The following is a 503965-nucleotide window of genomic DNA, read 5'->3' on the forward strand; positions in this document are numbered from 1 at the left end:
TGTGGAACAGACCCCCATTTTACCGCATCATAGATAGGATTAAGATACGCACAGGCGAAAATGAAGATGTATTTAAAGAGGTCTGCCTTTTGCTGTTTCAAAGCACATTCCTTTTGAGAGCCAACATTTTTAAACACTTAAAACCTAAAAGATCTTTGATGGTTCTCTGAGATAGATGATCTGGAGCTCTTCCACCCCACAATTACCAGAGATCATTTGCACATCTCTCTAACTTTAGCCAAAGACCTGAGCCTTTTGAAGGTCTGTGGAGGAACTTAATGCAAGACAGAGATCCAAATGCTTTGAAAATTTGTCCCAGACACACACCACTTGCCAGCCAGAGAAAAAAAGGGAGGCAGTGAGATATACAGTTGTACTGTGATGATGTCCATAATCACTGAATAATCTACTTTTTTTTGTCTAAAGCAAAATTGGTGAAGGATGGAAACTATCTGAGAATGATATGCTATAGAATTCAGCACATGTGAAACATTAAAAACTGAGGTAAGGCATTATAATTGCTTTAAAAAGGATGGAAATATGTCTGTGTTGTTATTAAACAAAATAGAAAATGACTTGCAGGATTTAATGAACACACAATGTACTTTGAGGATGATTTCAAATGCATATTTAGGTCAGTGTCTGTACGATTAAAGTCGATAGCTTTAATGCCATAAATGAGAATAGAGACGTTTCTATAGAGAAACGTTTAGTGCAGTGTAATAAATAAATAAATAATAAAATAAGATTAAACCAAATAAATGAAAAAGATTTAAATAAATAACAAAATAGTTATTGTTAATAAATAAATACATCAAACAATACAGCACTATAGCAATACAGCATAGCACTGTAACAAAATAAACTAAATATTTCAAATAAAATACACATAATATTTCTGTATAAATTGTGTCCTAGTGTGTGAAAATATATGCTTTTAAAATGTAAAAAAAATGTATAAAAAAGCTGTAGAATTTAAATTAAAAATTAGATTTAGCTAAACAATAAAATATTTAATCTAAATGAATATATAAAACAGTAGCCTACTTTATAGTGAATATGGGAAAACGTAATAATGTAACAGAAACTAAATATCTATCAAATAATATTTTACAATTATACATTTTTACAGTATATATTAAGCATTTTTGGATGGGAATGCAAAACAGTGAAATAAAAATATTAAACTAAATAAAAAAAATATTTAGATAAATAATACAATTTAATATTAAAGAACATGAAACAAGCTAAATATTTTCACACATTCATTTTACAGTATAAGTTGGGTCTTTATACTATCGGCTATTGTATAAAGACAATATTTATAGCCTTCTGTAAAAATATATGTTGTGTATAATAATATTATAGGCCTTTATATAAAATATATAGCTTATGATGATCATATTTGGGGTCCAAAATTCACATTAATTCAACACACTTGACCCATTAACACAATAGGCTATTGGATATCTTTTTTTTTTTTTTTTCAAAACCTATGTGTAGGCTACTGTGTACTGTGTAATGTGACAACTGTAACTAAGAGTAGTCAGGGCAATTCCATATGGTTTTCCTGTTGGTTTCCTAAGCGTCTGCTAAATTATTAAATGTAATTCGAAAATGATTAAAATATCTTCAATCACAAAACCCAGCTTGCATTGTTTTAACGTAGTATAAAAATAACTTTACATTAATATTTACAGCACACGTCGTAGCCTACACTTAGACACTTTCGAGAACAAATTTGTCCACGGTCGACATGGTTGTATCTGACCCGCTGTGACTGACCTATTTAACACTGTGTGAACTATAGAGTGTGAGGTTCAAACGCGTGCGCGCGCCTTCTCGTTCTCCAGAGGCGAGCTTCACGTCTGACCTGCTGAGTATGACCTATTTAACACTATGAACTCTGGGTCGTTGGGTAACTCAGCCCGGGCACATGCGCACATTAACATAGATACTGCAGAGGAGCAAAACACTGACACATTAGTGAACTCTGTAATGCCCTTTAGATGTATTCACAGCACACATGCCCTACAGCTTTATTAAAGACTTATGATCTGGCTCTAGTTGTTTTCACTGTCCCATCTGCCACTCTGAAAGAAAAATAAATAGGTGGTAGTGCGTTAAAAAAAGAAAAAAAAGAAAGAAAAAGAAACACGACTCAAAAAAGGCCCTCTGCCGCCATCTAGTGACGATTTGTGGGTAGGCTGTGTCAGGACAGAGAAGTAAGAATGGTAATTATTTTATTAATTTAGCATTCTAGGACTAGGTGAATATTTGTTTATTGTATATATAGGCTATGTTGTTAGCCTAGCCTTAAGTCTTTGTGTTAACATCAATACCTTAGAGAGTAAGTAATTAGTTAAAGACGACGAGTAACACGACTTGAAGCCGGAACAGTTCTATCTATTGATCAAAACAAACACCACACTAACTGGCAGCCTTTCCTGCCACACATTAAACAGATGAACTGTTTAACTGTGGACTGTGTCTGATTCAGTCTGTTATTGAAACATAGATTAAGTCTAAGAATTTAACATAGTTTTTATAGCACACACACAGAGAATATATATATATATATATATATATATATATATATATATACACACATATAGTTAAAACTCTAAATGTAAATCCCGAATATATAGTTATAACTCTTAATATATAAATGCAATCTTGAATATATATTTACAACTCTGAAAATATAAATGTAAATCTGAATATATAAATGTAAATCCCGAATATATAACGTAATCTGAATATATAAATGTAATTCTAAATATATAAATGTAAATCCCGAATAGTTAAAACTCTGAATATATAAATGTAATCCTGAATATATAGTTATAACTCTGAATATATAGTTATAACTGTGACCAGACCAGTGTTGGGAACCACTTGCCTCAGCCTAATGAAATTCTGTTTTTATGTCATCGTATTGCAAACTAACAATTTGTGTTTTCAGAAGAAAAGACAATGCCTACTTTGACCAGCAGATGGCAGCCTTGTCTTCATTGTACCAAGAGCACATTTGTCCCCAAACACACACAAAACTAAGATTAGAAATTGTTTGTATTTTTTCTTGCATTTTTTATTTATTTTGTGGTCAAATGTTTATAATTCTTTTTAAATGGACACTGCATGTTGGCGAATTTATGATTTTGCAAACACCAAAAAAATCGCCATGTGCTCAAGCAGTGACGGATTTGAGCATAGGCGTTTGAGCATAGGCGTCAGTCACAGTTTATAGCAATGCCACAACAAGAAGTCTGCTTTTTTGTGTTTTCTTTTTCTTTTATAATACAGTAGCCTATATAAAATATCAATTACATTTTGCTATCACTCTCACAATTGCTGGGTTGTTTTAACCCAACTTTGGGTCAAATATGGACAAATCCAGCCATTGGGTTAAAAGTTTTAATTACATTTTTAACCCAACGTTTGGGTTTGTCCATATTTGACCCAAAGTTGGGTTAAAACAACCCAGGATTTTTAGAGTGTAGGCATTTCCTTGCTATATGTAAACTGTAAGAAGTTCTTTCACTTTTAATGGTGTGTTCCAGTTTCTGTCTTTGCTGAGAGGGCACAAAACTGGCTGTGTGAGAACACACTGAGCTGAATATTGATTCCAGAAGGGCGGACTGTGTTGAGATGAGGTTTCAGCATCTTTTCTTTTACTCGCTTCAGTCACAATCCGTCAATCCCGAAACCTTCCATAACAGCCTGAATCACTCATATACTAATCAGTTTTATGTTGATGAAGGGCAAATCCATCTGCACCCCTCTTCTAAATCATATTTTCTATATCCCCTTTGTAGCCTACCAGAGTGAATGATCGTCTAGTGGCTTCCGTGGAGGAATGGCCCCTGTTGGAACTGTGGTATAATTCTGGCAGAGCGATGGGCTGGACCCTGGAGGGGACAGCTGAGTCATTTGGCAGAGCCCGGCAAGCCAATTGGTCAGGGAAGTTATGAGGACAACACTAGATTTGTGAGTGCCTTGCAGCGCTGCACCCCTACAGAAAGCCCAGCCACTGGGTCGGGAATGACTTTCAAAACAAAAATCATTACTAGCTAATATCCAATGTATAGCTCTGGATTTTGTTTTAGCTATAATAAATATCAATAAAATGACTATTTGAAGTTAAACAAATCATGTATTAAACAACAACAACAACAAAAAAATGGATTTGTAATTCAAAGCTGCTTCTTGTTTTCTTGTAGCCCAATTGATTTTTGCAACTCTTTCTTTCCTAATACATAGCCTAACAAACAGATTTATTTATGAATGAATGTGACCGTATTATGACGGAGTCATTAAATTGTTATCTCATCCAATTCATTCAAATTTAAGCTGTGTTCGCAGCTATATTTGCAGCAATTAGGCTATTGGTAAATATTGATGCATAATGTTGTTACGTTGACACTTAAATGACTTACATTTAATAGCATTTTTTTCTGAGGAGTAGCAAAAACACAGCATTAATTTTTGTGTTCAATTTTGTTGGGAAACTGGTGCTCCCATAACATAGAATACATTTTCAGCAACGACCATTTCAGCAATGTTTAACAGTGTGGTCAGTTGAAATGAAACTGGAGAAGGACAGATTAAATCTACGTTTTCTAAACATTTTCATGAGGTTGAGATTACAGAAGTGAGAGCCTAACACAGCTAGTGAGGTCAATAATACCTATTTGGACAGTCATGATTTCTGTTATTTTGACTACTCCTGTACATAATTTGAAATTAAATGAGAACAAACATCTACATACAACCACTATTGATAGGCCTATTTAAATTTATATTCTTACACAACAACATTATGGAAGAAACTAGATGATTATTTTGCTCAACCAATAGCCTAAATTATGCAAATTAGGGAAAGATAATTTTATATTTTTATTGCATTATGATACCGAATATGGCCTAAAGCTTTTTCCGCATGTGGCCTACTGTAGCTACGCTTATGATCGGAACTCCCCGCGGCTGAGCGGCTCCATCGACAGTATGGAGCGGCTCCCACGAATCTCCATTGAAAATGAATGACTTCCGGTCCGACAGCTGTCGTGTGCAGTGGAAAGGCGGCTTAACAGGTAAGTATAACTGATTGTAAATCAGTTTGTTTGTTTTTTTGTTATTTTGTATGGGGAGGATGGATGGGTGGTAGGCTACAGGCTGGTAGGCTACTAACGTTACGTGCTGTTGTAAAAGTTCATGTTTTGTGTATTCGTATTACAAACAACCAGGTAACCAGACATGAGAAATTATGTCACACAGCTTTGTTCTTCTGACGTTTTAGTTAGATATAGTTGTAATCTGATTCTGCAACAGTATGATTGGGCCTATTGTAAATATGTCACGACGTGCTTTCCCCCTACAGTTATCGTGAATAGAGGTGTAACGTTAGTGGTAAAAAAGACGTGAGTAAAATACATTCTGGTGGACCACGACGTGTTCACCACTACCGGTGTGTATCCTGATAACATCAAACGCTTGTCCTCCGGACAAGTAAATCTGTTTGCTCGTTCGGATTTTTTCATTTTTATTTTGAGTGTGTTAATTTATTCTGAAACAATGTTCTCATGTGTGTTCGAGCGTCACGTGACCAAACCGGAAAACAGGTCTCATCGCATCCGATTTTCAGAGAAGGTGTTAACGGCCCTAAGAACTGACTATGATATCTATGGATTTTTAAGGTAATCAGCTAACCTACCTAGTTCACTTTGTTATTGGCGTTTTATTCCATTTAAATATCTAAACATTACTGTGAAGAAGAAAAAATATAAAACGTTTAAATAGCCTATCAATCTGCACATGTGAGGGACATGCTAATCTTTGCTCGCTCCTTTTTAAGTTATCTTGAGGAAAACCCAAAAAAATTTCATGAAGCACATACAAAATTCCTGGACCGGAAGCGATGCGACCTGTTTTGAATGCGGAAGTAAGTTGTGCATAGAGCCTATCAGCTTTAATATTTAAAATTTAAAAATACAGTAATTTCAATAACTTACCCACAAGCGTAAGTACTTTGGAAACACTTGAAATGAATGAGGTTCAATGCTGGAAATATCAGTGCTTGGAACTATTGGCTGCTACACTTCACGTGTCACTTCAGCATTCCAAAGTTCATATGGCGCTCTATCGGAATGTTGCAACTCTGTTTTTCAACGGCTCTGGTTTTCCCCTGCCTCATATTGAGCCTTTCATTTTTGTAATGTGAATAAAACGGACGCCCCTCCCATAATTGTTGATTGACAGCATCGTTTCAACACATCCCTGCACTGAGCGAGCTGTCGTCATAGTCTGTCATTGTTGATATGCTGGAGCAGAATGGCTTCTAAACGATTGCATAGATAGATGGTAAAAGAATTAGAAATGGAAGTCTGTTCCAATTTGATAGCTCCTTAAAATTGTGGTCTCCGAATGCATCCTTCATTTCCTGTGAAATTTCCTGAGGAGACTTATAACACTAAGTTGATGAGTTGATTTATCCATGTTTTAATACGCTCTCGTTCATGAAGATTTTAGATGGATACCATGGCTTTTTAGGTTGGGTAGACTGCAATCTCTGACCCAGTTTGTTTGCTGGCTGCAATACGCTGTGATTCCTGCCAACTGGCATCCATGGATGTCGAAATATATTGGGTGAACTGGCAGTGGGCGAGATCACACAGACCAAAACAAAAAAAGACATTCCAACATGGAACATATTATGATATTTTTAAGCTTTAGTAGAGTAAAGAAGTTTCATACAGAACCTTTAATAATACTATATGTTTCTTGTTTAGTGACGACAAAAGTTACCTTAAAGCAGTGGTTCTCAAGCCTGTCCTGGTGCCCCCCCAACCACTGCCATTTCCAACATGTTTTGATTGAGATGTTTAGATACATAATTGTTTAATATAAAATGAAATCTAATGCAGTTCGATCTGATGTGACCTTAAAACTTAGAATCCCACACAGCATCTCTCTGTCATCACTGTTTCACTGGACTTATCTGAGAGCACACAGCTGTGCTCTTTCCTTCATCAGTAAAATGGCTGTCACATATCAGTGATTTCTCGCCCTCACAGGCTGTTTCTGTGTCTCCAGTCTCGACTCGCACTATCAGGGCCTGTTCCTACAGCAGGGAAATCCAACACAAACAACTTTGTGAATCCACACAAACAATTTACCTGAGAGACCATATGTTTACAGGTGCTTGTGCAAAGCATATCTGCATTAATAGCTAACAATGTTTTACCTGCGGTGTAGTGAAATTCATGTCTTGTTAAGGCTTTTCCCTGAGAAGATTCTCTTCTCTTCAAGTTTTAGCCCTCTAGCCTTTAAAATTAAAAACTGCAGGCAGCTATACGCATAGATAGACATGGTAATTCCAATGACTCTTCACAATAGTTAATGCTATGAGCTCTGTTAGAGAGCTACATTTACTTGTTCAATAAAATACCTACTCACCTGTTGAGTAATAAAAACACCAGATTTGTGTCAATTTTGCAACATTTTAAATTCCTCAGTTCTTGGCACCTCTGAAAATCCAATGTTGATTCTTGTTTTATTACAAGCTCTGTCGCATCCTTTTTTTGCCTGCAGACTCTCCTCTGTTCTGCGTTTATTAAAAATGTGTGATTCCCCGGAGGTTTGAGACTTAGCTGCTCCATGACATCTAGGCTGGTCAATAATTTTGTAATTAAGTAATCAGTTGGTAATTTTGGCGATTTGTTTTGTAAAATAATAATTAAAATAGACCTAAGCAAATAATAGCCTTTTAAAATGACTTAAAATACATAATAACGAGGCAATAATGAGGATATTACATAATAAAGTATCAAAATCAAGTAATCATATGGTTTTATAGAACAACCCTGTTAAAATACATAATATAAACAATCATCAACTGGACTTTATGTATTATAACAAATGCCTGCAGAGGGCGCCAGCGGCCTGGTGTTGTTACACTTTACAGCAGATCAAATCTTGTTTAATACTAACCACATTTAATTTACCCATACCACATTTAATATAAATGTTCATTTAATATTTATATTTGACCACTTCTTTGATAGAATTTCTACCTATAGCCACTGTAATTTTTTGAACAACAATATGTGGACACATAAAACGAAAAATAGTGAAGGTTTAAACTTTTATTTTGAAATGGCGATAAACGGCTCACATATTCATTGGTCTAATGACAAAGTTTTCACTGTAAAATTGACTGGTTCTATTTTTGTTTTAATAAACCAAAACTGAAGCTGTACAGTAATAGCTATCAAACCACTAACTCTCTGGTTACCAGCCGTGAGCCTTTTCCCCATACCAGATCAATATGTTCATTATTTTTATGTTAAATAATTATGTCTAAATATATGCTGAATTGAATGAATAGTTATCCGTGTAAAAATAGCTTTGTTCAGCAGGGTAACACTGCTCCTGTCACTGTGCGGTCAAGATGTACCAAACACCACTCAAATGTCACATTTTTCATCAAGTGTACCACAGCTTAGTCACCATGACTGACAGCCCATCTTTTCACCCGCAGCCTGTCTGCTAGATGAATGGACATCTCTGGTGTCACTTTCCCAGATGAGAGGACGTCTTTCATATAACATGGATAAAAAGTCTCTGTGTGTGTCCTTTCTGAAAGAGAGCGACTGACTTGATGTGCGTGTCACGTGGCCTCTCTTCCCAGAGAGTGATTCTTTACTACCATGTAAGGACGGAGCGGAATACTAAATCGCAGCAGTCTACGTCACGTCTCACACACAGGGGACTTATCTCCGTGGCAACCGACATGCCAGGTTGTCCTAGGGCTGATCCTAAACCAGATGAATTTAATGGAAATTATTCAATGAGAGCATAATTCACATTAGCCTTTTCTAGTTGCCAGACTTTTGAAATGATGACTTGGTTAATCTTGAGGAATTGAAGTTCATTTGAATGTTGTCAGCAAGGTCATTTGTGATGGATTACACATGCATGTGGTATTCTGAGGTTACGTTTTACTGCTTTAAATCAGTAAAGTCACTGTGGCATAGAGGAAAATGGTCGAGAGGGATGATATAAAGGATAAAGAGAGCAGGAGATTTCCATTTCTGGTTTATTTCTGGCCTGTACCCTGCAGCTCTCACCCTGCTTGCCCTCTGCCTGCTTGGCTGGTGGCGGCATGTTAATGATGTCATTCTTTCAAGCCATCTCTTCAGCTGACCTTTTGACCCTGTCAATCGTCCTGAAGCATTGCTTTAGGAGGCAATTTCCACACATTTATGGTATAAAATGGGAGTAGTTTTTAGCTAATTCTGTTACCAAAATTAGGGACATGTATTTTGATGTCAAAATACAGCAAATTTTGAATTAAATAAAAAAAAAAAATATATATATATTTTTATTACAAACAACCTGAACATTCAAATTGAGACACACACACGTATCTATGTGTATACAGTACGCGATAATGTAACCAGAGGGTGATGCTGCCAAAAACACACCTAAAAGCTGTTAAAAAAACCCGGCAAAAGTAATGATTATGAATGTTTCAAATATAACAAGGAGACATTTTAGTTGTTTATTAATAAACTAGAGGAAAGATAAATTTCATTTTCTATCTCGGTGTCGGCTGCAATAGTAACCGTATAGTGAACGCGCCTATAGAGAGAAATGCACATTTCATACGGATTACATGAGATAGTTGTCTGTTTGAATTGTTTTAGAGATATTTCAATTCAATTAATTTCAATTTCAAGTAGAGTTCAGATGCAAAAGCCTCTAAATTTTCTTCTAGAATAGTCATTTTTATCAAGCTTGTATATTTAAGTTCAGTAATTTCACTTAAATGACAATTAATAGGTAATCTTCATCGCCATTTAAGTGAAATTACTGATATACAAGCTTGATAAAAATGATCATTTTAGAAGAAAATTTCAAATGCTTTTGCATCTGAACTCTTCATATAAATTAACCTTCAAATGGACTTCATTTGAAACATTGCTAAATATCATATAGACCATTTTGCAAGATGTAAACAACACTGGTCCAGAAGCACTTCCTGTTTAAGTTTTTTTTTTAACACTACAAAAAGCTGGGATAAAATACAACCAACAGAACAAATGAAACTGAATCAAAAAAGTTAAACAAACATCTTTAAGATGTTTTCTTACATGTGAAATAAAGAAAACAGGAAGTGTTTCTGGACCAGTTTGTTTACATCATGCAAAATGGTCAATACAATGAATTATAATTAAATTAAACAATTGTTATGTTTCAAAAGTGCCATTAATTAATCATAAATAATAGACCACATCCCATGTGTATTGAAGTTTAAACAGCCTTTCACAATATGGGGTTAATAAACTGCATAAGCCGAGCAGATGTTCAGATGAAACCCACTTACTTGGAACAGATAGAAGTAGGTCCTTAAAGGGTACAAAGAGCCACATTACTGAGCGTGTGATGTAAGATGCCCTGTACAGCAGGGCTGAAAGCCTCTCTGTCCTGCATTAGGAGAGCAGTGTGTCTGTGTACGGAGGGTATGCTGGCACTGCTGGAAGACTGAGTGCCAGATCCCTCGCAGACAGAGCCGAGCCACCGAGACTGCATGCCAGGATTGCTGCATGCACTGCCCAGCTTCTCTGAAGTTATATTTGGCCCTAAACTCACACTACGATTGCCAAATCTCACTATTCATAGGAACTCTTTACAGATCATTAGATATTTGATCATAAAATACAGAGAAAAATTCATTTTCAGTTTATCATAAACAGATTAGCTCTGAAAGTGTGTTTCTATCATGATGCTGTTGTTGCATGTGCATCACCTGACACCATGGTCTCTTCTGTGGCTTGCCTTGTGCTACCTAGCATGCCCTTTGTATTTCTGTAGTCTACTGAGACCCAGAGCTTGGGTGAACAGATGGCTTCATTCTGCTGGAGCTGTCTGTGGAAACATTTTGTACTGTGCATTTAAAACAGGTTCCAAAGTGAAACAATTCTAAATGTGGGCAATAAAGGCTGATCAACAGAGCCTAGGAAATTGCCTCAGTCATGTGGTGTTTACTTTGACCAGTAGAGGGAGTTGCTCAATATAGCAACTTCAAGTCGCCAGTGACTTGGACCAGTATTGCCACTGAAAACGGGATCATTCTGAAATTAAATTCAGCTTTTAGCTGTTTTGCATACTGGTGCATAATATTTGTGAAAAGGTCCTATTTATTACTTGGCAGTTTCAGTTTCTCTTTAGTTTATCTCTTTAGATCCTTGCAATAACTATTTAGATCTGGATTTTTCAAACTGCAGCACTGAGAACATTAGTGTAAATATTACACTATTAATTATAAACAAGTTAAAATTGATGAAATTTATACCCATTTTACTATGCTTTCTAAACATTGGTTGAAAATCAGCAAAGATGCATTAAATTGATCAAAAGACATAGTAAAGCATTAACAATGTTACCAAGGAAATTCATATTCTTCTAATCATCAAATAATCCAGAAAAAAAAGTTTCACTGTTTCCACAAAACAATATGTGTACAACATTTATAAAAAATAATAAAAAACATTTTTTTAGCACCAAATCAGCATAATTTAGGAAGCATTGTGTGACACTGAAGACTGGATTCATTTCAGCTTTGTCATCATGGAAATAATTTATGTATAAATAATTTAAATAATAATATTTCACAATATTACTGTTTTAAATTAATAAAACACACATTATATATATATATATATATATATATATATATATATATATATATATATATATATATATACTTGGCACCTTGATTAAAATATATAGTGAGTGCCTTCATATTTTTGGAAACATTTAGATGATGCAAATTTTAGAAATTCACTAGTTACTGACAGCATTTCACACTTTGTTCTGGATGTAGTCTTTGTGTGCATGCAGCTCATTACCATCACCTCTGCTCTAGAGCATCTAGTGTCTTCTCCAGCAGTTTAAGCGTTTCCATGTTCTTACATAGTTTGGTGGTGCTAATTACATGCCTGCTTGCTATAGCATTTAATTCAGAGAGAGAGAGAGAGAGAAGGTGTGTGTGAAAGAGAGAGAGAGAGAGAGAGAGAGAGAGAGTGCATGTTTGGGTCGAATGATTGAGAGCAGCTAAACCTATAAGAACTAAAAGTGAATAATGACATGTCATAGGGCACTCACACCGCTCTTGGGCAAAAAACCTCAAATCCCAGAACCAAAAGGACTGCAACAGAGACAAATTCGATTAACCAAGTGAAGCGGAGCAGCCATGGGAGTGGATTGTGTGGGTACATGTGTAGGTCAGGTTGTGCTATCTTTGTGTGTGTGCTGCTGATATAGCATGACAGAGCTGAGGAAGGTGAGGTGCAATAGCCATCATTGTCAGCAGTTGTACCATTGAGTATGTTATTATCTGTTAAACGTGGCATGATCCAATGTTTTGACATAACAAGCTCAGCTCAATTACTATAATTATTTAGAACTAGACTTTTACATTTTCTGATGAAAATGTGAGTGGTGTTTGCCTGAGCAGAACTCACGACCACAATGTTGGAGTGTTGTGGGTGGCTGCCAAAAGTGTTGAGAGTGTTTTTTAGTGTGTTGCTATGTGGTTGCATACTGGTCCAAATTAAAAGAGCCCACCACCAAACTCTTTATTGAAAAAAAAAAAAAAATACTTCATCCAGCCTTCGCTGGTTTGCTAATCTCCTATGGTCTGGTTGAGAGATCATCTTAAACCAGATAAGAGCAGGAGAAAATTAAATGTATTGCAAGTATTGCTATTGTGATTTGAATATTGCAGTAAGCCATGTTGAAAAAACAATTTTATTTTCATTATAATTGTGCTGCCTTAAATAATTGTGATGCTTGCATTAGCAAAACTCACATCTGCAACGGAAGGGGATGTGTGTTGATATGCGGTTGCTAAGGTGTTCTGTGTGGTTGCTACGGTGTTGTAGGGGGATTGTTCTAGTGGTTCTCAAACTTTTTACACCAAGTACCACCTCAGAAAATGTTTGCCTCTCCAAGTACCACCATAATGACCAATATGAAAATACAGTAACGTAGTAGGCCTAATTATTCAGCTACAGTTATGCACAGTTAAAAAATGAGGCAGTTTTATTTAATAAGAATATTTATTATTGTCAAATACTCCACTTTTTTGGAAATAGGCTCCTTTTACAACTCCCTCAGAGTTAAACAGTTGAGTTTTGAATCCTTTCAGCCGATTTTCTGATATTTAGAAGAATATCAGTAACCAGACAGTTTCTTATATTTCGTGTGAGGATTTGCACGGTTTTGCGTGACGTGATAAGCGCTTGATGGATTTAATCAGCGTGATTTACTGCAATGTCAGATCCAGAACAAAAGTAAATGTTACTTACTTTTGTTCAGATGACTGTGACTTGAAAACTTGTTAAACATATCACAGTTCTTTAACCTTATGTCACACATAATGTCCTTCTCAGCAAAACAGAAATCGCTAGCAGCTAGAGTCGGCATGTCCATCAGCAGCTACCTCAGTTACTACCTCTGGGACACACAGTGCTGACGAGGTTAAGCCCCGGACCAGTGTGGGCTTACTGCAGTGGTTCATGGGAAATGTGCACGCGTGACGACACCTGTCTGCTCGGGTGCTGTCACATGCTCCTGTCACTCTCTCTCTCTCACTGCTGTCTCCTCTGTTGCATCGCATTAAGGCGGCCATCACTTGTTAACTCTAAGGCTTTCCATACCTAAAAGTAAACGACCGTCTTGAAATTCCTCTGAATCCGAAGGTGTCCGTTTCCCCATTTCACGCTCTGTCGCTTCAGCTTTCAGCTGCATGGCTATTTAACAAGTCTGTATTTTGTGACCTCATATCTTTTACTATATTAAATAAGACTGCTATCGCAATTAAGTGTAATATACTATTTCTCCTCTGTGGCTGGCATTTGACAGAGTAGAGGAGAACCTTTATGCCCTTTGGCCTTGATGGAAAATGAGCTGCTGCTTTCTGCTGGCAAGGCTAATGGCAGACTAATTGGACTCTATGGAGAAAGTGATTTCACAGATTCGCTATGACAGTGCAGCATTGAACTGAAGATGTGGTTGTGATGGTAGAGCATCTTGATACTTAGAATATGATGTTTTATATATTAATTTTAGATACACCCTTCAGACACCTCTCCGCGCAGACAAATCCATTAATTTCATTAGGAATGACTTGTCACAGGGATGCAGAAGAAAAATGCTAGGGGTTTGTTAAAAATGATGGTCAGTTGTGCGACCAAAGGTGTTATTTTATTATTATTATTTATTTTTGCTGTAGCACACTTAGTACTTCAGAGCGGCCGGTCCAGTTGTGCTTTTAGAAATTAAAAAATACAAATAAAATAATAATTGCAGTGTTGTCATTATTAACTTAATTAAAATAAAGGTGCAATTAAATAATATATAAATATTGGGTGAAAACTTAGAAATGTTGCCTTTGGCATAAATAAAATATTTGTAATTGAAGTACTAAAATAACTAAAATGTAAAAAATAATAATAACGGAAAGCTAAATAGAAATATAAAAATGAATAAAATAATACAAGCTAATGATAAAATTAAACTTGATATTAAAACAATAACTGAAAATTAAAGGATATTATGGTTTATATACTGTATATATTTTTAAGATAAAAATATATTTAAAATACAGAAATTAGATTAGTTTAGTCATAACTAAACACAAAATAATATTTCTAAATATTACAGTAGTCAACATTTGAAGTGGATCAAAACCTTTCATGAAAGTTATACATGAATTTTTTTTAGCAATACTTATCAATACAATTCTTATCTAAGGTCGGACAACTTTGAACTTTTCCACTTCAAATGTTGACTACTGTATTATAATGCATTAAAATGAATAGAACAAATTCAGAATATAATATCATGAATATTATTATGATATAAATTATATCTGCATTATAAATATAGTATTTTATTTATATTATAATATATTTGTTTCTAAAGATTTATTACTATTTCGCAGGCACAATGATAAAACAATTCCGGTTCTGTCCACTAGAGGGCCTGTGACACAAAGCCTGTTGACATTCTCAAAAAGGTTGAGGCTTAAACAATCAAACATGCATGTTTTCCACACAATGCTGTTCTTTTAAAATACTGACTGTAGGATAAAATAAATGTGACCTTAAGATCCCGAAGCAAAATACAGTGGCACCGAAGACCTTGACATCTGCTGAAGCCGAGAAAAACACAGAGCTCACTTTGATAGCGCTGTCATCATTTGGCTGTCACACTCACATAAACGCCTCCTGTAATAGCACGAGTGTGAAGGATGCTGAGATGGCTTGAGCAATACGGCGCTAATGTCGTCGACTAGCAAACCACAGCCAGACGGAAGGATGAGGACACTCAGGGGACAGGCGACGGGGCAGGTGGCAAACAACGTGATGAGGGAATGAGAAACTAGATGGATGCCACCTCTAGCTTGCCCTGTTTGTTTTTATCTTTTTTTACTTTTTATCTCATGGGGGATTGTCATTCTCGCCTCACGGTGTTCCTGTGGTGGAGGCAGGCGAGTGATTTGCACCCATTTCCCCTGCTGAGACGTGACACAGATAAAGAGAGTGAGACAGTACGCCCCTACTGCGAGGGAATCGATGTGGTAGCCTCACAATCCATATTTTTCATTTCTCCTCACTGTGATCCCAGAACAAACTTTCACTTTGCATTGCCGCAGCCTCCGCTTGTGATGCTGGTGACGAAGTAAAGCTGAAAAGGGTGGAAGAGTTTAACAAGACTCACAATCAACAAAATACATGCGCTTGCTTCAGACAAAGGTAGTTTAGAAGACATGTTAAAGGGATGGTTCAGTCAAAAAGAAAAATTCTTTCATTTACTCGCACTCATGATTTTCTTATGTGGAATGTAAATTGAGAAATTATTCAAAATTCTACTACTTGAAGTGTTCTACTATTTGAATCTACAAAGTGCTATGGTGACTGAAACTTTAAAGCTTCAAAAAGCACCATTAAAGTATCACGAAATAGTCTAAACCAGTTATATTGTGTCTGATTTGTGAACAAATTATTCATTTGAATGCTCTCTTTAGCGTTACATAACTTTATATGACAAAACGGCGCTTTACTACGCGAACATAATGCGTCATAAATCCTTTAGCGTAATATGAGACTACCCTACCCTCCCCCACACCTAAACCTACCCATCACAGCGCGTGTTATATTAACGATAACGGGTGCCATGTGCGTAGTAGCGCCGTTTTGTCATATAGCGTTCTAAATGACTCTAAAGGATGAGAATGCGTTGGTTGATCCTGTTCACAAAATTGGTCTGAATGATTTGCTTTGCTTTGAACAGCTCACAATATTGTAATATTGTCAGTTAATAAACAACTTAAATTTGACTTTCTTCACACAAAGCTTTAGAATGAATTCACAAGACTTATAGCACATGAATATGGACCACAGGGTCATTGCTCTCTGCTCATATTGCTCAAAAACGACAGTAAACACATTTATAATGTTAAAGATTTCCATTCCAAATATCTGTTTTCTTTCTTTATTAACTTTTCTTTCATCAAAGAATCATAACAGTTTCCAAAAAAAAAAAAAAAAAAAAAGAAAGAAGATATTATACACACTATATATACCTTAAAGGATTATTAGGAACACCATACTAATACTGTGTTTGACCCCCTTTCGCCTTCAGAGCTGCCTTAATTCTACATTACGTTGCACTGATTCAACAAGGTGCTGAAAGCGTTCTGTAGAAATGTTGGCCCATATTGATAAGATAGCATCTTGCAGTTGATGGAGATTTGTGGGATGTACATCCAGGGCACAAAGCTCCCGTTCCACCACATCCCAAAGATGCCCATTGGGTTGAGATCTGGTGACTGTGGGGGACATTTTAGTACAGTGAACTCATTGTCATGTTCAAGAAACCAATTTAAAAATGATTCAAATGATGCATTATTCTGCTGGAAGTAGCCATCAGAGGATGGGTACATGGTGGCCATAAAGTGATGGCCAGGTGGCATTTAAACGATGCCCAATTGGTACTAATGGGCCTAAAGTGTGCCAAGAAAACATCGCCCTCACCATTACACCACCACCACCACCAGCCTGCACAGTGGTAACAAGGCATGGTGGATCCATGTTCTCATTCTGTTTAAACCAAATTCTGACTCTACCATCTGAATGTCTCAACAGAAATCGAGACTCATCAGACCAGGCAACATTTTTCCAGTATTCAACTGTCCAATTTTGGTGATCATTTGCAAATTGTAGCCTCTTTTTCCTATTTGTAGTGGAGATGAGTGGTACCTGGTGGGGTCTTCTGCTGTTGTAGCTCATCCACCTCAAGATTGTGTGTGTTGTGTCTTCACAAATGCTTTGCTGCATACCTCGGTTGTAACGAGTGGTTATTTCAGTCAAAGTTGCTCTTCTATCCGCTTGAATCAGTCGGGCCATTCTCCTCTGACCTCTAGCATCAACTAGGCATTTTCGCCCACAGGACTGCATAATACTGGATGTTTTTCCCTTTTCACACCATTCTTTGTAAACCCTAGAAATGGTTGTACATGAAAATCCCAGTAACTGAGCAGATTGTGAAATACTCCCGTCTGGCACCAAAAAACATGCAACGCTCAAAATTGCTTAAATCACCTTTCTTTCTGGAGAAATTCAGCTTTGCTGTCACAATAATATTTTAAAATATGTTAAAATAGAAAAATGTTATTTAAGGTTGTGTAATATTACTGTATTTTCTATTAAAAAATGCAGCCTTGGAAATCATAACTTCTTTCAAAAACATTAAATACTGAATAGTAAGTTTTCCCTCTTGTGCTCCACAGAAAAAAAAATCATACTGATTTGGAACGACACTGACACAATTGTCATTTTTGGGTGCAGTATCCCATTGAGAAGGACAATCACTGACAATTCTACTAAAACTCAGTGCAAGAACATCTGTCCTGAATGCGAAGCATTGTTATCTGGAATTTCTCATTGCATCTGCTCCTGTCTGAGCTTATTTGCACAATGCACTCCTGACCATGAGAAACAACTCTACAGAGAGCGTTCAAGAATAAGAATATTTTAGGTATATATCACACTTGATGCATGTGACATTAGTACGCCAGCTTTAGGTCATTAGGTTATTGCTGTTTTGCATCCACAGTGAGTACACGGAGAACTGTAATGGATTTTCCAGAAGATGGAAGAGATTGTATTTAAGTAGCTCAATATATTATTCTCAGTACATGATATGCATCTTGTATGGCTGTTGTGTTAGTCATGGGTTCTTATTCGCATGAAAATGCCAAAAGTATTTTTAGAAGCTCTCACTTTTGCTGGGTAATATCTTGTTTATAGTCTGTAACTGAAGAGAATTGTAACACACCCATTAAAGGAGACACACTTGTGTGAATCAACATTATCACGGCTCAGTATCAAATGTGTCTGCTTCCGTCACCTGCCTTTCTCCACGATAACACATTCATCCCTGATATCTAAGCGCTATCCTGACTTGGCTCAAACTTGGCATCCTTTCTCTCTCCCCACAGCTTTCGTCTCGACAGCTGCCCGAGCGTTTTGAATGTCCACCACATTCCGAGATCGACTCAAAGGGAGGTGACATTTCAAGTATTTCCAAAGCCTCTGTTTCCCTCCTCTGGGAAAACGTTTGCCCTTTTGCTCTGTTCCAGGACCAGTTAGTTCTGTCCAGATGCTTATCGTTCACAATTGTTAGATAACCCTTAAAGCTGCGCTTGCAACAGAATAAAAGGGCAACATCCGCCCTCACCTGTTGTTTCTATGTTACCCCCCCCCCCCCTCCCCACCCTCAGGCCCATCCTGGACTGGACATCCGCCTCCACGGGCCACTACCCTGCCATGCCAAACAACATGCTGCACTTGACATTCATTACTTATTGATGCACCGGGCTTTAATTGCATGGTCTCATGCTGGGCAGTGCTGGTTCACTTGCCCTTTTAGCAATGCAGTAACAATACAAAGTGTTTGCTGAGTTAGTGTTTTTTTTTCCTAGAAGTATTCATCGTCTCTGGCAAAAAAAAAAAAAATGAATACATAAAGTGTTCACTCTGTAGTAAGATAATTTTGAATTGATCGGTCGGTCAGTCAGTGTTTTTTTTTTTTTACTTTTGCATGTTAACATTTTAACTTATTTTAGATCATTAGATCAATTGGCATATTTAGAGTGGCAATCTTCAATACTTAGCTATAGTATACGATGTTAAAAATTGGTCGAGAAAGCCTGAGACCGTAGGGAAGTTTTAAAAAACTAATCCCGCCCCTCCACACACACACACCCCTCCCGTCTGTGCTACCTGATCCCTGACCTATGTCACTTTTGAGTTCACATCAACGCAAGATTAGCACTACTAGTGTTGCTAAGGTTTTCAGTAATTGTTTTTAGCAGCACACAGCGCATCTTGTTCAACTGATCTAGTTGTATAACTGATAAAAAGGGTTGGAGATGCGAGCGCCAGGCGGAGTTTCAAATGGAGCTGGTGATTGGATGAGAGCAGTTGACCAATGTAAGCTGTCCGGCCGGACAGCTTACATTGGTCAACTTCTCTGCGGCTGTACAGCCAATAGAGTGAATGGATTTTTTTTCATTCTTTTTTTCTATTCATATTGTTAGGATTGTACTATTTAACCATAACCAGCATCTAAACGAGGACATTAATAATGAACAATCTTTGAAATCGTATACCCTAGCTTTAAGATAACTACAGATTTACAATATAAAGGTATGTAAATAATAAGTAATTTGGCAAAACCTACTTTTCATTACAACACCTGCAGAATAATAAAAGTCTTTACAAAGTCATTCCAGTAATGTCCTCCTAGTTGATCTTATTTAATCTAGCTTGCAAAATATTGCCATTTAACTTCCCTCTGAATTTTTTTGGTAGTTAACAGCTTCAATGTCAAGTTATTGAGTTGCATTAGCAGTGTCTGGTCCTAAATCCATAATTTGATTATGCTTCTTGCATAGTAGTACAACTAGGTGAAGAAAAGAGAGGACAAGTTCACTTTTGACTTACTTTTGTTGATTTTATGTGGCGACCAGTTGCTGAAATCAATAATGAGGAAAAGAAGTTGGCTTGTCCCATATAAAGTCTGGTATTTATTCATAGGGAATGGAAAGTCATGATTGCAATCCACTGTCACAGACACACATGCCCTCTACATATTTTTCATGGGCATCTAATTAATTGTGCAGTTTTATGGTAATATGGCCTCATTCCAAACATAATTTGAGTGATCTTTCAAAGGCTTCCGTTTCTTGGACCTGAAGTCTGTGTAGGGATAGACCGGGAGGAGACTTAATTTTGCATATGCTATGGAACTATGGAACTTAAATAGAGATCCATACCGTCGGGAGCGTGCACCATTATGAAGACAGGAGCGATGTTCTAGATACATCTTCACTTTTCTTGTATTGCATGAACTGCTCTGTTTTGACTTTTAGATCCTGTCTGTATTTCTTGAAAGGCACACCAAGGGTTTTATAGGTAAGAAAGCTACTGAATTCTATCTAAATTGAGATTCATTCATTTTGCAGAAATTTTAAACCAAAGTAAAGTCATGAAAATGGAATTTGTGCACAATAATATATTTCTCTTAACTTTTCTGTGCAAAAGAGATCATGTGTCCATTGAATGTGGATATTGAATTGGTCACGCCCAATGGAAGGATAAGAAACTCAGCAGGCACACCAAAGAGGAATTTCATCTAAAACATAAATAATGACATAAATTCAATTGAAATGAAATTTTAAATGCTTATTTATTCACAAATTGTTTACACGATTAGACATGTTTCACTGAAGTAAGTTCAATACTGTCAAAAATATAAGGGCATAAATATCGATGACAAAAAAATGGATTTCTCAAATCTCTTACTATATATTAAAGTTTGGTAGTTCAAACAGTCAATTCTACAGTTAATTTTATTTATATACAGACAAACATACATGTATTCACATGCAATATACTTTCTTTTTCTATATGAAACCCTGGGAAACGTCTCTTTCAAATGCACTATTACTGATATGTTTGTGACCCCATTTTGGCATGTTTCACCTGTCCTTTACAATTCATGTCATTTCCTGGTTTACTTTGTGTCGTGACTGAAGTCTGCTCTCCTAATTCCATTTACCTGTCTGGAGATGTTGAAGGAGCTTATGAGTGTCTTATGCTGTCCTCGCTGTCCTTTACTTTAAGCAGCAATGATTGAGTGAACTGCTGGCGAGAGCTAAATGAATGAAGACGTGCCCTTTCCTTCCTAGAAATTTCCCTAATTAACTTTGGCACTGATGTTTGCTTAAAAATAACAACAACAACAACAACAAAAAAAAAAAAAAAAACTCTGGGATTGATTTGAAATCGATTTCTGCCATATGAAGGTCAAGTCTAGAGAATTACTAAAATCTGTTTTCTGGGTCCGAATTCTTTTCTGATTTATTGACAGAACAATAGAATAGATTTTTATAATGTGTAGGAAACTATACAATGATACAAGAGCACAGGAACACAATTGCATGTAAAATCTGTTGCAATTGTGTGACCATTTATCTTACTAGGAAATGACATCACGTGTTGAGTGCATGGTGCCTCATCCCTCCATATTAAACGGCAAAGACAACACAGGAGGACAAAAGCAGTGGAGTCCATGAGCCAGCATGCTGATAGACTTCCCCCGTTCCCCACGCCTGTCTCTAATCTGCATGCAGACGACTTCTATGTGGATATTTGGATTTCCTCACCATAGCAACAGAGCTGCAAAACCGTGCTGTACAACCGCTCATCAGACACAGTCGTGCCTTGGAATCGCACGGCACGCGGGAGCCAGACAAAAGGGAGATAAGAAGAGGAAAGGGAAGGGAAGAGCATACCGCTGCCCTGCACCTAATTCTCTGTGGGAATTCTCCTCATTAGGACCATGACAGCTCAGTTACAATCGCTCCAAAGTGCCAAGGGTCATGATAACACCCGGCGGTTGAGCATTAATTCCTGCGCTCAGCTCAGAGACAAATGGAGGGATGCAAAAATGTCACTCTTTTCTCACCATGACAGAGCCTCTCTATGCTGAATCCTTTTGCGTCGGACTTCGATCGAGCGCGGGTTAACTGCGAGAGAACGGCTGGAAGATTACCCCCCCCCACCACCCCACCCCACCTCCTCTCCTCTTCCACGTTGCCAATCTGTCCGTGCCTCTGATTTTCCACTCATTCTGCCTCTCTGGTCTCTGTTTACCTCTGTCTGCAGATTTCTCCACCCGTTTCTCTCAGTCTCTCATGTTTTCGTGCTCCCTCCCACTGCTCGCTATCTCTCCTCCCCTCGTGCCTTCAAAGCCAGCAGTCTGCTCATCACTCCAGGGCTGCATGCTACATGATCTCTTGGAAAACAGCGTCCTCGTCTTGCTCGAGCTGCTTCATGTGCAAGCCTTAAGATTTCTTGCCCAGGACAGCAGGATGCTCCTGCGCTGGCACTGATTCCACTATTTCTTTTCTCGATTTCCCCTTCCCCTCCCCTTTCCTAATCTCCTGCCCTCTGACCCTGATCCCCTTCACCCCAGAACCCTATTCCCTCTCTTTCCCCCTTCTTTCTTGACCATGTTGCCATGTGTCTACCGGCTCCAGCCTGTCCTTGCCTTGCTCTCCTTCACTTTGTTGACTCAAGGGGATAACTGCCCAGCCACCTGCCTTTGCCCAGACCCTCACACTGTGGACTGTAGCGGCCGTGGACTTACCCGTCTTCCGGACGAGATCCCCTTGGACGTGCGGAGGCTACTGTTGGCGGACAACTGGATCCCACGGATTCCTTCGGACTTCCTAGTGCTCTACAGTGACCTGGTCTACCTGGACCTCCGCAACAACTCACTCTCACACTTTGAGCCGGGCACCCTCAGCACTTCTTCCAGGCTGGTTTTCCTGGATCTCGGCAGCAACAACCTGACCGAGATCCCCAAAGGGACTTTTGGAGAGTCGAGGAGCCTAATTAAGTTGCGCTTGGGCAACAACCCGTACCTGAGCATGGTCAATGAAGATGCTTTCATGGGTCTCACCTCCTTGCGTGAACTAGAACTAGAACGCAATGCCCTTTCCGGGCTACAGGTGAGCGCCCTGAGCCAGCTGCCCTCGCTCCGGGTGGTTAGGTTAGAGGGCAACCCTTGGGTGTGCAACTGCAACTTTGCCAACCTATTTACCTGGCTGGTGGAAAACAGTCACAAGCTTCCCAATGGTAAGTCCTTGAATTTGACATCAACCATTGTAGCTTTTTGAGCCTTGTCTTACTGTTGCATAAACGTTACTGTATGTCAAGATTCTTTGCTATTTATATTACTCCAGATTAAACAAGGGACCTCTTCTTCTGATCTAAATTTAGCTCTCTCCCACCCCTACAATGACTACAAGGGATTTCCAGAGTAATGACAGATAAATGAGGACAGTGCCAAAACATTGTGCCATGTTTAAGGAGGCAGTGATGCCCTTATCCTCTACAGAGCTCACATTTTACATTCCATATGGTTTGTGATCATAGGACATGCTACGCATGCCGAACACCTGCTTATTCCCGCCGGGCCAGGGAGCTTGTGTGTGTGATATATCAGTCGTTTATGGACATGTAATTTATATGGGGATTTTCATCATTGCTTCTTGCTTTGATATTGTTCTGCTGTTCATTGAGGTTACAGTGATGGAATTAACCTGTTTTTTTTCCTGATCTGTGATTACTTTGTGGTAGTGTTCATAGAGGTTAAAGGGATAGTATACTCAAAAATGTAAATTCTGTCATAGTTTTTTGATGTTCCAAACATATAATGTTCTTTTTTTAGGGAACATTAAGGAATAATACATTCTAAGATTGTTTCCCTGTTTTTGTCTATACACTGAAAGTCACTGTGTTGGGGTTCTGTTTTGGGTGTTGTTTTGGACCCACTGACTTTCATTTTATAGACAAAAACTGTTGAGACATTTTTCTCCTTTATTTTACTTGGAAGAAAGAGATTTGGAATAACAACGTTAGTAATGATGATGGAATTTGAATTTCCGGGTGTTTTACTATACTGTGGTAATACCATGTTTTTACCATGTTGCATGAATATGGTAATCATTTAGTATCATCATGTACATGAAAGTAACATATTAACACCCTTAATGTATATCCATAGCATAAAAAGCTATGTGTTTTAGGGTAGATATTTAGGTATAATCTTCAGACTCAGACAGTCATAAAAAATATTTTGCAAGACTGAGAGAGAGAGAAAATGAAAGAGTATCATTCTCAGAGGAAGGGTCACTAGCAAAAAAGAAAAAAAAGTCAGCTTATTCAGAGATTCATTTCATTTTTTGATAAATACAGTTCTGTGAAATAGATCAAGATTTTCCACTGGACACTTTATTTGAGATTCATCGACATAAATATTAGAAAGAAGCATATTTACTGAAAGCAAAACATAAATTCCTCTAGTGACTGAATTGTACATAAATATTAGTGGTTTGTATTTCTTACAAATACTTAGCTGAAATAAAATGCAAAAAAAGAAATATTAACAGTCATCATATGTTATTTTCTTCGACACATAGTTTACAGCATTTCATTTTGAAAGTTGTTGCATTCTGTTTAAATAAATATTATATACATGTAGCAAACCTGTAGATTATTGTGATAAATGACGGCCACTGTGTCTATTCTGGGTTAACATCAAAACCCACAAGCAGCATAAACCCATAAATCAGATGGTGAATAAATTGACTCTATCTCCCTCTATCTATCTGCATGCTAGATTTTACCGCAAGAAGACGGGGAGATTTACAACTTGAAATTGTATCTAGCTATCATTTCCCAGTGGATAAAAAGGGAAAATAGATAACTCTGAACAAACATTATCTTATGGGCAAACACCATGCAGCCCCAGAGCTCCATTATGTGTCATTTAGCTGAGCCGCTTGCACTGTTTGTTTACGCATGAACATGACCTTACTTAAGTGCAAGGAGAAAAGCCCCTCTTGTGGAGTATCCACACAATGGCTACTGCGAAACATATATTATGCCTGCGGGTTCAACGACAAGGCTCAAGCCCAGTCCCAGACTTAAATGCATTTTTGAGCTGTTTTAACTGGAAACAGCTTAGTGACTGTACCATTGTTTTGTCTGAAGATGCAGACCAGTGATATTTTGTTATAATGCACGTTTATAAAAGCTACTTAAAGGTGTATGTGAAACCTAGTCTTTTCTAAAAAACATCTGAGAATGCAACCACAGTGAACAGAAAATCACATTAGCTATCTTTTATCATTGCATTCACATTTTCGATGTCTTCGAAATTTCAGTTTGGTCCTTAAAAAGAAGTTTGTGCACCGGATGAAATATGAGATCCCTTAGTGGCTCCGAGAAATACATTTATCATGGGCTTTCAAATCACTTATTAGAGGGTAATAATGAATTGTGTGAGAAAAGGGAGCCAAACTCACATCAGCATCAGCGTCAGCAGCAGACGGGCAGCCAAAAGTGGAGCCAAGCCTCCGGCATACCCGCCAACAGGCCCACCGTAGATGCACTCTGGAATTGAGTTAGGAGCGCACATCTCACCTCATGTTTTCCACTTATTTCTGCATCACTGGGCTCTTATGACTTGAGGAAGTCAAAGAGCAGCTGGTGATAACTACAAACAGCTTAGAATGACCTTTGTAGCGGACATAAACGGATGACTGGACTGTGCATGGACAGCTTGTCCTAATAGGCTATTCATCTAGAGATGGACTTCACCTACAATTATATGATGAATGAGATCATGCTAATTCATTTAGATTTAGTGACTGATGTGTTATGATCTAATCTATGACTGCTGCTGCAATCATTGATTTTGAATACATCAGGGTATGCTTGGTGCATTGCATTTCTAGTCTATGTGATAGTAAATTCTCAGGAGAAAGAGAGCAGTCTATAGAGAAATGGTATATTCTGCCTGAAGGTTTAGGAAAATGGAATTTTAAATCAAATTAACGTTGTAGCTGTTCTATTCCTACCAGAGGAATGGTTTATTACCCTCTTAAACTCTTCAGTTGAACTGCTGATCTTACCCGAGATGCTTTGCGTTGGTCAGACACAATTTGCGAATGCATATCTGCATTATCAGAGCTCACCGTGGATTATCCCCTTAATGAGAAGATGGATTTCCTAGCAGCAGGAACTATCTGTCCTTCTATTTCTAGCTGCATGAGAAAAATGATAGGAAAAAGAAATTGTTGGATTAGAAGCTGAAAATATTACTGTAGATTATCCTCTCACTATGGCTATATGTTACATCCTGCAATTCACTTTTGATCTGATCTCAGAGCCTCATCAATAAATGATTCCTATTATTATATTATCATTATGTTATTATATACTTGTGTGTTACAAGTACATTACAAATTCATTACGTGTTTGTTTGCAATATATACAGTAGCCATGCAATATATACATACCAATGTTGTTTTTTTATATTTATTTTTGGCATTTTTGCCTTTTATTAGGATAGGATAGTAGCTTGGTTGGAAGTGAGGTGGGAGAGGGAAGAGACGGGATCAGGAAAGGACCACAAGCCTGGACTCGAACTCTGGTCTCCCAAAGAACAACGGCGATAGAAGTTGATACAATTGCCCACGAGGCTATCGGTGCCGACCATGAGGCTATACTACAAATTGCACACTTTGTCTTCAATAACAAATGCACATTAATAAAGAAATATTACTTGGCTATACTTTGTACAAAATACTATAATATATTTTGAAAATATACTTTCGATGCATTTTTACTATGGTCATTTCCAACATACTGTGTATATATATATATATATATATATATATATATATATATATATATATATATATATATATAATAAAGTGCAAATAAACCACTTTTAAAAAATAAACTGAATTCTCACTTAAGTATACATTATACAAGTATACAGAAATTTTCAAAATATACCTTTAGAAAATATTTTAAAGTACAATTAATTTAAAGTTTGTTAAAAGTTGTATTCAATCAAATTCAATAAAGTATACTTTTTTTCACTAGCTGTCATCTGGTTTGGATCATAATGATATAGTAACTACTTAAGGGAATTTCTAGGTCATTCAAAGTCATTATAGTGGCATTTATAAGCATTTAATCAAATTAATCAATTCCAAAAAGTCCCTTTATAGAATTCCATATATTGTTTGTTTTTTCCATATCTTTGAGCATAAGACCATTTTTGTTTTGGGGAGGGCCATTTGTACTGGATGCTATTCTTTCTAGTAAATTTTAAAATGTAATTTATTTTTGTGATTGCACTTTCTAAGTTCTTTTTTGTGGTTGTGGTCATTTTCATTTAGAGACATCCTGCACTGCCTGGCTGAAAGAGGATTTCTTCGGTCAGGTCCAATCAAATTTTCTTAGAGCTTCTGAAAATGGATATTATATTACATTTTCAGACTATATTCCCCGATATTATAGTCAAAGAGCGATGGACATGTATATGCTTAACATGTGTTTTGGTAATTTTGGTAAAGACTTTGGACTTTGTCTTACCTATATATACTGTATATATATATAAATCATATTCATCAGAAACAGAGTGCCAATTTTATTCTCAATCTCTGCTGCAGTTCAGTTTCAGATACAATTATCTAGCACACATGCAAACTGATATGTTAAGGTGAAATGTTAAATACACACACTTAGTTCAATAGCATAGTATTTGCGATCTGTATGCGTGTGTTCAATGCTTAAGTATGTGGCATCCTCACTATGTTTGACAGATGGAGACTCGTTTGGTGAATAGAGAGTGTCTAGATAATCCTCTGTGAGCATCAACAATCAGAATAAATGAGAGCCCATTACAGTCGATCACTGCCAAGCCTGGTTTATATCAAGACCAAATCACTTGAGTTAATGGTCACAGGAAACCGTTTTTTAAGTCCGTACACACTCACATAGACAGACAGAGACGTATATACTGGATGGATGGCTCTGCTTTTATTGACACCACTGATTCTACGCTTATCGTGTCTGGTGTGTAGCTAGTGCAGACTTGCTCTGCGCTTGTTTGTGCTGATGCTCTTTCACACATTTTGATTTCCCATGTGCACATGTGATCATACGCCCCTGAACACAGACTAGGCAGCCTGGCAGAGTGGGCTGCAATGGATAATGGCTGATGTAATGATTTAATGGACGGATGGGCCCTTTACTGTGTGACCTTTGAACTATATCTGGTGGATGAAGGCAAGAGCTAGTCACTACGGTGCCATTTAATAGATGAATTAATATGAAGATAAATCCGATCAGAAAGTGAGCAGATGTTATCTTCTCAGCTTGAACTTTTGTACTATAAGTATAAGAATAAAGTGCCTTTTTAATAAAATCAACATAAAAAAAACCAACCTACAACTTTAATGATTCATAATCAATTTATGAATTGTAGAGTGGGGTTAGAAGTGTTGCCCATGACCCCTGCTCTCCTTAATCTAACCAACTGTGCATACTTTTTATAATGTGACCATGTATTTTCATAATACTATGAAAGTCTACTACTACTACTAATAATAATAATAATAATAATTGTTATTATAATCATTATCATCATTATTCCAATTATTATTAATATAGGCCAATTGTTTAATATAATTATTGTATATTATATAATCATTTGCATATTCCTAAAACAAGTTAAAAGTGGCATAGTTTATGCTTTTATTGGTTGTGAGAACTTGAATTCCCTATACAGTTTCAAATCCATGTGAAAATTAACGATTTCACGAAAATAACTGGACTCTTTGCTCACAGTGTCCTCAGGAGAGGATGTGCTCAGTGGACTTTCTCAGTCTACCAGCCGCCTCTGCCATTAATCTTTTACGAGGGAAACAAGTGTAAACATGATCCGCCCCTGTCATCACTGCTCATGGTTGAGACAGAACAAAGCGCATCTATAATTAAAATCACCTGTGACCTCAGACTGCCCTGACCAGTGTAAAAGTAGCCTGAGGGGGCTCATTTTAACTGATTTACAACCAGCTGTTTACCCAAGACATGTTAACAGAAACCTTATAAACTGACCTCCGATTAAGATGAACGTCGCTAACACCTTTATTCTCAAAGCAACACACTGTTTATTCTGTTTATATACATTTTATTAGTATGTTTCTTAGGAATTTAACCCATGACCTCTACAACCTCTACACTCTGTATTGAACAAACTGCTTGAATATGACTTGGATATTTTCCTAAGCTAGTATCACATCATAATATGACCTGCTAATGAATTAAACAGTTGGATGCATACAAAAAAAAAAAAAAAAAAAAACATTCTAATGAAATTAATTTCCACCATCTGGGCATGTCAGGCTGCATATCGACTGGCATGTTGTACTTTCAGCATATATCCTTATGTAATAGAGATCAAATAAATCCTCAGCACATAGTTTGTTTTAAAATGCATGCGTTATGTTCTGCCTGCTGGCATGTTTCCATAAGTGCAATAGTGTGTGTTTTCTGCATGCTAAAATAACTCCACTGTATGCTTCATGCCACAAATGGTATGCAGAGTATGTCTAACTGAATGCAATATCATGTGTCTGTGACATCACTGATCCCTTGTTTGTGGGGAACCCCTCCTGATTAATATGAGTCACGCACTGTTGCTGACACAGGGCCGAAAGCTTATTCACCATAATATCTCGCTTGCTAATTCTCTACCTCCCCTTGACCTTTGTCAGCTTCATCTTTAACAGTGATTTTCTTTTTAAATGCTAATACATGCAAAACGGTACCATTTTCAGAGCTCAATCAAACAGCTTTTACTAGAGCCCTTGAGTTCTCCTGTGCAGTGTATTACAAGATAGATAGCAAAGATGGAGTTAAGCTGAGGTCAGGCAAGGTTGTCAATATGCTGAAATACACACCGGCTATTCATGCGCGTATAGTCAATGGCCTGAATGGAGTTAGAGATGGGGAAGATGCCAGACTCCAATATCAGGCTCACATCGGGCAAGTAAATCAATCACTGGCGAAACAGTGCGTTACACCGAAGCATTCATTCCTCTTACCAGACGCTAATTTTGAATGTAATCCATCAAGTGCCGACAATCACCTGGCTGTTCGCTTGATGGCATTCGAATCCCTCACTCCTTCACTATATAACTTGTATAGTGAATGCCACATGGTTCACAATATGGGGATGAAATAAGTGTCAATGAATTAGAGGATTTTTGTGTAGACATAAATTATCTACACATATACTTATTGTGCCTAACTATGGGTTCGGGAAACGCCAAATCCTTGAACTATGTTGGTAACGACGGAACTTGCAACTATATTTGGCTAACGCTGCTTTCAGAAATCAAGTGTCCCACTGTTCAAGCCACACCTCTACTAATTACTCCCCCACAATGAAACTGCCATTTGGGATGTCACCAGAGCCCCTTCCTCTGAAATTGTTGATGTTGTCACTAGTTCTGCTCTTCTACTTCAGTTTCCTCACTTTTTAATCTAGTGATAATGCATACCAATCGTGTAACATGAAGATCACCAGACACTCAAAGTCATCCTGTTTGATTTCATCAGTATTTTCATTTTATGAAAGCAGTTGGTTTAGGGTAAGGTTTAGGTTTACAGGGTAGGTTTTTAGATATAATTACCATGAGGGGTGGGCGATATGGCAAAAATATAATATCACAATTTTTTTTCAGGAAATTCACAATTTTATCACAATTCTTTTTCGTGCTAGTTTTACAATTTGGAAAGTGACTGAGCATAGCCAAACTAATGTCCTTATTTTAAGAAACAAAGCCTTAGGTAATAAAAAAAAGAATGGCAGACATTTAGGCCAAAGTGGTGAAGATAAAAATCTTTTGTCATTCATGTTCTTTGTTATTAAATTAAGAACAAAGATACACATACATAACTTTAACATAAAAATGAAATAAACCGGGCTTTATTTTTATTTTTTTTTTCAGCTAAAGTAGGTTTTATTTAACAGTAGCATTTAAGAAAGTATTTAAACAAACAAATGAAAATAAAACACTAAAAAAAATTGTACATTAAAGCTTAAATTTCTCAGTCAAGAGCAGTGAGTGATTTTCTCTTTGTGTTTTGTTTATTAACACCCCCCACCCCCCTTTTAACTTTTATGGAAATAAAAGTAATTTTTAAGAATGTGGGTAAATAAACCTGGGCCAGCAACTGTTTAGTTAACCACATTCTTCAAAATAACTTTTATTCAGGTTTTATTATTATATACTTTTATTATAAACTTGTTTGGGTTTAAACAACTTGAGAGAGTAAATTATGACAATTATTAATTTTTAAATTTTCATCTTTAAAAAAAAAAAAAAAAAAAAAAACGCTTTTCTGAGCACTTTGGTTTTATGTGCTCAGAAAAGCACATGTTAACAGCGCATCAGAAAAAAAAAAAATCAAAAATCATGATACCCCTAATTACCATGAGTGTATTAATATGGTATGGTAGTATAATTTATTTAATGTTTTACTATTGTTATTTCATACTTCATATTTTTCAAAAGCAATTATAAGCTACTAAGCTAGTCTAACTTCAAAAGATTGTTTAGGTCAGTGACATCGACTCGAAACTTGCAGGTGTAACTTGGAGGGGCATGCTTTGTGGTACTCGTGCGCCCCAGGTATATAACAAGGTCAGAATAAATGTTCAAATTGACAGAATTAGGCTTACTCCCTGTAGGAAAACTTATTTAGGTTGAAAGGTCAGAGAAAATCAGCGTGATTAATCTCAGCTGTCCGTGACACATGTTTGACAGAAGACTATCTTTTGACACTCACGAGAGAGAGAACCTGACACTGTCTAGCACATCTCGTCTCAGATCCTCTCTTTAAAAGCAAGCGAGTGTGTTAGTCTTCCCCTGGGCCTCTTAGAGCTGTACTGGAATCTGACCACTTTGAGTGTTCACAGCTCAGCCGAGGGTGTGAAGAGACCTAACGTTTTCAGCGTTTAGTGTAAACATCCACCTGAAACAAAATCCAAAACTTTGTCCTATCAACAACAAGACATTGTGGCAGGATGAACAAGGAAATTCCATTTAGGAAGTTTATTTATTTGAATATTAATGTATTTGAAAATGAATATATTCTCTACTTATAGAAATGTTTTTTTTAAACACTTCCATGTCTGTTCAAAAAATTTGAAGACTGGAGTAATGATTCTGAAAATTCAGCTTTGATATCACAGGAAACAAATTATATTTTAAAATAAAATACAGTAGAAAAGAGTTATTTTACATTGTAATAAAATCACTCTTGTTACTGTATTTTGTTCAAATAAATGCAGTCTTGGTAAACGGAAATAAACGTAATAACAAAAAAAAAAAAATCTGAACAACCCCATACCTTTGATTGCTAATTTACAAAATATTAAATGAAACATTGCATCAACACGTGAATATGTGTACGTTTAGAAAATTATTTAAAAAATACAATTTAATAATTGCAAAATACTAACATAACAGTACATTGTAACAGTCATTATCCACATGTAGTAATTTACATTCGAAACCCTCTGCCCTGTTGCCCTGAATCAACTGTTCTTCTTCATTCATCCCCTTCCTAAATAAATGGAAACTCTCCCTTTTATGGGCTCTGAATAATATTAGCTGCATGCTCCACTTTTCAGCTTACCTTTTTATGGTAGGGGAATATACTGACAGCCCAGTATCAATCAGAGCATCCTTAGTAGAGCAGTTCCTTTAAATAAACTTAACCTTTGTATTCGGAAAACAAACATTGAAAATTTCCACAGGCTCTTTATAGGACGAGTTGTTTTTGCCTGGTTGCCCTCCATGAACACAACATATACATTTCAAACAGTGTTCGAATTCTCCTTGAACCGTGGCAGAGTGCACCTGCGGACATATAAATATGATTGAATTTTTTCAAAAACCTCATATCTGCAAAATATAGCTCCAATATAGCAGGCTGCCCAGGCCACCAGCTCAAGTACAGTAACCTGTGACAGAAATAAATCATTTGCAAACCGTAACCAGGTCACGATGCGCTGAGGTTAAGAATATTTTCTGCCATAGAGTATTGGTTAATTCATCTCTCTCTGAGCATAAATTTTGCTCTCCACCTACTAACAATTAAAATAGAAAAAAAAAAAACATACCATGCGCAGGTATATGTGAAGTGTTAATAAACATTATTAAACCTGCATAAGGCAAATGGGGATCGCATGATCAAAAAGCATAGCCTCTTAAAAGTGCCGAAGGCCAGAATCTGAAGTTAGCAGAGTGATGAGTGGGAAAAAGCTATGTATGTGAATATAAATCCTCATCCTCCAGTGAGTTATTCTGAAAACTAAAACACATATGGACTGTCCAAGCTCACATTTCAGATTTGTTCTTGAATCTGATGTGAAAATCAATATGTCGATACATAGATTCTTACTTGGAGATGAAAAATAAAGTAATGTAAATGCTGTGAGTGCATACAGTTTTGTACTTTATATAGAAATGTATGTTTTATATATAGAAATACAGTTATCAAATATGTTCAAACAATTAACAGTCAGAGCAGCAGTTGAGCTGTGCTCACACAATTTGAATCCTCCTTTGTATTTCAATAAAAGTGGAAAATAATAATGCATTAATACAAAAATTGTTTAAATAAAATAAAGACTTGCTGGCTAATGCCAGCTTAATTGTTTATCATTATACAACTATTTTAGAAACAATCAAGGCAGTCAAATAATTGACTCCAAAAACTAAGAAAAGAAGTCTCATTTTAGACTTAAAACGATGTATATTACACTGATTTTTTTTTTTTTTAACACAAGCTAAACTATGCACCACTTCAGTGTTTGAGGTTTCCCATTACATTTGGCTCCAGTATCATCCACCCACCTTCTCTGAACTCGACTTCCCCCGGTACTTCCACCTGTGACTTAATCATGTCAACGTTTCATGCCTGAAACCTGCAGGACATTTAGCCCTCTGACCGTGTTTATCTTGGAAGCTAGTAATTTAACACAAAAACACATACCAGTTTCTGTGGACGTTAGGTTCCTTGCTAAGTATCTGTCAACAGCCATGACAAAGTTGTTAAAGGAGTAAACTTTGATGCTATTTTGTTTATTGAGTGATATGATGCTATTTTGCTTTATGCTTTTAAAATTTTTTTTTTCATTCCTAGTCTGTCTGAAACAATCTAATTACAAAAACATTACAAAGCATCAAATGGCCTTTTTAATCTCATGACATTGACCTGTGGTGCTGTGTTGTAAAGGACTGGTGACACATTAAGCTCAAATTGGTATTGGATAGTCCTCCTGGCTGTCACTGAGAACTGGTGACTAATGGCACAAGAACGGGTATCAGACTAATATCATCCTGTTAATAATATCCTGACAACCTCAAGGCCTGCGGAGTGTATCAATCCACAACTGTCCATGATTTTTAGCCAACAGGTTTCCTTTTTCAAATGATCATTTATGAACATTTCCTTTGGACTGAATTGCCAGGAACCAACATGGGTTTCAGTAGCATAAAAGCAGGCTGGTGTCAGGACTGATGCTGAGGCCATGACTGTTACAACCAATTTTTAAAATGTCTTCATAGGCTTTAATAGTTAATAATCAGATGCTTTTTAATGAAATTCTATGGGCGTTTAATACACACAGTAAAACATCTGACTGTGAATGTGACCGCATATTACTGGCTTCTACTTATCATGCTTGTATACTGCAAAATGATAGTACCTCATTGAATTGGAATAACTCTAGAGCTATTATGGTAAATTAGTATTGAACTCTCATGACAGTCAGCAAATCTTTCATCACTTTTTCATCACAGCAAATTTTTTCATCACACAAACAATGTGGGAACCCAGCATGCATGCAGTGCAATCCTGTTTTTTATGTTGTGTTATGAGTGAAAATGACCTACCATGTATTGATTTTGCTGTAAATATCACTTGTAGATTATTTTTTCAATATTTTACATGAATGATTTTCAAAATGATGCATAATGAATGATATTGAATTAATAATGTAGAATTAAGCATGCTAAAACAATACAACAAATACAGAAATGCATAGTGAAATCAATGCATAATAGCTTGTCCCCTCCACAACCCCCCCAATAACATTATGGTTAAAAAAATACTGTAAAATAACCAGACCGTGTTACATGGTGAAATTCCATATATAGGGTTAATACCCATACGCCCTTGCACTTGATTATTTCAATTTCAAAAAATAATGTACATTATAAAGTGTTTCACAGTAAGTTTCAGAATATTTTATTAAAAATATATGTTTACCCATCATTATATATTAATTGCAAATCATATTTTTACATTATACATACTTTCCAGGCTTATCTGGGTATCACCCAATTGTAATGTTAAAGCTACACTGTGCAACTATTTTAGTTTATTCTTAGCTAAAAACACTTAGTTCTTTCAAAAATATATGTGCTCATTAATGTATATTTACTTTGTTCGAGTGTATAATATGCCATTGAAAATACATACGGGTAAGGGGTTCTAATATTGGACGCCATGTTGCCCCTCCATCTTGAAAGTACATTAGCCAAAGAGGGACATACCCGTTAATTCAAGCTTCGCCTTTCGCGTTTATGTTTGAGTTAACACTCATAGACAAGTTCGAACTGGAAGCCAAGTTAATCTTGGACTACATTGGCCACCGTAGGATTTAATAGTCCCTCCAGAAAAACGCGATTATGCGATCGCTGAATTCAATGCAAAATCAGCCAAAGTCCGCATATTTATGCGGGGGGCCGCATTTTTTCATATACCCCGCACTTTTGCGATTTCCGATTTCCATGCAAAATATGCGGGGTTTGCATGATTTCATAATCCTCGCATTTTCGTTGCAAAAAAGTCACATATATCTTAGCAGAAAGTTGGAAAATGTTGTGTTTGAGCAGCCATTTCCCCCTGTTTCGATGGGAACGTTATGAAGTGACGCAATTACGCGACGGGATATCACACAGCTGAAGTTATTGCAGAGGCCATACAGACTCACAGAGGCGATTGACATCTCACAAATCGACTCGTACAACTGTCTGTCGCACATTCTACCGTCACATCGTTACTTAATAAACAACATAAGATAAAAGAATTAGCATCAAACAGAAATTACCCACACACATGGGGTGTTTGAGGCGCACATGTAACACTGCAGACAATTCAACAGAGAGCGTGCAGCTCTTAAAGGGGCCACACCTTATTTACACTCGTTATAGTCTGAAATAAAACAAGATGAGAAATTAAATATTCCCAGCACTTTCTATGATGTAGTATGCTTTCTTATCAAAGGAAGTAATAAGAAATTACTCTTTACATTAAGGTAGTAGCCTAGTGAGAACAGGGTGTTGGGGGAATCACTTTTTTTCTCTTTTTCATCAAACTGCAGTTTTTGCAAGTTCCCGCAATTTTTGCAAATTCCCGCAATTTTTGCAAGTTTCCGCAATTTTTGCAAGTTCCCGCAATTTCATCGCATAAAAGAAAACGGGCGTCGTAATCAAGGATTTTTGCCCGCAAAAATCACAAAAAAACTTCGCGTTTTTCTGGAAGGACTGATTTAAAACGAAATTGGAATTGAGAGGAACAGAAACTAATATTCATTGGATGGTCATACCTTTTCACCGCTAGATGGGGATAAAAATCACACAGTGTAGCTTTAATAGATACTCAAATTTTTTACACATTGCACCTTTAATGCTTTTTGGGGGCCTGTGTAATTTACTGTAAAACAGTAGTTGAAGCATATATATAATGCTTGCAGTGTTTTACAGAGCAAGTGAAAATGAGATATGCTAGATTCACACTTCTGTCATCTACTGCCGCTATGCAGCTATCCCACACAAACTGTGAGTTCGCTCTGGATATAGTTACATCTCCCACACAGAGCCTCACGCTCCAGTGCATCAGATGACCTGGCAGTTAAAAGCAATGGGAGCGAACATGTCATCACTCCCATTCTTCAGTGAGACTGCACATTCTGACTGCGAGAGGGAGAGAAACGAGTGAAAAAGCCCAATACTTGTTTTATCATCTTTGGATCTCATGACATGCTCCTGCTGTTTTATTTCTTGCCTTTAAGCATTCAGCCATAGAAGAAAACAAGCCAGCCTTGATATAATGTACTTTTCTTTCTTATTTCCTTTGTATTTTCTGCTTTTATTTTATTTTTTGGATTCATCTGGGTAAACTCGAATCACTCTCTTATTAACATCTACTCGCATCTACACAAATATATAATTCACATTTATATAATGTGAGTTGATTATATTTCTCTACGCATCTGAAAGCTGTTGTTGGATTTTCCTCTCTGTGGATTTCATGATTATGTGTAGACGTGCCCGGGTCTCATATGCCCTTGATTCAGTCTCATTAACACACAGCAGTGAATCAACAGGGTCACACTGAGAGTGTGTGCATGTGCGTGTGTCTTTTACTTCTGTTTTAAATGATTGAGGGCTGACAGTCTGACTTTTGTCCTGGTCAAACAGTGGCATAAATAAACATGAGAGCTATTTTAGGCATTGTCATAAGCCCCCTGCCATTTCATTTCCATCTGAAAAAATTCAATAAGTTCTTGAAACGAGTCCACATATTCCATTTGAATCTGATCTGAATGTCCATACAATGCAATTGTGCAGTCCTTGTATGTAAACTTAAAAATCAATTATAATACCATAATTCAAAAGTTTTGTCTTTGAATTAAGTCTCTTATTCTCACCAAGACTGCATTTATTTGAGCAAAAATAAACCGTAAAGCTGTGAAATTTCATTACATTTTAAAATAACTCTTTTCTGTTTGAAAATATTTTAAATTGTCAACTTGGCAAAGCTGAATCCACTGTCACATGATCCTTCAGAAATAATGTGCTGATCTACTGCTCAAGAAACATATATATATATATATATATATATTATATATATATATTATCCTTCAAAATAGGCCGCTAAGCCACATTCAAACTTTGTCCTGCTTTTATTAGCTAAAATTTGAGTCAAATGAATGAGAAATTATTTAATTTAATTTAACTTCCTTACATTGAAATTTGATTTGGAAATTTACATTAGTTCACCCAAAAATCATTTACTGACCCTCAAGTTGATCCAACCTTGTATGAGTTTCTTTCTTCCGTTGAACAAAAAAGAAGATATTTTGAAGAATATGGGTAACCAAACAGTTGATGGATCCCATTGACTTCCATAATGTGTGTGTGTGTGTGTGTGTGTCTATATATATAATTTGGGTGAACTAAGCCTTTAAATAGAAATTTAAAAGGCATTCAAAACACAACCCTGCAGACCAAAGGGTGTTCGTTTTTTTTTTTTGTTTGTTTTTTTTAATCATTTTATGATTCGTAATGATACTCACTAGCACCCATTTTGAGGCCCAGTGTGCTCTTTTACCAATCTTACACTCCACTGTAGACTATTACCCAACAGCCCATGCAGGAAAGTGTGTACACTCTAAAAAATGCTGGGTTGTTTCAACCCAAATTTAGGTCATATATGGACAAACCCAAATGTTGGGTTAAAAAAAGCAATTAAAACATTTACAGTTGAGAGTGAAAGTTGAAGTTGGGTTAAAATTTGAAATTACATTTTTAACCCAACATTTGGGTTTGTCCATATTTGACCAAAATTTGGTATAAAACAACCCAGCATTGTTATACAGGACCATATGGGCTTTTAGGCCTAAATCTATATTAAGCAGTTTTTCATTAAAAAAAAAAAAAAAAACACCAGTTTGTTTCATGGAAACCATGTTGATCTAACCATTGTAATGTGAAGCCTATACAATAATAACTAAAACCCCCTGTATTATGTTTTTGTGCTGCTTATACAGGTATAGAGGGAATGGAGTGCTCTTTACCCACCGATGGACGCCGTGTGCCTCTCAGCCAGCTCTCCCAGGACAGTTTTCGGGAGTGCCAGATCACCCTCACCCTCACCGATTTCTTCATCATCATCTTCTCGGGCATCTCCGTCTCGGTGGCTGCCATCATGGCCAGCTTCTTCCTGGCATCCACCGTCCACTGTTTTCAGCGCTGGAGCAAGGGCACTAAAGGGGACGAGGAGGAGAGTGAAGAATGAAGAGGGAGCCGAACGACCTTCGATATGATTCAGAGCTGCATGTTCTTGACAGAGTCCCAAGCAAACAGCGTGACTGAACAGACACCAGGTAGAACTTGAGCAGAGATAGCCTGATTGATAGTGGCTAGTACGGATGCAGTACCCTCAGAATCAAAGGATTTTTGGTATGAAAGTAAGCCTTAGTATGCAAACTTCCAGGGATTTACGTGTTGAAGGAAATTCTTTGAGATCCTGTCCCGCAATAGAATTCTCTGTGTTATTGTCCGTAGACTTTCCCTCATGTGGTCAATATAAAGTTAACAAATTTCAGCTGTGATAATTGTTGATTGTGCCAAATTAGCACAACGGTTCAGACGAGCACTGATGAAACGGCTAGACGAAGTCATGCAATGGGAGTCAGAAGTCAAACGATCCAGCTTTATACAGCCAAGTATGTGTGATGGAAGCCATTTTCTTTGCATTTTGAAAGGATGGGGGGAAATAACATGAGCTTAGAGAGATTTTAGAAAGCATTACCTGAAATGGAAAGTTTAGAATAGAGCTTAATGTGAATAGCCGTGTCAAATGCCGCACTTTAAAATGGTTCTAGCTAACAAACTCCTGCCCTCAAAGCACCGGGTATTCTGGTTCAGCCCAGATCTGCCAAAGAACGCTTTCGACTGAGGGACTGAGGTTAATGTGTTTTGAAATATAGATTTATTTTTCTTTAAAGAGAATCTGTAATCTTAGCAAGATTACATTTATTTAGCCTAATTATGGTACTACTCACATATTTACCCTTAATGTGACCTAAAGACAATATTTATGGGATAAAAATAACTGCATACTACAAATGTCATTGTATTATTCATGTCTTAAAGGTATATTTGAAAAAGGCATACAGTGGGCCTAAACAGTATTTGGATATTTAAGTCAAACTTCTATATTGCAATTGCAAGATTAAACCAAGCAAAGCACGCACAAAAACAACACACAAAAGATTTGTGATTGGTTTACATAAAAATGAATGATTAATTAAAAATGCCTTATATTATGTATTTGTATGTTAATGAATAATTCAATTTTAATGTATATTGAAGAAAAAATTGCTTTGAGACTGTTTTGTGAAAAAAAGCAATTGCAGAAAAGGGAAGTATGTTTAAGTAGCTACAGCATCCTTTCCTTTCAGAATTCGTAAGTGTGACTTAAGTGTCCAAATATGTTTTGAGGCCATTGTACATTCATGTGTCTTCAGATTGCTGTCTAGTGTCTGTCAACTAATAATATTAATATTACATATTAATAATATAATACATTTGTTAATGATGTCAATTCCATCAATACCATCTATTTCAAGAAAATGATTTTGTCAATAGACCGTGTGGGGCAAATGATTTTCGAATGTCAGGAAAAGACATTTGATTGTTTTTGTTTTCTTTTATTATTACTTCAACATCTTGCTTCTTTCATATCCTTATTTGAAAGGGCTTCATGTGTCTTAAGAATTAGTTTATTTGTGTCTTTTGCACAATTAATCACTTTTATTAATATCCCAATGTCTTTCACCATCCTCTGTTCCACTTTTGCTGCCCATTAGCAGATGCTATGGATGTGCTATTTTGAGAATATATATAGCTTTTTTTTCCCAGACAGGTATCACAACTTCATTTTTTTGCAGTGCATGAATAAGTAATTGGATCTGTGGAATGAGGCAGACAATGTGCTAGTCTTCAGAAATGTTGGGGATGGAAAAATATATAATTGTGATTCAATAGCCGTCTTATTTCAAATGAATTTTATTCCAGTCACACAACCTTAGCCATCATATTGTGTTGGATGTAAGAGAGCACGGATGCATAATAATGTAGTGTAAATGTTCCAGTGTCAGGACACGGTTGACCATATGCACAATCTTTCAAAGCTCGACTGTAGCATGGTATCATCAGCATAAATCAAACCTGCAGCTATAATATTTGTCATATTGAAAGATTTCCCCCCACATATTTACCCAAATATTTATAGCTAGCTGTATGTATTTGCAAGTAAAATGAGATATTGTCTTTTGAAAATTCAGAATGTTATAGACACTTCATATGCCATGACAATGGAACTGTTTAGTCATGACGTCAGTTTGTAGGCCGACCTCGGCATGGTTTCCCTTTGGAATTTCAAAGTTTTTAATAGCAGGTTCTGTTTTATGGATAAAAAACAAAAACAAAATAATAGTAAAAAAATATGAATGCACATTAATGTTCTGTTCTGCAACATACTGTACGTCATACATAGTCAAACCTGAAATGTGAAAATTGAAAAAGAAAATGTTTTAAAAATTAGCTATATAAAGACAATGAATCAGTTAATTAATCATATTATTTTTAATATCTACAGAGGCCATATTATGCCTTTTAACAAAGTCTTGAATATTTCTAGAATAGGTCATATTCATGCTTGAATGTAATATATATATATATATATATATATATATATATATATATTTTACATTTTTAAGCACCTCTCTTCCCAGTCAGTAATGCTCCGGGCTGCGTTTCCCAAAAGCATCAGCTGATCTTAGAACAATTTCCCAAAATTTTCTCTAAAATCAACTTAGGCTTACAAAGCTTTTGGGAAATGCAGCCCTGTTTAGTTCCGGTCTCTGTCTGAAAAGCACAATGTGCTTTATTGGTTGGTTGGACCAGTGTGTTGTGATTGGTCAACAACTTTGAGTGTGTTTTGGAAATGTCATCCTGACCATCCTGAGTTTCAACACAGTGCTAGCGCTAACTAACAACTCAACCAGGCCTCCCCCACCCCACCTTTCTTGCGTATACCCAGGGTGGAAATTACCTACATGAATATTATGACGTGTACATTCTCGGAAGAAAACTCAAGACTACAAATGAGGCGTTTCAGGGAGTTCAGAAACAGTGCTTGCTGATATAGAGAGTCGCTTTTTTGGACTGGACTTTGTGCACACTGGACCTTTGTCATGTGCACTAAAGAAAGTTGAAAACGTAAAAGCATAATAGGTCCTCTTTAAAATCATAAATTGAAATTTTGAAATTCCTGAGGGAACCCATGACTTTGAAGTTTTTAATACTACAAACAGAACAGCCACTGATCTTACATGGATCATTTTATTTGTGCAGTGACAGAATGCATCAAGTTAATACTTTTGCTTCATTGTCTACAATAGCAAGTAAAATATAGCGTGTTCATTGCTGTACCATCTGTCAATAATTCAGTATGTGTCATTTGAAAAGAGCCCAGAGCTCCCATTGTAATCCTGTGTCACAACTGTCACACTGAGCTATGTAGTAAAGATGTGTGTTGCATTATAACATGGAGTATATTTGTTCTCAGTCTTAACTGAACATATATACCTAGAAAACCAACTACTATGTAGTTACAGTAGAAAGAAAGAGGTTTTTTTCCTGCATGACCAAATGGTTACATCATTCAGTACTTTTTTTTTTTTTTTTTTACTTCATATGGCAGTGCACTGTTGATGAAATACATTATATTAAACAGTAAACTATTTTTGACGGATCTTCTTTTCTTTACATTGATTTTCTTGTGACATATTTAGTCAGTCTAGCAGTTCAGACCCACTTTTCCATGCACAAATGTATTAACATCATTTCCAAGTTGTTGTTTGCATTTACAAGTTATGCTTTTTGATAGATTACAGCTGTGGAGAGAAGTGGTGTCTAGTTGGGTCATGTGACAGGTGTTTGCCCACATTGCTGTTTTATAATAGAGCAGATGGCCAGCCCCTGATTTTGTCCACATGATTCTTTAATGACTCCAAAAAGCAAAATAAAGTAATAGGTCGGTGCAGTGACGCAAGTGTCCAAGAGAAACGGTAATGCCGTTCTCCATAAACTTGGTGTTGGAAAATCTATGGTGAAAACACTCAGGCAATGAAGGGTGGAAATAGAGAGCCCTCCTGCAAGCATTTACTTCATTTGGTAACCATGGCTACAGGGCCTGAGGCTTGCACGGTGGTATGTCTAAGCGTGAGCTAGGAGGGAGAGGCGGGAACACTTGTCTGTCCTGCTCACACTAAGAGGAAGTGCCATTTTTGGGAAATCCATGTCTGACTATGTTTCCAGGTCCCAACCTCTGATTCTATAAGAGCAGGTCTCCTCACAGGGGCACTTTAAAGGCACTATGCATCTTTGAATCTATCTTTGAAACACTATGCAGGAATTATGTTTTTCTCAAACAGCGACCCGTAGAGTACTTGTATTTAACGTTACCGTCGTAAATACAACTGCACTCATGCCTTGATACTCCTCTGAAGCTGTTATTTTAAGGTACAAATCTTGCATAGTGTGCCTTTAAATAAGAGATCTAGGGGGTGTTTATGGGTAGGCCTACTTTGATATTAGACTGGTCAACGAAATGAATGAAAATTTGCTCATCAATATCTAAATTCACACCTATATCTTTGTAGAACTTCAAGAAACTGAAAAGATGCTGCAGCCAAACTTAGAAATATTTACTTACTAGTCCATCAACAAGATCGCCAGGTCAGCATCACTGCTGCATCCAGTGCTGCTTTATAGCTCGTATCCGATTGAAAAGCCCCATCTCTGGAAAAGCTTGACCGAGTGGGACTCTTCCTCATGTGGTCAGATTATCTTTTCCTTTTCCTAGTCTATTCCGACCGCGTTTTCTTTGCTTTTTCCATCGTCGAAGTGTCTTAATGCTTCATATGTTGTTGTTGATGTGTGTGATGTCACTGCCGTACAGCATAATGTCGTGATTCTCAAAATTGCATTGAGCGGCATCCCCCCGGATGATTCGCCCTACTATGAGTTTGTTTACCACCGAATTGACTTTGAAGCTGTTATATTAAGGTACAATTCTTGCATAGTGTGCCTTTAAGCTTAGCTCAGTCTCTTTTCATTAGTTGTGGTTCACATAACACACTACAGTCTATTCTTTTTAAGATGGCATGACCTCTATCTTTCACAAACACACTCACACTCAAACTCTCTTAGAACGTGGGTCTAATACTCCCAGGATTTTATGTGCAAGAGTATCCAGAGACATGAGATGGAAATGAAACCCTATCCTCTCTGTACAGTGGCACAGCGAGCCTTTTCTTATAACAATAAGTACACTAAGCCTTTTGGAGGGTTAAACATTTTACTGTCTGTTTACAATAATGTTACTACTTTTCCCAGAACAACAACCGTAGTTGAGCAATAATATTGACTATTAGTTACAGTATTCAGTGTAGCACATTTCTAAACCATGGCAATATAGACAGAAAACTTAGCAAAGCATAAGATCTTTGAGCAAAGCAGAAATAATGTAAAATACAAAAATAAATAAATAAATAAAATAATATAGTTTAACCTGTATATTATTCATTTATATTATAAAATATTTTAAACACTATATGATATGTGTATATAGACATGTTTCCCCCCAGCAAAACATGTGAAGTGAATTAGAAGTAAGATGACCTAGAAACCTGAGAGAGAAACAGAATGCTGAAGAAAGAAGCGGACACCTCTAGAGAGATTTTTGTTCGAAAGCTACTGGTCTGAGCTCAAACTTGAGGTAAAGTAGGTTTCGCAAGTTCGCAACTGTACTGCAGCCTCTGGGGACTAAACTTTTTTTTTTTTTTTTACTAACATAACAATTAGTTAAAAATAGGGTTAATTTACAGAACAGAATGCTTGAAAATAGCAAGATTTTTGTTTTATATAACAATTGTCATATTTATTTACCGTTACAAAGTTTGGGGTCAGAAAGTTTTTTTTTAAAGAAAATACTACTTTTATTCTGCAAGAATGCATTAAATTAATACAAAAAAAAGTGGCATTAAAGCATTTATAATGTTACAAAGTATGCGTCTTATATAAATGATGTTTTTTTTTAACTTTCTATTCATAAAATAATCCGGGGAAAAAAACGTGTGATACTGAAGTCTGGAATAATGATGCTGCAAATTCAGCTTTGCCATCATAAATATATAAATTACATGTTAAGATGTAACAACAGAAAAAAGGCATTTTTAATTTAGTTATAATTTTCAGTATTACTATTGTAATTATATTTTTGAATGATACACAAGCAAGTGGATCAATGGGTCTGCTACAGTAGTTCAAGTGCTGCGTTAGTGTGTGTGTGTGTGCATGTGTGTGTGCGTGCATGTATGCGTCTAAAGCTACAGACCACTACAGATGCACAAGTGAGTAAAAGGACAACTTCAATTGACCTAAAACCAAAATCTGATCACACACAGCATAACATAGTGTCATCAAAATATATCACACATAAAATACATTAGTGTTGCACATGATTTCCACAGTGGCCATCATATCACACCACTAAATGGACAGCAGAATTACACATAGCCTAGACAACGCATTCTCACCCCAAGGCATCACCTTTGACCATGCTTCAATATTTGACGCTTTAGGCGATCCTACGGCGTCATCTAACTTTAGGTCTGGGTTAGGGGTAGGCCTAGGGTTACACGCGATCCTAGGGCATCATCTAACTGACGCTAAAGGGCGCCTAAAGCGTCAGATATTGAAGCATGGTCAAAATGCTTCCCAAGGCGTCAGTTAGCTGACACCTTGGGGGTGAGAATGGGCTGACATAGAGTGACTCCTTGTGCATAATAATATGAAGACTTTTATTGTATGATATTCTCACATTTGCATGGAGAAGATGGATAACAGATGTCTAGCAGCGCTAGAGAGCAGACATACCGTTCGTTCCTGTCAGATTAAGGGCGTATGGAAAGCTTTGTTGTTATGATGCAAAAGGTGCATGTGATCTGAATCATGTGTGTGGGAAGAACCTTTCAACAACCTGGCATTCTGACCCCTGACAAACCTGACATTTGAAGGGGAAAAAAGAAAGAATCAATCAGCTCGTTTCACATGCCTTCAGGAAACAAAGCCTGTACAAACAACAACAGGCAGATTGTGGGTAATCATCAGATTTTAATTTCCGCATCTGGTTTTCGCTGTAATCATATATCCTTGACAGTATTGTGTCTGGCTTGGAAATGGTGGATGTGGCCTTGTACAATGTGAATGAGTTTTAATAGGATGTTCCGCAAGGCCACATCCCTCTGATGTGATTGATGTCTGCTCGTCTTTCTCAGATTAATTCAGTGTGGCAAAACTGATTGGACAGGAAGACAGAGAGAGGGAGACAAACCACATTTCACAATCACTACTGTCATTCTTAATGAGGTCGATCTATTAGCCATTCATCAAAAGGATGTCCTTTCACAAGCATTCTGCTCAATAACAAAGAACATATTGATTAAAAGGATGCTACGCTCATTTGATTCGACTAAACTGGGGTGACTTTAATTTTTTTTATTTTTTCCTATTTGTTCACAGTTACACAGTTGTTCATGTCCCATGTAAAATAAGTGCTAAAACTAATCACCTCCCCCTTTCCCCCTACAGATTAGAGTTAGTTGACATGAAGTTGCGTATGGTAGAATGTCTAAAGTTGACGATCGAAATACAGCTCTCTTTGCATATCTGAAAAGTATAGATCAACTACATCGTAATGTATTTCTTACTTGTTAGATTGTGCAAGCAAACAGCTTTGATTCGCAAAGCTTTTGAAAATGGCCTTACCTTAGGCCTTAAGAAGTGTTGAGTCTGCAGTAAAGTACAGGTAAATGGAACATTGCGAACTGGTCAGAAGCTCTTGTTTTGTTACATACTGTCTACTGATTTTTCTTTCAGAAAATACCCTCACTCAATGAGCTATGAAACTTCTCACCACTGTAGGGAAACTGTGATATTCCTATTAGCTCAGATACAGGGAATATAATTTTAATAACTAATCATGAAACATGATAGTGAATCAGCTACAAATTAAAAGGGAATGAGTTGCAAATGTTCTGTGTGAACGATTGAATACAATGAACAACTGTACCATCAATAACCAATCACAAGAATTATAATTAAAAATTAATATGTCAATTGTCTCAAAATAGATCCATTGTCAGGTTAATCAATTCAAAGGCGCTTTTCACAATACATATTGTTTCAAAGCAGCTTTAGCTATTGAAAAAACAGCTATTGATGATCAAATATCATCTACACCTATTTACTTTCTTCCCTTGAGCCTTAAAAGCATGTTGAGTGCATACCTGAAAAGGTCAACTTTGTTTTGCTCACCTCAGCGCACACATGAATCTGATATAATTAGGACTCTGCAGCTGCTACAGTGGCCCGAAGCAAGAGGAGAATGATGGGTAAATATGAAATAAAGTAAATAGCAAGCAGTGGGCGGGCGGCGTGAGCATGCTTAAAAACGAGAAGAACAAACTCAGGCAAATTAACTGAGAACGAAATGACTTTATGGCAGTTAATGTGCCATGCCTGGAAGCCCTTTAGGCTACAAGCCAAATACATATGAACTGTATATATTTGGGCTAAGTTCCTATTTTAATGTTCTCTCTGATTAAGTTTTAAGTGGATGCAATCTGTGAGGTTTCAGTTACTTGCTTGCTGCTGGGAACAAGGTGTCCCTTTGATGGAGGAAATAAGCATTTAGTTTGCACGTAGCAAGACTATGAATGTATTCACACCTCATTCTAATTTAGTTCTGAATACACGATATGACAGTGTGGAAAGATGTTTCTAAAAAGAGTGAGGTTCATCATGGCTTCAATGTAGCCATAATGTATGTGAAAAGAGGCATTGGCATTAATTTAAAATAAAAACATTTGAATGAAATCATAACAATAGCAGCAACACCACAAGGCTGATAATGTTGCTGCACAAAAAGGTACTGTATGCAACATTTGTTCAATTTGTTGAAATGGGAGTGAAAACTACACATGGGCAAGTGGCCTGGCTTTGGCTGTGCTGCTGTCTCACTCAGCAGTCTCTGGCTCTCTTCAGAGGCCTGTCTGAGCTAATTAGCACATGATGCAAAGTCACATGTCCCCACTGAGTGTATCTAAGAGAGTGTGTAAGAAAAGTAGGAAGAGACAGAAATAGGTTGAGCTGCAAAGTACAACTATAGTAGGACTTGGCGTACACTTCAACTAGTAAGGGTGCAATTTTTAACATGTTTTATATTGTTTCTTTTTATTTTTATTATTTACTGTTTTTCTTAGAAAGCCTATAGACTTCGAATATATAAAACAAGCCAACGGCAAAGAAAATGTCATGGGTCTGTGGAATTTACATAGCGTATCTCCACCTTACCTCGTATGTTTTTGCTTCGGAAGCATGCTAGAGCCCAATATAACCCAGATAAATCATGTTACTGGATCTTGTCTTAGATAGTATATTGTCAGACTAGCTGAATGTTACACCACATGCTGACTATGGGGACAAAAAACCTGAATCAGCCTAGCTGTCAATCAAACTGACAGATCGCTGTACCACAGAGCTGTTAGCACTGAGGGAGAATGACTTACACTTTAACATTTTAAATTTTTACATTGCTTCATATGTAATAACCTATACAGTATTTATTGTGCACTTAAAAGAATATATTAGTGTCTTTGACAAAAAATATTTATTTACTGTTGTTTGGTCATTAATAGCCACATTCATTTGACCATCGATGAAATCCTTGGCTGTAATGAATGATTCTTGTAGCCTTGAAAAGGCAAAGGCCCTATTGGTTTCCTTGGGATTATTATTTTACTACATTTTGGGGCCCTTAACATGCTCGAAAACTGCACACAGGGCCGGGCTGAAGCTGGTGCCTGGGCGTGGCAGTGGGGCTCAACAGCGCCCCAGCGCTTGCATGTAATAATATGAAACTTGTTACACATATAGATATCATCGGGTTGAACAACTTTCGTGCTCTAAGTTTTATGCCAGCCCAACAGGAAGTCAGCTATTCGGCTAGAATTCATACAAATGCCACAAAACTCAGTCAGCGTGAAGTCAAGACATTGAGGATGAAAAATTGCCAGGGGATTTTTGATATCTCGAGAACGGTTTGGCCGTGGCGAGGAAACAAAATTATGGCGAGAAACGTAAAAAACAGGAAGTGTGTTTAACTTCGGTATACATTATCTGATCTTGATGAAACTTCAGCTGCGTGTTCACTGTAAGAGGCCAATCACATGATTGTGACTATTTTGGGTCAAAGTTATAGAGCCACCAACTGGCAGCAGGAAGTGTGTGACTTTCAAAATGCTTTAAAATCACCTTCATATTTTTACTCGATTTGCTTCAAACTTTATGTGAATAATGTAAACACAGGCCAGATGTAGACCTGTGAAAGGATTATTGATATCTTAAATACTGTTGCCATGGCAACGCATCAAACTTTAATTATTTTTGGATACTTTTGAGACTCTTAGCATGCTTGAAATTGCATGAAACTCACCAGACACATGACATTTATTAGCCCGTAGACATGTGCAAAGTTTCAGAAACAGGCGTGGTGAGGGGCTCAGTAGCACCACCTTTTGAGAAAAGTCAGGTTCTTAGTTTTATCTAGAGTTACAAAAATCTGTATATATATTGTACTCCTCAAGCCGGACAACTTTCTAATTTACAGTCATTAGCTCTGACCAACAGGAAGTCAGAAATTATGAATGTAGAAAAAATCTCAGAATTTTGCCAGTCTCTCAGTGTCTGTGTGTGTGAGTGAGAGGAGGGGGGCCTGCAGGTTTAACCCTTTATTTTCTGTGTGCGACTTCTTTGGCATTTTTGGGGGCCTTAACATGCTCGAAAACTCTTGACACTTTGCACACAGGTCAGAACCCACGGCCATCAGGCCTGAAGCTAGTGGCACGGGGGCTCAACAGTGCCCCCTTGAACAGGGTCTGAAAACTTGATCCATATATCAAATACGCTTGCATGAATTAATATGAAACTCAGTAATCTTATAAATCTCATCAGGCCAAACAACTTTCGTGCTCTAAGTTTCACACCAGCCCAACAGGACGTCGGCTATTATGGGTTGTTTGGTAAACACATGCTTTGTAATTTGATGTATTCCTCCTAGGAAATTCGTTCAATTACCACCAAACTCGGTGTGCTAAATTGTGGATTTTTGATACATCGAATGGTTTGGCCGTGCCATGGAAATTAATTTTATGACTAAAAAATGACACATAAAGTGTGTTATAACTTAGTTAGTTTTACCGACAGATACAAAACTTGGTGTGTAAATTGTTCTTGGCATTTATATATTGTGACCCGGCATTTGTCCCGGGATTGTTTGATTTCGGTTCATTCACATTGCCAGTGATTTGCCGGGATCTGTGAGTGCGTACACAACCCGTAAAGATCCTGGAGAGACACATGATGTCAGAATGAGACGTGTAACGTACACGTCGAAAACATGTAAACGCGCATACCGTTCCAAAAAGCTGGTGAACGTTCTCAGCATCAGCGCGGATAGTGAGGAGCTCCTGGTCTCTGTTTCGTTCCAGTTTGCAGACATTTGTTGCAAACTGGAACACCTCATATAACTTTCAATCTTGTGTACTTATTTCATGTCTCCATTAAGTCCATAACACTGTAAGGTGTCTCATTTTTCAGAAGGTTGCTTACGCATAATTTGTGGTTGATATGTGCCCTCAGTGCACACTTTCGCAGAGCTCACACCAATGCAAGCTCTACAGCACACATCTTCTCAACAATTAAGTTATTACCTGTCATGCACAGTAACCCTAAAGGCACCTGGGTGGCAGTGCCACTGGGTTGTTACTAAAGGCAACGGGGTTGCGGTGCCACCGCATTGGGCCCGCAGCTATATTTGATGTTTTTTGTTTTGTTTTTTTTAGCATATACAAGATCAAATAAAGAAGTGTAATCCATACCAAAATACTGCATATGTAAGTGTAAATGAGAATGTGTATGGTGTAAGGGAGAGACAGATGCTTATCAGACTACTAATGTCAGAGGGCTTAATCATCTGCCAGAATGCACCATTATCAGGAGTCTGAGGTCTTAGCAATCTTAACCTTGGTAAAAAATCATATTCACTTACACCCATAGTCATAAGTAACAATAGGAAATCATGCAGCACACTTGCATGTGTTGAGGAAATGTATAAGAAAGGACAACAAATTTAGGTTCTGTGAGAAATGAGTGTGGATGAAAGTCAGCACTGAAAGCTGCTTAAGATCATTTGGAAATGTGATTTTTAACTAAGGAATGAATGGTATAAGTGTTAAGTTTTGAGTAAACAATATATTTTCAGTAATATTGTTATTTCTTTTTGATTCTATTTCTAATATTTCTTTTCCATTTCCATTTCTCAGATTTTAGCTAAGGCAAGGTTAAAATATTTTAGCACTAACTTTTTGTTTATCAGCCAAGGGAATTCTTTTATTTATTTGTGCATTAAAAACATGTAATTGGGCTATTTGATCTTGAAAATAGCTGGATGGAGTGTTTTTATGTTAGGATGCCCCCTTGTGGTGTGATGCACCAAATTAACTGTACTATATGACATGCGTCCACTGCTGAAAAGAAAGAGCAGAAGCGGAGAAACGCGTATGTCCATCCGCCAGCTAAACTCTAAAAGAAGAAGAAGAAGGAGAAGAAGAAACGCGTATGCGTTCTTCAGCTAGGTTGGTCTTCTCTGTATCCTATACTGAATGGGTGTGTGTGGAGCCAAGCTAGGTCTGTGTCTTCAATGGTTAATCACCTGTAAATGTTGCCTATCACTGCTTTTGATTGTTTAACGTCGTCGATGTAATACGTTGTTTTAGCACACCTTTTGCTTAAACGAGTAGCTGGGGGACACCGGAAAAATAGACGTTTTACTCATTAGGCTACTTCATTAAAACATGACATTTAGACGGTTTTTTTCGGCCTGGATCAATCCTTTTGACCTTGAAATAATACTTTTTTTCAAAATTCCATTTTTCTCGGTTTAATGAAAACATATAGGTCGTTATGGCAGAGGCGATTGCGTGTAGAATAGGTCAACATCCGGGTGTCTCTCCACTCTGGAACGTGTTAACGCAAACGTGGAAGTTTCACGTTTGAGGGGGTTAAACCGTGACATCTACACGTTTTCCAAAGTGGACCAACGTGATTATGTCACGTATTGTCGTGATACCGGGTTGCAACAGCACTTTGTGGTTGTAGGAAGGCATGGTTAGTGTGAACCTGCAAAGCATACAATCACTATATTTATTGGGTCATATTAGAACAAGTAAACTAAAGTAAACAATCAAATTCAAAAAAAAAAAAAAAAAAATCTCATATTAGAATTATGGAAGAAATTATATGCAACACATTTATATTCAAACCTCATTAGTTGACTTTAATAATTCCGAAGTCTAACAAACCGTTAGAACACCTGTAGCTCAACCTGGCAAAGACTGGCTTCTCATCCTCCCTGCCAACCTCTTACTTCCACTCATTACTATGAGTCTGCATCCCTACCAGAAGCCTACGATCAGTCAATAGCTGCGTTTCCATTACCCTTCAATTTGCGCAAATTGAAATTGCAAAATGAAAATACGCTCAATGGAAACACGTCAATTGCGCAAAAACTCCAGTTTACCGCAAAAAGTTTTTACGCTCGCATGAGGAGATTTTTCAGGCAATTCGAAAAAGGACTTTTTCGCAAAACTGCAATGGAAACAGATTTTGTGCATTTACATTCACCTGACTTAGAAGACGGAGTGTGTTTTAGGTCCGTGTCCACAAATAATAATAATAATTATCATCATTAGCCTATTAGTACTGGATGGCAGACGGGCGCGGGCACGCCGTGAACACTTTCATTTTCCCATCAACAGTGGAATCAACTTAAAATACTCTATCATTTCTGGTTATACAGAAAATAATAATACATTATTCGCAACTACTTTAATTTGCGTAATGTCACAATAACAAGAAAACATTGTGCTTTTGTAAAATAAAATAAAACAATCAGGAGCGCTTTATGATCTTCATGAACTGGAGCACGAGAACTGAAACAAAAGCCTTTATAGACTAAAGCTTTAAATGTCCGCTTTAAAAAGAACAAATTTGAATCGTAAGCTAATACATTCTGATTATTTAATCCGTATGAAAGGGGCAGCTCTCTCTAAAGGTGCATCCGGAGATTATGTTTTTAGCTCGTTATTTTTTCAGACGCATTTATAATAACTCACCTATACAGCACTGCAAGAAAAATATCATAGATATCCAGGTTCTAATTTGGCCTTAGAAACCAGTAAAATCCAAATTTTTTCCCATATTAATTTATGAATATTTTAAATGTTTTAAAGGGGGCAAAAAGTCATAAACAAATATCTGAAAATTCGTTGAGATGTAGGCTATATAGCGATATAGCTAAAATGTTGGTGTTCAACTTTGTGTTTTAAAAATACAACAACCGTTCATTTTTTGTTTTGCAACGACCGTTTGGACATAATATGAGATAGGGTTCTTTATTAAATTCATTTAAAAAAAAAAAGAAACAATAATTACAGGAATAGCCTCTCTAAACCTCAGATAAATGCCATCAAGACATCGAAGCAGAAATAAGGGAGAAACACCCAGGAACTCCGTGTCTTTCCCTGCCATTAATGCTTGGATAACACACCATGTCTCCTTCCTTCCATTAACAATAATAATGTCTAGTTCGGTGCATGGCTGTGAAATAGGTTATAAACCTACCAAAGTCCGTTGCCATGATTTTTGGAATGACTTATCGTGAGAGGAAAAAAAAGACCGATATCATCGGTTAATGGAAACACCGTCATTTCGCAATAGTTTTTTATCGACATTTGGAAAATATCACAAAAGTTTTGCACAAATCTGTAATGGAAACGCGCCTAATGAGTGACGGCTCGGTGTACTCTGGATCTAGAGCCTCCATTTTTGCACTCAAGTGTAAGTCTCATGGCCCTCTCAGAATCCAGAGTTTTGAGAAGATTGGAGAAACTTAATTTCTCGCCCCGAAAAAAAAAAAAAAAAAACGAAAGAGGTACCACTGTCGTTTTTTTTTTGTTTTTTTTGGTCGAAATTTTGAGTTTCTCTGATCTTCTTGAAACTCTGGATTATGATAGAGGGCCATGAGACTTAGACCTGAGTGCAAAAATGGAGGCTCAAGACCCTTCCAGAGCTGAGATATTGAGATAATTATAATGGCATAAATGCTACATGGGATCTCAATATCTCGGCTCTGGAAAGGTCTAGAGCCTCCATTTTTGCACTCAAGTCTAAGTCTCATGGCCTTCTATCGGAATCCAGGGTTTTGAGAAGATTTGAGAAACTTAATTTCTTGCCCCAAAAAAACAAACAAACAAACAAACAAAAAAAAAAACGAAAGGGGTTCACTGTCGTTTTCATTTTTGGTCGAAATTTTGAGTTTCTCTGATCTTCTTGAAAGTCTGGATTCTGATAGAGGGCCATGAGACTTAGACCTGAGTGCAAAAATGGAGGCTCTAGACCCTTCCAGAGCTGAGATATGTTAAAGGATGTATAGGCCAAACCAGGTGTTATCAGAATCCCAATATTGACACGGATCCATCACAACATGTCATCATAATAGGGACTGAAGTAAGTGTTGGCAGTCAGGTGCTTGAGGAGTGGAGGAACGGATGTGAAGAGGACACAATCAGCGCCAACACGCACTCATCCACATAAACACTGCTGGGCTTATTACACACAGCACTGATCTGGCACTGCACTACTGTGTACTAGACCAGACACCAGGTGCACACGCACACACACACACACACACACACACACACACCACAGTCAGTGTGTGAATCTCAACAAAACCAGATCCTGGTCACACTTCACCCCAAAATATAAAGCAGGAAATATAAAGACTTAGACCTGAGTGCAAAAATGGAGGCTCTAGACCCTTCCAGAGCTGAGATATTGAGATATTTATAATGGCATAAATGCTACGTGGGTATCTAGGCTCTGGAAAGGTCTAAAGCCTCCATTTTTGCACTCAAGTCTAAGTCTCATGGCCCTCTATCAGAATCCAGAGTTTTGAGAAGATTGGTGAAACTTAATTTCTCGCCCCGAAAAAAAACAAAAAAAAAACGAAAGGGGTACCACTGTCGGGTTTTTTTTTTGGTCGAAATTTTGAGTTTCTCTGATCTTCTTGAAAGTCTGGATTCTGATAGAGGGCCATAAGACTTAGACCTGAGTGCAAAAATGGAGGCTCTAGACCCTTCCAGAGCTGAGATATGTTAAAGGATGTATAGGCCAAACCAGGTGTTATCAGAATCCCGATATTGACACGGATCCATAACAACATGTCTTCATATTAGGGACTGAAGTGAGTGTTGGCAGTCAGGTGCTTGAGGAGTGGAGGAACGGATGTGAAGAGGACACGATCAGCGCTAACACGCACTCATCCACATGAACACTGCTGGGCTTATTACACACAGCACTGTTCTGGCACTGCACTACTGTGTACTAGACCAGACAGCAGGTGCACATGCAAAAACACACACACACACACCACAGTCAGTGTGTGAATCTCAACAAAACCAGATCCTGGTCACACTTCACTCCAAAATATAAAGACTTGGACCTGAGTGCAAAAATGGAGGATCTAGACCCTTCCAGAGCTGAGATATTGAGATATTTATGATGGCATAAATGCTACGTGGGATCTCAATATCTCAGCTCTGGAAGGGTCTAGAGCGTCCATTTTTGCACTCAAGTCTAAGTCTCATGGCCCTCTATCAGAATCCAGAGTTTTGAGAAGATTGGAGAAACTTAATTTCTCGCTCGAAAAAAAAAACAAAAAAAAAAAAACGAAAGGGGTACCACTGTCGTTTTTTTTTTTGGGTCGAAATTTTGAGTTTCTCTGATCTTCTTGAAACTCTGGATTCTGATAGAGGGTTATGAGACTTAGACTTGAGTGCAAAAATGGAGGCTCTAGACCCTTCCAGAGCCGAGATATTGAGATCCCACGTAGCATTTATGCCATTATAAATATCTTGATATCTCAGCTCTGGAAGGGTCTAGAGCCTCCATTTCTCCACTCAGGTCTAAGTCTCATGGCCCTGTATTAGAATCCAGAGTTTCAAGAAGATCAGAGAAACTCAAAATTTCGACCAAAACGACAGTGGTGCCCCTTTCGTTTTTTTTTTCTGGGCAAGAAATAAAGTTTCTCCAATCTTCTCAAAACTCAGGATTCTGATAGAGGGCCATGAGACTTAGACTTGAGTGCAAAAATTGAGGCTCTAGACCCTTCCAGAGCCGAGATATTGAGATCCCACATAGCATTCATGCCATTTTAAATATCTCAATATCTCAGCCCTGGAAGGGTCTAGAGCCTCCATTTTTGCACTCAGGTGTAAGTCTCATGGCCCTCTATCAGAATCCAGAGTTTTGAGAAGATTGGGGATACTTAATTTTTCGCCCCCCAAAAAAAACGTAAGGGGTAACACTGTCGTTTTTTTTTTCTGGTCGAAATTCTGAGTTTCGATATCTCAGTTCTGGAAGGGTCTAGAGGCTCCATTGTTGCACTCAGGTCTAAGTCTCATGGCCCTCTATCAGAATCCAGAGTTTTGAGAAGATTAGGGATACTTAATTTTTCGCCCCCCCCCCCCCCCCAAAAAAAAACGTAAGGGGTAACACTGTCGTTTTTTTTTTCTAGTCGAAATTTTGCGTTTTGATATCTCAGCTCTGGAAGGGTCTAGAGCCTTCATTTTGCACTCAGGTCTAAGTCTCATGGCCCTCTATCAGAATCCAGAGTTTTGAGAAGATTGGGGATACTTCAATTTTCGCCCCCCCCCAAAAAAATGTTAGGGGTAACACTGTCGTTTTTTTTTCTAGTCGAAATTTTGCGTTTTGATATCGCAGCTCTGGAAGGGTCTAGAGCCTCCATTTTGCACTCAGGTCTAAGTCTCATGGCCCTCTATCAGAATCCAGAGTTTTGAGAAGATTGGGGATACTTAAATTTTCGCCCCAAAAAAAAACGTAAGGGGTAAGACTGTCGTTTTTTTTTCTGGTCGAAATTTTGAGTTTCAATATCTCAGCTCTGGAAGGGTCTAGAGCCTCCATTGTTGCACTCAGGTCTAAGTCTCATGGCCCTCTATCAGAATCCAGAGTTTTAAGAAGATCGGGGATACTTAATCCCCCCCCCCCCCCCAAAAAAAAACAAAAAAAAAAAACGTAAGGGGTAACACAGTCATTTTTTTTTCTGGTCGAAATTTTGAGTTTCAATATCTCAGCTCTGGAAGGGTCTAGAGCCTCAATTTTTGCACTCAGGTCTAAGTCTCATGGCCCTCTATCAGAATCCAGAGTTTTGAGAAGATTGGGGATACTTAAATTTTCGCCCCCCCCAAAAAAAACGTTAGGGGTAACACTGTCGTTTTTTTTTCTAGTCGAAATTTTGCGTTTTGATATCGCAGCTCTGGAAGGGTCTAGAGCCTCCATTTTGCACTCAGGTCTAAGTCTCATGGCCCTCTATCAGAATCCAGAGTTTTGAGAAGATTGGGGATACTTAAATTTTCGCCCAAAAAAAAAAAACGTAAGGGGTAAGACTGTCGTTTTTTTTTCTGGTCGAAATTTTGAGCTTCAATATCTCAGCTCTGGAAGGGTCTAGAGCCTCCATTGTTGCACTCAGGTCTAAGTCTCATGGCCCTCTATCAGAATCCAGAGTTTTGAGAAGATTGGGGATACTTAATTTTTCGCCCCCCTCCAAAAAAAACGTAAGGGGTAAGACTGTCGTTTTTTTTTCTGGTCGAAATTTTGAGTTTAGATATATCAGCTCTGGAAGGGTCTAGAGCCTCAATTTTGCACTCAGTTCTAAGTCTCATGGCCCTCTATCAGAATCCAGAGTTTTGAGAAGATTGGGGATACTTAATTTTTTGGCCAAAAAAAAAACGTAAGGGGTAACACTGTCGTTTTTTTTTTCTGGTCGAAATTTTGAGTTTCGATATCTCAGCTCTGGAAGGGTCTAGAGCCTCCATTGTTGCACTCAGGTCTAAGTCTCATGGCCCTCTATCAGAATCCAGAGTTTTGAGAAGATTGGAGAAACTTAATTTTTCGCCCGAAAATGAAAAAAAAAAAAAAAAGGGGTAACACTGTCGTTTTTTTTTTCGGGTCGAAATTTTGAATTTCGATATCTCAGCTCTGGAAGGGTCTAGAGCCTCCATTTTTGCACTCAGGTCAAAGTTTCGTGGCCCTCTATCATAATCCAGAGTTTTGAGAAGATTGGAGAAACTCAATTTTTCGCCCGAAAATGAAAAAAAACGAAAGGAGTAACACTGTCGTTTTTTTTCGGGTCGAAATTTTGAATTTCGATATCTCAGCTCTGGAAGGGTCTAGAGCCTCCATTTTTGCACTCAGGTCAAAGTCTCACAGCCCTCTATCAGAATCCAGAGTTTTGAGAAGATTGGAGAAACTTAATTTTTCGCCCGAAAATGAAAAAAAACGAAAGGGGTAACACTGTCGTTTTTTTTTGGGTCGAAATTTTGAATTTCGATATCTCAGCTCTGGAAGGGTCTAGAGCCTCCATTTTTACACTCAGGTCAAAGTTTCGTGGCCCTCTATCATAATCCAGAGTTTTGAGAAGATTGGAGAAACTCAATTTTTCGCCCGAAAATGAAAAAAAACGAAAGGGGTAACACTGTCGTTTTTTTTTTCAGGTCGAAATTTTGAATTTCGATATCTCAGCTCTGGAAGGGTCTAGAGCCTCCATTTTTTCACTCAGGTCAAAGTCTCACAGCCCTCTATCAGAATCCAGAGTTTTGAAAAGATTGGAGAAACTTAATTTTTCGCCCGAAAATGAAAAAAAACGAAAGGGGTAACACTGTCGTTTTTTTTCGGGTCGAAATTTTGAATTTCGATATCTCAGCTCTGGAAGGGTCTAGAGCCTCCATTTTTGCACTCAGGTCAAAGTCTCACAGCCCTCTATCAGAATCCAGAGTTTTGAGAAGATTGGAGAAACTTAATTTTTCGCCCGAAAATGAAAAAAAACAAAAGGGGTAACACTGTCGTTTTTTTTTCGGGTCGAAATTTTGAATTTCGATATCTCAGCTCTGGAAGGGTCTAGAGCCTCAATTTTTGCACTCAGGTCAAAGTCTCAAAGCCCTCTATCAGAATCCAGAGTTTTGTGAAGATTGGAGAAACTTACTTTTTCGCCCGAAAATGAAAAAAAAACGAAAGGGATAACACTGTCGTTTTTCTTTCGGGTCGAAATTTTGAATTTCGATATCTCAGCTCTGGAAGGGTCTAGAGCCTCCATTTTTGCACTCAGGTCAAAGTCTTACAGCCCTCTATCATAATCCAGAGTTTTGAGAAGATTGGAGAAACTCAATTTTTCGCCCGAAAATGAAAAAAAAAAACGAAAGGGGTAACACTGTCGTTTTTTTTTCGGGTCGAAATTTTGAATTTCGATATCTCAGCTCTGGAAGGGTCTAGAGCCTCCATTTTTGCACTCAGGTCAAAGTTTCGTGGCCCTCTATCATAATCCAGAGTTTTGAGAAGATTGGAGAAACTCAATTTTTCGCCCGAAAATGAAAAAACAAACAAAAGGGGTAACACTGTCGTTTTTTTTTTCGGGTCGAAATTTTGAATTTCGATATCTCAGCTCTGGAAGGGTCTAGAGCCTCAATTTTTGCACTCAGGTCAAAGTCTCACAGCCCTCTATCAGAATCCAGAGTTTTGAGAAGATTGGAGAAACTCAATTTTTCGCCCGAAAATGAAAAAAAAACGAAAGGGGTAACACTGTCGTTTTTTTTTCGGGTCGAAATTTTGAATTTCGATATCTCAGCTCTGGAAGGGTATAGAGCCTCCATTTTTGCACTCAGGTCAAAGTCTCACAGCCCTCTATCAGAATCCAGAGTTTTGAGAAGATTGGAGAAACTAAATTTTTCGCCCGAAAATTAAAAAAAAAAACGAAAGGGGTAACACTGTCGTTTTTTTTTCGGGTCGAAATTTTGAATTTCGATATCTCAGCTCTGGAAGGGTCTAGAGCCTCAATTTTTGCACTCAGGTCAAAGTTTCGTGGCCCTCTATCATAATCCAGAGTTTTGAGAAGATTGGAGAAACTCAATTTTTCGCCCGAAAATGAAAAAAAAAACGAAAGGGGTAACACTGTCGTTTTTTTTTCGGGTCGAAATTTTGAATTTCGATATCTCAGCTCTGGAAGGGTCTAGAGCCTCCATTTTTGCACTCAGGTCAAAGTTTCGTGGCCCTCTATCATAATCCAGAGTTTTGAGAAGATTGGAGAAACTCAATTTTTCGCCCGAAAATGAAAAAAAACAAAAGGGGTAACACTGTCGTTTTTTTTTTCGGGTCGAAACTTTGAATTTCGATATCTCAGCTCTGGAAGGGTCTAGAGCCTCCATTTTTGCACTCAGGTCAAAGTCTCACAGCCCTCTATCAGAATCCAGAGTTTTGAGAAGATTGGAGAAACTTAATTTTTCGCCCGAAAATGAAAAAAAAACGAAAGGGGTAACACTGTCGTTTTTTTTTCGGGTCGAAATTTTGAATTTCGATATCTCAGCTCTGGAAGGGTCTAGAGCCTCCATTTTTGCACTCAGGTCAAAGTCTCAAAGCCCTCTATCAGAATCCAGAGTTTTGTGAAGATTGGAGAAACTTAATTTTTCGCCCGAAAATGAAAAAAAACGAAAGGGATAACACTGTCGTTTTTCTTTCGGGTCGAAATTTTGAATTTCGATATCTCAGCTCTGGAAGGGTCTAGAGCCTCAATTTTTGCACTCAGGTCAAAGTCTTACAGCCCTCTATCATAATCCAGAGTTTTGAGAAGATTGGAGAAACTCAATTTTTCGCCCGAAAATGAAAAAAAAACGAAAGGGGTAACACTGTCGTTTTTTTTCGGGTCGAAATTTTGAATTTCGATATCTCAGCTCTGGAAGGGTCTAGAGCCTCAATTTTTGCACTCAGGTCAAAGTTTCGTGGCCCTCTATCATAATCCAGAGTTTTGAGAAGATTGGAGAAACTCAATTTTTCGCCCGAAAATGAAAAAAAACGAAAGGGGTAACACTGTCGTTTTTTTTTTCGGGTCGAAATTTTGAATTTCGATATCTCAGCTCTGGAAGGGTCTAGAGCCTCAATTTTTGCACTCAGGTCAAAGTCTCACAGCCCTCTATCAGAATCCAGAGTTTTGAGAAGATTGGAGAAACTCAATTTTTCGCCCGAAAATGAAAAAAAAACGAAAGGGGAAACACTGTCGTTTTTTTTTCGGGTCGAAATTTTGAATTTCGATATCTCAGCTCTGGAAGGGTCTAGAGCCTCCATTTTTGCACTCAGGTCAAAGTCTCACAGCCCTCTATCAGAATCCAGAGTTTTGAGAAGATTGGAGAAACTCAATTTTTCGCCCAAAAATGAAAAAAAAAACGAAAGGGGTAACACTGTCGTTTTTTTTTCGGGTCAAAATTTTGAATTTCGATATCTCAGCTCTGGAAGGGTCTAGAGCCTCCATTTTTGCACTCAGGTCAAAGTCTCAAAGCCCTCTATCAGAATCCAGAGTTTTGTGAAGATTGGAGAAACTTACTTTTTCGCCCGAAAATGAAAAAAAACGAAAGGGATAACACTGTCGTTTTTCTTTCGGGTCGAAATTTTGAATTTCGATATCTCAGCTCTGGAAGGGTCTAGAGCCTCCATTTTTGCACTCAGGTCAAAGTCTTACAGCCCTCTATCATAATCCAGAGTTTTGAGAAGATTGGAGAAACTCAATTTTTCGCCCGAAAATGAAAAAAAACGAAAGGGGTAACACTGTCGTTTTTTTTTTCGGGTCGAAATTTTGAATTTCGATATCTCAGCTCTGGAAGGGTCTAGAGCCTCAATTTTTGCACTCAGGTCAAAGTCTCACAGCCCTCTATCAGAATCCAGAGTTTTGAGAAGATTGGAGAAACTGAATTTTTCGCCCGAAAATGAAAAAAAAACGAAAGGGGTAACACTGTCGTTTTTTTTTCGGGTCGAAATTTTGAATTTCGATATCTCAGCTCTGGAAGGGTCTAGAGCCTCAATTTTTGCACTCAGGTCAAAGTCTCACAGCCCTCTATCAGAATCCAGAGTTTTGAGAAGATTGGAGAAACTCAATTTTTCGCCCAAAAATGAAAAAAAACGAAAGGGGTAACACTGTCGTTTTTTTTTCGGGTCAAAATTTTGAATTTCGATATCTCAGCTCTGGAAGGGTCTAGAGCCTCCATTTTTGCACTCAGGTCAAAGTCTCAAAGCCCTCTATCAGAATCCAGAGTTTTGTGAAGATTGGAGAAACTTACTTTTTCGCCCGAAAATGAAAAAAAACGAAAGGGATAACACTGTCGTTTTTCTTTCGGGTCGAAATTTTGAATTTCGATATCTCAGCTCTGGAAGGGTCTAGAGCCTCCATTTTTGCACTCAGGTAAAAGTCTTACAGCCCTCTATCAGAATCCAGAGTTTTGAGAAGATTGGAGAAACTTAATTTTTCGCCCGAAAATGAAAAAAAAAAAAAAGGGGTAACACTGTCGTTTTTTTTTTCGGGTCGAAATTTTGAATTTCGATATCTCAGCTCTGGAAGGGTCTAGAGCCTCCATTTTTGCACTCAGGTCAAAGTTTCGTGGCCCTCTATCATAATCCAGAGTTTTGAGAAGATTGGAGAAACTCAATTTTTCGCCCGAAAATGAAAAAAAACGAAAGGAGTAACACTGTCGTTTTTTTTCGGGTCGAAATTTTGAATTTCGATATCTCAGCTCTGGAAGGGTCTAGAGCCTCCATTTTTGCACTCAGGTCAAAGTCTCACAGCCCTCTATCAGAATCCAGAGTTTTGAGAAGATTGGGGAAACTTAATTTTTCGCCCGAAAATGAAAAAAAACGAAAGGGGTAACACTGTCGTTTTTTTTTCGGGTCGAAATTTTGAATTTCGATATCTCAGCTCTGGAAGGGTCTAGAGCCTCCATTTTTACACTCAGGTCAAAGTTTCGTGGCCCTCTATCATAATCCAGAGTTTTGTGAAGATTGGAGAAACTTACTTTTTCGCCCGAAAATGAAAAAAAACGAAAGGGATAACACTGTCATTTTTCTTTCGGGTCGAAATTTTGAATTTCGATATCTCAGCTCTGGAAGGGTCTAGAGCCTCCATTTTTGCACTCAGGTCAAAGTCTTACAGCCCTCTATCATAATCCAGAGTTTTGAGAAGATTGGAGAAACTCAATTTTTCGCCCGAAAATGAAAAAAAACCGAAAGGGGTAACACTGTCGTTTTTTTTTTCGGGTCGAAATTTTGAATTTCGATATCTCAGCTCTGGAAGGGTCTAGAGCCTCAATTTTTGCACTCAGGTCAAAGTCTCACAGCCCTCTATCAGAATCCAGAGTTTTGAGAAGATTGGAGAAACTCAATTTTTCGCCCGAAAATGAAAAAAAAACGAAAGGGGTAACACTGTCGTTTTTTTTTCGGGTCGAAATTTTGAATTTCGATATCTCAGCTCTGGAAGGGTCTAGAGCCTCCATTTTTGCACTCAGGTCAAAGTCTCACAGCCCTCTATCAGAATCCAGAGTTTTGAGAAGATTGGAGAAACTCAATTTTTCGCCCAAAAATGAAAAAAAACGAAAGGGGTAACACTGTCGTTTTTTTTTCGGGTCAAAATTTTGAATTTCGATATCTCAGCTCTGGAAGGGTCTAGAGCCTCCATTTTTGCACTCAGGTCAAAGTCTCAAAGCCCTCTATCAGAATCCAGAGTTTTGTGAAGATTGGAGAAACTTACTTTTTCGCCCGAAAATGAAAAAAAACGAAAGGGATAACACTGTCGTTTTTCTTTCGGGTCGAAATTTTGAATTTCGATATCTCAGCTCTGGAAGGGTCTAGAGCCTCCATTTTTGCACTCAGGTCAAAGTCTTACAGCCCTCTATCAGAATCCAGAGTTTTGAGAAGATTGGAGAAACTTAATTTTTCGCCCGAAAATGAAAAAAAAAAAAAAAGGGGTAACACTGTCGTTTTTTTTTTCGGGTCGAAATTTTGAATTTCGATATCTCAGCTCTGGAAGGGTCTAGAGCCTCCATTTTTGCACTCAGGTCAAAGTTTCGTGGCCCTCTATCATAATCCAGAGTTTTGAGAAGATTGGAGAAACTCAATTTTTCGCCCGAAAATGAAAAAAAACGAAAGGAGTAACACTGTCGTTTTTTTTCGGGTCGAAATTTTGAATTTTGATATCTCAGCTCTGGAAGGGTCTAGAGCCTCCATTTTTGCACTCAGGTCAAAGTCTCACAGCCCTCTATCAGAATCCAGAGTTTTGAGAAGATTGGAGAAACTTAATTTTTCGCCCGAAAATGAAAAAAAACGAAAGGGGTAACACTGTCGTTTTTTTTTCGGGTCGAAATTTTGAATTTCGATATCTCAGCTCTGGAAGGGTCTAGAGCCTCCATTTTTACACTCAGGTCAAAGTTTCGTGGCCCTCTATCATAATCCAGAGTTTTGAGAAGATTGGAGAAACTCAATTTTTCGCCCGAAAATGAAAAAAAACGAAAGGGGTAACACTGTCGTTTTTTTTTCAGGTCGAAATTTTGAATTTCGATATCTCAGCTCTGGAAGGGTCTAGAGCCTCCATTTTTGCACTCAGGTCAAAGTCTCACAGCCCTCTATCAGAATCCAGAGTTTTGAAAAGATTGGAGAAACTTAATTTTTCGCCCGAAAATGAAAAAAAACGAAAGGGGTAACACTGTCGTTTTTTTTCGGGTCGAAATTTTCAATTTCGATATCTCAGCTCTGGAAGGGTCTAGAGCCTCCATTTTTGCACTCAGGTCAAAGTCTCACAGCCCTCTATCAGAATCCAGAGTTTTGAGAAGATTGGAGAAACTTAATTTTTCGCCCGAAAATGAAAAAAAAACAAAAGGGGTAACACTGTCGTTTTTTTTTCGGGTCGAAATTTTGAATTTCGATATCTCAGCTCTGGAAGGGTCTAGAGCCTCAATTTTTGCACTCAGGTCAAAGTCTCAAAGCCCTCTATCAGAATCCAGAGTTTTGTGAAGATTGAAGAAACTTACTTTTTCGCCCGAAAATGAAAAAAAACGAAAGGGATAACACTGTCGTTTTTCTTTCGGGTCGAAATTTTGAATTTCGATATCTCAGCTCTGGAAGGGTCTAGAGCCTCCATTTTTGCACTCAGGTCAAAGTCTTACAGCCCTCTATCATAATCCAGAGTTTTGAGAAGATTGGAGAAACTCAATTTTTCGCCCGAAAATGAAAAAAAAACGAAAGGGGTAACACTGTCGTTTTTTTTTCGGGTCGAAATTTTGAATTTCGATATCTCAGCTCTGGAAGGGTCTAGAGCCTCCATTTTTGCACTCAGGTCAAAGTTTCGTGGCCCTCTATCATAATCCAGAGTTTTGAGAAGATTGGAGAAACTCAATTTTTCGCCCGAAAATGAAAAAAAAACGAAAGGGGTAACACTGTCGTTTTTTTTTCGGGTCGAAATTTTGAATTTCGATATCTCAGCTCTGGAAGGGTATAGAGCCTCCATTTTTGCACTCAGGTCAAAGTCTCACAGCCCTCTATCAGAATCCAGAGTTTTGAGAAGATTGGAGAAACTCAATTTTTCGCCCAAAAATGAAAAAAAACGAAAGGGGTAACACTGTCGTTTTTTTTTCAGGTCGAAATTTTGAATTTCGATATCTCAGCTCTGGAAGGGTCTAGAGCCTCCATTTTTGCACTCAGGTCAAAGTTTCGTGGCCCTCTATCATAATCCAGAGTTTTGATAAGATTGGAGAAACTCAATTTTTCGCCCGAAAATGAAAAAAAACAAAAGGGGTAACACTGTCGTTTTTTTTTTCGGGTCGAAACTTTGAATTTCGATATCTCAGCTCTGGAAGGGTCTAGAGCCTCCATTTTTGCACTCAGGTCAAAGTCTCAAAGCCCTCTATCAGAATCCAGAGTTTTGTGAAGATTGGAGAAACTTACTTTTTCGCTCAAAAATGAAAAAAAACGAAAGGGATAACACTGTCGTTTTTCTTTCGGGTCGAAATTTTGAATTTCGATATCTCAGCTCTGGAAGGGTCTAGAGCCTCCATTTTTGCACTCAGGTCAAAGTCTTACAGCCCTCTATCATAATCCAGAGTTTTGAGAAGATTGGAGAAACTCAATTTTTCGCCCGAAAATGAAAAAAAACGAAAGGGGTAACACTGTCGTTTTTTTTTTCGGGTCGAAATTTTGAATTTCGATATCTCAGCTCTGGAAGGGTCTAGAGCCTCAATTTTTGCACTCAGGTCAAAGTCTCACAGCCCTCTATCAGAATCCAGAGTTTTGAGAAGATTGGAGAAACTCAATTTTTCGCCCGAAAATGAAAAAAAAACGAAAGGGGTAACACTGTCGTTTTTTTTTTTCGGGTCGAAATTTTGAATTTCGATATCTCAGCTCTGGAAGGGTCTAGAGCCTCCATTTTTGCACTCAGGTCAAAGTCTCACAGCCCTCTATCAGAATCCAGAGTTTTGAGAAGATTGGAGAAACTCAATTTTTCGCCCAAAAATGAAAAAAAAACGAAAGGGGTAACACTGTCGTTTTTTTTTCGGGTCAAAATTTTGAATTTCGATATCTCAGCTCTGGAAGGGTCTAGAGCCTCCATTTTTGCACTCAGGTCAAAGTCTCAAAGCCCTCTATCAGAATCCAGAGTTTTGTGAAGATTGGAGAAACTTACTTTTTCGCCCGAAAATGAAAAAAAACGAAAGGGATAACACTGTCGTTTTTCTTTCGGGTCGAAATTTTGAATTTCGATATCTCAGCTCTGGAAGGGTCTAGAGCCTCCATTTTTGCACTCAGGTCAAAGTCTCACAGCCCTCTATCAGAATCCAGAGTTTTGAGAAGATTGGAGAAACTCAATTTTTCGCCCAAAAATGAAAAAAAAACGAAAGGGGTAACACTGTCGTTTTTTTTTCGGGTCAAAATTTTGAATTTCGATATCTCAGCTCTGGAAGGGTCTAGAGCCTCCATTTTTGCACTCAGGTCAAAGTCTCACAGCCCTCTATCAGAATCCAGAGTTTTGAGAAGATTGGAGAAACTTAATTTTTCGCCCGAAAATGAAAAAAAAAACGAAAGGGGTAACACTGTCGTTTTTTTTTCGGGTCGAAATTTTGAATTTCGATATCTCAGCTCTGGAAGGGTCTAGAGCCTCCATTTTTGCACTCAGGTCAAAGTCTCAAAGCCCTCTATCAGAATCCAGAGTTTTGTGAAGATTGGAGAAACTTACTTTTTCGCCCGAAAATGAAAAAAAACGAAAGGGATAACACGGTCGTTTTTCTTTCGGGTCGAAATTTTGAATTTCGATATCTCAGCTCTGGAAGGGTCTAGAGCCTCCATTTTTGCACTCAGGTCAAAGTCTTACAGCCCTCTATCATAATCCAGAGTTTTGAGAAGATTGTAGAAACTCAATTTTTCGCCCGAAAATGAAAAAAAACGAAAGGGGTAACACTGTCGTTTTTTTTTCGGGTCGAAATTTTGAATTTCGATATCTCAGCTCTGGAAGGGTCTAGAGCCTCCATTTTTGCACTCAGGTCAAAGTTTCGTGGCACTCTATCATAATCCAGAGTTTTGAGAAGATTGGAGAAACTCAATTTTTCGCCCGAAAATGAAAAAAAACGAAAGGGGTAACACTGTCGTTTTTTTTTTCGGGTCGAAATTTTGAATTTCGATATCTCAGCTCTGGAAGGGTCTAGAGCCTCCATTTTTGCACTCAGGTCAAAGTCTCACAGCCCTCTATCAGAATCCAGAGTTTTGAGAAGATTGGAGAAACTTAATTTTTCGCCCGAAAATGAAAAAAAAAACGAAAGGGGTAACACTGTCGTTTTTTTTTCGGGTCGAAATTTTGAATTTCGATATCTCAGCTCTGGAAGGGTCTAGAGCCTCCATTTTTGCACTCAGGTCAAAGTCTCAAAGCCCTCTATCAGAATCCAGAGTTTTGTGAAGATTGGAGAAACTTACTTTTTCGCCCGAAAATGAAAAAAAACGAAAGGGATAACACGGTCGTTTTTCTTTCGGGTCGAAATTTTGAATTTCGATATCTCAGCTCTGGAAGGGTCTAGAGCCTCCATTTTTGCACTCAGGTCAAAGTCTTACAGCCCTCTATCATAATCCAGAGTTTTGAGAAGATTGGAGAAACTCAATTTTTCGCCCGAAAATGAAAAAAAACGAAAGGGGTAACACTGTCGTTTTTTTTTCGGGTCGAAATTTTGAATTTCGATATCTCAGCTCTGGAAGGGTCTAGAGCCTCCATTTTTGCACTCAGGTCAAAGTTTCGTGGCACTCTATCATAATCCAGAATTTTGAGAAGATTGGAGAAACTCAATTTTTCGCCCGAAAATGAAAAAAAACGAAAGGGGTAACACTGTCGTTTTTTTTTTCGGGTCGAAATTTTGAATTTCGATATCTCAGCTCTGGAAGGGTCTAGAGCCTCCATTTTTGCACTCAGGTCAAAGTCTCACAGCCCTCTATCAGAATCCAGAGTTTTGAGAAAATTGGAGAAACTCAATTTTTGCCCGAAAATGAAAAAAAAAAACGAAACGGGTAACACTGTCGTTTTTTTTTTCGGGTCAAAATTTTGAATTTCGATATCTCAGCTCTGGAAGGGTCTAGAGCCTCCATTTTTGCACTCAGGTCAAAGTCTCACAGCCCTCTATCAGAATCCAGAGTTTTGAGAAGATTGGAGAAACTTAATTTTTCGCCCGAAAATGAAAAAAAAACGAAAGGGGTAACACTGTCGTTTTTTTTTCGGGTCGAAATTTTGAATTTCGATATCTCAGCTCTGGAAGGGTCTAGAGCCTCAATTTTTGCACTTAGGTCAAAGTTTCGTGGCCCTCTATCATAATCCAGAGTTTTGAGAAGATTGGAGAAACTCAATTTTTCGCCCGAAAATGAAAAAAAAACGAAAGGGGTAACACTGTCGTTTTTTTTTCAGGTCGAAATTTTGAATTTCGATATCTCAGCTCTGGAAGGGTCTAGAGCCTCCATTTTTGCACTCAGGTCAAAGTTTCGTGGCCCTCTATCATAATCCAGAGTTTTGAGAAGATTGGAGAAACTAAATTTTTTGCCCGAAAATAAAAAAAACGAAAGGGGTAACACTGTCGTTTTTTTTTCGGGTCGAAATTTTGAATTTCGATATCTCAGCTCTGGAAGGGTCTAGAGCCTCCATTTTTGCACTCAGGTCAAAGTCTCACAGCCCTCTATCAGAATCCAGAGTTTTGAGAAGATTGGAGAAACTTAATTTTTCGCCCGAAAATGAAAAAAAAACAAAAGGGGTAACACTGTCGTTTTTTTTTCGGGTCGAAATTTTGAATTTCGATATCTCAGCTCTGGAAGGGTCTAGAGCCTCAATTTTTGCACTCAGGTCAAAGTCTCAAAGCCCTCTATCAGAATCCAGAGTTTTGTGAAGATTGAAGAAACTTACTTTTTCGCCCGAAAATGAAAAAAAAACGAAAGGGATAACACTGTCGTTTTTCTTTCGGGTCGAAATTTTGAATTTCGATATCTCAGCTCTGGAAGGGTCTAGAGCCTCCATTTTTGCACTCAGGTCAAAGTCTTACAGCCCTCTATCATAATCCAGAGTTTTGAGAAGATTGGAGAAACTCAATTTTTCGCCCGAAAATGAAAAAAAAACGAAAGGGGTAACACTGTCGTTTTTTTTTCGGGTCGAAATTTTGAATTTCGATATCTCAGCTCTGGAAGGGTCTAGAGCCTCCATTTTTGCACTCAGGTCAAAGTTTCGTGGCCCTCTATCATAATCCAGAGTTTTGAGAAGATTGGAGAAACTCAATTTTTCGCCCGAAAATGAAAAAAAAACGAAAGGGGTAACACTGTCGTTTTTTTTTCGGGTCGAAATTTTGAATTTCGATATCTCAGCTCTGGAAGGGTATAGAGCCTCCATTTTTGCACTCAGGTCAAAGTCTCACAGCCCTCTATCAGAATCCAGAGTTTTGAGAAGATTGGAGAAACTCAATTTTTCGCCCAAAAATGAAAAAAAACGAAAGGGGTAACACTGTCGTTTTTTTTTCAGGTCGAAATTTTGAATTTCGATATCTCAGCTCTGGAAGGGTCTAGAGCCTCCATTTTTGCACTCAGGTCAAAGTTTCGTGGCCCTCTATCATAATCCAGAGTTTTGATAAGATTGGAGAAACTCAATTTTTCGCCCGAAAATGAAAAAAAACAAAAGGGGTAACACTGTCGTTTTTTTTTTCGGGTCGAAACTTTGAATTTCGATATCTCAGCTCTGGAAGGGTCTAGAGCCTCCATTTTTGCACTCAGGTCAAAGTCTCAAAGCCCTCTATCAGAATCCAGAGTTTTGTGAAGATTGGAGAAACTTACTTTTTCGCTCAAAAATGAAAAAAAACGAAAGGGATAACACTGTCGTTTTTCTTTCGGGTCGAAATTTTGAATTTCGATATCTCAGCTCTGGAAGGGTCTAGAGCCTCCATTTTTGCACTCAGGTCAAAGTCTTACAGCCCTCTATCATAATCCAGAGTTTTGAGAAGATTGGAGAAACTCAATTTTTCGCCCGAAAATGAAAAAAAACGAAAGGGGTAACACTGTCGTTTTTTTTTTCGGGTCGAAATTTTGAATTTCGATATCTCAGCTCTGGAAGGGTCTAGAGCCTCAATTTTTGCACTCAGGTCAAAGTCTCACAGCCCTCTATCAGAATCCAGAGTTTTGAGAAGATTGGAGAAACTCAATTTTTCGCCCGAAAATGAAAAAAAAACGAAAGGGGTAACACTGTCGTTTTTTTTTTTCGGGTCGAAATTTTGAATTTCGATATCTCAGCTCTGGAAGGGTCTAGAGCCTCCATTTTTGCACTCAGGTCAAAGTCTCACAGCCCTCTATCAGAATCCAGAGTTTTGAGAAGATTGGAGAAACTCAATTTTTCGCCCAAAAATGAAAAAAAAACGAAAGGGGTAACACTGTCGTTTTTTTTTCGGGTCAAAATTTTGAATTTCGATATCTCAGCTCTGGAAGGGTCTAGAGCCTCCATTTTTGCACTCAGGTCAAAGTCTCACAGCCCTCTATCAGAATCCAGAGTTTTGAGAAGATTGGAGAAACTTAATTTTTCGCCCGAAAATGAAAAAAAAAACGAAAGGGGTAACACTGTCGTTTTTTTTTCGGGTCGAAATTTTGAATTTCGATATCTCAGCTCTGGAAGGGTCTAGAGCCTCCATTTTTGCACTCAGGTCAAAGTCTCAAAGCCCTCTATCAGAATCCAGAGTTTTGTGAAGATTGGAGAAACTTACTTTTTCGCCCGAAAATGAAAAAAAACGAAAGGGATAACACGGTCGTTTTTCTTTCGGGTCGAAATTTTGAATTTCGATATCTCAGCTCTGGAAGGGTCTAGAGCCTCCATTTTTGCACTCAGGTCAAAGTCTTACAGCCCTCTATCATAATCCAGAGTTTTGAGAAGATTGGAGAAACTCAATTTTTCGCCCGAAAATGAAAAAAAACGAAAGGGGTAACACTGTCGTTTTTTTTTCGGGTCGAAATTTTGAATTTCGATATCTCAGCTCTGGAAGGGTCTAGAGCCTCCATTTTTGCACTCAGGTCAAAGTTTCGTGGCACTCTATCATAATCCAGAGTTTTGAGAAGATTGGAGAAACTCAATTTTTCGCCCGAAAATGAAAAAAAACGAAAGGGGTAACACTGTCGTTTTTTTTTTCGGGTCGAAATTTTGAATTTCGATATCTCAGCTCTGGAAGGGTCTAGAGCCTCCATTTTTGCACTCAGGTCAAAGTCTCACAGCCCTCTATCAGAATCCAGAGTTTTGAGAAGATTGGAGAAACTTAATTTTTCGCCCGAAAATGAAAAAAAAAACGAAAGGGGTAACACTGTCGTTTTTTTTTCGGGTCGAAATTTTGAATTTCGATATCTCAGCTCTGGAAGGGTCTAGAGCCTCCATTTTTGCACTCAGGTCAAAGTCTCAAAGCCCTCTATCAGAATCCAGAGTTTTGTGAAGATTGGAGAAACTTACTTTTTCGCCCGAAAATGAAAAAAAACGAAAGGGATAACACGGTCGTTTTTCTTTCGGGTCGAAATTTTGAATTTCGATATCTCAGCTCTGGAAGGGTCTAGAGCCTCCATTTTTGCACTCAGGTCAAAGTCTTACAGCCCTCTATCATAATCCAGAGTTTTGAGAAGATTGGAGAAACTCAATTTTTCGCCCGAAAATGAAAAAAAACGAAAGGGGTAACACTGTCGTTTTTTTTTCGGGTCGAAATTTTGAATTTCGATATCTCAGCTCTGGAAGGGTCTAGAGCCTCCATTTTTGCACTCAGGTCAAAGTTTCGTGGCACTCTATCATAATCCAGAATTTTGAGAAGATTGGAGAAACTCAATTTTTCGCCCGAAAATGAAAAAAAACGAAAGGGGTAACACTGTCGTTTTTTTTTTCGGGTCGAAATTTTGAATTTCGATATCTCAGCTCTGGAAGGGTCTAGAGCCTCCATTTTTGCACTCAGGTCAAAGTCTCACAGCCCTCTATCAGAATCCAGAGTTTTGAGAAAATTGGAGAAACTCAATTTTTGCCCGAAAATGAAAAAAAAAAACGAAACGGGTAACACTGTCGTTTTTTTTTTCGGGTCAAAATTTTGAATTTCGATATCTCAGCTCTGGAAGGGTCTAGAGCCTCCATTTTTGCACTCAGGTCAAAGTCTCACAGCCCTCTATCAGAATCCAGAGTTTTGAGAAGATTGGAGAAACTTAATTTTTCGCCCGAAAATGAAAAAAAAACGAAAGGGGTAACACTGTCGTTTTTTTTTCGGGTCGAAATTTTGAATTTCGATATCTCAGCTCTGGAAGGGTCTAGAGCCTCAATTTTTGCACTTAGGTCAAAGTTTCGTGGCCCTCTATCATAATCCAGAGTTTTGAGAAGATTGGAGAAACTCAATTTTTCGCCCGAAAATGAAAAAAAAACGAAAGGGGTAACACTGTCGTTTTTTTTTCAGGTCGAAATTTTGAATTTCGATATCTCAGCTCTGGAAGGGTCTAGAGCCTCCATTTTTGCACTCAGGTCAAAGTTTCGTGGCCCTCTATCATAATCCAGAGTTTTGAGAAGATTGGAGAAACTAAATTTTTTGCCCGAAAATAAAAAAAACGAAAGGGGTAACACTGTCGTTTTTTTTTCGGGTCGAAATTTTGAATTTCGATATCTCAGCTCTGGAAGGGTCTAGAGCCTCCATTTTTGCACATTTAGGTCAAAGTCTCACAGCCCTCTATCAGAATCCAGAGTTTTGAGAAGATTGGAGAAACTTAATTTTTCGCCCGAAAATGAAAAAAAACAAAAGGGGTAACACTGTCGTTTTTTTTTCGGGTCGAAATTTTGAATATCGATATCTCAGCTCTGGAAGGGTCTAGAGCCTCCATTTTTGCACTCAGGTCAAAGTCTCACAGCCCTCTATCAGAATCCAGAGTTTTGAGAAGATTGGAGAAACTTAATTTTTCGCCCGAAAATGAAAAAAAAAAACGAAAGGGATAACACTGTCGTTTTTTTTTCGGGTCTAAATTTTGAATTTCGATATCTCAGCTCTGGAAGGGTCTAGAGCCTCCATTTTTGCACTCAGGTCAAAGTTTCGTGGCCCTCTATCATAATCCAGAGTTTTGAGAAGATTGGAGAAACTCAATTTTTCGCCCGAAAATGAAAAAAAACGAAAGGGGTAACACTGTCGTTTTTTTTTTCGGGTCAAAATTTTGAATTTCGATATCTCAGCTCTGGAAGGGTCTAGAGCCTCCATTTTTGCACTCAGGTCAAAGTCTCACAGCCCTCTATCAGAATCCAGAGTTTTGAGAAGATTGGAGAAACTTAATTTTTCGCCCGAAAATGAAAAAAAACGAAAGGGGTAACACTGTCGTTTTTTTTTCGGGTCGAAATTTTGAATTTCGATATCTCAGCTCTGGAAGGGTCTAGAGCCTCCATTTTTGCACTCAGGTCAAAGTTTTGTGGCCCTCTATCATAATCCAGAGTTTTGAGAAGATTGGAGAAACTCAATTTTTCGCCCGAAAATGAAAAAAAACGAAAGGGGTAACACTGTCGTTTTTTTTTCAGGTCGAAATTTTGAATTTCGATATCTCAGCTCTGGAAGGGTCTAGAGCCTCCATTTTTGCACTCAGGTCAAAGTTTCGTGGCCCTCTATCATAATCCAGAGTTTTGAGAAGATTGGAGAAACTCAATTTTTCGCCCGAAAATGAAAAAAAACGAAAGGGGTAACACTGTCGTTTTTTTTTCGGGTCGAAATTTTGAATTTCGATATCTCAGCTCTGGAAGGGTCTAGAGCCTCCATTTTTGCACTCAGGTCAAAGTCTCACAGCCCTCTATCAGAATCCAGAGTTTTGAGAAGATTGGAGAAACTTTATTTTTCGCCCGAAAATGAAAAAAAACGAAAGGGTTTTTTTTTCGGGTCGAAATTTTGAATTTCGATATCTCAGCTCTGGAAGGGTCTAGAGCCTCCATTTTTGCACTCAGGTCAAAGTCTCAAAGCCCTCTATCAGAATCCAGAGTTTTGAGAAGATTGGAGAAACTTAATTTTTCGCCCGAAAATGAAAAAAAACGAAAGGGGTAACACTGTCGTTTTTTTTCGGGTCGAAATTTTGAATTTCGATATCTCAGCTCTGGAAGGGTCTAGAGCCTCCATTTTTGCACTCAGGTCAAAGTTTCGTGGCCCTCTATCAGAATCCAGAGTTTTGAGAAGATTGGAGAAACTAAAATTTTCGCCTGAAAATGAAAAAAAAACGAAAGGGGTAACACTGTCGTTTTTTTTTCGGGTCGAAATTTTGAATTTCGATATCTCAGCTCTGGAAGGGTCTAGAGCCTCCATTTTTGCACTCAGGTCAAAGTCTTACAGCCCTCTATCATAATCCAGAGTTTTGAGAAGATTGGAGAAACTCAATTTTTCGCCCGAAAATGAAAAAAAACGAAAGGGGTAACACTGTCGTTTTTTTTCGGGTCGAAATTTTGAATTTCGATATCTCAGCTCTGGAAGGGTCTAGAGCCTCCATTTTTGCACTCAGGTCAAAGTTTCGTGGCCCTCTATCAGAATCCAGAGTTTTGAGAAGATTGGAGAAACTAAAATTTTCGCCTGAAAATGAAAAAAAAACGAAAGGGGTAACACTGTCGTTTTTTTTTCGGGTCGAAATTTTGAATTTCGATATCTCAGCTCTGGAAGGGTCTAGAGCCTCCATTTTTGCACTCAGGTCAAAGTCTTACAGCCCTCTATCATAATCCAGAGTTTTGAGAAGATTGGAGAAACTCAATTTTTCGCCCGAAAATGAAAAAAAACGAAAGGGGTAACACTGTCGTTTTTTTTTTCGGGTCGAAATTTTGAATTTCGATATCTCAGCTCTGGAAGGGTCAAGAGCCTCCATTTTTGCACTCAGGTCAAAGTCTTACAGCCCTCTATCATAATCCAGAGTTTTGTGAAGATTGGAGAAACTTAATTTTTCGCCCGAAAATGAAAAAAAACGAAAGGGGTAACACTGTCGTTTTTTTTTTCGGGTCGCAATTTTGAATTTCGATATCTCAGCTCTGGAAGGGTCTAGAGCCTCCATTTTTGCACTCAGGTCAAAGTTTCGTGGCCCTCTATCAGAATCCAGAGTTTTGAGAAGATTGGAGAAACTAAAATTTTCGCCTGAAAATGAAAAAAAAACGAAAGGGGTAACACTGTCGTTTTTTTTTCGGGTCGAAATTTTGAATTTCGATATCTCAGCTCTGGAAGGGTCTAGAGCCTCCATTTTTGCACTCAGGTCAAAGTCTTACAGCCCTCTATCATAATCCAGAGTTTTGAGAAGATTGGAGAAACTCAATTTTTCGCCCGAAAATGAAAAAAAACGAAAGGGGTAACACTGTCGTTTTTTTTTTCGGGTCGAAATTTTGAATTTCGATATCTCAGCTCTGGAAGGGTCAAGAGCCTCCATTTTTGCACTCAGGTCAAAGTCTTACAGCCCTCTATCATAATCCAGAGTTTTGTGAAGATTGGAGAAACTTAATTTTTCGCCCGAAAATGAAAAAAAACGAAAGGGGTAACACTGTCGTTTTTTTTTTCGGGTCGCAATTTTGAATTTCGATATCTCAGCTCTGGAAGGGTCTAGAGCCTCCATTTTTGCACTCAGGTCAAAGTCTCACAGCCCTCTATCAGAATCCAGAGTTTTGAGAAGATTGGAGAAACTCAATTTTTCGCCCGAAAATGAAAAAAAACGAAAGGGGTAACACTGTCGTTTTTTTTTCGGGTCGAAATTTTGAATTTCGATATCTCAGCTCTGGAAGGGTCTAGAGCCTCAATTTTTGCACTCAGGTCAAAGTTTCGTGGCCCTCTATCATAATCCAGAGTTTTGAGAAGATTGGAGAAACTCAATTTTTTGCCCGAAAATGAAAAAAAACGAAAGGGGTAACACTGTCGTTTTTTTTTTCAGGTCGAAATTTTGAATTTCGATATCTCAGCTCTGGAAGGGTCTAGAGCCTCCATTTTTGCACTCAGGTCAAAGTTCCGTGGCCCTCTATCATAATCCAGAGTTTTGAGAAGATTGGAGAAACTCAATTTTTCGCCCGAAAATGAAAAAAAACGAAAGGGGTAACACTGTCGTTTTTTTTTCGGGTTGAAACTTTGAATTTCGATATCTCAGCTCTGGAAGGGTCTAGAGCCTCCATTTTTGCACTCAGGTCAAAGTCTCACAGCCCTCTATCAGAATCCAGAGTTTTGAGAAGATTGGAGAAACTTAATTTTTCGCCCGAAAATGAAAAAAAACGAAAGGGGTAACACTGTCGTTTTTTTTTCGGGTCGAAATTTTGAATTTCGATATCTCAGCTCTGGAAGGGTCTAGAGCCTCCATTTTTGCACTCAGGTCAAAGTCTCACAGCCCTCTATCAGAATCCAGAGTTTTGAGAAGATTGGAGAAACTTAATTTTTCGCCCGAAAATGAAAAAAAACAAAAGGGGTAACACTGTCGTTTTTTTTTCGGGTCGAAATTTTGAATTTCGATATCTCAGCTCTGGAAGGGTCTAGAGCCTCCATTTTTGCACTCAGGTCAAAGTCTCACAGCCCTCTATCAGAATCCAGAGTTTTGAGAAGATTGGAGAAACTTAATTTTTCGCCCGAAAATGAAAAAAAACGAAAGGGGTAACACTGTCGTTTTTTTTTCGGGTCGAAATTTTGAATTTCGATATCTCAGCTCTGGAAGGGTCTAGAGCCTCAATTTTTGCACTCAGGTCAAAGTTTCGTGGCCCTCTATCATAATCCAGAGTATTGAGAAGATTGGAGAAACTCAATTTTTCGCCCGAAAATGAAAAAAAAACGAAAGGGGTAACACTGTCGTTTTTTTTTTTCGGGTCGAAATTTTGAATTTCGATATCTCAGCTCTGGAAGGGTCTAGAGCCTCAATTTTTGCACTCAGGTCAAAGTCTCACAGCCCTCTATCAGAATCCAGAGTTTTGAGAAGATTGGAGAAACTCAATTTTTCGCCCGAAAATGAAAAAAAACGAAAGGGGTAACACTGTCGTTTTTTTTTCGGGTCGAAATTTTGAATTTCGATATCTCAGCTCTGGAAGGGTCTAGAGCCTCCATTTTTGCACTCAGGTCAAAGTCTCACAGCCCTCTATCAGAATCCAGAGTTTTGAGAAGATTGGAGAAACTCAATTTTTCGCCCGAAAATGAAAAAAAAAACGAAAGGGGTAACACTGTCGTTTTTTTTTCGGGTCAAAATTTTGAATTTCGATATCTCAGCTCTGGAAGGGTCTAGAGCCTCCATTTTTGCACTCAGGTCAAAGTCTCACAGCCCTCTATCAGAATCCAGAGTTTTGAGAAGATTGGAGAAACTTTATTTTTCGCCCGAAAATGAAAAAAAACGAAAGGGGTAACACTGTCGTTTTTTTTTTCGGGTCGAAATTTTGAATTTCGATATCTCAGCTCTGGAAGGGTCTAGAGCCTCCATTTTTGCACTCAGGTCAAAGTCTCAAAGCCCTCTATCAGAATCCAGAGTTTTGAGAAGATTGGAGAAACTTAATTTTTCGCCCGAAAATGAAAAAAAAACGAAAGGGGTAACACTGTCGTTTTTTTTTCGGGTCGAAATTTTGAATTTCGATATCTCAGCTCTGGAAGGGTCTAGAGCCTCCATTTTTGCACTCAGGTCAAAGTTTCGTGGCCCTCTATCAGAATCCAGAGTTTTGAGAAGATTGGAGAAACTAAATTTTTCGCCTGAAAATGAAAAAAAAAACGAAAGGGGTAACACTGTCGTTTTTTTTTCGGGTCGAAATTTTGAATTTCGATATCTCAGCTCTGGAAGGGTCTAGAGCCTCAATTTTTGCACTCAGGTCAAAGTTTCGTGGCCCTCTATCATAATCCAGAGTTTTGAGAAGATTGGAGAAACTCAATTTTTCGCCCGAAAATGAAAAAAAACAAAAGGGGTAACACTGTCGTTTTTTTTTCGGGTCGAAATTTTGAATTTCGATATCTCAGCTCTGGAAGGGTCTAGAGCCTCCATTTTTGCACTCAGGTCAAAGTCTTACAGTCCTCTATCATAATCCAGAGTTTTGAGAAGATTGGAGAAACTCAATTTTTCGCCCGAAAATGAAAAAAAACGAAAGGGGTAACACTGTCGTTTTTTTTTCGGGTCGAAATTTTGAATTTCGATATCTCAGCTCTGGAAGGGTCTAGAGCCTCCATTTTTGCACTCAGGTCAAAGTCTTACAGCCCTCTATCATAATCCAGAGTTTTGTGAAGATTGGAGAAACTTAATTTTTCGCCCGAAAATGAAAAAAAACGAAAGGGGTAACACTGTCGTTTTTTTTTTCGGGTCGAAATTTTGAATTTCGATATCTCAGCTCTGGAAGGGTCTAGAGCCTCCATTTTTGCACTCAGGTCAAAGTTTCGTGGCCCTCTATCAGAATCCAGAGTTTTGAGAAGATTGGAGAAACTAAATTTTTCGCCTGAAAATGAAAAAAAAACGAAAGGGGTAACACTGTCGTTTTTTTTTCGGGTCGAAATTTTGAATTTCGATATCTCAGCTCTGGAAGGGTCTAGAGCCTCAATTTTTGCACTCAGGTCAAAGTTTCGTGGCCCTCTATCATAATCCAGAGTTTTGAGAAGATTGGAGAAACTCAATTTTTCGCCCGAAAATGAAAAAAAGCAAAAGGGGTAACACTGTCGTTTTTTTTTCGGGTCGAAATTTTGAATTTCGATATCTCAGCTCTGGAAGGGTCTAGAGCCTCCATTTTTGCACTCAGGTCAAAGTCTTACAGTCCTCTATCATAATCCAGAGTTTTGAGAAGATTGGAGAAACTCAATTTTTCGCCCGAAAATGAAAAAAAACGAAAGGGGTAACACTGTCGTTTTTTATTCGGGTCGAAATTTTGAATTTCGATATCTCAGCTCTGGAAGGGTCTAGAGCCTCCATTTTTGCACTCAGGTCAAAGTCTTACAGCCCTCTATCATAATCCAGAGTTTTGTGAAGATTGGAGAAACTTAATTTTTCGCCCGAAAATGAAAAAAAACGAAAGGGGTAACACTGTCGTTTTTTTTTCGGGTCGAAATTTTGAATTTGGATATCTCAGCTCTGGAAGGGTCTAGAGCCTCCATTTTTGCACTCAGGTCAAAGTCTCACAGCCCTCTATCAGAATCCAGAGTTTTGAGAAGATTGGAGAAACTCAATTTTTCGCCCGAAAATGAAAAAAAACGAAAGGGGTAACACTGTCGTTTTTTTTTCGGGTCGAAATTTTGAATTTCGATATCTCAGCTCTGGAAGGGTCTAGAGCCTCCATTTTTGCACTCAGGTCAAAGTCTCACAGCCCTCTATCAGAATCCAGAGTTTTGAGAAGATTGGAGAAACTTTATTTTTCGCCCGAAAATGAAAAAAAAACGAAAGGGGTAACACTGTCGGGTTTTTTTCGGGTCGAAATTTTGAATTTCGATATCTCAGCTCTGGAAGGGTCTAGAGCCTCCATTTTTGCACTCAGGTCAAAGTCTCAAAGCCCTCTATCAGAATCCAGAGTTTTGAGAAGATTGGAGAAACTTAATTTTTCGCCCGAAAATGAAAAAAAACGAAAGGGGTAACACTGTCGTTTTTTTTTCGGGTCAAAATTTTGAATTTCGATATCTCAGCTCTGGAAGGGTCTAGAGCCTCCATTTTTGCACTCAGGTCAAAGTTTCGTGGCCCTCTATCAGAATCCAGAGTTTTGAGAAGATTGGAGAAACTAAATTTTTCGCCTGAAAATGAAAAAAAAAACGAAAGGGGTAACACTGTCGTTTTTTTTTTCGGGTCGAAATTTTGAATTTCGATATCTCAGCTCTGGAAGGGTCTAGAGCCTCAATTTTTGCACTCAGGTCAAAGTTTCGTGGCCCTCTATCATAATCCAGAGTTTTGAGAAGATTGGAGAAACTCAATTTTTCGCCCGAAAATGAAAAAAAACAAAAGGGGTAACACTGTCGTTTTTTTGTCGGGTCGAAATTTTGAATTTCGATATCTCAGCTCTGGAAGGGTCTAGAGCCTCCATTTTTGCACTCAGGTCAAAGTCTTACAGCCCTCTATCATAATCCAGAGTTTTGAGAAGATTGGAGAAACTCAATTTTTCGCCCGAAAATGAAAAAAAACGAAAGGGGTAACACTGTCGTTTTTTTTTCGGGTCGAAATTTTGAATTTCGATATCTCAGCTCTGGAAGGGTCTAGAGCCTCCATTTTTGCACTCAGGTCAAAGTCTCACAGCCCGCTATCAGAATCCAGAGTTTTGAGAAGATTGGAGAAACTCAATTTTTCGCCCGAAAATGAAAAAAAACGAAAGGGGTAACACTGTCGTTTTTTTTTCGGGTCGAAATTTTGAATTTCGATATCTCAGCTCTGGAAGGGTCTAGAGCCTCAATTTTTGCACTCAGGTCAAAGTTTCGTGGCCCTCTATCATAATCCAGAGTTTTGAGAAGATTGGAGAAACTCAATTTTTTGCCCGAAAATGAAAAAAAACGAAAGGGGTAACACTGTCGTTTTTTTTTTCAGGTCGAAATTTTGAATTTCGATATCTCAGCTCTGGAAGGGTCTAGAGCCTCCATTTTTGCACTCAGGTCAAAGTCTCACAGCCCTCTATCAGAATCCAGAGTTTTGAGAAGATTGGAGAAACTTAATTTTTCGCCCGAATTTTGAAAAAACGGAAGGGGTAACACTGTCGTTTTTTTTTCGGGTCGAAATTTTGAATTTCGATATCTCAGCTCTGGAAGGGTCTAGAGCCTCCATTTTTGCACTCAGGTCAACGTCTCACAGCCCTCTATCAGAATCCAGAGTTTTGAGAAGATTGGAGAAACTTAATTTTTCGCCCGAAAATGAAAAAAAACAAAAGGGGTAACACTGTCGTTTTTTTTTTCGGGTCGAAATTTTGAATTTCGATATCTCAGCTCTGGAAGGGTCTAGAGCCTCCATTTTTGCACTCAGGTCAAAGTCTCACAGCCCTCTATCAGAATCCAGAGTTTTGATAAGATTGGAGAAACTTAATTTTTCGCCCGAAAATGAAAAAAAACGAAAGGGGTAACACTGTCGTTTTTTTTTCGGGTCGAAATTTTGAATTTCGATATCTCAGCTCTGGAAGGGTCTAGAGCCTCCATTTTTGCACTCAGGTCAAAGTTTCGTGGCCCTCTATCATAATCCAGAGTATTGAGAAGATTGGAGAAACTCAATTTTTCGCCCGAAAATGAAAAAAAAACGAAAGGGGTAACACTGTCGTTTTTTTTTTCGGGTCGAAATTTTGAATTTCGATATCTCAGCTCTGGAAGGGTCTAGAGCCTCAATTTTTGCACTCAGGTCAAAGTCTCACAGCCCTCTATCAGAATCCAGAGTTTTGAGAAGATTGGAGAAACTCAATTTTTCGCCCGAAAATGAAAAAAAACGAAAGGGGTAACACTGTCGTTTTTTTTTCGGGTCGAAATTTTGAATTTCGATATCTCAGCTCTGGAAGGGTCTAGAGCCTCCATTTTTGCACTCAGGTCAAAGTCTCACAGCCCTCTATCAGAATCCAGAGATTTGAGAAGATTGGAGAAACTCAATTTTTCGCCCGAAAATGAAAAAAAAACGAAAGGGGTAACACTGTCGTTTTTTTTTCGGGTTGAAACTTTGAATTTCGATATCTCAGCTCTGGAAGGGTCTAGAGCCTCCATTGTTGCACTCAGGTCAAAGTCTTACAGCCCTCTATCAGAATCCAGAGTTTTGAGAAGATTGGATAAACTTTATTTTTCGCCCGAAAATGAAAAAAAACGAAAGGGGTAACACTGTCGTTTTTTTTTCGGGTCGAAATTTTGAATTTCGATATCTCAGCTCTGGAAGGGTCTAGAGCCTCCATTTTTGCACTCAGGTCAAAGTCTCACAGCCCTCTATCAGAATCCAGAGTTTTGAGAAGATTGGAGAAACTTAATTTTTCGCCCGAAAATGAAAAAAAACGAAAGGGGTAACACTGTCGTTTTTTTTTCGGGTCGAAATTTTGAATTTCGATATCTCAGCTCTGGAAGGGTCTAGAGCCTCCATTTTTGCACTCAGGTCAAAGTTTCGTGGCCCTCTATCAGAATCCAGAGTTTTGAGAAGATTGGAGAAACTAAATTTTTCGCCTGAAAATGAAAAAAAAACGAAAGGGGTAACACTGTCGTTTTTTTTTCGGGTCGAAATTTTGAATTTCGATATCTCAGCTCTGGAAGGGTCTAGAGCCTCAATTTTTGCACTCAGGTCAAAGTTTCGTGGCCCTCTATCATAATCCAGAGTTTTGAGAAGATTGGAGAAACTCAATTTTTCGCCCGAAAATGAAAAAAAACAAAAGGGGTAACACTGTCGTTTTTTTTTCGGGTCGAAATTTTGAATTTCGATATCTCAGCTCTGGAAGGGTCTAGAGCCTCCATTTTTGCACTCAGGTCAAAGTCTTACAGTCCTCTATCATAATCCAGAGTTTTGAGAAGATTGGAGAAACTCAATTTTTCGCCCGAAAATGAAAAAAAACGAAAGGGGTAACACTGTCGTTTTTTTTTCGGGTCGAAATTTTGAATTTCGATATCTCAGCTCTGGAAGGGTCTAGAGCCTCCATTTTTGCACTCAGGTCAAAGTCTTACAGCCCTCTATCATAATCCAGAGTTTTGTGAAGATTGGAGAAACTTAATTTTTCGCCCGAAAATGAAAAAAAACGAAAGGGGTAACACTGTCGTTTTTTTTTTCGGGTCGAAATTTTGAATTTCGATATCTCAGCTCTGGAAGGGTCTAGAGCCTCCATTTTTGCACTCAGGTCAAAGTCTCACAGCCCTCTATCAGAATCCAGAGATTTGAGAAGATTGGAGAAACTCAATTTTTCGCCCGAAAATGAAAAAAAACGAAAGGGGTAACACTGTTGTTTTTTTTTCGGGTTGAAACTTTGAATTTCGATATCTCAGCTCTGGAAGGGTCTAGAGCCTCCATTTTTGCACTCAGGTCAAAGTCTTACAGCCCTCTATCAGAATCCAGAGTTTTGAGAAGATTGGAGAAACTTTATTTTTCGCCCGAAAATGAAAAAAAACGAAAGGGGTAACACTGTCGTTTTTTTTTCGGGTCGAAATTTTGAATTTCGATATCTCAGCTCTGGAAGGGTCTAGAGCCTCCATTTTTGCACTCAGGTCAAAGTTTCGTGGCCCTCTATCAGAATCCAGAGTTTTGAGAAGATTGGAGAAACTAAATTTTTCGCCTGAAAATGAAAAAAAAACGAAAGGGGTAACACTGTCGTTTTTTTTTCGGGTCGAAATTTTGAATTTCGATATCTCAGCTCTGGAAGGGTCTAGAGCCTCAATTTTTGCACTCAGGTCAAAGTTTCGTGGCCCTCTATCATAATCCAGAGTTTTGAGAAGATTGGAGAAACTCAATTTTTCGCCCGAAAATGAAAAAAAACAAAAGGGGTAACACTGTCGTTTTTTTTTCGGGTCGAAATTTTGAATTTCGATATCTCAGCTCTGGAAGGGTCTAGAGCCTCCATTTTTGCACTCAGGTCAAAGTCTTACAGTCCTCTATCATAATCCAGAGTTTTGAGAAGATTGGAGAAACTCAATTTTTCGCCCGAAAATGAAAAAAAACGAAAGGGGTAACACTGTCGTTTTTTTTTCGGGTCGAAATTTTGAATTTCGATATCTCAGCTCTGGAAGGGTCTAGAGCCTCCATTTTTGCACTCAGGTCAAAGTCTTACAGCCCTCTATCATAATCCAGAGTTTTGTGAAGATTGGAGAAACTTAATTTTTCACCCGAAAATGAAAAAAAACGAAAGGGGTAACACTGTCGTTTTTTTTTTTCGGGTCGAAATTTTGAATTTCGATATCTCAGCTCTGGAAGGGTCTAGAGCCTCCATTTTTGCACTCAGGTCAAAGTCTCACAGCCCTCTATCAGAATCCAGAGTTTTGAGAAGATTGGAGAAACTCAATTTTTCGCCCGAAAATGAAAAAAAACGAAAGGGGTAACACTGTCGTTTTTTTTTTCAGGTCGAAATTTTGAATTTCGATATCTCAGCTCTGGAAGGGTCTAGAGCCTCCATTTTTGCACTCAGGTCAAAGTTTCGTGGCCCTCTATCATAATCCAGAGTTTTGAGAAGATTGGAGAAACTCAATTTTTCGCCCGAAAATGAAAAAAAAACGAAAGGGGTAACACTGTCGTTTTTTTTTCGGGTTGAAACTTTGAATTTCGATATCTCAGCTCTGGAAGGGTCTAGAGCCTCCATTTTTGCACTCAGGTCAAAGTCTTACAGCCCTCTATCAGAATCCAGAGTTTTGAGAAGATTGGAGAAACTTAATTTTTCGCCCGAAAATGAAAAAAAACGAAAGGGGTAACACTGTCGTTTTTTTTTCGGGTCGAAATTTTGAATTTCGATATCTCAGCTCTGGAAGGGTCTAGAGCCTCCATTTTTGCACTCAGGTCAAAGTCTCACAGCCCTCTATCAGAATCCAGAGTTTTGAGAAGATTGGAGAAACTAAATTTTTCGCCCGAAAATGAAAAAAAACAAAAGGGGTAACACTGTCGTTTTTTTTTCGGGTTGAAATTTTGAATTTTGATCTCTCAGCTCTGGAAGGGTCTAGAGCCTCCATTTTTGCACTCAGGTCAAAGTCTCACAGCCCTCTATCAGAATCCAGAGTTTTGAGAAGATTGGAGAAACTTAATTTTTCGCCCGAAAATGAAAAAAAACGAAAGGGGTAACACTGTCGTTTTTTTTTCGGGTCGAAATTTTGAATTTCGATATCTCAGCTCTGGAAGGGTCTAGAGCCTCCATTTTTGCACTCAGGTCAAAGTCTTACAGCCCTCTATCATAATCCAGAGTTTTGAGAAGATTGGAGAAACTCAATTTTTCGCCCGAAAATGAAAAAAAACGAAAGGGGTAACACTGTCGTTTTTTTTTCGGGTCGAAATTATGAATTTCGATATCTCAGCTCTGGAAGGGTCTAGAGCCTCCATTTTTGCACTCAGGTCAAAGTCTCACAGCCCTCTATCAGAATCCAGAGTTTTGTGAAGATTGGAGAAACGTAATTTTTCGCCCGAAAATGAAAAAAAACGTAAGGGGTAACACTGTCGTTTTTTTTTCTGGTCGAAATTTTGAATTTCGATATCTCAGCTCTGGAAGGGTCTAGAGCCTCCATTTTTGCACTCAGGTCTAAGTCTCGTGGCCCTCTATCAGAATCCAGAGTTTTCAGAAGATAGCGTATACTTAATTTTTCGCCCCCCCCCCCCAAAAAAAAACGTAAGGGGTAACACGGTCGTTTTTTTTTTTTTAGATTAATTTATTTTATAATAACTATATATAAACTGCTTGTAAAGACTTTATAGAACAGTCTTTTATGTAAAACAGCTTTTATATGAAACCATACGTAAACTGCTTGTAAAGACTTTATAGAACAGTCTTTTATGTAAAGCAGCTTTTATATGAAACTATATGTAAACTGCTTGTAAAGACTTTATAGAACAGTCTTTTATGTAAAACAGCTTTTATATGAAACCATATGTAAAAGACTTTATAGATAGTCTTCTGTTATACAGTTTTTATACGTAAATTGTTTATAATAAATACACAGAAACATATTGTAACAAATGTTTATTGGTTTTATAAGAAAGACACGGAAACATATTGTAACAAGAATGCTTTATTAATGGAATGTAACCAGTATTATGCATGTAAGTAGTAAAAGAAAAAAATTATTACCTTAATGTTGTGTTCCATACTAAAAGCCGAAGGATGCTGAGAAACCGTGTGAGGAGAAGGAAGATCAAGCTAAAGAAGGCCGAGATTGTTGAATGGACTGAAAGAGTTAAATATGGATCCAGGTCTAGGATTGGACAGATTGTGCATATGACTTGAAAGAGGTGTGACATGTAAATGTATTATAAAAAGTACATTGAAATGTATGAGGTTAGATTCTGGAAACTGGACCAGACTCTCCATTGTTTGATGATCCAAGCCTGACACCTGCTGGTGTAACTTGTGAACTGCATTTTTTGAACTAATTTTGTTAACCTGTTTGAAAGAAAAACTTTGGAAAACTTTATACAATAAAAATACAAATAACAGATAAAAAAAAGTTTGCCTGACTAGAGTCACTGCTTGCGGTAAAGAACTTAGCCACGGAGGGGTCTTTCTACTGGGGTGTAAATATGAATTTGTGTACTTATTATCTATTGTACAATTCAACCATCTTTACCTTACCTAGGTATAAACAAAATAAGGTAGAATGTGAATGATTTATAACGAGGGTAATAGGATAGATCTAACACCATAAAACAGCGTCGGAATTTTGAGTTTCTCTGATCTTCTTGAAACTCTGGATTCTGATAGAGGGCCATGGGACTTAGACCTGTGTGCCAAAATGGAGGCTCTAGACCCTTCCAGAGCTGAGATATTGAGATCCCACGTAGCAATTATGCCCTTATAAATATATCAATATCTCAGCTCTGGAAGGGTCTAGAGCCTCCATTGTTGCACTCAGGTCTAAGTCTCATGGCCCTCTATCAGAATCCAGAGTTTTGAGAAGATTGGGGATACTTAATTTTTCGCCCAAAGAAAAAAAATGTAAGGGGTAACACTGTCGTTTTTTTTTCTGGTCGAAATTTTGAGTTTCGATATCTCAGCTCTGGAAGGGTCTAGAGCCTCCATTGTTGCACTCAGGTCTAAGTCTCACGGCCCTCTATTAGAATCCAGAGTTTTGAGAAGATTGGGGATACTTAATTTTTCGCCCCCCCCAAAAAAAACGTAAGGGGTAACACTGTCGTTTTTTTTTTCTGGTTGAAATTTTGAGTTTCGATATCTCAGCTCTGGAAGGGTTTAGAGCCTCCATTTTTGCACTCAGGTCTAAGTCTCGTGACCCTCTATCAGAATCCAGAGTTTTCAGAAGATTGGGGATACTTCATTTTTCGCCCAAAAAAAAAAAAACCTAAGGGGTAACACTGTCGTTTTTTTTTTCTGGTCGAAATTTTGAGTTTCAATATATCAGCTCTGGAAGGGTCTAGAGCCTCCATTGTTGCACTCAGGTCTAAGTCTCATGGCCCTCTATCAGAATCCAGAGTTTTGAGAAGATTGGGGATACTTAATTTTTCGCCCCCCCCAAAAAAAAACGTAAGGGGTAACACTGTCGTTTTTTTTTCTGGCCGAAATTTTGAGTTTTGATATCTCAGCTCTGGAAGGGTCTAGAGCCTCCATTGTTGCACTCAGGTCTAAGTCTCACTGCCCTCTATCAGAATCCAGAGTTTTGAGAAGATTGGGGATACTTAATTTTTTGCCCAAAAAAAAAAAAAAAACGTAAGGGGTAACACTGTCGTTTTTTTTTCTGGTCGAAATTTTGAGTTTCGATATCTCAGCTCTGGAAGGGTCTAGAGCCTCCATTGTTGCACTCAGGTCTAAGTCTCATGGCCCTCTATCAGAATCCAGAGTTTTGAGAAGATTGGGGATACTTAATTTTTCGCCCCCCCAAAAAAAACGTAAGGGGTAACACTGTCGTTTTTTTTTTCTGGTTGAAATTTTGAGTTTCGATATCTCAGCTCTGGAAGGGTCTAGAGCCTCCGTTGTTGCACTCAGGTCTAAGTCTCATGGCCCTCTATCAGAATCCAGAGTTTTGAGAAGATTGGGGATACTTAATTTTTTGCCCAAAAAAAAAAAACGTAAGGGGTAACACTGTCGTTTTTTTTTCTGGTCGAAATTTTGAGTTTCGATATCTCAGCTCTGGAAGGGTCTAGAGCCTCCATTGTTGCACTCAGGTCTAAGTCTCATGGCCCTCTATCAGAATCCAGAGTTTTGAGAAGATTGGGGATACTTAATTTTTCGCCCCCCCAAAAAAAACGTAAGGGTTAACACTGTCGTTTTTTTTTCTGGTTGAAATTTTGAGTTTCGATATCTCAGCTCTGGAAGGGTCTAGAGCCTCCATTGTTGCACTCAGGTCTAAGTCTCATGGCCCTCTATCAGAATCCAGAGTTTTGAGAAGATTGGGGATACTTAATTTTTTGCCCAAAAAAAAAAACGTAAGGGGTAACACTGTCGTTTTTTTTTTCTGGTCGAAATTTTGAGTTTCGATATCTCAGCTCTGGAAGGGTCTAGAGCCTCCATTGTTGCACTCAGGTCTAAGTCTCATGGCCCTCTATCAGAATCCAGAGTTTTGAGAAGATTGGGGATACTTAATTTTTCGCCCCCCAAAAAAAACGTAAGGGGTAACACTGTCGTTTTTTTTTTCTGGTCGAAATTTTGAGTTTCGATATCTCAGCTCTGGAAGGGTCTAGAGCCTCCATTTTTGCACTCAGGTCAAAGTCTTACAGCCCTCTATCATAATCCAGAGTTTTGAGAAGATTGGAGAAACTCAATTTTTCGCCCGAAAATGAAAAAAAACGAAAGGGGTAACACTGTCGTTTTTTTTTCAGGTCGAAATTTTGAATTTCGATATCTCAGCTCTGGAAGGGTCTAGAGCCTCCATTTTTGCACTCAGGTCAAAGTTGCGTGGCCCTCTATCATAATCCAGAGTTTTGAGAAGATTGGAGAAACTCAATTTTTCGCCCGAAAATGAAAAAAAAACTAAAGGGGTAACACTGTCGTTTTTTTTTTGGGTCGATTCTTTGAATTTCGATATCTCAGCTCTGGAAGGGTCTAGAGCCTCCATTTTTGCACTCAGGTCAAAGTCTCACAGCCCTCTATCAGAATCCAGAGTTTTGAGAAGATTGGAGAAACTTAATTTTTCGCCCGAAAATGAAAAAAAACGAAAGGGGTAACACTGTCGTGTTTTTTTTTCGGGTCGAAATTTTGAATTTCGATATCTCAGCTCTGGAAGGGTCTAGAGCCTCCATTTTTGCACTCAGGTCAAAGTCTCACAGCCCTCTATCAGAATCCAGAGTTTTGAGAAGATTGGAGAAACTTAATTTTTCGCCCGAAAATGAAAAAAAACAAAAGGGGTAACACTGTCGTTTTTTTTTCGGGTCGAAATTTTGAATTTCGATATCTCAGCTCTGGAAGGGTCTAGAGCCTCCATTTTTGCACTCAGGTCAAAGTCTCAAAGCCCTCTATCTGAATCCAGAGTTTTGTGAAGATTGGAGAAACTTAATTTTTCGCCCGAAAATGAAAAAAAACGAAAGGGGTAACACTGTCGTTTTTCTTTCGGGTCGAAATTTTGAATTTCGATATCTCAGCTCTGGAAGGGTCTAGAGCCTCCATTTTTGCACTCAGGTCAAAGTCTCAAAGCCCTCTATCTGAATCCAGAGTTTTGTGAAGATTGGAGAAACTTAATTTTTCGCCCGAAAATGAAAAAAAACGAAAGGGGTAACACTGTCGTTTTTCTTTCGGGTCGAAATTTTGAATTTCGATATCTCAGCTCTGGAAGGGTCTAGAGCCTCCATTTTTGCACTCAGGTCAAAGTCTTACAGCCCTCTATCATAATCCAGAGTTTTGAGAAGATTGGAGAAACTCAATTTTTCGCCCGAAAATGAAAAAAAAACGAAAGGGGTAAAACTGTCGTTTTTTTTTCGGGTCGAAATTTTGAATTTTGATATCTCAGCTCTGGAAGGGTCTAGAGCCTCCATTTTTGCACTCAGGTCAAAGTTTCGTGGCCCTCTATCATAATCCAGAGTTTTGAGAAGATTGGAGAAACTCAATTTTTCGCCCGAAAATGAAAAAAAAACGAAAGGGGTAACACTGTCGTTTTTTTTTTCGGGTCGAAATTTTGAATTTCGATATCTCAGCTCTGGAAGGGTCTAGAACCTCCATTTTTGCACTCAGGTCAAAGTCTCACAGCCCTCTATCAGAATCCAGAGTTTTGAGAAGATTGGAGAAACGTAATTTTTCGCCCGAAAATGAAAAAAAACGTAAGGGGTAACACTGTCGTTTTTTTTTCAGGTCGAAATTTTGAATTTCGATATCTCAGCTCTGGAAGGGTCTAGAGCCTCCATTTTTGCACTCAGGTCAAAGTCTCACAGCCCTCTATCAGAATCCAGAGTTTTGAGAAGATTGGAGAAACTCAATTTTTCGCCCGAAAATGAAAAAAAACGAAAGGGGTAACACTGTCGTTTTTTTTTCAGGTCGAAATTTTGAATTTCGATATCTCAGCTCTGGAAGGGTCTAGAGCCTCCATTTTTGCACTCAGGTCAAAGTTTCGTGGCCCTCTATCAGAATCCAGAGTTTTGAGAAGATTGGAGAAACTCAATTTTTCGCCCGAAAATGAAAAAAAAAAAACGAAAGGGGTAACACTGTCGTTTTTTTTTCGGGTTGAAATTTTGAATTTCGATATCTCAACTCTGGAAGGGTCTAGAGCCTCCATTTTTGCACTCAGGTCAAAGTTTCGTGGCCCTCTATCATAATCCAGAGTTTTGAGAAGATTGGAGAAACTCAATTTTTCGCCCGAAAATGCAAAAAAAACGAAAGGGGTAACACTGTCGTTTTTTTTTCGGGTCGAAATTTTGAGTTTCGATATCTCAGCTCTGGAAGGGTCTAGAGCCTCCATTGTTGCACTCAGGTCTAAGTCTCATGGCCCTCTATCAGAATCCAGAGGTTTGAGAAGATTGGGGATACTTAATTTTTCGCCCCCCCAAAAAAAACGTAAGGGGTAACACTGTCGTTTTTTTTTCTGGTCGAAATTTTGAGTTTCGATATCTCAGCTCTGGAAGGGTCTAGAGCCTCCATTGTTGCACTCAGGTCTAAGTCTCATGGCCCTCTATCAGAATCCAGAGTTTTGAGAAGATTGGAGAAACTCAATTTTTCGCCCGAAAATGAAAAAAAACGAAAGGGGTAACACTGTCGTTTTTTTTTTCGGGTCGAAATTTTGAATTTCGATATCTCAGCTCTGGAAGGGTCTAGAGCCTCCATTTTTGCACTCAGGTCAAAGTCTCACAGCCCTCTATCAGAATCCAGAGTTTTGAGAAGATTGGAGAAACTTAATTTTTCGCCCGAAAATGAAAAAAAACGAAAGGGGTAACACTGTCGTTTTTTTTTCGGGTCGAAATTTTGAATTTCGATATCTCAGCTCTGGAAGGGTCTAGAGCCTCCATTTTTGCACTCAGGTCAAAGTCTCACAGCCCTCTATCAGAATCCAGAGTTTTGTTAAGATTGGAGAAACTCAATTTTTCGCCCGAAAATGAAAAAAAAACGAAAGGGGTAACACTGTCGTTTTTTTTTCGGGTTGAAATTTTGAATTTCGATATCTCAGCTCTGGAAGGGTCTAGAGCCTCCATTTTTGCACTCAGGTCAAAGTTTCGTGGCCCTCTATCATAATCCAGAGTTTTGAGAAGATTGGAGAAACTCAATTTTTCGCCCGAAAATGCAAAAAAAACGAAAGGGGTAACACTGTCGTTTTTTTTTCGGGTCGAAATTTTGAGTTTCGATATCTCAGCTCTGGAAGGGTCTAGAGCCTCCATTGTTGCACTCAGGTCTAAGTCTCATTGCCCGCTATCAGAATCCAGAGTTTTAAGAAGATTGGGGATACTTAATTTTTCGCCCCCCCAAAAAATACGTAAGGGGTAACACTGTCGTTTTTTTTTTTCGGGTCGAAATTTTGAGTTTTGATATCTCAGCTCTGGAAGGGTCTAGAGCCTCCATTTTTGCACTCAGGTCTAAGTCTCATGGCCCTCTATCAGAATCCAGAGTTTTGAGAAGATTGGGGATACTTAATTTTTCGCCCCCCCAAAAAAAACGTAAGGGGTAACACTGTCGTTTTTTTTTCTGGTGGAAATTTTGAGTTTCGATATCTCAGCTCTGGAAGGGTCTAGAGCCTCCATTGTTGCACTCAGGTCTAAGTCTCATGGCCCTCTATCAGAATCCAGAGTTTTGAGAAGATTGGGGATACTTAATTTTTCTCCCCCCCAAAAAAAACGTAAGGGGTAACACTGTCATTTTTTTTTTCTGGTCGAAATTTTGAGTTTCGATATCTCAGCTCTGGAAGGGTCTAGAGCCTCCATTGTTGCACTCAGGTCTAAGTCTCATGGCCCTCTATCAGAATCCAGAGGTTTGAGAAGATTGGGGATAATTAATTTTTCTCCCCCCCAAAAAAAACGTAAGGGGTAACACTGTCGTTTTTTTTTCTGGTCGAAATTTTGAGTTTCGATATCTCAGCTCTGGAAGGGTCTAGAGCCTCCATTGTTGCACTCAGGTCTAAGTCTCATGGCCCTCTATCAGAATCCAGAGTTTTGAGAAGATTGGGGATACTTAATTTTTCGCCCCCCCCCCAAAAAAAAAACGTAAGGGGTAACACTGTCGTTTTTTTTTTCTGGTCGAAATTTTGAGTTTCGATATCTCAGCTCTGGAAGGGTCTAGAGCCTCCATTTTTGCACTCAGGTCAAAGTCTCACAGCCCTCTATCAGAATCCAGAGTTTTGAGAAGATTGGAGAAACTTAATTTTTCGCCCGAAAATGAAAAAAAAAACGAAAGGGGTAACACTGTCGTTTTTTTTTTCGGGTCGAAATTTTGAATTTCGATATCTCAGCTCTGGAAGGGTTTAGAGCCTCCATTTTTGCACTCAGGTCAAAGTTTCGTGGCCCTCTATCATAATCCAGAGTTTTGAGAAGATTGGAGAAACTCAATTTTTCGCCCGAAAATGAAAAAAAACGAAAGGGGTAACACTGTCGTTTTTTTTTCTCGTCGAAATTTTGAATTTCGATATCTCAGCTCTGGAAGGGTCTAGAGCCTCCATTTTTGCACTCAGGTCAAAGTTTCGTGGCCCTCTATCATAATCCAGAGTTTTGAGAAGATTGGAGAAACTCAATTTTTCGCCCGAAAATGAAAAAAAAACGAAAGGGGTAACACTGTCGTTTTTTTTCGGTTCGAAACTTTGAATTTCGATATCTCAGCTCTGGAAGGGTCTAGAGCCTCCATTTTTGCACTCAGGTCAAAGTCTCACAGCCCTCTATCAGAATCCAGAGTTTTGAGAGATTGGAGAAACTTAATTTTTCGCCCGAAAATGAAAAAAAACAAAAGGGGTAACACTGTCGTTTTTTTTTCGGGTCGAAATTTTGAATTTCGATATCTCAGCTCTGGAAGGGTCTAGAGCCTCCATTTTTGCACTCAGGTCAAAGTCTCAAAGCCCTCTATCTGAATCCAGAGTTTTGTGAAGATTGGAGAAACTTAATTTTTCGCCCGAAAATGAAAAAAAACGAAAGGGGTAACACTGTCGTTTTTCTTTTGGGTCGAAATTTTGAATTTCGATATCTCAGCTCTGGAAGGGTCTAGAGCCTCCATTTTTGCACTCAGGTCAAAGTCTTACAGCCCTCTATCATAATCCAGAGTTTTGAGAAGATTGGAGAAACTCAAATTTTCGCCCGAAAATGAAAAAAAAAAACAAACGAAAGGGGTAACACTGTCGTTTTTTTTTTTCGGGTCGAAATTTTGAATTTCGATATCTCAGCTCTGGAAGGGTCTAGAGCCTCCATTTTTGCACTCAGGTCAAAGTCTCACAGCCCTCTATCATAATCCAGAGTTTTGAGAAGATTGGAGAAACTCAATTTTTCGCCCAAAAATGGAAAAAAACGAAAGGGGTAACACTGTCGTTTTTTTTTTTCGGGTCGAAATTTTGAATTTCGATATCTCAGCTCTGGAAGGGTCTAGAGCCTCCATTTTTGCACTCAGGTCAAAGTCTCACAGCCCTCTATCAGAATCCAGAGTTTTGAGAAGATTGGAGAAACTTAATTTTTCGCCCGAAAATGAAAAAAAACGTAAGGGGTAACACTGTCGTTTTTTGTTTTCAGGTCGAAATTTTGAATTTCGATATCTCAGCTCTGGAAGGGTCTAGAGCCTCCATTTTTGCACTCAGGTCAAAGTCTCACAGCCCTCTATCAGAATCCAGAGTTTTGAGAAGATTGGAGAAACTTAATTTTTCGCCCAAAAATGAAAAAAAACGAAAGGGGTAACACTGTCGTTTTTTTTTCGGGTCGAAATTTTGAATTTCGATATCTCAGCTCTGGAAGGGTCTAGAGCCTCCATTTTTGCACTCAGGTCAAAGTCTCACAGCCCTCTATCAGAATCCAGAGTTTTGTGAAGATTGGAGAAACTTAATTTTTCGCCCGAAAATGAAAAAAAACGAAAGGGGTAACACTGTCGTTTTTTTTTCGGGTGGAAATTTTGAATTTCGATATCTCAGCTCTGGAAGGGTCTAGAGCCTCCATTTTTGCACTCAGGTCAAAGTCTCACAGCCCTCTATCAGAATCCAGAGTTTTGAGAAGATTGGAGAAACTTAATTTTTCGCCCGAAAATGAAAAAAAACGAAAGGGGTAACACTGTCGTTTTTTTTTCCGGTCGAAATTTTGAATTTCGATATCTCAGCTCTGGAAGGGTCTAGAGCCTCCATTTTTGCACTCAGGTCAAAGTCTCACAGCCCTCTATCAGAATCCAGAGTTTTGTTAAGATTGGAGAAACTTAATTTTTCGCCCAAAAATGAAAAAAAAATGAAAGGGGTAACACTGTCGTTTTTTTTTCGGGTCGAAATTTTGAATTTCGATATCTCAGCTCTGGAAGGGTCTAGAGCCTCCATTTTTGCACTCAGGTCAAAGTCTTACAGCCCTCTATCATAATCCAGAGTTTTGAGAAGATTGGAGAAACTCAATTTTTCGCCCGAAAATGAAAAAAAAAACGAAAGGGGTAACACTGTCGTTTTTTTTTCGGGTCAAAATTTTGAATTTTGATATCTCAGCTCTGGAAGGGTCTAGAGCATCCATTTTTGCACTCAGGTCAAAGTCTCACAGCCCTCTATCAGAATCCAGAGTTTTGTGAAGATTGGAGAAACTCAATTTTTCGCCCGAAAATGAAAAAAAACGAAAGGGGTAACACTGTCGTTTTTTTTTTCGGATCGAAATTTTGAATTTCGATATCTCAGCTCTGGAAGGGTCTAGAGCCTCCATTTTTGCACTCAGGTCAAAGTCTCACAGCCCTCTATCATAATCCAGAGTTTTGAGAAGATTGGAGAAACTCAATTTTTCGCCCAAAAATGGAAAAAAACGAAAGGGGTAACACTGTCGTTTTTTTTTTCGGGTCGAAATTTTGAATTTCGATATCTCAGCTCTGGAAGGGTCTAGAGCCTCCATTTTTGCACTCAGGTCAAAGTCTCACAGCCCTCTATCAGAATCCAGAGTTTTGAGAAGATTGGAGAAACTTAATTTTTCGCCCGAAAATGAAAAAAAACGTAAGGGGTAACACTGTCGTTTTTTGTTTTCAGGTCGAAATTTTGAATTTCGATATCTCAGCTCTGGAAGGGTCTAGAGCCTCCATTTTTGCACTCAGGTCAAAGTCTCACAGCCCTCTATCAGAATCCAGAGTTTTGAGAAGATTGGAGAAACTTAATTTTTCGCCCGAAAATGAAAAAAAACGAAAGGGGTAACACTGTCGTTTTTTTTTCGGGTCGAAATTTTGAATTTCGATATCTCAGCTCTGGAAGGGTCTAGAGCCTCCATTTTTGCACTCAGGTCAAAGTCTCACAGCCCTCTATCATAATCCAGAGTTTTGAGAAGATTGGAGAAACTCAATTTTTCGCCCAAAAATGGAAAAAAACGAAAGGGGTAACACTGTCGTTTTTTTTTTTCGGGTCGAAATTTTGAATTTCGATATCTCAGCTCTGGAAGGGTCTAGAGCCTCCATTTTTGCACTCAGGTCAAAGTCTCACAGCCCTCTATCAGAATCCAGAGTTTTGAGAAGATTGGAGAAACTTAATTTTTCGCCCGAAAATGAAAAAAAACGTAAGGGGTAACACTGTCGTTTTTTGTTTTCAGGTCGAAATTTTGAATTTCGATATCTCAGCTCTGGAAGGGTCTAGAGCCTCCATTTTTGCACTCAGGTCAAAGTCTCACAGCCCTCTATCAGAATCCAGAGTTTTGAGAAGATTGGAGAAACTTAATTTTTCGCCCGAAAATGAAAAAAAACGAAAGGGGTAACACTGTCGTTTTTTTTTCGGGTCGAAATTTTGAATTTCGATATCTCAGCTCTGGAAGGGTCTAGAGCCTCCATTTTTGCACTCAGGTCAAAGTCTCACAGCCCTCTATCAGAATCCAGAGTTTTGTGAAGATTGGAGAAACTTAATTTTTCGCCCGAAAATGAAAAAAAACGAAAGGGGTAACACTGTCGTTTTTTTTTTCGGGTGGAAATTTTGAATTTCGATATCTCAGCTCTGGAAGGGTCTAGAGCCTCCATTTTTGCACTCAGGTCAAAGTCTCACAGCCCTCTATCAGAATCCAGAGTTTTGAGAAGATTGGAGAAACTTAATTTTTCGCCCGAAAATGAAAAAAAACGAAAGGGGTAACACTGTCGTTTTTTTTTCCAAAACGAAAGGGGTAACACTGTCGTTTTTTTTTCCGGTCGAAATTTTGAATTTCGATATCTCAGCTCTGGAAGGGTCTAGAGCCTCCATTTTTGCACTCAGGTCAAAGTCTCACAGCCCTCTATCAGAATCCAGAGTTTTGTTAAGATTGGAGAAACTTAATTTTTCGCCCAAAAATGAAAAAAAAACGAAAGGGGTAACACTGTCGTTTTTTTTTCGGGTCGAAATTTTGAATTTCGATATCTCAGCTCTGGAAGGGTCTAGAGCCTCCATTTTTGCACTCAGGTCAAAGTCTTACAGCCCTCTATCATAATCCAGAGTTTTGAGAAGATTGGAGAAACTCAATTTTTCGCCCGAAAATGAAAAAAAAACGAAAGGGGTAACACTGTCGTTTTTTTTTCGGGTCAAAATTTTGAAGTTTGATATCTCAGCTCTGGAAGGGTCTAGAGCATCCATTTTTGCACTCAGGTCAAAGTCTCACAGCCCTCTATCAGAATCCAGAGTTTTGTGAAGATTGGAGAAACTCAATTTTTCGCCCGAAAATGAAAAAAAAACGAAAGGGGTAACACTGTCGTTTTTTTTTTCGGATCGAAATTTTGAATTTCGATATCTCAGCTCTGGAAGGGTCTAGAGCCTCCATTTTTGCACTCAGGTCAAAGTCTCACAGCCCTCTATCAGAATCCAGAGTTTTGAGAAGATTGGAGAAACTCAATTTTTCGCCCGAAAATGAAAAAAAACGAAAGGGGTAACACTGTCGTTTTTTTTTCGGGTCGAAATTTTGAATTTTGATATCTCAGCTCTGGAAGGGTCTAGAGCCTCCATTTTTGCGCTCAGGTCAAAGTCTCACAGCCCTCTATCAGAATCAAGAGTTTTGAGAAGATTGGAGAAACTCAATTTTTCGCCCGAAAATGAAAAAAAAAACGGAAGGGGTAACACTGTCGTTTTTTTTTCGGGTCGAAATTTTGAATTTCGATATCTCAACTCTGGAAGGGTCTAGAGCCTCCATTTTTGCACTCAGGTCAAAGTTTCGTGGCCCTCTATCATAATCCAGAGTTTTGAGAAGATTGGAGAAACTCAATTTTTCGCCCGAAAATTCAAAAAAAAGAAAGGGGTAACACTGTCGTTTTTTTTTCGGGTCGAAATTTTGAGTTTCGATATCTCAGCTCTGGAAGGGTCTAGAGCCTCCATTGTTGCACTCAGGTCTAAGTCTCATGGCCCTCTATCAGAATCCAGAGTTTTGAGAAGATTGGGGATACTTAATTTTTCGCCCCCCCCCCAAAAAAACGTAAGGGGTAACACTGTCGTTTTTTTTTTCTGGTCGAAATTTTGAGTTTCGATATCTCAGCTCTGGAAGGGTCTAGAGCCTCCATTTTTGCACTCAGGTCAAAGTCTTACAGCCCTCTATCATAATCCAGAGTTTTGAGAAGATTGGAGAAACTCAATTTTTCGCCCGAAAATGAAAAAAAACGAAAGGGTTAACACTGTCGGTTTTTTTTCGGGTCGAAATTTTGAATTTCGATATCTCAGCTCTGGAAGGGTCTAGAGCCTCCATTTTTGCACTCAGGTCAAAGCCTCACAGCCCTCTATCAGAATCCAGAGTTTTGTGAAGATTGGAGAAACTTAATTTTTCGCCCGAAAATGAAAAAAAAAAACGAAAGGGGTAACACTGTCGTTTTTTTTTCGGGTCGAAATTTTGAATTTCGATATCTCAGCTCTGGGAGGGTCTAGAGCCTCCATTTTTGCACTCAGGTCAAAGTCTCACAGCCCTCTATCAGAATCCAGAGTTTTGAGAAGATTGGAGAAACTTAATTTTTCGCCCGAAAATGAAAAAAAAACGAAAGGGGTAACACTGTTGTTTTTTTTTTTCGGGTCGAAATTTTGAATTTCGATATCTCAGCTCTGGAAGGGTCTAGAGCCTCCATTTTTGCACTCAGGTCAAAGTTTCGTGGCCCTCTATCATAATCCAGAGTTTTGAGAAGATTGGAGAAACTCAATTTTTCGCCCGAAAATGAAAAAAAACGAAAGGGGTAACACTGTCGTTTTTTTTTTCAGGTCGAAATTTTGAATTTCGATATCTCAGCTCTGGAAGGGTCTAGAGCCTCCATTTTTGCACTCAGGTCAAAGTTTCGTGGCCCTCTATCATAATCCAGAGTTTTGAGAAGATTGGAGAAACTCAATTTTTCGCCCGAAAATTCAAAAAAAAGAAAGGGGTAACACTGTCGTTTTTTTTTCGGGTCGAAATTTTGAGTTTCGATATCTCAGCTCTGGAAGGGTCTAGAGCCTCCATTGTTGCACTCAGGTCTAAGTCTCATGGCCCTCTATCAGAATCCAGAGTTTTGAGAAGATTGGGGATACTTAATTTTTCGCCCCCCCCCCAAAAAAACGTAAGGGGTAACACTGTCGTTTTTTTTTTCTGGTCGAAATTTTGAGTTTCGATATCTCAGCTCTGGAAGGGTCTAGAGCCTCCATTTTTGCACTCAGGTCAAAGTCTTACAGCCCTCTATCATAATCCAGAGTTTTGAGAAGATTGGAGAAACTCAATTTTTCGCCCGAAAATGAAAAAAAACGAAAGGGTTAACACTGTCGGTTTTTTTTCGGGTCGAAATTTTGAATTTCGATATCTCAGCTCTGGAAGGGTCTAGAGCCTCCATTTTTGCACTCAGGTCAAAGCCTCACAGCCCTCTATCAGAATCCAGAGTTTTGTGAAGATTGGAGAAACTTAATTTTTCGCCCGAAAATGAAAAAAAAAAACGAAAGGGGTAACACTGTCGTTTTTTTTTCGGGTCGAAATTTTGAATTTCGATATCTCAGCTCTGGGAGGGTCTAGAGCCTCCATTTTTGCACTCAGGTCAAAGTCTCACAGCCCTCTATCAGAATCCAGAGTTTTGAGAAGATTGGAGAAACTTAATTTTTCGCCCGAAAATGAAAAAAAACGAAAGGGGTAACACTGTCGGTTTTTTTTCGGGTCGAAATTTTGAATTTCGATATCTCAGCTCTGGAAGCGTCTAGAGCCTCCATTTTTGCACTCAGGTCAAAGTCTTACAGCCCTCTATCATAATCCAGAGTTTTGAGAAGATTGGAGAAACTAAATTTTTCGCCCGAAAATGGAAAAAAAACGAAAGGGTTAACACTGTCGTTTTATTTTCGGGTCGAAATTTTGAATTTCGATATCTCAGCTCTGTAAGGGTCTAGAGCCTCCATTTTTGCACTCAGGTCAAAGTCTCACAGCCCTCTATCAGAATCCAGAGTTTTGTGAAGATTGGAGAAACTTAATTTTTCGCCCGAAAACGAAAAAAAAAACGAAAGGGGTAACACTGTCGTTTTTTTTTCGGGTGGAAATTTTGAATTTCGATATCTCAGCTCTGGAAGGGTCTAGAGCCTCCATTTTTGCACTCAGGTCAAAGTCTCACAGCCCTCTATCAGAATCCAGAGTTTTGAGAAGATTGGAGAAACTTAATTTTTCGCCCGAAAATGAAAAAAAACGAAAGGGGTAACACTGTCGTTTTTTTTTTCGGGTCGAAATTTTGAATTTCGATATCTCAGCTCTGGAAGGGTCTAGAGCCTCCATTTTTGCACTCAGGTCAAAGTCTCACAGCCCTCTATCAGAATCCAGAGTTTTGTTAAGATTGGAGAAACTTAATTTTTCGCCCAAAAATGAAAAAAAAAAACGAAAGGGGTAACACTGTCGTTTTTTTTTCGGGTCGAAATTTTGAATTTCGATATCTCAGCTCTGGAAGGGTCTAGAGCCTCCATTTTTGCACTCAGGTCAAAGTCTTACAGCCCTCTATCATAATCCAGAGTTTTGAGAAGATTGGAGAAACTCAATTTTTCGCCCGAAAATGAAAAAAAAAACGAAAGGGGGAACACTGTCGTTATTTTTTCGGGTCGAAATTTTGAATTTTGATATCTCAGCTCTGGAAGGGTCTAGAGCCTCCATTTTTGCACTCAGGTCAAAGTCTCACAGCCCTCTATCAGAATCCAGAGTTTTGAGAAGATTGGAGAAACTTAATTTTTCGCCCGAAAATGGAAAAAAACGAAAGGGGTAACACTGTCGTTTTTTTTTCGGGTCGAAATTTTGAATTTCGATATCTCAGCTCTGGAAGGGTCTAGAGCCTCCATTTTTGCACTCAGGTCAAAGTCTTACAGACCTCTATCATAATCCAGAGTTTTGAGAAGATTGGAGAAACTCAATTTTTCGCCCGAAAATGAAAAAAAAAAACGAAAGGGGGAACACTGTCGTTATTTTTTCGGGTCGAAATTTTGAATTTTGATATCTCAGCTCTGGAAGGGTCTAGAGCCTCCATTTTTGCACTCAGGTCAAAGTCTCACAGCCCTCTATCAGAATCCAGAGTTTTGTGAAGATTGGAGAAACTCAATTTTTCGCCAGAAAATGAAAAAAAAACGAAAGGGGTAACACTGTCGTTTTTTTTTTCGGGTCGAAATTTTGAATTTCGATATCTCAGCTCTGGAAGGGTCTAGAGCCTCCATTTTTGCACTCAGGTCAAAGTCTCACAGCCCTCTATCAGAATCCAGAGTTTTGAGAAGATTGGAGAAACTCAATTTTTCGCCCGAAAATGAAAAAAAAACGAAAGGGGTAACACTGTCGTTTTTTTTTCGGGTCGAAATTTTGAATTTCGATATCTCAGCTCTGGAAGGGTCTAGAGCCTCCATTTTTGCACTCAGGTCAAAGTCTCACAGCCCTCTATCAGAATCCAGAGTTTTGTTAAGATTGGAGAAACTTAATTTTTCGCCCAAAAATGAAAAAAAAAAACGAAAGGGGTAACACTGTCGTTTTTTTTTCGGGTCGAAATTTTGAATTTCGATATCTCAGCTCTGGAAGGGTCTAGAGCCTCCATTTTTGCACTCAGGTCAAAGTCTCACAGCCCTCTATCAGAATCCAGAGTTTTGTGAAGATTGGAGAAACTCAATTTTTCGCCCGAAAATGAAAAAAAACGAAAGGGGTAACACTGTCGTTTTTTTTTCGGGTCGAAATTTTGAATTTCGATATCTCAGCTCTGGAAGGGTCTAGAGCCTCCATTTTTGCACTCAGGTCAAAGTCTCACAGCCCTCTATCAGAATCCAGAGTTTTGAGAAGATTGGAGAAACTCAATTTTTCGCCCGAAAATGAAAAAAAACGAAAGGGGTAACACTGTGGGGTTTTTTTTCGGGTCGAAATTTTGAATTTTGATATCTCAGCTCTGGAAGGGTCTAGAGCCTCCATTTTTGCACTTAGGTCAAAGTTTCGTGGCCCTCTATCATAATCCAGAGTTTTGAGAATATTGGAGAAACTCAATTTTTCGCCCGAAAATGCAAAAAAACGAAAGGGGTAACACTGTCGTTTTTTTTTTCGGGTCGAAATTTTGAGTTTCGATATCTCAGCTCTGGAAGGGTCTAGAGCCTCCATTGTTGCACTCAGGTCTAAGTCTCATTGCCCGCTATCAGAATCCAGAGTTTTAAGAAGATTGGGGATACTTAATTTTTCGCCCCCCCAAAAAATACGTAAGGGGTAACACTGTCGTTTTTTTTTCTGGTCGAAATTTTGAGTTTCAATATCTCAGCTCTGGAAGGGTCTAGAGCCTCCATTGTTGCACTCAGGTCTAGGTCTCATGGCCCTCTATAAGAATCCAGAGTTTTGAGAAGATTGGGGATACTTAATTTTTCGCCCCCCCCCCCCCAAACAAAACGTAAGGGGTAACACTGTCGTTTTTTTTTCTGGTGGAAATTTTGAGTTTCGATATCTCAGCTCTGGAAGGGTCTAGAGCCTCCTTTGTTGCACTCAGGTCTAAGTCTTATGGCCCTCTATCAGAATCCAGAGTTTTGAGAAGATTGTGGATACTTAATTTTTCGCCCCCCAAAAAAAACGTAAGGGGTAACACTGTCGTTTTTTTTTCTGGTCGAAATTTTGAGTTTCGATATCTCAGCTCTGGAAGGGTCTAGAGCCTCCATTGTTGCACTCAGGTCTAAGTCTCATGGCCCTCTATCAGAATCCAGAGTTTTGAGAAGATTGGGGATACTTAATTTTTTGCCCAAAAAAAAAAAACGTAAGGGGTAACACTGTCGTTTTTTTTTTCTGGTCGAAATTTTGAGTTTCGATATCTCAGCTCTGGAAGGGTCTAGAGCCTCCATTGTTGCACTCAGGTCTAAGTCTCATGGCCCTCTATCAGAATCCAGAGTTTTGAGAAGATTGGGGATACTTAATTTTTCGCCCCCCAAAAAAAACGTAAGGGGTAACACTGTCGTTTTTTTTTTCTGGTCGAAATTTTGAGTTTCGATATCTCAGCTCTGGAAGGGTCTAGAGCCTCCATTTTTGCACTCAGGTCAAAGTCTTACAGCCCTCTATCATAATCCAGAGTTTTGAGAAGATTGGAGAAACTCAATTTTTCGCCCGAAAATGAAAAAAAACGAAAGGGGTAACACTGTCGTTTTTTTTTCAGGTCGAAATTTTGAATTTCGATATCTCAGCTCTGGAAGGGTCTAGAGCCTCCATTTTTGCACTCAGGTCAAAGTTGCGTGGCCCTCTATCATAATCCAGAGTTTTGAGAAGATTGGAGAAACTCAATTTTTCGCCCGAAAATGAAAAAAAAACTAAAGGGGTAACACTGTCGTTTTTTTTTTGGGTCGATTCTTTGAATTTCGATATCTCAGCTCTGGAAGGGTCTAGAGCCTCCATTTTTGCACTCAGGTCAAAGTCTCACAGCCCTCTATCAGAATCCAGAGTTTTGAGAAGATTGGAGAAACTTAATTTTTCGCCCGAAAATGAAAAAAAACGAAAGGGGTAACACTGTCGTGTTTTTTTTTCGGGTCGAAATTTTGAATTTCGATATCTCAGCTCTGGAAGGGTCTAGAGCCTCCATTTTTGCACTCAGGTCAAAGTCTCACAGCCCTCTATCAGAATCCAGAGTTTTGAGAAGATTGGAGAAACTTAATTTTTCGCCCGAAAATGAAAAAAAACAAAAGGGGTAACACTGTCGTTTTTTTTTCGGGTCGAAATTTTGAATTTCGATATCTCAGCTCTGGAAGGGTCTAGAGCCTCCATTTTTGCACTCAGGTCAAAGTCTCAAAGCCCTCTATCTGAATCCAGAGTTTTGTGAAGATTGGAGAAACTTAATTTTTCGCCCGAAAATGAAAAAAAACGAAAGGGGTAACACTGTCGTTTTTCTTTCGGGTCGAAATTTTGAATTTCGATATCTCAGCTCTGGAAGGGTCTAGAGCCTCCATTTTTGCACTCAGGTCAAAGTCTCAAAGCCCTCTATCTGAATCCAGAGTTTTGTGAAGATTGGAGAAACTTAATTTTTCGCCCGAAAATGAAAAAAAACGAAAGGGGTAACACTGTCGTTTTTCTTTCGGGTCGAAATTTTGAATTTCGATATCTCAGCTCTGGAAGGGTCTAGAGCCTCCATTTTTGCACTCAGGTCAAAGTCTTACAGCCCTCTATCATAATCCAGAGTTTTGAGAAGATTGGAGAAACTCAATTTTTCGCCCGAAAATGAAAAAAAAACGAAAGGGGTAAAACTGTCGTTTTTTTTTCGGGTCGAAATTTTGAATTTCGATATCTCAGCTCTGGAAGGGTCTAGAGCCTCCATTTTTGCACTCAGGTCAAAGTTTCGTGGCCCTCTATCATAATCCAGAGTTTTGAGAAGATTGGAGAAACTCAATTTTTCGCCCGAAAATGAAAAAAAAACGAAAGGGGTAACACTGTCGTTTTTTTTTTCGGGTCGAAATTTTGAATTTCGATATCTCAGCTCTGGAAGGGTCTAGAACCTCCATTTTTGCACTCAGGTCAAAGTCTCACAGCCCTCTATCAGAATCCAGAGTTTTGAGAAGATTGGAGAAACGTAATTTTTCGCCCGAAAATGAAAAAAAACGTAAGGGGTAACACTGTCGTTTTTTTTTCAGGTCGAAATTTTGAATTTCGATATCTCAGCTCTGGAAGGGTCTAGAGCCTCCATTTTTGCACTCAGGTCAAAGTCTCACAGCCCTCTATCAGAATCCAGAGTTTTGAGAAGATTGGAGAAACTCAATTTTTCGCCCGAAAATGAAAAAAAACGAAAGGGGTAACACTGTCGTTTTTTTTTCAGGTCGAAATTTTGAATTTCGATATCTCAGCTCTGGAAGGGTCTAGAGCCTCCATTTTTGCACTCAGGTCAAAGTTTCGTGGCCCTCTATCAGAATCCAGAGTTTTGAGAAGATTGGAGAAACTCAATTTTTCGCCCGAAAATGAAAAAAAAAAACGAAAGGGGTAACACTGTCGTTTTTTTTTTGGGTTGAAATTTTGAATTTCGATATCTCAACTCTGGAAGGGTCTAGAGCCTCCATTTTTGCACTCAGGTCAAAGTTTCGTGGCCCTCTATCATAATCCAGAGTTTTGAGAAGATTGGAGAAACTCAATTTTTCGCCCGAAAATGCAAAAAAAACGAAAGGGGTAACACTGTCGTTTTTTTTTCGGGTCGAAATTTTGAGTTTCGATATCTCAGCTCTGGAAGGGTCTAGAGCCTCCATTGTTGCACTCAGGTCTAAGTCTCATGGCCCTCTATCAGAATCCAGAGGTTTGAGAAGATTGGGGATACTTAATTTTTCGCCCCCCCAAAAAAAACGTAAGGGGTAACACTGTCGTTTTTTTTTTCTGGTCGAAATTTTGAGTTTCGATATCTCAGCTCTGGAAGGGTCTAGAGCCTCCATTGTTGCACTCAGGTCTAAGTCTCATGGCCCTCTATCAGAATCCAGAGTTTTGAGAAGATTGGAGAAACTCAATTTTTCGCCCGAAAATGAAAAAAAACGAAAGGGGTAACACTGTCGTTTTTTTTTTCGGGTCGAAATTTTGAATTTCGATATCTCAGCTCTGGAAGGGTCTAGAGCCTCCATTTTTGCACTCAGGTCAAAGTCTCACAGCCCTCTATCAGAATCCAGAGTTTTGAGAAGATTGGAGAAACTTAATTTTTCGCCCGAAAATGAAAAAAAAACGAAAGGGGTAACACTGTCGTTTTTTTTTCGGGTCGAAATTTTGAATTTCGATATCTCAGCTCTGGAAGGGTCTAGAGCCTCCATTTTTGCACTCAGGTCAAAGTCTCACAGCCCTCTATCAGAATCCAGAGTTTTGTTAAGATTGGAGAAACTCAATTTTTCGCCCGAAAATGAAAAAAAAACGAAAGGGGTAACACTGTCGTTTTTTTTTCGGGTTGAAATTTTGAATTTCGATATCTCAGCTCTGGAAGGGTCTAGAGCCTCCATTTTTGCACTCAGGTCAAAGTTTCGTGGCCCTCTATCATAATCCAGAGTTTTGAGAAGATTGGAGAAACTCAATTTTTCGCCCGAAAATGCAAAAAAAACGAAAGGGGTAACACTGTCGTTTTTTTTTCGGGTCGAAATTTTGAGTTTCGATATCTCAGCTCTGGAAGGGTCTAGAGCCTCCATTGTTGCACTCAGGTCTAAGTCTCATTGCCCGCTATCAGAATCCAGAGTTTTAAGAAGATTGGGGATACTTAATTTTTCGCCCCCCCAAAAAATACGTAAGGGGTAACACTGTCGTTTTTTTTTTTCGGGTCGAAATTTTGAGTTTTGATATCTCAGCTCTGGAAGGGTCTAGAGCCTCCATTGTTGCACTCAGGTCTAAGTCTCATGGCCCTCTATCAGAATCCAGAGTTTTGAGAAGATTGGGGATACTTAATTTTTCGCCCCCCAAAAAAAAACGTAAGGGGTAACACTGTCGTTTTTTTTTCTGGTGGAAATTTTGAGTTTCGATATCTCAGCTCTGGAAGGGTCTAGAGCCTCCATTGTTGCACTCAGGTCTAAGTCTCATGGCCCTCTATCAGAATCCAGAGTTTTGAGAAGATTGGGGATACTTAATTTTTCTCCCCCCCAAAAAAAACGTAAGGGGTAACACTGTCATTTTTTTTTTTCTGGTCGAAATTTTGAGTTTCGATATCTCAGCTCTGGAAGGGTCTAGAGCCTCCATTGTTGCACTCAGGTCTAAGTCTCATGGCCCTCTATCAGAATCCAGAGGTTTGAGAAGATTGGGGATAATTAATTTTTCTCCCCCCCAAAAAAAACGTAAGGGGTAACACTGTCGTTTTTTTTTCTGGTCGAAATTTTGAGTTTCGATATCTCAGCTCTGGAAGGGTCTAGAGCCTCCATTGTTGCATTCAGGTCTAAGTCTCATGGCCCTCTATCAGAATCCAGAGTTTTGAGAAGATTGGGGATACTTAATTTTTCGCCCCCCCCCCAAAAAAAAAACGTAAGGGGTAACACTGTCGTTTTTTTTTTCTGGTCGAAATTTTGAGTTTCGATATCTCAGCTCTGGAAGGGTCTAGAGCCTCCATTTTTGCACTCAGGTCAAAGTCTCACAGCCCTCTATCAGAATCCAGAGTTTTGAGAAGATTGGAGAAACTTAATTTTTCGCCCGAAAATGAAAAAAAAACGAAAGGGGTAACACTGTCGTTTTTTTTTTCGGGTCGAAATTTTGAATTTCGATATCTCAGCTCTGGAAGGGTTTAGAGCCTCCATTTTTGCACTCAGGTCAAAGTTTCGTGGCCCTCTATCATAATCCAGAGTTTTGAGAAGATTGGAGAAACTCAATTTTTCGCCCGAAAATGAAAAAAAACGAAAGGGGTAACACTGTCGTTTTTTTTTCTCGTCGAAATTTTGAATTTCGATATCTCAGCTCTGGAAGGGTCTAGAGCCTCCATTTTTGCACTCAGGTCAAAGTTTCGTGGCCCTCTATCATAATCCAGAGTTTTGAGAAGATTGGAGAAACTCAATTTTTCGCCCGAAAATGAAAAAAAACGAAAGGGGTAACACTGTCGTTTTTTTTTCGGTTCGAAACTTTGAATTTCGATATCTCAGCTCTGGAAGGGTCTAGAGCCTCCATTTTTGCACTCAGGTCAAAGTCTCACAGCCCTCTATCAGAATCCAGAGTTTTGAGAAGATTGGAGAAACTTAATTTTTCGCCCGAAAATGAAAAAAAACGAAAGGGGTAACACTGTCATTTTTTTTTCCGGTCGAAATTTTGAATTTCGATATCTCAGCTCTGGAAGGGTCTAGAGCCTCCATTTTTGCACTCAGGTCAAAGTCTCACAGCCCTCTATCAGAATCCAGAGTTTTGAGAGATTGGAGAAACTTAATTTTTCGCCCGAAAATGAAAAAAAACAAAAGGGGTAACACTGTCGTTTTTTTTTCGGGTCGAAATTTTGAATTTCGATATCTCAGCTCTGGAAGGGTCTAGAGCCTCCATTTTTGCACTCAGGTCAAAGTCTCAAAGCCCTCTATCTGAATCCAGAGTTTTGTGAAGATTGGAGAAACTTAATTTTTCGCCCGAAAATGAAAAAAAACGAAAGGGGTAACACTGTCGTTTTTCTTTTGGGTCGAAATTTTGAATTTCGATATCTCAGCTCTGGAAGGGTCTAGAGCCTCCATTTTTGCACTCAGGTCAAAGTCTTACAGCCCTCTATCATAATCCAGAGTTTTGAGAAGATTGGAGAAACTCAAATTTTCGCCCGAAAATGAAAAAAAAAAACAAACGAAAGGGGTAACACTGTCGTTTTTTTTTTTCGGGTCGAAATTTTGAATTTCGATATCTCAGCTCTGGAAGGGTCTAGAGCCTCCATTTTTGCACTCAGGTCAAAGTCTCACAGCCCTCTATCATAATCCAGAGTTTTGAGAAGATTGGAGAAACTCAATTTTTCGCCCAAAAATGGAAAAAAACGAAAGGGGTAACACTGTCGTTTTTTTTTTTCGGGTCGAAATTTTGAATTTCGATATCTCAGCTCTGGAAGGGTCTAGAGCCTCCATTTTTGCACTCAGGTCAAAGTCTCACAGCCCTCTATCAGAATCCAGAGTTTTGAGAAGATTGGAGAAACTTAATTTTTCGCCCGAAAATGAAAAAAAACGTAAGGGGTAACACTGTCGTTTTTTGTTTTCAGGTCGAAATTTTGAATTTCGATATCTCAGCTCTGGAAGGGTCTAGAGCCTCCATTTTTGCACTCAGGTCAAAGTCTCACAGCCCTCTATCAGAATCCAGAGTTTTGAGAAGATTGGAGAAACTTAATTTTTCGCCCAAAAATGAAAAAAAACGAAAGGGGTAACACTGTCGTTTTTTTTTCGGGTCGAAATTTTGAATTTCGATATCTCAGCTCTGGAAGGGTCTAGAGCCTCCATTTTTGCACTCAGGTCAAAGTCTCACAGCCCTCTATCAGAATCCAGAGTTTTGTGAAGATTGGAGAAACTTAATTTTTCGCCCGAAAATGAAAAAAAACGAAAGGGGTAACACTGTCGTTTTTTTTTCGGGTGGAAATTTTGAATTTCGATATCTCAGCTCTGGAAGGGTCTAGAGCCTCCATTTTTGCACTCAGGTCAAAGTCTCACAGCCCTCTATCAGAATCCAGAGTTTTGAGAAGATTGGAGAAACTTAATTTTTCGCCCGAAAATGAAAAAAAACGAAAGGGGTAACACTGTCGTTTTTTTTTCCGGTCGAAATTTTGAATTTCGATATCTCAGCTCTGGAAGGGTCTAGAGCCTCCATTTTTGCACTCAGGTCAAAGTCTCACAGCCCTCTATCAGAATCCAGAGTTTTGTTAAGATTGGAGAAACTTAATTTTTCGCCCAAAAATGAAAAAAAAATGAAAGGGGTAACACTGTCGTTTTTTTTTCGGGTCGAAATTTTGAATTTCGATATCTCAGCTCTGGAAGGGTCTAGAGCCTCCATTTTTGCACTCAGGTCAAAGTCTTACAGCCCTCTATCATAATCCAAAGTTTTGAGAAGATTGGAGAAACTCAATTTTTCGCCCGAAAATGAAAAAAAAAACGAAAGGGGTAACACTGTCGTTTTTTTTTCGGGTCAAAATTTTGAATTTTGATATCTCAGCTCTGGAAGGGTCTAGAGCATCCATTTTTGCACTCAGGTCAAAGTCTCACAGCCCTCTATCAGAATCCAGAGTTTTGTGAAGATTGGAGAAACTCAATTTTTCGCCCGAAAATGAAAAAAAACGAAAGGGGTAACACTGTCGTTTTTTTTTTCGGATCGAAATTTTGAATTTCGATATCTCAGCTCTGGAAGGGTCTAGAGCCTCCATTTTTGCACTCAGGTCAAAGTCTCACAGCCCTCTATCATAATCCAGAGTTTTGAGAAGATTGGAGAAACTCAATTTTTCGCCCAAAAATGGAAAAAAACGAAAGGGGTAACACTGTCGTTTTTTTTTTCGGGTCGAAATTTTGAATTTCGATATCTCAGCTCTGGAAGGGTCTAGAGCCTCCATTTTTGCACTCAGGTCAAAGTCTCACAGCCCTCTATCAGAATCCAGAGTTTTGAGAAGATTGGAGAAACTTAATTTTTCGCCCGAAAATGAAAAAAAACGTAAGGGGTAACACTGTCGTTTTTTGTTTTCAGGTCGAAATTTTGAATTTCGATATCTCAGCTCTGGAAGGGTCTAGAGCCTCCATTTTTGCACTCAGGTCAAAGTCTCACAGCCCTCTATCAGAATCCAGAGTTTTGAGAAGATTGGAGAAACTTAATTTTTCGCCCGAAAATGAAAAAAAACGAAAGGGGTAACACTGTCGTTTTTTTTTCGGGTCGAAATTTTGAATTTCGATATCTCAGCTCTGGAAGGGTCTAGAGCCTCCATTTTTGCACTCAGGTCAAAGTCTCACAGCCCTCTATCATAATCCAGAGTTTTGAGAAGATTGGAGAAACTCAATTTTTCGCCCAAAAATGGAAAAAAACGAAAGGGGTAACACTGTCGTTTTTTTTTTCGGGTCGAAATTTTGAATTTCGATATCTCAGCTCTGGAAGGGTCTAGAGCCTCCATTTTTGCACTCAGGTCAAAGTCTCACAGCCCTCTATCAGAATCCAGAGTTTTGAGAAGATTGGAGAAACTTAATTTTTCGCCCGAAAATGAAAAAAAACGTAAGGGGTAACACTGTCGTTTTTTGTTTTCAGGTCGAAATTTTGAATTTCGATATCTCAGCTCTGGAAGGGTCTAGAGCCTCCATTTTTGCACTCAGGTCAAAGTCTCACAGCCCTCTATCAGAATCCAGAGTTTTGAGAAGATTGGAGAAACTTAATTTTTCGCCCGAAAATGAAAAAAAACGAAAGGGGTAACACTGTCGTTTTTTTTTCGGGTCGAAATTTTGAATTTCGATATCTCAGCTCTGGAAGGGTCTAGAGCCTCCATTTTTGCACTCAGGTCAAAGTCTCACAGCCCTCTATCAGAATCCAGAGTTTTGTGAAGATTGGAGAAACTTAATTTTTCGCCCGAAAATGAAAAAAAACGAAAGGGGTAACACTGTCGTTTTTTTTTCGGGTGGAAATTTTGAATTTCGATATCTCAGCTCTGGAAGGGTCTAGAGCCTCCATTTTTGCACTCAGGTCAAAGTCTCACAGCCCTCTATCAGAATCCAGAGTTTTGAGAAGATTGGAGAAACTTAATTTTTCGCCCGAAAATGAAAAAAAACGAAAGGGGTAACACTGTCGTTTTTTTTTCCGGTCGAAATTTTGAATTTCGATATCTCAGCTCTGGAAGGGTCTAGAGCCTCCATTTTTGCACTCAGGTCAAAGTCTCACAGCCCTCTATCAGAATCCAGAGTTTTGTTAAGATTGGAGAAACTTAATTTTTCGCCCAAAAATGAAAAAAAACGAAAGGGGTAACACTGTCGTTTTTTTTTCGGGTCAAAATTTTGAATTTTGATATCTCAGCTCTGGAAGGGTCTAGAGCCTCCATTTTTGCACTCAGGTCAAAGTCTCACAGCCCTCTATCAGAATCCAGAGTTTTGAGAAGATTGGAGAAACTTAATTTTTCGCCCGAAAATGAAAAAAAACGTAAGGGGTAACACTGTCGTTTTTTGTTTTCAGGTCGAAATTTTGAATTTCGATATCTCAGCTCTGGAAGGGTCTAGAGCCTCCATTTTTGCACTCAGGTCAAAGTCTCACAGCCCTCTATCAGAATCCAGAGTTTTGAGAAGATTGGAGAAACTTAATTTTTCGCCCGAAAATGAAAAAAAACGAAAGGGGTAACACTGTCGTTTTTTTTTCGGGTCGAAATTTTGAATTTCGATATCTCAGCTCTGGAAGGGTCTAGAGCCTCCATTTTTGCACTCAGGTCAAAGTCTCACAGCCCTCTATCAGAATCCAGAGTTTTGTGAAGATTGGAGAAACTTAATTTTTCGCCCGAAAATGAAAAAAAACGAAAGGGGTAACACTGTCGTTTTTTTTTCGGGTGGAAATTTTGAATTTCGATATCTCAGCTCTGGAAGGGTCTAGAGCCTCCATTTTTGCACTCAGGTCAAAGTCTCACAGCCCTCTATCAGAATCCAGAGTTTTGAGAAGATTGGAGAAACTTAATTTTTCGCCCGAAAATGAAAAAAAACGAAAGGGGTAACACTGTCGTTTTTTTTTCCGGTCGAAATTTTGAATTTCGATATCTCAGCTCTGGAAGGGTCTAGAGCCTCCATTTTTGCACTCAGGTCAAAGTCTCACAGCCCTCTATCAGAATCCAGAGTTTTGTTAAGATTGGAGAAACTTAATTTTTCGCCCAAAAATGAAAAAAAAACGAAAGGGGTAACACTGTCGTTTTTTTTTCGGGTCAAAATTTTGAATTTTGATATCTCAGCTCTGGAAGGGTCTAGAGCATCCATTTTTGCACTCAGGTCAAAGTCTCACAGCCCTCTATCAGAATCCAGAGTTTTGTGAAGATTGGAGAAACTCAATTTTTCGCCCGAAAATGAAAAAAAAACGAAAGGGGTAACACTGTCGTTTTTTTTTTCGGATCGAAATTTTGAATTTCGATATCTCAGCTCTGGAAGGGTCTAGAGCCTCCATTTTTGCACTCAGGTCAAAGTCTCACAGCCCTCTATCAGAATCCAGAGTTTTGAGAAGATTGGAGAAACTCAATTTTTCGCCCGAAAATGAAAAAAAACGAAAGGGGTAACACTGTCGTTTTTTTTTCGGGTCGAAATTTTGAATTTTGATATCTCAGCTCTGGAAGGGTCTAGAGCCTCCATTTTTGCGCTCAGGTCAAAGTCTCACAGCCCTCTATCAGAATCAAGAGTTTTGAGAAGATTGGAGAAACTCAATTTTTCGCCCGAAAATGAAAAAAAAAACGGAAGGGGTAACACTGTCGTTTTTTTTTTCGGGTCGAAATTTTGAATTTCGATATCTCAACTCTGGAAGGGTCTAGAGCCTCCATTTTTGCACTCAGGTCAAAGTTTCGTGGCCCTCTATCATAATCCAGAGTTTTGAGAAGATTGGAGAAACTCAATTTTTCGCCCGAAAATTCAAAAAAAAGAAAGGGGTAACACTGTCGTTTTTTTTTCTGGTCGAAATTTTGAGTTTCGATATCTCAGCTCTGGAAGGGTCTAGAGCCTCCATTTTTGCACTCAGGTCAAAGTCTTACAGCCCTCTATCATAATCCAGAGTTTTGAGAAGATTGGAGAAACTCAATTTTTCGCCCGAAAATGAAAAAAAACGAAAGGGTTAACACTGTCGGTTTTTTTTCGGGTCGAAATTTTGAATTTCGATATCTCAGCTCTGGAAGGGTCTAGAGCCTCCATTTTTGCACTCAGGTCAAAGCCTCACAGCCCTCTATCAGAATCCAGAGTTTTGTGAAGATTGGAGAAACTTAATTTTTCGCCCGAAAATGAAAAAAAAAAACGAAAGGGGTAACACTGTCGTTTTTTTTTCGGGTCGAAATTTTGAATTTCGATATCTCAGCTCTGGGAGGGTCTAGAGCCTCCATTTTTGCACTCAGGTCAAAGTCTCACAGCCCTCTATCAGAATCCAGAGTTTTGAGAAGATTGGAGAAACTTAATTTTTCGCCCGAAAATGAAAAAAAAACGAAAGGGGTAACACTGTTGTTTTTTTTTTCGGGTCGAAATTTTGAATTTCGATATCTCAGCTCTGGAAGGGTCTAGAGCCTCCATTTTTGCACTCAGGTCAAAGTTTCGTGGCCCTCTATCATAATCCAGAGTTTTGAGAAGATTGGAGAAACTCAATTTTTCGCCCGAAAATGAAAAAAAACGAAAGGGGTAACACTGTCGTTTTTTTTTCAGGTCGAAATTTTGAATTTCGATATCTCAGCTCTGGAAGGGTCTAGAGCCTCCATTTTTGCACTCAGGTCAAAGTTTCGTGGCCCTCTATCATAATCCAGAGTTTTGAGAAGATTGGAGAAACTCAATTTTTCGCCCGAAAATGAAAAAAAACGAAAGGGGTAACACTGTCGTTTTTTTTTCGGGTCGAAATTTTGAATTTCGATATCTCAGCTCTGGAAGGGTCTAGAGCCTCCATTTTTGCACTCAGGTCAAAGTCTCACAGCCCTCTATCAGAATCCAGAGTTTTGAGAAGATTGGAGAAACTTAATTTTTCGCCCGAAAATGAAAAAAAACGAAAGGGGTAACACTGTCGGTTTTTTTTCGGGTCGAAATTTTGAATTTCGATATCTCAGCTCTGGAAGCGTCTAGAGCCTCCATTTTTGCACTCAGGTCAAAGTCTTACAGCCCTCTATCATAATCCAGAGTTTTGAGAAGATTGGAGAAACTAAATTTTTCGCCCGAAAATGGAAAAAAAACGAAAGGGTTAACACTGTCGTTTTATTTTCGGGTCGAAATTTTGAATTTCGATATCTCAGCTCTGTAAGGGTCTAGAGCCTCCATTTTTGCACTCAGGTCAAAGTCTCACAGCCCTCTATCAGAATCCAGAGTTTTGTGAAGATTGGAGAAACTTAATTTTTCGCCCGAAAATGAAAAAAAAAACGAAAGGGGTAACACTGTCGTTTTTTTTTCGGGTGGAAATTTTGAATTTCGATATCTCAGCTCTGGAAGGGTCTAGAGCCTCCATTTTTGCACTCAGGTCAAAGTCTCACAGCCCTCTATCAGAATCCAGAGTTTTGAGAAGATTGGAGAAACTTAATTTTTCGCCCGAAAATGAAAAAAAACGAAAGGGGTAACACTGTCGTTTTTTTTTCCGGGTCGAAATTTTGAATTTCGATATCTCAGCTCTGGAAGGGTCTAGAGCCTCCATTTTTGCACTCAGGTCAAAGTCTCACAGCCCTCTATCAGAATCCAGAGTTTTGTTAAGATTGGAGAAACTTAATTTTTCGCCCAAAAATGAAAAAAAAAAACGAAAGGGGTAACACTGTCGTTTTTTTTTTCGGGTCGAAATTTTGAATTTCGATATCTCAGCTCTGGAAGGGTCTAGAGCCTCCATTTTTGCACTCAGGTCAAAGTCTTACAGCCCTCTATCATAATCCAGAGTTTTGAGAAGATTGGAGAAACTCAATTTTTCGCCCGAAAATGAAAAAAAAAAACGAAAGGGGGAACACTGTCGTTATTTTTTCGGGTCGAAATTTTGAATTTTGATATCTCAGCTCTGGAAGGGTCTAGAGCCTCCATTTTTGCACTCAGGTCAAAGTCTCACAGCCCTCTATCAGAATCCAGAGTTTTGAGAAGATTGGAGAAACTTAATTTTTCGCCCGAAAATGGAAAAAAACGAAAGGGGTAACACTGTGGTTTTTTTTTCGGGTCGAAATTTTGAATTTCGATATCTCAGCTCTGGAAGGGTCTAGAGCCTCCATTTTTGCACTCAGGTCAAAGTCTTACAGACCTCTATCATAATCCAGAGTTTTGAGAAGATTGGAGAAACTCAATTTTTCGCCCGAAAATGAAAAAAAAAAACGAAAGGGGGAACACTGTCGTTATTTTTTCGGGTCGAAATTTTGAATTTTGATATCTCAGCTCTGGAAGGGTCTAGAGCCTCCATTTTTGCACTCAGGTCAAAGTCTCACAGCCCTCTATCAGAATCCAGAGTTTTGTGAAGATTGGAGAAACTCAATTTTTCGCCAGAAAATGAAAAAAAAAACGAAAGGGGTAACACTGTCGTTTTTTTTTTCGGGTCGAAATTTTGAATTTCGATATCTCAGCTCTGGAAGGGTCTAGAGCCTCCATTTTTGCACTCAGGTCAAAGTCTCACAGCCCTCTATCAGAATCCAGAGTTTTGAGAAGATTGGAGAAACTCAATTTTTCGCCCGAAAATGAAAAAAAAACGAAAGGGGTAACACTGTCGTTTTTTTTTCGGGTCGAAATTTTGAATTTCGATATCTCAGCTCTGGAAGGGTCTAGAGCCTCCATTTTTGCACTCAGGTCAAAGTCTCACAGCCCTCTATCAGAATCCAGAGTTTTGTTAAGATTGGAGAAACTTAATTTTTCGCCCAAAAATGAAAAAAAAAAACGAAAGGGGTAACACTGTCGTTTTTTTTTCGGGTCGAAATTTTGAATTTCGATATCTCAGCTCTGGAAGGGTCTAGAGCCTCCATTTTTGCACTCAGGTCAAAGTCTCACAGCCCTCTATCAGAATCCAGAGTTTTGTGAAGATTGGAGAAACTCAATTTTTCGCCCGAAAATGAAAAAAAACGAAAGGGGTAACACTGTCGTTTTTTTTTCGGGTCGAAATTTTGAATTTCGATATCTCAGCTCTGGAAGGGTCTAGAGCCTCCATTTTTGCACTCAGGTCAAAGTCTCACAGCCCTCTATCAGAATCCAGAGTTTTGAGAAGATTGGAGAAACTCAATTTTTCGCCCGAAAATGAAAAAAAACGAAAGGGGTAACACTGTGGGGTTTTTTTTCGGGTCGAAATTTTGAATTTTGATATCTCAGCTCTGGAAGGGTCTAGAGCCTCCATTTTTGCACTTAGGTCAAAGTTTCGTGGCCCTCTATCATAATCCAGAGTTTTGAGAATATTGGAGAAACTCAATTTTTCGCCCGAAAATGCAAAAAAACGAAAGGGGTAACACTGTCGTTTTTTTTTTCGGGTCGAAATTTTGAGTTTCGATATCTCAGCTCTGGAAGGGTCTAGAGCCTCCATTGTTGCACTCAGGTCTAAGTCTCATTGCCCGCTATCAGAATCCAGAGTTTTAAGAAGATTGGGGATACTTAATTTTTCGCCCCCCCAAAAAATACGTAAGGGGTAACACTGTCGTTTTTTTTTCTGGTCGAAATTTTGAGTTTCAATATCTCAGCTCTGGAAGGGTCTAGAGCCTCCATTGTTGCACTCAGGTCTAGGTCTCATGGCCCTCTATAAGAATCCAGAGTTTTGAGAAGATTGGGGATACTTAATTTTTCGCCCCCCCCCCCCCAAACAAAACGTAAGGGGTAACACTGTCGTTTTTTTTTCTGGTGGAAATTTTGAGTTTCGATATCTCAGCTCTGGAAGGGTCTAGAGCCTCCTTTGTTGCACTCAGGTCTAAGTCTTATGGCCCTCTATCAGAATCCAGAGTTTTGAGAAGATTGTGGATACTTAATTTTTCGCCCCCCAAAAAAAACGTAAGGGGTAACACTGTCGTTTTTTTTCTGGTCGAAATTTTGAGTTTCGATATCTCAGCTCTGGAAGGGTCTAGAGCCTCCATTGTTGCACTCAGGTCTAAGTCTCATGGCCCTCTATCAGAATCAAGAGTTTTAAGAAGATTGGGGATACTTAATTTTTCGCCCCCCCAAAAAAAACGTAAGGGGTAACACTGTCGTTTTTTTTTTCTGGTCGAAATTTTGAGTTTCGATATCTCAGCTCTGGAAGGGTCTAGAGCCTCCATTGTTGCACTCAGGTCTAAGTCTCATTGCCCGCTATCAGAATCCAGAGTTTTAAGAAGATTGGGGATACTTAATTTTTCTCCCGCCCAAAAAAAACGTAAGGGGTAACACTGTCATTTTTTTTCTGGTCGAAATTTTGAGTTTCGATATCTCAGCTCTGGAAGGGTCTAGAGCCTCCATTGTTGCACTCAGGTCTAAGTCTCATGGCCCTCTATCAGAATCCAGAGTTTTGAGAAGATTGGGGATACTTAATTTTTTGCCCAAAAAAAAAAAACGTAAGGGCTAACACTGTCGTTTTTTTTTTCTGGTCGAAATTTTGAGTTTCGATATCTCACCTCTGGAAGGGTCTAGAGCCTCCATTGTTGCACTCAGGTCTAAGTCTCATGGCCCTCTATCAGAATCCAGAGTTTTGAGAAGATTGGGGATACTTAATTTTTCGCCCCCCCAAAAAAACGTAAGGGGTAACACTGTCGTTTTTTTTTTCTGGTCGAAATTTTGAGTTTCGATATCTCAGCTCTGGAAGGGTCTAGAGCCTCCATTGTTGCACTCAGGTCTAAGTCTCATTGCCCTCTATCAGAATCCAGAGTTTTGAGAAGATTGGGGATACTTAATTTTTCGCCCAAAAAAAAACAAAAAAAAACGTAAGGGGTAACACTGTCGTTTTTTTTTTTCTGGTCGAAATTTTGAGTTTCGATATCTCAGCTCTGGAAGGGTCTAGAGCTTCCATTTTTGCACTCAGGTCTAAGTCTCATGGCCCTCTATCAGAATCCAGAGTTTTAAGAAGATTGGGGATACTTAATTTTTCGCCCAAAAAAAAAACGTAAGGGGTAACACTGTCGTTTTTTTTTCTGGTCGAAATTTTGAGTTTCGATATCTCAGCTCTGGAAGGGTCTAGAGCCTCCATTGTTGCACTCAGGTCTAAGTCTCATTGCCCTCTATCAGAATCCAGAGTTTTAAGAAGATTGGGGATACTTAATTCCCCCCCCCCCCCCCCAAAAAAAAAAAAAAAAAACGTAAGGGGTAACACTGTTGTTTTTTTTTTTTCTGGTCGAAATTTTGAGTTTCGATATCTCAGCTCTGGAAGGGTCTAGAGCCTCCATTGTTGCACTCAGGTCTAAGTCTCATTGCCCGCTATCAGAATCCAGAGTTTTAAGAAGATTGGGGATACTTAATTTTTCTCCCCCCCAAAAAAACGTAAGGGGTAACACTGTCATTTTTTTTCTGGTCGAAATTTTGAGTTTCGATATCTCAGCTCTGGAAGGGTCTAGAGCCTCCATTGTTGCACTCAGGTCTAAGTCTCATGGCCCTATATTAGAATCCAGAGTTTTGAGAAGATTGGGGATACTTAATTTTTTTGCCCCAAAAAAAACAAAAAACGTAAGGGGTAACACTGTCGTTTTTTTTTTCTGGTCGAAATTTTGAGTTTCGATATCTCAGCTCTGGAAGGGTCTAGAGCCTCCATTGTTGCACTCAGGTCTAAGTCTCATGGCCCTCTATCAGAATCCAGAGTTTTGAAAATATTGGGGATACTTAATTTTTCGCCCCCCAAAAAAAACGTAAGGGGTAACACTGTCGTTTTTTTTTTTTCTGGTCGAAATTTTGAGTTTCGATATCTCAGCTCTGGAAGGGTCTAGAGCCTCCATTGTTGCACTCAGGTCTAAGTCTCATTGCCCTCTATCAGAATCCAGAGTTTTGAGAAGATTGGGGATACTTAATTTTTCGCCCAAAAAAAAAAAAAACGTAAGGGGTAACACTGTCGTTTTTTTTTTCTGGTCGAAATTTTGAGTTTCGATATCTCAGCTCTGGAAGGGTCTAGAGCTTCCATTTTTGCACTCAGGTCTAAGTCTCATGGCCCTCTATCAGAATCCAGAGTTTTAAGAAGATTGGGGATACTTAATTTTTCGCCCAAAAAAAAAAAACGTAAGGGGTAACACTGTCGTTTTTTTTTCTGGTCGAAATTTTGAGTTTCGATATCTCAGCTCTGGAAGGGTCTAGAGCCTCCATTGTTGCACTCAGGTCTAAGTCTCATTGCCCTCTATCAGAATCCAGAGTTTTAAGAAGATTGGGGATACTTAATTTCCCCCCCCCAAAAAAACGTAAGGGGTAACACTGTCATTTTTTTTCTGGTCGAAATTTTGAGTTTCGATATCTCAGCTCTGGAAGGGTCTAGAGCCTCCATTGTTGCACTCAGGTCTAAGTCTCATGGCCCTATATTAGAATCCAGAGTTTTGAGAAGATTGGGGATACTTAATTTTTTGCCCCCCAAAAAAAAACAAACGTAAGGGGTAACACTGTCGTTTTTTTTTCTGGTCGAAATTTTGAGTTTCCATATCTCAGCTCTGGAAGGGTCTAGAGCCTCCATTGTTGCACTCAGGTCTAAGTCTCATGGCCCTCTATCAGAATCAAGAGTTTTAAGAAGATTGGGGATACTTAATTTTTCGCCCCCCAAAAAAAACGTAAGGGGTAACACTGTCGTTTTTTTTTCTGGTCGAAATTTTGAGTTTCGATATCTCAGCTCTGGAAGGGTCTAGAGCCTCCATTGTTGCATTCAGGTCTAAGTCTCATGGCCCTCTATCAGAATCCAGAGTTTTGAGAAGATTGGGGATACTTCATTTTTCGCCCAAAAAAAAAACGTAAGGGGTAACACTGTCGTTTTTTTTTTCAGGTCGAAATTTTGAGTTTCAATATCTCAGCTCTGGAAGGGTCTAGAGCCTCCATTGTTGCACTCAGGTCTAAGTCTCATGGCCCTCTATCAGAATCCAGAGGTTTGAGAAGATTGGGGATACTTAATTTTTCGCCCGCCCCCAAAAAAACGTAAGGGGTAACACTGTCGTTTTTTTTTTCTGGTCGAAATTTTGAGTTTCGATATCTCAGCTCTGGAAGGGTCTAGAGCCTCCATTGTTGCACTCAGGTCTAAGTCTCATGGCCCTCTATCAGAATCCAGAGGTTTGAGAAGATTGGGGATACTTAATTTTTCGCCCGCCAAAAAAAACGTAAGGGGTAACACTGTCGTTTTTTTTTCTGGTCGAAATTTTGAGTTTCGATATCTCAGCTCTGGAAGGGTCTAGAGCTTCCATTGTTGCACTCAGGTCTAAGTCTCATGGCCCTCTATCAGAATCAAGAGTTTTAAGAAGATTGGGGATACTTAATTTTTCGCCCCCCCCCCCCCAAAAAAACGTACGGGGTAACACTGTCGTTTTTTTTTCTGGTCGAAATTTTGAGTTTCAATATCTCAGCTCTGGAAGGGTCTAGAGCCTCCATTGTTGCACTCAGGTCTAAGTCTCATTGCCCGCTATCAGAATCCAGAGTTTTAAGAAGATTGGGGATACTTAATTTTTCGCCCCCCCCCCAATAAAAACGTAAGGGGTAACACTGTCGTTTTTTTTTCTGGTCGAAATTTTGAGTTTCGATATCTCAGCTCTGGAAGGGTCTAGAGCCTCCATTTTTGCACTCAGGTCTAAGTCTCATGGCCCTCTATCAGAATCAAGAGTTTTAAGAAGATTGGGGATACTTAATTTTTCGCCCCCCAAAAAAAACGTAAGGGGTAACACTGTCGTTTTTTTCTGGTCGAAATTTTGAGTTTCGATATCTCAGCTCTGGAAGGGTCTAGAGCCTCCATTGTTGCACTCAGGTCTAAGTCTCATTGCCCGCTATCAGAATCCAGAGTTTTAAGAAGATTGGGGATACTTAATTTTTCGCCCCCCCCCCCAAAAAAACGTAAGGGGTAACACTGTCGTTTTTTTTTCTGGTCGAAATTTTGAGTTTCGATATCTCAGCTCTGGAAGGGTCTAGAGCCTCCATTGTTGCACTCAGGTCTAAGTCTCATGGCCCTCTATCAGAATCCAGAGTTTTGAGAAGATTGGGGATACTTAATTTTTTGCCAAAAAAAAACAAAAACGTAAGGGGTAACACTGTCGTTTTTTTTCTGGTCGAAATTTTGAGTTTCGAAATCTCAGCTCTGGAAGGGTCTAGAGCCTCCATTGTTGCACTCAGGACTAAGTCTCATGGCCCTCTATCAGAATCCAGACTTTTGAGAAGATTGGGGATACTTCATTTTTCGCCCAAAAAAAAAAAAACGTAAGGGTTAACACTGTCGTTTTTTTTTTCAGGTCGAAATTTTGAGTTTCAATATCTCAGCTCTGGAAGGGTCTAGAGACTCCATTGTTGCACTCAGGTCTAAGTCTCATGGCCCTCTATCAAAATCCAGAGTTTTGAGAAGATTGGGGATACTTAATTTTTCACCCCCCCAAAAAAACGTAAGGGGTAACACTGTCGATTTTTTTCTGGTCGAAATTTTGAGTTTCGATATCTCAGCTCTGGAAGGGTCTAGAGCCTCCATTGTTGCACTCAGGTCTAAGTCTCATTGCCCTCTATCAGAATCCAGAGGTTTGAGAAGATTGGGGATACTTAATTTTTCGCCCAAAAAAAAAAAACGTAAGGGGTAACACTGTCGTTTTTTTTTCTGGTCGAAATTTTGAGTTTCGATATCTCAGCTCTGGAAGGGTCTAGAGCCTCCATTTTTGCACTCAGGTCTAAGTCTCGTGGCCCTCTATCAGAATCCATAGTTTTAAGAATATTGGGGATACTTAAATTTTCGCCCCCCAAAAAAAAAACGTAAGGGGTAACACTGTCGTTTTTTTTTTTCTGGTCGAAATTTTGAGTTTCGATATCTCAGCTCTGGAAGGGTCTAGAGCCTCCATTGTTGCACTCAGGTCTAAGTCTCATTGCCCGCTATCAGAATCCAGATTTTTAAGAAGATTGGGGATACTTAATTTTTGGCCCCCCAAAAAAAAACGTAAGGGGTAACACTGTCGTTTTTTTTTCTGGTCGAAATTTTGAGTTTCGATATCTCAGCTCTGGAAGGGTCTAGAGCCTCCATTGTTGCACTCAGGTCTAAGTCTCATGGCCCTCTATCAGAATCCAGAGTTTTGAGAAGATTGGGGATACTTAATTTTTTGCTCAAAAAAAAAAACGTAAGGGGTAACACTGTCGTTTCTTTTTCTGGTCGAAATTTTGAGTTTCGATATCTCAGCTCTGGAAGGGTCTAGAGCCTCCATTGTTGGACTCAGGTCTAAGTCTCATGGCCCTCTATCAGAATCCAGAGTTTTGAGAAGATTGGGGATACTTCATTTTTCGCCCAAAAAAAAACCGTAAGGGGTAACACTGTCGTTTTTTTTTTTCTGGTCGAAATTTTGAGTTTCGATATCTCAGCTCTGGAAGGGTCTAGAGCCTCCATTGTTGCACTCAGGTCTAAGTCTCATGGCCCTCTATCAGAATCCAGAGTTTTGAGAAGATTGGGGATACTTAATTTTTCGCCCCACCAAAAAAATTGTAAGGGGTAACACTGTCGTTTTTTTTTCTGGTCGAAATTTTGAGTTTCGATATCTCAGCTCTGGAAGGGTCTAGAGCCTCCATTGTTGCACTCAGGTCTAAGTCTCATGGCCCTCTATCAGAATCCAGAGTTTTGAGAAGATTGGGGATACTTAATTTTTCGCCCAAAAAAAAAAACGTAAGGGGTAACACTGTCGTTTTTTTTTTCTGGTCGAAATTTTGAGTTTCGATATCTCAGCTCTGGAAGGGTCTAGAGCCTCCATTTTTGCACTCAGGTCTAAGTCTTATGGCCCTCTATCAGAATCCAGAGTTTTAAGAAGATTGGGGATACTTAATTTTTCGCCCCAAAAAAAAAAACGTAAGGGGTAACACTGTCGTTTTTTTTTCTGGTCGAAATTTTGAGTTTTGATATCTCAGCTCTGGAAGGGTCTAGAGCCTCCATTGTTGCACTCAGGTCTAAGTCTCATGGCCCTCTATCAGAATCCAGAGTTTTGAGAAGATTGGGGATACTTCATTTTTCGCCCAAAAAAAAAAAAACCGTAAGGGGTAACACTGTCGTTTTTTTTTCAGGTCGAAATTTTGAGTTTCGATATCTCAGCTCTGGAAGGGTCTAGAGCCTCCATTGTTGCACTCAGGTCTAAGTCTCATGGCCCTCTATCAGAATCCAGAGTTTTGAGAAGATTGGGGATAATTAATTTTTCGCCCCCCCCCCCCAAAAAAAAAATGTAAGGGGTAACACTGTCGTTTTTTTTTTTCTGGTCGAAATTTTGAGTTTCGATATTGCAGCTCTGGAAGGGTCTAGAGCCTCCATTGTTGCACTCAGGTCTAAGTCTCATTGCCCTCTATCAGAATCCAGAGTTTTAAGAAGATTGGGGATACTTAATTTTTCGCCCCAAAAAAAAAAAAAACGTAAGGGGTAACACTGTCGTTTTTTTTTTCTGGTCAAAATTTTGATTTTCGATATCGCAGCTCTGGAAGGGTCTAGAGCCTCCATTGTTGCACTCAGGTCTAAGTCTCATTGCCCTCTATCAGAATCCAGAGTTTTAAGAAGATTGGGGATACTTAATTTTTCGCCCAAAAAAACAAAACGTAAGGGGTAACACTGTCGTTTTTTTTCTGGTCGAAATTTTGAGTTTCGATATCTCAGCTCTGGAAGGGTTTAGAGCCTCCATTTTTGCACTCAGGTCTAAGTCTCGTGACCCTCTATCAGAATCCATAGTTTTGAGAAGATTGGGGATACTTCATTTTTCGCCCCAAAAAAAAAAAACGTAAGGGGTAACACTGTCGTTTTTTTTTTTCTGGTCGAAATTTTGAGTTTCAATATCTCAACTCTGGAAGGGTCTAGAGCCTCCATTGTTGCACTCAGGTCTAATTCTCATGGCCCTCTATAAGAATCTAGAGTTTTCAGAAGATTGGGGATACTTAATTTTTTGCGCCCCCCCCCCCCCCCAAAAAAAAAAAAACGTAAGGGGTAACACTGTCGTTTTTTTTTTCTAGTCGAAATTGTGAGTTTCAATATCTCAGCTCTGGAAGGGTCTAGAGCCTCCATTGTTGCACTCAGGTCTAAGGCTCATGGCCTCTATCAGAATACAGAGTTTCAAGAAGATCAGAGAAACTCAAAATTTCGACCAAAAAAAAAACGACAGTGGGACCCCTTTCGTTTTTTTTTTCGGGGCGAGAAATAAAGTTTCTCCAATCTTCTCAAAACTCTGGATTCTAATAGAGGGCCATGAGACTTAGACTTGAGTGCAAAAAATAGAGGCTCTAGACCCTTCCAGAGCCGAGATATTGAGATCCCACGTAGCATTTATGCCATTATAAATATCTCAATATCTCAGCTCTGGAATTGGTCTAGAGCCTCCATTTTTGCACTCAGGTCTAAGGCTCATGGCCCTCTATCAGAATACAGAGTTTCAAGAAGATCAGAGAAACTAAAAATTTCGATAAAAAAAAAAAAAAAAACCGACAGTGGTACCCCTTTCGTTTTTTTTTTCAGGGCGAGAAATTAAGTTTCTCCAATCTTCCCAAAACTCTGGATTCTGATAGAGGGCCATGAGACTCAGACTTGGGTGCAAAAATGGAGGCTCTAGACCCTTCCAGAGCCGACATATTGAGATCCCATGTAGCCTTAATGCCATTATAAATATCGTCGGACGAATAGTTGGTTTGTGGGACGTTTCGAGGGTGGCTCCACTAAGGGGGCCCTTTGCGGAACTGACTCGGGGTCCCGTCGACCCCCCGGTGGGGTCGGGGCCTGCCCAACCCACCCGCCTCGCCCCTTTCGGAGGGCCTGGGAGCGCCAACGTCCGTGCCCAACCCGCTCGTACGCCAACCCATGTCCACTTACCTACGGCCCAAGGACGGAATGGACCTTTTTTTCGGCCTTGGACTAGCTAGAGTTACTGGAAATCGAAATACAGTGACTTGCTGGTCACCGTCCTGCCAGTACTGTAAAAATACAAGAAAACACAGGATGCACACAGGAAATGACTCTAACATGAATGCAGTGATTGATTCCTTGGTTTATTTTGTTATGAATAAACAAATGTGCAATATAAAAGGAAAAACCTTACGATTAAAGTTGTGATGTTACAATGTTTAAGTTTTTGTTCTAAAAAAAGAAAGATGCACACAGAAAATGACTCTAATATGACTGTTGACCTGATGACATCTGTTTTGACCTGATGTACATTGGAATGGACAAAAAAATCACGATGAAAGCAATTATATAAAAAAAAATTCATTTGTTTTCATTTTTAGAAACCTCATGAGCTGGGAAAATGTACTTTTATATTTTTCAGAAACTTGAAACATAATTCAGGTCTGAGGGGGTTAAAAGATAGAAAACCACTTTTAAACTTGAAAGCTCTAGGAGGACATGCATTTAGAATTTTGAGTCTCAGAATAGTAATAATGATAATAATAACTAGAAAGTAAAGTTTGTTGGTTTGAAAAAGTTTGAAATTTTTAGAAGCTTTTACATTTAGTGACGTGGAAATGGAAAGACATTTCTAGTGTTCCAAATTTATTAAAATGTTTAATTTAGATTTCCAAAACTATAGTATATAAACTGAGGAAGTTTATTTTGTAACAAACTTTAATGTCATAAACCTGTCTGTTCCTGTATACCCTGATTTTTCTATTGCAAGTTAAATTAATACCATCACATTTTGTTTGTGAGTTTAAATGTGTGGGTTTTTTTTTCTTCTGCAAAATCAATATTTGCCCTGAAACTGCTGGCTTGAAACTGATGTTGCTATTTTTTTTTTTATTTTTTTTATTTTTTTTTTTTTTTTTTGCAGAAACAACATTGGCTGTTGCATTTTGTTCTGTAAAACCAATGTTTGGCCTGAAACTGCTGTTGCATTTTGTTCTGCAGAACCAATGTGTGGCCTTAAACTCCTGGCCTGAAACTGCTGTTGCATTTGGTTCTGCAGAATCAATGTCTGCCCTGAAACTCCTTGCCTGCATGCGCTTGCATTTGTTTCTGCAAAACCAATCTGTGGTATGAAACTGCTGACCTGAGCTGCTGTTACATATGGTTCTGCAAAAGCAATGTGTGACTTGAAACTGCTGGCCTGAAACTGCTGTTACATATGGTTATGGTTCAGAAGAACCAATGTGCCTGAAACTGCTGGCTTGAAACTACTGTTGCATTTTGTTCTGAAACTGACGATACGCCTTCAAGTTAAGTAACTGCAGACTTGTAAAAATGCACAGAATTAAAGCGATTACTAAATTAGCCTTGCACATGAGTTTATAAACCTCAACCTTGGGGATCAACGTGCTCTAGGCCTTTAGCTGATAGGACTACGTTTTTTTTATTAGATTTCTTTAAATCTTAGATTCATTTTGATCAGTTGTAGGTCAAATAATAAGAATGCAAAACACAATGTCGCCACAAAGTGGCAGCAAAGCACAAGAGAGGTTGAAAGAGTGGATGGGATAATAATACTAACAACAACATTATTAATCCATCTATTTTTAATTATATTCATAATTAATATGAATATAATAATGCAAGTTGACAATTTGCTCATTTTTGGTAGTTGATGTGTTTGCCATACTATTTATGTATTTTATGAATAGAGTTCCTTCCTTGCACACAAAAACTGGCAATCTCATAATGAAGTTAGCACATCTGCTGATCCAAGCTAGTGGTGAAGACAGTTTATGTCCTCTGTCTAGCTTTATATCCTGTTTAAACATTGTATAGAGAGTTTTATTTTATAGAGAGGATTATAAAAAATGCTTATGGACAAAATGATGTGTAAATCCAAGTGTTACTTCAAATCAAATTTTCTGTACGTTGACATTTAAGAACATTTAAGACATTCAATCAATTTGTCCTCTCATATCCACTGTATGTATTTTGTGAGTCTCTTGCTGTTCTTATACTGAGATGTTTCCCATTACTGTGGCGTTTAATAGCCATGTCTTATCTGCTTTAAATTAACGACAGCCATGAGGTTAATTTTGTGAAAACACTCTAATTTGCACCTATTATGAGCATTAGACTTTTTTTAATGGCAGAAAAAAAGTATAAATTGGCTGCCAAGACACCAGCCCTTACCTTGTTAAAATTCCTTGCAACGGTACTTAATGGAAATCCAATTTTCATAAGGGCCATTTTAAGATGTATTAATTCACTCAGCTCTCCAGCAACAATTTAATCTGGGAGAAGGTAACTAAAATATCCCTTTCCTTGCCTATATTCTTCTCTCTGAGGGGGTTGGATTTTGAAGGACTCTTGGGTAGCATGTTCTTGCTTTGCCTTAAAAGTCCATTCTCGGGGACTGTTCCTATCAGGCTTTGCTTTGTGATGGGTCTTTTATGAGCTAGTTGGAAAAGTCTGCAGCATTATGCTGGCCGTTCGCTTGGCACTCTCCATTAATGGCATTCCCAGGTCTCGGCAGGCACTTATGGCTCTGTCTTTAATCACCTCATGGCCCACACCCTCATCTGAGCGTGAGGAAAGCACAACGTGGCTATGGTTTCCCTCACTACAGCATCCTCGCCTAATGGGTCCTCTGATGTGGAATCACACTCCAAACTTTTAAAGTGATTTTCCAGATTTCCCATATCGATTTAAAAGAGAATAAAAAAAAAGCGTTTCTTCAAAGCCACATGTGCTGATGATTAAGAGGGCTTCAAGCGATGCTTAAAGGAATGTTCCAGGTCCAAAAGAAGTTCAGCTGTATTGACAGCATTTTGGCTATAATATCAATTACCACAGATTAAAAAAAAAAAAAAAAAAAACTCTTCAAAATGGTAATTTTGAAATCATTTACATTACATTTTCATACATTTTTTTTCAGTGACTTTATCCAAAGCAACTTGCATAGGACAATCTACCAAAAGTTTACAGACACTCCAGGAACTCTGCAATACTGTAACCACAATTACAGTATAAATAAACTGCATAAACCATACAAAAATATGGGGTCATTAAGATTTAATTTTTACAAATGAATACACAAAAAAACGTCTAATTATACGTTTGTCGGCATAAGAATAAGTTACATTGTGAAATATAGTAAAAATGTATTAAAATAAATTTGAATAATATTTCACAATATTACTGTTGTTATTGTATTTTTCATTAAATAAATGCAGCCTTGGAGAGCAGAAGTGACTCTTTTCCAAAGACAAACAAACATAACAGACCTTTTGAAAAGATAAGTTTGATCGTTATAGGTATAGGTATATAATCTTTTAATTATTATAATTAAAATATTGATGAACACTGCCACAAATGCAATGAAAAAAAAAAAAGCTTTTATTGAACCCAAAACAGTCTTTTCACATCAAATATTAATTTTCTGCTATTTTGCTTCTGAGTAATATTTAAATATTCTATAGTTCTTACTTTAGTAAACCCTCTGACATGGCCCTCTTTTTGGTGTAATGATAAAACAGACTTTGGAAACTGGTAACTTGAACCACGTGCAAAGAGCACATAAAGAGAGGAGTTCCTCTCTGTTGACTCTTGATTTTCCAGCAGCCTTTGCCCCTCTTTTAATGAGGTGCAAATGCTCACCCTCATACACAGCACTGACTCAGACAAACACTATTGTGTACATGTGTCAGTACAGGAGACTTTCAGTCAGGGAACAGAATCGGTGATGTCATGGGGGTGTGGCACATAAGATCTCATCCTGCTCAGACGGAGTGGCTGCAAGTTGAGTGACAGTGTTTAGATGGGTGGGGGTTGGAGTGATAGAGGTGGGGTGGAGGGGGCTGATCTCTATGCAGATGTCTATTGAATCCAACTCCAAGACCAAAGGAAATGGCAAATTTAAGGAATGATAGTGGGGCTGGGGGAAGGATGGGAGGGAACGGTGCAGTGGCCTGTAGATGAACCTAATGGGGACTTCGCTCAGCAGGGTCATCTCAAGTTCAGGCCTTTCCCTGGCTGACTGGAAGTGCGACGCATGGTGGAAGGGGCTGCTCACGGAGGCCGTGTGACCTGGAAGAGAGCCCCTCAGGACCCTCTAGTTTAGTGCAAACATGTTATCGTAGAACTTCTCTGAATTGAGAATGCTGGCAAGCATGCATCTTGAGACTTAATTTTTACGTTTTTTTTAGTATTTGACCTTTTCAAGAGATGAATCTTTCCTTAGCATGACATTTTTAGTACAGCATGTTGTCTTCTTGGGATTCCTCTCGTGATGCACAATGTATTTCAGAATGCATTATCCATCATTTAGCACTCTCAAAAAAGTTAGGCATTAAAGACACTAATAATTTAAAAGCACTGTTGAATGCAATCTTTAGCAGAACTCAAAAATAATATGAAATGTTCATATTATAATAATATAATAATATTCACATATACATATTATTTAGGCAGTATATTGTAATTGTGGTTACAGTATTGCAGAGTTGTGATGTTTACATTTACTATAATTGATTTTGTATTATATTTAGTCATAATTTATGAAGCAAATGAGGTCTTCACTTAAAAAAAAATCCTTTTTTTGAGATGTTTATTAAATTCATAACAGAAGACCAAATCTTGGAGGCTGCCAGTTGAAATGTCTACTGACTAAATAAAAAAAAAAAGGAAAAAAATAAATCTCAAAAAGGTATTTTTTTTTAGAGTGCAGACCTTCTTTGTGTTTTTGATAGACATTTTGGAATTAGCACTTGAAACAGCTGGGCGAGTGCGGGATTGCATTGCTTTGCATTGATCATTAATTTAGATGATCTAGTATAGAATTATTCATTTATCAATAAAATGAAATGATTATTTTTAATATTGGCGATGAATCCCATGGTACCTCAACTAAGAAATTACCAAATGTCTCACCTCAAAAGAGAACAAATGAACCCCGAGCAGCTTCTTACAGCAGGCACATCATTAAAGCCCCGTCTGTGACCTGATATTTAAAGGTTGTCGATTCCAGGTGAGAGTCTGTTTGACCATATGGTGATGGAGACAGATATTGTCCTGGGTTAAGACAGAGAGGAGACAGTTAGTCACTGGATGCTTCAGGAGTTAGCTCAGTTCTCTGGCACTTTGCACAGACAGCACCAGCAGGAGTCTTTTGATTGAATAAGTAGACCGTACCATTATGTTACGCCCAGGACAGTAATGGAGGGTGTTGGCTGGGAGATAATGAGATGAGGAGTTACACAGAGAAGTGAGTTAATGTAGTGACACTGCAAATAAAATTCATGTTTCTGAAGAGAGCAGGTGTTTGTTGACAAAGACTGAACCCTGGGGCTCAAAACTGGATGTGTCTGTGATTAAAGTAACTGAAAAAACGTTTTATGATCAGTGTTGGGAGTAACGCATTACAAAAGTAATACATTACAGTAACATATTACTTTTTGCTGTAACGCAGTAGTGTAAGGCATTACTAATCAATTTTCAGTAATATTTTACTCGTTACATGTTCAGTGAGGCTTGTATTACAGTTGTATTACAGTGTATTGTCTGCTTTTACTTCTTAAAGGCAACAGACTATGTGAAAGTTTTAAAGCAGTCTTTTAGTGCCAGTTCAGAGCGGTCGCGTCTGTAACATTGTTTTTTCCTCATAAATGCGAACACGAAAACTAAAATAAAATGAATATTTTAAGTTCTATGGAGACTGGAGAGCCAACCCTTCCTCATCCGATTTGCGCAGTGTAATTAACAGAATTACAAAAAATATATTTTGCCTCCTATTTTTTTGTCATGCATGAATGTGTGTCTTTTCCCTAATATTAAAAATAAAACAGACTGATATTTGTCTAATGTCTGGAGTCCTTTAAGGAAGTAGCCTATATAGGTTTCAATACATGTATTTTCTGAGAATTTTTATTTCAAGTTTTGACTGCAAATGTCATCATGTCCATAATGCTGGACTTCCCCAATTTTAAATAATTTATCCTCAACTAGTTTTGTGGTGTAGGTCTACGTATTTTATAATGTTAACTTCAAATAATAGTAATAGCCTAATTTAAAGATAAGGCAGCATTGGATCTGGACGGTAAGGAGAATAACGCTGGAGTTGGAAGAGGTGTGTCGCGATTCTGTAGGTTCGTGGATCTGAGTCGTGTGGCGAATCGCGATTTCGGTTTCATATTGCATATCGTTACAGCCCAAAAGTTAAGTTCTACTTAGTTATTTTGGTGAAAGTAACTCAAAAGTAATACATGAGTAATGTAACGCATTACAATTCTGGGACAGTAATATTGTAGGGTAATGAATTATTTTTAAATAACAGTAACAAGTAATACCTAATGTATTACAGTTTGGAAGTAACTTGCACAACACTGTTTATGATTAATAATAAAAAATAAAAAAAACGTTTTATGATTAATTAGCCACTTTTTAATCACTTATTTTCATTTACATTTTATTATTTAGCAGACGCTCTTATCCTAAATTATCGCATAATACAAGAGCCAACAATGCCGAAGAGTACGTAATTTGTTTATAGAATTATAATGCAATTGGGAAGACAGATTGATATAATTGCGGAAGACAGATTGTCATGACGTTATAAAGTGTGAACTTGCAAGACATCATTCAAGATGTGAGTGGTGAAGTTGAGCTATCATGCTGTTTTATTTGCCATTAGTGTTGTAGAACCCAGTTGTAGTCGATTTATGTGTCAACTGGTGTTACATGGAGTTCTGCCTTCACAAGTTGAGCTGAAAGTGTTGTTCCTTCATCTTGCTTTTCATTTATGCATGTACGACAATACGTTTTTTTTCTTAGTTTTGAAACTCAACCTTTTACTTTTCTGTTGCCAGCATCGTAATTTGATAATTCCGATTTTAACAAGCGCATCAAAAAGAAAGATCAAGGGTAACCCTAAATTATTTGTTTAAAAATGGTTTTGAACTGTGATGCTTCTCTTAATTGCAAGATAATTAATTGCATTTACTTGCATGCTGTTGGACTAAAAGTTTACTTCTAAGGCATTCTTGTGATCAAATTGTTGTTATAGCCAAGGAAAAGATACTCAATTTATAGCATACCCTGATTTTCTAAAATCAAGGTCGAAGTTTTATTTCTTTCTACTATCCATTTATAGCGAGACAAGCCTTTGAAATCTGTTGATATTATTGTACAAGTACATCCTGGACTAAAAGTTCTATGTGTATGCAAATGTTGCACTTTAGCTGACATCTAAACTTTCATTGAACTTGCTTTTTCCCAGCAAGAGTTTGTGTTACTAGTATGTCTGGTATGCAAAACAAATTGTTTTACACTTGTGTCCATATTTAAAAGACTCAACAAAGACAGATTCCCAACCCATCTCCTTGACTGTGGCAGACTGAAGGGGGGAGAAGTGGAACTGAAGAGCAGGACAGAGGGTAGAGTGGGGCATAATGGAGGGGTAGCACGGGGGGTTGATGGGACTGGTGTGCATGAACAGGGGACCTCTTGGTGAACTACGTAGTCGCGAGCCGGGTCATTGGGGTGAGGCTGTCAGAGCGTGCCTGAAACAGTAACCCAGGGGTTCAGCCAGAGTTCACACACAAAATGTGTAGGATCCATGTCCTCTGCTGGCGCGACCACACCAGCACATTCTGTCCCGCAAATACCTACAGCCCTGTCACCAAAACAGCTTAAGAAAAAACCTTCCTTTGAAAAATATTTTTTACTGCCAATCTGTATGGGTACAATTACTATAGTAAGTGTCAAACTCTGAAACTCTCAAAGTCTGAAAATGTGCCTTTGGTATAGTTTTCCATTTTGGTAATCTGTATTTTTTCTATTTTTCCGAGGAAATATCATCCTTAAAAAAAGATGAATGTATATGAAAAAATACCATATCTTTTATTTATCTATTGTGTTTATATTTCTTTTTAAATATATTGAATATAATTATTTATAAGAAAACAAGTTTCAGATAATACAATTACATTACAGTATAATAAATTTGGGTTTGGAAGGATTTGACATGTTTTTCAATAGTAATTTGATCAGAAATAGAGTAAAACAGAACAATTGTGAAATATTAAGTTTACAAAATAACGATGTACTTAAAAAAGAAAAAAGGTTTTCTTTTGTGTTTTTGAAAAGATCTGCATACAAGCAACGTCAAAACGATCAGTGAAAACGATTATGCTGTCTTATGCATTTTTGTAGAAACTGTGATACATTTTTTTCAGGATTACTCAATGAATAGAAATCGTTGGTGGTTGGGCATTGCTAAAAAAATGGAGGCAGATTTGAATGCCAGTTTACGGTCAGTTGTAGAGGATTTCTTGCCACCGGACTCACCACCGTTACCATCCCATGAAGAATTTTTAATTGAGGAAGCCGACGATGAGAATGAGGAAGGAAAATCTATATTTATATTAGCCTCCTGCGAAACAAGATGAGGGGGCTGATAGTCAAGTTCACCCTTGCACACAGGCGTAAACTCGCCGTTATTCCTATAATGCAGGAATTCGAGCCTGTGCACATTTATAATAAACACTACAACATTACATATAAAAATACGAATGGTCAAATTTGACGACTTTAATGTATTCTTTTAAAAATATTTCTCAGATATTAGTACTGAACAACAAGAAAAAATACTTTTGTATTTTATTTTTTTTCAGTGTGCTAATGGGACAACTTGTGATAAAAAGCTTGAATTACATTAACAACACAATGAAAAATAATTTGAATTCAGAGATTGGTTAAGCTTGTTTTCCACTGAATGGACACGCAGCCCTGGTTCAAATGTCGTTAAGAAAGAACACAAATGGATGGAGCCTGCAAAGGTCTACAGAGAGATAGAATGCTGAGATCTTGAATGGCATGGTGAAACGGGAAAGGCCACTAAACTAAGTCCCATCTGAGTATGTGTGAGGACCCTATGGGAAAACTGCCTGATCTGCTCCAATTCAAGACTGGATTTCCCATTGTCAAGCAAAGAGCTTGACCTGAAGTTGAACCCAGTTGTTAGCCCTGCAATGCGCTGCAGAAAAAAACCCCAAAAAACAGGGGAGGATGGGTCTAAAGAGGTGGAATGTACCAGAGCAATGGAACTTGGTCTAAGCCCCCGACAACAGTTTCTCTCCACGAAATCCGTGTGATGCTCCAATTACTGTAATATCACAACCGTCGTGAATCAAAGTGGGGTGGACATCCAGAAAATAACTTTACATCACAGTCTTTCTTGACAGTAAATGTTGGAAGGTTCTATAGGAGCTTGGTGTCCCCATTGAGTGGGCTGTGCTCATCTCCTCCCTGTCTCCTGTCCTTGCGGGGCTGAAACCGCGTCTGCAAAAAGCATCCCCAGCTGTGGTCACCGGCGCCAGTGCTGAGTGGAGAAGAAAAGCCCTGAGTCTTCAGAACAATCCAGCCTTTGTGGAACTGCTGGAAGCCATCAGCCAAAAATCAAATGACCGTAAGCCACAGATATAAGCCAGATGTGGGGATTCCAAGACTCTGTTCCAGCAAGCCCCAGCCCAGCTATGCTCATCCCCATCCAGCCTGGAGGTGACAGCCAGGGGAAAAGGGTCATGCAGCGGGTATTGTGTTGCTCCAGCAAATGACATGCTTCTCTTCATCTTCAGTTCGCGACACCCGAACCATGACAACTCGGAAATATGGAGCCATGAGCTGCCAAGAGCTAAGGCCTTTGTAGACTCACTAGCAAGGTCATGGTTTCAGGACTCTTTTCGGTTTACAGGTTTACCTTGCTTTGATACACATTTGTACAATTTCCAAAAGTCATTTCCTTCTTTAATGAGTGCAATATTTCTGAATTTACTGCGCTTATAACTATAGGAGTCAGAAGATCCACCCTGAAGTGTAGATTTATATTTGATTCTGATGAAAATCGACAGCCAAAAGATTACAGCAGTGTTAAGAAATCATCATACTGTGAATTAAAGGGGAGTTTCAAAATACACTCAATCATTGTGCCATTTACTTCATTTGGTTTCTTTTGGACTGTTGTTCAAACATAATTTTGGCTTAGGTCAAAATCTGATGGTATTTTTGTTTTTAAAAAGTCCAAACTAGTCCAATATCTTTTGATGCATGACATCACGACTTAAGATCTCAAAATCCATGCTATAAAATTATTCTGTTTAAACCAATGAAATGAACACTTTATGGCTTCACTGACAAAAAACAAAAATGGTTGGACTTTTCTGGTAGTTGGATTTATGGTTAGGGTTATTGGTCATTGCTTAATTTCACAAACTATAGTAGCCCTCATGACCTGACCATCTATCAATAAACTCAAGAGGAAGCGTCCATTGTCACAACGCGCAATGTTTATGCATTTGACAACGTTTTCACCCAAAACAACTCACAATGCATTCAAGATGTACATTTTATCAGCTCATGCACTCACTGAATATTGAGTGTGGCTTGCCTGGGGTCTCTAAGCCATCCATTCAAAAGTTTCTATGAGTGAAAATTGGGGTGGTGTTGTAATTTGTGGGGTAAGTACTAGAAGGGTGATTCATAACAAGGGCATCTGTTAGTTTTGGCCCATGTTCAAAAATAAGACAAGACATTCTTTTTGGGGGGCTGGCCTCTTGAAAATCCAGTGCTTTAATTTTGAAATCCCCAACTGTGTTTTTAATAGTTTGTTTATTGAGATGTCTAGTTTCAAATTTATTAAATTAATATTAATAAATAGATGATTTTTTTAAGGGCTTCCCTCCATTATTTTCACTTTCTCAGTTCTCAAGTGTTTGGGCTTTCGGTCTTTCGATGAGTAGCATAATTCTTGGGTTTGTTAAATGGGATAGTTTAATGAACAAAAATGAATATTCCGTCTTCATTTAAATATTTTGTAGAAACCCATTGGCTGACATTTTAGTAGTAACTTATTAGTAACTAAGTAACTTATTTTGTGTTCTGCAGAAGTCAAGTTTGGGACAACATGAGGGTGAGCAAATGATGATAAAATGGAATTTTTTGGGGGGTGAACCATTGCTTTAAATCCATTATTAGAACTGTAAGTGCCTACCTCTTCTAGCTCATAAGTGCCAATCTCCTATTGTTACATAGGCTACATCTTATGTTCCTTACTGCTAAGCTTTGTGATCAATGCTTTGTTGTAGCTCAGGCCATATTCAGAGTACCTCTGTTGCAACATTCCTATATTCTTTTGCAAGCCCGACCTCAGACAATTTGACTACCAGAGCTGCCACACGTCCTTGCATGTCAAGCCAGTAATCTCAAAGCAATTGCTAGTGAAGAAGTCTTCCCCAAAGGATCAATGAAGTCTGATCTGACAGATTTATTGATCTGGTGAGCACAACCCTGAGTGAGAACTCTGTCACATTTTTTGATTTAGTTTCCACATGGGTTCTTACATTGACATCAAACGGGCCCATAAATCCAACGGGAGCAAACACAGTGCAACAGGGTCACAGAAAGGTAACTCTATTTGTCTACTCTGGAAGACCTCTGAGTCGGTGTTTATTAATGGTCTAAGGTGTTCAAACACATCTGGTCTCTCACTTAGTCATGACTCGATCTGCGTGTTTAAAGTGTGCATAAGCTCTTTAAGCTGTTTCCCCCATTATCTCCAGGTGCTATGAAGAGCTTGTATCCTTTTCATGACCCACTAATGGTCCTAGCTTGATTAACTCCGGACACTGGCAGTAAGGGGGATTTTTCTTTTGGTGCAATGCCTGAGAACAGAGCACGGTTGCATAACTGACAAGGAAGTGGCCTGGGTCGTAAATAACGTGCCTGAAATGATCCATCTGGGAGCGGCACTTTTAGTGGAGGCTCCTAATTTGCAGCCTGGTGGCCTTCATAAAGACCCAAGAGTACATTGCCAAATCATAAACTGTGTTTAACCCATGCACCCCACTCCCAGTCTGTTTGCATTTTCCTCTGGCTTTCGTTCTGTTTCCAAGCATGTAGCCACATCTTTCTTCCCCTGTCGGCCGGCTAAACTCATGGGTATGATAACACAGATGCCTCTGAAGTCCAATAATGGATGAATTTCACCAAAATAAAAAATAAATAACAAATAAAAAGGCAGAATTTACTCACCCTGATGTCGTTCCAAACCTCTATGCTTTTCTTTCTTTTTTGAAACACACAAAGCAGATATTTTTGGGGAAAAAAAATGTTTTGGTCCATACAGTCAAAGTCAGTGGAGTCCAATGTTATTTGGACACCACTGGCTTTCATTATAAGCATCAAAATAGTTAAAACATTCTACAAAATATCTTCTTTTGTGATTTAAAGAACATGAGGGTGAGTAATTGATGGCAGAAATGTAATTGCAAAATGCACATACCTATTCCATTAAAAGTGACTAAATGGAGAGATCAATTTGCATAATCAAATGTCAAGTCTTTGTGTTTGTCTCCACTGTAATCTCAATATCAGAGGTGTAGGCCCTTTGCAGCTAGATGAAAGCGTGAGTGTAATAAACAGCCTGGTCATAAAGGCGAGGTGATCTGGCATGGCTGCGCAGCCCTTATGTAATTTCTCGCCTGGCTGTGATGTTCGTGGTTCTGTTGTTGTTCCTGCTTTGATCTACTACAGTGATAACGGTGTTTCAGAAAGCAACGCTAATGAAAAAAGATATAGGGAGTGGAAGTTCACCACAGCTCACAGGAAAGATGCTTGCTGATAAGAACACTGCTCTTCTGTATGCTTCATCTATAGAGGAAGCATTAGCATTGCATTGTGTACTCTGGTATATCCAGGTGTAGTGTCTGATATGGGAACATGCAACTGTTAATTCTCTGCTACAACCACACATCAGGATATAGATTAGGAATATTCATCTTAAATGGATAGTTTGCCCAAAAATGAAAAAAAAAAAAAAAAAAAAAAATCATGCCTGGATATACTGACAAAATTACTGGTCTCTTTTCTTTGCAATAACGCTTTAAAACACCAAAAAAAAAAAAAAAAAAAAAGAGAGACAAAAACCAGATTTGATTTCTAAATCAACTATGTACATTGTTTTGCCCATTGGAGAAGATGTTTGTCATGTATAACTAACAAATTCAATTTTGTCACGCAAAGCTGTTTTGTGAATTACACGTTATACTACCCCAACACTATACCCTTAAAATGATATAATATAAATATTGGATTGAGTGAATTCAGTTCTATTGAGCTGCTTTATACCATTAGAAAATAATTCTACTTTTCTGTCTTGGCATAAGAACAGTGCCTTGCAAAGAACATGCTGTTAGCACTCTCACTATGCATGACCTTTAACCTCATGCCTCAGTTGCCCATAATTCTCAGCAGACAGGGCTACTGAGGCATGGAGTTCAGCCCCTTGCTGGGGGTCAGCAAAGTCTTGTTTTGTCAGATCAGCTGCTGAATGATAGATGAATGACATGCTGAACTAGCAACAGTGCTAATCAGGAGTGTAGCAACACTTAAAGGGTTAGTTCACCCAAAAATGAAAATTAAGTCATTAATTACTCACCCCCATGCTGTACCCCGTAAGACCTTCGTTCATCTTCGGAACACAAATGAAGATATTTTTGATTAAATTTGAGAGCTGTCTCACTACCACACAAGGGACTGGCTCTTGACGGCCCAGAAAGTCAATGAAGAAAATATTTAAATATCCCATGTGACTACAGTGGCTCAACTATAAGTTTATCAAGCGACGAGAATACTTTTTGTGCGAAAAAACAAACAAAAATAACGACTTTATTCGACTATTCCTTTTCTTCCTTGTTGGCCTGAAATGAGACTTCCTTAGATTTCCACGACGCATGCGAAAGAATCGCGATCTCCTTCAACTACTTCAGTTCAGTTCTCGCGCATGCATCTTAATTTTCATTTTTGGGTGAACTAACCCTTTAAGAACCATTTACAGTGACTTCCATCCAGTTCCATGTGTCAGGAATGTCCTAAGGGGAGCTGATAGGATTAGCCATAATATTCCAAATACACTGGACACAAACTAATTCTTTTTTTAAACTTATTTTAAGACAGTTTTAAAGAAAAAAAAATCTATACATTTTGTATGTTAATATATTTAAAGCTAGTTGAGATTCAAATATTTGCCTTGATGATTAGTTTTCTCTTATTCAATCAACCATGACATTGCTCTGTAAAAGAGCATTTTTAGGATTTCTGTGGCTTTTTGAATTTCCTCATAAACCGCCTTAATCCGTGATCCAGGAAATATGGATTGAAAAAATAAAAAAAAAATGGGATTACAGACTAATATGGAAAACAGATTCGACAGAATAAAGTACCGCAGTTATAAATGCATAACCACAGACCTGCAACATTAAGTTGATCTGAGACATTGTGAAACGTAGAAGAGCTCTGAATTGAATTAACAGTACTCTCACTGCGATGGTTTATGAGGCTTCTCTGAGGGAGATTCACATATGAGGAGTAATTAATAAGCAGTGTTTTGTGAAGAAACGTCTCATCTGTGTTTGGGAAAAATAAATCCTACTGCGGGTGGGGAAAAGTCATTGTCTTTTTTTGTTGATTTGTTTTTCTGTTTCCACATGTCTTTTTACTTCTCATAGGATTCTGATCAAAGTCTGATCACTGAGGATGGATTGCAAACATGGTTTAACGATTTCAAGCAGGCTTTGCAAGCGAGAATGAATACAGTGAGAACTGTATGAAATGTCTGTCTATGATTTATGTTGTAGTCTGATTTATCTTGTATTTAACTAACCCTGGTCTGAACCCTTCTCTATTCTTGCATGCAGCTCCCCAATTTCATGACTCTTATCCAACTTCACGTTCTTCTTGCAGCATTTCTAACGGCCCACTCTGCGGCAATAAAAACCAGTCCCCACAAGAGAGTCCTATTCATCCTTTAACTGAGCATGTTCTAATTTATTTTCTACTCAAAATCAGGATGTGCAGCATAGCTGTAATTGATGGGGAAGGTGCTTGCATGGTTCATTGTAATTCATATGAATGCTTATGTGGTTTATCTGGCTGCCAGAGGTCAGAAAGATCACACATTACTATTTATTTTTCATTGTTACTTGTACAGAGAGTTGAACTTTTTGCACTTGGGATGTGGGTGAATTCATCTTGCTCAAACTTGATGTTTGCTCAGGGCTTAACACATTGAGGGAATGCCAACCGCAATTTTATTTTAGCATTTTTTTTTAAATATGAAATATATTTAGAATGAGCTTTTATTTGTATATTTTCAGTTTTCGTTTTATTTTAAGTTTTAATTATTTTGTGCTTTTGCCATTTTAACAGCTTTTTATTTTGCTTTCTAAATATGCTTTCTAATATCGGCCTTATATCAGTTTTAATAGTCTTATTACTGGCTGCCAACATCTTATTTTTAATTAAATTTTTCTAATATTTACATTTTATTTAATTTCAGTTTTATTAATGAAAATTATTTTTAATAGATTTATTTTTAGTCAATAATAAAATCACTGGGCAGTTAAAGGAGTAGTTCACTTTAAAAAAAAAAAAAAAAACTTTTGTTTATAATTCACTCACCCCCATGTCATCCAAGATGTCCATGTCTTTCTTTCTTCAGTCAAAAAGAAATTAAGGTTTTTGATGAAAACATTCCAGCATTTTCTTACATATAACGCACTTCAGTGGTAACCAAACGGTTCAAGGTCCAAAAGACATTTTCAGTACAAACTGCAAACTCAATTCATTCGTTGAATGAACCAATTGACTCGGAAAAAGATTTGTTCATTTTGATGAATGAGTTCGAACAGGAGTGTCACAAAAGTGCTTCACAGAACAGAGCAAGGCGAGCATTTGAGCTTATAAAACTTAAACTTTGTTATTATTTTTTTTTAATGAGCGATCGTTTCGCTTGATAAGACCCTTATTCATTGTCTGGAATCGTTTAAAGCCCTTTGAACAGTTTGCAGTTTGTACCGAAAGTGTCTTTTGGACCTTGAACCGTTTGGTTCCCACTGAAGTGCATTATATGGAGAAAAATGCTGGAATGTTTTCATCAAAAACCAATCCACAAAACCTACACTATATTCCCATAAAATGATAAATAAATATGATTTATTCATGTAGTTTTTAGTAAATACAAATTATCTGTGAGAGAAAGCATCAGCCAGGCATTAATTGTATAATAAATACAATTAATTATATTAAATATGTAAATAAATATATTCAAATTAAACTAATTAATTGAATAGACATTATATGGGAAAGTATGATTAAATTGCACTTTTTTAACTTTTTTTTCTTTTTTAATTAGCATGTTTTTTGTAAAACTTTTGAATACGTATTATATACGAATTATGTATGAATACGAAATTTGAATACGTTTCTAAACCAACAGCCTTTACTAAATAGCCTCTCAGATCACATCACAAGATCGCTTTCACTGCAGGAGTAATTTTAGCAAGGCACATGTGTATTTTTACATAAGGCAAGAGCAACAGGGGAAGGATTTGTGGTTAAATATTTCTACCTTGCCATAAACAAAGCCCTGTGATTTCTCCCTGGTCTCCCTGTAACTTTGTGCTTTCAAAATGTTGTACTTTGTTCTGAGAACAGTTACAATCGAGCCAAACCTTCAACACAAAGATAAAGTTTGAGGTAACTCAAGCCCTGCTTTGAAAATATAAACCAAGCTCACAGTTTTTTGTATATTCTGAAAAGAGACAAGACTAAGAAAAATGAAGTAAAACATATCTGACTTTTTTCACTTCTTTCCACCAGCAGCACGGTGAAAGTTTCTGACAGAGGAGCGAGTCAGCGCACGTGCTAGAGCACCAGGTCAAGCCTGTTGTGTTGGCGACTATGAAGTGCTGAAGTGGTATTCGTCGCTTTCGTCGCAACACAGACATTACAACTGTATAACGCGCAGGGCTAGTCTAAATACATTTTTAATTCTGATTTTAAAACATCCCAATAAAATCCTTTTGTATTTAAAACTGCTTTTTATTCAGATGCTATATTTACAGTGACAGTAGTTAAAAGGTGATTGATACAAACTTTAAAGTATGCATACAGTACAGCGTTCGATTGAGGCTTTTTCTGTCCATTCTGTGTTTATCCAACAATTCAACCCACAGGATAACCTTAAAATGGTCCTGGAAATGAGGCACTATGTGCTCTGGCGTGCCGCCTTTTTCTTGTAACTCATCGCTTCTGGAATACTCCATAAGAACTCCATTGCTGTTTGACTATAAAAACCTGTAACACTTGGAATGTGTCGTTTCCAGACCTCTCATGTCCGTCCCTTGAAAGTATTCATGCAGGTGTAGCTTCCTGAGAACTTGTGGATTTCTTCAAGGGCACTCTGCGGCAGCATACTGTTTGATGGGTATAACAAAGTGATTAAATGTAAAGCAAACCAAAACATATTTGCTGAAATAATTTGCTTTTGAAATACAATTTTATTACCAACATGATTCAGACTGTACCTTTTGAGGATAACGAGTGCATGCATGGTCCAGGGTAAGTAAACAAAAGCTGTATTGGTCCTAACAGCATCCACTGTTCTCTGCGCTACCACCTCTGGCTTTAGAGGAGGGAAGAGTTGGGGAAACCTGCAGAGAAAGCCCACACTTGTGTTTGTTGTTTGTCACACATACAAAAATTGTATTTGTACCATTGTATTACATTTAAAGATAGGTGGTCCAGGACTTTATCCATTGGGAATTGATTGGATCAATTAAAGTGGGCGTTACACACCACAATGAAGCCAGACCAAATGTTAGTTTGCCTAAAACGATGGCTTAAAAGCGATTTGGCTTTTGATCAATATTCTAAAAAAAAGTCTGACAATGTGAAAACCAAAGTTGATTTGGAGTAAAAGCCAATTATTGCATTCTGATTAAAGGTGCTATATGTATTTTTTTAGCGGACTCTATCGGTGATGTTTTAGCCAATCTATCAGCCAATTTTTACAAGAGCGTTCGTGCTCGAACACAAGAGCGGGCACTCACGGCACACGACCACACTGGGACTTTCAACACACTGGAAAAAGCATTACACAACATGCTGGAAACTCATGTAAACTCCCACTGCAACGAACAATTTCACTAACTATTCGTGTATCTTTCACAATCTCAACATAGGTGAATGTATAATATGATAATGAAAACGGTTAGTGAACTAGACTGAACAATTTCATTGTAACAGTAAGATTGTAGAAAGTAACATTACTGTACTGAACGTGTCTGGAAAATGTTTATTATAAACAATATGATGAGTGACGTTAGACAGTAGATCTAGTACATAAAATAAAAGTTACATCCTACTTTTTGTTATTCTGGAACAGTCTTTTGTTTTCATTTTATGTCTCATATATGTTGTAGTTTAGCTTGCTATTTCTTTACAGTTTACCATTATTTCAGCATATCTGAAAACTTGTAATTTATCACAATAAAAAAAAAAAAATATGGGAGGTCTCTCCATAATTCAAAAGCTCTGCCAATGTTCATCCGTGTTTTCGCAGGTCGTTTTTTGGTGTTATCAGACTCCATGTCATTAGTTGCAGTGCCGTCGCAACGGTCGCATCGACTGTATATAACAAGGAGAGAGGCTCGGGAGCGCACATGCACGTCACATCCGATGGATTTCGCAGAAAATCCGACCCGGAGACCTCACATAGAAATAGGAATACTGGCCTTCAGAGGTAATAACAAAACCCAAAAAGTGGATCATTGTAATCTGTGATTACAACCCCTTCACACACTGGCAATAAAAAAAGGATTCATTTTAAAAGAAAAGTTACATAAAGCAACTTTAAAGATTATGAAGACAATTGTTTTGGAATAATGAGAAATTGTTCAAAATAAGACGACAGCTACGCATTAGCAAAGTAAATAGATGTCACATTGATGTGAAAATACTTGAAATGATGTTCCAGCCTATTTTACTTTCTGCCAAACAGAATAATCGAGAAAATATAGGGTGGAATTTTATTAGCCATCAACCATTTACATGATTGTGGAAAAGCTGCCCCTATGAGTGGTGTTTTTAAATAGTTAATCCAGTTGTGCTGTACCCATGTACTCCTTAATTTAAAACTTCAGCTCACCTGACTCTCATGCCCTGAAACATTTCAGTGTTGGTGTGGAACGGGAGGACAGTGGTACAGCCCACACCCGGGCAGTCCAGCAACCCCAGAGTGAGGCTTTCCATGAAGGCTAGTGAGGATGCTTTAGAGGTGCAGTAGTCTATAGCACCAGGGATGGGTGACAAAGACAGGATGGAGTTGACACACACAACATGGCCGTTTCGCAGTTCCAACATACGAGGCAGGAAGGCTTTTGTGGTCTGTGGATCAAAGGATTATTAAAAGGTGAATTAAATCACTGGAAGTAGACACTTGGAAGAAAATTAAGAAAATTGTTCATTATTGAACATAATATGTAATTGTCTGCATGAGACCGCAACCGTATTTTCTTTCCCTATTGTAACGCTTATCCAAGTAAAACAGCCTTTTGATTAAGAAAAAATCGATTAGGGCAGGATTTGATTTTTCTACTTACCCAAAACTGTCCCATTGTGTTGATGTGCTGTGACTTCAGAAGAGCATCATCATCACTGTCCAGCAAACTCTTCCCATGCACCACTGCAGCATTATTCACTAGAATGGTAACATCTCCCACCTACCATCAGAACAAAATACCCACTGTGAGACATTCTTTCCGAAGCAGATTATTCGTTTTCCTTTCTGGCTAGTTAGCTCAGCCATTCTGCCGGGCCTTATCTAACCCAGACGTTTCATGCGAGGTGTAATCTCTCTCCAGGCTATGGGGGTGGAAGGCAGCAGAGCTGAGACAAAGCCAGCACTGGGGTTATTGGAGGTTATTAGAGCCAACCAGTTTGAACTAATCTTATTATAATCTTATTAAGAAACTCCTCAGGGTATGATATTATGGGGCATACCTTTTCTCTGACAACCTTGGCTTGCTTGTAAACTTCTTCTCTGTTGGCCACATCGCAAACAAAGTAATGGCACTCTGTCCCCATGAGGGCGATCTCCTCGCACACCTCCTTCAGACATTTTTCAGTCCGGCCCCACAGGATTATCTGTTTGGAGATAGGGACCAAAAGTCATAGGTGAAACAGAACAGAAAGCAGAAATATAAAGGTTTACAAAACATAATGTGATCTGCCACACTGGCAATAAATCATCTTTCTGGAAGCAAAACCATACTAGGTCACTGATAAGTGCTTTGTCATGAATTAGTGTCTCAAAGTAGATTTAATTTGCCTGAAAGTATTTCATATTGTCAGTTCTTGGGCTTGAATGGTGTCTTGCCTAATTTGTCATGTCTTATTCTTCAATTTGGGAGTTTACTTGTAAACACAAGAGGCTATGTGGCCTACAATTCATGCCAAAACTTTTGACACGAAAAGCATGAGTCAGAATGTGTTGGTTTTTTTTTTAATTTAATTATGTCCATTTTAAATTAAAAACACATTTACGTATAACTCTATATGAGGAATAGCAGAAATATAGTACTCCATACACATACATTTTAAAATTCTATTTATTTTACCCCAAAAAACTTGATCAATTGCTGAGGAATATATACCACACCAACATGTGAAACATAGTAGTTACAGTAAGAACAGAAGAGGCCATTTCATTGAAGGAACAGTAGGGCTATTTTTCACAGGCCACTATTAGTTTGGGGAAGGAATAAGAGAGATGACTGCATGAATGGATTGGTTGGGACAGGGAACACGGGGGGCAGTGATTGGTCAATTCAATTTTTCAGTCTGAGAGGCCAAGGAAATGTAATGAAATCAGTGATGCTGCCTCATCATCTCTCACAGACAAATTCTCATAAAGATTACACAGTCTGCTGGGCGTACGGACCCGGCCATTTTCTGCTTCAACAACCACAAAATATTGTGTGCACAACAGTGTGTTGGTTAACTTGGCTGTCCTTTCTGTACAAGTTTGGCTGCAGAAGTTAGATAAATATGACAAACCTCTCTTTGGGAACAATTATTTATGATAAATATGTATTTATTTATTTATTATTAGCTCCGTTATAGTTAAAGTGCTATTGATATACTATGATAGGATTATAAATGTTGAATTAGTTTGATTTATTTATGTATACGTTTTATTTTATTTAGTTTTAGGAATTGTATTATATGCCTTGCCATTTTTATTAATTTTATTAAAATATTTCTTTAATATTTCTATATGGCTGTAATTTCAGACTAACTGAATATTTATATTTCACGATATTAACAAAAACATGTGCAGAGTAATTATAATTAACTATAATTAACTTTATAAAAGTCTATTGAGTTGTATATCTAAATATGATTTCACACATAAGTAAAAATATGTGTGTGATGATATCTGTGAATATATCACAGACTTGTGGAGAGCTAACAAGCTCCAGAGTGCCATTATTGTGAGTGACAATTTATAACAACGGCTTGTGAAGAGGACTTAGCCTTCCATTAACATTAAATTTGATTAGAGCCAAAATATTGTTGTCAGCTAAACCCAGGGTCTATTTTGAAGCTTCTCTTAAAAAGCTGAATACTGAAAATACGGAAGTGGACAGTAACATTGTTCACACTGCAGGCTGATTGTGAAGATTGATACAACACGTTTTTTTGCCAAGGGTGCCTGCAATTAGCCCAATTCTGTTTTTCTCTTTTTAAAAGGGGTTGTGGAAATTTCCAGTCTCTCTGAGCATGTTGTGTGTTCGTTTCATTAAGTATGAATTTCAGCCAACTCCTATGTGGAAAAACATGGTCAATCTGAAAGGGGAAGATATATTATTCAACAAAAACTTAAGACTAGTTAAATTCATTCTACTCAAATAACAATGTAATGCTAGCCATCCTAATTAACCTAAAGCAATCACTATCAGTGATGTTTGCTGATGAATTAGGCCAAAGATGGTCTGATCTGCAGGTGGTTTCAAGACTTTGGCCTAATGGACGATTATTTGATAACCCAGCCTGTGTGTTTGTATGGGTCTGCCTAATATGCATGGCCTTTGAGCTAATTACTGGGAAGGTCTTGATTAAGCTTATAATAGGATTTCACAACAATCTTGATATTTCTGTCAGAGAACAAGAGCTCACAAGGTGGTCTCCCATACAATCACACTATGAGCTTCATCTGCACACATCACATTTACAAGTCTTATCACTAAAGTCCTTAGAGTAGCAATGGTTGAGTGCCCTGTATTAGCATATAATATGCGAAAATAAGGAGCAAACAAACTGTGCTTAATCCAGTCCGATGATTATCAACACACTGCAGTTTTGGTGTCTGATGTTTTAAATGCTCAAGCTCTTTAAAGCAGGATGGATTCTGATTGGCTGTCAATGTTTTTAAAAAATCATTGTGAAAGTGAGGTGTTATTGCTATAGTTGTGGTCTTAAATCTGCTGTTCTTTTATATTTAGAATGATTTTTAAACCTTTACTGCGATATTAAGGCAACATCAACATTAATCCAAAATGGCGTTTTCATTTCAAAACGCTCTCTGTACACAATCATTTTCAAGCGTTTCCTAAAACTTTGCATTCTAGTTTTGTGTTCCACACTAAAATGTCAAAAATACTAAAATCATCTTACTTTGCATGAATACATAGATTTAAGTTTTGCTGCAGGACAGAAAATACAAGTACATTTTTCTGTCAACTTTGCAAAAGTGAACAGCACTAGTAGAAACATACTGGTATACACATAGTTATCAATCGGTATATGAGTCACATGACTAAACGTCATTGTTTCCAATTACTTCTGTTTTCACGGTCCACATTAGAATGCAAAATATATCCAGTTGGGACTGGGAGCGTTTCTTGACAAGCTCAAAAACACAGTCTCAGTGAGAACAGAAGGCCAAAATATAAAGAAATGGATGTGTTTTCAAATGGATTAGTGTAGACGTTGCCTAAGTAATTCACTTTGCTCCCATTGGAAAGGGTCTGTATGTGCATGGGGGCACAAGGAGTTCAGGAGGCAGTCGCCTGCCGCTGTCTAATTAGTGTGGAGACAGAAGGGTCAGCCACAGGGCACTGCCCAGCTGGGAGCTGTATGGTCCCTGCCACCCTCCCCCGAATCCATACGCATACAGAAAGTAATTTACATAGGGCTCACTTCCTTCACACTTCCTTAAGCCATCAGCCATGGGACCACATGGATGGTCACCGATGATGGTGCTTCTGTAACGTCCAGAATTATTTTTCTTGCTTAAAATCATCGTTTAGGGTTAGGTTAGCGGGCGATGATGTAACTTTTGCAGAATATTTCTAGTGTTGAATTACCATGCAGTAAGGACTTGCTGACCTCTTGGACGCCATAATAACGGCCTGCTTTCTGGAAAATTAAAATCCCCACTTAGAGGCAAGGGTGGTCAAGTTAAATCCTATCCTGTGTATTTATGATTCATGCCTTTTTAGCATTCCAAGAATGGGGTAACTGTGAAGATTGCCACTGCAGGTGTCTTTTCCAGAGTCTTTACACCTTGACAATGGCTAACAACGGGGTGTTGACAAGCACGGTGGCTTCCTTTCGCATACTGCTGCAAAGCTGCTTCTTTCAAAGACCTTTGCCCTGTGATGATGTAAAAGGTGACTTGTGTCAGCGAGCATTTAGGGATCTGAAGTCTGTTTGCCATGTGAGGTTTGCGCTGTGACTTTTACAATGGGTTTTTATTTAGCCTCATACACACAAGCTTGTCTGAGCTGGGGGTGTTTAAATCAAAGCCTTGGGTGTAATGCCACAAGCATTGGGGCCCCTGTCACTGTGGTTACAGAAGTTATTAAGCTCTGTTTATTACAGTTGGGCCACTGGGTCTATTTATAATGCAATGTCTTGTGTGGGTGAGGCAGCTGAGACATTTCTTCCCAGCTCTTGACTTTCAGCACACATCACTCTTATTTGCAGTCTTACTGCTGAGACACAAACATTAGCCAACACTACTGCCAATGTGAGATATTCAATAAAGCCATTAAATACCGCAGATAGAAAAAATCATAAGAAAAGTCAGACGTCTAATCTTTCAAGCATTTAGCCAAGGTCAAAGTTTGCTGGCACCATGAATTTCTTGGGTCACTGGCCTCTGTAGAGGGGTCTCCACCAAGACCAGTGCAATAATTTAAACATGAGAGCTGTCAAAGTTTGAAAGAAGGCTGTTTTTCCCCAAAATAGCTGTTTGTTAGTTGACCCAGTTTGTTGTACAAGTTGAACCAGACATTGGGATCCAGCTCTACATTTCGATTGGTCTGTTGACCGTAGGGGTCATGACCTATGCACTGTTAAGACAATGGGTTTATGAAGAGGACATTATAATGTCTCTAGGGAGAGGAGTAGCCCAGTGCTACTTTTCGAAACAAAAACCCTCATCCACTATGCTAGTGATTTGTGTTAATACCATGACAACCACAGTTAGCTAACTTCACTTACTTAAACACAGTATAAAAACATAGTTTCTACAGTTATGATTATTACAATAAAGCAACACTATACAATTGTTTTCATCGTTGTTGAAACTACTTTGTTTCCATTACTTAATTTTTTAATTGATATTCTTCATCAGTATAATTAAAATTCAGGGAAGTGCAACGTAGCTTCCATCACTAAGATTAAACTTTATATTTTATTTGACTTATTTATACTAAATGACAATTAAGATTTCTTGAAAGTAACTTCATTAAGTATAAATGGCTAAATAATGTGTTTACAATGATAGTAGTTGTTTTAATAATTGTTCCATGTGCCAAATACCTATGTATGATGCAAATGATCAGTCATACTGTCAGAAAGAGTCAGACCACCTATTGAAACTATGGGCTTACTACTAACATTGGCACTATTTATAAAAAGTGTTAAATAGAAATAGTACCCAAATACCGCAATATGACCAAGTACGTTACCTTTTTAGCTCCACGCACGGCGAACTCCTTCGCCAGGTGACGGCCAATGCCCCGTCCGCCACCCGTGATAAGCACCACATCTCCGGTCAGATCTCTCCGCCTGCTCGGTAAGACCCAGCACACGGTCGCCTTGACAATATAGTAGAGTATCTGGATAGGTAAGATCACCACACAGCCCAGCGCCTTCAGATCCATTTCACTTCGTCTCAGTATCTCCTTATCTCAGTTCTCGCATGGAACATTTGCTGAACTAATTGAATCCTTGCTCGGAGCGATTACCTTTAACTTACTCCTATATGAGTGGATAAGGCAATTTGCCTTGTTTTGTAGCGCTGACGCACACAAAATAGATTGCAATGCATCTATTTACCACAATCCAACTCAGTTTATGTGTTCCTCGGCGGAATATCTGTCATTTCGCGCACCTTTATTCCACATAAACTCTTTATCCACGAAGCTGTTTTCTTGCTGCGACAAGTGTGCGCTGCTGCTTTGAACCGGAGACGGAGCCCTGTCGCGACTGACAGCGGCCAGGACCCGACAATGACGATACCTCAGGTCTAATAGGGGTTTTAAAGAGACCATTTATCTTGATTGACAACTGGAGGACTGAGAGAAGTATTATCAAACGTTGGTGACGTGAGGGTTCGTTTCTTTATGACGTTAAATCCCCTCCCCCAGAAGTGGTACCACGGGCACAATTTCGTTGCCTCTTAACCTGTGCTTGTAACTAGTCGTGAGGATTTTGATTCATTCCAGTGATTCAGACCGTTTGAATCGATTCACTAAAAATGGCATTTATCATTCACTTTATTTAATTAGATTAAAATAAATAAATAAATAAATAAAACAATGAAACGTATAATTTCGTGAAATAACTTTGCGTGGCCTACTTCTGCTCAAGCCAGTAGGCTAATTTTCCTCTATTTTATCAGTTACTGGGCATGACTGGGCATGACATTCAATAAATAATGAATAATTAACGTCATTTTAATTACGTTAGAATGTATTCTCTTCTTCTACCGACGTAAACTTAGCGAACTGGACGAACGACTCGTTCAATCGGTCAGCACACGATTATCTAGTTCGGTTCGTTCACTAACAAGTTCAGTTTCTTTGACATGAAAGATTCATTCAAACATATCGAAACGCGATAATTAATGCTATTTTTATCGTTTTGTATTGTCATACTGGCATATGTGATTGCAATCACAGGGTTGACTATAGTTTTTAAAATGATTTATTCTCTTGTGACCGAAATTGACACTTTTTCCAATTTAAAACGCTGCCAGCAAACACAAGTGTCAACACGACAGAGGACTTGTTGAACTGTCGAGGGAAAAAAAATTACCGTTGTCAAGACATGTTTGTGAACAAAAATATATTTCAGCCTACATGATTTAAACGCGATGCATTTCTTACCTTAACCGCGTGGTGGTAAACATAGGCGGATATTGTTTGTAATGTAAAAAAAAAAAAAAGGTTAAAACTAAACTATGCATTATTGTTGTTTTTGGAATCTTAATATTGTCATTTATTTTTATTTTAGTTAAGCTATTATATTTAGGTAGTATTTTTTTATGGCATTGATACTGTCAAGCTACTTTATTGTAATAATGATGGCCCTTTTTTGGTCAATTGCCGTGAGATAAAACTGTTGGCAACGTTTGTAAAGGTTGGATAATTGTAAAATAAATATTATTTGTTCCTTATTTCTTCTTTCTCAATTCAAACTCCTGGGGTTGCAAAGTCCACAACTTCGATGCGATGTGTGCATGATAATGTGAACAGGTGTTTGGTACTGTTTGCCCTAAATGTTGTCACACTTGGGTCTCCTGTTGCTGGTTTTAGTCCACAGTGCAACTGGAAGGATTCCTGCAGACCAGAGCACCTCCAGAACATTGAGACCTTTGTAAATGGCTCTTAAATTCACGCAGTAAACCCAGGAGCCGTTGTGGAGATTCCAGACTGTGATTTTTGGCCTGGCCTCTGCTTCTACTGCTTAAAAACTGAATAGAGGGCTGCTCAGACCGGACTGGTTGAAATGCACCCTCACAAAGACTGCTTTGTGCTATGATGTGCCTCTTAGTAATGGCCCAGCAACTCTCAGAGAAGGCTTAATGGTTGTCTGATGGGGGGAAAAGCATGTTCCACTTAAATTGGTCCATTTCTGGATCTGTTGATCAAACACAGGCCACAATCGCAGATGCTGATTTGATTTACTGTATCGCAGAATACTGTAAAACTATTATCCTCTGTTTTTTTAAGTGATTATGAGCCTTTATTTCATCTTCCACATTTTGTTGTGGAAATATAACAGCACGGTGATGCTCAACACAAAGGCTTTTTCTTTTCAGTTAGAGTGTCACTGCCATCTACAGATCAATAGTGAAAGTTCACTAAATAAATCACATTTATTCTCAGTGGGAGCCATAGTACTAACATTGCCTGTCAAGGAAAATAGTTTTATCATTAATGTTTATTTGCATATATGCAAACTGTAAAAAAATATTGATGGTTTAACTTAAAAAAGTAAGCAACCTGGTTGCCTTAAAAATTTAAGTTCATTGAACTGGAAAAAGTTAGTTAATACAATTAATTTAACCACCAGAAACTCAAAATTATATGTTATCTGAACTAAATACATTATTTGATTTGACAAAAGAAAAAAATGTTGTGATTACTACACTGTAAAAAAATATTGTTGGTTTAACTTAAAAAAATAAGTAACCTGGGTTGCCTTAACATTTTAAGTTGATTGAACTGGAAAAAGTGAGTAAATACAATGAAGTGAGAAACTCAAAATAATAAGTTATCTCAACTAAATAAATTATTATAAAGTTGATTTGACAAAAGAAAATGTGTTGTGATAACAAATCTTGAACATATTTTTTACAGTGTAGTAATATGATTAAATGAACTTTGTTATTTTCCAATGGTGAATATGCAGTGTTTTGTCCTCTCTAAATCCATGCCACCATCAATTATCTCTGTAAACAATCAGCCAGCATATTTTCTCATTCGTTTTTTGATATTACTTGCTAATGTGTTATCAACTGAAATTTTGGGGATAAGGCTTTGTTAGGATCTTCAGCTTAGATTTCCTTTTATTTATAAACTGGTTGGGCCTATTTGTTAGGGTAGTAAATGTGTAGGCCTACAGTGCCATTATGCTATACTTTAATTTAAAGACACTTTTTTTGAAGTAGCCATCCACTTAATATAGGACAGTCACTCATAGTTAACTTATTTCTGCTGAAGTTTTTTCAAACTTCTGGGAAAAATCAACACTTGACCCATACTGTGTGAAGCCTGTAGACTTGGCAACCTTCGCTCTCTATCATTATGCAATAAAAGTGGGAGGGAACATGTATTGTGAACATTTATTTCTTTGTTTGCAGCATTTTCAAGTAGCCATGTACTCTGCAATTGCAATTCTGATCATTGTGTTTGCAGCTCTTTTTGCTGTTTTTGGTTTGTTGGTAGTTGTCTTAGTATACTTTGAGTTGAGAAATACAAATATTCCTCCAGGAGTTGCTAATCCTGGGAAACTACGTGTGATTCATTGTACGTATGTTGGGATGAACATTGTGGTGAGTGTTCATGCTGTTTGTGTTGCATTCGCTGACTCTAATCATGTTAGCCTATTTCTTCTTAAATTCTTAATTCTTTCTAAATAAGGACTAACAATTGTATATGTAGAATATACTCGGATTCTGTTTTTTATACTGAATATTTTAGCACAAAGCCTTTTTTAGTCAAATTTAAGTGCTCAATACAAAGTCCATCTCAGTTATTTATTTACTCTTTAGGAATGTCTTAAAACTGGCCATAGGAAATTAATGTTTTTCTGTAATCACTAACTTGATATTCTCTCAAGGGCAAAATAGAGCCATTCTGCTTATCTCAGAACATGTTTACCTCATTCAAAAGGTCAAGTTTTGGGGGTGGTGATGGCACAGTGGATAAGACACAGGTCTTTGTGAGAGACCCAGGTTTGAATCCACTGTGAGACACAAATGTGTCCCTGCAAGACACTTAAATTACTCCAGGGGCATGCGACCCCTGGCATACATAGCAATTGTAAGTCGCTTTGGATAAAAGCGTCAGCTAAGTGAATAAATGTAAATGTGAAAGTTGACTTCTTTACTCCCTGAGAGGCTCATTTAATAACATGAATTTTATGAATTGGCCAATCATTGTCAACGAATCTCTTTTGTAGGGCCAAATTCTGGAGCGATTGGGGCTATGTCATCAGATGAATTTTACACGATGGTGCAGATTTTTTATCATGGCCAGAAAAGGGCCAGTGCCCCAAGGGCTTCGTATTAAGGACTTGACCTTCAGTGGAGTTCCAGTGAGGGTGTATGAGCCTACAGCTGCATCGGGAGAGAAAAAAAGGGGCCTGGTTTACTTTCATGGTGGCGGATGGATGTTTGGCTGTATTGGTAAAACTCACTTGCATGCATAGACAGTAAAATACTGTTGTGATGATGTTTTAAGAACTGATGTTTTAATACTTTGTCCTTCCACAGATGATTACGATGAAGTGTGTCAGTATATATCACTGGAGAGTGACACCACAGTTGTGTCTGTTGGGTTAGCTGACTTGACATAGTTTTTTTTTTAAATATAAAATTCTGTCTGGTTGAATTTCCCAATCTTATTCTGTCATTTTTCTTCTCCGTTTCCCATATTTAGTTACCGTCTGGCCCCCGAGCACAGGTACCCTGCCCACTTGGACGACTGTGAGGTCGTGACTCGCCACTTCCTGTCAATAGCGGCAACCGATTTCGGGGTGGACCCACGCAGGGTGGCAGTTGGTGGGGACAGTGCTGGGGGGAACCTGGCAGCCGCTCTCTGCCAGAGGCTGTCGAAAACACAGGATGGTCATCTGCCATCTCCCTGCGCCCAGGTTCTCATCTACCCGGCTCTGCAGATGGCAGATTTCCACCTGCCCTCATACCAGCAGAACCACTCAGTGCCCATATTGTTCAGAGCCCGAACGGTGTTCTTTTTCCTGCAGTACCTCAACGGGAATACTTCTGTGAGCCAGCAGATTCTGGAAGGCAAGCATGTTCCTGCCGAGCTAAAACGTCACTATAAGAAATGGCTGGATCCAGATAATCTTCCACCACAGTTTAGAAAGGGAGCCACAAGTCCGCCAGTTATTGCAAGCCACGATGCTGACGTCTATCACATCGTCAAACAGGGCCTAGATCCAGAGATCTCCCCTTTACTAGTCGAGGACGATGTTCTTCGCCTCAGTCCACCCACCTTCACCCTGACCTGTGAGTTTGATGTGCTGAGAGACGATGGCGTTCTGTTCCAAAAGCGACTGAAGGATGTAGGAGTGGATGTCAAGTGGGAGCATCTATCTGATGGCTTCCATGGGATCATCAGCTTCTTCAACCAAGGCTGGTTGACATTTGAATCCTCTCAAAGGGCTATGGACAGCATTGTAAGATATGTAAAGACTCTCTGAGTCAAAAGATTTGTCAGAATGATTTATAATATGGCCTGTTAAAAAAAATTGAATGAGCAAAAATACACTAACAATTTAACACAACAGTCAAGTTATGTAATTGAACAGTCTCGTTCATTTGATTGTAGTTCTCATCATTAAATTCATTAATTACACAATCTTACCTTTGTCTTGTGTTGTTTTTTCTCCATGTCAAAGTTTGTATTGTGATTCATCTCGTATGGTTGGTTTGGTTCATTAGTTTTTAAAATCCCTATAGGGATAAAAAAAAAAACTATATTGACAATATTGTAAAAAAAAAAACAATATTGTAAAACAATATTGATGGTTTAACTTGATAAAGTAACTGACCTGGTTGCCTTAAAATTTTAAGTTGATTGAACTGGAAAAAGTGAGTTAATACAATGAAGGAGATTAATTTAATCATCAGAAACTCAAAATAATAAGTTATCTCAACTAAATAAATTATTATAAAGTTGATTTGACAAAAGAAAATATGTTTTGTGAATTGTGAAAATATTGTTTTTTTACAGTGTATTGAAACAAACAATGAATAGGAAAAATACTTAACAATGGCCGCTGATAAAGGGTTGCACTCTATACCAATTTTCTCCTTGAAATATTCATTGTCAGCCAGCAATATTCTGTGACTAAACCTAGTAAGAAAAAGAAACAGTCACATTTGATTCATCAAAGAATTTTGTATTTTATTTGCAATATTTTGGATTGATGTAAGTGTTAAACTGCTTTTGTTATATACAAACAATGCCCAATTTGTCCATTGAATCATGAATGATATTTCAGTATGTGCACACTTAAAATTCCTCCCACACCGCATGTCCCTTGTACAGCCTCATTTGTATGAGACTGCAGTCTCCTTTGGTGCTACAAGTAAAGCTAATTATCATCATTCAGTTAGTCAGCATTTGCGCGGTGCATTTAAAGGAATCTGATGAAACTTCTTTTGCAGAAGCTGCTCCCATAGTGGCAGCGTAGTGTTTGCTGTGTCCATGGCAACGGAACTCTAGAATGTTTCTTGCTTTGACGATGTCATGAAGGAACTGACCACATAACCATGTTGGAGGTTTGCAGAGTGTTGTATTTGAACTGCATGCAAAAAAATGGAAAACTCTCATGAAAAGTGGAGCCAGCCTGGTTGGAGAATAGAGCAGAAGTATAGCAACAAAGTACTCATTGGTAATTGGGTGGAGGAGAAATTAAAAGTAGGTATATTTTTTTATAACATTATTGTGTTGTGTGGGTATTCTGTTAAATATCTTAGAATGCATTACTTTTACTTGTTTTAATAGTCTAACCATTAACTAGTAGCCTATGCTATTCGGAATTTTATTATTTGAGTTAAGTTTCATCTTGATACAACGAGGCACATGCAAATTAAAATTCAAAATGCCTGACGAACATTATATCTGATCCAGGAACATTGCATAGGGGTTCTTGACCAAAGGCCCAACTATTTTTAAACGAAAGTTGCAATAATATTTTCTTCCATATTGTGACTTGTATCTGAGAAAAACAGCTTTGTGAATGAGAAATTGTGTACGGCAGTATATTGTGGATCTTTTGCTGCTGTGATCTAATGTGCTAAACACTGGTGTCTTTAAAAATTCTGCAATATCTTACCAAGAGTCGCTTTAAAAACCCAAAGAGCTGCAAATATCGAACCTAACTTCCTATTGAGAGACATTATCAAATACTTGCATGTAAATGATTTAGGGGCCATTTACACAACACAGTCTTCAACTAAAAACGGGAAACTTTTTATGTGTTTTGGTCATTCATTTATATGACAATGGAGTTTTGGGGGTCTGAAAACACAGACTTTTAAAAATAGGATCCACGATTAAAGTTTTTGAAAAAGATATCATCTCAGTGTAAACTACACTGTAAAAAATATTGTTGGTTTAACTTAAAAAAAATTTAAGTTGATTGAAATGGAAAAATTTAGTTAATACAACGAAGGAGATAATTTAATCACGGAAACTCAAAATATTATGTTATCTGAACTACATAAAATATCTAAGTTGATTTGACAAAAGAAAAAATGTTGTGATTACAAATCATGAAAATATTTATTTATTTATTTATTTTACAGTGACAGAATCATGATTTTTTTGAGAACAAGGATGTCATGCTCATGCGTGTTACATGTTCAGTCTACTGCCAAAACAAAAGCATAATCATGTGTTTAGTCAGCCTGTTCTCACGTAAATGTGTCTCTATAACACTCATCGTGTATTGTCGTGTAATTTACAGTATAGGCGAAAATGAGTTTTTACGTGCATATGAGACAGTTTTTTGTGTGCATTTGATACACAGTTCATTTGCTTATAATACATACAAACCCCACACAACTAATTCTACCCAAACCCCACACTTAAACCTACCCTTACCAACCAATGCGTATCATATGCACGTAAAAACTTACTTTAGCGTATGAATTACACGGCAATACACACACGTGCTATAAAGACGCATTTAGTGTGATCGGGTTGGTTTAGTTTCACACATTTTGGTCCTATTGGCCTTCCAAATAATACAGCATATTAAGTCGTTTTCATGGATCCGTGTGAACGGGGATAGGTTTGAAAATGTCATCTGTATGTGAAAAGTACATCATTTAGTACATCGTTGTCATGTAGCCTAAACATATTAGTGAGGATCTAATGAAAACTGTTGGCCGAGTTAAAAAAAATAACATAGTTGTTTTGAAATTGAAACCAATACGTTAGTTAGGCAATTCAAATCCAACATTCTTTAATTAAAAGTTGTCGATTTGTTTTAATATTACATAAAACATTACATTTTTACACAAGATTTCTTATCACAACATTTTTTCTTTTGTCAAATCAACTTAAATAATTTATTTAGTTGAGTTAACTTATTATTTTGAGTTTCTGATGATTAAATTAATCTCCTTCATTGTATTAACTCACTTTTTCCAGTTCAATCAACTTAAAATTTTTAAGTTAAACCAACAATATTTTTTTCACAGTGTGGTGATTATTTAGGGACAATTTCTAATCACTCTTGTTTCGAGTAGTTAACGCACTACTTAAGCACTTGCCAAACTGGGATGTTTAAACCCTGAAAGGGATGCAGTTCCTCAGACAGTGCTCAGATCTATGCAAAAGTGATTAGCGCCACTGATCAGCTTGGTCAGCACAGACTGGAAGGAGACAAATGGGATTGATGAAAGTCGTGCTGCAGTCCCCTAGACAGGAACAGACCTGAGAGAGCACATCTGCGATCAATAAAGGGCCGTGAGCTCTGCTGAGCGTGGGATTTGTTTACTGAGTGTTTCAGTGTGTATGTGTGTGGTGAAACAGTTCGCTCGAGAGTGCAAGACAGCAAACAGCACCAACAGGCTGGACTACACGCCCCACATGTTGCACAGGCCCGATGTTGCCATGCGGCGAAAGGCTCTTCACAGATCTGAGGTTTGGGACAAATCCATCAGTTCATGCATCATTTACCAAACATCACAAACACACCATGTTCGGTTTTGATGACAGACAGCAGGCATAGATATGAAACTCCAAAATAACAGTCCACTGCATACTGGAGCTCTGAACTATCACTGTAAAAGTCTGAATAATAATTGTGATTCTGAATAATAAGTCACTTGTAGAGATTACATAACCACAAAGAATGATTTCACTTTTAAACTACGTTGCAAAAACAATAGTGGTGGAGGGAGACACTTCTTTGCATGCTAATGCAAATTTCACTTTGAATTTGACTATATTAAACATGCTATATCTATTTTAAGCATCGCAGTTAGATGTACATGATAATTCATCCTGTCATTCACTGGGTCTGATAAACCATGTCCATGGGTTTAATGCTTTAGGGTGTTCCCACAAGGCTGTTACTTTCTCATCATGACGTCCCCTCCTCCCATTACCTGGTGTCACTCTATGATGAGTCGTACGGGCGGCAGGCCTCCTCCTCTCTGCCCACACTGCGCTCCTGGCATTCTGACAAACTGGCCTGGGTCCCGGAGAGGTCAGACCATCCAGTCCAAGGTATTAAACATTCCTTTCACTCCAGATGGGGTTTAATGCAGTTCGGCCAGCATTTTGAATTAATGTTGGAGACCACTTCTGTAAATCATTGTGGATATCAGTTATTTTAATACGTTGGCTTTTATTATTAGTCCAATGTCTTTATTTTTTTCTTTTATTTGAGCAGAGAGAAAATAACAGTGTCAAATGTGCATGATAAATTGATGTCTGATATTTTTCAGTATGATTTTAAATCAATAGTTTAAATTAAAAAAAATAAAATTCAGCCATCATTTACTTACTCTTGTCTCATGTTGTTTCAAACCTGAATGGCTTAATTTTCTTAAAGGAGATTTGTAGATAGCTATTTCTACTAATGAGACAATAGTGCGTTCCCATATTTTTTTAAAGTAGGTCTAGTGGGGGATGAAGAACAGAAACCAAGTAGGCTACTTGAGTAAAAGTACAGATACCTTAATAAAATATTACTCCAGTAAAAATTACTTGCTTTAGAATGCACTTAAAACCAAGTGATCAATGAACTGTTTTAATTTATACTAGCCAGCACTAGTCAGTAGTCTGCACTAATAAGAAAGATTAATGCAGACATGTAATTGGCCTATGTAGGCTATTGATCTACAAATAATCAAACATTTTTTATTATCAAAACTTATGATACAATATCAAAACATTAAACTTCAATATGAAGAGTTCAGATGCAAAAGCCTCTAAATGCCATTTGAAATTTTCTTCTTTAATGATGATTTTTATCAAGCTTGTATATTTAAGTTCAGTAATTTCACTTAAATGGCAATGATAATTACCTATTAATTGTTATTTAAGTGAAATTACTGAACTTAAATATACAAGTTTGATAAAAATCATCATTAAAGAAGAAAATTTCAAATGGCATTTAGAGGCTTTTGCATCTGAACTCTTCACAGTAAAATATCAATTTTAGTTACTTATAATTTAACTGCACAAATATGCAGTCATGATTTAAATTGGAGTTCATTTACAACAATCAACAATCAATACTAAATAGTAACTTACATTTCTCGCCATCAGTTGATCCGATATCCCGTTTCTTGGCTCATTTTGACTGGATTATTGAATCAGTGAGTTGTTGACTCAGGAACAGCTGCAATCAGATCAGTCAGATTTACAAACACATTGTTTAGTGCAATTTGTAATAAAAGAAAATGGTAGTTTAAGTTATTGATAATAACTCGTCAACATTGCTATTTTTATTGAGTCATTTCTATTACTGTTTTGTGACGCTAGTGGCACTGAAACAACATGTGTTTTTTCATGCCTCTCTTTTTCTTACTGGCTCCCTCTGTTTCACATGCAGGCCCTCCAACTAAGTTTGGCTTGGCGGAATCTTGGCGGGCTCGCATGCAACAACAGCGGGCAGTTGTGCCCACACTAAGCGTGTATAAGTCTTCATACCCTCTGCACCCCATCAGCACCTTCTGTCATTCTCGCCACGTCAGCATGCCCAAGCGGCTCTCCAGCAGCCAACACCCTGCCAACCACAGCAACAGGGACCTGGCACTGAAACACAGACCCTGCAGACAGGTCTCCAGTAATCCAGCCGGCTTGCTGTGACCCTTACCCTTTGTCTCTCACCAACCTCAGCCCTCCAGACTACCTTATTTTATTGACCAGTGACTGTTTAAAAACAAAATGAATAGGAGCATTTTGGTATTTTTGAACCAAAACAAATAAAAGAGATGCAATACTGCAATGTGGTCCAAACGTTACAATTCAAATACATTTAGAATTTAAGTGAAAGTGACATCTGAAGGCCAAGTATTATCCTTTGCATTTAAGTAGTTTGCTGTGGCACCCGGGGAGCGATTGGGGGTTAGGCGCCTTGCTCAAGGGCACCTCAGTCATTCCCTGCCACTATTAAGAATCAAACCCACAACCATCAGGTTACCAGACTTTCTAACCATTAGGCCATGACTTTCCCATATACTGCATCAGTTTTATATTTGTACATTATATTTTTTTGGGTAACGCTTCCTTTTACAGTCCAGTTACCCATGTAAATACTATGAACTTAATTTAGTAACTACAATTCCTACCCCTGTTCCATGTAGCCTACTTACCTTATATTAGCCATCAGTACTTTCTGTAATTACACTGTAAAAGGAAGCATTAGCATTTTTTGCATGTCAAAAAGTAAAAAGCTGAACAGAAACATTAACATGAATTTCCAAATGTCTTAGTATTTGGTTGGTCCCATTTGTGTATTTGAATGACAGCAGCAAGTAAGACCTCATGATCCTGATTACCATCTGAGTTTTGGTCTCAAACTTCATAGACTGTTCTTTCTCTTCGTACTACATGTTGGTGTGTATTTGCAGGTCTATTTTTATGAACACTAGTACAATTCACTGTGCACGGGTGACAGAAATACAGCTTTTGTCACGTTAACAAAAACACTGTTTTTTTTTCACAGTACACGATCTGCTCCATTATCATGTGCACGCAGAATCAACAGTTCATTTGGACCACAGCGCTAGTTTAGACAGTCGAGTCATTTATCGACACTCTAAGGGGACTTTCATAACTCCTATCTCATTAAGTGTTTAATTATGTTGAATCAAAGTGTTTAATTACACGGAATCGGATGCTATATTTGACGTCCAACCATCTGTGTTCACACTTCTCCTGCTGTGTAGGTTTTATCTCACTGTGTTCTTCTGCTAGCCTTTGGAACGTTCCAACTATGTGTCTTTTTGTGTTTGTCTCCGTCATAGACTTCTTTTGTGGCATATTAGTTCTGTTGAGATTCCATCAGACCTTGAAATCTCCCCCACATGATGGTGCTAGAGTTACACAGAGAGAGCAACGATACATCACAGGGAATTGCATCACAGCACACTCTCCTCTGCATGCCACCTTCTTTGATCACATATGCATACTCGATTGTCACGGTGATTGTATTGTATACCCTCATTAACATAAACTGAATATGTGATTGCTTTTTTTTTGACAGCATAATTGCATTTAAATTTAATTAAGATCCTGGTCACACAAACACCTCCTGCTGCATATTTTGTCAGAACTCATTACTTATTGAAGTCTAACACAAGAACCAATACTTATTATAGATGAAATCATTTTATTCCTAGTTTTTCAGAAGATACAGAAATGTGCTTGAAGAGGCAAAGCATTAGGTTCTTCTTTCCTTAACCATTACGTCATTAGTTATCCCTATAATGTTTAATGGTATGCGCACCAAAAAAAGATAAGCTTTTCCTCTGGACTATCCAAAGTGTTTCTGTGATTTGCAAAGAACCATAAATCCCATTTTCATGACTACAAGAATTGTGGAAATTTCATGAAAAATTGCAGTAAAACTAAATATAATACAACCAATAATTTACATTACATTTTATCTAAAAAAAATATCCTGGTATCATGTAAGATTAACCCATGCACATCTCATGTGATATGCAGAGAAAACAAAAAAGAAAGAAAAAGCGATCCATATAATTATCCAGCTTACATAAATTGTAGTAATGGCAGCCATTCATGTTGTTTATGAAACCATCTCCACAATTGCAGCTCGGCTTTATTCTACACACAGTATTGATTGGTTAAAATTAGCCATAGTGTTTCAAAAGCGGTATATTTACTGAAACATTTTAAGCACTTGCACAGTACATTTCCAGGATTTAAAGGTTGATTTAGACATGAGGCCCAAAACAAACAAATAGCAGATTTATTTATCTATCAGTAAGTGCTGTGTAATTCTAGCTGAACAATAATTCAACGTAATAGCCTTGATATTTCATCTCAATTGCCACTAATAAGAACATTCGTCTAACATGTGCAAAATATGATCCTGATGTATTTGCTCTTACCAGACAACTCAACTTCCGACTCGAAAGGTCTGACCTTATTTAAACACAAGTTTGTTGAGTGGTCCTGTCGGGCAGCACAAGGATGATTGGAAACAAAACGCCTTTAGCCGGAGATAGCACTTTCAAATCCTGCGCAACAAAGCTAGGAGATACCTCATCTGCAAGAAACCTCAAGGTAAATTGACGGCTCACGCAGTAGATAATGTTGTCCATGGTAACACATTGAAAGGCAGTGCAATGGGGAAGGCGTATCGAGGAGCATTCGTACCACAGTCGGGCCACCGCGTGGAAACGATACACGCTGATGCCCAGAGGACTGATGTCAAAACGGTACAAGAAGTTCCTCACAGCCACGATTTCTGCGGTCTTGTCCCTACTACCCACAATCATGCTCTCTCGCCATGTGTTGGTTTTGGGATTGTAGCGCAAAAGGGTGTACCTCAACGTGCCCCCTGCAACAAACAGTTCATCATTGCAAGCCGTGGCCCGGTGAGCTACGGCAAACGTCTCGTTAGGAAGGGGTGCAACAAAGGTCCATTGGTTGGTCCTGGGGTCGTATCGCTCAACTGTTGATAGGCATTCCCCTCCAATGGCATAAAGATGGCCCTGAAGAGACACGAGTTTGCAATGAGGCCTTGCCTCATTCATGGGGCATATTTCACTCCAAATTGAAGTCACTGGATTGTAACAGTACACTTTCTTTGAAGGGGTCGCTTCACGGCCCAGGCCTTGGAAACCCACAGCGATGAACAGATAATTATCCATGGTGCACATGGCACAACCTTTAGATAACACCTCCTGGGGAATGTGGGAATGAAGATGCCATGTGTCCTTATAATCATCGTAGTAATACATACCGCTGGATGTCTTAACTGATACAGACTCTAAATCTGTAGACTGTGACAGACATTTACTCCAGTCCGGGGACTCCATATCTGCCACTACTAACCACTTCCTTCCTCTCATGCGTTGTGTTTGGATGTGATCACGCTCCCCTGCTTTCAGCCTGCCAAAGAGGCGTGGGTCTCTGAGGACCTGGAGGTAATTATCAGACATGACACGGAGAGCAGCTTGCTGAAGGGCAATGTGACTGTGTTTTTTAGCAAGTGTTAAAGTCTCCAAACAGTTGCCTAAATCAAGCTTCCCTGCTAGACTCTCGAGTTCTGCATTCCCCATGTTCTCTGGAAAGTGTAAGAATTTTGCTCCGGCGACAGTTTCGACTTGTGGTTCCTCTGGCGCATCCTGGTTTGCTATATCAGAGTCTAAGAGGCTTGAAGGGATGTCACTGGGTTGTGCTGGAGAACTGCTGCGAGGTGTTAAAGCCCTCTTTGTGGGTGAGGGGATTGGAAGCTCTGAGTCAATGGCAGCAGTAAGATAGCTGTCTTGGCGGATGACTACTTGCCTGCGGTACCTCACAGTGTCCGGTTTGAAAGTTGAGGCTGGCTCGTTAGTAAAACGTGGAGTAATTTCAAGATCTCTCATTAAGAATCTAGAAGGTTGTGGACTTGGTGATCGGGAACGGCCCTTGAAATTGGGGGAGTCCAATGATTTTGACTTAAACAAAGTGCTGAGTTCATTTTGACAATAGACTGGACTGACAGACCGGGCGCGGCTTAAATCTGAGATGAAATGAGAAGAGGACTCTATGTAGTACTCATAGATCTTTCCATGGATGCCTGTTCTACAATTCCCTTGCCCATCCAAGACAAGGTCAGCATTCTCTACTTTGATTTCTGCTTTTGACTGAAAACTCGAGAACATACCCTGGTGATCAAGGTCTTGTCTCAACTCCCTGCCAACACCTGTGCCAGCTTCCAGCTTCTTGACCAGGCACGGGGATCGCCGACCACTTGGACTTTCAGGACCTTTTTCGTTTCGATCAGGAAGTTGTAAAGTTAACCTCGGTTTGACATTCTTTTCCTCAATTGTGTTGCTTGTACCTGCAGGTCCCTCCTTTGCACAATTGTGCATGATTTCAGGGTGAGCCCTTTCCATTGCAACATCTTTAAGGCTTTCTTGCAAGGTTTTCTCTGGAGATGGATGAAAACGATTTTCCGTGTCAGACACCTTTGCCGATTCACTCTGTGGCTCTTGCTCAGTATTGCAGTCGCTTCCTCGGGTAGCTTGCGCACCCTTTTGTTGAATTCTTTCACGTCCTTGACGTCTGTTTCGTGCCCTGGAATTGTAGAATCTAAAAATTAGGGAAACAAATAGCATGGTGCCCAAAGACAGAGTCAGTTTGCCCAGGAGCTGCATGTCAAAGCGCACTCCAAGCAATTCTGCAATTTGCATCTCTGTAGTGAAATCTATGGTGGTCCGCTGGACATTGAATTTTATTTGAAGCCGCTCTAGCTTATCCCAGGCAGTTTAGGTTGTAGTTTAGTATCTGCAAGCAGAAGCACACTGTCAGCTTTCTCTCCTCCCTCAGAGTGACTAAAAACCTGATATGTACAACAAGACCATTTGCATCCTGTGTTCTCTAAGGGCGGGGACCAGTATCATTCCACCTGGTGCAGGTGATCGCTATGAAAACACATCATCAGACCAAAGTTTTGGAGGTTTATCTAAACCCCTACTTTGTTCCAAGAACCATTCTATTGACAGTATGCAATACAAACTCTCAAAATGTTATCATTTTGAATTTTTCCAGTGCAGAAAAAAAGTACAACCCACCAAAACACAAGATATGCAATTTACATTGCAAATGGAGTGATGACTGCGTTAATACCAGAATATCTTGTTTTAATGGGTGATATGTCTATATAACTCTGAAAATAGATACCATCCCCAGGCTATTGCAAACATAATCAGTGAGAATGGTCAATGTAATTTACTTAAGAGGTGGAGTTGGCTGATATACAACACAAATTACATACATAAGACTATATGACCAGGATTCTGCTGTTTGCACAGTAAATACTGAGGATCAAAGTTCTTTTCCATGAACACATGACAACAGAGTTGCTGATTAGCAAGGCTTTGAGAGATGATGTGCGGTAGCTTTGCATTCGCCAAAGGCATTATTTGCATACTCTTAAAAAGAACACTATGTAAAATGGAAGATATCATAACCTGTAATGCCAGCAACTCTAATATGGTTGACTTGCCATCCGAGAAAATGATCAGAATAGCCATAAACACTTTGCTAGACTGAATGCTGTTCTTGTGAGACACAGACTTTGTTTTGCTATGTGATAGCTGTCTTGTAGCTGCACTAAGGAAACATGAACCAGCAAGCTTACTCCTGAATAATTGACAGAGAAGTCACAAAGGTCCACTACCCCTCTACCCCTTCTATCATGTGTCAAGTGAAGAGTTTTGGATCCGCAGACGCAATAATTTGGCAACATGCTGTGGAAAAGAATTGTGAATAGACTGAAACATAGTGAGTGTCAAGTTAATGTCAGACCAAATTAATCCGGATGTACTTTAGCCTTGTGTTTATAGTTTGTGCCAAATTAATTTGTACTCAAGGGAGATACCTTACTGGCTTGTTATAGCACAAATATTGCAACCTAAACATATGAATTACAGAAGATATAATAGAGTATGCCAAGACACCCGTAATGGATTCCTGGTGACTTAATTTTCTCAAGCAACCCAAACAAAGTAAATCACTACTATTGCTTTCCAATTTTAAACAGCATATTAATGAGTCTTCAGGCAAAAAGGAGGGAGATTAAAATCCGGTTTATAAACTTTAATTACTGTAACTGAAATGTGCCAGAAATTCCTGATGATCAAATCTGTCAGAAGCAGTTGAATATGATCATGAAATCTTACAGAAAAAACCTGACAAAATCAATATAAATGTTATTATTATTATAAGTAGTAGTTGTGTTATAATAATTTTTCCAATAAACATGGGGAGTGAGACCTAAAATAGCAAGGGCCCATTTTCCTGATTTTATTAAGCCCATACAACCACCTGTCTCACCTAGGCTTTAGACATAATCCTTTAATACATGGTGTGTCTAGAAAAGCTTGAATTGCAATTAATGTGAATGTAAAAAAGGAAAGAGATTACTTTGCATGAGGACATCCAGAGTAAGTCAGGGTGGCAGAGGACAAACCCAAACAAGACCACGGAGAGCTGAGCCGCATTCATAGCTGAAATATGAATTGGCAATAATGGCTGCAATATTTCCATCTCATGAAGCATTGCTGTAGGTATACCTACAAAAATATGTTTGGGAAAAAGTTTTTGGTTTATAAAAGGCAATCAAGACTATTTACCCTTGCATGTTATTTACAAGTTATCAGGTGTGTTTACAAAGGGCAAATAAAAGAATATGAATAATCAGTAAGCACAAATATATGCAAATCAAATGAAGAGAAAGAACATGCATAGGCTACTGTATGTTACACCCTGTCGTTCCATCATCCATTGTGGAAACACATCCAACAGTCTGAGACTACTAGAGAATATACTGTTTTCTTTTTTTTTTGATACATAAATTTAAATGGGCAAACAAATTCATTAGATACTGTGTGTTGGGGTTTATCATTGTACTTTTGTGATATTCAGGTCTTCCGTCCTCCACAATGCACCTGCTGATAGGCCCTTAGACAAACATGATTCTGGGAGACGTCCCTCCTCTTTCACTAAAGCTGAACCTGATATAACAGAGAAACACAGTAATTGAGCTATTCACAATCCATAAAAGCAGAGTCAAACTGGTCACATAACTTTTAATGATGATTATTGTTATTTCATTATACCACCACATAGTATTGACTCAAAAAAAAAAAGACAAACGGACAATCACACTCCAGTCATTTTAATTGATCATCTCCATGTTTAATACAGGTGATATGAAACAAATGCAACAACCCTGTTTACACTTGGCTTCACTTGAGCTTCCTTTGGGGGGGTGGAGGGGCCGTAATGGTGGCTAACATGATCCTAGCAGTAACTGTTAGATTAGAGAGAGGACTGTACACGATGCAGGTCACTGAATATGCGACAAAAAACTTAAGGACAGGTAGGCGACAAACAGATGAGGAGGGGAAATCCTCTTTGAACGTCACATGCACCAACAACCCCAGAGAAAAGCTGACGCCTTTCCTCTGCGGTTGAAAACAGTCACACGGATGTCATAGATACTGAACGCATGAAATCAGATCATAGAAAGGCCACTGATTTCACAGTTTTTCTAAAAGCCTGGGTTGGATTTCTGGGTTGGGGATAACCAGATGCACGCAATAAAGCCATTACCTGCTATACCCCCTTGCATCTTTCTCCCAAACCCGTATTAATTATTATTATTTTTTTTTTCTGCTCTGTAATATACTTTTCATTATTTACAGGGATGTACACAAAATACACTTATAAAGAGGATCTTCCATTTCTTTGCAATAAAATGTCACAGGACGTTTTGTATTGTCTCTTTTTTGTTACATTCCAGCCGCGAGCATTCAAGAAAACAAAATGGAAAAGTATTGTGACCAAAAAAACACAAATGGCGTAAAACATGGTCCTTAAAAAGGGGGTGTGTTCGAGTCCTGTTTGTGTCAGTGTGCAGTAATTCTATGGAGGCAACTTAAGAACGGCTAGTTGGAACTGAAGTGACAGCTTTGTCAGCAACCCACAATTCCTCAATGTCTTTTCTCCACACGCATGAGATTTTTGTTCAGCTCGATATTTGTTCAAACCCCAAATGCCTTTTTTGCTTTTCCAAACGATTTCGTCTCGGTTGATTGACAGGCAAGTTTAAGGAGAAAAAAAAACGTTCTGTGTGGAAAGGGGCAGACGGTAAGGTGGTGCTTTTTCTCATATTCAGCATGTTATTTTCATTTCATCTTATTTTTTATTCATGATCATCTCCATTTGGATCTTTTTTTTTGTGTTCACAAAAATAGGATGGTGCGCCCCCTGTTGGGGGGTTCAGGTTCTCCCACGGATGAAAGCAGTCATGGTCTGGGGAAGGCTTGAGTGCCTGTGTGTGAAGTGTGTGCATGTGTGTGTGCCTGACTGGAGAGGAGGCGTTTGTGTGCGTCTGAATCATGGATATTCACGTCAATTCAACAGTCAGTGTGAGAATAAGTGGTAGGCATATCAGTCCAAGCTTGTGCAAACCAGGAGCTCCATCTGAAAGAAATAATAAATATATAAAAGTAATTAGTATTTGGCAGGAAGTCGATCATCAAACCTTGGTCTAAACACTTGGTTTGAAACAAACACACAGCCCTGTCTTAATGCACTGTAAAAATGAATACGACTGAATATGTTAAATCTAATCAATACAATTGAGGCAACAGATTACAATCAATATTATTAATTAAATTTAACAAATTAGCTTGAGTAACAATTAACCAAATGAATTAATTAAAAGTTAACCATTTAAAATGAGTAGAATTTACACTTTTTTTTTTTACAAAAATATCAGAAAAACATTAGTTTTTAAAATATCGGAAAAACAAATATAGTTCAGTGATTCTGGTCAAATGATTGTAAATTAATGATTATGTTAAAACATAACCAACACCAACAAATCACCTTTTCTATTTGTTCATCTGGCGGTTATAATTCACGTATAACATCTAAAGTTAATGATTTCAGGGTCAAGAGCCCAATTAAAGCAAACACTGATCACCATAATGATGATTTAAAAATGACAGTTTTCTCCTTCAGTGGTTCTGCTCGTTATCATCAGGCGTCTTCAATGATGGCAATAAAAAAAGAGTTCTTAATTCATCTTTGACGTCAGTCTGTTTTTCCGATATTTTTGTTTAGAAAAATGTGTACATTTTGATCATTTTAAATGGTTAACTTTTAAGTAATTAATTTGGTTACTTATTATTCAATTCAAATTTGTTAAATTTAATTAATAATATTGATTGTAATCTGTTACCTCAATTTTATTGATTAGATTTAACATATTCAGTCGTATTCATTTTTACAGTGAGTTCACCCACAAACAAAATGTAGGCTACCGTCATTATTAACTAACACACATCATTTTAAAACTTTACGATGTTTTGTGTGTGTAACACGAGAGAGTTTTGAGAAGTTATTATCCCCATCTTCTTCAAAAATGACAAAAGTTTTATACAAAATTATATGATTTGTGCGCTTTAGATTAGTGTAAGAAAAAACAGACTAACATTTATTCATTATTCAATCTCAAACTGAAATTCAGTTATGCAGATCTCAAATTAAATATTCAAAACATTGGATGTCATAACATTTGATAGGGATATATCAAATAAATCATAGGGATTTTTTCGGAAGCAAGGGTGAGTAAATAATGACACACTTTTCATTTTTGGGTGATCTATATCCCAAATGTAAAGGGTCTTATAAAGGAGAAAGCAGAGTTCCTCAGTTTTTGCGTGAGACCCATCTAGCTGAGGTACAGTGGGCTGTATGAGCTGGTTTTCTCAGGTACTTCGCTGTAATTGTCTAATGCACTCTAAAAGGTTTGAACAAGCTGTAGAGTGGTGGTGAATCAGTGGGGCCAGATCTTTCATGCATACAGTACTACACAGTGTTCAATAAGCACAAATGATGATGGCTGTCATAAGTATTATGGGCAATATTTCTTCAGAGCTAAAGTAATTCTATTACCATCTCTCCCATTTTTATGACAAAACAAGTGGTAATATATAACATTACTTCTACATTTATGGCTTATATTGGTGTTGGTGCTACAATTAATATAACATAAGTACCACTTCATATCTACGATATGAATAATTTGTTTTCTTTTATGGTTATGTTCAGAAAGGAATACTAGCATAGCGCAGCACAGTATACTGTAAACAGATTAGTCTAGTGATCAGTGATCGTATCTACACTGGACGTGGCCACGAAAGATCCACTCTACTTCTAAAGTACCAACGCATTCTCATCCCAAGGGGTCATCTAACTGACAATTTTGACCATGCTTCATGAACCATGATCCTAGGGCGTCATTTAACTGACGCTAAAGGGTGCCTAAAGCGTCAGATATTGAAGCACGGTCAAAATGCTTCCCAAGGTGTCATCTAACTGAAAATGGGCTGCAAGTACTCCACTCTGGAGCCACAAATATAGAACATAATACCATGTGCTGTATAAAACCAATTATGAGCCCAAATGACCATTAGTGAACAATATGAATCACAGCATCACTGCTGCGTACCGGGGGTTTGTGAGTGGATGACGCAAATAAAAACCTTGCAATGCTGAAAAATACAACTTTGCATTTATTTTGGAAGCTGTAAATAACAATCAAAAACTATTATGTCTGATTCATATGAAATATTATTTGTGTCATCGAGTGTTTTAACCAATAAATAAGTATTGCTTATCTGTCTGCTGGACGGTTTACTTTTAAATACATCATCTCTTTGATTTACATTTACATTTATTCATTTAGCTGATGCTTTTATACAAAGCTACTTACAATCGCTATATATATCAGAGGTTGCACGCCTCTGGAGCAACTAGAGGTTAAGTGTCTTGCTCAGGGACACATTGGTGTCTCACAGTGGATTCGAACCTGGGTCTCTCACACCAAAGGAATGTGTCTTATCCGCTGCACCATCACCACCCCGTTCTCATCCCAAGGCGTCATATACTGATGCTTTTATACCCTTTAGCATCAATATGAGACGCAGATATATATGGGTTAGAAGGTGCCTCCTAGTGGTCTAACCCTAACACTACCCCAGACCTAAACCCATAAGTGAACAAAGCTCTGTGCGTGTTATATTGACGCTAAAGGGTACCATGTGCGTTGAATTTAGACGAAATTTCAAGGTTGTCACTATATGACGCCCTAGGATGAGAATGCATGGGCCATCACCACCCCAAATGCAACAACCTGTCACGTTTAAAAAGAACCCACATATATCCTCTAAATCATTTTGTAATGCATTTAATTCATGTTTAAGATATTACTTATAGAGCTTAAAGGGTTAGTTCACCCAAAAATGAAAATTCTGTCAGTATTTACTCACCCTCATGTTGTTCCAACCCCGTAAGACCTTCGTTCATCTTCGGAACACAAATTAAGATATTTAGGATATTAAAATCGCTCCTGCATACAGTCCATAGGCTTCTTGAGGGACTGGCTCTTGCTGTCCTCGAAAAGTAATTGAAGACATCGTTAAAATAGTCCAAGTGACTACAGGGGCTCAATCTTAAGTTTATCAAACGACGAGAACACTTTTGTGCGCAAAAAAACAACAAAAATAACGACTTTATTTCAACTATTCACTTCTTTCTCCATAAGCCTATAGTCCGTTAACGTAGTGTGATTGCGTAGAGCTACGTCACACGTAGGCTCACTATTGGTCGACGCTGGTCATGTGTGTGTGATGCGTGTGACGTACAATAACAGAAGCTTACGCTATTAAACTAGTTAGCTGACTCGCGCAGAGGGAGAAATAAACGAATAGTTGAAATAAAGTCGTTATTTTTGTTGTTTTTTTGCGCACAAAAGTGTTCTCGTCGTTTGATAAACTTAAGATTGAGCCCCTGTAGTCACTTGGACTATTTTAACGATGTCTTTTATGACTTTTCGGGGACGGCAAGAGCCAGTCCCTCAAGAAGCCTATGGACTGTATGCAGGAGCGATTTTAATATCTTAAATATCTTAATTCGTTTTCCAAAGATGAACGAAGGTCTTACGGGGTTGGAACAACATGAGGGTGAGTAAATACTGACAGAATTTTCATTTTTGGGTGAACTAACCCTTTAATAGATCATTAAATTCATGGTTTTGTGCTACGTGCTCGAGATGTATAGTATAGGCTGCATATTTTGGTAAATGCATTAGCCCATGCAAACAGAAATGAACATACTGTGCAAAGTATTAAAATATGTATGTATGGTAGTTTAGCATTCTGAACATACCCAGCACTTTATTTATATATTTAAAATAAGGATACAGCAGTGGAGCTCCAGACTTCTGGCCATTTGTGAGCACTAGTCTTTAGGGTGTTATTTTGTGAGTCGAGAGGGTGTTTGAGATTCAGACACACGTCAGACATGGCGACCTCCCGAGGCCTTGTTCTACAAGCCATTTGACTTGCATACGAGGGGCATCTGAGGCTCGACTCAAGATCAGCGCTCACGTTGACCTGATTCTGTCCTTGCTCTCACACACCTGCCCTGCCGCATTTGCATATTCAAATTTACATCCGTAGATGCGGCGGAGCAGAGGAAAGGGGTGCGGTGAAGGGTTTCGGGTGAGGCAAAAGAAAGCAGGGAAAAACATGAGAAGTAAAAAAAAAAGGGCAGAGGCCTCATTTCCACCCTTCTGCCTGACAGTTCTTCATCTTTACATATGAGTCTCTAAGAAACTGTAAATGAGCCAGCACTGAATGTATAAAACAACTGCAATCCATCACTGATTTATATTTGCTGTGGACTCGCTGGTGCATTGGTAAGTGATGGCTCACTTCTAGAATCAAAATGATGAAAGCAGCAAGCCTTCGCGAGACACATGGCCTCTTGAGAGGAGGAGAGGACGGAGAGAGAACGGAGACAATAAAAACACAGTATGCAGCTTTAGAAAATCTCAGACGGGGAAATAATTAAAAAGTAAATAACCATTACGGCATTTCCCATTGCCTGGATAGTATCTGAATAGCAGTGTTGTACAGCACCCTTTCAATCTACAAAATAACTGGTTATTGGATCTCTTGTATTCTCAGTATGATTATAGATAAAAGTCTATACTTTTACTTGTTGTATAACTGTAATTTATCAAACCACAGTTCAGTTCATTTCCCAATTATACCATGCGCAGGAAGAAATGCTGTTGATGAAACATCTAGCACTTAGACAAAGTAGGTTATACTCTATATGATGTGTAATTCAGTCAATAGTGTCTAGTTAAATCATGTAAAAAAAAATAGGATTCAATACAGTCGTCACATGACCCATGTTGAACACAACAAGAACAAGTAACATGTTACAAAATCAGTTTGATTATTTGGCAGATTATTCCAAATGTAATTAAAGTTTACCTTTTGGGAGTCCTATCAATTCATCAGTCAAGACAATCTCTGAGGTTGAAATAACTTTTCATTCCATTCACTGATGAAATGGAAGATCGTGTTGAGCAATATATAATGGGATGGTGTATATTGACCTTGCATTGCTTCACTATTGTTTATTAATTTTGAAATAGTACTTTGAAATAGTTGTCACATGACCAGTGTTGTTATTGATAACTAAAACGATTAAAGATAGTTCGTGTTAATTGAAATAAATGTGGAATAAATCTGAAAAATAGAAGCTAAATAGAAATATAAAAAAGTAATAAATTGGCGAAAGCACATCACAAAATTAATAAATACTTAGTGTATAAATGCTAAAATAACCCTGCACATGACCTTACAGTGTTGCTTATTTAATTCAACAACTGGTGTCTAGTTTTAATCTCAGAAATAAATAGTTATTTGAAAAACGTTATACAATTTTGTGTAATTTTTTTTTTTTTGGTGAATATTCAAGGAGATATTGCTTTTGGTTCAAAATGAAAGATCAAGAGTGCAATGCATTGTCGCATGCAGTACTCTGACCTTGCTTCATCTCGCTGTATATCTGTATATATATCTGTATATATATATATATATATATATATATATATATATATATATATATATTTTAAAAACTTTAGTTTAGCACTCAGGAAGAAAACACTGCTTCCCTTTTGTCATTTTGAATTAATCAAAGAGTCTTCTCAAACTAGAGTAAAGAAGAGGCAGCAAAAGCTTCACACAGCCAATGAATATAATAAAGGCCTTCAAATACTTACTGTTTGGATTCTGTGTGTTTTTCATCATACTTGGGTTTTCTGCAGAACAGAGGAAGAGGAGAAGGAGTTGGTGATAAAGAGGTGGAGAGGGAGAGAGAAATAGTATGTTATTAGATAATCCAAAGGATAACCATCATAGGTTTGCGGTCTAATGAAGGATAAAAACCGCAAATCTCACAGAGACAAGACTAGAATACCGCCAAAGAGCTATCAGCAGCCAAAGTTCAAGTTCACCCCTATTCTTGGCTGACTTCAATGTAAAATCCACCAAAGACTAGAACCTTTTGAACTTTGAGTTCTCTTTGAAAAAAAAAAAAAAAAAAAAAAAAAAAACCCACCAAAATCTTTTCTATTTTTTCTCAACTGATACCATGGCATCAAAAATCTATTAACAAGCTTCCTTTCTCCTAAATGCTAATCTTTGCTCTTTAATACAGCTGATGGGCTTTAATGAATGGCTATTGAAACAAGTCAATAGTAGCCCAGTTCAAAGGCTCTAATCACCATTCTCCACTCTCCGACACCCGTGTTCAGACTCAAAACCACATTTGAACGAGGTGGATGATGCAGGATACACTTGGGTGTTACATAGACATTAATGCTCTTCCACGTGAACCATTTCCCAGGTGACGTCCTCTCCAAAGAACCACTTTCCACCAAATGGCCTCCTGTGCTCAGCCCAATGATTTGTAGATGTGTCTCAATGTAAAGAATTGCACAGCACATGCTCATCTAAAATTAAACATGATGGACCGACCACTTAATGGAACATTTTTATGATATATCTATTATCCTTTTCCATCCTTTTTGAAGTTTGAATTCTCCAGTCACCATTCGTAGTAATCATATGGAAAAGTGACAAATTCTTCAAAATTTGGAATGGAGGGTGGGTGAATAATGAGAAAATTTTCAATTTTGAGTGCCCTATCCCTTTTAGTTCAGCAAAGGTTGTGTTGTACATGATTGTGCATTCTTTTGAGGAGAAAAAAAAATTGGTTGAATCTGCTATAAACAACTGATTGAATTGACCATAAGTGGTGCAATAGTATGTTCACGGCTGATGATGGACCATAAAGTATGCTTGTTGTCCTCAGCCTTGGGTGTCATTCAGATTATCCAGAGGAGCACCGACTGTCCTTTATCTTCTAAAGCACATCTTTGATTAGAACTGCGCTGATGCTATTGGCAGATCTCCCATAAACCCTGATAGCCTCGAAAAGTTTGGGTTTGGGGAATTAGTCCAGGGGTGACAAAGCGCGGGGAACACGCACACACACAAAGTGTCAGCAAACAATTTCTTTCTAACATCAATGAAAACAAAAGCCAAGACTTGGGGGGGGGGGGGGGGGGGGCACAGCATCTGTTTCAGCAGCAAAGCATGGCTAGACAAAACCACAGGGGAATTAAATTATCACACAAAAGAGCCCATTTTTCTTTTAACAAGTTGTTGACAATTTGATATTGTGCTAACAAAAGACAATATACCTTAAGGAAAGCCATCTGTGAACCAAACATTTTAGAGGTACAAATGGTCATGTGTAAATGTAGTCATCTATCTTACATCACACATTTTTGCTATAAGCCACTTTTCCAGCTTAGTTTCCAGCACTTTTTAGTGAACAAATATGTTATTTTCATTGACTAAAATTAGAGAGAATTTTACTAAAATGAATGAATATGACATATATAGACTTCTAATATAGACAATATATATATATATATATATATATATATATATATATATATATATATATAAACCTAATAAAAACCTTTATTTAGTGTATTTAGGATAGAAAAAGGAGTTAATGCTGGAGCGACTCACCAAAAACAATGAGGCGTGTGTGTGTGTCAGTGGAGCCCAATGGATTCTGGGCCGTGCAGCGGTACATGGAGCCATTGAGTTCTGCAGGCACTCGTTCCAACACCAGTTCCTTCCCATCTTTCTCGGCGCTGCCGTCCAGGAGTCTGCCACCCACCCGAGTCCAGGTGAACAGAGGCTCAGGAAACACCTCATTCTGGAAGTAGTGTGTGTGTGTTTAGTACACAAGAATGTGTACATTAAGGAAAAAAGATGAAGAGAAAAATAATCAGTTCAACTCCAACATACAGAAAGGGATCCACAATAAATTGGTACTGAATCAGTTATCGGCCCAATTGTACATGCCTTTTCCTATTTTTACATTTGCTGTCATCTAAGTACAGTTATTTTTTTAACAGACACTTAAAAAACAAACAAAAACTAACATATTTTTATTTTATTTATTTAGTTAAAATAATATACAATAGAAATTATTTTAAATAATTATGAGCTCATTGGTATCACCAGAATATTAATATAAGTGCAACTTGTTAAATTTTCAATAATTTAAACCCATTTTGAAAAACACCTACATTTTTCTTTTACTTAAAAAAAAAACAATCAACAATCAATACCTTTTTTCAGTTTGGAAGAAAGGACAAAAACAAGAGATATAAATCTTGTACCCAACTCATCAACAATTTAGGCATTTCTTGTGGGAATGTTAGGGTTTTGATGGTTTTTAGTGGGGCAATGAAAAAAAATACCACATCAAACAGGTCCACAAGAGGCAAAAGAATATCAAATATTCTTATACACTCCTTTACAGAGGTCCATGGTGTATAGCATTGTCTGTAACTACAGTATGCCTGGAAGCCCACTCACACGATACTAAAATCTTTCATGTCTGTTTTGAACAAGTCCTTGCATTTTAATACTTGTGAAAGCTCAATATAAGATGGTTTGATTCTACACAAAACGACAGGTGTGATGAAACCCAGAAACAAGGTAGAAAAACTCTGTGCCTGAGCCAGGGCTACATCCTGATTCGTTTTAGATCCATCTTTCCTCTGCTGATCAAGCCAATCTACCCGTGTTCTAGGTGTGATAGGTGACTGGCTGGCACAATCCATCTAACTTCACAAAATCACGTGGCTTCACCGGGTGACCTTTGATAATGGTTCATTGGAGAGTGTGGCTTGGCTGTGTGTCACTGGACTTCCACATTCACACCATGACTGCAGTGAAATGAGTTTGCACTTGCTGGTGGAATTAGGTCAGATCCAGATCAAAAATATCCCCCGTGGCACATGGTTTAGACCAGGATGTACTGTAATAGTAAGACAAGCTCTTGGAGAGCACAAATGCTTTTGTACTCTATTCAAATACAAATTTCCAAATTAGAAAGGAAGGAGACACCAATGTGACCCCTCCTGTTGGTGGATTTACTAAAGTCAAAGTAAACCAAAGGGGATATTGAGTCTGTTTTTTTTTTTTTTGTAATTTGAATTGCAAGGCAGTATTTAGTTTTCTGTGTTAACATTTATCTACATGTGAAACCCAGGGCTCTAGAGCAGCTAAGGATAAGGGAGATGTTTTTTTCCAAATAAATCTTCATTGGCTTTAAAATCCTCTGAAATCCTTTGTGTAAATATTAAGATCCAAACTGGATTTATGTCCCCGTCAAGCCTGTTTATAATGACCATTCTTTCTATTATTTAAAGGTGTACTTCAAATATGTAAATTGTGGGTGAAATAAACACACAGATCTGCCAGACAAACCCATGCACCAACCAACTACCTCCACCTTCGCAGGTTACTAAGTGTTTTTTTCCCATTCAAAACCCCAAAAGAGAGGACATTCTTGTTAAAAAAATATCCAGTTTAAGATTGTAGCTGTGTTTTTGAACATGGATTCTAGCTGAACTAGTCTGAACTTGTCCAGGCTGATTATTAGTTGGTCTCACAGGACATTGACAGGTTTAGACTGGGATTGTTGCCCATAACTGGTTCTGTACCACCTGCATATAGCCAGTTTATATCTGGTAAAAATAGTTACAGTCTAAATCAGCTAATGACCAGTTTAGACCTGACAAAGACCAGTAAAACAACAGGGAAATTATCTGTTTTAACCATCACCAAGCTACCTGGATTTTCCAGGAGGGATACAACAGAACTACAGTAACATTCCTTTAAATTCTTGACACAAACGATGAAATAGCGTAAAGTAGATTCAGTAATGATAGCATATCGGGTCTAATTTCTTTCCACCTGAATGCTGTTGGCTAGACACATCTCTTAGTCAGACCTGTCAAAAAGATTGGGTGGATCATCACCAAACTGTGCTGTGTTTATCTGTTGGGGGGAAGATTTTTTTTTTTTTACCCCTTGGCAGACGGTGATAGTTACACTGAGACAATCTCCCTGCTTCACTAGGTTTGTGGAAGCTGACGGACTATTGATGCAAGTATAAATTTGCAGCCGCTGACAGTAAAGCACTCCTGGCTACCTCTGTGCTCGCACCTGTTTTGCTAGCTAGTTTGACAAGAACAAACAAAAGAAACAAAATCGCTAAAAGCTGCAGTGAAATACATCAACAAACTGCTGATTTGTTTTTTTTAATCAGATGCTCTCATGCCTTCTGGTGAGATTACAAAACAGAACACAAACACAAGTGAGAGGAGTTTAGCATTAGCAAAGAGAAGCCAGATGTTAGCATAATAAATAACTCTGCCTTATTTCTGGGGCTATTCTTGTCAAGCATAGGTTTTTCACAGCAAAAAAATAAATAAACCATCTTGATCAGTTTTCATGTCTTGTACCATTTTATTGGAAAACATCCGTTAAACAAAATACATCTATATTAGACGCAAAATGGCATATGTTAAGACTTGTTTTCAGAAAATATACAACTTTACATTAAATTAAACTAGTACACTGTAATACTAAGTTTATTTTTGATTATGCTTCTTAACTCGTTTTAATTAAGCACAAATATAACAAAATTTAGTAAGATTTTATGCTTAAAAATAGAAAAACTCTTTTTGACAATGGGCTATAAAAATAACTTGCTAGTTGCTATTTATTCTCTGAAAGTCTCACATAATTTAGAAGTACAAGTAAATGTGTCTTGTTTTGAGGATGTTTTAACATCCTAGATTTTTTTCTGATATTCTTATTGGAAAACAAAACCAAATTATTAGGATTTTTTTTTTGCAATGCTCTGAAACACCAATTATTTCCTTTAAAGAAACACTATGCAGGAATTGTACCTAAATATAACAGCTTCAAAGTCATTTCGGTGGTAAACAAACTCATAGTACGGCGAATCATCCTGGTAGTAAAGCTGGGAAAACCAGCAATGCAAGTTTGAGAGGAGAGCCCCCGATAAATCTCGCGAGAATCACGGTGTGCTTTACGGCAACGACGTCACACACATCAACAACAACACATGAAACATTAAGACACCTGCGTGCATTTCAGGCGTGATACTCGACGATGGAAAAAGCAAAGAAAACGCGGTCGGAAAAGAATAGGAAAAGGAAGAGATAATCAGTGATGCTGACCTGGCGATCTTGTTGATGGACTAGTAAGTAAGTATATCTAAGTTTGTGTGCATTTTATTTTGTGATTTCACCGGAAAGAATAGAGAGTGTCACCAACGGCGATAGATTGAAGAGCGCATCCGAGTGGAGACTGCACACGCGCCACCAGATAGGGTGACCAGACATCTCGAAATCTAAGCTGTTGTCCCGAATCCGGCCCTAATTGTCCAGAAAAAGCAAAATCTTGGGTAGTTACTGTCTGATAAAATATTAAAACTGTTTGTGGATTTTGAGTCGGCTCTTGCCGTCAGAACATGGAACAAATGTGAATCATGTTATCATTTAGCGAATTCATGACTTAATTTTAAGAGATTTATACATTTTAGTGTGTTAGTTTTGTTCCCTTTGTTCTGTCTTAATGGAGACGACAATGAAATATAGAGCCCTAACAACAGAAAAATCAATTAAAAAATTAAAAAAGATAACTGCATGTTAAACGGCATTTCATCCATTTTTGTCTATAGACCATTTACAAAAGCATCCTTATTCTTTTATTTGACTCTTATCTTATCTCAAAGCTGATATGAACCCATTCCTTCCCAATAACCTTTTTGTGAGTTGCAGCCCTAAGTGCTTTTCAATAGATCACTTTCAAAGTTTTTTGTTTGTTTTGTTTTCATGACCTTTAAAGGACTTTGAAACCCCTCTATTTTGATTTCATCGCAACTTAAATGATTGAACGGTTTGAATTTGTCAGACGCAGTGCAACCCTCCTTGGACAGGCTGAACCATTTGGATTAATAGCTCATGGATAGCAGCAGCGGGGTCAGGTGCTGACAGATACATGTGTTACATTACACACTCAGTAAGAATGGTCACTATAGCTTTACATCACACAGGCTTAACACGACATGTAGGACAACCCTCCTCGTATCCAAAACTGAACTTGGCCCTGGTTTCGTAACCCCCATGCACTTACCACTGGAGATCCTACCTGGAAACCTTGGACGGTGATGCGAACCGTATCCCCTACCTTTGCCCTGGTAGGGGATATCACAAGCCTGGGGCCTTTAGGAGCCGCTATGAAGGGGAACAAGATAAAATAAATTGAGTTTTTGTTGGGCAACATTAAAACAATAGCACAGTATTAACAGACTAAAGACATGGTGTTTGACTTGGAGGTCAACTTGGAGACTCTTGGTTTCCTTCATTGAAATTGCTGAGGAGTATTTATTTCCCAAGAGGGACAAGGACCTAAATTGGGTAGACACTCATTACTGAAGAAGAAACAGAGCGTGCAAGGCAAACGGTGGAGGAAGTAAGATAAGAGACACTTAGAGAACTAATTCCCTTGTCTTGTGTGGACCGAATCTCCCAGTTGGGTTTAATTTGGTCTCAGAGAATGGCCGGGATGTGATGAAGGAAAGGAAGGTTAAAACATCATATTTTGACCTTCTCGGGCACAGAGGATTTCGCTTGTGTACTCGGGGGAAAGATAAGAAAGTGATTTCATACGTCTGGAAAGTGAAACCACAAGTTTCTCAAGCGAAACTTCCTCGATTTGGCAGTACGAGCAAGACGCTTTATAGCAGTGCTGTCCCATGTTAAGTGGATCTGCACCGTTTACTATGATCACCAGCATCCACTCTGCATAGCCCTGAGAACCATAAAACAAGTTTTGTGAGCCATGTGTTTGCACTAACACATAATTCCAGAGTGAAGCTTAGTAAAGGCAAATCAGACTTGAAATTGTTCAAAAATACATCCCACTGTGGCCTTTTTTAACCCTCATTATGACTAATGCTACGCTTTGGCTCCCACAACACATACAAATAATCCAACTACTGAGAAATATGTGAAACAATGGCTAATCATGCTTTTAGCCATCAATCAACCACAGAGTGTCCAGCAAAAGCTAATGAGGCATCAGGCCAGTCTTAGTCAGTTTAATGATTACCCCCTGGTGCTGCTTAATGGATTATAATTTCCGCTCCTACATTTGTAATGGGTCCTATGAATGTGCATTTCACACATAAATCAAGTTATGTCAGGACACTACACTGAATACACAGAAATCCTCTTTTACTAGCTTTCCTATTATGGAAATGATTTGGGATATTAGCGGCCAGGCTCTGCAGAGTGGAAAAAGAGATGTGAAATGCAATGCACAAGAGAGATTAAGAGTTTGTCAAGGCATGAATCATGACTCAACGACTCCATTGATTTTCCCTGAGAAAACAGTTGAAAAACAAAAGGAGACCATTGATAGGGCCTGTGATCTGACAGAGCAATGGGCACTTGAAGACTGACCCTGCCTTTTCCGTACCAAGTGGATGAATTAACGGATCAATACCTTGGATTGCCTAACCCAAGACCTAACCACAGGAGTTGACAAAAAAAATTCACTGAGATGTGACATTTTCCCATCCACGATGCCAGGTAACGATTCTGCCATTTCCGTCTCTTTTTTAAAAGAAAACAAAAAGGGTAAATTGCACCGTTTAAACGGTATTTTTAACAGAATAACCCTGAAAAAGCCTCATAAAAAGCTCGCTGTTGAAGTAAAGTGATGGCCAGATATCTGGAACCAACTCCAGGATCCAAAAAAGTACTGTAACTGACGGCCGGAGAGCTGTCGACTTTTAGGCTTCACTGGGTTAGAGAACTACAAAGTTTAACATTTTTAGTTTTAATATTAGCGGAGTATGAAATTGGGACCTTTAGGAGCTGCTATGGAGGGAAATAAGGGGAAAATACTGTAAGCTAAGATTGTGCTACCATGTCAAGTGTGGCTCTGGGCTAACGCAATTTAACCAATTAAGATCTCAACCCAATAGAGCATCTTTGGGATGTGGTGGAACGGGAGCTTTGTGTCCTGAATGTGCATCCCACAAATCTCCATCAACTGCAAGATTCTATCCTATCAATATAGGTCAACATTTCTAAAGAATACTTTTAGCACCTTGTTGAATCGATGCCACGTAGAATTAAGGCAGTTCTGAAGGCCAAAGGGGGTCAAACACAGTATTAGTATGGTGTTTCTAATCCTTTAGGTGAGTGTGTGTTTTCCCCTGCCACAAATTTAGTCGTTCATTTTTGTGACGTCAATAAAACGGACGCTCCCTCCCACGATTGTTGATTGACAGCAGTATTTCAACACAGACCTACCCTGAGCCATCATAGTGTCATCATAGACCGTCATTGTTGATACGCTGGATCAGAATGGGTCTAAGTGATTGCATAGATGGTAAAAGAAAGAGCGATTGTGGTGTTCTGTTCTTGTGTGTAATAAAAAAACTCAGCAGTTCGAATTTAGAAACATCAAAATGACTGCTGAGTTTTGTTTTCGAAGGGTATATTCTCCACGATCAATGTCAATGCGCTCATGTTTGCGAGAATCATTTCTCACCAGACTGCTTTATAAACTGCTTTATGAACGTTTCCTCTGCACATCCAAGAGAATTTATATGTTTATAATCTTTGCAAATCACAAAAAAAAACGTTTTTCCTGACCATTACCTGTAACATAATCTCAGTTCTCAGTTCTCTACCTAGCCAGTGCATACAAAGATGGATCAATGTGACATTATGTCAACCAACCATTCAGAAATCTTCAATCCTTAATTGTTGATCTTCTTTGTGGCCGTCATCTTGTTTCCAGGTCCGACTCTGGTTCAAACTGATACGATTGCACAGATGTGTCCTCAGAGACTCCCGCTGCCATTCTTTCTCCAAAATATACCCTCAACTGTTGTCAAGGAAACACTCCATGTGCGTTGTATCAAAGCACCCGCAGAAGGGGCAGAGTAAGCGAAGTTCATTATCATTTAAAGGCATATGCACTGAAATGGCGTGCTGAAAACTGTGCCGTTTTTGACCAGGTAAAATTAGTGTTCTTAAACAGCCCATTCTCACCCCCAAGGCGTCACCTAACTAGCGCCTAAAACGTCAAATATTGAAGCATGGTCAAAGGTGACGCCTTGGGGTGAGAATGCGTTGTCTTTTACAGTATATATTACAAGTATATTACAAAGTTTTCATTTAGACCCTAAACATTCATATTAACTTGAACAAATATGGCATTATATGACCCCTTTAAATAATGTCATACTTGAGCCTGGCTTCTACTCAGACTTGTTTGACCAAACACGAGATAATGACCATGTCTCTTGTGCTTCTATGGTCCACCGAACTGTGAAGCCACTGAAACTCTAAATGGAGATATAAGGATGTTTGAAGATTAGTTCACACTCCCACAAACCACCCATGAACATCTGTGTACTTATTATCAGTCTATTGGGTAGAAGAACTTGGCGTGCAGCATAGATCATCTTTAGCCTCTGGATGTGAAAAATAACTCATTCCCCTTCTGTGTTTTGCTGAATCAGTAGCACCTTCACCCATGCAAATCCTCACTGCTGAGCCTGGCTCAGCTTTAATTATGGAGAGGCACTGACTGAATCACTGCTTATTTGGACATGACTGACAGACAGCCAAGTCAGGGCAACAAGCCCAGCCGTGATGCTCTGAGGTGAGAACACCGCCTCCATGGACCAACCGCATCCATTTAGGACACCATGTGAGACTCGAATGCAATACAAATTTGAGTCACTGTAAAGATGTTTCTGTCTCATGTGAAAATATTAAAAACTGTGAAAGATTTATGACTTGAGAATGCTCTTATAACTTGCCTTTCATTTTCTGAGTACAGGTTAGTGGATCACCTACACTGTACACCAGAAGTGTCAGGATAGTAAATGGAATAAATAAAACAGCCTTTTCCCCTAAAGTCATAATAGAACGGAAGTTGCGACTGAATGTCAAATAATCACAGTTTATCAGTTTTCACACAAATATTAAGCAGCATAAGTGTTTTCATCATTCATATAATAAGAAATTGTTTCTTGAGCAGCAAATCAGCACATTTCTGAAAGATCATGTGACACTAAAGGCTGAAGCAATGGCTGCTGAAAATTCAGCTTTGCCATCACAGGAATAAATCATTTAAAAAATATACATATTAAAATAGAAAACAGTCATTTCAATTGTAATAACATTTCAAAATACTACTGTTACACTGTTAAACCTTATCAGGTTTTTTACAGTAAAATACTGGCAACACTGTTCCCAGTAATTTACTGTAAAAATGCACTAAAACTAATAAGTTGTATTTTTTAGTTAACTTGAGTTTTAGTTCATTTTTACAGTAAATTACTGGCAACAGTGTTGCCAGGATTTTACTGTAAAAAACCTGGTAAGGTCTAACAGTGTTACCACATAAAAAATATGGCAGTGTATGCATATATGAGATAAGAGACAATTAAAACCAATAAACTTAATATTTTTGGTTGTATATTCTTTGCGCGAAAAAAAAAAAAGAGAAGCCGAAATAGTGCTCTTCATCTTTTTTTTCTCAAGAAACCTAGGTGCAGTTCAATTTATGGATAGTTCTTCTTGTTTTATTTAGAGCTCATTGTATGCAAAACAAAGTAAAATGTTATTTAAAACCAATGAACAAATCTGGCATCAGAGCAAAAACAGCTTTAGAGTTATAAGAGTTAAAAAACAAAATAAACGTAGATAGTAAAAAAAAAAAAAATCATTTTGCATGTTATAACATTGCCTGGCAACCTTAAACAACTAATCACCACTTTGCATTATACCCATTTGAAAAGCATGTTCTTGTTTATCTTGGCTTTGGATGTCCCACGCTACATTTTCACATTTCTCAATGTATCATTATTATGTGTAAATAACAAAGCAGTCTTGCCCACTGAGAGCTGTGAAATACATCTAGCAGTGTAAACAATGAAGCAAAAACTCTCCCGGTAGATGCATTTCTATTGTTGCACAGTTTATGCCCAACTGCATATAGTAAAACAACTTATTGATGTGTTATTCGCTTAGCTAAAGGGATCTGTCTTAGTCATTTAGCACAAACCAATTCCTCAAACAGAGATCCCATGATTTGTTTTGGTATATCATGGCTATATGCGATCAAATGTTACTCTGCTGTTATTTTCCCCTGAGGTTATAATGATTATTTCATAAACACCAGGTAACCATGTTTGAGAGAAACTAAAATCACATCTCCCTATCTCTCACGGTAAGAGGCAAACGTTTGTAAAAGAAGCAGATCCTCTTGCGATAGGATTGCAAAATCCATGAAAGGCACCGAGGGAGATCATGCTGGAATGAGACGTGAATGATGGAACAAGAATGAGGAAGAGAGAGGAATATTGAATAGAACTTCTAGACCATCTTTCCTTTCTTCGTCGTATCCCTTGTTTTTTGTCCTTTCCCCTCGTTCATCTCTTTCTGCACTACCATTAAATGTGAGAAATGTCTCTGTTTATCTTGTCTTGCGTCTCATCACTCGCCTTTTTTCTGAGGGCTGATAGCAGAGACTACAAGTGAGTGCTGCCTTTGAAGTGATAATGGGATCATCAGGCCATCTTTGTTGTAGCTTTAAAAGCAAAAAAAAAAAAGCCTCTCATCCATGAAAATACCAAGGTGTGTGAGCATCCCATTCTTTTGCTCTTGCATTGCTCTATGACTTTCATTACATGCAGACAAGTGAAAGCAAAAATTTAATTCCACTGATAAATATAAACTGCAACATGCATTTCTACACATAATTGCCTTAGTATCTTAAACAGCGGACGGTAAAGCATTTTTACAATTAAGAATGGGTCGCAACAGTGAGATCCAGCGTCATTTTAGTGCGCTGCGAGATCCCCTTTATCCTTGATTTCTTTAATTCAGGTTGACTTTTTCAATAACATGGTTAAGTTAACTCAATCTACTGCACGGACAGCTGAATGAATTGGCCTGTCACTCACTGGAAGATTTTGCATTCTGCATTAGCAACTGCAATCTACTTGCCTGTAACGCAATTAAGCAACAAATAGAAACCAGTGTTGGTCTCGCTGCATCTGTCAGATGGGGATGTAAAGGGATTTACCCGTGATTGGGCGAAGGGAGGTGAATGACTAGAATGAAGGTCAAAAACAATTCTTTTAAATCGATCTTAAGATCTATATCCAGCCAAATCAATGGTAAAGCCAACAAAAGAAAGACTTACCCAGTATGACCTCAGTCTGCATAGGCATAGAGAGAGCCGGGTGTGTGACCTCACAGCTAAACAGGGCGTCGTTGTCCAACTGTGGATTCAGCGTCCAGGTGAGCTTGGCCTGGACCAGCACAGACCCATCACTCTGGGGAATGTGTGTGTTGCTGAAGTAGTACAATGGGTCTGTACTCTGAACCCAGCGAGGGAACTCCCGGCTGACCACTGTCTCTGGGATGGTCTCTGTGGCCGGGCTGGGCTCTTGGCCGGGCTGTCTGGCCATGTAGCTCCGCCCGGGGCTCTCTGTGTAGAGGCGTCCGGGCTTGCCATCCGGACCCAGCAGAGATAGAGACTTCCTCAGCTTAGTGTCATCCAGATCCCTGCTGATCAGAGGTCTGGCTCCACGCACACCAGCGGAGCCGGCGCCCTCGTAACCCACGGTGGGCGAAACATAGGATATTACCTCTATCAACTCTCCGTCCCGCTTGAAGTATACCTGGAAAGACACACAGAAAGTTAAAGTGTGTGCGAGTTTTCTCACCTTCAGTATGTTTCTAAGCACTCCAATCAGACTAAGACAATTTTTAAAGCACCATGTAAACTATTTAGTCCGACTGAAAACGTGTCAGAAGGACTGAAGTCCAACCTGCATCTAATATATGCATGTATAAAATAAATAAATAAATATATGAAGAGTTCAGATGCAAAAGCCTCTAGTAAATGCCATTTGAAATTTTCTTCTTTAACGATGATTTTTATCAAACTTTAAGTTCAGTAATTTCACTTAAATAATAATTAATAGGTAATTATCATTGCCATTTAAGTGAAATCACTGAACTTAAATATACAAGCTTGATAAAAATTATCATTCTAGAAGAAAATTTCAAATGGCACTTAGAGGCTTTTGCATCTGAACTCTTCATATACAGTATATTATGAAAACAGTATATGAGGATGAAGATGTGAAGAAGCATTGCAGATCTAAATGTAGCTTAAAACAAACACGACATTAAAACAAAACAGTGCACTATTCCAGCCTATTCTCACGTAAATGCGTCTCTATAACACACATTGTGTTTTGTCGTGTAATTTATATGCTTAAATGAGTTTTTACGTGCATATGTGACGCAGTTTTTGCGTGCATTTGATACGCATTTGCGTGTAATACACACACACACCCTTAATTCTACCCAAAGTATAATACACATGCACCCCACACCACTACCTTAACCAACCCATGTGTATCCTATGCAAAACTCAGAATAAAATCAACTCAGAGAACAAAATACTATATATACACGCAATAAAATGAACTAATACAAAACGGGTGTACACTAATAAAGGAAACAATGAATCACCATAACAACAAATTAACCCAAATTAGAAACCATGACAGCAAAAGAAAACAAGAAAATAATGTTACAAAGTCCATAAAACTTAAACCAAAACACCAACATAACGTGACAAAATAAATGGTGCAGTTTTAAATAAATAAATGAGTAAGTAGGTAAGTAAGTAAGTAAGTAAGTAAATAAATAGGATGGAAAAAGACTCAAACTGGCTCACACTTTTTATTTAGCATTTATCTTTATACCAATATATATATAAACTATAGGTGATGGGCCAGCTGAAGCCAGTTTTTGTCTATTATTTTTTTTTTTTACTATTTTTTATTTATTTTTATTATTTATACCAGCCCCTAAAATATGCTTTATAAATAATTAATTATTTTAATATATATATATATATATATATATATATATATAAATTGTGAACTGACTATTGCATCAACAGAAACTCATGACTTCATTAAGATGCCAAATCAAATGACTTTAGATGTTTAAATATGTTCTTAAGACTCGCACTGATGTGCTAGTTGACAGGTCATTACTACTAGTATACAACAGTCAGTACATCTGTGCTTGACTGTCACCTGGATATGCAGACTGGTTCTGAAAGTGCTTTGCTGTCTCCACTCTCCAGCATTAAAACCAGCATAATTTTGTATAAAAAGGGCATGAGGAATAGAAAGTATGTGCTGCAATCAAAGTAAACTGAAATGACTTGGCTTGTGATTGGCAAGCAAAACATAACTGGGAAAATGCTAAGCGTCATTCAGCCCTCAGCGCTGGTGAATGGAAAATAAACGTGACACAGTTTCTGCTTTGTGTTTATGTTCCACCAGCACATTGCTGTAACAGCCTCTCTCCACTACAGTGCATTTGGGTATTAAGATTCCCGGCTGGTAAATCACTTGACAGGGAATTAAGTTCCTACTTCAACACACAACCTCCAGATATGTGTATTAAATTCAGTAGGCCTAATGCCTGTAGCATTAATGTTTGCACAGTGCTCTGCTTGTACCACTTTTACTCTCAATCCCTCCCTTATACCCTCCACTGCTCCACAAGAAGGAAAGAGAGGGATTCGGCACCGTGTGCTATATTTAATATATATAATCTACTTGTCCATTCAGGGACCTTTGGACTCCTTAAATTCCGTTTGCACAAGATCAAAGTGTCATTGCATTACACGAGACCTTTCCTTGCACCGTAGCCCCTTTTCTGCCCTGTCTTTATGTGTGTGGTTTAGTCTGGCTTTGATTTGATCCCACCATTTATGCCCCCACACTCTGGAGGGTAAATAAACATAATGTAACAAGGGTGAATTAAGCCCACGTCCTTGAGAAGTCTTGTTTCCTGCTAGCAATGTCACTAGAATTGAGAGAGATAGGAAGCGAGAAAGTCGCTTTTCCTCCATGCGAGGACTGTTTTTTGTGGCTAATGTGCTCTAAAGTACACACTTTATCTCTGCTGCTGAGAGAGGTTAACGGCATATACCACACTGTGGCTTTTACTTGTATTATCTGACTTTTTGTGCCTGCAGCCACAGGGACGGGGAGACAAAAGCAGATGCATATTGGAAACCACATGCCAATAGCTTAGGCTTCAGACAACAGCTAATGCCTAATATTAGTGGCTGTGTGAGATAGCAACACAATAGCTTGACTATGGAGGCTTTTTAGAAAGGACAAAGCAATAATTCATGCTATGGCTGTACAGAGGCTAGTTCAATAGCAACATATGGATGATCTATGGTCAAATGAGGGAGTTTCTGAGCAAGCGTATGAGCAAATGCCAGTTTGACATGTCTGTTTGCCATGTAAACTCACAATACGAAGGTTGCATTGGGGTTGGTACATTTTAAAAAAAATATTTTTTGAAAGTAGTCTCTTATGCTCAACAAGGCTGCATTTATTTGATCAAATATACTTTATAAACAGTAATATTTTGACACATTTGTAAAATTTAAAATAATTGTTTTCTATTTGAATACATTCTGTAATGTAATTTATTCCTGTTTTAACACAGCTAAGTTTAACAAGGGTTAGTTCACCCAAAAATTAAAAAAAAAAATAATAATAATAAAAAAAAATCATTAATTACTTGCACTGTTGTTCCAAATTGGTAAGACTTTCGTTCATCTTCGAAACACATTTTAAATGAAATCTAAGAGATTTCTGTCCTTTCTGTCCCACTTCAAAAAGTTCATAAAGAGATAGTAAAACTAATCTAATTCAGGATTTTTTGGATAAATATAAAGTAAAAAACAAACAAACAAAAATGGTAAATCAAATGTTTTAAAGTTATAAAGTGTGACACGCTAAATTCACAAACAAAGGTTACTTTTTTCAGTTTGCAAAGCATAAAACTGCATACACATGATCAGAAATGTAAGATATAATTTTAGCCTTATTTTTGAACTTTGATTTATCGTACAAAAGAAAACAAAATATCTAAGTTGTGGTATTCTATTATTTATATCTCGGGTTGATAAATATTGAGTCCATTCTATCTAGTTAAAGGGATAGTTCACTCACAAATTAAAATTATCTCATGATTTACTCATGAGTAATCCTTGTGCACCCACAAGCCACCCTAGGTCTATTTAGGACTATTCTTTTAGACAAACACAATCAGAGTTATATTAAAACATAGTATTGCTCTTCCAAAGCTTTATAACGGGAGTGAATGGCGGTCCTGATTTTGAATTCCCCAAAAAAAGTGCATCAATCCAGTATAAAAGTAATAGTCTCTCTATTGCAGTTCATGCCTCTCACGAACAGGGCTGGGTAGCAAACTCAAGCTCCGACATTTCTCTTTACAAATTTTCATTTTAGACATCTAATTTGTGACATTTTTGGGTGAACTATCCCTTTAATGTGTCTGCAATACCTACATGTCGCCAGCATGTGGAGCTAGAAATCCTCTACCTCAATCTGGATTAGATATGTGAGAGAGAGAGAGAGAGAGAGAGAGAGAGAGAGAGAGAGAGAGAGAGAGAGAGAGAGAGAGAGAGAGAGAGAGAGAGAGAGAGAGAGGCTGCCATGTAGGCTGCCTCTGCAAATAGTGCACAGAACTCCTATTCATAGCCATGCTAATCACCAAGGTAACGGTCACACACCATGCTCAACTCATTCCAAGCCCCATTCTTTGCAAACACAGTCTCTTCAATTATTCATACTGTAATACAGCTCTCTGTAATTTGAACAGAATGCAGTTTGCGTTGCGGATGCCATACTTCAGTCTTCAAAACAGTCTGAACATATGCTCTCACCAACATGTTTCTAAAGAAATGTGGTAACACTTTACAATAAGGTTTTATTTGTTAACATTTGTTAATGCCTTAACATGAACTAATAATGAGCAGTATATTTTTAAAGCATTTACTAATCTTTTTTAACATTAGTAAAAATCGATTATTGAAAAATCATTATTTGTTCACGTTAGTTCACACTCTATTAATGAATGTTAACAAATACAACTTTGGTTTTGAAAAAATGTATTGATAAATGTTGAAATTACCAAAGACAAAAAAAATACTGTAAAAGTATTGTTCATTGATATTATTAATGTATTAATACATGATGTTAATGTACTATATAAATATGTCTGCAGTAAATTAGTTAGGCTATAATATGTTATATATAACATAAACTATAAAATGTTTAACATAATGCAATATAGTATTGTAACACAGTCTCATCCCAAGACGTCATATAACTGACGTCTTGGGGCGTATTTTGACCATACGTCAATATCCGCCTTTTATAGGGCCCCCTTAAACGTCGGTAGATGGCGATCCCGGGCCGTCATACAACTGACGCTTTACCTTTAACGTCAGTTAGGTGACGGGTTAGGTTTAGGTTTAGGTATGGGGTAGAGTTAGGATCCCATAACCTCATCTACCGACGTTTAAGGGGGCCCTAAAAAGGCGAATATTGACGTATGGTCAAAAGACGTCCCAAAACGTCAGTTATATGACGTCTTGGGATGAGACCGGGTTGAGTATTACAAACTAAAATACAAACTAAAACACACATACATATACATATATACATATACACACACACACACACACACACACACACACACACACACACACACACACACACACACACACACACACACACACACACACACACACACATATATATATATATATGCAGTTTATATATACAGTATATTTATATATATATATATATATTTATATATATATATATACAGTATATATATACATACAGTAGGCTATATGTATATACAGTATATATATATATATATATATATATATATACTGTATGTGTGTATATGTATATATGTATATGTGTGTTTTAGTTTGTATTTCAGTTTACATATGTATACACACATATATATATATATATATATATATATATATATATATATATATATATATATATATATATATATATACATACATGTATATAAATTGCCTTGCCAAATAGCTGAAATAAAATAAGTAAGGTAAGGTTGATAATGTCATAAAAAAATGACAAGTTATAGTGCTGCAGAGATATTAACCTGAATTAACATGCTAAATTATTAGCCCCGGCCCGGCAGGTGTCATAAAACCAGTTTAGGCCATGGGAGGTGTGTGGGTGGGCAACATAACCACCAGCCAAACTTCAATACACGAATAACTCGCACGGCTTGTGAGTGTTCTTGAACCTGATGTCAATCGTGTGGAAAGTACAGCCCACTACTACATTTCAGTTCAGGGAAGAGTTCAAAAAATGATTGGTCGATATTATGCGCGAGGAATACATTTTGGTAAGTTGTAGCATACTGTATCTTTCAACAGTGTTCGTGTTCTTTTACCATTAGCTAGTAGAGATGATCGGTTCAAATGCGCTAGGGATCTGTCGTGTAACATTTACAAGCGCCAAAACTGTATTTATTGTTTGAACTGCGTAATAAAATTGACTGAATCTGAGCTGAGATTTTTTTGGGTATATCATAACTAACCTGCTCTGTCTAGTCTGTTGGTCTCCGTGTCCTTTTCTGTGCGTGACAAAATTGATGTGTGGCATGAGAGCTCGTGAAAAGAGTCAATTGCGTGTCTCACGTGAATTCGTGAGAGTTGCTCTGAATGGCGAATTAATTCAAACTAACAATAAAAATGTAATATGAACAAAACGAATGCCGTAAAACTTCAAATAATAGTCTGGCTTTTTAATTTCCCATATCGTCGAAATGCACCGGCTTGTATTTGAGACAGGCGTTTATAATTTAGTGTTGAGATGTTGTTCATCGAGTCTCTAATCTCTAAAAAATCTCCAAATGCTGCACGTGAAACTGCGGTCTTCAAACCTTTTACAGTCGTGTCAATTGATTTGATTCATTTGCGCGAGGGAGAGAGAGCAAGACAGCGCTCGCTCGTGTTGTTTGAAGACGTGAGAGTGTGTGCGCGCGGCTGCGACACAACTCAGTTTCTGGAGGTATACTGCCCCCATCTGGTATGGAATTTAAAGTTTATTTATTTTAATGAATGAAAATATGTTTAATGGTTTTAGTTCTAGTTTCAGTTATAATAATAAACCTTGGTTATTATAACTACTGTACATTACAGTAAACCCCATTAATTATTCCAGCAGAGCATTGTTTATTACTGGTAACGTCTTATCGCACCACGAGCAGGAAAAAGCTCATTGTTTCTTTTCACAGGGGATAATCAATTGTCCATTTATTAATTTCTCTCTAATGTGCCTTCTATAATTGTCTTGTATCTACAGCCGTAGTCACAATTCTCATTTCCATCAATACAAATGAGATATCAGACATGTTTGATGCACTGTTGATGAGCTGTCTTTGATTGGTTGTTGTCTGGGGAAAAGCAGAGTTTCTGAAGTCCCTTTTAGGGAGATGTCGGGGTGTCACACGTCTAACTCCCACACAACCATAAATAGTTCCGCATGAATGCAGCGCTCATGTCTCACGCCTTAGTAAGGAGAATAATTACACACCAGCCAATGTAGAGTCTATCCAAGCAGGATATATTGCACAATAATGCAGTAAGTGCTGAAATAAGCCAAAATAGCATGTAGTACAATGCCCTTGAAGTGTTTTTGGCAGTTCTTAGATCCACTACATTAAAAAAAAAAAAAAAAAAAAAAAAAGTTTCAGGTCTTGATTGCATCAGTGTTCCAACATGTATGGAATTATATTTGTTTAAAAAAAAAACTGAACGTAACTTTATAAAACTGAACATAACTTTTTCAGAAACTATCACAAATATGCCAGAATTACTTGTGTGTCAATAATAATGAAATCAACTTTTCAAGAAACTAAATGAAAATATATTTAAAGAATAAATCGCGGGCACATTTTTTTATGTCGTTCTTAATACACTGCTTGTTTTGCTAACTTTCTCATATTTCTTTTGCTGATCTGAACCTACAAATGTGCTTCCAGAGTTTTCAGTTACGCTTCTGAAGTTTTCGTTTACGCTCCCTGAGTTTTAGTTCGCAGTTCCATAGTATATATTTTTTTCCTACTATGGAAGTCAATGAGACCAGAAATGGTCTGGTTACTGATATTCTTCTAAATATCAGAAAATCAGCTGAATGGATTCAAAAACGGTAAAACTCAACTGTTTAACTCTGTGGGAGTTGTAAAATGAGCCTATTTCCAAAAAAAGTGGAGTATCCCTTTAAGAACGAAGTAAAAAAAAGTGCCTTTTTTAGTTTCAATCAGTATCCTGAAAAGTTACGTTCATTATTATTGGCACAAAAGTAATTCCATAAACATGCTTCACACAATTGAAGTGCACAAAACATGCATGTGTGAACCCCCACCTCTGCAGATTTGATTGAGCGCAGAATAAACAACAACGATGCAATTCCGTGCGCTCGCCGCCAGCGGAGTGATTTGCCCATGAATGGACACTAATGAAAGCACCTGCATACAGCCTATTGCCAAGCACACTATTTTGAGTGGGAAACTCATTTAGAGACTTTACAATAGTGCCTGTTCCTTTGACCTCCTTTTCTACTTCCTAACATTGTCATATTTAATCACTGGAGTGTCAAAGAAATGATGGCTTTACTTCTGTGGTTAAAATGCGGGAGTTAGAGCCGAGCAAACTTAATGACAGATAATATAGGGGATGATTATCGAGCCCTCTTTCAATCAGCATCAGATTGTGCAGAGGACACAACAGCCTGGCCTCAGCCGATGGACTGCTGTGTTTCTGAATGCTGCTCTTCCTGGTTTTTAAAGATTAGAAAAACTCCTTGAAGTCCATTTGCCACCAGAGGAGACTAACAAACAAAATGCTTAAAATGTTACACATGTTACACATGTTACACTAAACGAAGAATACTTTTGGAAAATAAGTTTGTGTACATTCACATGAGTCATTGGCCTCGAGAAAGCTGTTATATTGAAATTTAAGAACATTTAAACAATGAGACAATGCATCATCAATCCTTTCAAAACATGTTTGTTTTTGTCTTGCCCAATTCACTTTGGTAAGCCTATTATAAGTGTATTGTATAGGGCTTTACATATGGTGAGGGAGTGGCATAAGTTAGTTGTCACAACTAGTGAGAAAAGTTAAGCAAGGAAAAGACCAAATATAAGTTATTGTCACAATTTAGTCTGGTCTCTGTCATGTTTTGGTTTGTTCATGTCATCTTCCATGTCGGTCATGTGTTTCCCTGTTTGTCATGTGATCCTGCCATGTTTTGTCTGTGGTTAATCGTCTATTTAATCGTCTATTTAAGCCCTCATGTTTGCCATGTGTCTTGGTCAAGTATTGTTTCATGTTGCCCTGCTCTTATGTAAGGCTATGTTTACACGGAAACGATTCTGAAGAGAAAACGCAAAAGTGGCGTTGCGTCATCACTTTATACAGTATTCTGCATTTAGACGAGTGTTTTGGTGGGAAATCTGCGTGCATATGGTGACACAAAAGAGTGTCAAATTCAATGTAGTATGCACTCCAGGCAGCTAGGTGGCAACGTGAAGCACTTCCACATAACATCACCAAGTCCGCGCGCATGCATACAACCTTCACTGTCAAGCAGACTTTTGCGTTTTTACCGTTTACACGGGAACGCGGCGGTGGAGCGTTTTAAAGATTTCCACTCTGGATGGTTTCCACTCTGAATATTTCACTAAAATATTTTTACGTTTTCACCTGCGAGCGTTCTCGTGTAAACAGGGCCTAAGTTCACGCCTTGGTTTTTGTTTTCATGCCATGCCACGCCATGTTTTGTTTTAATTGTAATAAATTCTGCTCTTGGGTTCTCACTTCAACTTGCCTCAAGTGGATCCTTACAGTTATTCACTGAGCTGAGAATTTGTGAAACTTAACAGCTAGTGTCTCATTTCATTTTTGGATGCACTGTGTCTTTAAATTCATCCGAATCTAATCTTTCAAAATATTTCTGACTGGCTATGGAAGACAAAATTCAAAAAAGCTGAATGGTGACAAAACGAAGACAACCTTTTCTAAAAGCAGAAATGATGAACATGGCTGATGTTCAGCTCACTGTGGGAATGATAGAGTTTTTACCCCAAGCCATGCATGGTGACTGTTAAATTGATTTCAAGAGGGTCTTAAACTGCAAAGCCATGGCATTGATTTGACTTAGTGAAGATTGCTAAAAAAAAAAAGGAGAGTAAACACATGAAAAAGAAAATAGAAAACGTTCTGGATGATTTAGAAGAAAGCCATAGGGCAATGACACCAGCAAAGCTCAAATGAGATGAATCAAAAGACAGTAAAGGAGAAGTTGCAGAAGAGAAATGCAGTCCGATGGTGAGGCCCTGGAGCACAGCTGTATCCATTGAGAATAACATTATTTTATTTGTAAAGCAAGAGGCAAACAAGTGAATAATCGTCCTGTAATTCAAGATGAATATTAGTTTGGTTTGGTTTTAAAACTTGATTGGGGACTATTGTTAGCTTTCTGATTCTTAAAAGCGTTCAGATAAAATTTTATATATGGTTATCTGGTTTTTAAAAAATAGATTTAGGCTATGCCATTTTTATCACTTGTCTTTATCATTATTTGCTATTGGTCAGAATATTGCTTTTTGAATTTAGAACTAAACAACTAGACTAAAAGAAAGAACAATTTAAAGTTATATCTAGGTCTAGGTCAGTGGAGACTTCCCTAGTAAATAACTAAACAATGCCCCAAGTGTTAGTACATATTTATTTATTTAACAGTACAATCGATTACAAGGACACTTTGACATCATTGTTCTCCCTTAATGGGGCCGTTTCAGTTCCAGAGACACCAAATTATTTCTTGAATACAATTAATTTCAAAACATTGTTTGAAAACAGAATAGAGGCAGAAATCCACATGAGATGTAATATAATTTGGCAAAACATGTTTTTTCCCCCATCCAGTTCTGGTCCCATGGAGCATTATCAAAATCCACGAAACTGCTCCGCCCTTTCCCTATATTTTTAAACCACATAATTAATTACCACACAGTGCTAGAGTATATAGGCCAACTTAACAAAGTTAATTACATCATATGCTATATGATACAACCTTAAAATGCTTTTGTTTTGACAAATACTTCAAAAATAAATAAAAATAATGATATTTTCAGAGCCCAAATTAGCTATCAGCATTAACTCTTCGCATTAAGACAACGCTTCCCCGCCATTAAGGGAAATTTCCGTCTTTCTGTGTTTTCACTGTTATAAAGTAGGGGCCACTATTAAACATCTTCTGAAAGAGTACTGCGTATCCTGATCAAAACACAGGCAAAGAAAAGGCAGATAACAAGAGATAGCATATGTATCAACATTAAACAGCATATAAATCAAAACTGCATAATATATCGAATGAAATGTCAACCCAGAACAAGCTATAGGACTGTGAAGCTTTGAGGGTGTTGGTCGACTCAATCTACTCTATGTTTTAATCATCGTTCTGAAACTGATCCAGACGTAGTCTTTGACAAAAAAAAAAAAAAAAGAGCTTTTTTCTCACTTTTTTGCCCAAAATGTTACCTACCCAAATTGATCAAAGTGTTGATAAAACAAAAAGATTGCACAAAGCTATAATAAATAGATTTTTCTTTTTTTCTTTCTTTTTTTTTTAATGCAAAGGCTCTGTTCTTTCGTTTGATATAGAAAGAGGCATGTTCAGATATTCATACAACAAAATATTCTGAGGGCAATGAAAATTTTGTGAAAATTATCAAAAATACTGGTGATAGCTGGTAGGGGAAGAGTTAATAATAAAAGAGTACCACACTAAAATAATCTCCTTAAATAATGTGACCTTTTTTTTGTAAAGTTTTACCTTATTTATAACATTTTCAATATGTTTGTGCCTTATTTTGACTGTGCACCTGCCATAATGTCCAAAAGATTCAAAATTACTGACGACAATGTGAGAATCAGGAAGATCGCGATTAACAGACTGTTTACCCGAACAAACAAAAATCACTATCACAATCTTTTTGACAGCAATACATTTTAGAAACACATTTATTTCTAAATGTATTCACATGAAAATGTGGAAAATACTGTCAAACATTGCAAGTGAGAATCAACCTTTACATCTCTGAATAAGTTGTCTTTCACACATCCAAAAGGACCGGCTCATTCTATCAAGGACGACACAAATCAAGCCACATTCAACCACCAGCCTAGATTTGAAACTCCTTTGAAAAAATATTATTGCAAGAGCCTCATCAGCCTCCGAGACATCCAGAAACCTTTGACAAAGATCTTTTCAGCTCTAATTTAACTGCTGTTTCTTGGCTCATGTCGCTTGCCTGCATTGGCGGGTGTACCTGGGTGTTTGATGAGGAAGCGCAGGCTGTCTTGTGTGAATGAATGACAGTGGATTGGCTGGTAATGAGAGGCGGAGCTGCGGGTTGAACTCTCCTTGGGACTTGCACTCATGGGTTTTGTGCTAATGAAGGCCAGAGCCGGTCAGCCCTGGTGCTCAGCAATGTGACTCTTCAGGTAGGGAGGTGGAAATCATTTTTACACCACATGCCTATCACGCTGGGCTCTTAATTGCTGAAGATGGGGGTAAGATAGATCCGGAATACATTACGGATCGCCCACAGAGCGTGATTAATGGGCTCGTGGGATTTTCACAAACTGCTAGTTGAACTCATGCGTAGCTGGTGTGGATGACATTCATAAGGTTGGGGTGTGTGAGCCGTATAAAACACCACTGACTTCAATGAGAAGACTCAAAGTCATAGGGTCTTTGCACTCTACCCTATACACAATCACGGTACAAACAGTGAATGCGAGTTGTTTTAAACCTGTATGACTTTCTTCGGTGAAAAACAAAAGCAGATTATTCTCTTAGAAGACAAAACATTATTCTCTTAGACAGGACTTCTTCCTCGTCTAATTTCTGTCGCTCTACATACTGTACGTCACCTTGTATAATCGAAACGATTGGCTATGAGCTACTTTCAGGCGCATTTGATAGACATTTGTAGCACCCAATAAACGTATCTGGGCATTCGTAAACCACGCCTCAAATACGAGAAACCTAACATCAATCTCAATGAGATGTGGTCTGATGTTAGCCAGGCTACAATTCAATAGCACAAAGACTTGCTATTGCTAGGTAGGCCGACACGTCAAAATGGTTTGAAGAAATAAAAGTCACTTTTCCGCTGTCGGGCCAGTGCGAGCCAGGGCTAACAACGTGAAGGTCTTCACAGTGCATCCGAGACCCGACCCGGGACCTGTATGCGTTTGGGTCTATATTTTAAATGGTCAGCCTCGGATCTGAACGGGTCTGGGTCCAACTTTTGAAATAATAGACAGGTCCGGGTCGGTTCGGTATAGCACATTACGGGTCTCTTCCGGTTCGGGCATGAATTTTTTGACCTGTGATCAAGTTGTCAAGTTGTGTTTCCAGCCCAAAATCAAGTTGTGTTTCCACTGTCATTGTGTTTCCTCACAGCACTGCCCTAAACCATTTCCATTTGTACCATTTACCATCTCACATAAAAAAAAGAACACATACCTATTTGCTTACGACTGCTTCCATTTATTTGCGATCGCAAGAATCCACAGAGCAACACCATTAAGGCTTTTTAAAGGCTTAGACATTTAGAAAAATATCGCTAAAATATCATGTTAATGTCACATTTCTTTAGAAAGAAAGACTGAACATTTCTATTAATTTCCCACTAAATTATGCAATCCGATGAGGTTTGAGTGATCTCTCTCGTCTCTCTAAACTGTTAAGGAGTTTTTATGGATATGAGTTGACCAGAGTGCATGCTTTTTATGACATATGCAGATGCATTAGTCCAGTGTCAACAAAGGCACAGGGAAGAAACAGATCAGACATTAAACTAAATAAATACATGATTATGAAATAAATGATTTGACTACGTTCTACAAGCAGTCTCTGGTATGTTCCATAAACGTGTGTTTATTATCACAATGGTTAGCATATTTTGCTTCGCATCCATTGACCAGAATCCCCATCGGATCGCATGGAGGTTATTTTGAAACATTTGCTAGTGTCTAAATGTGAGTTTTGAGCTGAAAATTGTTTAAAATGTCTTAAATGTTGAAGTTAGCTGGTAGCCTGATAGAAAAACATGGGAAAGAAGCAGAGGTGTTGACTGACTACTGACTCGGGTAAACTCCGCCTCTGTACATGGCCACTCCTCAAGGAACAGTTGGCTCAGTTTGGACCAAGGTACTCGGCGGGCAAAAAAACCTGACCGTTGGCCCCAAAGGGAGCCCCAATGAGGACTGATTAAACCAGGGTTCCCCAATCTCAGACCTGGAGGGCCACTGTCCCTGCAGAGTTTAACTCCAACCCAGATCAAACATGCCTGAGCAAGCTAATCAAGGTCTTCAGGATCAGTAGAAAGTCACAGGTAGGCGTGTTTGATCAGGGTTGGAGCTAAACTCTGCAGGGACAGTGGCACTTTGGCCCAGCGGCCCTGGCATGCACTAGCACGATGGCCTGACAGTGGAAACACTGCTAATTAATCTTGCTAAACAATTCAAGGGCTCAAGAAACAATTGTGACCTATTGATACATTACACGTGGGGACATATTTGCAAGCATTTTGGTTTGTGGTTATGGATATTGTAAAAATCTACAAAACGGTAACTGAAAATTTGAAAATCAGCAAAAAAAAAAAAAAAAAATTAAATAACACATTTCAGTGCCAGAACATCCCTAGTTAAAATGTACATGAAACAAACTGTTCGACAACTCCCTATGCCTCCTCCGCATTATTGCCGTAAGCTACTTAATAAAGTGGTTGGGAAAAAATTGACCATGGCGAAAAAAAATCTTAGGCAAACAGCATGTGTTTGTGTATATATTGCCAGGGACTCACCGATGGAGCTGGTTTGCCTCCTTTGGCAATGCAGACCAGAGTGAGGTTCTGGGCCTGGTAGCGGCTGAATGGTGCTGGAGTGTTCTCTGCCACAACTGAGATGTTGTTGGGTGGAGCTGTGGGATAGAGAAAGACATCGATAAACATTCTGCAGGGCCCTACGGAATTTGTACTTTTTGTTCGTGACTCTCCTGTTCGAACTCATTCATCAAAATGAACAAATCTTTTTCCGAGTCATTTGGTTCATTCAACGAACGAAAACAACAAATTGACTCGGAAAAAAGATTCGTTCGTTTTGATGAACGAGTAGAACAGGAGAGTAAAAAATATTTATTAATTTAAAAAATAACAAAAGTTTAAGTTTTATGAGCGATCGTTTCGCTTGATAAGACCCTTATTCATCATCTGGAATCGTTTAAAGCCCTTTGAACAGTTTGCAGTTTGTACTGAAAATGTATTTTGGACCTTGAACCGTTTGGTTACCAATAAAGTGCATTATATGGAGAAAAATGCTGGAATGTTTTCATCAAAAACCTTCATTTCTTTTCGACTGAAGAAAGAAAGACATGGGCATCTTGGATGACATGGGGTGAGTAAATTATCAGCAAAAGTTTTTTTTCAAAAGTGAACTACTCCTTTAATTAATTTAATTAAATTAATCTTTAAAAATGTAATTACATGAACTGATACTGTACAATCTGAGTACATTCTATCGTACATAGAATTTCTGTCATTTATTGTAATAGATTTTTGACACAATTTATTCAAGGTAAACCAAACTTTTATTTGAAATTAAATGTTTGTGAAGTGAATATAGCATCCTCATATAGCGGGTCGGCAGACACTGAAAACAACACAAGCATCACACATGTTTAAGTCAACGCATTCTCATCCTTTAGCATCATATAGAATGCTATATGACAAAACGGCGCTATACTACGCACATGGCACCCGTTATCGTTAATATAACATGGGTAGGTTTAGGTGTGGGGTAGGGTAGGGTAGTATCATATTACGCTAAAGGATTTATGACGACTTGGGTTCGCATGTTATATTAACGATAAAGGGTGCCATGTGCGTAGTATAGCACCGTTTTGCCATATAGCGTTCTATGTGACGCTTTAAATGAGAACGGGCTGGTTTAAGTATGTGCAGTAGACCAAACTGCCACATTCATTCACACAGACACACAGAACAAGTAGGGTTCAGATTTAAATATCAGCCTTATTGCGGTTTAATATTCAAAGACACTAGTCCATATTGCATTTTGATTAATTGTACAGCTCTACTTTTTATTTCTTCATCTAAAATTTGCCAAATTTTGTGACATACTACATTACATAATAAATTCAATTTGTATAAATGATTCTGAACTGCATTTCAGAGCCGCATTTCCTTCGTAATGACATGCATAGTTATTCCCTATTAAGTGTTTGAACGCTAAATCTCCATACCAGCTTTAACATTCTTCGGCCTTTGAAACAGATTCTGAAATCTTGTGTATATCCAATGCACTTTCAAGTGGAGATGTGGTTGTGCATGGTTGGGGGTTTTGGAGTATGTCAGCATAGCTTTATTCTGTCAATGGGGGCCTGTCTTCTCATATGGGCCAGTTCAGAGTAAAGGAGCAGTGTTGTACAGAAAACTCTTAAGGCGAAAGAAGGAAGCGGAAGTCTGGAAGATGAGAGGATCGTGGTAGGGCCACAGGGATTTTCAAAGCTGGGTTTCCTTAGTCTGCGAAGACTCTGACCCGTCGCATTGAAATGAGATACAACCACCTACGATGCAGAACCGCAAATGTACAGTCCTCGGGGTGCTGTTATAGTGCTCGGCATTCCAGCAGCTATCTTAAACATAAAAAGCACCGGTCATAAAGGCCGTGTGTGTGTGAAACCGGAGTTGTTTAAGACGATGTGTGAAGCTTTATGCATATAATATTAACCAAGTCCTGCCAAGCTCCACTGGGGAGCCACACGAGCATGTCATGACATCGGAAAAGCAGAAGCGTATATCTTGACCGCCTGTGGGAATCCATGGGGAAGACAAAGACAGACTTCCTGGTACTTAATGTAGAAAGGATATGACGCTGGAAGCCTTGAAAACAAACCCCTTCCCAGTTCTCCACATGAATAGCCTTAATTTAAGCCAACCTGTCAGCCGGAATGAGCTGACTTTATCAGCTGTTCAGGGATGAAAAGGGGCGTGGGGGTTTATCACGTCTGCATTTTTTTTTTTTTTACAAGCACCAAGCGATTTATGATCCCCTGTCAACGCACCAGCGTAGGTGGGCATTGACTATTCAGGCAGCAGCATTATCACATAAAACACTTCCTGCAAATTCCCTTTCACACCCTGCTGAGACAATTGGATGTTGCTTCTGCTCAGTTAGGACCTGAGTGTTGAGTGTTTTTTATTATTCCTTTTTTGCATGTTGAAAGGATGACAAAAGGCATGTAATATCAGCAGGGGATTAGAGTGTTAGTTCACCCACCAAAAAACATAAAATTGTATCATAATTTATTCACCAAACAGAACACAAAAGAAAGAAAGGCTGCTTTTCTATGCAATTAGCTTTCCAGCTTCAAAAAGGAGGCAAAAGTGTTATAAAACTAAACTAAAGTGGTTTACAAGACTGAAACCATGATAGTTTGAGGGACAAACAGACTGACACATTTGTTCTTATTCACTGATAATTTTCCCTTCCAGTGAGTCCTGAATAACTGGCACCAGATTAGTGAGTCACATCACTTTGATTCATTAATGAATCATTCAGATGTTTTGTGAACTGGATCAACCAGTTAATCAAAATGATCAGACTCATACTTTACAAATCAGACATAACTACTTTTCCCACGTATTTGTGTGGGCACACAGAGGTTTTCAGTAAATGATGATTCATTTTTGGTTTGGTACTTATACAAAACTATTGTATGGAGTATTTTTTATTTTTTTATTTTTTTTTTGGAGCTCAACAGTGCCAGTTCTTGTTCATCATATTTATCCTACTAACGACAAGGACATTCTATTTTGTGTTCCACAAAAAGAAAAAGTTAAAAAAGAAAGAAGAGAGAAAGCCATACATGTTTAACAGCAGTTTCATTTTGGGTGAATTATTCCTTTAAGGAAGTCCCTTCAGGACATCTTTTATGAATCCCTTGATCAATAACCCTTGCATACTAAACAGGCAGAGGATGAAATAAAGATTGCATATCAGGAGGCCAAGGGTAATAAAGTTTTTTTTCAGAGTGTCACTTTAAGTCTAAATCCATATGCCATTCTCCAATAAATGAGCAATTGAAATTAATTGATTAAAAGAAAAAGGGTGGAAGAATGTGTGAAGGTTTGAGAGCTTTTGTTTCCTCAGCACCTAATTGCTTATTGATGGCAGATGTATGGAAGGAAATTAACCTTAGCGAACACTATTAGCTCTCTGGGAAACTGAGACTTGTCCTAAATTGGAGAATGATATGCTGTCACTTGATATTGCGGAGGGGACTATAATACGCACCTGCACGCACAACCAGGACACAGAACGCTGGCTCTGAATTGATGGCGTCCCAGAGCCATAAAAAAAGAATGTTAAATGTTCTGTTTGTTAAATGCTCAGAGTGGTCTTGATGGATGAGACCCCGTGGTGTCTGTTTATAGCAGTGGCAAGTCAGGGCTAATTAACCATGTGCTCTCACAACTGCTTCACGAAATGAGCCAAGCATACCGATACAAACCAATGCATGTCAGAAAAAAAAAACTATTGGCCAGATTTCTGCTTAATTCTGATAATCAACACTCAATTAATCATAGATTTGATGCCAAAACGATCGTGAGGTTGATTGCAAAATGATTAGAGATATGCTTAGCCTACTATGCAAGGTAATTCTGATAAATTCTCTCCTGTTGTGATGGTAGGTTTCCTTTCAGTCAATTTGCACGTTTTAATTCATAAATTGTTGGTAATTTATGATGCTAATGTCACATAAAAACAAAAACATTCAATAATACATTAATGGAATAATAGTACATGATTAAATAAGTTTTGGGACCACGATTGAGACTTTACTTTAATTCAACAAGTTAATTTAGGGCAACAATTTAGACAAAATTTTGCCAATTACGCCTCTGTTTTTGTTCCAATGTTAACCATTATGCATCTCTATATAAAGGCACTGAAGAAACATATGCAATATTATCAATAAATAACACTATGGCAAATTCATAGTAAACTACAAAGGCAGTCTGGGAGTTTATCATGAGACTCATCTCAACTCCACAGTTTGCGTTGGAGTTTATAAGAGAAATTAGAGCTGCTCAGGATTTTGTCAGTAGGGAAATCTAAAAAGCCAAGACTTTAGAATAATCCTTGATGGAATGTTGGAAACGGTTAAATTCTATGGTATGCTTGGCACACAACAATACCTTGTTTAATCCTTTAACAGATTATGAATGTTGCTTGATGTGATGGAATTACAGCTTTTTCACACTCAATTTGATTAAACTATCAAGGTTCTAGAGTGTTTTTTTTAAAGACAATTTTTCATTTACATTCAATTGAGACAGAAAACACATGGTATTTTCAAAGAGGAGGCCATTTTGTCAACTTCTGTCTTATTTTATCAAGTTTCAACATCAGAGTCAAAGAAAAAGCTGATAAATACAGGAAGGTCACTATAAACCTATAGGTTTTGTTGTGATGTGTATAAAATAAGAATCACCCGAGTTGGTTCACTGGTCTCCTCACTGACCCTAAAGTAAATCTTTTTCATTTCATTGCAAAAGTCTCCTAAATCTGCCACAGGCACTGAGATGAAGCCTTAAAAAATTCTCAATAAATCTGATTGATTGGTTGGTTGGTTGGTTGGCAGATATAGTTGTTCCTTGGTGGCTCTTAAGATGAATTATTATATGTGAATGGCACAATGTTACTGTTAGCTCAAATCTGAACAAGAGAACATGATGACATGAGAACTCATAAGCAACCATAAATCAGTCCAGGCATGTTACTGTGAATGTCCGTCTGCCAGCTGTTAAAAGTAATGTAAAGTGTGTAATTTTGTGCCAATTTTAGTTTGAAGGAATATTTCACTACAAAATTAAAATTATTATTAGTATTAATAGTATTACATGATAGTGTTGAGTGAGGAAAAAAAAAATTAAAGCTGTTATTCAGTGACCACTAATCTTCACCTCTAGTGAGATTTAACTGCAGCAACTCGATCACTGACTCTCTGAGTTGATCTCGAGAACCGAATCGGTCCAATTCATGAACAAATCATTTAGCCGAAACAACCAATTCATTAAAAAGATTCAGATTAACAATTCATTCATGAATCAGACATCATACTTGAACTCTGCAATATATTCATTATTATATTGATGAATATATTATATTGATGAATAGGGGGGTTATGGGCTGACCAACAGCAAATGGGGAGATTGCTCCTATGTAATTTAACAGCAATTTTTGTAATTCCATTTGTTAATTGCACAGAACTTATAACAAACATGCTCTTTATAAAAGAGCATACAATAAATGTGTTACCATTCCACTGTCATGTTTCCTCTTTAAAAAAAACATGTGTGAAGATTCCATCCTCTCATAAGCCACACCATCAAACCATTGATCGTAGAAGGGGCAGCCATGTTCCTTTTGCAGTCTGATAGCCTGAAGCACCATTACATTGCTCTTTTAAAAATAACTGCAAATACCTTTTTTTCCCTTTATTTGAGGAACAGGGACATTTATCCGAGAGTTCCCAGTAGACACATATTGTTGGCCTGGTAATTAAAGGATTTAGTAGGATTTAGTCCCCTATGAGACAGGGAAAGGAGGGGTACATCCCTTCTCACCCTCCTCTGACACCTGTTACTAAGATCTATTGGGTTCTCAGTCAAAACGCAGGGGACGCCTATCAAATCTGTTTCTTTTTCAGGGGAAGTCATATAATCAAAACTTTCCTAATGGATTATTTAGGTGTCTCTTTAGCGGCGAGCCACACCTCGAGACTAATCAGCCTGTGTTTGTAGAGGTCTTCATACATTTGAGTCTGACTACAACATAGAGGTGTCAGACTATAGTAGGTTTCATCAAGCAGTTTATCAACAGTTTTAATAGAATAAAGGAAATGACAGATAATCACACAAAACCACTGAGGCATTTGATTGAAAACCTTCCTGATTAATTCATTTAACTGCTTTAATTAGCTCTTATCAACAAGCAATCACATTATCTAACTTTCTTCAGGTCTAACAGTCAAGAATTGATTGGATCAGCCCATTCTCATCCCAAGACGTCATATAACTGACACTTTTGACCATGCGTCAACATCCAATATTTTAGGGTACCCTTTAACGTCAGTTAGATGACGCTATCTAATCTTAACCCAACCCCAGACCTAAACCTACCCGCGTCATCTAACTGACGTTAAAGATAATGCGTCAGTTGGATGACGCCCTAGGATCGCCATCTAAATGACGTAAAAGGGTACCCTAAAACATTGGATGTTGACGTATGGTCTAAGTCGTCTTGGGATGAGAATGTGTTGATTGGATAGGTATGACAAAGTTTTTGGGTTCAGAGATTTGGGAATTGGACGGTTACAAATATAGTCCTTCTGTATCACCGTTGACATTTAACCCAAAGTTACTCGAGAGGGACTCACCATGACATGATGTGTTATGAGCCGCTTGGAATTAGAAGTGAATATTAAACTGCATGTAACCTCAGAAAATTATCAGTGTCTTCAACATACAGCACGTTCAGACTCTCACGTGTTTTTTCTTCGGGAATTCACTTTTTAATCACACTAAATGCACACAAAGTACCCATATTGTATATAATAAATACAATATTAATCCGATTTTATAGTACACTTTTTTTAAATAAAACATGATGAAAAACTTTTTAAAATAAAGTCAAATTGAAGTTCAACTTCAAGTGAAATAAAATAAAATAATAATAATGACAACTTAAACATCTCATCAACAGCTATTTTTATGCTTAGTTTCAAAATGTCTATTTCAATGGATTTCAATAGTTATATGATCTCGGGAGGGAATAATTCACTGTGCAGAAAATATTGTGGTCAGTGCAAACCATGTTTATCCTCATTTCAGATGGTATTAAATGTAATCCACGTCATATTTTATTTTACCTTGCATCACATTTCTTTCCATGGTTTTCCAGGATGATAGATTCTACCAAGTGGCAGATGAATTTGCAGCTAAATACTGTTGAGTTTTATTGGGCACACGGCACAAAATATATAGGAAGCATTTCCATCTCCCTTTCAAAAGCTGGTAAGCCCATTTAATTTGCTACCCATGTATGATTAAATGGTTAGTCACATTTTATTATTTGCATTTAGCATTGCTTTTCCCTGCTGTGTGCAATAGTGTGAATTGCAAATGAATGCTGTAATACTATTAGGTCGATTTAAAATAATGATCAAGTCTTTTATGTCTGCTTCTTATTGTGATATGCTTAAACAGGACTTAGATATGTTCTTACGGATGCAGAACTTGTAACGGCGGATTATGTAATTACGTATTCAAGGTCGTTTCTACACTCCACTATGGTATGGCATATAAAAACGCTTCATTCTCAAGAGATCATTTGATGTATCCTCCCTGTGAAGTAAACACTAGCATAGGATCATCTCAACAGCAATGTATTATTCACAGTGTTGAATGACATAACCGTTCATACTTTGAAATGAGGGAGAACAGATACTTTCATTCAGTTTGAACCTAGACACACAGACTTGCTCTGAAAGGCTGCAAAATTCTGCTCTGACTTTAAACTAGTCTACAGATCAGGCATCAGAAAACTCCAAAACTGCATCTGAAGAAGCCAATAACATACAATGGGAAAGTAGCAATGCTCTCTTTCAGATGCACTAAAAAAGTTTCATTGCCACGTACAGAATTCAATGGTATCAATCATATCCTACTCTGTAGAGAACCAGCCTGCTGATCTGTATCCATTGTGGATATCATCAAATACTTAAATACACAAATAATCCATTTAATGGATCTGACATTTGACAATGCACACAAAAAATCTTTAGTCGGTGATACATGACTGTGTAGTTCAATAATTTAATGTCCAAGTCATTGGCATTACTAGCCAAGTAAACTAATCAAATTTATCAGGCATTTCTAAATTAATTCTTAAATGTCCTGATTGTAAGGATCATAAAATGTTTTTAATAAAAACACAATTGCAGCTGTAAGTCAATGGATGTACATCAAGAGTGATGCACTTTATTTTGTGGTATCACGGGTATGGAGAGCGGGTTGCAGATGAGAGCTGTGCAGGAGAGAATATTCCCACTCTAACAGGATACACCACTGATGACAACCACAGCGAACATGCAACAAACCTCCAGCTCTACAACTTATCTTTATGAGATGCATCCTTGCCCGCGAGTAATCTCTTCAAAAAGTAGTGGTACACACATAACTCGATTGCTGGAATGTTTACCAAATCTGTGGTAATGTATAATTCCCCTGCAGGTATGTAGCCTAATAAAGTATATAGTGCTAGCATCACTGCAACAAGAAAGAGGACAGAGATACAGTATAAAATGGTAGATTTAAAAATAAGTTAGACAAAAACACTTTCACACCTAAAAAAAAAAAAAAAAACAACAACACAAAAACATTTTCATAATGTCAGCTCAAAGTTGACAAATTGTCTCCAAGAATTTCATGACCATAAAAGTTCACTGAAATATATATATACTGTATATATACACTGTATATATATATATATATATATATATATATACACACACACACACACACACACACACACACACACACACATATATATATATATATATATATATATATATACACACACACACATATAATATAGTGTATATATATATATATATATATATATATATATATATATATATCTGTGAACTTTTATATATATATATATATAAAACGGCGAATATATATATATATATATATATGCAAATCTAAATATATAAATATATATATATATATATATATATAAAATATATAAATAAATACACACATATTTATATACATATAAAGAATATATATATATATATATATATATATATATATATATATATATATATATAAAGAATATATATATATATATATATATATATATATATATATATATATTGCTCAACAACATTGAGCAAACGTTTTCATGGTGTCAGTCAGCACATTGCAGATGATCCCCAATAATTTATTGCCACAAATAATTATTAAAGATGCTAACTAAATATTGAAATGTAAATTTGGTTTAGTTCATTTAAGTATTGTTCAACAAAGATTGACACGCAAATACATTGGTACCGTAAATTTAAAAATAGCTCTTTTGAATGTCGGTAAACTACCTTAATGGCGCACTAGCGGTACTAGTTCAATCTCAAATGACACACTTGATGTGTACTTGACAGTCCCTTTCCATTGTCTTATTGAGCCTGTATTGATGCAGGCTCCACTGTCATCACGTTAGCAAGAGGGCAGTCTTTGGGAAAGACAGAAAATGCAGTAGAGAAAGAAGCTCGGAAACTGGAGTCAGCCCTTTGAAATAGTCTTCCCAGGACGGGCAGTGACACGAGATAAAAGACTCTAGAGCGCATTTTAATCGCAAAGCCCATTGTGCTTTTAGCATTTGCATTTGCCCCACGCCCTTTTCATTTGCATTCGTCATTACTGTGCTGTCAGCTCTTATCGGGGTCGCTCTATAGTCCTCTTAGGGGAGGAAGGGAGCAGCTTGACGTTGAAAGTGGGCCTTTACAGTGCCATTAGATTGCAGGGGCTTCAAAATGCACTTTGTCTGTTGGGTGGGAGATGGGACTGACAGACCGTGCCAAACGCTGGTGTCACTTTGTACAAGTTCACCAGTTACAGAGCTCATTAATCACACTGATGTCATTAAGCGATGTTGGTTTCCATGTGGGCCTGTGTATGCTCCCTTCTGGACCCATTCGTCCATTTGCCGCCGTATGGTTTCGTTCACACATCACCCTGTGGTGAAAGCTGTCATCTGTGTGGCTCTTTTGTTCGAGCTGAGCTTCTACTTAGGAATCATCAAAAGTCTCCGACGCAGAACTGAACTTCAAGGCCCACGGCTATTGTTATTTAAATGTCATGTTAACCAGATACAATTCCTCCCAAACTTTCTTCCAACTTTCTTTACGAGTTGGGTCGATTTGTTTCTCGGCTTGCCTTAAACTTAAGCTCGGCCACACAATAGCAACTCGCGAATGATAGGAAATAAGATGCGTCATGGCTATAGGCGGCTTTAACTGTCAGTCTTTGAAGCCCCTGGCGGCTAAAAGCAGGCTTGGACTTGGAGCGCACCAGCTTTAATGGAGACGAGCGGGAAGTAAGAGAGGATTTAGAAGAAAACCGACAGAGCGAGGGGACAAAGAAGAGGGTTTTTGCTGGAAAAGCAGCAGATGGGCACCCAGTGCCCGCCACAGCTTCTGTAATGCCATGACTGGCACCCGTAGCCCTAAAGTCGGTGCATATCTGCTGGGAGTCGCCGTCACAATCTGCTTGGATTTGGCCTTTCAAACCCTTCCTTAAAGGCAGCTGGGCAGTTTACAGAGCCCCTAAACTCCAATCCCTTTGTGGTTCCCCTGAGGTTCAAATTGGTTGATCAGTAGACATGATCCAGATATCTTTTTTTATGTCACCAAATTTACTGAGCAAAGACAAATGGGGCCATAAACTTATATGAGGTCAAAACGAGTTGGACCCGCAGCTATCCATAATTCAACTCTCAGTGCTGTCCTACAGCAACACACACCATATGAGAGATGCCCTTCACGGCCCTACAGAGCAGTGACATCACATACCAGATGACAGAAGCTTCCAAGCCCCCGACCTGACAGCATGTAAGCAAAGCTTTAGTGGTACAGCTGAACTTCCATATTTTAGAGCACCACGCCAAGAGGCTTGGTGTGGCCCACACAGGATTTAGACAGATGGAGAATGATGCTTTTCTGAAAGCTTCCAAACCAACCAGCTCCCATTTGCTTGCCCCAGAGCACAGACCCAGTTTTTTTTTCTAGTCGAGAGCAGGAGGGTACGGGTTAGGCGTTTCAACTCCAGGGCCAGCATGACAAAACAAATACAAGCCTTGCTAGTAAATGCTTTTCCCAGAGCTGTTTTCCAAAAGTATGTTTAAGTGGGATCTTCTTGGAACAGTTTTATATTTTTGACCTATACACTTTAGTAAAATAGTTTGCAATAATTTGATAAGGTTTATAAGTTTCATCATTTTTATTATATAAGTAAAAAAAAAATGTGGTTAATTTTTAAGCAAACATTGTGACATTTTCATCAAATGAATTTATGAAACAATGAATGCATGGGTATATAAATAAACAAAACCAAATAAAAATAAATAAATAATATTTATACATTATTCGAAACAAGTTGTACTAGCATTAACTTAATAAATTATAATAAAAAAGCAACATAAAACACTTAAGAATCACTATTCAGAATCATTTAGAATCTATTATATTAAGAATCGCTATTGACAATTGGAATTAGATTTAAAAAAAATAACACACTATTACAATTATACAAATAAAATGTGCTTAATTCTCATAAAAATTATGTCAACAAATCGTAATGTCACTAAAAAACGGTTCATTATCTCCATAGAATATATGATTTTTTCATTATTTCCACTTTGATTCAAGAAAACTGTGAATTTGATGTTTTCATTTAACAAACTCCAGTTAACTGCCTCCTCAAAGGAACACAGGTCTAGCTTGATCCAAACTTTGTCTCTGTCATGTTAAGACCTAATAATTTATCATGAACTTTAGCATGACAAGATGTTTATACTGAGACGTTCCTTTTCCCAACTGATGAGTACTGTGCCAGTTGGCTTTAATGCTGGCCAAGTGTCTGTATGGTGTATCTGCAGTGTGTATAGGAAAAAAATCTCTGCAAGGTCAATGTTGATGTTAAAAAAAAAAAAAACATCCTGCATTTTATCAGCAGGGAAAAAAAGACAACAGTTGACTTCAGGAACAACTGAAAAAGGAGGATTAGATAAGGTTGGCAGCTTTAGGTTCCATACTTTGATGGAAATGATCAGTTGGTGGATAACACACAATGGAGCAATTCACTGACATTATTTACTCATGTCTCTAAACCTGTATTACACAAAAGGGAAAACTTTTAAAGAATGCACTGGTCATGCAATTACAAATAATGAGGCTTTTCAAAGTGGCCAATACAATAGCGTTGTGTGAGAAACACAATGCAATTTAAGTTATTTATATGATAGTTCATGAGAGAGTTTGTAAATTTTTGGCAACACTTTAGAATACGGTTCCTTCGTTAATGAATAACTACACAAGAACTAATGAGTAACACAATATTAACAATCTAGTAACTATTATTAACTAACAAGAAACTCTGATTAACGAACTAGTAAGTAATAGCGCACAGACGAAAGTGGTAGTTCACTATTAAGTATTTAATAACTACTATTTTTTTAATACTTCCCAGAGAACTACTGAAAAAGTTTATTAACAATCTAGTAACTACTATTAATTAAATAAATTCTTATTAACGAATTAGTAAGTAATAGCTCACAGATGAAAGTGTTACTAGATACTTCTGTGGGAATTACTAATTATTTGGATTCGTATTATAAAGTGAAGATCATTGGAACTAACTAGTAATTACTCAAGTGTTACTAAAGACATTTTCTAAAAGTATACTAAAGTTCACCAAAAATCTCAAACGTTTGCACAAATCATGACTAGATCATGTAGTAACACTTGAGTAATTACTAGTTAGTTCCAATAATCTTCACTTTATAATACGGATCCAAATAATTAGTAAGTAATATAGCTCACAGATGAAAGTGTTACTAGATACTTCTGTGGGAATTACTAATTATTTGGATCCGTATTATAAAGTGAAGATTATTGGAACTAACTAGTAATTACTCAAGTGTTACTACATGATCTAGTCATGATTTGTGCAAACGTTTGAGATTTTTGGTGAACTTTAGTATACTTTTAGAAAATGTCTTTAGTAACACTTGAGTAATTACTAGTTAGTTCCAATGATCTTCACTTTATAATACGAATCCAAATAATTAGTAACTCCCACAGAAGTATCTAGTAACACTTTCATCTGTGAGCTATTACTTACTAATTCGTTAATAAGAATTTATTTTAGTTAATAGTAGTTACTAGATTGTTAATAAACTTTTTCAGTAGTTCTCTGGGAAGTATAAAAAAAAATAGTAGTTATTGATTACTTAATAGTGAACTACCACTTTCGTCTGTGCGCTATTACTTACTAGTTCATTAATCAGAGTTTCTTGTTAGTTAATAATAGTTACTAGATTGTTAATATTGTGTTACTCATTAGTTCTTGTGTAGTTATTCATTAACGAAGGAACCGTATTCTAAAGTGTTACCAAATTGTTTAGTGAATTTTAAATTCGTAACATGACGGTGAATAAAACAGTGTAGAAATTTTGTGGTTTGGGTAAAAACGTCTGAAATTGGAAGCCCTGTCTTGGAAAATGGCATGTTTTATTAAACGCTGTGTATCAGACATTATGAGACATTCAACCGGAAAAAAGTAACAAAAAAATGTGTATATGAAACGAATTATTCCTTTATAAAATCAATCTGAATCGGGTGCACATTCACATGGCACCTTCCCTCATTATTTCCTCATTGTTCCTCATTTCACAGAAAGGCTGACCCGAGCTCGTACTGCAGAACAGCACGTAGCAGGAGACATAATTACTAGTGGCACACCAAAGACACATGAGAAGTGAAGGTTTGTCCAGCGCTGTGTGATAAACGTGGTTCTTGAGTTTTGAACAATGTGAGGGAAGGTGATCAGGGCTCTATGCTGTGCAGATCTGAGCCGCCGCAGGTGTTTTTGGCAGTGTGGACCTCATTCTCGGCCAGAACCACTACCACATGGTGCCCACTATTGGCCTGCTTAAAACACCACTGCAGTGGAGTCAATAATGTACTAACAAGCTGAGCTTTTGTTTAAATGCATGTATGTTTTAAATTCAAGACCTCTAATGACAGTATACCATGCAGAAACTGATGAATACTAATTTATACCTAAATTTGTGTTTTTCTCATTGATTATGCAGTTGTATGAGCATGTGTTTGCTCTGTTATGCTGCAAATAAGCTATCAGCATGGGGACTGAAAGCAGCTTCATCTCCATTCCAACCTCTAATAAACACACCGATGGGCAGGACCTCTTCCTGTTTTCTGCGGCTCTAAAATTTTTATGAATAAATATAGATATTTTAAACTTGATTCCTGGTTTCCAATTAAAACAATGTGTTCTGTGGCAGCTCCGAATTTCCTTTCAATTTTTATACGAGATACCGAACGTTTCATATTATTATGTGTAATTTTAGTATCTGTAAAGAATTTGTGAGGGGATATTGTTGTTTACAAAGTTTGTTAAAGCAATATAAAAAACAATTGTTTACATCCACTTGAACCCCCACACTACGTATATATCAGCATAGAGTTTCACATGTTTCATTTTCAGATGCTCATGTCACAGGGATTGTATTAAAAATGACTTAGTCCAAAGCTCAGGAGTCTGTGAACATCATCTATTTGAGTGCTCCATGGAATGGAGAGGGCAAAAAAAGAAAAATAAGCTATTTTCCACATGGGATATTCTGAATGCAGTATGCCAATGACAAATAGGCTAAATTGAATCTGAGAGGTCGCCTCTGGACACAAGTCATTTAAAAAAAAAAAATAATAATAATACCATCTATCATAACTAAGCAATGACACAGCCATACATTTCAAAAGGAATGATGGGCCAATAACTTACATTATTAAAATACCTTCTCCTAAAGACTGTTTATTGAACCTTAGGCATACATATACTCTTTGCATATGTGGTTTTTGTTGAGTATCAACATTATTTATCAGTTTCATTTATGATAGTATGATACAGGAGAATATGGAGCACATAAGAGAAAGATACAGAGGCCCAAAGTAAATAAATTATGCAATTTGGTGTATTGCTATATTTATTTGGCCAAAAAGTAAGAAATTCTTATAACTTGTAATGTAAATCATTGAGATCTTGCAATTTATGTAAGGGGTCTAGCAGACTACTAACATAAAATGCATATTGCCATATTGCCTACTTATCAGTGGTTTAATAAGATGATATTTAAATGCTTAATGATCACAGTGCTGTACTTTTTATTGTAAGGGTCAAACATACAGTATAATTCAATGCAATACAATGATGAGTGAGAATAAATGTTCCTCAAAAGCCTGGTGTATCATATTGGTACTCATGCTTTAACATGATTTTTCTAAAAAAAAAAAAAAAAAAAGTAGTATTGATTATCAATTAAACCTTAGAAATGGGTGTATTCATTTAATTAAAATACAGTGCGCTAGGGGGAATTTTTACAGCATGTCTTCACTGTCACTTTTGCTCAATTTAATGCACCCTTGCTGAATGAAAATATTAACAACAACAAGAAAACCTACCATTTGAGCTAGAGGAATGCTTTTTTGTGTCTTGTTTGTGTTTAAACTGCATTCCTGAGTATATTCTGGTTTCCCGTATTATTGTTTGCCTGGGTTTTGAACATTTGCCTGATATGTGGATTGTTATTGTGGATTAATAATCTTAATAATTATATTATCCCTAATAAAGTTGGATCTCCTAACCGTGTTTCAGAGCAGTTCGTAACACTTACGCAACACTAATTATAAAAATCAGTAGAAAAAGTTCTGACAGCAAAAAAGACGTGAATTAAAATGCTTTTTACTTGCAACTGTTTTCAGGTCATCATGCTGATCATTTAGAGGCCTTAGAAATGCGTGCATCAAATACGAGTACATTAAGCTTTATAAGGTGAATAATTCTTGTGCTTTTGTAACATTTTATCTCATCAGGAGTGAGTAAATTTTATTATTGGTTGAACTATCTCTTTAAGACAGTCCTGTGGCCATAATGACTTCATTAAGCGCGGATGATTCGAGGAGATCACTCAAAGTGAACAATGGAAGCAAATACACTTCACAGGCTGACCTGGCATCCACAAGTATACCTCTCCAGATATTATAAAACATGAGCCTGCATCTCAAGGCCCCTTTAGGCTCCAGTATAAATATCTGTAGCCTATGTTTCTTTAATGTCCAGCCGACACATGCTCACATGAGCCATAATTAGACTGTCCAGACTGCAACTCGGTGGGCAGATGCTGAAACACTGACATTTACTAAGTGTAGTTATTTGTAACTCATTAAACGGCAAGAAGCTTTTCATCAGCAGGTCAACGTGCTTCCAGTGATGTCTCATTTGCATAGAACATTAAAAGAATAAATCATACTTATTTACATATATTAAGAGACAACAAGGGGATCTCAGACAAACACAGAAGCTCAATATAGGCTGTGAAAGTTCAAAACACACCTGCTTTTATAGGGTCCAGGTTTGCAACCAGATCAACCCTAAAACAAGATCTACAGTACATACTGTTTTTTTTGTGACCGTCTCAGCCAAATCAATTACCAACTAAATAAAGGTTTCTTGATATTTTTGATTCAAACAATATTGAATCAAGGGCCCCTTTCATAGTTCCAAACTATTTACAGGCCCCATAAAAGCCCTAGTTACCATGAAATTTGATTAAAAATATATAGTAAAACAAAGAGTAATATTGGGAAATATTTTTACTATTTTAAAGAACTTTTGTATCAAAAAAGTTAATGAAAGTTGACAATCACAGGTATTGTTCAAAATTCATGTATAACTTTAATGAAAGATTTTTTTATCAACGCAATTTAAATGTAATTTATTTCTGTGTTGGCAAAGCTGAAATTTCAGCATCATTTCCCAATAAGCTGATTTGGTGCCCATTCAACATTTCTTATTATTATCAATGTTGAAAAAAAGTTGTGGTGCTTAATATTTTTGAAGAAACAATATATATATAAATACATACTTATATTTATATACAGTATATACTGTATTTCATAATACAAGTTCATATTTCATAATACAAGTTCAAAAGAACAGCAGTTATTTTAAATATAAATCCTGTGTAACAGTATACTGTAAATGTCTTCATTGTAATCTTTGCTCAATTTAATGCACCCACCCTTGGTGAATTAAAGCATTCATTTCTTGCAAATAAAAAATAAAAACAGTCTGAGCTACATCAGGGATGCTTTTTGGAATGCTAACGGACAAAATTATTGGCAAAATACTAAGCCCGGACTATTCATTATCTCACTGTGCACTATTATGAAATGATCTGCACACCCTGAAAAGACAGAAATGACTACTTAAAGCAAGATTGCATTTGCAAAATTTCATCACCACTGGAATCAGAGGTATAAAAAATTCAAAGCCATTGGTTGAACCAATAATGCTGTGCTCAAAAAAACAAAACAAAACAAAAAAACAAGCAAAGTTACATTTCAGAGATGGTACCACCTTTTGGGAAATCAACCTACAAATGGATTATGGATATCTGTTAATATATGATCAATGATGAATCGTTTAATCAAAATACAGGAAAAACGATCGTAACATCAACAACAAAATATTTAAAGAAATAGTTTACCAAAAAACAACAACAATTCTTTCATTGTTCTGGCCCGCCCTTTCTAACATGTATGAGTTTCTAACTTCCGTGGAATAAACAAAACAATATATGAAGTCTATTTTGTGTGTGCGAGTGCAAAAGAAACAACAGCAGTTCAGTCGTATAGTTTTGGAATGACATGAGGGCGAGTAAATAATGACAATTTTCATATTTGGTCTTTAATTATTATAGTGCATGCAACATATTAATCAGCAATCATATCCTCTATATCATTTTAGCTGCAATAATCTTTAGATTCAAGCACAAAACGGTAGATTTTAAGGATGCATCTATATACTTCAGGGTTATTTAATGCTGTCACTCAAGCTGTTTACTGCTATTAACATGTCATCCTGCAGGGTTTAAATGAGATCGTTCCATACCTAAACTTCTGACAGCAGAACAGCGCTTCGTATTCAGCAGGATATAAGCTGACCAAGATACTTCCATTGTTGTCCTTGATTATGCAATCTGCATCCATGGATATCGCACATGCATTTACAACTCTATACACAAGCTTCGACAGAGACCGAAACGTCTGTCAACAAACATCAAAAAACATGCTGACACCCTAATTGCACCATGCTATTTCTGACACGACTCGTTTGCATCTTGTCCTGCCACTAAAAGGACATACTCTGGCAGGTGCCAAGTATCATTTAGTTGATTTAAAAGGGTGATGATGTGCACATTATGCTGTTTGTTTATTTGTTTACAGCCAAACGTAGTTGAGGCCGCCATCCAAGTTTGCCTTCAGGCTCAGCAGTGCAAAATAACAAATGGAAGTCAAGCACATGATTAGAAGGTCATGCTAATGAAAAAAAAAAAGCTTGATTGCGTAAAACTAATCGTGCGAACTGAAGTGTGTTCTCATTGTCTATCCTCTTTTACCACGCTATTAACGGTCTATCGATTAATGTGCCGTACATATGAAGTGAGCGATTCTGACAAAGTACAAATGGTGTTAAGGTAGCCATATTTCTGTTGAGTAATTACCTGTCATGAATAGATAACAGGTTTGGCAACAATAATTCATGAAGCACTTCCTGAGTCCTGCCAGAGAAAAAAAAAAAACTGGGGGTATAATGTATCACCATCTACCGTTTTACAACACCATCAGCCACTTCAGAGACTTTAAATAACACCAGACTGTATACAGTAGATGCATACCCAAATTCCGCCATAAGGACACAGATTCCCGAGCATTAATCACAGACAGAGCTAAACAGACGTTGTGCTTTGTCTTTTCAGTTGAGCAGACCACAGAAACTGTCCAGAGATAACCTCCCATGTTCCAACAAAAATAGTCCTGCTATAATTGTAACTCAGGTGGAGACCTCGTTTCCATTTTACAATCGCTAAGTCACAATAGGTTAGATGAAATGACTTAGAGCTTTCGGGCAAAGTCACATTCAACTGAACGAAACGATAATGTCATTTATAGTGGATTGCCGCCTATCCCCCAAAACAAAACATTTTTTTCTGTTACATGGATACCCCAAAATCATATTTACTCATTCTAATGTAGTTCCAAACCTGTATTCCTTTTTTACCTTTTTTTTTTTTGAAAAACACAAAATAAGAAAAGCAAAAGAAAAGAAAAAAAAATAGTCAAAGAATATCATACAGGTTTGGAATGACCCAAAGGTGAGTAAAGAAGACAATCATTTTATGCATGATCCCTTTATGTAGAAAACAAAACAGTCACATTTGCAAATAGTTGCCAGAACACTGTTTTTCTGTCACTTTATGTGGATCAAACATGACAAATGTATTTAAAAATAATAATAATAATAATAATGATTAGAGGCTCTGAATTATTGCTATGAGTGCTTGATTCCATTGTGTTCTGATTTGAATTTTGCCTTAGTTACGATGTATTTTTTTAACTTAAATACTATTTTTATTATTTGTGAGAAATGTGCTTTGATAAACTTAAAACCGTGGGTGTATAAGCACATTTTTTAGTAAATGAAAGGGAGTACAGTCCTCAAAAGTGGACCTGTAAAAAATCTTTGTATAGGAAAAAAGATCACTGAAGGGAGCCACCTTAAATATGTCCACGATGGATGCAATGGATGGATGCAATTGATTTTTTTTTTTTACTTGTCTTTCAATCATGGTATAAAACATATATAAAAACATAATACACATGGATTGTGTGGTCATACTTCCAAAAAGAATAATCTGTGATTCTGAATGCCAGCAGAGAATTCTCTCAAAAATACAAACATGTACATATATGTTGTTCATAAATTATGGTATCCCTGTTTGTGCTACATAAGCCATGTTTCCACCGCAATTACCAGGAACTATTTGTCCCAGGAACTTTTTTTTCCCCCCAGACCGCTTGCTTACTGCGTTTACACCGTGTACTTAAGTACCGGTCCGGGGCGGGAAGATTATAGTGACGTTGAACTGCGTGCGACTGCTCTTCCTAGCCTGCGCGTTTGTTTTGAGTTTTGTATGGAGGATTCAAGCTTTGCTGCTTTTGTGTGCGATTGGTTTACTAACGAGGTAATTAACAAAACGGCAGAAAAGAGACGAGCACCCAAAGCGTATTCAGAAAGCTCGTAATGCTAGATATAAAAGTAGACCTTTGTTATCAGCGGACATTGACCGTGAGATGGATGGGACGAACTCGCGCCATCGGGCAGAAAGAATAGCGTGGTGAGAACCAATCAGGATGTTCAGCACAAAAGTCCCACCCCGAAAGTCCCTGAGCTCTGAGAAAGTACCACCTCGCCAGCAGGGACTTTCTGGGGGGGGGGCGGGGGGGATTTTTTACCCGGAACTTCATTTAGACCCTGGTTCCTGTGGTGTAAACACACCGAGTACCACCCCAAAGTTCCTAGTTCCTGGGGAAAATTCCTGCGATGGAAACGCAGCTATAGAGTGTAATTTCATCTGTGCCATTATTATTAGTGCCATCAAATGATTAAAATATTTAATCACGATTAATCACATTAATGTCATTTTTAACTTGTGATTAATCACAATAAAATGGTGAAAGAAATATTGACGAGGTCCTGATATTGACGAGGGGGCGGAGAATTTGCATCAGCTGTGTGTGTGTGTGTGCTTGGCCACCATCAAGTGGTGTTTCAGACTGGACGTGCTGTGACGATGATAGCTCAGTTCACAACGACAAAGCACACAGTTCACTTTGGTCTTTTCAAAGGGACCATTTGGAAACTTTCCATTCAGAATCTTATTGGCATTTCGGCGTCTCACGCTCGTCATCCACTCAAAACGTAACGTTAACCAACTATTTGGCCGGCTCCCAGGCCCAATCAAGTGTGTGCGGTGTTGTGTCTGTTGTTTTGTTTTGTTGTGTCTAGCAAGATCCGCTTTGGTCGACAAAGCAACAAAACGTCCTCGCGTGGCACAAGCCATTGAAATGAATGGGTTTCACAGTGCAGCACCAAGCATGCTACGAACGCAAGTATGTGGAAAAAAAATACAAAGTTTGAAAGGACATAAAAAATTGACGCCGTTAAAATGGGTTTGTGTTAACAACGTTAACACGTTTAACTGATAGCCCTAATTAATGTTTATAAGCAACTGAAAAAAGCACAAATGTCAGGACAAAAACATCTCAAGGACCCCAAAAACACCTTAGACCCAAGACGGTTAAATTAGATCAGATTAGATGAGCTGACTGCTTTCTTATCCTGGATATACAGTATGATGCACCAAAGCATGCTACACTGCTCAATGTCAAATGCATCGTTCTGTATTTGATGAATTAATGCCAGACCATGTACATTTCACATCCAAAACGAATTGGAATGAGACACATGTACATGTGGCATGTTTTAACTTATTTTGCAGATAGCCTGATATACAATGTATCACACTTTCTGGCTGTTCAATAAATTGAGAGTCAGAGATGGAGTGAGATGAAGGTACATTTCAACAAGCTTAAAAAAAACCAAACAAGTTGGTATATAATACATTCTAAAGGAGGCTCATTACAAATGTGCCTCCACACACTGCCAGCCACTGCCTCAGCATCCAGACGGTATACACGGCTTTTCCATTTAGTCAATTAAAAAACACCAGCCTGGTGGGGGAGAGTTGTTCAGGAGCAAACTTGATGGAGCTGTGGGAGGAGATATGCCAAATCCAGTGTGAATTCCAGCTCCTCTTCTCTAATTTGTATTCAAACTTCAGGAAAGCTGGCAGAGTGAAAACAAATCCATTAGCTACATGCCTATGGGCGGCATCCATAAGTCCTTGAACCCATATCGCCATGTGTTTGCGAATGTTTGTGTGTCACCGCCAGGCAACAGCTGCCCCCGTGAAAGATGGGACTGACTCCAAAAATACGTCTGCTTTACACATATTAATTTCAACCGTCGGCCGCAGAACATTGGCATATGACATGTGACATTCGCCAAAATGACACGCTCCCTTTGAGAGACAAAATCTAGACTTTGTGGAGCTGTGATGTGATGCAGTGGGAACTTTTGGGGTCGAGACTTGGCAGAGATTAGACAGGGTCTGATGTTTTGTGTTTCGCATTATGCATCGAGTGCATGCATGCGAGCAGACTCGAGGGAAATAATAAAAAAAAAATTACTAAGCTAAAGCACTCATGCATATAATACATTCCCAATGCACATAGCTAAAATCAAGGACTGATGTACTATATGTTTTGCATTATATATGCCTGCATATGTCTTGAGAGTTGAAAAGTAACAAAGAGCTTTGAACAAGGTGTATTTTCAATAACCTGCGTCATCACAGTGGGAGAGGGCAAAAGGATTTTTCCAGCTCATCATCTGTTTCAATCAGCAACTCTCTTGGGAGGTGATGTTCTTTCTCCATCAGGAGAGGCCAAAATGAGGAGAGAAGCCCAGCTTGAAGATGGCCTGCTGGGAGATGGGGGTGTACAAAAGGAGCTGCTACAGGGTGAAATCATCTAACCACAACAGGAGAGAGCTTAGAAAATGGTCTATATGGAGCAGAAGTGAGTTCATCTAAAAACAAAGTGAAAAAAGCAGTGCTGATCTTGTCAACAAAGTTACTGACAAACATGTTTGGTTACACTTTATTTCTAAGTTACGCCTGCTTTTAAGTGGCAAAGAGTTTTCTACCATTATATGTGGCTAAATGTTACATTATAATTATCTTTTATTCAAAAGACCACAAGAAAAATTTAAATATTCAGGTGCCCAAACATGTGCTCATTTCCAAGGTTATTTATCAAGTCTTTTAACGTTTCCTTAGTGTTTGAAGATGGAACTTCAGAGCAGGTTTCATCAATATTTCTCAATTTGCTGAAGGTCACAGGTTTCAAACAATGTTTGCTCTGAACACTTGAACCCTTGTTCACCTCCTAATGTCACCTTGCTGAGCGTTCTCTTTTTCATTCACACTCAGGGAAAACTGGAATAATACAAATGTAATTTGCAAATTTAAATGTGGGATTGCAACAGTTTTTAAAGCAGTTTATGAGATCCTGACTCACTTTACACAACTTTCAAAGAAACAAAGATGAGTTCTTTTGAATATCTACAGAGAAAAGTATAAAGCTTGTTTCTGCCACAGAATAAAACAATTTAAATGATAATTGTGACTTTTAATCTTAAACAATTGAGTGATATACACTCACAATTGCGAGGAATAAAGTCAGAATTGCAAGAATAAAACTGCTACTTTATATCATGCAATTCTGAGGTAAAAACGTCTGAACTGTAAGATGTAAATAACAACTGTGAGAAAGTAATAATTGTGAGATAAAAAAAAGTCACAATTATCTTTTTAATTTTTTAATCTTTGGTGGAAACAAGCTTCGATAGAAAAGCCCTGTTAAAAAGGATGTCTATTATTTTAAGGATGTTATATTATTTTGGTTTGGTTTAAGCCTAAACTATCACTAGCTACTTTCTTTAATGGGCATCAGAGAAAACGTTAGGAGATAAAATATATGCAAAATAATAACCAAATATATTTTTAGGCCACTTATTCAAATTTGAATTACCATTATTATTATTATTATTATAAAAAAAAAAAACATGGCTACCATAATATGTGAGCAATGTGTATGTACATGTTTGTATTTTTGAAAGAATAATGTTTATACATGGTTAGTGAAAAAAAAAAGTTTCTGAAAAAAGGCTACAAAACACATACTAAATATGTGTCCACAAGACTTTTGACTAATAGATATTGTCGCCTAGAGTTTTTGCTTCAAAATGATTAGAAAATCATCCTGCCTACTCATTCACATAAAACAAAAGATTGTTTTAAATTGATCAGCCCAACCCCCAACTAACCAACCAACCAACCAACCAACCAAGTCTGGACCTCACCTCAGTAAATCACATTTCCATTACTGAATTGGCTAATTATGCTTTTGAGTGGCAACTATGATTCTTTGTCTATGAAAATAAAAGCACAGTTTCAGCTTACAGCATGCAGTGATGGCCTGAAGTTCAAATTTCAATGACGGCTACACTATGAGTGAAACAGTCCCCTCTAATATTTCGCAACAAACTCAAGTACCCTTCCTGCTGTGCATGGCAGCAGCTGCAATTTTCTAAAACATACATTATCCAGACAACTCAGGGTTACAAAATAATGAAACAATCCCATTCAAAAGCCCCATCTGATAAAGTCTAAAAAAATGCACATTATTGGTCACATGCCTTTACCATGCAGGGCATCATTTGCTGAGCAACAACCAATCCTCTGCAGGAGTCATTCGTCCAGGCTCTAGTAAACAGCTCTCGGTTCATGCAGGGAAAAAATAGCAGATTATTGCACACTCAATTCTAATGTAATCTACAAAATAGTGCAGCATGGGGGAGCAAACACAGTTTGTCATTCCTTTGGCTCGTCTATACTTAAAGTGAGAAGTCAAGTGAACACTTTGAATGCATGGCGTAAAATGACATGGGGCCACGACCAGAAAAGCGCTGTGTTGTTCCGACATCTGCAAGCACTTCGGGGCCTGCTGGCCCATTTATAAATGCTTGTGTGAGAGCATAGTGTTTGCTCATTAAGCTGTTGTGCTTGTTGAGGGGATGATTTCTGTACTTTGTCATGAGAACCTGAACACTCTAAACTTGCCCGTATGTTAGATGGGCATTCAGGTTTAAACAAAACCCATAGAATAGAGCCAGTTTAGAGGCCATTACTTAACTTTGATTGCTCTCTGCATAATGTCTGCAGTTTACGGTCCACTGGACAAAATGCAAAATGTACAGATGCGCCCTTATACTGCTCAATAATTATAACCTATGCATATATATTAGCTGTTTTCAATTACCATACCATACCAACTTTATTTGTTTAGCACTTTACAACAACCTAAGTTGACCAAAGTGCTGTACAGAAAACATAAACATACAATTAAAAACCCTACATTCATCATTAGTAACAAAAAATTCATGGAGTCGACATCTTGCTAGGTGTCAAAAGCCAAAGAGAAAAGATGGGTTTTAAGAAGTTTTTTAAAAACAGGTAAAGAAGAGGCCTGTTTAACATGCAAAGGCAGATCATTCCATAGTTTCGGGGCAGACACGGCAAAGGCACGGTCCCCTCTGAGCTTACGCTTAGTTTTAGGCACAGTCAGGAGCAGTTGATCATCTGACCTGAGAGCGCGGACGGGTTTATACGAGTGTAGAAGCTCAGAGAGGTATGGCGTGGCAAGGCCATTTAATGATTTAAAAGCAAATAACAGAATTTTAAAATGGATCCTAAATTGAATAGGCAGCCAGTGTAGTGAAGCTAAAATCGGGGAAATGTGCTCTCGTTTACGTGTGCCCGTTAAAAGACTAATTACTAATTAGTTATGATGCGTGACAAAAACTGAAACATGCATTTATTTGGCTTGCTCACCTGGAATAAAAGAGTTAAAGTAGAAGAAGCATGTTCGGGGTAATAAAAAAATCCCCTTCAGGGTAATTATAAACCTTGAGCCTCTCTGGGGTTATTTTACATTAATTGACTCTTGGCTTACATTATCCTTTACATATAAACCCGGCATGTAATTCTCTATAGTGCTGTAACTGGGGGTTAATGAATCATTTTCTAATTAAAACAGAAAGATGGGTTGACATCACTTTATATACCCATACTGCCAGGTGGATAACAGCTACTGAACGTTCCCCAGGTTCATTCTGCCCTTGATGGTCTCAGATGAACAAAGGTCAATCAACACCTCTGGCCTCTGAATGCAAAGCAGGTTTTTACATAGTTTAACCTAACCAGATGTGATGGGTTTATATTTGTCTGTTTACAATGAATGCAAAACTGTGACACAATGGCAGCCAATCCCAATGCTACTGTATGTAGAGCTGAATTTTGGTCCAATGAAACAGCACTGTAGGCGGTGCTACAACATTTAGCTGTCAAATTTAGCTTGTCATGGTCATTTTGTTTAAGCATTAGGTCAGCATGGCCCATTTTGTTTAAGCATTAGGTCAGCAGACGGAGAGTAGGAGGTCTTTGTTTGAACGCATTCGATCTCATGAGCATCTACACAATGAAATCACCCAGTTTACAATGTCAAAGTCGTCCACTTTTGATTGGATTGATAAAAACGCTTTTTAATACCAGATGACGGTATAGATAAACAATTAAATATCCAATCGGCCAATAAAAAAAATCTAGCTTATTATTTAAAACAGGATAACAACACATTCAGTCACATTATATTCTAGAATGCTTTCTTTTTCATTCTTTTTTTCATATAATGTTTGTTTCTGACAAACAACTACTGCAGAAACTAATCTACTAGACAATAATCAAGGGATAATAAAATTATTGCTGAAGTTCGCAACATAATCCTTCCGTTCTCTACAAAAACATCAACGACTTGCAAGTGAAGATATATTGACTGTCTATTCAGAGGTGCGAGGACACTCGTGATGTTTATACCTCTCATTTCTCCTCATGCTTTCTCTCTCAGCAACACACAAGCCAAATGTCCTATGTGGACTCCGAGAGGTGACAGGGCAAAAGTATTTAACAAATTATTAAAGCTCACCTCTTCACTATTTCAGAGGCTTCAATCTGACAAGACACCAAGTATGGTTCTCTGAAGACAACTTGAAAGGAGACAATAACAGACCACGACATATTTAGTTTGGAAATACTTCGGAAATCCTTCGAAGTTCATGGTTGTTTATTTTCCACTACGGTTATTACTCCTTTTTTTGTGTTCTCCCACAGACACACTTAATAATTCATCCGTTTTACAAAAAGTATCTATCTTTTTTTTTCAATGAGACTCCTGCCAAGCTGTTTGGCAAAACAACTGCCAAAATGATCCTTTCCCCATCAAAGAACTAATAGCAGGAGGTCAGACATCATGTCTAAAATCATACTTTTATGAAAATCATAATAGTATCATGCTTTTCAGGTTCTTTTTTTAAACCATTGATTTTATAATGAAAAAGAAATACAAAACAATAGGAAGGATTCACCCGGAAAGCTCGGACAGCCTTACAAGGAAATAGGAATTGAAGCACAAGGACTTAGAATTAGAATAATGAGTTTTGCTTAGAAGACAAATGAAGACAGAAGGCTTTATGCCTGGTGAAGATGGATAACACATTGAACGCAATGTCCTCAAAAGCAATATCCTGGCTTTTTGGCACAGACATGCTTCCACGGTCTCAGGACCTCTTGGTCTGGGCCCAGACATATGAGGTTCACTATCCACAAACAACTTTCATAAACGCTCTATGGCTATCCATCAACCCCCCCCACCTGCACTGCATCTGCTCCCGCCCCAAACGCAGTCTCCAAACTCCTTCATGTTTGTGCTGCAGCAAGGTGTCATTAATCCCTCCATTTATAAAAGCTGCACGGCTATATACACACACTGCTTGATTAAAGTTGGGCGGCGTAATTGAAGTGAATACCTGTTTATGGGATGAAGCAGTAAGTGCTCCCAAGGCACCCCATGTCTCATCGTTCTCTTTGCCTCCGGCTCTCTCGTCTTCTCTTTTTTGAATGTGTATATACATATAGGGCCCTCCCAGTGGCGTAACTTTGTTATAAAAAGTGGGTGGGACATGTGTATAAATGAATGAATCACGTGACACGTGAATAAAACATAGATCCGACTTTACAACATGTCCAGTGGAATAGCCTATGCTATAGGCCTACAGAAAATCCTGTAAAATTAAACGAATAAAGTGACCTAATAGTATGAATAAAAATTATATAAACAAAAATATAAATAAAAGTAAATTAACTAGGCTATTAGGCCAGAATTTTGATAACTGATTTTTTGCGGAACGCAAAGCCTTATAGCCTATCCATTGTACACACAAACTGCTGTACAATTAAACGAATAAATGGGCCTTATAAATAAAGATAAAAAAATAAGTGTATAAACAAAAATGTAAAAAATAAAAAAATAAAGGCCTACATAAACATTTTAAAAGTACATTTAAAAAAGTAAATTAACTGGCCAACATTTTGATAACCAAACGTTTGCACAGCGCGCACAAATAGCCTAATAAAATTATGCTCATCAATGGTAGAATGCTGTAAAATTAAACGAATCAAATGACTTTATTATAAATAAGAATATACAGGCTATAGGCCTACTGTAGGTTACATCAACGTTTTAAAAGTATGTTTCAAAATTCGTATAACTGAACTTTTGCGCAGAGTGCACATTAGGCTACAATTTAAATGGGTTAGCCTACATTGTCAAACTTTTAGAAAGAAAGAAAGAAAGAAAGAAAGAAAGAAAGAAAGAAAGAAAGAAAGAAAGAAAGAAAGAAAGAAAGAAAGAAAGAAAGAAAGAAAGAAAGAAAGAAAGAAAGAAAGAAAGAAAGAGTTCACCTTCAAGAACACAAGTTTGGACAATGTCTGAGGCTTCAGACTCATGCGGTTGTTGCGGAGAAAACCCTCTCTGCCCTTGCAGACCCGCTTGGGATGCTAAACACAATGCGAGCTAGGCGGGGAAAAGACGTGGAGTCAGACTCGTGGTGTGAGCGGAGCGAAATTGGAGCGGGAAATAGGGTGAAGCTCCGTCCTTTAAAAAATGCCCCTCTCCGCTCTGTCTAAGATCCGCCCGCTCGAGCTTCCCGCTCGCTCACATTCTCTGCACCTGAACGAACAAAAAGTCTCCGAAACAGTCTCCGAAACGGATTGAAGCGCGCATGCATTTGAAGACTGTGCGTGAGCCACGAGATACACTGTAACCGCGCCACCGATCGCAGGCGGCAAGGAGCACTTTGATCACTTGATTTAAAAAAAACAACGTATTTCAGGGGCTAGATCGCTTCTTTTATTTTACAAACGAACGAAATGACTGGTCTGCCAGTTGGAGATGTTTTATTTATTTCTACTGTTAGCTATCCGTGCAGCGAGAACTTTTAAAAAGTGGTGGGGACAATATCGACCTTGGCAAAAAGTGGTGGGGACATGTCCCACCCGTCCCACCCGCAAATTACGCCCCTGGCCCTCCTGTCTTATGAAGGATGTCCTCTCAATTACCCCCTTGCACTTTTTAAAGGTTAAAACAAAGTATTTGCATGCTTGCGTGATGGGATTGTAAACACAAAGTTGACATATAGAGATTTTGGGTAAGATGGTCTTTACTAAACTGACTTTTTTTTTTTTTAAAGCAAAATCTGTTGGTAATTGCAATTTCCTTTCTACAGACATGTTTGCTAACAGGAGGGGTTGTGTAACCTAGTTCAGCTGGTTAAAGATCTTTATTGGTGAAGATTTGAATTAGCATGGGATGATCCTGTTGTACAAATTAATTTGGTGCCCTATAGGGGGGAATTCACTAAGAATGAGTTGCACACTCACTGATAGTGTTGTTTGTTTCTATGCTCTTTCTGTGATGTTTTAATGCCCACTTCATTAAAGGAATTATGTAAATCAGATCATTGTGCAAACACACCAAGACATTTTGGGTGAACACAATCTGCACTCCACAACCTCCATTTTGCAGACCAGAGAGCTAAATTACAAAGCCACCACAATTTAGCATACTATGCTAAACCTGTAAAGCATTGTTCCCAAAATACAAGTGTGCTCATTCTTCCCCATCATTCGTCATTCGATGAATTACTGCTCCGTGATTAAGAGAAAACATTGTCAAATGTCTTTATTTAAATAAAACTAACTTTACTGATTGCTCAAGGGCACCTTAGTCATTTCCTGCATGTATTGAGAATTGAACCCGCAATCTTCGGTCAATCAAAGCAAATCAAAAATCAGTCAGACTCTCTAACCATTAGGCCATGACTGACCCAAAACATTTATCTATATAATATTATATAGATACATATTAATATAATATTATATCTATATACTGTATCTAGCCAGTAATACATGAATTTTGTAATATGTAACCTAAAGCGCACTTTGGTAACCGTTTTATTTTACATTGGTAGTGGACAAAAGAAATTAAATGGCTTAATTCATATGAGCTTTTTTCAACTTTAAGTCCTTACAGCCAGAGCGACTGCTTTTACTGAATACAGCATTTAATTGAACTAATTACTTGCTTAGCAGACTCACTTCACAGGTTTGCCTTAGGTCATCTCCTTTGGTATTAAATGCTACGGTTTAGCATAACGTTTAGCCTCGAGAAAGAAATTGTATGCATCAATTTCAAACAAATAAGTGGGTAGAAGTATATATGAGCAAATGCTGACATTGGTGGCCTGTCAGCCTGAGATGCGTCAACAAATGCAGTTGGAGATATGTGGACCAGACTTATGGAATGAGTGAGTACAAACATCATCTTTATAATGAGATGAGGACATCTCTGCTTTTCGATGATAAGGCAATCAATGGCCCCACAGTCGCGAATGACAGGACAAACATAAGCAGTGAGAGAACAGAGCTCATTTTCAACTGACTGACTAAAGGGGAATCTGCTAATATTCCTTGTAATTCATTGAAAGGTCATGAAAACAGTTTTATAAAAAGATACCATCAAACTAAGCTGCTATGTACAGCTGCATATACGTGTTGTGCCACTTTCCTGTGACATTTGCCGTTCCTCTTTTTTGGATGGATAATAAAAAATATACTTTCAAGCAAAATGAACAGTTTAACCAGGGCTGTGAGAATTTAAATTAAATCATTGTTATTCTTTTTAATGCAAAAATGCCTCTTTTTCTATGTGTAAATGAGACTATATTTGCCATTTTGACAAATATCAATGCTATCTGGCAGGAAGAAAGTCATGTAACACTACTTAACAGACACATTTGTGTACATTTCCTGTTGATCATGGACTAATTCATCAAATTATGTATACATGATGAATTACTATTGATTCTTAGGCTAAAATATAGTTTGTTCTTCATAGGGTTTGCAAATGTAACCCATCCAGTTCTATTTGCATCGCTTCGTGTGAGTGTTTTCGGCATGGGAGGCGGGCTCGCTAACATAGACATTTAACACCACAGACTCTAGCATCAGTCTCTATGCATCTTTTGAGGCTAGGGAAGAGAGGTTTACCAGCACAACTCTTACTAGCTGGCCAACAATACACTTATCCTAAACCTCTCTCCCATCCGGGTCACGGCACCAATGCAAGCCCTCCAATTGCACTCGCACTACTCCAAGCGGGATTCCAACCAGCGTTTTCGGCATGGTAGCAATTACACGTACAGTGCATGACGACGTAAATTTCATCATCAGCATTTTAGTGTTCACTTTGTTCACGTTGCTTTCAGTCTCATTTTGTACATTCAAACTCAGACTTAAATACTCACAAACCATTTCTAGAGCTGAAGTTCATTGTAGAGTCACCCTTGACTTTTAAATTATCAAGAAGGTGAATCACCCCCAATAATTTAAAGTCTAGGTTTAAAAAAGCAAATTATTGAATTTCTAAGCAAAAAATCATTAACTTTGGCATTCTTAATTAGGACGTCCTTTAGCAAATTAGAATATCATCTACGCAAGGCTTCCTACTAATAAACTTTCTTTCACTCATTTTTATTCTCTTGCTTGTCACATTTTTTTTCTCTCCTTTACCCGTTGAACTTGCCACACTAATAGGTTATGAATAATTCTGTTTCAGCTTAGATGGCAATTAGCCACAATGCTAGAGGCTATCCTTCTTCCCCTGTAGAGGTATAGGGACTTACGCGTGTCAGCTTGACAAGGCACACACACTTTATTGTGGTTCCTAAGCAATTACAAGCTAAATTCTTCAAAACATCTCATATTGATAAAGAACAGCCCATTAACATTAATGCTAACCATCGACGTGGGTCCCGACTGGCAGTGTAATTCATTCATATGGGGTTGTGTTCTCCAGCTGAAGGGACTGGAAGTGAAGTTCTTTATTCAGAGGCATGTTTATTTACGTCACCCCTTCTGGGGCTTTTCACCGACTTCCAATCTGTCTTATCAGAGAATTCAGAAGCTTTCCAGAATACAACTATCAGCCTAAGGACCACATACTTTCTTATTTGTTCATTTTAACAATGGGCCGAATGATGAGGTTCCTTATTAACGCCAAGCTGCATCTCAGACCGGTGGATGAACACTGACATAGTCAGATAGGCTGGCTGTCATTAGGATAGTGCCTGGATAATGGCTAGAGGGAGAGTGTAGAGTGTACATAAATGTCTGGGGTCCTTGTTTTAGACAGACACGGAGGTTAAAACAAGAGATGAAAGGGACATCTTCGAACAATCATAAACAATCTCTCTGTCACGGCTGATTTGGAGACAGAGATAATTGCTAATGAGCTCTAACCAAGCTAGCAAAAAAAATTAAGATGCTAACACTTTAGAAGATTATCTTGAAATATTATTATGAAAGACATGGTTATTATAGTTACTTAATTCTAAACTATAGTTAACTGAAAATAAACATTAAAGGTGCATCGTGTAATATTTAGGAGGATGAGTTGACAGATGCAATATCATATACATAACTATGTTTTCAGTGGTGTATAAAGACCTTAATGAGCCATTATGTTTTTATTACCTTAGAATGAGCCATTTCCATCTACATACGCCGCAGTCCCCTTACACTGAAATGAGCCGACATGTTTCTACAGTAGCTCTAAACGGACAGGCGCGTTTCTTCACTATATTGTTCTTTGTGCAAAGAAGAAAGCGAATAGAACAACGACAATGACGAACAAGTAACAATAATATTCACAATAACATAGTTTTACTGAATAATTAAGTAAACATAATTTTTTTATCTTTGTAAAAGAAACCTCATTGGTTAACTGGCTACTCACTGCTGTCCGAGAATACAACATCTTTTCCTGTCGGCCACCGTAACCTATGTTGGTTGTTTTGCAACTCACCACTAGATGCCACTAAAAAATACACAATGCACCTTTAAAAAGTCAAAAAAAAAATTATATATATTTCAAATGACAAAAAAAAAAAAAATTACAATTGAAGTTAAGAAGAAAACATAAACATAAAAATAAAATCTGATTCAAAATATTTACAAATACTATATCCAAGATAATAAAATAAGTGTGATACAAATGTTTTACATTTTAAACTATATACATTTATGTTCTACAAAGCATTAAATAATGTTCAAATAAGGTTTATTTGTTTTATTTATGATCATTACGGAAGCTCTATTAAAGTATTACCAAAAATTAAATAAGATATATGAGCATGCGTACAACGATTAAAAGCAAATCAGCTCTCTTTGCCTTTTCTTTGCCTCAGACTTTCTAAAATGATGCTGAACAGCACAGTATGAATAAGCAGCGAGTGGGGAAGTTCAAAGTGAAGTGCCATGAATCACACACACACACACACTACCTCCCATTCAAAGGTCCTTATCACATGGAGACAGTCAGTAGTAATGATCAGCCCATTCTGGCCCACATTCTCAAGCTCTAACAAAGAAAATACAGCAGACAAAATAATGAACACAGGATAAAGCACTTCAAAGCCACAGGCGACGAGTTAAAGGACAACGCAAAATACTGTAGGTCCGCTTCTGGGTGCAACACCACTCTTGGGTCAACATTTCTGCCAACTAAATAATGCCAAAAGTTGATCTGTGCAAATTATGGTCTACTTAATCCTGAACATATGGCTCCATCCATGTTTATCCCAATTGAAGATGGCTTCAAATCAGCACACACTGTTGCACACACCAAACGGAGAGAAAATACAGAACGGAACATTTCTGCAGTGCATTTATACTCACACATGACTGTGAGCAAAACGTTCCCTGACGCCAGGACGACCTTCTCCCGCGTTGCTCGGTCATAGATTCCTACATGGCATTCATAAGGTCCGTTGTCTGAGATCCGGACCTCTGGGAGCCTATGAAAAAAAGATAAAAATGTATTTGCTGTAAGACATTTTCAGTAACTCAAAGACTGAATATAATTTGTGTGAGTGTGTGCCAAGCTCCCATAATAGATCTACTCAGAAAAAAATGTATTCCACCAATCATTATAAAGAATTAGCAAGTAACACATGTGAATAAAAGTAAAAACAATTAAGTACAATAACAAAAATAGCATTTTCTTATCACAGAACAGAGCAAGGCGATTTGAGCTTATAAAACTTGAACTTTTTTTTATTTATTTTTTTTTAAATGAGCGACCGGTTCGATTGATAAGACCCTTATTCATCGTCTGGGATCTTTTAAAGCCCTTTGAACAGTTTGCAGTTTTCACTGAAACTGTCTTTTGGACCTTGAACCGTTTGGTTCCCATTGAAGTCCATTATATGGAGATAAATGCTGGAATTTTTTCATCAAAAACCTTAACTTCTTTTCGACTGAAGAAAGAATGCTATGGATATCTTGGATGACATGGGAGTGAATAAATTATCAGCAAAAAAAAGTGAACTACTTCTTTAATTGGCATGCACTCCCCTCAGCATGATGGGATTGTACTTCGTTCCCCAATAGCGTCAACAACGCAGTGCGAGTTCCCTTTCAAAAGGGAACGTCTAGGTTACGATTGTAACCTCTGTTGCCTGAGAACAGAGAACGAGACACTGCATTGTTAGCCATGCCTCGGAAATACCAGCTGAACAGCACTATTAGTGGAGTCATAGGTTGTCGCCTGTCAATTTCGATTGCCGTGATTGGACACCTGTTCACATAGAGGGCGTTCCCCAATTGCGTCATCGAAGCAGTGTCTCGTTCCCTGTTCTCATGGAACAGAGGTTAAAGTCATAACAGCTCTGAATAGACACACAACACTTCTGGTCAGTCTTTGTTTGCAAATCTTCTTTAAGCTCATGTTCCACATCCTGGATTTCATCATTTTTCAAAAAAGTCTCATAAGAAAAAAAAATCTCAGCCTCTCTCCTTTCGCTTCAACCAAGCGATTCTTAAAGAATCCCAACATCGCCTGCATGTGCTCGACGCCGGTTGACAAAGCCCTGCTGATCACCCCCTTTAAAACAAGCAGAAAACAGCTAGATTGACTGAAACCAAGCTCATTTATATTGAATGAGGGCAGCGGGTGAGTTCTCAGCACAAGCGAATAAGCATTCATTCCATGTACGCCTCCCCACTGTTGCTTTCTTTCCCCCTGCACCTCAGATAGCTCACTTAGGCTTGATGAGTAGAAACACAGGCAGTTAATTGCAGTGCGTTCACCATCATGGCGATAGCGATGGCAACAATACAGTGGCTGTAAATAAAACCACTCTGCCATTTCTCCTCACAGATGTCTATAATTTGAACCTAATCTATTGGCAGTTTTTTTGAGTTTGTATTGTTGTTGTTGTTGTTGTTAGTTTACTCCCCTACTTCCAAGGCTGCTTGACATGCACAGACCGTGATGATTGGATGAGAGGTTTGGCTCCGACTTTGTACATTGGCATTGGTCTCACGCTCTACCCTGCAAGTGTCCTCTCTCTGGATGAGCTTTACTGCCTGGGTCTCTGAATCCCAGCCAGCATATTTCTCAATTCCTGTCTATCTTACCCTCTTAGTTCTCCACCTCTCCTTCTCTCTGCTTTCAACACACTCCTTCTCTTAGTTGCTCATTCTCTCCCCTCTGTTGCATACTTCCTCTTTGGATTGCTGAATTGCCGGCGATGTTGCACAATAGTCTGGCATTGGGTTTCTTTAAAATAATCTCAATGGAACTGAAACTCCATGCAGCTCCTTCACCGCCTTTCTCAGTTTCACCCCCTCTGTATTCTCGCTCACTGTGCTCTAAAAATGTAGATGGATTGTTAATCAGAGAGTAATAAAAAGCCGATTAGCACTAAATCACACCGAGGCAAGGAGGGATTTGCCTGGCCAGGTCCTGCCACTCAGCAGTGTGTGTAAGTGAGTGTGTATGCTGAGAGGGACAGAACGCTCGCTGCCAGGAATATAACATTCTGTAATTACAGAAATGTGTCGTGCATTTCTCAGCCGAGGCCTGTTCTTATTGGCGTTGTGGGCGTATGATGTTAGAAAATGTCCAAGGCTGAATTTATGGTGTTGGAATATTCACAATCGCTCATGATTTCATGAGTCAAACACAGAGGTCAGCTGAGGGGATCTCTTACTTGTATTTACTTGTAAAAAAAAACAAAAAACAATTACATTCAATGTTGCCATGAAATGATTTGTGAACGATTTACATACAACACTTTTTTTTTTAAATCCATCGTTTGTTGCTTGAATGGGATTCATTTGCCCTCATTAATCAAAATGCGTACAAAATAATAAAAATGACATTCTTCTTTTAAATATTAATTATACAAATAATAATAATAATGCCATTCTTCTTCTAAATAACAATAAGCGTAATTAATAATAAAGATCATCATAATAATAAGAATATTACAAATTGTCATTCAATTATTAATGTGAATGAATGGTACTCCACATCATCATCATCACCACTATTGTACAACCCAATACATGTGATGTGATACGAAATTAAAGCAGCTCTATGCAGGTTTTTTTTTTTATTTTTTTTTTATTTTTTTTTTACCTTAACTGAATAGCTTCATAGTTATTGCAATGGTTATATGACTGGGTGTTGAATGTTGTGCGTCCCCGGCGCCATATACAAGCGGTGTTCGAGGAGCATCCAATACCTACTGCAGCTACACTTTATTCAATAGTAACTTTAGACGTTCTACCAATTATAAGTAACTATGTGTCAACTACCTCTCATTAGAGTATTAGTATATTATAGTAGACTGTCACTAGACTGTTATAGGTGTTAGGCTTTGCGTTAGGAGAATAAGTTTACTTGTAGTCGCCAAGTTACTTGTAGTCAGTAGAACGTCTGATGGGGGACCCACAAAATAAAGTGTTAGCAGATATTAAGCTGACAATACTCTAATGATAGTTAGTTGACATGTAGTTGAAAAGTTACTTATAGTTAGTAGAATGTCTAAAGTGGACTATCAAAATAAAGTGTTACCCAGGCAGCTGACAGTTCAACAGGGCGGAGCTCTTAAAGGGGCCACACCTTATTTCCACTCATTACAGCTTCCATCTAACTGAACAGGTACCAGTATACAGGAGGAGGGGATCAGGCCGTGAGTGCAGAGACATCTCTGCGTGAATGCCATTTATGACATTACAAGTACTCCACAGCGACTCTAGGGGTCACAGTTTGACAAAAACAGAAATCTTGCAAAGTGCTGCTTTAAATGGTAATTGTTTAAAAAAAAATGCATTGTGATACGCCATTTCGGCTCCACGTTGGAGGAGATTCTCTTCTTTGCCATCTTCCGTGTGTCCATGGTGAAAAATGAGGGTGTGGGGGAGGCGGAGACTTGAATATATAGGGCGTGTTATTCTAATGACGATCGGTTTCAGCCGCGGCATTTATCAACGGCAGGTATTGCGTACACCTGGATTTCAAAGGTACGCACAGCTTCATAAATCAGGCGGTGAGAGGAGGGTAAGCATAATCTTACGCCAACATATACGCCCGTTTGTACGCAAGAATGATAAATGAGGGCCATTGTGAGTACACTCATAGTAGCGGTCAACCAATACAGTGTTTTTTAATGGCAGATGTCCATATATATATAAAGAGCCATGCATGGCAGCTGAAATCATCTCTGAAAACTCTTAAAAAAATTATAATGCCACTCAGGGGCCTCTGCAAATGTTCAAATGGTCACAAGATGGATGAACAAAGCAAAAAAAAAAAAAAAATCATTAAAATGCCACTCAGGGGCCTCTGCAAATGTACTCACTGACAAGGCCGATGATAACCAATTGACAAAATTTGAGCAAATTAATCGGCTTGCTAATCAGTCTTTACTGTAGTAAACATCTTTACTATATTTAAATAACAATAAAATAAAACAGAATAAATAAAATACTTATTGATATTCAAATCCCACTACAGAGTGTCCTTACTTCCAGACTAAAAAGAGAAATCACATGCCTCAAAGACAACATATTTCATGTCTCTCTTTTAACACTATTGTCACGTTTCAGTGAAGAGGCATGAAAAAAAATATCTGATAGATGTGCATGATAATCAGGGGCTTTTATTGAAGTACAGGCTTCTCCTGAAAGGGCCCCCGGAGGGCCCAGTGGGCATAAGTGCTTTTGTTTGGCAGTATGAAGTCGAATATTTTGCCAAGAGCTTGTGGGTCTCATAGGAACAGGTGGAGAATTGAGGTGTCCATGATAATAAGAGAAGAGGGCCAGGTCGGAGTGCAAGGGGAGGGTCCTGTGAACCTGTTCGAGATTTGATTGGCAGCTCAAACTCACTATCTTAATAAATTGACAGCTTTGTGACAAGTAGAAGCTAGTGAAGAACAAGAAGAAAGACCTAACATTATGACTTATATTAAATATTAAAGAGTAACAGAATTAATTTTTCAAACACCTTCAACAACATATCATCCTTAAGGGTGGTTGAGAGGGGAAAGTTAAGAAAAGACACAGAATTTCAATTTGGCCTGTAATAATTTGATACCTTGTGGTGTGTTTTCCAGGGAATTAATACATGGAAAATGATTAGAAATAAGCAGTTCAAAATTATGTTATTATTCTCCATTACTCCAAAATATGTGCATACTTCTGAGCAGCATGCATCACTGCTTTCTCAGTTTAATGTAAAACAAGTCAACTCCTATGACCCAGATAGAGGCAGACATGTCTATCTCACTGCTTTCGTCTTCAGAAAGATCCTTGCTTGTGCCTTTATTTACAGGCGAAAGGGTGAGATCTGAATTAGAGTGGTAAGGCCTTGCTGCTGTGGTGTTTTGCCACTCTGGAATGAAAATGAGAGATAATACCTGTGAAATATCCTGTTTGGGTGCTCTAGATCTCCCACTGAATGCTGTGTCGGAGGCTACAGGAAAAGGGATTTGAAAAGCGCGTATGCTCGTGTGTCATTGTGCGTGTCATTCAAGTGTCTGTGCTTCATAAAATTGTTGCCATCCATCCATTCGTCACATGACATTGACTTAAAAACCTTGTGAAAATAGTGTAGATTACTTGCGATTGCAGACAAGTATTTACAAACCTATCTATGCTTAAATGGGTGATGAACTGAGAAATCAAATTTTCCTTGAGCTTTTGACATCTAAGAGGTCATCATATTATAAGAATATCCTGTAAGTTTCAGAACTGAAAACGTCCTTGTTGGTCCAATAAAAGCTTTTATTGACACCAGGCTCAGCAAACGACTCGTTTTTCAAAGTGGGGAACTATGACGTCAAAGAGGATAAAACCCCACCCCCGCAGATGAAGATCAACGGCTACTTCTACACGTCTGGTTTAGCCCCGCCCACCGATTGATTCACGCATTACACGCAAAGCTAAATAACATAGGCCAACCTCGTGATGACAAAACGGATGGAGCTACCGAGCAATACAAAATATTGTGCAGTGCCTGGTTGTGGAAGAAGACAGTCGCTGCATATGCTTCCTCTGGATCCCAATAGAACTGCATGGATAATGATGTTCCAGCAGATGAGGTAAAACATTGTCCGTCTGTTCGCTTCATTTCACTGAGGATTGTTTTGTAAACAAGACTGGATTTGGAGACGATTAAAATTAAAGAACGGTGCTGTGCCGTCTATATTGGATCTGACAGGAATGGTGCAACACACGGACTCTGGGGCGAATCATTCCGGTTGCCATTTTATAATCATTGGACGTTTTCAAAATAATCTCCGCCAAGTGGATCAATAGGTGAGTTGAAACTCATTATAATATGAAGAGCTCTTTTCCAAAACGCGTTAAACGACATTTTAAAAAAAATGAGTTTGTCGTGTCATTCTGCTGCGGACAGAACCCTTTCACTGCTCTATCAACGTTTAATGCCGAATCGCTATATTTCCTTGTTTAAAATGTACTGCAAGATACAGTTTCTTCCCAAGCCGCGATAAGCACCAGCCCTGTTTTTAGCCTAAACACGATAAATCCTCAAATTCAATGAGCGCTCTACACAATCCAGCACGGCGGCACTCTGAACAGAGGTTTATTATGTTCATTCATTCCTCAAAATGAGTCCTAGTTTTCTAGTCGACTAGTAGTAGATCATTTAAGCCATTTGTATTATCAGTAATCACATATATTGATTTAATTAAATGGGAGAGAAACCATATGAGCGTTTTTAATGGCATATTCCGCATCTCAACGTATGCATAAAGCTTGCCACAAAGAACCGGCAAAAGTAATGATTATGCATGAAACATTTGAATTGTTTATTAATAAACTAGTGTTTTCTGTCAGTGTCAGCAACAAAGATAAAGTTGATGATGCTTACTCGCCATCTTCGCAGTGAACGCGCATAGAGAAACGCATACTTCGAATTAGCCTATACATACGCAGAGAGTTGCCAATTTATTTTAGTTTTTAATTGTTTTGTTTAAAAGTAGATATTTAAAGCTTTCTGTAGCTTAGTTCTCAGGCCTGTGTGAGGCAAGCATCGCGGTGTTTCGGTTCATATTATGAGACGCGCTCCGGTTCACCTGCACGCCTCTGTGTCCTGATTATATTGTCTGATATTTACTTCTAATGTATTAATCCAGTCAATTTGTCGATGAAACATTTATTAAAATGAAGATACAATTTATATGAAACGAAATTTACAAGCTTTCTACAAAACAAAACTTAATAAGTGGTCAAAATCATGTCTGACGCACTCCAAATATTTTCCGATATTGGGCAGCTTTTGAATTTTGATCCTATCTTACTCATCTCATGCGGTTCCCTTTTCATAGCCTACTCAACATAGATGAAATAATAAAAATAAGTAATGTAATATTATTAAAAACAAATGTGAAATGTTTATTTTTTTTGTTGTTTTTTTTTTTAACTTATATTTAAGCGTCATGCTGCTCCGCTTTGCTCACATGTTATGTAGCCTGTGTGTGTGTGTGCATGTGCTGGAGGGGTGCCCATCCCTTTTTTGAATATCGTTATCATATATTGATCATTTTTAATAATTCGTTTTTTCATGCATATGTTGAAATTGGTATTAATAATTTGTTTTTTTTCATGCATATGTTGAAATTGGTACTATTTGTTTGAGGTTTATTTCGATTTATAGCGTTTTGGAAAAAAATAAAATTAACTTTTAAATTATCATTAACAATATTGTTGTTTGATTTAATAATTATTGTTCAAAATGTTCAGACTGAACCAATAAAACATTTAAACAGGATAATTTGAATATTCACAAAATGTGTGGGTCTAGGTAAAAAATGTAGTTTTCCTGAAAACTATTGAAATGGATTTATAGCGTTTTGGAAAAGAGCTCTTCATATGCAAAACTGTTCTCCACTCACAGCAGTGGGCGTTTACTTCCAAGTCTTCAGTGCGAGACGTCCATAAAAACTTAGCATTTTTTTTTTCTCAGCTAGGCTCAAAACTAGGGTACAAAATAGCCTAACTTATTCATTTTGATGTTTTTTTTTATGCAAAACCAAGCGAACGTCATAAGTTCACCTCAGACAACAATATAATAAAATTTAAAAAAGCCATGACCCCTTTAAAACTAAACTTCAGCATTTTAGGGAATAAATCTAGACTTACTGTAAAACAAAATACTGTTTAAGAAAAAGCTTTTTGAAACAATGTGTGTGCGTTTACACAAAGGCGACTGCACATGAAGCTTGATGGTCTCTGCAGTTGTGATCTTCCTTCCCGAGCATTATGCGAGACTGCGAGGTCACTACATGTGATCCCTACTGCTGTTTAAAGTGTGACAGTCAATTTACTTCCTGCTGGGTAGGGGTGTTTGTTTCTGTGCGTGTGCACACAGCATACACTGTCCCACTTTCCAGGCAAAGCAAGGAGGCAGTGTAGCCTGTTACCTGAAAACTCTGATGGAGTCTTTACACACGTGGAGATACTGTATCTGCGCACAGATAAGTGCAGCTAGCCTTGCAGCATCATCTCATCATCTAATAGTTTGAATCATCTTTTGGTCTGACAAGAAACTTGGATGTTTTGGTGAGGAGCAGAGTAGATATGACAAAGTATTTCTGGGTCTTGCTTTTGCTTTTCCGCCTGAAGCTGAGCCTCAGGTATCAGGGGTGACTTGGGGAACACGTCTGTTCCTCAGCGGGCCTATGAAACACTAAAGCAGATGTTCAGAAAGAGAAGGCTAAAGATGACGCTTTCTGAATGGTGAGCAGGGAAAATGCAACTGAATGCCGAAAGCTTGAAAAGCTTGGCAAGGGGCTCAGTGAGTGAAAATACCAGAATGTACTGGATAGTGAGGAAAAGTCTCTTAACCAGGTCAATGATTCAGATTTACTTACAGAGTGTAACTTTTTTAAGCCTTTATGGGACCAGTTTACAGTACACAGGACATTGAACCACTATATGGAGCGCAACAGAATTAAACAAGGTCAATAGCATAACACAGTATGCTAAATAATACTCAACAGAGATGGTAATCCCACTCACACATTAGTCCAATTGGTCTTTTTTTTAAAGACGCGCTGATCTGAGTGTCAAAAGTTGATATAATTTTTACATGACAAGACATCTTAAAAATGTACCACTTATGATGCAAGACACTGAAAATACTGTGAAAGGCATCGTCAAAGAAACTCTTTTGATGCACGCTAGTTCATAATTCAGAAGGAACAAGGAAATGCTCTTTATATAAATGTTGAAAGCCAATAGGAAATAAATGAGAAGTCATATTGGCCACATTAGCCAATATGCATCAACATCATAAACAACGATTAATCCGTCGCTGACAAACTTTGGCACCTCCAGGGATCTAAGTTTTGAAAATCGATTAATGACTCTTACCGGACCGTCGATTGATACACCAGATCTTCCCGTCTGCGGTAATCCTCCATATGGGAGTAATTGGTGTTGAACATAGCATCGTACGTAAAAATCTTCTGCTTAATAGTACCTCCGTCAGTAACCTGTAAAGAAATAAGAATAAAACATTAATAAAAAGATGTCTTATAATGAAGCGGATATTCCATAGACCCCAATACATAAATAATGAGACGAGACAAGAGCAAGTGCAAGAGCTCGATGCCCACAGGCAAAGTTAGTTCTCACACTTTAAAACGATCCCATTGATCCATTTAGAGTTATTATTGGTATATTATTAAAGAGCTTGTGAAGAGATGAATTTAAATGAGCGCTCAGAAACCTGCCGAGCATGATGAACTCAGCGAGACACTTACATATATGGCATTAGGAATTAAGTGCACTATAAGAGAGCGATTTAATGATGACTGACGTTTTCGCTGCGTTTTGTTGGTCTGCGGCACAGGAAAGGTAATGAAATGTGAAGAGATATTGCAGACGTGAGGGATGTTCGCAGGACCATTGGCTCATTTTGCGTCTTCTTCCCTTCCCTGGCGTTCTTGGCGAATGATGGAGCGCTGCTCTTTTTGCGCTAATTTCCACAGGGGAGAGAAAGTCGCTTAGCATTTGAATGACTACGATTTCTCTTCAGAGCACAGAGAGAAGGAGGAGAAAGAGGGGTGACAGGTTTTAATGGAAGTGTTAATGCCTGCTTTTGAAGCGGCGGCATTGTTGGTGGGACAGGTGTCTTTCTTTCGGCGAACACTTGAGATGCAATCTACGGCCTCTTAATCTGGTCCCCAGGCGCTGTAAATCAGGCCTAGGTGGATTTGCGATTGGTTTTCCTCAGTGTGGAGAACAACAGGGCCACAGGGACAATGTTAAATTGGTTTGATTTGAACAAACAATTCACGCTGCCCTCACAAATGAGTGTAGGACAGCCACAATAACCTCTAGTCCTCTCTAGAGATTCACACTAAATGCCTGCAGCCACTACAACACACAATGATTCATAATTGGTTGAATTCTCTTTTAGAAAGGAATTATGGGCACAATGAATACAGGGGACAAACAATTCAAGTGTATAGGATAATGTTTACCAGACTAAAACTCACAATAACAGCAAGCTATTCCAGAGCAATTTTAACATGATTATATCCAATGCACCTGAAACAAGAGTCTTTATGAGCGTAAAATTGAACAGGTTAGGAATATTTTCTAGCCCTTCCACCTCTTCCTCATAATGCTGATACAGCGTGAATGTTGAATGTCTTTGCTGCAGTATATATATATATATATATATATATATATTCGAAAAAAAGGAGAACGAGAGAGAAAGATAAAAAGATAAACATTTGTCGTTAATTTATGAACTCTTCCAAATGTTTGTTCTCATCTTATAAATTCTTTTGGGAACAAATGACTATGATAAAACAAACTGTACGAAACAAAAAACTGCTGTGCACTTAATGAATGGTGAATATGTATTTTCAGAAAGAAACAAGTATTGCCAATCAAGAGTCTCAGAAACAGGTCAGCGAAGTCCTCATTTTGTCAACCAATTGTAAAGCCACTTAAAACACATCCAAGAAACGTTTCAGAATCGCACTCCAAGCACGAACATCACTCTGACCATCTTGCAAGCATCCGATGATGCTACAGGTTCATATAGGGAAGTGGTGACATTGAAAGGTCAGCCACTAAAAGCAAACCTGTGTTTGATAGTTGTGTTTTCCCCTCAAGTTTATCCTGGTTGCTTTTGTAGTTGAGTCCAATGACGCTTTCAAATTCCTTTAAAAGGTGAGATGCAAGAATGTTTTTTTTTGTCTGACATGTCTTAGAAAATGTAAAGTGCTCCCAGTAGCTGAATACAGATTCCTTTGGTGGTTTCGGCACTTGACTCAAATTGTTGCAGCATTGTTATGGACAGCTTGAGATGCTTCAACGTGTGTTTCTTCAAGTGCAATCCAGCGAACCATTCAAAATATTTATGAAAAACTGATTTCTGCCCTTTAATGTACAAACATAATGTGAAATCACCTGTATCTTGTTTCATAAATCACAGTGAACTGCATTAGAGGACTTTTATTTATTTATTTATTTATTTATTTATTTATTTTTTTTTATTTTTTTTTTATTTATTTTTTTTTACTGAAACTGCTTTTTACCCCTAATGGAGTATGGAGCCAAAATCTATAATTGTGGAGAAACACAATGTGAAGGGTTTACTCTGTTTAAATGCATTATGAAATTAGAGGGTGCTTGTGTTTATTCACAGCCCATTCTCACCCCCAAGGCGTCACCTAACTGACGCCTTGGGAAGCATTTGGACATGCTTCAATATCTGACGCTTTAGGCACCCTTTAGCGTCAGTTAGATGACGCCCTAGGATCGCGTGTACCCTACCCCCACCCCACACCTAAACCTAACCGCGTCCTCTTACAGACGCTTTCCTTTAGCGTCAGTTAGATGACGCCGTAGGATCGCGTCATGGAAGTGACGCTAAAGGGCGCCTAAAACGTCAAATATTGAAGCATGGTCAAAGGTGACGCCTTGGGGTGAGAATGCGTTGTTATTCAAGCACATATAAAAATATTCGAGAAGCAGCAAGCGGATGCTAAAAACACAGAGTACATGGCAGAGTAAAGGTTCTGACATTCTCTCCGATAAATAAAAATGCGAAATGGACCTTTCGGAAAAAATAGACAGTGTCACCCACTTTGTCATCATGACAAGAGAAGAGGACAGTAATGAGAACATTAAGCGCAACTTAGGTGCCACTATACAGTGGAATTTAATAAAAGGAAAAAAAAAATAACAAATGAATGAGTATGATGGGAATCCTCTTCTCATACAGGTGTTTAGATATTTATTTATTTATGGGTGTCTCCACAATTAAAAGTGTCAAAGCAGCTTTATTTTAGAAAAATTACATGAATTGGAAGACAGCCACAATATCGTCATCTATTTTCTATCTATGGCTGAAATATTTCCTTTTAATTATTTTCTATAATATCATGATTTGACAATATATGGCCAAAATGTATTTTAAGATATGTTTTATATATACATACATACATTTATTTAAATATATTAGAAAAATATTAATATATTTAAATATATAATATATTGTACATATATATATATATATATATATATATATATATATATACTGTATATATATATATGAAGAGTTCAGATGCAAAAGCCTCTAAATGCCATTTGAAATTTTCTTCTTTAATGATGATTTTTATCAAACTTGTATATTTAAGTTCAGTAATTTCACTGAAATAACAATTAATAGGTAATTATCATTGCCATTTAAGTGAAATTACTGAACTTAAATATACAAGTTTGATAAAAATCATCATTAAAGAAGAAAATTTCAAATGGCATTTAGAGGCTTTTGCATCTGAACTCTTCATATATAAAACGAAATATGAAACCAAAAAAATTCAAAATACATTTTCCTAATACATATAGTGCATGCATTTTTTATATATTGTCATTTATTTTTGTAAGCCATTGATTTAAAATGCACTATTGAAGAATGCCATGCATATCACTGTGGTGATGAAGGAAATGAGACATTCAGCTGGCATCGCACAAATATGTGGGTCTAATGATTTTACCTCCTAATCAAAATGGACCTGAACTCCCATGTGAAAGAATATCCATCATGGATGACTGTCCGCCCTGTTGTCTTGACGACTACCTCTGTTATGAGAATGTGGAAAGAGACAGGAAACTAGATAAATGTGCTTTTATTAAGGAAAAAGGCCACATGAGGGAAACGCACATCCAGCTCAGGGTAGTTTATTGAATCTGTTCCACATATTACCGCCAAGACACTGGAGTACAACAGAGTCTACCATCTGGAGAGGAGGAAGAGGATCTGGGTGGGCGAGAACCATCTCCACCTTCCAAGTCTGTCTATGATGTACCCACAACAAACCTAGCTGCCCCGTAACAGCAGGATACCTTGGATTAGTGGTGTGCAGTGATGTTTAAAAAATAAAAAAATAAAAAAATTGGGTAATACTTTAGTTTAGGGTTTAGGTTCTAATTCTGACTATTAAAGTTGCTTATTACATATTTCCAGGATATTGGCTGTTTATTAGTACAAATTAATGCCTTATTCTGCAATACCTAAAATTAACAACTAACTTAACTATTAAAAAAAGCAGTAGTTAAAAGTTTATTGAGGCAAAAGTTGTAGTTAATAGTGAGAATTGGAGTAAAGTGTGACTTTTATTTGTGAACTTATTTTCAGATCATCAGTCATCAAAACTTGGTAAACATTGCACTGATTACCTGTAATTTCACAAAGCTGATTGCTCACTAAAAACGAGTATGCTTTCATATATAAACAACACACTATATATATATATATATATATATATATATATATATATATATATATATATATATATATATATATATATATATATATATATATACACACACACACACACACACTGTGGATTAAAAAAATTCACCTGCCACAGAGACTTTTTTACCAGCCATTTTTTTTTATTATTCCCATTGTATTCCTACAGTATGTCTCCACATGTACATCTGCATTGTCCTCACTTTTTATGTTCTAACCAGCCTCAGATATCAGACATCTATTCAAATTCATTATATGACAAGCATGCCTGAGCTTTAATCAGTCAAATTTGATCAGTGGCACATTATAGAGAGTGCATCCAAGCAGGCAAACAGGATCAAGAGGGGTTGGAGAGTGGTGCAATCTACAAGTGTATGAGCGAGTAAGGTGGAGGATTCCTACAGAGTGTAAACAATGCATGCCGTCTGCTGCGGTTCCACATGGAGGCCCTGGCCTTCTCCCTACCTTCACTCAGCTCACTTCAGCAGAGTGGCACCCCATCCCTCGGGCCTAACTGAGCTGTGGTTATTTATAGAGCATTCCTGAATCACTTCCTGCAGCCTGAGGATACACACAGGCACACACATACACACTCGCATAGACACTAAATGGCTCAATCGTGACCTTAGATCACTGCCACAGTCATGCTGAACATGAGGCTTCAGGTAGAAGCAGCCCTTGTCAACATACTGTATGGACACCAATTAACTTAATGTTTAGTTCAACAGAGACAAAAAGATCAGACTGAGCTCAAACAAACACACAAACAAACAAATATCTATTATTTAAAACTATGTTGATATAATCAGAGTGAATAAATTCCAATGTTTAAAAAGATGTATATAAAAAAAAAACATTAATGACAAAAACAAAAATATTAAAAATCCTACAAACCCCAAATGAATGGTAGTGTACAGTATATGTGAATAGAAATAAATTATATGTTGTTTTTTTTCTTCACTCTTTGGCATTTCAGGAGACACCCACTGTTGTCATCCTTTCAGATATGTGGTCAAAAACTCTCCCACTTCGTTATTTTTTTCTTCTATTCCCTCCTTTCGCCCATCACTTAACAGGAGTTTTGTCTCGCTCTACGACCACCCCTATTCCAAGACATTATTTCATAACCTGAGAAAGGTTGACAGGCCTAATATTAGCGATTTGACAGCAAAATAACAACCCACATAGCCCATACTTAAGTCATATGTCAATGATGTGACAGACAACTATTTATTTAACCATACAGCAACACATATCAATAAACTTGCTCTCCCCTTGTGTCTTCTGGAGATCTTTGCAAATCGCTTGCACGCTTCACGATGAATGCGGCTAAGGTTTAGACATTAGGTTACATTACGTCATATTTTCAAAGTTCGCCGTTCTCAATATAATTCATAATCCCACGTTTATAATGAAAAACACGTTATTGTTATTGTGTTATTACAAACTGAGTAAACATAGAGTTTGTACTCACACATAGCGTTGTATCTCACCAAGTTACTCTACCCTGCCAGTACACAAAGTGACATTATGTTAGCCAACCATTAAAAAAAACGTCATAGGCTAATTGTCGAACTTCTTTGCGGCCGTCATCTTGTTCCAGGTCTGACTTTCTACATCCTTTCTCAAAAATATACCCAAAACTGTTGTCAAGGCAACACTCAATGTGTGTTGTATCAAAGCAGGGCGGGGAGTGAGCGAAGCTCATTATCATTTAAAGGCATATGCACTGAAACTATGTGCTGAAAACAGACCAGGTAAAATGAGTGTTATCTTAAAATACTAATGTGAATTTTTAATTAAAGTAGCCTATATTACAAATTTTTTTATTTAGACACAAAAGAATCAACTGAACTTGTATGAAAATGGCATTATATGACCCCTTTAAGGTATAGTCACTTTGGATATACAATGTGGATGTCGCTCTCTTGAAAAAGCATGCGCATTCAGCACTCTTAACAAACAGTCATATGGGGTGCACAGTCCCTATAGTAATATTTACAGCCACACTCCTGTGTCTTCCTTTGTATGTTCTCAAATATTGTGCGTCCAGCAGTCAATCTAGTTCTGTGCGCAAAGTATACAAACCCGGCAAAACATGGTGTCTCACCCTGGGTAAGAAAACTTTTGTAAACTACTTTTATTTGCCATCGACCTTTCATCTAGTATTGTGTAAACTGAAGAACCATTTTAGGCCAACATGTGTAACATGCCGCTAACACCACCAATCTCATGTGTGTGATTCCCATGGAGGACACACAGAACTGAAAAGACATTTTAGAAAAAAAAAGGATAAGAAGAAGAAAAAGCTGTTTGTGGGGTCAGTAAGTTTACAAAATCAATACTTTTATTCACCAAGGATGCATTAAAGTAATCCAATGAGACAGTAAACAGATTTAATGTTTACTCAGCTTCTACTGAGCCTTCAATTCATCAAAGAATCCTGATTTTTTTTTTTATTATGGTTTCCACAAAAAGGGAAATTTGTATGGCATTGATAATAACAATAATAAATGATTCTTGAGCACCAAATCAGCATATTATAATGATTTCTGAAAGATCATGTGACACTGAAGACTAGAATAATGGCTTTAGAAAATTCTGCTTTTCCATCACAGGAATAAAATACATTTTTACTATATTGTTTTATCAAATAAATGCAGACTTAAGTTAAAAAAAAATGAATAAGCCAAGTTAAAGGGTTAGTTCACCCAAAAATGAAAATTCTGTCAGTATTTACTCACCCTCATGTTGTTCCAAACCTCAATGTGTTTATTTGTTCTGCTGAACACAAACGAAGATATTTGGAAGAATGTTTTAATCAAACAGATCTCAATCCCCATTGACTACCATAGTATAGGAAGTCAATGGGGAATGAGATCTGTTAGATTAAAACATTCTTCCAAATATCTTCCTTTGAGTTCAGCAGAACAAATAAACACATAGAGGTTTGGAACAACATGAGGGTGAGTAAATCATGACAGAATTTTCATTTTTGGGTGAACTAACCCTTTAAACATATCACTCTTTGTATATTTTAAAATCATCAATACTATACCACATATTGCTGAAAAACAATGAGCAATGAGTTAATTTATTATTAATTGCAGTAAATTAACACGTAAAATCAACTCGTATGTAAATGAACTGTAAATCTACAGAGACTGACTCATTAAAGCGTGATGTTTTACCAGAGTCCCATTGTTAAACTTTGCAGACTGGAAGATGGTGGAACTCGGATTTAATAGGATTTATTGCAGTTCTTAGTACGAGCTGACGTGTTGATGAAATTCAAACAAAAACGACGTGATCGGCGCATTGTACTGATCTGAGTGTTATAGAACAGCTCATCTGCATGGCAATTGGTTTAATATTGTGCTCCCACAATGGGAACAATGGGCGCTCTGAAAGGAACACAAAACAGGACCGCTGTACCACTGGAAGTGTGGCCGTTTCCTCAACACCAGGGGCTCTTCATTCTAAACAACACAAAAAAATTTAATTCAAAGCTGCGCTGTAATAGCTGTAACTAAATCACAGCCTCCAGTGTTTCTCCAGTAGGTCCCTATGATATTTCCGCTATGTCTCCACAGGACACAGCTGTGAACTTAAACTGCTCTACCTGCTCACCTGGGAACCCACAGTGAGCCGAGGTCCCCGCTGTGCCGAGTACAGTGAGAGGCGTGCTGAATGAATTTCACGCTGCACATGTCAGATGTCTCCTCCCTCCCGGCTATGACACTGAAAGGGATCTGCCTCTCTGCAGGGCATTCGAAGATGCCATGGGACGGGTTATCCAGTTAAAAAGAGACATCACACCTCATGTGGCTGATAGGTGCCATTACATAAATTGCATCTTCAAGCTGCAGCACTGTCATGTGCATGTCTTGCATAAGAATATTTGTGAAAGGCTCTGTTTATTTTTTGTGTCATAACAAATAAAACTACAGTAATGAGGCACATAAGCAGTCAAAAGTACACATTTCATATACTGTATATCTATTTAGAGCGCCCACCCTGTTAACACTTGTCAAAAAGGTCTTTGGATAGCTTGATATCTGCCTGAAAAGGTAAAACCCAAAACCGTAATGAGGAAGTGATGTGCATGCACGGAAAAAAAAAAAGAAACAAAAATCCAAAGATGGCCATTGGGGTGATAAATATTCCTCTGCCCTACATGCTCTAGGCATGCTGTCACTCATTTCCATCCAAGACCACTAGGGAGGACAGAGCAGAGATTGGATAAGGCATTCTCTGGCAGATTGCTCTGGGATTAAAACTCATGCTGCCAGACATGTTCCAGCTCCAGTTGAACCCAAATCAGGACAGACGAGAACATCTGAATGGCTCTGGATTCACAAGGTCAAGTCAAAGGCCAGATAGTGGTCCCAAAAAGTATTTGGACACCTAAGCCACACTTAAAAAAATGTACGAATGTCAATGTATTAAATATCAACCCAAGTAACAATTATTTGAAAGAAAGACAGCTTACAGCCACTTAAAATGCCTTTGGGACCAGCTGGTGAAAAGTAATGGCAAAAATGTGTCAAACAAGTTTATTCACGATGTTTTAGAGATGTGACTTGGTGTGATATTGTGTCATGCGAATTATATATATATATAATTCTATATAGACATAATTATGAATTGTTATACATAGACACAATTATGAATTGTGGTGTTAGACCGTTAAACAGTTTGCTGTTTTCAGGATTTTTTGGGTGGGGGCTAAAACGGGTCTCGATTACGCACTGGAGCCTGGATAACACAGTCTCATCTCGTCTTGGGACGTCTTTTGACCATACGTCAACATCCGCCTTTTTAGGGTACCCTTAAACGTCGGTTACATGACGATCCCGGGCCGTCATACAACGTCGGTTAGGTGACGGGGTAGGTTTAGGATCCGATAACGTCATCTAACCGACATTTAAGGGTACCCTAAAAAGGCGGATGTTGACGTATGGTCAAAAGACGTCAGTTATATGACGTCTTGGGATGAGACTGCGCTGGCCTGGACACGTCCCTACTTGATGACGCACTGAGGCTGGCCTCTCCCCTAACAATAGAGCACATTCGCATCAGTTTGGCGCTCAATCGCGAGTTACTCAGCGCTGTTTAGGGTTGTGCCGATAGACGATAGTATCGTGTATCGACGATAGTCTGAGATATCGCCGATGGCAGATGCCCTTGACGATATCAATACGATAATTGGCTCGTTTTACCATAATGTATTAAATTATTATTATTATGCCTATTATTATTATTATTGTAAAGCTAGTATTGTTATTAAATTAATAGAAACTACAATTAATTTGCCTTGCCTAAATTTACAATCATCCTCATTGCAATCCTCATAACAATTGCAACAATACCGACACGCACTAAAGACTCCTCTAAGAGAATGTTTTTAAAACAGACTAAAAAACATCCCACATCAAAATTGAATTGCAAGTTGATCCATTTACAAATTATCAAGTGTGCTCGTTTTAACAGACGCAAAATTCAATTTCCTACAGATCCAAGATGAAAACGGCACCGTTGTTCGTCAGTATTTGTTTCCGTAACACATTAACAAAACGTTTAATGACACTAAAACAATACAATTACTAAATAGTATTAATAATAATATCACTAAAATAGTATTAGTTACCGTTATCATCGTCGTCTCTGAGGGAACGCGGCGTTAATGCAGATAGCGAAAGCAGTCCGTTTTTACTTTCACTTTCAGAGATTGAGCGCGTTTTCATGCGACGACGTTCTTAACCCGATTATGTTGAATTAACTTGACAATGCATGTGGTCATGTAAACGCATTAACCCGTTTTCCTTTATCAGAGTCAAGTCATAAGTATAAGTATAAACCGATCGACTCAGCTAGACGTTTGGCCCTTGCTCTGGTTTCTCCCGGCATTTAAAACACATTAACCCGCGTACTTCGTGCTTACTGAAGTGCGCATGTGAAGTGCATCCAGACAGAGAGCGCAATGGTAGGGGGACACATATCGCAAACTCCGACTTATTCTGACCCAAGAAATAAACGTGTTTTCATCTTGTGCAGAAATATGCCCTAGTCAAAATGCTGCATGTAACGGCATGAGGATAGGCTAATGTGTCCGTAAATTTCCCGTTGACAAACAAAAGTATTAATTAGGATCTTTTTTTTTACCTCACTATACCAGGAAATAACCTGATCCTATTAATAAACACTCCACCTTTGCTAGCAAAATAGAAAAAAAGATTCTCGTTTATAAAACGAAGTTAATAAAACAAGCAAATTAATGAGTATGCTAAATAATCAAGTTAATAATCAAATAAGTTAGCCCCGCCCCCTCACGATAATATCGTGTATCGCCGATCTCACAGGCTGACGATAGGACGATATGAAAATGGAGCATATCGCCCAACACTAGCTAGTTACTACAGCCTACAGTTTGCTAGCTAGCTATATGCCTTCGACACAGAAATGCGTAGGCTACTACTTGGATGCGATCATGTACAAAAGAGAATGGTGTCTTTATTTAAATTTCCTAAAAACGATCACATTAAGAAGATTAATTTTGTACAGAGCCACCTCGGCCTTCATCTCCCTGTCCGGAAATCAGTATCACATAATATCACCGTCGGCAGACGGCAACTCTCCCGCAAGTGGGCGTGGTTTCAGAGCAGCCAGCGGACACGCCCCCAGCGTTTGAAAGCAGAGAATAATGCTCATTTTTTTCAAGATTTTGATAGCTTATTTTATATACTTGCCAGCTTTTTTATCATTCAAATTTGGCTGGGTGGCTAATACGACATTTTTCTGTGGTGTGACAAACTCAGAACACATACATGTACTTCATTTTGACTTTACAGAGACTTTAAACAAACAAAAAAAAAACATGTTATGTAAGTTTTAGTCAATGAGGAGGCAACAACACATGTTATGTAAAGCTTCACTCTGCAGTAGAAAGCAAATCTTTAACTGAAGGACAATGGAATACAGAAAGAGGACACTAAGACCTCTGGAGAGTTCACCCTTAATCATTTGGGCCAGAGAGAGAGATAAGCATAGATTATTTGAGTACATGTAATCTAGATTTCCAGAAATTAAATTCATGTTTGAGTGTACTGTACTATGCATACCTTGCACCAAGGTAGGAAGTAATGGATCATGATATTATTTTACAATATAAGCAAATAATCTTGCAGATTGTTGCACCACTACACACCATGGCATCAAGACAATAATTATACAGTTGATCTGTCATTTGAATATTTCATTTTATCCATCTACAGATGCGAACAGGCAGGGGTGGGTGCGAGTGCCGGCAGACAGATGGTCCAGAAGACATTATGGGCCACACTAGATCCTGTGTGTCTGCATATGTTCAGAGTGTTCCAGAAAAGACTGTCTCTTTGCACTACACCTGCCCCTTTGGACAGAGACTTTCACCATCTGGATCTGGTGGTGGCATTGCTAAATAAGGAGAGACTGCGTGAATTATGCAAAGCTAGCGCAAGTATGATAATATTAACTTTCAAATTGTCAGTCTCAGCTGAAATTACTGCACTTCTTTTAGCAATGATAATGCTAAATAGTATTATATAGACATACTGTACTGTATATAATTTAGCAACTGAAATATTTGTGATTATAGAAATAGTGGTGCTTACTTGTTCTTTGAGTATTTACTTTTGTTTATTTTTTACAAATATATTATTTGCTATATATCATGACACCAAAACTGGTAGTCTTAACATGTTCCTGGTCTTAAACAATTTATGCATGTTAATCGTGTTAAAAAATTGGGTGAACGTACACTATTGTTCAGGTTTGGCAGCAATGACATTAAATTGTAGCCTGACGTCGTCATTCTCTGTCAGAATGCGAGTCTGATACTGCTCCATTGGGCAGTGATTATGAGGAGTGTTTCAACTGAACCAGGGGAAAAAAAAAAAACGCCTCTGCACTCAATTGGACATACCGAATCCCAAAGGAAGGACAGCAAAAACAGTTTTCCGATGGACAAATTCCTTGATCATGGTTCTCTGTTCCTCTTTTAAAATGATTGTGCCGTCTACATCTTCGATAACAGCTGCGATTGTTGAATCTACAAATCTCAATTCTCCAGCGGCAGCCATTCTTTGTTGTAAACGAATTCAACCTAAGCGCTCTTTGGTGATGTGGATTATTACATTGCTGTTGATCACCTGTCCATCATCGTATAAAGCCCGCCCTGACAATTTGATTGGTCCGAGCAGCTTTGGTCTTGGCATACTTGCTTCACAATGGATCAAGTCCAGACCAAACTTCACATCCTCAAATTTTGTGGGCGGGGCTAAGTTTGTAATTCAATTGACCAAAAGTGACATTTCTAATGTCCGGTGCATCTCAAAGGTGTCGTTCATTATCACTCATGCCACCGGCCTCGCACCGCGTGTTTTATCTACAGGTTACGTGGTTAGAGTTTTGACGCGAATCAATGGGCTCGGTCTAATTCTTTCTTTTTTGCTTGTTTATCGTCATCAGTCTCTTAACTTTTACCCGTCTTTGTTTTATGAGCAGGTGCCACTTGATAAATTGGCAGTTTAGGTTGTTTCTCCACCAAGAGTCTTAAATTTGAACGGTGGTACTCTGAGGGGTGTGATGAGCGCGTAGATGAGCATGATTGACACTGCTAAGACATTCATCCTGGCTCTGATTGGTTGTTTCTGACAGGGAGTAGTGTTTTCCTGCAAATGGCAATAGGACCACTGGGAGCGGCCAGAGGAGCTTGACTTTTTCACAGATTATCTGTCTTATATTCTACTGTCAGAACATAATGACAGTTTTAACAAATATTTAAAAAGCAGCTTTAACATTTATGAGTATTTAGAACTTTCTTTTTCATTTGAGTTCACAAATACTACACATTTTAAGTAATCTGAATTGTTTTGAATTTAAATGAACAATTTTCTTTTAATTTAGACTAACTTAAATTTAATTGAAACTGGGCTGCGATTTCTATTTCCCAGCATGCTCTGCAATGACACTCAAAAGGCTAAAATTAAACACCACATATTCAATTTGTCAAAAAATACTGAAAAAAGTATCACTGTTTTCACAAAAACACTAAGCAGGCAGCAGCAAAACTGTTTTCAACTTTGATAATGCAGCACATTAGAAATCTGAAGGAACATGTAACACTGAAGACTGAAGTAATGGTTGCTAAAAATTCAGCTTTGCCATGACAGGAATAAATTACACTTTAAAATATAATACACTTTCACAATATTACAGTTATTTCTGTAGTTTTGATTAAATAAATGCAGCCTTGGAGCATAAGAGACATCTGACTGACTCCAAAATTCTGAATAGCACCTCTGAAACGACTTTCCTATTCTGCTGACGTCACCAATCCATCATACATTTCCATTCACCTGATTTCATCCCAGTATTTAAATCCAATCAATTCCTGATGGATAAAATCAAGTCCAGACTAGCATTTTTTTCCCTCACTGAATTCTATTGGACTCTGAAATAACAGTAAAAAGTACTGCAAGTGGCATTTCATGTTGACTTTGACAACAAAAACTATATATTTTAGTTATATATTATAATATATATTTCTCTTGTGCGTTATCTTTTTTTTCAACTATTCAAATGACATATTTTAATGTGTAACATCCATCTAACGTGCTAAAACAGACCCGCAATTCCATGTTAAACAAGAGACAGAAGACATTTCCAGCTCCACCATGAACTTGTGTACCATCCCAGTTTATGTTCCACCTATTACTGAGACGGCAGAGGCATCATTCAGAGACTGGCTTATCAGTAATCCAGGAAGGATTTGGCCTTTATTTTCTGATGATGAGGTGTCAGGCAGGTTACCAAGGATTAACATAGATAATGGCAAAAAATAATTTAATAATAAAAAAAGTGTTTATCCAGCGAAGAAGCCTTCAAATATTCAGCAATCTCATACTGAGCAATGGGGCTTATTTTATACTTCTCTTAATACCAATGCTGTGATATTACTTATTTATTTACTTATTTTAACAAACCTCACAGAGGGAACAGACAGTGGCCTATTACTTACAAATCATTCAGGTTTGCAGTGCGACGTAGTCTCTGCCAACTGAACTGTGCTTGACACAGTTAATTACAGAACAAAAACCTTCATTCAATATTAAACCTCTCCTTGTCTTTTGATGCAAGTTTTCCGCCATGTGTCAAATCTGTTTTTCCAGCGTTCCTCTGTTTGTCATGTGGTAGCGACGTCGATGCACTAGCTGGATCGTAATGTGCAATGGCAGCTGAAGGGAGGCTTCAAAGGGAACTTCTAAAAAGGGAGTGTAAGAGGGCATGCAGCTCTCAAAGATAAACCAAAAACGTCACCCATATTCAAAGAGCGTGTGAAAAAAGCTTCCGTCATGAACGGGTTCCTTAAGACTTTTTTCAGAGACTCTTTACAGAGGCCATGAGGTGTCATGTTGAATTTGATCAACACTCTTTTAAGGATACGGTCATGACCAGAAGTCAGGTTTTCAAATGGGATTCTCTAATAGCTGCGAATTTTACCAATTAAATTTAATTTTGATTCATAAACTAATGTTGTAAGCTACTTAACATATTCATTTAGTTAAAAAAATGAGGCATTCACCAAACATTTCTTAAGTCTTTGCCTCATGATTTTATACAAAGCCTGTTGTAATGGTGTTCTCACAGTACAAAATCAAATCTCTTTGAGGCATCATGTTTTTCAGCTCTTTTTCGCACACTCTCAGAAAAAAAGGTACGAAAGCTGTTACTGGGGCGGTACCTTTTCAAAAGGTACACTTTTGTACCTTAAGGGTGCATATTGGTACCTTCATGGTACACTTTTGTGCCTAAAGGGTGCATATTGGTACCTTCATGGTACACTTTTGGACCTAAAGGGTGCATATTGGTACCTTCATGGTACACTTTTGGACCTAAAGGGTGCATATTGGTACCTTCATGGTACACTTTTGGACCTAAAGGGTGCATATTGGTACCTTGATGGTACATATTTGTACCTTTAGGTACAAAAGTGTACCTTTTTGAAAAGGTACCGCCCCAGTGACAGCTTTCGTACCTTTTTTTCTGACAGTGCAGAAGGCATTACAGCAGCATAGCTACATACATTTTTGAAAATATTAAAATTGAATACGTAACCCGACAGTTGTTAAAACATCACAGCTTCCTGCCACATGCCAGGTAAATTCTGTAAATGGCACGCAAAATTGAGCACTTAGTTGGACACTTTAGCTGCTAATAAAATGGCTGTTTTGCAAGTAGGATTGAGTAAATGTGTTCTTGACAACTAACACAGCACCTAGAGCACTACCGCTCCTCCCAATTTACCTCTATTATAGACTTTGCCTTGATTAAAATAATAGTTCTCTGGTGGCAAGGCACTAATTAACAATATTGGACTTGAGTGAGGTGACTTCTCAGCGCACACAAGCTTGACAGGTTTAACAGAAATTGTTTTTGGCAGTTTACATGAGTACAGATTGAGCAATCTAACATGTTAACCAATGAAACTCGGACGTTTACCCATGCGCTGTTAATTAGGACTGTCAGGCTAACACTATTGAGATTATTTCAGGTGTACCGCTCAATGTGCCAGTCCCTTCATGTTTGAGACATGTGGTATATTTGCATTCTGTGATATGGGTTTGTAGCCTCACACTGTAATTTCCCTAAGGGGCTTGACTTAATGTTCTATAGCCACACTACGGAAAAAAAAAAAAAAAAAAGAAGGAAATGCCATAGCCTGCAGATAGAGCTTCAGCCATGCTGCTGTCAGAAACGCATAATGAGTCCTTAGTCACAGCCGAAGAAGTGCTGTGTTGATGTCCTTCACAAGAAGAGCGTCTCTTTTGACTCAGACTGTGCCTTATATATTTCACCTTTGATTATTTTCTATCTTTGTCAATAAAACATTGTATTCTATTTCTATTTTCTTTGCTTTCACTTTCTGCCAGCACATTTCCCCTATTTATGTAAATTTACTTTTGTGTTTGTAGCGAGTTTGCACGTACATATAGTATCTTGGATTTTCTGAGGCATGCTTTATATTAAAGTCTCCGAGGAGACGTGCCATGCTTGGCATTTTCCTCGGCACGCATAATTTATGTTCCTCCTTTTCTCATAAAAATATAAGTAAATGAAAAAGAGAGAGAAAAGACCCGTAAATAATGAGGAAAAACATAAAACCCTTTGGGCTAAGGAGTGTAGAGGTAAAAGTGCATGGCAAACCAAGAGGAACTCCCTAAAATTTGAGGATGTCTTTGGCTAGAATGGTCATTTTGACAAAAAGACGCTTGTTGTATCTCATCAAACCCGACAATCTTAAATATTTGTGTGTCGTCCAGCTTCCAAACCCCGCCACAGTCTCTTCGCGGCAGCTGATTAGTTGTCCAGACACAAAACTTTCTGGGAATGCTTGTTTAAGCATTTGTGATGTGGAAAGCTGCTGAGAAAAATGTGGGCTAATGGATTCTAGTTGGAGTGGGAAACACTAGGGAGCATGTTGAGGCATAAATGTTTACGTTCTCGTGGCATTGGAGACAGAGGACACGGCCTTGACGCTTGGAACTTGTGAAGTGCTTAAAAACCAGACAAGCTCACCACATACGTCTCATTATTGTTCTGACGACGGAGTGAAACATGAGGCACTTTTAAAACGAAGCTTCTAGGCTGAGGGGATTTCAAGGCCCTGTGATCAAGTGCCGTGGCTTAATAAACCAAGCGAGGGCATAGCATGGTGGCGTAGAAGAGGGACGGAGGCACACGGATACTCCCTTCTAAATCTCCCTACTTCCACGTCTTTTCTCGTTATTCTGCATCTTCATGTAGAGTGCCTCTCTTGAAGTCTGCAGCGGGTGAGGCGAGGGGGCTGTCAAAAGGAAGAAAGCTATTGTTTCCATGTTGTGCACATGCCCAGGGAATAGATACTTGTATATGCAGGAATCACAGTCTGAAAGAGTGAAAACCCACATAAAAAGAGAGGGAGGATAGGAAGGAAAAATAAAGAGCATGCCATCAAAAAATTGGTGTTATTTAAGTGTTACGTGCTGTTGGGCTTCTACTGGCCTACATCTTCAACCCCACACACCAGGGCTCTGTTCCAAAACTTGCCTACATTGGCTGTGTTTAAAGGAATAATTGCGCTGTCTTCTAAGATACCTTTTTTTTTTATTGCCCGAGGCAATCGTCAAAAGGTGACATTACATGAAGTACAACTCATGGACAATCCCAGAATACATTGCAGATAGACTGTTACAAAATCCGCTGCATTTTAATTTGAATACTGCTGTAAGCAAGTTAGACATGCTGCTTATATAACGTACATGAATTACTCGTGGCAGATCTATACAGGTGGAGCTGTGGAGCCAAAAATTATTCTTGATCTACTGTACAGCCAAAAGAAACTCTGTTGCATTATTTTCCTGTTAGTACCGTAAAGCTGCGTTAAAACAATCTGTACTGTAAAAGTGCTATATGAATAAAGCTAACTTGACTTAGTAGTGCAATACTGTTATAATACAGTATGGAATGACCACTATATATATGGGCCATTTTTTCCACCCCCCAAAGAGACATTTTATGCACCTGACTTAGAAAAAAAACTATAATAGCTTAAACTTCAACCATCTTGGGTCAGAATGGTCCATGTTTATTCAATTTTTAACCAAGAATGATTTAGAATGCTGCCTGTCACATTCACACTAAACAATGCAACAAGCTGGGACAAGGATCTCTCTCATCTGCGACCATTTTAACAACAAAACACATGCTTGCTATATCTTATCAAACCCCACAATCTTAAATAATTTGTGTCATTCAGCTTCCAAACCCCCTACTATCTCTTTGCAGCAAATGTGTTGTCCAGACACAAAACTCTCTGGGAGCACTTGTTTAAGCAGTTGTGGTGTGGAAAGATGCTGAGAAAAATGTGGGCTAATGGATTCTAGTTGGAGTGGGGAGAGGCAAAAATGTTGCTAAGCTAATATTGTAATAATAATACAGTACAAAATGACCACTCAGAAATGACTTGCAGTTGACACAACTTTAACAACAACTTTAAAAACAACTTTAGAAAAATGGCAATATCATTATTGACAGTTGATTCTGGTTACTTTGACAATCTTTGTTGTTGTGGAAAAGGGGTAAAATTCAACAATTCAGACATGGAGTTGCATTGGGATCCCCAAATCTATCCGATTGAACAAAAAAATAAGATTACAAAATAAAAATGTGTTAAGAATCTAAAATCATATTGAGATATCTTTAATACATATAATTATATTTCTAATTATATTATTACTACTATAATGGTTTCAGGCATGCAAACTTTGGAAAAAAGTAATAATAATATTAATATAATTAAAATAATATTTAAGGGACTCAGACAGGTATATTTCTATGCAAGTGTGTTGATAGAAAAAAAAAGAAAAAAAATGACATACATTTCGAGTTTCAACATTATTTTAAAATATTCAAATATCAACTGCATGCAAATCCACATTTGGATTTTAATAACTATTTTTTTTTTTTTTTACTAACCATTTTCTGAATGTAATCAGTAAAATGATTATGAATCTGGATTAAAATCTCCATACCTCTGGGAGAACCAAAATAAATGTTTGCTAAGAACCAGAATCTAAAAGGATATTCTCTTTTTTTTTTTTTTTTTTTTTTTTTACTTTCACGGTTGGAATTTAATGCAACAAAGATTGCTAAAGTCAACAGATTTAACAAATAGACCTACCAATCTCTGTGTAAAAATAAAATAAGGATGCTGCCATCTTTCTATAGTAATTTTTACCCCCGGTAAATTGGCTCCAAATCTCAGGTGCAAATTGTCATTTTGACATACAAAATAGTGGATTATTCAGTATATACATTCATGACATTTAACATTTTGGTTTTCTTCTTCATTTATGCATTTCTTTCACCAGACAAAAGATTATTAAAATCCTTTCAATTTTAATGTATATTTTTTTAAATTGCTGCATTTTTTTTGGCAGTTTTATATTGTGGGCCATATTTTAACGATCTGAAATGCAAGTATCAAGCACGAAGCGCACGTAACTTTATGGGCGGGTCTTGGGTGCTGTTTAAATGACTCTTGCGCCCGACTCAAGTTGGAATAATGAAGCTATTTCAGATCAAGATAGGGCCCTGTGTCTTCATGCTCAGACCAAGATCATTCCAATCACTTTTGAGGTTCCATTGCAATTAACATGATGCCTTAAAAGGGCAGCGGCATGTTAAGATTCAATAGCATGTCTCTTGTTATTTAGACATCACTCATAACAGCTCAAGCTTTGTTGTTTTCTCAAAGGTTAATGGCTCTATGAAGAATCGATACGTAAAGCATTTGGGTGATATGTGATAAAGTGCACATTCCGGAAGATACAGAAACAAAAGAAACATGACCCTTGAGGAATGGGACTAACTAACTGTCCCTTGCAAGGTTTGCAGCAATAATGAAAAGCTATCCTGAGTGCCCCTCTAAGACACTAAATAAATCACTCTCACTACTACGACGAGGCACCACGCCGGCCCAGAGGGGGAGAGAGAGAGAGAGAGAGGGGGAGACGTGCATTATTTACCAACAGAAACTGCAATATCAACTGCTTTTCCCTGCCCTGGATCTGTTTCAGCTGCATTGTGCTATGCCAAATGTAGAACACTGAGGAAGATGTGGGAGAGCGGGAAACGGCAGAGGAAGAGAGATGTATGGCTAAATGTGGTCTGCACTTAGAATTTGGATGTTACTGTCTTTGTTTATCTTCCAGAACAAGTTCAGGGAAAAGATGACTGCTATTCTATTACGCCACGTCAGATATCTTAAGTGGCAAAGCCGCAGTCACAGAAAAATCAAATCACACAGTAAAAATATCCCTTAAACAAACTTTTTTTTTTCCATGAGAAAATGTAACTGTATTGCCGTTGCAGCTAAAGTATAACAGACAGTATTTTTCTACTTGTTATATCAGAAACGGCTCTTTTCCCTTTGACACTCTGCAACACCTTGCACAGTCAGTGAAGTCATTGTAATTGGTAAATAAATATATATTTTTTTCTCATTTAAACAGTAGATTTGGAGGAAATGTCTTCAATTCATACGATTTCACAGTTTGACTTCACATGTTAAAAATTGTCCCTTTTTGAGGGTGAGCAAAAACGTGTCGTTTTGTGTGTATCACTTTAAATGCAAATGAAGAGGGCGGAGCTTCAAGAGTTTGTGTGTGTGTTAGCAGCCAATTACCTCACGCACACCAGCACTAAAATGTCAAAAACTGTTCTGCCTTTTATGTTTAAATTGGAGTCGGACAATGATGGGGAGACTCAAGAAGAAGTGACGATATATAGAATGCAACGGGCCGTTTCTGAATGGTTAGATGACGAATTTATGTTGCTGATGTGGAGTTAACTACCTTCAAGTCTAGCATATTCTGTCATGATAATCTATAAAATCGCTTGTATGGCAACTTTTATTTGAAATATTTACGAAAGCTCGTTTTTTAAAGTGGGAATGCAATTAATTTGCTCACGATGATACCGATTTGACCACAATAATAATAATAATAATAATAGCTAACTATTTTTCAACTAACTACCAGCCATTTGTCGTAGGTTTGTCCAGGTTACATTGGAGTGGCTAACTGTACGTTCACACTTGAGCGTCAAAGAAGCTCTGGCCGCCCTGTCAACGACACTTGTCAAAAAGTACAGGGAAGCTTGTTGACGCTTTGGGCGCTTTGAACGCTCTGACGTTGCAGGGAGAACAGAAGTGTCACAACATGAAATGTAATAAAGAGAAAAAAAACAAACAATACATTGAAGAAACCTTTTTTTAATGACAGCATTTTCATAACCGTTTTGGACACATTTGGTCAACCCGGTCTCATCCCAAGACGTCATATAACTGACGTTTTGGGACGTCTTTTGACCATACGTCAATATTAGCCTTTTTAGGGCCCCCTTAAACGTCGGTAGATGAGGTTATGGGATCCTAACTCTACCCCATACCTAAACCTAACCCTAAACCTAACCAGTCACCTAACTGACGTTAAAGGTAAAGCGTCAGTTGTATGACGGCCCGGGATCGCCATCTACCGACGTTTAAGGGGGCCCTAAAAAGGCGGATGTTGACGTATGGTCAAAATACGCCCCAAGACGTCAGTTATATGACTTTTTGGGATGAGACTGTGTTAATTTGGTCGGGAAAAAATAGTTAGCTATTATTATTATTATTATTATTGCGGTCAAATCGGTGTCACCGTGAGCAAATTAATTGCATTCCCGCTTTAAAATGAGCATTTGTAAATATTTCAAATAAAAGTTGCGCTCATGCGATCCCTATAAGCAAACAACGTCATGTCATAAATGATACGAAACCAGTAGGAAACATAGCAACGGCGATGATTAGCTTCTCTTCCATTTTCTCGGAGCTAATGTTTTGGTAGGAACGAAAGTTTACATTCATCAGCCAACGTGAAAGACGTCTATATTCCGATTGGTTGCTGTCGTCTTGCCGCTGAACCGCGTCACAGCTCATTACCATAAAGTTGAACTTCTTTCAACTTTCTGATTGACGCTCCAAACGCTCCAAACGCCCAAAACGCGATGCCGATAGATTTGACGCTCCTCACAGCTGAGAAAAGCCAACTTCCATTGAAAATGAATGACTCCCGACCACTTTGGAAGCTCAAGTCGGCGGCGGTGTGAACGTACAGTAATGACAGTTATACTTGCACTTCATAGTTCTTATCCTCCCAGTGTTGAAGCAATTAATTTCACTGAACCAGTGAAAAGAAAAAAAAAAACAATGACAAAGCCAGCCCAGATAGGACAAACTGCCATTCCGCAAAGCATGTTTTACATCACACACTTACATGCTTGAGTGAATCAAGAAATAATGTCTTCTAGACTAGAGAGTCAGTGCCGGTGAGTCAGATTTCTCGGCGAATGCCAAGGCTGATAGGAAGAAATAGATGCTAAGATGTACTTTGTTTGCCGAGTAAGACATCAGTGACCTTAGCCGCTTTCAGAGAATGCGTCTCTGTTCTTGGGGGAAACTGGGGCGACTGAATCAATCTCTTGTGACACACACTTTCAGTTTCTGAGTCTTTTCTTTTCATCTTTCTTTTCAACTATTCCCAATGTTTTGCACAAGTACGTATATTATACTAAAAGAACGCCAGCAATGATCACGCTCTGCTTTTTGTTCCTCAAAACATCACTTAAAACATCAAAGAATGATTATCCTCAGTGTTGTAGCATGACTGAGCAAATAAAACGCTGCTTGGTTCCTTTGCCTGGCCTCTAACAAAGGTCAATTGCAACTAATTCTCTTTAGAGAATTTTCTCAAACAGGATCAAAAGTTAAGAAAAAAAAAACACACACACACACACTCAGAAAGACATGAAAACAGTCTAAAAATCCCCCATTGCATGTATTATTTAACTGTGCGATGCAAAAGAAAAACAATGTTCTTGTGAGATGGATTTGTGTTATATAAAACTCACATTTATAAATATGTGTTTCTGTGCTATACAGAGTATATCCATACTTCAAGTGTGTCTGGTCAACACATGGAGGAAAACATGAAATGAGCATCTGTCACACATACACAACAGATGGCACAATAGATATTCCTGAATGTTCAAGAGCACCTCACCATGTAACTTTTTTTCAAGGACTACTGGAACAGAGAAAAAGTGGTTAGGAAGCAGTTCAGCCACACAAGCTAAGACTCTTCTCCTCCATCTGTGGAGCACTTTCAAGTTTTTTTCAGACTATTTAAAGAATCCTTGATCGCACCTTACTCTCATATCAATTCTCATATTGGTACGCCAATAATAAGGAGCACATTAACATCAGCTGTTTAAGTCTCTCCTGAGAGCTTTCTCAATCTTGAGAACTTGTGCTCTATCAGGACAATGTATGGAGAAGCTCACCCTCCAACACAATGCCCTGAACACACATTAAGCACTCTCATCTAATCAATTCTACCCGAGAGTATCTTTGATGGTGGTGGCATTATGTTCCAACAGGTACCATTGGGGATACGGGGGCCTTGGAACACACAGGCCTCAACAACAAATCAATCGAGCTTTTCTTCAACAAGAGAGGCTGATGTCACGGCCCTATCTTCATATCCCAGCCGCTCTTCATCTCAGCTCATCTTCCTGTCACTTCTCTGAATTTGATTCATCAGGGTTTTTTTGGATGTTACCATTCATTTATCTCTCCAGGCTGATAGCGGAGGAAAAATGGCTTGCATCTAAGATACTTTAACAGCCTGTAAAAACGGCTTAAAGGAGGTCTTTGACAGATTTATACGATACTATGAATTTCCTCTGATGTTTATGTATCTCTGGATTTTATGCGAGGATGTGAATGAGGTAATTGAATCGGTAAACGGCGCGCTACAGTGAATGCTCGTATTCTCATTCCACAGCAGCCCTTTCATGAGGACAGGAGAATTATAAATCAAAATGATGTGTTTACTATACCTGATTGAAACAAATAAATCAAGGGCATGCATGTAAAAAGCAGAATAACAGCACTTTTATGCTTAAGCTATTGGTGTCAGAGTTCGGTTTGTTTGGTTGTTGTGAAAGCGAATCAGACCATAAGACCATCTGGAAAGCTCTGTATACTCTAACATTTCTCTATACACTCTCAGAAAAAAAGGTACAAAAGCTGTCACTGGGGCTGTACCTTTTCAAAAGGTACACTTGTGTACCCAAAGGCTGCATATTGGTACCTTAGTGGTACATATTACCACCTAAAATGTATATATTAGCACCTAAAATAGACATACTACCACCTAAAAAGGACATATTAGCTCATGAAATTGACATATTGGCACCTAAAATGTATATATTAGCACCTAAAATAGACATACTACCGCCAAAAAAAAGACATATTAGCAACTAAAATGCACATATTACCACCTAAAATGAACATATTAGCTCATGAAATTGACATATCCTGAAATGGACATATTAGCACCTAAAATGTACATATTAACACTTAAAATGTACATATTAGCATCCAAAATGTACATATTAACACCTAAAATGTACTTATTAGCTCATAAAATGGACATACGTTTACCTTTTGAAAAGGTACAGCCCCAGTGACAACTTTTGTACCTTTTTTTCTGAGAGTGTAACAGCAACTGATGACATTTTCTTCCTGCACTAAAAATGCAGCGCCATAAAAATAAAACCAATCAATAAAATAAAAATGTATATCTGAATGTAATTGTGCCATCTGAACTAGATATCGTGTAATATATATATATATATATATATATATATATATATATATATATATATATATATATTAGGGCTGTGCAAAAGTTAATTGCGATTAATCGCATCCAAAATAAAAGTCTGTTTTACATAATATATTTGTGTGTGCTGTATATAATTATTTTGTATATATAAATACCTATGCATGCATGCATATATTTAAGAATTATTTGCTCTTAAATTCTGTATATATATATAAATACATAATCTATATTATATAAATATAAATATTTTATATAGGAATAACACATTTTCTTAAACATATACATGCATGTGTGTGTATTTATATATACAAAATAATTATATACAGCACACACAAATATATATGTAAACACAGACTTTTATTTTGGATGCGATTAATCACAATTAACTTTTGCACAGCCCTAATATATATATATATATGAAGAGTTCAGATGCAAAAGCCTCTAAGTGCCATTTGAAATTTTCTTCTAAAATTATCATTTTTATCAAACTTGTATATTTAAGTTCAGTAATTTCACTTAAATGGCAATGATAATTACCTATTAATTGTTATTTAAGTGAAATTACTGAACTTAAATATACAAGTTTGATAAAAATCATCATTAAAGAAGAAAATTTCAAATGGCATTTAGAGGCTTTTGCATCTGAACTCTTCATATATATATATATACACACACAGTATATAGTATATATATATATATATATATATATATATATATGAATTTTTAATGAGTTTTATTCTTGGACACCACGCTTATATGAACCGGTTATTTTTTTTAATATTTATTTATTTATTTATTTTTTTTGTGAATCAAAAACACTCAACCAGTGCAACACAATTTTAAAACAAGTGACTCTTATGACAAACCTTAGAAAAATGAAAATTCTGTCATCATTTACTCACCCACACCTGTATGAATTACTTTCTTCTGCATTCACAAAAGAATGTATTTTGAAAAAAAAAAAAAAAAAAAAAAAAAAACTCAAGCAAACTACTGCATATATCTGACATCCAAAATATTCTTTTAAACACTGCTGGATTCGACCACCCCACAACCCTCCATCAAATGGTATACGCGTTTCACTCTGAAGCAATGCTCGGCTGTGATATGAGACATCCAGTTGACAGGATTTGCTGGAGTAGATTGATTTGATCAGACCAATTACAGAGATAACAATGTGATCTGGGAGCTGGGACCAGCACAGATAGTCTCCTCATCCACATCTGCAGCTGACTGATTTAGCCCATCAGTGTACATGTCAAGACTAGTGTGTCAAGGAGGTCTGGAATGAGATTAGGACACGCAACTTTTTTAATTGAGAAAACTCTGGTGATGAGGCTGGCAGTTGGTTGCTGTTATAAATCTCATTCATGCTTGGCAAGAGCATTTAGAGATCAATGTGATCAAACACAACTCGGGCAGCCGATTTAATGCAAAAGGGTCTGTTTCAGCTAACAGGCTGATTTTGTCACAGATTACAAGACCATCAAAAATGCATTAAACGCCGCAACTGGGGGCCTGTCGTCGAAAAGACCAAAAACGTCTCGTTTATGGATGAGCCCCTTGGTTAGCGTTGCCCTCACTGCCTTGCAAATGGCAATAACATCAAAGCCTCTTGGGAATCTTTCTGGAATCAATGAATAACTGCATTAGTGTCATAGGTTGCATGTCAGTCTGCTCCAATCCTTTCATATCAAGACAATGGCAGATCATTAAAGACAGTGCTTTAGTGTCTAGAAAGGGACAAAATGCATTCAAATGTGAAACGGATTTTATGAGAAAGGCTCGAGAAACAGAAAAATCACCATTTCCTCTGAATTTAATTATGTTGAATCTTAATCTTCCTGCCTCTCCACAGTCGCAGCTTTTCTGAAAATGTGAAAAGCCGTTATGAAGTCATCAAGGCCATCTATACATCTGAAATCAGTTATTTTCTATGCACACTAAAGCAAGCATAATGTATTATGGGAAAAACAAAAACAAAAAAACAACAACAACAATCATTTGCATTGCCAACAATGTATAATTAAGTAAGATATGGGACAGCCCTCAGAGGACACCCGAGCACTTATTCCCAATAATATGGCATGTGTACAACACAGTATAAATTATTGTCAACAATTTAAGCTGTGAAGAAACACAGGGTGCTCGTAATTTGGATATGTTTGGCAGAAAAGAGGAAAATGAGGGAAATTTCCATTTTCTCTGATGCCACTTGGCTTATCATGGTGGTTCAGTCATAAGTCCAATGAGAAAATGGTTTAACTACACCATAGATAGTCCAAACCAGGAGAAGCCAGCCTGGATTCCATCCTGCGGTGCTATTGTGGCAAAAGATGTGGATTTCTCAGAGAGAAAGAGGATATATCTTTGAAAAATAAAAGCAGAAAGAAATGAAAGCATCTGGTTTATTCTATTATAGTTCAATGGAAGCATAATTATAGCCTTGAAATAGATTGGAATGATTTTGGGAGGAATTGTTTGACTTTTTAGTGTCCCCCTGTGACTTTTTAAATTTCTAGCTAAAGAAAGGAGACCATTTTAATTATGATAAGCAAACATTGCAGGATATATTGAATATTGCAAAAAATTGGTCTTTCATTAGGCCTGTCACGATAACAAATTTTGCTGGACGATAAATTGTCCATTGCGATAAACGATAATATTAAATCTAAAATAAACTTTAATTTCTAAAGACTATTTAACACTGAAAATGGAAAACATTTTAAATATCCAGAATAAATGGACAAAACAACCAAAAACAATAAAAGCAATAGACTCTCAGTCTCCTTTAACAAAAAATGCACTTGAATAAATACCAAAACAATAAAAAAGGATGTAAACAAAACCCTACCCTACCCTATAATAAATTATTTCTTATTAAAGCACAAACCACTGTTAATCTAACATAAAAGCAAGCTGGCTGCTGTGTGCATTGTTTGGCATGACTGAATGTGCGCAAAGTGCGCTCCTTTAATAATTCCTAAAAAGCTGACAGTTCATCACGATCTCACACATCTCTGTTATTATCAGTGAAGCTGACTGCACAATGAATCTTTCATAATATCCACACTTTGTTTGTCATAATTAGAGGATTTGCCAGAACACAGAATTCAACACTAAACAAAAAGTCTGTTTTGAGCTGTGAGGGAAGTCTATCTTTGGACACATATATGTTTTATTATTCAAATGTTTTATTGAATTATTTTATTCTCCCGCAACCCGCACGAATGAGCGCCCGTGCTCGCACTCGGCCGACAAATCTAGTGCTGCGCCACACTCTATTGCTTTGGAGTTCACGTCTCATCAAGGGCCCGGGAGGATAGTGTCGGGGTTGGGTCGGGTCAAATTCGGGCTCGGGTAGAGAATAAGCTCTATTTCACTCCTCCTACGCTAAGGAACCAAGAGTTGTCATCCAGTCTCTTTGGTAGAGAGAGAGACGAGGGAAACAATCAAGCATGCGAATGAAAATTATCAAGCTCATTTTTTTTTAATCGTGCAATTAATTGATTTATTGACCGTCGCGACAGGCCTATCTTTCATACATGTTCTATTTTAGATTAAAACTTGAATTACAGAATAATTGAGCACCTTCAAATAGTCTTTCTTGATTGGATAAGCTGTAATTTTACCCAATAACCTCTAGACTAGTTCAAATCTATAGCCAAAAGTATTCCTCCTCCTAACTAGCACTTGAGAGGGGAAAAAAAAAAAAAAAAAAACTCTATTCTTTTTATTTTTGTTAAAGTCTAACTTTAATGTAAAATAAGCTCCAATTAGGTCTAAAGGACCTGGAGATTGTCTAAGCATAAATAAAATAAAGTATTTTAAATGGTTGTCAACAGAGCAAGACTTTTTGTTGCAGCTTTTGTCTTTTTTTTTTCAGTCACAAATAGTGGAGTTACATAGTGCAGTTACGCCATCAACCAGCAGGGGCTAACAAGGCCATCTAAACAGCCAAAACTTGAGCCCTTTGTACGCAGTCAAACATACTTGAAGACAAACAAAATCATACAAATTCAAGGCTAACAGCAGTCTTTCATCTTAACTGGGACACATTTTAATTGTTGCATTTTTATTTATTAAGTTCCTGGTTTGGTCCTAATTAGCTAAATGCTAGCAGCAGGAAACTTGAAATTCATCTTTAGTTTGTTAACGTCTTCATCAGTTCATTATCCCCCCCTCCTCCTCAGTGGGTGATGCTTTTTTTTTTCTACCCTCAAAAACAAACCACATAAATCATTTAAATATGCTTTCATTAAAAGAGCACCGAGACACCTTATTTATTTATTTTTTTTTTTTAGAAGAATGCTGAGAGAATCCTGATGACACCGTTTTAAAACAGATGCTAGACCTCTCTTGCTTTTCATTCCACTTGGGGCAAGCATTTTGCAGTACAGAATGAAATAAAATAAATAAACATTAATATACAGGACAGGGGAAAAAAAAAAACACCAGTGAGAAGAACACTTTCTAACCATGTTGCATCATATCCCTGGAACACAGGTAAAGGACATGTGTGAGATGATGCACTATTGGTAAAACTCACAGTGACACACTGACAACAACACTGCATTACATCACCACCCTGCAGCACTGCCCCCAGGGCCAAGCTGTTCTGCCTGAATAAAACACCAGCCTAAAGTCCATACTCTGTTTTATCTCACATTATGACAAGACCAAAAAAAACAACAACACAAATACACTCAATGGTCACCATCGAGCATGAACCGGCCCCTTTATTTACCACTGTGTCTGCAAGACTATATATTATACTAGTAGTGAATAATGCTATTTTTTCAATTTTCTAATGTAAGAAAATGATGTATTTTAATATGTATATTCAGGATTTAGCATTAAGCTTTGCATTAGTAAAAGACCTATAGTATTTTCCAATTACCATGCTTTCGACCCTTATATCCCCCTGAGACGAGATATTTATGCATTTTTTGTCTCTGATGATGCAAAAATGGCCATCTTTTTTTGGAAGCTAAGCTAGCAGGCTCTTATTCTGTGGAGAAAGCTGAGTAGTAGGGGTTACCATTCTCTTTTCCCTGTCCGAGATTCAGCTTTTGCTTTCTGCAGTCGCCATTCGTTGTTTACATGCACACCTTTTGCTTCAATCTAACTGAATTCATTCCATTGGTGAATCTGAATGTAGTGTTTACATGAACGCTAAATAAGTGATCGGTTGATGTGCGTTTTAACATTGCTGAGAAAATTCCCGCTCCTCTGGGAGGTGCGTCTCACAGGTGTCGCTCATCGGTAATCACGTCACCGTTTCTCCCACGGCCCTCAGCCTCGTCCTGTAAACATAATGAATGGTGACTGTAGAACGCAAAAGCCGAATCCCGGACATTTTGGGCGATCTAACACATTTTCGGGCAGACTCATCACGGAGACTCACTAGTAGCCTAGACTTGTTGTTTAACTACTGCGCTCTGTTACCGGTGGGCGTGGCCTCCTAGGGCTGCAAAGCAAGTGCATTCTGGGAGTTTTTGTCTTTCATCCACATAAGACAAAAATGCATTTTCTGGCTTTTCCAAAGTCCAAAGGTCCAAATTCAAAAATAATTTCACATTTCTTCAACATAAATGACCCATTTTATAAACATCAATCTTTCCAGAGTTGAAGTATCCCATAATAATAATAATAATATATATATATATATATATATATATATATATATATATATATATATATATATATATATATATATATATATATATATATATAATATAAGTTACCTTGAAAAATTCAAGATTTCGGAATGTTCACGTTTCATGTCACACATATTCTTAATTGAATAGTGACCTAAAAATACTGCATAACCGTATAAAACATTCTCTTGATTTTTACGTCACCACATTTCTTGTTTTATTTCTAAAATGTTTATTTTTAAGGCTTAAGGTTAAAATCGATTTTGAATACCTGATTTTGTGGTCTCAGACGTTTGGAGCTCACTCCATGTATGTATCGATGTGTTGTGCATGTTGGATGTGATTTTTCTTGTCTACCCTTTGATTATCTGCCTGTCTGTGCAATGTAATGCTATAGGGACAAAATTGTTTTCCAAAGCAATTTGCAATTTAGACAAAATGTCATCAGCGCTATTGGATCAAATTACAGGCATTAGTCAGCCGCCATTTTCATTCACACCTCTCATTTGCATCTCATGTCTATAATTCTCAGCATTCAAGTCAAGTCTTGACTTAATTCATTTTCTTGCCAGCGGTCTGTGAGGTCCAACACTTCCCTTGAGCAAGTCACTGATACTGACAGAGAAAGCAAAGCACAGAAGTGCTGAGCAGACTGTCGATATCCTCCGACCGTGACAATCTGCATGCAAACCTAATGCTTTGTCTTTTCAGACAATCGATTATTAGCATGTAAACATGGGCAGCATTAGCAGAAGACAACGGCCTGGAAAGACTAAAACTAAGATGAAAGCATCCTTGAACATCAGAAGTAATGGATTTGGAAATTCTTTATAGAAAAAAATGGTAAAAATAGTAACAATAATTAATATGAATATTAAATTATTTATATAAATATTAAAACAAACATGATTTAAATATATCATACATAGAAAAGTATATTTTTGAGAGTAGAACGCCAGAGTGAAACAATATTTTATAACACATATTTATTTATAAAACACCAGCCTTAATAGCATTAAAAATACATTGCACACACAAATATTGGGTAAAATAACTTTATAAATCTTGAGTTTTAGACAGGCTACTAGATTAATAGCTGAAGATCAGTTTGGTCAAACTAGGAGACCAGCTATCCAACTTTGAAATTTCAGTAAGGTATTTACTATTACTTTTTCACTTCAATGCCTCCTTAGAATTGAGTCATAATTCTAAAAGAATGTGCCTTTGAAGGTGGTATAATAACATATTGTAGATATTGTAGCACTCTAACTTCTAAAAAGTTGAAATCCTCATCTAGATTGCCCTAGTATGCCATCAGTATCTCCTATTTCACAACGAAGGTAAGAAAGACGAGAATTGTCATCAGCATTAGTTGTTGAAATGATGTAATTTTATCTGGAAGTTGAACAGCACTGTGCCATTGGCATTATGCGAGCAGTGACTTATGGGTAATAGCATGGCTATGTGTTATTAGCACTTGTTGAGTTATTGCTTTTGATACAATCTCATAACTGTCATAGCCACCATAACAGTGTACTCAATGAAATTGCTCAAAATCTCATATCTTTTCCGCTCTTTGTTCCTCTTAACTTGTTTCTTTTCTGTTCTTCTTTTTGGCTGCCACTCTTTGGTTTCAATGTACTGTGGATGCAGTTTTGTTGACGTTAAAACACAACGCTATCCAGTGTATCTTTCTTCTCTAAAGTCACACCTGATAAATGGTGTTGGTCGAAAGCCGACAATGGATCAATTTGACCCTCGGAATTTACGTTTTGTTTGTTCTGGTCAACAAAAGAAAGGAAGATACTTATCTTTTCCTATTTGCCTCACTATAGACAGGGTTCAAGAAAACTGGCAGATATTTCTTTACCCTGGGGATGTGTTTATATGCTTTTTGGTAAATTTGACTTTGTATTTTTGTTTTAAACCATATCACAAATGTCAATGATGTCTAGTGATTTGGAGTGAGACTGTTTCCTTCCTTCCTTCCTTACTTAATAATAATAATAATAATAATAAATGCTGTATTTATCAACCCAACCCATAGACCACCTGCTGAACCTTGGATCCCTTAGCTAAAAACCCTGGCTCTAGAGGAAAGGCTTAGTTTTGAGTTAGCTGTCCAGTGAAAAATAAATAAATAAAAGATCACATTTATGTCTGTTTTCTTTGAAACAGACTAACGTATATTCTCTAAGCTTCAGGGGATTACCCATAACTACCCTTTATACATCAGATGAATCATAAGATGTGAGAAGTGAGTGAACATCAAAGATGAGGAACATAAAAAATATAAATGCTCCAGATGGGAACAGCACCAAGAGTGCAACCTCTGCACAATGCTCTCCATGCAACATTCCAGCCCTATCCATCAACTCCACCAATGTAAATCACAAGTTCTTTATTGCATTGTGTATTTAGCAAACATACTGGCAAACAGTCTAGTCTGTATACTTAAAACACACTGAAGGGCACAACATTCATGGAGCGGGACTGTGATCCTAGTAGCCTAATTCTTCAGTTCCTACTTAACCGGCATTATTTATGTAAGCAGCCCAGAGTGGGTCATGTGATCTCACGTGTGCAAGTTGGCAGAAAAACGGTGATAAAATATTTGCAACCCTGTCATGCGACCTCATCATTAGTAGTTGGACTATATTACAGTAGTGGCCAAAAGTGACATCAATATTTGTTTTTAATGATTTTGATGAAATAATCGAAAATATTTAATTTAAAAATATATATATTTTCAATTGAGGGAAGAACGAAACAAGCTGGCTTAATTTTACTATGCCAAAAAATAAAAAATAATTATAATCATAATTAAAAGCATAGAAAAGAAAAAAGTTTGCAGGAAAAAGGAGAAATTATATTTAATTGGTTCTCTCTTGTTTTTTTGTTTGTTTGTTTGTTTGTTTGTTTTTTTTGCATGGGTTCCTATTTTCTTTGTATGACAGCCAGGGTAAATCACAAATAAAATAATTGACTCCAAGCAACTACACAAAACGAACACATTTTTTATTTAATAATATTTGGATAAAGGGTTAAGATGGACATCACTTTTGGCCATGACTCATTTGAATTAAATTAGACACATTTTAACTTTAGGTAACTGAATTGCAAAAATGTAAAGCCACATATAAAATGAATACAAACAATAAGCTCATCTAATATTAAGTTCAAGCTCCAAAAGCACACACACACACAATCATCTATAATAAAATCTATTCTTACATCTAAATTAAGTGGCACACTATATGCTATACCAGGGATAACATGGTGCATCAACACATCTGTCAGGAAGCCAAAATTGAATGATAACACAACGTGACTTAAACCACGACTGGTCACAGGAGACGAACAGATTGGAGAAGGGCGAGGCAGAGTTGGGTACAGATTAGAAGTGAAATGAACAGCCCTTGGAAGGATGAATTATAACAAAGATAGAGGGTTTGAGTGGTTAGGGAGGAAGAGGGGGTGAAATGTGTCACTTTATGGAAAGATAAGTGGAGAAGGGTTTTATCCCACTGCTGTACGGCTGAAAGTCAGCCTTTTAAGTGCAGTGAGGCTGAGAATGACCCATCCGCACAAATGCCACTGCTTAAAGTGGCACTTAGTCATATTTTCCTCATTAAAAAAGGATTTACACAAAAATTAATAGCACTTTCAACAAATATGATTAAAATAATGTAAACGTACACACGATCACTCATATCTGTACATATAGTGGATCATGTTGAGATCACACCAGCCTTGTTTCTACAACCACCAATAAGAATAAGCTTACTTTATATAGCGTGCTACCCCAGTGCTCAGGGTGCTTTACAAAATGCATCAAATAAAATATATAAATCATAATAATAAGAAAAAAATACAGGTATGCAAAACATTTTACATTATGCATTTTATTGTTAATATATTTTATGAACAATACATTTTGTGCATTGTTTTTTTTCATGCATTCTAAGTGTTTTGTTGATATTTTATGAACAAAATATTTAAATATATACAAACAAAATTCATAAAATATGAGCACTATGCATGAATACTTAGATTTTTAAGCATTTTAGGTTAATTCTCTTTTTGTAATTGAATACAAAAATGCTTTAAAATGCATGAAAACAAATAAAAAACATGCATTGTATAAAATGTACAAATGACTAAATATATTACAATGAATTCTGTGGATGAAATATTTTTTTAGTGAATTTTGTAAAGATATTTTTTTTTTACTTTTAACAAAATAGATGACCGAATACATAAACAACATATGCACATAACACAATGCAAAATAACAATAAAAATGCATAAATATAAAAGTACATTAAACAAAACAAGCATGCCAAACACACATTTAATACCCAGCCCGTTCTCATCCTTTAACGTCATATAGAACGCTACATGCAAAAACGGCGCTATACTACGCACATGGCTCCCTTTATCGTTAATATAACACGCGAACCCAAGACGTTATAAATCCTTTAGCGTGAATATGACACGTACACCCTACCCCACACCTAAACTTAGCCCTCACAGCACGTGTTATATTAACGATAACGGGTGCCATGTGCGTAGTATAGCGCCGTTTTGTCACTAGCGTTCTATATGACGTTAAAGGATGAGAATGCGTTGCAATACCCAACATAACAGTCGAGTCAACTCAAAAGCATAGTCCAGAGAAATTGTATAGATCAGCATGTCTGCAATTCACAACTCTAAACAGAATAAGAGTGGAAGAACAATATGTCCACAAGCAGTTCATGTTGGAGCAAACCGCAACAAGGGGAAAAAGCCCTAGACAAAATTAACAAAACATTCTACATTAATTCTTGAATTCAATTTCGATAGGAGTGGATGAGTGAATGCAAAAAACAAAACAAACAAAATAACAAAAAAATAAAATATTTTCAGTCATTTCAACATGCCATAATTGTTTGGATCCAATCGTGCTTTTAAACGTGTTTTTTTAGTGATGGCATGAATGTGTTTTTTTTCATTATCAGGCGCATGACTAACATCGTCACTGAGTGATGGGTAGAATTAAAATTGCTCCGAGCCCACAGGGACAACGCTGCCCTCGCCTCACCAGATGCCTTTGAGCTTGGCGGACTCAGAGGTCAGCGTCTCATTTTACACCGACAAAAATCTATTACAAAACCCATCTTTCCGCACAAAGAGTTATACCCAGAGGAGGAGAGAGAGGTTTCTTTAATTGTTTCTCCTCTGCCACACATCTGACCCAAATAGCTGTGGTCCGCAGCGCAAAGATAAGCGCAGGACAAGAAGCAGTGGCCATTGATCTAGCTCAAAACTTCAACCACTGGAGGATTGAGAGTCAGAAAGGGCAAGAGAGTCGCTTCATTTCGACAGTAATGACCATGGTTCCACGATTGATTTACAGTTGTCAAAACCACTTAGAGTTTGTGCCAACTGTGGATAAATCAGCTATCCCCGCATGACAACAAAGTTGCTAAAGTGATTTTAAACTTTTTTTTTTCTTTCTTCGTGTGCCGACAGTTATTTAAATGTGCTACATTTCCTCCACTATATTGTGCCTTGTTGAAATCTTCATTTGTCTGGATGGAGTACTTCCCTAATGTTGCATTTTGGCACCTGCTGGCATTTGTTGGAAAAATGTGTTTTAGAGTGCAGCGTGGTGCCCACGTAAACCCCTTTCTAAAATCAACTTAAGGGTGCACTTTTCTGGCAAAATCAGCTCTCTTCAAGCTTTTGCCTCTTTCAAATGGCAAAGGCCACATCGCTGAACCTTTTAGACGTATAGTGGGTCGAGACAGTTTGTTCTGGATGCTTCAAAAAAGAGGAATAGATATTCTTACAGAGAGTTTGAAAAAATATCAAGATGGCAGTAATGGGGGAACATTTGATTCTTCTGAAAAAATACAGCCGCTGTCTCTCCCATACATGCTTTTCTGTTGAGAAAACTTTCTCCCTCAACTGCAGCGTAACAAAGCAAAAAAAAAAAAAAAAAAAAACAACCTCAAGGTGAATTGCCCTTTTTTAATTCTCCACATTATTCTAATATTCCCAAAGCCAACACACTTTTGGCAGGGGGCAATGACAATGTCAGCCAGAATGAAAATCTCTGTCCTATTTTAATGCAAATGTCACAATCAGCTTTTGATCCAGTCCTAATCGCTCAATAAACACAGCCTTGTTTGATCGTCCTGTGATAGCAAGATAGATTTAGAAAATCTGTTTTGAGACCAACGATGTCCTCAATGTCATGAGAAAAACCCTTATTACTTATAGCTTATAGTTTTTACAAGTGTCCTAAAGAGGTTTTGCTTTCTTCATTCTTCTAAGATTGGTGACTGATGGTGGGTCAGCAAATTATCAGTGAGTATTTATTTATTAATTTTTTTAAAGTGAAATACTCCTTTAACAAACCTAAAGCTTGTTATTAGGATACTGTTAATAGGTTACTGTCTTGTTAATAGGATACTGTATTATACACACTCAACATAATGAAAACAGTCAATGCATAATGGCATTCAGTGTCTCCCAATAAATTCATGTTGCTTTTTGCATGTTGCTCCACTTTTGCACACTGCACACACAAAACATTATGGGACAATCAGATGCAGATTCTTTTTCAGAGAAAAAAAAAAAAAAATCTGAAATTGATAGGATGATCATAATTTCCCTTTAAAACCCCATATAGTTTAATGGGACACAGCTTCTGTGAGGAATATTAAACAGTCTTACTGTGGAGTGCAGCTCGAAATGCTGGTAAGAAATACTAACAAGTCTGGTATGTTTGATTTTCGTAATTAGTTCACACCATTTATTTTGCAAAAACCACATTACGTTTAATGAACAAAGGTAGAGGCCTTTAAAACTAATTGAGAATACATTTTAGTATTTCATTTTTTTTTCATTTCAGAGATAACACAATCTCAATGGCAGTAATTCTCTAAGCAAAAATCGGTCTTTTAGGGGCTCATTAAACAGCAACATTACATTTAGAGCATCATTTGCTCTGGAGGGTTTGCTTGTGTGGGTATAAAGGAGTTAGAATCTTTGCTTTTTATTTTTACATCTGAATATTGATTCAAAGCTTTTCAGAGCCACATTCAGCGTAAATATCAGAGGACATCAAACAATTATGTGGACCATTTGTTTGATTATTATTATATGCTGTATTAACCTTATAAGCCACAGTTACTTGGCAATAATTTGCTCATTGTGCAACATCCAGGGTATTCAAAGCTTTAATTAAAATGATTAAAACCGCACGTTTCCCATCATTCCGTAGGTCATCTCACCCCCGTGCCTTAATCTGAAGCTAAAACCCTAATAATCACATTGTTTTCACAGTCTTCACCTCAGACAGCCTACACAGCATAAATCACCGCCTTCGGAAAGCAATCTAGATTCTTTAGAGTCATGGGAAGGTAAAAATATCCAGAAAACAATATTTTTAGCTACACAGTGCAACTCTAGACGAAGACTAAAGAGCTTTTTTTTCCCGCCCAGGAAGCAAATTTGCATGACACAATTACACAAGGGCTTCTAAAATAGAAAGAAAGAGTGGCATGTGGGAGCCCCAAAGGAGTGCAGCAACTACACAAAGTGAGAATGCACAGACTCCATCCAACACTTCTGTTACTATGGCAACCAAGTGTAGGAATTTCTCAAACCAGGAATCGGAATGCGGTGCCTCGCAGGTTTAATGTTAAGAAACCGCGGTTTGTTATTCAGTCTGAGATCACCACCCCTGGGTCAAGAGGTCCTCTGGAGTTGACATTACACATAGCCCTAACAAATAAAAAGAAAGTGGTCGAGGAAGCATTCCGTTATGGTGGTCCGAAAGACACGCGTGTTAATCGGCACACTCCTCCACTCCTTAAAGCTGCATTATCTTGCCAAGAGCAAAGTCATTTGCATACTGTAATGGTGTGCTTCAGTGTCAATACTGGTAATGAGATTTGCAAAGACGTGGGCTAAAAACTAAGCCGGGGAAACAACCAAAGTGTCCGGAATATTAGAGCTGAGTGGGAGCCAGAATGCAGAAGATGGACTTAGAGTTAAAGGTTGACCTTACTTTGAAAAACATAAAATGAGCTTTCCGAGATGTTGCTGGGTGATAGTCACATCTTTTCAATGAAGGCTCACCTTGAAATAGCATTATGTTGATGACTCTGCAATATCAGACATTTTTCAACCACTATTTCAGTGAAGTTTTGTTTATTATTAAAAGAAAACAATAAAATAGGACTACACTAAAAAAAAGTGGTTTAGAAACACGAACATTTGTCAATGTTATTTGTTACAAAGAAATGGCAAGTAATACTTAATTAAACATTAAAAACCAACTCCAATAATTTACAACTATGAAAAAACATTTTATTAAGAACTTTAACCTTTGTGCATCTTTATGGACATTTTTGTCCTTTTCAGATTTTTTTTTTTTTTTTTTTATCACTTTGCCTGTGTTAAAGCTAACTGCAAAAAACTTGGCACAGGTGTGTATTTTTATTGGAATTTTACTATTTCACCGTCATTTTCTTAAAAAAAAAAATATTTTTTGCATTAGGTACAAAAAAATACTCCCTCTCAGCACCTTTTGGACAAAAATGTCCACATTGAAACCCATTAAAACTGCAATTTTTAATCCCCGTTTCAGTTAACTATATAATTATGCAATCTTTGTTAAGAGGCTTTCATTCTGATGGCAAGGCTTCAAAATTTAATTTTTTTACTATTTTTTATCAGATGGTGTATTTTTTTTTTTAAGTTTGGCCAATAAAACAAATATCGCTTTATTCCTGTTTTCTGGTTCGGCATACTACAGAGCCAACTGGATAAATTATGCAACAATATTTGTGTGGGTCTGTTGGTATGGATGTCACAATGTGGTTAGTATGTGTGTTATAAAAAAAATATGTGTGTGTGCGCGCATGCGTGTGTTTGTAAGACTGAGAGAGAAAAATATGTTACTACGCCCAAACAAACTGTTACCGAAAGCTCATTTTTTGAGATATCATCCTCAAATTTGGAACACAACCTATCTAGATTTATGGCTTTGATTTTATTGCAGTTTTGAGTTCAACCTGATTTAAAATATATATATTTTATATAAAATATTTTTTATAAATAATTTTCATAAACTTATACCTATATAACGTTTTTTTTTTATTTACTTATTATTATACTTTTTTTATTATTATACTTATATTATTATTATTTTTTTTACTTCAGCAATAATCTGCAATGGGTCTTCTTTAAAATGATACCAAACTTAAGTCTGTGCTCCAAAGCGTCACATTTTTATGACAGTTTTTTGACATGGACATTTTTGTCCTCTTTTTACCTATGTGTAACTTTTTTTAATTGATGCACAAGGGTTAAACAAAAAAGGGGAAAAAAGGAAACTTTATCTTATGCTAGCCTGTCTAATCTGCATGGCCTATCGCAGCAAACCTTTCAGTGAAAAATAATGTTTCAAGCCGCATGAGTCCTGAGGGTGAATGGGTGTTAAACTCCCTCTATTGGGTGCAAACCGCTGCCCAGCATGTGTAAACCTGCACTCTGTGAAGAGTAATGAGCAGGAGAGGGTTAATCTGGTGAGATCATAGGTAATTCAGAGTGGCACTCAACAGGCAGTCAGGCGGAAACTCAGCGTTAGCAGCCGTCACCGGTGAGCTGCCCGGTGGGACGGGGCCGAGGCTATCTCTTCATTAGAATGACATAATCAGTACAAGCACAACGTGAGATGAACTGCCAGGCGTTTCATTGAGGAAAATTCTCCATAGGCCTTCCCAGGATTCTAAGCTCACGCCCAGCTCCATTGGCGTAACATGAAATAGCTTCAAAGTGATTTCTAAGTCTATTCTTAGCAACACCCATGGTGGATTATCAAGGCATCAATGGTTTGTCTGTAGTTTAATATGAGAGCATTCTAATGGTTTCTCCACATGTTTGTAAAAATTAAAGCTTTTTTGCAACATTGCACTTATTCATGAGGTTTTATGCATTGGGACTACTATTTGCATTAATACTTTAACTTCTAAAGATAGGTGGGCTCCTCCATGACTTTAACATCTGTGCTCAAGAACATTATAAATCTCAGGATAAGGAATCCATTTAAATGTATAAAAGAAAAACCTTTTCATCTAACATCATGCAGCACTTGAACTGTTCACATTTTCCATCCTCAGGTGCCATTAGTGGTGTAATGGTACATGTATTTATCCCGAACCGTACATTACGGACGTCACAGTTCGGTGCATTAAGTCGCATGACAGGCGGTTCACACTCCCATCCTGAAGGGGGCGCGCCTGCCAATGCAATGCTGTTCTCTACCAGTAAAAAAGTGCAGAAGAAGCGATGATCACTCGTTTACATCGCTTAACCAGTGTTTCAACTTTGGAAAGATATCAATAAAACAGCTTGACAAAAATATCTACAGCTATAGATAAATTAACTCTAGATAGAAGCATTTGGTTTTTACTATATCAGTCTATTTATTATATTTACTTAACCTGCTAGTAATTACGTCTTGATTATGTTAAAAAAAATGTCATGAAAAAAAGTTATGACAGCGACAGTGTACTGTAAATGATTATTTAAAAAAAAATAAATTGAGTTGAAAATTTACTTTATATTTAGATTTAGAAGTTAATGCAAAAACTGCCTTATTTACAATTTACAGTACACTTTTTTTTGAGTGATGATTATTAAAATAGGAAATAAATATAATTGGGCTCTGTTGTCAAACCTTTAATATCATAGTAATGTGTAATTAAGGGCTCCCCATATCAGCCTAGTTTACAGCATCACCTAAGGTAGATATTTTTATCCTTAAAAAAAAGTTTAATTAAAAAAAAAAGAAAAAAGCAATTTTGTGTAAGTTTTCTCCACTTTGCTGTTCCGAAACTGAACCAAACCATCACTGCAATACGAGGTACGTACCAAACTGTCACATACATATACACACACACATACAAATATACTGTATATATATATATATATATATATATATATATATACATATACATACACACACACACACACACACACACATATATATATATATATATATATATATATATATGTAACGGGGTATTTGGCCCGTTATGTAGGGAAATGGATTATGGCTGCTCTGGAAGTTTGGACAACGGAAGGATCTTGGTCCTCGCTCCCCAAACGTTTTAGTCTCGTTACACGCTAATGTGTGTGTTTCTTACTTTATTGTGCGAGAAATCTAAAGATCGACAAGGGTAGGCTTCAGGTAAGATTATAAAGATAATGTCGCGCGGTGGCTTCCTGAAGAAAGATTGCATATGTTAGAACACAGTGTGTAATGCTCCTCCCTCCCCAGATCTAATAAAGTAAGTGAGACCTCCCCACTCCCTAGCAGCTATCAGGGAAAAGATATACTGTAAACAAGTACAAGGAAAAAAACAATTAAAACAGAATTTATTTTCCTTTTGATTAGTAATGTCTTTTGTCTAAATAAAGAATAAAATAAAGTAAATTTACAGTCTTTGTGTTGTCTTTTGAGTTCACACCACAACTCTCAACACTGGAATGTAAAGCTCTTTCACTTGTGATATAACAAATCCCTTATGGAACTTCAAAATGAAATAATTTTCAATGGGTAAATTTATATACCAACTAATTATCACCTTTCTCAAAAGATCACCTTCAAACAATCACATTTGAACCCAACAAACATAAACATACCATCAAATTTCACCCTTGAATAAGCACTTTTAAATGTTCACTCACAATTCACAGTTTATCAGTTCAGTCACTGGCAAATCAGAAAAATACCAGTTCACAGAACGATGAATTCGTGTGCGTTGTCTGGACGTGGGGTGCGTTGCAATAAACTGACGATCCCGGATTGAAGTGTGCAAGTTCAAGTATGCACTCGACTTGGTATCAACCTTTTCACGAATGAACGGTCTCAAAAATAAAATCAACTTGAAGGTGAGTTAAACCGAGATGTCACTTGAAGGGCAGGGTAACAACAATCTTCACTATGGACTCAGCGAAATAGTTATTTCTCTCCATTAAGTGCGTACTGCATACTAACTGCTTCAGCGAGCTCACTCACGTGCTCTGACTCGTGCAGGAAACTCAATAACACGTGAACCGTCACTTTTAGTCACTAACTCGACGATACTTATCTATCAAAACACGAGAAGTGCTTAAAAAAACTGCAAAAGAACGTGTAACAAGTCTCAGGATGACAAAAATCAAACGGGGCTTGCACTATTTCGTACTCACAGCTATCGTGATCTTCACAATATGTCACTGAGTCATTTCCACAGCCAACATATACCACTGGAACAAATCTGTCTTCCGCACACTCAAACGTAGGTCACTGCTCACACTTTCACTTAGTGCTGTCTGCGGTTGTTCTTTACTCTAATTAAGCCTCGATAATCTTCAATTGAAACGACTTATCGAGCGAGCTTCTCAATCGCGACACTGCACTGCACTCTCTTCTCCGTCGGTCACACACTCGTCATCTCACCCGCTCTTAATTTGTCTCTCCGCGCAGCATTCACCGCACACGCAAAAAGTAGACCGCTCGCCAAAATAAGAGTACCCCGTTACACTCCCCCCTTCTAAACCCTGCCACTTCATTGACATCTCTGGCAGATCCATCTCTAAAACACAAAACAACATGTTAGAAAAACATGACATATAGTTTCATAGGCTTCTCAAAGTTATAGAAGACTACTCTTATGGGTGAACTCTTATGTTACAATATAGTCACTCCTATACTTCACAGGTAAAACACCCTTGTTCTGCCTCTGAGAACGTCTAAGCTCAGGAATACTTTCTCTTTCAGCTTCTGAGATATCAGCATCATCTGAGTCATCTTGTACCCTCAACCCTGATTCAGCTATCACATTCTGATTCTCATCACTGTCATTCTGCTCTATTTCCTGTGACTCCCCTTGACCCACTCTTGTGTGTGGATGATAAGTAGAGTGTTGTTGAGTTTCAGGAAAGCATACAAGATCTGACATGTCTGTATCTGTCCCTGTTTTGTCCCTCACACTACTCTGGCGTGTACGCGGTGTTGTGGACGAGGGGAACGAGCAGTGCCTAAGCTGATCTCGGTGTACAACCTTTGTAGGACCCCCCTTTTCTGGCTTGATTGTAAACACAGGTATATCTGCATAGTTTTGTTTCAACACTATGTATGGTGTATCTTCCCATTTATCCTGAATTTTGTTTCTGCCCCTGTGTTTGTGATTACGCAGTAGCATCCGATCTCCAGGCCTCACAAGAGCTCCAAATGACTTGCGGTCATAGATCCTCTTTCTCTTTCTGGAAGCCTCTTGAGATGCTGCATTTGCAATCTCCACTGCTGTTTTCAGCCTCGCATGATGACCTTTCACCCAATCGTCCAGATTATCAACCTCATCTTCTTCTAGATCCCTTTCTCCAAGGACATCCATTGGTAAACGTGCATCTCTTCCGAACATTAGGTAGAATGGGGAATAACCAGTGGATGAATGCACATTGCTGTTGTAAGCCATTACCAGCTCTGGCAGGTGAGTCTTCCAATCTCTCTTTTTCTCTGGTGGCAAGGTTCTTAACAAGTCATGCATGGTACGGTTGAATCTCTCACATTGAGAGTTCCCCTGCGGATGGTATGGGGTGGTACGGCTTTTTCCTATGCCATAGACTTTGCAAAGCTCCTTGATCACGTTGGCTTCAAAACACCTCCCCTGGTCTGAGTGCAAGCGAGCTGGACAGCCGTAATAACCAAACCAGTGCTTAAGCAGCGCTTTTGCTGTTGTGTTTGCAGTCTGATTCTTGGTCGGAACAGCAACGGTGAATCTGGTGAACATATCCGTGAGGACAAGCACGTTTTCATACCCTCCAGAAGACGGCTCAAGCTGCGTATAATCCATGGCCAGGACCTCTAATGGAGCTGAAACATTACTGCAGGTCATAGGAGCTCGAAGTCTGGGAAAAACATCTTTGGCTAGTGTACATCTCTTGCACTGTTTGATCCAGCATAGAACATCTGCAGACATTGTAGGCCAGTAATAATTTCTCCTCATTCGAGTTACTGTACTTCTCTCTCCAAAATGACCTCCGTGTTCATGTTGTCCCTCATACACTTCACGTTGTAGAGGCTCAGGAACAACCATCTGCCATATTTCCTCTCCGTCCCTCGGATCCAAGATGCGTCTGAACAGTACTCCTTGACGCAGCTTCAGACGGTCAAATTCTTTGGCAAGCTTCTTCAGTCTTGGTTCCACATCACTGTGATCCCTTCTACTTGGCCTTTTGTTCTCAGAGACTGCTTTATAAATGGGGCTGATCACAGGATCATTCCTCTGTTGCTTTCTTATCTCATTCCAACTATACCCATTGATTTCTCCTCTTATTGATGCCTGCACCACAGCTTTACTATCAGGTTGCTCTGGGTCGATGCTTTTTCCTGGCCATAAGCATGCTCTCACTTCATCAGCTCCTAGCCGAATAAAGTCCTTCCCATCATCATCCTTCTCTGGTTCCTCCTGAGAGGGAATCCTTGACAGGGCATCGGCATTCGTGTTGTGTCGACCAGGTTTGTAGCACACTTCAAAGTCGTACTCGGCCAATTGTGCTACCCAGCGCTGCTCTACTGCGCCAAGATTAGCTGAACAGAGGTACCTCAGTGGGTTGTGATCGGTAATCACAGTAAACTTTGAATACATAAGGTACTCCTTAAACTTTTCAGTGATCGCCCATTTTAATGCAAGCAGCTCCAACTTGAAAGCACTGTAGTTTTTATCATTCTTTTCCGAACCTCTCAATCCCCTGCTGGCGTATGCCACAACACGCTCAATCCCTTCCCGTTTCTGGCTGAGGACTGCTCCCAGTCCATGAAGACTTCCATCTGTGGTAAGTATAAAGGGTTCACTGAAGTCGGGATAAGCCAGAACGGGTGGTGACGTCAAACACCTTTTCAACTCATCCAATGCGGACTGACATTCTTGGCTCCAAGTAAACGTTACTGGATTCTTGCTTGTCTTTCCTCCCGTTACGAGTGCATGCAGTGGTTTGGCAATTTGAGCAAACCTTGGGACAAATCTTCGGTAATAGCTCATAAATCCAAGCACTTGCCTGACTTCTCTCACATTCTTAGGGACTGGCCACATATCCAGGGCTTTAACTTTCTCATCATTCACTTTTATGCCCTCTGCAGAGATCTGGTGTCCTAAAAACTTTACTTCGGGCTTCAGAAGAATGCACTTGCTTGGCTTTAACTTCAGACCGTATTGTTTTAGCCGGTTGAAGACCAGTTCTAACCTCTCACAGTGGCTTTCAAAATCTCTGGAGAAGATAATGACATCGTCTAGATAGACAAGAAGAACGTCAAAGGCCAAGTCACCAAGCACCACACCCATAAGGCGCTGAAAGGTGGCCGGAGCATTGCACAGCCCGAACGGCATCCTGGTCCACTCAAACAGCCCAAAGGGAGTGGTAACGGCTGTCTTCTCCTGATCCGTTTCACTCACAGCCACCTGGAAATACCCAGCAGTCAAATCCAGTGTAGAGAACAGCTTAGCGTTACCCAACGCATCCAAGGACTCATCCACTCGTGGGAGCGGGTATGCATCCTTATACGTTACTTCGTTGAGTTTTCGATAATCACAGCAGAAGCGCACACTGCCATCTTTCTTCATGACAATAACTGCAGGTGATGCCCAGGGGCTACTGCTTTCTTTAAGGACTCCCTGGGACACCAGACCCTGGACATGCCTTTTGACCTCTTGAAATATCTGTGGCGGTACTCTACGATGGCGCTGCTTTATTGGTGGCGCTTCACCCGTCGGAATATTGTGCACCACAGCCGTGGTGTAGCCATAGTCTTGGTCATCCTTAGATAAAACATCTCTGTGCTTTGATAGCAACTCGATGAGCCTTTCACATTGTCCTGGTGTGAGTCCTTCATAATTCACTTCAACAGGAACTGGTAGCGGCGTGAGTGAGCTTGTATCCACTTGAACTTTGTCTTGCACCAACCCTTTGACATGGAGCACTCCATCATCTTCCTCAAATTCAAGCATGTCCTTTGTGATTACTTCCTTTGGCTTATAGACAGAAGCAACTCTGAATCTGGGAACAAGTCTAACGGCTTTTCCACTCAAGTTCACTACACGCACAGGAACCTTTCCATCCTCTGTTTTAGCAAGAACATGAGCCACTAGAAGCCCGTTTGGCAAATTTACTCCAGCGACTGGTGCAACCAGCACCTGACTGTTCAGCCTAGGCGACACTCCACATCGGCCTTCCAGCACCTTCTCACAGCGGGGAGGAATAGTGACAGCCTGTTTCCCAGCAACCTTGACATATCCAATTCTTCCATCAGGTCCTAAATGTCCAGCTTCTTTCTCTACTTTAGCAAGCACTCTCCGGACCTGAGCCTCATCTCGCCTGTTATACTTATCCATCTTCTCCATCCCCTCAGCTGAGATAAATAAAGACTGAACTTCACTGAGCACATTCATCCCGATGATTCCAGACACCCCTTTCATTTCTTTCACATCAGGGCTTGTGTCAGCCAGAACGAATATGCACTTTCCAGGAAATACTTTCCCCAGGCATTCCACATCCGCCTGCAAGCATCCCAAGACAGGAATGTCCAATCCATTGGCCGCTGTAAGCTTAACCCAGCACGCCGAGGATAACTTCAACTTCTGCTCCTCAAAGTGCTGTCGGAAGTGTGACTCGGATATGGTGGACACCTCTGACCCTGTATCTAAGAGGCACTTAGTTTTGACACCTGCTATCTTCACCTCGATGGCCAAGCAATCCCCAAAAGCACCGTCCTTCAGTTTGTCAGCAGTCTCATCAGTCAACCGTTCCGCTGTGTGGCATCTAATTAATGACGGCCCTGGGCCTCTCTGCACTGCACCTCCAGTGTCTGTCTCGGTAGCCTCAACTGACTCCACTGTATGCTGTGGTGGAACCGGTCCCCTTCTTACCTTGCCACCTTGTGGACAATAACGACTGGTATGTCCGGGTTCACCACATGAATAACAAATATAACGTCCTTCACTGTCTTTTAAAGGTTGACTCTTTGGACGGCTTTGCTGTGGTTTATTTCCCTCTTTCCCATAGACTGCTTGGTATAATTCCTCTTGACGAGCAGCTATTTTCTGGATCGCCTCATGCAATTTCTCTAAAGACAGAGTGGAGGGAGCATCCTGTGCTGCAGCAGCATTCACTACACCTCTGGCACGAGTACTGGGCCTGGCATTACAAGACGGCTGTGCTTCCTCCTCTTCTGACCAGGTTATTGCCGCTTGCATCAACTCCACGAAACTCAGTTCTGGCTCAGCCTTAATTCTGCGCTTCATCTCTCGACGCAAGAAGTCATCTTTTAGGCCTAACACCAGTTGCTCCTTCAGGACATTTTCAGCATCTGCTACTCTAGCCGGCTCTCGGCGCTGAACACGACTTAGTCTTTCCCGAAGGTCATATGCATAGGAGCGTATTGTTTCTCCTTCATGCTGAGCACGGTCGTAGAAGTCTTTCAGCCTGGTACCAATGGGCACTTTATCTCCATAAGTGTCAAGGAGAATAGTGAAGATGTTATCAACAGACTCCTCTTTCCCATCCATCATGAACTTCACTGTGGCTTTGGCCTCATCTTTTAGGTGTTGCTTCACCAGCTCTACCCGATCCTCAGTGGGCACTCTCATGACTTGAAATGCAGACTTCATCGATGCAACCCATTCTTCAACACTCAGCTCTCCAGGTTTCGCCATGCAACCAGTGAAATCAGGGAGCTTCCGTTCTCGAGGGATATAAATGGCAGCTGGGGTCGTTTGTGCGGAGGTTTGGCCCTCGATTACCACCTTTGCTAAGGATAGGGCTTCTCTCTGCTCTGCCCTGGCTTGATCAAGTGCCTCTGCCTGCTCAGCAAACCTCCTCTGCATCTCCGCCATCTCTCTTTTTAGTTCCTCCAGCTCAGACATCTTCTTGCTTGACCAGGCTACTTATGGGCCTGGAGACGTGTGACTACTTAAATGTGCCTAATCCTATCCTGTTCGTGACGCCACTTTTGTAACGGGGTATTTGGCCCGTTATGTAGGGAAATGGATTATGGCTGCTCTGGAAGTTTGGACAACGGAAGGATCTTGGTCCTCGCTCCCCAAACGTTTTAGTCTCGTTACACGCTAATGTGTGTGTTTCTTACTTTATTGTGCGAGAAATCTAAAGATCGACAAGGGTAGGCTTCAGGTAAGATTATAAAGATAATGTCGCGCGGTGGCTTCCTGAAGAAAGATTGCATATGTTAGAACACAGTGTGTAATGCTCCTCCCTCCCCAGATCTAATAAAGTAAGTGAGACCTCCCCACTCCCTAGCAGCTATCAGGGAAAAGATATACTGTAAACAAGTACAAGGAAAAAAACAATTAAAACAGAATTTATTTTCCTTTTGATTAGTAATGTCTTTTGTCTAAATAAAGAATAAAATAAAGTAAATTTACAGTCTTTGTGTTGTCTTTTGAGTTCACACCACAACTCTCAACACTGGAATGTAAAGCTCTTTCACTTGTGATATAACAAATCCCTTATGGAACTTCAAAATGAAATAATTTTCAATGGGTAAATTTATATACCAACTAATTATCACCTTTCTCAAAAGATCACCTTCAAACAATCACATTTGAACCCAACAAACATAAACATACCATCAAATTTCACCCTTGAATAAGCACTTTTAAATGTTCACTCACAATTCACAGTTTATCAGTTCAGTCACTGGCAAATCAGAAAAATACCAGTTCACAGAACGATGAATTCGTGTGCGTTGTCTGGACGTGGGGTGCGTTGCAATAAACTGACGATCCCGGATTGAAGTGTGCAAGTTCAAGTATGCACTCGACTTGGTATCAACCTTTTCACGAATGAACGGTCTCAAAAATAAAATCAACTTGAAGGTGAGTTAAACCGAGATGTCACTTGAAGGGCAGGGTAACAACAATCTTCACTATGGACTCAGCGAAATAGTTATTTCTCTCCATTAAGTGCGTACTGCATACTAACTGCTTCAGCGAGCTCACTCACGTGCTCTGACTCGTGCAGGAAACTCAATAACACGTGAACCGTCACTTTTAGTCACTAACTCGACGATACTTATCTATCAAAACACGAGAAGTGCTTAAAAAAACTGCAAAAGAACGTGTAACAAGTCTCAGGATGACAAAAATCAAACGGGGCTTGCACTATTTCGTACTCACAGCTATCGTGATCTTCACAATATGTCACTGAGTCATTTCCACAGCCAACATATACCACTGGAACAAATCTGTCTTCCGCACACTCAAACGTAGGTCACTGCTCACACTTTCACTTAGTGCTGTCTGCGGTTGTTCTTTACTCTAATTAAGCCTCGATAATCTTCAATTGAAACGACTTATCGAGCGAGCTTCTCAATCGCGACACTGCACTGCACTCTCTTCTCCGTCGGTCACACACTCGTCATCTCACCCGCTCTTAATTTGTCTCTCCGCGCAGCATTCACCGCACACGCAAAAAGTAGACCGCTCGCCAAAATAAGAGTACCCCGTTACATATATATATATATATACACACACACACACACACACACATATATATATATATATATATATATATATATATATATATATATATATATATATATATATATATATATACACATACATATATATATATATATATATATATATATATATATATATATATATAGCAGTGTGAACTAGCTTTCATTCATCATATATTATGCGTGTAAAACACCAGTGGTTATTAAAAAGCACACTCCACTCAAAATTATATTTGCTGTTGTCATGGACCTGAAGCAGAGGCAGCTATTAAGAAGAAAACGAATCCTCCAATCAGACAACAAGCCTCAATTTGGCACGAGTGCTTTTTGGCAGCGCTGGTTAAAGAGCCTCTCCATAGCAATATCCTTTATCTGAGCAGCAGAGGAAGTGCCTCAGCCCGACAGAGAATTTTAAAGGAGAAGTCGGGCTGTGGTGTGCATTACAAAACCCTCAAACTGTGCCCGTCAAGATAACAGCATCCCCGTAATGAACAACCCACAGCTGTGATCTTTTATTCAAACAGCCTCTGTGTCATCTGCCAGAGCTGTTGATTAGATATTGTAAATCCCAATGGTGGATATCAACCAGGGTTACGTTTCGAACACAAGCAAAAATGGAGAAGTTGACAGTTCAGTCAAATTAAAACCTGAGATTTAAGAAACTTTATCAGCCAAGTGCAGATAATTGATTTACAATGTATTAAGCCCGGTGCTGATCAGCAGTCTTAAGAGACTGAGCTGGTTCGTTTTACCACCTTGTGGTTTTGATCATTTGCCAATGGGCAATTTTGACAGCTCCACCCGCAGAGGCATTTTCCTTAAATTGTAGTTGTCAATGTGCAAATAGACATTTCTTCTCAGCTGTTAAGCCAATCAGAAGTACGTGCTTTGCATCCATTCACCATCACACAAACGTGTTCTGTTGCAAAAAAATAAAATAGAAAATTGGCTGTGCTTTTTGCTATTTCCACAGACACATAACTCTGAGGATACGAATTTGAGTTTGGATATTATCTTCATAAAATATGTATGTATTCTCAATCGTTCATAACTTCTTTTTTTTTTTTTCTGTCAAAACCCCACCACCAAAGTTAACTTTCATCTGAGCAATAAACAGCCAATCATGCAGGGAAGAGACCTTGTGCAAACAAACAAGCTTCCTGGAACCTGTACTGATTCAGTGGGACTGTCTAACCGTTCAGTATGATGTATGAGACTATAGCTAATATGTAAAGTGCTATTAATCTCTTTTTGTTCTGTCTGGAAAGGTCAGCATTTGCAAAGACAAGTATGCAGACAGTAGATGTGTTGCATTTGTGAACAGAAGGTTAAATCAAAGACTGTTTTGCTCTTAAACAGATATGGCCTCAACCATCTGTCTGAACATGATCAGATCACAGATTTTGACTGTCTATTGATATACGGTATACAAAGCCGAGCTATGAGATTTGTCCATATTGGTTTTACATTATACAGATTTTACTTTAGGGAAGCCAGTTCATATTGCATATGTGATTTATGCAGAAAGTACTATATAATTTATTCAGAAATGTATCTTGCAAAAAATGTTGCTTAAATAACCCATTCCCTTATTGCTAGGCAAAGCGCTGTTAATAGTGGGTGGTAAAATGTGAAGCATACAGCTGGGATCCATTAAGACAGTGCCATCATGACCAGATGAATATTAAAGATGAAGAATTTCTGTCACTCACATTAAGTTTCTCCATATAGGAATTGTTTTTGATGACAACAAAATAAGATATTTTGAAGAATGTTGGTAACTAGACAGTTCCATTGAGTTCCATAGAAGAAAAAAGTACTATGAAAGACAACGGCTAATGTCAAATGTCTAGTTAACATTCTTTAAAATATCTTCTTGTGTGTCCAACAGAAGAAAGGAACTCATACAAGTCTGAGGGTGAGTAAATTAGTGTTCCAACCCCGTAAGATTTTCGTTCATCTTCGGAACACAAATTAAGATTTTTTTGCTTAAATCTGAGAGCTGGATCACTCCCCCAGAGGCTTCTTAAGGGATCGAAACCAAGCGGCAACATTATAATCTGAAAAATGAAGCCTACCCGGAAGTGCAAAAAACTGCAATACATCTAAAATCCGCTAGAGGGAGTTCCCAAAAGGGAGCGCATATCCATAGATCCCATGTTAAAATGTCCGTTTTCACAGCACAACTTTTACAGGTTGGTCCCATGGACCGTGTTTTTCGATAGGTTCCAAGTGCTTGACAACTGTGAGGTGGGTGAATTTTTTCTAACTCGTTAGTTTAGATCGTATTTAGATATAAAATGTATGGCAAATAAGGGCGGTTAACTTTGATTGACGGCTGATAATAGGCTGCGCCGAGTGGAATTTGACGTCTTGGCCGTGATCTGACACAACATACCACCTCTGTATCCTTTCTGAACATTTGTATTTTGTATCTCTCAAGATTTTCTAATATGGCGCCAACCATACCCCCCATAAACAGCCTCGAAACTGTTCTTCAGAAAGTCTATGCGACGTCACAGACACTTTGTCCATATTTTTTACAGTCTATGATCGAAACTTGCCGGCCCAGAAAAGTTAAATACATTGTTAAAATAGTCCAAGTGACTTCAGTGGCTCAATCTTAAGTTTATCAAGCAATGAGAATACTTTTTGTGTGCACAACCGTACAGTACAGCGCTGTGCAGTTACACTATGTCAACTAACTCAAGGCTAACAGAGAAGGATATGAATGGTTGAATAAAGTTGTTATTTTTGTTTGTTTTTTGTGCACAAAAAGTATTCTCATCACTTGATAAACTTAAGATTGAGCCATAGTGCCTTGTACTATTTTAACTATGTCTTTAATACATTTTCTGGGCCGGCAAGTTTCAATCCTTTAGAAGCCACGGAGAAGAGATCCAGCTCTCAGATTTGATCAAAAAATATCTTAATTTGTGTTAAAGATGAACAATACATTAATGATGAAATATTAGCACATATGCAGAAAACAGCAACTTACCCTGTACCAAACGATCTCTCTCAATCTTCCATCTGTCTTGAAGTTGCACTTTAGAGTCACCGTTTCTCCCACAACAACTGGTAGCAAGGGCTCTATCGTTACAGTCAGATATCCTGCAGAGGCAAAGTGAGACATCACTGGAACCATGTTCATTTTCACACATTTAAAAAAGAGCCAAATAATGACCAGATGGTAATACTACACGGGGTGCAGGTTGAAAAGCTTATTTTAAGTCATGCTGAATCTGAAGTCTATAAAATGAGAATCGCACAAAGAGTCACGTTTTATGATGGTGAATATAACAAGGCCACAAACCCATTTGCACAAGTAAACAAAAAAGAATAACAAACTGGGTTTATTCAAGACAAAAATATTAAGATTGCAGAATCAACCAAAACAAACTGTATTCATGTACAGTATACCAACAAAATGAATTTTTATGGGTGAAATCAGATAGAAATGGCTCTTATATAAAATTGCACATTAACTATGGTATGCATTAATGTTATGTAATGTCAAATTAGTTATGCAAATTACATTCAAATATGTAGTGTGTTCAGTTCTACAGAACTCAAGTTATGCTAATTTTGTGCAATCAAAAATAAAATGAGAAATCATCTTATTTATTCTGTTCTAATATACAAAGATATGACAACAAGATACGAACACGAAACAAAAAAGCCCCACAACTGTGATCAGCTCTTCAAGTGGTTCTGCATTTCCCTAGTATCAAATGGATACAATAATTACAAAATTATACAAGTTTTAAAATGTTATTTAATAAGTACAATGTGACAGGTTTTTTTTTCCTCATTAGAGCCATTCTCGAAGTCAGATGTTCTCAACAGCACATCACACACACTTCACACAAGTGTGAAGGAGAGCTTCCTTTGTTTCATTAATTACACTTAAGCCATGGACACTTTGCCATCTGTTTAATTTAGTCTCTGGCTATGGCAGTCCCACCCCACAAATAAAGTGACGCTTCGACTAACTCCTGATAGCCACAGCTATAACAAACAATTTATACACAGCCTTGGGGACTTCATCATGGCATACGGCCGACCTTTTTATGCATGCAACATAAACGCTTTTTTTCTTGTCCTAAAATGCTTTGCAACAAGTTTTGCATCATTTCATAAGAATTATATAACAAATTCTTCCACATTAGATGTGCACCTAATTCACATATGCGGATCTCTGGATAATTTCTGATTAACCAAATACGTGCTCTCGGTTTAGGGAGTTAATGAGCGCAATTACAAAGTTGATAACATTTCCGACACACTGAAAACACATTTATTAAAATGCTTGGGTGCAGAAATGAATGACAAATGGAAGAGCTCTCGCCTCTTAAGGATAAAGATGGGAATGTCCTGCTCTAGTGAGCGCTCTCTCTAGCTGCCTTGCAGGTGGCCTGGATCCTACTGACTGCACAGTCGATCCATCTAACCAGTCAATACTCCTCTCACCAAAGACAGTGAAAGAGGAGGGAGAGCCACGACATCAATGTGAGGAAACTTTGGTTCATTACTTATGTGCTAAACTCATATATATGTGTTTTCTGTGTCTGTGTATAGATAGACAGACAGACGATATACAGATAGATGTTTTTATTTATCTATTCATTTATTTTTTTATTTAAATCAATACCAAATCTTAGTATGCCCACACTGTAAAAAATATGGTTTAATGATGGTTTAACTTAAAAAAAGTAAGTAACCTGGTTGCCTTAAAATTTTAAGTTCATTGAACTTGAACTAAATAAATTATTTAAGTTGATTTGACAAAAGAAAAAATGTTGTGATTACTATACTGTAAATAAAATATTGTTGGTTTAACTTAAAAAAGTAAGTAACATGCGTTGCCTTAAAATTTTAAGTTGATTGAACTGGAAAAAGTGAGTTAATACAATGAAGGATATTAATTTAATCATCAGAAACTTAAAATAATAAGTTATCTCAACTAAATAAATTATTATAAAGTTAATTTGACAAAAGAAAATATGTTGTGATAACAAATGTTAAAAAAAAATTTTACAGTGCAGAAAGCATTCATTTCCTATTACAGGAATAGTAAATGCAGATGTTTCATATTCATCTGGAACATCACTTCATAAGGAGATATCCAATCTTACATGCCAGTGCATGCTGAGAAATTAAGTTCCTCATCGTGGGGGACAAATTAAAATAAAACTCCTTAGCGCTCCCTGCTAATCTACTCATTTATCTTAAGAGATAAGACATTTAATTGAAGACTATAGACTACAGCAGATTTATTGAATATTGATGTAAAAAGAAAAACATGGTGTTTTGAAAGCTCCCTAAGGGAGTGATTATTACCTGGAGAATTAAATATAATAGCCAAATCTATGTCCATTGCAATTTTCAACAGACAATCTCACAGTTGCTGTGTTCATGTGATTACAAATCCAATATCTTTTACATTTACATTCCACCTAATACTGATGTGTCACATTAGATATTACTCTTCATTTCAACAATGCTGTAATACAATTTCAGGACAACAGACAGCAACACACAAGAATTTCCAGATTCCAAAGCTTTTTTTAGACCAACATTGCTTTTAAAATCCATTTAATGTTTTTTTTTTTTTTTTTTTTTTTGAAGTCTCTGAATGAATTATGCATTGCGCCCAAAACAACAACTGTTGTCAAGTGCTAAAACAAGTATGTCAGCATGAATCATTATGCCTCAGCGTAATCTAGGAACGTAAAATGAAATGATTCGCCAGGCCAACTCCGTGGTTTTCAATAATCTGTCCATCTTGAGGTCTCAATTAGCTCTTGTCAGACAAAACAGCTCAATTGCTCACCGCACCGGCCAAGGCCTTATCACTGAGTCAGACTGACAGAATTGACTTGGCAATTCTGTACATTTATCTCGGTGGAAGACTGAGCAGCTCACTCTAAGCCTCGAGGGAAATAAGGGAGCAAGGATAGGAACAAATTCCAGCTGATCTGCGACCTCACTTCGGTTCAAAATTCCCAAACTGTGATGGAGCCTGAACACCAAGATATCACTTTCTCCCAAACTTTGGCTTTGAGAAATTAAGTCGGTTCCTGGGTCCTAAAGCACGACAGCTAGATTTCTGAAAACATATGCACATGAAGACATTGACACAGTCATATGGCCTTTTCTTTTAAATTATTAAGTCTAATTTAAATCAGTCCTCTGTCGGAGTCATTCTGCAATGTTACTTTCCTGTTGTAAGGTGGCCAGCCAATGCAACACATGCATCATTCTCTCTGAGATCTCGCTGCACCTTGATGTGCTTGTTAAAGAATCTTAATTTAATCATCACGCTCGAGGGATCTTTACGCCGGAGGAGATTTGAACGGATAAGCCTCAAGAGTTACAGGTCATTAAAAGGAGCTGAAGCTCTCAAATAAAATCCCTTCCACTTAGCACTCATACGTCCATAAAGAGCTTTGAAAGTCTCGAAAAATTGGTGCAAGGGAAGCATATGTTCATATGTGGTATTTTTATTTAAATGTCAAATCATTAAGTAGGGTAAAAAAAGAGCGAGAACATCATCACTAAGAAACAGAGCAATTTATTCTAGCTGAAATAGATTTACTTTGTGTGGGTAAAAACAGTGTGCATGTGTGAACAGTATGCATATGTGTACACAGTATATATATATATATATATATACACACATATGTGTGTGTTTATAGATGATAGATATATTATAAATCATTGATAGATGAAAGATAGACCGATTATCGATAGATGATAGATAAGCAGTGTATATTTACACACACACACACACACACACACACACAGAGAGAGTGAGAGAGAAGCTTATGTAACACTGATGTGTGTCCACAATGTAAACAACCAACCTAAAATGTAAAATCCATCCACAAAAATCCACATCAGAATCAGGAAATTAAAATTGGAAATTGGAATCAGAAATTAAACTGATAATACACTGAATATATATAAAAACGTTTACTGTCTAGAACAACTAACTTAACTTCCGCCTGCATTTTAATAGCATACTTACAGGGTCACTGCTTAAACAACAGTGACTAAAGAAAAATTCCAAGTTGTAAATTGAAACCAGCGTTGTACAAAGCACGTTGATGTAACATACTTCTTTTGTCCGATCTTTTCTTCCTGCATTGTTAATCGTTCCGCTTTTGAAATTCAAATGAGACACAGTTTCCCACCCGATCACAGTTACGGTAGCTGCCTCCTTAGCGTGCGGCTGTATATGGCTTTGTGTTTGCATGCTAATTTAGGGGCGAAAAATGGCTATGAGCAGAATTGGGTTATATTGCGAGACTCACTGATATGGAAAGAGCCATGAGCAGGGACTTTAAAATAGCTCATTACATGGACTTGTGCACTTGGGTTTGAGCAGTATATATTTCAAACACTGCCCCTCCACCCCCAAAACTGATGTCCAACCAAGAAAGGTCCTTGTTTCATAAGCCTTCAAAATAAATCACAGCCGACAAACAAAATCTTTTAATGATAGGGCAAACAGCCACAGCGAGAAGGGGATTTTTTGGAGGGACTCACTGATTCTCCAATAACTGCGCCTATGGGCAAGCGGTCAGGCTTGGCTAAGTCATGAAGTCTCTGCTAGAGCTAGCTTTAGGAAAGACCACGGCCGGATTACCCAATTACACAGAGCAATGATGAGAGAGTTGGCCTGGAAGTTCACTTCAGTATCGGCGTGGCTGTTAACCACACAGGCAGTTCAATTTCTTCTTCGCTGCTACATGTTACATCACACGAGTCAGCCTACGACCCAACTGTAATTGAATAACCTCACAACACCTTCTAGCAGAAATGCCATCCGTCATTTTTTGAGCAAGTGACTAATAGTCCGGAATTCTCTCCGATATGATTTGTCTTCATATTGTTGAATACTTAATGAAAATACTAATGAGGTTGATGAGGAAGGACGACTAAACAAGGGCGTTCATGACAACTCCGGGTAGCATATTGTCTACAGCCGAATAAACGCATTTAGCATTTAGCCCAGGGCAGCACTGGAATTCTGTGAGGTAAAGTTAAATGATTTAAAACCAAACTATTCTTGGCACATACCTCCATCTAAATCCCTTTCACGCCGTCTCCATATCACTAAGGAGGGCATATGCTCACACCTGCTCTGGACTGTTGGGAAATCAGCCCAATCCGGTAAACCTCTGACAGATGACACATCCTGTATCTAGTCACACCTGGGTCTCCCCAATGCTCAATCCTTTTGATGTCAACAAACTGTAAGCATCAAGCCCAAACCAGCATAAACTCACATCATATAAATGTCTGCTGCCAATCCGGGTATGCGCTTCCCTTGGGCGGAAGAATTCAGCCCGTCAATGTTAAGTTGAGGGACGGATACAACAAATCAGACTGTAAATAGACCTTACCTAAGCAGGTAAAATGGAATTAGCGAATGTGATTTACACAAACTTCGTCATCATGACAGATTTCTAAGTGTTAAAGACCCCCTATCATGGATTTTTGAAAATGACTGTTCATATGGTGTGGAATATAGCTCTAAGGGAATGAAAACATCCTGCAAAGATTTATATCTGAAAGTGCACCGTAGGCCTAAGTTATTGTCTTTCAAAAGTGAGAGTCGACTCTGAGTCTATGAAATGAATTGTTTTTAAAACGAGTCATTAGCTGGTTCGTAGTGACGTAGATACATATTGGCCGCGCCCAGTTACTGCACGCGCAGACGGAAGTTTAAACTTGAAGTCTACACATTCAAATCATCATAACATCATGTCGAGAAGACGCTGTGGTCTACAATGCAAAGATAGTTCAGCCACTTTGTATTCATAAACCAGGGATGAGCATGTGAAGAATCGGTGGTTAGAGTTCATATTTGCCACAATACCACAACAGTATAGCCCGATTGTGTTTTCATCATTTTATTGACGAATAATGTTAGTTCAAAAACATAAATGAATTCAAATGTGGATTCGCAAGCGGCTGTTCCTGAAGGAGGGCTCAGTAACTTACTTACCCAGTGTATATGGATCAGCTTCCTCCGAATCACAACCTGTAAGTATTATTAATAAGTGTTGCTTTTATGGGTTTTGAACGGTTTTGGCGCGAGGCAGTATGTGTGTGCACGTGTATCTGTGTGTGTGTGTAAGTTACGCTCAACGCAGCTTCTAGGTCTCCAATGTCAATTTTTTTTTAAAATATGTGAAATGTTTGTCGCTGTTATTGGAATTGTCATACAGAATAGAGTGTCTTGTAGTACTGCAGTGCTTTATCAATATGTTTATGCGTTATGCTAACAAACAACTGACTGGGTCTGTCATCAGACCAATCACCGCCGATTAGCGTCACGCAAAGGAGTGGTTTGGAAAAATGAGTCGTTGTACGAATCATTTGGGAGTTGGTGAGCAAATCAGTTAAAAATAAATGCATATTATAAGACAAATAAAGTGTTTATCCTTGCATGCATGTTAAACTGCTTTTGGGAACTCATAAAACAAAAATAGGAACATTTCAAATGCTATGATAGGGGCTCTTTAACCACTGCAAAGAACTAAATGTTTCATTTATTGTTGAAACATATTAAAAGGTTTTTTTTTTTTTTAAACCAATAGCCTTGAGTCAGTCTGTGAACTAGGTTTTACTTGTTGCTATTGCTAGTCAAAGGCAGAAGTTATGAGGAAGAGGGACTTCTCATATTAGAGAGTATTTGATTAGACAAACCTTTGTATGTCATGAATATTACATTTTACGGTCAATTTATTTAAAAAATATTTTTATTGATTGAAAATGTATTTTGAATTTGGACATGGACTAAAAAGCCACAAAACTCTAATTTTAATTCATGGATCTTTTATTTCAAGAACACTAAATATTCAAGCTCATAAAAGGATGGACCAGAGTGGGAATGACAATGTACCGCTGCTGGCAACTTATTAGCACCTGATGCTAATTATGCCTGTCACCACGGCCATAAATTCAGAATTATGTCACTCCTTTGCAAAAGTCCAGTCGTCCCTGCATGCACAAGGTGTCCTTGAGGTCTAAGTATAAGATGATGACGACGTTCCTGTGCCTCCGACCTTCACTTCCCTTGGCACAATAAGGACACCACACCCCCTATTTTATAACACTTCTGCCACAGCATGTTCTGCCTATTAATTTGCTGTTTTTTTTTTTTTTTTGTAAAGAGCCTGTCAACATCAATCTAACAGTGTCCACCTCCTCAAAACACATAGAAAACTTTCAGAAGTTTCTGATGTCAGTCCGCTTAGTCTCACAGTCAGATTTTGATTGGTAGTGAGTCACTTCACAGCTTATTCTGCCCAAGCACCCACTTAGACAGGAAGATGACATCTGAACAGCATTTAAAGGCACACTATGCAAGAATTGTACCTTAATATAACAACTTCAAAGTCAGAAAAAAAGAGAAAGATATATAATGGAGAAAACCCCCTCATGAATGTGCAAGTCAATGATTATGTAGGGAACAGCAGGAGAAAAGAATGGCAACACCTTTCCACCCCTCGTGTGGAACGAGTTTCACTTTAATGTGATTGGATATCTGTGGACAACAAAAAACAGATCCCTTTTGCCTTCAGATAACAACTTCTTGTAGATAACAGGAGGAGAGGATTTATCAACTCAGTGACAGCCTCAATCACAGGAACTCCTTTGTTCTCCCTCATTCTTGTCCACAAATGTGAATGATCATAAACTCATTAGGACAAGGAAAAAAGATTTTTGCCACATGGGTTAAGCCACAAAGGAATGACAGATCTTCACAGACTTCTATTACACAAAATAGACACAAAATGGAGCAGATCATCTCCATATCCATCTACACTTAAAGAATGCTGTTTTGTAACAATGTGTACAAACCTATTAAAGTACAGTAAACATGGATGCATAGGTGAAAATTTAAGATTATACATCATTTTTGGACTCTGTGTGTTCGGCACAATCCATAGGTTAATCTGGAATTGGTCTGAAAAGTCAAGTATTCATAGGAAAAATGTAATGTAAATGTTAAAATACATGTGCAAATAACCTGTGGAGCCATACTGTGGCCACCACTGACAACAACAGGCAATAAGCGTTGGATTGGAAAGGCTCCAATTTGAAAATACCTCCTTCTCAAAAAGGATAAAAAGGTTCTCTTTGTAAAAAAGAGGTAGTAACTCAGTAACTTCTTGTTGTTTTAAGTCCGTAACTAAAGCTCTTAAAGAAAATCAAGACTTCTACAAGAAAGGAATTTTTGTGAGTATGGAAACTGCAACAGCAACAACGGTCAGGATTGTGTCCTCCAATGTTCAGGACCTTCTGCACCAACTTCAGAGCCTTCTCTTCCGAGATTGTGATCAGAATAACTAAAGCTTTGAAGGCAGAACATATCTAATACAGCTGGACTACTATGCCTGCTCATGTGTTGAGCTGAGCTTTAACCGAGCCTTAATCTACCAGTACATTCACACACTCTGGCTCGTTGCAGTGTTGTATTGATCCGCCCTATGGCATAAGACTTCACCCAGAGGAAGTCAGACAGACCAGTTTACAGCCTCCATACTCTCCATCTGCTCCTCACCTTCAACCACCACATGTATCGGAGACTCTGCCAGACTGGATATTACTGTTAAATGTCAGTGAGACATCTCCACTGCGCTCCTAACATTTATTAATGCAGTTCCTGTGCCGCCTGGTATGTCAATGTTAAAATGGTGCCTTAAATGTCTGGAGAGATGGAGCGCGGGGCTGACATGAAGCTGCTGCAATGTCTCATAAAAACAAAAAACACACATCAACTACTGAGTAACAAATGAATTAAAAAAAAAAAACAGCACTGCTCATGGATCCCCTCAGGAAGCAGTTGAGATCTGAAGGGATGGCTACGTAGCAAAATGCTGAGTGCACTAGTGCTAAAATCATTCTGAAATGAACCGGAACTTAGTTGACTATCATTGAAAAAATAAATGTTGAGGCTATGAACGTACCGCAGTAATTGGTTCATATTAACTGGTTGTAGAAGCAAGCATGGTCTCTTCCACATCTTAATCCATCAGTCTCACCATTAAAATAACATCTAATGAGAGTTTGCAAAGCGCCCTTTCTGCCATTAATAACAGTAATCTGCCAAAGGCACAATTAGAAATCTAAACAACTCCGAGATGGACCGGGCTGGACTGCGCACTGTGTAATTTTTTGGTGTGATTAATGGTAATGGCTTTCCTAGGCATCAATGGCGAAGCAAGGAAGAGAGGAATTGCCGACTTTGTTGTCTACAAGCATTACTCTATACTTTATCATAAGTGGGATAAACAGTCCACTGATTTGTGGTGTAACAGACATTTTTAAGCATTTTCATGGTACCTCACAGGAGAAAATAGGGTGGAACAAAGCAGTCCTGTTGTTCCCCAGAGGGGGAAAAAAAAAAGGAGTAGATGAAATGTGTGTTTATGCTGAGAAAGCACCTCTGGAATAAAGCCTTGAGACACATTAAGAAGCAAGGCCACATGGCGCTTAAAGCTCAGACATGTTGTTCTAGAGAAGATTTAGAGATGCTCAATGTTCCTCAATGTATTTTAGAAGCAGGTACATGCATTTTAAATCTGATTCAGGAAACGGTGTCCTGTTGAGCCAAGAAACTGCTGTGAGAGAGAAGATAAGGAGATGATATTTTACAATAGTACTGTTTTTACTGTATTTTTTTTATTTTTTTTATCAAAAACATATACAGATACACACATATATATAGAGAGAGAGACTACTGTTGGCAACAATAATGGATCATGGACCAATCATGGAAAACACTTGAAGAGTTCAGATGCAAAAGCCTCTAAGTGCCATTTGAAATTTTCTTCTAAAATGATCATTTTTATCAAGCTTGTATATTTAAGTTCAGTAATTTCACTTAAATGGCAATGAAGATTGCCTATTAATTGTCATTTAAGTGAAATTACTGAACTTAAATATACAAGCTTGATAAAAAAATTGTCATTTTAGAAGAAAATTTCAAATGGCATTTAGAGGCTTTTGCATCTGAACTCTTCACTTTTAAAAGCAAACGAAACAATCTGCATGTTCAATGGCAAAATCTATCAAAACCTAGATTGAGCCATTTTAACACTAAGTGTCGTTCTTCAGATTTCATACTTAATTCAAGAATAGGAGATAATTCGTCTCACTGGGCAATTAAAACCCTTCAAAAAAGCAGAAGCGGATACTGTAAATATTTCTTGATTGCCTCTTGTTCGGTTGCCGTTTGGCAGAAAACTCCAACTTCATAAACACACACACACACACCTTTCAGCAGTTTGGGGAATCAACAGGCAAACGAGATCTTAATTACCCCAAGAGTAACTTTGCAAAGTTTGCAGAGACAATTTGTATTTTTCCCTTATTAGGTAACAATGGATGTTTTTCTACACTGATTCTAGAGACCTGCAATTATGCACAATGCATTCCAATGTAATGAAGTGATTATAGTCGCCTCATAAATATAAAGCCCTTAAATCAAGATTGGTAATGAAGATAACCACAATCCCTGTGGTTTCTGGCACTTTAAATGGCCAACTATAAATTTAGCCATTACATTTCAAGATTATGAAGCAATGTGCACCAAGGTTATTAATAATTAAAACCAATTAATCATATCAGTGATTGACATTAATTAGTTCCTAGAAGGCCAACCATGTTTGTTAAAATGTTCAGCTTCTTGTAATGCTTTGAATAAAAGCGTTGGTGTTGGTTAATGTTGGTTGCATTCAGTGCATTTTCATATGGTGCTTGTAGTGAAGTTCTATACGTAACACCACAAGTCAAACAAACTTGTGGTGTTACGTAAAACTAAAACAAATCAAATATTTATTTTTTGAAATACATCAGATGCACACACACATAGTCTACATATTACTGCACTTCAGATTGAGCAGCAGCCAATTAGACACCCAGAACAAAAATGTGCAATCAATGTAGGCTAATCACGCCAAGCATCATTCAGACATAGAGAATAGCTGTTTCTTTGCCACAATTAACAACATTTGAGAAAAATCTTTGTTTTTTATAAATATTGTGATGCCGACTGGCAGACAATTCCACTTCTTAAAGCTATGCTCTTTTGTGGCACAATGTTGATTACCACATTATTTATATATATATATATATATATATATATATATATATGAAGAGTTCAGATGCAAAAGCCTCTAAATGCCATTTGAAATTTTCTTCTTTAATGATGATTTTTAGCAAACTTGTATATTTAAGTTCAGTAATTTCACTTAAATGGCAATGATAATTACCTATTAATTGTTATTTAAGTGAAATTACTGAACTTAAATATACAAGTTTGATAAAAAAAAATCATCATTAAAGAAGAAAATTTCAAATGGCATTTAGAGGCTTTTGCATCTGAACTCTTCATATATATATATATATATATATATATATATATATATATATATTAAAAAGCAAAATGGTTACAGAAAAAGACTTACATTGCAAAGGAAAAGGCAGTAAACATTCAAATAAACTGTCTAAATTACAGAAACAAAACGCAAACATTATACCTGATTTGAATATGAATTATAATATAATAATACATATTTTAAAAAAGCAGAAATTCAACTAATTATGAATAAAAAAATCTCACCTCAGATAAAGTGCTAAAAAAAAAAATCAGAGAGATGTTTTTGAAATAATTTTCTGAAATATTTAATATTATGCCACAAAAGCTTTTATCAAACCCAAAACATTCCTTTAAGAAAATTTTAGGCAAAGCAGCAAACCGAATGTTAACAGCACCTTAATGGTTGATGAAGCCAGGAGCCCAGGCCCGGTGTGTTCAATAGGCTTTTATATTCAAAGATTTAGGAAAAAGCGAGTGGGAACTGTGAGCATTAAGAGCGGATTTGTGAATGATGAACGTAGATGGCAGCTGATTTATGCCGCTTAAAAAGATGATCTGCCTTCTGGAGCTGGGACTGGGTTTGTCATGAAGTTGCTACGAGATGATGCATGTTCAATCAGAATGATTTACTGTTTAATGACAAGCTCGAGCCCAAAGAGTGTTAGGCTTAGGGATGCATGACACATATCTAATCTACCTCCTCCCCATGCACGACAGAATAGACAGCAATCAGGAGCCCATATCAGCTGCTTCTAGACTCGAGGGTTTTAATTGCTGTGGGCTGTCGACATTATCTCACTACTCTGGCGATTGGAGAGCTAAGTCTGATGGAAGGGGGGGAACCCATCTAAGTGTGACCAGATGCCCTGGTAACTGCACCTGATGCAGCTGGATCAGGTTCATATCTACATCTGATTTCTAGTTCTCTACTACCATGAAAAAGGGGACGTGCCTTAAACTAAAAAGGGTTAAGAGCTTGATAGTGATAGAAAGTTCCACAAAGAGCTTTTATTCTCTAGTAAAAATAATATTAATAATAAAAAAAATAAACTTTTATACTGCAATGTTATAAAACATGTATATGTAAAATAATGCTTTGAATTTTCACCCCAAAAAATTATTTTATTTTATCCTAAATAATATGTGTGAACATATGAAAATGAATAATGATTTCCACAAAAAAGAAAGGGTATAAAAACAAAGTAAAAAACAAAACAAAAAACTGTTTTCTGATGATTCTAGGGCCATCAGAGGCCCACTCGGGCCCGTTAAAGAAGTCTAATCTACAAAATGTCCCATGATGCTTTGCACAAACCGTAAGTGATTAATTGATATTAAAATATAACTTTGTGTTTACACACACACACACGCTTTGAACATACATATATATCTATATGCATACAAGTGCATATCATATATCACACATATGTGATATGGAAGCTTCGTGCCCTGGATTTGCATCCCACAAATCTCCATCAAATGCAAGATGCTATCAATATGGGCCAACATTTCTAAAGAATGCTTTCAGCATCTTGTTGAATCAATGCCACATAGAATTAAGGCAGTTCTGAAGGCGAAAGGAGGTCAAACACAGTATTAGTATGGTGTTCCTATAATCCTTTAGGTGAGTTTATACATACATATTATATAAACACATACTTTTATATTAGAATCGATTAATTGTGATTTTCTAGTCATTCACATTGATTTATTTAGCAGATGCTTTGCAAGCTGACTTAGAAATGATGAAAAAAAAAACAAAAAAAAAAACAAGGTTATCAATATTGGCAGAGCAACAGGCACAAAGTGCACACAGAAAAAAAATACAAAAAATAACGAACAAATATGGTAACCACCTCTAATGATACATTTTAAGTTAAACAATCTTGGTCTTCTACACTCGTTGTGGTCTTTGACTTTCCCTCCTCATTTCCAAGTCCCTTATTTATCCCCTAAATCAGTCTTTCTGTTTTTGGCAGAAGTCACAGACTCCGGGAGGTTTCGGAGTCTGTATTCCCAGTCAGATAAACAACCTATTGCAAACATGCAGTAAGACAGAGACAGCAGTTGTACTTCTGTGTTCCAGATTTTTTTTTTATTCTTCACAAAATGCAAGTTGGACATAAATATGCTGAGCTCTGCCAAGGTCCTAAAAAGGGGAAGTCAGCATGTTTGTACGCTGTTAATTTAAAGTTAGAGCGCTCAAGTGACATGCAAACAGTAATGCCCTCACATTTATTATGTTTTAAGAGAAGTTCACAAACCATTCGGCTCAAGGCCAGTTTCTTGTTTGATTGGATCAAAATCCAAGCCTACAAAATCTTTAAATATGGCGAAAATGCGTTGAATTCGAAGGCCTGTAGTCGAAACAATCACTGGCAAGAGAAGTTAACAAGATAAAATGTAACCTAACTTGAATGTGGCCTTGAGCTCTCATCACTGGTCATGAGTCATACAGCTTAGTTAAAATCAGGACGTTAGGGAATTAAACGGCTGTTTCGGGCTATATTTGAACAGGATTTCTCTATGGATTTCTGCATGACCTATAAAATTTCAGTTCAGACAACACATGTACTGCCCATGCAGAAATACATGCCTTAAAGACAAAAGCACTGCATAAATGCAAATCAAATAATAATAATAATAAAAAAATGCATACAAATTTTAACAAGTACAGTATATCTATAATATAAATGTACTTGATTTCCAGATGGTTTTTTTATGAATTATACATGTCAAATCAAATTCAACAACTCCAGATCTGCAAATTCTCGCGATAACTGCCCTGCTATTATATTAAAAACCTAAAATCTCAAGTCAATAGTTTCAGAAATACTCCTTTCCCATGATGGTAGGCAGTTGTGAAATGTGTTTGACATTTCTGCATTCCATCATAAAGAGACAAAGACATTTTTAGAGAACCCATCTGTGAGAGGAGATGGCATTTGCATGTGCATCATGCATGCAGCCTACACAGTGCAAATTGATTTATAGGTTATGCAATTATGATCACATAATCGATGGAAATGAAGCAAAATCCACTCTTGTTTCCCTGTGGATTGTGATGATACAGGCTCTTCGGCATCAACTGATGGATCATCTATATTCATTAACACACATTCATGCCTATATTCATGAAAATTGAGACTTGTTTTTGAAAGCCAGTGCACAGCGAAACGAAATACTCAGGTTCGCTCAGCTGTAATGTTCAAACAAAGTGTCCTGATAAACACAAATCTAAAGTGTAATGCTAGATAGCAAAGTGTTGTAAAAGGTATCTCAGTACTGGGAAACCAGGGAACTACTTTCAAATGTTTAAATCTCGACTAAAAACGTATCTGTTTAGGCAGGCTTTTATATGATTTAATGTTTGTTGCTGTACTGGAATGATTATTTTGTAGGGTGTCCTTGAGTGCCATGAAAGGCGCCTTTAGATAAAATGTATTATTATTGAATGTATTGTAATACTAGTGACTCAACTGTTACACAACATTTCCTCATTTATTTGTTTTAGTCAAACCAAGGACATCCAAAAGCTCTCTAAAGAAACCCAGATAAAGATTAAATAGTAGTGGCTAGCAAATAGATAATTCAATAAGGTAAACACAACCTTTGCGGCCAGCTAAATCGGACTACCAGGCGGGTGGAAGGTCCTTGTAGCAGAGCGAGGCAGTTGTTTGACTAACCCTTATGATCAATCATGGTTTGTATGTTTAATCAGGAGACCCCAGCATCGCTGCAGGTCACATGAGCAACACCAGCCGATACGGAACGAGACAAGGATGGAATGAAGAAGTGGCTGCTTCATGTCAATCAAGAGAGAGTTCCCAGTGAATCCGAGCGTATAAATAGTAGAGTTCATTTATCAAAGTCAAACAAGCGCTTCTCTGATCTTGGTGGAGTGAGCCTCTCCAGTGAGTGGTCCTTTGCATTGTCCTCTCTCTGTCCACAGCCTCTTGTCTCTGTCAAGCGTCCCTCAAAATACAAAGACGGAAAGACAGACGACTGACTGACACTCCAGGCATGAAACTCCCCTCAGAAACTGTGTCACAGTTAATACCCACCCACGATATCAAAAAAGCATCATGATTCACAAGACAAGTGACATTTTGGACAAAAAGACATTTTGGATCAGACAATAGATGGCGCTATAACAGTTAAAAAGCTTTGAAAACCATATATTTCCTGTGTTTAATTGCCTTTATTGCTTTGTGAGTAACTTGTCATATTGTGTGCATAAAGTAGAAACTTTACAACACTGTAGATATTTGACTGGAACTATAGATCTATATCATTTGCGTATTCTACATCATGGATTTTTTTTTTATGGTTAATGCCTACATTTTGGTTTGACCAAGAGCCCAACAGCATAGTTGGCATGAAGATCTTAAATGCTTGAAACCCGTTAATTGCTGCTTGCAGCTATATTTATTGTTATTATTGATATTTTTGTCGCATCATTTTGCAAAAACCAATGACACGCTTCTCAAACTGACAGCTAAGCAGACAAAACAGTTAGGTAACAGTATGGTCACAATGTTAAATATTCTTTATATAAATATTTTCAATAAAGTTTAACATATATATTACCTTAGATATGGGTTTCGACTCTGTGTGTACCAAAGAACAAGAACTCATTTTTGAAAAATTGTTCATTCTAATTATACCAGTAGGCCTACTGGTCACATATACGTTTGCCAAAATGTTGCCATGGACACATTTTTCCAATGAGCCTGTGTTTATCAGTTAGTACAGGTTACAGATATTTTGAGATCTGTACTAAGCTCTCATTTTCTAAATTTCTAAATTTGATTCATATTGCTACACACGTTGAACCATGGTGCTTATGTGGGAAATGCATGTTCAAATGTGTTTTTTCAATACCATTCAGCAACAAAGGCTTTCACAAAATCTGTCTGTACAGTGGTTTCCCTAATTTAAAGGGATACTTCACATTTATTTTTATTTTTTTTATTTTTTTGAAATAAGCTCATTTTACAACTCCCCCAGCGTTAAACAGTTGGGTTTTACCGTTTTCGAATCTATTCAGCCAATTTTCTGATATTTAAAAGAATATCAGTAACCAGACAGTTTCTGGTCTCATTGACTACCATAGTAGGAAAAAAAAAATATACTATGGAAGTCAATGAGACCAGAAACTCTCTGGTTACTGATATTCTTCTAAATTTCAGAAAATCGGCTAAATGGATTTGAAAACGAAAACCCAACTGTTTAACTCTGGGGGAGTGGTAAAATGAAATTTCCAAAAAAAAGTCGAGTATCCCTTTAAGAGCGGTCTACAACTACTACAGCACGTAACAACAGAAATGGTGAGCTTTGGTGCTCATCCAGGGAAACTGGTTTGAATCCAATTTGTGCTGTCATGATCTCATTCCCAACCTCAATAGCCATAATTTTCATTTTCTCCGTCTCTAAAAGCTCAAAAATACAATAAAAAAGCTTCTTGCTAAAAAAGAACAGTCTGTTAAGGTACTGTCAGTACACTCATTGTTTAAATCAGAACACCATTATATATTTAAAAAAGAAAACAACAGTGCTCGTTCACAGCTGTTGCTGGCTTGTTTAGTGACTTCATAGGGGGGAGGCAGGACACTGACATAACCAAACAGTGGAGCATATAATCCGCTGTCTACACCCCCACACACAGGAAAAGATTACTGACAGCGCTGCTTCCATCGATCTGTTAAATGACAGGAAATATGGACAGGCTAAAGCAGAAGTCCTTCTGTGCTCTAGTTTTTAACCATGGCTGCGTTTAAAGGTTTTAAGGAATCTTAAAGGGATACTCCACCATTTTTTTATTATTATTGTTTTTCCCTTAACTAAGATGAGTTGAAACATATACTACTCGTGTAACTGTATTAAATAAGGGGAAAATGTGGAGGAGTTTGGTTGCTTCTCTGCTTGGATCCTAATGATTGAACTGGGCTAAGCTAAGTGCTATCAAAGTTTCGCTGCAAGACAATAGAGATTTAGTGCACGCACTGAGACGAGAGAGGTATGCATCAACTCATCGTAGTTAAAGGAGCACTCTGGCGAACTCAATAAAACATTGATACCTAGTCAACCGTTCTCTCAGATTTGTTTTGAAGTTCAATGAACTTCTGAACTGTATGGCGTTCGTGGTTTGACTAGTCGAGACTGTTTTCCTGCCTGTATACACGAAATGGACCGTCTTTATAAAAAATCTTATTATTAAATGGTCAGTACACTTACAACGCTATCAATGCCTTTGCATGTATGGAGCCTCATTATGTTACTGTGTTAGTGTGGGGCTATTTTGAGTCCTGTTAGTGGAATTAACTAGCGATTTCTTTTTACTTATCAAATGCCCCCACTACTAGTGTTATATATACACTATACAGTTTTTAGAGATAAAACTCTTTATCATTCGATTATCATGAAAACAAAATCTCAGAGAATGGTCGACTAGGTACCAATGTTTTATTAGACCAAAGGTTCATTTTGCACCGGAGTTCTCCTTTAAGGAAATAACAGTTTAATATGAAAAAACAGTCGAGTATCCCTTTAATATCTATCTATCTATCTATCTATCTATCAAACTAGAAAAATTGAGAAATTCTTTTTCAGAACATTACTGTTTTCACCTTGTGTTTGATCAAATAAAATGCAGCCTTGGTGAGAATAAGAGATTCCTTTCACATACATACATACATACATACATAAAAAAAATAAAAAAATAAATCATAACTCCACATTTTGGAATTCCAGAGACTTTTATAAACAACATCAGAATTAAATTATCTGCACCACTGACCCGTTTTAACTTTTGAAGGCTTTTCACCAGAGAGTAAAAAAATGTGCTTGTGCCAGCAACTGAGTTGGGTCAGGAAAAGTTCAGCTGCCCAACAACAGCTAATCTGTCTCCCATTGTTTAAGAGGTTGGAAGTCTGTATAAAATGCACAGGATTTCATGGCTCAGTGTAACCCCACACTTTGCAAAAGACACAGAGCCCTTGTGTGCCGAAGCATTCTGGCCCATGGGCTAAGCCTTCATGTCTTTGCCCCAGCTCACCATAGTATACCACTTTCCCCCCATCGCTTTGTAGCTGTGCCTGGGATCTGTGGGAGAGCGGCCTCCTAAACATTCACCTGGCACCTCGAGCAGCACTTTCCCACTCAATTCACAGCACACGGAAGTCACTAATCCCACTGTTTGGACATTATATCTAAGGGTCTGAGAGAAGACCCAGGGCTGCTCATTACTCAGGGGCCAGACAACTGCTGAGAAGGATAAAAATGAAACGCGCGTGGCGATTTATCAGTGCAGCGCCACGGATTAAAAGACTGCCAGCCGCCCTGCCTGCGTTGCCAACCTTCTGCCTGCATGCTTTGTTTCAGTGCATTTTAAACCCCCTCTGTCTCTCAAGATGTGCTTCATCATTTCAATAGAATTATGCCTTCGTTCGAACATTCGGGGGAACAAAAGCAATATTAAAATAACATTGTATGGAGAGCCAGCATTCATGGATACAAATCACCTGCATCTAGCTCAACACTGTCAGAAGCAAACCGGAAGGGGGCTTTTTTAATCTTTTCTGTCTTTTTATAGCTCAACCTTAACGATCAAATGAAGGACAGACAAGCGAGCCTCAAACTCAATTGCTGCTTTTTGTGTTATTTATTTATTTATTTTTTTACGTGAAAGGCAGCTCGCACGCATACTAATACGGGTGGCCGCAGACCCCCTCTCTTCCGTTTGCAAATAACAAGCCCAAGTGGACCACTGAACGCTGTGTGATTGCACAGTAGCCATCTCAAAATTACTGGTAAGGAATACTCTTTCCACTCCAGCAAGAATTATTCATCAGAGCGGAGGCCTGAGGTGGCAAACCAGGGAGAAAACCTGTATTAAACAGCGCCGGAAGAGAATACAGCTGTCCCTGCCCACATTCTTCAGAGAGCGCAGTACTGAGAGCGGGCTGCTGTTTCCAAAGCCTGATCTGAAAACAAATTAAAGAGGATTACAGCTTGGCACTGAAGCTAGTGCTTTATTCTCTTCTAGGAATGGCACAGGCCCGTCTGGTGTCCACCATAGTGACCTTTTGCATGTTTATTTTGATATCCATAACTGGAAACTAGGTTGTTAGAGAAATGCCACTTTGTAATGTTAACTCATGTCATTTTTATGAGACGCAAGTAATGTCACTGGATGTCCTGTTGTAAAGTTTGCTGTCATGTCATTTCTCGTCTTAAACTGCTTATATCAGTTCCACTGCAGTGACTGAGATGGATCAGACACAATTATTAGTTATATTTAACAAATAATCCATAATATACCTCACCCAACAAGCAAACCTTGGGCTAGAGCGGTAACTACAACTAACACACAGGCAGAACCAGGTGTCCAGATCACGGACACATGAAGATTGATAAGACTTTGTATGACCCTAAGGAATTTAGCGAGAGAGGTTTGACTCGCACTTAATTCTTGTTGAAAAGGATAAATAAACCCTTCTAAACCTATATATAAACACTTGAGAAATGTACAAACATGTATCCAATTTTATATGTATTAATTCAAACTCTTTTAGATTAATGTTTCAGAATTACATACTATGGTTAACTAAAATTGCATGTGTAGCATGTTTGGTGTCTATGAACTCGCAATTTCATTCCTTATTAGTTAATCTACACTAAATTTTGCTAACTCGGTGACACATTAGTATTTGGTTCTTTTAAATACACAATCTCTTCTCTTAAACACCCAATCAAATTACATGCATATAAACACCCAATCAAATTGCATGCAAATGCCGTGCTAGAACATAAAAAGTCTTAGTTTTCTCCCAAAGGAACAACTTATTGGCTCACACATCTCCAGAGGGTGTGACAACTTCACACTTTAAAGGAGACATCTCTACACTTTATATGGTGATCCCATAATGTGTCTGTGAAATTTCAGTTAAAAATATCCTCCAGATCATTTATTATAGCTTGTCAAATTTGCCCCTTTTTTGTGTGTGAGCAAAAACACAGTTTTGTGTGCGTGTCCCTTTAAATGCAAATGAGCTGCTGCTCCCTGCAACGGCTTAGAAAAGGGCCAATCGTATATACGATACTTCGGATACTCCGGATACTCCAGCAATAACAAAACACTCAAATCTCAATCATCCAAAAATCTCAGAAATAACCAGTAACGGAGTGCAGCCTTATGAAAAAACTCAGTTTTCAACGTTCAGACGCACATGGACATTTCTGAATGCTTACTGGATACATTGATGCAGTTGTTGTAGAGTTACATTGATCGACTTGCATGTATCGTCATGTTTAACTTGTACACAAGTTGACAGTTCCCTGAGGTCTTTACAAGACAGCTGTGACATTTTGTGGTCAAAATACCACGAGGATGAAGCCTGAGCGAGAGATGACATTGCTCTAACTCTTCCCATTAGAACTGGTTACACTGTTGTCGTTATCTTTCCATTGCTAAACTGTATGCACGATGTGTGTGTTAATAAAGTCTTGTTCGTATTATGTAAAGTCATTTGTGGTTTATGCTCGCATACTGGAGTCCCTAATCATGCACATTTTTGGCTACATGCTCGCTTACCCTTTCCCTTACCCTGGAAATTAACATTTCTTAGAATTAATAAACAATTAATACTGGGCATTTGGCTACTATTTGGCTTGCGAGCCGGCCAAATAGTAGGTTAACGTTAAGTTTTGAGTGGATTACGAGCGCGAGACGCCGAAATGGATGCCAATAAGATTCTGAATGGAAAGTTTACTTTTAAAAGTTGCCAAATGTAAATTGAGAAGACCAAAGTGAGCTGTGTGCTTTGTCGTTGTGAACTGAGCTAGCTTCATCGCGATCATAGGACGTCCAGTCTGAAATACCATTTGATGATGGCCAAGCACACACAAAGCTGATGCGAATTTTCCACCCCCTCGTCAATAGGACGTCGTCAATATTCACCCTTTTATTGATGGACAGTGTTAAATTGAGAGATTATTTGTGAAATTGAACACTGTATATGCCAATGTTGTTTTCAATAAAAAAAGCAAGCCGATCCACCTTTCCATGTTGATACGAGCATTAAAATTAGAAAAAAAAAAAGAATAATAATGGGACAAAAAGAAGCCAAGAGACATTTAGAATTGAAAAAAAAAATGTGTGATTAATCCCAAGTTAACTTTCTGATTAATTGTGATTCAATATTTTAATCGTTTGACAGCAGACTGATTGCCATATGTATAAATATATTAACTATATTAATAAATATATTAACTGATTCAAATATGTATAATTAAAACTAGTGATATTTAACATTTTTTTAAAGAATGTGAAAAACAAAGCATGAGACGTTTTGCTTACATCAAAAATGTTAATCACCTGAGAATAAACAAACGTACGTCTCCAACATAGGACAATTCGATTACCAACAGCGTTGCACATTTGTCTTAGACGTGCCGTGACAAAGTGAGCAGGCCAAACAATACTTTTCACCAGCAGTTTTTTTTTTTTTTTTTTTTTTTTTTTTCCCACAGCATGCATTCATTGCCATTTTGATTGTATATTCTTTTGGTGAGAGGTAAGCAGCACTCCGCCATTTATCCATTACTGCCGGAGCCACGATGATGCAATTGCCTCTTTCAAGGAGACAATTTTAGGGACAACATTTTTCCAGCAATTAATTACAGCATGTCGAATCGGGACAGGCTGCATCAAGAGCGGAATGACAATTTCCTTCGACCTCCATCTCCACGTGTGACGTCGGTTCAGAGTACAAATTTGACTCCTCTCGCTCCACAAGTAATCATTACCAGCAGAGACCCACAGACGGAGAGGCACGCACTCAGAAAGGGTAAACATTGGTATAAATCTTGCCATTAACTTGAGCTAATGGTTACTGGCGTTGTGAGGTGATTACAGCACACTTTTGACTTTCACTTTCCCCTCTCTACCGTCGAACGTCAGCGCTGCCACCTCGTCCTTTCCCTTACAGCTGTCACAGTGCGTGTGCAAACACATTTGCTTGTGATGAGTCAAGGGCGTCCGGCACGATTAGCCGCAATGCTGGAGCAATCAACTCCCCGCAAATTTCACTGTATCGCCACGATGACGGCCCAGTATTAATCAGCCGTTATTATCCTCGCCGTCTCAGCTGTGTCTATACGCTGTCACACGCTCGATTCATCCTTGCGTTCCGGCCTGTCATAGAGCAGGTGTGAGAACAGCTAAGCTGAGCTCCCCTCGTGTCATCTTCAGCCGCTATTATACCTTTACGCATCTGCAGGAAAAGGACGGATAATGCAATGGGGAGGGGGGGTCAAAGTTGAGTGGAGTCCGTTCTCAGTTGAGTGGAGCCCAATCTGACAATAGCCTTGGGAGATCTCTATCGCCACCATCATATTACCCTCAGTGTATTTCATTAAGATAGAGAGGACAATCTTAGCAGCTGACAGTTCTATTTGTTGTCCCCTCTGATAGCAAGAGTAAGCATTATTCTCTACGCAAACTTCTCTCTCACTTTTCCATCCCTCTCACCCTTTGCTCTTTCTATTCTGTTTTTTTTTCTATTGCAGAAAAGCTTTGTTGCTTCTATTTTTGCAGTCCTTTATTGGCGACCTCCATTATGCCCTTTTCCTGCTTCCACACCTCTCTGTTCCCGGTCACCTTTTTTGGTCCAACGGCTTAGCAGTCTTTTTTCTAGTTCAAGGCAGCAGTAAGGGATTGAGAGGCAACATTGACATTCATTTAGGCCCGTCTGGACCACCTTCTGCATTCGGACACTATGGACAACTACGGGTTCCTGTTTTGATGGTGAGGAGGCGGGAGTGTTAATTGCACTAAAGTGTATTAGTCGGATAGAGTTAGAATTACTGCTCAGCTCTAAGTGGTGGATGAATTGCATCTGTCAGGTTTATGAGATCAAAGACGGCACACAGGGCGATGTGTCTTCAGTATTTTATACCTTGGTGTGCATATTGAAGAAATTATCTAAACTGCCAAGCAAAGCTGGCAGCTCTTCGCTTTCATCAGAAAAAGCCAAAAGGCTCAAAAATTAGATATACAGTACAGAAGATATAATTTAGGTTTTTGCTATCTCATTCACAAAATGTCTCAGACATTATCCATATCAATTATATTTAACCTGACATAAAATTTCCACCAATATTAACATTCTGGCAGACACGGAAAAGGCAATATGGACATATTTCCAACAAATGATAACTAAAATTAAAACAGTAATTAAAAGCAAATAAATATTAATAATAATATTTGTTATTATGAAATGACATAATTAATATATATATATATATATATATATATATATATATATATATTATGGCATTTCATATTTAATAAAAAAAATATTATTCATTTGTAAAACTGCAATTAAATCAGGGTTAAAAACAACACACAAAAAAAAAACATCTTTAAATAACTAGGACTTTTTTTGTAAAGCAGTTTATATTTCTAGCACTTGAAACGGTTTCCCAATCGTTACTGATACTATCCATTATTTCAAAGGTCGAAGATTAAATTGTACTTGCACATACCGGATATGGACAAAGTGAGTGCATCGTGCATTAAGTTATTACTGACACATTTATTACATTTTCTGTGTGATACAATTTTCTCTGCTCTACTCACACTAGTCTTGTGAAGAAAAGGTCAGAACTCAGCCTAAAGATTTTGTAAATTTAAATGTACAAATACAGGTGAAATATTTATCACAGTACATCTTCACATTTCAACTAAAGTGTGGCGATTACCTCATCTCAGATATAAATCTGCCAACTCTGGCAGATGGTAAAATCGTAACAATATATTGCCTTGAAGAATGTATTTGAGAGCTCTGTTTACATATTATGTTGTCATGATATAGCGGCAGTATTGCACAAATGATTACGATCTCCCTGGACCATGGCGTACTTCTCTGGATGTAATTCACCAGGTGGTAATTCAGCGCAAACGCATAGATCACTCTCGCAGCAAATAAATGACTCAAGTGGACTTGAGCTAGGACAGAATCATCAGCGTTCTGACAGGCACTGAATTCACCCATGCGCGACTGCCTTTAAATAGCGCGACCCATCTCTGACTGTAAGTTAATCATATCGCTTTTCGCTTCACTACGTTCAATGATAGTTTCACAAAGCCAATCAGTGTAATTATCAGTGCAATTATGGTTATAATTAAAGTAACCCATGGACACCTGGGGAGAAATGATCTGCATGAGTACAGGTTGTGTTAATAGAATTAATTACTCCAGATATAGTGGATTTAAATAGATTAACATGTTAAATTAATGGTGAAGTCTTGAGCGGGACTCTGAAGCTGACACTTCAAGATATGCTTGTACCAAATCAAACAAGTCAAGCCAAATAGGAGAAGGTCAAATAAACAAAATCATGCAACACAAATAATAAAATGTTTTTTTTTTTCCTAGTACCAAACTCATGCACTCTGACCAAGCAAAATTACCCTGGTTTTAAAAGGACCCCCTATGGTGAAAATATTAAGTATTTTGTTGATAAGTATACTGTATGTGATGTTTTAATATCCTTGCTTTAAGACAAACTATATGCCAATTCATAAGTCAACAGCATTACTGAGTATTTACTCCTAAAAACTCCAGTTAAAAAAAGTGGTTTGAAATCACTGGTGTTCTTTCCTTACATCACAAACTACCTTGTAACAAATCACATCAACATGGGCTTTATAACGATGACCACTCTGAAGCATTGGAGCCTTGAGAAGCCAGGTTATTATCCCAGTATATTTTTCTGTTGATGTGAAAAATGGGGTACTTTTAGCAATATAGCGGGTGAATGATGTTTATGATGTGCATTATGATGTTAAGTTCAATGACCTTTAAAGCATTTCTATACTGATTCTTAGAAGACAGCTGTCTGACTCTGAGAAGGTGAATGGCAACATGGTTTGTGCAATATCACCAACAGATTATTGATAACAATCAAGCAACATCTACTCATGTTAATTACAGTTATGTGTCCGGCATTGTACCATTGTGCAGAGTTTACTACAGTAAAGTTTAGCGATTGGATCTCTGAGCTGGTGTGAGTGAGTGAGTGGAGGCGGGTAATTTCATGGATCCATGTATACTAACTAAACATTACATTCAAGCTATTTTAAGGCATGTAAATGTCATTTTGGTGATCAAAGATGAGTTTTAGGGGATAAAATAATCGACTACTGAAAATTAAAAAAACACCTAGCCGGATCATTTCCATTATGACCAACAAATTCTAAGAGCAGCGCAAATTAGTGTCTGTTTTAAGACCTGCTTATTTTGGGAGGTAATTAATGGAGCAAATACCAGTAAATTGATGAGCACAAACCTAAATCACCTTGCATTATGATTCATTTAAATATTCTCCTCCCATAAATGTTGCGTCTGAAAGGGAAACTTCAATAAATGCATAAGATCAGCAGGCAAAAATAACTGTGCAAACACTTTTTCTACACTAATTTTTCACTGTCTCTTTAATAAATCCTGAGGCCAATAGAGGGTTTGCGCAGGCACAAACTGTTAATTAATCTGGCCCACAGATTATATAAACAGCCATGGTATTACCATCCGATATCATTTATGGTACCATCATACTCTTTGAAATGGACTAAATATCTCAATACAAAAAAAACAGAAAATGACCTGAAATGAATGGTCATGTTGAGAATAATTATGTTTCTAATGATTAGTAAACGACTACAAATGTAGATGTTAGTGAAAAATTAATATGCCATACACTTTTTATTACATTTGGGTGGATTCTAGAAAGCGCATATTTGAAATTAATTCTCACTTTTAAGAATATCTTGAGTTTCACTTCAAGCCTGAGATCAAAGTGTGATCAATATCTCTGCCAGGACACAGCAAACATTATCCAATCATCTTTTCTTTTTTTTCCACAGAGGCACTTACTGGAAGAACTAAAGCACATTGCACTGGATTAAATGCTCTCTAGTGCCATATGGTGGACAAAAGCTTGGTTAGGCTGCTTAAAATGTTCTGTTAACTTACTTTCTTAATATTCATTAATATTCAACATGTATTCACAATCAGATCACGACAACATTGTCAGTCATAATAACTAACTTTAAACAATATGGGAAGCACAATGCAATCAGAAAGGATATTTTTTTATTAATCAAAATTATAACCAGATGGTAGAACATGATTCTCAATATGATTTGACTTTGTGCCATGCCATCGACATCATACCGTTATAAGCAAATAACACGTCTGGGCAAAACAGCTGAGCTGATCAATAAAAACAGCTTAAAAGTTTTCTTTACAGTGACATGGAAAACAATATGACGTTTTGACAGCTCGTTTCACGCCTTAGAGAAGGCAATAATTGTGGGTGGCGAGTATAGAAAATTGATTTTAGCCGAGGACAGCTACAGTACATGTTTCAAAGAGATACAAGTGGCTCAACGCTTCACTAGGTATTGTTGCAGCTGTACTGTGGCACGGATTTCTGGTTTGTTCTGTTGATATGCTGCATAACAAAGCCTCTGTGAGAATGGGTGTGTGCCTGTATTCGTCTGTGTCTAAAACTAATTGAATTTGCACGCTTTCATTAAACAAGTATTTAAAGGGTTAGTTCACAGAAAAATGAGAATCGTGTTGTTAAATACTCACTTTCATGTCTTTCCAAACCCTTAAAACATTCATTCATCTTAGGAACACAAGTGAAGATCTTTTTGATGAAATCTGAGAGCTTTGTGTCCCTCCATTGACAGCCTACACAACTACCATTTTCAAGCCCCAGAAAGGTAGTAAAGACATCTTTAAAGTAATCCAGGTGACTGCATTGGTTTACATCAATTTTATGAAGCAACACAAGTGCTTTCTTTGTGCAAAAAGCATAATTTACTATATTTACAAAATATTAATCTTCCACATGCATTCACACAACAACGTCTGCTCTCGCATCAACACAGCATGCATGCATTGTGGTGCTATTGTGAAAGTGGTAAGCGCGTAGTCTGTCAATTGAGGGACAGAAAAAGGTCAGATTTCATCAAAAAGATCTTCATGTGTGTTCTGAAGGTGGATGAATATCTTACGGGTTTGGAAACGGGAAAAACCCCCTGAAAAATCCAGTAGCACCTCATTGCACGAGATCCAGGGGACGGAGTTGGATCCAAACCTAAGGGGTGGAGATGGGTAGGATTGGGGGTGGGGTTAGGGATCAGGGGGTGGAGATGGGTAGGATTAGGGATAGGGTTAAGGATCAGGGGATGGAGATGGGTAGGATTAGGGGTGGGGTTAGGGATCAGGGGGTGGAGATGGCTAGGATTAGGGGTGGGGTTAGGGATCAGGGGGTGGAGATGGGTAGGATCAGGGGTGGAGATGGGTAGGATTAGGGGTGGGGTTAGGGATCAGGGGGCGAATTTGGGTAGGATTAGGGGTGCTGTTAGGGATCAGGGGGCGGAGATGGGTAGGATTAGGGGTGGGGTTATGGAACAGGGGGTGGAGATGGGTAGGATTAGGGGTGGGGTTAGGGATCAGGGGGCGGAGATGGGTAGGATTAGGGGTGCGGTTAGGGATCAGGGGGCGGATATGGGCAGGATTAGGGGTGGGGTTAGGGATTGGGGGTGGAGACGGGTAGGATTGGGGGTGGGGTTAGGGATCAGGGGTGGAGACGGGTAGGATTAGGGGTGGGGTTAGGGATCAGAGGGGTGAAGATGGGTAGGATTAGGGATCAGGGAGTGGAGATGGGTAGGTTTAGGTATATGTAAGGTGGGAGGAGTTTGATCTGGATCCAGGTCCTCCCCTTGGATTTCATGTTCTGCGGTGAGGACCATCTTGAAAAATCAGAAAAAACAAGATGGAAGAACTATTTATATTTATTCGTAGCACCTCCTGCATAAGGATGACAATATTAGAAACAAGTTATTTTTAACAATATCCCAGATAGGTTCAGTAATTCAGTGTGCTTTTGAAAAGGGCATTTCTTAAAAGGTACAGTAGCAGAAAAACTATAATTAAAATAAAATAAAAAAAATGAAACGAAGTATTAAAAACGTAAATATTATATATAAATACATAAAAAATAATGTAATAAAATATAAATGTAAATAAGTAAAATAATAAAATATAAATAAAAGAATAAAATAAAATATCTTAAATTCAAATAAATAAAATAGGAAAATGAAATGACAAACAGAAGTGAAAGACAAAAATTATTAAAAGAAAAAGATAATGTCAAGAGGAATGTGAACGTCTGAATAACATGATGTTTAAAGTAGGTGAGTAGATCCCCCCTCCCCTCCACCCACCTCCGAAAAGACCACCAGATCAATGAGGCATTGCAAGGGGGGAATCCGTGGAATGCTCCGTAGGTCACGATGTGACCCAGCCACAGAGACACAGAGGATGCTCGTTTGTCTCTGGCGAGCTGCGTCAAAAGCTTCCTAAATAAGGTAACACAGGAGGCATTCGTGGTTTGCCTGCGTGTCTCTACAAGGTCACCCATCTCAGCGGGGCTCTGGGCTGCTGTCAGGGGAGTCTGAAGCAATCAGGTGTGTACATCTGCTCAGGAAGAGCAAATTCTCCCTCATTCAACACGCACGTACACCCAACCACTGCTGCCCGGAGGAATGAATTTTATTCGGGGGGTGTTCTGAGGTTCACAAGACTAGTTGAGGAATCGCAGCGGTTATCTAATCATGGGGAACTGCCCCAGGGTTGATGGAGTCCTTCTTGTCTAACTAGTGGCTATGGAAAAATGAAAAATGTCCAATCGGAATTGCTAAGAACAGCAGCAAGGAAATTCTTGCTAGTCAACATATCCTAAATATGCATTGCAGGCAATCTTGACACTACAATGGGAGATTATCTTCATCATTCAATAGGCAATTTCACCCTCTTTCTCTCGCTCACGCTCACAATCAAACACAGACCCAGACGTGCCTGCAAACACACACACAACGGTTCTAAAGAGAATGGATAAATCAATACATCATTTTGTCTCTCCATTTCAAGTCCACGCCTGGCTGGAGCCGATGGAGACACATTCCTGTATGGTAGCGTGGAAAGACCATTATTTGGCACACCAATTGACTGTCATTCTCAGTTGTCATTTGGCAAACCAGAGTTAGTCAAGTTCTTGAGAAATACACAGGGACTACATCAAACCCACCCCAGGCATTTCACACAGCCTTCCATTTACAGTGCAGTGCTTTGTTTTCGCAGACTGTTTTGTTTTTTTATTTCAAGCCTCCCATTCGCTCACATTATCCTGAAGAGAACTGGGAAAGCTACAGCTAGCTTCCCAAGCTACAAGCTAATGTTTATGTAGAGACAAGCTACAGGATTTTGATTTGTTCATGTGATCGTACTGATTTAATAGGACTTCCCAGTGCTACGGTGCACACGAAAATTAGGACAGAGCGTGTTTATCTAATGATGGGTCAATCATAAATGTTGATTTTGAACAAATCTTCATATTCATCATAACATACACATACATAACACATATATAAGTTATAATAATAAAGAGTTAATAAAGAGTTGGCTGTCACATGATGAATGAACGATTCAGACTCGAAGACTCTGGGGGTAAACAAATCATTTATTTTTCCGGCATAGCTTCAGTCTATGGGCTGGGCGGTAAAACGATAATGATAGTTATCGCGATATAATTATTCTCAATAAATGTTCGATGATGTTAATGTGCCAAAAGCGGAACGAAACTCATTTGAAGCGCACGCCACACGGACCATTTATACACTCGGCTCAAAGTCTAGATGCTAGCATATGAAACAGCTGGAACTCTCTCGAATAATTTTACTACAGCCTTATACGTTTTTACTATTACAGCTATTGAGATTAACGCATCGTGAGATGTTTTTGAAGTATTTAGATCTATTCCCATCACATAAAATGTTGCCGTGATGAGCATTGTGCAAGCAGAGGACAGTCTGCCGATCGCTAGAATGAAGATCTTATCTTTGTAACTCAGTTTCTGCTCTATCTAATGCTTTCACCAATGCAGACACGATCATGTAAATACAGTAAGAGATTTGTTGTGCAGTGTAACATGCGTCATTGAATTCATAACGAGTTTGGCAAGAGTCCAGATAAACTTGTGCCGTGTGGAAAGATTGTTCTTTGATTGCTTTCTGTATAATTTATTCACAATTTCCTACTAAAAGAAATGATGTGAAGTTGATATTTTAGTCACTGGCTTGACTTACTGATGCATAAACAGTATTGAACGATTTTGACAGAAAGATTACCTGTCTGAACTTGAACAACAATTACACATCAGAAAGTGTTGCTCGATCCGAGGCCAGCTCTTGACCCAAGTTGAGGAAAGTCAGGAAACAGTCGTCGGTGAAATGTTAAAAATAAAATTAACCCATATTGTTTCTTCAGAGACTCGGATGAAGAAAAAAAAAAAAAAAAAAAAAAAAAAAAAACATGGACTGCCATACAGTATGCAAATGTTTGGAGTCGTACATATCAATGATCCCGACTGTTGCGTCACAGTAGGTGTTATGTGAAGATTCGCCTATTTTGGTGTTTTTTTGACTTTGCAAAAACGAGATTTAAGTAAGAAGGAGAAAACAATGGTATTTGAGACTCATTGTATGTCATGTCCACGTACTGAACGCTTGTTATTTAACCGTGCCAAAATAAATTCAATTTCACATTCTAGGGCACCTTTCTAGGGCAGATTTAACATGACCATACTATTGGTTGTATTTTGTGAATAAAATATCCCATGTGTCCTGTATCATAGCTACATGTACGACCTTTGCAGCAAAAAAACAAACAAACAAAAAAGATATATATTCAGTGAGATTGATAGATTCACTGAGAGACAGCACTGAAGGGGCAACGGTTCACCCTGACTGCTGACACATCTGAGAATACAGCATAACATGCATTGGAAGCTAGATAAAAAGCATGAGAATCGGTTGCACCTGTTTGATATTGAGTTAAACAAACTAAAAGGTTTAATATACATCATAAACACGGGTGGGAAGAAGTCAATGTCAGTCAAAGTCATAGAGACAGATACAATAAACATTATCATTGAAGCGATATGCATCCCTGAATGTTGACACTTTAAGGCCACATTAAGCTGTCATTCATTGCATTTCCAAAAGGTAAACGCTGTATAGAGATGCATGACCTACAGACGAACAGCAGTAGATTTCTGCCTGGCTGAAGGGGAAAATGACAACAGGATTGTTGACCGCTGTACGCATAGAGTGAAAGGCAAAGAGATGGTTTTGACATTGCGTTTCTCACAATTCATGTGTGGTTATAGGACACAGCGAGGTTTTAAAGCAGTCACTTTTTTTGACGAGCAAGGTGACTAGGAAATCTGTCTGTACCCAACCGCTGTCAGTTGAGTCGTAATCGCCAAGTCCATTTCACTCGACCTTTACTGCTGACGTCCCTTATACACAAAAGAGAGTGTGCATCCTAGAACTACACAACAACAAAAACATTTACACTGAGAGCTTAATACTTCGAAGCTGCTGTGTGCAATGTATATGTCCCTAACGACAACAAACGCAACAGCAAAAACGATAAAAATAACAACGCCAGGCAGGGCCGGCCCGTGGCATAGGGAAATGCTACCACTCAATAGAGGCGCCAAAATGATTGAATTTTTATTCATTATTTTTTTTTTATCAATACTATTTTAAAACCATAAATTCAAAATACTATAAAATAGCGAAACAACCCTACAAAAACTTAACCAAGTTCCAGGACTCCGGTCTGGCGCATCAATCTTGAAGAAATACTCCACTTTTTTCCCCTCAGAGTTAAAAAGTTGAGTTTCACAGTTTTCAAATGCATTCAGACGATTTTCTGATATTTAGAAGAATATCTGTAACCAGACAGTTTCTGGTCTCATTGACTTCCATACTATTTTTTTCCTACTATGGAAGTCAATGAGACCAGAAACTGTCTGGTTACTGATAGTCTTCTAAATATCAGACAATCGGCTGAATGGATTCGAAAGCGGTAAAACTCAACTGTTTAACTCTAAAATGAGCCTATTTCCAAAAAAGTGGAGTATACCTTTAATACACTCAAGCACTCCTTTAGAAACGGGCCTGGCAGCTCGCACCAGGTCTAGACACTGTGAAAGTTAACTCATTGTGACGGATGGCCGACTTTTCATGACACATTCAAATTAGTATTATAGCCTGCGATAGATACATTGCCAAAAAGAAGAGAAGAGGATACAAGGGGCTAAAGACAGAGGTAAAGTGATGTAGCCTAATGAATGAACAGTTTATCTAATTGCATAGTAGTAAGGTACTATAATTTAATGGCCTTTTTACAGTACCTTATAACTTTATGCTAACATTAGTTCTGAGTACTTCAGAGCCCCCAGACAATGCGATTTGTAACAATCACATCAGTTTTTTATTTTCTTTTTGACACATTTACTATCACTTTTATTATTTAATGTTTTACAGCACAGTTGTGCAGTTTTGGGGGGGGATATATAGCATTTTGTTTATTTATTTGCCAAAATTATTAACGATATTTATAGGCTACATGTTTATTAAAAGTAGCAATGTTTTATGCGAGACATTTCGCAGTTTCATTCATGTTTAAAACATGAAGCGTGCCACAATTTAGTGGAAGATTTCTGCCATCAACTCTCAAACAAACACTTTTACTAGTGCCCAATGAATAGTTTATGCATGACATCACCGTTTTATCCAGAGGGGCTATATATAAATAATTATTTTTTATTACTTTTCAAATAAGCCATAACAAAATAAGCCATCACTGAACATACTTTAACTGGATTATGACGCAATTTTATCTTGATCTGCTATACAGGAGAAGCACACTTTGTTGCATTATTTTCCTGTTTTATTGATTCCACATCACAACCCTCAGCAAGCAATGCCTTTACTTCATTCATCCTACGTGTGCACACACCAAGCTTTCCCCTACGCATAGAACAAATTTGGACATTTCATCAGCCATGTTTGACACAAACAAGCACAATCAAGTATCCAGCTTTCCATAGAATCAGCAGGCCACAATGTACAGATAAGCATCAGCTTCTTGGACCATGCTTTGATCAAAGCCGAAATTCTCAACCACAGCTTTTAGAAATAAGTTCACTCTTGTTTACTCACGCATTGGATGAATTTCAGGAATCCTTTCAAAGCTGTCGATACGCGTCGCTCATGGCTTGATCATTCGAGATGTAGGCCTTGATTGGGCCTAACGTATGCCTGCATATCCGTCTTGGGAGTTCTTTGACTTAATGTCGTGGCTTCTTTCCTTCTTAAGCCACTTCCGTGAAGGAAAGTATATTTGACGCTACATCTGTTTTAACAAGACTTGAGTTTTATTGTAACAAAAAGGTGAAAACTTGAAGACAAAACTCTGTGCTGTGTAGGTCAAAAAACTGTCTCTCTTCCCTTCTGACCTTATTCTTCTTCCTTATTCTGCCTTGGTGTTTTACGGCAGTTGGCATGCAAATAGTTGCATTACTACCATCCACTGATTCCCTCTGCCCTTGCCACATCACTTCCTGTTTAAGATGGCTACCTTCAGGAAGTCCCCAAAAAGGGTTTCAATTACTTCCCCTTACCACAGGGGGGAGTGCAGACAGTAGTTACATACAACCATGACATTAAGTAACATTATTAATAGCCTTATGGCTCCAACAACTGTAAAGCTGTCTTGAAATAAAAGTATTGTAGGCTAAAAAGCGCTATATAAAAATAAAGGGGACTTAAAGGGATACTCCACTTTTTTTGGAAATAGGCTCATTTTACAACTCCCCCAGAGTTAAACACCGTTTACCGTTTTTGAATCCATTCAGCCGATTTTCTGATATTTTGAAGAATATCAGTAACCAGACAGTTTCTGGTCTCATTGACTTCCATAGTAGGAAATATTATGGAAGTCAATGAGACCAGAAACTGTCTGGTTACTGATATTCTTCTAAATATCAGAAAATCGGCTGAATGGATTCGAAAACGGTAAAACTCAACTGTTTAACACTGGGGGAGTTGTAAAATGAGCCTATTTCCAAAAAAAGTGGAGTGTCCCTTTAACTTGAATGCTAGATGTAAATAATCACCAACACAAAGTTGGGGTGAAATGGGCTGTAATGCATGGGGCACCAGGTAAAATGTTGCCTAGGGCAGCAAATTGGTCAGGGCTGGCCCTGATGCCAGGTGTTCTGTATGGTTTCCATTGAACTTCTATGTAGTTGTACTGGTATTCTGATTGGTAGGGTGTTGCTATGCAGTGTCTATGATGGTTTTCTAAAAGGGTTAGTTCAACTAAAAATGTGAACAATTCTGTCATCATTTGTTCACTTTCATGTCATTCCAAAGGCCTCGGATTTTCTTAAAAACGTCTTCATTTGTGTTCTGAAGATGAACGAAAGACTTATGTGTTTGAGAGTGAGAACATTATCATAGAATTTTCCTTCCTGGGTGAATCCCTTTAAGGAAAAACAAAATAATCTATATATTCCAGTTCCATATTGCTTGAGTCCCTCCTTCAATGGATGACAATACGACTTTCCTTCATCCATCTGCCATAGTTTTATAGAGATAATCCCACCCTAAAAATGATGCTTTTGGTTCCATTAATGTTGCTGCACTAACAAACTAGCAATGATCTGACAGAACCACAGAGCCAGAGTGTTTACACTTTTCACAGAAAGCAACCAACGAATAGCTTACTCGTGTCTCTGCATAATAAACTAGGACAGGGGGAAAAGAAAGAAACCACACACACAAGCTTCAACTAACCCCCGTAGAAGAGGATCTACGGTGTGCAGCCGAATATAAACACACAAAAACAAGCTCTTCTTCAAGTTTAAATGGGGTGACCGCTGTGCATCTCCATGCCAAGACCGCCATCCCTCCTCTTCCCTCATTAGCTCGTAAGTGCACCTCTAATGAGTAGGACAAAAAGCCCGCGTTAGCCTCTGTATTGTGCAAGATGAATGGATCTACATAAAAGCAGCTCTGTAGACTTCTGTCGAGTGCTGAAGCTTCTGTGTTTCACTGCACTTGAGTGGAATCCTTGATGCGAGTCCCCAAGGGCTGACAAAGCCCCATGAGCGCGTAATTCTATGATTAAACTAATTATTCGCATAACCATTACCACGGAAGCCCATTCAGTGTCTATCTCCGCCAGGTCAAGAGCAGGTAATGACTCACATGATGATGGGTAATCATAAAGTGGGACTCACAGGAAAGGACACGGGGGGTGAGATGCAGATCCGTTTTCTGGCTCTCTCGTGAAAACGTTTTTGACAACCTTCCTTCAGTGTTCCTTGCTTCCTCTGTTCCGCTGCGACAGCCAAGCCTTGCGCCAAAGACCCCGAGCTACACTGCAACTGGCGATAACTCAAAGTGACATTATACCTGTGGTTTGAAATGTTCCTATTGGAGCATGCAGGTGGTCTCGTGGAATGACAAGACTAATTTGCTGAGGTTGACCTTTCAGCCAGTGGCGCTAAACCGCAGAACCAGAGGGAGTCTGGAGCAGAAAAGGACATTAATTATGGATAGTTACGTATATTGCATAAGCTATGTTGGATTGTCCCGCGCTTGACACCGGTACACACTTCAATTCATCCCAATAGTCCATTTTAAACTAGGCTAAAGAATACCAATCATACTACAAAGACTTAGTTAGCCAATCATATTACTTTATAGATGCTTTTCATTAGATGTCACGCACATATAAATAAAAATGACTCTGAAAATAAAAAGATAAATGGGCTGCATTCTTGAAGTAATGTTGAGAATTGCACAAACCTATGCTAATATACAGCTGGGAATGCAAAAACCTTTGATAAACATACTAACCAGGTGGCATCCTGGCTTTTGCTGAGTTATGTTTGTGGCCGAACAGACAGAATTATTGCTAATCACACAGCTCCATATGGGAATCGAGAGCTCTGCTCGACATTTAAAATGCTATTTTGTATTTTTGGCATATTTTACATTGCTGCACCTGTTAATCAGAGTTAATAAAACTGCAGTCAATTTTTATGAGAATGAACAGGAAAATAGATTAATTAACCTGTGAAATATATTTAAAATGGTTTTTGTACAAGTAAAAATTATTTTATAATTTGTGGTAAAAAAAAATGAATCTGTGATTTGTTAATTCGCTTTCAACTTTATTTAACAGGCAAAAGAACAAAGAAAAGATGCCATATGTTTTCACTGAATATATTAATTGTATTTTGAAAAGGGTTTTTGATTTTGATGACTGCAACACACTACAAAAAAAGTTGGGTCAAGGCAAAATCAAAGAGAAAAGCTTATAGAACATCCAAGTTTAACAATAAGTAGGTGAATTGGTAATTTTGTGATTGAGTGTACTGTAAAAGGAGCATCTCTGACTTTTCAAGCGATAATTGTCAATCCAACAAAACAAATCACCTTGCTCAATGCTACAGTAGATTGTGAAGTATTTAGTTATTTCACCATCTCTATACTGTACATAATATTGTGAAAAGATTCAGGGAATCCAGAGAAATCTCAGTCTGTGCAGGGCAAGGCAGGAGACCTCTGTTGAATGTGTGACCTTTGAGCCCTCAGACAGCATTACAAGAGAAACCTTCAAGCTACTGTGTTAAAATACAGCCACATGTGCTCGGGAGTACAGTAACTGCAGTTCATCAGTGCAAACAGAATGGGTGCGCTCGCATCTTTTGTAGCGTCTCGTGAATGACTCAAGTAAAAGTAAGTTCAACTTTTAAAAGACAAGACCTTGTGCTTTTTTCCCCATTCCATTGCCCTCGTCTTTAAAAGTTTCTGTGTGAACCAGGCCTAAGAAGCAGAAATGGCGAAATAACTATTTCCATCATGTCTAGACCTTATGCAAATACTGCTGTACTTTAATTCCGAGTAAGACAACAATCTCATGTGGAATGGAACAAGATATCACACACCACACTGAGCTGAAAATGAAAAAAAAAAAAACACACAAAAACAAATAGCATGTCTAGCCCACAAATAGATGTTTTGTCAGAGTAAACTAAATGTCTGGTCTGAATAAAACATGAATACGAGTATAAATATGACTATATGATATTAAAAGATGCAATAGACAAAAAGCATAAATGAATCAATACAAGGACAATGTTTGAAAGGATTAATCATAGAAATAATCATACAAGAATAATCACAAACACACACACACACACACACACACACACACACACACACACACACACATATATATATATATATATATATATATATTTTTTTTTTTTTTTTTTTTTTTCCATATACACCATGAATGGAAGTTGCATTTGTTTGTTTTTTGATCAAAACAATTGCCAGACAATTATTTTATTAATTATCGGCTGGTTATTCTGGTTAAAAATAACAAATTATTTGTATAATTAAGATGTTTGCACAAGAGTTGAGTGTAAACATTTAGTAAATTGCTAAACTAAATGTCTTTACCTGGAAGTGTTCTGTTAACACTGCTAAACTGTCATTACTAAAACTTAAACTAAATATATAAAAACAAAATACAAAATGTGTTCACAAAAAAAAAAAACATTAATGAAACTAACTAAAACTAAACTTGTATAGGATATTTGAAAATTATAATAAAATAAAAACTAATTTAAAAATGCAAACCTATAATAACTTCGGATTGTACAGAGACATTTAATAGCATCAAGATGACGTCTTTCCTGGGAAGCAAGACAATGTCAGGCCAGGCCTCATTCAGCATGTGCTCCATAGAGTTGTGTTATAGACACTGCACCATTGAGTGTAGCTCAAACTTTACACACAAACTGACTGTAAATAAGAAGGGTTGTGACCCCTCAGCTTTTCTTTCTGTGAGAGCACATACAAAAGTGCAGTGTTTGAATCCAGTGAAGTAATCAGTAAGACATTCAGCAGACTAAAAAAAAATAACAGCTCTGTATGTTCAATAATTACAGAGGCACAATGAAAAATATGTTAATAACCTTTCGTATAAAAAGTATGTAGAATGTAATGACACGTTCTTTTTACATCATGCTCCCTCCATTTTGTATTCATTCATTTCACACTGAATACCATTGTAAAGGTTAACACACACTTATTGTTACATTACTTTGAATATGTTTTTTTTTTTATTCTGCACTAGTCTTGCACACATGCCATGCAATACTTGATCTGCATGAAATCTGCATAATTACACATTTCATTCATTTTAAATAAACTAAAATGAGCTGTCCTAAATGATTATTTAAGTGGACAGATGAATACCATCACGATGTAAGAGATCAGAGTCTGAATACAATGAGGTGCAAGATGTTTTAGTAAGAAATTAAAATCAAAGTAAACCACAAATCTCAGAATGTGTTATAAGGTTACTTTCAAAAATGTAAATTCTTCACTTGCCGTCATATTAGAGCTGCATGATTAATCGTTAAGAGATTGCGATCTTGATTCAAACACCCACATATCTATTCAACTTTTGACAAGTACGACCACAGTGATTCAGATCTGCGTTGGCCCCGCTACTGACAAAGAGAGAGCAGTTGTCATGTATAGATATGAAACAGCTTCATAAACTGTCTTTTGAACCACACACGATCATTATTTCTGTCTTAGAATAACTGGGATAAAACTTTATAGTTTGGGTATAACTGGCATCTACAGTAGCTTTTGAAAGTAAATAGATGCTTCAAATCAAGATTGTATCAATTACATTGTTACACCATTAAGTGGTGTCAAAAGACTGTTAAAAAAATGTATTTGTCATTGAATCATTCATTCAAGAGATTGGTTCAAAAACACTGATTCGTCCAGTAATAAAACAAGTCTTTAGGAGTGTTCGACATGAAGCGGCACTGCGCGGACCAATGACATCAAATTACCGCAAGAGCGTTCCAAAACTGATGTCATACACCAATCCATCAACACAGCAATGCTTCAAGTTGAACATTTAGATAATTAAAACATTATTTAAAAAACAAACAAAAAAAAAGTAGTTATCTATTAAAAATCGTGATTTCTATTTTAAACCAAAATATCATGATTCTCAATTTACCCAGAATCGTACTTTGTAAAATATTCACCTTTGTGTTCCACAGAAGTCATATGTGTTTGGAATGACATGACATCATTTTTATTTTTAGTTGAACTATCTCTTTAAATTAGAGAAGAAAACAATGACAATCAGCCGTTCGGGTTATGATGCAGTTCAGACTCCCACATTATAGCATCTCTACTAGGCTAGACTCAGCGTGGTAATGCGGAACAATGATGAAAAACAGACAGAGGTTAGCAAGAACTGTGCATAAATGCATTTGGAAAATAAAGCCACATCTAATCATCAACATTCAGTTTATGTAACTCAGTGCCGAAAGGGATATGTAATGAAAAACAGCAGGAAAATCACAACGACACACACAACATCTCTTAAACGGCTTCAATTTGATTGAAGATCTGATTTTATGGGTATGTTCACTTGCCAAATCAGAGGAATGAAGAACCCTCTTCCACCATTTCCCTAGGAAATAACTTTGCACTTGCACCATTAGATTCATGTTGTTTAGATGTCAAGGGTTTGAAAGCACACATAAATATCAGTCTGCCAATCACTGTCATGCGAAGCATGGCCTGGCGTTGGAGGAGGAAAAAGTAAAGGTGAGCCGTCCAGGCTGGTGAACAGCTGTTGACACCTCCGAACAGGACTGACAAGCGTTAGCAGAGGTGCTAGCATTCTGAGAGAGCGACCTGGCATTCAGAAAACAGTTTTTTATTTCTTTGCACCTCAAAATGGGTGCCTTGGTGAGCCCGTACTGGGTGCCAAATGGTAGCACATATTTTCCCTCAACAGCCAAAAGAATATGAGGCCTGACAGATATGCCATTCATATCATTTAATGAGGAGCTTGCAGAGGCCAGCCAATGTAGGGCCATAGAAAACTATAGGCCATTAATGTTCAGCATGGAATAGGCTACAAGCCATATGGACACAGGCTGATGGATAAAGACAGGAAGACAGCAGCGTTGGTGAGTACCTAGGGCTGGGTATCGTGTGGTTTTTTTTGGATACCGGAGCCAAATTGTTACTTTTAAAACTGTACCGGTTTAGGTGCTCGAGCCCCTGCGCTTTTTCAAAATCAATCAAAAGCGCCCTTATCAAACAAATATTGATGATAATATCATGATAAAACAATAATATACCGTATTATAATTAACAGGACAATGTGTACAAGACCAGTACCCTAAATTCACGTTTCTTTTAACGTTTCTGTCAGTCGGAGGTGTCGTTGCCATAAAGCGTTGCTGTGGGTTGTGTCACTTGCATGTAACTGTCTTGCTTCAGACTTACTTCGACTCACTTAAGAAGTCAGTCTCCGTTTTCGAGGGTTGAAAACTCTGTTGAACTGCAGGCGCAACCATAGCGTTTTAAAGTGAAAATGCACTGGTGTACACCAGGGCTCCAGACTAACTTTTCCACTGGTTGCACTGATGCTACCAACTTTCTTAGTTGGTCGCACCAGCATTTGATTTGGTCGCACTTTTTTCTTTTTTCTTTTTTTTTGCTACATGCCATGGGATTAATCAATGCATGCTGATGAATAGTGGTTTTATTGGACCAAAGCTAGCAAAGGCTTTCTGGGTTGCAGCATAAATAATATATTAATTATCATTGCCAAATTTCAAGATTTTCATGGATTTTGGACAGTAATTTTAATCTGTAATTTTTCCTCAGTCGAGCGATTTCGAGCAGGGCACGCTGTTTCGTGAGACATTTTCATTTTCATATGCCTTAATTCGTGAATTCGTAATTGGCTTGTTTCACCAATAAATAAACTACATGTGTCTTGCGGAAGAACACTGTAGCTGGAGCTACTTCTCACTATTAATGTCTGTGGCGAGTCACGCAGGTACTGGGCAACTCCGCATCCGAGTCGACCCCGGGATAAAATAGTCAGAATATAAACACTTATTATAGACGTACCGTAGTGGTTCAGCATAAGTCAAAAACACGGTTTGGGAAATGGATTCATGATTTAGCCTACTCGTTCATTTTGAACATAAGTTACGGACCGCAGCAGCTGATACAACGGTGTTCTGTTGCGCGAGTGTCCACTCGCACGTATGAGACCATATAAAATCTCACACATTCTCAAAAAATGGTCGCAGTCTATAACCCTATACACATATAACTTATTCCACAGTCTGATTGGGAACCGATGATCTTGATCCAAATATGGTTCTTTCAGTGAATAACGTTAGGCCTATATGGCTCGAGTGCAATTTTTTTTACCCTTTTTTTTTCAAAAATAAAAGGTAAAGTTAGTGTGTCAATTCAATTAAAAATCAACATATCACATATTTTAAAATATTACATAATTCACTGAAGCCTGTTTGTCATGGGTAATACACCGACCAATCGTCATCTGGCACAACAAGTTCAAATTTCATTGGACAATGTGAAGTGGAGCGGTAATTTCCAGGTCATTCATAAATTCACATGAAAATTATGAACAGACGAATTTACAATTATGAAGCGATCTGATTTTGCGTCGTTGAATCATTGGATGTTAATTGACTACAAAGCACTGCACACAACTAGCACCAAAAGTAGCATAATTGGCAAGTAATACTAGTTGCTTATTCAAGTCACTTGTATTTTGTCTATGTAAATTGATACACTGTTTATTATGCTGTAAACAAAATTATTCTAGCATAGACAATTATGCAACAGTATATAACTACTGGTCAAATATCTGGACACTTCTATTTTAATGTTTTTTAAAAAAAAAAAAAAATATATATATATATATATATATATATATATATATATATATATATATATACACACACACTTATTTTCAGGATTCATTGTTGAATAAAAATTAAACAGAACAACATTAAATCTTTGTTGTCACTTTATCAATTTAGCACATCCTTGCTTAATAAAAGTATTAAATTCTTTAAAAGAAAGAAAGAAAGAAAATTACTGACCCCAAAATATATTTATATACAAAATATTTATATTTTAAATAGATGCTGTTCTTTTTTCCACTAAGAATCCTGGAAAAAAAAGTGTCAAAGGTTATAATTCTATTATAATAGAAAACAATTATTTCAAACGGTAGTAATATTTCACAATATTACAGTTTTTTTCTGTATTTAGATCAAATAAATGCTGAAAAGTTTGGCCGGTTGGACTCTCTGCACGTCCCGGACACACAGTGAAGAGACTACCCTTACAATGTTCAAAAGCCCACATTTTATGCACCTTCTTTTCATGTGCATGTAAACGATGGTTTTTCTGAAGCACACCACATGCTACGCTGACCACAGAATACCTCAGAGGCTCCGCTTGGAATGCATCTCCGTACTTTCACAGGCCTTGAGTTCACTTTGCACTGTGTGAAAATTATTGATCAGGTGCGCTTCAGTCGGAAATTTGGCTTTTGCAAGGGGAACATTTGCCATGCACAATATTAATATGTTGGATGCAATGAGAAGCAAAAATCAATTTCCATATCGTTTTCTCTCCATGCAGAAAAAGAGAGTGTGAAGAAAAGCAGAGGCGGCGGTCTTTTGACAAAATGCATCTCTAATAAGATTCCGCTGCTCCTGACGAGGCAGACAGGAGGAAGTGCCCATCTCAAAGGAGCCGCTGTAACTGTTCTTTTGAAAAGGACACAGTGGGAGGGCAAGTCCAATATCTTCAGCCGCGCTGCATACGAGCGCACATCAGTGCTAAACTCATCTAGACGTTTTATTAAACGGCTAATCAGCTCGGCCTGGAACCATATTGGATGCTGTGAAGATGAATCTTTCTTCTCCCTGCCAGAACAGTGAGGTTGCAACTCAAATGCCCTTGACTGAGCAAGATTTGGCTGCAAGAATAAAGCATTATCACAAGATTCAATGAGATTTCATTTTAAAGTAAAAATTCACCAGAGTTCAAGGCAGCCCGGTCAGTGCCTTAATGCAGGAGAACATTCACAAGAGGCTTTTTCAGGCCTGACTGAAGTGCCACTCTGATGGTAATAAAATATCCAATATGGTTTTTATTGTGGCATTCCTCCTCTGACCAAAATATGTGTCTCTCTCTTGTTAAGCATCTATTCGAAATGGTCCACGTACCGTAAACAGCGAGCAAAGCAGAGACTACGTTATTCAAAATGTGGCTATGATGCCATGCTTTCCAATAAATGTACTCACTATCAATTTACAAGAGAACAGCAGAGTCACTTACTATTAATTACAGTAAGTAAATTAAATCAATTAACTAAATGCATGACACATTTGTTCATTGGCTTATTGCAATTAGTGACTAGGAAATTAATTAATGTGTCTCTTCTCATAGAAAACATAATCAAATCTGCCATTCTTTAGGTTCAGGTTATGAAATCTGAAACTGCTCTAGAATATAATCCCTAATGAAAAGAAAAACTGTATACTAAAATGTATTTAAAGTCCATTTATTTCATACTAAGTATACTACAAAATATGTTAATGAACATTGAATATTATAATGAAACTTTATTTGGAGTACTTATTGATTGTTTATTGCACAATGCACATTTCTAAATAGTAAGCCTAAAATTTGTTTAATATCACTATTAGTATGTGTATGTCTTTAAATGCAAGATATTAAAAGTGTACCTAAAGTGTACTTGTAGTAGTTCCACTTTAGCTAAATCAAATATACTGAAGAATATATTTAGTTGGACCTCAGCACTTTTTCTGGATAGCTAAAGTACATAAAGTATAAAGTATTATTTTGGATGTGATTAATCGTGATTAATTGTTTGACAGCCCTAATTTATAGTATACTTAGCATAAAATAAATGCATCTCAAATATTTTTACTAGGGATGTACAACAAAAATCATTGAGTGTTCCTTCAACCCTGGGCACTTTTTTGGAAATTTGTTTTAAAGGAGTAGCTAGTTCTCTTTAAAAAAGAAAGAAAAAAAATTTAAGATTTTTAATGAAAACATTCCAGCATTTTTCTCCATATAATGGACTTCAGTGGGAACCAAACGGTTCAAGGTCCAAAAGACACTTTTAGTACAAACTGCTAAATGTTCAAAGGGATTTAAACGATTCCAGACGATGAATAAGGGTCTTATCAAGCGAAACGATCGCTCATTTAAAAAAAAATAACAAAGTTCAAGTTTTATAAAAAAATGGTCGCCTTGCTCTGTTCTGCAATGCGCGTTCGTGCCTCTCCTGTTCGAACTCGTTTACCAAAATGAACAAATCTTTTTCCGAGTCAATTCGTTCATTTCGTTCATTTCGTTTACATCATGATGGTATTTGACCCTTATTCTTCGCCTGGAATCGTTTAAATCCCTTTGAAAAGTTTGCAGTTCGTACTGAAGTTGTCTTTTGGACCTTGAACTGTTTGGTTCCCCCTGAAGTGCATTATATGGAGAAAAATGCTGGAATATTTTCATCAAAAACCTTAATTTATTTTCGACTGAAGAAAGAATGACATGGACATCTTGGATGACATGGGGGTGAGTAAATAATCAGCAAAAGTTTTTTGAAAAGTGAACTACTCATTTAACTGAGTTTATTTTTAAACACAGTTTACTTCCATCTCCAGAAGTAGATTATACATGTATAGAATTCCTTCATTTCCACTGCACTTTCATTGCTATAACATCTCAAATTGAGTATAATAGCAGTCTATATATATATATAAACACACATGCTTGCTCAAGGGCACCTCACTCATTTCTTGCCAGTGTTGAGAATCAAACCCGCAACCTTTGGGTTACCCGTCTGACTCTCCAAATATTAGGCCACAATTGCCCCCATTACAAGAAAGCATGGTAAAAAGTTTCCAAGACAGTTTTAATGTGACCTTCATATAATATAAAGTTGTAAAAATAAAATAATAAAAAAAAGATAAAACCAACCCCTGAGAGATTAAAGTGCCCAAGGTTGAAGAAACAACCTATTACTCGTATTAAAAACTTACTTTGTTATGTTAATTTCTAAAAACAGAATGAAAATTGAGATATCTTCAATCAAACTCGTTCACAAAAATGACCTTTGTGAGTCTTACATCTCATCTTTATAGCTTTGAAATGCTGATAAGTAGGAATCTTATTTTAAAACTGGCCAATAACTGGTAGAAATGTACTAATGACAAATCACACTGTATTTCATCATGCTTTATAGGATAGTCTGTTCTTAGCGGGTGGTCACATTGGAATTATTATCATTATTTACCAATTCTGCCAAGATTAAGCTGCAATGGGGATGAGATTTTGTCACAAGCGAGACTACTGGATAACTTACTTCAAGTCAACTATATATCTCAGCAGCATGACCACAAAATCAAGGTTATTGTTTTGTGACACTGTTTCTTCATTGTAACCTCCACTAGTATTTGTATCAGCCACAAATTTTATACAGTAATTGGAAGTAGCTTTGGTCATGCAGTCCGCCAAAATAAATAAATATGATGTAAATGAAAAGTGACAGGAAGTGGCAGAGCACTTTGACAAGCTCCTATAAGCGTTCTCTACAATCCTGGAAATGTTCCTAATGGACAACTCAAAGCAATGACTCTCAGTCCAATTGTGACTGTAACACTGACACATCAAGTCTGCTTTTAAATCCGTTTTAGACATCCATAACAAACTCCAACAGCCTTGTATTACCAGGAAACACGGCAGCCATTTGAGAGTCTCCAACTATGGAAGTTCAGCAGAAAAATATGTCAGCATATACCAACATGCAATTTACATTTCTGTTCTCAGAGGTTTCACTCTACACATTTCTTTATTTTGATTTATTGTATTTTTGCTGAGATTAAATCGACCCTAAACAGATGTCATACAACCAAAATGGATGCCAGTCACATTTCTGACATCTCCATGTCTATTTTGTGATGCAACAAAAAGGCAAACCTTCAATAATATCTTTCTGCTGAGATTTCATGAGGACAGATGAGCAAATAAAAATAATTTGAACTGAAAAAAATAAGAGATTAATGGTCTCTAGGACCCCAGGCAAAAGCAGTAAAGTCGATCTCAATAGAACATGAGGGTAAAAACACTTTCTGGAAGGTAGAGTCCCCATTGATTTGGCATTGTGGTGATGCTTAGCTTGTCAGGGCAGCTTGCCTTGTTCAGCCTCAGACAATTAGCCTCCACGAAAAGCAGTCACAAGGAGCGCCTCATATCAAATATCCACATTCCTTATTATTTTAATGATCGCTGTCAATCTTGATGGTTTAAACGCATTATTGATCTAAAAATAAGCGGCCCTAGGAATGTGGATGCATCATGAAAAGGACAGTTTGGTTTTAAAGGCATGCCCATTAACGGAGCTAATCGGGATCTCATCAATTTTCAATGGCTGACCGCATTAATGAGTCATTAAGCATTGTGTTTAAGTGAAATCTGTCTCCATCACTCCCTAAAAAGAAACTGACAGTTTTTATACAACACCCTCACTCAGCAGAAAGAAAATAAATTCCAATAAAAATGTTTGAGGGAGATTGACCCATAAAAGATTCAAAGTTCAAAGAAATGTGCAATGAAACCCATCAGAGGAGGAGGCCATTAAGGCCTATTTTCCTGTCATAATATCCCTTTTAGAGACCGTTTTTATTCATCTAAAAAGGGCAAAACGAACTTTACTTCTGTGGTCTTTCTTCTCCCAGGAATGTTAAATATTAGGCTAATCGGAAATCTAACCGAAATTGTAATTTGGCATATTGTGATTATGAAAGAGCAACACAATTTCTAATTAACAGCCAACCCGGTCTCATCCCAAGACGTCATATAACTGACGTTTTGGGACGTCTTTTGACCATACGTCAATATTCGCCTTTTTAGGGCCCCCTTAAACGTCGGTAGATGAGGTTATGGGATCCTAACTCTACCACAGACCTAAACCTAACCCTAAACCTAACCAGTCACCTAACTGACGTTAAAGGTAAAGCGTCAGTTGTATGACGGCCCGGGATCGCCATCTACCGACGTTTAAGGGGGCCCTAAAAAGGCGGATATTGACGTATGGTCAAAAGACGTCCCAAGACGTCAGTTATATCACTTTTTGGGATGAGACTGTGTTATAACAGCGTATTAGAAAACAACGGCTCTGTGATCAGTAGTAAATGCTGCTTCATCTCTGAAAGCATTGTGAATTTGATTCGCTTAAAAGGTGTATTTGAGAAAGGAACAAGTGTCAAACATTATCCTTAACTTGTAATACGAAGCGTTCATAAACCTGTTGTCCAACCAAAGACAATGTTTAATAACATGTTTTTACTTACTTCATATCATCAGTTGAGGGTTTGAAATTGCCTTCTGTTATCTGATGTGGCTTCTTATCACAGAACGAGGCACACAATATTATTTTATAGTAGGTGCCCTATTCTCAACAGTCTTCACTTAGAAGTCTTCACTTTTGCTATTACCTCTGGCCTTCAGAGGTAATAGCAAAACCCAACAAGTGGATCATTGTAATGTGTGATTACAACCCCTTCAAACACAGGCAATAAAAAAAGGATTCATTTTAGAATAAAAGTTACATAAAGCACCTTTAAGTGCTATTGGGTCCACTGTGCATCTACCAACCCAAGCAAACGTGAAAAGTGACAACCCAATAACTTTGTTTTGGTAAGCCTTTCTCTGCAAGCATGTCAAAAAAAAAAAAAAAAAGCCAATCAGATTCCGCCCCCATTCTGACGTATAAGGGGATCTTATTATAATATTTCTGACCCTTAATCTGCACTTTTTTTTTTAAATCTGCACGATTTTCCATCGTCAAGTATCACGCCTGAAATGCGTCCAAGTGTCTTAATGCTTCATATGTTGTTGTTGGTGTGTGACGTCGTTGCCGTAAAGCACGTGGTGATTCTCGCGAGATTACTACCAGGATGATTCGCCCTACTATGAATTTGTTTACCACCAAAATGATTTTGAAGCTGTTATATTAAGGTACAATTCTTACATAATGTGTCTTTAAGAGGCTAATATATTGTGTTTTCAAGCACATATATTTTCTTTAGGCCATTTGTACACTATAATCTTGTGTGAATGCATTTTTAGATATTAACTTGGATCAAGACATAGCGTGCCATAGTGTTTTGTGAATATTCATGTTACCAGGGTGACAAGGGGTAAAAGGGAAAATGAAAAATGAGAAGGAACGGACAAGAGTATTTTCGAGATCTCTTTCTGCCGAAGGCTGCGGTGAGTGCTGTGAGTGACTTCCACAAGAGTTCAACTTAATTGCTCACATTGCAGAAAAAGAGAGACTTTCAAATTGAAAAATAGTCCATTTATACTTCCACTTCACCCCAGGAAGGAATGATTCCCCTTTGTTAGACAGAAAGGCTCTTTAGCACATTTTAAAGCTTATCGTTCTGTCGATATTGAGTATTAGAGCTGCATTAATGGTTCTTAATAGGTTCATCTCAAGGAGTGATGTCAACACAATATGAGAATTCATAATAAATGGGGTGATTTTTTCAATAATCACAGAAGAATAGAACAAAGAAATCACCACATTATGAGGTAGAGCATAGAGTTTGGATATGTCATCATCAGAGTTAAATCATTTATTTGTTTGGTAATATTATTATTTTTTGTTAAATATGGGCAGGTTTAAATAAGTTAATTGCTTCTGCCTGCTCCTTCTCAAACAAATTTTTATTTTTTGTTGTTGTTGTTTTGGTATTATTATTATTACTATTACTTATATACACATATTCATTTTTTGGTTGATTGTTTGAAACAAATAATAAAGAAAGAGTGGTGTTACAGTACAGTTGTGGTATAAATTGAAAACTATGAATCACTAAAATATCATGTAATATTCAAGGTTACCAGAAATTCTTCAAAGTTTATGTATTTTTATAGAACGGATCGCATTCAAACACATTAAATGAGCATAAATTAGAGCTGCACAATTGTTAAAAGATTGTGATCTCGCTTAAAATCACACACTGCACCTTTAACAAAGCTTCAAAAATCAACAAAAAGAACATTTCACTAAATAATCCAACAGCCAACAGAAAACTAGTTTTATGTTTAGCCTCTGGTCTACAGGAGACAACGCCGAAGACATGTTTTATGCAAATGTGATTAATGTTCAATACTAATAAGGGGTGTTCAATTTTGTGATATCTCCTCTTCCAGTCCCCCGAAAATATCTGAAAATGGCAAGAACATTCCTGGCATAATACAAAACCACTCTGCAAGTCACTTTATTATTCATCTGGATTTCCATGTGATTTCACAGTCCCCATGGCAGAGCTCATCCCAGATGGAACTGAGATAGTCGTAGACACGAATCATGCAATAACAGAGAGTACATTTTCGTCTTAAAGTGCATATGCACATAATATATCTATATAAAAAAATAAGCATCTGGTCATGATTACATACATGATTATGTGCACTATATTTTTAGATATAAGGAAAAATTGGACTCCAAAACCTCCCTGGAAAAGGCTCAATAATAATAATAAATCCTTAGGAATATACACAGATGGTCCTATTATCATGTGTATGATCAAACCACAGTTGTGTTTCTTCCCTTTGTCATCACGCAATCAAAGGAAGAAAACTATAATTAGGAATTCATTGTGAACTTAGACTAAATATAAAAAAAAAAAGATGAAACGGCTAAATTACAATTGTCATTATGCCACATTATTCCACAGCTGCCAAATACTTTCTTTTTAAATCTCACAGTGGACAGTGAGTTGTCTGTCACAAACGCTACTCTACACTGCACATATGCCAGTCTCAAATGTGTTTTTTCATGTGGGGTTCTGGTAATTCACATAGATGGAGATATGAGCTGTATGTCATCCAAAGGTTGTAAATCACTGTCTTCCATCGGAGCTGCTCTCATAAGTTTTGTGGTCACAATTGATACGCTCTCTATTCACTTAAAAGCTGCTGATGGTTAACTGAATTGACTGGTGAACCAACCTGGTCTTATTGTTAATACGTAGGTATTATATTCAAGAATAGAAAACATATTTTTGGAACGTTTGGATGGATGTTGAAAGGTATGATATGGACGTATCTGCAACATTTAAACGTAACATTATTGCGATTTTAAAGCTGCAAAACGTTTACTTTTTACGTATATTCCATATCAAAAATATATTTCCCTTTTACCATTTTATAGATAAAGGTAAGATCCCTTAACCCTATTCCCAAACCTAAATATACCCATTTTACATGTATATTTTTTTAGAATATAAAAAAGATAAAATGTAAGTTAATGGACGTGTAGGCAGTTTTATTAACAATATAGCATTAAAATATATTTTGAGCCACTAATCCTCCTACCCCTAAACCTACCAATAACCACTCCTTAAAACTGCGTAGACTACAAAAAACATAACAGACAAACATTATTTATTGCGAAAATGTAAAAACCGGTAACTTACCAAAAGTAGGGTTGCCAACTCTCACGCATGGCGTGACACTCAAGCTTTCCGCATCAATCTCACGCTTTCAAGAAATGTCACGCCAAAATCCATTTTTCGCCCATCTCAATCCGTTAATTTTCTGTTGATGACTAGACCACAGCTGTCAATACGTAAATGATTAACGTTTTAGTGCTGTAAATACGTCAGTATTATACGTTTCTGCGTGTATAAAACAACTAAATGTACGTATGACAGAACAACACTTTACGTAAAAACACACACGTATTTTCATGAGAGCACGTTGGGTGAACTCGCACTTCAATTGGACTGTTAAATCGGGGGTTTTCAAACTTTTTGACCCCAAGGACCACCAAATACGATGATAAGGGCCACCCTTCCTAAAAAGGCAGTTATACATTTCCATGACGTAAAAGACCCAAAGAAACTGTTTGTAAAACTATTACAAGTCACATTATAAAGACAACACACTGTCACAATGTCGAAGCAAAATTATTTACTATAGCTTACTGAAGCAAATTATTAAAATATAGCCTAATCAATATAACAATTATTTACGTTGTATTAATTACATTAACACTATAAGATTTTCTATTATAGTAAATCTGTAGAATCTGTAGAGAATAACTTAATAATAATGTCAATAGAAAAAGAAAAATAGTAATTAAATGGAATAAATATAGAACAAAAAAATGCATTCATTCATATCTTAATTTAGTATCACAACTTTGACAACCATAAAAAAATACATTGTTGAAATTTTATGAGAACCCCTATCCAAACACTATCCAGTTTGATTTATAACATCATGTCTACCGTAATGAAACTTTTCAGAGGTCACCATCTTTTATAGGTATTTTAAACACCGTCACTATGGTTACTTACAGAGGTTATTCATGCCATTATTCACCAGAATTCAAGCTGCTACTAAGCTTTTACATGAAGAGGACAATTCGAGAGTCGCATGTCTGTAAATAAACAGAATTCTCAATCCCAAACACCAAGCCAGAAAGTCCCATCACGGATTAGATGAGCTCTCGCCTGCTAACTCTCAGGGACAAGCAAGGACATAAAAAAGTAGAGGGAAATCATACAAGAACAAAAGCTTGTAATTATAGTGCAAAAATGCAGGTTTGAAATTGCATTTCAGTGCTTTAAATGATTAGTGCGCTCACTGAATATCTTGGCGGCGACCAAAAACTGCTCTGAAACTTGGCTCGCAATTTGATAAACGAGAAAATTAAATGGCCTTTGGCAGGATGTTACCTGCTTGCATTTATTCAAAAAGAGCGCGTAGAAATGTTATTCTCCTGCCGGAACTAATGAGTATCCCTTAAGACTCACTGGAAATAATTTTCAGAACTATCCTGGCTCGACTCCAAGAATGAAACAGGATTGCCTGATTTCATTTGTTTCAGTATACAGGCTCTTATACGTGTATGAATCTGGCCAAATTAACATTCTACGGGCTGATATCCCAGACACATGATTAGAAAACATCTTTTGGAAACATCAACCAGACCAAAAAAAAAAAAAATATCATGAAGTGTGAGATCAACGATGACCTTCGAACGGGTCCAGATTTCCACAGTTGCGGCTTTAAATTTCATCTATGCAATCAAACTTAATCCAAATTCAGAACAATTCAGAACAATACTTAGTAATCATGGTAGTATTTTCAGGCATAATGAAAATACCCTCTCACCTCAGCCGCCCTGGACCCAAAGTGCCTAATTACAGTTTGAGATGAATCATATTCCTGCCAATCAAGAGTGCTGATGGGGCAGATCGTTATTTTCTGCAGACTTCATCATTGAGGCATATTAACAACAGGCCATATTGCGCTTCATTTATTCCCGTCTGTACTCCGTATACTGAATATAGAGATTTTCATGTGCCGGATGCATTAGGAACACACATTATCGTCATCATGTCAAACAAACACACAAATAAACACAGCCTGATGTTGTATTCACAAAAGGGGTAATATAACCAGTGATGCGAGATCTGAAAGCTTGTTACTGGGGCTGCAGGTCAGCGCTGTTAGTTTTTCTCTAGAGGATTGAGCTGGAGGTGTGTCAATTTACACAAATTCCCATGAACGAGCATCATTTAAATTAACGAACAATTAATCGTTAGCATTAATACGGCATACGAGTCTACTGCAGTGGCATATAGCCAACAGCATAACAGGATGTGCAAATGCTACTCAAAATGCTATGTTCAATAATACGTCAACGCAAAATGTGCGTGTCGATTCGTCAATACTTGTATAAACATGTATACTTAGCTATTAGTCAATTAATGGGGATATAATCGTTAATCGAATCGGACTGGGAAAATGAATCGTTAGATTAATCGATGCGTCGGAAAAATAATAATCATAATAAAATAATAATCTAATAATAATCGTTAGATTAATCATTTAAAAATAATAGTTTATCCCAGCCCTAGTCACGCCACATCAAAGAGCGCCAAAACACCATTTATTGGGGTGTTTGGTACGCAATGAGAGTATCGCGATTCAAATCGTGAGTTCTGTATCGCGTTTTTTTCGGTTCAGTTCAAATATTGTTACACCCCTAGTCGATGTGATGAATATTTAATTCAAATGTTATGTTCTCCTCACTTTCAGGAAGTTTATTTGTGGGTTTGCTTGCTTTTTTCTGTTATAAGAAATACAATAAAAATAGACTCTGAACCTTTAGCTGTTTCTATACTTTCTTTGTCTGTTCACCATGACCGCGAAAAGTTGTATCGGGTCAATGTAAACTAAGAGCATGGATTTTTTTTTAAACAAGTGGATTTTCTATTGGTTTAAGCAGTTCCACTGAGAGCTGAGCTCTTCAATTTCGTATGTCTTTACATACAATGGCTTAAGACTGCAAAAAATAAGGCGTAATGATTCTCTTGGGGTTCACTACACAAAACAGTTCCAACGCAGCCTAACTACCTTCATTACTGCCAACAATCCAAAGCAGCAATGAACTATGTACCGCTTTTATGGATTTGGAAATAATAGGACCATTTAAATAAACAAAGCTACTCTATTACTTTCAAGATTTCTTGATTATATTCTGAGCATAATAGCCTGTAGATCAGCACACGCAGCAGTGGGTGACTGTTTTAAAAAGACTGGCTTTTCCTTATTCTACCCATCCTCTTTGATTTTTCAGATCTCATTAATTACAGCGCATGCAGTATTTATGGCTGCTTCATTGCTGTGTAAGGTAACATAACCAAGTTAGTCAAAAAGATTCAAAATATTTGTAGCCGGTCTGTAAAATCTGACATTTAACCGTAGAAATCGATATAAGTTATTCATAATAATTTATGTAAAAACTGAGATCTTGGAGACAGAAAAAGAAGATAAAGTTCAAGCCAAAGTTGCTTCTAAAAAGCAATCTTGCCCAAAAAACGTCTTCAAACTTGTTTTTGGAGAGAACCTATGGAGAACTGAAATAATTACAGCTGTCTGACTTGAGTATAATGTATTTGAAGCTCAAAAGCATCTTCATGTGTCCACCACAGTCATGCCTAAAAGGATGTGCAATAGAGAATTACACATTTAATTAGAGCTATACATGTACATACAATACAGACATTATATCTCAGAGAGGTGGTGTAAATCTGCTAAGCTAATGTGAAATTTACATTGAAACTACAGTAAACGTAAATCCAACAGACTAAATATCACCCCTCCAAATATCGATTTAAATATTGAACTGTTGCTGTATCTAACAGGTCCCTAAAGACTCATCTATGCGCTCTAGATGATAGTGATTTCCTGGAAAAGCGCACTCAGGTAGCATATGATGTATGCGGCGGACTGCCCATATTGGCTGTTCTGTCATGGTCCTGGGCATGTTTGTTGAACCTGACAAGATGCAGCTGAAGTCCAGATGCTGTGCAGCCGCAGGGCACTGGCACGCATGGATCGCAAGAGCTCAAGCGAGTTACAGCCTCATTACTGAGTCCACAACTAACTGGGTCAGTGTGGAGCCCAACACCACGCCGCTATGAGTTTCCATATCATCTGCTGGCACAGCTAGTGACAGGTGGGATTGTGGGTTTTGTCAAGTGTGAAATGTTGGTGGATATACGGGCACGTCAGAACATGCATGGGACGCACTGTGATTTTTAGGGCAGAGCGAGAAATATGTGGTGATAAATGTGGAAGTAATACGAGAAGGATCACCCGTGCTCATTTGCTGTGATAATGCTGCAGGTGTGCAGAATATATTTGTTTTTCTAGGACGCTTTCAAAGGGTCCTTTCAGGGACATGTCATTTAGACCAGTGGTGGATCAATTGGTGGGTTGAGGTCTGCTCTGATAAGGCCGCAAACAGCAGGGAGAAAAATGTGTTAAATGCAAAAATGCAGCTAAAAATGTAATGATATAATCATGAGAGAAATTAACTAAGCTCATCAAATTTTAGATTGAAGAGAAACGCATCAAATGTTGTTGACATCAAATGCCATGCAACCATTAACACTCAATATTCGGCCACATCCATCTTTCACATGGAAAATCTAGATAGATTAGATGCAGAAACCAAAGCCAGAAACCGGTTGCAAAGACGATAGACACAATGAGGTAAAATTTAAACAAAATACATTTACATTTCGGGAATTTAGCAGACGCTTTTATCCAAAGCGACTTACATCTGAGAACTAAACCAAACGAGTCATCGTGAAGAGGCAAAGACAACACAAGAAGTGCTCAAAATACAAAGTTCAAACATTGCATAAACCAGACAAGTGAAGTGAGGATTTTTTTTTTTATCAAATAAAACATAACATTTACAGTGAGAGAATAAAGAGTATTCATTTCTTTCAAATACAAGGAAGTTTTAGTTGATTGTCAGAATTAAATATAGCTACTCTATTTAAACACTTGACGACCAATGTAGAACCAATGCCACGTCCAAGCACAAGCAACAACAGTGAGTGTTGGAAGGATTTGCCAGCTTAATCATGGATGTAACAACCGAAATAGCTCTAGTGACAAAAATCGGACGCAAATAAAGCAATGTTGTTTGAGATCAGAGGGAAACTTGCCAACATGCTTACAGGTTATGAGACCGCTGAGCCATTTATACTACAAATGCATATCTCTGAGGCTGCATATAGGAAACGGTGTCTGTGAGAGTTGTAATCCTCTTTAGTACGCTCTCCCGGGCTCCTGTTCATATTATCCTGAAGTGAGAGTGTGTGCGAGTGTGTATTTGTGTGTGTAGTAGGCTAACAATCTACACAGCAAGATTATTTGCATATGCCTTTGAATTAAACAGCCATTCTGCTCGGTCTAGCGTTTAATCGTCCATTTAATCAATTCATATCATACAGCTGTGGAGGCTGTGCTTCACATTTCAGTCCTAGGCGTGGATGAAAAATTTGGGAGAATTTGGAACTAGAACAGAACAGCCATAGCACTTATTTCACTCCTTTTAACACAGATCGTCTACTTGTGTAGTGTGGCGTCTGTAATATATGGGGAAAAAAACATTCAAGGGTTGAGCGGAAGATGCATGTAAAATCCATTTGCATCTGTTTGTTTAAGCGCAGAAGATCCGATCAATGACTTGGTTGCATGCTGATTGCTGAAAAGCCTCCAGGAGAATAGTAGGAGGAGGAGGGAGTGAAATTAGCCTGTTGTTCACTAGGGGATTTAAATGGGAAGAACTAGACACATCTAGACATGTTTTTCTGCACTATTGATGTTGTTAAGGAAAAGTTGTTCACCCAAAAATATAAATTCTGTTTTATTCTATCTAATCTCGGGGATTTGGGACAACAGGTTAGATTTCGGGACTGTCCCGGATTTTTCTGGACTTCTGGTCACACTAAGTCAGCTTCATTGATAATAAGAAGAACTGGATATAAACACTGATGTTTATTAAAAGCAATCAAAATATTCAATTAATAATTTCAGTATTAATATTCAAATATTCAAATATTTAAAAGAGTCCATTTTTTTTAAATGCCATTAAATCATTCATTCAAACAAAGTATTTAAAAAAATAAAATCACTGATTTATCCAATAATGAAACAATTCAATTGACTGCAGCAATTAACATTTGTCAGAACCTCTTGTAAATTATGTTATTTTGTTTAGTTGTCTGTTCAGAATCATGATCTCTGTTTGAACCCCAAAAAATCCTTGATTTATCCAGAATCGTGCAGCTTTACAATGGGCTATACTAGATAAAAAGAGCAATCCTTGCGACCTTACGCCCATTGACAAATCACCACGACACCCTACATCAAACATTGTGCAGTCTGAACCTGCCATTTTAAGGATGTTCAACTGCTTTAGTCAGAATGATTGACCTCCTGACTTTTATAGCCAAGACTGGCTAAGGCTGATTTTGTCCAAATCACTTGACTGAAAAGAACGGTGTTTATAGAAGAGCCTAGTGTAACTTCTCAAGTCAGGCTGACATTTCAAACTGATGAGGACCATAAACACCCAGTGGGAGGCTTGGCAGTCTCCCATTGCTTCTGCGTTGCTCTCTCGTCTCTCCACACGTCCCAAAAACAAGCAGCCAAGCCTGGAGGACATGTCCACAAAGAGCTGCCCATCTTTTGGTCATTCCACCCAAGCTGGCACTGCAGGGAGTTACGAAAGAGAAATAAAAACTGTCCCTCTTTGGGCAATATTTCTGCAAGAACAGCCAGCCAAATCATCCCACGCTAAAAATTCAGAAGTTTAATTCCTTAGCCGAGAAATCACAAGATGAATGCAGCGAAGAGCGTGGACAAGAAATCAGAAGGGATTGTGTTGGATGAGGTCGTTTACCCCTGTTAATATTTCAAAGTATATTTAAAAATATTCAGTTTATACTCTAAATTGCACACATTTCCATTAAACTAGGTTCAAACAGCCAAAGTCCAAATCCAAAACTCACTTCTGACCCTGTTACAACCTACCACGAACTGCACGCACCCCTACTGAGACAGCAAACAATAAAAATCAGCATACAAAACAGTATAATGAAGAGAATAAACACTTGTAGAAAACTGAATGAGAGAAATTGTAATGCCCAGTGTGACAGCAATAGCAAGCAATTAAATTCTACTTTACAGTAGCAGTCTATCTGATCTACTTGTTTTCTCTAAAAAAGCGCAATAGCATTAGCTAGAGCCTGGGAAAAAACAAGGTAAATACTAAAGATTTCATTGGTCATGTCAATCACTGTACCGACTGCCTACTCTAAACACTGATCCCTAAACCTAAACCTTCCCATCACAGTAAGCTTAACCTATGAAATGGGGGAGCAGGGCAGGAATATGTTTACACTGCAAATGTAATATAAATATATATATATATATATATATATATATATATATATATATATATATATATATATATATATTTATTTATATATATATAATATTTGTGGATCATACTGAGTTTTGCAATTCACACATATATTGGACACTTAACAATTGCCATTTTCCCTTCTTAGTGGCAGGGAAGAAGCTAAATGTGCTATACACATTATGTGTGATTGAAACAACATTTGTCTCAACTTGAAAACTTTGAACATTGAATGAACGACCTCCCTTAATATAGGAACTTTACTGTCGAGTCCTATTGTATTTTTCGGTATAATAAAAGCAACAGTTAAGTTACTTTCTGAAGTAGCAGAATTAGTATATGACAACTTTACATGTATGTACAGTATTTTAAGACACCTAAATATATGATACTAGATTTAAACAATTTTTAAAAGATATCTTGGTAGTTTTTAGCCAGTTCCCACATGAATTTGCTAGAAAGCGAACTATGCTGTATTGTACATGTTAAAGGTGCAAATAGCATCAGTTATTTAAAAAATATATATATATATATTCTCATGAATATATAATCAACACCCAGTGATTATAAATCACATCAAGTTATTTAAGCTTGCATAACTTTTATTAAAATCCTTTTAAGTCATCTTATGCACACGGGCATACTTTATGACTTACAGTACCCACACACTTTTTGAAATGCATTGGTATGTCCTCCTTCTATAATGAAGCCTTCATTTGCTATTGACGAAGCAGCTCCAAAAATGTTGAATTGACGAATGTTCCAAAAACATGATGTTTCACTCTGGCACTCTCTATTAAAACCTGAATACACTCTCAAAAAGATCTAGTAAATGGTTCAGGATAAATTCTGTGTCGTGTTCTGGCAAAGAACTCGATATACTGTGGCCAAATGTGGGACTTTGAAAGCACACTCATCACATTGACGAAAAACTTCTTTAAGAACTCAGTGACTCAGTGTCTGCATCCTTAAGCAAATGAAATACTACAATAACACTTCCCATTTCAAACCTCTGGCTTCAAACTCTCCAAGCAACTGCAAGTTCTAAACCAAAGTGACATCAATTATGAACATTTTAATTTTACAGTAGTTTATGTCCAAATTTATTAAATTGGAATGAGAAAGTACTTTATGGCCATCGCTCATGAAAACACAACAACCATGTTCATCAACCGTAACAAATATGTTGGGATAGTCGATAAAGAAAGGCTTTGTGTTAAACCACGTACCTGGGCAGTCAAGCAGTTGCCATTGAGATGAATGGGAATGCTAATGGACGAATATGGATGGATAATGCGGAGCTGAATATGTTAATCTCGCACTGTACAAATAACCAAAATACCCATCTTTAATTAAATTACATTTCTAAAAACACAAAAGTTAGATAAACCGTGAAACGAGTCAGAGTAATGATTAGCATTGAGCATCTCAAAGCTAACAGTCCCTGGTTTTTAATTATTGACAGCCGTTGAAAAGATGAGACCACATTTGGAATGTCGATCTTAATTGTTCGATATCATTAGTGGATTGTTCTGTTGCCGTTGCCTTCTCCTTTCATGAGGCTCGGATCCGGGCTTAGACGGGTGTCGGATACTAATTACAAAGAACGTGCATCCTACGAGTTAATGAGTATGCGCCAGACATTCTGCCAGAAGCTCGATCTCATCGGCACATAGAATATTCTAATGTGTTCTTCTCTTTCATCAGACAGTCCTCTGGGTTTTGTGTCTTTATTTTACCTGTGAACTAGCGATATCAAATATTCACATTATTCACATTTATTATGCTTGCAATTTAAACTTGAGCAACTCTTTTAAATCAGACAGCAATGTGTTTTCTATTTAGCCAATAAGGCCATGTCATTAGACCAATTGTGCAGTCATTTTTAGAGTTGCAAAATTTATGCATTATTTAATTTTATTATGGAAAATTTTGCTAAATTTAGCAAAAATCTATTATACAAAATTTAATTTTACATTGCGTTTGAACATAAATGCGTGTCGGCAGTGTGTATACACAACCACCCTATAGTAAAAATCCACACACTCCTCTTTTTTTTAATCCCCATAAATCAGAAGCAGTTTCTAAGAAGAACCGTCTGCAGATTGTAGCTTTTGTGACATCACAAATGCTTAGGCCCCGCCCACGACTGCTGATGGACTCTTACCTATAAGCATAGACCCCACCTAGAGTGACCTGTACACACAGTCAGCCATGTTTATCTCCATACAGAGCATCTGACAGCAGTATTCAAGACATGTATTCTCATTAAAGCTGCTAAATTATTCAATCAAGAGCAGTGAGTAATATCCTGTTTTTCTTCTGTTGTTGGTGTGGCCCGACACTTTCCTCGGGATTTACTCCTAAATATCAAGGAGTGAATCATTAAAAATTTCTTTCTATCGGTAAAAAAAAAAAAAAATGCAACTGGTCGATAGGGTTGGGTATCGTTTGAATTTAAACGATTCTGATTCCTTGTTTCGATTCCAGTTCCTAACGATTCTCGATTCCGATTCTTTTAAGAGGCAGGGTCAAAAAAGTTTAGCTAGCCTTGCTAACCAACGGTCTTTCGGAAGGAAATAATCCTTTCTGAAGGAAATACTCCTTCTGTCACAAATACTCCTTTTGTCACAAATTTTGCATTTTGCCGAGATTTCGGTATTTTTAGAAAAGCGAAGCCACACTTTGGACCGCCGACGTAAGCTACTCATGTTCGACTCGCGCGGTTATGCCAACACTTCCGGTAGACGCTTCTTCGTTGGTGTTGTTCAGTTTTTTCCTTTTCCGCTCGGCGAACTGTTAATATCGAAACTAGGAATCGAAATTTTAACCTTTGAACGATTTCAGGAAAAACTAAAAGTTAGTCCCGGTTCCAATCGATCCTCGATTCTCGATACCCAACCCTACTGGTCAACCAATAAGAATGTCAGTCGACCAAGGCGGCATCGACCAATTAGTCGACTAAACGACTAAAGTTGACAGCCCCAGTTTTTACGTGCATATGATACATATGGGCAGGTTTAGTAGTGGTGTCGGGTGCGTGTGTATTATACGTTGGTTAGGATTAATGGTGTGGGGTATTACACGCGAAAAACTGCTTATCATATGCATGTAAAAACTCATTTTCATGTATAACTTGCATGATAAACACAACACGCATATGTTTCATGATTTCAATTAATTAGACATGCTTTTTGATGACTAAAAATCGTACACCACGTATCGGTAACGCTCGCTCCGCGACACTAGTAATTTCGGGGGGCATGGGATGTATTCTGCCAAACCACTAAGATAACATTTTGAAAAGAGAGCTTCATGGATGCCAACCTTGTTTATATGATTTCACAAAAATGCTTTTAAACCAATTATTTTTATCACACAATAATAACCCTGGGTGTATTTATTACATTGTACACATGCACCTCTGCTTACATGTTTGATATAAATGCGTAGAGAGCAAATATGTCTGTGATATTGCCGCTCACACCCCTGTCTTTCAGTTTCTCAGAGAATGATTGCTCAGTAATTTCAGAACTTTAGCGAGAGCATTCACTGACCTATTTTCTTATTATGCCAGTTGGGATACCACTCTATTTTTGCATAACGATGAACAAGACTTATAACTGTACAACAATGAATACAAACACTCATAAAGCAGCCATAATTGCACTCAGAAGAAAATCTGCATTCAGGCTATATATAGAGACACAAGTATGTTGGTTTTATGATATTGTACAGGGATAATATTGGTGTATCAAGTACAGCTGGGTCATATTATGGCTTGTGTGTGCGTCAGAACAATTCTATTGCTAATTTTACAAAAGGTTTCTATTAAAAAAAACAGCACAACTCTTCTCTCACGAAAGGTTCTCTCATACTGCGGAATATCTTACGCTAGGGGAAAACCTCTTTCCTTGAGATATTGACGGCCAAATTATGCGTTGCGTTGCGACAGCATGCAGCCATATGGAAGACGACTCGCGTGCCTATTGGCTGTCCAATTGGTGTGACCAATTGAGAAAGTTGGTTGCAATTAAAAAGTTAGTCTGTAGCCCTGTCCCCATATATACTCATTGGCTTCATCACTTTGTCTCCTCTCCACCAATAAGCTGGTGTGTGATGGGTGTTCTGGCGCAATATGGCTGCCGTCGCATCATCCAGGTGGATGCTCCACACACATAGGTGGTGCTGAGAAAATTTCCCCCCATTCCATGTAAAGAGCTTTAAGTGCTGAGTAAAGCATAATAAATATGATGAATTATTATTATTAGCTATTATTATTATACATTCACATACAATGTGAATACATGCATGTCTGGTAGGACGTTTTACAGAATCAGTCTCAGCCTCAATTGTAATGTAATTTCTGCCGCATCCCAAAACAACTCATTATCTACAAGGTCTTTCCCTGTAAAGACACAGAATGGAGAGTCATTTTAAAAAGATATTTCCAGCCAAGGTGTCTGCACAGAGGAAACGTGTCAGTCTTTTATCAGAGCTGGGATAAAATAAAATAAAAAATAATGATGCCATGCTGGAGTCTGTTCAGCACTCTCCTTAATTAGTCCAAGACATTGTTTTATCCTGCCCTTTCTCTGTCTAAGAAACCACTAGGTGATCTAATCAACCTTTTTGCAGTCTATTCAGAATCTTTGCATCACTTATCCCTTCAAGTTCATCTGAGACGGCAATTTCTTTCCTAAATGAATTCTCTATACAGTTTTTATTTTTTTTTCTTACAGAGTCTGCCAATAAGAACAGAAATGCATTCATTTCAAGTTCAAAAAAAGATATAAATCGCATTAATCAGTTTTTAAACTGTTTAACATAAGGTAACCTTGAAAAGCAAGTAGTTTGAATGTAGTAACCTTAATTGAAGTAGCAAAGAATAATTGGAGGATTGGAATGATTTTAAAGTGATAGTTAACCCAAAAATGAAAATCCTGTCATCCTTTAAGCCCGTAACACACCAAGCGTCGGCCGACTAAGTTTCCTCGGTGTGTTCAGCGCGGTTTTGTGCTGTCGGCTGAAAAAAGTCCTCGTCGGCTTTGTTTCGCCCGATTTGACATGTTGAATTGGCGTCGGGCCATCGGGGAAAGAGAGAACTCTGATTGGCTGTTCAACTTAGTGAAAGAGTCAGTGCATGAGAATAAAAGCAAAACAGCAAGCAAAGAAGTCAAATCGGTAAAGATAGAAGGCTGTTCTTATGTTACGTCATCTTATCTGAGTGTTTCTTGGCGAAAATTTCAAGATTAACATGAGCGGAGTGGAATAAAGAAAGTGTTTAGCAGGATTGATATTCAAAACTGTAAGCACGCGCTCCATTGACTTCCATAGATCCCAAAACTTATGTTTCAAACCTATATGACTTAATTTTGTCTGCAGAACAAGACTGAAACTCAATAGGGTCCAAAACTCTCTGAGACTTAAAAAAAACGTACCTTGTGTTCTACAGAAGTCGTAGAGGTTTTGAGTGACAGGAAGGCGAGTAAACAATAGCAACATTTCCATTTTAAGGTAAACTCTATAAATGCCATTTTCCTCTGAGAAGTTGGTTAAAAATGCATTTGACAACATTGACAACTAAGATGATGTGCTTACGCTCTACTGTTCCATCTAGGATTTTTATAGTCGCAACAGTACAATGGAGTAAATGTCTGAAGAGTGTGTCTATATTTAACAAACATTATCAACACAAGGTAACTGAAGGTTGGTTTACACAATAAAACAATGATTATGGTAACAAAGAATGAATGGAGGAATTGAACATTCTTAACAGACACATCAATGTAAGAAATGAAAGCTTAAAACAAAACATTTTGCTCGTTTGACCTTGTGGGGGAAAGCATTGGCACTGTGAGCGTGTTGGAGGAGTCTCGTTTCAGTCTGAAGTCTTGCTACTCTATTTTCTCTCCCCAACAGAGTCCGTTCAATTCTTTCAAACCAGCCCGTTCTCATCCTTTAACGTCATATAGAACGCTATATGCAAAAACGGCGCTATACTACGCACATGGCTCCCTTTATCGTTAATATAACACGCGAACCCAAGACGTTATAAATCCTTTAGCGTGAATATGACACGTACACCCTACCCCACACCTAAACTTAGCCCTCACAGCACGTGTTATATTAACGATAACGGGTGCCATGTGCGTAGTATAGCGCCGTTTTGTCACATAGCGTTCTATATGACGTTAAAGGATGAGAATGCGTTGTTCAAACCAGCATAAGGTGTCAGGGCAAAATTAAGAGTTGTCATGAAGCAATCTTCTCACAGAAATGCTCTTTCCTCTTATCAGGTGTGCTTGAAAGTCTAAAAAAAAGTCAGATTTTGGCACGGTAAGGACATGAAGCCATTCACCCTCTTGCCTTAGATACTCCTGTGTGATTTCAAACTGACATCTTGAAAGAAAGAGTGAAAAAAAGATGCAAAGTGTCTGTCTCTAAATCAAAATCCCCTTTGTACCAGCATGAAAGGTAAAGAAAAGTTGAAGTCAAGTCAGTCAGCAATTGTATTCTTCCTGCACGTAGCTTACTTTTTAAAAAGCAAGGTGAACTGAAGCGTCCAGCTGTGAACAGAGATCATTAATAGAGAACAGTTCAAAGTTTTTATTAGAGTTACCCCTGAAAACGAATGCGCAGAGGCTGCAAAATCTAGATTACTTCTTTGTTTCAAAGGTTTTAAATGTTTTTAGACAGCTCCTTTTGTAGCTTAGCAAGCTTTGTTTTTACTTTACACAGCACAGAATTCAAGTGAAGATCTCAGTGGGGCTGCGTAATTCGACAATGTTAACATTTCTATGAAAGGACAAGTTCGGTTTTTCAGAATTACACTTAAAGTCCTGTTATAAGATCGTTTCTGAAGAATTTTTTTTGTGTTTTATTACTCTCATAATATGAATTATTAGACTTTCAAAAACATAAAAAACCGTACAAACCCCATTAACTTTTTAATGGAAATGTACATTTTTACATAAATTACCTACAGATTTATATAGCCAAATTGCCATTTTCACCATGCTAATCCCAAATAAGCTTTTTGTTTGTTTGTTTGTTTGTTTTTTACTTTAGTTATTTACCAGTAACAGGGATAACTGAGGTAAAATTAAAACAAATTATAATTAAGATAAAAAGTAATGGTGAGCAGAATATTTCATGTCCAATATAATTATAATTAAGCACAACATTCTAGCCTTAGCTAAACAAAGGAGTCTGACATTTTCTCCCAAAATGTCCAAATCTGAGAAACACACATTGATGTTTTCACTTGTAACAGCATGGCTTACTTAATTTCCAAGCAGAGAGAGAGGGACAGATGTCTACCACATTTATCAACCAGATGTTCGATAACTTAAAAAAAATAATAATAAAAAAATAAATACAATAACAACAACAACAAGCAGCTCTACTTAAATAACAAATAACAAATGTCAGCTGGCTGGAGTCCAAATGCAGATTTTCTCTGTATGGGTTTATTAGTTTATCAGTGGCACGTGTTTTTAATCCTTGTCTATTTAAGCATTCAAGTGCAAAAAGAGAACTCACTTATGCGCTGTGTGAGAAGTTTTCTATATATCCATACCGCGCACAGAGAGAGAGTTTATTTATTTATTTATTTATTTATTTATTTATTTATTTATTTTCACTTTTTGTCCTTGAACGGACAAATATGTTAAAATGCCCATCTTGGCGACTATCCTCATAAAAAGAGCCAGTTATTTCTTACGTGAACAAAGTTGAGAAAAAAAAAATGAATTTGCATCAGTATAGTGGACCTGTGCATTTGATCTTAAAATGACAGTAGCCTAATATACCTGCTGTTGCCTGTGCCAAAATTAAACAAAAAAAGACAAAGTCTTATCCTTGACTGAATGACTTTTGTGATTTAAATAAGGATTAATATACATTTAATTTGCATAATAAAGACAATGCAGTTATTTTACATTTGAAAAAAAAAAACAGAAAACCACTATTTAATTTGTATCTTTGTATAGCTATTGCTTAAAATCTGTAGAAAATATTCTTAGCATCATGTCTGCATGTGCCCCAGATTGTGATGTATAGAAGCAGCCAAAAAAGCAAATAGTCTCAAATAAAAATACATTTTCGCTTTGTTTTTGTTTTTTGTTGTTTTTATTATTTCATTGTTTATTAATTTTTCTAAATTAAAGGTTTTTTTTTTTCAACTGGAATAGCTAATTTTTGTTTCCCAATGAGAATTTGAAAAAAATTTTACACATTAAACATTTAAGCCTGACAGACTTGATATCATGTGGGACTTTAATTTGTGAGATAATATTTAATAGAATTTGTGGTTGTGGAAAATAGGCACATAATATCATAATGTTAATACATTGAGTAATATAGGCCTGAATCGGATCGAATCGTAATCGTTTTTAAGGGTATCGTCAAATATCCAATCGCTGGCTACGACAATCGATATTAGATTGTATTCTGATTCTGATAAACACCCCTTAAAATGAATCTACATTTTAGATCAACAGTTGTGAGAGTATCCTCTTGTCTTTAACATCAGATCTATAAAGTAATGGTACAGCAAACACTGTAAAAATAGTGTCTAGGTTTTACAGGGTGAGCTAGATTATAAATGTAATCCTCCATTTCGCCACAAAGCGATTGTTGTACTAAATTGTTAATAACCTGTTCCAGTATGATCCATTATTGATAACAACTGAATAGAACCTTAAAAACTCCATCTCCATTCAAAATTAAAGGAAAGTGCATCTAAAAAATGTTTGTTTGTTTTTTAATTGAAGGAGAATTATATTTTCCACTGAAAATAATAATAGCATAAAGTTTTGGAATGACTATATGTGTTTAAAACTTGCTGTGTCATCTGGTCATTCCTTCTGGGAATTGCCTTTTAAACGGTACACTGGTTAATTTGCTTGTTAATTTTAGGACATTTGGTTAATCAAACTCTTTATACCATATGTCCTGTTTCTAGGTCGGTGACCTTTGATCTGCCTCCTTCAGCCAAAATGATGCCATGTCCCACACTGAACAGATAAGCCTCAAGCATCTGACTCACGCTGTTTCTAACCCAAATCCAGAGTGCCTGCTCTGCATTAGAATAGCACTGGGAAAACACTCAAGTATGGTGTTGATTGCTCATTGCATTGCCTTGCATTTGTTGTTATTTTCTTTTTCAAAGAAAGAATTACGGCTAGAAGCGCTGAAGTTGTACTGGATTTTATCAAAGCTCTGCAAACACGTACTATTCCATACATTATTTACAACTATCAGATGGGTACGTGACCATGCATATTTATTGAAAAGTGTGAGGCTGGCAAGCTTTTCTATGGTAAACATCAACCCAGACCTCTACTCTATTGTCCAAATTAACTTCTGCCCTGCCAAAGACCACCAAAAGATTCCCAGCAGCATCCTTCTCAAATCTCACCAATGAACTCCTTCAAGAGGATTGACCAATAGACATGATTAACCGGTAGAAATTTAAATGCTTGAGAAAGTGTAATTCGGCCTTAAAGTAACAGCACCCTAATAAATTCTATTGTGTTTTTTTATTTTTATTTTATTTTATTTATTTTTTATGACATAGTGCATAGTGGGGCGCCACCCCACAATTTCAATCTTTCTAATAAAATGACATGTATGAGTAGTAATTCAGTACTTGCAGCTGTTTCATTAGAATGAACTAAAAAATGTTAATCAAACGCAACTGTAATAAAATTCAGGGAAGGAGGAGGCAGACATTAAATATATCTTTAATTGTAAAATAAACACAATAAGGACTGGCAGCGAGTCAGTGAAAGTAAGAATAATAAAAACTATGGGTGTTAAAATAATCGTTTCCATAATGCATCGCAATGTGAAAATGGACAATTTTGCATTGATGCAGAAATAGGCCACAATCGATTATAGCCGTAATAGCCTATTTGCTTTTTAATTGCTTTCCAACGGCTGTGAAGATGAATCCACACTCATCCACGGCATCATTAAGCTATACCTTTGCTATTGTTTTGAATAAGCGACCTCTAGCGGCGAAACTTACATTATGTGTCTTCAAGCCAATATTTTTTTTTTTCTAATATTGGCCAATAACCGACATAGACATGGCTGCATATATTGTGCATCGCTAGCAAACAGATATGGACCTGCACGAGCATCATGCACTTCAGTTATCAAAGATACACTTTAAAAACCCACTTGACTCAAATCTCATATGCTTGATGCTTCTGAGGGCCAACGGTGCCAAAAATCCCAAATCATGATAGAGTGAATAATGAGATGTACTCTTAACATCTCATGATTGCATAAGCAAGGCTGCTGACAGTCTGTCCAAAAGTAATATACATTGATAGCGACAGAATGCATTTTATACGTCTAGTACCGTTTAACGATGATAAACAAGTCACACAATCCATATTTGCAGCATAACATGAGGAAATGCTGCAGAGAAATTTCTTATGATGCCTGTCTAAGCAAAAACTGGTCCTCTACTGCTGAGCCTTCCAAAAAAAGTAAAGCTAGGGACTAAAGTGTCATCAATACTCATCTGTCACCACAAGAGACAATGGTCCACAGGGTGTCTGAGAAGAAGCAACACATGATCCTTCTCATTACTCATACTCGAACAAAGAAAATAATACAAAATAACACTTTGTAGGATTTTTAATCTCAGGCATTCTAAAGGCATTATATGCTAAAGCTAACAAATAATGTAAATCCCTTAAGTGTAATTTGATCCTAGATATGAAATAATTCCTAAAATGACCTAACCTAAATTACCTAACCTCTTAATATCGTAAAGCCTCTTTAATACAGGTTACCATTTATATTAGTTTTATATAATGGTGAATAAAAAAAAGCCGCTTTTCTCAGGACCATGTGAAAATCCTGCCGCTGCAAGCCTGCCACAAACCTTAGAGTGCCTTAGACTAAAAAAAGCCTTCTTCGTGGACAACTCGTACTCTTTTTTTACCCATGGCATTTGTCTTTAAAAATTACCCACTCTAGAGACATGACTATACAGCATGTGATAACACACCGCCAAAATCGTAAAGGCCAAAGTAAGTTCAGTTGCTATTATGCACACCCACTGGATTCCCTCTCATCTGCATCACTCTCAAGAGGACACATAAAGAACAGGGCATTTGGGATAATGGGCTGAGACCCACTCTATTATTCGTACTGAGGGAGCCTTAAGTCCTCTGAGCTTCTCTCTCAGGACTCAGAACCAGCCAAGCAAAAAAAAAAAAAAAAAAGTCAAGACATTTTTTGTGTTAATAAAATATGGTAATAGCCTCTCAACCTTTCATTTCCTTTACTTAGCACCACAACAAATAGTATAATTGTACGTTAATCTGTTACCTGTGAGTTTAATAGAGAGACAACAACTTAAAAAAAGAAAAGTTTTTACTAAGGGAATTGTTTCCAGAATGGGCAATTTGATGAAACAAAGATAGGATAATGAGGTTGAGATGGAAACGCACATATGTATTATTTTTAAGCAGGTAACAGGAGAGCACACATCACACCTTCAGAGCAAACCAAATTGTTAAATGCCTACAATGTCTATATATTATATCATGAAGTTAAGTATCTTGCAAAAAAATTGCAAAAATAGATAACTTTCCACACAGTTAATGCAAGCTGGAATCACATGACTAGAACAACTGCATTTGCAAACTTAATCAAAGTTCTTGTGTAATGGAAACCTAAGTAAAGCATCATACTCTAGTAATCATGTAGCCTAACCGCTAACAACACTAAGTTACTCCATGTGTAAAATAGAAACTACACAATGGCTGTCATAAACGCTAGTTTTATTGACGACGTCCGCGGTTGAACACGGAGACTGCGCGTCTGTCAGTTACCGTGCCGGTGTGGATACTGACATTCAGAATCACACATTGTACTTTTTGGAAGTACAGTATGACCATGACAACATAAGAATTTTCATCAGAAAAATGTCATCTGAACAAGTAAGCCGGCCTAACATCCACTTTTTTTTCTGATCAACTAAGTGGGAAAAAAAGCATTGCAGTAAATCTCTCCCTCTCATAGCTAGCACAAAATAATTCATATTTACCATACTAGCAAAACGAAAAAAGCCACAACAAAGGAAACTCTGCGAAAAAGTGTGCTACTGTTACACAATAGAACTATTGAAACGTCTTAAGCCAAGTTCACACTACAGGATTTTAAGCCCGATTTAAGCCCGATTTGCAAATCGTCGAGCTCGCGGACAGGTCAGGGTGTTATCGCGTGAAAATTCCGGGGGATTATTGGACGATGAACCCTCGCCAATCTGTTAGTATGAAAGAGCCAACAACGCAGCGAAGACGCTCACAGACGCATCGCCGAGCCCAGAAAAATATCTAGCATTGCCGCGCGACTCAACCTCAGTGATGTCATGAGCTACAGCCAATCATAGCAAGGCATGGGTTGAGGTAACCGGTTAAATCTTACGTTTTATTTGTTTGCATTTTTTTCTCAGAGCAAATCATCTCGCAAACAGTTTCCGTCTAACGTCCATATTCACGTGTTGTGTTCTTCTCTTCTTCACTGGGTACTGGCGCACATGCTGTTTCGCGTCATTTCTGGTTAGTTTTATTGTGTGATTTTTCGTGACAAAACGTGGTTTGTAGACAAGATAGATCGTTGGGTGACAGAGTTGTCAACTCGTTATTTATTTGATTATTTTCAGGATTTAGACCGTAGCCTACCATAGCACTAAAACTATGAGTCACAAATGATTTGCTCTTATAATCCAATTGTGGTTGTGCATGCAGTGCGTTACCTTCTGTTGTTGATCAATCACGTTGTGTTGTGTGGTGTGAACAGGTATAACATTAAACTTGGCAAGGTATAACATTAAATCTGATAGTAACTTTGAACTAAATAATAATAAATAAATAAAAAATGCGTTATAGAGTGGGAAGGCCTAAAAACAGGACACTGAGTTTTAGTTTTCTCTATCCATTAGTCATGTTGGTTTTGTAATATTTCACAGAACTAAGATATGCTGTCTTTTGCTTAAAGGGTTAGTGCACCCAAAAATGAAAATTAAGTCATTAATTACTCACCCCCATGCTGTTCCAACCCCGTAAGACCTTCGTTCGTCTTCGGAACACAAATGAAGATATTTTTGATTAAATTTGAGAGCTGTATAACTACCACATTGGCTCCTAAGGGACTGCCTCTTGACGGCCCAAAAGATGCATTTGAAAGATTACTATGCTTTTGAAAGATGCATCAAGTGTATTCTTTGCACCCTTCACTCACCCACAATCCTTTGCACGCATTCCAATTCACGAAAAAGAAGTATTGGAAAATAAGTCGGCACTGAGTTCATTATGAAATATAATACAAAAACAATATGCGCGCTCCAATATGGCAGACGGCTTACATAGTGGTCCATTGAACAGCTGCTAATGAGGCATCTATGTATATATCGATGGATGGTTATAGTGATCACTAAAAGGGGAACCAAAGAAAAAAACATATATAAGGAGGTGTTGGAATAATGCAAATGATCAAACAGGTGAAGATGACACACGAGTGTATTTAAAGGGTTAGTTCACCCAAAAATGAAAATTGAGTCATTAATTACTCACCCCCATGCTGTACCAACCCCGTAAGACCTTCGTTCGTCTTCGGAACACAAATGAAGATATTTTTGATTAAATTTGAGAGCTGTATAACTACCACATTGGCTCCTAAGGGACTGCCTCTTGACGGCCCAGAAAGTCAATGAAGAAAATGTTTAAATATCCCAAGTGACTACCGTGGCTCAACTATATGTTTATCAAGCGACGCGAATACTTTTTGTGCGAAAAAACAAACAAAAATAACGAGTTTATTCGACTATTTTTTTCTTCCTTGTAGGCCAGAACGAGACTTCCTTATAGATTTCCACGACGCATGCGCGAGATTTGCGATCTGCGTACACCAGCAGCTTACACTACTTCAGATCGCAATTCTCGTGCATGCGTCGTGGAAATCTATAAGGAAGTCTCGTTCTGGCCTACAAGGAAGAAAAAAATAGTCGAATAAACTCGTTATTTTTGTTTGTTTTTTCGCACAAAAAGTATTCGCGTCGCTTGATAAACATATAGTTGAGCCACGGTAGTCACTTGGGATATTTAAACATTTTCTTCATTGACTTTCTGGGCCGTCAAGAGGCAGTCCCTTAGGAGCCAATGTGGTAGTTATACAGCTCTCAAATTTAATCAAAAATATCTTCATTTGTGTTCCGAAGACGAACGAAGGTCTTACGGGGTTGGTACAGCATGGGGGTGAGTAATTAATGACTCAATTTTCATTTTTGGGTGAACTAACCCTTTAAATACACTCGTGTGTCATCTTCACCTGTTTGATCATTTGCATTATTCCAACACCTCCTTATATATGTTTTTTTCTTTGGTTCCCCTTTTAGTGATCACTATAACCATCCATCGATATATACATAGATGCCTCATTAGCAGCTGTTCAATGGACCACTATGTAAGCCGTCTGCCATATTGGAGCGCGCATATTGTTTTTGTATTATATTTCATAATGAACTCAGTGCCGACTTATTTTCCAATACTTCTTTTTCGTGAATTGGAATGCGTGCAAAGGATTGTGGGTGAGTGAAGGGTGCAAAGAATACACTTGATGCATCTTTCAAAAGCAGATGAATAAAGGATGCAAAACAAAGTCTGCCTTCCAAGGATTCTTCAAATTTATATTGCCTTTGGCAGTGCTTGATGTCATGGCAGCCGTGATATGCAGAGCATTATAGGACGCAGCCTTCTGTTTAAGAAGCACCCAATGCGCCTGCAGGTGTTATGGTAGGTAGTTATGTCAAATGATATCAAAATGGCTGCCTTTATGATAGTCTTCTATGATGAGGACACGGACCTTGATTTGGTGAACACATATAAAAAAAAACAAGATATGATCAATATTTAAATTGTATTAGATTTAGTTAAAACATGCTTTTGTAGAAATAATATATCAGAAATGTGTAAATAAAGAAAAAAGGTTAAACTATAGACTTTTCACATCATTTCAGAAATATTTTAATATTAACAGTGTTTTGCTAGGAAATAATACATAAATATTTAAACAAAATATTCTAATTATTGGTTTATGCATTTAACCGTTTTAAAAAATCCTGACAAAAATGAGCATCGCATCCTGATATGGCAGAGTTGAAAATGAAACATTCATGCAAAAGCAATTCAGAAAGCCTTTCATTGTTGTTTGGTTAATTGTAATAAATTGGTGTTTGCTTATTACACAAGCTTGGAAAAGGGAATGATCACTCTTTAAACAAAAATAGAACATGTAGAGCAATAACTGCCCTGTCAACAGAACAAAGGCAAATGTAATGATAATGGCCAGCATACTGTGAACACAACATGTACAAAATCTAAAGCCAGAAAGATTTTATTCTTCTAAAATTGGCCAATCACTTGCAGTCCATTGCTTTCACTGTATAGGGAGGGAATGGCTGAAAATCTTCAATAGAAACTGCAATTTGCAAGATCGTTTTATGTTTTTGCTATTGTCACTCTTGTAATACAAGGGTTTTGGGGCATTCAGAGTCACTGTAGAGGGTGTGGATGTGTCTAACCTGAATTCAAAATGGTATCAAATCATAGGTAGCATAAGGAAACTGTCAATTTAAAGACAAAAACCATAAATCATGCATTCCCTAATGATTTCCCTTTTTTCTTGTCTAATCATTAAATGCAAGTAGAGATTGAGGCACCGTGCCAAGGGCCAATGATTGGTAGACAGAAAAGTTGGCACATTCTTCTTCCCTGCCAATATCTATTCTCACTTCCTCTGAGTCGAGCCCAGCTGTCTCAGGCAGACCGAAACAGAGAGAGGAAAGCCTCAGATCAGCTCACGGATCACAATCCTTAAATTATCAGCACCTTACCATGGCGAGATGGGAGTCAAGAGAAAGAGCTGTTTCTTGCGCTTTCTAATGTAGCAACCTAGAGCTTTAAAGTGCCTCTTTTATGCTTTTTCGGATATTTCGTTTTTTTTTTTTTTATTATTATGTAGTGTGTTTAATACACTGTAGTTGTGAGTGTCAAAGGTCTGCAAAGTTCCAAAGATCATTCAAAATGCACAATAAATGGGAATTATTGTCTCCCAAAGGAAAGAAATGATTCTGGGCTGCCTGAAATGAGTCATCGATAATTCCAGCCTTACTTAATGCTCCAATCTATGTTTGTAAATAATTAGCATAATGCCAGTCTATGGTCTTCATTGGCTTCCAGTGATCAATCCACTTTAACCCGCCCTCAAACACTGGTTTTAGCTGAGGCCTGGGGGACTTTGGTTTGTGTTGTCAAAATGTAGGGGTTAAGGTTGGGGTTAGGTTAGGGTTGCCGTTTTAATTCTCTTTTTCGCTTCCTTGGCGACTCTGATACGTATCCTCGAGAATAAGATTGATCCTAACAGCAACAGACTTTCAAAAAGGCTTTCAGGTTTTTATATATCAGTCTCAAGCACCCCCCTCTTCACATTCGACATGGTGCCATCGAGTGTTAAAATGCGAAAGGCGAAGCTTGAATTGACGGGTATGTCCCTCTTTGGCTAATGTACTTTCAAGATGGAGGGGCAACAAGGCGACCAACATTAGAACCCCTTACCTGTATGTATTTCAATGGAAAATTAAAAAATTTCGTACAAGAAATTACTTTATTTCTTGAACGAAGTAAATATACATTAATGAGCACATATATTTTTGAAAGAACTAAATGTTTTTAGCTAAGAATAAACTAAAAAAGATGACTATTATACTATTATACATATTTTAAGAGTCACTAACAAAGTGCTCGCAAGATAAAATCATAATCGGAAGCAGGTTCAAGGGTCAGTACATAGAGAACAAGTTTCGATGAGAATGGTGGAAAAAGAAGAGGCCACAGTGGGTTCTTGTGATTAAATGCAGCGCCTTCCTTAATTTATTTTAAGGTTAATATGGCCTATAATTACGGCTACACTTCCAGTTCTGTGAATTCAGGGTCATAGATCAGGTGGTCACGGAAACCTCTTGAGAGGCTGTGACATCCTATACATGACCATCAAATGTAGGACTTTTTAGCCTGGGTTCAAAACCAGAGGTCTCCTAAAATGTTGTTTACATTTGTTACAATTTTGTTAATAAGTTCCAGGAACTACAGTATGCATTCTTGAAGTTCTCATTCATTGGGCAGCACAGCTTGAATGATCTTCACAAGTACGGAGATAAAAGGAAAAGTAATCTTGAAAACGCTCTGAAGAACATCAGTCAGTAAATGCCAGCACTGCATCCACTACTGGAACAGAGAGACTTCCATGCAAGTTTAGAATCAAGATTATTAGAGGCTCATTACTGAGAAGCTCAAGTCTGAACTTTGACCTCCCGGGGATTAAAATCAATATACAGCACAATAACCTTGAGAAATCAATGCATAAACTCCTTATACACCTTATTAAGAGCAAGGGGGAGACTAAGATGCGAGTCATTTGTACAGATTTTTAAATACTTATCCCATAGTGGGAAAACAACAATCCATACAATGGCACAAAAAAACTGAACTTAGTTTTATATATATATATATATATATATATATATATATATGATCTCAGCAGACATGTTACTATAGTCTAGAATATCCATCCATTTTCTAAAACTGCAATGTTGGGATGATGGAGTCTATCCCAGCATCTCGGGCCAGTCCATCGCAGCACTTACACGTCGCCATTCACACTCACACTAACATTAAAATTCACCAATCCTGCATGTCCTTGGACTGTAGGGGAAATTAAATCTCCATCAAAAATGAACATTAAGCACTAAACAGCCATTTAATTTGCTCACAAAAACATAAAATAACATTTAATTCCGACATTTACTGCTAAAATCTAGGAGTTTCCATGTTACTGAGCTTGAAACTATGGATGCAAAATGGGCCCAGCAACTTAAATGAATCACCATGTTGCACGGGACACAATATTGTATCCTCAAAAGTTTAATTTAGTCACAATACAGAACGATTTATCCAACTGTGGTTTCATTCAATTGCCAAAGTGGCATCCTATAGAGTGTGGCTTTTAACAATGCCAATTGTCATAGGTTCAATTTCCGAGAAATGTACAAGACTACTGTGTTGTTATTTCGCTTTGGCTGTATCTCGGATATAAAGCTGTACTTGAACACACCACAAAGAAGACTACAGCTGACTGCTAACGGCACATGTGTTATGTGCCTGTGTGTAAGGAAATAACTATCTGTATCAGCCAACATTAGTCATTTAAAAGAGAAACCAACACTAGGACTGCAGATATACAAACCGTGATAAAGTAGCGCTTGCATACCATTTTGAATATCAGTCATGTTTATCACTTTCTTCAATTCAGGAGGCTCGTGATGTTACGAAAACATTTACATATTGGAATGCTCAGATTTGGCGTAAAATTAGAATAGCCTTCTGTCTGTGTTGTGTTGAATTCTGTGCTTGCTTTTATTCTCATGCACTGACTGAACAGCCAATCAGTGATGTCTCACGGATGCAGATTCAACATACTACCACTGACTTGTGGAACACACTGCAAAGACTAGCCTGACAGACGCTCACCAACAGCCCAACAGTGCTATTGCCTTATTGAATCCCTGCAGTGAGTTATTATTATGGAAAATATTAACTCAATCAGCTAATCTGATGTTGCAGCCGTATCATGTTTAGCCATAAAACGCATCTTAAAAATGTTTTTGTATGTATGTGTTGATGAGAGCATGCACTTCATAACATGATTCAGCTGAAGAGGTGCACATCCTTTGCATTAGACTTGATGATGAGCTCAGAGGAGATGGGTGAAGAGCGTTATATTGCTTCTACTCTCTGCAATTGTCTGCAATTGAAATCATTTATTTACACAACCACTTATCTAAAGAGGAGACAGGAAACACTACTTCCCCTGAACCAACCCGTGGAGCTTTGAGCCTCTCGCCAAAAAATAAATAAAGAAATAATTACTATTATCATTTAAAACTTTTATTTGTAGCCCATACATTATGATTATTGAAATCACAACGATTAAAGTTTATAATAAGCTTCTATTGGTTAACATTAGCTAATGCATAAATAACTTAACTAACAATGAGCAATGCTTTTGTTATTCTTTTTTTAATCAACCTAGTTAATAAAAAATCAGGTCCATTTGAATAATATTAACAGACATTCTTCAAAATATCTTCCTTTGTGTTCAATAGTGGAATGTGGAAAGAAATTCGTGCCAGTTTGGAACAACATAAGGTCAAGTGAACAATGACAGAATTTTTGGGTGGACTATCGCTTTAAAGGGGAGGTTGATGATGATTTTACTTTTCTAACTTTAGTTAGTGTGTAATGTTGAGCATAAACAACATCAGCAAAGTTAGAATGCTTAAAGTTCAAAGCAAAGGGAGATATTTGCTTTTTAAGGACAACACAAACAGCTGGTAGGGACTACACAACATAAATCCCAGCCCCTGGACATGATTTATAGATTATCAAGACTAGAAGATAACTACACATCAGCAACATAAATTAATCAAACTAACCATTCAGAAATGTCCTGTTGCTTCTACATGCTGCCGCTTCTTGAACCTCTCCATCATTGACTCTGTTGACATCATCTGACTCCGGTTTGAACATACATTTTCAGTGCATGTTTGTGTGAGGTAAAATGACAAAAGCTGTTGAAGCTCCGCCTCTGTGCTAAGCAGCAGCTCATTTGCATTTAAAGGAACAGACACAAAATGGTATAATCTGTGTGGTATGTGTTAATGTTAACAAATGGAATATTATTGTAAAGTGTTACCTATGATTTTATTATAGAATTATATATATTTATAATATACAGTAAACTCTACAATAGAGATATACCAAATGTTAAATTACATATAAAAATAATCTTGGGACAGTTATTATCTACTACTGCAGTGAAGTCTACTACACTACTACTGTAGTCCAAGTTATAAAGAAATATAAACAATCCTTTCCATTCAAAGTTTAGAATTTGAATTTTAAAAATGCCCCATTATGTTTCAAAAAAAGCTGGATTATAACGTAAGTGTAACAGGGGTCATCTGATCCGCCACTCACCTTGACTTTGTGAGAAACGGAGGCAACTAGATGAATTAAATCTCAATTTATTTGACTGTAGTTTTAAAACATCTATCCCAGAGTTGACAATGACTGTGTCTGTGAACCAATTCAATTTTCAGCACAGGGCTACCAAATCCACAGCTCAGCACATAACCATGTAATCATTTAATTTATGCTTGCAAAAACAAAAGACAAAGCTGCCCAACTTGAGCAAATTTCCATGTCAAAGGACAGGCATGCCAGTAAAGATCACCCCAGCCTGCTCATTAATCAGAATCATTTTCGCAGGTGCACAGATACGAAATAAACATTGCAATGCTATTTGTTAACATCTCTGAAGTCTGCACCTAGTATCTAATGAATGCTTCTGACTGAAATGAATCCCTTTAACTCTGCCCTCTTATCATGAAATGACAGCGTAATGAATTTATAGTGTTTTCAGTGGCACCGAACATGCCAATCCAACTTTTTTCCATTGGTTATCAGAAAGGAGAGTTCTTCCCTTTACCCTGCCTCCCTTCGTCCATTATAAACATACACACAAAATAGCAGTATAAGTACAGCATTGATGAACTATGCCACCCTTCTGTAAACAAGTCTTTACAAGCACAGCCAATGCAGTTTATTCTATACGTGCTCTTCTATTCTTCCCCTTCTGACTGAAGCCCTTAAAGCTTTTTACACAATACAGCAACACAATTTACAGAAAGCATTGTGTTCTTTGTATGACATGGAGTGTGGGAAGGATCACAGCCGGTATGGTACAACCGCCAATATTCATATGGATTATGTTTGTTTTCATTTGCTGTTAAGAAATGGCAGCATTGGCTTGGGAATCCCAAGCTCTGTTACATTTTTGATGCGAACAGCAGAAGTAGGAGCAATAGAACATTCATTAATATTACCAAAAACAGAACAGACTCGAAAACAATATGCAAAATTGTTAACATGATATTGGCTGGTCAATTTTGGTTCTAAATGTCCTATTTATCTTCTCTGCAAAGTGAACCTGTATTTACATAATCTACATTTACGTTTGATGTCAAGATATCTATAGTACTCAAATACACTTTTTTAAAACAGTGACAGATTAATTGGAAACAATTTCCCCCGACACACTTGGACATCAACAGCAAAATGATATGGGAATCATCGCCACCTGTTTATAGTTTGTATTGATTTTGCTACTGTATGTTAAAGGACAAGTTCGGTATACAATTAAAGCCCTGTTTTAAGATCGTTTCTGATGAAATAGATCAGATTATTTATTTAATTATAATTATTCATTTTCCACTTATAACAGAATTCCTGTTGCTCAAACAGTAGATCATATCACTAGCAAAGGCAAGCTCTTGGGTTCAATTCCCTTGGAAAGCATGAGCATGAAAATGTATACAGTGAGTGGAATTTAAGATACTTCTTCTAAATGCATAAAAATAACTAAAACAGACCTGTTACCAATTTTTACTGCTCCATGAACCACCAGTTGAGAACAGCTGCTCTATGAAGCTCTTACATGTGGGTGATGAAACTGTTGAAAGAGAAGACTGGCTACACAGTTCTGGCTAAAAGAGATCAGCATTTGAATGTACTTGCTTTGATGTTTCGTCATCAAAAGACATTATCAGATCAAAATGAAATTGATGTATCATATTTTTGTACTGTAACTGCATGATCAGATGAAATGCTCCTTTGTAACATGTAAAAATTCAAAGCAGTTGATTCAGATTCATCTCAATTCACCCCAATGCAACTGAACCGAGCCAAGCAGTGAGTGTGCATTTAGACTGTTGGCATAAAGAGAACTCATTTGTCTTGCTTTGAATTCTTCATTTGGAAGATTCAAGTTTGGATTGGGTGACAAAGAAGCTCCTGAAGGTCACATGTATGTCTTCTAAAGGAGGCAGGAAATCAAAGAGTGATTATCGAAGACTAAAGCAGGAATTGCCAACTCCTGTCTCTGACTGCAGCTAGTGCACTTGATCAAGATGGATCTGTTAGGGAAGGAGTCTCTTAAGAAGGGGAAATGGAGGAATCCACATGGGGGGTTTGCTCAGCTGTGGAGAGCCTGCACTGAGCTCTGAGGGGTGTTCAGGGTAATGTTGTGGGTCACTCCTGAAGTTAAAGGTCATTAGGAGTGTCAGCACCTCCAGACAAGCTATATTTCTAAAAGATTTTTCCAAGTCTGAGGTTGTCGGAATGTCAGTACGGGCAAATGAAAGATGGGTTCATTTAAAGGATGAAATGTTGTCTTTAACTATTAAAAGAAACAGAAAAGGAAGTTGTTTATTTGGATTTCATGATTTTTTTTTAATGTAAAATCAGTCGTCTTCGCCTACTGAAAGAGATCATAGTTGAGGATTTGCATAAAAGATAAAATTTTGGTAGTGTTTCCAAGATTTAAAGTGGATTGTTTGCTAAAAAAAAATGCATAATCAAGGTAAGAGAACTATTACTACTATAGTTTTTATTCATATTTTGAAATCATTCTTATTTCCTATTTTCATTTTAGTTTGGTTTTGTTTTTGAGCGACATGACAGTAAATTAATAATATAAGTCATTTGTATCAGCTAATTGAATGACAGCATAATATTGCAAAGCTATGCATTTGTCAATCCTTATTTTATGGCTCTCATCGAAAACGCTGATCACAAAATGATGTGCAAAATTGTACACCAGCCAGGCAGCAGGACCCTGAAATGATGATGAAATGAAACAGGCTCTCGACCCATAAAAACAAATCTCCTGTCCATTAATTGTGCCTGTAGACTGTCCATACCGCAGATTGTGATCACAACCTCAGCTGAACTTTGAGACCTGATGGTTTATGCAACAAATGATTCTCTCTGTCTCTCGCTCACTCAGACTGCATTATGCTCAGGTGGCCTGTATTAAAATATGGGACATGCCAGCCACCAGTGCAGTCAGAAATTATGAATGATCGCTTCACTCTGTAAGGCATTATTTGCGGGACACCGCTGGAGTTATATCACTGACTTTGTCTTGATTTAAATTTCTGTGTAGGGTTTTTGCATGAGGACATGTAATCTTCCAGTACAGAGAGAATGAAAACAGCTGGGCGGGAGTGAAGATGAGTATTGTAAATGTGCCAGATGTCACCCAGAGATTAGAACCTGCACACATCAATCATCAAGTACAACTGGGGATTTCGACACCCCATGCAGACTTTGTCAACTCGGGGACCCCAAGTATAGGCAAATTCACAGCCTATCACAATGATTCAAACAGTGCCTGTATATATATTTTTTTACACATTTAAAATACGCATTACATTTTTTTTTTCACTGTTTGCAAGATATCACTGTCAGCAATGAAAAAATATCATCAACACAGCAGTATCAATTTTCTCAGTAAATATCAATTTTCCACCAGATATCAGGCTGTTACAACATACAGTACATGGTCTGTGCATTTTGTAAATCAAGGCATAGAAAGAATGGAAGAACATATTGGTTAAGAATCAAATGATGGGAAAGCTATTTGGTGTGAATTTACAATATGTTCCTATAGTAACCTACTTCCACAATAGTTTCTTTTTTCTTTTTGCTGTGAAGGACAATCACGTTTGCAGTTTTACATTAGATTGAACTGCAGTACGAATACAGTGCAAACAAGTGCAATCAGTGCTATTAAATAGGGTCAGTGTGTGAATTATCCAATGACATTAATGGGGGTTACTTTTATTTATTTATTTATTGTAATTCCCACAACACTATAAAATGGCGTACTAACTAGAGATTCACCCACTGTAAATTGCAAAAGACTTCGTTCGGACTTCGAAAGTGGCTAATTTACAGAAAAAAAAAGAGACTGCAACCGGACCCATGTGAAAACAAGTAAACATATCGGAAGGACATAAGTCACTGCTTACGTTGATGGTAACATTAACAATTTGAGGACAAAGTATAATTTGCATAGTTTTGCATATTATGATAACTTATAAGGGATTGTTTGATTTAAGACAGAGATTTACTGCAATGTCAGAACCAGAGAAAAAGTGAATTTTTCTTACTAGTTTAGATGACAATTTCCAGTGAAAATTGATATGCTGGTCATACTTCAAAAAATAATAATCTGTGATTCTGAATGCCAGTATCCACACCGGTGCAGTGACTGACAGCTGCATATTCTCCTCAAACATTGTGTTCATCCACACTGTGCTTTGTCGAAGTACAACTCACGTAAAGTTGATAATTCCGCGAATGGCTGCAATTGCAGATTTCAAACAGAGATGGCGACAAAGAGGAAAAACACCAGACTGCAGCTTTAACCAAATGTCAAATTATTATTAATTTTTTTTTCCAAATACATACAAAATAAATGTGTAGGCCACTCTGACTAACTTGTAATCTTACTTTTTTGGTTACAAGAAATGCTGATGAAACATAAGGAATATACTTTGGAACTCTACCAACTTAAATTTAGTAACATCCAAACATTATTCATGGGGGTCAAATTGGAAAAGTGGATGGTAAATGACTCCATTATACCACAGCATGGTTATTATTTAGCCGAGAGAGAGAGAAAGAGAGGGAGAGGGAGAAAGAGAGATGATCCCATGGTTAAGGTATGTCTCGGTTCATCTTAACAAAAATCCAAATGTGTGCCTCTTTTCATATTTACAATAAAAGTCATCGAATTATGCATAGGCTATGTAGATTTGACTATGAAATAATAAATATGGTCAGGGTGAAAGTCAATAGCTCTTGGCACTATGCTTTCAGCCTCATTTATTCCTGGGCGTCAGAATGTTCAAACGTCCTGCTGTTTCACAATGTACCGTATGAAAAATGACATTCACCCAGTGTCTGTGCTCTTACCCAGCATCAAACACTAGCCCAAAGTACCGCGTCTGAAGCCTTGCTATTCTCGGAGAATCCAAACTAAGCGGGGTCTCGCACAAAACGGACAAACTTGATCTAACTAAATATGAAAGATGTCTCAATGTGCGTGCAGCGGTTTCTGATGAGAATATGTGTGTGCGGGATTCGAAGCGCAGTACAGAATGAGTGTTTTCTACAAAAGCGCGTACTAGTATGATAAAACACAGCATAACAATTACTTACCAACAGCTACTTGCAGTAGATCAGCGCACAAGAGAAAACACAAAGACAGGACGGTCATCTTTCCCATATTTTGCAATAAATCCCAAACTCCATTTGCGTTTACATGCTCTCCGGCAGCTCGCTGCGTAATTCCCACCATTCCAAAGAGATGCGATTCCACAAACTGGTCATGATGCTGTCCAAGTGTCAGAGGGAAGATTGAAGTTTAAAACAAATGCGCACTTCAAAAAAATACAGGGTTGTTGAATATTACGTAAAGATGATTAAAAGCGTTGCATTGTGATATAGTCTCCTCGCGAAGGAAGCAACCAACGTTTACGCACAGACGAGGATTAAAAAATAGATATGGATTTGGATGAAAATCTCTCTCTCTCTCTCTCTCTTTCTCTCTCTCTCTTGCTCCCTCCCTCCCGAAACAGAGTCACTCGATCACTCGCTTTTTATTTCACACAATTTTCCTTAATCCTACTCTGGCTCCAAACCCTTCCCCTCTAATTCTGTCCACTAAGCCGATTTATTCGTGCTGGATTTTTTCCCCTCACTGAAAAGGTTTTGAAAGATCATTATAGGCATACGTGGTGAGATGCCTTACTCTGCATTAACTGCATAGAACCTGGAAAGATCAAGAGCTGGAAATGTTTCTACGAACAGCGTCACCTAGGGTATCTGCAAATGAACCCCACTCAGCACCAGTGAGTTTTCGTGTTCCAGTAAGTTTTCGTGCATGAGGGTCAAATGGGATGTCTGTGAAGATAATAAAGAAAAATTCTGTTTTGAAAATTCATAAGTTAGGTTATTTGAAATGTTGGTTTTATTTTCATATGGCTTTATTTTTCTTTAAGGACTGTTCTAAACAAATATTTTGATTGAATGACTGAAAATTGTAGATGCATCATTAAAAGGACTAAAAATATGATTTCAGACATAATTAGGTAATCATCATTACAGTTCTAGTGATTCTGGTCACATGACAACAAAATGGATTAAGGGCTTACAACAATTAATTCATTTCAATGTATTGATTTATAATAATATAAATTAGCCCAGAACATGAATTGAATCACAAGGTAAAATTTGTACACAAGGTTATTTTTGGTGTAATATTCCAGGCGTTGGTGTAGAAGTTGGCCAATCATAGTTGATACATTTGGAGTGGCACCTCAGATAGACAATGAAATTGTAAGGCTGCCTATTGGGCCACCATCTCGCCCCTGGATGATAATGCTATTATCGTAAAAATAGTGAGAAATATTTTATTGGCCACATTAAATTCTACAACATTCCATGCTGACAAAGGATAATGTACTACAATTTAGCAAGCATTGCTATGCATGCTGGTAGACAAATAGATTAGTGTGGTAAGAGTATTGTTTAATCATTGCCATATTGGTCTTTACCATGAATGAGGCAGTTTTGGTGAGCTCCCACACGATGCATTCAGTCTTTACCTGCACCCGAGAGTACATTGATGAAATGCTAATCTTGCCTCCGACAACACCCACAAGGAAGGAGGGAAGCAAGGATGAGAATATTATGCAATGCTCTGGGGTCAAGACCTTGTTGCAGGCGCTCTGAAATTCAATCAAAGGCACAAATTAGAAATATATTCCTGAACTCTCCAACAGAACCTGCCACAAGTGCTAATTAAAGAAATGTGGGTGTACTCGCACATACCTGAGGCAGTTTAAGGTCTTCCTGATGTTGAACTCTATTGTGCCGAACACTTTGTATTCACCTACACACACACCACAGACGACAAGTTCTTGCGCAATATTGTTGGGAGTCTGGGTACCTTGGAAAAATACATATCGCACAGCCTGCATTTGGCTCATTTGAATGTGTATTTGTTTTTATGTGCTGAAAGAAACTTGAAAAGAGAATGACAAAGCCATCCAGCGATTCCTGACTGACACTCACGCTTGCAAATGCTCCTATACTGCATATTTATTACCTGAGCTGTGCCAGACAGAGCTTGGTGTCAGTGGGATACTCTATGCCCTGCTTAGTACTTTCTCCAAGCACACGTGCTTGTGGAGTCATGACAAGACCCTTGGTAAGTCTCTCTGATGATTTATGAGATGGCGGTGCTGTGACGTAAGGGAATGAACACACGGGAGGAAAGGAAAAACAAAATGTGAGGCCTCATAAATGGACAAAGACAGCACCTCTCTAGAGCATGTAGGCACTCTGCTCAAGATGAAGAGGCTGCGGAGCTTCTGGTCTGGGTAGTGCTGACGCCTGGGCAGGGACCTACAATACTAATGCGATATCGTGCATCTCTAGAGGGCAGTGTCAACAACAATTTATTGAAGCAACACAGCTCAACATGTTCCTGTCCATATGGCATCTGCCCCTTGGACACTTCAGAAGCAACTGCATCTTTTCCAGTTGTCTTGGGTGGTCCGACTAATCTCTTTAGTCCTGTAAATCTGTTAAAGCGATAGTTCACCTAACATTTAAAACTGACTCACCCTCATGTCGTTCCATACCCATAATGGTAGTCTTTGAAACAAATCCAGGATCGCTACACGACACCATTTTCAACTAAAATCTGCAAACTTTTGATGCGCTTTGGCCTTTAATTTACACGACAGCAGCTTTTTGGGGACGTGAAAAAGGAAACTTTTGAAAACAGGTTTGAAGTGCAAGTTCTTGAAAAAAAAACTGTGAATTTGAGATATCAATCATATCACGCATTTATAAACTGTTTCTTTACAAAGTGACATCACCAACTACTGGCCTGGCAGCATAAAACAGTGTTTTTAATCGTTTTTGCGGATCTGTGTGAACAGGGATCGCTTTGACAACATTGTCGACTGTACTCAAAAAAGGAATCGCTTGTAATCCCAATATTATCTATTATATAGGGGGCAGCTGATTGGTTCCTGCTGTATCAGTTGGTAATGAGCTTGCATGCTCAACCTTCAAATACATGGGTAGCATTTGCCTTAGCAGTGCAGCGCGCTTTCAGAAACCCCCCAACTTCCCCAGATCCACCTGAATAGATCTTCAAATTAATTTCTTCTATATTGTACAGCAGCAGCATATATTACTTGCTCACAGCAGAGTGACATGTACAGTATGTATTGGCTTTAAAGCAACACTATGCAGGATTTCCTTTTTTGTCAAACTGTGACCCCTAGAGTCGCTGTGGAGTATTTGTACTGTCGTAAATCGCACTCACGCAGAGATGTCTCTGCACTCACGACCTAATACCCTCCCCCTGTATACCGGTACCTGTTCAGTATTAAGGAAGCTGTAACGAGTGGAAATGAGGTGTGGCCCCTTTAAGAGCTGCGCCCTGTTGAACTGTCGGCAGTCTGTATTGTATGCGGCTCAAACACCACATGCGGCGCCAGGTTATTTCTGTTTGATGCTCATTTTAGCGGATCTTGCCGTAAAACAATTTGTTACATCACGCGACAATGATCCTCAACAGTCAACCCGAAAATAGTCAAATAACCATTGCAATAACTCCGAAGCTATTCAGTTAAGGTAATAAAAAAAAAACTGCATAGTGCTGCTTTAACAAATTAATTGGTTTTCTTGCTTCACACAATCACGAGAACCAATGAGGTTTGTTCTATTGCAAGACGCCCACACAAGCTTCTGTGTGTACCATATTTGATGCATTATATGTATGTTTATTTGTGGATAAAAGCTTGAATCGAATCTCTGTGCATTGTATCAAGTGAATGTATGTCTTCACAAGACTCGGATTAAACCTCTTCTTTACAATGCCTTTATAAACTTTTTTGGATCTGTTCAGTTTTGTTTACCTGGTGGGACAGAAAAGGTTTCATTAAAAAATATCTTAATTTCTAAGTCATCTTATAGGTGGGTTTGGAACAACATGGGGTTGAGTAAACAATGACAGTCTCTTTAAGTTTAAGTTACGACTATGGCTCTTGCTTCGATAAATCCTAAATGGTATTTGCATTCTGATTGTTGGCCTGACACATTTGAGGGGAGTGCCTCGGACAAAAAGAGACAGACATGGTGGCGGAAGAACAAATCCCATTTTCTTCCACTTACATTTTTCTTGTCCTTTTTTTGAACACTTGACACTTGCTGTTCTCTCCACTGCCTGGAGTTAACTCAGCAGGCAGCGAAAAGAGGGCTGGACAGATGAAATTTCCGATTCTCATTGACATCAGTAAACATTCTCTTTGCGTACCAGATACATTTCCATCAGCTGTCGTTCTTGGTGCCTGCAGTCTTTTGTCACACTTAGCTAGACTTGCAGTTTAAGCTGCAAAATTCAGTGAAGGAAAGCTTGTGTGGTAGTTCTATACAAAATTGCTGTCAAAACAAAACGTATTCGAATTCTTCTTGGTAACTTTATTTGCATTTTAGGATGACTCATTTTTGATCATAACTCATGAATATTATGAGTAGAGACATGGAACCAGAAATGCTCTGAAACAAACCAACACCGCCAATACAATAGAATAGAATAGAATAGACTAGAATAGACAGTAATGCGACCAAATCATGCATCAGGTGTGCAACAAATGTTCAATGATTCAACTCTGGAGTATTTTAATTCTTATAAGAATATTCAACACACAATTCAAGCCATGCAATACATTTGACTCGTTCAACCCATTTATTTTACATCATGAATATTAAGCCCATTTTAAGACAATAAAAAATGATTTTCATACTGAAAATTTCATACATTTGACATTTGCATAAGCATGTTTCCACCCACATTTCTTAATTTCTCATTTTTTAATTCCATTATCATAATTGGTTATTAAATAGTAGCTAATTCAATAATTAATACTTAATGCTTAATACTTAATACTTAAAATATAAGTGCTATGACATATTTGGTTTTAATTAGTCGCAGGCAATAAGTCGTTTTTGGACAGATGGATGTGTGTGTGTGTGTGTGTGTGTGTGTGTGTGTGATATGTAAATTATTATGCGATAGAAGCAAATTTACACACAAATGCTTTTAAAAATCCTGGAACTACATAATAGCCATGCAATACAAATACAAAATATTAATGAATTAGAATTTTTTTTTTTAAATCTACTCTTTAGTTTTAAATGTAATAACTGTGTCTCCAGTGCAAATACATACAAAAAATTAAACAACAACCACAAAAAACATCTTGCTATAAACAAAACTAAAAAAGTCCCTCTCCATGTCTAAAACTCCAGCTCTGTTAATTGAAATGTGATGTAGGGTGGAGCACAACCTCAATCCCAGCAAGCTGCTGTAGTTCTAAGCTGTGGTTTTTACAGAGCCTTACGTATCTGAGAGCTAAAGCCCAGACCTCATACAGGAGAAGCAGGATCATCCAAGTGTGGACGAACCTGCTTAAGGATTCCCTCATGCTTCTCACAGGAGGCCTATTGAACTTTCTTAGCTTGCAAACAAGGGCTGTCACAGCATCAGTCAACTAGAACGTCTCACAAAAAAACAAGCCTAACAAACAAACACATAATCTAATATGCAAAAGAGGCCTTTCCAACAGCCCTCATGCTCCTGCATCATTCAGCAATGATATTCCCGTGTGAAAACTATAAATCTGAACATGGCATCACAAATTATACATTTTCTGTAAAAGATTATGTAGAGTGGGGGAAATGTGACATTTTAAATACATTGTGTTATGTATAAAGGTGTGCAACCTAAGAACATAAGTGAAAAAAATCTATATCTTTCAGTCAATAGGTTTACTAACGATAACATGGTGTATACTATGTACTAGTATATTATGCTATTTCTGACAAGGGACAAACAGTGCATTTTGCATTAATGGTCCGGTCGCTTCAATGTGTCAAATATAGAGCATTGTAGATATGCAGTGCAAGGCAAAAATTAGGTAATAAAAAGCACGATGGAATGGTGCCAGAGAGGCCGTTGTGTCAAATACAGTAGTAGTCTACAGTATATGCAAATGTTTAAAATACAGTAAGTCTCTATATGTGGTGTTTGGCGTCACAGAAAATGCCCATGATGCAATGGGAATCACAATTATTTACTATAAAGAGAAATAGCACTGTAAAAAAATTGTTGGTTTAACTTAGAAAATTAAGTAACCTGGTTGCCTTAAAATTTTAAGTTCATTGAAATGGAAAAAATGAGTTAATACAATGAAGGAGATTGATTTAATCACCAGAAACTCAAAATATTATGTTATCTGAACTACATAAATAATTTAAGTTGATTTGACAAAATAAAAAATGCTGTGATTACAATGACAATACTTTTTTTTACAGTGCCTACTGGGTGATTTAAATTGTAGAAATGACAGAAATTGAGCTGAATGTGACAGTATTGCTTTTAAAGCTTCTTTACAGCTGAAATTGTATTTGCTTCATTATTAAAGAACTTGCAACATTAATAATGTTATTTTCCTGTTTATTACGTCTGGGAAGCTATATAATATACAGTAATCCGTAGTGCTATATAAATAAAGGAGACTTCCGCATTATGGTAACTCTCATGAAAATATTTCTTAGTCATCTCTACTGCAGCATTTCTCACAGCAAGTGTTTTTTTTTTTTTTTTTTTTTTTTTTTGTGAGAATGTAGATGTTTAGACCTCAAATATGCAATTTACAGTATATATTCACATAGCGCCTTTTTGAAAATTTGTTTAGACATTTTCCGAGATGCGAGATATACATGCATATAAAGTTTTCAAACCTAATAAAATAAGTGGAAATATACAAGTGAGAGTGTGACACGACACCTATCCAGGTGTACCTCAACATATACATCCAGGAAGTTAAGCTCCACTCCATTTCTCCATGTTAGTCAAAGCAGCAGCTCCAAGACTTTCCCATTGTGCAAATTCTGGTTTAAAAAGAGATTATAGTATCTGTCAGGGGCAGAATTGCATGGATATTATGCATGTGGAAGGCAGGCTTGTAACAGCGCCAGCAGGAAAAAATTTTGCAGCAAGTCCACACTATCACTCCAGATTAGGAACAACTTTGGAAATGGGACGTTTCCCAGCTCCAGGGTGTGACCAGGTTGAGCCGGCAACAGCAGTGGAGAGGTTGCAACAATTTGCATCATGCAGACATCCATCTATACCGCGCAGAAAACCGTTCCGATTGATGACACGGCTTTTAAATCCGAATAAACTGAATGTATAATGGATGGATTGTATGTACTCAATACACTTTTATATTGCATTTTAAATTAATAATTCACAGGTTACACTTGTGCAATGATATATCCTCATATCAAACATTGAATTCATTAAAATGAGTTTGTCCTAATTAACTGATATTTTGGCAGACCACCCAAGATCAAACAAGACTACTGAACTGACCAATTGGTGCAAATACAACAAAATTAAAAATGCCATTGAGCTTTGAATCACTGAATGAAAAGAACTGCATTATTGCCTGAGTCACAATAGTGCTGGCATCCAATTATATGAGCTTAACATCCATTATGGTATTATATGAATAATATTTGTAAGATAACAAGGCAAATTAAACAAAACAGTCATAAACTGAGGATATATGAGCTTTAAATTATAAACCACAATCTACCGCCCATAACACTAAATCATTGCCATTTCATAAACTCTAACAACAGGATGCTTGGATAGCTTACTTCCTAGACCAAATAACCAAATAAGTAATGTTGTCATGATATTGCCTTACAAGCTTCATTGGAACGGTATATTTACTGGATGTTTACTGTTATTACTCCTCGTAGAAGCTTCGATCAGACAGAAAAGCACTAACTGGCCCTTCATCAAGTGATTCAAGTTGCTTTTAACATCATTTACTAGCTGCCACAGTCTATGAAGATTATCCAGTATAATAGCAAGGAAGACATGAGGCCATATTTTCTTTTTACATTTTTTAAATGTAATGTCACACTGATAATCATAATGAGGACACAGTTTTCACATTGAGTAAATAATAAAACTGTGAAAAGTATATAGTTTATATTTTGAGATATAAAGTCATATAATTAGGATATAAAGTTAGCCTGGATGCCAGCCCGAACTCCGCCCACAACATTTTTTGGACGGGAAGTTCGGTCTGGACTCGATCCATTGAAGAGTAATTATGATCGGTTCAGAAATCATCGGGCCAATCAAATTGCCAGGGCGGGCTTTATACGATGATTGACAGGTGGTCTTCAGTAACGTAATCCTCACATCATCAAAGTGCGCTTGTCAAAGATGAATGCAGCTGCAACTCTTTTGTAAAAAAAAAAGATAAAAATTGACAGCGCATTCATTTTAATAGACAAACAGAGAACTGCAATCAAGGCATTTGTCGATCGGAAAGATATTTTGGCGTCCTTCCTACATGATTCGGGAAAAGTGTAACTTATCAGCTGGCTCTGATGGTCGTTAAGAAGATGGGACGTAATGAAAAGCCTGTGGTCGTTGTGGTTTCTCCTTTGGTGGCACTCATGAGAAGTAAGTAAAAGAAGTAACGCTCGTTATTTAACTTCTAAAATAAATAAAGTTAGGCTACGTTCTGTATTTGCAAAACTGCGCTATGCAAAGGAGTTGACTTATGCATTGCTCTGATTGGTTGGTAGGTCTACCGACTATCCAATTGAGTGCAGAGGTTTTTTTTTTTGGTTTTTTTTTGTCCTGGTTCGGCTACAACACGCCTCATAATCAAAGCCCAACGGAGGAGTTTCAGACTCATATTCTTTCTTGAATATGAGTATGACGAAGTCAGGCTAATATAAAGTCACTTTATGATATAAAATAAGAATGATGAGGGTCAAAATTACCTCCCCTCGCCTTCACTTTGATTCAGTTTCCAACTGAAAAATTTATATTTTCTAAAAAAAAAAAAAAAAAAAACTCTAAATGTTTTGGAGCAAGATTGATGAGAGAGAAGATCCTTTGAGAAATTATACTGTACTACGATACTTACAAAAGCACAGCTTGAACCACACCCGAGGGATCCTTTTTTAATATGTGTTATCTCCCTCTGGATTGTGGGCAATGTCTATTTTTTTATTTTTATCTTTTTTATATATATTTGTTCCAGTTATCTTGGCAGAAATACATGGTGGCCACATTCCATTAAGAAATATTATTTTACAGCCAATCCATTTTGCGCCAGAAAAACACAGCTTTACATGCTAATGAAAACTAGCTTTCAAACACTTTTCTTAAAACATTAAAAGTTGAGCTTTTATTCTTTTTCATCCACCCCCTCCCCATGTTTCCCTCAACCTCCCTGAAATGAGAAGATGCGCACTAGGAACACCTTTGGACACTCGTAAATCTTTTCAATAGTTTAAAATAATGGCAAAAACGAAAGTATAGTGCAATGCTATGCAGATTGCTGAGCTGTGGGGATGCCTCAAGATCAGATGGCCCTTTTCCCCTTTCTATAAGTGCTTTGCCTGCGTCAGATCTATAGCTGACTTTGATCTCTCTCTCTCTCTCTCTTTCTTGCTCTCACTCTCTGTCATCATAACTATATTAGTGGGCTTGCCATTTTCTCCCCTGTATTCTATCAGGCTCCCTTCATTGCAGGGAACAGACCTGGTCACAGTTCCTCTCCATTTTAGGTTGATAGTAAGCAATAACAGCATATGAATGTGTGCATTGGCCCGCAACACCATTAATTCCAAAAAAAAAAAAGTGTTCTGCAAATTCAGCATGCTTCTTTAATTTTCCACTACTGAAAAATGTAGATAATAGAAAGTCATACAGAATGGGTCCAAAGCTTATTCTCACATTAAATTGAGTTTCTTCAGTTCTTATGCAGTGTTATTTGAACAGAAGTGAAATATCGATGATAAAAAAACAACAACAGTTGCATTAGTGTACAAGAAAGAAAAGTCAGTCAGGATGCACCAAGGTTTTACATTACTGTATGTGAATTATTTCAGTGTTTTTGAAATAAAGCATACATCTAACTTGCTTTGTATGCCATATCTCATCCTGGATAAGATGGATTTGAAGTACTATATATGTAAATCCCCTATACTATATTACTGTGCTGAGTCAGGAAAAGCACGTCCTTTTGTACTGGTTTAGGAATACGATCGCAAACTGAGCCTGACAGCAATTAAGCAAAACTGCAAAACTCTTTCAGATCAGCATCCTACAGAGATACAACACAGATATTCATAAGGAGGTTTGCTGTTCTCCTCCTTTCAACAGCTTTCTATCTTAATGTCAAGCTGTTGGAAGCCTAGTTTCACTGCTTGCCTCATAATAACCATTTCGGCTCTTTGAAGCCAAGACAGAAAATAGCTCAAAATGGCTGTATATCATGAAGCATTAATTTGATAATCCAATACTGCTTCCTCATCTCAATGGTAATTTAGGTAAGAGATTTTCATGTTTTCTTGTTTGCTAGCCACTACCAATTTTCCCGAGGACCTAAGGAACCGTCAACTTTGTAATATGTCTCCAATCTCAGAGGATTGTTTTCAGGCTGATGCATAACAGAACAATTAAGTGTTCAGGTTTTGTGAATTAATTGACTTTCAAAATTAATTCCCAAATATCTTGGTGCAAATACACCTGAAGCATTTTAGATAAACTATAAACACAACTGCCAGTAGTCTTCTCTGAGCCACACATGATTCTACAAAGGAGAAGGGGAGAGTAAATCAACCTACAGACTGTTTTGTTACAGCTTTTTCATTCAGCACTGCACCAAATAAAGAGTCAAATTAGACATAAACAAGAAAAAAATAATCACATACCTGTATGTGAGGCAATATCCCATCATTTCATTAATTACTAGATCAATCTGTGGTGTTTCCCATACAACAATGTAACTCACTGCTTAAAGGTACAATATGCAGGATTTTTGCAGTAAAATATCCCAAAATCACTAGGACAGTGTTATATATTTTGTTTAGTTGATTACTTACAATATCCCAAATGTTTTCAACTATTTGTAAATCGGAAGAAAAATTGCAATTTTAACCAAGGAAATGGGACGTGTGAGCAGGGTTGAGGAGTCGCCAGTCGATGTCGCCATATCCGCGGTTTCCGCCAGGTTAGACCGCAAAAGTAACCATGGCGACAGACGTTGAAAACTGGGCCGGTTATGCCCGTTATGCCCAGAAGGACGCTCACGCTTTTGTTGCTTTTGTTGTTTTGTTCAAACATTACGGACCATGGCAAGCAAACTTTGAGACAAACAGAAGACTAAAACTAAGATCAACATCTTTCGAGATGCCGAGAGCTCCTCGTCCGCGACTAACTTCGACTTGACAGAGACGCGAATGTTGCATGTTACTTTATTAGACAGGTGAGCAAATGTACACTAAACTAATCAATGTTATGTAGTTCAACATGATGAAATGTTAGAATATGATCTGTATGTTATTCTCTAATGTTAATCTAGCTTAGTCTCATACAGCCAACAAACAACCTAACTAACAACTTTCAACACACTCAAATGCTGTTTAGTGTGATAGTGAAACTGTTAGAGCAAGTGAAGCAGCGCTGCGTTACCTCAAGTTTAATTCGTCTAATAAACTGACCTGTGTGAGTAATTCAGCACTTGCGTGTAGTTCGGTAGAATGAAATGTCCTTATTTCTTTATATCCGCGGGACTCTCGTTGCGTGTGGCGGTGGTATACGTCTAGCATTCGTGCCCTGCTTCATACTACAGTCATGTTAAAAAACATCACTGTATTCACTCATCCATAAAAGATCCATTAGCTTGACGACAAGATCCATAATTCCGCTTAATGTAGAATATACGTCATCAATATACGCCTTTGTTATTGTAAGAGGTTAGCGACCCCTGGTGGCGAAAAATCTTGCATATTGTACCTTTGTTGTTGAAGAAATCAACTAGCTAGTTATAACTGTTACCAGAAACGGAATTGTCGCAAATATGTCTTTTAACCTGTTGGTTAATGACATCACGCAGTTGGTGGAGTAATAACTTATTTTAATTAATCCATTTGAGGTGGAATCAATGCCATGTTTTTTGTTATAAATTAATGACATGTCGTCTGAAGACTGATTCTCATTTTCTCCGTTATTTCCATATTATATCATAGGATCCTTCATACCTATGCACATGCGCACTCTTCAAAACTCTTTAAATCTCTTGAAAAACAAAAAAGACAAATTAAATTTATATATACTCAAAGTGAAAGATATAGATTGCACTGAATGTCAGCTTGATTATTTTGCTTAATCATGAACACGTCATGCAAACAAAAAAATATGCTTCTAACCACAGCTCTTTCGTTCCTTCCACACAACTGAGCGATGATGTTTGCAAATGTTTATTGAAACTTGTAGAACTTGTAGAACTATGCTGATAACGACAGAATTTGCGATCATAGTTGGCTAAGGAAATGTATTCCTAAGTTTAGATGAAGTTTAAAAGTAACCCGAGGCTGATCTGATCTCCAGCAACTCTAGTGCTCACACTCAGCCAGAATCAGGCCAGCCAGCACATAACAAAAAGTTGAAGAGGATAGCAGAAGTCACACAGAAAGCCTTTATGAATTCAGCACTTGAAGACATGAACATCCATGGAATTCTTATCTTTGATCTTTAAGTCAAGTGCCTTCCAGGAATACAAAATGTCTATAACAAAGGACATACATTATATTATGACCTCTGTCAATGGGGGGAAATGAATGGATATTTAAGTAGCCTAACCTTTACAAAAGTGAAACGCTACAGAGACATTTTCAGGGGAACATTAACCAGCTCAAAATGTAAAATAATGGACCTGTCGGTTTTTAAAGGAATAGTATACAAAAAAAAAAAAAAAAGGAAATTCTTTAACAATTTACTCACCCTCATGTTGCTCAAATCTCATCCTTTTTTCTTTGGTGGAAAACAAAAGAAGTTTTGAAGAATGCACCAGGGGCTGTCAAGCTCCAAAAATAACAAAAATGACAGCAGTATAAAACATGATTTTCAAGTATTATTAAGCCAATCAATATATTTCTCCCCCATCTAGTTGCAGAATTGCAGTTTTTAAATATATGTAATCAAAAATCTGGTGAAAAATGGTTCCTTGGTTTTCTCTGGAAGTCCGCTGGAAAGAGCTGGACCCCATCCACACCCACTAAGAAAGATTAATTGTGCTTTTCTTAAGAACTAATTAGGCAAAGTCTTTTAGGGGTCAAGTTGAAAAATCCAGGTTCAAGCTAACTGTGTTAGCAGCAGTTACAGAAAATTTGGACATGGGTAAAAAGCAAATAGCTGAAAGGAGTAGCCGGAGGGATGTGAACCTTGAGTTGTAAAATCAATTACGCACTTATACAAATGTATGACAGAGGCACTTCACATAGAAATGTTGTTGATCGATCTCTCGTACAACTGCTGCCACTTAGACTTTAATAGTGAGAGCTTGCAGTCAATGTAATATATTTGTCATTTCATAAACATATAAAAAACTTTTATACTTTTTTTGTTCTCTGATATTAGACAGGAAATCAAATGAGAGCCAATTACAGCAAAAAAAACAACAACAACAAAACAACAGATTGGCTCTTACCTGGAGTGTCGGCAAGTAAGCCAAAAGCACATTGGTATTTCATAAGGGTGTTTCATTTAATTAGTTCTGAAATGCATTATCCTGACCATGCAATATTATTTTACGCCAAGTAAATGTATCAGAATCGCTTTTGTGTGATGACTTCATCTCTCTTTGGAAAATAACCATTTTCTAATTAAAAAATCACTTCTAATTAAAAAAAAAGGGGGGGGAGGGTATATAATACATTTGACTGGAAGGAACATGACTAGTGTATGACTTGCACGATTTAGTTACCCATTGAAAAAGTTAATCAATTATTTTCTTGCATTCATAAAATTCAATTTAAGAACCTATTCACTTAATAATTCTTAAGATATAGCATCTATTCAGAGTGTGTTTGTGAAATGGCACATAATGAACACTTTGCATTTAATAACTTAAATGAATTTGTGTTCTGAGAACTGCTATTCAAGTATAATAGTTTCAATATGAAAGTCAGAAATACATCATTAATGCAATGACCATTGCAAAACGAGATATGGGAAAATGTATAGAAAGTCAAGGCTCTAAATTTGAATTGCTGTTCAAAATAACATCGTACAATGGCTGTATGTTTATGTTTAATGTTGTTTCCATGAGGTACAAAAAAGTCAGAAGTAATAGTACAGGTAATAGAGGCCACATAACTGATCTGAATAAAAAGAAGACCTTGGGTGACTTCAAATAAAAGATAAGTATGAAGCTTCTCGACACTCTGTCTCTATTGGGGTTACATGCATGCACAGCGTCACAAATAGCCAATTTAATAGCACATCTGATTCTAAAGCAATGGCCTGTGTCATTTCAGTGATACATCATTGTGAATTTAAAACAATTTGCTTAGTGCCTAGACATTTTTTCTTCTGTACTATTTCTGCCTGTTTATCTATCTATATACCTGTCTTGAGCTTCGGGATTTTGTAAATCACTTATGATGGCAGAATATAAGCCTTTTAATTCATACAGTTTCATCAAAAATAAAAAATTAACAACATAAACGAATTCCATAAAATAATTTCTTGATGGGAGCCCCTAAAATGTTGACAGATGCTTGACAGAACACTTTAATGTTTCATATAGACAGTGCAGGATGCATAAATCTTAAAAAACTCTGAAAAAATCAACTCTGAAAAACACAAAATAAAACAAACCACTCAGCTACGATAAATATAACAGCCTTCAAATATGCAAAAACAGACTGATGCTACATGACCTTCCCAAATGCATAAAACTCCACCTGAAGTTTTTCTTTTTAATTGTGAATATGTGAGATATGATTGTATAAACTGTACGACAATCTCTTAAAAGGCACTCTGCATTGATGTTATTTGTATAACAGCTGGAAGCGCAATGCTTTGGAAATTAAACAATCTTGTTTATGGTCACCAAACCAGATGTTGGCTATATCCAGTGTAAATGATGAATCTGAAATCCAGTCACTGCTCCACATCTCCCCTCTCACTTAAAAAGCAGTTATGTCTTATTGCTCTCTGTACTCAGGGGAATTACACTATGCATTATTAATGACTCTCTCTTTGAAAGATTAATTGTCAAGTGCTCAGAATTTTACTATCAATCAGAATGCAGCGTGGCTTAGAAAAGCTTCTTGAGCCTGTCAAATGGTTTCTAGCTCTGGAGAGGTGAGAAATTAAATCACAATTCACTATTAGGTCAGCGTGCAAGTTTCTTAAGGTTGTATTTTATGTTAACAACTTCATGAATACATACAAGCTTTTCAGTGAGACATTATCGAAGCATTTGAGGCTTCCTCTATACCCTAGCTGATTATGTAAAGTTATCAAATTAGTATTTGTAAGTATCCATGCATAAAATGGTGCTTATTTGTATACACACTGATGAATCCAACATCAATGTTCTGAAAAGAAAAATGTTTTATGTTTACGAATTCACTGAATATTGAATGAATGGATATTATTGCGTGGGATAGAATTTTTTATTACTCTCATTTACAATAAAAGCAACCATTTAATTTAATATTGTGTGAATTAGTGAATATTTTTACTTCTCTAAAGTTTTGCATTTAAATTCTGTCTCAATATTTTGTATTTAATAAAGAAATCTGCCATTGGGTCTTTCTTGGATACATTTTCCACCATATTTGGGGCTTCAACCCCATGGGGTGGCAAGGTGGCTTGCCAAGGGAAAGACTGAGAGGCTTACAGGGGAAATACACATGTGGGGGTCACCCAGAGGGGGGACCATGCACACGGAGGTACCTAGCCAATGCACAGGCAATAGACACTGGCGTCAACATCAGCAGTACTGGAGGAACTCAGAGCTTGAGGAGGAAACTCACCTAAGGAAATATTGCATGTATCCAGTCCGTGGAGTGGAATGGCGATCAAGTGAAGACACCTGAGCGGGTCCGGTACTAGCTGGTTGAAGCGAGGACACAGGCTCCATGCTGAGATTGTAGAATCTGGCAAATGTGTTGGGTGTCGCCCAGCCTGTAGCTCTGCATATGTCTGTTAGCGAGGCGCCAAGCGCTAGAGCCCAAGAGGACACCACACTCCGGGTGGAGCGGGCAATCACACCAAGGAGGCACAATTGACCTTGCTGTTGGTATGCCAAAGCAATGGCGTCCACTATCCAGTGAGACAGCCTTTACTTGGAGAGAGCCTTTGCCTTCACCTTCCCACCATAACAGAAAAAGAGCTGGTCTGAGGTCCTGAAACACCGCGTTCTGTCTACATACTCTCAGGATCACGTGAGTAAGCCGCCTCAAATTCCAGGCACGCTTCGTCAAAAGAGAATGTGTGCAGGTCCCCTACCCTCTTGATTGAGGCCAATGCAACCAGCAGAGCTGTCTTCATAGACAGTAATTTAATCTCCACTGATTGCAGAGGCTCAAAGGGAGCACTCTGCAGGGCAGTTAAAACCGCAGAGAGGTGCCAAGAGGGAACAAGAGGAAGGCGAGGAGGATTCAGTCTCTTCGCTCCTCTTAGGAACCTGACGATCAAGTCATGCTTCCCCACGGACTTACCTTCCACTGTATCATGGTGTGCGGCAATAGCGGCAATGTGTAGTATGAAGGTGAAGGGAGACAGCCTTCACTCCAACCCATCTTGAAGGAAGGAAAGCATGACACAGATTGAACATCTCATGGGGGTCTTTCTTGGCGAGAAGAGCACCTGTTGACGAAGAGGTTCCATTTCAACGTGTAGGCATGTCTGGTGGATGACGCTCTAGCGGAAGTGATGTTAGCCATGACCGCTGGTGGTAGGGTACTCAGACCTGCCTCGTCTTGTCCAGGAGCCACACGTGAAGGTTCCAAAGATCGGGCCAGAGTGCCATAGGGTTCCCCGTCTTTCCTGGCCAGGGAGGTGCTGTCGCGAGGAGTACAAGCTCCGTAAACACACTGACGGCACACACTGGCCGGGCCGGGGAAGGAGTGGCCCTGCAACCACTTTCTGAAAGAACTGCAACCCACATCTGAGCTGCCCGTAATGGGAGTGCCGCATCGCCTGCTGTTCATCGGGCTGTGGGGCTAGTACGGCAGCCGAGAACTGTTGGGCAGAGTCCTTGACCGTGCCGCCTGAGAGGCCAGCCTGGGATATGGGGGAGCTGAGGAAGCGGGTTCGCTCAGCCTCACGCGTATCAACCAGGTTAAGCCAGAGATGTTTTACCACGCATGTGGACATCACCTGACCCAGGGAGCATGCAGTCACCTTTGTTGCTCGTAGAGCAAGGTCTGTGATGGCAGGCAGCTCTTGAATAAGCCCTGAATCAACCCTACCCTAGTGCATGCCATTGAGCACCCAGAAGGATGGCAATAACATGCAGTGAGGCCTTGGCCACAGCCTCTGCGAGGGCAGAGAAGACGAAAGAGGCCGCTGAGCAGTCGCGAAAAGTCAAAGGAGACTCCCACGATCTCATGACCTCTTCATGCACGTCCGAGCAGAAAGGATTTGGGTACGCCTCCCCCAAAAACCAATCATCAGCCTTAAGTGCTCAGGACATGGCGGATGGTTCCATACAAGCCCGGTACTCGTGGCGGACCGGGAAAGCATAGCTGTCAAATAAACTTAAAATATGTTGAAAAAATACTGCTGAAAAAAGGGGTTGGGCACTGTTGCCCATCTGAGTCAATGTGACCACAATTTACGGGTGTCCTGCACTAGCCGAGCAACTTCAATTGAGATGAATGTGATTTTTCACAGTTTTCTCCATGTATTATGGACTCCTTGTGCTTTGCATATTTTGATGTCCATCTGCATTCATAACTTTCTATGAAGTAATGACCTACAACAAGATAAGAATAAGAATAAGGTCAGAGACACATCAGATTTAATTCAGTTATTAATCTGTGGCAAATAAAGAGGGCCAAAGTTATCTATTAACAGAGCAAAGCTTCAGTTCAGTTAATTACAAGCCTAATTAATTTAGGCAACAAAGTCAATTGGAAGTCTGCTTCTTTTAATCACAGTGATGAATAGGGATTTCTTTTACTTTTCTTCGTTTACCAAAAATGTGAGGAAAAAATAAGGATATTTGCCAGCTTCTTCAAAGATGTTCTTCGGTATTTCTCTGTATTGCGACAACAGAAGGGATAAAAAAACAAAACAAACAAACAAAAAAAAAAAAAAACCAGGCAATTCAATAATCAACAACAAATTCCACAAATAGTGCTTAAGGGTGATATTAATGTCAGTAATGGGAATAATATACTCTGCCTGATCCTCCATTAACTACATATCTGACAATGATCCACGGAATAGTAGATATAACCTGCATGAAATGCAAGCATATCACCATTTAGGATATGAATCATTTAGAATTGATCCCTGTCACCTCTCTAAACAATAATGGTAATTTCTTTCTTTGCTGGAAAACCCACGTCTTTCACTGTTCATGTTAAAGGGTGCTTCTTTTGATTTGGATCTTTTCAATGAATCAGTTGATGTGTTCTAAATAATTTTCTGAAAGTGTTTACTTCTCTAATGAATTCACCAAGATCTGAAGCTTAAAACCTCTGGTATCCTTTCATTATAATTACATGGAAAAGCTCAGCCAGTACAATTTTCATAAGATTCTCCTTTTTTGCTCTTTGAAAAAAATTAATACAGGGTTTGAATGACATAAAGGTGAGACAGCAGATTTCCATTTTTGGGTCAACCATCCCTTTAATTAGATCACAAAGTATCCATGTAAAGTATCTGTCTGTCTCATGCAGCAAAGTGCGGATATCTTATGTACATTTCCTATCATTGTATGAAATCCAACACGAACTGGTAGGATCCAGACGGAAATGAATCTAATGGCCACTTTGTGCAATTCAATTTGTAGGTGCAATACGAATAGTCCATCATGTCTAACTATTATTGACTACTGGTGAGATGTTTTCCACAGCCTGAGAGATTGCTGATGCAAAGTCCAGATAAACTGTACAGTTTGCAGACCATGAAGAGGATGAGCAAACACTGTTTTAGATCCTCAGATTAATGAACTCCACCATTCCTTTTAATTTAGTGAAGACATACGTCAGGATCAGTATAATGTCAGGGCACCGTAAGGGGATCGGCCTCCTCAATCCATTAATATATGCTCCGGGGTCACTGTTGATTGAGACTGCGTATGTGTGTGTGTGTGTATGTGGGACATCAGTATTCATAGGATGTGGCCAGAACCCGGGTGATCTCATCATAGAAGAGAGTGCATCAGTGGCATGAATCATGCTGTATCTATGCAGGCATGTGGATGGAATTTGGATTAGCTCAAGTCAATTCGATATAAGCCTTTAAATTGGATTAATCTAAAGTGGGCACAGGGAGATGCCAAATTAACACTGGGATGAGAATCCTCCCACCTAGTCCCGGACTTTGTTTTTTTCTTTTTCTTCTCTGGCCCCCAGTGAACACTTAGTAAGTAGATAAACATGTGCAGCAGAAATGTTTGCAAAAAGCATTCCTGAGTCATCCCTTTTCTCACCAAAACAATTATTTGCTTGTAGGCAGTGCTTTTGTAGCCTTTAGTTAAGGGCCATTTAAAAAGTCATTACCTCTGTTCCAACCGTTTTTGAGACTACAATGCCAGACACCGCAAGAAGTTGTTTTGTTATCTACTGCACATTTAGAGAGCTATTTATCTTAAATGCAGATACAGATACTCTCTTGCACAGCTCGCCAATAGTCTGTTTCCGCATTTAACAGACAACTGTATGAACATAGCATTCAGTATATAGGCCTACATACATATAAAGGTGATGTAGGCCTACGTAGATGCCATTTTTAGCCTTTTTTAGCATAACATTTTTTGGTCTGATAATAAAATATTTTCCTATCCTATTTAGACAATTGAAAGAAGACATTAAACATGTGTAGGTTGACTTGATGCAGGCCAACTAGAGCTGCAATTTACCAGTCAGGTCTCATCCCAAGGCGTCATATACAAATTCGCGCCTACCGCGTCTAGTTATACGGTTGAACACTTTGAATCCATTAGCACGTCAAGAGCGAAATTGACGCGTGTAAAAACAAAAGTTTGAAGTGAAATTTACACGCGTCAGAATCGAAACCCGTTGGCGGCCATCTTTTTATGTTATTTGAGCATTCATTAAGTATTTGCTCTGGAGAGCAGAACAGCAGCGTGGGGATCATCGTTGCCGTATTTGTGTCCACCGGACCCTTCGGAGGCGAACCGTTGAGTTTCACCATTTGCTCGCTCCAGGAGCTGCGTCTGGATGACGGCCCCTGTCAGCCAGTTTAATGACCTGTTGTCCCCCATCAGAGCAAGGATCACCACGCGAGGAATGGGGAATTGGGATATGTGGAATGGGATATGGGATGGGGAATGGGGAATTGGGATTTTGGATTTGGGATATGGAATATGGGATATGGGATGGGATATGGATTATATATATATATATATATATATATATATATATGCGCATAATGCGTCTTTGCATCGACTTAACATTGAAATCACTCGCGCCTAATGCGCTATTCGCATCTGGTGTGAATGCACCACTTGGATGAGAATGCGTTTAATTTACCAAGCAATTTTAGCAAAATTATACATGCGTTCCTACCAGCATAGAAGCAAATGTCTACGGAACCCCTTTAGATTCACTGAGCAACCAAGTCTTGGATCTCTGACAACTGTTCAGAGCGATTCCCAATTCGCCAATGAATAATTCTTTGAGTCAGTTGTTTCCAATGAATCATTCATATGGTTATCATAACTGTCTGCAACCGAACCGACCAGTGATAAATATTTTCATTAAGTACGTCGCGTACAGGCCTCTGTGTTTTCTGTCAGCTGTTTATAGTAGCTTTCGTGACTCACGACTTATAATCACTCTTTAAATATGTCCCATAACCCATATACATCTATCTATCTAGAACAGATGACATTTCCCTTTACAATATTTCAATAATCAAGTTGTGTGACCAAATTTTAGTGTAATTTTAGATTTGGACACAGTTTTGAATAGGTTATTTCAAAGTAATTGGTCGAACGGGTTATGAAAACTGAATTGCTTCGCTATTCAGTCTGAGTCATTCATATTTTTCATTGTTTGTTGGTTTCTCAATCAGTCAACAATTGAAGAAAGTAGAATACAAAGAGCATAAGGACAAACATCAAATGAAACCAACCTGCAAATGCATATTTCGTCTGTCAGCAATGAAGAATGTATTTATTATGTCCAACATCTACAAATGGGCTTGTGTAGAACATTGTACTTAAGGTAAATGCAAAACAAATAGCAAATATACTGTGACTGTCAGTACATGAATACACTTGAAGTACAAAAACAAAGTATCTTGTTTGGACTGATCTGTACTGTAAATACCATGGTATATGAAAGCGGAACTCATTTAATACTTGGTCCAAACCGTGGACACTGCGAGGCTTGCTTGAGATAGATTTCACATATAGAGACTGACCTTCCCTGCTAGCAGCTGAAATATTTAACAGAGGAAAGCTGGGTCATTTAAGCAATGGGGGTTTGGGCCTTCAGAGTGATTTTGAGTCTGTCACAGTGGGTTCTCTGAGTGGCAGGGTCACAACTTGTCAAAATTGTTCAACTCCGATTTCTTCAAGCAGTTCCCTAAGCATCACTGTCAGTAAAACCAATCAGAATTTTTGTACACTTCATCTAGTTTACTTCTACATTGGAGAGAACGAGTAGCTGTATGAAATGTTCTATTTTATGAAACAAAATTTGTATGCTCACATACAGTCATTTTTTAAAGCTTCAACTACTGATTCCAAATTTTATGGAATCTTAATCTTAACTAAAATTGTTAATGTTAATTTCTACAAATAAAATACAAATACTATAAAATAATTGTAATAAATAATAATCGCTATAGCCAGACAATTTTGCTTTTCAAAATATGTTATGTATTGACCTTTAATTTGGAGCAAGAGCAACAGGTGAGTGGCTTTATTGCATCAGACATGTCACTACCAGTGGCGGCTGGTGAAAATTATAGTAGGGGGGGCTGAATAAGAGGGGGGTCTGGGTGTTCCCCCCCAGAAAATTTTGAATTTAGTAGATGTGATTTCCTGCATTCTGGTGCATTTTAGGCCTTAGGCCATGCCCTTACCTATACCAATACAATAACTTAAACCAGTCAATACCAATGGTCAAATAATACAATAATAATAATAACAGTTTGACAGTTAATGATAATGAACAAGTTGAATGTTTATTATGCTCTGTGTGCTGACAGAAAAAGTGCAAACGCATAATATTGATAAATTATAATATAGGTAATACAAAAAATAATAAGTAATACAACAATCTAGTTTAATCAATCCCCAGCTGTAGACTATATATTTTTGACAATTGGATAATGGATAACAATGTGTTGATACTAGAGAAAGAGAGAGAGAAAAGGCTCTGAAAAAGAGGGTGGGACAACATTCTTGATTGTAACACCCAAGTATGAGAAGAAAGTTGATTTTAACTAGTATTAAACACAGTAATCTAGCTCAGAACTTAAAAACATCAAAAACAAAGCAAACACACAGGTATTAATATTCCTATAACTATTTTAATATCAAATGTGTGTGAAACAGTGTTTATGTGTGTGTGAGTGAGTGAGTGACAGAGACAGAGAGATCAATTCCCACGACTAACTTTACATTATTTCCACTCGACGTCACTGGCGCTGCCATTCTGCTCTCATCTGAGGTAAAAAAATGTCCTGTGGTGCGCGTGCACGGTGCACTCCCCTAATCTGATACTGTGGGCGATATTTTCAGCGCCCCCAAACCATAAAATTTGACGGCGCTGATTGGCGAAATATAAACTTTTTTGCATAGCAACCGGGGAACCATTGGCTTAAATTCCAGCACTGTGGGGCTGAGCGAACTGGCGCCCTGAGAAGACAGCCTATTGGCTATACTACTACACCAACATGATAAAAGTAACGAAAGTGAATGCAAATATCATTCTGGTGAGTTCAAAACACTTTTAAAAGTAAAACCATTATTAGCATATAATTAACACAGATTATTTTTCAAAATGATAAATTATAATATATATTAAAAAAACAGACAAACAGGTCGGAGGGAGGGCGGCGCCCCAGCGCCCTCTATGGGCGAGCCGCCCCTGGTCACTACTCACAGCTGATTGGTCCAATTCCAGTTAGTTGTGGAGCGCAAGTTACTATCATACTACAGCAATGAATCCTGCTAAAAGCAGAGCCCCTTTCATGGTGCCTAAAACCCAGGGTTGGTGCAAACTAAACTAAACTAAAACATTCCTGCAGTCTGTTGGATGAAGCTAGCTGTACAAACTCAAGAGTTTCAGAGTAGGTTTAGAGTTGACAAATCCAGATAAATCCAACCTGGTTTAGATCAGGTTCAGCAGTCTCGCAAACTTATTAATGTCTTCTGTCAACTCAGCTTTGATCCAAAGTTTGTTCAAACTAATCTCAAACTTACCTGGGTTGCTGAAACCAGCTTTGTGCAACAGGCCACTAGCTATACACCTAAACCGGCTTCTTTGTATTGGCCTCTGAAGGACTCCTAAAAAAAAGTCTGGTTTGACGAGCAGTTACATTTCATATGTTGAGGAAAAGAGGGAAACTCATGCCAGGCTCATTTTGCAATTTAACCGACAAAAATGGTCTCAAATCACGATGAGCAAGGATTTTACAATGCACAATGTGTCAGTTAATAGTATGGTATATAATAAAATATTGTTACAGTTGACAAATTTACAATTCAACACGGCATACATTATTGTACTCCTCTCGTACATTATTGCTTACATAGTATAGTACAGGTAATTGATGTGTTTTGGAAAGCTGATGTGACTGACGTTATTATACTGCATTTTACTAATTATTTCCTATTTTGTTACAAAATTATGCCTCATATTGTTTGAGAGACTATATTGACTATTCTATAAAACTCCAAACCTTTGCCTTATGTGATATCTCATTAGAAAGTTTGCCCAGCTACTTGTCATATATCTGTAATATCTTTTGCACTTTAGTTTAGTTTATTCACAATACTTCTTCAAACATTACAATTAGGGGCACAGAATAAATTGGGTATAGTAAATGAGTCTCCCAAAGAAGCTAACAAAGCTTATGTGGGGGCTCATGAAAGGGTAGTGATACAGACAAGGTATACACAGTTACCACGTGTAATGATGAGTAATTGCACACAAAGTGTACCATGACAAAACATACATATAAAATCATACACATAAATCCCTGTAATCCATTAAAAAAACTATTTTAAATTAGATATAGTTTAAAATGACAGAGCTCGTATGGCTTTCTATTGCAAGGATTCAAGTTTTTAAGACTTGTTAATGTGTTGCACCATACCACATTACAGTAATTAAGATGTGGTTCAAAGAGAGTTTTGTACAACATAAGAAGGGCAGACAGACGAAGGAAATGACTGATCTTAAAGAACAAACCTACATACTTTGCTAGTTTATTTACAAGGTCAATATGACACTTAAAGTTAAGAGAGTCGACAATGAGGACCCCCAGAAATTGTGGAATGCTCTCTTTTTATCACCTGCCCATTCATTTTAATCAGTCAGTGAGCAGTGTTTTTTTTTTTTTTTTTAAACAGGAGTCAACTTTAGTATACTCTTGAGTTGACTATATCTTGTAAAATATGTGGGTTCCTGAATGATATAAATTAAGTTGCGGCGTCAGAAAAAATATTTTAGAGGAATTTACAAAATCTTTTATGTTTAGATTAAATAAGAGTGGCCCCAAAATTGAGCCCTGGGGGACCCCAAAGTTTGTGGGCTTACAAGTAGAGTTCTGATCATTAACACTGTTCCCTCACATAAAGATAAGTTCTGAACCATTCACGTGCTAGAACTCTGATACAATAGTAATGCAATTTGTGCAATAAGAAATCAAAGTCAGTGGTGTCAAAGGCTTTCGATAGGTCCAAGGATATACCAACACCACATTTTCCTTCTTCAATTCAGTCATTAATTCAAGACACCTAACCCCATGCTGCTCCTGACGAGCTGGATGGAGCCTGCCTTGTATGGCTGACACCGCCGTCAGTGAGTGAATGTGAGGAAAAATGTAAAGCGCTTTGGTGGTCTGTGAATGTGCTATATAAATGCAGTCCATTTACCATTTATTCCCATACAGGTTTTGCTCTTTTTTTTTTCTAAAGCCATAATGAGAAGGAACAAGAATGTCCAATTTATCAAGATAACTACTGAGTCTATTGTATACCAATTTCTTGAATACTTTAGAGAAAGTGGATAGAATTGATATGGGTTCGATTTAAAAATTGGGATTATTTAAGCAATTTTTGTCATTTTAGGTACAGTGCCAGTAAATAAAGAAAGATTAATGCAATGAGCCAGTGGCTCTACAATGACGTTCGCAATGGCCTTCATTGGTGAGAATAAAATAATTTCAGAATGTTGACAAGCCATAAATCTTTGCTTGTGAGGTAAATTGCAAGCAGTCGAGGAAATGCCAAGCTGCATTATTCTGTTCAGTTTGTCTTTTTTGTCATTTCCTTTTTGTTTTCAAAAAAGCCCAAATACCTCAACGTCTTCTTTCTAGATTTGATTCTTTTCTTTATTATTTTTTTTCAAAGGCTGTCTTTCCATTTTCTTTGCTTTTATGATGCATATATATCATCTAGATAGTGATATAAACATATCACAAAATATCGCAATAGTATCATGTCGTGAGTTCAGTATCACGATTTCTATTGAACCGTGAAATCATAAAAAACCGTGAAAAAAAATCATTGAGCAAGACAATGTCCTCTATAATATTTATTTTTTGACTTAAAGATTGCAAGACTATTGTTACAATACAAAGAAACAAAGCAAATGTTATAAATACAGTTTACATAATATGATGAGGGAGCAATTCAAGATGGTTTCCCATCCACTGTAAAATCTGGGCTTTATTTATTTATTTATTTATTTATTTAATTAAATTCCTTTCATCTAAATGTCATGAGACCTTGTGACACTATAAATCTCTTGGGTAGGATTAGGGGTGTGGAGTGTGTGCATATTACATGCCAAAAAGTCCATATCATATGCATGTGAAAACTGTGTAGGCTTCTCATACAGTATGCACGCAAAAACAATTTTTGGTGTATAAATGGCACGAGAAATTTGTGATATAAATACGCGCTTTCATGACATCGGGCTGGTTAGCCGACACATCTAATTAACTTAACTTTTCTTTGCTGAAATCAAACTTGGAGAGGAGAGAACACAAGTCTGCCTGATCGCTGATCCCGCTTCTCAGTTACATTGTGTTTTTCTCTTAGTCTCTCTTTTCATAACGACAAGGATAGTTCTGCTTAATTATCTCATCGATGTTGTAAACTTTGACTGACGCGCTTTGACACAAGGGGGAGGCGGGGCCTTGAGTAATTTGCAGGGCCCTACACAACTTGCATAGTGTGCATATAGGGAGGATCGGCTCTAGTTATAATATTCATTTGTTAATAAAATCAAAGGCAAAACATGTGAAAAGTGGTCCTCTGCAGCCACCTACTAACTATATTGGTAAAAAAAATTTGAATGTAATTTTCATGTTAAAAGTGTTTATTTTCCACCTGATGCGTTCTGTTGGTTTCATCCTAAAAGTGTGCGCACACACAAATGCTAGATTTTGCATACGCACAACAGTTTTCAGATTTATAAAACCAGGTATGCGCATGCCCAACGCGTTCTCATCCTAGGGCATCATATAGTGAAACTTTTAAAATTCAGTCTAAATCCAACGCACATGGTACCCTTTAGTGTCAATGTAACACACACAGAGCTTTGTTCGGTTATGGGTAGGTTTAGTTCTGGGGTAGGTTTAGGGTTACACCACTAGGAGGTGCCTTCTCGCCCATATATATCTGTGTCTTATATTGACGCTAAAGTGTGCCATGTGCATTGGATGTAGAAGAAATGTCAAAAGCATCAGTATATGACGCCAGTCTTTAAAATGTTAAAATCCATTTCAATATATTTTATACTGTTACACCACTAGTAATCAGTAAACTGAATCACTGAGCAAGACAAAGGCATTAAAAAATATTTGATACAAACAACGATTGCCAGACTAATATTACTATGCAAATTAGTATCAGAAGTATATATTTTTGATCACCCTTGTTTGTGAGAAAGTGTGTATATCATGTGACTGGTCAAGTGCCAGGATGTTACATTTAAATAATACATTTGCCTTCTGAGTCTGAGCTCATCCCCGGTGGCTCACCTGGTAAAGAACATGCCAGGACCCAGAGATCCATGCAGCTTGACGTCGGCAACCTGGGTTTAACGCGATAAGAACAGTGATCGATGGGTGCAGAAGCATGCTGTTTTCGTGTCCTGAAAAAAAATGATTAAGTGCCAACTTTAACCCAGGAAAGTTGACAGAAAGGAACCAGCAGGAGTTACTGTGTCCTAAAACTTGCGGAATGAGGCTGCAGAAGTGTCAGCGGCCGTACATTGTCCCAGTGTGGGTTAAAAGGCTATGAGGTCTCCATCTACAGTCACTGTGGAGGCAGGGTTTATTTGCAGACTTCAGTAGCTCATACTAGCCTTAGCATGTGGCCTTTGACATTCACATAAAAGAGAGGTCTTAGTGAGCCGGTTTATCTCCGAGACCAGTGACAGCTCTTGAGCAGTTTGGTCCAGTGGGTATAAAGGAGAGAGTGCAGGTTCCAACTGTTGGCGTACTGTCGCGGAGAGTCAGACAAGATTGAGAGACTTCAGGGGGAGGTTTTTCGGGGGGTTCTTTGAATGTACTCTCCACTTAAAGCAAAAATGGGCTTATTTTTTGATCCCATCAAACTGTGCAGTTGGCTGAAAAGTGTCTCAATTTTTTCTTATCGCCCCTGCATGTCATTTTGCGACAGAGGAACTACCGACGCTCTGGCTTTCAATCGCTCTGCCAGATCTCTTTTGTTGTTGTCCAACTCAATCATCACAGTCCTAATGCATATCCATAAGTACTCGGAAGACCTTTTCCTTGTCCCGATGTTACCGGAAGTGGCCACTCCGAATGTTATTTTCTCGTCTTGCCGTAATTGTAGCGGTACTTTAAACCCAAATTGTCTGGCAAATACAACATCTGTCAGTACGGGGGGAAAGTAGTAATTGCCCCTCGGTAATTTGTCTACTATTAAAAAGTTCTTGATGTTGCCTTTGAAGTTGCTATTAAGATGAGAGATGCCTCAGTTTGCTTTATTAAGAAACAGCCATGGCTGCAACACTCTGCCTGTATTACATCAATCTGTCACGCTACATCAAACAGCATTTGCTTCTAAATTATAAATATAATTAATCAGATGTGTTTGTCAGAGCACAGCGCACCTCCAGGCTCCTTGTTTTTAAATATGAGACCATCCCGTCACCTTACACAGGGTGATTTTGTATACTTGTTTCAAGTATGCACTATATTCCATATGAGGTATTTCATGTGCATTCTAATTTATTTTTGTATTTGAATGTATCTGTCAGTATTGGATATAGTGGATAAATTTGTACATGCTCATGCTCATTTCAAATGGACCATGTGACACTGAAGACTAGTAATGGCTGCTAAAAATGTTTCTTTGTCATAAAATGAATAAATACAATTTAAAATATATTAAATAGAAAATGGTTATTTTGCATTGGGATATTTCCGAATATTAATGTTTTACTGTATTTTACAAATGAATTCAGCCTTTAAAAAAATATATATATACACTTTTAAACAGTTGTGTAAATATAGATATAGTCCTGTATCATCTGCCCTTTACGGATGATCATGATACTGTGGGGGTCTCCATAGGGCCATGTAGCCAGAATGTGAAGAAACTGGTTTCATGCTGTGTCCTGTGTCAGAGAGCTGATAATGCCAGCCTTGTCAGGATTAATCTGGGACAAGTAAGAGTAGAGATTAAACCAGTTACTGAAAGTGGAACAACTGTACTACCAAAACCCACGCCATAGTATGTGGCATCACTAAATCAGGGTCCTGTATGTAATCTGGAAGCATTACATTTATGGTTAACCCATTACCAGCTCCACCATTTCTGTATGTTCTGTGAAATTAATGTATGATGGACCCATCACTGAATCCAATTCTGCCTGTTAATGGTCACAAATATTACCAGTAATAGAACTGCATACATTAACTGGTAGATTGGACATGCAGTGCACATGAATCGTTTGAGGAAAACTGAGAAATCAAATAATTAGAAAGATAGTAGAATCAGCATGAAATTATTCCAGCAACCCAGTTATTTTTAAAATTGCATGCAATAAAAGGAAAAAAAAAGAAAAGAAAAAAAATATATAAGAAATATCTAGAAGTATGACTTTTCAAGAAACTGAACCTATAAGAAATTGGCTAAAATGGCTCTTTAGACTGTACTTTACTGAATGCAATTTGCCTTGGCATATTTGAGCATGTAATTTCCTAATGTCAGGAAGATTGTCAGTAGATTTACTGTCAGGAAGAGGAATTTTATAACGTTTTTGGCCTGTCAATCGATCACAAATGCTAATATAATTGCATATACATATTTGCTGAAAAAATAGCAAAAATATTAATTTAATAAAAATACAAAAAAAAATAATAAAAATAAAAAACATTGATATGGCTATCAGTAGAACATTTTCAGTTTTCATAGCTAACTAGCCAAAACTTCGACCCATTGGCACACACACTCTCAATTTTTCTCTCTTCTTCCCTTTGTAACTCTCTCTTTAATTCTCTTTCCTTTCCTCCTGTGTCTGGTGGAGGGAGATAGAGAAACAAGACAGAGAATTTATCAGGTAATTTTCATAGCTACTGCATTTTCTTCTTTCTGTACCAATGTAAACAAATGAGAAAATTCCATGCAAGGCAAAGAGAAATGCCAATTATCTAGTGCTTATTGAAGATAACACTGTCTATTCGCAGCTCCATTAACTAGGCTTTGGAACCTTCACATAAATACATACTCTTTTATCCAGATTAACCAGTGTGTTCATAAAACTACAAGCCACCTGGCCGTGCATTGAGATATATAATTATGGCTAGCAAACTTGCATGCTGTATAACACTGTACATTTTAAATTAAAAGAAAATGTATTGAATTAAAGTTTTGTGCTAATAGACAAAAGTTGAAGAAACTATTTTCTCCTTGCTATCATTTGAAACACTGAGACCTCCAAATTGCAGGGACACTTTTGACAGAAGTTTGGTTAAGGAATAATTGGCAGCAAAGTTACAAAGTTCCATGGAGTTATTAAAGGTAAACCATTATTTCTCAGATATGTCTGATCCGGAATGTTTAAATTGCCTGTCAGATTTGTCAGCCATATAGAAAATTGCGGTCCTGGTTTGTTATTCTGGGATAGTCAGGGTATAATTATGGTGGGGATGTTGGGATTCTAGCTTTGCAAACTTAGATATGAACATAGTAAAAGTTCATACAAGTTGTCTATGTTTCAATAACGACACAAGCTTGATTTAAAGTTAGTCAGAGTGTGTTTTATCTAACACAGTCTCATCCCAAAAAGTCATATAACTGACGTTTTGGGACGTATTTTGACCATACGTCAATATCAGCCTTTTTAGGGCCCCCTTAAACGTCGGTAGATGGCGATCCCGGGCCGTCATACAACTGACGCTTTACCTTTAACGTCAGTTAGGTGACGGGTTAGGTTTAGGTTTAGGTATGGGGTAGAGTTAGGATCCCATAACCTCATCTACCGACGTTTAAGGGGGCCCTAAAAAGGCGAATATTGACGTATGGTCAAAAGACGTCCCAAAACGTCAGTTATATGACGTCTTGGGGTGAGACCGGGTTGTTTTATCTTGACATTCACAAAGTACACTACTTGCACGCTTTCTTGCAGATAATTTATCAGATTGTGTTACTTTATGATAAATGGACAAGTCACACAAACAATGTTCTCATGTAATCATGAATGTAATCACGAATACTGCTATTGTAGCGCTGGAATGCGTTGAATGTTTTGCTGCCAACCTTTTTTAGGGCATATTGCAAATAGAAACATTGCTGACATGAATTAAAACAAAAACTCGTATCATCCAGATAATTCACACTTTGTTTACTTCAAAGGTTGGGAATCAAAGTTCAGTTCAGTGCACTGAGAGAGAGAGAACTTATTGTATGTTCCTCCCTCGGGTGAAACACTGCAGGATGAGAAAAGTATTTGCAAAATTTTGTGTCCAATACGCGAAGGATCTGCCACTTGCACAGAAACTGTAAGCTTATGAAAAATATCTAAATAACTTTTCTTTAGCAACGGTGGCCCATAAAATATTTTGAAACTTATTCTAAACTTTCTAAATTATGAATATCATTGCAATAGAGACAGTTCCACTACAAAATTCAATGAGGATAATTCAAATAACACAAACACAGACTGGGGCAACACATTCTGAAGGTAACATAGACCAAACAGAGATTGAATGTGTGGGATGAACTTATAATGCAAACACAAACTAGGATAATCAATAGACAAAGGATAATTAATAGAACACAGCTGACACGGATGAATTATTAATGACTGTAACCATGGAGACAGATGAGTGGCGGGAATCTGATCAAAGACATGTGACTAATAACAAACTGCATGAAAACCAAACTATAATATAATGGTGGTACACCCATCTACCAAAATAGACCCTGGAACCAGTTGGTTAAAATTAATTCCAAACATAGCATAAAAGTGCAAATAGTTCTGACAAATTTGTTAATGATCAGTTTTTTTTTTTTTTAGAATAAAGTGTCCAAATATTTTGGGCGTCACTTTGTCACGATTCAGTGTCACATGAATGATACCGCAATGGTGTTCTTTTTAGTTACAATGATACACTTTTTTTTTTTTTTAATCAAACATGACATTTCATTTTAGCAATCTCTGGCATCTGTGGTGAGAGGTTGAGCCTGGCATTTTTCTTTCATGCATATGAGTCACAGTACATTAAACCCTATCAGAAAGAAGCATTAGGAAAAACGTGTTTGTTTCTATTGCACAGCTACCATTATAAGCCCATGCATCACCACGGATTGTTTTCTTGATGGGGAAACACACTGAGAGTTTGAACAGCTGTAAAATTTAAATTGACGTTCAATATCAGAATACATAACACTCATCTAGTTGAAGATTATAAGTGAGAATCTCGCTTTACAATATTAATATTTTGATTGTATTAAATTAGAAGCGAATACTATCCTGTCTATTACTAGCTAGATGACAGGAACCCATTGATTTTAGGACTGTGTTTCTCACACACCCAAACAACAGTTAAAATTCACCATTCATGATTTTTTTATTGCCGTGTTGTGTGGAAAACAGTCTTGTACCTCGCCGAGGCGTGAGTGTAGGGAAGTACACCAATAAATATAGTAGATAAATGACACATCAGTGTGTAAAACAATGAACAGAAGCTCTGAGGAGGTCATTAGCGATTAATATTGTGAGTTAAGCACCCTGATTGCAGTCGGGAAGAAGCTGTTTATTACACAACAGCTCATTGAGGAAAGAGACCTGTGGAATTTTCCAGAGGGTAAAGGCTGGAAGAACTAATGGGCCGGGGAGAAGAATTCATCCGAGAGATGGGTTTGGCTCATCCTGGGCAAAAGTTTGAGAAAAACAAATGTATTGAAAGTCTGTATCTTGGATTTTCTGCTGAATACTCTGTTCCAGTACCACTAGACCAGACGGTTATGGATGTTGTCAAGAGACTGTCTAACGATGGTAGGATCAGAGGCTATACTGTTCCTGAGAAACTTCCCTGAGAAAGTACAGTAATTTCTTGTAAAAAAAAATAAGAATTATTCACGAAGAACACACTGATAAAAAAAAATTACAGTAAAGACATTTACATAATATTTCTGTTTTAAATAAAAGCGCATCTTTTAAACTTTTCATTCATGTTGTTTTTATTTTTTAATTTTTTTTATCAATAGGCTATGCACACATAAAGGCCTGTTCACACCGGGACGAATTATGCATGCGATGTTTGCCGACATTTAACGCCTTGTGACTAAACAAAGGGCACCAATGTGAGTGTGCACACCGACACGTAAAACACCACGCATAAAAGCGTTTTTTGTTTTTTTTTAACGTCTTGGGTTTGTTTTTTTTAAACTACCCGCGTCAAAAACTATCCGACCAATGAGATTGGCGCTTTTGCTCACGTGTTTGGAGCTTCTGAAGTAACAGTAAAACACTACTTGGGGGCGCCTAAACACAAAACGGTCTTTCCGAGCACACACACGTAACGGAGAAGAAGATCTACGCAAAGTAGTGTTGCCGTCTACACTGCCAAGAAGAAATAAGACAAGGAAGATGCTAGACAAGATGATTGTAGAGCTCATGATTGTAGATGATTGTATCCCATTTAATGATCTGTTGATGTGTATGCCAAGTAGTTTGGAGAAGTCAGATATCAGTCAGTTATGTTGAAAAAAATGCCAGCTGTTTTAATGCACAACCTCATAGTCATTGGCCTTGCTAACAGTTTTCATGGTATACTGATTTGTGTAATCGTGAACTAAGGAGTGGAATGAGACAGACAGCTATGCATCAGGGATTTTGAGAAGGTTGCATCATAGGTGAAAAGTGAGCGGACAAAACCCCAAGGCTTCCAGTGCCCATGGTCAGTCTGAGGGATGATTGATTAGATATCCTGACAGTCTGTGACCTGTTCCATGGGATATTCAAAGGCCAAGTGGCACAAGGATGGATGGATGATCATGCATAATAGTATGTTAAACAGTCAGAGTTGGCTGATTGCAATTAAAAGTGGAGTAGAACTTCAAAGCATCATTAGCACAACATGAAGTTTTTTCCAAAAAAGTACATGTGTGGTTCAAGTTTATGCTCAGCATTTTTTTTTTTTAATGTTTTAAGAAGTCTCTTATGCTTACCAATGTAAGATTTGAGGGTGAACCAAACACAAATGAACACTCCAGACCTAAAAATCAACATTCCAGAATAATAAAGATCCAGGCTAGAGATCTACACTAAACTTTAAGCTTCAAAGCGATGAGCCTAAAGAGAGGACAAACGTTGTCAAAGTTAGTTTGGAAAAGACTGATTGGTTCAGATATGGACCCACCAATATAATTACAAAGGTGTTTGATCCAGGACAACGGATTTAAAACAGACCGCTGTAGTCATAAATACCTCTGAAGGACCCAGAGCTGAAATCTCTCTCAACCACAGAGACTTTACATATAAAATGCATATATTCATCCCAAAACAATTCTTGACAGACTTCTAATCAAACATCATTCAACTACATAATTAGATATTGTGTTTACAACCAAAAAAGTTGGTATTGTTTACCAAGTGTAACTAGGTGAAGAGCATGCTGAAATAAATGATTATTTCAAAGAACAAAGAAAAATCTAAGCGTTATTGTGCATCATTACAAACCAAGCTGTAATTTTGTCAAATTATGCAAAAAGATTAAAATTATTTAATTGTCTGTATTTAGCATACATAAAATGTTAACCATGAAAGTAGACTTAGCAAAACAAACAAGGCTTCTTTTTTGGTCACACTTTATTTCGATAGTCACTTTAGACATTCTACTAACTATAAGTAACTTTTCAACTACATGTCAACTAGAGTATTAGTAGGCTGTAGTAGACTGTCAGTAGACTGTTAGGTTAGGGTTAGGTGTTAGGGTTCAGGTTAGGAGAACAAGTTGACTTGCAGTTGCTAAGTTACTTATAGTCAGTTGAATGTCTGTTGGGGGACCAACAAAATAAAGTGTTAGCAGATATTAAGCTGACAGGCTACTAATACTCTAATGATAGTTAATTGACATGTAGCGGCAAAGTTACTTATAGTTAGTTGAATGTCTAAAGTGGACTATCAAAATAAAGTGTTACCTTTTTTTTATAATTCTAAACACGAACGGCAATTTCAGCCATAGAATCATTGATTATGTGGTGGATATTATATTTGTTTAGATGAGTAAAATGTCAGAAAAGGATAAATTAAGTAATATATATATATATATATATATATATATATATATATATATATATATATATATATATATATATATATATATATATAAATAAACCAATTTTTTTTTCTCAGGCAGAAAAAACAGTGAGGAACATTCCCCTGAAGATTGATAAGATAGCTAAGATCTGACATCTCTCCAAAAAGTAAAACAAGGCAAGGTACAACATGGCCAGGGTCAGTCAGAAGATCATCTTCCCCTGCCGTTCAGTATCATATGGTGTGATCCATAGCCTGGCATATTAACCTTTTGCTCCATCACCACATGACTTAAAGCCCACCTGATCTCACTGGCACAGTCCTACACACTTCAGGGTAAATACATTATGATCAAAACATAAGAGCTGTTGAGCAGATGGTGTTCTTGTAAGAAGCATGTAAATATATCCTTTAGTTATGTTTCATTGCACATAAGAATTTCCCCCCAAACCTAGTGAATTTAAGCTGTAACGAGATACTGTACATAGTGCAGTTTAACTTACTGTTTAGGTTACATATTCTCACTAGCATGAGGCAAAGTTTGTAAAAATCCTTCAAAGAAGATCCAAAAATGGAAAAGAGGAGAAAAAAAACCCTTCTGGACAGGTAATATAAAGCACTTCTTATTTCAAGCAAGTAAAGAGGGCACAGGTTTTCACAGGCAAACAAAGCGGTTCAATCCTTTTCTACGCCCTCTGGCCAGTGTTGATGTGTAAACAGCAGAGATCTAAACAATTTAGTCGTTACCAAGTCTTCAGAATCAGGGCATCATGGAAGACAAGGCCCTAAAGAAACGTCTTATTATGTGTTCATTTGTTAGGTGGGCCGAGGTTAACCTGGACACTCCTCAATGTTGCTCTGAGTTGACATTTAACCACAGCCATTGAGTTAGCTGCAGCTGGGATAAGACTGGATGTGCAGTTTTTTTTGTTTTGGAAAGTGCCATCTTGAATTCATCTCTTGATGTTCACGTTAAAATCACACAGAAAAGGCATTGCTTTCTTAACCTTCTCATTTATCAACTAAACAATTTCCCTTTAGTAAGTTTGTGTGTATTTATGTAGATCATGCAGCCGGTTGTGTCGAGTTCAGGTTGAATTTTTCCTCATATCCTCCTGCATAGCAATAACTAAGCTGTATAAAATGTATTTTTATAAATATCTATCATCTGTGGAAGGCGTAGGACCATAAAATGTTTGTTCAATCATTTCATTCGTAAATTATACCATGTGTTCCCTGTCAGTCAACGTGTGTTTGACGGTACAGTTCTATGTACCGCTGACTTTGCTGAGATTCGACTGTGTTGCCTCTTTATCCTGAAAACGCATATAAATAAAGCTGAAATACAGTGAATTTCTTCCTTCATGTCAACAGGTCAACTTCTGAACTGGAGCCATTTCACAATATTACACTTATCTATGCAAGCAAGAGCTTCTGTTTCTCTCCTCACTGTACTGTAACATTTTCTCACCAGTAAATAACCAACGCAGTCTCACCCCAAGGCGTCACCTTTGACCATGCTTCAATATTTGACGTTTTAGGCGCCCTTTAGCGTCACTTACATGACGCGATCCTACGGCGTCATCTTACTGACGCTAAAGGAAAGTGTCAGTTAGAGGACGCGGTTAGGTTTAGGTGTGGGGTGGGGGTAGGGTACACGCGATCCTAGGGCGTCATCTAACTGACGCTAAAGGGCGCCTAAAGCGTCAGATATTGAAGCATGTCCAAATGTTATTTCAGCCCATTCTCACCCCCAAGGCGTCACTTAACTGACGCCTTGGGGGTGAGAATGGGCTGAAATAACATGATGTAATCCAATAAAGTTGTCTCTGGTCATCTAGCTCCTGGTGTTCATGTGTTTTGGAGGAGGCCTGGCTTTGGATGGCGATGGGTGGGATCGTATGCTTTCAATGCTAGCAGGCTAAAGTTAGCATTTTCCTATTCCACCTTTAATGTTGTCCTTTGACAAAATATATTCCTCAAGCTTACTAGTCACAAATAATTTATCCTCATGTAAATCCTTAATGTCTTCTTCAAAATCAATTTGACAGATGGTATTGATGTGAGGATATTCTGTTATTTGTTTAGTATTCTAGTATATGTATGATTTAACTCTGTAAGATAACTTGGCAGAAACCTTGGAAATGGCAAGAATTGTATTAAAACGAGTAGGGAATATTCTTCTAGAACCTTTTTAAAATCAATAGTTTAGATTAAATCTCTCTTATATGTGAATGTATAAGAGAAAATGTGTTTAAAGTCTTTTAAATTAAGCGCCCTTTCCTCTTTTAATTATTCCTGCAGTGTGGCAAATCCATTTTTAAAAGTACAAATATTCCATGTAGTTTCTCTATTAATATGAGGTCATAATACTGCATGCAAATAATTTTGATAGCCAAATGCTTTTTTAGATACATGTTCACCTCTGGCTCTGAAATATTACTTTGCATGCATGCATGCATTGTTTGATAAGTCTATAAATATAGCTACAGTAAATGTCATCTAAATCTGTCATCTGTCATCCTGGCAAAACAGCATTTCATCTTTATTATTAATTCTGAATATGAGTAACAATTTAAGTTGTGTTTTGAATGCAGAGTAGACAACTACATTACAAAATCAAATTCTTTTTTTTCTGTTTGCTGTACATTGCGATACTTAATTACTTAATTCACACTTCATGACCCTCAACCAAATTAAGAGACTGTTCAGTCTAACAACAAAACAGACTTGTGACACAGACATTTTGTGTGCAGTTTGGTTTTGAAAAGAACAGTACACTTCAGTCTATAATTTTAATGCTACAAGCTTGTTCCTTTCAATGTATGTTTATGTATGAAGATTTCTGGTCGGTCAGTCAATCTCTATTATCAAATCTCAGGGTCAGTCAATCTCTATTATCAATTTCTGCCACCCAATCGTTCACGTGCTAATTTTTGGGTTGCTCAAGGTGGTCTCCGTACAAGTTGAACGTTAATGAAATGAGCAAATCCATTTGGATCCAGACAGATTGCTCTGGATGGCAGTGAAATTCCATTAAATGTTGGCAAAAGAGACTGATATCCTGATGTCTGGGCCAAAGACAAGTGTTGCGGCGGTGGAATGCATCACCAGAAAAAATGACTCCCATCTCAGCTAACCCAGCTCGAGCTGGTCTCCAATAATCCACATGTTTGTGATTGAGTAGAAACGGATTAGTTATGGTTTTCCTTAGAAAAGAAAGCTATTAGTGGTGCAAACCACATGTACAGTAGGCCTGTCATGTTTTGTTTTGACTATTCTCTCCTTCATGTCTCTTTTGAAAACTTACCTCATTATTATTTGTGAAAGCTCGCCTGTTCGGTGAAGTTTCAGCAGATGTGCCGTGTTGACGCGTCATTGTCTCTTTGATTGAAACCGGCCCTGAGAGCCTTGTTGTTTGGCATTGCGCTGTCCTCTTGACAGACGTGCTGAATAACAGACTGTCTCACCTATGATGGCAGATTTGAAAATATTTTTACACAATAAAAGAGTGTTCAGACAGAATTGCCTTTGAGGATTAAAGCAGAACTGGAAAGTATAAACTATAGTGCTGTATAAGATATCTTTGTACTGTTTACAAACAAAACCTATTAAAGTTGCAGAATTACTATATATATATGAAGAGCTCTTTTCCAAAACGCGTTAAACGACATTTTAAAAAAAATGAGTTTGTCGTGTCATTCTGCTGTGGACAGAACCCTTTCACTGCTCTATCAACGTTTCATGCCGAATCGCTATATTTCCTTGTTTAAAATGTACTGCAAGATACAGTTTCTTTCCAAACCACGATAAGCGCCAGCCCTGTTTTTAGCCTAAACACGATAAATCCTCAAATTCAATGAGCGCTCTACACAATCCAGCACGGCGGCACTCTGAACAGAGGTTTATTATGTTCATTCATTCCTCAAAATGAGTCCTAGTTTTCTAGTCGACTAGTAGTAGATCATTTAAGCCATTTGTATTATCAGTAATCACATATATTGATTTAATTAAATGGGAGAGAAACCATATGAGCGTTTTTAATTGCATATTCCGCATCTCAACGTATGCATAAAGCTTGCCACAAAGAACCGGCAAAAGTAATGATTATGCATGAAACATTTGAATTGTTTATTAATAGGCTAAACTAGTGTTTTCTGTCAGTGTCAGCAACAAAGATAAAGTTGATGATGCTTACTCGCCATCTTCGCAGTGAACGCGCATAGAGAAACGCATACTTCGAATTAGCCTACATACGCAGAGAGTTGCCAATTTATTTTAGTTTTTAATTGTTTTGTTTAAAAGTAGATATTTAAAGCTTTCTGTAGCTTAGTTCTCAGGCCTGTGTGAGGCAAGCATCGCGGTGTTTCGGTTCATATTATGAGACGCGCTCCGGTTCACCTGCGCGCCTCTGTGTCCTGATTATATTGTCTGATATTTACTTCTAATGTATTAATCCAGTCAATTTGTCGATGAAACATTTATTAAAATGAAAATACAATTTATATGAAACGAAATTTACAAGCTTTCTACAAAACAAAACTTAATAAGTGGTCAAAATCATGTCTGACGCACTCCAAATATTTTCCGATATTGGGCAGCTTTTGAATTTTGATCCTATCTTACTCATCTCATGCGGTTCCCTTTTCATAGCCTACTCAATATAGATGAAATAATAAAAATAAGTAATGTAATATTATTAAAAACAAATGTGAAATGTTTATTTGTTTTTTTTTTGTTTTTTAACTTATATTTAAGCGTCATGCTGCTCCGCTTTGCTCACATGTTATGTAGCCTGTGTGTGTGTGTGTGCATGTGCTGGAGGGCTGCCCGTCCCTTTTTTGAATATCTTATCATATATTGATCATTTTTAATAATTCGTTTTTTTTCATGCATATGTTGAAATTGGTATTAATAATTTGTTTTTTCATGCATATGTTGAAATTTGTACTATTTGTTTGAGGTTTATTTCGATTTATAGCGTTTTGGAAAAAAATAAAATTAACTTTTAAATTATCATTAACAATATTGTTGTTTGATTTAATAATTATTGTTCAAAATGTTCAGACTGAACCAATAAAACATTTAAACAGGATAATTTGAATATTCACAAAATGTGTGGGTCTAGGTAAAAAATGTAGTTTTCCTGAAAACTATTGAAATGGATTTATAGCGTTTTGGAAAAGAGCTCTTCATATATATATATATATATATATATATATATATATATATATATATATATATGTATAGACCATTTCACAAGATGTAAACAACACTGCTCCAGAAGCACTTCCTATTTCAGTTTGTAACAGTTTTCTTTATTTCATATGTAAATAAAACATCTTAAAAATGTTTGTTTAACTTTTTGATTCAGTTTTAAATGTTCTGTTGGTTGTATTTTATCCCAGCTTTTATGTAGTGTTAAAAAACTGAAACAGGAAGTGCTTCTGGACCAGTGTTGTTTACATCTTGTGAAATGGTCTATATATATATGCATATATAAATGTATCTTCAAAAGAAGTTGAAAAAAGCATGGTATTATGGTTTTTAATAATGTGTCATGCTTATGAGGTACTTTCACATTCAGTGCAGCCATTTATGTTAATTTTGTAACATTTTTCCAATTAAAGGTAATGTTTGAATAGGACCCAAGGTCAAAATGCTGATAACTCACTATTAGAGTGGTGCAGGTATGACGTCAGAACTGGGGAGTCTAATTCACCGCTGGTTGCTTCAAGATAATGTGTTTTTTTTCTCTAAATCATGTATAAAATCAAGCTTGTGGTAAACGTCATTTTAAAAACTATATTTTAACATTTTGTTCTACAATGTAAAATGCACACACTCACACTCTAAGCTAATATACCTAATCTAATTATCTACTTATTAAAACATATTTATTCAAAAATGAACATAACTGCTTCAAAAAATAAAAATAAAACATTTTATTGAGCACCAAATCAGCATTTTAGAATGATTTCTGGAGGATCTTATGACACTAAAGACAGGAGTAATGGAGTAATGGCTGCTGAGAATTCAGCTTTGCCATGACAAGAATAAAATCTATTTTAAAATATATTCAAATAGAAAACCGTTTTAAATTGTAATAATATTACACAATATTATTGTTTTACTGCACTTTTTTATATCGGTATTTTATTATACAGTATTATTACTCATGTACATACTATGTACTTATTATAGTAATTGCAATAATTGGGTAACAACGAGGTAATAACCCTGAACCTACCCCTAAACCTAACCTTATCTCATGTTGTTAACCTTATGTCTTGTGTCTCAGATCACTTGGAGGTGGCTGTGGTTACAAGAGGTAAAAACGATTGTTAGTTTTCTCATACAAACCGCGCATTTCATGTCTTCAATGCTATCAATGTGTACTTACATTTACGAGTCATTAAATCATGTTTAGTTTGGACTTCTCTGTGCATGCTCTTTGAGGTGGTGACCATAGACCTGCATTATATGACTGACAGACAAGAACTTTTTTGACCTAAAAATATAAAAATTGAAACTACTGGAAACAAAGACACCTACATCTTGGATGCCCTTGAGGTAAACTAAAAAAAAATACCAAAAATTTATTTCAAAATGAACTATCCCTTTAAGATAAGAGTTTCAACCATTTAGAAAGTTTCGACTTGCCACAATTACTCAAAACCTTAATGTACTTTGAAGAAACTCCTTAAGAGACACATTACAAATTTACCAAGAAGACAAGTATGATAATGATCAAAGGCCTAGCGTACATTAGATTCTTCTGTTAAAAACCTCATATTCCTCTTCTAGTAACATTGTACTTGGATTGTAGCAAAAATGGATGGGCAGTTTTGAAAGAATTTTTCAATTATTATTGTAATGAAGCTCATATTTTTTCCCAGTGTCTCAGGACATGTCAGCAGGTGATGCAGGGAGCATCCAGGTAGCAGAGAAACGAGGACAATGGAAAATATATATATATATTTTTTTTTAAGATTGAAATTGAAAATGCTTTTGGGCCTGTAATTAAAACAATGAGGGGCTTTGGAATATAATGCACTAGCGCTCATTAGGTTGTTGGCCAATGACACATTTTATTAATGAACAGGCTCATGTCTCTAGAGATTTCTCGGCAGAAATATCCCCGGTCTCTTCAAATCAAGCTTGGAAAGAAAAATCGCTTTTGGCTCAAGCTCATAGTTTAGTAATGCTTAGGTGTGTGTAGTCAATGAGGCAGCTAAACAGATGCTACAGATATGCAAGGAAAGTATGGCTAATTCATTTTAAATTTGGAAGCATTGCGTAATAAATCTCAGGAACAAGAGTTTGTCCCTTGGTGAAGATGTTCCTGCTGCATCCTCATTGGTTGAGAGGACCCATGAAAGTACAGATGGTATTGCTCTTGCTTGTTTAAGAAGTTTAAACATTAATCGTGCTGAATTTATGGTTGCTATACTGTTGTGTACATTTACAATTGTTCTAGTTTATTTTTGGCTCTTACTCAGTAACATTTTATGTGTTTACACAGTTGAGGAAAAGAAAATCTGCCCTCATGCCATAGGGTCAGACTGTTGATCGATTTCTCTCACTTCTGCTAGCATATAAGCTTCATAAAAGGTCCGCTGTCATATAAAGGCAGACTTTCACAGACTATCATATCAGCTGTGCTTCTGGCCAATAGATCAACTGGAACTGACCATGATGATTTTCTTTTTAGAAATATAAGACTTTTCAAACAACAGGATCTCTGTTTTATCTATTTTTACAACAAATTAGATAAGTAAATATTAGTCAATAATATTAAGTTGATAATATATATATATATATATATATATATATATATATATATATATATATATATATATATATATATATATATATATATATATATATATATATATATATGTAAATTTTTTTAATTTAGCAGGAAAATACATCTCATTATTACCTGCGGCATCACTAGACATAAATGACATCCGCATGTGTGTTTACTGTTTACCGGTCTATAAATAACCTAAATCTCTCTTTTTTTTTCTTATAAATGAATCAGTGACTATGGTAAACAGGATTTGTTGTCTTCCACAGATAAGCCCTTCCTTCTTTTGTAAATGAACACCTCACACTTTTTACCTCAGAAGTAAAGTGAAAAGGTTTGATTTTACCTATTTGGATTATCCGAAAACAAGCGGATCAGAAATGCTTTGTGTGTTTTTAACTGGCTGTAAAAGTGTGGGCTGCACCTCTGACTGTCAAAGAGACACCTATACCCTGGACACCCATTTCACTGAGATCTGCCAGGTATAGGGACATTTTATCCATGATTTTTCCCAGAAAAAAACTGTTTGTGTGGCACTTTTCAGAGTGGATTGTTTCGTGAGCCTGTCACAATGTAATGCCAGCCTTGCAAAGAAACTGCTATTGAATTATGGGACCGCGCCAAACTTGGCAAAACCAATACCACTGAAAAGATTCATAAGTGAGGAGACCTTCAGATGTCTCTTAACAGCTTATTTTACCAGGCATTTGACAAATCAGAATTTTACACCCCTTGCACTGGTATTTTTTTTTTTTAATTGAGAAACTGCAACAGCAAAACAATTGTTATGAATTGTGAGTTGCTATCTCACAAAAGAAAACGTAGGCTTATAACGATTTTTCAAGTTGATCATATTATTTTACTGTATTATGGCAACTTAGCCAGTCAGAGCTAGACTATACAGTACAAGCTTTTGTTTGAGTTCATAATTCGTTAAAAAAAATGGCCCACTTTACAAAACACTACAACTGCTCTAAGAGTATACACATTGGAAGACAGTTTAGTAATATCCAGTTTTAGAAATGATATAGCTGTAATCTAGGGGAGGTTATTCAGCTGTAAAACGTTTGTTTTTTATGACGCATTTCAGTAAAATGATCCATGATAGATTTATAGAAAGTGCTATACATAAATGTATATGTCATTATATCTTGGCAAATAATGCCAATGTTTGGTTTGTATATACAATTTAATTTATGTGCTTTATGGTAGTGTTAGATTAATGATCTTTTGCAAGGACAGTGAAAGTGAAATCTTTCTGAACATCTTTACATTATTACATTCCTAAAAACAAGCTTGATTTCAAAGCCAAACAGAAAACTATTTGCGTGATCAATGGAATATGATCAATACAGCTACTGAGAATCATTCTACAACAGCAATTTCAACAAAACTGTTGCCATTTTGTATTACAGTACAATACTACATTCTAAAACACATTTACATGTCTGAGAAAGGAGCTCACATATCATGTTTTTGCTGTTGCGAATTCAACTTTTGCCTTTATGGTTTCACTTTATTTGGATGGTCCCTTTAACACATTCAGTTGACTATAAGCAACGTTGAACCTACATCTCTACTTACTCTCACTAGAGTAATAGTAGACTGGTAGGGTTAGAGATAGAATAAATTGACATGCAGTTACTTATAGCAGTAGATTGTCAGTTGGAGGAGCATCACAATAAAGAGATAGTAGATATTAACAGTCTACTGATACTCTAATGCGATTTAGTTGACATGTAGTTGAAAAGTTACTTATAGTCAAAAGGATTTTCAAAAGGGACCATCAAAATAAAGTGTTAAATAAGTGTTATTTCTGTTTTCAGAGAAAAAAAATAAAGCAGAGGTGACATGGATTTCATGATATACGGTTGTCTGTAAACTGTATCAACTGGGTTGTGCTACGCACAACACGGTTATCCACGTTTGTCGCCATGGTTACGTCAAGGTTATGGCAGAGTTTTCCGGTATGGCCACTTATTTAAAATTGGAATTTCTCTGAAAAAAAAAAAAAAAAATGGAGACTTTTGGGATATTGTAAGAACACAACTGCATGAAATAACAGACAAGGGATTTTTGGATATTTCATTACAAAAGTCTTACATATTATACCTTTAAATGCACCGTTAGATCTATCACAATCATTTACCTTATAATAAGGAAATTTTCTGTTCGATTTTTCACTGTAGCACTTTTACGGTCTTTGACCGTTAAAATCACGCTCGTTCTTTACAGAACAGAAGTTGGTTGACCAGGTTACAACAGCTTCCCCTCCCATACAGAGCTAATTGAATAAATAATAAGACTTCATCCACCTCATTTATACTAAAAGCACACATCTTGTACCAGTTTCATGCCATAAAAGCACTTCCATTATTGTCAATTATATGCTAATCTTAGCTAGGAGGCATGTGTCAGTAATTACATGCCTCGTGGAAAAAGATGGCTCTCATCGTTCTCTCAAGTAAGCCACTTTAGTGGACATGCTGAGCGGAGCAGACGTTGGTCTATGTGTTAGCACCTGCGTGTCATCCTCTATATTAAATCAAAGCTTGTGACGTTGGTCTTCATTCTACACTTTCACGGCAGTGTTGTAGGCCACGTTATGAATCACCCCACTTTCTTTTCCAAAAATGTGCACAGCTTGAGATTTTCAGCCCATTGTTGAGGCTGTGAGAGAGTGCGTTAGCATTTTTTCTTTCATATCTGGCACACTTTGAAGTACAGCATATACTTAAAAAAAACGCACCACTTAATGGTCAACTATTTTTGTGCTTGAGGAAGTACTTAATTAATGAAGAAGCAATTATACTTGAAGCGATAATGGTGAAAGAAGTCACACACACACACACACACACACACACAAAAATACAATATATGTAGTTTCCCGAAATGGTTTTGAGGTACAAATTAGTCATTCAAATCACTTGAATGGATGGAAGCGCTGACTTTTTTTTTTTTTTTTAACACACCACATGCCAGCAATGTACCTGCCCGGTAGGTTTTCATGAGGGGAAGATTTGAAGGAGCAGGGCGATGTGAAACACCCTGCGGTTTAGTGGCATTTGCCTTCTGACAGCAAAGTAAGTCTGACTGTCAACAGTGTCATAAGAATGCCTCTATTCACTGTGATGACCTTTACAGTGTTTCCCCCCCCTCTATATTACCATAATATTGAATTCCCTACCGTGACATTGTACAACATCATTTTATGACCCCTGTGAGTTTCGTCAATGACAACGCTACATCGATTTGAAATCTTTATACCCAGAATAAACCTCAACTTCATATCCGTTAATAATAATGTCAATAAAAATGTTCACGAAGGAACATTTTGTAGGCGTTTGTCATCACTGGGGCTTATTTTAAATGCGCAATGAACAGAACTGCTCGAAATAGTTTGTTTGTTGGAATTAAAACGACAGCATAAGCATTAATCACCGCCACATAGACGTACATTCTTCATCTTCTGTTTTCTCTAGTGCTCATGAATTTGAATGATTGACTAGATTATTTTTACCTGTGAAGTTTGCAGTGAGAACTACCATCTGTTCACATTCACGCCGAGTTGATCAAAGACACTCTGCTCTGTTATATTGTGTCCACTAATAAAGTGGCATGCGATTTTTAATTATTATCCTTATTTTATTGGTAAACTTGAACGAGGCCATAAAAAAACGTTCTGCATGTAAACAATGATCAACTGTGAATTCCAGTTCTTAAGATGGTCTGTGTGCAAACATTCTCAAATTGCTTATGTTGAAAACACAGCCTGCCAAAATGAATGCTGAACGGCGGATGTAAATGGCACAGAAAATGACATCCTTCTGTAACAGATGGCTGTCTTATTTTTCCCCTTGTCTTTTGCTCTCTTCTTTGAATGTCATTTGAACATCTGCTCCGGCGAACGCATTTCTGTTTAATTATGCCACGTTCATAATCCTGAAACACAAAAATTCAGGTATCTTGTGCAGGTGGTGATATACTGTAGGCTATTCTGAAGAAATTTTGATTAAGAAAGGTCAGAAACTGAATGAACGCTTGTTTGTATATGCATTATTATTTGAAGTAATATTTCAAAGGAGCATGGCGACAGTGTTTATCATGGTCATTGTGATGATGAATGCATTACGATAAATAATAATCTGCAGCACTGCCAGTACATGTCAGTGACATTCAAATGCTGTAGGGAATGAATGATGCTTAACCATGCAAACAGAGGATTACATGTGGTGAACACAATGGAAGTGGCAATTCAGATGTAAATTTTACCTCACCAAGATCCTTGGCCGGGACTCCGGAGCACATGCATAGGAGAGCAGTGTTCAAATCCAATCATTTGCTTCTAACCTCATAATGCATCATTCATAGCCAGCCATTTAAATGAAGTAAAACAGACCCTGTCTTCAAGTCCATGAGCTCAAGGCCTCACGTCTTGCCATTTTCTGTAATGTTTGTGCAGTAAAGTGCAATACTGATGAATGTGTAGACCTCTTATGAGCCACCTCTTATTAAATCTTTACAAAAAGTTAACTTTTCTAATACCACAGAAGTTTCTGCTTCTATGGATGTACATGTATAGCATCATGAATTTTATTTTAAGGTTGCATTATTGGCATCTTCCCTGCTTGTGGATCTCTAGTGTGATTGGTATGCAGTGTAATCCAATTTGCCCTTTCCACCAAATGTGTATTTGAAGGACAGATAAGAGACATAAAGGCCTTGACTGGGGACTCTCTAGTCTCCAGGGTGTCTGACTGTAAATACTTACAATGCTGTTATATACAAGCTGCACTGGAGAAGTTAATGAAACACTCTAACTGACAAGCCTTCTGGCTGTAATCTGTCCACTGCAAATAACTGTCAGTTTTCCTTGTCTTTTTCGTTTTCAAAGTTTGGGGACAACGACTGAAGGACAAAATTCACAGACATCGGAAAAAAATGGAAAGCAAATGCGAACTCTATTCTGTCTCCTAGAATTTTTTTTCTTCTGGAGTTGTCCAAGATGCCTCAAAATGTGCTCAGATTTGCCAAGATCTGTGTAATCAAAAGTCTATTTCAACTAGAGATGCTATTGGTTATTGAAACAAATAAACAAATAAATGAATAATGTATTGGTTTATGATTTTCTTGTTGTCATATATCACTCACTTTGTCAATATTTAAAAATCTTAATTTTTCAAATATATATATATATATATATATATATATATATATATATATATATATATATATAATTAACATTTTTTGTTAAACAGTAATATAGGGATCGCAGCATTATATGTACAGGATGAAATATTCATATTCATTTTTAGATTAACTAAACATTGCATTAAACGTTTAAAATAATGTTTGTTTTGTTGTTGTCATTGACAAAAAACATTTTAATTATGGCCATTTACGGTTATGTTATTATTCATAACATGAAAATAATAATAAAATGTAAATGTAAACCACATTAGCCATAATTTTATTATTGGTGAAACCTTAATTTCAAAATGATCTGAAACCTTTCTCATTAAATTCAAGACAAAATGCTATCCAGATTCACATTGCAGTAGCTACTCTTTGTATATATCATTGGTTTCTATTTTATTGCTCCTCAGAGAACGTTTTGCTTAAAAATAAAACTCCATCAAGTCTCACGAGCTAGAGCAATCTCTGAACAATAACATTTTTCACTGGCTGTCTGCAATAAATGAAGAAATGAATGCAGGTTTTGCTTTCCCACAGGTAGTGTAAGTGAACTTAGATATTGTACAGAAAGAACAGCATTTTTGGTGGACGTCAAAACAAAAGCAGATTTGATGGATGTACAGTAAGATGCCTCAATGCCTGCTCCATGAGCAAGACCCAACTTAATTACTTCCTTGAATTCCAAGATAAAGCCATCAAAAAAAAAAAAAAAAAAACTATTTCTTAAATGTGCACACTGTTCATCATGGCCCAAAATATGCAAACACAGCCCGTTCTCATCCCAAGGCGACATCTAACTGAGCGTCAGTTGACCATGCGTCAACATCCGACGCACATGGCACCCTTTAGCGTCAATATGAGATGCGCCTCCTAGTAGTCTAACCCTAACCCTACCCCAGACCTAAACTAACCCCCATCTAACTGACGCTAAAGGTTGCCATGTTTGTCGGATTTAGACGCATGGTCAAAAGAGTCAGTTAGATGACACCCTAGGATGAGCGTCATCTAACTGACACTAAAGGTTACCATGTGCGTCGGATTTAGACGCATGGTCAAACGTGTCAGTTAGATGACGCCCTAGGACGAAAATGCGTTGGCAAACAGTCTCGATAAGAAACAACCTCGTCAAAGAACAAACAAGCAGAGACATACTAATCATGTAATTTCTTTCAACATCCCCAAATGCGCATGTTCTGTCCAGATTGGACTATTGTAATGCTCTCCTGGCTGGTCCTCAAGTTTGCACTGTCAAACCTCTGCAACTGATCCAAATGCTGTAGCCAGAGTGCTCTTTAACAAGCTGAAGAGAGCACACATCACTCCTCTCCTCACAAAATTGCGCTGGTTGCCAGTTGCTGCTCCCATCAAATTCAAGTCACTGTCGTTTGCTTACAGAACCACCACTGGCTCTGCTTGCTTTTACCTAAACACATTATTCCAGACTTATGCGCCATCCAGAAACTTGCGCTCTTCAAGTGAACGTTGTAGTGTGAACGTCGAAATCTCTTTCTCAGAGCTTTACCTGGACGGTTCCCTGCTGGTGGAATGACCTGCCTAACTCAACCAGAGCTGGTGAGTCTGTCGCCATTTTCAAGAAATGGTTGAAGACGCATTCTTTTCAGCAGCACTTGATCCAGTAATACTAACAGTTTCTCTTCTATTCTATTTATACAAATATATATATAAAAAAATGGCTATCACGTTACCCCTAGTGAAAGTATCGCAAGGTATTGAGAGAGTTGATCTTGAGAGTTGGGACCAGTGAGTCAGTCATTGTGTCATGTTGTTGTTCCCTTTGGAATCATGCAATCATTTCAAACCTCTGAATCATGTGTAGCTTGTGGCCTCTAATTAGTGTCTAAGATGATGTGTGTGCTTTTCACCATGTGGCAGTCAGCAAGTGAATCAGACATTCATACCAAAGGGACAAAATGTAATCAACTGAACCTCTTTGGTGTTATATACGTTTTCTTTTCTTTTATAAGTATCGTTGTTAAAAGTCTCTTTCTTTCAATTGAGCTTGGTGCCAAGTCTTGAACCTGTAGGGATGCATGAGTAATCGAAATAAGAAGAAAAAACAATGGCCTGGTGCAGCTATCAAATAGTAAAAACATACATGCGCTGTGTGTTTCAGATTGAAGCACAACAATGTGTTCTCACATGTGAGTAGCTCATAATCTGCTAAACAAAAGAGAAGTTTAAGGCCCTACGGTTTTTGGTCAAAGTTTGATGGTTTAATGGTTTGAAAAAGAATATTTTAAACAATTGATATTAGTATTATAATTTTACAGTTGTACTGTAAAATAAATTATTGTATTATTTTTTCTTTTAAATTTGATTATATTATAATTGTTTTTATTTAGTAATTAGTTTATATTTTTTTTATTTAGTTATAATAATAATAATAATAATAATAATAACACAAAAGAAATTGGCATTATAAAATACAAAAAATATAAATACAAATTATTGTAATATTTTACCGTGATAAGCAAATATTTAGTAAAATAAGTAAAATAATATTTATTTTGTGGCCATATTTATGTACATTAACAAAATTTGGCCAAATTGCACAACAATCAAGCACAACAAACATGGACTTCACATTTTAAATAGATTTTTTTTTATCAGAAAAATTGTAATTAGATTTTCTTTTTCCCAAAATCGAGCAGCTCTACCAAACTGTTTCGTTTTTTTTTTTCTTGTTCTGAACTAAACTCAAAATTAGTTCAGTCAGTCTAAAATTACAAACAGTTGACGTCCCTGATGACCAAGTACATCAAACGCATGACTGCCTGTTCATTTTTTTTTTTATAAAAGAGGGTGGAGATGAGCTGTTTTTGAGCTCCACTCCGGCAACTAGCGGTGACAAGCTCTTTTTATCAGTCTTCAAAAACTATTAGATTTCTTGTCTTATCAGGACTCCAAGAGATCAAAAAAGTGCCAAAGTGGTTTCAAGGCAAACTTTTGAAGTCTAATAATTCCCTTGAAACTAATGCGCCCCACCCTTGATTGGAACAGTGAGCTCAAGCACACTGATGAATCAAAATAAATGAGGCGATAATTCAAGGGCACTATCAACACACTTCTGAGGAGACGTAGATTTATTGTGGTGACAAAAATTTGACTAATAGCTTACACGCTTAACAGTACTGTTTATTGCAAATTTTCGTCATAATTTAAAAGAAAATATTTTGACATCCCTGCTAAAAAGACCAGGATATCTGGTGTTTTGATTTTTTTTTTTTTAACAAACCCGACTACCTCGGTTGAATGGGTTCAAATTTAAATGTACGGTATTATTGATAAAAATTGTGCTTATATAAACTGGTCTTTTCAGCGGGGACGTGCTTTTCAAGTCAGAAGCTGCTGCTTCTACTCGACAGTTCCTGTAAATTCAATGCTTCTTCTTCTTCTTCAAGTTATTATCTTCTTCCCTTCCATTCAGCTCATATATACGGCAGTGAACAGTTCATTTTCAGTCCCGATAACCCTGCCATACTCACTTGGGCTATTCATACCACGAGATCTAGTCAAGAACCTAAGGGACATTTTTCTGTGGAAGTAAAAATGATTTTGTATCAAAGAAAGTGTGTGAGGTTGGTCAGTGTGCTCATGTGCAGTGAATGTGGCCTTCTTTAATCAAGAGCCATGTTTTTATTGGTCCCACGCCCATTCTTTACTGGTGCATGAAATTAGCACTGTAATGCACTTTGATTATGTTTTTCCCAACGTCTGTGGAAAGTTATGTTTGCATATAATGACAAAAGGTTTTCTGCTGGGAATTTTGTACTGAATCTGTTTTGCAGCATTTTTTTTTTTTTAAGGTTTAGAAGAAAGGCCTTTTACTTTAGTCTGGAAATGCTGTCGAATGCTCACCTCTATGAAAGCCTGTTTTTCTCCTCAGAGTCACAGTTAGTGTAAAGAGAATATAAAGAAGGCAAATACTGCAGAAGAATACCCAACAGTATTCCAACTAATCTTTTAACCCTTTGGCCGGGTATGCAATTCATTCAGGACTAGATGTCAGCACAGGTTAAGTACTTTTGATTAAGTTTGACCACTTTTGTATATCATGTAGTTCAGACATTCTTCTTACAACCTCTGGCAATTGCCCTTTGAGGGTTCGGTAGGTCAAACCAGGGAGGAGGTCACTAAGATCAGACACTTGTGGAGCATTATAGTCGAAAGTAGGACAGCGAATAGATGCAGAGCATTGGATATTCCTTTTTTTTTTTCTTTACATCCGCCCTGGTATTGTTTTAACTGCAGCTCATTGAGAATTCACTCTGAATTCTCTTTGTTTAATATATTCCACAGTAGGTGTGCTGACAATTTGAAGGTGTGAAGCTAGAAAATAAGAGAACACAGCAGGGACAGTTTATTGACCACCCCTTTGAACTAGACCTTATTGTATATGGGATTTTCAGTGCAATGTTTTAGAGAGGATCTATACTTAGACTTAACATTAACAAAAAGTCTGTAAAGTGTTTTATTTTCCCCGTTCTTTTTCCCCTGGAGCCTATGAAGTAATGCTATGCAATAATCTCATAGTTCAATGGGTTCCTTTTGAGAGGTTTATTGTATCATGGCTTCTAGTGTTATGACGAAGTAGTTAAATGCTTTAGGCGAAAATCTCATTGTCCTGCATTTGCTGAAGCAGATTGCGTTTAAAAATACATTAAAATGACAATCAAAGTACAGTGTCTAATTTGGAAGTCTTTGCTTAAATTATAGCTTCAGCTGAGATCACAGCTTTCACAATACTGTTTTGACAGGTATTTTGATTGCAGACAGCCCGTATAATTCCTTTCTTGTACCTTTCCAGTCAAGTCCCCAGATATCATTGTTGCCATTGTCAGCTTTTTTTCAACCCAGCCGCAATTTCACAGTCATTTAACCTTAATTGGAGCCATGCAAGGACAAATATTGAACATTCAAACATAGAGGCAATTGTGTGAAAGATTGTCTCCTCAGAGGTCCACAAGTTTACTTCAAACTTTCGACTAAAGGAAAAATCTCCCCTTTGGCCGAGGTACTTTTGTTGTTTAAATTGAGCCTTCATTGTTGTGTGGGTGATGTAAAACCTTATCTAGAAGCAGTAACTCTGATGGTCTACTTAAAGGCACAATATATTGTTTTTTGTTTTTGTTTGTTTGTTTGTTTTGCCACAAGAGGGTGCAGTTTCTAACAATAACAGAGACGTAGGTTGATGACGCAGTGATGAGCTGAACGATGGGACTTGCTGATGGATCTAATAATGTTTATGGATGAGTGCAAACATTCATGTTTTTTAACATTACAGTGGTATGAAGCAGATCACGATTGCTAAAAAGACAGATAGCATACTCGAGTCCCGCGGATATTAAGAATAAGGACTTCTAATTCTACCGAACTACCCGCAAGTGCTGGATTACTCACACGTTAGTTTATTAGATGAATTAAATTTGTTAAATAATACAGCAAGTTATAATGTTATACTACGTGTTAGTTTGTTTGCTATACGAAACTAGCAGTAATGTTAAGATAGATCAACATTAGAATAACATACTGACCATATTCTAACATTTCAACATGTTGAGCTAACGTTATACATCATTGATTTGTTTCATGTACAATTGCTCACCTGTCTAATAAAGCTGTCAAGTGGTGACTCGTGAAGCTCTGTCAAGTCCAAGTTAGTCGCGGACATGGAGCTCTCGGCATCTTAAAAAACGCCACGCTGATATTGATCTTCATTTTAGTTCTCCTTGTTTGTCCCAAAGTCTGCTTGCCACCATCGATGTTTGAAAGAAACAAGAACTGCGTGCCGCTAAACGTTACGCACGACGAAGTTGTCCACGTCTGTTGCCATGGTTACGTCATGGTTATATGGCAGTATGAACAGAAACCGAGGATATTGCGGTATTGACAGGCAACATTTTTTTCTGGGACGGCCACTTATTTACAATTGGAATTTCTATGAAATAAAAAAAATCTTTGGAGACGTTTGGGATATTATAAGTACACTGCAGAAATATATCACACTGTGCAAATGATTTTTGGATATTTTATAACAAAATTCTTACATATTACACCTTTAAATTGACAGAAACTGCACCAATGAAGGTAACTGTCAAGTTCTCTTATTCACAGAATACAGTTTTTGGGTGCTAGGTTGAAGTGCTAAGGAACATTATACTCATTCAGACAATGTCTACCGGTTTTTATTGGTTTTGAACGGTTAAACAGTAACAGTTTGTCGCAACCAGTCAAGGTTTTCATTTTCGTCTACAATGAAAAAGAAAAAGGTTGTATTATGGAACACAATCACAACCAATCTGAAGAGAATAAGGACTTCAGTGATGCTAGACGGCATGATTTTTATGGTTTTCCTTGTGGACCAAGAGCTATTTTTGCTGATATTTTGGTATGGTTTGGAAAGGGGGCTCTAATGCTCACCAGATAACCTATGCTCAATAACCTGGGCTTAGCTTACTGAAGTCTGGAATAAATGTAGATCATGGTTACAGGTGCTATGGTCCTTTGAGAATAGAAAGCAATGACACGCAATGACAAATTTAATGGCTATAATAAGATATTCTAATGTAGGTTCTGATGATGGACATACAAATCTTTATTAGGTTCTGTGTGTAAATTAATTTAGCATAATGCCCCCATTTTAAATAATTCATGAGACATCCCCAGCCAACACAACAGAGTCTCTGTCAGCTCAAAACAATGCAAACCGTTCACAAGGCGAGCACATCAAAACATGGAGCTTGAAGGTGGAGGTGGGCTGATGAAACAACAATAAAACACCTAAGCAACTCTTTCATAATGACAAATATCATGATTTTTTTTAAAAAAAAATTGAGATATATAAATGTTGTTACAATGTATTGCACACTTGCCGAAAACCAAAGTTTTTTACTAAATGTATATATAAATCACTAACCACCAGGTTGTCACCATATTTACACGTGGATATATAAAAATATAATGCAAGATAATATGAAATACCCATACATAATATTGAAATAATATACATAATTTCTATAATATATAAATATGTGTAATGGTAATGACATCCTGTCTATTGGTGGGGTATTTATTTATAAACATGGTAAATAACATATAGTTTTCCGCAAGTATGCAACATGCATGCCATAATTCTTTGTTACAGCCAATTTAGAGCTGAAATTGTAACATCAGCAATGATAAAAATGATGATAGTGCCAAAAACAACGGGGTGCCAACAGCTGTGCTAGTGCGCCTCATGAATTACATTTGATCAGATATTATTACCACGAAACAAGGCAAAGGCCAGAAAAGGCATAGCTTGAAATATAATATATTTATCAGATAAAGGCTTTCAGAATGGCTTGTAAAAGAAAGAGAGATAGAGAGAAAATTATGGCTTTTTACCTATTTTGAATTGAGATTTTATGCTTCTAACTAGTGTGGATAGATGAAAGCACACATACTTGAGAGACATCACTATGACAGGAGTGGATATTACTGCTTGGCAGTAAAAGCAGTCTTGCACCAAGGCTGTGAAAAGGCACTCCGGTGGTGGACTTTTGAAAGCCTGTCTGCCTCCACATGTAATTGGAGTCATTATTATATCTCAAAAAAAGCATGAAAAAGGAGAAACATCCCTGACTAACAGATAGGATGTCACTACCATTCCACATTCCTAAACCTCCCGTTATGCACACGCCAACTAAATTGCTATAACCTCTGCTGAGCAGGACACCAAAAACTAATATTTAATCTGGTGTCAAAATGACCTTTAGAAATGTCACCTTATATGTTTAGAGAGTGTGGTTTTGAAAAGAATGGGTGGGGAAAAGGGTTACTTTTGGTTTATTCCATAAACCCTGCTGTGCATCCAACAACATTTGAGCACACTCATTAGCTGTGGCTTTCATTATCAACATAAGAGCGCCTCTGCTAAATGCGTATACTGTTGCACTTAGAATTTTAATTATATTAGTTATTAGCACCTTGTTCGTCCTCCTAAATAGTCTGTGTTTACACGCTGTATAGTATGCCGTTAAAATTATATCCATTTAAACCATAATTATAGGCTTTTTTTTTTTTTACTCATCTTTACCACTAAGGCGGCATTGCAAATGTGTTTGTTGCGGAAAAGGCAATCTTGAAATACACAGCAACAAGATCAGGAGGATGATCCAAGATGGAAAGTGAGAAAAATGTTAATTATACACCACCTTTCAAAAGTTTAGACTTGGTAAGATATAAATAAAAATAAAACAAATCACCGTGTTGTCATCGAGGCTGAGGTTATTTGATCAAAAAATACAATTAATTATATTTTAAAATGCAATTCACAGTGCAATTTTTCAGCAGCTATTAATTCAGTCTTCAGGATACACGATCCTTCAGAAATCATTCTAATGTGCTTATTTGGAGCTCAAGAAACAGTCAGTGAAAACCTTTGCCTTAATATTTTTTGTGGAAACTGTGATGCACTTATTCAGGATTCCTTGATGAATAGAAGTTCAAAAGAACAGCCCTTTTAAATGTCAAATTTTAATTTTAATGTCTTCAATATCGCTTTTAATCAATTTCACAAGTCTTTGTTGAATAACAGTATTAAAATCCTATGCTAACCCAAACTTAATTAATAAAATATTGAAAATATTTATTTTAATATCATTTTCAAATTTAAATGTCTTAGTGTAATATGGACTTAATTTTAACTTAATTATAACTTAATTGAATTTTTACTCCTAATGTTTGTGTCACGGTGTGGGTTCATGTCTGATTCCTGTCTATGTTATCCCTTGTCTTGTGTGAACTTTAGTTATTTCCTGTTCTGTGTCATGTTTTGTAGTCCTTTTTTCTAGTTTATTGGACTGTAAAAAAACACTGGAACAAGACACAGGGTTTAAATAGAGACTAACAAGCTAAACAAGATAACAAGAGGTCGTAGTCAATCGTATTAGGTATTCACTGTAAAAAAACGGTAAACTTCTGGCAGCTGTGGTTGCCAGCATCATACCATAAAAATACGGTGTGTTACTGTTTTTGAAATTAACTGCTAAATACCGTATTGTCAGCTACAGTATAAAACTTTAATTTAACGGCTATATGCTCTAACACAAAAACAGTAACACACCGTATAGTTACGGTATGATGCTGGCAACCACAGCTGCCAGTAGTTTACCGGGTTTTTTTACAGTAATATTTTTTACCGTGGTGTTTCCGATTGACCGCGTCCTCTTGTTATCTTGTTTAGCTTGTTAGTCTCCATTTAAACCCTGTGTCTCCTTCCTGTGTTTGTGAGTTCTTGTAGTTGTTATGTTGCCTGTAGCCTTCTCCCTGTCCTATGTTCCTGTTCTGAGTTTGTGTGGTTTACCTTTTTGATTAATTAAATTTGTGCTTGCATTTGGATCCTGCTTCCTCCTTTGCTGGTTCATAACAGTTTGTGTTATGTATGTTTAGGTAACATTGTGCTGTTCCTCTTGCTTGCTGAAAACTTTTTTGAGTCGGTGTTTTGAGTGCACTTAGTGTTTGGAATTCTTGACTATGTAGAGCATTCTAAATCAGCCACTTATGAGGTGGATGCATTCTGGTTTGAATGCCATGACAATGCTATAGCTCAGGTTTTGGATTAGAACAACTTGTTCCTGCATTAATTAACCACTGAAATTTTGCTGAGGTTATGTCATTTAATAAAACTTTTTTTGTGAACCCATCAGACTTGTTTATTGTGCATCATGACATATTAAACTCAGTTATAAACTATTACACCCACTCCCTTGTTGGGAGCCCTTGTTCAAGATAAATTTTGGTTGGTTTTTTTGACACAATGCGTCTTATTTTTAGAGGAAGACACATGTGGTAAAAAAGTTTGAAGAAGAACTTTAAATCCACAACCTTTTTTTGCTGTATCAATGTGTCGTATTATTGCAAGCCTGTAGCTAAAACCTATGCTCACACAGATACTTGTGTACAATAAAACAATATTAAATCTAGTGTGATGTTTTAAAAACACTGATCATGATCGCCTTGATCTTATACTGTACACTCATCTGAAATGTGAAATTTAGTTTAACATGTTTTAATGTAAGTTTACATAGAGAGAAATCTTACTATAAGAATTCGTGCTGTTCATCTATTATTGAGGAAAATTATTCTCCACACATCTGTCTGCCATTAGCAGAAGCCGACAGGGATTCACAAATGAGGCGCATTTTGTTAAACTATGAAAAATCGACTCTGAGGGATTCGATTTTACAAATAGTATCCCACAAGTTGGAGCCTTAAAACTTGGTAACCAGGCAAGCATTGTTATGCTAATAACACAAAGTGTTTGACATGGTCACAAAGCTTCAGTTAGTGTCCCCCCCCCCCCCCCCCCAATGCTTTCCACTGACAAATTTGGCAAACCAATTTTCATCAAAGGAAAAGGTGTTAATAAAGTTCAAAAGGCAGTTTTTCACACACTTCTGTATTTTCATACCTCATTGCATAATGTCCTCAAAAGCATTTCGCGATTCAGTGCTTTTAGCAAACACAGAGAAATATTGAAATAGAGGTCATTGAGGAAGTCAGACTATTTAGAAACTGGCTGACCAGCATTTTGTTCATTAAACAAAACTCTTAAAGGGACAGCCCAGCAAGCAAATATTGTGATAAAAAGTTGTGATTTTGGCGTCCGTGACTCATAATCGAGGGTAACGGATTGTGAGCCTGAAGGCGAAGGCAGGGGCGCAGCCGACCCCCTTGTAGGTATGGGACAGGACTGTCCTGGTGGAAGTGGGGAGGATGGAGGTAAATGTTGGCATCAGCATCTGTGAGTTCAGACATGTGTAAGCACCGATCTTTTGTACTACTTGTCTTAGAACAAGATTGGTTAGATAAAGTAATGTTGAGAGCTCTTCATCTCTTTTAATTTGAACGGTCTTTGATTAGACTAGAATAGACCAGAAAGGCAATCAGCGTAACAATCCAAGATTAGCAACATAAAGGTAGTGCTTTGTTGGGATTTTAGAAAATACTTCGACCATCTAAACTTCCACTTTGTTTTCCCTCCGTTTTCAAAAATCCATTTGAATTCAACACGGCGTCCAAACAACAACAGACGTGACCTATAAGGTTGTGAAATGGACACTGCACTCTGGCTGTCAGGGAGCCGAGAGGAAAACATACCATGATGTATGAGTAATTTGAACAGAAAATCTAAAACCTATCCACATTCCACTCTTGATCTAGCAACACACAGCAGACATTCCTGTGTGGGTTTTAAAAACCACTGTTCCCATATTCTGTCACAGACATGCTATTCTGATTTGTTCTCTGTGGCCTGTAGCTCAGTCAAGCATCATCTCATGTTTAGTGGACTGTCACATGCCCTGGTCTTTGATATTCGGGTGGCTTGTTTCATAGTCGCAGATTCTAAACGGCATTCATCAAGTCACTGGGATTTGATAAAGACACACAAAGTGGCAATCACTCTTGTGTTTTTTTAAAGGTCAAAAGTTAGCAGTAGTTAAACTGTCTGTTCCTGACGTATACTTGCTTTCTTTTGCTCTTTGCTGTGTTATTGTTACTTTCACCACTGAAATGCATACACAACATAACCTTATGTTGAGCTCAGTGTCATCACAGCACTCAAGATAACCTTTTAAAGTAAGCGGTTCATTTATAAATCCTTATGATCTTACCTTCATGGTGTCGAAACCAGACGACAGTGCTGAAAAGGGGCGGGGCGACATAAGGTCTATATGATATTTATTACTGTTTTAGACTATATATCTGTGAACTACCTGTATATGCTGTTTCATACTCAACTAGTTTGGAAGTGAGACCCACATTTCTCCTTGGTCAGCTTTGACCCAAATGTTAAAGAATTTGACCCAAGCAAACTGAGAAGTAGCAAGCAAAATAAAGTTAGAACGAGCCACCACAGGCTTCAAAACACAGACAAATGAGTGCTGCCAGCATCTTTTTAGCGGTTGCAGAAACAGCAGGTTAGCTTGTCAGTGCTCAGACCATACGCTGCACACTGCAACAAGTTTGCATGGCCGTCATCCCAGAAGGAAGTCTCTTCTGAAGCTGGTTCAGAAGAAAGCCCGCAAACAGTTTGATGAAAGCAACCTGTCCAAGAGCATGAATTACTGGAACCATGTCCTGTGGTCTGATGATACTAAGAGGAACTTGTTTGGCTCAGAGGGTGTTCAGCATGTGTGGCGACGTCCTGGTGAGCATTACCAAGAAGATTGCATCTTGCCTACAGTCAATGTAGCCTGGCTTACAACATCCCCACACAAATGTGTTAATGACTGCCCTACAACAGGATTTAACACAGAGTAAGAGCTCACTATCAGTTACAAAAGACACTGTAACATTCTGTCACAGGCAATTATAGTTGCATTTTTCATCAATTTATTTCTTAAATTATCCATTGACTATGTTCTGGCCCACCATCTAGTGTCAAAAATATGTTTTGGCCCGATGCCAACCTTAATTGCCGACCCCTGACTTAGGGCACTTTTGTTGCCAAACTTTTGTTGTGTGTGTGTGTGTGTGTGTGTGTGTGTGTGTGTTAAACACTTATAGATATATTATAGTATAGTAAATATAGTAAATATAGAGCATTTGCTTTGTTGTTCTATTTATGGAGTACTCTGGTTGCCTGCAAGTTATGATGATTAAAGAAGACTGCTCTGAAGTAGTGACCTACCCAGCATTTTCTTAATGGTAAAAGCTGTCAAGACTCTATATTTGATGAGTTGTTGTAAATGATTTGTTATTCATATTTATAACTTGATGTTAAAAGTAATGACTTGTAATGTTGCCATATTTAAAATGTTTTAGTGACTGGTAACCCTTAATGCTTTAAATGAGAATCTTTTTTTCCTGATAATACACTGACACAAATGGTGTTATTGTTATTTTAAACTATAATATCTGACAATAATTACATCTTAATTGAGACCGTTTCAAATTCCATATGTTTAGTTAATTTTTTTTATTACAAACTGATAATGTGTGTAATTCAACCCATTCAATCAGGTGTTCAGTTATTATTATAATTTTGTTTTTTCAGTTGGCCAACTAAACAATAACTTCATGACCACGTTTTGATAATCACTGTGTTGAAACTCTATTCCAAACTTACTCATACTAAAAGGTACTTTTTAACAGGCCATGAAGCAAAAAAGAGCTGAAATACATTAACCAACTATCTCTCTTACATACAAACTAAATTAATTTGTGCTCTTTTTACATTTGAGCTGGGTTCTACTTTATGCTGTGTCTGAATGTGATTGTCTTATCAGTCGTAACTTGACGCTGACCGGTAGGGATCAAAATGTCAAATCGATAGTAATCAAAGTTTTCTCTGAAACAAGTCTAAACAAGTTAGAGTGTGGGATGTATAGCCTAAGTCAGAAACTTGTGGATGAGCTTTGAGTTACTTTGAGTAAAGTCGGGTAGGCCTACATACATTAATTTATGGTGTCCGTGATACAGTGTAATTACTTAATTAATTACTTAGTAGTAGACATTGTAATAACATGCAACTAAGTTATGGAACAACCTGTACGTACAGATTGTAATTACACTCATGTGTTGGGCAGCTGCTGTTAAACATGTATTGTGAAAAATATCAATGTAAAATATGTGTGAATATTATCTTTGAAATGGAGGTGAACAGCAAAGATTAATGGTGACGACAAAATAAAACAAATCAAAAATACTCCTATTCTAGGTCACTGGGTAATTCAACCAAATAATAAGTTATATTGTTTTGTACTGCAACATGCTGTTTTCTATTCTCCAGGTAGCTGGATAACCATGTCCGTGCAATTCCTCTAATACCATAATTGTGTAGTTTTGTAATCAATAATTTGTGATCTACAGTGTCAAAAGCTTTTTTGAGATCTAGAAATATCCCTGTTGTTTCCTGTCCATTGCTTTTGTAACTTTTTTCTATAAATTCTATCATTGCAAAAGAAGTTGGTCTGTCAGCTCTAAAACCACATTGTGTTCACATAAAATGCTATGTTTGGTGATGAAATCATCTAGCCTTATAAAGATTTTTTTTCACAATATTTTGGAGAACTGTGGAAGCAATGAAATGGGTCTGTAGCTGTGTATAGTGATGGCCGGGTTGGGTTGTCACTTTATTTGCGGTGCGGGTTATTAAAGGCACACTATGCAAGAATTGTACCTTAATAGAACAGCTTCAAAGTCATTTCAGTGGTAAACAAATTCATAGTAGGGCGAATCATACTGGTAGTAAAGCTTGTAGTAGTAGCGGCTGGAAAAAACCAGCAATGCAAGTTTGAGATGAGAAACAGGAAGAACCAGCAATGCAAGTTTGAGAGGAGCGCTCCCGACAAATCTCGCGAGAATTACGACATGCTTTACGGCAACGACGTCACACACATCAACCACAGCATGAAGCCAAAGACAGTAAAAGAAAAGAAGCCCGAAGACGTGATATTCGTGATGGTGCATTTCAGAAGTGATAGTCGACGATGGAAAAAGCAAAGAAAACACGTTAGGAAAAGCCTCCCAGTTCAACCCGTAAATAAATGCAAACCAAGCGCTCTTTGATGACGTGATATTTACATAACTGCAGATCATCTGTCCATCATCGTATAAAGCCTGCCCTGGCAATTTGATTGGACCATGTTTTACTGATCATAATTACTCCTCAATGGATCGAGTCCAGTCCGAACTTTCCGACCAAAAAAAAATGTCGTGGGCGGGGTTCGGGCTGGCATCCAGGCTAGAGAGTCTCCACAACGGAGATAGATTGAAACGTGCGTTTTCCTTTTCATAATTGTAGTAATGTCTTTATACTTTTGCATACAGTTTTGTATAACTGCAAAGACTGGCAAGTGGTCAGAAAAGCAAATGCCACATTATACACGACAAGGAGGAGCTGGGGAGGAGGTTAGGAGCGAACTGAATCTGCTTAAATAGGGTGCCCTGATTTGAGCATAGTCACTCAAATCAGGTGATGCAGCTCACCTGAGCAGATCGCTGATGAAACCGTGTAGACAGCATCTTGACTACTTGGCCTGCCAGAACTGACAATGACGCTCAATTAATTACTTGTAACCGATCTGTCAATAACGTTTGTAAATGTTTTCAATTAGTGTTGGTGTGATTGTAGGGGATAGGCTGTTGCTATACATTAAATTGATAAATTCTGTGGTTGTAGGTGCACTGAAGTCTGGGTTTGCATTTACAAATAATGATGTTCTTTCGTGCTGGAACAAATTTTAGAACATGTTGAAATTCAAATGAATTAATGATATTGTACTTACAGGAAAAGGAACTTTTGCAGAGACTGAAATGGCATATAAGGCTTGACAGATTGGCCACTGAGCAGCATGACAGCTGCCTCCTCATCCCCTGCTAGCATGCAGACTCACACGAAACTATTGGCTGTCAATCAAATGGAATTTCTAAATAGTACAGGCATGAGGGGAATATACGTTTCCCCTATTGCAATCACTGCAAGTGCAGCTGAGCTGCCAAAATGATGGAATCCATAAGCACCATGCATAAAACCTGGGAATGAAGATTTGATTCTTCTGTGCAAAGAGCGATTTGTGGGATTTTCTGTCTTCCAAGTCCCCACGCTAAAGGCACATTGTCCTAACACGCTCCGATAACGAGTGTGTCTTATCCATTTCTGTCAACATTTCAGCAGATTCTTTTGACAGTTTTACAGAGAGTTGTGTTTATTTCCCCTCACAGTGCCACAATGACTTACGAATAAATTATTTGGGTGTCCAGAAATCTGCAGTGACATGTAAACCAATTGGAACAAACAGAGGAAATATGGTCTGGAGAAAGATTAACATTCAACTTTAAGGCGTTTGAGAAAGTGTGCATTGACCCTGATGTCAAGCCGCTTGTGACTGTCTGAAATCACATACTTTCTGAGTAGGTACTACATTTGAATTTAAATTTACTTTGACAGTATGAATATGGTTCGTATAAGTAATGTTTGGATGTACTGTGTCCGCCATGTTGCTACTGTCACGAGTTCCTTCACTGCCATTCACAAATCCTCTCTCGTGGCCTCATGGGAATCTCAGCGGAAGTATTAAGTAATCCGGGTTCTTTCCACCTACAGCATCTATGTTCATCATTTACCCATGAACCAGGCCATCGCATTATGCTGTTTTAATAGAGCTCATTAAACTGTCTAATGATCATCAACTTCTGATTTCTGCTAACAAGTGATACGCAACAGCACCTCTCCAGTCGATACGTCTGTGTGAAGTATAATTGCAAAGTGTTTGTTACACTTGACAGGAGACCCACTTTAGCAATAATCTCAGTCGGTGTTATTGATCTGGGCTCAGCGGGGGCTTGTGTTCCACTGCATGAACAGAATGTGTGCGGCAGTCCGCTGCCAAGAAACCAACCCTGTCCATCAGTCCAATGAGAGGAAAGCTTCGTTCACACGCAACACATCTGGTGCCAAATCGTTTGGCTTGTGTTCCTGTGAATATGAGAGTATTTTTTTTTACATTAAATGGATATATTATGCATAAATGTTATTAAAATAAATTTAGAGATACACAGAGATAAATGATACTGTGTAGTAATTGAAATTTGGAAAAAGTCGATTTGTAGAATTGGAAAAGATGGCAGATTTCTTACCCAATCAAGTAACTGACTATTGAGATGAATGGGAATGCTACTGTTAACTTTCTGCAGGAATTGTCATCCTAATTGCATCAGACTCACTATAATGAGATGTGTTTTCATGAGATGAATAGGACAAAAGATTGATAAACCAACCATTATAAACTCATGAGTGAAATTCATTGAAGTATTATGTAACATACAAAGCAAAAAGTAAATGACTGACAGGTTGATCGCCAGCATAGGTTTCAGTAATTAATTCTCAAATGAGAAAATGAAAGATGCATAAAGCGTAAGTCAGTCCTATCCCCTTGTCTCTGCACAATTTAATCTAAATTTAGCATGAATGAACGTGATGGGTTGATACCACACAAATTATCATATTCTGAGGTGTTGGGTAATATCTTCCCTGTATGTGGTACAATCAGGCAGTTTTGTCACTGTAGTAGGCTCTACCATGCTGAGTATCAATTTAATAAAAGAAGAAATAGCTAATCTAATACAGAAATATATTAAAGTGCCTTCTGTGTTACTTATGAGTGTTCACATAAATGGAAAAAAATGCAAAAAAAATATTTAAGTTAATTTCTCGCTATTGTATTTCAGTACTGAAGACTCGGTTACATATGGTAACCCTCGTTCGCTGAAGGAGGGAACGGAGACACCACGTCGGGACCGACGAATAGGAATTTAGCAAGAGAGGACAGTCTACTTCGAGTGATGCAATCATTTGCATCAGCTGTTCAGCGACACAGCGTTCGGGGATAAACGAATAGGAATCCCTAACAAAGGGCCTCAGTATCTATTGTAAATGGTCATATTCATCCAGTCACAGAGCCAAAGCACAACCAAAATGTTCTTCCGCAAAAGGCATGCGTTTTTTTGTTGTTTTTTTTAACGCTAGTTACAGCACATAGTGTACCTTGTGTTTTAATTGAAAAGATGGTGATTTATCTCCAATCTAGACATCCAACTAAATAACTGGTATTAACCATTTTGAAAGTCAGCCACATTTTTGAATCATCACATCAATTATTGTACCTTTAGCCCCAACAATACTGGTGCTTTTTACCCCAATACTTTCCTATTCTTTCACATATTCTCAGTTATGAAAAAAATATATAAATTAATTACCTTGAACAAAACAGGAAATCATTAAAAAGACCATTGTCTGTTAAATTTTAATGATTCTCATTTGCTTCATAAATCTAAACATGTGAGGTGAGTTTTTGTACCATACAATGATTTAGAGGAAAATCAAATCAACTGCGTCTATATATCGGTGTACATTAGCCCTGTTGTATAGGTGTTGATTCAGCCCATTGCTGATATGGCCTTGAACAAAAACTAAAGTCATGCAGTCAACATAATGAATATTTACACAAGGTCTCGTTAGCTAAACTTTTGTCACTGTCTGAATTGGTGTTCAATTTCAAGCCGAGAAACATGCTAAACAGTCTATGGAAAGATTCAATTGAGTCTTCTGATGAAGTTTTCTCCCATATCACAACAGTGATTGCTGATCACTAAGAGAAACAGCATTTGCCTGATGTACCAATGTTCCCATCTTCGGTTGATGTGCCCTTGGAAACTAAACATTGATGAGATTTTACAATCGCAATGAGTCCATTTTGTCCTGTTCCTTGGTGCTGCTTATTGATCCATTTCGGTTTCAGCTGTGAAAGGAGTGTGCTGTCTCGTCTGTTATCAGCATGTACTGATTAGGTAAACCCATCGTACCAAACAAGGTTTTTATAGAATCTGCAGTGAGCAATTTTGCTGGTTAGTTTGTATTTTGTATTTTTTTTCCTCTTAATGCAGAGAGTATCAAAAGAAGTTGCTCTGACTCGCCAATATAAAATTACTCTGCTCCACGTTGCATGTGTTCTGGCCAGGAATGCTGCAAACACAGGTAGTGAAATAGTTACAAAAAATTACTTTGGCCTGACGAATTATAATTTTGTAGCTGTTTGTTTCACTCAAAAGCGCCCTCAGATCCAGATTATCAGCACTCACTTGTTACTGTGTGTTAAATGACTCCAATTAACGTAACAGATGCAATATTCAGATATCTGATCACCAAATATGATAAGTGGAATTTCCCATGAAATGCTGGCTGAGGAATAAACACCTCAGCCAGCAAACTCGCCGTTATCCTTTTAATTATTTGAACGTTTTGTTATGGAATTTCTGCAACCTGAATAAGTTGAGAGAGAGAGAGAGAGAGAGAGAGAGAGAGAGAGAGAGAGAGAGAGAGAGAGAGAGAGAGAGAGAGAAAGAAAGAAAGAGGTTTTAGAATCAGCTTTTACACAATAAAAAAAATGATACTTTGACTGAAACTTTACAAATATCCAAATGAAAAGAACTGTGATGAAGAATAGATAACCTTTTACTGCTATTTGAACATTTGCTTTTTTATCAGTAGGTACAGGTCAAGCATGACCATTTTATTTGTCCTTTATCAATGTCAGATACATTCCAATTACGAACCCATTGCATGATTACTGACCCATATTAAACCAATATACTCGTCATTATTCTGATGGGTTTGTGTTTCGTAACGTAACATTTAACAGCATCGCTACAGTTCATTGGATTGATTCCCTGGGTTAGTCGTTTAGATGTCTTTTTAAATGTTAATATGCCTCACTCCATTTAGATCCGCTTAAAATGGCTCCCAGTATCGGAATTAAAGTCAATGCCTGCGGCATTTGTGCCTTGCTTGTGGTTTGGAAAGTTCTGCAAGTATGTAAAATTCCAGTGTGTTGCACTTTCTTGGCTGTTAAGACAACAAGTGTACTTTCATGTTATCAGTGTGAAGCTGCTTTGATACAATCTGTATTGTGAAAAGCGCTATATAAATAAATGTGACTTGACTTGACTTGACTTGTACTTTTATAGAGCACCATTTAATTATTTTATTAAAAATAAAATATCCTGCTCATGTTTGTCCATTTAATGGCAGTGAAGAGCAACCAAGATCAAGTTTTCATAACATCCAAAAGGTCCCATGTGACACATGTCATATATTACAAGTGTTATGGGGTATATGATAGGGTTTGGTGAAAAATCCAGAACGTAATGTTTTATTTAACAAAAATCCTGACCATAGCCAATGCACAGAGCATGTTCGTGACACTCGATTAATGCTACAGCTTGCAGAAGCAGCTCACAAATTCCAAGAAATCAAGATTAATTAAAATAATACAGCTTTTAGAAATACCCAAAAAGTATCCATGCACTTAGCTGTTGAAGGTCATTAGGCATGCTGAAAACTTACAAGCAGGTGTGTTGAGACAAGTTGGAACTAAAATATGCAGGACAATGGCCCACCAGGATGGAGTTTGGACACCCTTGGTCTAGCCCCTTTCGTCTTGTTACCTGCTTTGTTTGCTCTCCCTATTTATTCTCCTTGTGTTTTCAGTTCTGTGCTGGATCATCACTGAATGTTACCTTGAGTGTTTCCCTTTTCTTGTCGTGATGCGTCAAGTCTTTCCGTCCTATTTTCCCCCCATGTAGTTTTTGTTTGAGTTTTTAGTTTTATAAAAAAGCTGTAATTTCTCCTGCAATTAAGTCCTCACTCCCCTCACTCTACCAGACAACTACATTACTCTTATTTAAATTGAAATGTATTATGCATAAAATTCAACCCGCCAAAGTGGATATACATTGCTGCCATACACGTACCTGCTGAAGTCCACCAATATTTGATTGGTCGGTGTTAATGTCAAGCACAGATTGTATTCCATGTTGTGGTTTTATTCATCTTGATTTCTCAAAACTTGTGTGCTTTTCTGACCAAGTTGAAATGATCCAGGGTCAGATAATAAGTGGGAAAAAAAGCATCTTGTTGGGCTGCGCTCTTTCTTTGTTTCTTTCTCTTTCTTTCTTTGTTTCTTTCTCTCTCTCTCTCTCGCTAAATTTGTTCGGAATACGAGTTACTTTCGAGTCAAGTGGCGTGTTCTCTATGCGTTTTGAGCTATCCACGTGTATGTCTACGCCATCAACGTCCGAGTGATTTCGCGTGTCTGTACACGCCGTCAAATGTCCGCGCGAAATGAAGCACATTGTAGATCTACATCTGGGGAGCAATCTTTTTTTTTTCCTAAGATGATAAGGGAACAGTCATAAATGCCATTAACCCCAGTGACGGGTATGTTTAGGGACGGGGTTGAGGTAAGTCATATATTTTTATATACAGTAATAACGTTAAGTCAACGGCGTTCATAAACACGCTGAAAAGCGATTATGCGTGTTGACAGCACGCCAAAAATGGAAATACGAATTGGCGTGTCATACACACGCTACTTCATGAGATCAGTCTGGATATATTCACAGTATACAGGTTTTTATTTGCCTTCCAATTTTCGAGAAGAAATATTTAAGACTATCACTACAATAGCTCTCCTGGTGACTACAGTGCAACAGAATGTGTTGCATCAAAGGGACTGTTTGTGATGGATGACACTATTGTGTGGATGGCCGGGGAGGTTTAGAAACTTTACTAGCCGAGTCCCTTTTGGAGGCTAAAAAAGAAGTGGGAACATTATTGTCTGTGGCACTGTAAGATGGCTACATCCCCATAAGGCCATTAGCTGACAACGAGGAGGGAAGTGGTGGGGTTCTATCTGTTCTATCACAAGCTGAAGTTAGCTGAGCCAACACCTAGCTCAGCTGTTTAGTCTCTTTTGTCAGTTTCACAGGGGGTTTGTGGACTGTGACAGATGAAATCCTGCTTTTGGACTTGTAATGGTGGTATTTTGAGGTCATATGACTTCTAGCACCTGGAGGCTTAGAGCCAGCAAACCCTTTTTAGTTTGTAATGGAGTATATCCTGAATGACATTAGTAAAATATAAGTACATATAAGAAATTAATTAGATATTGTGTGTGTAAATTGGATTTTATATAAATACATATATTTACTAACATGTGATTATCATGCTGTAAGCTTATAACTTGTATATATTTTATTTCTATTTTGTTTTACAAACCTTTTTTTATTTGAATTCTTGAGTTCACGTCTTAATTAGTTCACGTCACGGGGTGGTGATGGTGCAGTGGATAAGACACATGCCTTTGGTGTGAGAGATCTTGGTTCGAATCCACTGCGAGACACCAATGTGTTCTTGAGCAAGACACTTAACCCCTAGTTGCTCCAGAGGCATGCGACCTCTGACATATATAGCAATTGTAAAGTTGCTTTGGATAAAAGCAGCAACTGAATGAATAAATTAGTGGTGGCGTTACATGACAAAAAAAAAAACAAAAAAAAAACAACATAATAATAATTAAGGTGCAATTACTTTGCTCTCATGTAATACACCTGCAGTAACAAGTCCTTTAAAACCTATTACCCGAATAGCCCACAGTCAATGTTTTCTTATTAGGGGTCATTTTATCACCATGGCCACTAAACAAGAGGGTGTGGAAACAATTTATTTGGGACTTTGATTGTTATAATAGATTATTTTCAACTGCTGCCTCTCTCAAATGATTTCTAGTAGCGTTGTGAGAATGCTTTTGTTGTGAGAACCAGTTTTCAGTAATGGCTATCATTTGTCCAAAGAATGATTTTAGTCTTTTCTGACCTCTTTCTAAAATATGTCAATTTCATAATGTGTTACTAATTTTTTATATGGTATATCCAGTTACTTATCTTTTATATATACTGTTGGTTACACTGAGCTCTCAGAGAAAAATATTTGAATTATATCAAACAATCAAATAACTAAATACAAGAAAATCCAGAGAAACAGGGAGCAGAACTGAGAAACAGCAATCCAATATCCTACAAAGGAAAAGACCAGACAAAGAACACAGGAAACATAAAGGCTAGATTAACCTGATAACAAGACACAGCTGAACATGATCACGACAATCATGAGCAAAGGACATGAGAAATGAAATTCACAATGCAAAAGTACAGGAGTCAAGAGGAGTGTCCTTTGATGCTGACATTTTAGTTCTGTCATGCCTTGCAAACAGTTTTTTTTTTCCTCAGAATGTTTGCAAGATTCACCTCTCATTAGACATGATTGAGTAGCAATTTTTTGAGTAGCTTTCGGTGACATATGGAGTAGACAGTAAATTGATTGTAGAATTGGAAATTGGCAAGGCTGCAATTCCACTGGCTGGCCACTGTTTGTAGCCATTTTGTCAGGGTTTGTTGCCCACCAGGTATGGTAGTCATGTGATTGCAAAGTGTGAATTGTTAGGGGAAGGGCCAGCCTCAGTGCATCATCAAGCAGTTGCATGTCCAGGAGCTCAGGGGCTCCAGTGCATCATCAAGATCTGTTTTAGCCCCGCCCACAAAATCGGGAAAATAGCAATGGAGAAATAAAAAAACGTTTAAAATGGTCTAACTCCACAATTCAGTAATTCACAGTCTTTGTAACATGTGTTTAGCAATACATTTTTAACATTTATTATGGGTTTACAATTTTTTTTTTCGAATTGCTTTTACAGGGACTTTAAGTTTGTATTGATTCAAGACTATATGCACTAATATATTTTATTTTTCTCAGACAAGTTTTGGTAAACAAATAAATGAATTTAGGACCGTGTTCAAGCAACATTTTTTCCAGTTTCTCCAATTATTATTTTTATTATTATCACTATTTAGACTAAATCCAGTTGGATAATGTGTGTGTTACCTTGTAGGCAGCAGACAGGAGAAAATAATTGGAATATATCTGAGTGACTAAGTGAAAATGTTACCATGTTGGCTGTAAATGACACATCCCACCACACCAGAGACTGGAGCCTGATACAGCAAAGTTAAACATCCTATTTAAATGCATTGAGGCTTGCTAGATAAAAAACAGAAATACTATGGTTTGAAGAATTTGCTGGCATATGGGTGGAGCTTTAAAATGTGATTTATCCATGTATTCCACAGACTGTCAGTTATGGGATTAATCTTGAGAGATCTGAAATTTGCGTCACGCTCTCATTTCTTTTTCTTTGTTTTTGCTGTTTATTTCAAAAAGCCTTAAAGACCAACTTTGTAAGACCTTGTCAGTCAAAATTAACTGCTTTGACCATTTTAAATGGTCTTTCATTGTCAATACACTTTAAGCCTTGTGCTTGGATTCCACCAACCAGGTCCATAACCACACAGAAAAAGTTAGCATCCCTGAAACGTTGTGTCACTAAATGATAGACACCATTGAGTTGTGATTATGTAACGTCTGTGGAAAGTAATTTAAACATTGTGCTGTACGCCTTTCTTGAGTTTTGAGTATCATGTCAAAAGCTGATGGCTACTTAAAAAACACAAGGCTGCTCAGCCACCCTTCAGTGGTGCTCTACTGATTGAAGAGGGATGTATATGGAAAATGATGCCTATTAAACGCAGCTCAGTATGTCCCCAGACTGCTGTTTCTGATGAAAATGAACCCTGGAAAATGGAAGTGTTTATTGTCAGGTGCAGCCTAGTCGCAGACGCAAGTTTTTAATGTCTTACTGACTTAGTGTCAGTTGTGGAAAAAACAGAAATTATTTATTCAGCTGCAGTAATTTGTCCTTACCAACTCTATGGATTACTAAGATTACTGGCAGATAAGAAAGGAATCAGATTTTACTATTCTTTAACAAATTTTAAATGTTACACATGAAATTTGTGACCCAATTAAAGTAACAAGACAAACCAGTTTCACTTTTTTTTTTTTTACCTATGTGCCGCTGTGCACCTAAACCATTCTTTGATAAGATCTCTGAAAAACTGGCTTATTATGTTGGCTCTGGGCAGGCGACCATTTGTGATAATCAAGTATCAGAAAAATGTCTCAGCTCCTTAAATAAGATCCCACGGCAAGGTTTGTTCATTAGTAGACCATTGTAACAACGATAATCTTTCAGAAAACTTGCTCTAGGTGAATGGAGGATCTAAATGAATGCAAATCATTTGAAAGTTCTGTGGCTATGATTCCATGAGGCAAAGCATGTTCTACCCCATCTGATAATCCTTCTAATGTCATTTCCTCTGGCATTACAAGCAATGGGAACTAATTAGTGTCTTAATTTTAAAAGGGGAAGCAAACAGGACCCATGTGGTAAAATACAATAAACAGCAAGGGCGCCCGAGTCATTAGAGAATGAGAAAGTCAAAAGACAGGCTTTCAGAGGCTTTTCATTTCCCATTTAAAGTAAGCTCTTCTGAAACAAAGTTGCTGCCACTTGCCGTGCAATTACTCTGGTTTACATATATTTATATATATAAAAAATGGTGCTTTCATAAAACTGTAAATGCATGTTTAATTGCAGCAGACCTTTCAGTGCCCTCCTCATACAGCATGGATACGTCTGATTAATTATGAGATACAGCTGGTGTTGCACTTTGCGTCAGGACTGCCTTCTATTTGTCTAAGGCTGTCAGTCAGATGTACATAGCAAAGCAATTATGATAAGCCATAACGGACCAGTGCCAATCAATCGTTTTCATAATTAACATTAATTCCGAAAGATAAATTCGAAAGAGAAAGTGAAAGGGATAACCTCCATTAAGCCTGCAATTGTAGGGAATTCCAACATGTGCTTTCAAGCCACTGCGTATCTCTAAACATTTAAATGTGCCTCATTATGACAAATGACCTTTTAGGCGTAGTGCCTCAGCAGCAAAAGCATTGCACTGACACCTTCTGCAATTACAAGTACAGTAATTATCTATACCCTTGGGCGCTTAGTAGACAGAAAGGTTGCAAAGTAGAGGTGTCGTGCTCAGAACGAAGATTGTAGGACATTATCATTCTCTGGGTGACTACATAATTGAAATGAGACTCTCACCATGTGGGCTGAGTAACAAGACATGGGAATATGTAAAAGGAAGCAGCAGTCTGGGGATAGTGCTGTTCAGTTTGCAGTGTTAAAATCCAGAAAACCCTCTGGAATATACTCTGGGTTTTTAAAATATTGGTTTTCAATTTGTGAATTAAATAAGGTCTTTAGTTCAAGTTATTTAAAGAGATCTTTACATTTTGTTGTACATTATAAATGGCAAAAATGGTTTTAAAAACATTGTGCGTTTTAAAATGAAGTTGCTTCAAGTGAAAATGAAAATTCTGTCATCATAGGCCTATGTCACACTTCCTGCTTCCAGAACGCGATGTAGGGATACAGAACTTCTGGTCAACTATATTTCTCGATAGGGATTTATCTCGATAGATTATCAACCCTAATGTCTAAACCATCCGAGGTAGACTGACCACGAGCTATGAGGTTGTGAAACGAAGGTTTTTGCTCCTGTTGAAGTGATACGATTGTATGAAATCAACCTTTTATTTTATTCGCGATCTTATGAGAAAAAACAAAAACAAAAAAAAAAAACACAACACTACCCACAATCCTAAACGTAGTGGCAACATCTGCTGATAGGTCCAACTCGCTGTTACAATCGAAACGTTTACCTTAACAGCTAGAGCTACCCGCGGCTGTTGTTGTAGTGTACCGGGTTGCTCTGCATCAGGATGTAGACAGCCATACCTCAGCTTTCACGCTTTCCCACTTGAGAGTTTTCATTTACCATCCGAACCACATCGTCATATGTGACTTAAGGCAGGTTGCGGAGAGATTTGGTCCAGCGGTATCTATCGGACTCCACCATTGTAAAAAGCTAACCGGAAGAGCCGTATCCCTACTAAAAGACGTACTTCCGGTCTTCGATTTTTTTCGTGACATAAGCCTATTTACTCACCCTCATTCAAACCTTTATGGCTGTCTTCAGTGGAACATAAAATAAGTTATTTTGAAGAATTTGTTTTTGTCCATACAATGAAGTTTTGGACCCTATTGACTATTGAATTGCATGGACCAAAAAAAAAAATAACAATCTTGAGCTTCGGAAATTCACTTTATAAGATGTATTAGTATTGCAACATGGCATCATGAGTTTTGCGTAAACATACACGCCACTTTCAAGTCAAGTGGCGTGTTATCTATACGCTTTTTGAGCTATCCGCGTCTATGTCTACGCCAATAAATGTCTGAGTGATTCCGCATGTGTGTACACACCGTTAAATGTCCGAGCGAAACGAAGCAAAATGTAGATCTACATCTGGGGAGCAATATTTTTTCCTAGGATGGTAGGGTAGGGGAAGACTCATAAATGGTATTAACCCCAGTGACGGGTAGGTTTAGGGACGGGGGTGGGGTAGGTCATACATACATATACATATATATACTGTATATAAATATATATATATATATATATATATATATTAGGGGTGGCACGGTACATGAAAAAACACCCGAACCGTTCGGTTCGCTTGTCTCGGTTCGGAGCGCGTGTGCGTCTCACGGTTCGACGCATGCGCAATGTAACCTCGTGCCCGTATGTGACGTGTGTTTTCTTTTCGCGCGACATAAACTTGTTCGACTTGGACCGGCGCTGCACAGAGCGATCGGTGAATAACATCAATCTAGCGCGAGTCGGCTCCGTATGCATTCATCACTTTCGCGGTATTTGATGTCATTACCGATCGCTCTGTGCAGCGCCGGTTCAAGTTAATAAACAAGCCAGTAAAAGTGGAGTATGGAGCGCTGCAGCCAGGTCACGGCACGCGGGGAAATGGCAAGTGGGAGAGATGAGGGAGTTGGAGGACGCGCCAGCGTCGTCTATGGTATAAGTCCGGTGTGTGGGAACATTTTGGATTTCATGTTATGATATTTTAATTTAACTACAGTGGCACTTTATGTAGATAAGAGCTTCAGTCATACGTTTCCAAACCCTGCACTTTAATTTTAAGTGGAAAAAAGTACCCTCACATTTTGGGAATAGAAGCATTGTTGATACTGTTTTTGTGTTGAGGTTGAACTTAAATTTCACTTTATGTTTATGGCCTTTGCTATTGCAATAGCTTTATTATCTAGTATAGGCAATGAGGTTTCATGTATATTGACATTTAAAAGACAGTGTTTTAAGAGTTGCTCTCTTTTTCTTTTAAAAGATAGAATTTTGGTAAGAGCTACAAAAGTTAGCAGTTGATACATGAAAGTTAATTTCTTTGTGTAAATAAGATTTATGTGATACAAATGCACAAGTTCTTGTAGAGATAGTGATACACATTCTCCTTTTTTTTGCCAAATAAACAAAAAGCATGTCAATTTCTTCTCTCTTGCTGTATCTAAATCTCACCTAGCTTTCCTCTGAGATAGTCCCAAAATGTGCTTAAAGTCAAAGAGTCAAATTCAGTTTGTGCATGATTGCATGAATATAATATATATATTTTTAATACTGTATCCTAAAGTGTGGATAATTAAGCTATATATCACATGCTGAAGTACATTTCTGGAGTGTTAAAGATTAAAAGAAAAAATAACAAGAACCGTACAGAACCGAAAACCGTGACCCTAAAACCGTGATACAAACCGAACCGTGGGTTTTGTGAACCGTGCCACCCCTAATATATATATATATACACAGTAATGTAACGTCAACGTAAGTCAATGTAAGTCAACGGCGTTCATAAACACGCTAAAAAGCGATTATGCGTGTTGATAGCACGCCAAAAATGGAAATACGAATTGGCGTGTCATACATACGCCATTTCATGTGATCAGTCTGAGTATTATTACTAAGATATTTTTCCAAATCTCTTTTGTGTTTCAGACAACATAAGGGAGAATGAATAATGACAGAATTTACATTGCACTCCATTTTGGTGCATGTAAATTCTCCTGGGATACTTGTGAGTTTGGAAAATTATGACACGATGTCATTGCTGCACAATTTCGTATTTCTCACTTTCACTTCCCAAAGACAGCAGGCTGATTTATCATGTGTGACATAATGAAGAACAAAACATGGTAATTAGGTTATTGATGATTTATCTATGCCTTTTATCATTCTGTGTTGCCACAGATAATGGAAAATATACGATCGCTCATTTAAAAAATAAGTTTTATAAGTTCAAATGCTTGCCTTGCTCTGTTTTGTTCGAACTCGTTCATCAAAATGAACAAATCTTTTTGAGTCATTTGGTTCATTCAACGAACAAAATTAACGAATTGACTCGGAAAAAGATTTGTTCTTTTTCTACTTTTAAGAGTGTAGATGTCATTGTACTGCTCTATTCTCAAAAATATATTAATAAAAAAACCAAGGAAAAATCCATGCAGGATTCAAAATGTGTTTCAAAATCAGCTGACTTTACCTCAAGTACATTTGGCTGTCTTGAAGAATATCAGTTTAATTTGATTTATCGAACATCAACTTTTAAATTCATGAGCCATGTCCTTTGGACATATTAAAGGGCTGCAAGAACGAATTTGTATCTGGCCTCGGTATTTGTCGGTGAACTGAACATCTGTAAATCTTCTCATTCATAACACTCTTGAATTCATCTTGTTTTCAGGCTGCATATTCATTAAAGTGTCAAGCTTCTGCACACTTTTATATTTCATTTCAAGGACGGTTGAGAGAAACATCTACTTCAGTTTTTTTTTAAATGCCCATCTGTAGAGCAATGAAACATCAGCGGCCCAATTGCCTACAGAATATGGCCAGCATCTATTCTAGTTCCCAAGGTCAGTATCTACAAGAGAGGAGCTGCACCCATTGGTTTGGGGCAACGAGAAGGTCACATCTAAACCGTGTGACCTGAGGGACAAGCTCATAGGTGATTCGGGTTCCCTTAACAGAACATCTCTATCAGCAGTAAACTGACAAAGAAGCAGATGCGTGCCATTTGTTTTTACCAGGAAAGGTCAGAGGGGTGCGGAAACCCATCCCGCTTGGAGCGAGCCAAACACCATTAAATCCTGATGCCTGGAAAATAATCACTACCTGCTGGAAACGAAGTGTCACAGTCTCCTCGTCCCTGAACACATCCCTGTCCAGTTCAGATATAGATAAGCGTTACGTAATGTGACACTGCATTCCGTCCTGACTGGGGATTTTAATGAGTTTCTGCATTCTCCCTATAGGGAGTAAAAGACTAATCAACAGAGTTTAATGAGAGGTTTAAAAGAGCAAGTTTTGTATGGTAAACCAATGAGGCGCAGAGGAAGATGTTTCGGCATTTTAACACCGACACGTTTACGTACTGTACTTCACAAGGGCAGAGGGAGCATGGATAACATCACTTGAATTTCAACCGATATCTATTCATTATGGCTTGCGTTTATTGTCTGCAGGAAAGTATAGTTCCAGCAATTATGAACTTTTAAAAAAATAAAAACCTATTCATTTTGTAATATTTTTAAAGCTTGCTTCCCAGATAACTTATTTGGAGATTTGTGAAATTATTTAATTTATTTGAGTTGACATTCTGTTTATTCAGGCAGTCTGACTGATATGTTTTATGTGATGTTTAGTGGGGGGTAACAGACCAGCATGCTGAGCAAAAAAAAAAAATGGTTTGGTGAACATGTTGAGATATCTTGTTTACTTGAAATGATTTGCTTCAAACTGAATTATTCAGGGGATAGCTCATCCAAAAATGTAAATTATGTCATAAATCAGTCACCCAGACTCCGAAATTGAGAAATGGAACAGTCTGATTCATGAACAAATCATTTAGAGTGGACTGAAGTGATTATAAAGATTCGACTTTCAGTGTGTTTCTCACAAGCTATTGAATGACTTCAAAAGACTGACAGTAGTTTTATTAAGGGTTTGCCATGTTAAAATTGCTAAACTAATTCATTTGAATTGAGTGTGCAAACATTGAAATGTTCATAAAAAAGAATCTGACATCCAAAATATGGGGAAGGGAATTGTTTACAAGAAAGAGAGGAAGGAGATGGCTGTTAAAAAGTTAAATGAAGAGGCTGAGAACTTTATTATATTAAAACAAAGTTTTCTTTCTTGCTAACCTTGTTGAAGGATTTTCCTTTCAAACCCTTTAAAGGGATAGTTCACTTTGAAATAATTTTTTGATATGTTTTAGCTTACCTCAAGGGCATCCAAGATATAGGCGTCTTTGTTTCTACAGTATTTTCAATTTTGATATTTAGGTCAAACCGTTGTTGTCTATCAGTCATATAATGCAGGTTTAAGGGGTCCACCCTCGGTTCACCTCTTAAGAGCATGCACAGAGAAGTCAAAATTAAACACGATTTAATGACTCGCAAATGTAAGTACACATTGATGGCCTAAGACACGAAACGAGCGGTTTGTGTGAAAAAACGAACAGTATTTATGTCGTTTTTACCGGGTATAACCACAGCCATGTCCAACTGATCTGACGGCACGGGCGAAAACATATCAAAAATTAATTTCAAAGTGTTTAATTTCTTTAATTGTCCAGATGCTTTTGATGATGCATGCTTTAGTTTGCATAAGAGCTTGGAAAGTAATGTGAGCAAATATGAACCTGAAATCAATGGTTACTACTTGGGTTTACAGGCGGTGGAAGAATAATTTCAGCTAATTTTCCAAAAAGTTAACTTACCATTTTCCCAGGAAAATAAAGAATGCTTGTGAAATATTTTCTTTTACTTATTTAATCGAACATTACAACAAAGGAGGATCAGCTCCCATTTCATACAAATTAATTAATTAAAGGATTCACAAACTTTCTCTCATTAAATTAGTTGTTGAGTGTTTTTGTGAGTCCCTTTGAAATGAATGTAGTTTATGCAAATGATTTCTTGCTGTGTCTGTCGATTCACTGAAGACACAATGTACTAATTAATGAGGGTCTAATATATGAAGGAATTGGATAATTATTGCGCTCATGATCAAACAGCTTATGTTTTACACAAAATTAGATCAGTGACACACAGAACCTGCCTCATTGCTTTTATACTAGGATACAAATACAGCGGTATCACTTCAAATGTTCTCAAAAATGTTTCTTAGTAGTATAACTAATGACGTGTTTTTATTCAAAAGAGTCATAGGAAGTATTTGTTGACAGTGACGGGAATCAAACAAACAATAGAACAAATTGTCTTGTTCAGCCCTTCACAGTTTGCAATCCATCCAGAATAGGCCCAATGTAAACATCCTTCCTAGAAATCAGACTTTTAGAAGTATAATGTTTGAACTGCCAGATTGGATTTCTCCAATTGTTTGCTCTAGAATAATAGAGACACAAAGACGAAATACTTCAAGCTCAACTGTATGAGGCCAAGGATCATGACTCCAAATAAAGGAATCTTTTTATCCAGCAAATTACATTGAACTCCAAACCTGAGAACTAAATGTCATTTAAACTAAGACATTAAATCTGATTGCACCGATTTAACCAAGCACGCATCAGAAACATGTTTATCTGTTCTTTTTTCCCATCTGCCAGTGTTGAGCTGAATCTCAGGAGTGATAATCAAAGAACTACACTTCCCAGAGTGCACCACCAGCAGCAGCAGCAAACCGGCTGCTTGTCACCTGATCGTCATTAACACTGATTTGGAACACCTGAAAAGGCATGGAGATTCTCAGTCTGTCAGGAAAACAAACTTCAGAGAGAAGAGGCTCCAAGTTACTCATATGTTCAGTCCAAAGACGCCAATGGTCTGTAAAATGTTTATTTACTTTCATGGTGTTTAAAATGTTGCTTGATATTTTCGAGCTATGTTTAACTGCTATGTAGATGTTTAAGTAACACCATTTATTTTTCCTTCATTTATTTTGTGTTTGTGCTAAAATATTAGATTTTGAGTTTGTAAAAATGAACAGTATAAGATGCAAAAGGATGGTATAAAGTTAAAAATGGTGACTTTACAAACAAATTTGGAAGATTCATGAAATCATATTTTTCTTCATTGTGTTGTTAAAAAAATGTTTAAAATTGTAACTTTTGTTCTGTCTTAAAGGTTTACAACCTAATTTGCTGAACAGAACAATCACCTGACAAAGCCAAAATAAAAGTGATTGAGTTGGAAATTTGAGTTGTCCTTGTGTCCTTTGGAACTTGAACTGGAGTGGACTTGACAGTTGTAAACCACGCGGAGCGGCCTGGCCCTGAGGATAAACGGCTTCAGGTCCAGAAATAAGCTGTTGACGCAGAGGAAGTCAAGATGGCGGAAGATGTCCTGGGGAAGTCGGTCCAGCAGCTCAAAAAGGAGAGGACCACTGCAAAAAGCAGCTTCACCAGGCAAGCCAACTTTATTTCAAGAGGAGCAAGCAGCATGCTTCAAATGGAGTTAGAGGAGGAATTCACAAAGCTTTCAGAATGTTTCAGAAAGATGCTCGATGCCAATGATGACTACAGGATTGGACTGGAAGCTGACATTAAGACTGAGGATGAGGAAGCAAGTCTTGATGAACAGCAAGAGGCCGACATTGACAGATCTGTAAATGAAGGTGAGACGAAGTTGAGAGAAATAAAAGAACTTGTTCAAACAAACCTGTGGTCGAGGTATGGAAAGAGTGAACTTCTTGATGGAATTCTGGAAGCAGAGAAAGCCAATGATAAAGCGGCTGATGTACCTGTGGAAAGTGTCAATTTAGAGGGCTATGAAGTGCACCTTGCTCTCTTGGACAAGAGAATAAAAGAGGCCATATCAGCAATGTCAACATGGGAGAGATGGATCCCTGTAGGATTGAAGGACGAATTGGATGGAAGAGTCAAGGACATAAAAGCATCCTACTACAGACTTGAGTTAAGGAAGGCTGAATTTGCCACTGCACGGACGATCATTGGGCAAGGCACAGGACTGAGACAACCCCAACCTGCACCATCCACACCAATAGTGAAAATCAAGCCAACCTCTCTACCTGTATTCAATGGAAGCAAGAGAGAATATCACAGATGGAAGAAAGACTGGGAAAGCCTGCAAAAGCAGGGAGAGCCATCCGGTTCATCTGAAGTTAAGAAAATTCAACTCTTGGAGAGTGTGGATGACAAAATCTCAAAAGACCTCAGACTTTCAACCTACACCAGTGCCAATGACATGTTCAGAGTCCTGGAAAACAGATATGGAAATAAGTCAACCATCACAGTGGAAATCCTTGAAGAGCTAGAGAAGATGCCACATGTGAAAGGGAACCAGCCAAGAAAGGTAATTGACCTCATACAGTCAGTAGAAAAGGCCCTAGCGGATCTCACAGAGTTAGGAAACTCTGGAGCCATTAATAACCCTCTGGTAATTAAAACCATTGAAAGCAAGTTGCCTGACTTAATTAAAAGAGATTGGGTGATGTTCATGGTTGAGCCCAAAAACAATGTCACACCAGACAACCACTTCATCATGCTCTTGAAGTTCTTGAAAAGCCAAGAAGAAATATTAGAAAAACTCGAACAGCTAAAAACTGTGGAGGAGGTGGAGAGATCAGATCGCTCAGAAAAGAGGTATGAAAAAAAGATTTCCTCAACAAAATCCACAAAGAAAGAAGAGATTGATGAGGTATGTGGTGTCTGTGGTGAGAGTGGGCACAACAACAAAATCTTCTTTTGTAGAAAGTTCAAAAGACTTAAGCTACCTGAAAAGAAAGCTGTATTGAGAAAACTGGGGGCATGCAGAAGATGTCTTGGATGCCATGATAAAGATGGATATTGCAGAGACACTTTCCTATGCAGAAATAAAGACTGTAAAAGGGAAGGTGGTGCCCCAGACCACCATTTTTTCCTCTGCCCAAAAGAAGTCAAAAGAGGGGAGGAGAGAAAGAGTGGAAAAGACCGCAAAGGTGAAAGCAAACTAACGGAGGAACAGGAGGAAATCTTGGCTGAACTCTCCCCAGAAATGGCAGATCGATGCAGAAAGGCTTTCACTAACAAAACTGCAGTGACACTCGATGCTTCAGGCCAGTCTGAGCTACTGCAAAGTAATGGGCTCTCTGAACTCCCTGTCATCATGATGCTGATGCAAGTCACTGCAAACGCAGGGCAGAAGATTGGGACTTTAATTGATCTTGCTTCAGACACCAACTACATTACCCATAAGGCTGCTGAAAGACTGGGGTTGAGACATGAGAAGATAACTTTAGTTGTGCATGGGGTTGGTGGTATGACCATGGAGGTGAACACACAAAGGTATCTCCTCAAAGTCAGAGTCAAGACACCTAAAGGAACAGAGAGAGCTCATGAAATGGTCTGCTATGGCTTGGACGAAATCACCAGAGTGCATCAAGTAATTGAACCTGAGAAGTTGAGAAAATTCTTCCCAGAAGTCAAACTTAAAGAATTGGAAAGGCCGGGAGAGGTTGAACTTCTCATTAGCCACCGAGAGGGAAGACTCGCTCCTCAGAGGGTAAAAATCATCGGAGACCTCGTCTTGTGGGAGGGTCCATTGGGGAAGACAGTGGGTGGAGCACATCCCGACTTATTTGAAGAAGTGGAGGTTGCAATATATGAGTCCAAAACACACTTTGCTCGCTCCATGAGGACAGCAGCTGTTAAATATCAAGAAATCACAAGTCCAACAATGGAGACAGCCCAGTTGCAGCAGGAGGATGTGGCTCAGACCAAATTTACAGCTGCCAGTAACCATGAGTTCCTTGAGTGGTGGCACTGGGACAGCATCGGGGCTGCATGTGAGCCAAGATGTGGAGGATGCCGATGTGGAAACTGTCCACCAGGAGGAAAAGAAATGACCCTGGCAGAAGAGAGGGAGCTGGAGATCATTAAAGGGGGCCTCACCTACAAGGAGGGGGATGCTCACACACCAGCTCCACATTGGGATGCAAAGTATCCTTGGACAGTAGATCCAGCCTCTCTCTCAAACAACAAAGGTGCAGTCCAGGCTTATTTCTTAAGGATGGAAAAGCAACTAAACAGAGAGCCAGACTGGAAAGTCGCATATGCTACCCAGATCCATGAAATGGTCGAGCGAGGGGCAGCCATAAAACTCACCAACAAAATCATTGATGAGTGGAACGGACCAGTGTGGTATGTAAGCCACCTGGTAGCGCCAAACCCTCATTCGGTGACAACACCAGTTCGTATTGTCTGGAATAGTAGCCAGAAATACAAAGGCGTGAGTATGAATGATCTTCTTCTGAAGGGACCAGACGTTCTCAACCCTATCAGAGCTGTCCTGCTGAGGTTCAGAGAAGGGACGTATGCAGCTCTAGGAGACATCAGGAAGATGTACAACTCTGTATGGTTGGAGGAGCGTGAGATGCATCTTCACAGGTTCCTCTGGAGGGACAGCCCAGATGAAGAGATAAGTGAATATGCAGTTACCAGAGTCAACATTGGGGACAGACCTGCTGGTTGCATTGCTCAGGTGGCTATGAGGGAAACCGCACACCTGCCCAACTTTCTTCACTTGGAGGATGAACGCAGAGTCATTGAAGAGGACAGTTATGTGGACGACCTCTTAACCTCCCAAAATGACCGAAATAAACTTGACAGAATTACCACAAATGTTGAAGAGATCTTGAAAGCTGGAGGTTTTTTCCTCAAACCATGGATCCGGTCAGGGCAAAGTGGGAGGCAAGGAATGGAGACTGAGGTTCTAACAGAGACACAAAGTAAAACCTTAATTCTTCCAAATCAAATGAGAGACGAAGACAACAAAGCCTTGGGTATCGGCTACCAAATGGATGAAGACGAGCTCTACATATTAACCTCAGTTAACTTTTCCAAAAGGAAGAAGAAGATGAGAGTTGGAAAAGATCTTCTCAAGGAGGAGGTGAGAACTGAGACACCTAATCCACTGACTAGAAGGGCTCTCTTAAGCCAAGTGGCTGGACTGTACGACCCTATTGGCTTAGTTACACCTGCCAAACAGAAGGGAGCAATTCTTGTTAGAAAAGCATTCCAAGAGGGAGGGGGTGGGAAACTAACCCAAGAAACCTGGGACCAACCTCTCTCAGAAAGCCTCAGAGAAGAAGCCATACAACTTTTTGAAGAATATGTGCAGCTTGGTCAGGTGAGATTCCCAAGGAGCCTCACACCAGCTGGCTGGGAAGGGAAACCTTGGGGCATCACATTCTCTGATGGAAGTGACAAAACCTATGGAGCTGTGATGTACTTAAGATGGGAAACAAGTCAAGGCACTGTAGTTCGATTAGTTGAATCAAAAGCCAAATTGACACCCCTGGATCAAAAGGGAGAAGCTGTAAAAGCTGAGATCTGTGGTGCTGTTTTTGCTGCCAGGATCAGGAAGTATGTGGAAAAGCATGCACAATTGAAGATCGAGAGATGGTTCCATCTACTTGACAGTCAGACGGTCTTGGGAGCCATTCAAAGAGTCAGTTATGGATATAAAACCTTCTTTGCAAATAGAGTGGGTGAAATCCAGAAGGCTGGACAAGTGCAAGACTGGTGGTGGATCCGTGGAGATCTAAACATAGCTGACATCATAACAAGAGGGGGCGCTCCTGGAGATTTAAAGGAAAATTCCACATGGCAAAATGGACCAGAGTTCCTGAAGTGGCCAGTGGAGAAATGGCCTATAAAATCAGCTGGAGAGGTTGCAGCTCATTCCAGAGAAAGTGTAGACAAGCTCCAGAGGAAGGCATTCTCAGGTGCATTAACAAGAGCTCAAGCAAGGAGTCAGCAGAAAGAAGACTTACAAGGCACTCAGGAAAGTCCAAAGAGTGAATCTCAAGAGAGAATACCTGTGGTAAATCCAAATCTTCTTCTAAGAAAGAAACCCACGGGCTGGGTTAAAGACCTTGTGCAAGTAAGACGATTCAGTAGCCTGTTTAAATTGGTGAGAGTCGTTGCCTGGGTTTGTCTAGCTGCCAAACAGTGGCTGAAGAGGAAGTGCCGGCCCCCTAAACAGTCAAAGTGGGAGGTAAAATCACCCAAGCAAGCTGTGCTGGCAGTCAAGGAACATGAAGATGCACTCAAAGACCTCTTCCTCGCAGCTCAAAAAGGTACAGTATTTTCAGACACAACTCTGAACAGACTGGCAGTATACAAAGATGTGAACTCTGGACTGCTAGTTTGTGGCGGCAGAATTCAGTCGTTCAACGAAGATAAGACAGCAGTGCCAGTTTTACCATTTGAAGCATGGGTGTCAACACTGCTGGCACAAGAATCCCACAAAGCAAACCATGAGGGAGTTGCAGGAACCCTTCTCCGGATGAGGAAGAAAGCCTGGGTAATAAAAGGCCGTAGACTTGCCAAGAAAATGGTTGACAGCTGTGTGGTCTGCAGGAAAAACAAGGCAAAACAGTGTCAACAAATCATGGCTGACCTGCCTCTAGAGCGAACAGGTCCAGCTGCACCCTTTGAATTCACCACCATGGACTTGTTCGGCCCTTATGAAGTAAAGGACGAGGTCAAGAAGAGAACTAGACTCAAAGTATGGGGAATAGTCTTCTGCTGCATGGCTTCCCGAGCCATACACACTGAAGTGGTGAGTGACATGTCATCTGGAGGATTCCTGCTAGCCTATCAAAGGTTCACTTCACTGAGAGGACACCCCAGGAAACTCTGGTCAGACCCTGGCACAAACTTTGTGGGAGCCAGACCTGCACTGGAGAAGCTTCATAGATTTCTGAACCAACTAGACAAGTCTAAACTTGAAGATACAGCTGCTAAGCATGGTACAGAATGGTCGTGGAAGATCCATCCTGCAGACTCTCCCCATAGGAATGGTGCAGCAGAGGCAGCTGTTAAAGTAGTGAAGCGGGCGTTGAGCAACCTTGGTGGAGATGGTGTCTTCACATGGGGAGAATTCCAAACCTTTCTCTTCATGGCAGCTAACCTTGCAAACGAAAGACCCATCGATGCAAGAACTCAAAGCAGAGAAGACTGTGTAGAGTACATCACCCCAAATTCTCTGCTTTTAGGACGTGCCAATGCAAAGGGAGACCCTGGGGATTTCCAGTTTAATGGCTACCCCTATAAAAGGCTTAAACATATTCAAGCAGAGGTAAACAATTTCTGGAGGAAGTGGAGCCAACTGGCTGGACCTAATCTGTTCATAAGAAGCAAATGGCACACCAAAGAGCGAAATGTTGCTGTTGGAGATGTGGTCTGGGTGGCTGACCAAAACGCCCTGAGGGGGCAGTACAAACTCGCTAGAGTAGTCAGTGTAAATTCTGACAGCAAAGGCATTGTAAGAGATGCGTTTGTGAAGACTTTTCCCAGTTATCCTGTTCACATCACAAGAGCTAACAGTGAAAGAATTAGGAGGCTTCAAACCAAAATCCCAGCCACAATTCTTCATAGGGATGTCAGACGACTCGTCATTCTACTTCCCATTGAAGAACAAGTGGGGTGTGAAGGGCTTGTGTGACCTCTCTGGATTTGAAAAACCAGGAGCTCAAGTGGGAGGTGTTGAGCTGAATCTCAGGAGTGATAATCAAAGAACTACACTTCCCAGAGTGCACCACCAGCAGCAGCAGCAAACCGGCTGCTTGTCACCTGATCGTCATTAACACTGATTTGGAACACCTGAAAAGGCATGGAGATTCTCAGTCTGTCAGGAAAACAAACTTCAGAGAGAAGAGGCTCCAAGTTACTCATATGTTCAGTCCAAAGACGCCAATGGTCTGTAAAATGTTTATTTACTTTCATGGTGTTTAAAATGTTGCTTGATATTTTCGAGCTATGTTTAACTGCTATGTAGATGTTTAAGTAACACCATTTATTTTTCCTTCATTTATTTTGTGTTTGTGCTAAAATATTAGATTTTGAGTTTGTAAAAATGAACAGTATAAGATGCAAAAGGATGGTATAAAGTTAAAAATGGTGACTTTACAAACAAATTTGGAAGATTCATGAAATCATATTTTTCTTCATTGTGTTGTTAAAAAAATGTTTAAAATTGTAACTTTTGTTCTGTCTTAAAGGTTTACAACCTAATTTGCTGAACAGAACAATCACCTGACAAAGCCAAAATAAAAGTGATTGAGTTGGAAATTTGAGTTGTCCTTGTGTCCTTTGGAACTTGAACTGGAGTGGACTTGACAGCCAGTGTGCTTTAAAATCAATAGAAACCATGTACATCCAATTGTTAATCAATCTTTATGGAATGTTAACCAAACCCAAGTGTACATAAACTGCTACATCGTCTGAATAAATGTCTTTCAGCACATGTGGAACATGCATCAAGCTGATCAATCATTCTTATGTTTACTAATTTTACTACTTTTCCCATTACAATAAATTCGAGAAGAGAAGAGAAGAGTCGAGTCATGTAACATTGAATGTTAGCAGATATGACGAACGTAATGAAAGAATGGTTACTATTGGTTACTACTGCAGTAAAAAGGTGTCATGTAACATGGAAGGTTGAGACTGCTTCTGTGTCCTTGCTTGAAAAAAATGTGATTTACTAAGCCATTGTGGCATACTAGCGACTCAGTGACAGAAAGACAGAAGGAAGCTGCCTGGGCAAGCAAACCATCAACAAGTGACAGAGCGAATGTGTGGCGTACGGCTTTTGATGGACGCATTTTTCAGGCTGTCATCAAACATGGACATCAGTCACACTGGAACAGATAAATGCAGTGACAAAGGGCTCTCTAGTAGGCTGTGATACTAAAAATAACAAGGGTAAAATTGATGAAACACTTGCATGCCCCAGCCTGTAAGATCCTGAGCAAGAAAATTTTCTTAGCATGCCTTGAATTATTTTGACATCCCACTATAGAAGATAAAGTGATACTTCTGAAGATATATTGTCACCCATTTCTAGATCTATTCAGGCTTCTCGGTGTTTCTGCATTGAAAAATAAAAAAAAAAAAACACTAGCTTTCCTAGCCTGTCTTTGAAGAAATTTAAGAGCACTTATTAGCATTTAGTAGGTGTTTCATGTCCAGGGCCATGTTTCCCTGTGAATCGTCACTACTAAGAGCGCTCTCTACATGCACGGTTGCTTTTCAATGCATGATTCCCATGCTCGTTGTTAAATTGCCCCAAATTTTATTATAGTTTATTCTATTGTAATGTTATAAAAAATATAATGTTAATGTCATGTGGTAACATTTTGCAATAAGTTTCCAATTGCAATTAGTTTTATCAGAACATAAGCGTACATGGTGCAAAATCTAGGCCTACAAAATGCAGAACACTTGTTTACATCAGAATGTCACATTAAAAAAGCATGAGATGGAAAAGAAGCCCTTAATTACTAGGACTTAAGATTAGCTTGTGCAAGTTAGAATACCCATCCATCTGTGTAATTACATATTTAAACTTTCCTCAGAGCCGTCAATCGTTACTGCCTGCAGGCTTCCGCCAAAATAATACATTAGGCCCATCAGACTCTCCATTCGCCCCCCATGCATTTTGGATATGCTGATGGATGCAACAGACTCTGTCACATCCTGGAAAACATATTACAAGGAATTAGCCATCACTTAAAAGTCAGCACCTTGTTATTAACATGTACAGCAATTCAAACAACCTCCAACAAATGTTATGGATTCCAAAATCATTATGAGTAATGACAAGGATTCCAGAAGATTCCCTTTATCTCCCTGTCCTTTGGGATGTGGGGCTAAGCTGATTAATGGAGAATCAGTTTAACTTAAATATGACAAGGGAATGGCAGGTCATTTAGATGTGAAAATGGCTGCTGGGATTTCTCTACGAGTGCCACCCAGCTGAGATAATGCTGTTTGTGATAATGCTGACAGGATGCCTTTTCCGGGGATTGGTGATCTTTGGATTCGAACCATCGGAGCGAAGATCGAGAGCACAGGCCTGTCAAACGGACTATTCCACCAATCAACGCTATTCTTGCAATCATAAAGAATGTAGTGCACTGTATTTCACTCCTCCATTAGCCTTCAATAAGTGCTTAGAAATCACGGCCAACATTTAAATCAGGGCACTTTCATCTCTAAATGTCTCCACCACACTCATCTTGACATTAATCTGTGCGCCTCAATCATGTTCGGGGCATGTGCTTGTGAGAAAGAGCAGACAATTTTTCCGCTTTTCTTATAAAGGCTATTTATTACGTCATCGCGGCTCTGTGAAGGGTATCCGTAGTTCAATCCACTGTAAAGACTTATGGAACACAATGTACTGTAACCTCCCCTTGGTATAAAAGTGTGTATACATCAGAGAAGAGAAAAGGTCAAGAAAAGCTTGTACAGTTTTTTTTTTTGTTTTTTTTTTTGATAGCTTTAAGTTTGCTCTTTGAATTCAATAGGGCATTTATCACTTACCAGTTCTTCAGTGGCAAGTTACCAAATAACAATCTCAAGTAAGAAAAGCCTGTGATTACAAAAACAAGTGTGGAGGCAGTTCTTCCAATGAGTTGCCCTGAAATAGAAGTTATGGGGTTATTCATCTCTAATAAATTATAATTTAATTTCCATGGCTGTGTCTCATCGGGACTGCTTTCTGTGAAAATGTGGCGTGATGGAAAGGTCTGCAAATGATTTTATTCAAAATCACCAGCTTTGAAGCCACTGAATGAGATGGAGTGCAAATGGGGTGTTAGGGTAATAGAATTAGAGTAAGGTCTATAGACCTTCAGACATAAAGGCTTTTAAAAAAGTTTTTTTTTTCCAATACTTGTCAAGTCAACGTTCAAAGATTGTCTAGATGAACTTTTATTTTTATAGTTTGAATTGAAATTAATTTTAAATCCCTTCTCTTACATCCAAATTTTAATAATAATTCTATTTAATTGAAATTCAGGAGTTGAATTGAGATTTGAAAGTCATTCTTTGTTTAGTTCCGAAGGCCGAGCAGTAGAGCATCATGCACAAAAAAAAAAAAAAAAAAAAAAAATGCACATTTGCCCATTTGGGATTTGCATTTGAGCATAGGTGATAAAGGCCTTTAGAGAAGCAGCTTCCTTTGAGAAAGAAGACAGCTGTCGGACCCACACCCTCATATTTGGGGCATATTTTTAATCGGATTGTGCCCGCTCTCCGTTTCACTCACCCCTCTCACTAAAAATCATTATGAATCTCACTGTTATTTTTTATATTTCCACCCAGTCTCACTTTGGCTGCTGTCTGTCCACTTTCCATAGAAATAGTATAAGCATTCTGCTCATAAACAAATGTCTTTATCTGCTACAGTAAATGTGGCAATAATAATCGTGCTGTACAGTACAAGGTCAAGTTAACTTTCTTTATAATTTCTTTATTTATGATAAAACATGGCTATGACCGCTTCACCCAAAGGTTCCATTTATCACTGCGCACACTTCTATGTAGCTTTTACACATTGACAACTGTTTTATAAAAGCAATAAGGTACTCAAGGCAAGTACTGCATCGTGAATATGTAACGGCTGTTTATTCACGAAACAGCGCAGCCTCTCCAGCCCCTTCCGAAGGCGTCATATACTGACTCTTTTGACAATGTGTATACATCCAACGCACATGGCACCCTTTAGCGTCAATATGAGACACATATATAAATATATATACATATATATATATATATATATACATATATATATATATATATATATATATATATATATATGGGCCAGAAGGCACCTCCTAGTGGTCTAACCCTAACCCTACCACAGATGTAAACCTACCCATACCCGAAGCATGTTATAATGACGCTAAAGTGTGCCATGTGCGTTGGATGTACACACATTGTCAAAAGCGTCACTAAATGACGCTGTAGGATGAGAATACGTTGGCTTCTCGTACCACAATACGCTTACGTAAAAGCAAGTCTGTCTCTATACTTAGCTTCATAATACAAAAAAAAATCCCTTTGAGATTTGAGACCTTTATCCCTCATTAACAACATAAAACTGTACCAACTAGCATTAATATATATATACAGTATATATATATATATATATATATATATATATATATATATATATATATATATATATATATAAATGACACATTCTCTGTATATAGCCCTTCAGGGAGATTATTTTATAAAAAATAATCACTTGCCATGAATGAAACATAATGTATTCTATATCTGTAAAAGTTAATGTATTACAATGTCCTCATATTGGCTTGACTGAGTTGCTAGTCTTCTAGATATTAGCTTTCCGTCTATGACTTGCTTCACCCAAGTTGATAAAATTATGATGAAAATTGGATGTGGTCACTGAGGGACAAGCAGACTGAGAAATCTGAATTAGGCCTCATTTGTATGCAATTTAAATTCTTTTCGGCCTGACTTTGAAATGGCTAGTTTTCGGACTCCCTAAGAGGATTAAAAGCAAATAAATTTATGTCAAAGTAGGAGCTCGGCTGATGGCCATTCACTTGCACGTCAGATTTAAGTCTAGTGCTCTGGACTCTTGTCGGGGCTGGGAGCAGGCTTAGAGTGGGATTTAAGTGTCTTTTGCTGCAACTTACCACTGTCCTAAAGAATCACTTTAAATCTGACATTATGTGAGAACTGTGGAAGAAAACACTTGCAGGCTGTTTAGGACTGAATAAGCACTTAAACATATAGATAAACGTAACAAAATACACCTTTTCTGTATGCATTTAATAACCTTTTCTGTACAAGTCTACATGTGATAATATCTTTATCTTGATTTTAATTACAATTTCTTTATCTTTCTCATGTTGCAATTAACCACTCCATTACATCAGTTTCCTTTTTTCTTTTCAGTTCCTCCTTTGCTTAAAAATCATGTCATAAGTATGTAAATATGGAAGTAAAGCAATGATTATTCCTCTGATGATATGTATTTAGGAATTCATGACAATTTCAAGTACACACCTAAAGGATTATTAGGAACACCATACTAATAGACCTTATTCAGAGCAACGCCATGACAGGTATGAAAGTGAGGCTGTGAGGGACCGTGTTTCCAATGGCATCCGCTGTAAAAAGCTGAATAAAGCGGCTAGATTACTTACAATTTTCCACAGCTTACATTGTCGGGAGATTTTTGTCAACTGACATTTCTTGGAAAGACATTTTTTCCAGTGTTTCATGAGCAGAACAATCCGAAAACACATTAAATAACAGTACAGCCCATTAAAGAGATGCAAGTCTATCCCTCAGAGCCTCGCTTTCATTCTCATTAAAAATCAAAGATGACGCTGCCGTGAATAAGGCGTATACTGTGTTTGACCCCCTTTCGTCCTTCAGATGCCTCAACTATACTTGGCATTGATTCAGCAAGGTGCTGAAAGCATTCTTTAGAAATGTTGGCCAATATTGATTGGATACATCTTGCAGTTGATGGAGATTTGTGGGATGCACATCCAGGGCACGAAGCTCCTGTTCCACCACATCCCAAAGATGCTCTATTTGGTTGAGATCTGGTGACTGTGGGAGCCATTTTAGTACAGTGAACTCATTATCATGTTCAAGAAACCAATTTGAAATGATTCGATGTTTGTGACAGGGTGCATAATCCTGCTGGAAGTAGCCATTAGAGGATGGCTACATGGTGGCCATGAAGGGATGGACATGGTCAGAAACAATGCTCAAGTAGGCCATGGCATTTAAACGATGCCCAATTGGCACTAAGGGGCCTAAAGTGTACCAAGTAAACATCCATTACACCACCACCACCAGCCTGCACAGTGGTAACAAGGCATGGGGGAAACCATGTTCTCATTCTGTTTACGCCAAATTCTGACTCTACCATCTGAATGTCTCAACAGAAATCGAGACTGCGGACCAGAAATCAGACCAGGCAATGTTTTTCCAGTCTTCAACTGTCTATAATTTTGGTGAGCTCTTGCAAATTGTTGCCTGTTTTTCCCTATTTGTAGTGGAGATGAGTGGTAGTGGTACTGTGGTACCTGGTGGGGTCTTCTGCTGTTGAAGCCCATCCGCCTCAAGGTTGTGCATGTTATGTCTTCACAAATGCTTTGCTGCATACCTCGGTTGTAACGAGTGGTTATTTCAGTCAAAGTTGCTCTTCGATCAGCTTGAATCAGTCGGCCCATTCTCCTCTGACCTCTAGCATCAACAAGGCATTTTTGCCCACAGGACTGCTGCATACTGGATATCTTCCCTTTTCACACATTCTTTGTAAACCCTAGATACGGTTGGGCATGAAAATCCCAGTAACTCAGCAGATTGTGAAATACTCAGACTGGGCTGTCTGGCACCAACAACCATGTCACGCTCAAAATGGCTTAAATCACTTTTCTTTCCAATTCTGACCTTTCTTTCCCATTCTGATTCCCAGTGAGAATGGGAATTTATTTCCCATTCCCAATGGGCTTTTTGCCCAGCTGCACTACTTCCTGAACTTCAGCCAGCTCCTTGTTTCCTGTCTGCCATTATTGGCCAAATTGATTCATTCAGGTGTGCTTGACCTCAGTAGTCATGGCAACAATAATCAGACACACCTGAATTAATCAATTTGGCCAATAATGGAAGACAGGAAACAAGAAGCTGGCTGAAGTTCAGGAAGTAGTTCAGCTGGGCATAAAGCCAATTGAGTTTGGAGTTCAGAAGATTGTCTTGACCAGGACCACACCCCTAAATGCATTGAAGCAACCGCCATGTGATTGGTTGATTAGATAATTGCATTAATGAGAAATTGAACAGGTGTTCCTAATAATCATTGGTGAGTGTATATTGAATGTTTGTTACTATAAGATTTTCTCTTAAATTTTCTGTTCTTATGTGGATCTTACATTAAGTGTTCTATGTAACACTTTATTACACAGTGCTTTGGAATACTTGATATCATATTGGTCAGTCATGGCATTCAGATATTTCCATTCTTTTAAACCACTCATTCGGGTGACTAAACCGGTGTGTGTATATCGTGTAATGTCACTTTATGACAAGTTACCTGTACAATATCAAATTGCTTAGGGATTTGTCACATAATGTGTTGCATACAAATTTCATTCCACGCCAATTTTGTCTCTAATAAATGATAAATAAGATTTGACATAACTCTATTTATATTAAATGAGATAAAAAAATTAATAAAGACTAGTAACCTCAGAGTGGCCCTCAAAGGGCCACAGTCACTATGGGGCAGCGATGGGCATGATTAATCGACGATCGATTATTGATCAAGAATTTTGTCGATCACGTTAATTTGTTATCGATTACCATTAAACTAATGCTGCTGCGTTGCGTAGTGTGAGTGGAAAGTGAACGTGTTCCCTGGGCTGGTGATGTTAGCGCAGGTACCTGTGCATCCCGCCGGCAACGTCAGTCCCCTCATCAGAGCGGTGTTTTCAGCGGCTGGACTGAAGCATTTGTTTGCATTTTTTTTTTTTACATTCAGACATACACACAAACCAACATAGTGCAGTAGTGAGCGATCTTGTAAATCCATAATTCCACAAGTGACAAGAGTGATCTAAGTGTGTATGTGAGTGTATGTGTGTGTGTGTATGCGTAAACAAAGTAACCATTTATTATTTATTACCATTGTCATTACCATCACCACCCCACTCCCCACTACCACCATATTGCCAATATTGTGTTGGTCGATTTTTATTTCCATCCTTCCTCCTATGCAACAATTGCCACTGTCAATCCTGTATAAAATAAAAGATGATATAAGATAATATAGGATAACCTTCCCCCACATCTCATCAGTCCCTATCTTTACCTTTTTGTGTGTGTGTTATGTGCAATCTCTAAGGTGCATTAAAAGAGGGAGTACAGTGCGAGAGTGCATTTGTTTACATTTCACGCGTCCGAGCATGAAGGTGCGTGCGGCAAAAATGACGACATTGCGATATTCAGTGTTTCACAGTCAGACGAGCGCATCGAGTATAAACACCTCATCCGTTTGGAGACGTACGTGCGCAGTCTGCAGAGACTCGCGCTGAATTCAGAGCCAGGCGAAAGTGCAAACAAGGCTTGACGGTCACCATGCAGGTTGCGGTCGCGTCTGAGCCCAGATCATGTCATCAACATGCTTATCTTTCTCAACAAAGAAAGATAGGCTAATCAATATATAATAGACTAATCAATAAATACACCAACTTAGCACATTTCAGATGATACAGACCCCATGGATAGTTTTTTTTTATTTTATTTTATTTAAAACTGGTTTTAACTATCCACCCCTCTCTTCGGGAGACATTCTTAAAAGGAAACACTTCTTCAAATGCTCTGCTGCAGAGTGTGAGAGTATGCGTTGCATTTGAAAAGCCAACGTGCCTCGCTGTCTTTTATCACACTACAGCACATTACTAACTGTGGGCGAACAGAGAAAGGGTTGGGAATAACAAACAAAGTGTCTGTGCTGCTCAAACGTTTCGGGAATGCTGGGGGTTGTGCGTTAGTGACAGAACCAGCAAACATGAAAGAGAGGAAATTAAGACACATCAGGCAAGTTTGGTAAGAATTAGCAGATCAAAGGAGAAAGGCAGGTGAAGTTTTTAGAATAATTTCCATCTCTTGTAACTCTCTGTGTGAAATCAACCAAATGCGAGTGGAGTATGGTAGAACACGTTTTGTAAATGCTATGTATGATAGATGGGGTGGTGATGGTTCTTCCGAGTCAGAACGTTTCAATAAATCAGTTGATGCAGTTCACAAAATTGTGAATATTTATATCTCGGATGTAAAAATCATGTCCCGGTTACACTTAATGTTGTCATATCGCCCTGGTTAAATAAACATTGCATAATGATGTTCAGCTGTTCTTTTAATTAGTCGACTTATTTTCAGCAGTTATCATGCTCGGTAAACACTGATCACAGGCAAAGAAGTACCTTTAATTTTACCATGCTGATTGCTCTCTAAATACCCCCCACATTCATCATGTTTTCAGTCAATTTTTACCTGACATTAAGTGATGCTATCTAAATTGCTGAGTTGTTTAATTGCTTTTTAATTAGTCTTCATTAACTCTTTCCCCGCCATGAACAAAATGTTCATAGCCCCTAGTATATTTTATCATAAATATTTGAACATGCAATACATCAAAAGAAAGAACAAACCCTCTGGTTTTAAACAAAAAAAATAAAAAACCCTCTATTTTGTTCTTGCTATATGCATTATATTTTGATCAACCCTTGGGAAAGTTTCATAAAAAAAAAAAAATCAATATTGAGCAAAAACCTGAGAAAAATCACATTTTTGTCAAAGACTACTACGCCTGGATCGCATTCACAATGATGATCAAAAACACATCACCAACCCCCAAATGCTTGCACATTCCATAGTCCTATCATGGGTCATCATTTCATTCAGTAACATCTGGCAGTTTTGATCTATATGCTGTTTAATGTTGATTTTACATGTGCATATGATTGAGATTACTTGTTTCTGCATCTTCTTTGCATATACTTTGAGCCGGAGATTCAGGACTCTTTCAGAAGATTTCATAGCGCCCCCTAGTGTACAGTGAAAACACTGACAATTCCGTGTTTGCCAGCAAATGAAAGCTTTAAAGTTAAGTTCTGCCAGGAAGACTCAATTGTTGCATCACTAATTACCTTCTCATCTATCCAATCATCTATCCTAATACTTACGGTATAAAAGACCGGTACTTACACGTGTTTGAGTTCGCAGATGCTGACGTTTCCATTGACCTCCATCCTCCAAGATGGTTCCTTCCCTTCCAACCTCCCCACCACCACCACCAGGATGGTCCCTTCCTATACCTCCCAGGGGGTCGGCTCCAGACCCTCGGATAGCGAGTGTTACACTTCTAGGAATGAGGCGATGTCACTTCCGGGTGCAACACATCTATTTATCTGTATAAAACATAATGAAATGCATTGATCACATAAGGAGCACATTTCTCTGCATTTTCGCGCTTCATCTCGTGCTGGACTAGTTCTACGCTGCTATCCTGTGATACCTTCACAAATTGTCCTAACCAATCACATGTCTGATGTCTAGGCTGATACGTCACACAAGACACATTACTCTTTATACAATACTTAATTCTCAAGAAAACTATATATGTTCTATACACAAACACATTAGCATAGATCTAAACATGTGCTGTGCCCGCTATCAAATGACATTAAAGGAAAAAGGTCTGACAAATAACATCATTAAAGTAGCACAAACTCTATGAGTCATGCATTTAAACTCAAACAAACAATAGCATTTGGAATTAGAATAGATATTCAGGTATCAGCAATAGTTTAGTCTATATTCACAGTACTCTAGCATTGATAATCGCACATATTCCTAATACTCTTTCATATCTATTTCACTTGTCTTTAACCATTTAACAGTTATGTGTTATCACTATGAACTCACAAAATAACCAACTTACATCTAAATCTGACTGTGATTCTTATTTAACAGCATTAATTTTTTTTAACATTTTCTTTTACATGTAGTAGCTGACAAAGCAATGCTAAACGAGGGTAACATGCGAGGGCTAACAACAGTCAGGTGTGCCTTGTTGACTCCAACTGCCCAGACTCGTCTCTACACACATCTTAACCAATGTCCGTACACATCTATGTGGTTAATTAACGTTATGTCTCGTCCCGCACTCACGTCGAGTATATATATTTTTAAGCCTTTATTTCTCCGTTTTGCTCACGTTAAGAGTAACTAATTTACTAACGTTAGTTGAGTAGTTTACACTCTCGTCCGCCATTTCACGCATAATATTCTTAATCACGGTCAAAACTTCACTTTCCTTAACGTCTTAGGCACGAACTACGGCTCTATAAGATTAAAACACTGTTATGCATTTACCAGTATAAGGTTATTGTCAACTTACCTGTATAAAACACAAGAAAATGCATTGATCACACAGGGAGCACATTTCTCTGCACTTTCGCGCTTCTTCTCGTGAGTGATGGACTACTTCTACGCTGATAGCTAGTCAGCCACACATGCGGTGTGTAACTCCCGGGTGCCCCCTGCTGGCGACTATTTACTCTATTTACCTATTTACTCTCCCGAGTCTTTCTGGTTGAAATAATTGAATTATTTTCTCATCCAATTATTAGAGGAGGCATTGAATCTCTTTCCTTCTCAAAAAAAAAAAAAAAAAAAAAACACCTGATATTTTTTTTCCTTTGATTTTTTTTTTTTTCACGTACGCGACAGTGTTGTCAAAACTATCCCCATTCACATGGATCCACAAAAAAATTCACATGGATTTTCAAAAACATGCACTTTGAAACCCTATTTTAAAAGCTTGCATTTCCAGGACGCCAAACCGCATTTGTCATGTAAATCAATGGCCAAAGCGCATAAAAAGTTTTCCATTTTCAAACAGTGTCGTGTAAACCACCCCTAAGACTCTCAGATCATTTCAGTGCTCTGTTGTTTGTAAATTTAAAATTGATGCAGAGATCAATACAATACCTACACTTAATCTAAACCTCTTTTTCGCCGTTTGTCTTATCTGTCGAAGCAGGCGCTGCTTAACATTCCTAATTTTCTCAGAATTTTCACTGACCCATGATAAATTGTGTGGGACAAACAATATCAGCAATATGCACCAAACACAGCCAGACAGAATGTCTGTAAAGCGAATTTCTATGTTTCAGCCTCTGGATATATTCCACTGTGTCTCAGCAATCATATCTGCATCCAAAAATGACATTTTTTTATTTTATTTTTTTGGAACAGCATGAGAATATTTCTAACAGTTTGCAGCAATACTGCAGTTGTGTCATTTTGTCTTGAATAAAATGTTATTTGAACCAACACATTCTCTCATCTATACTGTCAGCTTAAGAAGCTTAGAATTGACCACACACATTTATTGACAAAGCCCAATGGATTTGGAATAGTTTAAGTTATGCGGTTGGTGTAATTGGGTGCTTAAAAAGTTAATAACTTATGAATTAAAGCACTTGTCAGCTTTTCGGCGTTGTGTACATAATCTGTGGGCTGGGGCCTTGTATGAATGTTAATGAACTATGGGGACTTAATTAAATGATTTTCATCCTTCAGAGTGGCTTGAGTTTCAACTAGAACGTGGTCCAAAAATATTCTCAAGTTAATATGGGAATAGTTCAAATTATGCCTTTGAATACAAGCAAATTCAGTAAAGATGCCTGTTGGTTTTTTCTCATATAAACACATGCCTGAGGTGTGCTTAGAATATTTATTTATTTATTTTTTTTTTTTTTTATGTGAACACTTTGTAATCCACATTACAAGTAGGGATTATTGTGAAAAATAAAATGTCTAAGAAACCACTACCCTCAGGCCAAAATGACATCCCCAATTCTCACTTATTTGGTCTTAAAGAGTTTGCAGTCGAAAATGTCAAGCTCTTGAAACAGAAAATTCAGTTTGACAACAAAATTTCTTTTGTCCAAGTTTTACCTCCCAGGCAACCGGGATTAGAAGACGTGTTAGGGCGAATCAGTCTCAGGCTAAAGATGATTCGCCTTCAGATGATACAAAAACATGACAGGATGTTCATCATTTTTTAATAATAACCATGCCAGTCTGGCACTTAGTGATTTGGTTCAGGCAAATAGCCTTTGAAATAAATAAATTATACAGGTTTTATATTGCATTTGGCATCATTCAAAACTAAACAGACAGAGCTTGGCAAGAATCGAACACATCTGAAACCATTATTGGCCACTCTCTCTTGTGCCCACCCCCCAAAAAACAAACTACAATGGAAGGCTCTGGGTGCTGAATAGATTATTCTCTCCCTTGGCACCTCATGAACCTTCCACTAACACCCTATTAAAACAACCCTACAACAGCGATTGTCTTCCTCCATCAACAACATAACCAGTAATAATGATGGTAATGATGCCTATTCATTGGAGCCAAGATGGTGCCAGCGGTACGATGCATTTGTAAATCAGAAGCAGACCTCCCTGAGCTTCACAGGGCCAGGTAGAGAGTGTGGCTGCTGAGGCCATGATAAGCCCTCCCCCATAACACAGTTACGGCTTTTGCACTATGGCTGGACAGTAAAATCCCAGTTTGCCCTGGGTATTGCCAGTCTGCGATAAGATAGTATGAAGCATCGAAAAACATCCCAGGTATAAACCTGCCCATCTGTTTCTCAAAAGAATGCTGGGAAGCCCCAGGAGGGCAGCGGTGATGGGCTGAATCGGAGGCCAAGCTCATTTTCTGGGCCGTATGATAACTGCGGCCCGTACAGAGACGGGAAGATGGGCCCATGCTGAGGTCTGGAGGATCTTGTGAAGAAGAGCTCACAATGTGGGCACAGCAGTGATGCATGACCCACAGCCAAACAGTGCGAAACAGTGCTTGGCCTGGATTGTGTTCCTGGACCCGTGTGTATAGTAGAGAACCACTTCATTTAACACGTGCGGCCTGAAGTATTCCCTCAGAAAGCATGAATTATACTCCAAGAAGTCGTTTTAAAAGGTTTGATCGAAAGTTTAACAAACAAGATTACCCCGAGAACGAATAAACACATTCCAAATGAAAGATCACAAGCGTCAGTGTTCAGTGACCACACTCTGGAAATGGAAAACAAGAGCAGACCTTTGACAACTGGAGTGTTTTTAATGAGATGTCTGGATCGGCATTGTGCGCACTTGTGTAGTTCCCACGTGTGTGTGTGTGTGTGCCGATGTTCATCAGGGTTTATGCGTGTGTAATCATGCATGGAGGGATTCACTGTTCATCGTTGTTTTGCTTGACACTTACCGATGCTATCTTCAACTAGATGAGAGATAAAAGCGAGAAGGAAAGAAACACATACACGACTCAGAGAAATGCAAATAGAAAAGAGGACGTAGCCAGCATGTTAGATTGGCCGTGGAGACATGGATACACAAGGGGCTTCTCTTGCATTATGAAATGAGCAATCCTCACAAACTTTATTGCTATATTGGGCCTTGTATAAAATAAGCATAATGAGATGGATCACCTAATCACACTTAACCCTCTTGGCGCCATGCACGGTCGAGTTTACTCGACAAGATGCGGCACTAAATAAAACGGCCGATTTGGTCAAATTGGGTGTCAAATTTCGTTCGACCTCCCCTCCACTAGATGGCAAACATGTCATACTTCATACCTGACTCAAAAAAAAAAACGTCATTCTTCTATACAAAATCTTCGAGTTAGAGCGCATGCGATCAAAAGCGGAGCTAGTGTAAGAGAGAGCCATTTTAACAGAGCCTCTCTGCGATCGCGGCGAGAGTATTGTGGTGGAGACTTTGTGTAATACCAATGGGTATGTTAGACAAGGTTGAAATATTAAAGGGATAGTTCACCCAAAAATGAAAATTCTGTCAGTATTTACTCACCCTCCAGTTGTTCCAAACATCTATGTGTTTATTTGTTCTGCTGAACACAAAGGAAGATATATTTGGAAGAATGTTTTAAACCAAACAGAACTCAATCCCCATTGACGACCTACCAATACCAGTATGTATTTTTTCCTACTATGGTAGTCAATGGGGATTGAGATCTGTTTGATTAAAACATTCTTCCAAATATATCTTCCTTTGTGTATCTTCATTCTTCCAAATATATCTTCCTTTATTTGTTCTGCTGAAAACAAAGGAAGATTCATTTTTGGGTGAACTACCCCTTTAATAGGACAGTTGGGGGGCAACGTGGAGAGTCGCAATGACAATGACAGTAGTCCGAACTGTGCACACTCGGCACACGCGTGCGAGGCAGATCTGGCCACGCTGCTCGTATCGTCTCACTCATGATCTGTGCCTTGCCGTAGCGAGTGAGCCTTTGAACTAAACAGAAGTGCTGCATTTTATCATATAAACATGTGACTTTTCATGAAAATTCTATAACCCAAGATTGCCGCCACCATATGACGTCATAATATGCAAATTAGATGGGAAAATGTAATCCATATATAAACTTTGGGTCATCCTTAATATTTCTATAATTTACAGAAAGTCTCTATCTTTTATCACTTTTAAGATATAGCCTTTTGAAATAAAGATGTCAAAATTGAACGTTTTAGGAAAAAACCTCTGGCGCCTAAAGGGTTAATTTGAGCATTTGTTTTTACTAATAGTACATTTTTAACGTCTTTTAGATTTTGTTTTACCCTTGTTCCAGACTCAGACTTAAATTACGGAAATATGTTATGAATATATATATATATATTATTTAGCATTTTGTGAAAGTGTCCAAATAATTTGAAAATTTTAACTAAATAGTGTGTATTTAGTATCCATAAAATGCTAAGCAAGGATTTGGCCATTTTATTCCAAAGATGGGTAAAGTTTAATTTCCACAACAGAATGTTGTCAAAAATGCATTTTGGCAGAAGTGGACATGACCTTCAGGGAGAAAAAAGTTTTTGTCCAAAATCAAAAGCATGAAAATAAATAGAAATCAAATATTATACCAATGTGACGCTGTTGAAAAGTCTGCACTAACACCTGCCATGAATATACTATTAAGAAGCATTCTATGTTCCATTACAAATATATTGCACTTGTTTATATTCCGTAATCTTTTTCTCTTCTGTCTTCACTTTCTTTGTTTTTCGCATAATTGGCCAGAAAGAAGCGCAAACACCAAATAATGTATTCTATATTTATCAATGACAGCAATGAGGGAAAAAGACATCATAGAAAAATGATAAAAGTGTGAACTCACTGTAGACTTTCTCACACACCCTACCTCAGGCTGGATAACACAAAAGAGAACTCCTATGTTGGATTGACAGCCCACCAGAAGTTACTTTGTGTTTAATTAAAATATGGTACAAGCCAGACAGTTAAATAATCCAGTCAGCATGCAGATTGGAGGGCGCTTCAGTTACTGGCGTGTTTTCAGGGTGACCACTCAAAGTCCTTAGCACACGAAGTCCTTAACACACATCTGACAGCCAAGGGCAACATTCTCATTGAACAAACAGTAATGAAAGGGAAGAGTGTCCTCCCCTGAAGGAGCAGACTCCCCAGCCATTGCTGTCAGGGGCTGGTGATTGTTCTCTCTTAGTAATACGGTGAAACAGTCAGAAATTCAATACACTATCTGCATTCTTATTAGACGTGTTACTTTTCTAGGTGACTGGAGATAGCCTGTGGCCGATTATGGTGTCTCTCACAGTGAATTGAAAAACCAAAAGACCAATGTTAGAGGCCCTAAAGGAATAGTTCACCCAAAAACGAAAATTCACACCTCATCGCAAACCTGTAACATGCTGTCTATTGTTTCCGTGTGTAAAGGACGTACTGTAGGCCAGCAAGAGCCATGCGTGTAAACCTCACTCCCCTGGCCTCAAGAGGGGCACTAAGAAGAAACACTAGCAGCATTTTTCGCGTCTTTGTTAGCGTGCCTGCCTCCCACGCCAGACACCCTGGTTCGAATCCCGCTCGACCAGAAGGACCGGTTACATTTGATCTCGTGACCCGGATGGGAGTGAGGATTTTTTGGCTAACATGTTTCAAAGAATCAGTACAAGGAACGTTTCTTGACATTTTACATAGTTTGTGTAACCAGTCCTACTTAACTTGCTCCGCTAGCATGTCTCTCGAGACCAGGGGAGTGAGGTTTACACGTACAGCACTTACTGGCCTCCATTTATTACACTCACCCTTTAAACCTCACTTCCACCCGGGTCACGGCACCAAATGTAACTGGTCATACTCGATTCGCTCCGAGCAGAATTCAAACCGGGGTCTGTGGCGTGGTGTGCAGGACGTTAAAGATCGCAGCTGCAAGTGTGCCTCTTGAGCCCAAGGGAGTAAGGTGTACACGCGACAGCTCTTACTGTTCATTACACACACCGCTAAACCTCACTCCCCATCCGGGTGACGGCACCAAATGTAACCGAGTGGGAAATGTGCTCTGAGTGGGATTCAAGCCAAGGTCTTTGGCATGGGAGGCTAGCGTGCTAGCAATTACGCCAAATACCGCATCTGTCACTAGCTTGCCTCTCAAGGCCAGGGGAGTGAGGTTTACACGCACAGCTCTTACTGACCAATGTCCATTACACTTGTGATAAAAATAAATATAAATAGTTTTATGAACTATACAACTCTACATATACAATAAAATAATAATAAAACATTATTTCATTTAGAATTGACACTTAAGCCCAGCTTATACCCCATTCTATCTCAACAGATACAGTAGCAGATAATTTAGTCATTGCAAAATATATCAATAAAGGCTTTACTCCTATGAGCTACTACAATGTACAGTATTCCATCGAGACTTTCTCTGTATCACTCTCGTTCTTTCCATCAGTCTTGCAAGGGAAGAGCTGTTGTGTGCTGTGGTCTGGCGGTGTACCACAAAGCCATTTATTTACAGCCCTCTACTTGTGCTAGTGTAAATATTCTTCATGAGAGTAGACGCTGTCACCGAAGCACCGCAGTTCATCAAAAACAACCCTTTCCTGTCAAGGACTAATGTGGCAGCGTATATCACAGCTACGAAAACTGGGCTCGCCAAGGGACCAGATGTCCTCTTCGAAGCCTTCTTCAAGTCATTTAAGTTTTAAAGGAGAGGAAAATATAGAAACAGATAATGGAATTGAAATCGAGCACAAAACATGTCTGTTGATTTCACTTCTCAACTAAAGCTGAAACTCGGAGTGAACCACTAAGTTCAGTTCTCCGTCTAATCAAATAATCCCATTGTCTCCTTTTATCTGTCTTACATTTTCTCTGTCAGTGCCATGATGCATAAAGAGCTGTTATTAATCATTTGTGGCTGCATATTTAGCCGCCAGACAGATATGGATAGTGCTACTGGAGACAGTGGAATCTAATTTGGTGCCATTATATTACTATTGAGCTGTAATGAAGACTTTTTTGATATTGTAAATGCAGTTATGAATGGATCCAGAGTGGATTTTTAACCCTGTATTGATGGCGAGTGCAATCATTGTGAGGTCACGAGCCTTACAATACATTGTAAACCTTATGAGCAGAATGAGAATGCATAATAGACCCATCTGCCAGAGAATTCCAGAGGTTTTATTTGATCTGAAGTATTCATTAGTCGTTCACAGAAAAAGCTTGATGAGAAAAGGAGGGCGGTGAAAGCGGAATGGATAGAATGTGTTGAGCTCTGCCCTTTGCCACTTTCACACAGGACCGCTTGAAAAATAAGTAAACTGTTTTAATGAATCACAGTTCTTGATTCGTCGGCTTTTCTTCTTGGCTATATGTTCCAGATGTGAAGAAATGGAATATTTAAAACAAAATCTATCATTTTTTTGCCTTTTTATCGTCATTTAGAAGAGTAAACACAACCCCTCAGGATGGGAAGGGTTATCCTACTGGACAAGTGAATATGAATGATATGAAAACATTTTCTTCAGCAGCCTGGCCTAGAAATACATTACAATAGAGGGGGAAAGCATCAATAATGACGAGACATCAAACTGTTGAAGAAAATACAGAAATCATGGGTGTATTTAGCTGGTAATCAGTTTAGAGTTTTAATTTCAGTGTTTTTAAAGGTAATGAACTGCATATGCCAAGACATTAAGTCAGGATAATTGCTTTGATTATCTCTGATAATAGTAGAAACAAGTGTAAAACAGCATGAGAAATGTTTGTTATCACTCTCCTGTCAGGACTTGCTTGACATCTGATAATTTAGAGATACATTACTTCTCTCATTGCTGGATATTACCGCTATCAGGCTTAATTACCTCTCGCAGGGTGAATGATAATCAGTGTTTTATCTTTTTTAATTTCTGCGCCATCCTGTGTCTTCAGTCTGTATTATTCCCTGCCAGACACTACATCAGTCACACAGGTCCACCTCAGACAGAAGATAGAGTTGTAACTATCTAACTGAGTTTGCTTGAGCAGATGCAATGAGACCGGTGAGGTTCCCAGAGTATTTCCAGGGGTGTGTGTGTGTCTGTGTGTGTGTGGGGAGGGTGATCTTGACTGAAAAGGATCGTCTGTGAGGGTAACCCGCAAAGCTGTCTCCTCTTAGCTGCAAAATGAATCACAGACTTATTGTAATAGCCTTCCTTTGTCACAGAGCGCTTGTACCTGTCAAAGCATTTAAATTGCAACACATTTTAGATGGGAGTTGTGTTACAGGCCCTGCCGTGCTTTTCCGGTTAAAAGACCCCTGAGCAGTGTTGCCGTTTATTTAAAATGATGAATCTCATATCCCCGTTGAAATAAAGAACATATAATTAAGGATTAGCAGCAATGATGGGATCTTATGGAGCTACAATTTCATACAAATGCTATTCTTCCATGATGCTATAGAGAAATATGCTGTGCACAGGCAGTTTGATTTCATAGTGTTGCATAGTAATGTGACATACAAACACATTTTGAGTCATCAGGTTTGGAGGTCATTAAGACTATGAAGTACATTTTCACATCTGCATCACACATGACTTATGTTGAATAAAATATTATCTCAATTAACTCCCAATATTAAAACTATATTGGTGAATTCAGGTTGAATGGGGCACAAGTAATTTCAATGGAAAATTAATATTAAAATGAACCTTTTTCGCGATTAAGAAAAAACGTAATCAAATGTAAATAATATCGTAATTTTAAATTCTGGTTTGAGCAGATTTGTACTTCCTGTAAATTGGTAATTCTGGGAATATGCCAGGTATTTCTTCATTTATTTTGGTAACAAGTTAAACCTTTGGTATGTTGGTACTTAAATATAACTACAGTTAAATCATTTTTAAAAAGTACTCATTTTCGAGACAGTTTACTTAAGCAAAAGTGTGAACGTAGGCCGTACTTGATTTTTAATGTACTTATTAAAAGTAAAAAGTATAATTTTGTGCTACTCCATAATGATGTTCTTGTTGCGGTCAATTGTAAACAAACTCCCAATCTTAGGGGGTCCCAGCCCCCTATTTGCTAATCTACTCAATAGTTTGTGAGATGTGAAATGATTCAACATCAAGCGTTGATCTCATAAATACAAGTTTATACATTACCCCTCTCCCACCTTGCATTGGGCTGCGACAGGCCTTCTCTTCATTTACGTATTTATCTGTCTCAAAGCCACCATGACCCTTGCAGTTAATGGATTCCTGTGAGAACATGACTGTTCATAAATCAGTAAGTCAGGCTGTGTCTCTGTTATAAATGGAGTGATCCAGCTCGCTCACATCACTCATGAATCTTCAGGGTCAGGGAGGAGCAGAAAAAAAAAACACCAAAGAGAGAGAGAGAGAGAGAGAGAGAGAGAGAGAGAGAGAGAGAGAGAGAGAGAGAGAGAGAGAGAGAGAGAGAGAGAGAGAGAGAGAGAGAGAGAGAGAGAGAGAGAGAGAGAGAGAGAGAGAGAGAGAGAGAACTGGGACTATTCATCTGGAATCTGAGCAGGAATCAACTCCATTTGGCACAGAAAGGCAAATTGAAAGTTGAAGTTGTTGGGTCACTGAGATGACAAGCCCAGGTATTTCATCTTCATACATTGCTCAAGAAATGCTGTAAGTTGTTGTCATTCTAATGAAGTACTTTGTCCTTTCTTAGGCTATTTTGAGATTTTTGCAGGCAAAATCAATTTCAGAGCAGTAAGTTTAATCACTTAGAGGGGTCATAATTCCATTTTCATACAAGTTAATTTGATTCTTTGGGTCTAAATAAAAAGTTTGAAATATACTTTAATTAAAAAGTGTAGTAAGAAAACAGCTGGTCTAAAACAGCTCTGTTTTCAGCACGCCGTTTTAGTGCCTTTAAATGATAATGAGCTTCGCTCACTCAGCCCCTCTGTTCTGCGATGACGAACAGAGAACAAGATGACGGCCAGCAAAGAAGATCGACAATTAAGGATTGAACAGGAGGTTTCTGAATTGTACTTTGATCTATCTTTGTATGTAATGTTCCCGGCAGGGTAACGTCAGAGTAACTTATTGAGATGTACAGTACAGTTACAAGGACATTTTACTGGGGAAATTCAGCGGAGAATGTAGTAACAAGAAGAAATGGAAAATTTGGAAAAAGATTGATGTGAAAGTTAACGGCATTAATCCGACCATTGAGCAGAGTGTTAAAGACGTACAGAAAAGATACAAAAACATTAGTACAAGATGCCAAAAAAAGAAATGTTTAAGAGGAAATATCAAAAAACAGGAGGAGGACCCCAAGAGAAACTTAAAGACACCACTGAAATGGTTATGGATATATGCCCTTATGGTTATGGATATATGCCCTTGGATATATGACGAAAAAAAGTTTATCCAAGTGTTCTATTAGTATAAATCTTTTAAACTAAAAATAAGAATGTATACTTCCAGTCAACATTTGATGTACTTCTCAGAAATATACTTCAAATTGCACTTACTTACAAATTGCTTATACTTGACGTATATGTCACCGGGGAGGCCGGACGCCGGATGACCGGCCGTCCCAACCCCCTCCGACACACGTGCCACCGCGAGGAGCCAACACCACAGAGGACACAGAGGCCAAGTCAGTTAGAGAAAATCACAGAGTCTTTATTGAATAAATTAAGTTAAAACGGCCTCCAGCCAGCTGAAGGAAGGTGAAGTTTCAGCCGTATAGCTGGCTCTTCTCAAAACTCAGGTAGGCAGAGCAGGTGAGGGTTCACAGCTGGACTGGTTCTCTCGAATTCACAGCAGAACAGTTTCTCTTTTCACAGGATTCGGATGGACGGAGAAGAGTACGGAATCCACAGCCAAGCTGGCCCTCTTCTCAGGACCCAGGCCGACAGAAGACAGGTGAGGATTCAACAGCATCACTGGTTCTCTCAGTTTCACAGCAAAGCTGGCCCTCCTCTCAGGACCCAGGCCGACAGAAGACAGGTGAGGATTCAACAGCATAACTGGTCCTCTCAGGTTCCACAGCAAAGCTGGCCCTCTTCTCAGGACCCAGGCCGACAGAAGACAGGTGAGGATTCAACAGCATAACTGGTTCTCTCAGTTTCACAGCAAAGCTGGCCCTCCTCTCAGGACCCAGGCCGACAGAAGACAGGTGAGGATTCAACAGCATAACTGGTCCTCTCAGGTTCCACAGCAAAGCTGGCCCTCTTCTCAGGACCCAGGCCGACAGAAGACAAGTGAGGATTCAACAGCATAACTGGTTCTCTCAGGTTCCACAGCAAAGCTGGCCCTCTTCTCAGGACCCAGGCCGACAGAAGACAGGTGAGGATTCAACAGCATAACTGGTTCTAGTCTCAGGATCTAGCTGAACAGGGAGGAGTAAGGATTCAACAGCGAAGCTGGCTCTCTTCACGGGGCTCAGGCAGACAGAGAATACAGGTGAGAATTCAACAGTGTCACTGGTTCTACTCACAGGATCCAGCAGAACATGGAGGAATAAGGATTCACCAGCAAAGCTGGCTCTCTTCACGGGGCTCAGGCAGACAGAGAGTACATGTGAGAATTCAACAGTGTAACTGGTTCTACTCACAGGGATCCAGATGAACAGGGAGGAGTAAGGGTTCAACAGCAAAGCTGGCCCTCTTCACGGGGCTCAGGCAGACAGAGATTGACGGTGCGGGTTCAACAGTGTAGCTGGTTCTACTCATAGGATCAAGCAGCACATGGAGGAGTAAGGATTCAACAGCAAAGCTGGCTCTCTTCACAGGGCTCTGGCAGACAGAGAGTACATGGGAGATTTCAACAGTGTAACTGGTTCTACTTACAGGATCCAGCAGAACATGGAGGGGTAAGGATTCAACAGCAAAGCTGACTCATGCAGGCAGAGTGTCAAGCTGGCAATTCAACAGCAAACTGAACTTCACAATCCTACGTAGAGATTAAAGAGGAGAAAAGAAGAATTTCACCACTAGATGACTTCCTCCATCCAATGAGATGCGGGCGATATATCCACAGCCAGAACCGTTTCCCCGATGTCACTGCATTACACTTCCACTCGTGTTTAACTGTAATTCACACAAATCGGCACACGTGATTTAACGAACAACACTGCAAAGTCTTGTCACTCACAAACTAGGGCGTAGACAGGGGATCTGGTCCACTGCACAGCACTACAATCTCTTGGACTTCTTCCAATAAAGCGTGGGAAATTCAAACTTCCTCCAAAAAGACAGATTTACACCTCATGAAGTCTCATCACATCCTCCAAACAGATTTCTCATATCACAGTCCAAACATCAACAGCACTTATCTCTTATCCACCACGGTTCTCCTTCTCCTTCCTCTCCTCCCTCTCCTTCCTCTCCTTCCTCTCCTTCCTCTCCTTCCTCTCCTTCCTCTCCCTCCTCCTTTCCTCCTTTCATCCTGTGTTGTCCATCCTTTCCTCCTCTTCCTGCTGTCAGTCCTCCTCTGCTCTCCCCTCTCTTGTGTTGAAGATGAAATATCCTTTTATCCTTCCCAACTGACAACGTGTCCCAATCGCGATCGCGATAGTCTTGTCCCGCACCTGTTTTGAATTAACTAATAATTCTCCGTCTCCGCTCGGAGTTTTCCGGAACTAGAGTCTTCCGGGTCCCACACCGGAAATCCCTCCCCTCAGAAACCAGTCCATGATAAAAGGTTCCGCCTGCCTTTTTGTCACCCCGGTGACATATACTGACAGGAAAGTCAAAGTAAATTTGGCCTATACTTGTTGAATGTGATATACTTAAAAGTATAATTCAGTATTCTAAGTATTCTTGGCTTGTAGTGTTTACTATTTTGATTGAGTAGCTTATTAAATACTTTTTAAAAAAATACATAATATTACACACTGTCTTATAAGCTAACATGTTCAAGTTTATATAACAAGCTTTCGGTGGAATAGCTTATAGAGTAAATAAAATAAGCATGGAACGGTAAGGTGTCTAATATTTTTTTTTCCAAATTAAATCAGTCTTTATTTTTTGTGAAACAGTCTAACTTGCATTAGACTAGACGATGAGCAAATTTTTGTCTTGTCTAAAATAGCTTTGTGAAACCGGCTGTTTCCGAGCAACGATGCTGTGTTTTTGAACGAAACGCTTGAGTGAATGATTCAGTGAATCATAAAGTTATTATTTTTCCCACTCAGCTGCGATGCTGTGGAAGGTATCTAGATTATTTGTCCAAGCCTATAGGCCTATGCCTTTTTTTATTGTTGGTATCCGAACTACATCATACTTGGCTAGAGTACAAAGTGTGTGTGTGTGTGTGTGATGATAGAATTTTCTTCATAAATTGCATTTCTGCAAGCCCAATGTTCTATACCGTAAAACCTGGTGTGACTACAGGTTTGGGTAAATTAAAGGGATAGTTCACTTTGAAATTAATTTTTGATATGTTTTAGCTTACCTCCAAGACGTAGGTGTCTTTGTTTCCACAGTATTTACAATTTTGATATTTTTCGGTCAAACCTTTCTTGTCTGTCAGTCATATAATGGAGGTTGATGGGGTCCTCCCTCGGTTCACCTCAAAGAGCCTGCACAGAGAAGTCAAAATTAAACATGATTGAATGACAAGTAAATGTAAGTACACATTGATGGCCTAAGACACGAAACGAGCGGTTTGTGTTAGAAAACGAACAGTATTTATTTTGTTTTTACCTCGTGTAACCACAGCCATGTCCAACTGATATGACAGCACGGGTGATTTCGGTCTGCGCATGGATTGGAGTTTAGGCTGTAAAGCGAAAATGCCTCAAATAAACAGAATAATGGTCCGTGTGCGTCAGGTCCTAAAGTGACAGTAGCCTAATATGCCAGATGCGAAATTATGAGATGCTATTTATATCTATATGGTAGTTGTATTAGGACATACAATAATCATATACAGTACTGTATTTGTGCTTCTTGCCAAAAGGAAAAAAAAAAACTGTGTTGGCCTTGTGTTTTCATTTCTCTTTTCTCACTGTCCAGGATCTCTCACCAGTGTACTGGGCACCTTAGGCGTATTTCCCAGGATAATGTCCAAATTTATTATTCATCAAGGCTTTCTGTCATAATCAATTCATTTCCAAGGGGGCTACATTCGCTGATGTGTTTTTAATCTCCCCCTCCAGGAATGCTGAACTTTGTCATATCCAATTATGCACAGTGAGTCAGCCACAACTACATGCAGTTTCCTTCGCCCTGTTACACACGTGTTTACCTGTGCCGAGCCTTTGAGATTCATACTCTATTTATAAGCATGTTCAGCCAGAGACACTGAAGTAATGTTTTCAGACAACGGAATGATGAAATTGTCGTGGTTTCGATTCACATGTCCTTCGGGGCTTAACATTTTTATAAAATACACACTCCCATGTAAAATATACACATAATATAAAGCAAGTGTAGGCAGATATTTTTTATATCAGATTTGTCAGATGTATTCGTCAGTGTCCACTCAATGACTGTCAGAGTCTCAGCTGAGCAGACAGGATTCATCCTGTCAGATTTCTCTTTCCTATTGCAGTGTGAATTGATCACCAGCAGGAAATCTGTGCCAGCTGCACAACAGAGCAAAAATCTTTCCAATGCAACATCCACATGGTTTCTGCTATTTTACATAAAATATCCCACATTTTTGTTGCCAGCTGAATGCAGTGCCAGAAAAGTCACTATTTTTGTTATAATAAATAAATAAACTACATGTTTTTCATAAAAAAAAATATTTATAATTTTTCTTATCACTTTGCAATAAAATTTGAGCTTTTTTATCTACTTTTATTGATGGTTTTTACTTCTGTATTCCAAACACCCGAGTGTTTTCTTTAAGCTATTCTGTGACCATTTTAATTTGGGAATGCAATATCTTCCCTTTATTCTCAAAAAGGGTACAATTCTGAATATTTTCTCATGACATTTTACTTGATTACTTGGCATTGTACTTTGATATGGGGAAAAAAAATCACATTTTAACGTAGCAATTTTCTGATGCGGTCCTCTCAAGGCTATTTTAAACATATGGGTATTTTGGCATGTGCCTAGGTACATCATGTCCGAAGGATAGCACCATGCAGAGCCATACAAATGCCTGGCCTACCTGAATCCCTAACAACAGTTTCATTTCTGAAGCTCTGTGGTTGTTTTCAACAGCTGCGATTGAAGTGAGAAGTTGGCGCTGATTGTTTCATGACTCCATTACAGTAGATTGTGATCTCCTGCCATTTTTAGAGGACCAAAGAAAGGTTACACAATATATACAGTATATATTCTTATATTCTCTCTACATAGCTTGCTGTCCACCAAAGTCCAGCTAAGATCCTTTTGAATTCTGTTACCTTGTAAGGAAAGTTCAGGAAAATGCGACCACCGCAATCTTTCATAACTGCACCATAATAATTCATCTAAGCTATATATTATGTGCAGCAAAGAGCCTAAAGGTTATGAGGATATAGTATATTGGTGTCAGGAACTATATATGATGCTACTTAACCTTGTTTTTTTCATAAACGGTTGTACATATCCAATGAAATTTTTTCAATGAGTGAATCCTGTTCAAAAGCTCTGCTTTAACAAGGACAATGAATTCTAACATTGTCATGGTCCTCGCAGGCTATAAGAAAGAACTTGTCAGAGTTCTGAGAGGGCTTTTGGGCCACATGAATAATGTACTTCCAGCAACAGGCCTGGAGGAAATGACTACGTAAAATGCACAAAGAGCATTGATAAAATAGGCAGTGTTTTGACACTTCAGCTCCTTCAGATGACAAGTTCCCATCAGTGCTGCTAGAGAGCTGGTGAAAAGGTGTCCAAGTGCTACTTGGAGAACAAGATCAGTGCAAATCCACTGAGTATCAAAGTCAGTCTAATCAACCGCTCCAATTACGCAGCTAATGAAATGTCAAACATTGAAATTCTTCGGCTTAAATATTTCATCAAAGTGACAATTATGTCAGAAAATAAGTTTGATATGCCTGAGAGGTGGTTTGAGACAGTACTGCTTAATCAAAATTCAATGATTGATTTGTGAGGGAAAGCTAGTCATGCTAAGAGTGATTCTGGGAACGAATGGGTCATTTCATAGTCAGTTGGCGAAAAAAAAAAATCAAATTGAACAAAATGAGCTGTCCAACAAGGACATTTTGATCAAGATGGAGGAGAAGTTCCAGATTTTGTGTTCCTTTTCTCTATCCACAGTTTGAAGTGTGTGATGATTCAGCGTTAAAGGATGTTGGCGGCGTTATTTTCCTTTGATTTGGATTCTCTGTGGGAAGCGTGAGTACACCCATCTGTTCCTACACCTCGTCATTTTCCTCTCCCTCCATCTTCCTCAAAACAGATCAACTTTCTACTTATTTTTTTTTAATTATCAAAACAAGCTAGTACACAGGGGTTAAGTACACTGGCCAGGATTGATCCGGATGGACCCCAGGAAGAATAGCTTCTAATGCTGAAGCTAATCTTCATGACCTTTCATGACCTGAGTCATTTTGGCCTATTAGAAATTTTTTATAGACTGACTAAAAGAGAAAGTCTCTGCTTCTACTACTTTGCTTTAACCCCTTAACTGTCACCGTCCCGGTACGCCTAACTTTACTTCACTATATTTCTATTAAATCCTAATCTAATTATGACAAATTATATATTGTTGGAAAGGTCTAAGACTTCTAAATAGATATTCTACCTCTGTTTTGTGTTAAAAATTATGTAAGAAGAGTAATTGATGAATTTATGACAAGAGTGCACCTCAAAAAATCTGCATCATAACAGGAGTTTTGACCTTTGTCACAAAAAGTTGATGAACCCATTTTTAATCATTGAAACTTCTGCTTTTATGCTAAAAGTTCATAATAAACATACAATCTAGTATTTTTCAATAAAAAATAAAAAATTATAGTACAATATTATCCTCTAAAAATGATAATATTTATATTTATTATCCTCTAAAATATAATATTATTTTTTATCGCCTTTTTTATTATATCACATATTTTAGTAGTTATCATAAATTAGGTATCATTTGAAAGCTTATAAACTCAGAATTCATCGTGTGAAAACTGTTTTATAATTGAAAGTTGCGTTACCATAGAAACGGTACTTATTTTATCAGGCTCCTCCCCTTTTGGGCATCATTATATTTCATAATTTATGATCAAAACTTTTTCTAATCTTGACAAAACTGATATTGTCAGAAAGGTCAGAGTCTCAAGGTTCCAAATTTTGTGACAGAATTGATATTTGGACAGAAATGTATTAATTCGTTAAGGCAGAATGTATACAACTAAATTCAATGGAATTCAATGGCACCCGGTGGCTATTTTTGGTACTACGCCTAAACAAAATCTCATGGGAACTTCAATTTTTGTGATATCAACTTCAAATTTGGAACATAACTTGATGAGATGTATGGCTTTGATTTTATAGAAATTTTAGAGTAAAAATATTTTATAAAATATATATTTTATATAAAATAAAAAATATATAGTACAGTATATTTAATTTACTGTAAATTTAAACTTCCATAACTTTTTCATACTTTCATTTTTTGAAGTGTTTTCACTTCAGCAATATTCTGCTGAGTGTTTTCTTTAAAACAAGACCAAACTTGGGTATATATTCCAAAGCATTCTTAAATTACAACCATTTAAGTTTGAATAGTGCATTTTAACCCCCATTCTCAAAAGGGGGGGTGACAGCTAAGGGGTTAAACCACCATATCGTTTACTGTAAATAGTGACTGTTATAAGAACTTAACGTAATTAGACATCATGTCTAACTCATCACACAGATGAAAACAAGGCTGTGAGGGATAGATCTTTAGTCTTTACAGTAGCAGACCCTTTGCAATTTGCAAAAATCACACATTCAGAATGTTTTGATTGAGTTTTTGTCTATTGAACGTTTTTTTGAAAGATGATAAACTGCTGTACAGTACGATCCGTTGAACACACTGAACTTACCTCACAGCCTTGTTTTCTTTCCTGTCAGAAATTAAATATGGCGCTACCCTGCCAATGGTTTATAGTCTTCAGTGACAGTATATATGAATTCATATAGAGCCTAGTTCTCCCATGGTCCAAATTTAACCCTTGCTAATACTGTACAACATTTATATCAAGGAAGCAGCTAGCACCTCATAAACTAGCCATACTAATCATAATGATAGATAATTTTCTCTGTACACTTGCATGCTCAAAGATGAATAAACCAATGGACAGGGGATAATTAACAGACTCCTTGGCTCCTCTTGATAAGCTCTTTTCATTAAAAGCCCGAAACAAATGATCTGCCTTCCGCATTAGCATTCGGCGCAATTTTCCTCTGTGACGGCAAACAAACCATTTGCCATTTAATAGTCCTAAAGAGCAATGCGACAGTTGTGTGCTCACTCGATATGTACAGCTGAATTAATTAAACAAATCAATTAAATAGCAAAAGGTGACGCCGATTATTAATGAAGTCTTTCCATGGTCCCTTGCATTCCCTTCTGTCTCTGGCCCATGTTTCTGTTCTGCATTCATCTGATAATGAAAGAGCTGCACAGATACCCTCAATAGGATTCGGCTCATTATTTGTGCGCTTGTGTTGTGTTGTGTTGAATGCTCTGTAATAGTAGGAATGCATTGTAACGACCTTTTCAAGCCATGCATTTTATATTTCCAATTAGTACTGTTGTGACTCATTTGTACTGTGTGATCAGGCACACCCTTGTAGGCCTTCGAATAAGCAGAGAGGAGAAGCACAAATACAGAAAGTACTTCAAGTCACATGAGGTTTTACGCAGTGGTTTTAACTAATTATAAAAGGGCTAATTATCCATTATTGTGTTGTATATTCTTTCATTTTATGCAAAGCACACCTACACTGGTGTCGCGTGACTCGCGTCTGTCTTTTCGAATGGAGGAAATGTCTGATGCCTTGCAAATTTTTTACATTTTATTTTATTGAAAAGTATATAAACACGTATGATGTTAAAATATGTTCTCTGAACTGTACACTGTTTGTTTAAAGCCAGGTTATGGAGCCAGTCACCGCATATTTCTCAGCTACGAGTGAAACGGTCTGAAGTTAAAATTTCCCCTGCTAAACATGACACGGGACAACTGAGACTGATCGATTACACTTGAATTACTTATAAATGTTTCATTTTTACTTACAATATTTCATAAAGTAGCTTAAATGTTGGCAATGTGTATTAAAAAAATTATACAAAATATACTATACTGTAAAATATGATTGAAAATAAAGGAATTACCTTGCAAGCAAATTTACCTTTCCTGAATTTTCACTATAAGAACATATGTGATCCATTTTTGTATTGCGACCCACCAAAACCCACAAGTGTAATGCTTCTTTAATTCATTACATTTAAAATCACATTGTATCTGGACAGTCCTTTGATAATTACCTGATCTGAAATCAATTTTGATCAGTTTAGTTCAGTGATTTTGAGGTTGAACTGGGGGAAAACATTATATGAGCTAGTTGTCATTTTCCTTCTCCTATATGGTTTTAATACAGATAAAATGGATATTCCATAACTCACAATGGCATATATTCGATTACAATAATAATGATATACTTACTAGGTTTTAATAAGCACCAAAGATCGTACAGCCAGGAAATGAGAAACGTTAATATGGAGTTCTATATAATAGTGTCATTCATTTTCTAAATTACTAGAATTTATCCCAGACTGCCATACATATGACTCAAGGTTTTATGACATTTCCATCTGTATTAATGTACATTAAGATTTATGTAATATTACGTAATGTACTTTTAATGTTGTTATTATTATTATTATTGTGAAGTAACCACTAATGCCAACTCAACTTCCTCGGAAAATCTGAACCGCAAAATCTTTTTTAATGACCAAGGCTAATGTGTCTTGTTTTCCTGTCAGCCCTTCCCTCTTAAAGTGAAACGGGCTGTCACTCAGTACAACATTTCCACACCAATGACGACATGCACACTCATCAGTCAAAGGTCAAGACCTGGATGGTTGGAAAGGTAAAGTTAGCCCTCGCTAACAGTAACAGCCCCAAACATCACCATTATGGGGAAAAAAAGGATCTTTAACCATTAGTGGCTACTCAAAATCTGAATTCATTTTTTTGCATTTTTTATAATAAATCATAAGCAAATATATTATAACGCCCGTTTCACATTTAATCTGTTTGCAGAATGTATGCAGTCAGCATGTGGTACGTATGTACAAATACGTTTTCAGCTCTTTACACAGTGTGAGTGAATGAGCTTGACTGAACTTCTTAAAGGGATACTCCACTTTTTTGGGAAATAGGCTCATTTTACAACTCCCCAGAGTTAAACAGTTGAGTTTTACCGTTTTCGAATCCATTCAGACGATTTTCTGATATTTATAAGAATATCAGTAACAAGACAGTTTCTGGTCTCATTGACTTCCATAGTATTTTTTTTTTTTTCCTACTATGGAAGTCAATGAGACCAGAAACTGTCTGGTTACTGATATTCTTCTAAACATCAGAAAATCGGCTGAATGGATTCAAAAACGGTAAAACTCAACAGTTTAACTCTGGGGGAGTTGTAAAATGAGCCTATTTCCCCAAAAAAGTGGAGTATCCCTTTAAACTGAGGTGTATAAGCTCAGATCAATGAGGCCTATGATCTATCAGTTCTAAAAAGAGATACAAACCCTTTACTAACCACTATTTGGTGATAATATAGCATGAGAGATTTCCAAGCAATTTGAAAAGACTGTTATTTTTGAGCGTGAACACCAAATTAGGTAAAAGATTTTCCAATTTATCATCCATTCAAACAATCGATTTTCTATGATGACCTTTGCATTTAAAACTTCATATAAGAAATCCTGTGGCTCACACATCACTTCTAAGAAGACACATGTGTCATCCATTGCGTTGCCTTGTTTTTCTAAATGTGAGGAAATGTGTATTTCTGTATTTGCTCAGCTATTTCTTTGTTGTTCTGTTCACTAAGAGGTTAAGCAGTTCATAAACAGCGCTGTGCTGCAGTGGCATACTGAGACAAATACCAGACCATGTTATCATGTTAGATAAAGGACTGTGTTCTGTCGCTTTTTATTCTTGTCACTTCCTTTGTGTAACCGATGTTCCGGCTATCTTTTTACAAGCTAATTCTTCCAACACTGTTTCAAGCTTGCAACGAGCAAATAACTAAACAATCAATTATTTAAAGTCAAAGGTGTTACCTCTCCCTCCACCGTGACATTATATTGATCATGTGTAAACAGCATGCATTATTAATTTGCTTCCCCACAATAGAAAAATCAATGCTGGGATATCTAGCAGTAAAATCACACAAAGCTTCAGTTTTGAGACTTTTCTTTGTAAACTTTGTGCAGGGAACCTTTTTACTTATGAAGATTTTTATTCTGTAACCATCGAAAGTAAGAGTCTGGATGAAAGAGCCTGGCTTTTTCACAGAAACTTTTTTAACAAGGTTTGGAGTACACCGATTTTGACAGCTCTTATGCCAACGCTTATATGAAGGCTGTTCTACAATCAACAGCCCATGACTTCAAATTAAACACCATATGTCCACATTACGATGTAAAACATCCTGTCATTAAATTTCACGTCAATCACAGCCTCATTTGCATAAAGTATCCATAAAACACTGAATGCATTTATCACAGGACTTTAATCTCTCTTTCTCATTGTATCCAATTCAATCACTGGCTACTCTAGGATGGAAATTCCCTTAAGTACGTTGATATGGACAGTCACCAGGGACATTTATTATTGGATAAATCACATCTCACATATGATATTTTACTGGATTATCAGCTAGACAGGATGTAGCATAGTATCAAAGTGAAATGTAGCTGGGTCTAATGAAATAAACTGCTAGCTGCTAGGGGTAATTGTGAGCACTCTGGTGGCAATGAAAGTTAATTACTGTCTGAACTGATGACAAGGAGATCTATAATACCTGAAAAGTGCTATGTTAGCATTCACATCCATCTCAATGGCAGTTGATTTCAAGTATGTATGTGGTTTTGCACTGTTTTTTGTATCATAGCCCATGTTAGAAGTTTGGAGCATTCACTCTGCACACGGATGCGGACCAGCAATGCGTTGCAGGAGTAATGTAGTCAAACAAATGGCTTTTTGGCCTGGGTAAAGCAAGGAAAACTTCAGCCATGAAGTAAAAGTTCTGTCATCATTTGCTCACCGACATGTTGTTCCAGACCTACACTCTGAAAATGCTGGGTTGTTTTAATCCAACTTTATATGGACAAACCCAAACGTTGGGTTAAAAATGTAAGTAAAAAATGTAACCCAATGGCCAAAGTTGGGTTAAAACAACCCAACAATCTTTAGAGTGTATCCATTAATTGATAATCATAGTTTCAAAAAGACAAAAAAGCACCAGAGATGTTGTCTTTATAATAAGTGAACTCTGTTGTCTTCTTGTTTTCCTTTTAATTGATTATTCTCTCACATGAAGAGTGCCATTTCAGTTTTTCTCCTCCAAAAATCAGCTAGATTAAAATGTGATATTAAGTTACTACAACAGTTTAATAAACAATAATTTAATTACAACTACGACATTTTGCAGAATAATGTAATATATGAATGAATAATAGTCTTGTCAAAGCGTTCTTGTCATTATATAACTTTTTTTAAGCATAATTTCTTTGGAGTTGAGTAAAGAACCCTATGCTTCAATGAACCCTTTTTTCAAATAGTCACCTATTTCTTTAGATGTTATACTATATAAGTTACATCATAAGTGCAAACAATAAAATAAAAGCATGTAAAACAATAGTCATTGTCACTCGTGTGACAGCAATAGCAAACCACAAACATCCAAGCAGTTCCTGATGGACAAAATTAAGTCATGCTCAACGGTTTCGTTTTTTGTTTAAGAAGCCGCTTCAACTGTATCTACGTCACAATTGACCTATGGCTAAACCACGCCCCCTCCACTCACTTGGACAAACAGTCAACATTCGGGCACAGGCGCTATGGCAGCTGTCACAGTATAAGAGACATTTCACAGGAGGCAATTGGTGATTTTTGGAAACAGAAAGATTATATATCATCTCAAAGTCACCTAAAGGGCCTTAACTCTGCATTGGAGGGTTATATTAATCATTTTATTGGTGAGAAGGTCGATGAAAAGATTCAGCTCCAGGCAAAAATGTACAGGTCCCAGTGTAAACGTGATACCCTGCATATCGTTGCCATCACCGTTTGGTTCTACAGTATTTACATGAATCATTCAGCACAACATTGTTAACATTTATTATCTCGGTTATTTACAGATACGTTAGTGAATTCAAGCTAAGTGACATGTACAACGCAGCTAGAAGCTAACGTTGACGTTTTCTAACGTTAGGCTAACGTTAGCGATTTTAAAGTTATCGTTCAAATACGTTGTTGACTTAGAACAAATGTAGACATCCTTGTTTCATTCATGTTTAGTTGATGTTGTGGTCTAGAGCAGACACTTATATCGGTTGAGATGTGGCTTGGGAAAGTGTTGGAGTTGCATGTACCCCATGCACACCGTTTGACCATTTTAAAGTTAAAATGACAAGAAAAAAAATGAATGACAACTGACTAACTGCAATGCATTTCAATGGACGTGCTGCAGAGAATGTCCGAGTGTATTGGCTTAGCTGCGCACTGTGATTGGCTCATCGCGTTCGAGGGCGTGGCTTAGCCATAGTTCAATTGGGAAGAAAGTACTATTACAACTTTCATTTCATGCCAACTTTATAATCATTTTTTACAGTGTTTGATATATTGCAAAGAACAGCCAGCGCTTGTTCACGTGCTCCTTTGTTGATCCACAGAAGGAAGAAATTCATAGGCTTTGGAACGACATGAGGGTTAGTAAATGATGACAGAGTTTCATTTTTGAGCGAACAGTGCAGTGCTAAAGTCAAAGCAATAGACTGTCCTCCATGACTCCATACCTCTCCGCCTAGGGAAACATTTGCATGCTGTGCCTTTCTGGAACTAACATCTGTCAGTTTGGCTTATTCACATTCACCGTATCCCTCTTTCTTTCCACCTCTATCTCTCTCTAATTTACTCTCTTTCACTTTCTTTTCCTGTTTCTCTCATCGGAGACCTGAAGCACAGCGCACCTGTGATCAGGGATTACGCACTTAACATCAAGTGTTACTTCTACCCTTACATGCTGTACTACCCTTGCTGGGATAATCCCTGAGGCTCTGTTCTCCCGAGATGCAAATATTTATTCATGTGTGAGTGCACAACAAGCAACAAGTAGGCTAAAGTATGTTTTCAGTAAGTGACAATTAAAATAAAGCAGCCATGAACATAGTGGTGCTCTTCAGGTCAAGCATGTTATCAAATTATCTCCTGAGAACACGCATGAACGCACAAATTAATTACATTTATTTATACAGCACTGTTCATAATGCATATTGCTCCAGCTTTACAATAGTGTTTTTTAAAGCACCCTGTGCCAAAAGAAACAAGTACATATGAAAGAAAAACTGCTTCTAACATGCTTTTAATATTCGTGTATGAACTTTATGCAGTTTATCAGCATAAAATGCATCAAGAGACTTGTTGATGAGGGAGTTGCCACATCATTTTCTGAGATGTCGTTGGAACTAACCTCTAAATCTAAAGTCATGGCCAAACAGGTCTGTATTTGTCCACAAATAATGCAGAAATTTCCATTTTCACAAAAACATATTTTCTCTACGACATTTCTAAGCATTCATAACCCATAGGAATAGACAACGCCGCATTTTAGGATGTTAATATTGTCACGTTCGGAGTTATTACAACATCATTTTTAC

At 37.8% G+C, this 503965-nt stretch overlaps 6 protein-coding genes and 1 long non-coding RNA gene across 13 annotated transcripts; 4 read left to right on the plus strand and 3 right to left on the minus strand.

The window, feature by feature from the left end:
• Window positions 1-7088: 7088 nt before the first annotated feature.
• Window positions 7089-9089, plus strand: LOC148970465 (uncharacterized). Its single transcript, XR_016148387.1, has 2 exons — window positions 7089-7197; window positions 8540-9089. It is a non-coding gene; the product is annotated as an uncharacterized LOC148970465 (long non-coding RNA).
• An 11729-nt stretch (window positions 9090-20818) lies between these two features.
• lrrc38b (leucine rich repeat containing 38b) lies at window positions 20819-42686 on the plus strand. The gene is made up of 2 exons (XM_039683744.2): window positions 20819-23279; window positions 38923-42686. Exons 1-2 carry the CDS (start codon window positions 22652-22654, stop codon window positions 39168-39170), a joined length of 876 nt encoding a protein of 291 aa, XP_039539678.1. The 5' UTR covers window positions 20819-22651; the 3' UTR covers window positions 39171-42686.
• A 99219-nt stretch (window positions 42687-141905) lies between these two features.
• dhrs3b (dehydrogenase/reductase 3b) lies at window positions 141906-150383 on the minus strand. Its single transcript, XM_039673243.2, has 6 exons — window positions 149857-150383; window positions 144878-145021; window positions 144478-144597; window positions 144024-144262; window positions 142402-142527; window positions 141906-142290 (listed from the first exon to the last, which is right to left on the minus strand). The coding sequence occupies exons 1-6, from the start codon at window positions 150049-150051 to the stop codon at window positions 142206-142208; spliced, it is 909 nt and encodes a 302-aa protein (XP_039529177.2). The 5' UTR covers window positions 150052-150383; the 3' UTR covers window positions 141906-142205.
• Window positions 150384-153209: 2826 nt separating this feature from the next.
• aadacl4 (arylacetamide deacetylase like 4) lies at window positions 153210-155504 on the plus strand. 2 transcript variants are annotated; one of them, XM_039673391.2, is made up of 4 exons: window positions 153210-153449; window positions 154079-154304; window positions 154392-154455; window positions 154558-155504. In XM_039673391.2, the coding sequence occupies exons 1-4, from the start codon at window positions 153225-153227 to the stop codon at window positions 155339-155341; spliced, it is 1299 nt and encodes a 432-aa protein (XP_039529325.2). In that variant the 5' UTR covers window positions 153210-153224; the 3' UTR covers window positions 155342-155504. The 2 variants fall into 2 exon arrangements, with proteins under 2 accessions (XP_039529325.2, XP_088981328.1); XM_089125202.1 differs by lacking the exon at window positions 153210-153449 and adding an exon at window positions 153531-153939.
• Window positions 155505-156258: 754 nt separating this feature from the next.
• Window positions 156259-161116, plus strand: cfap107 (cilia and flagella associated protein 107). The gene is made up of 4 exons (XM_039673396.2): window positions 156259-156564; window positions 158689-158799; window positions 159213-159387; window positions 160721-161116. Exons 1-4 carry the CDS (start codon window positions 156463-156465, stop codon window positions 160975-160977), a joined length of 645 nt encoding a protein of 214 aa, XP_039529330.1. The 5' UTR covers window positions 156259-156462; the 3' UTR covers window positions 160978-161116.
• A 1375-nt stretch (window positions 161117-162491) lies between these two features.
• Window positions 162492-166831, minus strand: klhdc7a (kelch domain containing 7A). Its single transcript, XM_039673392.2, has one exon. The coding sequence runs from the start codon at window positions 165537-165539 to the stop codon at window positions 163287-163289; it is 2253 nt and encodes a 750-aa protein (XP_039529326.2). The 5' UTR covers window positions 165540-166831; the 3' UTR covers window positions 162492-163286.
• A 389-nt stretch (window positions 166832-167220) lies between these two features.
• Window positions 167221-478261, minus strand: igsf21a (immunoglobin superfamily, member 21a). Of its 6 annotated transcripts, none has more exons than XM_089125332.1 (11): window positions 478000-478261; window positions 297859-297971; window positions 244899-245020; window positions 235887-236005; window positions 202091-202206; window positions 187431-187911; window positions 181326-181426; window positions 176826-177018; window positions 175004-175042; window positions 167761-167864; window positions 167221-167423 (listed from the first exon to the last, which is right to left on the minus strand). In XM_089125332.1, the coding sequence occupies exons 3-11, from the start codon at window positions 244970-244972 to the stop codon at window positions 167352-167354; spliced, it is 1299 nt and encodes a 432-aa protein (XP_088981458.1). In that variant the 5' UTR covers window positions 244973-245020; window positions 297859-297971; window positions 478000-478261; the 3' UTR covers window positions 167221-167351. The 6 variants fall into 6 exon arrangements, with proteins under 6 accessions (XP_088981458.1, XP_088981455.1, XP_088981456.1 ...); XM_089125329.1 differs by lacking the exon at window positions 478000-478261 and adding an exon at window positions 381227-381836; XM_089125330.1 differs by lacking the exon at window positions 478000-478261 and adding an exon at window positions 381227-381835 and having other exon boundaries at window positions 181341-181426.
• Between the last annotated feature and the right edge of the window lie 25704 nt (window positions 478262-503965).

This window comes from Pimephales promelas, chromosome 21, assembly GCF_988280905.1.
Source record: "Pimephales promelas chromosome 21, fPimPro1.hap1.1, whole genome shotgun sequence".
Classification (NCBI taxonomy): domain Eukaryota; kingdom Metazoa; phylum Chordata; class Actinopteri; order Cypriniformes; family Leuciscidae; genus Pimephales; species Pimephales promelas.

What these genes read in the sequence shown, in the direction of transcription:
- klhdc7a (XM_039673392.2), bottom strand. Translation starts at nt 165,539, where the DNA reads ATGCAAATTGCAGAATTGCTTGGAGTGCGCTTTGACATGCAGCTCCTG.
- dhrs3b (XM_039673243.2), bottom strand. Translation starts at nt 150,051, where the DNA reads ATGGATCTGAAGGCGCTGGGCTGTGTGGTGATCTTACCTATCCAGATA. An exon ending in ACACAATGGGACAGTTTTGG is followed by an intron (nt 144,263 to 144,477) that starts GTAAGTAGAAAA and finishes TTTGATCCACAG; the next exon opens with ACCACAAAAGCCTTCCTGCC. An exon ending in TTTCAGGGCATGAGAGTCAG is followed by an intron (nt 142,528 to 144,023) that starts GTGAGCTGAAGT and finishes CTTTCTCTGCAG; the next exon opens with GTTTCCCCAACTCTTCCCTC.
- cfap107 (XM_039673396.2), top strand. Translation starts at nt 156,463, where the DNA reads ATGGAAAACTCTCATGAAAAGTGGAGCCAGCCTGGTTGGAGAATAGAG. An exon ending in GGGTGGAGGAGAAATTAAAA is followed by an intron (nt 156,565 to 158,688) that starts GTAGGTATATTT and finishes GTGGTGAAACAG; the next exon opens with TTCGCTCGAGAGTGCAAGAC. An exon ending in AGGCTCTTCACAGATCTGAG is followed by an intron (nt 158,800 to 159,212) that starts GTTTGGGACAAA and finishes TTAATGCTTTAG; the next exon opens with GGTGTTCCCACAAGGCTGTT.
- igsf21a (XM_089125329.1), bottom strand. Translation starts at nt 381,365, where the DNA reads ATGGTGGGAATTACGCAGCGAGCTGCCGGAGAGCATGTAAACGCAAAT. An exon ending in GTGTATCAATCGACGGTCCG is followed by an intron (nt 236,006 to 244,898) that starts GTAAGAGTCATT and finishes TTTTTTTCATAG; the next exon opens with GCTCCCAGAGGTCCGGATCT. An exon ending in GAGGCAAACCAGCTCCATCG is followed by an intron (nt 187,912 to 202,090) that starts GTGAGTCCCTGG and finishes GTGTCTTTCCAG; the next exon opens with GTATACTTCAAGCGGGACGG.
- lrrc38b (XM_039683744.2), top strand. Translation starts at nt 22,652, where the DNA reads ATGTTGCCATGTGTCTACCGGCTCCAGCCTGTCCTTGCCTTGCTCTCC. An exon ending in CAGTCACAAGCTTCCCAATG is followed by an intron (nt 23,280 to 38,922) that starts GTAAGTCCTTGA and finishes CTGCTTATACAG; the next exon opens with GTATAGAGGGAATGGAGTGC.
- aadacl4 (XM_039673391.2), top strand. Translation starts at nt 153,225, where the DNA reads ATGTATTGTGAACATTTATTTCTTTGTTTGCAGCATTTTCAAGTAGCC. An exon ending in ATGGATGTTTGGCTGTATTG is followed by an intron (nt 154,305 to 154,391) that starts GTAAAACTCACT and finishes GTCCTTCCACAG; the next exon opens with ATGATTACGATGAAGTGTGT. An exon ending in ACCACAGTTGTGTCTGTTGG is followed by an intron (nt 154,456 to 154,557) that starts GTTAGCTGACTT and finishes TCCCATATTTAG; the next exon opens with TTACCGTCTGGCCCCCGAGC.